This window comes from Vulpes vulpes, chromosome 12 (genome assembly GCF_048418805.1).
Source record: "Vulpes vulpes isolate BD-2025 chromosome 12, VulVul3, whole genome shotgun sequence".
Classification (NCBI taxonomy): Eukaryota; Metazoa; Chordata; class Mammalia; order Carnivora; family Canidae; genus Vulpes; species Vulpes vulpes.
Window position 1 is genome coordinate 71,018,465 of NC_132791.1, and position 471,536 is coordinate 71,490,000.

The following is a 471,536-nucleotide window of genomic DNA, read 5'->3' on the forward strand; positions in this document are numbered from 1 at the left end:
TCCTTAGGTTCCCCTGAGTCCTGGCATCTTGCACTCTTCGGTCTCACCCACCTGATTCAGGCCAAACCATGAATCTTGTGGTTAATTTAAGGACTTGAGACTGGTGTTACATCTGGGGAAGAGACAAGAAATATGGAGGTACCTTGAAAGGCTGGGGGTGCAGGAGTCCCATTGGGGAACTTAAGATGTTTCATGTAGATCACGTCTGGGGCCTACAGCATCTCCTCCTAGGGAACAATTCCTGAATTCCCTTGATCTTTCACTCAGTTTCAACTTAAGCAGAAATCTTGAAATCCTAAATAATATTTCTACACTAGAACTAAAAATCTGAGTATGGAGTCACTTCCACGGAAAACTGCCATAGCATTTTTTTAAATTTTATTTTTTACATTTTATCTAAATTACATTTGCCAACGTATAGTAGAACACCCAGTGCTCATCCCATCAAGTGCCCTCCTGGGCCCATCATACAGCCCATCCCCCCGCCCGCCTCCCCTTCAGCAGCCCTTTATTTCCCAGAGTTAGGAGTCTCTCATGGTTTGTCTCCCTCTCATTTTTCCCACTCAGTTCCCCTCCTTTCCCTTATAATCCCTTTCACTATTTCTTAAATTCCCCATATGAGTGACATTATGATTGTCCTTCTCCAAATGACTGACTTCACTTAGCATAATATCCTCCAGTTCCATCCACATTGAAGCAAATGGTGGGTATTCATCCTTTCTGATGGCACTCCAGCCACATTTGTCTTCACCATTTCTCTTCTCTGATCCTTCTGGGCTCATCACCCTCCAGTGCTATTCATCTACTGGCTCCTACCTTTGACTGTGGGGTCACTTTGTGCACTAACACCTTCCAGGTGGTGCCCCTTATAGGTTCCCCTTTGGTATGTCCTTGACCTCAGTCAACAGTGAATTCCAGTTTAAGTCCTTGGTCAAGGTCCCCTTTTCTGCCGTTGAAGCTTCAGGAGATCATGGATTGTGTGTGCAAATGATTCAGCTGCGGACAGCTTCCCTGTAGTCCTGGCACTACAGTGGACTCCTCTTTTCAAAGGTCAGCCCTAGTGTTTGAGACCTCCGTACACTTGGCTGAGGTCTAGGGATTTAGATTTTTGAAGTCTCTGGATGATTTCAGCATGCAGCCTAGGTAGAGATCTATTCCCATAGAGGAATAGCATACACCCTGTCACAAGCTGGCCCTGAGAACAGAGACCTCCTTGGCCTTTCCCACTTCAGTTTGCTCCAGGGGAGCAGGGATTTTAGAAAGTGTCACACTGGGTGGTAGACTAGAACTACCTAGAGATGGCTTCCTAATGCTGATGGGGGTCCGATCTTCGGGAATTCTGATGTGGTGATCTTGGGGGGGGGGGAAGTGCTGAATAAAAGCTGTTCTGGAGGGCCCAGGTGGTTCTAATGTACACTCTGTGGAGAATCTCAGCCTCAAGGATGTCTGCAAGCTTTCTCTCAGGCAATACTCCTTCTTTCCTTTGTGTGCTGACAGCTTTCTGGTTGTGACAGAGCTCTGGGATCTAGTGGCATTTCTGGTGACCAATCATGAAGATGGGCTCGAGACATTCCACCCACCTCTTGCCTTACTGAGGTTCTGGATCTACTTAACTCCTCTTCACACAGAGGAGTGAATGATGATGAGCTGAGTGCCAGCTCATCAGCTCCAGCCATGCTGTGGGAGGGGCAGTATCCAGGCTGCTCCTCACTTTCTACAGGGAGGCTGCTTGTGTGGGGCTGAGCTCTGGGGTCCCAGGACGTAGCTGGGACTTTCAGCCTCCCTGCCTCTCAGCTGAGAGCTGTCTCTGGAGATCACAGAAGTGTCCTGGTGGGCAGAGTTCGTGGGCAAGTCCTGCCCATGGATTGAGTCAGGCCCAACCAGGTCACCGTCCCAGTTTATTCCTTCCATGTTTTGGGCTTTGGATCTCTACTATCTTTTCACAGGTGCCTCTGAGCTGGGCTTTGAGTAGAATCCTGGGAGTGGAGTGGCTGTGCTATGGTCTAGAGGGAAGATGGGAGTGTCCAGAGTCACATATTTAAATCTCTTTCAAGGAATCAATTTGCAACCCAGGTTGAAATTCCACATCTGTATATGTGACTGAACAGGCACATATTTTACAAGTCTTCTCAAAGTTTGTTTTTAGCTTTTCCCTTTGGCCAGCATTTTCTCTAAAAGGGATAGAAGTCTTACCATGATGGATCTAGACGGATGAATCCAGATGCATGAACCCAGGGAGATCTCCCTTTGTGGTTTTCAAACCACCAGAGAACTTCAGTCTCACCCACCTGATTGAGTTAGCCCAATCCTTGAATCCTGCGATTAAATCAAGAACTTAGGGCTTGGGGTACAGGTCTTTAAGCACAGGTGCCCCTAAAGGAGTGTTGGACTTGGTCCCTGGGAGAGGGTGTGTTTGATCACCATGTGGGTAGAGATTGCAGAGCATCCTTGGGTTCCATGCCCCCTACTGCAGAAGGAAAGGAGGGGGTGTGATCACAAATGGACACCCCTGATTTTAGAACCCTTTTTCCTTGTTGAAGGTTTCTAGGCAAGTGGGAAGTACAGAAGCAGAAGCAGTCTGTATATAATTGTGAGATCAGCTGATGGTTCTTCACTCTGGAATAAAAATAGTTCTGGCATTCAAGGCTTTTCCCATGGACACCAGCAGTCACATCCACAGTGGCAACCCTGTATGTCCTCTCCTTGGTGTTAAGATCAACCCTCGTATGTGGGTAACTGGGTGCAGGAGTTTGGAGAGGAGGTCTCTGATCAGGGCGGTGGTGGTCTAGTCCTGGCCAGATGTGCCTGTAGCCAAGGCTGTCCATGACTGAGGTGTGGTGCCTTGCCCAGGGAGCAGATCCCAGTGTGACCATCAGCCTGGGATTTAACATATAGGTCCAAGGTACTTGACCAAACCCTTCCTTGGGTGCAGATGTTCATTCCTGCCAAAGGGGTGAGATGATGGATGCCCTCTGTGACCCATCAGGCAGCTGAGTTCTCCCCAAGCTTCTATTCTGCATGGCAAAGGTTTTCTTTCTTTCTTTCTTTCTTTTTTTTTTTTTACAAATAGTATAATCTGGGTTTTTAGTCTTAGGCATTGTTAAGAGAAAAGATGATGTATACATTGCTGCATGGGTTTGTCTTAAACAATAGTTCAGTTATAAAACTTGAGTCTACTTGGGGCAGCCCTGGTGGTGCAGCAGTTTGGCGCCGCCTGCAGCCCAGGGCGCAATCCTGGAGACCCAGGATCGAGTCCCACGTCGGGCTCCCTGCACGGAGCCTGCTTCTCCCTCTGCCTGTGTCTCTGCCTCTCTCTCTCTCTCTGAATGAATAAATGAATAAATCTTAAAAAAAAAAAAAAAAAACCAAACTTGAGTCTACTCAAGGGGATGTGCTCATCTGAATTTGAGGTAACATGGAGAAGAGGACTAAAAGCCCCAGTACAAATAAACAAATATTAATATGAAAATTTATAAAGCTCTGCTGTAGGCTTCTATTGTGTCTACTGAAGTGAGAAGCAGCAGTTGCATAGTAAATGGAGGGAATTAGGTCCAGGAATGGGACAGAACAGCAGTCTGATCCTACAGGCAGGAAAGGCTGAAGGCAGGACTCCAACTACCTCTTCTAAGATCTGATAAACCACCCATAATGCGTAAGGAGTCTCCGTGCAGGAAGAGTAATAGAGGAGAGGAGGAAGAATAATGGGTCCCAAGGCACCAGGAAACTGGATTTTTCTCCCCGCTCCTTGGTCTCTGTTCTGTCTGGGCCTGAGGCACTAGACAGAAGTAGATGTCCCCTCCTTCAATCACACAACTTATTTTCATTTCGTTAGGTTTGGGGTCCAGAAGTAGCCATGACCTCCCTTGGTCAGGTGCAGTAGGCTTTGACATTCAATGGCCTTAAAGTTCAGAACTAGTGAGCAGAGGTGGCTAAGTGCCTCCGGCTGGGGTGGGGTTTCTGGGGGAAGAGACAGGAAAGGGTGTGGAGGTACCATGGAGGGCTGGCAGTGTAGAGATATCATTGGAACCTCCAGGTGTTCATGAGGGGAAGGGACCGCCCGCCCAGCATCTTTCCTAGGGAAACAGTTCCTGAATTCCTTTTATTCACTTATAGCTTCAACTTCAGAAGAAATAATGCAATTTTTGAGTATAAAGAAGTGGCACAGGGATCCCTGGGTGGTGCAGCGGTTTAGTGCCTGCCTTTGGCCCAGGGCACAATCCTGGAGACCTGGGATTGAATCCCACGTCGGGCTCCCAGTGCATGGAGCCTGCTTCTCCCTCTGCCTGTGTCTCTGCCTCTCTCTCTGTGTGTGACTATCATTAAAAAAAAAAAGTGGCACGAGCCAGATGCTCCTTCCATATTGGGAGTAAACGTACTAGGCATTAATGGAAAACCACCGCAGCATTCTGATGGGGACCCTGCTTCCATGGTCACTGGTATGCAGACCAAACCTTCCTGTTTAACTCTCAGGACAGTAGTTTCTTCTACATCCACTCAACAGATCACACTGATCTTCCTCCACTGTCTGTACCCAGCCACACTGTTGTCCTACGCCATCCTGAGTACGTTAAGCACTCTTTTGCCTCAGGAGCTCTGCTTCTGTGGTAGTTGCACATCACCCTCCAGTGTAGTGTTACTCACCTAGCTTGCTCCAACCCCTGACTGAGGTGTTGGTCATCTTGTGCATCAAGACCTTCCAGTTGGTGCTCCATCTGTCCTTGATTTCAGCCAACATGTGGTAAATCCCGGTATAAGTCCTTGGTCAAGACCTTCTCCCACTGCTGTGTAACCTCAGCAACTTCATGGATCACATGCAGGTGAATTCAGTTGGCAGTACAGCTTCCCTGTCCTGATGCTACAGTGGACTCTTTTCCAAAGATCCATCACAGTGCTTAAGACTTAAGCATATTGGACTGAGATTCAGGGATTTGTATTTTTTAAGTCTCTGGGTGGTTTCAGCATGCAGCCTGGGTTAGAGACCTCTAACTCTCTAACATCTATTACTAGAAAACATGCATTCTATCATGAGCTGCACCTGAGCGCTGCACCTCCTTGGTCTTTCCCTACCTTCCACTGCGGCAGGGGGTGGGGATTTTACTGAGTCACAAGTAGTTGCATATTAACTACCTGGAGAGCATTTCCCAATGCTGATAAGGGTCCTCTCTTCAGTGGTTTCTGATGTGCTGATCCAGGTGAATCCCAAATAGCAGTTTTGAAGATCTGGCATGGTTCTAATGTGCACTTTGGGTGGGGAAGAGTTCCAAACAGCCAGGTAGGACTGTGTGTGTGTGTGTGTGTTCCCCTGAGAGACTGAAGAGGGCTTTATACATATCAGAGAAGCTCGGGGAAGAGGATGAAGGCCTGCCCTAGACTTTCTCCCAAGATTCACTCTGGAGGGATATTGCATTTGATGAAGTAACTTTTCAGATGCTCTTAGGGCTGTCTCTGCTTGAAGATGTGAGGAAATGCTCACATTCAGCTTTAAAGCTTATGGCAAATGCTCACTGTAAGGGAAATTGTGTCTCTCCAGTGTTTAAAAAATTTTTTCCAGTAAAGAGATTTGAGGTAAAATATTTCTGTATAAATACACTTAAGCTCTTGGCTGAATACTTGAATACAGGAGCACTGTAAGTATCTTACAGGCAAAGTACTTGATATAAATGAATGTATTAGGTTTTCCTGGAGGAAGGTCTTCATGGATCAGAGCTGTGGGTACCTGAGGGAGCCAAGGACAGTTTCCAAAGTCCCTGGAAATGACTGGAAGTTTTTGGAGAAGTAGTAACCTCACATTCTTGGAAGGTATAAGAAAAATTACCTTTCAACAGAATAAAGGTTAGGGGAAATGTGATTGAGCAGAGAGCATAAAACTGATTTGGGTTGAAATGACCTCAGACACTGCCTCAGCATGTGATTTAGAGGCTAAATGTAGGTGAGATGGGGCTGGGGATAGGGGGCTCAGACACCCACAGCGACCTGCTCAGGGATGAGTTCTACCCAGATCTTCCTACTATAGGCCCTCTAGCCCTTTAGTATCTGCGGTGCCTCTTGGTGGTGGCTGGCACCCACTGAAGGTCTCAGGGTAAAGGATGAGGAGGAGGAGCCTGACTTCTGGGTCATCCAGGTGTGAACCTTGGTCAGAGCCACATCATGGTCAGTCTTGACTCATTGGTTTCTTCCTGAAATCTAAGGGCAGCCAGTTGTCCCTGGAAGCCTCTGGGTGGATTGTGGGTTGGGGAGGGGTATCAACCTATAGTTAATGTAGGTATAAGACCCACCTCTCAGCCAAGACAAAGGAATCCAGGTATCCATGGTGTATCTGGGGCTGATGCTTCCTTTCTGTTCCCTGGAGGAAAGTCTTTGAACAGCTTGGCAAGGCAAGCACCTGGAGCCCAGGACTAGTTGGGTTCAGCCACCAATACCTCAACCTGCATAAAGATGCTCTATGTATCTGAGCCCATGCTGAGTGCTGACTAATTTAATTTATGGGTGGACTGCCCACTCCATGGGCCCTAGCAGAGTCCCTCTCTGGCTTTGCACAAGAGAGCATCCAAGACCATAAAGATGTTCCTTTTTGGATCCTGGCCATTCACAGGTGCCCTATGGCAACCACAAAGTCAGCTTGTTCTCATAAAGTTTATATTCTTCATGGGAAGGCTATACTTGTCAAAGGACTGAATCCTAATGACTGATGAATCTTCTGAGTAGCAGAGTGATGAATTGTTCAATAACAAGGGCAGCTCTTCAAGAGAAAGATAGGGGTACACTGGGATATAATTTGGGAGAAAACTCCCTGTTTGCCAGAAATTGGAGAGCAAGACCAAGTGACCCCGAGGTACCCGATATACAGGTACACATACACAACACAAAAATTCTGGTAAGAGGTTATTTAAGAAACTTTAGCTTAATAGTAATGAGCAGGTGAAGTGCAGTACTAGGAAATGAAAGGATGATGCTGCCTTCCTAGAAAATGCTGAAGGCAGGATTTAAGAGCTGCCCTCTCGGGCACCTGGGTGGCTCACTGGGTCAAGCATCTGCCTTTGGCTCAGGTCATGATCTCAGGGTCCTGGGATCAAGCCCTGCACTGGGTTCCCTGCTCAGTTGGGAGTCAGCTTCTCCCTCTCCTTCTGCTGTTCCCCCTGTCTGTGCTCTCACTTGTTCACTCTCTCAGGTAAAAAATCTTAAAAAAAAAAAAAAAAAAAAGGCTGTCTTCTCTGATGGACAAGTAGTTCCCTGAAGGTCAATGAGTTCTGAGCACTAAGATTGAACCAAAAAAAAAAAAAACAAAAAGCAGGGGGACTGGGTGCCTGATCTCCATGCCCCAGGAAGCTAAACCCTCTCCCTGCTCCTTGGCTTCCCTATCCCTCTCTTCCAATTGTGGCCACCAAGAAGATGAAAGTGGCCTGCTTCCATTCCAAACCATTTCATGACACTGGTTTGAGGAATGAAGAGTTCATGGTTACAGTAGATTGTGCTAATACCTATCTCCAGTGGAATTAGGGTTAGTGTTCCAAGATTCTCAAAGCTTCTACATCTGGTTCACAATCAGGAGAACTTGGCTCCTGCTCCTGAGAACTGGGAGCTTCTCTTGGGTGCAAACTCAGGATATGGACATGTTGATGACTGAAGACTGGATCCTGGAGGTCCTTACCACACATCAGTTACTAGGTCCCTGTGAGTCTTTGAGGGGCCCTGTCATGTCTAAAGTTCATAGCCCAGAGCAAAGTATGAACCAGGGACCAGAGTGGCCTCAGCCAGAGCAGCCCCTGCATCCACTAGGGCCTGCAGTCCATAAATGTGACCCATCCCACTCACTTGGGGAACTTGGGAAAAGCAAATTGGAGCCTGAAATCTGAATATACTGCAGGTAACACTCCAGTAATCTTATTTTTCTCCACTTGGTAATCAGCTGTTCCCTGCCCAGCCTTCTTTCAGGCAGTGTTCATGGAGTTGTCTGCTGATGGCCTTCTGGGTATGACAGGACTCTGGGGGAGAAGTGGGACTTCTGAGGATGGACCTTGAACATAGGCCAGAGAGATTTCACTTGCCTCTTCAGACTCCAGTTACTGAGTGCCAGGTCATCAGTCCCTAACCGTGTGTGTGGGGAGGTGTTGGTAGTTTCTAGGCTGCTCCTCACTTTCCATAGGGAGGCTGCTCACATGGGGCTGAACTTAGCGGTCCTGGAATGCAGCCATGGCTTTCAGCCTCATTTCTAATCTGCTGAGAGCTCTCTGGAGCTCAGGGATGGGCCCTGATGAATTTTCAGGGCTGCCTGTGGATTGAGTCTGGCCCAACCAGGTCACTGTCCATCTTGATTCACTCCAGGATGTGGGGCTTTGTTCTGCTCTGCCAGTCCTTGCCCATTTGTACCTGAGCAATCCTTTAGAATACTGGGAGTGGGTGTGCTGTAGACTAAAAAGAAGATGGGGGAGTCCAGATTCACATGTTCAAATAACTCAGTGAAACCATTCACGATCATATTGGATAAAACAAGCACACATCTTGAAAGTGTTCTCAAAGCTTGTTTATAACCTCTTTGGCCAAATGAGTATCTTTTTTTTTTTTTTTTTTCTAATATGGATAGAAAACTCACCCATGATAGGTCACTGGAATCACTCATGCTAGACCAATCTGTGATTGTTTATAGGGACTGATCCTGCGGGCTTTGTGACCTTCTTGGGCATTGCCTGTTCTAGAAGGTTCTCCAGTAGGTGCCACCTGATTGGGGAAGTAGGGTATCACTCTGCCCATATGGTCTGACAGAACCCAGCTGGAATCAACTCAGTCCCAGTCAGGGCTCTGCCCTGGGATATCTCCCACACCCTGGCTGGCTTCTAGAGGAAGGTGGGGTGAGAGGGTAGCACGGACTCTAGGTCATCAAGGAACCCAGCACCATGGTGAGCCTGGGGTACTGTGGGCAGGTTCCATGCTATTACACAGTACAGAATTATCTCTGGGGTCCAGGGTCAGGTGGGGAAAAGTGCTTCAGTGACTGCCTGGATCATAAACCCCACCTCAGCATGCCCCAGGTGAACCTTGGGGATGCAGTGCCTGGATCCTCTAGTGGTGCCTGGGGCTGCTGCTTCTCTGTACAGCTTCTGCAGGAGAGTTTCGGACAGATGCCCATGTTTGGATACCTGGAGTCTATGGGCATCTGCTTCAACCCCTAATGCCCCCAAGCAGCCTGAAACCTGGTTCCCCAGGAAGCAGCCATTGAGTCTAGGCCTGGTCTCTCCACTCAGAGGAAGAAATGCTGAGCATGCTTTTTTTGTCTGTAGCTAATCAGCAGGTCACCTTATCTATATGGTCTCCTATGGTATAACTTATCTTTCAAGGAACAGAAATGATGGGGAGAGGAATGGGACGAGTATGATAGACCCCAAGTTAGCTAAGCCTTAGTTCCAAGCTGTAACTTGACCTTTGTCTTTTCTGGGACCCCTTCAACTCCAGAGTCTAAGTAGAAAGAGGCAGGTTTATTTTATTCAAGTTCAAATTTTGTTTTCCCTATGCTGGGTTTGGGGATGGGGAGGAGTGGTGAGTACATAACTGTGATACTCTTTTTCTCTCTCAAGCTGAATCAAAGTCCAGTTTCAATGGTAAATTCTTGATCAAGTTCAGGCAGTAAAGGTTGTTAACGATTGTAAAGGAGACTCCATGCAGGAAGAATGATTATGACAAGGTGACAGGTACCAAGTTCCCTAGGAAACTGAGGTCCTTCTGTGTCTCTTGCCTTTCCTATTTTTAGGATTCCATCTCCGTCCCTGCTACAATCCAGAACTAGAAGATCTAGTTACATTTCACTTTTTGTCACTTTACTAGTTTTGAGGAAGAAAGCATTCATGGAAATCTTCTCAAATGGAACTGGGATCCGGGGTCTAATTTTAAGTCCAGGATCTGGATGATGGACAGAGGAGGTGAACCATACTGCTGGGGCTTGAGGGCTGCTGGGAGAAAAGCAGGAAACAGACATGGCGAGAACCATGCAGTGCTCCAGAATTGGGCGCTTCCTAAGGGACCTGAGGACTCTGCACACAGAACACTTTGGAGCTCACCATGCTCTCCAAATGGAAGGTTGTTGGCCTTGTCCTAGAGCTGGTAAGTTGTGAGCTGTTGATGGCATCTGCATGGGAGGACCAGAGGATAGAAAGGCATGTGAAAAGCTCATGAAGACACCACATGTTCTTGCCGAATTTTTGCCTAAAACCTAAGGGTGTGTCCACGCTGAACAAGTCCAGGGGGAAAGTCCTTCATGCCTAACGCTTTAATGGCTGCTTAACCTATTTTAATGAACTAAAATCTTATAAAACAAAATACTTATGCACATTTACAAAACTCTAGCAACCTTCTAGGAATTGCAGAGAAAGTGGGAACATCTCCTCATGTAGACTATTTTTGGAATTGGAACTCAAAATGAGCTTTTTGGGCTCTTCAATTCCATCAGTTTCCTTTGTCTTGATTGGATTGCTTTATTAGTCTTCCATAGGTGATCATACATGGTCTCTTTGAAGTGCCTGATTCTTAGCCCTCTAGGCATCTGGATGGCATACTGGCATGAGCCTTGGGCAAATCCCCCCTGGCTGTTCATATAGGGGCTATATTCCCTCTAGGTATCCAATTCAGCCTCTGGGTGCTTCCTATCATCTGGTCCACTCCACTCTAATCCTTCTTGTCACTGTCCACCATGTTATCCATGGCGTCTGGTATCATGCTGCACAACCTTGCACAGGCCAAATCTCCCTTTTGGCTTCCTCAGAGAATTAGTGCCTTCTGTTGGTCCCAACCTACTTAGAACTTTTGGGTATAATCTGAAGCAGTTCTATACAGAAGGCTGGGAGAGATAAAAAAAAAAGGCAGACCACTCGAGAGTAAGTGACAGGTTTAACAAGACAAGCCTCATATATAGGTTCCCTTGTTTAAGTGGCCACAAGACAAATCTCCACACCTACCTAACAAATCTTGAAAATTTATAGAGAAGTCTTAAATTGGCTGAGAACTCATGCCATTTAAGCATTCCCAACACCTATATATACTCTCAAAATTATGTCCTTAGAACAGCCTCCATGGTGGGGATACTAGAGTATACATTCCAAGGACTGAGGCGGGGAGAGGTTAGGAGGCTTTGACTGCCTGAGTGCTGGTGCAGGGTCCTTCTGCTTATTGCCTCTAACCCCTTCCCAGTGAGGAGGCCCAGTGAACTTTTTTTGGGTGGATTTGTTCAACTGCCTTACAAACCATGGATCCTTGTCTATGAGCAACTTGTCCATGAAATCCCTGTCCATTTTGCTTCTTGAAGGAGCTGTACCACCTATTTCCTCTTTTCTCTCTTGGTCCAGCCCTGGTCTAGGTCTAACTCCCTTTCCTCACCAATGTCCCATCCATTCCCAAGGCCTATTGGTTATGGAGAGCCCATCATCTTTAAGGATTTTGAAAAATCTGTCAGCCTCTGGAGGTTTCTTCTCTTTCAAATCCCCTTTACCTTTCATCTTGATTTCCACCCCCGCCTCCCACCTTCGTGCTAGGATCCTGTCTCAGATAGTAAGGGATCTCTGTGAGCTTGCTGATGAGTGTCACCCATGTTCAGTGTGGACTGGGCCTCTGAGGTGGGTCAGTCTGCTTTGCTGTGGGGGAGGAGGAGGGGGATGTCTGTGTGAGCACTGCCCTCTAGGTCCATCATGTGGCCCAGTGCGACCAGCTCATTCCAGTCTTGAGTGTGGCTCCTAAAGAGTATATGGCAAACCCTGGAAATCCTTAAACTTCCACCTTCTACTCAGGATCTCCCCCCCCCCCCCCATGCGTGTGTGTGTGTGTGTGTGTGTGTTTCCTCCTGTGGATTTTCCATCAGTTCTTCCAGCTTTTTCACTGGAAATTATAGCTCAGGCCATCTGAAGCAAAGCAAAATACAGTGTTCTTTAAAAATTGAAATCCATCTCATTTATAGCACTTCACCACAGAACAAAAGCAATATTAAAGAGCACTGAGTAATCCAAGTCCCAACAAGAAAATACCTGATGCTGACTTGTATCTAAAATCGGCAGGCATGAAACCCATTACGAGCAGACAAGGGAAATGACCGAGGGTGAAGTCAGTAGAGAAGGACTTGAGAGCATCTCTGCTAAACAGTGCTGTGGTCAAGCATGTAGGGTGAGCATGAGCATAGGAGGTAATACAAGAACAAAGCCAGGACTTAAATGGAATGCTGGATATGCCCACAGATGGGAGCCGACAGTCTCCTTAACATCAGGAACATTGCAGGACCAGCCCAGGAAGCCCTTCCAGGAGCAGCACGTAACAGCCTTTAAAAGGGTTTAGATGGTCAGGTTTTTCTGGTTTTCTTTTTCTTTTTGTTTTTCCTTGAGCAACTGAAGAGAGCTTTATGGGAATCTTAACTCGGGGGTGAGGACTAGGGCCTGACCTAGAAACTCGAGATTGAGAATGAAATGCCTTACCAGGGCTCAGACAGGTGCCTGAGCTCAAGTCCCAGCAGATGTGCCTGCACCCATGCCAGTCACTGACCAACCTGTGGGTGAACTGCCCCCTTCATCAGTTCCTAGCAGAGTCGTTCTGCCTGGCCTTAGATACACTAAGCAGAGGGTCCCGTCCCCAAGGATGTTCTTTTGAAATGCTGCCATTCATGGCTACTCTCTAGCAACTCTTTCACAGCTTAAATTCTTCATGGAAAAGTATTTTTCAAAAGGTTGTAATTCTAATTATTTTGGCTTTTTTTAATTGGTAATAGAAGTACAATGGATCGTGTATCAATTTTTCAAGAGAAAGACTGAGATTTATGAGGGAGAAAAAGACATTCATTCTGATATGCTTCAAACAAGATAGCAGGGAGGGAAGAATGGTAGACCTCTAGGCACCAGAAATCTGAGTTCCCTCTATGTCCCTTGGCCTCTATCATTTTTGCTTGATATAATTCTGGGTCCCATCCAAGTCACTGTCACCAGGATGAAGGGGATGAGGGCCATCTTATTTAATGTCACATTTTTTCCATGACATTAGGTCATTGGGAAGGGAAAGAACCATGTGTATATGGAACTGTGATTAATGCCCTCCCCCGCCCCACCCGCCACCCCCACTGTCTCAAGTGTAGAGAGGAACCACACTTAAATGGTCTCTAAATTCAAGACCTGATTCAGAGTCAGCAGAGGTCCACATCTTCTGCTGGGGCCTGAGGTTCGCCAGCAGAAGTACAAGAAATAAGTGCAGAGATGACCAGGCAGGCCTCAAAGTTCATGAAACCCTTCTTAGGACTTCAATGTCTTCAACATAGTTCACTTGTGGGGAGACCAGAATGTGGCCCTTGGGAAGGCGGATAGGCCAGACTTGGAGCTGGAGCTGGGAAGTGGGAGGTACCTGTATGCACAGGAAATTGCTAAGAGAAACAAACCTCTTTAAGCCTGGTATAAGTGGCCCAAAACCTCTCCCTGGATCACTCTCTAGACTTGCCTTCCATGGGTATCATGGCCACTCTGAATAGGCTGGTAGCAAAGCCCTTCAGCACCATTGCTTTGGACCTCAGTTGTAGAGGGGCAAGCTCAGCATGTTAAGTCCTGTCCAGCTTCCTGAAGACGGGACCAACAGAGGCTGGTCTCATAATTCTCTACCCTACTTAAGGCACAGTGTGGTGGTTGGGCCAACCTATGTGGGTCACTTAAGGTTGAATATAGAAGAGACCTACCTGAGGCCTGGAGTCTCCTGCAGGGCTTCTCCATAGGCATGGGCTAGGGTTTACTAGCCCTAGTAAAGGCCAACAAGTTACCTTTACAGTCCAAGGTAAAGTTTGTAAACTCCTCAGCATCTGGGGACAGATGTCTTTATGGCCCCGAGCTTGGGCACAAAGCCATTGTCCTTGTCAGGACAGGATTCTTCTTCCTTGACTCAAGATGAAACTCCTTCCAAGGATTCCCCATTCTTCTAGGAAACTTTGGATTTCCTGATCCTCGCCAAGGACTGGCCTGGAAATGACAGAAATGTGGATGCATCTTGCCATGACTCCCTCTGTATATGAGTGGTTTTCAGAGACTCTCCTACACTGATAAGGCCCACACCTGCCTTTATGTCTGCTGGTGGGAGGTGAGAAATCCTTAAATGGGAAGGTCAGGAACCAGAATCACTGGGAGAAGTATTGTCCAATGACTCTACTCACAGGCATGTGGGGAAGTATCTCTGCTCAATAATCAGAAAACCTTCAAAACAGTTTGAAGGACTTGAAATTATTATTGGTCTGGAAGGACTTTTCTGTTTTAGGGAATATTATCCTCATGAGGGGCCTTGTTCACCTTTGGGTCACCAGGACTTTCTGGGCAAAGTCAGAGCTCCAAATACACAAGGTCACAGACCTGTCATCCACGGAGCTGCCCTATGGGTTGGGAGGGGAACTTGGGGCTGGTGAAAACTCTGAGGCTGGGGCTGGAAACAGAAAAAGAAAAGTAGCTGTTAGTTTGTTGTAACCAGAAGGATAACCTTGTTTCTTCCCTTCTGTGTTAGGTGACTCTTGACAGAAATATAAAAATTTAAACATATTTATTACACAATCTATAATGCCTTGCCTATGGATCTGTTAAAATATAGTATTGAAAATAATAACCTTATTAATGCTAAGAACTGAGAAATGTCATTTAAAAATAAAAATGAATCAAGAATTTACTTCAAAATTCTTGCAGAGCTTCCCCTTCTGCCTATGATGGAGTAGCAAGACCCGGACTCCCTCCAACATCAAACAGGTAAAAGCCAGATGAATGACCTCATCTGGATGTCTGACACTGGACAAAAGGATGAAGGACAGTATCTAGAGGCAGGGAGCCGGTTGGGGTCCCCACACCTGCCCCAGCTCAGAGCTTGCAGAGCTTCCAGAGCTTCCAGGATGCAGTAAGGAAGGGATCCAGGCAGAGAGTGGAGATCCCCTCTGAAGTAAGGAAACAGGGATGATAACACAAGGAGGGGAAGGCAGCTGGGCATCCTAAAGCAGACTTCCAGAGAAGAGGAAAGGGTGAGAATTTCAGGGAGAAGGGGTAAAATTGAAGATGAGCTGGCAGATGGGTTATTGAATCATCTTCAGGTATAAAGGTTAGTGCAAATTGAAGAAATTTTCTGGTAAAGGGAAATAGACACTACCCTTTTTCTTTCAGAGCATTTTTGCATCTTATTCTTTCTCTGTCCTTTAGCTTTTAAAAAGATTATATATTAAAAAACCTTCTTGCCAGTTTCTCATAGTCTTTAATGCTTGGGAGCCATCTTTATGAAACTGCATTTCACACAGTGTCTAATTTTGAATATTCCATTGAGAAATTTTACAAATTAGTCACAAAATCTTTTGGATTATAATCCAGGAAGGTGAAATGCCTAGGAGGGCAGTACTCCTAGGAGAGCAGAACTCCAGTAGATACTTGGCTCTAAGATACAAACCTACCTCTTAAAATATTAGATCATTTTTTTGAAGAGAGGAAGATAATGGAGTAGGAGGATCCTAGGCTTGTCTCATCCCATGAACACAACCAGATAACTATCCAATCATCCTACATACCCCAGAAATTGGCCTGAAAACTGACAGAATTCTACAACCAAATGGGGAGAAGAAACAATGTTGAAGGAGGTAGAGACTTAGACAAAATGCCAAGATGGAGGAATTTATCCCAAATGAGAGTGTAAGATAAGGCCATGGCCAGACACCTAAGCAAACCAGACAGAAGTATCGTGCCTGAGGGAGAATTTATTTTTTAAAAAATTTTATTTATTCACAAGAGACAGAGAGAGGCAGAGGCACAGGCAGAGGAAGAAACAGGCTCCACACAGGAAGCCTGATGTGGGACTCAATCCTGGGTCTCCAGGATCATGCCTTGGGCTGAAGGTGGTGCTAAACCGGTGGTGCTAAACCACTGAGCCACCTGGGCTGCCCCTGATGGAGAATTTAAAGCAACAATCATAAGGATACTCACTGGACTTGAGAAAAGATGTCAGTGAGACCCTTATAGAGGTAAATTCTTTAATTCCTCGATTGTATTCTCCACTTCTGATAAGAGATTGGAAACAGGCTTGATACAATGACAGGATGGAAGAGGCAGAGGAAAAAATTAGTGATATAAAACAAAATAATGGAAAACAAAGCTGAACAAGAGAAGAACTATTGAACATAAGAATAGACCTAGGGAACTCAGGGACTCCATCAAATGTAGTAACATTCATGTTATAGGAGTCCCAGAAGAGTGAGAAAATTTAGGGAAGTTTTCAGCTATTCCTTAAACTAATCTGGGGAAGGAAACCGATATCCAGATCCAGGAACCACAGAACTTTCAACAAAATTGGCAAAAGCAGAATAACACCAAGGCCTGTTATAATTAAATTTGAAAAATATAGTGATAAAAAAAATCTTAAAGATTTTATTTGTTCATGAGAGACAGAGACAGAAAACATAGGCAGAGGGAGAAGCAGACTCCTTATGGGGAGCTCAATGTGGGACTTGATCCCAGGAACCTGGGATCATGAACTGAGCAAAAGGCAGACACTCAACCACTGAGCCACCCAGGCTCCCCTAAAGAGAAAAATCTTAAAAGCACACAAAAGTCCTCAACTTAAAAGGGTAAACCCACAAGGCTAGCTGCAGATCTCACCACAGAAGCTTGGTGAGCCAGAAGGATGTGGCATGATGGATCCAATATACTGAATGGGAAAAGTCTGAAGCTATCTAGCAGGGCTATGCTTCAGGATAGAAGGGGAGATAGAGTGTCTTGAATAAATTCATGACTACTAAACCAGTCCAGCAAGAAGTAAAGGGTACCTCTCTCCTTTGCAAAGTGACAGACAACACTTTTTCTGGAGAGAAAATCTCCAGAAGCAACCACAAAACACACATTTATTACTAGTTTATTGCTTATCTATCAATTACTTTGAACATAAACGTACTAAATGTTCTAATGAAAAGATATAGGGTGTCAGAATGGATTTTAAAAAAAAGAAGCAAAAGACTCCCTTACATGCTGCTCATGAGAGTTTTCATCGCCTGGCTGTATGAGAGCAAGAGATTCCTTCTGTCTTTGCAACCTTGTTGTGGATTGTCTGATGGGTATCACAATCTGGTTTAAAACCTACTTAATAAAAAAACTTTCTACCTTCGGGGAGAGATTGGGGGTGGCAGGAGATCTTGTTTTTAACTATTTCTTCCCACAGGAAGTGGATATCCTTGTGCTAGAGGGAACCCAAGACCTTAGTAGCAGAAATCTTCCCCCTCCTTGTACAACAGCCAGGGTCCTGTGCCCAGGAAAGGAAGACCCCACCCCACCCCACCCCACCGCCCTGCTCCTGCAGTGGAGGCTCTGCTGGAGCAGGGACCATTGAACTGTAGCCTGGAGGGGCCCCATCCCCCTTCTCCCTTCATAGCTGTTCACTTCTTCCTGTGGCTCCATGTCATGGCTCTGGGATTATTAGTGTGATCTCCTTGATTGTTGTAACAAGATCCCCCTGTTTCTGCTGCCTAGAACAACAAAAACCCCACAACTCTCCATTAATGTTTATGAAGGGTATAGAGAAACCAAATGAAGGAAAATGTGTATTTGTGTGTGTGTGTGTGTGTGTGTGTGAAGTCTCCTGCATATCTTATAATGCATATCAAAATATGAAGTTCATTTTGACCAGCTAACTTACTGAAAGTATCTTAAGATTCTTTATGGAACTCAAATGCTGACAGAATGTCCTATGCTATGAATGTTTGCTAAGTTTTTGTGTGAAAATAGGTCAGTTTGACTTAATGGATGTTGGTTTCCTCTTTGTGTGTTTACTTGTGACCTTCTCCAGATCCTTCATCAAGGATTAAGACCTATGATTATGGTCCTGTCTTGCCTGTGCCGTTGAATGGGGAATGTATCAATTTATTGGTTACACCTCCTGGAGGCTCTAAGCTGCTATCACCCGTAGGAACTTGCAGAGCTTAAATAGTGCCCCAATCTGGACAGATAAAGGCAATGTGTTCCTTCCCATAACAGCTGCTGATTTGGCCCGCCTTTGGCAGTTGTAACTGGGGATGGGTTGGATTCCCCCAGGAAGCCACCTAGGGAGTTCTCCAAGGTCTGACCATCACTGTATTAGGCATCATAGATATGGAACGTAAGACAAATGTTGGGCAAAATATCAGTCTCTGTTGGTGTCTTCCACAACAAATTCTAGAACCAGAGCCCTGCCGGTAACATTTGTAAAGCTACGTGCAGGAGAAGGAGGGAGTCACCAATTTACTCTGGACTTTCATGGAACTGTTGCTTTTGTTTCAGTCTTTAATACTTTTCAGAGCAGTTTTAGGTTTACAGCAAAATTGAGTGGAAAGTATAGTGTTCCCATATGTTCTCTGCCCTCACACACGCAGAGCCTCCCCCACTCCAACATCCCATACCAAAGTGGAACATTTGTTATAATAAATAAACCAACATTGACCATAACCCAAAGTCCAGAGTTTACATTAGGTGGTCACTCTTGGTATGACCAAGAGGACCACTCTTGGTGTGACCCACTCTTGCTGGGTTTTGATAAATATATAATGACCTGTATCCATCATTATAGTATCATATAGTTCCACGGCCTTAAAAATCCTCTATGATGTCTCTCAGTCCCGCACCCAAGATGACCAAGAAAAGAAGGAATAATTGGTCGTGCCAAAAAGGCCGCGGCCATGAGCAGCCTATTCACTGCACCAGCTGCGCCCATTGTGTGCCCAAGGCTATTAAGTTCATTATTCGGAACATAGTGGAGGCCACCACTGTCGGGGACATTTCTGAAGCGAGTGTCTTCAATGCCTATGTGCCTCTCAGGCTGTATGTGAAACTACATGATTGCATGAATTGTGCCATTCACAGCAAGGTAGTCAGGAATCTCTCCCGTGAAGCACAGAAGGACCAAACACTGCCACCCCGATTTAGACACGCGGGTGCTGGCCCACGACCTCCACTGAAGCCCATGTAAGGAGTTAAGTCCTTAAGGACTGAAGAAAAAGTGTTCTCCAAGGGAAAAAAAAAATGGCGATTATACAAAAAAAAAAATCCACAAAAAAAACAAAACCTCTATGCACCGCCGATTCATCTCCCCCTACTCCCAAACACTGATCTATTTACTGTCTCCATAGTTTTGCCTTTTTGAGAATATTCTGTCGTTAGAAAAATAGTTTGAGGCCTTTTCAGATTAACTTCTTTCACTTAGTAATATGCATGTAAGCTTCCTGTCTCTATTCATGGCTTGATAGCTCCTTTCTTAGCACTGAAGAATATTGCATTGTCTGGATATACTATTTATCCATTCACTTGCTGAGGGACAACTTTTATGTTTCCAAGTTTCGGCAATTATAGAGCTGCTATAAAGGCCCATGTGCAAGTGTTGATGTGGACATAACTTTTAAATTCCTTTGGGTAAATACCAAGGTGCCCAATTGCTGGATCATATGGTAGTTATGTTTAGTCTTATAAGAAACTGTCAAACTGTCTTCCAAGGTGGCCGTACCATTTTGCATTCCCACCACCAGTGAATAAAAGTTCCTGTTACAAAATTCTGGCAAAGATGTGGAGTGTCAGTGGTCTGGATTTTGGCCATGCCAATAGATATGTAGTGGTATCTCCTTGCTATTTTAACTTGCAATTCCCTAAAGAAATGTGGAGCATCTTTTCTTATGCCCATTTGTCATCTATCTTATTTGATAAGGTGTCTGTTCAGATCTTCTGGCAATTTTTGAATTGGGTTATTTTATTTCTGGGGCTTTATTGAGCTTTATATCCTTCATATATTCTAGATAACTGTCCTTTATCAGGTATATCTTTTGAAAATATTTTGACTTTGTGGCTGTCTTATGCTTGCAAAATACATTGTCAAGATTAAGTTTTTAATGCAGCCCAGTGTATCAGTTATTCCCTTAATGGATTGTGCTTTGGTGTTATATCCTAAAGTTAAGACCAAACCCAAGGTCCTCTAGATTTTCTCTTATAATCTAGGAGTGTTACGGTTTTGCATTTTACAATTGGTCTGTGGTCCATTTGAGTTAATCTTCATGAAGGATTTGAAGTCTGTATTTAGATTTTTTTTTTTTTGCATGTTAATGTGCAGTTCTAGCATAATTTTTGGACATATCTTTTTTTTCTTTGTATTCCACTTTAAAATATTAACTATATCAGTGTGGGCCTATTTCTGGGCTATTCTGTTACATTGATCTATTTGTCTATTCTTTGCTAATACGACCATGTCATGATAACTTTACACTAAATCTTGGAATCTCTGGTAGTGTCAGTCCTTCAACTTTTCCTTTTTTTAAAATTTATTTTTATTGAAGTTCGATTTGCCAACCTATAAACACCCAATGCTCATCCATCAAATGCCCTCCTCAGGGCCCATCACCCAGTTACCCCGACCCCCACTCCCCACCTCCCCTTCTGCAACCCCTTGTTTGTTTCCCAGAGTTAGGAATCTCAATGGTTTTTCTCCCTCTCATTTTTCCCCATTCAGTTCCCCTTCTTTCCCTTATAATCCTTTTCACCATTTTTTATATTCCCCATAGGAGTGAAACTATATGATTGTCCTCTGATTTCTTTCACTCCGCAGAATACCCTCTGGTTCCATCCACATCAAAGCAGATGGTGTGTATTTGTCCTTTCTGATGGTTGAGTAATATTCCATTGTGTGTGTGTGTGTGTGTGTGTGTGTGTGTGTGTGTGTGTGTGTGTGTGTAGAGAGAGAGAGAGAGAGCTACCACATCTTTATCCATTCATCTGTCAAAGGACATCATGGCTCCTTCCACAGTTTGGCTATTGTGGACATTGCTGCTCTGAACACTGGGGTGCAGGTTTCCCAGCATTTCACTGCATCTGTATCTTTGAGGTAAATACCCAGGAGTGCAATTGCTGGGTCATAGGGTAGCTCTATTTTTAACTTTCTGAGGAACCTCCGCACAGCTTTCCCATCAGTTTGCTGTACCAGTTTGCATTCCCACCAACAGCGCAAGAGGGCTCCCCTTTCTTCACATCCTCTCCAACATTTGTTGTTTCCTGTCTTGTTAATCTTCACCATTCTCACTGGTATGAGTTTGTATCTCCTTGTAGTTTTGATTTGTAATTCCCTGATGGCAAGTGATGCGGAGCATTTTCTTCTGTGTTTGCTGGCCATGTGTATGTCGAATTTGGTGAAATTTCTGTTCATGTCTTCTGCCCACTGGGTATTGAGTTTAAGAAGTTCTTTATAGATATTGGAAACTAGCCCTTTATCTGATAGGTCATTTGCAAATATCTTCTCCCATTCTGTAGGTTGTCTTTTAGTTCTGTTGACTGTTTCTTTTGCTGTGCAGAAGCTTTTTATCTTGATGAAGTCCCAATAGTTCATTTTTCCTTTTGTTTCCCTTGCCTTCATAGATGTATCTTTTTTTTTTTTTTTTTAGAAATTTTTTTTTAATTTTTATTTATTTATGATAGTCACAGAGAGATAGAGAGAGAGAGGCAGAGACACAGGCAGAGGGAGAAGCAGGCTCCATGCACCGGGAGCCCGACGTGGGATTCGATCCCGGGTCTCCAGGATCGCGCCCTGGGCCAAAGGCAGGCGCCAAACCGCTGCGCCACCCAGGGATCCCTTCATAGATGTATCTTGCAAGAAGTTGCTGTGGCCAAGTTCAAACAGGGTGTTTCCTGTGATCTCCTCTAGGATTTTGATGGATTCTTGTCTCACATTTAGATCTTTCATCCCTTTCAGTGTATCTTTGTGTCTGGTGTAAAAGAATGGTCCAGTTTCATTCTTCAGCACGTGGCTGTCCAATTTTCCCAACACCACTTATTGAATAGACTGTCCTTTTTCCAGTGAATACTTTTTTCTTTCTTTGTCAAATATTAGTTGACTATAGTGTTGGGTGCCCAACACAATGGAACATTGACCTATGTCTGTTTTTGTGCCGGTACCACACGGTCTTAATGATCACAGCTTTGTAATACAGCTGGAAATCTGACATTGTGATGCCCCCAACTTTTTCTCTTAATATTGTGTTGGCTATTCTAGGTCTGTTGTCTCTCTGTGTAAACCCTTCAGAATAAGTCTGTTGACACAATTGTTTGCTAGAAATTTTATTGGAATTGTACTTAATCTATAGCCCAGGTTGGGAAGAACTGACATCTTGACACTGAGTCTTCCTTCAAGGGTTATCTTCATTTAATTCATGGATTTCTTTTGTCAGTTTTATAGTTTTCCTCATGTAGATATTAATAAATATTTTGTTTTATACCTAAGTATTTCGTTTTGGGAGGTGCTAATGCGAATGGTGTTCCTAATTTCAGAATCTACTTGTTCATTGCTGGTACATAAAAAGTAATTGATTTTTATATATTAACCTTATATCCTGTAACTTTGCCATAATTTAGTTTGGGGGGTGAATTTTCTTCATACAGTCATTTGTGAACAAAGACAGTTTTATTTCCCCCCCCCTTTTTTTAGGTCTTTTTTTCTTTAAATAAATTTATTTTTTATTGGTGTTCAATTTACCAACATACAGAATAACACCCAGTGCTCATCCCGTCAAGTGCCCCCCTCAGTGCCTGTCACCCATTCCCCTCCTCCCCTTCCACCTAGTTCATTTCCCAGAGTTAGGAGTCTATGTTCTGTCTCCCTTTCTGATATTTCCCACACATTTCTTCTCCCTTCCCTTATATTCCCTTTCACTATTGTTTATATTCCCTAAATGAATGAGAACATACACTGTTTGTCCTTCTCCGATTGACTTACTTCACTCAGCATAGTACCCTCCAGTTCCATCCATGTTGAAGCAAATGGTGGGTATTTGTCGTTTCTAATGGCTGAGTAATATTCCATTGTATACATAAACCACATCTTCTTTATCTATTCATCTTTCGATGGACACCGAGGCTCCTTCCACAGTTTGGCTATTGTGGCCATTGCTGATAGAAACATCGGGGTGCAGGTGTCCCGGCGTTTCACTGCATCTGAATCTTTGGGGTAAATCCCCAACAGTGCAATTGCTGGGTCGTAGGCCAGGTCTATTTTTAACTCTTTGAGGAACCTCCACACAGTTTTCCAGAGTGGCTGCACCAGTTCACATTCCCACCAACAATGTAAGAGGGTTCTCTTTTCTCCGCATCCTCTCCAACATTTGTTGTTTCCTGCCTTGTTAATTTTCCCCATTCTCACTGGTGTGAGGTGGTATCTCATTGTGGTTTTGATTTGTATTTCCCTGATGGCAAGTGATGCAGAGCATTTTCTCATGTGCATGTTGGCCATGTCTATGTCTTCCTCTGTGAGATTTCTGTTCATGTCTTTTGCCCATTTCATGATTGGATTGTTTGTTTCTTTGGTGTTGAGTTTAAGAAGTTCTTTATAGAGCTTGGAAACTAGCCCTTTATCTGATATGTCATTTGCAAATATCTTCTCCCATTCTGTAGGTTGTCTTTTAGTTTTGTTGACTGTATCCTTTGCTGTGCAAAAGCTTCTTATCTTGATGAAGTCCCAATAGTTCATTTTTGCTTTTGTTTCTTTTGCCTTCGTGGATGTGTCTTGCAAGAAGTTACTGTGGCCAAGTTCAAAAAGGGTGTTGCCTGTGTTCTCCTCTAGGATTTTGATGGAATCTTGTCTCACATTTAGATCTTTCATCCATTTTGAATTTATCTTTGTGTATGGTGCAAGAGAGTGGTCTAGTTTCATTCTTCTGCATGTGGATTTCCAATTTTCCCAGCACCATCTATTGAAGAGACTGTCTTTTTTCCAGTGGATAGTCTTTCCTCCTTTATCGAATATTAGTTGACCAAAAAGTTCAGGGTCCACTTCTGGGTTCTCTATTCTGTTCCATTGATCTATGTGTCTGTTTTTGTGCCAGTACCACACTGTGTTGATGACCACAGCTTTGTAGTACAACCTGAAATCTGGCATTGTGATGCCCCCAGATATGGTTTTCAGTTTTATTTTCCAATCTGTATGCTTCTCATTTTCTCCTATTGAATTATCTAGGACTTCAAGGATGATGTGGAGTGATGAGGAGATCTATCCTGTCTTGTTCCTGACCTTAACAGTGATAAACTAGAAGTTTTCTTAAGTATGATGTGAGATGTAGGTTTTCTTTACCCAGTTGAAGTTCCCCTCTATTCCTAGTTTGCTAAGTTTACAATGAATGAATTTCAGGACTTTTTTTTTTTTTTTAAAGGGCCAATCTTAGGGACAATAGCTTAGATGATTCATTTGAGTGTATAGTTATCAATCCTTCAGGACCTAGATAGGGTACTTTCTTATTTCCTTCATCCTTGAGATGTATTGGATATATCCTTTTCAATTTATGTATAATTCATAAGTTTTTTTTAATCAATAGGGATTTTTAGTGATATAAATCTACTAAATAAATATATCATCATGGAATCAGAGATCCTGTGAGATGACCACATAGGGTATTACAGGAGAAGGCAAACAGCAGAGTATAATAAGAGTATAGAGTTCAGAGGATGGCATCTGAAAATAGCACCCATGGTCTTTACTTTAGATTCCATCTCTTTCAAGTGCTCGATATGTGAATCCTAGCAAGTTACCTAACCTGAGTCTGTTTTCCCATTTGAAAAAAAGATGAAAATAAGTATTTTTTATGGGGATGTGAGAATTAATATTTGTAATGTGTTCCTAGTAATATGTAATAACACTATCATTAAACCTGATGCTGGAGAAAAGTACCACATCATGCTACTCGAAACACAGGTACACTAAAGTCTATCTGGTCCTCAAGACTGTCTTCTATGTATTCCTATCCGTTCTCTAATTATCCTTATTGGCTTTTCTAAACATTCATCACTCTCCTCACATTCCTGTATCCTTTTCTCCTCTCACTCCCCCATGTCAACTAACCCAATTTCAGTGAACAAGTATGAGCCACTGGACAACTACTCCTTCCTTTCTTAGCCAACATCTGTGTTTCTGTATGTGCATCCTTCCTTTTCTAAGGAATGGAAGAGCCATTCCATCTACTCAGGTGCAAAGTAGCCCTTCTAGTAGGTCTTGGATGCCATTTCAAAAGTTTCTAGCTTCAGGAAACTGGCTCCATTGATTTATAATTTTCTCTGCAATAACTTCTTCCCGCTATTTCCCTTCATCATTATCAACATTATCCTCTTAGGCACTCAAATTTCTTGAAAGAATGGTTTCCCTTACCTGTCACTCTCTCCATTCTTCTCAGCTAATTAACATGAGTATTATCCCCTGAGGCCCCCTGGAGATGATATTCCTTTTTTTTTTTTTTTTTTTTTTAGATTTTGAGAAAGAGCACGTAAGCTCACACAAGCAGCTGGGAGGGGCAATGTGGGGCTTGATTCTAGGTCCCTGAGATCATGACCCAAGCTGAAGGCAGATCAGCTGAGCCACAAAGGTGCCCTTAACTTCTATTAAATTTTTAAAATTTAAGTGGACTTACTATCCAATCCTTCAACCTGGACTTTATTAATAAATTACATCCACATATGTGCTCTTCCATTACTTGTACCTCTGTTCCTACCTTCATACTTCTGTAAAAGTAACCACTATCAGTTTTGCATGGACTTTTCTTTTTTTCCCTACCTTTTGTTGTCTTAAAGTATACAAATGCATTCTTAGACAAAATATTTCTCACCTGTATTAAAAGGATATACTCATGTTATATGAATAGGGTTTTCCTCATTTAAAACAATTTTTGAGGGATGCCTGAGTGGCTCAGAGGTTGAGTGTCTGCCTTCAGCTCAGGGTGTGATCCTGGGGTCCTGGGATTGAGTCCCATATCAGGCTCCTTGCAGGGAGCCTGCTTCTCCCTCTGCCTGTGTCTCTGCCTCTCTCTGTGTCTCTCTCATGAATAAATAAATAAAATCTTTAAAATTTTTTTTTGAGATCTATTGACCTATAACAGTTTCAGGTGTACAGCATAATTTAATGTTATAGCAACCATTTCATAATATATACAAATAAGTCTGGTTAGTAGTTATCACCATACATAATTACAAATAGGTTTTTTGGGTATGTTTTGACCCCCTTCATCCATTTCACCCACCTGTAAACATCTGGCAATCACTAATCTGTCCTCTGTATCAGAATTGTTTTTCTCTTTTAAAATTCCACATATAAGTGAGATCATACAGTGTTTATCACTTTGGAAGTCTAAAACTGGATCACATTCTTATACCATACACAAGTTAACTCAGAATGGATTGAAGAATTGAATGTAATACCTGAAACCATAAACTCCTAGAGGAAAATAGGCAGTAAATTCCTTGACATTAGTCTTGGTGACTTGTTTTGTTCTTGTTTTTTGATCTGATACCAAAGCAAAGGCAATAAAAACAAAAATAAGCAAGTGGAACTACATCAAACTAAAAGACTTATGCCTAGTAAAGGAAGCCATCAGCAAAATGAAAAGGCAATCTATGGAATAGGAGAATATATTTGCAAATTATTTATTCATACCCTCCATGGGAGCTTTCTGGGTGAAATCCAAAATGGATCCCCATATGCAGAGGGTGGAGAGACTGAAGGAAGAGGCAGGACACTCTACTCCAATTTTATAGGTGGCAGCTTTCATAAGCAAAGGGACTTACAAATGAGGCTTGTCTTGGGTGACCATAAGACAAGTAGATTTCCATAGTGGCCATTAAATCTCCAAAGTTTGGTGTACCTGGGTGGCTTAGATGGTTGAGGCTCCAACTCTTGGTTTTGGCTCAGGTCTTGATCTCAGGGACCTGGGATGGAGCCTCACATTGGGCTCTGTGCTGGGCGTAAAGTCTGCCTGAAGATGCTCTATTTCCATCTCCCTCTGACCCTACCCCAACTCATGTACCTTTTCTCTAAAATAAATCTTAAAAAAAGTTTATAGAAAGAGTGGGTAGCACAGTAGGTTAAGCATCTCTTGGCTTTGGCTCGGGTCAGGATTTCTAAGTCATGGGATCATCTCCACATTGGGTTCCATGCTCAGTCTGGAGTCTGTTTGGGACTCTCTCTCCCTCTGCCCACCTCCCTACCCCAAAGTTTATATAGAAGACTTCACTGAATTCAGTCACTGAGACCATCCAAATAGTCTCAACACCATATCACACTCCCAAGGCTATGCTCCCGGATTCTAGGAGCAGGGAGGGTAAGCAGGATACACATTCCAAGGACAGAAAATGCAATGAGCCCCCAGTTGCCCAGTTCCAGCTTATAGACACAAAAGTGGTCACATCATTTTGATTACGTCCTCCAATACTCCAACACTTGTGATTGGTTCTTATAATCTCACAAACATGTCTCTTTGGCAGTGTACCCTGAGTGGTCAGCAATGTGCCCTGTTCCCAATATAGGAATGCCCAGCCCAGGTGTTCAAATGTCTGTAACCTGGGGTAACTTAGGAAACCCATTCCAAATCTGGTATAGCTACCATGGCTCTGATGGTAGTATTTCTAGGACCATTCTGGTCAGCAGTCTGATGGGATGCCTCTATAGTTTGACAGAAAGGATACCAATGCCCAGTGTTATTGATAGTTATGCCATAAGCCAAGTTTCTGGATCAGAATTAGTAATAGCAGATGAATTAAGAATGAAAGAGCTGGGACTAGTAATTTTAACGTACTGCTTTAGGGCCTTCCAATTCCCTACCTAGAGTGGTGATACCCATCATAGCAATCTTGGGTGAGCTAGAGAATGGCAGTTGCCCTCATAACAAGCATTTGGGCTGATTTGTCAGGAGTGAGTGGGCCCACTGTAGAAAGAGATTTCTATCAGGTGCCTATCCTGTAACAGGATACAATAGGAGTAACAGAAGTCTACAGTTGCAAAGACTAGTACAATTGACTATGGAACAACACAGGTTTGAAATGCACAAGCCTTGGCCACCTGGCTTAACTTAACTTGGTTAAGTGTCTGCCTTTGGCTCACGTCATGATCCCAGAATCCTGGACTGAGCCTCATGTTGGGTTCCTTGCTCAGTGGGGAGTCTGATTCTCCACTGCCCCTCCCCCTGCTCATGCTCATTCTCACTTGCTCTCTGAAATAAAGAATCTTAAAGTACACAAGCCCACTGATATGCAGATACTTTTTTCAATAAATTGGAAAACTTTTTGGAGATTTATTACAACTTGAAAAAACTCAGATGAACCACAGAGCCTAGAAAAACTGAAAAAACTTAGGTATACCATGAATAAGATAAAATAGACTGTTAACATCTATCACTTACTACTATAAAATAGATTTTAACTTCTTATACATTTTTATATAACAGCACATGGTGCTATGTGCAATTGAAAGCATTAACAAAGATGCAGTGTTAAGTAAACTGCATAAAATTTATAGCAGTACAATATGTACTAAAGTTATTTTGTAGCACTTCCTATTGCTATTGCACTTGAGTGAGCTCATGTGTTGTATCTGCTTAAAACCTTGTGGTACAGGGTGAGCAATTTAACTCTCAAATTATGTACCACAATAAAAAGTGATCTCTTGTGGTCCTGGCAAATTTTTCATTGTGTTTAGTGCAATCCACAAACCTTAACACCATGGGACCCACATGAAGCACTAGTAATGCTGAAAGTGATCCCCAGAAGTGGAGAAAAGTCATGACATCACAAGAAAAAGTTGAAATGCTTGATAAGTATCACAGATTGAGGTCTGCAACTGTAGTTGCCCACTATTTCAAATTAAATTAATCCAGTATAAGGACCACTGTAATAAAAGGAAATTCATGACAATGCCATTGCAGCTACACCAGCAGGAACAAAACCCTTGTATTTTTTAAATAAAATATCTCTAGTCTCCTATTGAGGCTGCATATTTTTTTATGTGGATGAGAACTGCTATAAGAAAGGCATACCTATAGACTCTGATTACAGAAAAAGAGAAGTTATAACAACTTAAAGCAAAAGGAAGGTGAAGGATCTAAGCTGTAGAATTCAATGCTAACCAAGTGGCCACAGACAAGTTTCTAGATGCCATGAAGAAAATCACTGAGTAGGGGTACATGGCTGGTGCAGTTGGTGGAGCATGTGGTTCTTGATTTCAGGGTTGTAAGTCCAAACCCCATGTTGGGTATAGAGATTACTTAAGAAAAAAATAAGAAAAATCATTAAGATTTTATCTTATTTTATTTTATCTTATCTTATTTTATTAAGATTTTATCTTATTTTATTCTGAGTAGAAAGGTTATCTTGCCTAAACAGGTTCTTGAAAGAAAAGTTTTATTCATGAGACACAGAGAGGCAGAGACCTCAGCAAAAGGAGAAGCAGGCTCCTCTGGGGCAGCCTGATGTGGGACTTGATCCCAGGACTTCAGGATCATTCCTGAGCTAAAGGCAGATGCTCAACCACTGAGCCACCCAAGTGTCCCTGAACAGGTTCTTAATGCAGATTAAGGTGCCCGATGCTGGAAAATAAAATGCCCCAGTAGATGTTAGTAAGGAAGAGAAGCAAGCACCAGGACTTAAGGCAGGAAAGGAAAGGCTAACTCTATTATTTGGTGCAAATACAATTGGATTTATGATCAGGACTAACTTGTATCTATAAAGCTGCTGACCCCCAAGCCTTGAAAGGAAAAGATAAACACCAGCCTTTTGGTTATACACCAAAAAGGCTTAGATAATGAGAATCCTTTTCCTGGATTGATTCTATTGCGGTTTTATCCTTGGAATCAGGAAGCACCTTGACAGTAAGGGATGGCCTTTTAAAGTTCCTTTAATTATTAGACAGTGCCCCTGGCCACCCAGAACCCCATAAGTTCAACATCATAGATGTTGGAGTTGTCTCCTTGCCCCCAAATCTGCATCCCCAGTTGGGCCTCTAGATCGGGGTTGAAGGGAAGGGGGTCATAGGGACCTTTAAGGCTCTTTACCAGTAGCCTATGGAAAGGATTGTCAATGCTATGGAATAAAATCCCAATAGAGAGAACATCATGAAAGTCTGGAAGGAGTACACCATTGAAGATGCCCTCATTGTTACAGAAAAGGCTGTGAACTTTCCATCAAGCTAGAAACAATAAATTCCTGCTGGAGAAAACTGTCCAGATGTTGTGCATGACTTCACAAGAGTTACCACAGAGCTGATGTAGGAAATGGTTAAAGAGATGGTTAATATAGCAAATATGAGGAGTGAAGGGTTTCAAGATATGGATGAAATTCAAGAGCTAATAGGCACATTTACTGTGCCTGTCTGCCCTCTTTCTAACTCTTCTGCCCCTACAATCCAAGGTGGCAAGACAAAGCTCTCCTCTTGCTCTTCCTCTTTATCTTCCTCAATGTGGAAACAATGGTGACCTTCATGATGATTGATCCACTTCCATGAAAGGACTAGTAAATAATCCTCATTCTACATAGTTAACAAAGTTAGCTCTTGTATAGGTGTGTAAATATCTTTATGTGAAAATCCAACAATTGTTTAGCAAGAATTGTCTTTTTCCTTCATGAATCTGGCTAATACTTATAAACTCTTTAAAAGATTTTTATTTGAGCAGGGGTGGCAGGCGGGCGGCTGGGGGGAAAGCATGAATGAACGAGTGCACAAACAGAGGGGAAGGGGGAGAAGCAGATTCCATGTTGAGCAGGGAGCCGGAAGTGGGGCTCAATCCCAAACCCTTGAGATCATGATCCAAGCCAAAGACAGATGCTTAACTGACTGAGCCACCGAGGTCCCCCAAGATTTATCAGTTTTATCTTTTCAGCTCTTACTTTCATTGATCTTCCTGAGGTGGGTTTTTGTTTTTTGTGTTTTTAAAAATTCTATTCCCTTCTTTCTAACCTTGGGCTTTGTTCTTTTCTACTTCCTTTAGATTTAAGGTGACACTGTATATTGGAGATTTTGTTTCTTGTACTGCTATAAACTTCTTTCATAGAACTGCCTTTTTTGTGTCCCAAAGATTTTGGAACAGTGTTTCCATTTACATTTGTCTCAAGGTTTTTTGGTTTTCTTTACTTTCTCTTTGGTTTCTTCATTGACCCCCTTTGTTTAGTAGCGTGCTTTTTAACCTCCTGTTCGTGTCTTTCCAGGTTTTTATTCCTTTCAATTTCTAGTTTCTTAGGATTGTGGTGGGAAAAGATGCTTATAGGATTTCTATCCTCCTAAAATTAAGACTTGTTTCGTGGCCTAATGTGTTCTACAACAAAAGACTCATGGCAGTCACACTTTGTTTTGAAGGGGGAAAAACAACACTTTATGGATGTTATAAAAATCTAATAGAAACAAAGAAGAAAAGGGAAATCTGTGTATAGGTGAGGGCAACAGTAAGCAGTAAAGAATAAGACAGAATTAAATCAAATCAGGTGCTTAAAACATCCAACCTCATCAGCTGGGGAAACCCCATGGAGATAGCCAAGCTGGAATCCCAGTGAGAGGTCTGGGTGGAGCATCCTTCCCTCAGGTGAGACTTCCAACTGACTATCCCTATAAGGGCTGTATTTATAGGGAAAATCATGGGATCTGAAGGTAAATATTTGCTTGCTTATGTGTAGTACAGAGCTAGCTGCATTCCTATGTTATCATGTCTTTACATATTCAAGGACCCTGGACTAGATATGCTGGTCTCCTCTCCTGGATTCCATTCTGGGGGTTGGAGCAGGAGGGGATGTGAGGCAAGATTGACATCTCTTGGCGTCCAGACCAGAAGGGCCAGTTCTGACCTGGAGGCCAGATAATGTCAACTAACTAGGCTCCCAAGGTCACTTATACAGCACAAGTCTCACAAACCACATGCTTTAGTTCACATGTGTATGTGCAAGTTGGGGTGGCTGGTTATAACAGGACAATTCACAGAAACCTCATTCCATACAATATGACCTCTCTCCTGGAGAATGTCCCACACACACTTGAAAAGAATGTGTATTCTGGTTTTAGATGGAATGTTCTTTATAGATCCGTTAGGACCATCTAGTCTAATGTGTCATTCAAAGCCATGGTTTCTTGACTTTCCCCCTCAACCTGGATGATCTATCCACTGATATGTGGGGTGTTAAAGTCCCTTATTGTTTTTGTTTTTTCTTCTCCCCCAGTTTGCAGGATGGGTGTAAGGAAAACCCACTGTCTCTGTGCCTGGGAGAACTGTGCCTATTTTCAGTTTTTTAGAAAAAATTTCAACTCCTGATTTACTGGTATGTTTACAGACATCACTTAAACATCAGCGGTGAGACCAAATGATGAAACGTTGCTTTATATGTTAGTGCTTTCCAGTTCACTGTTACCTCTACTTATGGATGATAGCTTTCCTCTCTCGTCTCTCCTAGCAAAGAGTCAAATTAAGAGCCATCTGCAGAATAGATGAGAGGACTGAAAAATGTTGTGGGGCACCTGACTATCCCGTACTGTGACTGGAATAAAGCTGCCAAGGGTTATATTTAATTTGGGGCCTTTGAAAAGTTAGTTCCAGAGAGGAGAGAGGGGCTATCACATAATCCCTGTGGCCCCAAGACTCTGTGAGATGGCAAAGTAGAGGCAAGAAGGTACTTACACTGCTCTCAGTTGGGAAATAATCAGACCTCCACACTAATCTGGATATGAAGCACTATTAGTTTTAATGGCAAAATGAAACTAATTAGTTTAAATGTAAAGTTTAAAATGGTATTAAGTTTCCTATAGCCCGATTAGACATAATATCTATCATTGTAACTTACTCTGTTTCTGAGAGCTTTACTTCCCTTTCTTTATGCAATCATTTTAAAGATTGTGGCTACATTCAATTGAGGGTTGCTGTGATAATTGATGTAAGGACGGCTACCCCTGCTTTCTTTTGAGGACCATTTGAATGGTAAGTGGTTCTCCAACCTTTTATTTCAGGCTGTAGGTGTCCTTCTGTCTAAAATGAGTCTCTTGTAGACAGCAAATAGATGGGTCCTGCTTTTTTATCCAGTCTGAAACCCTGTGCCTTTTGATGGTGTCATTAAGCCCGTTCACGTTCAGAGTTACTATTGACAGATATGAGTTTAGGGTCATCATGATATCTATTCAGTCCTTGTTTTTGTGGATTGTTCCACTGAACTTCTTCTTAAAGGGGAATTTTAAGAGTCCCCCTTAAAATTTGTTGCAGAGCTGGTTTGGAGGTCACATATTTTTTCAGTTCATGCCTGTCTTGGAAGCTCTTTATCTCTCTTTCCATTCTGAATGAGAGCCTTGCTGCATAAAGTATTCTTGGTTGCATGTTTTTTCTCATTTAGGACCCTGAATATATGCTGCCAGCCCTTTCTGGCCTGCCAGGTCTCTGTGGAGAGGTCTGCTGTTACCCTAATACTCCTCCCCATAAAAGTCAGGGATTTCTTGTCTCTTGCTGCTTTAAGGATCTTCTCTTTATCTTTGGAATTTGCAAGCTTCACTATTAAATGTCGAGGTGTTGAACGGTTTTTATCAATTTTATGGGGGGATCTCTCTATTTCCTGGATCTGAATGCCTGTTTCCCTTCCCAGATTAGGAAAGTTTTCAGCTATGATTTGTTCAAATACATATTCTGGCCCTCTGGCCCTTTCGGTGCCCTCGGGAACCCCAATTAAACGTACATTTTTCTTCCTCAGGCTGTTGTATATTTCCCTTAATCTATCTTCATGGTCTTTTAATTGTTTGTCTCAACTTGTCTTCTATGTCACTCACTCGTTCTTCTACCTCGTTAACCCTCGTCGTTAGGACTTCTAGTTTGGATTGCATCTCATTCAATTGATTTTTTAAATTTTTTTTTTTTTATGATAGGCACACAGTGAGAGAGAGAGAGAGGCAGAGACATAGTCAGAGGGAGAAGCAGGCTCCATGCCCCGGGAGCCTGACGTGGGATTCGATCCCGGGTCTCCAGGATCGCGCCCCGGGCCAAAGGCAGGCGCTAAACCGCTGCGCCACCCAGGGATCCCCTTCAATTGATTTTTTAATTTCTGCCTGATTGGATCTAAATTCTGCAGTCATGAAGTCTCTTGAGTCCTTTATGGTTTTTTTCTAGAGCCACCAGTAGCTGTATAATAGTGCTTCTGAATTGGCTTTCTGACATTGAATTGTAATACAGATTTTGTAACTCTGGGGGAGAGAGGACTGTTTCTGATTCTTTCTTTTGAGGTGAGATTTTCCTTCTAGTCATTTTGCTCAGTGCAGAGTGGTCAAAATCAAATTGTATTGGGAAAAGGAGAAAAGGAGAGAGGAGAAAGAAGGAAAGAAAAGAGAAAAAAAGAAAAAAGGAAGAAAAAAAGAAAAAGAAGAAAAAGAAAAAGGGTGGGGAAAGCAAACAAATAAAAAAAAAAAAAACCACCACGGGGGGAGTATCTTCTGATAACTTTAAGATAACTTCAGTATCTTCAGATAACTTCTGTCTACTTTAAGTCCCTTGACTTCCCCTGGAACTTGTCCGTCCAGCTGGTCTTCTGGGGGAGGGGCCTGTTGTGCTGATTTTCAGGTGTTAGCACTTGGGGGAGCTGCTCTGCCCCCTGCCTGGTGCAGGGCTCAGTGGGGGTTGTTCACCCCGTGAGGCCCCAGGAGGAACAACCCCAGTGGCGGGGCCAGCTCTGCAGCCCTGGAGTCAGCTCCCGCAGTAGCTCCAGAGCTCTCTGTCTGCAGGGCCTGGAGGCTCCGGGGCGGGGCCGCTGATCTGCTCAGCTCGGGGCAGGAGCGTCCTTGCTGTCCTGGGCCCCCCTGGCCTCTGCCTGTCCTGGGGGAGGCCGGATCCTGGGCTGTGTCCCGGCGCCCTGTGCTCCGGGGCCTGCGCTGTTGGATTCGCGCTCCCGCCCCGCAGCCCCCTCCGCGGAGCCGCTGCCCGAGCCCCTCCGAGCTGCTCCGGGTCCCGCCGTGCGCGCTGCAGCCCTTAGGGAGCTCGGCGCACTCTCCCGGGGCGCAGGTGCCTGTTAGTGTCCCAGGGAGCCCGAGGGCATCCCCGCCCTCCTGGGTCCTGCTCCACCTCCCTGCGAGCCCCTTTCCGCCCGGGGAAGGTTGGTGCAGCTCCTGCTTCTCCGGGACGGGGCTCTCCTGTCCTGGGGACACTCGCCCCAGCCTCAGCCTGGCTCCTCGCGGGGTGCCTCGCCCCTGGATGCCTTTTTGTTCCTTTATTTCCTTTTCCCCCCGTCTTCCTACCTTGATAGAAGCGCGAACTCTTCTCACTGTAGCATTCCAGCTGGTCTCTTTAAATCTCAGGCCGAATTCGTAGATTTTCAGGATGATTTGAAGGTTATCTAGGTAATTTGGTGGGGACAGGTGACTCGGGGACCCCACTTTTCTGCCATCTTGCCCCAGTTTCTCTGATAATTGAATCTAAATTCAAGAGGCAACAGCAATGTTAATTCCAAAGGAGTATTTTTATATTTGAAGGTGGAGGTTTGAGGGTGTTTGAATATAATGCCCCTGTTATCAAAGAGTTTATTTGTATGCCACATTGAATAGCAACAGTTCTCAAAGCTGACAACTGGAAAAGTGTTCAAACCTATTTTTCTTCAGTTAAATTGGGTGATTATCATCAATCTAGGATTGCTAAAAAGTGTTTTTGGTTTGTGTAGAATTTGAGCTCTCTTAAGAATTTGTTTTAAAGGTACATATACTTTGCATAACGATTTTCTGGGCATGTTTAACCTGGGTGAGAAAACCATGGTGCTGTTTAATGTAAATAGATGGATATAAGATTGGACCAATACTTGATGTGTACAATTTTAGTATGTAGGGTTTTTGTGCTTTTTTTTTTTTTAAGTTCAATTTAAAAATAAATAAAATAAATAAATTCCAGTTAACATACACTGTAATATTAGTTTCAGGTATGTTGTCTTGTTTTGTTTACCCATTCAGCTACCCTATGTCTTTTGGACCATTTACATTTAAAGTAATTATTGATAGGTACTTATTGCCAATTTGTTTTCTGGTATTTTTATTCTAGATTTTATTGGGGGGGGCAGGGGTGGAGGAAGCACGTGATCCTGAATTGGCAGGGAGAGGCAGAGGGAGGAAAAAGCAGACTCCTGAGAGCCTGACATGGGGCTTGATCCCAGGCATCATGACTGGAGCCAAAGGCAGATGCTTAACTTGAACCACCCAAGCACCCCTCTGGTTGTCTTTTTTTTTTTTTTTTTAAATTTTTATTTATTTATGATAGAGAGAGAGAGAGAGGAGAGAGAGGCAGGATCCCTGGGTGGCGTACTGGTTTAGTGCCTGCCTTTGGCCCAGGGCGCGATCCTGGAGACCTGGGATCGAATCCCACGTCGGGCTCCCGGTGCATGGAGCCTGTTCCCTCTGCCTATGTCTCTGCCTCTCTCTCTCTCTCTCTCTCTCTCTCTCTCTCTGTGTGTGTGTGTGTGTGTGTGTGTGTGTGTGTGTGTGTGACTATCATAAATAAAAAAAATTTAGAGGAGAGAGAGGCAGAGACATAGGCAGAGGGAGCAGGCTCTATGCACCGGGAGCCCGACGTGGGATTCGATCCCAGGTCTCCAGGATCGCGCCCTGGGCCAAAGGCAGGCACTAAACCAGTACGCCACCCAGGGATCCTCTCTGGTTGTCTTATTTAAACCAAGGCAGTTGTTTTATTTTTAGCTTTTTTTTTTTTTATGTATATAATTAAAGCGTCTTTGAAATTAAGTGCTCACAAGTAGGCATAAAATGCCACAACTCCCACAACTGTGATAACTAATGCCTCTGTTGCTTTGCAGTTCATAAAACTGCTTTCCAGTTGTCTTCAAAACACACCTGATAGAGCTGGGGGTTATTCACATCTTACAGATAAGAGAACCAAAAATCTACTAGTAAGGGGGCAGCACAGGACACTACCCTGTTCTTCTCACTTTTTCTATAGTTTCCATTACACTAAATCACCTCCTAACATTTCTCTTAAGTGTACTCCTTAATCCCCAGCACTTGTTTCACCTATCCTCCCTACCCACCTCTCTGATTACCATCAGTTCTCTATAGCTAGCTAAGAGTCTGTTTCTTGCTTGTCTCTCTTCTCTTTGCTCATTTTTGTTTCTTAAATTCCACATATGAACGAAACCATATAGTCTTTCTGGTGGGGAACCAGCTGCACAGCCCACCTGAGAACTGAATCTCGTAGCACTGGGGATACGGGAGGTCTTGAGTCTGCACACTGACTCTTGACCACATTGTTCGGATACAGCTCCTCAGCTCTAGCCTCCTGGAGTCAATAGCCTATTCTTTTACCTTTTGAAGTAAATATGTTTTTCTCTGCTTCGCAAATTAATCATTCCTATAGCCAATCTGCTAACTCTCTCAATTAAACACTGGAGGAGACAGAGCCTTGGGGGCCAGGTCTCAGTCTCCGTCCCCAAGATTAAAATTCAGTGACCCTGCGAGTCTCTGTTCATATCCTTGCATCCAGCTATCCTGGCTCTGTGGCACTTTCTCTTACTGACTTATGTCACTTAGCATAATATTTTCTTGTGCCCCCAAGATTGCGAATCCAAGAAACCACCAAGATGCTGACACCAGTGCAAGCACACAATGGTTTATTAGCAAGCTCGAGCTTGGGTCCAAGTATACCTGTCACAGTGGAGCAGGAACTTGGACTCTGAGGTAAGTTACAGCTGGATTTTTATGGGCTGATCTAGGGGACTTCCAGAAAGGGTGGGGTAGTTTCTTAAGGGTGTGTTCTGTGGTTTTTCCTGTAACTGAGGTAGGGTAAAGTTCAGCCCCTGGTCACAGGAACCTGAGATGGCTGCCAAAGCTAAGATGGCTGTACTTGTGCTAATGCTAAACTTGAGGTGGGATGGCCTTAACTTTCTCAGCCTCCACATTTCCCCCTCTCAGAGGAACCTAAGGAAGGACCCAATCATGGGTCCAGGCTGGTCTCAGCAACAAGGTCCAGTGGTTGGTATTGCTGTCTGAGTACCATGAGCTGAACTGTACTCACTCTGTCTTTGACAAAAGTAACTAATCTATTGATAATGCAGGGCCCAAAGGTAAGGAGGAGAAGGAGGATAATGAGGGGCCTGGCTAGGGTGGACAGCAAGGTGGTTAGCCATGGGGAATGATTGAACCATGATTCAACCCAACCTTGCTGCTGTTCTTGTTCCCATTTGCGTCTAGCCAAACCTTCTGACTTTTGCCATGGATTCTTGGACTATTCCTGAGTGGTCAGGTCAGTGAAGAAGCAACATTCCTTGTTTAAGGCAGCACATAACCCCCCTTGTTGTAAGAAGACCTAGTCTAATCCCCTTCTGTTTTGAAGGACAACCTCAGACAAAGATGTTAGGGAGTCTTGGAGGTGGGAAATAGAGGTTTCTATCCATTCTATGTCTAGATCGATTGCTGCTCTGAGACTGTTATAGTGGGAGTTCTGTACAGCTAGTGAAGCAATACCTGTCCCTGCACCTGCTAACCCAATTCCCAACAGCATGGCAATGGTGATAGCTGAGATGGGCTCTCTTCTATCCCATTTGTGGGTACCCGCATATCTATCACCTGCTAGGTTAGGTTAAGTGGTTGATGGGGATTGGTTCTGGCATGAAGAGGACATAGCATAAGCAACATTAGTGGGGTAAGTGAGAACAGTGCAGTCTTAGCTTTAGGGATTGTCCTTGTCTGGTTGGCTCTTCCATTCTGGAAAAAAAGTCCTTGAGAACGGTGTGTGGGTCAGCTGGCTGGATGTGGGTGTAGTGGACCAGGGAGTAATCCCGTTGACCTTGAGAGTGGTGGGAGTGGTCAGGATCATGATGTAGGGTCCCTTCCAGCAAGGTCGAAGTGTCTGGTGTTGGTATCTCCAGACATACATCCAGTCACTTGGCTGATATCAATGGGGGTCCAGGGGTGGCCCAGTCTTGTAGAGGGCTCTCAGCTTAGGCCACACCTGTTCATGGGTTCGTTGTAACATTTGGAGGGAGAAAAGGAGTTGGTGATCATCAAACTCAGCAAACACCTCAGGTTTTAAATTGGGGATAATAGGTGGAGGAAGACCAAACATGATCTCGTAGGGGATAAGTCCCATCTTATATGGGGAGTTTTGTACCCTATATAGGGTGAAGGGGAGAAGAGTCACCCAATCCCTGCCAGTCTCTAGGGCGAATTTAGTTAAGGTCTCCTTTAATGTTCTGTTCATCCTCTCTACCCGTCCTGAGCTTTGTGGCCTATATGCACAATGTAATTTCCAATGTGCCCCAAGTACTAGTGCCACTCCCCGTGTTACCTTAGAGATGAATCCAGGTCCGTTGTCTGATCCAATCTTAACAGGAAAACCATACCCCAGTAAGATGTCTTCCAGCAGTTTCTTGGTCATGGTCTGTGCTGTTTCATATTTGGTGGGGAAATGCCTCTGTCCATCCTGAAAAAGTATCTATGAACACTAGTAAATACCTGTATCCATATTTTCCAGGTTTTACCTCCATGAAGTCCACTTCCCAGTAGGCTCCTGGGCGGTCCCCCTGGAGCTGGGTGCCCGGGTTGGATCCATGGGTGGTGGCATTAGTTAATTGGCATGCATGGCAGCTTGCCACAATCTCTCAATCTTTGCTCAAGAGTCTTTAATAGTGATCTTTGCATGTCGTATGAAGTCTTGCATCTTCCTTGTTCCCATATGAGTACTCCGATGCATTTTGGATAGGACTTGTCATCCTAGTTTCTCTGGCAGGATGATGCTAGAGTCTGTGGCCCTCCACCAGCCACACAAGCATTGGATCATAGGCAAGTGTTTGATCCAGTGTAAGTCAGCATCAGTATAGTTGGGGGGTGTGCGGCAGGATTGGAGCCCCCGGATCGGGTAGCGTGGTTGCTAAGACCTGGGTCACCAAAAGGGCCACCTCCTTTGCTTTTGAATTGGCTAGACGGTTTCCCCTAGCTACTGGTGTACCTGCCTTTTGGTGTCCTGGACAACGGATGATAGCTAGTGCCTTGGGCAGCCAGAGGGCCCTCAGGAGTTCAAGGATCTCTGTTTTGTTTTTAATAGTCTTTCCTTCCGCTGTCAGAAGCCCTCTCTCTCTGTAAAGAGCTCCATGGATATGAGGGCTGGCAAAGGCATACCTGCTGTAAATGTTTGTTTACCTTCTCCCATGGTTAGCGTCTTGGCCAGTGTGATCACTTCTGCCCATTGAGCCGATGTTCTGGCTGCCAATGGCTCTGCCCAGATGGTCTCTGTTTCCGTGGTTATGGCTGCCTCCACGTATCTGATTCCTTCTCAGACAAAACTGCTGCCATCCGTGTACCAGGTGGTGTCTGCGTTCGGCAGTGGCTGGTCCTGGAGATCAGCTTTGATTCCATGCACCTGTGCCAAAATTTCTTGACAGTCATGCGCAGGGGCAGTGAGGGAGTAGCGTTGCTGGATTCAGGGTTGTTGGTGGCTTGAATAAAACTCTGGTGTGGTTTAGCAGTAGGCTCTGATAATGAGTGGGGTGGGCATTGATGATCCAGCGGTCTGGGGGCTGTTTGAGTACCCCTTCAATAGCATGTGGTGTGGTACCATGCAGTTCTTGCCCCATGGCCAGCTTGTCTGCGTCCTTGACCATGGTGGCCACCGCAGCAATAATTTTTAAGCATGGGGGCCACCCAGCGGCCACTGTGTCCAGCTTTTTGGAGAGATAGGCTATGGGTCTCTTCCAGGGACCTATGTACTGGACAAGGACCCCTTTTGCCACCCTGTCTTTCTTGTCCACATACAGGTAGAAGGGCTTGGTTGGTCGGGCAACCCGAGAGCCAGGGCAGACAGCAAAGCCTGTTTAAGGTGATTAAAGGGTTTGTTCATGGCCTCTGTCCGTTCAAAATTTTGTTGGTGCCTGGTGGCCTCATAGAGGGGTCTGGTCATCTCGGCAAAACCCGGAATTCATAATCGACAGAACCCTGCTGACCCCAGGAATTCATGTACCTGGCAGACGGTTTGCAGCTGTGGGATCCTTAGGACAGTTTCCTTCTGTGCATCCGTCAACCATCTTTTTCCATCCTTTAATTTGTACCCAAGGTAGCTCACCTCTGCATATCTGGGCTTTTTTAGCTGAGGCCCGGTATCCTAGAGCCCCTATTGTCTGGAGCAAGTCCCCTGTTTTGTTTTTAATAGTCTTTCCTTCCGCTGTCAGAAGCCCTCTCTCTCTGTAAAGAGCTCCATGGATATGAGGGCTGGCAAAGGCATACCTGCTGTAAATGTTTGTTTACCTTCTCCCATGGTTAGCGTCTTGGCCAGTGTGATCACTTCTGCCCATTGAGCCGATGTTCTGGCTGCCAATGGCTCGCAGGCATGTGTCCTGGTCCTCCACCGCCAACAGGATATCCTCTACATATTGCAATAAGGTCAAATGAGGGGGCCTAGAGTGGAACTCACCCAAGTCTTCATGTAAGGCCTCATCAAAGATTGTCGGTGAACTTTTGAATCCTTGCGGTAGTCGAGTCCAGGTGAGCTGGCCACTGATGCCTTTCTCAGGGTCCGTCCATTCAAAGGCAAAGAGGTCTTGGCTCTTGGGTGCTAAAGGCAGGCTGAAAAAGGCGTCTTTTAAATCTAATACCGTATACCAAGTTTTGTCTGGAAGCAGGGTGGAGAGGAGGGTGTATGGGTTTGGGACCGTAGGGTGCATAAGTCCTAGACTGGCCTGTAATCGTTAGTGTGGTTTCCACACCAGCAGCAAGGGAGTGTTCCATGCCAATTGGCAAGGCCTCAATATGCCCAAGTCCAGTAGTCGCCGTACGTGGGATGTGATTCCTGTATGTGCTACGAGAGGCATGGGGTATTGGCGGACCCTGATAGGGTCTGCTCCTGGCTTTAGTTCTATGTATATGGCTGGTCGGTGCCGGGCCAGCCCAATTCCCCCAGTTTCTGCCCATGCTTGGGGAAATTCCTGCAGCCAACAGCCAATGTCAGTCATTGAGGCTGAGGGTGTTTGGTGGAGATGATATTTGTCCTCTAAACTCAGGACAAGCACCTGAATCAAGTGCCCCTCCTTGTTTAGGATTTTTGTCCCTTCGGGGTGGAAGCAAATTTGTGCCCCCATCTTGATGAGCAAGTCCCACCCTAACAATGGGTAGGGACACTCAGGGATGACCATGAAGGAGTGGGATACCTGGCCCATGCCAAGATCCACAGTTCTTCGGGTAGTCCATGAGTACTGTTTGGTGCCCGTGGCCCCTTGCACCCATGAAGTCTTGCTTGCCAATTTCCCTTGGGGTTGTAATAAAACTGAGTGTTGTGCCCCAGTGTCCACTAGGAATTCAACGGGTTGCCCCTCCACTCTGAGAGTTACCCTGGGCTTGAGGAGGGATGCCAAACCCCAAGTCCTAGTCGTCCAGGTCCTCCATTTCCAATATCTTTGCAGGGGCCTTAGATCTTTTGTTAGGGCAGTCTTTCACCCAGTGGCCCTCTTCTTTGCAATAAGCACAGTGGTTTTTGTTCAGTTTAGGGCGCCCCTGACGGGGACCAGGGCTATCCTCCTTACCTGTCCCTGAAGCCAGCTTCTTGAGGTGCCTCCGTTTTTCCTGTGGATCCTCCAATGTCGTGGCCAGCAGGATCTTGGCCAGGTTTCGAGTCTGCCGGTCACTTAGAGAAAGTCCAGAAGAGCAACAAACTAAACTATTATAAATTTTCTGCTGCTATCATGAAGTCCTGCAAGCTCTTCTCTCCTAGTCTCTCTACTCTTTGCAATTTTCTTTTGATGTCTGGAGCAGTCTGGTTAACAAAAGCCGTGATAATTGCGGCCTTTGTTTCTGGGGCTTCTGGGTTCATAGGGGTGTACTGCTTAAAAGCCTCTATGATTCTAAGAAGGTTGCTAGACTCTCATCCTTACCTTGTCTTACATCATACACCTTGGCCAGATTGGAAGGCTTGCTCACGGCAGCCTGGAGACCTGCCATTAGAGTCTGGCGGTAGACCTGGAGTCTCTCCTTCCCTTCAGCCGAGTTGTAGTCCCAGGTAGGGCTGGATAAGGGGAAGGCAGCGTTTATGAGGTCTGGGTTTTGAGTCGGCTGTCTGTCTTCTCCCGGGACAGACTTCCGGGCTTCCACCTGAATCCGTTCTCTCTTAGGTGGTGAAGAGAACCTGCAAGAGCTGTTGGCAGTCCTCCCAAGTAGGCTGGTGGGTAAGGAGAACAGTATCTAAAAGTCCAATTAGATCCCTTGGATTATCAGAACTTTGCATTCTGGGTTTTCCAATTATATAAATCACTGTTGGAGAAAGGCCAATTAACATTGGCTGCCCGCCAGTCTCGTGGGGGGGGGGGGGATCCCATGGCGCAGTGGGGAAGGGCGGTGGAGTCGGCCGGCCCGCATTAGGGGGTGGGGCTGCCCAGTGGGTCCGTCTGCATGTCCCTGCTGCTGGCCTGTGTACAGGGACTCCCTCATCAGGGAGGGGTGGCGCCCCTTCTGCAGCCCCCCACTCCATGCCTCTGATGGGGGGGGCGGGCAGAAGGGCTAAGGGGTGGTAGGTAGAGCAGTGGGAGAATCGGGGCCTCCGTTTTGGTCTTAGAGTCAGTCTCCTTCTCAGCCTTTCGCAGGGCTAGAAGTTTGGTAGGTCCTGCTTTGGGGGGTAAAAATAGTATTAGTCAAGGAGGGGGATTCTCAACCATGTCCTGCCAGGCCAGGATGTAGGGCACCTGGTCAGGGTGGCCGTCTGATTTATCCCTGAAGATCATGGCCTTAACCTGTAAGATGATAGGTTTGAAATTTCCCTCTCCGTATGTCTGTGCTCAGATTATGAGCTCTTTCCCTAATGTCCCAGAAGTGGGAGAGCATAAGAGACGGGGTGGTTTGTGTCTGCCCCATTATGTCTCCAGTCCACACCAAGGCACAGACAGTTATGACAGTTAACAAAGACACAGTAACACAAATGTTCCAGTGCGGCCGGCCGTGGAGACAAAAGAGAAAGTCAACTGAAGGGCTGGCTGTTCGTAAAGGCAGAGGGCCTGTGGGAGGCCCAGAAAATTAAGACCATTCCACCTTAAGTTCAGGTTAGCACAGCCTTCCCAGGCCCCTGTGAATAAGAGCTGACATTTACATTACTTCAGTTACAGGAAAAAAACAGTTACAGCTTAATGCCTTAGAAAGCCCCATATTAGAATGAGAACAGAGCCCAAGCCAGTGGCAACAAGCCCCTATTAGAATAAGAACAGAGCTCAGTGCCCTTGAAAGCCCCATATCAGAATGTAAACAGAACTTGAGGAATTGCTCCACCCCTTCGGGAGGTCCCCTAGACCAGCCCATAAAACTAAGCTGGAACCCACCTCAGGGTCCAAGTCCCTGCTCCGCTGCGTCGGGTGCACTTGGACCCAAGCTCGAGCTTGTAAATAAACCCTCGTGTGTTTGCATCAGTGTCGGCTCCTTGGTGGTTTCTCGGATACATAATCTTGGGCACAACACGGCCCTCCTCACAGATGAGGACTTCGTCCTCCCAGTGGGGGCAAAGGACGTCTCCCAAGACCCCCAGTCAACAGCCCGCCAGCGCATCCGCCTAAGCCAATGTCGACCCAATACAGATTGGAATTCCTACAGGTAAAAATACAGTATTGAGTCCTCCGATAATATGTGCACAAAAAGTGGAAAAAGTTGAGTGCACTCACCACACGTGGGACCCTCCAGATGGGGTCCTGGGGGTCTCTCGGATCCCGGACGAACCCCCGAATATTGTGCCCAAGATTGTGAATCCGAGAAACCACCAAGGAGCCGACACCAATGCAAGCACACGAGGGTTTATTAGCAAGCTCGAGCTTGGGTCCAAGTATACCGGACACAGCAGAGCAGGGACTTGGACCCCGAGGTGGGTTTCAGCTGGATTTTTATGGGCTGGTCTAGGGGATTTCCCAGAAGGGGTGGGGGAGTTTAAGAGTATGTTCTGCAGTTTTTCCTGTAACTGAGGTAGGGTAAAGTTCAGCCCCTGGTTACAGGGGCCTGAGATGGCTGCCGAAGCTAAGAAGACTGTACTTGTGCTAACGCTATGCTTGAGGTGGGACAGCCTTAATTTTCTTGGCCTCCACACTCTAGCTTCATATATGTCCTTGCAAATGGCAAGATTTCATTCTATTTTATGGCTGAATAACATTCCATTGTAATACATACATACTACATCTTCATCAATTGGTGGACACTTGGGCTGCTTTTATAATTTGGCTATTATAAAGCTGCTATAAATATAGGTATGTGTGTATCCCTTTGAATTAGTGTTTTGGGGGTACATATCCAGTAGTACAATTGACAGATTGTGGAGTAGTTCTATTTTCAATTTTTTTGAGGAACCTCTGTACTGTTCTCCAGAGTGGCTGCACCAGTTGGCATTGGTGCGTGACTATTCCTTTCTCTACACATCCTCACCCAACACCATTTGGGTTGTTGTTTTTAGCCATTCTGACAGGTGTGAGGTGATAGCTCATTATAGTTTTATTTGCATTTCTGTGATGGTAATGATGAACCTCTGTTCATGTGTCGCCCATCCATGTTTTTTAAGAAAAATGTTTGTCTTCATGTCTTCTGCTTTTAAAAAAAAATATTTTATCTACATATTTAAAGTGAAAGCTGGGAGAGGGGCAGAGGGAGTAGGGGAAAAAGCATCTCAAGAAAACTGCTGAGCTTGCATTAAATGTGTAAATTGCCCTGGGTAACATTGACATTTTCACAATATTAATTCTTCCAATCCATGAGCATGGAATATTTTTCCACCTCTTGTATCTTCCTCAATTTCTTTCAGAAGTGTTCTGTAGTTTTGAGGGTATAGATCGTTTACCTCTTTGGTTAGGTTTATTCCTAGGTATCTTATGCTTTTGGGTACAATTGTAAATGGGATTGACTCCTTAATTTCTCTTTCTTCAGTCTCATTGTTAGTGTATAGAAATGCCACTGATTTCTGGGCATTGATTTTGTATCCTGCCACACTGCCGAATTGCTGTATGAGTTCTAGCAATCTTGGGGTGGAGTCTTTTGGGTTTTCTATGTACAGTATCATGTCATCTGCAAAGAGGGGGAGTTTGACTACTTCTTTGCCAATTTGAATGCCTTTTATTTCTTTTTGTTGCCTGATTGCTGAGGCTAGGACTTCTAGTACTATGTTGAATAGCAGGGTGAGAGTGGACATCCCTGTCTTGTTCCTGATCTTAGGGGAAAGGCTCCCAGTGTTTCCCCATTGAGAATGATATTTGCTGTGGGCTTTTCGTAGATGGCTTTTAAGATGCTGAGGAAGGTTCCCTCTATCCCTACACTCTGAAGAGTTTTGATCAGGAATGGATGCTATATTTTGTCAAATGCTTTCTCTGCATCTATTGAGAGGATCATATGATTCTTGTTTTTTCTCTTGCTGATATGATGAATCACATTGATTGTTTTATGAGTGTTGAACCAGCTTTGTGTCCCAGGAATAAATCCTACTTGGTCATGATGAATAATTTTCTTAATGTACTCTTGGATCCTATTGGCTAGTATCTTGTTGAGAATTTTAGCATCCATGTTCATCAGGGATATTGGTCTGTAATTCTCCTTTTTGGTGGGGTCTTTGCCGGTTTTAGAATTAAGGTGATGCTGGCCTCATAGAACGAGTTTGGAAGTACTCCATCTCTTTCTATCTTGCTGAACAACTTTAGTAGAATAGGTATGGTTTCTTCTTTAAACGTTTGATAGAATTCCCCTGGGAAGCCATCTGGCCCTGGACTTTTGTGTCTTGGGAGGTTTTTGATGACTGCTTCAATTTCCTCCCTGGTTATTGGCCTGTTCAGGTTTTCTATTTCTTCCTGTTCCAGTTTTGGTAGTTTATAGTTTTCCAGAAATGCATCCATTTCTTCTAGATCACCTGATTTATTGGCGTAAAGCTGCTCATAAGAAGTTTTTAAGATCATTTATATTTCCTTGGTATTGGTGGTGGTATCTCCTTTCTCATTCATGATTTTACTAATTTGAGTCTTTTCTCTCTTCTTTTTAATAAGGTGGGTTAATGGTTTATACCATGGACTTTCTTCAGAGAGTTGGAACAAATCATCTTATGATTTGTGTAGAATCAGAAAAGACCCCGAATAGCCAGGGGAATTTTTAAAAAGAAAACATATCTGGGGGCATCACAATGCCAGATTTCAGGTTGTGCTACAAAGCTGTGGTCATCAAGACAGTGTGGTACTGGCACAAAAACAGACACATAGATCAATGGAACAGAATAGAGAATCCACAAGTGGGCCCACAACTTTATGGTCAACTAATATTCGATAAAGGAGGAACGACTATCCACTGGAAAAAAGACAGTCTCTTCAATAAATGGTGCTGGGAAAATTGGAAATCCACATGCAGAATAATGAAACTAGACCACTCTCTTCCACCATACACACAGATAAACTCAAAATGGATGAAAGATCTAAATGTGAGACAAGATTCCATCAAAATCCTAGAGGAGAACACAGGCAACACCCTTTTTGAACTTGGCCACAGTAACTTCTTGCAAGATACATCCACGAAAGCAAAAGAAACAAAAGCAAAAATGAACTATTGGGACTTCATCAAGATAAGAAGCTTTTGCACAGCAAAGGATACAGTCAACAAAACTAAAAGACAATCTACAGAATGGGAGAAGATATTTTCAAATGACGTATCAGATAATAAGCTGCTGTTTCTATGCTGTCTCTCCTCACAGACTGCTGACTCTTCAAGGACCCAGCTGTCACTCACCCTCTCAGCTCACCCAGTGCTGAGCCAGCTGACTTTTAAAGCTCCAGATTCCAAGTCCCACTTGTTATATAAAATCCCTGATATAAATCAGGGATTTCAGTCCCTCTGGTTTTCAAAGCCAAACATCGTGCAGATTGGTCTTTCCTGTGTGAGCTCCCTGGTGTTAGGGTCCATTTCCCTACTCTCTCTGTGGGTATAGCTCCCTCCTTCCACTCTTCTGATCTTCTTAACCATTCAGCTTCAGTTTCTTTATTTAGTTGTGGAGACTGTTCTGCTTTCTTGTCTACTGACTTGGTTGTGGATAATAACTAGTTACGAGAAGCAATAGGGTGAGCTCAGGGTCCTCCTACTCTGCAATCTTCCCAAGCTCCTATCTAATTGTAACTTTTTAAAAGAGCTTGCATGTGTATGTGTGGGCTGGGCAGGGAGAGAGAGAGAATCCCAGGGAGGCTCCTCACTCAGTACAGAACCCAATGCAGGGCTCCATCTCATGACCTGAAGATCACAACCTGAGCCAAAATCAAGTCAGATGTTTAAGAGCCACCCAAGCACCCCCAACAGTAATATGTTTAAAGGTAAATATTTTGACAGTGTTAGGAATAACTTTTTTATTGTAAGAAAAACATTTGATTTATAAAACAAAATGAATAGAATCTTAATGGTAGAACTGACCTTAAAATCACAATATGAACTCCTGATTCTTTTTTTTTTATTTTAAAAAAGACATAACCTACTTCTTCTCTGAAAAGGCATGTAGACAATGATAATCCAGTACTAATGAGGATGCCTAGCACCTTGATTATGTCCTCTGAATATTATTCTCTACTAAAGAGAGCCAAGCGTCTTTGGAGAAAAACAATCTAACTATGGGGCAGAACACGTACAAGAAAAGGTCATACTCAAGTTCTTGGGGGATAAACTGGCATAATATCAGCAAATTTATTTTAAAATATAACAGCAATGGGGCACCTGGGTGGCTCAGTTAAGCATTCAACTCTTGATTTTGGCTTAGGTCATGATCTCAGGGTTGTGAGATAGAACCCCTCACTTGGTTCCTCACTCAGTTGGGAGTTTGCCTCTCTCCTTCTCCCCATCTCCCTGCTCTTTCTCAAATTAAAAAAAAATACATCAGCAAAAAGAAGAGCTAGGCAGAGATAATAGTGGCAAAATGTTAATTGCTAAACTGTGATAGGCCAATGAATTAAGACAGACATATGGAAGACATAAAATTATTTTTGCTTGATAACTTTTTAGTTTCAGAGGTAGAATTTAGTGACATCAGCTGCATATAACACCCAGTGCTCATTACATTAAGTGCCCTCCTTAATGCTCATCACCCAGTTACCCCATTCCGTACCCACCTCCCCTCCAACAACCATCAGTTTGTTTCCTAGAGTTAAGAGGCTCTAACTCTCACTTTTGTTTCCCTCTCACTTTTCATCTCATTTTTCCTTCCCTTCACCTACAGTCATCTGTTTTATTTCTTAAATTCCACATATCCATGAAATCATGTATTTGTCTTTTTTTAAAAAAAGGATTTTTATTTATTCATGAGAGACACACGGGGGGTAGAGACACAGGCAGAGGGAGAAGCAGGCTCCACGCAGGGAGCCTGATGCAGGACTCGATCCCAGGTCCCCAGGACCAGGCCCAGGCTGAAGGCAGGCGTCAAACTGCTGAGCCACCTGGGGCTGCCCTGTATTTGTCTTTCTGATTTATTTCACTTAGCATGATACCCTCTAGTTCCATCCGCATTATTGCAATAGCAAGATTTCATTTTTTTTGATGACTAATATTCCTGTGTGTGTGTGTGTGTGTACTACATCATCTATCCATTCATCCGTTGATGGATATCTGGGCTTCTTTCATACTTTGGCTATCATCAACATTGCTGCCATAAACACTGGTGTACAGGTGCCCCTTCAAATCATTTTATTCTTTGGGTAAATACCTAGTAGTGCAATTGCTGGGTCATAGGGTAGCTCTATATTTTTAACTTTTTGAGGCATTTCCATACTGTCTTTGAAACTTCTGTAATAAAATTTAAATTGAAAGAAATTTCTCTAACGACTAGGAGTATCTGCAAAATCCTACTACAAACATCAAATGGTGAAATTTTGGCTCCTTTTGAAGTTCGAAATGAGACTTGGCTATTTACTATGACAATTTCTGTTAAAAATTGGGAGTAGGGATTCCACTTCATCAAGCAAGGCACAAACTTTTGGCTTTGTTGATCCTCTATTGTGTTTTTTTTTTTAATCTTTATTTCCTTATTTCTATTTTATTTTGAATTATTGAGTTCTTACTTTGGACACCTTACTAATACTCAACTTTTCAATTATTTAAATATCTTCAAAGTCATTTATTTCTTTTTTTTTTTAATTTTTATTTATTTATGAGAGAGAGAGAGAGAGAGAGAGAGAGAGAGGCAGAGACACAGGCAGAGGGAGAAGCAGGCTCCATGCACCGGGAACCCGACATGGGACTCGATCCCGGGGCCCCAGGATCGCGCCCGGGACCAAAGGTAGGCGCCAAACTGCTGCGCCACCCAGGGATATCCCAAAGTCATTTATTTCTAAATGCTTTTTATTTCCATTGATATCTTATACCCATGTGTTTATATATACATATATATATTATATATATATCGTTTTATTTTACACACATATATTTGCTTACTTTGTTTTTAGGAACTGCAGGACTGTTTATCAAAGCAGCTGTACCATTTCACACTCCTGCCAGAAATACCTGAGGGTTCCAGTTTCTTCACATCTTCACCAACAGTCTGTCTGTATGTATGTATGTATGTATGTATTTATTTATTTATTTATTCATTCATTCATTCAAAGCTATTTTTATTAGAACATGTACCAGCTGGGGGAAGGGCCAAGGGAGAAGGAGAAGCAGACTACCTGCCCGCTAAGCAGGGAGCATCATGTGGGGCTCCATCCCAAAATTCTGGGCAGATGCTTAACTGACTGAGCCACCCAGGTGTCCCTATTATCAGTCTTTTAAACTACATCCATCCTAATGGATGTGAAGGGCCTATCATTATGATTTTTTAATCCTTTAAAACTGCTTATGGTTTATGTCTTTGACTGAGATATTGGTGCTCTGTCTTTTCTCTTGCTTCCAGTCTTTCCATAACTTCCCTCTCTGTCTTGGGTGACTCTAAGATAGGGAAATAATTGAGTCTCATTTTTAACTTTAGCTTTTTTCTTTTAATATTCATAGCCTGCCAGTTCCAAAGCTCATTTTATTGGAAGGGCCAGGTACTCTGCAAGTATATTACAGCTAATGTAATGCACTGTTCAGGCCATTTACATTAGTGAATCATACACAAGCATTGCTTCACTAAGTCACATAATATTCCTATGGATAAAATACCCTGCTTCCATTTTTCTGGATGGATAAGCTGAGACCCAGGGAAGATAATTTGCATGCCCAAAGTCTCCAAGCTCAAAATTTTTATAATTGTTTTATTTCTATTCTAAGTATCGTATAGTCAGAGAACACGGCCTGTATGGCTTTGAAATGTGTTGAATTGCTTTTTTTTTTTTTTTTTTTAGCTAACTTCTACACATGTCTGAAATGGCTTTCTAAAGACTGTATTCTCTAATTGTAGAATTCTGTATGTGTTCATTTGCTCAAATGTATTAACTGTGCTGTTTAAATGTCCCGTATCTTTGGCCAAACACGCAATTATCAGCAATCAGTACCTGAGAGCAAATGTTCGAAGATGAAATATGCTAGATGATTTATCATTTTCTTGCCTAAGTTCAACTTTTGCTTTGTAAAGTCCATGAACAGGATGGTTAAAATAATTGAGGCTTTCATATCCTAATATGTAGCCACAAAAATTGAACAAGGCAACCTGTCTGAATATCAAAACTTAATACTGAACAAAAGCAGTCAGATTTATTAAATCATACCAAATGCAGTTTATAAAGATTGAAGAAATGTTACTAGATGCAAATAGGTATAGAATTTTTATTTCATAGGTTGTATACTTTTATTATACTGTAAGACCCTTAAGTATTTAAGCCTTAAAAGTCTATTTCATCTGACATCAGTATAGGTATACCAGAATTTTTGGTTGGCATCTGCCTGATGCCCTCGACCAAGTGCTCCTTTCAGACATCCTGTGCAGGTGCCAGCTCAGCCTCACCCCAAGTGTCTCCAGTGCCTCCTGTGCCCTCTCCCTGTGCTACAGCCTTGGAGTGGAGCACCCATGACGCCTCAAAGAATGCTAAGTCTTGCTTCTAGTTGCCTGAAGCCTGTATTCAGAAGGAAAGATTTCACTTCTTCTGGTAGGAGGAAACTCTACTCTTCAATGCACATGTATTGAGTGTGTTTGAAGAAAAAGGATATATCTCTCAACAAGTAGAAACAAACAATCCAATCATGAAATGGACAAAAGACATGAATAGAAATCTCAGAGGAAGACATAGACATGGCCAATAATCACATGAGAAAATGCTCTGCATCACTTGCCATCAGGGAAATACAAATCAAAACCACAATGAGATACCACCTCACACCAGTGAGAATGGGGAAAATTAACAAGGCAGGAAACCACAAATGTTGGAGAGGATGTGGAGAAAAGGGAACACTCTTACACTGTTGGTGGGAATGTGAACTGGTGCAGCCACTCTGGAAAACTGTGTGGAGGTTCCTCAAAGAGTTAAAAATAGACCTGGCCTACGACCCAGCAATTGCACTGTTGGGGATTTACCCCAAAGATACAGATGCAATGAAACACCGGGACACCTGCACCCCGATGTTTCTAGCAGCAATGTCCACAAGAGCCAAACTGAAAGGAGCTTCAGTGTCCATCGAAAGATGAATGGATAGGGATCCCTGGGTGGCGCAGCGGTTTAGCACCTGCCTTTGGCCCAGGGCGCGATCCTGGAGACCCGGGATTGAATCCCACGTCAGACTCCCGGTGCATGGAGCCTGCTTCTCCCTCTGCCTGTGTCTCTGTCTCTCTCTCTCTCTCTCTCTCTCTCTCTTTCTGTGTGTGACTATCATAAATAAATAAAAATTAAAAAAAAATCTTTATCCATTCATCTTTCTTTTTTTTTTTTTTTAAAGAAGATGTGGTCTATGTATACAATGGAATATTACTCAGCCATTAGAAACGACAAATACCCACCATTTGCTTCGACGTGGATGGAACTGGAGGGTATTATGCTGAGTGAAATGAGTCAATCGGAGAAGGACAAACATTATATGTTCTCATTCATTTGGGGAATATAAATAATCGTGAAAGGGAATATAAGGGAAGGGAGAAGAAATGTGTGGGAAATATCAGAAAGGGAAACAGAACATAAAGACTCCTAACTCTGGGAAATGAACTAGGGGTGGTGGAAAGGGAGGAGGGCAGGGGGTGGGGGTGAATGGGTGACAGGCACTGAAGAGGACACTTGACGGGATGAGCACTGGGTGTTATTCTGTATGTTGGCAAATTGAACACCAATAAAAAATAAATTTATTATTAAAAGAAAAGGGGTTTACCTCTCAACAAGCAGAAATCACTGTAGCTGCATTGGTCAAGATGGTGAAGGCCAGAGAGGGTCACCAAGATGTTACAGATCATGAGTCTTCAGCAAGTAGTTTCTCAGGTTGCTGATGTGAAATGGGATGGGATTGTTCTGTAGAAAAGTGAATTTTTGGCCTTGTAAATCAATTGTATTCACAGAAGCTGCTGGAAATGAGGACAGAAAAGCAGGGTTGCCTGCCCGGCAAGATCAGGCCCTTACCCAGAGAGACAAAAAGACAGGCGCTGAGGTTGCCCACCTCTAAACTATGTTCCAGTCTCATAAGCCTTATAATATTATTTAGCACGTCTGTATTTCAGATGCCTAACAGTAGTTACAGGGTTTTATCCCTATGGATACAATAAATATTCAAAGAGTGGAGAAAAAAGTTATTAAAAATCAGATATGGAAAAAATCACAAAAAATTCATTCCATCCTTGGAATCACAAATCCCAAGTGATTTTTCTTACAGCTCCTCTTGTCACTCCTGAGTCTCCTACACAGGGCCACGTGCTCCAGTTGTGCCATAAATGTAAGATTTAATAAAGCTCTATTCTAAGACTTCTGTTCTTTACATTTAGCAAACAAATGTCCATATAATCTCTTGTGTTCTCAAAAAATGCCCATGACTTTAAATATGGGTTTTTTAATTAAAATTCAGAAGTTCATTGCCAGCCTCACTATCTTGAATTCAAGGTCTAAAATTCTATTTGCAACTAGCTATTGGACATATGCATTATGCTATGTTGCTAATACAACAGATTTCCAAATAAAATACTAATTTTAAACCTTTAGAGAAGTCCTAGGGAAGATGAACTGATCTTCCCAGATTGCTTCCCCCACCACCTTCCATTTCTACAATACCTACCACCTCTCTGATAACCACTCAAATTCAGTGCCCAGGCTCTAGACCTCATGTAAACTCATCTAAACCACCCAGAACCCAACTGACAAGTGGCTTTGTACCCTGACCTCTCTCTCTGGTTGCATGGTTACTAGCATCTCAGCTGTGATTCTCTGAAAGTATAGTCAAACTGTGTTGTCCTATAGCTTTTGAACAAAAGGCAACAGTCCCCGATTAGCATCTTCATGTGAATAGTGGGAAATCAATATTATTTTTATATCCTTAAAAAGCCTGATGAAAATGCCACATTCCAGCCATCTCCCTTTCATTTTTTAAATAATTTATTCATGAAAGACACACAGAGGCAGAGACATAGGCAGAGAAGCAGGCTCCATGCAGGGAACCTGATGTGGGACTCGATCCCAGGACTTCAGGATCACGCCCTGCACTGAACGATGGTGCTTAACCACTGAGCCACCCAGGTGTCCCTCCCTTTCATGTTCTTAACCACAGGATGATTTTTTTAACTACAAGACTGAAAGTCCCTGACTCTTCCACCCTAGAGAATTCAGGACCAAGGACAGCGACCAGATAGGGCATTTTGTGAAAGGGCTCTTCTTCCTACAAGTGGGCTCTGATCCCAGGGCCATCATCCCTGACCCTCCATGGAGAGGATCACTCAGGTCCTGCTTCTGCGCTCAGATCAGGACTGACTTTCAGTGCCCTGAAGTGCAGAGCTCATTGACTCACAGTATCCCTCCCCCAGTCTCTCTGAGAAGGACCAGGAGTAGCTGGGATGGTTTGTGCCTTCAGCTTTGCATTCCAAGGTACTGCAAAGAGAGTTTAAAGATGGCTGTCACAGACCACAGAGAAAATAGTGTCCTCCTGGATGCTCCTACAAGCCCCGGAAAAAGCCATTCCATCCAATAAAAACATGAGACACACACACACACTTATACAAAGTACACACAAAGTGTCTGAACAATCTCCAATCAGTGAAGCTGCTCACCTCAATAAAAGGGGGGGAAATCCCACAATCATCAGGTTTCCATCCCTGGAGAATCCAGGGCTGAATTGCTGGAAGCAGGGGAGCTTCTCCATTGCACATTCTGTGAGAGGAACCTACAGGGACCGGAGGAGCAGACAGAGCATCAGGGCAGTTCCTTCCCTTCCCAGACTCTGGGCTCTGCAGCTAGAAAAGCAGGAGAGACTGAGAGTAGCTCCAGCTGCTTCCAAGGGAAGACACTTCAAAGGTGATGGTCTCACTGGGCTGGTTCCGCAGCTCTGCAATGTTGAACACAACCAAGGAAACAGGGACTTACATCAGGCCCATGGGACTAGGGCAGTGGTCAAGGGACAGAGGGTGATTATGAGGCTTTGCTTGTGCTTAGAGAACACTTCCAGGGCACTTGCTCACAGTATTTGCTTTTGAGCCCAGCTCCCTCTCCCACCCACCATTTTAGCGTTTCTGCCTGATATAGGCAGAGTCACTCTTGGCCCTGTGATCAATCCTGCTAGGGCACTGCACCTGCATCCCCAATACATGCAGTTTCTGGGAATCTCCTTTCTCTAGCCTTTCTGCCCTCATTGGTGACCCTGGACACTGGTAGGATGCTCTATGTTCCCTCTGCTCCCCACCCCACCCAAAGGTGGAATTCCCTGACACTTGTTGTCTTCAGCTTCAATGACTTGAGAGGTTACAAGAAATACCTGTGTGGGGTGACAAAGTAAAAAAGATTTTAGGATGGCCGAGTCTGTCCCAATGGGCCCCCAGAACATGATGGACCAAAGTCCTGCCCTTGGAGGCTAAACCTATACAAGGACCCTTCCTCTTCCAAGACTAGGCACCACACAGAAACACAAATCTAGGCAGCCTCCAACCTGATGTGACCATCGTGACAGAGTCCTTTCTGAAGATTTTTCTCCTAAGAGACCCAGCTGAGTTAGCAAAAGAAAACGCAAGTTGTTTTTCCCAGCTCCATGTGTCTCTCAGATTAGCATTCTCTTTTCTTCCATCATCTGTACAGTTCCCCTAGGTGATCCTGAAGTCCCATCATTAGCCTCAGCCCTTCTGGACCACCGTGAGAAGTCTGTCATCCATTTCTGCCTAACCACAGCTCTGCAACTTGGGAGAAATTCAAGAGGACACGCCAGAAACAATGAGCCTGTTCTTACAGCAATCTGAGGTACACAAAACATCCAAAATGTTTGTCTCATTCTACCAATGGCCTTTGAAAACAGAAAATGTGCAGTCATGTTAAGCATTTTAATATTTATCAGACAAGAGTTCAGTGGAAGGTATGAGAAAAGAGTTCATGAAATGTTTTCCTGATATCAAGCACTATACTTTAGGTTTTGTGACTGCCTGGGTCTCCCCACCCCCATATGCAGCCATGCAGGAATCTCAGTCCTTTGTTTAGCATGTAGGCTCATTTTTTGGGAATTTGGGGCCAGTCTTCCAGATGTTTCACAGCAGCCATATCCTAGGGAACTCTGTGAGGATGAGCTCCCTCCCACTTGTCTTCCACTACTTGCTTTTTCCAATCTTTTTAAAAATAATAATACATTTGGGTTTTATAAATTTGTTCATTAAATAATTCTAATATTTTTTAGAAATGATAAAGTAGAATATAGCTAAATGGTAGAATTAACATCAATGCTAATACAAAACACAGATACCAATTTATAAGAAAAATCTGAAATGTTAACATCATACTTAGGAGGAAAGCATTGAGTCTTTCACCATTAAGAACAGGAACAACAACAAAAAGGATATACCCTCACTGCTTCTCATTAACGTTCTACTTAAGTTTCTGGCCAGCAAAAGAAGGAGGGGGGCAAAGAGAAGGAGGGATAGCATGAGGAGAGAGAGAAAGAAAGAGAAAACAAAAAACACAAGGCATTCAGGTTAGAATGAAGAAAAACCATCTCTATTTGCAGACAGCATAATCTTGTATATAGTAAATCAAAGGAATTTACTAAAAGACCATGGGAACAGATGGTTTCAGCAAGATTGGAAAAATACAAGAGTGTGACAGATCACTGAAACAGTATTGAGAGTCTCCAAATAGACTCTTACAGTTATGGTCAGTTAATTTTGGTGCCATAATTCAACAGGGAAAAGAATAGTCTTTTCAACAAATGGTTCTAAAATAATCAGATAGCCACATGCAAAAGAACACAGCTGAACCCCTACCTCATACCACTGGTGAAAATGAACTCAAAATAGGTCGTAGACTAGGGCCACCTGGCTAGTTCAGTTGGAAGAGTATGGAACTCTGGATCTTGGGGTTGTGAGTTCAAGCCCCACATTGGGAGTAGATATTACTTAAATAAATAAACTTAAAAAAAACAGGTCACTGATTTAAATGTGAAAGCTAAAGCTCTAAACTTCTTACAAGGAAACCTAGGAGTGAATCTTTGTATCTCTGGGTTAATGGTTAATGATTTCTTAGGCATGGCACCAATCAAGTAAAAAGAGAAATGGGGGAGGCAGAGAATGGATAAACAAAGTCTGATATATCCATATAATAGAATATTATTTAGTAATAAAAAGTGAATATATTCCATAACACAGGAAATCTTTGAAAATGTTACACTAAGTAAAAGACCATGTGTTAGAATTTGGGAGATGGTGAAATAGGAGGACCCTAAGTGTACCTCATCCCATAGATACAAGTAGGTAACATTATATTAGTGTAAATAACCCAGAAAATGACCCCAAAACTGGAAGAACAAATTCCACTACTAAAGGCAGGAAAGAGGCCACACTGAAAAAGGTAGGAAGAGCAAAGATGCAGTCTGGGAGCTAAATGGACGGTGGCTATTTCAGGTGCAGAGGGAGCCAGTGGCCCAGAGAAAGGCAGCAAACAGACTTACAGGGGAATGCACAAACAAGGAAGACGAATCTCCACAGTATTTGCTTGGAAAGTGAGTTCTTAAAACCAGCAGGACTTAAATACTGGAATTTTAGAAACCAGCAGGCTCAGCTCTGGGATAGCCCTGACCTTTAAGGAGACAGTACAACACACAGCCCCTGGAAATATAGCTTAGAAATAGCAGTTTGAAAAATGCTAGGGGCAGACAGGAGGGAGAGTGATTTGCTCAATTCAGAGTGCAGCCTGGAGAGACAGGGATGCATGGGAAGACCTCTCTAGGAACAAAACAGCTGGCAGGCACCATTTCTCTCCCCCGTTCCCCTTCCCCTCCAGCCACCCACAGAAACCAGGCAGGTGCCAGACACTTGCTACCTAACTGGTTTGCACCAAGCCCTGCACCCCTGATTCAGTGGATCCGCCCTTTTCAGTCACAACTACCTCAGTCCTGGCACTGCAAGCCCCTCCTCCAGAACTGGGCACAAGCCCTGCCAACACACCACCTTTTGCAGGACCTCAGTTCTGGCAGGGGCAGAGGCAGGTCTCATTTTATAAGCAGACCACCTCAAACCTTGCTGCACAAATAGGCAAAGAGAGCCTCTGCATACAACTGGACTGAACAAAAAAGAGGCCAGAACTCAAAAGGAGACCACATAAAACCTAAATAGGAGACATATAGGAGATATTCTCTAAAGCACCAGGCCCTGGGGAACAGCACACTACACTGCAGGGCACTATAGGACCTTTTCACAAAGCTATTATCATTAAGAACAAGAGAAGTAGCTGACTTTCCTAACAGAGAAACAGACACAAAGTCAGACAAAATGAAGGGACAGAGAAACACCTCCCAATTGAAACAACAGGACCAAACCCCAGCAAGAGACCAAAGTGAAACATATGTAAGTAATATGCCTGATAGAGAATTTAAAGTAATGATCATAAACATACTCACTGGACTTGAAAAAAGAGTGGATGACATCAGTGAGACCCTTAGAAAGAGACTGAAAAACCAATCTGAGATAACACAATAAATGAAATTTTAAAATACACTGGATGGAATAAATAGCAGGCTAGAAGAAGCAGAGAAATGAATTAGTGATTGGAAGGCAGAGTAATGGAAAGTAATCAAGCTGAGCAAATAAGAAAAATAATTATGCAAATTGAGAATAGTCTTACAGAACTTACTCCATTAAACATAATAATATTCACATTAGAGGAATCCCTGAAAAAAGAAAAGGGGGCAGAAAATTTGAAGCAACAGTAGCTAAAGGCTTTCCAAATCTGGGGAAGGAAAGAGATAACTGGATCCAGGAGGCAAAGAGATCCACTGTCCCCCACTCCAGTAACTCAACCCAAGGAAGCCTACACCAAGACACACAGTAATTAAAATGGCAAAAGGTAGTGATAAAGAATTTTAAAAGCAGAAAAAGACAGTTACATACAAGATAAACCGCCATAAGGCTATCACTGGATTTTTCAGCAGAACTGTGGAAAGCCAGTAGGGAGTGGCATGATATTTTCAGAGTTTTGAAAGGAAAAAATCTGCAGCCAAGAGAGCTCTGATAGCTTTGCTGGATATTCAGAATAGGAGGAGAGCTACAGAATTTCTCAAATAAAAGTTAAAGGAATTCATGATCACTAAATCAGCCCTACAAGAAACATTAAAGGGGACAATTGAGTGGAAAGGAAAGACCATAAATGAGAGTATGAAAAGTAAGTACATAAATAAAACCCCAAACCAAACAAACCAACCCCACAAAAGCAGAATAAATATTCCTACAAAAATCGGTCAAGGGATTCATAAAATAAAGTTGTAAAATATGACACCATATATCTAGAATGTAAGGGAGAGAGAATGGATTTAAAGTTAAATGACCATCAACTTAATATAGACTGCTATAAGAAGAAGATGTTACATACAAACTTAATGGTAACCATAAATCAAAAACCAGTAACATATACTTGGATCCTTTTCTCTTTATTCTTTGCATATCACTAAAGAAAGCCAATAAACTCTGAAGGAGAGTAAGAGAAGAAAGAATCAGAGAAAACCTATAGAAGCAACCACAAAACAAGTAACAAATGGTAATAAATACATAGCTCTCATACATATTTATTGAATGTAAATGCCCTCAACACTCAAAAGACATAGGGTGATGGAATGCCTTAAAAACATTGTTGCCTACAAGAGATTCATGTCAGACCTAAAGACACCTGCAGGTTGAAAGTGAGGAGATGGAGAAATATTTATCATGCAAATGGATGTCAAAAGAAACCCAGGGTTGGGGGCACCTGGGTTGCTCAGTGGTTGAGCATTTATCTGCCTTTGGCTCAGGTTGTGATCCCAGGGTCCTGGAGTTCTGCATCAGGCTCATACAGGGAGCCTGTTTCTCCCTCTACCTATGTCTCTGACTCTTCCTCTGTGTCCTTCATGAATAAATAAATAAAATATCTTTTTAAAAAAATGCAGGTAAGCAATACCAATGCCAGATAAAATACTTTTTTTAAAAAAGACTAGCAAGAGACAAAGAAGTTTATATAATAGTAAAGGGAACAATCCAACAAGAAGATATAACATTTGTAAATACATATGCACCCAACATGGGAGCACCCAAATACATAATAACAAATACAAAGAACCTAATCGATAGTAACACAATAATAAATAGTAGGAGACTTAACACTTTATTTACATCAATGAACAGATCATCTAAACACAAAATCAACAGAAACACTGGCTTTGAATGACACACTGGAACAGATGGATTTAACAGAAATAAAGCAGTCAGAGAAAGACAAATATATAATCTCACGCATATGTGAAATTCAAGAAACAAAGCAAATGAGCAAATGAGAGAGAGAGAGAGAGAGAGAGAGAGACAAACCAACAAACTCCTAACTCTAGAGAACAAACCAATGGTTACCAGAGGGGAGGTGGGTGGGATATGAGTGAAATAAGGGATGGGGATTAAAGAATATACTTAGCATGATGAATAAAATAAAATGATAGAAATTAAACAAAACAAAAAAACCCACCAAGAATTGTGAGGACACACTGAGTGTTTGGGCTGGGGAAGGCTACTCTTGGCAGACCTAAATAGCTCTCCAGAGATCTTGAGACACTTGCTCCTGTGCTGGCCAGGCCCTTCCTAGCGGGCAGAAGTGTTAAACTACACAGCAGTCTCAGGAGGAGAAGGGTACCTGTTCCTACAGTGGTAAGGCTCTTCCTCATGGGCAGTGGTGCAAGCCACGTAAGGGTTCCTGGAGCACTAACCTTCAGAGCAGCCCACCTCACCTGTCAATGCTCATGCCATCATCTGCTAGCTATGTTACCCAGCATCAAGGGACCCAAGCTGGCAGCTGATACCCAGCTTTGACTTGGAAGGACTGACTTCACAGAACCAACTTTTAGAAAGGTATACCTCAACTAAATTTGGACTTTATTCCTTTAATCTACCCTTTGCCTGGACAACAGTATACTAGATTATTTCTTTAATTATTAGGCTGATTAAGAGACATTTTCCTATGTCCTATTGGCTTGTGAGATGTTACTATTATAAATTATAATTCCGCCAATTAACCTGTGTTAAATTATTGGCAAAGACAAAAAGACCATGTATTACATAATTTCATTTATATGAAATGCCAGTAGACAAATGTATAGAAGCAGGAAATAGACTAGTGACTACCTAGGGCTGGTGGGTGGTGGTGGTGAGTAGGATGAGAGTTTCTGTTAATTGGTATAGGGTTTCTTTCAGGGGTGTTGAAAATATTTTTAAAGTGGATTGTGGTCATAGTCAACTCTGAATATATGAAACCACTGAATTTTGCACTTTAAATTAGTTTATTATATGGTATATGAATTATATTTTAAAGTTTTCGAGAGTGAGAAAGTGTTAACAAGTGGCAGGAAAAGGCATTGATTATAGTAAGTGTTTAATAATTTTCTTTTTTCTAGGTTTACTGAGGTATAATTGACAAATTTTTAAAAAGCTGTATATTTGGGGTGTTGAACATGATGATTTAATATATGTACACACTATGGAAGGATTACTACAATCAAGTTAAATAACACACCCATTACTCACATAATTACCGTGTGTGTGTGTGTGTGTGTGTGTGTGTGTGTGGTGAGAGCCCTTAGGATCTACTTTCTTAAAAAGTTCCAAGTATACAATACAGTATTAAGTTCATCCTGCTAAATATTAGATACCCAGAACTTCATCTCATGTACCATGTTTACATAAATGTACATGAATTCAAATCCAACTATAATTAATTAACCATTCTCTTGAAACTTTCCATTTTTAGTGAATTACATTAAGTCTTCATGGGGCCTTTGGGAGGTGATGAAGTCACAAGGGGGAAGTTCTCATGAATGGGAGTAGTGCTTTATAAAAGAGCACCCAGAGAGGTCATGTGAAGACAGTGAGAAAACAGTCATCTGTGAGGAGGTAGGCCTTCACAGATCAAAATACTCTGGTTCCATGATCTAGGACTTCCCAGCCTTCAAAACTGTGAGAAATAAATGTTTGTAAGCAAACAAGAAAAAAAAAAGTCTTCAATGAACACACAAATTGATTTTTTTTTTTTTTTTGGTGGTTGTTATTTGACTTGCATTCTGCCTTTTATGATAGATTCAAAGGAAGTATAATTATTCCATGAAAGAATATGAATATTTGACTATTGGTACATATTGACAAGTGACATTTCAAAAAGATTATATTAATTAACATCACCAATACAGGCAGGAATAGTTTCGCAGCACCACTGTGTATATTGCATATTGTCATTAAAGTCTATTTTGCAAAAAATTAAAATATACTACAAAAAATGACAATAGTATCTCATGGATTCCCTTGAAACTCTTTTGATTATTAGTGAACTTCAACACTTCCCTGCATGTTTTTTATCATGAATTATTTTTCATTGTGTAGGGCAATCCCATGCATGAAAAGACATTTAGTATTTCTGGCTACTAGGCAAGAGAAAACAATACCATCTCTGTGTTGGTCAATGTGACAACCAAACATCCTCTACATATTTTCACACATACTTTTATGAGATACCAACCACTGCTTGCTGATCCAGTTTAAGACCTAGGCCTATTTTTGGTCCAAGTATCTATCCCAAGCCTTCTTTTTCTTGTCTTTTACTGTGGCTCTGGGTATGGCCTTCATGTGAAAGAGGAGGCCTCTTGCCAACAAAGAATTAATAACGCACTTCCATGAAAAGGTGTTGTCCTTGTAACCTCCCTGACAGGTTTCTCCTCTGATACTCAGATTTTATCCTTGGTCTAGGAGCAGGGCAAGATGGCAGAGGAGTAGACGTCCTCAATTCACTTGGCCCCACCAACTTACCTAGATAACTTTCAAACCATCCTGAAAACCTATGAATTCAACCTGAGATTTTATCCTTGGTCTTTACCTATGTTAGAACTCCTCCTGTCACAAAAATAAGCACACATATCAACGGAACAGAATAGAAAACCCAGAAATAAACCCACAATTATATGATCAATTCATCTTTGACAAAGGAGGAAAGAATATTCAATGGGAAAAAGACATTCTCTCCAATAAATCGTATTGGGAAAACTGGACAGCTACATGCAAAAGGATGAAACTGGACCACTTTCTTACACCATACACAAAAATAAACTCAACATGGATTAAAGCTCTAACTGTGAGATCTGAAACCATAAAAATCCTTGAAGAGAGCACGGGCAGTAATTTCTCTGATGTTGGTGGTAGCAACACTTTTCTAGATAGGCCTCCAGAGGCAAGGGAAACAAAACCAAAAATAAACTATTAGGACTCCATCAAAATAAAAAGCTTCTGCACAGTGAAGGAAACAGCAAAACTAAAAGGCAATCTATGGAATGGGAGAAGATATTTATAAGTGATGTATCAGATAAAGTGTTCACTATCTAAAATACATAAAGAACTTACACAATGCAATACCAAAAAAATAATTCAAAAGTGGGCAAAAGAATAGACATTTCTCCAAAGAAGACATATAGATGGCCAACAGGCACATGAACTCATCATCACTTCCCATCAGGGAAATGCAAATCAAAACTAAAATGAGGTATTACCTTACACCTATAAGAATGGCTAAAATCAGTGACACAAGAAACTAAATATTGCCTAGGATGTTCAGAAAAAGCAACCCTTTTCCATTGATGATGGGAATGCAAATTTGTGCAAGCATTATGGAAACAGTATGGAGTTCCTCAAAAACTTAAAAGTAGAATTACCCTGTAATCCAGTAATTGTACTACTACTATATGCCCCCAAAACTACAGAAACACTAATTCAAAGGGCTATATGCACTATGTTTATTGCAGCCTAATTTACAATAGCCAAATAATAAAAGCAGCCCAAGTATCCATTGATAGATGAATGGATAAGGAAGATGTGGTGTGTATATATATAGTAGAATATTATTCAATATTCTACATAATATTCTATATAACATAGAATGCAATTCTATTTAATATTAAAATGAAATCTTGCCATTTGTAACAACATGGATGAAGCTATAGAGTATAATGCTAAGCAAAATAACTAGTCAGAAAAAGACAAATATTGTAAGATCTCACTCTTATATGGAATTTAGGACACAAAACAAATGAGCAAAGAAAAATAAAAAGAGGGAGAGACAAAGAGAAAAACCAAGGAAACAGACTCTTAACTCTAGAGAACTGAAGGTTACTGAAGGGGAGGGGATTAGAGGGATGGATGAAATAGGTGACGGGAATTAAGAGTACACTTAGCACTTAGTAATGTACAGAATTGTTGAATCACTATCTTGTACACCTGTATGTTAAACTAACACTGTATGTTAACTCTACTGAAATTAAAGTTGAAAACAATAAAAAATGAAAAGTTTCAAAAAAGGAACTTTTTTACTTAGAGGAAGCTTTGAGCCCCCCAGCAATGACCAGGCTCACCCAGAACCTGTTTCTCACTGCTGGCCAGAACATGGTATCAGAAAAAGGGATTCTAGGGGAGAAGTCAGGGAAGAATAGGCTGTGAGACAGGTGACAACCCACACTTCTGCCATTAGGCAAAGAATTGCTTACACCACTCTGATCTCCAATATGAATGTAATTCTGCTACTTCCAAACCCCATTAGAGTCTTAATTACAGTCTTTCAACATTGTACAAACCACTGTGATAATAGGCAGTAAAATTCCTTTGTTGGCTTATGCTAACATTACCCGCTGAGTAGGGAGCTCAATGCAGGGCTTGATCCCAGGACCTTGGGATCATGACCTGTGCTGAAGGCAGATGCTTAACAGGCTGAGCCACCCAGGTGCCCCTCTTGGGGACCTCAGCTACACCCTTCTCCCCCCAACCCTATCGCTGCTTACCTACACTAGCTGTATTTAGGACTCTTACATTCTTCGGGAATAGGAAAGACAGACGTGAGATTTATGTGCAGATGGATGGTTGGTTGGCTGACAGGCCCGATTACGAATGAAATAAAACATCCACAGCTCCACCAAGAATGTAGAAATAAGAAAACAAACCTACTTCCTATTCAGTAAGATTAAGATCATGTCCTCTCTTTGGAGACACTACCTCCTATAAAATTTTGTCATAATAGTGAAAAAGGTTGATAATGACCATATATATTAAATCAACAAAAACAGATTCATGAAAAGACCCAGAATGTGCGATAAAACAGAATTGATTAGGGACAGCTTGCATTTCCGAGCTAACTGTATTTTACAGTGGCCAACAAAAAACAAGACTTGACAACATAAGATATGAACATCTATAGTTCTAACCTTTACAGTTACATGCAACTTTACTAACCTCCATTATGTCACAAATCAGACTGGAGTCAATCAGGTTGCCAATTACAAGGCAATTTAGAGAATTTATTTTTAAATGAGATGGTTGAAAACCTTATTGCCCCCACTATCTCTCTTGGGGCTCCCCTGACAGCTCTGTCCTACAAGGAGGGGGCTTTAGCCCTGGTGGATACCTTAATAGCTGAAGGGAAGATACAATCTGGAGCCCCATATGGGGGGCCCTCAGCTGACTGCCTTAGAGCAGGAGGAGCCTCTACAGCACCCATCCCCCTCAGCACCTGGAGCCTGAGGTCACTAAGCCTGGTCTACCAGGGTTGGAGCAGAGGAGAAGCCTATCCTGCCCAGTCTGCAGGAGGTAGAGATCTAGGACTGAGAGAGAAAGGTGTGGTACCAGGGCTCCACCAGGAGTGGATAGCTGTGGGGAATCCGGCAACCTAGCTACTCCCTGCCTGTTTGGATCTTTATCACACTGTCTCAAGGTCCATAGAATTCTGGGGAGAGGGATGAGGTAAGGCTACAACCTGTATGCTGATCCTTACCATGCCCCACTGGGTACTAGACAGCAAAGAACAGCCAGTGGTGTTCAGTGCACCCTCAGGAGAGGTGGCCTGTTGGTGGTGATGAACACTGAGGATGCCAAGCAGTATCCTCCAAGAAGGACAGCCTGTTACAGGTGAGGAGGAAAGGCAATCAAAACTGAGGAAGGTGCCTGAGTCCCTTTCATGTGCCCTGCTCCACCTAGGCAAGTGATAGAGTAGACATACCTTAGGTGGCCTTCAGTTCCTCCCTCCCATCTGCTCCTGCACCTCAGGTCCAGAAGCAAGGAAGGGTTCCTGAGATCTGAGCACAGGAAGTAGACCCCCTACCCAAAGCCAGCTGCCTCTCTAAATAGGAGGCCACGTCCCCCATCTGGAGACTAGGAGGGCCAGTCCCAGAACAGGACAGACAGGGTGTGAGGGCACTGCCTTCCTCCCGCTGCTGCACCAGACACCCCAGGCCCAATCTTCTAAGGATTCTTTTTCTTTCAAGGCATCACTCTCTACTTCCCACTGTAGCCCCAAACATCCTGCACTCAAGGACACATAGCCAACAAGGAAGCAGCAGCCAGGGAGAGGCCAAAACAGACCCCCTGCTTGGGATGGGTGAGTTCAGGTTTTGCAGAGGCAGCGGAGATTGCGGGTGCCTGGGGCACCACCCAGGAGGGCAGGCAGAGGAGGTGCTGCTGTGTGGAGCTTCCCTGGAGAGTCTGCTGCTGACAGCCCCTGTCCCCTTCCCTGGGCTGCAACAAGTGGGGGAGCACCTAGCTCAGCCAGGTAGTTGTCCTGGGAAGCAGGGGCCATTAGACCCTCAGGGTCCCTGCTGCAGGAGAAGAGCCAATATACCCAAATGTTTTGGGTCCAGAGGGGCTGGGTTCCAAGGGCTTCTGTGGGTGCCTGTCTTGAATTGTTGCTGCCATGACCCCCACATTCCTTCCTCTCCTTCCCCCTTCCACACACACTGGTGGCAGTGCCTGCAGGTGCACTCAGAGTGGGAAGAGGGTCCCAGGAGTATGGGGTGGGGGAGTCCCCTTTCAGTGCCTTCTTTTTTTTCTCTGTCAGAAGGTGGGCTCACATGGCCCTTCCTATCTTGGTATGTCCCAGTGTCTGGGAGGTTTTCTTGGATTCAAGAGGAATCTCCCACATCTGACACTCATCTTGGCAGTAAGGTAGGTGTCCAACAAATATTTGCACAGAATTTGTTCTAGCTGCCATATTTGAGAAGTTTAACAAAAAAGTAGAAGTGTTTATAACTGTGGAGGGGGAGGTGGTAGTGGGAGTCATGGCGACTGAGCAGATGGCTCTTCCTCATTGCTGCTACAGTGGTGGCCTGATCAGGGGTCAGTTCTGTCTTTGGGAGATGGACAAGAGAACCTCACTTGACCTTGGGTTTCTGTCCCTGTGACTGAAGAACCTATACAACAGAGAGGCAGCTGTCTACACCCATGTGCCCCCTCTCCTTCACCTTCTTCACCTGGCCAAGATTAGGCCCTAGGCCTGAGTTCTTGAGGGGTCCCTGTCCCTGCTCTCCTTACCATGGGGGCACATGGGCCCATCTCACCCTAGAAAATGCCAGAATCTCCCAGATGTGTTCTGGCTACTAGTTGGGATATTCTACACCAGCTTGCCAGGTGCCATTTGCAGGTACAAAGACACCAGGGCACAGATAAACTCAGGAATCCTGCAAATAAGTTGGTAAGGGCATGATTTGAGTACTCTAACCCCAGAGCCTTCAGTCACATGGCTTCCTGGGGCTATTCAGACAATGTAGCCCCAAACACACACACACACACACTCACACAGTCAATGAGTCACCCTGTGGGGCTGACCCCTGCCCTAATTCCACTTTGGGTTTCTTAGTTGGGTGCCAGAAGAGCAGTAAAGGACCCCACAGGTTAAGGGGGTAAATCTCAGGGGCAGGTGGCAGGGGATGGAGAAGAGACCTCAGGGGAGCAGGGGCAAATTCTTGGAGCCTCTCTTGTCACTGGCACTTCGGGTTCACATTTTGTACCTAGCTCAGAGAAGAGAGAGTGAGGATTTTCATTCCAGGGGTGTGGGGAAAACCTGGAAAGGAGTGAGAACTCGGATAAGCCCCTGTGGGGGAAACCCATCCAGCACAGTCTTAGAGCACTTGCAGGGCCCTCTCTGGTCATCCTCCACCTGCTGAGAAGTTCTTAGGGCCCCAGCCCCAGCCCCTTTCCCCAATTAGGTCTCATCCCCAGGTCCCTGGTACTGTGATTCCCTACCTGGATGGCACTAATCCCCATTTATAGGGTTTGCAAGGATCTATCCCCCCCCCCCGCCCCCCAGTTCTATCTTTCCAAAGGCAGGCTGGGCCTGGGTCCTCAGGGAGCCAAAATGGGGGCACTGGGTGTGTGGGTGGGTGGTACAGTCTGGGTACACCCTCAAAATGGGAGAGGTCTTTCCTGATACAGAAGTGGGTAGGGGCTGGGTAGAGATGCCAGGCAAGCAGTGGGCCACAGTCTTCACTTGTCCTCTCGCCAATCTCAGGAGCCAGGCATCCCCTTCTGAAGGAAAAACTGAAAATGGGCATGGAAATCTTCTCAAGAGTTGATGTCATGGGTGATGGGGTGGCCATGTTTGGGGACTGTGACCTCTGAGCCTGGAAAGCTGCATCCTGTAGGGCAGCCAGGTATGGTTTGCACTGGCTAGACAGCCCACTGGCCAGAGATGAGCCAGAGACTCTGATTGAGAAGTGGCAAAGCATGTAGAAATGCACTGCCCTGGAACTCCTGATAAGGTGAGACTGGTGGAGTGGGAAGGGTCCCTGACCCAGAATCCTGCGGGTTCCAACCATGCCTCAATGGAATGCTCCTGGCAATCGAGGTTTCTCATGGAAGCTGAATGTTTTAAAACCTCTGCTATCTTAGACCTGGTTATTAAATTGCAATCACCACTGCCTAGGTTGCACAGAAATGCACCTGCTGCCTACAGAGCCCCCCTTGGATCACAGGCATGCACTCTCAGACTGCACCCCACAAGGGTCTCCAGGACTGTACCTCCCAGTCCTCTCCCAGCACCCAGTGACTGGGAGGTCCAGCCCTAATGCTGTACTTATTGTATATAACTTCTGCACAGTTAAAACTTGACATAGGGGATCCCTGGGTGGCTCAGCGGTTTAGTGCCTGCTTTTGGCCCAGGGCATGATCCTGGAGTCCCGAGATCGAGTCCCACATTGGGCTTCTTGCATGGAAGCTCCTTGCTTCTCCCTCTGCCTGTGTCTCTGCCTCTCTCTCTCTCTCTCATGAGTAAATAAATAAAATCTTAAAAAAAAACTTGCTATAAATGGTATGATATAGTGAAGGTACTTTTCTGGGGAAAAAAAGGTTTTTTTGCTTAACATAAGGTTTTTGTGAATAATCTAGGTTAATATACATAAATATACTGGCATATATGTTACATATGTAATATTTTGAAAAGACTTGTTACAAAGAGTATATATTACTTTTGTAATTTATAAAACTCCTATTAAGATTTGTTTTAGATATATGCATATATATATGCATATAGAAGTTTGTATATATATATATAAAGAAGTATATATATATATAAAGAAGTTTCCTGAGGGACATGAGAGAAGTCTGGAAAAAATGACAGGACACATCAGTGTTTAGATAAGATTATTTCACGTCTTAAAGATATCGATAATTCTTATATTTTGCGTAATTAAAGCCCTATTGTGGTGGTGCCAGAATAGACAAGTTAATTGAGGGAGAAGAGCCACATGTCTATGACTGGCCTGTATGTAAAGGAGAACTCAGTGTATAAAAAAGTAGGACTTTACAAATCAATATTAGATGATTAGATAAATTATACTGATAAGAATGGGCTGGCTGGTTGAGAGGAAATTACATGACTATTTTGCATGACTGCACATCCTAAAAGAAATTTCAGATGATTCAAGGCATAACATTTTGATCCAAATAGTGGAGAAAATTGGGGTGGGGGAGCCAGTCTCACCTGGGATTCTTCATCCAAACCACACAACACAGAATGAACTGGGTGAATACTCTCTCAGTTCTACTAACTCTACATAACTGGTAGCATTCCAGGTGCTGAAAAACAGAAGTTACATACAATAGATACCTACAGCATTAGGGCTTAATTCTCTCAGGAAAACCTTGTTCAGAAAGGTTAGGACACAACAAATAGTGAAAAACAGCTGTAACATCTCTGAACAGATATTTATATCCCTATTGCACAAAAGCTCTCAATCACTAATAAAAGATGACTCTACCAATACACAAATACACAAACACACCTCAAAGAAGCAATGTAAGAAAACATATAAATTGCCAATGAACATGAAACTATTTTATATCTCATTAGAAAGTGAGCAAATGAAAATTTACAAATAAGCAACAAGGAGACATCACTCTCAGTGAACAGAAATGTCAGAATGGTAAAGGTCAACAAGGATGTGCTGAGACCAACACTCGGGTACTTTTGGAGGCTGGTATAATGTTTCCGGAAGGCAGTCTGGCCCAAAGAGGTAATTATATGGGACTGCAAAGGTAACAGTACAGAGGTTGTCTATAAATAACATGAATATCCATCCCTAGGGGCTCATTTACTCATAACTTTTTCTATGGGCCTACCAATAAGTAAGGTAGGCCTATATATAAGTATGCATGTTATAAGTAAAATAAGTACATTATAAGCCACATGATGTATAAATGGTGCCATTAACTAGGACTCAGAGCAAGGTTCTTTCCTGGGGCTGACCTCTTATGAGCCTTAAGACTTAAGACTGGCATTTGGAAAAGTCACCTCTAGATCAAATAATTTCTTCTCTATCAGAAACCATGTATGTTATGACATGCGTTGATTTAAAAGTCAGGTTAAAGGTAATGTTGAAGACTCAGATGTTATTTATCTGTTTTGTATAAGACCTTGGAGAGCCATCCTGTGATAATCAGATTTGGAAGGTCCTGTTGGCAATGGGAAAGGCTGGAGCTAGGAGAACCATTGAGGAGGATGGGTTAGAAGATATGGGGCCAGAAAAGGCCAAGTGTCTGCTGGAATGGAAAAAAGAGGAAGAAATTAGAGAGATATTTCTAGAGTATTAATGAACAAAAGTTAATGACTGATTTGCGTGGCAGAGTGGGTGATGGGGAAAGGATGAACAGGTAGACTTTGAATCAAAAGCCTTATTGAAATCCACTAGAAACCACTGGGTAAGGATCTTCAATTGTGATCTTCGTCAATGAAGCCTGGAAAGTTTTATCATGTTCAATCATTTCCATTCTCCAGCGGCAACAACTGCTTTCATCAATACCACCCTTACACCAGTCACTACCATTGAGGCTTTTTATCTCTATTTTCTAGTAGGTTCACCTCCCTACATTCCCTCAACTAATCACCTCAGGGGGCCTTCTTCAGCATGATTTTCCATTTTTAAATTCCTAATCTCTGAGCTGCTCCTCCACAAATTTCTACTTGACCCTTAGAAAGAAGAGATGCCACCCAGCTTTCTCTGCATTTCACCAGGGCCACAGGCTCGGAGATTATCTCAGCAGCTCCTGTCCAGACCTTAGTTCCAGGACTTTGGTGGCTCAAGGCTGAGGGGAAGCATGGTTGGGGGTGGGGGACAGGGCAGATGACCAGTGGGGGTTGGGTGCAAGGTGGGGTACCAGTCTTCAGACTGGTGGGGTCGAGCAAAGGAACCACCGGTGGAGGGCTGAGAAGGAAGGGCATGGTTGTAGGGGTGAGGGAAGCAGGTCATGGGTGGAGGTGGTGTTGAGTAGGAGTAGGGGCATGCAGGGGACTCAGGCAAGAAACCAGGGAAGGTGGCAGGAGACAGATGGGCCAGTGGCTGGAGCAGCGACCGTTCTTGCTTCCTCTGCTTAGCTCTGCGGTTCTGGAACCAGACCTGAGGAAGGGGGATAAGAGCCACATCAGAGCCTCTCTCTCCAACAGGTGACCGTGTCACATCAGAGCCCCCTCCCCTCTGATGACAGAAGGTTCAGATGCTGAGCATAAGTCTCTCTTGCACTGCAGAGGAAGGAAAGCTCTTCCCAAAAGTATAGCTGAGCTGGCCTCCTACCCTCACCATCACCCCCAGCTTGTGTCAATTTACCCTACTACAAATCTCGGGAGTAAGAAATGTCAAATTCCGGTAAGAAAGAGATAATTGTGACAAAATGGCATTTTCCCTCCACAGAGGATATGAAATGTCTAATAAATGTCCCCTTATTAGAGATTAAGACTGTAGGGGATTTTAATGGGTATAGACGGAGCTGGATTTAGGGTAGGGTTTGTACCTCAGATTAACTACCTCTATGGGTCCTGATGGAAGGAGCATCAGGCTAGCTGGGTTTCAAGGCCGTGGTTAGGGACAAGGTTACACATGCATGCAAACAATTAAGACTGCATTTCTGTCAGAATTCACATCACCGTTAAGGTTGAGGGCAGGATGCTGAAATTCAAGTTTTTGATCAGGTTAGAGCTCAGGTTAAATTCAAGTGACATTCCCGATGTTGTGTTGACCGTTGGTGGAGGCTGTGTGCTGGGGAATGTTCAGATTAGGGTTACAATGCCTATGAGAATTTACACCCCAGTAGTTCCCATGCAGCAAATGGGTATTTCTTCCCAGAAGAAGAGGGGGATCCTGGGGCATCACCTGGATTCTGGCCTCACTGAGGCCTGTGTCCCGGGCAAGGCCCTCTCGGGCCCAAATGTCGGGGTACTGATTCCTCCCAAAGGCTGTCTCCAGCTGTTCCAACTGCCCTGGGCTGAAGGTGGTGCGGTGGCGGCGCCGGGAGTGCAGGCGACCCCTCTGTCCTCCTTGGGGGGAAAGCCTTGGTCTCCGCACGCCTACACCAGAGAGGTTCTTGCAGGGCTGAGGGCTCACATCTGAGGATGGAGGGGAGGGCAGACATTGCACAGAGTGGATCCAGTTGTCCCTCCTGGACTATGTATGCTGGGACCCCCAACATTCTCCTCGGTACCTGCCCCCGACCCTGCTGCTCATACCCTCTGCCCCGACCAGAAACCCTTCTTCACCTTGAAGCATCCTAACCTGGGCTCTGCTCACACATACATTGTACAGACTCACTTCACACCCTGGGCACTTCTGCTGTCTGCCTCGCTTCACTGTATGCCCACACCCATGGAACATTCCTGTGCAGTGGGCACCCATTGTGTGCCTTACACCTCTCAGAACCTATGTACTACCCACCTGGGCCTCACCCCTTGGGGCTTCTTTTGCTTTGACCCACTAACAGACCGACCAGGTCTCTGAAGATCACCCCCTGTCCCCTTACTTCTTCCTGGCTCTTGAGGCTCCCATTCAACTTATACCTTCTCTCTACGGCTGCAATCCTCCCCTGCCCTCCACCTGGGAAGATGAAACATTCCTCCCTCTTCCGCTCAGACATACCCGCCCCTCACATACATTTCATCTTCTCCCCTCTCCCAGCGCTGGCCCGGCCACCAGGCTGTAGGAACCTGAGCTCGTGGGAAAGCCTCGCCTCTGCTCCCCACAGGCTCACTAAGCCCCCACACTAATTAGTCTGAAAGCCAGCAGGGCAGGAGAGAATACGGGCCGAATGGAAACACCTGGAAGGCACTGACTGAGAAAAGGAGATGTCTGGAGTTGAGCACCCATCCCCATGGGGACCAAGGGTGTGGCTCCCACCTAGCGCCCACAGTCTGCCTTGGGGGCACCCCTGCTCTCCTGGGATCCAAAGCCCCGGGCCTCTCCAGCTGCCCACCTCAGAGGAGGTGGTGCACAGGGCCAAACATAAGCTCCGGAATGAGAAGCCAGATTTCAGCTTTACCTCCACCCCACCACGGCCCCCTCGGATGCTGTTGGGCAGCCCGTCCATGCCAAGGCTCAGGTCCTGGCTGCAAAGCAAGGGAGCTGTCCCTCCCCATGCTTTGCTTTCTAAGATGCCCAAGTTTCAGAATTCTCGAATTCTGTTGTTTATTTCCCCTCCTCTCTTTTTTCCTGGGGAACCACTGCCCCACAGGACCTACATGTGCAACTCCAGCCCCCCTCAATACCTGCTGCCTCCTCAGGACCACCCCAGAGATTCACTCACCTACTGTGGAGGTCAGGGTCCCAGCAGCAGGGTAGCTGTGAGGCCAGAGGCTGCTGCAAAGTCGCCCCTTCTTTTGCTTACCCTGCTCACTCCTCCCTTCTGCTTCCATGGCTAACAAACGCCACAGACCAGCCACTCTCTCGTGTCCAAGTCTGGGTCACTATTTCTCTGGTCCTGCAGTTCCCCTTTACACCTGTGGATCTCACTCCTCCCTCTGATTATACCTCTGGCTCTCTGTGTGGATGTAGATATAGATATATATCTTGGTTTTTCTCACTTTGTCTCCTGGTTTCTAATTTTTTTCTAGTCTCTCCTTCCTTCGCTTGAGTATCATTGCATTCTCTCTGCCTCACCTGGACCGTGTTTCCCTCTTTGGGCCTCAAACTTCCCACTGACTGCCCTGTCTCCTGTACCCTGTCTCAGAGATGTGGTCCTCTCCCTTTGCTCTCAGCTGCCTACTTTCCCAGCTTGCAATCCCACACCACCTCCTTCTCCCCCAGCCTTGGAGGAGTGACCTGCTCCTCGCCCCTGGGGGCCCATCCAATCATTGCTTGGTCACCAGAGCCCCCTTTGCCAGGGGAGGATCACAAGCCGGATGAGGGAAGGTGCTCAGTTGGAGGGTCCAGGGACTGGGGCCAAGAGCTCGTATTCCCGAGGACCAAGTTCTTTTGTCCTGTTAAATCCCCTCCTGGGAGCAGGCAGGGTAAGAAGCAAATGCATTCCTCCCAAGACCCTTCCTCAGGACCCCACCCTGGGGAGGGGGGTGCAAATGCAGGCCAGGAGCAGGGCCTGGCCTGGCATCTCAGCATGTAGGTGATATCCAAGGACCTGTTTCCAGGAAACTAAAAAACAAAAAGACACCAGTGCATTCTGGCCCCTCCTAGATACAGCTGATTCTCAGAATATACTAGATGCACCCCTGTAGGACAACCTGAACCACAGAATGAGTCTCCAGGACACCACACTTCTCAAGTACTGTCTGATTTCCTCCCCTAAATGTCACATTTTCATTGACTCAGAACCCCTGGGACTCCATGACCTCCAAAGTCACCCAGACATTCAGAAAAACCCTGATCCTCATGGGCTTCCAGGTGCATCCTGACCCCTTGGTCTTGCAGACTCTGCAGGAGACTGGGAGCCCCATGACATCCTGACATTCTGATTCTTCAAGGAAACCCCAAGGCATCCAGATCCCTGGGCAGTCAGGACACCCCGACACCCATAGTATTCTGCTTCTTGACAGGAAGTCCAGGAAGACCCAGGAAGTCCATTGTAACACCGGTAGGACATCCTGACACATTTTTACAATTTATTTATTTATTTTTTCATCCTGACACTTTAAAGACAATCTGAAACCCCAGGACTCTACACTGAAACCCAGAACATTCTCCCTCTAGTAGAAGACCACTCTGATCCTACCATGAGGTCCTAACCTCTCAGGACACACTAACCCAATAAAGACACTCTGCCCCTCTTGGGAGGGACAGTCTGGATCCCCAAGGTCATGCTAGTCTTATGCACACATCCTTTAAAAGCACCCTGATAATTTAAGACAAAAAAATCCTCTAGGATATTGAAGTTTAAATATGGCCCACAATCAGCAGCATGAGCAGCACATAAGAGCTTGTTAGAAATGTAGACTCTTGGCCCCACCTTAGCCCTACTGAACCAGAATCTGCATTGTAACAAGATACCTCAGAGAAATGAATGTACATTTCTCTTCATCAGCTCAGGTTTCCATAACAAAGTACCCAAAGATGGGTGGCTTAAAGAGTACATGTTTATTTCTCACAGTTCTGGAAGCTGGAAAGTCCAAGGTCCAGGCGCCAGCTGATTCAGTTCCTGGTGAAAGTAGACAGCTGCCTGTGCATCTTCACATGGCAGAGAGGAACCACCTTTGGTCTTTTTTCTTCTCCTACAGATACTAATCCCATCATTGGGGCTCTCTGCTCATGATCTCATCTAACCTTAAGCACCTCTCAGAGGCCCCACCCCCAAATGTCATCACACTGGGTTAGGACTTCAACAGAGGAATGGAGGTGGGGGAGATGTGAACATTCAGTCCACAACACTATCAGCTTTGAGAAATCACTGATCCAAGACACCAAAGTTTCTCCCTCTACCCCAGCATATTCTGTGACCTCCTGGAGCCTAGGACATCCAGACTGCCCAAGACCCAGTAACATGCAGTCAACTTGGACCTATTAGCAAACACTGAATTCCAATACACTCTGTAGCCTCAAGATATCCTAAGCCTATGAAGATATTCTGACCGGCCATCCAGGACAGCCCGATTACCCCTAGGAGGCTCTGATATTACAAAGAAACCCTGACCCACTCCCCCTGCTCCTCAAGAATGCTGAGACACTGCAAGTTTGACTTGCCATTCCAAAACACAATAACCCCTCAGAGGGAAAGGCATTTGGTCTTCCAGGGCATCCTGATTCCAGTCCCCAACCCCGACCTTCAAGGAAACCTGACACCCAGGATCCTCTCATCCTCCAAGAAGGAGAATGGTATGGAGGGGGAGGAGTGTAAGTTCTGAAGCCAACTGCCCTGGGTTCAAATCCCAGCTATACCACTTGCTAAACCATATAATCCTGGGCTCATCACAAAATCTCTGTGCCTCAGCTTTGTCATCTGGGGCATATTAATATAGTTGATTCTCCTTCTTTTGAGGTAGTTGTGTTCCATAAAGTTACTATAAACACTGAGTTAGTGAATATTGAACTGCTGCTCCAAAAGATAGGTTCCTGTGAGCTCCTGGCCACAACATATTCTTTTTTCTTTTTAAAAATTGATTTATTTGAGAGAGAGTGTGAGCGAGAGAGAGAGCATGCATGCACACAGGATGGAGGGGCAGAGGGAAAGGGAGAGAGAGGTATTCAAGCAGACTCCCCACTGAGGGTGGAACCTGACACAGGGCTCCATCTCACAACCCTGAGATCAGACCTGAGCCAAAACCAAGAGTCAGATGCTTAACCTACTGAGCCACCAGGCACCCCTGGCCACAACATTTTCATCAACTGATCAATATGTAACCTTGTTGCATGTGTTTCTGCTTAAAGATATCTTAATATATATTGATAACTTATCAACATTGAGCTTGGGGCCAATGGCACTGTGGCTCCTGTCTGAACAAGAGTTATCCAACAGACGTATTTTCTTCTCCCTAAAGCACACCACAGCCTTCCTGCACCTAGGACCACCAGATAACCCCTCAACACTACACTTGGAAACTGCTTTCAACGGTAAAATTGCCCCCCAAAGCAGAAAAATGTGAGAAACGGTGGCACTTAGGAGAATGTAAAAAGACATTTGTTCACAGTTTCTAAGTGAAAACAAGAAGGCAGAGCAGCTGCTTTGTTTGACCTCGGCCAGGAATGTGGCAACTCAAAGTTTTCATCCCACTGCACATGCGCATGGATGCAAATGGCCACCAGGCTGCCAAAGAACACTGCAATGGAGTACTGACCCTGGGGTTTCAAATAAATTATAGTGAGTAGGTGACTTCCCAAATATAGAATCCACACTTAATGAGGATCACCTGTACCTACCTGGCAAAGATGTGATTTCTGAGAGTTAATAAAAAAGAAGCATTTAGGATGTACCCTAAATGCAGTAAACACAGGCAAAAATGCTACTTTCTTATGATTCTTATTACCATTGTCCCTGGGAGACTTTAGCCCTGAGTCATTCTGACTTTTTCTGATTCCTAAATCCCTAGGGGACAGGGTTGAATTCAGTTCCTAGGACATATAAGCCCTTGGAGAAGTTTTGACTTCCATACCTTATAGTCAGCATGATAGCCTCAATTGACAGTATTCCTCTACAGCACTTTATGGCACCCAGTACCTGTACTGTGGACATGTCCAGAAAAAGGCATAATGAGATTTGGGAAGCTCTGGCCCTAGAAGGAATTCCCTGACCTGAAAGGATCCAGACACTCATGGGCATCCTGCCCCTCTGGTCCATTCAGAAACCCTGGTTGGCTCTTATCTTGCAAAGGGCATGCTGACATTGAAAAACCACTCAGTCCCAACACAGGAGATATCCTAATCACACAGGCCTGACCCACTGGACATCTGGACCAAGTAAAGACATATCCTGATCTCCTAGGCAGCCTGGCCATCTAACATCCACTGGCACTGTGGGACATCTGATGCCAGGATACTCTAACCTTCCCAGGCACTCTGACTCTCTCAGTCCTGGGCTTCTCAATAGGCACCCTGATTACTGCCACTTGCCTCTCTCTTTGATACATAGCCAGCCCACCAGGACCTCTTGAATCCACAGGGTAATAATTCTAATTCCTATAAAATCCTAGCCTCTCAAGGAAACCAGTCCCTACAAGACACTCTTACTCTACCACATTCTCTGAACTGCCCAAACATACTGATTTCCTGAATACTTTCACCCTCTGATTCCTAAGAATATTGATTGTACAAGGACACTCTCACTCCGTGACAGGTCCAATCAAGTCTATCCAAAACCTCAAGGACCACTAGATCTCCAGAAAACCTGGATCACTTCAGAATACCTGATTTTCAGACATTCAGATACTAACAGGGTATGCCAACCTACCTGAAAACCCTGACAACTTTGGACTCCCAGAGTATCCAGGACTCTCTGAATCGCCAGTCAGTCCAACCTCTAAGACACACTGACTCTTATGAAAACTGTTTGATCTTTTCAAGTTTCCTGGACTTCGTGACTTTCACCTTTCAGGCATCTGATCCTATATGACCTCTTAGAATTTTCTAAACACCCTTCTGTTCCCCTAGGGTATTCTGACCATTTAGGAGGTGTTAATCTGGTAAGACACTTAGAATCTACTTGCTTACCATCCTAAGACAAGGTGAACCCACAAGACACTACTTTCACTACACAAGGATCCTCTGAGATCCTAGACAATCAGGTCCTTATAAGGACACATCAGTTCCTCTGCATAATATAAACACCAGTTCACTCTGAGCATATAAACAACGTGCCTTCTAGGTTATTCAGTCCTAGAAGGAGATCTTAATGTCCCCAAAGACATTCTGACTTCCAGGGCATTCTAACCATCTGAAGTTACTCAGATCCTCCAGTTTATCAGATATCTCAGGAAATTCTAACCATGCATAGATACCCCGCCTATCTGTTCCACAATGACCTTGCAGAAAATGTTAATCATCCAAAATATACTGAACATCTCAGAAATTCTGTTCCTTTGGTCTGATCCTAGAAGGACACCCTGTGAGCTGGCAGAGTTCAAATTCTGAAGCTATCATGTACTTGTGTGTGACTAGGAGCAAGTTGTTTGATCAGTCTGAGCCTCACCTTCCTCACTTGTAAAATGAATACTAAAATATTCCTTCTGTGTTCCAGGCAGGCAAGAACAGCACATGTCCACGCTGCATAAGGGCCTCTTTTCAGGACACAAGATAATATAGAGAAGCAGTCCCACGGGTGGGGCCAGAAGCCAGCCTAAATTAATGTTGAGGCCTTTGAATTTGGTATCTTCATATTTATTCTTGAACACAAGATGGATTTGGGACTATGTGGGGATGGATCAAAGTAGTCATGCTTTAATAAAGCTTCTTGAAAAGAATATAGTCCAATATCCTCTTTATCTTGGGTCAGAGGTGAGATAAAAGCAAAGGCTGTTTTTTTTTCCACATGCATATCCAATTGTCTCAGTGACATTTTTAATCTGTGTCTTTTTTTTAAAGATTTTTATTTATTTATTCATGGGAGACACAGAGAGAGAAAGAGGCAGAGACACAGAGAGACAGGCAGAGACACAGGCAAAGGGAGAAGCAGGCTCCATGCAGGGAGCCTGATGTGGGACTCGATCCCAGGACTCCAGGACCATGCCCTGGGCCGAAGGCAGGCACTAAAATGCTGAGCTATCCAGGGATCCCCTGTCTCAGTGACATTTATTGAAAACATTTTCCTTTCCTTGCTACTGGGAAGTGTCACTTTTGTCCTAAGCTACATATTTGGCACACACATCTGTTTCTGAGTTTTCTATTTGGTTTCATCCTTCTTTCTGTCTGTGCTTGCACCAGACAGAAACCACCCTGTCTCAGCTACTATGATTTTGTAAGTTTTAATATCTGGTAGAGCAAGTCTTACCACTTTGCTTTTCTTTGTCAAGAGTATCTTGATTAATCCTGGCCCTCTGCATTTCCATAACATTTGTAACCATAAAAGTATGCTGGGATTATACTGAATATACTAAAAGGATAATTTAAAAAATGAAATGCTAGTTTATTGTCAAATAAGATCAGGATGAGTCTAGGGGTGTAAGAGAAAGGCCTTGTCACTAGGCAGGCTTTGACTAGCAGATTGTTCCTGAGCTCAATAGCAAAGAGTGGGATGAAAGGAGAATGTCTTTTGCCTTTATACTGAAAATTTCAATTAAATATAAAGTCTTTGAGCCACACTTTCCTTCAGAACTGTATTTTCTGTTTTGAAATTATCTGTGGCCATCTTGATTTTTGGCCTTATAAATACCTGGCCTTTTCTGCCTCCCTGCAGATTTTTTTCCGTCTCCTCTAAAGTCCAGTAATTAGCCAGTCCAAAATTTTGCATGAGTTTTTCAATGAAATTTGACTTACAATTCCTCACATTACAGTGGGGTGAAAATACTGTCCAGATTCAAAGGCCCTTTTAAAATTAGAGTCATGAGAAAGGAAAACAATGGCAGCTGTACAAAGATAATGCATTTCCCTTCCCTCTGTCAGACTCACAAGATGACAGGAAAGAGATAAAGACACTCAGTGGTGCTTAGAGTATTTTTTTAAGTTGTTCAAGATGAAGGATTCATACTTCCTGATTTCAAAATTTACTTGAAATCTATGGTAATCATAAACAGTATGGCACTGGCATGTAATTCAGTGAAATAGAGTAGAAAGCCCAGAAATAAATCCTTAAACATAGGGTTGAATGATTTTCAACAGTGGTGCCAAGATTGTTCAATGGGAAAAAGGATGGTCTTTTCAACAAATATTTCTGGGACAACTGGATATCCACATGCAAAAGAACAAAGCTGGATCTTTACCTCATACCATATACAGAAGTTAATTGAAAAAATGGATCAAAGGCCTATATTTAAAAGTTAAAATATAAAATTTCTAGTGGAAAGTATGGGAGGAAAGCATCATGATGTGGGATTGGGCAGTGATTTGGATGTGACATCAGAATGAAAAGCTTTTGTGTGCCAAAGGATACTATCAAGAGAGTGAAAAGGCAACACACAGAATGGGAGGAAACATTGTAAATTGTATGTTTGATAAGGGTTTAATACCCATAATATATAAGAACTCCTACAACTCAACAACCAAAACACAACCCGATTTAAAAACTGAATGAAGGACAAATACCCAAGGAAGATATACAAATGGCCGATAAATATATGAAAAGGTGTTCAACATCACTAGCCACTAGAGAAATGCAAATCAAAACCACATTGAGATACCACATCATACCTATTAGGATGGCCACCACTAAGCCAACAAACACATAAATGGAAAATAACAAGTATTGGCAAGGATGTGGAGAAATTAGAACCCTTGCTCACTGTGAGTAGGAATGTAAAATGGTACAGTTGTTATGGAAAAAAGTATGGCAGTTCTTCAAAAAATTAAACAATTGCTACATGATCTGGCAATTCCATTTCTAGGTATGTATCTCCAAAAATCAGAAAGGGACTTGAACAGATATTTGTATAGCAATGTTCACAGCACCATCAGTCACAAATAGCCAAAAGCTGGAAATAACTCAAATGTCTGTAAACAGATAAAAGGATAAGCAAAATGTGCTCTATCCACACAATGGAATATTATTCACCCTTAAAAAGAAATAATATTCTGGCACATGTTACAGTAAGAATGGACCTTAAAAACATTATGTTTAGGGCAATAAGCCAGGCAGAAATGGAAAATACATGATTTTATTTATATGAGCTACCAAGAATGGCCAAATTCATACAGACAGAATGTACAACGGTGGTGGTTATCGGGGCCTGGGGAGGCTAGAGAAGGAAGAGTTTACTATTTAATGGATACTGAGTTTCAGTTTGGGAAGCTGGAAAAATTCTGGAGATGGACTATGGTGATAGTTTACAATAATGTGACTCTACTCCACGCCACTGTATTGTATGCTTGAAAATGGATAAGATGGTGAATTTTAGGTTATGTATATTTTACAATTTCTAAAAATAATCCAAAGACATTAAATTATTCCTTTCATCCAAGAGAAGTTTTCCTTAGTGCTTTGGTTACATTTCCTATTCTATTTCTTACATTCTCTGCTTCAGAGATAAAGATTAGCCTCATGTTGATCTCATTGTCTTTTACCTCTTTAACTTCCCTCTGTTTTGTTTTTACCTCTTTCTATTGCATCCACTGTAGTTAACTAGAGTTTTTCTCAGTCACTAATTCTATTTTTAGCCTTGTAGTTCCTTACTCTTTTAAGGTATTAATAGTATCTAGTAAAGTTGAGGGAAAAATACATACCTTTATGATTTAATTCCTCTTCTATTAGTTTGAACCATAAGAAACTAATTTGATACAGTTAAAAAACTGGCAAACACCAGAAATCCAGAAATTTCGTATGATTCAATTTGATAGTTATATACCTTAGAAGAGTTCTCCCACCCATGTGAAAGATGTTTTCATTATACTGTCACTTCTAATAGAAAAAAAAAATCCAAATTCTATCAGTAAGGAAATAAATGAGTACGTTTTGCCATATCCATATAATACAAACAAACAATTATCTGTATGCATTAAGGATAACTCTTGAGAGTCCAGGCCACTCCCTAAACCCTCCTTGTTTGGAGAGATAAGCCAGGTTGCCCAATGACCTCATCTTGGACTCCTAGAGCTGCAGTCCCTTGCTGCAGGAATCCTTGCTTCCTATATATCCTTACTGCCCTTGAATCAGAGAGTTCTGCTTTAAGGGTAGGCAAAACAGCAATTCTTTTAAAATGATAAGGTCCTATGCAGGGCTGCCAACATGTAGTAAGTAGCTCTGCTTAAAAGCAGTGTTTCTGAGTTCCAGTGGCTCAACCCAGCCCCAGGCAGATCACCAGAGAAAAAGAAAAAAACTTTCAATGATACTCTTAAATGTGGTAAGACATTCAGGACCACTGCAATAGGTGCAGGGAGCGCTACAATGGAATTTTACAAGCGGGAGATAGAGAGAGAGAGAGCGGGATCAATGCCAAATTCGGCATGGGCAAATGGGAAGTGCTAGCCAAGGAGCAGGGTAGAGGGCAGTGGATGGAAGATTGCTAAGAAACCTCAGGGGTCATGGGTAGGGGATTCTGGCTCAGTTGACCTAACAGGATCCTTGCTGAAAATGGACCAGGGTGAGTAGACAGTCATCTGAAAAATGATGAAGGATGAGGAATCCTATCAGATATGGAGGGTGCTAAGATATCAAGGGTGGGAAGCTCTGGTTAAACGGACTTTGCAGGTTTCTTGCCGAAACAGTTTTCTAAGGAAGTCACAGGTGGGCCTCGAAGAAGGTTTGGGAGCAGCGCTAAAGTATGAGTCTGTGTTACCAGCTGCTAGTTAATGGGCTGGGTATCCAAATATCGAAGTATCTGAAATATAGGTGTGGTCCCCATCAGGACTTTGGTTTTATACTAGAAGACAGCTGGACAAAGACTCAGCAAAGATATTTCTGTGGGCAAGTTGATGGTTCACACAAAATTAAAAAGAATCTTAGAACTTCAGGTCTCAGCTTACAGATATAGAGAGCTCTAAAGACATGTATCCCACTTTTATAACAATAACAACAACAAAAGGTGGACAGGTGGAAATTAACGACTTCTTGAGAACTTGTCAGAAAAACTGAGGTCACAGCTTGATGGTGCAAATGGCTCTCTTGAAATCTGGAGAGAGACAAGTACTTTGATTCAGTGAGACCCAGAACCCGAGTATTTTCTTTACCTGGGACAGAAGTTGCTGTACTCCATACAAGCCAGTCAAAACAAAGTAGAAATTTAATGAGTTGCTAGAGACCAAGTATAAGCTAGCTTGAGAATCAGAAGCTCCCAGGGGCCATAATCATGAGAGGAATTCCCATTTTCTCATAGGCCTTTCTTATAGGAACTCCATCAGGCTCTCCCAGGGAGGATAGGAAGAGTCTGGAGACAGCTCCCCTATAGTGCTGTCTTGGGAACAAAATTTGCCCAGACCAATTCCCCTATGAAAAAAAGTCTTAATCTACAGAGGAAGGGCACTAGCTGAGGGCATTAGTTTAATCCCCTAGCAGCTAGGGAGAAAGGAACTCCACTCAGACCTAGCCACCCATTTTATCTAAGTTAACAAAGCCTCAAGGCATAAAACTGGTACATTCCTGTTACAGCTGGGGAAAGGGAATTGGGCTGCAGGAATAGCTCTAACCCTAGAGGAGCAGAAACACTGTGAGCAGATGACCCAAACATTCCAAATACTGAGACTTAATCAGAACATTAGAGAACGCCCCTGATCTTTTCCCCATGATCATGGTAACAGATCTCCAACAATAATAATTGTGGGTTATAGGAGGGAGAATTCAAGAGACTTTCCCTGGGGACCCACACAAAAGGGATCCTAAGAAGGAAGGCAAACACTAGAGGAATTTAAAGTTTCCAATTGCCCTAACAACAACTTTCAGAACTGGTAATCATTAGATAAACAAGCCTAGTACACAACCCAACTCGTGGCTCGATTAACATAAATCCTCATACAAATGTCCTATTTACCTGAGTATTGACTGCTTTATACAACACATCCAGCTTTCAACAAAAAGTTACGAAGCATCCAAAAAGTAAGAAAAAAAATCATGTGAAGAGACAAAATAATGATCAGAAAGAGACATAACACAGATATTAGAAGTATTAGAAAATTTAAAATAAATGTGATTACTAAATTAAAGGTCTAACGGAAGAGGTAGACAAAATGCAAGAACAGATGGGTAACTTTAGCAGGCAGATGGAAACTCTAAGAGTCGGATGGAAGTGCTAGAAATCAAACACATCCTAACAGAAATAGAGGATGTCTTTGTCTTATCAGTAGACTTGATACAGCTGAGGAAAGAATCAATGAATTTGAAGATAGGATGATAAAAGACTGAAAAAAGTAAGAGGCACCTGGGTGGCTCAGTGGTTGAGCGTCTGCCTTTGGCTCAGGTCATGATCCCGGGGTCCTGGGATCGAGTCCTATATCAGGCTGCCCACAGGAAGCCTGATTCTCCCTCTGCCTATGTCTCTGCCTCTGTGTGTCTCTCATGAATAAATAAATAAAATCTTTAAAGAAATGAATAAGTGTCCGAGATGAATGTTAAAGCAACGTTTCAAAAAAGAAGGAATACATGATATAAGATACTTCGATCTGTGGAAAAACAGAGTGTTGGAAAAGGAGTAACTGAAGGCAAAGTAGTTTCTTCTTTCTTATTTTTAATTGCTATTAAAGATAGTCAATTGTTTAAAGCAACAATAATAATGGTACTTTAGACTGCACATTTCATAGCATGGAAAATGGTTAAATACATAAAATAGTTTCTTATTATTTAAATCTCTTTAAAATATTTTTAAAAATACAACTATTAAAACAAAAATACTAACAATGTAGTGTGGGGCTTATAACCTATGTAAAAGTAAAATGTATGACAACTAGAGTACAAAGATCAGGAGAGGAGAAATGAAAGTATACAGTCACAAGGTTCTTGTACATGAAGTAGTCTTGTATTAATTTCAAGTAGAATGTGGTAAGTGAAAGATATATATTACAAACTGTGAAGCACTAACTGCTTACATTAGAAAAGCAAAACTAGGGGGATCCCTGGGTGGCGCAGAGGTTTGGCGCCTGCCTTTGGCCCAGGGCGCGATCCTGGAGACCCGGGATCGAATCCCACATCGGGCTCCCGGTGCATGGAGCCTGCTTCTCCCTCCGCCTGTGTCTCTGCCTCTCTCTCTCTATGACTATCATAAATAAATAAAAAGAAAAAAAAAAGAAAAAAAAAAGAAAAGCAAAACTATACACATATAAAATCATGAATTCTACTTTATCTTAAAACTTTGTCAATCATACCTCAATAAAGTTGGACAAGAAAGAGAGAGAGAGAGGTTCTCTTACATCCACCGCCTAAGAGTCGCGCTGTAAGAAGCAACAACCTCTCCTCTTCTCCGCCATCTGCCCGGCAGCCACCAAGGAGCAACCATGTGTGAATATATCTCCATCCACGTTGGCCAGGCTGGTGTCCAGATCGGCAATGCCTGCTAGGAGCTCTATTGCCTGGAAAACGGCATTCAGCCCGATGGCCAGATGCCAAGTGACAAGACCATTGGGGGAGGAGATGACTACCTCAACACCTTCTTCAGTGAGATGGGCGCTGGCAAGCATGTGCCCAGGGCAGTGTTTGTACACCTGGAGCCCACAGTTAGTGATGAGGTTCACACTGGCACCTACCGCCAGCTCTTCCACCCTGAGCAGCTCGTCACAGGCAAGAAAGATGCTGCCAATAACTATGCCCGAAGCACCACACCATTAGCAAGGAGATCATTGACCTTGTCTTGGACCGAATTCGGAAACTGGCTGACCAGTGCACAGGTCTTCAGGGCTTCTTGGTTTTCCACAACTTTGGAGGGAGAACTGGTTCTGGGTTCACCTCCCTGCTGATGGAACATCTCTCTGTCGATTATGGCAAGAAGTCCAAGCTAGAGTTCTCCATCTACTGTGTCCACAGGTGTAGTAGAGCCCTACCACTCCATCCTCACCACCCACACCACCCTGGAGCACTCTGATTGTGCCTTCATGGTACACAACGAGGCCATCTATGACATCTGTCATAGAAACCTCAATATTGAACGCCCAACCTACACTAATCTAAATAGGTTGATAGGTCAAATTGTGTCCTCCATCACTGCTTCCCTCAGATTTGACAGAGCCCTGAATGTGGATCTGACGGAGTTCTAGACCAACCTGGTGCCCTATACCTGCATCCACTTCCCTCTGGCCACATATGCCCCTGTCATCTCTGCTGAGAAAGCCTACCATGAACAGCTTTCTGTAGCAGAGATCACCAATGCATGCTTTGAGCCAGCCAACCAGATGGTGAAATGTGACCCTCGCCATGATAAATACATGGCTTGCTGCCTGTTGTACAGTGGCGACATGGTTCCCAAGGATGTCAATGTTGCCATTGCCACCATCAAGACCAAGCATACCATCCAGTTTGTGGACTGGTGCCCCACTGGCTTCAAAGTGGGCATTAATTACCAGTCTCCCACTGTGGTACCCAGTGGAGACCTGGCCAAAGTACAGCGAGCTGTGTGCATGCTGAGCAACACCATAGCCATTGCTGAGGCCTGGGCTCGCCTGGACCATAAGTTTGACCTGATATATGTCAAGCATGCCTTTGTTCACTGGTATGTTGGTGAGGGCATGGAGGAAGGAGAGTCTTCTGAGGCCTGTGAGGACATGGCTGCCCTGGAGAAGGATTATGAGGAAGTTGGTGGGGATTCTGTTGAAGGAAAGGGTGAAGGAGAAGGAGAGGAATACTAAAGTTAAAAATGTCACAAAGGTGCTTCTTTTACAGGGAAGCTTATTCTGTTTGAACATTGAAAAGTTATGCTCTGATCAGTTAATTTGTATGTAGCAGTGTATACTCTCATATACAATTACTGACCTATGCTTTAAAACACAACACTTTGTTACAGACCCAAGCTGTCCATTTCTCTGATGGGTTTGAATAAAGTATTGCCTGTCTTAAATGAAAAAAAAGAAAGAAAGAGAGAGAGAGAGAGATGGGGGGAGACGGAAGGAGAGAGGGAGACAGGGAAGAAGAGAAAGGTCTTAATCAGTCCTTAAATCAATTTTTAAATCAATTCAACTTTTATCTTAACAAACTGGACAAATGAATGTCTAATTGCAAATGAAACCAAAGTAAGAAGAAGAAAGAACATAACAGAGATCAGACCGTTGACAAAGATTTTTTCCTTGAACAAAACTTGAGTCAACCTCCTGAACCTTTTCTTAGGCCTACTTGTATATTTCCTTGTAAACCCCAGTTTTAGCAAGAACCCTGCAAAATCAGTTTAACCGGAATCTCCCACCCTTGATATCTGGTCACCCTCTATACCTGGTAGGGTTCCTTATCATCCACCATCTCCCAAATGAGGGGTGTTCATTCTGGTCCTGTTTGGTCAGTCTAACTAGAATCCGCCACTATACCTGGTGTCCCTCTTAGCAATTTTCCATCCACTGCTCTTCACCTTGCTCCTTGGCTATAAATTCTAACTTGTTCATGCTATATTCTGAATTAAGCCTGGTTCTATACTTAGGACTCTTTCCCCCTACTGCAATAATCCTAAATAAAATCTGTTTTGCCACTTTAACTACTGCCAAATTCCGATTTTTCTCTGACGGTATAAATCAATGAAATAGAAAACAGGTATTAGTGAAAATTAATAAAACTGAAAGCTGGTTCACTAAGACAATGAGAAACACTAGAATCTCTAGCAAAGCTGATCAGGAAAAAGAGAAGACAGAAATGACTACTACAAAGAATGACAGAGGTAAATCAGTACAGATTCTACAGATATTAAAAAGATAGTAAGAAAATATTATGAACTTCATTGTAGTAAAGTTGATAAATCAATGAAAGGGACAATCTTATCAAAGCTAACTCAGCAATAAATAGATGGCCAAAGTAGCTCTGTATCTAAGTAACAACTGAATTATAGTTTTTTTTTTTTTTTTACATTGAATCTATAGTTTATTTGGGGATAATTTACATCTTTATGAGTCTTCCAACCGATTAATAAGATCTTTCTTTCCATGTATCAGTCTTTAATTTTTCTGAGTAGGGGATCCCTGGGTGGCGCAGCGGTTTAGTGCCTGCCTTTGGCCCAGGGCGCGATCCTGGAGACCTGGGATCGAATCCCACGTCGGGCTCCGGGTGCATGGAGCCTGCTTCTCCCTCTGCCTCTCTCTCTCTCTCTCTGTGTGACTATCATAAATAAATTTAAAAAAAAACGAAAAAAATAATTTTTCTGAGTATAGTTTTATAGTTTCCTATGTTGAGGTCTTGCATATCCTTCAATACCTTAAAATTTAATAAATTTTTACATTGTTGTAAATTATATCTTTTTTAAAATTCCATTTAATTTTTGTTTTTATATAAAATACAACTGAATTTTTATATTAACTTTACATTCAGCAACCTTGATTATCTAATCTATTATTCACGTAATCTATATTATTATGAATGTTCTATATTCAAAACCTGGTCATCTGCAAATACCAAGTTTCGTTTCTTCTTTTGGAATGGCACTGTTTAGCATTTCTTTTTGTTGTCTTCTTGCAATGGCTAAGAACTCTATTTTGAATAGAAATTGCAATGGCAAGCTTCATTTTCCTGTTACTAATGTCAGAGGAAAAGCTGTCAACACTTTAGTCAGAAATATATTTACTGTAGGTATTCTAATCTTGCTTGTCTTCTATTTATTTTCTAAGAGTTTTTATTATGAATAAATTTGATACTTCTACATCTACTAAGATGATCACATGATTATTCTTTATTCCACTATTATCATAGTGACAGCAATTGAGCCTTTTGAGTGTAAAACTAATCTTGCATTTCTGAAATAAACCAGACTTGGTCATGATAACATATATGTGAAGGGGAGGGTTGGATTTAGTTTACTAATAATGTGTTTAGGATTTTTACATTTTCATGAAAAATATTCACTTGTATCTTTCCTTTTGAAAAATGTCCTTATTCAGTTTTGGTATCACGGATACTCTGGCTTCATAAAATGGAGGGGGAATTAGGTTGTTTCTATTACATGGAAGAGCTCTATCTCAAACATTTGGTAGATTCACTAATGTCAACATCTGGGTGTGGGGTATTTCTTATGAGATTTTTAATTAGGAGGCAATTATTTTAAATCTTGTAGAATTATTCAAATTTTGTTTTTTAAAATAAATTTAATTTTTATTGGTGTTCAATTTACCAACATACAGAATAATACCCAGTGCTCATCCCGTCAAGTGCCCCCCTCAGTGCCCGTTACCGATTCACCCCCACCCCCCGCCCTCCTCCCCTTCCACCACCCCTAGTTCGTTTCCCAGAGTTAGGAGTCTTTATGTTCTGTCTCCCTTTCTGATATTTCCCACACATTTCTTCTGCCTTCCCTTATATTCCCTTTCACTATTATTTATATTCCCCAAATGAATGAGACCATATAATGTTTGTCCTTCTCCGATTGACTTACTTCACTCAGCATAATACCCTCCAGTTCCATCCCCGTTGAAGCAAATGGTGGGTATTTGTCATTTCTAATGGCTGAGTAAAACTCCATTGTATACATAAACCACATCTTCTTTATCCATTCATCTTTCGATGGACACAGAGGTTCCTTCCACAGTTTGGCCATTGTGGAGCTTGCTGCTAGAAACATCGGGGTGCAGGTGTCCTGGCATTTCATTGCATCTGTATCTTTGGGGTAAATCCCCAACAGTGCAATTGCTGGGTCATAGGGCAGGTCTATTTTTAACTCTTTGAGGAACCTCCACACAGTTTTCCAGAGTGGCTGTACCAGTTCACATTCCCACCAACAGTGTAAGAGGGTTCCCTTTTATCCGCATCCTCTCCAACATTTGTGGCTTCCTGCCTTGTTAATTTTCCCCATTCTCACTGGTGTGAGGTGGTATCTCATTGTGGTTTTGATTTGTATTTCCCTGATGGCAAGTGATGCAGAGCATTTTCTCATGTGCGTGTTGGCCATGTCCATGTCTTCCTCTGTGAGATTTCTGTTCATGTCTTTTGTCCATTTCACGATTGGATTGTTTGTTTCTTTGGTGTTGAGTTTAATAAGTTCTTTATAGATCTTGGAAACTAGCCCTTTATCTGATAGGTCATTTGCAAATATCTTCACCCATTCTGTAGGTTGCCTTTGAGTTTTGTTGATTGTATCCTTTGCTGTGCAAAAGCTTCTTATCTTGATGAAGTCCCAATAGTTCATTTTTGCTTTTGTTTCTTTTTCCTTCGTGGATGTGTCTTGCAAGAAGTTACTGTGGCCAAGTTCAAAAAGGGTGTTGCCTGTGTTCTCCTCAATGATTTTGATGGAATCTTGTCTCACATTTAGATCTCTCATCCATTTTGAGTTTATCTTTGTGTATGGTGCAAGAGAGTGGTCTAGTTTCATTCTTCTGCATGTGGATGTCCAATTTTTCCCAACATCATTTATTGAAGAGACTGTCTTTCTTCCAATGGATAGTCTTTCCTCCTTTATCGAATATTAGTTGACCAGGGTCCACTTCTGGGTTCTCTATTCTGTTCCATTGATCTATGTGTCTGTTTTTGTGCCAGTACCACACTGTCTTGATGACCACAGCTTTGTAGTACAACCTGAAATCTGGCATTGTGATGCCCCCAGCTATGAGTTTTTTAAATTAATTTTTATTGGTGTTCAATTTACCAACATACAGAAAAATACCCAGTGCTCATCCCGTCAAGTGTCTGCCTCAGTGCCCGTCACCCATTCCCCTCCACCCCCCACCCTCCTCCCCTTCCACCACCCCTAGTTCATTTCCCAGAGTTAGGAGTCTTTATGTTCTGTCTCCCTTCCTGATATTTCCCAACATTTCTTTTCCCTTCCTTTATATTCCCTTTCACTATTATTCATATTCCCCAAATGAATGAGAACATACACTGTTTGTCCTTCTCCGATTGACTTATTTCACTCAGCATAATACCCTCCAGTTCCATCCATGTTGAAGCAAATGGTGGGTATTTGTCGTTTCTAATTGCTGAGGAATATTCCATTGTATACATAAACCACATCTTCTTTATCCATTCATCTTTCGATGGACACAGAGGTTCCTTCCACAGTTTGGCCATTGTGGACATTGCTGCTAGAAACATCGGGGTGCAGGTGTCCTGGCGTTTCATTGCATCTGAATCTTTGGGGTAAATCCCCAACAGTGCAATTGCTGGGTCATAGGGCAGGTCTATTTTTAACTCTTTGAGGAACCTCCACACAGTTTTCCAGAGTGGCTGCACCAGTTCACATTCCCACCAACAGTGTAAGAGGGTTCCCTTTTCTCCGCATCCTCTCCAACATTTGTGGCTTCCTGCCTTGTTAATTTTCCCCATTCTCACTGGTGTGAGGTGCTATCTCATTGTGGTTTTGATTTGTATTTCCCTGATGGCAAGTGATGCAGAGTATTTTCTCATGTGCATGTTGGCCATGTCCATGTCTTCCTCTGTGAGATTTCTGTTCATGTCTTTTGCCCATTTCATGATTGGATTGTTTGATTCTTTGGTGTTGAGTTTAATAAGTTCTTTATAGATTTTGGAAACTAGCCCTTTATCTGATATGTCATTTGCAAATATCTTCTCCCATTCTGTAGGTTGTCTTTTAGTTTTGTTGACTGTATCCTTTGCTGTGCAAAAGCTTCTTATCTTGATGAAGTCCCAATAGTTCATTTTTGCTTTTGTTTCTTTTGCCTTTGTGGATGTATCTTGCAAGAAGTTACTGTGGCCAAGTTCAAAAAGGGTGTTGCCTGTGTTCTCTTCTATGATTTTGATGGACTCTTGTCTCACATTTAGATCTCTCATCCATTTTGAGTTTATCTTTGTGTATGGTGAAAGAGAGTGGTCCAGTTTTATTCTTCTGCATGTGGATGTCCAATTTTCCCAACACCATTTATTGAAGAGATTGTCTTTCTTCCAATGGATAGTCTTTCCTCCTTTATCGAATATTAGTTGACCAGGGTCCACTTCTGGGTTCTCTATTCTGTTCCATTGATCTATGTGTCTGTTTTTGTGCCAGTACCACACTGTCTTGATGACCACAGCTTTGTAGTACAACCTGAAATCTGGCATTGTGATGCCCCCAGCTATGATTTTCTTTTTAAAATTCCCCTGGCTATTCGGGGTCTTTTCTGATTCCACACAAATCTTAAAATAATTTGTTCCAACTCTCTGAAGAAAGTCCATGGTATTTTGATAGGGATTGCATTAAACGTGTAAATTGCCCTGGGTAACATTGACATTTTTACAATATTAATTCTGCCAATCCATGAGCATGGAATATTTTTCCATCTCTTTGTGTCTTCCTCAGTTTCTTTCAGAAGTGTTCTATAGTTTTTAGGGTATAGATCCTTTACCTCTTTGGTTAGGTTTATTCCTAGGTATCTTATGCTTTTGGGTGCAATTGTAAATGGGATTGACTCCTTAATTTCTCTTTCTTCAGTCTCATTGTTAGTGTATAGAATTGCCATTGATTTCTGGGCATTGATTTTGTATCCTGCCACGCTGCCAAATTGCTGTATGAGTTCTAGCAATCTTGGGGTGGAGGCTTTTGGGTTTTCTCTGTACAGTATCATGTCATCGGTGAAGAGGGAGAGTTTGACTTCTTCTTTGCCAATTTGAATGCCTTTAATGTCTTTTTGTTGTCTGATTGCTGAGGCGAGGACTTCCAGTACTATGTTGAATAGCAGTGGTTAGAGTGGACATCCCTGTCTTGTTCCTGATCCTAAAGGAAAGGCTCCCACTGTTTCCCCATTGAGAATGATATTTGCTGTGGGCTTTCCGTAGATGGCTTTTAAGATATCGAGGAATGTCCCCTCTATCCCTACACTCTGAAGAGTTTTGATCAGGGATGGATGCTGTATTTTGTCAAATGCTTTCTCTGCATCTAATGTGAGGATCATATGGTTCTTGGTTTTTCTCTTGCTGATATGATGAATTGTTTTGTGAGTGTTGAACCAACTTGTGTCCTGGGGATAAATCCTACTTGGTCATGGTGAATAATTTTCTTAATGTACTGTTGGATCCTATTGGCTAGTATCTTGTCAAGATTTTTGCATCCAAGTTCATCAGGGATATTGGTCTGTAATTCTCCTTTTCGGTGGGGTCTTTGTCTGGTTTTGGAATTAAGGTGATGCTGGCCTCATAGAACGAATTTGGAAGTACTCCATTTCTTTCTATCTTTCCAAACAGCTTTAGTAGAATAGGTATGATTTCTTCTTTAAACATTTGATAGAATTCCCCTGGGAAGCCATCTGGCCCTGGATTTTTGTGTCTTGGGAGGTTTTTGATGACTGCTTCAATTTCCTCCCTGGTTATTGGCCTGTTCAGGTTTTCTATTTTGTCCTGTTTTAGTTTTGAAAGTTTGTGACACTCCAGGAATGCGTCATTTCTTCTAGATTGCCTAATTTATTGGCGTATAGCTGTTCATAATATGTTTTTAAAATTGTTTGTATTTCCTTGGTGTTGGTAATGATCTCTCCTTTCTCATTCATGATTTTATTAATTTGAGTCTTCTCTCTCTTCTTTTTAATAAAGCTGGCTAATGGTTTATCTATCTTATTAATTCTTTCAAAGAACCAACTCCTGGTTCTGTTGATCTGTTCCACAGTTCTTCTGCTCTCAATTTTGTTGAGTTCTGCTCGAATCTTTATTAACTCTCTTCTTCTGCTGGGTGTAGGATCTATTTGCTGTTTTTTCTCTAGCGCCGTTAGGTGTAAGGTTAGCTTTTGTATTTGAGTTCTTTCCAGTTTTTGAATGGATGCTTGTATTGCGATGTATTTCCCCCTCAGGACTGCTTTGCTGCATCCCAAAGATTTTGAACAGTTGTATCTTCATTCTCATTAGTTTCCATGAATCTTTTTAATTCTTCCTCAATTTCCTGGTTGACCCTTTCATCTTTTAGCAGGATGCTCCTTAACCTCCACGTGTTTGAGGTCCTTCCAAACTTCTTTAGTGAAGTTAGTGATTTAGTTCTAATTTCACGGCATTATGGTCTGAGAATATGCAGGGGACGATCCCAATCTTTTGGTATCAGTTCAGACCCGATTTGTGACCCAGTATGTGGTCTATTCTGGAGAAAGTTCCATGTGCACTTGAGAAGAATGTGTATTCAGTTGAGTTTGGATGTAAAGTTCTGTAGATATCTGTGAAATCCATCTGGTCCAGTGTATCATTTAAAGCTCTCGTTTCTTTGGAGATGTTGTGCTTAGAAGACCTATCGAGTATAGAAAGAGCTAGATTGAAGTCACCAAGTGTAAGTGTATTATTATCTAAGTATTTCTTCACTTTGGTTATTAATTGATTTATATATTTGGCAGCTCCCACATTTGGGGCATATATATTGAGGATTGTTAAACCTCTTGTTGGGTAGATCCTTTAAGTATTATATAGTGTCCCTCTTCATCTCTCACTACAGTCTTCGGGGTAAATTTTAGTTTATCTGATATAAGGATGGCTACCCCTGCTTTCTTTTGAGGACCATTTGAATGGTAAATGGTTCTCTAACCTTTTGTTTTCAGGCTGTAGGTGTCCTTCTGTCTGAAATGAGTCTCTTGTAGATAGCAAATAGATGGGTCCTGCTTTTTTATCCAGTCTGAAACCCTGTGCCTTTTGATGGGGTCATTAAGCCCATTCACGTTCAGAGTTACTATTGAAAGGTTTAAGTTTAGGGTCATCATGATATCTATTCAGTCCTTGTTGTTGTGGATTGTTCCACTGAACTTCTTCTTAAAGGGGAATTTTAAGAGTCCCCCTTAAAATTTGTTGCAGAGCTGGTTTGGAGGTCACATATTCTTTTAGTTCCTGCCTGTCTTGGAAGCTCTTTATCTCTCCTTCCATTCTGAATGAGAGCTTTGATGGATAAAGTATTCTTGGTTGCCTGTTCTTCTCATTTAGGACCCTGAATATATTCTGCCAGCCCTTTCTGGCCTGCCAGGTCTCTGTGGAGAGGTCTGCTATTACCCTAATACTCCTCCCCATAAAAGTCAGGGATTTCTTGTCTCTTGCTGCTTTAAGGATCTTCTCTTTATCTTTGGAATTTACAAGCTTCACTATGAAATGTCGAGGTGTTGAACGGTTTTTATTGATTTTAGGGGTGGGGGATCTCTCTATTTCCTGGATCTGAATGCCTGTTTCCCTTCCCAGATTAGGAAAATTTTCAGCTATGATTTGATCAATACATATTCTGGCCCTCTGTCCCTTTCAGCGCCGTCGGGAACCCCAATTAAATGTAGGTTTTTCTTCCTCAGGCTGTAGCTTATTTCCCTTAATCTGTCTTCATGGTCTTTTAATTGTTTGTCTCTTTTTTCCTCAGTTTCCCTCTTTGCCATCAACTTGTCTTCTATGTCACTCACTCGTTCTTCCACCTCGTTAACCCTCATCATTGCATTCAATTGATTTTTATTTTCTGCCTGATTGGATCTAAATTCTGCAGTCATGAAGTCTCTTGAGTCCTTTATGCATTTTCCAGAGCCACCAGTAGCTGTATAATAGTGCTTCTGAATTGGCTTTCTGACATTGAATTGTAATCCAGATTTTGTAACTCTGTGGGAGAGAGGACTGTTTCTGATTCTTCCTTTTGAGGTGAGGTTTTCCTTCTAGTCATTTTGCTCAGTGCAAAGTGGCCAAAAAGAAGTTGTATTGGGAAAAGGAGAAAAAGAGACAAGAGAAAGAAGGAAAGAAAAGAGAAAAAGAAAAAAGAAGGAAGAAAAAAGGAAAAAAAAGAGAAGAAAAAGAGAAAGAAAAAGAAAGAAAGGAAAAAAAGGGGGGTGGGGGAAGCAAACAAATCAAAAAGCAAAAAAGAAAAACAAAAGAAAAACAGAACATGGGGGAGTATCTTCTGATTCTGTATACTTTAAGCCTCTTGACTTCCCCTGGAACTTGTCTGTGCAGCTGGTCTTCTGGGGGAGGGGTCTGTCGACCTGATTTTCAGGTGTTAGCACTTGGGGGAGCTGCTCTGCCCCTGCCTGGTGCAGGGCTCAGTGGGGGTTGTTTACCCCGTAAGGCCCCAGGAGGCACAGCCCCAGTGGCGGCGGCAGCTCTGCAGCCCTGGAGTCAGCTCCCGCAGTAACTCCGGGGCTCTCCGTCTGCAGGGCCTGGAGGCTCCGGGGCGGGGCCGCTGATCTGCTCAGCTCGGGGCAGGAGCGTCCTCGCTGTCCTGGGCCCCCCCGGCCTCTGCCTGTCCCGGGGGTTCGCTGGATCCTGGGCTGTGTCCCGGCGCCCTGTGCTCCCGGGCCTGCGGTGTTGGATCCGCGCTCCCGCCCCGCAGCCCCCTCCGGGGAGCCGCCACCCGAGCCCCTCCGAGCTGCTCCGGGTCCCGCCGAGCGCGCTGCAGCCCTTAGGTAGCTCGGCGCACTCTCCCGGGGCGCAGGTGCCTGTTAGTGTCCCAGGGAGCCGGAGGGCATCCCCGTCCTCCTGGGTCCTGCTCTACCTCCCTGCGGGCCCCTTTCCGCCTGGGAAGGTTGGTGCAGCTCCTACTTCTCCGGGACGGGGCTCTCCTGTCCTGGGGACACTCGCCCCGGCCTCAGCCCGGCTCCTCGCGGGGCCCCTCCCCCTTGGAGGCCTTTTGTTTATTTCTTTTTCCCCCGTCTTCCTACCTTGATAGAAGCGCAAACTCTGGGGATCCCTGGGTGGCGCAGCGGTTTGGTGCCTGCCTTTGGCCCAGGGCGCGATCCTGGAGACCCGGTATCGAATCCCACGTCAGGCTCCCGGTGCATGGAGCCTGCTTCTCCCTCTGTCTGTGTCTCTGCCTCTCTCTCTCTCTCTCTGTGACTATCATAAAAAATAAATAAAAAAGCGCGAACTCTTCTCACTGTAGCATTCCAGCTGGTCTCTCTTTAAATCTCAGGCCGAATTTGTAGATTTTCAGGATCATTTGAAGGTTATCTAGGTAATTTGGTGGGGACAGGTGACTTGGTAACCCCACTCTTCTGCTGTCTTGCCCCTTCTCCTGAATTATAGTTTTAAAAAACCTCCCACAAGATCCCTGGGTGGCAGCGGTTTGGCGCCTGCCTTTGGCCCAGGGCACGATCCTGGAGACCTGGGATTGAATACCACATCAGGCTCCCGGTGCATGGAGCCTGCTTCTTCCTCTGCCTGTGTCTCTGTCTCTCTTTCTCTCTCTCTCTGTGACTATCATAAATAAATAAAAATTAAAAAAAAAAAAAAACTTCCCACAAAGACTTCAGGTCCAGATGGCTACACTGGTGAATTCTATCAAACTTTTAAGAAATATATAATAAAACTATACACAAGTTCTTTCAGAAAATTGAAAAGGTGTGAGTACCTTCCCAATTAATTTTATAAAACATTATAGTACAGACTAATATTCTTTATGAATTTAGATTCATTGGGGATTCTGGATTAAACTTTAGAAAATCAGTATCTCATCATATCTAAATGTGAACCAAATGGGCTTTACCCCAGGAATGCAAAGTTGGATTAACATTAGAAATTCAATACATGCAATTCACTCTATTAACAAACTAAAAAAGGAAAACCATCCCAACAGACACAGCAAATGCTATAGACAGAATTTTGCATCTATTCATCATAAAACCAGTGAGTGAAACAGTAACAGAAGATTTTCTCAACTTGATTAAAGTCACATAAGAAAAACCCACAGCTAACCTCATACTTAATGGTGCAAGGGAGATGATTTTCCCCTTAAAATTAGGAATAAGGGGTTCCTAGGTGGCTCAGTAGGTTGGCCAGTTAACCTCTGTACTCTAGATTTAGGCTCAGGTCTGAATCTCAGGGTGCTAGGATCCAAGCCCGTGTGAAGCTCTGCATTGAGCAGAGTCTACTTCCCCTCTTCCTCTCCCTTTGTCCCTCCCCCTCACTCATGCACTATCTCAAATTTCTTTTTTTTTTAAATTATTTATTTATTCACTAGAGACACAGAGAGAGGCAGAGACATAGGCAGAGGTAGGAGAAGCAGGCTCCTTGCGGTTAGCCCCATATGGGGCTCAATCTCTGGACACCAGGAGCACACCCTGAGCTGAAGGCAGACACTCAACCACAGCCACCCAGGCATCCCTCAAACAATTTTTTAAAAAATTAGGAACAAGACAGGGTTGTATGTTCTTACCACTCCTATTCAATATTGGTCTAGAGGTTCCCGCCAGTATAAAAAGAAATAAAAATGTGATATAATTGGGCATGTATATTTAATCTTCATCTCTAGTTCCTGGGACAACAGCTTCTAAAACCCTTGGGATTTCCTGAGTGATGGGGAGAGAGAATCATATTTTGTTATGCGTAATAAGCCCCTTGGACCGGGGCACCTGGGTTGCTCAGTAGTTGAGCATCTACCTTTGGCTCAGGGCATGATCCCGGGGTCCTGGGATTGAGTCCCTTCTCCCTCTGCTTATGTCTCTGCCTCTCTGTGTCTCTCATGAATAAATAAAATCTTTAAAAAAAACAAGCCCCTTGGACCATACCTAGATGTATGCTAATGAAGTGACTCTTGGTGGGCCCTTAGATAGCTTCAGGATGGGGGCTGGTTGCCAGAGGAACCAGCAAATAAATAAACTTTAAAAGAAAAAAAAAACTTGGCTGAACACTTAGCCCTAGCCCCCTGCCTCCAGGGAGGAGGGAGTCACTGGTGATTGAGTTAATCACCAATGGCAGAGGATTTAACTAACATGCCTATATAATGAAGTCTCCATAAAAATTCCTAAACTATAGGATTCAGAGAGCTTCAGAGAGCACCTGCAGGTTGGGAGGGTGCAGGAGCTCCTGCACTCAGGGCCATCCTTGACCTTTTCCTATGCTGCCTCTCCATCTGGTTATTTATTTGTTTTTTATAATATACTTTATAGTATACTTTATAACCAGTGATAGTAAGTCAAGTGTTTCCATGTGTTCTGTGAGCCACTTATAGCAAAATATCCAACCTGAGGAGGAGGTCATGGAAACCTCAATTTGTAGCCAAATTAGACAGATTATGGGGGGGGGGGGGGTAACCTGGGAATCCACTACTTTAACTGGCATCTGAGGTTGGGGCAGACTTATAGGGTCTGTGCTACGTCAGGATAGTGTCAGAACTGAATTTAATTATAGGACACCCAAGTGGTATTCTGAGAGAGAACTGGTTGTCAGTGCAGAGGGAAAAGAAAAAACAAAAATCAAGGCAAAACCCATACATTTGGTATCAAAAGGGTTATGCGCAGAAAATATCTTTATTAAAGGGCAACTGGATTAGAAAGAAAGAAGTAAAACTGCCTGTGTGTGGACAAAATACTCATCCATGTAGAATTTCTGGTGGAATTACAAGCAGTCTACTAGAGATAATTAATGAGTTTAGCAAGGTTTTAGGATTCAAAAGCAAGACTTTTAAAAAATGATGTAACAACAAACAAAAAAAATTTCAAATTAAAACCAGTATCACTTAAAATAGCATAAAAATATAAAATATTTAGTATTTAAAGCTGTCAAAAAATGTAAGCAATCTGTATACTGAAAACTAAAAATAACATTCATGAGAAATTAAAGAAAATCTTTTAAAATGAAGAAATATACTATGTTCTTAGGTCAGGGGCTAAATGTTAAGCTGTCAATTCTTTTTTTCTTTTTCTTTCTTTCTTTTTTTTTTTTTTAAGAGAGAGCACACATGAGGTGGGCAGAGGGGCAGAAGGGAGGGAGAAAGAGGATCCTAAGCAGGCTACACACCACCAGCGGGGAGCCAGATGAGGGGCTCAATCTCATGAGCCTGAGATCTTGACCTATGAGCCAAAATTAAGAGTCACAACCTCCACCAACTGAGCCAGGCAGGTGTCCCAAGCTACCAATTCTTAATTGATAAAATTCCATGAAATCTCATTCAAAATGTCATCAAGCTTTCCCATAGACATTAACAAACTGATATAAGAACTTATGTAAAGTAATAATGCAAAGAACCTATCTGGTTGTGGGAGGGTACTAGCTACAGAGGGAAACCAGAAAACTTTTAGGATAATGGAAACATTCTGTATCTTGATTGTGGTGATGGTTACATGACTGCATGATACTATCAAACTCATCAAAGCACCCTTAATTGGGAGATGTTTATTGTCTATCAAATATAACTCAAAACTTGGAAAGATTAATTTTGGAATAGGGGAAGAATAAAAGGCATGAAAATTAAACAAATGAAAAAAAAACAGGCAATGATTAATTTCAGGAACATTCAAAACTTGTACAAGAAAAGAAAAGTAAGGGATGCCTGGGTGGCTTAGTGGTTGAATGTCTGCCTTCAGCTCAGTGCGTGATCCTGGAGTCCCTGGATCGAGTTCCGCATTGGGCTCCCTGCATGGAGCCTGCTTCTCTCTCTGCCTGTGTCTCTGCCTCTCTCTGTCTCTCATGAATAAATAAATTTAAAAAACTTAAAAAAAAAGAAAAGTAAGTACACCCACAATGTATAACAGAATCAAAATGTTGCTAATAAATTAAAAAATTTTGCTTTGGAGTATGATATACAAGTCAAAACTTAGAAATACACACACAAGTTCCAAAAGCCAATAGATACCATTTGAATGGTATACACATCCCATCCCTACCCAGTCGACAGGCAAGTATCTCTGGGTGGTGACTCTGGTTTCCTCTGCTGGGGATACAGTCACTATTACAGAGATTTAAATACAGATTGGAGGTTCAGTTCTTAATAATTACGTTCTTAGTATAAATGAATAAATCAAACTTTGTATTTGAGAGAAGAAAGATCCTGAGACCTTCAGGATTATACAAGAGAGTCAGTGCAGGAATGAAGTGTACAGAGCAGAGCTGCTATGAATGTATGTGGGCCAATTTTATGGGCTTCACGATTTTTCTTCAGGTCCACTTTGGGGCACAGAGCAAGAGATGAGGGATATTCCATGACATGGGCATAAGACATACTTGAGGCAGTTGGAAGCAACAAGTCTGATGCTAAACTGAGAGCCTCTCACAAGAGACAGCTGTGTCCAGAGAGCACAGAACAAAGAGCAGTTAGTATGTGCACCTCTAGTGGAGCTATGTGGAATCCACCCCAGGGACACCCAACCTTGGCAACTGTTGCTGCCCAAATCCCTGTGAAAGTCCCAATCTCCAGGGAAGGAAGATCTACTGATTTGGTCTCAAGCATCCAAGCTAGATGTGGGAGAGCCACACTGTCTAACTCTAAATGTTCTCCTCCAGCGCTAGCTGAGTCTTGAATCATCCAGGGTCAGGCAAGCAGCTGGTGGAGATGGGGGTCCCATGACTGCATCTCTGTATCTCACAGCAGCAGACAAGAGCCAGGTAAGAAAGGCTTGGTGAAGCAGGTGAGGACACAGTACCTCCCACAACAGATTCACATGGACACAAGCACACAGATGTACCTCTGGAAAAACAGGCATGAAATCCCTCTGCACCTGGGCCAGTGCGAAGGGAGGACATGGCTTGGTTTGATACCTACAAGCCTTTCTCTCTTCAGGATTTGCTGCCCACGTGGCAGTATAGAGCAAGTACGTTTCCAAGGTGGAAATAGAAAAACAGCAGTGGGAGACTGAAGGAGATGGCTAAGGTTAGTGGTGCCAGCGTCAGTGATGGCAGGCTCCTCAAAATCCTGCCCAAGAGCCACCCTCTCTCCCCACTACAGAGACTCTTCTGTCAGCCACTCAAGACCCTCTGACGCTGTCCCCCCGCTTCTCTCCCCGCTCCTGCAGGATGCTTCCCTGGCTTTATTTATCCACTATTGTCCATGACCATGGAATCAAGGTGTCCTGTGGGGAGGCTACTTGGACACCCAACAGAGCCCCACAGAGGGGACTTGTCTTGGGCTGGGGACCAGAAGCTAAGCAGCTTGGATTCTCAGGTCCAGGCACACAAATCCTCACTGCTGCACCTGTGTCAGATGGCTCAGAGATAGCCACACACTAACAAGACTCACCAGAGGTTAGTGTAGGAAAGCAGCCACCAGCATGGTTAAGTTCTATAAAGTAAGCATCATTCCAAGAGGGCTGGCAGGAGCACTGTCTTCCTACCAGGAAGTTGCATGGAAGACTGAATGAAAATTCAGGGGTGGGAGGTGAGTATCCATTCATAGTTGGAAGAATTTGGCATATCACCTATTCACTGTGGGATCTCAACTTGTTAAGGTTTAAACCGTGAAACAATAGATATTTTCTAATAACTGACCTTCTATGGGTAGGTCTCATAAAAGCATCCTCGCCAGATTATTTCATTTTAAGCTATTGTATATTATAAAGATCACTCTTGTGTAGTAGTCAACAACACTGTCAATCATCCATCTCTTGTGTTCCACTCTCCCACAATGTGTCCTGGCTCAGGGTACAGCAGGGGGTGGGGAATGGTGATAGACATAGTTTCAGGCACTGTATCCCCTTCACTCTTCTAGAAATAACTCTTCCTCAGTGGAGGAAGAGAGAGATGGGGGAGAGCCAGTAGGTGTGACTCTCCTTGACCACATAAGGAAGCTGCCAGTCATCTGTTGGTATTTGCACTTTTCTGGCTGGTTTGTCTGTCCGGCTTATGGGCTTATCTCTGTGGGCTGCTCACAGAGGGCCTCAGAGGTGAGAGACCCAGCTCTCATTCGACCTCCAACATTTCCACCCAAAAAGCGTTTATGCTGCGGTGTCTTACTGAAGAGCTCACCTTTCCTGCCAGGCACAACTTTCCTATTGGGTTTTGATTCGATGCCACGTGTCTTCCACAGGGGCTACCAGCACATGGGGAACTCACCCATCCTTGTCATGGAGAATAGCAAGCACACAGGTAGCTTCTCTACCATCTCACTTTCCACTCTTGGTTCTACTGTCTCTAATCATTTTCTCTTCCCTGCTTGGGGGAAGTAAGGGCTAGTCAGCAAGCCCATGTGCCAAGGCAGGAAACCAATTGATGATCTGCCCAGTGTTCAAGCATCTCCAGTTTTTGGTGGGATTTTCTTGGGCCTCTCCCCTCTCAGAGTTGGGGATCAGGAAACCCACTTTCCTCTCCCAAAGACGTGTAATGAGAGGGCACAGACTTTCTTCAGAATCATTGCCCTTTTTCTTCTTATTTCTTTTACCACAGGGCTTGGGGATTGGGGGCAGTATTAATTGTGTTCCTGATGGTATTATCCCAGCAAACACTGATGGAAGTAGTTATCCCTAATGCTGGCAGATTCTCCAACATAGAGTGTGAGTTATTTAGAGCCTATTGACCTCGAGTTCCCAGACCAGGGGAAAAACCCCACTGCCATCCTGCTATATACCTATTTCAGCTTTTACTACCAACTCCATTATGGGAACCAGCCTGCAATGAAGACCAGAATATTCACATCTGCTGTTCAGGGAACAATGAGAAAGACTGCATAAATATAGCTTTGGGTTTCTTTGATACAACCTCTGCCTTCCAACTTCTACATCCTACATTAATCATCCTTTCCCTGGAGCACCTTCTTTAAATACCTCTGGCTACAGTCTCATATTATCTTGCCACACTTTTATCCTGTGGTATGACTTATGAGAAAATGACTTCAGATCTCAGGATTTTACATTGTTTTTACTAATTTAACTCTGAAAATGCTAGGAGATTTCATTGTCATAGTACATACATCCTAAAAACAGCCTCCTTAAAGTTGTACCTGTAACATCCTCTGCTCCAGTGAGTCAAGCCACTTAACCCATGGTCTCCTCCCTTTCCTCCTTCTGTTTACCCTAGGCTAGTGTTCTTAACCAGGAATGCCATTTCCTCTTCTCTTTACTGTCAAATCACTGAATTTTTCCATGCCACATCCACAATGCTTCATCTGACTCCTCCTGCTCATATTGATTTTTTTTTCAAGATTTTATTTATTTATTCATGAGAGGCAGAGACACAGGCAGAGGGAGAAGCAGGCTCCCTGTAGGGAGCCCTATGTGGGACTCAATCCCAGGATCCCAGAATCACGACCTGAGCTGAAGACAGATGCTCAGCCACTGAGCCACCCAGGTGTCCCTGCCACTCTTGGAACAACCTTTAGGCTGTCTTTTTCATGTGGAGGAACCCCTTTGGTGTGGACATCTGCTGACGGAAGGGGTCTCGGAGCCCCCTGCAGGAACTCTATAACCCAACTCAAAACCAAGGATCATCACAGTCTGGATCCCAGTAACTGACTGAAGAGAAGCTCCTCTTGCCCTGTGATTTTTATAGTTCCTCGCATTCAGACAACCTGTTACTGCTCTTCAGTGCATCATTCCTCAGTTTGTAGCCGAGGGAGCTGGTGTTGTCGCTTAAGGTCACCTGTGCAGGGGACCTGGGTGGCTCAGTCAGTGAAGTGTCTGCCTTTGGCTTGGGTCGTGATCCCAAGGTCCTGGGATTGAGCTCTGCATCAGACTCCCTGCTCAGTAGGGGAGCCTGCTTCTCCCTCTTCCTGCTGCTCCCCCTGCTTGTGCTTGCTCGCTTTCTCTCTCAAATAAATAGATAAATCTTTAAAAAAATAAAATAAAGTAAAAAAAATCCTGATCCCCAGGCCACAGGACATTTCTTAATGCTGGGATTATTACTTAGATATATTTCATAATTTCACTCTTTAAATTTCTTGCTCTTCAAAAACACTACTGCATGCCACATATAATGGATTTCATTTTGGCTAGCACAGGAGAGAAAATAGGTCTCTTTGCAAAATTCTGTGCATAGGGGATCCCTGGGTGGCGCAGCGGTTTAGCGCCTGCCTTTGGCCCAGGGCGCGGTCCTGGAGACCCGGGATCGAATCCCATGTCGGGCTCCTGGTGCATGGAGCCTGCCTCTCTCTCTCTCTCTCTCTCTGTGACTATCATAAATAAATACAAAAAAAAAAAATTAAAAAAAAAATTCTGTGCATAGCAACCTCACCAGTATGTTCAGCTTTTCCAAGCCAACAGTTGTGAGCTACAGCAAGGATGTTTTGATGCTATGCAGTCACAAGGTTGAGGACAAACCACCAGCCAGATCCTTCAAAGCCTAAAGGTAGCACAATCCTGGGAAAATGTAAGACACCCAGAATGAATCTTAGGAAGTTGCATAAAGCAGCATTTTATTCAAGTAAAAGAACTTGTGACCTTAAACAAATAGTTAAATCTCCTGGCTTCACTTTTTCCTTCTTCTTGATGAAGGATGTTGTTTCTAAAACTTACAGATTTTATTTTTTTATATTTTATTTATTTACTCATGAGCCACACACACACACACACACACACACACACACACACACACACACACAGAGGCAGGACATAGGCAGAAGGAGAAGTAGGCCCCATGCAGGAAACCTGACGTGGGACTCAATCCCAGGACTCTGGGATCATGCCCTGAGCCAAAGGCAGATGCTCAACCTCTGAGCCACCCAGGCGTCCCTAAAGCTTACAGATTTTAATAAGGATAAGGTGAGGAAATGCATATAATGCATGAATTGGTTGTATTCTTGCTTGGTTATATATATATAAATGGAAACTAATCAAAATTGGGAGGTAAAACTAGGGAGGAATTAAAGAAAAGGGCATTTAACTGTTTAGGCCTATAAATGATTATGAGTTCTGTCATTCTAACATGCCATCACCTAATCTCTGAGTCTCAGGGCTTTTATCTCTGATTCCTTTTCTCAGGGTCTCCATTTATGTGTGACTGAATTCATCATTCATAAGCTAAAAACAAGCTATCTGTGGGAAAATACTTTTGACCAGATATTCACTAAATGTTAGTGTAGTATGAAGTAAGCTGTATGTAATCAAAGATAATAAACATAAGTTAAAATTGTGGAAATTAGACAGCTATTTATTTCAGTATAACTAACTCCATAGAATAATGTTAGTTAATTATCAAACAATGACAAAGCAGTATTATAAAAAATTCACTCAAATGACATATTATTATCTATATACTTTTATATTTGAAGTGATATTAAGAAATAAATTCTGGATCTGGTACTGCTAAAATAATCTCTAAAAAGTAAATGGAACTCAAACATTTTCTTTTACTTTTGACCACATTTTCTCCCCTGCAGACATGGACAGAGACAACCAGACTACAGTCACAGAATTCCTTCTTCTGGGACTCTCTGGGCAGTCAGAGCAAGAAGACATTCTCTTTGGGCTATTCTTGGGGATGTACCTGGTCACCATCATCGGGAACTTTCTCATTGTCTTGGCCATCAGCAGTGACAGTCATCTCCACACCCCCATGTACTTCTTCTTGGCTAACCTCTCCTGTGTCGACATCTGCTTTTCATCGGTCACAACCCCCAAGATGCTGGTGAATCACATCCTGGGAAGCAAGTCTATCTCGTACATGGAATGCATGATCCAGATCTACTTCTTCATCACTTTCACCAACATGGATGGGTTCTTCTTGAGTGTGATGGCCTATGATCGTTATGTAGCCGTCTGTTGCCCACTCCACTACACCATGATCATGAAGCCCAGACTCTGTATGCTTCTGGTGTGGCATCTTGGGTCATTACAAACCTGCATGCTTTCCTCCACACCCTTCTTATGGCCCAACTCGCATATTGTTTCAACAATACTGTGTGTGCATCACTTTTTCTGTGACCCCTATGCAATTCTAAAGCTGTCCTGTTCTAGTACCTTTATCAATGACCTGATGGTATTCACTGTGGGTGGACTGGTATTTCTGACACCGTTTACATGTATCATCATTTCATATGCTTATATCCTCTCCAATGTACTGAAGTTGCCATCTGCCCATGGAATAAGGAAAGCATTCTCCACATGTGGGTCTCACCTCACTGTGGTCTCCCTATTCTATGGGGCAATTTTGGGGGTGTATATGCGCCCTTCATCCTCCTACTCAGTCCAAGACACAGTGGCCACTGTCATCTTCACAGTGGTGACTCCCTTGGTCAATCCCTTCATCTACAGCCCGAGAAATCATGACATGCAGAGAGCTTTGAGGAAACTAATCTCAGTTTCTAGAATTAGAAAATTTTAGAGCTTGGAAGATTCTTGGTTATCATATGTTGTTTCATTTTATAACCAGAGAACCTGAGACCCAGGCAGGTATAAATGCACCCACAACTATTTCTCTAATTAATGATATATGATTATGCAAATACTTTTAATATGAGGCTGGTAGTTGCTCAAAAGTCATAAAAGCATTAGTTTGTTATCTACAAAGAGGGCTGATTCTAAAACACTCATTTTACACACAACAAAAACTTAGGACAAGACATATTTGGATATTTTTGGATGGTTCCAGCAAGTCCACGAGATGCCCTACTCAGCATCAATGGCTTCTAGGCCTCATATTAGAAGATGTGAAAATTGTTCCCAATTTACTGAGTTACAGAAAAGTTACTATTACCAGGACTGTGAAACCAGTAATTGTTGATTATGATATGGTCCTGTCTACACCGACAGTCACTGGTCATTACTGACTTAGGTAATTGTCCCTCTAGGCCAGGCTCAAGCCAATGCCTGGACCTCTTATTGATCAGAACCCTTCCCTTACACTACTCCTTCTCCCTCACTAACCAGTCTAAATTTTTGGTGCTTTGTTGTTCAGTATGGGTATCAGGAAGCTTCAGATAGTAGCTAGACTTATTCATAGAACTCTTGCTATCTGTTCAACTTTAAATGGGCTAAAAGAAACAGGTTCCCTTGATGCTGAACTGTCCAGAGTTACTATAGCACCTTAGGGACATGAAAATAGGAATTATAGGATTTTGGTGGTGGCCCAGGACTACTGATTTGAAGTCTAGAGTTCTACTCCAGGAGGCCAAGTGTCTAGGAGTCCAAGCTTCTGCTCCTACTCTATACCTGAGGGCTAAGAACCCATAAGTCAGTTCCTACCTCTTCTTTCCTGGTATCCAGAGGGCACTCTCCTAATCTCCAGTAGCCAGTCTTCAATATCTGCCCCCATCACTGGTCTTCTTGCCTCTCACTTCTCTCCTTTCTCAATCTCCTCCAATCTTATGGCTAATCAGTATTTCTTATCCTCACCATCAGCTCCTTTCTGTTTTGGTCCCAACACTGACCATCTCTTATCTTGACCATAGCAACATGCTTATGGGGGAATCTGACTGCCTCTCACTTCTCCCTGCACTTAACTATCCTGCATACAGGATCTATTTAATACTCCTAAATCACTGACTGTATCCTGTCAGCCAGTCCTTATATAAAATATTAAGAAGCCAGAATAAATCCAAAGATCGCCTTTGAAAATAAGACCTAACATAACTTGGCCTCAAGCTATCCCAACAATTTTGTCACCAACTCATATATTCATCTGTTCCATGACTTTTCTCTCCTAATTTTCTCTCTCTTCCCTTCATTCATTCTCTGCTGGAAGACTCCTCTGGTCTTTTAAAACTCTGATAACTGTGTGTTTCCCTTAACTTCTTTACTGATCACAGCCCATAGATATGTACTGAGTATACAATATAGTGCTTCTCATATGTAGTACATGAATTCCCTACTGTATATTGGTGCCAGTGGAAACCTGACTACATGTGATAAATCTATTTCCTGAACTGTGAGTTTAATTTTAGAAGTAGTTTAGTGCAAATGTTTGAGGTAGAATAACATAGACCAATGTTGGTATTTAAGGTTATATGACTCATTATAGACTCATCATGTTCTTTGCATTACCCATATCTATCTGCATACACGTCTTGCCTGATTATTACTTTACACACTTTTTCAAGAAAATGCCATAGATTGTCCATGGGCATATCCCCTAAATGCTTAGTAGAGTTTTTGTTCATCCCAAATAATCATGTGTTGACAAGTCATTGATGATGGGCTAGGCAAGTCTAATGGAAAACTGGAAGGTGAACATTCCTAGATACAAAAAAATCAGAGAAGTGAAAATTTATATCTAGGGAGCTAGAATATTGACAAATTTACTCCAGAACATGGAAAGATTTCACTGAATTCTGGGACCCAAAGAGGCAGCAGGGTTGAATGGAAAGAGCCATGGTTCAGGATATAGTTTTATTCCTCAGTCCCTCTCTCCCTCAACTCTCAGACAAAGGTTGGGTATGATTGCTGGCAAATTGAATTTAAATAAAATAAACATTTAAAAAGGTTGAGTATGAAAATGAGGATGAAGACAGAGGGAAGTTGATGAACAGTCTATATGGTGCAGAGTCAAAGGGAAAAATCATTGTTTACCCTTATGGTCCCCACCAATTTATCTCAGAGAGAAGTTATCATTCATCATATAGCAAGCTTGCCTTGAAGGGGAAAATTATTCTCTAAAACATCAGCAACATGATGTGAGCAGAAAGAGGAGATATTGCCTTCTTGCTTGGACTGGCCATGGCATGAGAAGCTCTATCTATGCAGCCAATTCTATAATAGCCTCCGGTCTTTAATCCTCCTACTTCTGGGGGCCACCTTCTAGTGAATCTTCACTGGCTCCTTGAATTACCTTTCATGGGGCAGCTACATAAAGGGACTGTATGGAAGATAGGGAAAGGAGTTTATTTCAGGGCCTGAGCAGAATCAGCCTTTGTCATGGTTTCCTGCATGTGGCACTCATGGGACATGAACTCATGGACTTCTGAACTCATAAATTAAAGCTCAGCATCATTTGGGGCCTCTAGTGGCCTCCTCCTCACCCCCACAGAAGCAGATGCAGGGCCAGGCTGGCAGAGTCCTCCTTGGGAGCAGCCAGGAAATCAGGACTGTGTCTGGGAAGTCACCCTCCAGGGCCTGCTTTCTGCAGCTGGGGCACCCAACAGACACCATCCCTCTTCCTCATAGGCAACTTCCAGGTAGCACTAATTAGCCACTAGGGGCCAGCTCTCTGCAAGCAGTTGAAACAATTTGCAGGGAAAAGTTTTGACTTTAGCTCAGCTAATGTTGAAAGACAGGCTCATCTCTCTTCCCAGCACATTTCCCCAGACTCTGCTCTCCCCAGGGGAGCAGGGACTGCTCCATGTCATGGCCACTGCAATGAGATGTTTTCCCGGTTCATGGAACCCTTCTCTCCCTCCAAATTGTGCTTCAAGACCCCGCCAGCCAGGGAGCCTTCCAGGGAGCTGAAGCCTTTCCCTGGGAATGGCAAGTTACTGTCCTGCCTGTAGTCTCTTGCCTCCCCGTGCTTGAGGGCAGGAGCTAAGCTTCATGTGGACTTTGTCTCTCACAATGTCAATCAGCCTTCAGCAGATGACTTTGTTCTGGCCATTAACTTTTATCACACGAATACTAAAAACTGGTTGTCTAACTAATGAACTCTGACTCCTAATAAATCTGGTTATATAGATTAACCTTTCATGTGTGAGCCACACAGAGGTAATAAGCATCTTGCCAAACCCATTTTCAAAACAGGCCATCTTTTATTTGGTAGAAACTTTAGGCATATTATGTTGATAGTCAAAAACCACTGGTTCAGGCTCATCTTGAATTTTTTTTTAAAGATTTATTTACTTTAGAGAAAGAGTGAGTGTGAACAGGGGCAATGGCAGAGGGAGAGGCAGAGAAGCAGACTCACTCCCCACTGAGCATGGAGCTGGACATGGGACTCAACCTCACAACCTTGAGATCAAGAGTCAGATGCTGAACTGACCGAGCCACCCAGGCGCCCAGCTCATCTTGCTTTTTATTTTTCATTTTTTTTATCTTGATTTTTAAATGTGAGATACAGGGGTGCCTTAATGGCTCAGTGGTTGAGTGTCTGTCTTTGGCTCAGGTCATGACCCCTCCTGGGATTGAGTCCTGCATCAGGCTTCTTCCTCTGTCTATGTCTCTACCTCTCTCTGTGTGTCTCTCATGAATAAATACATAAAATCTTTTAAAAAATAAGTAAATGTGAGATACAAGTGATATTTAGGCACATATCTGCCCCTATATTGTGGAAATATCTGCCAAGAAGGATGTAACATTATTTTTGTTCTTCCTTAGGTCTTTAAGTATGGACATACAAATTACTTTTGAGCCAGGTTATGTGAACAGACTTTCCATAACTGATGTTCATATACAATCTGCCATTTAATATTTTTCAGAATTTGGTAAAAGAGTGGTTTATTGAAATTGTCAGCAGTTATGACATGTAGTATAAGAAAGTAAGGAAAAGCTTAAAAAAAGGATGAAGGCACGACAAAGGGAAATAGCAGCCAACAAGAAAGAGCTCCTAATGGCCAAAGCTAGAACAATTCAAGCAACAAAGTACAGTAGTACTGGATTATAGTCCAAAGTATAAAATAAATATACATAAGTCTATTCTGATGAAAACAAGTGACTGAATAAACAAATAAGTGGGGGAGAAGGGATAAATTTTCCTTACAGAAAAACTCCAAGTAGGTACTTCTTCCATCCCTACCTGCCAAAAGGTGAAACTTAATCTTCTTCTCCCTCCTTCCTGGTGGCTGGATTTAGTGATCTATTTCCAAAGGCTAAAGTACAGAAAAGGGAAAAAAATAACTTTAAAACAGAAATCTGGAAGATGATGCTACCTTAACCAAGTAATCAAGGTTAACATCATCAATGAAAATCATGATGGTATCATGTGCTCCCTATATGATGTGATGAGAAGGGTCCTCCACCTCTGTGGGATTCTTCCCCCAAAGCCATGATAGACTAATCATGAGAAAAGTTATACAACCCAAAATACTCTTCAAAACTGTAAAGGTTATGAAGAACAAGGAAAGACTGAGAAACTGGTACAGATCAGAGAACAAATCAATGAAATAGAGACTAAAGAAAAAACAATGGGAATGAACAATAAAACCAAGAGCTGATTTTTTGAAAAGATAAACAAAATTGATAAATCTTTAGCCAGAATCATGAAGGAAAAAGAGGACTCAAATAAATAAAATAAGAAATGGAAAGAAGTCACAACCAACATGACAGGAATACAAGAGATTATAAGAGACTACTATAAAAAACTATATGCCAACAATTGTGTCAACCTAGAAGAAATGGATACATTTCTAGAAACATAAAATATTCCAATACCGAATCAATAGAGATCTAGCTGAGCAGACCAATTACTAATAAAATTAAACCAATAATAAAAAAACCTTCCAACAAACAAAAGTATAAGACATTATTCTCTTAAACATTTAAAGAGTTAATACCTATCATTCTCAAGTTATTCCAAAAAAAATTGAAGAGGAACCAATGCTTTTGAACTCATTTTCTGAGGCCAGTATTACTCTGATATCAAAACCAAACAAAGACCACACACAAAAGAGGGGAAATTACAGGCCAACATCCCTGACGAACATAGATGCAAAAAAATCTCAACAAGATATTAGTAAACTGAATTCAACAATAAAGGGAAAATACGCAAGGATCAGGTGAAATTTATTCCAAAGATGGAAGAATGGTTCAATATCCACAAATGATTCAGTAATACACCACATTAACAAAAAGAATAAAAATCATATGATCCATCTCAATAGATGCAGAAAAAGCATTTGATAAAATCCAACATCCATCTGTAATGAAAACTCTCAACAAAGTGGGTATTAAAGGAAACATATCCCAACATAATAAAGGCCATATATGACAAACTCACAACTAACACCATACTCAAAGGGGAAAAGCTAAAAGATTTTCCTTTAAAATCAGGAACAATACAAGGATGTCCACTCTTGCCACTAATTATCACTAATTATCAAGGAAATACAAATCAAAACCATGAGATACCTCCTTGTACCTGTCAGAATGGCTATTAGCAAAAAGACAAGAAATTAAAGTGTTGGTGAGGCTGTGGAGAAAAAAGAATCCTGTGCTCTGCTGATGGGAATGTAAATTGGTGCCGCCACTGTGGAAAATCTAACACAGAGGTTCCTCAAAAAATTAAAAATATATATTCCATGTAATCCAGCAATTCCACTTCTGGGTATTTATTCAAAGGGGGAAAAAACCACTAAGTCAAAAAGATATACGCACTTCTATGTTCATTTCAATATTATTTACAATAGTGAAGAAATGGAAATAAGTGTCCAATAATAGACGAATGGATAAAGAAGATGTGGTATACATATACAACAGAATATTACTCAGCCATCAAAAATTTTGTGGCAACATGGATGGATCTAGATGTTATTATGCTAAGTGAAAGAAATCAGACCACATTTATCATCATGATCACTTCCTTATATAAATACTGAATAACTATGCTGTATTTATCAACTACATTTCAATTTTAAAAAAACCTATCAGCAATTATACACTCTTGGGAAAGTCTATGTATTCACAGGCATTTGCAAATCCTCAAAAAAGTCATGAAGGGGTACATCAGTGTGTACCGAATGTTTACAGCAGCATGATTTTTTTCAAAAAGTTTTTATTGTGGTAAAATACAAATATAATGAAATTTACCATCCTATTTTTAAGTGTATATTGTATTTTTAAGTGTATATTGTAAATTGTTCAGTGGTTTTAAATTCATAATGTGCAACCATCACCACCATCCATCTCTAGAACTCTTCATCCTGCAAAACTAAAACTCTATACCAGTTAAAAATTAACTCCCCTTGGGATCCCTGGGTGGCGCAGCGGTTTGGCGCCTGCCTTTGGCCCAGGGCGCGATCCTGGAGACCTGGGATTGAATCCCACATCAGGCTCCTGGTGCATGGAGCCTGCTTCTCCCTCTGCCTGTGTCTCTGCCTCTCTCTCTCTCTCTCTCTCTCTCTCTCTCTCTGTGTGACTATCATAAATAAATTAAAAAAAAAATTAACTCCCCTTTCCCCTGGCAGTCACCATTCTACTTTCCATAGTGTAAGTAGAATTACACACTATTTATCTTTTTCACTGGCTTATTACAGTAGCAAGTTTTCTTAAAAATTATTATTCTTATCTAAAAATGAAAAACAAAAATGAAAAATCTTGAGACAGAGTTAGTATCTAGCCTACTGTGAACCATTTTATTAATGTGAGACAAAGGATTTTTAGTTTGTTTTCAGTTTGTTTCCTCCTTCTTGTCTTCTTGTGTCTCTCTTCCAGCCTTCTCAAGGGTCACTCTAACATTTTCATAATTCCATCTTGATTTATGCTGTGTTTTAGAGTACATCTCTTTATATATATATATATATTTTTTTTTGGTGGTTGCTCTAGATACAACAGTATACATACATGATTTAGCAGTCAGCCAAGTACAGAAAACCTACTTCCATTTAGGATCTTTTGCCTCCCCATTTTAAAAATATAATTGTCTTAAGTATTCCCACTGTGTATATGGAGAACATCAAATGGTGTTATTTTTACTTCAATTATCATGTCTGATGTAAGAAACTCTTAAGTTTATTTTATAAGGATAGTCTATAATATCCCTATTTTTCATATTCTGATGTTCTTTTCTTTCAGCAGTTTCAAGACTTTGTTGTTAACATTTACTTTTAGGGTATTTCCTTTAGTTTTCCCTTAAGGGTAGGTTTGCTGGGGCACCTGGGTGGCTCAGCCGATTAAGTGGCTGCCTTCAGCTCAGATCATGATCCTGGGGTCTTGGGATGATACCCTGTGTTTGGGCTCTCTGCTCAGTGGGGAGTCTGCTTCTCCTCCTCCTCTCACTCTTGCTCTCTCTCTGTCTCAAATAAATAAAATATTTTTAAAAGGGGAGGTAGGTTTGCTGACAATACTCTGTAGTTACCTTTTGAAATGTCTTTATTTCCCTTTTATTCGTGAATGATATGTTCACTGGATAGAGATTCATCACTGAGAGTTCCTTTAGTTCCACTTGAGAAAAATATGCAACTTCCTCTGGCTTCCATGATTCAAATGGAGGTGGGAGGGTGGTTTCTTCTACTGGTGTTTGATTGAAGGTAGATGGGTATTACCAATCTGTTAGGCCACACTTTTCCAGGTTTTGAATAAGGGAAATAGGCTTAGAGCTTTTTTGGTCTGTGTCTATCAGAGGTTCCGGCATGGAAGCTTCTGGAACATATTAGCTGAAAGATAAAGGAGGTGAGAAGGAAAAAAAAAAAGGAATTTACCACCATGTTACTCCTCAGCCTTGAAGTTCTCACAGTTTGCCTTCTCCTTTTCACATTTTGGAGTCTTCCAATGCTTGTTGATTCATGCCCAGGGTTTTTTAGTTTTAAGAGGGACGACCTAGGAGGAATAGTGGTCATCCGCTTAGGCTCAAAACCCCTGATATAGAGTTTTTCCCAACATTTTATCATGAAATATTTCAAACACAAAGTAAATTTACACAAAGTAAATTTCAAACACAAAGAATTTTATAGTCAACACTCATATACCATCACCTAGATTCTACTATTAATATGAGAATGGGTATCATATTAGGGTGAATGTTTTCACCCTAGGTGAAATGTTTTCAGGGGTATTCTCTTTATAATTATGTGTACTTACTGGATTACATGTTCTAATTGCCCTTCTGTGTATTTTGCATTTTGAAAAGTATGGAAAATATGATTCTATTTTTGTTTCAGACACACCAGTGTGTGTAAACACACACAATAACATGTATGAACAGATGTAATCAGTGTTTATGAATATTTCGTCATTCCACATAGTACGTGTAAATTTCTTATGATTTTATTTTCACACTCAGGTAAACAAAGCACTTTTCTCTTTACAAAAATAATGCATATTCAAAATGAAAAAAAATTGAACACTTCAATAAAGTACATATACAATACATATGAGATCAAGATGACTGAGCAATATGATCAATAAATATGGTATCATATTTAATTTCACAAGTACTCAAAATTATATATAAAAATGGAGACCCGGGATCGAGTCCCATGTCAGGTTCCTTGCATGGAGCCTGCTTCTCCCTCTGCCTGTGTCTCTGCCTCTCTCTCTCTCTGTGTGTGTGTGTGTGTGTGTGTGTGTGTGTCTCTCATGAATAAATAAAATTTTAAAACAAAATAAAAAATTTTAAAAATTTTGCCCTATTGAATAAACAAGAGTTGTTTTTTTAAATATTTTTTTAAATATTATTTATTTATTAGAGATACAGAGAGAGAGAGAGAGAGAGAGAAGCAGGCTCCATGCTGGGAGCCCGATGTGGGACTCGATCCCGGGTCTCCAGGATCACACCCTGTGCTGAAGGTGGCGCTAAACCACTAAGCCACTGGGGCTGCCCTAAAAGACTTTATTTATTTATTCATGACACAGAGAGAGAGGCAGAGACAGGCAGAGGGAGAAGCAGGCTCCATGCACGGAGCCCGATGTGGGACTCAATCCCGGGACTCCAGGATCACACCCTGAGCCAAAGGCTTAATGGCTGAGCCACCCAGACATCCCAAGAGTTTTTTTTTTTTTTTTTTTTTTTAAGGATTAAAAACAAAACAAAACCAAAAAAACCCAGAGTAGGCATGAGTGCTAGGCACAGCACATATTATTGCCAACTGCTTACAGAAATAAAAATTGTAAGATCTCCCAGGAAGGCAACTAGGCAATGGGCTTAGAATACCACCAGTCCTTGATCCTGTAATTCAATTCAAGAATTTTAAACTAAAAAAAAAATAATCTCCAAAGATATAGGTACAGGGGCACCTGGGTGGCTCAGTGGTTGAGCATCCACCTTTGGTTCAGGTGTGATCCTGGGGTCCTGGGATCGAGTCCCGCATCAGGCTTCCCACTGGGAGCCTGCTTCTCCCTCTGCCTGTGTCTCTGCCTCTCTGTGTCTCTCATGAATCAATAAATAATATCTTTAAAAAACAAAAAGATATAGGTACAAGAATATTAACGGAGCAAAACAAACAAACAACCTGGAAATAATATAACAGGTGTTAAATAAGCTTAGTTTTGTGAGATTCAATCTGGGATTCTGGGATCACGCCCTGAGCCCAAGAAAGAGTCCGGCCGCTGAACCGCCCAGGCCTCCCTAGTTAAATGTATTTAACTAAAAAATGTAGTTAGTCAGAATGGAATGCACTGAAGCCATTCAAAACATTACCGAGGGAGAGTATATATTGGCAAATTCAAATGTTCAAGGCACATTCATAAGTGGGGGAAAAAACTGAAATAGGTTACAATTGATATCTGCAAGATCCCATTCTGATAGAAGGAGGTCGGCAGCGATGGAGAGTGATGTGGAGTGCAAAGGGCTGTGGAAGAGGTTCACCAAAACGCTAACCACTTTTGTGCGGTGGCGTCAGGTGCATTCTTCTTTTACTTTTTTCTATTTATAAAGCCTTCTGGAAGGGACATGCTCCCATAGGGAAAAGAAAAGAGGGCATCTGGCTTCTCCGAGCCTGCAATGCCCGTCGCCTGCTTCTCGGGGAAGGCTGCCCGGGGGCCCCGATCACCCCAATGCGCGCAGGTCCCACCACCCTGTGTTCCTTTCACTTTTCCCCATAACGCTTATCATCTAAAACATTAAATAATTATGGGGATCCCTGGGTGGCGCAGTGGTTTGGCGCTTGCCTTTGGCCCAGGGCGTGATCCTGGAGACCCGGGATCGAATCCCACATCAGGCTTCTGGTGCATGGAGCCTGCTTCTCCCTCTGCCTATGTCTCTGCCTCTCTCTCTCTCTCTCTCTCTCTCTCTGTGACTATCATAAATAAATTAAAAAAAAATTAAAACATTAAATAATTATGTTCACAGCTTACTGTCTGCTCCCTACCAACTCTCCAAAGAAGTTCTCGAAATCTATTACCTTTGTTCACTGACTGGTTCCCAACCGCTTAGGCAGCGCTTGCCTCAAGAAGGTTCTCGAAACACTCTGCCTAAACGACTGAAGGGTAATTGGGTTTTTCTCGGCGGCTGTCTACTTGCCTTACTATCATTCATGCAGATGCAGAGCCACAAGAAACACCGTCCTCAACGAACCTCCGTTGCCTTCCTGGAAACCCGGAGCCACAGACTGACCTCCCAGCCCAAGGGCCGTGACCGCGTGCCCGGAAGCGGCAGGAGCCACCTGACACGCAAGCCCGGCCCCGCCCCGCGCCCGAAGTAGCGGAGAACTACACTTCCCAGAAGGCCAGGGGCCTCGCCTGGACTACATTCCCCAGAGGTGTTAGCGGCCGTCCGAACACGCCCGCTGCGCCGCCTCTCTGGACCCCCGGCTTCTGCGGACGGCGAGCGGCTCCGAGCTTCAGATCCGCTCAGGCATCGCCCGGACGGGCGCAGTCCCGGCACCAGGCTGCTGACCGCCGGGGCAGTGTCGGCGCCTCCGGCTGCGGAGCACGGCCGAGGAGGCGCAGCCCCCGCAACCCCGAGACCTGGGCGAGGTGAGCGGCGGAGTGTGGGCGGGATGCCGGACGGAGGGAGGACCGGGGGCCTCGGGAGGATGCGGCGCCGGGGCGCGGGGCACAGGCCCGAGAGCCGCGCGCGGGGCCTTTGTGGGCGCGGGCGGACCGAGGGCCGGGCTCCGCCGACGTGCCCGCCTGCCCCGCTCCGGCCGCCCCCGACCGCCCCCGACCGCGGCAGGTCGCGCGTTGTCCCCACTGGCCCAGGCCCGGCCACCCTCCTGCCCCCCGCGGGCCCGAGCCCGGGGCGCTCCCTGCCGGCCCGGCCGGCGCTGGGATTTGCTACCGGCTGTCAGTGAACGAGGGACCGTGTCTCCGCCCTCCTCGGCGCCTGTCCTCCCGGGCTGCGGCCCCAGACGTGCTTTCTCCCAGAAGTGAGTTGCCGCCCTCCCCCGCGGCAGAGCTGAACTGGACGCACGTTTTCGGGTCCAGTGCCCGCTCCTGCGGACGGCGGCCCTCTGGCCGGCGCAGGAACACTGCTGTCACCTGGAAGGAGGTTCCTTGACAGGAGGAGGAGAAGGTGGGTGGGTGGGGACAGCTTGAGCTGCGGAGAAGTTGTCCCCTGCAGGCGGTGAGGTTAGAGCAGGTGCTCCGGAGGCGCAGGTGCGGATCCCGTGCGCCGTCGCCGGCGGTGTGCGCTGGGGCCAGTGGCTCCCACTCTGCCCTCAGTTTCCTGATCTGGGAAGTAGGCGCGCCGACAAGTGCGGCGGGTGGGGGAGGTTCAGGGAGCTGCCGCTGCCGCTGCCGCTGCTGTAGCTGGAGTCCCAGGTCCGATTTCTCCGAGCCACGGGGGCAAGAGTTGGGGCCGGGACCATGGAGGGCTGGCCCTTGTCTCTGGGCTTGTCTGCCCCCAGCGCCGTCTGGCTTCCCCCTCTGAGGGCACGAGGCGTCATTCTCGGGTGGTGTAAGGATTTCAGAGCCGGTGATTCCCAGGAGTGGAAAGCGGAAGGGGCTTCTCCCTCCTGGCTCCCTTTTTCCTCTTTCAGATCTGCCTCCTGGAGACTCCACCCACCCTTGGGGAAGAGCCCAGAAAGAAGATATGGCTATTGGACAGAGAGAAGCAAGGTCTCGAGTGAGTTCATTGCCATCTCAGGTCTTAGGGATGATAGATGATAGATAGATAGATAGATAGATTGATTGACAGATTGATTGATTGACTTAGTTGCTTGCTGAACTACCCTCAAACTGAAGCTCTCTACTCAGTACAGCTTTCTGCAGGATTGTTACGCAAGGCCCTTTCCCTTGGCAGAGCTGGTCCACCTGGCGGATGGTGGATTCTGTAGGGAATGCTTGCCTCCTTCCCCACCAATCCATGTCTAGTATTTCTCCTTTCATTTCCTAACAGACGCACAAAAATGCACACCTGGCAGCTGCTTTCTGGCCCCGCTTCCTTGGCTCGCCCTGGTCTCCCTCCTACCCTTGGCTTTTCTTTAGGATACCTTCCCTAGGCTTCAACAATCCATCGTTGTTAGGTCTTTATCTTCCCTTTTTACTTTGCCTCTACACTCTCTTGGAAACTGTTCTTGACCGGCCATGTTCATCCTTATGTTGTTGGAAACGGGAGGGTCCCCGTCCCAGTGAGCCCCTGCATCAACAGGGAATAGCTGTGCTGGAGGGGACACAGTTGGAGAGATCTCCTGACTGCGGGGGCAGAGAGAAGAATCTCCAGGGAGCAGCAGGGAGGGGGTTTGTGGGATATTAGTAGTGGAGAGGCAGGGTCTCCAGTGGGTAAGAAGCAGGGCTTTGAGCCAGACTGTTGGGCTTGAACCCATTTCCTCAGTGGTTGTTTGTGGGCCTTGGACAAATAGCTCCATCTCTCTATGCCCATTCCTCACCTGGACGTTGGGAATAACAAGCATGCCCTCCCTGTAGGCTGGGTGAGAGGATCAGGTGAGTGAGTGCATGGGAAGTGTTTAATCAGGGCCGGGCACTGGCAGGCAGATGCTCCACATGTGGTTGTGGGAGCAGAATGATGTGACTAGTAATAATACCATTAGTGCTGACAGGTGGGAACTGCTGTACCGTGTCCTAGGATGTGTCCTTTCATTGCTCTTCTTCATCTAACAGTAACAGTTCCTATCATTGGGGGTCGGCCTGAGGGCTTTGCCTTTGTTCTTACTCTCTCGCCAGACAGCAGTTATCATCCCCATTTCGCATATGAGCAAACCTAGGCTCAGAGACGTCCGGTAACCTGAATTCAAACCCAGTGGTCTGGCCTCTGGGTCCACGCTCGTTACTGCCTAGCCATTACCCTGGTGCCCCTTTCAGAAATCGGGGCTGACCAGCCCAGTGTCCCAGAGGTCTTCACTGTGATGTTGGGTTTGGAGCTCATGGGATGTGGCGGTGGTAGATCTTCAGGCCAGAGCCTGCCAGTGCACATCTAGGCTGCTTTTTTTCTGAAGCTTTCCTCTTCCATTCCAGCAGAGCCATGTTGCTCTCTTCTTGCCCAGAATCTTCTCCATCCCTGCAAGGGAGTGGATCCATGTGGCATTCTCTCTAACCTCACCTGCTCCTGGATGTCAATACTGCGTGGGCTGGTGTGTAAAACTCAGGGACAGGGCTTTGAAGACCAGAGAGTGAATATGCTGAGGGCCAGGTAAAAAGAAAATATTGTTGTGCTGCCTCTTCTGCTGATAAAGTATGTGGCCTGGGGTCTTGACTTCCCTGGACCTTCTGGTCCTCAACTCTAAAATGAGGATTGAACTGGGAGATGGTGTATGGTGCTGTCCAGCTACAACTTTTCTTTCTTTGATCAAATTATTTAATGCGTTTATCTTGTCTGCCAGTAGAAATGTAAATTCTTTTGAGGGCTAAGATTATTTCTTATACTCCCCCCCATGTGCCAATAAATTATAAATTTATAATTTAAATTATAAATTAAAATTTCAGAGCATAAAAAATATATACATAAAGAAGAACGTGAAATCAATATGTAAGATAGTCACTGTCACCTCTTTGGGATATGTCCATTAGACTCATTTTCTGCTCACCATTGTTTTTTATTTATGTATCTATATGCACACATATACACATTTATTTTACCATTTTAACTTTTTTAGCTTGAGAAAATATACGTAACGTAGCATTTACTACTTTAACCTTTTGGGTGTATAACTCAATGGCATTGAGTACATTCACATTGTTGTGCACCTATCACCACTACCTATCTCCATTATATAGATGGTCTCATTTATTTCTTAACACTATGAGCTAGACATCGAGAGGCAGTTTTGCAGAGTGGTTAAGAATGGAGCTTTGGATTTCCTCTGGATTGTAATTCTACTTCCACCCCTAACCAGCTGTGATATTGTGATATATAACATGAAATAATGTATATTTGGTCTTCGGGTCTTCACCCCTCTTCCTGGCACATAGGAAATTATAAGGGTTTGGAAAACTAAGTGATTAGTAATATTTGGCTTTTGTTCTTGAAAAACTTCAGAGTGATAAAGGTGAAATGGGTGTTTTTTCTTATTCATAACGAACCATTTTGACCAAGCCAGAGTTGATAGGAATGAGGTGACTTTTGGAATGCCCCTAAGGATCTGAGCTGGTTGGCAGGGGAACCAACCTTGATTCGAGTGTTGGAACTTTCAGGCCCTCCACCCTAACCCAGGGGCTAGTCTTGCCTACACAGTGGTCAGTGATTTAATCCATTGTGTCTATGCAATGAAGCCTCCAGAAAACCCCAAGAGGACAGGGTTCAAAGGGCTTTTGGGTTGGTAAATACTTGTAGTGGGGAAAGTGGTACATCCAGAGATGACATAGAAGCCCCACCTGCCTTCCCACATACCTTGCCAAATGCATCTCTTCCATCTGGCTATTCCTGAGTTACATCCTTCTATAATAAACCAGTAATCTAGTAAGGAAATGCTTCCCTACCCTGTGGCGCTTTCCTGCATTTGCCACATGAGCAAATTAATTCAACCCAAGGAAGGAGTTGTAGAAACCTCCAGTTGGTCAGAAGCATAGGTAACAACCTGGACTTGGGATTGGCATCTGAAGTTGGGGCAGTCTTGTGGTGGGACTGAGCCCTTAGCCTGTGGGATCTGACCCTCTCTCTAGGTAGATGGCATGAGAATTAAGTCAAATTTAGGACACCTAGCTGTTGTCACACAGTTGCTTGGGTGTGAAAAATCCACATCTGGTGTCAGAAGTAAAGTAGTATGGTAGTATTGATGGTAGACACACAGGAGGAATGAGTTTTCCTCTATGCCAGCCATTTGATGTGGACAAATTTCTCTTTGTTTTTTCTTGTATAAAATGGGGGCATAATAATACCTATTTTATAGGATCGTTGTGAAGATAAATATTTACAGTAACAGTTAATATAAATCTCTAGGAACAGTACTTGGTCTGAAGAAAGCATTCAATAAATGATAGGTGTTTTAATTTTCCATTATTACTGTCCTCTGTCTTCAGTATGCCTTAAGTTAGTTGACCTAGCCTGCATCAGTGATTATTTGGGTTATGTTTTTTTGCGATCACTAACAGGATTATAAATAACCTTGGATGTGCGTTTTGGGGGCACATCCAAGGTACAAATACTGTACAAATACAGTAATTGATAAGTTAACAGATATGCACATTTTAAAGCTTTAAATAGGTATTGTCAAATTGTCATCAGAAAGATTATTCTTTTTTTTTTTTTAATTTATTTATGATAGTCACACACACACACAGAGAGAGAGAGAGAGAGAGAGAGGCAGAAGGAGAAGCAGGCTCCATGCACCTGGAGGCCGACGTGGGATTCGATCCTGGGTCTCCAGGATCGCGCCCTGGGCCAAAGGCAGGCGCCAAACCGCTGCACCACCCAGGGATCTCCAGAAAGATTATTCTAATCAACACTCCCACCAGTGGTCTTAATTCCTCATGTCTCCTTAGAGTGGTTAACTATAAGGGCCTGGTTAATACTTCATGCTGCTCAGTGTAGGTATTTGTCGCTGGCTGATGGTTCATTAAAAAAATGACCTCAAACCTTCAAAACCAGAATGACATCAGAAGCATTTCATGGGGTTGCATGGGTGGCTCAGTCAGTTAAGTGTCTGCCTTCAGCTCAGGTCATGATCTCAGAGTCCTGGGATTGAGCCATCAGGAAGGGCTCCCTGCTCAGTGGGGAGTCTGCTTCTCCCTCTCCCTCTGCCTCTCACCACCGCTCCAGCTTACTCTCTCTCTCTCTCTCTCTCTCTCTAATAAATCTTTAAAAACAAAGAAGCAGCAGCAGCAGCATTTCATGGCAGCCCACCCACCCCATCCCCCTACCCCCACTGCTGCCTTCTTTAGTCTGTGTGATGGGAGGTCCTGGTGAGCTGGGATGGCTTGTCATTATAGATGTCAGTGACCTTCGAGGACGTGGCTGTGCTCTTTACACGGGATGAGTGGAGGAAGCTGGGTCCTTCTCAGAGACACGTGTACCAGGAAGTGATGCTGGAGAACTACAGTAACCTGGTCTCATTGGGTAAGGCAATTTTCCCTGTAGATGACAAAGTCACAAGTTAGCATAAGACAGCACCTGCTTCCCTGGGTAAAAGCCATAGGTCATCAGGAACTTGTAGCTGAATTTTGCATTAAGATTCTACACGTTATAAATTAAAAAATAAATTAAAAATAAATATTTAAAACCTCTTTCCCCCTTGCAGGGATCTGTCCCATCCATGGGACAGGTGACATACCTGCATGTTGGAGACTCCCTCATAGTTCAGGCAGTGCTTTCCTGCTGATTTTCCATGATTTTGTTTGCTCAGCTCACAGCAGAGGGCATCCCTCAACCATCTTCATTAACCTGCCACCAGCCCTTCCCAATTCTCTTTTCCAGCCTGACAAACACTGTAGAGTCCATCTTTGAGAGACAGTCAGATAGTGCTTTCTCGTTTTAAATAGAGGACGTGGTACACAGTATCTTGGTACATAGGTACCTGTGTATAAACATTTAGTCTGAACAGTACTCCAGGAATCAAAGCTGCATGTTTATTGTATTTCTCTAACATACAGCTAATTATTGCACAACCACAGGTCCTACAGGTCCCTTGCCCTTCCCCTTACACACACCCCACATGTCATCGGGCACAGAGTGACCACCAACCCCTGAATTTTCCATTCAGATCTGTGGTGCCTCTTTGAGTCATAACAAAATGATGTCTTTTTTCTTTCTTTCCTTTCTTTTGGGGGGGGCCTATGAGCAGGACTCCTGTTTTCCAAACCAAAAGTGATCTCCCTGTTGCAGCGAGGTGAAGATCCCTGGAAGGTGGAGAAAGAAAGTCCTGGAGGCCCCTCCCTAGGTGAGTGGGTGGGCCTGAGGTGCCCAAGAAACTGGTGTGGGCAGCAGTCTGGGTAGAAAGTGGACGGCGCAGCTTGGAGAGGTCAGTGGGGAAAGTTTCTCCAGGCCTGTCATCAAGAGGTGGTGGAGAGGGGACGCTCAGGCCCCAGGTGCGAGCTTCTTCTGATTCTGTGGTGATCGCTGCTTCCCACATGATCTGCTCTCATTTGTTCCTGTTTTCAGAAGAGGGCTGCACATCGGGTACTCAGGCAGCAAACTGTGTTTAAGGACTGGCAGAGAATGATCCTGACTGAGGTTCAGGGTGTGTGTGAGAGGAGCTGAGAAAGGAAAGGGTGTGGAGAGGCAGCAGGACCCGCGTCCCAGCGTGCTTTGATAGGAATGTTGTAGATGGGACCATCCCATGGAAATGAAGGCTTTTAAGCAGCAGACTGATGTTTTTGTTATTTTAGAAAAATTGGCTTCAATCTGAAACAATGTAAATGTCCTTCGATAAGGGCATGGCTGGGCTGGAGAAGCTGTGGACAGTCCCTGCCCCTGCATCGAGTGCCACAGTCAGAAAGAGAGCATGCTGGTGTGGACTGTGCTGTGGGGCAGGTGGGCAAGCCCGGGCTGAGATGGCAGCGCTCATGCGGAGGGAGAGTATGTGGCTGCTTGTGTGTGACTGTGTGGAGGTGCAGACAGAAAGGGCAGGGGACACACCTCGGCTACTTCCAGTACTTCTGCTCGGAATGGGATCAAGAAGGGGCAGGATCACAGAACGGCCTTTGGTTATGTGTAACCTTAACATTTCATAGAGAATATGTTCATGAAGGCCTGATGTAATTTGAATTTAATAGAACGGTCACTTTGGAAGCACTCTGGGGGATGCATGTAAAGTGAGGGATCCCTGATGTGGATGGAACCTTCCCAGAGACACTTGCAGTAAGGTAGGTGGGATGTTTCTAGGGTGTGCAGTGGGGTCCGGGAGGAAGCGGACAGGCCCCTGTTTACGGGTGTAGGCCGAGGGCACTGGGGGGTGACTCTCACTTGAGATGGGAGTGGCATGCTCGGGTAGAGGTGCAGGTGGGTGGCTGTAGGAGGTCTGCAGGGACTCGAAGGGAGGTCAGGGAGGCGTCAGGTGCACAGGTGGCATCTGACCTCAAGCTGACCAGGAGAGGGCACAGAGCAGAGGACAGGATCCCAGAAACCTCCCCATGTACGAGGTGGGTTAGGGAAGAAGAACCTGGCTGTGCCCGAGACGTCATCAGAGGAGACAGAGGAGGGACAGTGGTCCTGGGAGTTGGGGACAGAGAGCTGAGGAGGGTGAGAGGATCCGGGTCACACCTGCACTCACTGCTTTCCTGCCCCATAGTGAATGGTGCATGAGCTTCATGCTGGGCCCTGGTGGTGTGATCTTGGACAAAGGACACAGGTCCTGCCAGCCAGGGGTCATGGTGGAGTGGGGAGACGAGTGATCGTGCACGGAGCACATGCGGGGTGCAGCATGATCCCACAGGGGAGACACTGCGTGGCATAGCACTGCAGCAGGAGGGCCAGCATGGAGACCTGGGGATGCAGGCTGTCGTCCAGGCCCAGGAATAGACTGTGTGAGCCCAGGGAAAGCCTGTGCTGCTGGGAGCCAGGGGAGAGGGGCAGGGACCCTATCCCACTGAGCCAGGGATCCGGGATGCAGGATGCTGTCTGGGTCTGAGAGGCAGGCAGGGAGCCTGAGGAGTGAGAATAGCCTGGCTAAGGCTTCAGGTTCACACCCTGCTGAGATCTGCCTGTGGGGAGCTGATGGCATGGGAGTGGGAGCTTGTCCCAGCTGCTGTCTGGTCCTGACGCGGCAGTGATGGCTGGTCATCCCATGGGCCGTACTGAGAAGCTGGGGGGTGGGCGGTCCCTAAGCACCCAGGACAGGAGAGCTTCCTTTCCACCCAACATTGAGGTTTTTGCTGTGGGAACCACCCTTGCCTGTCCATCTGTCTTTGTAACTCTGGTTTGGGAGAAAGACACGAAGCATGTGGAAGGTGGTCGAGGTCGCACAGGAGGCCGCACCAGGGCGCCAGCAGAGGGTCAGCAGGGGCTTCAGTCCCTTGGGGCACCTGAGTGGAGGCTGGACCAACGATGGGAGGAAGAAAGGAAGGGGTCCTTCCCTGTCCTCTGGCCCAGGGAGCCTTTGATCAATGGATGACTTTCTCTCTGAGCGAAGCAAGTGCTCTTTGGGTTTAGGGGAATGTAAAGTGTACCTGGAGTCCAAAGCTGTCTGGAGAGGTGCCGGGGCCTCTGGGTGATGGGGTTAGAATCCCCAGTGAGCCTCCTCTCAGGTTTAGGGAGATGTTTGAGGGCGGCCATGGGTGGGCGTCTGAGGGAAGGAAGGTCATCACTCTGACCAGCCGTGCATATTTCTGGAAGCGATGTACCTCCCCTTTCCTCAGAGGTGGGGGTCACATGGGTCGCACTGGGAGTGCTGCACCCCTGTGGAGAGTCCCACTGCCTGGACTAGGGGCCTCAGAACAGCTTCTTCTCCTGAGGGCAGCTCATTCCCTGTGAGCACAGAGGGAGGGGCCAGCATGTTTTGGAAGTACTTCGGCTTCTTCCCTGGACCAGAACTGGAACCCACCCTTTGCATAGCCAGGGACAGAAAAGACTGCGCTCCCTGGGCAGGGCTGGAACCTCTAGCAGCCTCCAAATGTCCTTTGAAAAAAAAAATCAAAACTATTCACAAATAGGAAAAACAGAGGAAAGAAAAACAAAGGGTCACCCCCGCATGTATATTTTTTGAATTGAGAGCTGGAAGGAGATGGCACAAAGGGTGTGAGTCTCCTCAGAGTCTCTCAAGAGCACAAGTGAGGTGGCCCTTTTCTCAAAGACTTGTAACAAGGTGATTAAACCAGTTTGCTCTACACTCATATGTGGAAATATTCTTGAAATCTACAAGTTAAAAATGCAAATAGCCTCAAGTGAAACTGTGTTTTTCTTTCACATCATTTTCTCCTCCTTTGTCATCTAAGTGCAAGAAGCCTGGTAGGGGGATTGTCCCTGTGCTGTGCGGTCAGCTGATGGGTCACCTGGGGGCTGCCCCCACCCCTGCACAGAGGGCAGGGTGTCTTTCTAATTAGCAGGAGGTGTTGTCCTTTGCAGCCAAGTGACCCAGCAGGTGGTGGTATTAAGAGTGAACCTTTTAGGAGGTGCTTGGTAGGCATCTCTAGTATGTTTGGGTCAGTCTTGTCCTTGTCCTCTGCCTTCCCACCACCCCCACCCAGACTCCTGCCTGGTCCTGTACCTCCCTCCTGCCACTAGCCTCTTTTCTGTAGCTGCCAGAATGCTTTATTAAAAGGGAAATCAGGTTGTCTCACTCCCCTTCACAAAACCTGGCTTCCTTCTTGATTTTTACATTTCAAAGAGATGGCTCCTAGGATCTGAAATAAAACATCCTTGGTGGGCACCTGGGTGGCTCATTTGGTTAAGGGGTTAATTATCTGACTCTTTATCTCAGCCCAGGTCTCCACCGCAGGGCTGTGAATTCCAGTGGAGCCCAGTGTGGAGCCTACTTAAACAAACACAAAAACATCCTTGGGTTACAATGTTCACAGAGGCTTTGCCAGGTGTATATACATTTCATATCAAACTATCCTTCCTACAGAGAGATATCCTTCTTTCTTTCTCTCTTTGTTTCTCTTTTTCTTTCCTCCCTTCCTCCCTCCCTCCCTCCCTTCCTTACCTCAGTATAGTTCACATACAGGGTTATATTAGTTTCAGGTGTACAATATAGTGATTTAACACTTCCATACAGTACTTGGTGCTCATCATGGTAAGTGTATTTTAATTCCCATCAACTGTTTCTCTGCATCCCCCACCCACTTCCCACCTGGTAACCATTAGTTTGTTCTCTAGAGTTAAGTCTGTTTTTTCATGTGTCTTTGTTTTTGATGGATAGCAGGTTCTGTATGTATCCATTCAATCCAGTTGGTTTATTGTGTTGTTCAAGTCCCTTATTTATTCTTTGTATCTGGTGGTTCTATTCCCTATTGAATAGAGTATTATAGTCTCCAAGTATTATAAGACTATTTCGGCCTTCAGTTTTGTTCATTTTTGCTTCATGAGCTTTGAGGATGTGTTATTAAGTATGTAAATATTTATAACTGTAATGCCTTCTTACTGAATGGAAACTTTTTATGAATATACATCATCCTTCTTTGTCTCTTATAACTTGTTTTCTAAAGTTTATTTTGTCTGATACTAATATAGCCACTCCAACTATCTTTTGGTACTTCTGTTTTCATGAAGTATCTTTCCATCGTCTCACTTTCAACCTATTTGTGTCTTTGGATCTAAAGTGAATCTTATTCAAACAAAAAACAGACTCTGAAATACAGAGAACAAACTGGTGGTTACTGTGGGTGGGGAGAGGGGTGAAATAGAGAGGATCAAGAGTATACCTATTTTATGAGCAATGAGTAATGTATAGAATTGTTGACTCCTTATATTGCATACCTAAAACTAATATACATTTTATGTAAATTATACTTCAAGAAAAAGAAGAAAAGAAGTGAGTTTGTTATGGGTTATAGTTAGAAATGTTTTTTTCCCTCCATTCTGTCAATATCTGTATTTTGACTGGAGGATTAAGTTAATGTATTTATATCTGAGGTAATTACTGATAATGAGGGACTTATTTCTGCCATTTTGCTATTTGTTTTCTCTATGCCTTATGTCTTTTTGTCCCTGATTTCCTGCATTACTGTCTCCTTTTGTGTTTAGTTGATTTTTTGTAGTGAAACATTTTAATTCCTCTCCCATTTTCTTTTATATATATTATATAAGTATTTTCTTTATGGTTACCATTGGGATTATATTTAACATCCTAAACTTATTCCACTCTGATTCGAATTTATACTACCTTAAGTACAATAATGTACACAATCTCTCCTCCTTCTTTATTTTTCCCCTTTTAGTTTCTGTTGTCACAAAATGCATCATTATAGGCTGTGTGCCTTAAAATACAGTCTAATGATTTTAAAATGCGTTTTTCTTTTAAATCATGTGGAAAATAAAAAGTGGAGTTACAAGCCAAAATTACAATAATACTGGTTTTTATATTGACCATACATTTACATCCTGACTGGAGGTCTTTATGTTGTATCACTTTGCTTTGCATCCTTTCATGTTAATTAGAAGGACTCCCTTTAACAATTCTTGCAAGGCAGGTCTAGTAGTAATAAACCCCCTCAGCGTGGGATTGTCTTAATTTCTTTGTTATTTTTGAAGAATGGTTTACCAGATAGAGAATTCCGACGATACCAACTCAATACTTTCTAGCCTCCAAAGTTCCTGATGAGAAATCTGATGATCTTATTGAAGATCCCTTGTATGTGATGAGTCTTATTTCTTTCTTGCGCTTTCAAAATTCTCTTTTTTTGGCTTTGGGTTGTGACAGTTTGGTGATGGTGTGTCTCAGTCTCTCTCAGTTTTCCTTTTTGGAGTTCATTATGCTTTATAAATTTGTAGATTCATATTTCATATCAAATTTGGGAAGTTTTCAGCCATTGTCTTCAAATGGTATCACTGCCCTTTGCCCTTTTCCTTTTCCCTTTCCCTTTCAGGATTTCCATATGCTATTTTTTTTTTTTCCATATGCTATTTTGGTCCACCTTATGGTGTCCCACAGGTTTCTTAGGCTCTGTTCACTTTCTTCAATATTTTTTTGTTGTTGTTCTTCCTCACGAATTTTAAGGGCCTGTCTTTGAGTTCACTGACTCTTCTGCCTGCTGAAATCTGATTTTTTAATCTCCTTAGTAAAATTTTTCAGTTATTGCCCTTTTCAACTCTAGAATTTCATTTTGGTTTCTTTTTGTGTTTCCTCTTTATTGATTTTTTTCATTTTTAAAATCATTTTCCTGACCTTTACCCATATATTTTTTGGCTTTCTGAGCATCTTGAAAAGTAGTGTTTAAAAGTTTTGGTGGAGTATGCCCACCGTCATCTCTTCCTCATAGATAGTTTTTGTCTGCTTGTTGCTTTGAATGAAATGTATCTTTTTTTTTTTTTTTTTGAGTGCCTAGTGATTTTTTTTGGTTGCAAATTAGACATTTGAATTTTATAATGTCATAACTCTGGGAATTAGATTCTCCCCCTTCCCCAGAGTGACTTCCTTCACATATATTTCCTCCTTTTAACAAGTTATTTGATAAAGCCTCTTCCAGGCCTGAATCTCTGGACTATGACTTATTGTAGTGTCTGAACACTTTTTTTTTTAAAGATTTTATTTATTTATTCATGAGAGAGAGAGAGAGAAACATACAAATAGGCAGAGGGAGAAGCAGACTCCCTGTGAGGAGCCTAATGTGAGACTCAATTCCTGAATCCCATCATGACCTGAGCTCAACCTTGGAGCCACCGAGGCATCCCATGAATACTTTCTGTCACATTAGCAAACAGCCTAGGTTTTTAGCTCCTAGAGAATCAATTGAAGTATTGATCAAATTTTAGTTTTAGGGAAAAATTGGTTTGATTTCCAGCTTTATTACTATTACATATTTGAGTTTGGGCAAATCGCTTAACATCTGAGTCTAGTTTTCTCATGAAATGAAGATATTATGCTAAGTGACTGCCAAGTTTCCAGCTAGTACTAGAGTTCTGTATTTCTAACATAACAATTTTATCATGCTGTTGCTGGGGAATATGGCTAATACTACTGAAGCTACTAATTTTATGTTGAGCTTTGAAGTCCCTAATTATTATCTTTGGAAAGTATTATTTGACCTATGGTATGTTCATCAATTCAATAAAATCACTTTATAACAGGGGAAAATTGTAGTTGATTTTTTTGTTGTTGTCAGGTGTCTGTGCCATGAACCAGCCCGACACAATACAGCAAAGGTTTTTTTCACGTCTTTTCTGAGTCTTTATCTTTCTCTTGGCATTTATGGCAACTTTCTAAATTTCCCACACATGCAGTTACTTTTGACTGTCCTTATCCTTATACTTAAATATGTGGTTCCCCAATGTGGGAAAAACGTAAAATGTGAGTGTGAGAGGGTAGGGGGAAGACAGGTTCTGTCCCTTAAATCCCCTCACAGCTGCTTCAGCCAGTAGGGCAACAATGGAAGGTTTCCTTTGTGTCTTTACCTCCGTGACCACAAGCAATAATCCTGTCAGGACCCATATCTACAAATAATTGAAGAACAAGTTTCCTGTTGTCACCTTGGTTCCTGTAAGCCGTCCAACGAGTGTTAGTACGGCTGCCTGCCATGGCGCTGGGAGCTGGGGCATGGGTAGCTGCTACTGACTGCGATGAACTACAATTTCTCAAGCAGGCTTTCCCCTAGAAGCTTCCAGCCATCAGTTAGATTCTACAGTTTGAAAATCATTGAATAGCCAGATTCTGTCAGTTCCGTTGTTGTCTAGATGGGGAGACAGAACCTTGGAATTTCCTACTCTGCCATCTTCCTTAATGTCCACTTTTTCCTTAACTCATATTTATTTTTATAAGTTTTGGCATTTTCTTTCTTCTTTCTCAAGTAATGCTCAAGTTAACAATTTGGATAGAAGTCTCATACTTATGGAATTATTTATCATTTGGGGAAATAATTTTGATAGTTTATTTTCCACCTAGCATTGTCTTCAGTTACCCAGAAGGCTTTGATATTTCCTATTTAAATATAAGCTTTGTCATTCTGTAAGTATTCTAATTTTCTACTTAGAAAGTATTTTTTAAGTTAAAATATTTTTTTAAGTCTTTTCCTTTGTATATTGATATTTTTAAATTCATGTGCCAAAACCTTTTAAAATGCTGGTCTATTATTAGATATGACCTTGAAGAGGAAAAAGATTAATCTATGCACTCTTAATACAAGGAGCAACAGGAAGTGGAAGAAGATTTAATTTATTTCCCTATGAAAAGTTTAAACATATATGTGTAGGTAGAGAGAATACTATAATGAATTCTTGTGTATCCATCACCCAATTTTGACAGTTATCACTTATCATGTTTATTTCATTTATACCAGTGGTTCTCTGTGTGTAGGGGGGTGATTTTGTCATTTGTTAATGTTTTGAAACATTTTGGATTGTCACAGCTTGAAGAAGGGTGGAAGTAGGGGGAAAGGCTAGGTGCTAGTGCACAGGGCAGCCCCATGACAAAGAATGACCCATGCTCAAAATCCAGCTAAAGTTAAAAAAAAATCCTGATTTCTATATAGGATTTAAAATATCTTTACATATTTTCTTTAAAATATCTTTATAACATTGAGTTGTTCTATCCAGGAATTGGAGAGGCTGTTCTATTTGTTCAAGTGTACTTTAATGTCAATCAAGACTGTTTTGAAATCTTCCTCAGATAAGTTTTCTATATTTCTTATAAATCCATCTCTCTAATTTTTTGTTAGTGTCAATGAAAGTTATTGACTTCAGCATGTTACTTTTATATCCTGGTACATCACTGATAGAGTTTTATCATTGATTTTCTAGAGTTATACAGATAGGGTATTGTATCACCAGCAAATAGAGGTAGTTTTATTTCTTCATTTCCACTTTACTCATCCTTGTCACTGAACAGATTAAGGCATCTTGTATAATGATGAACAGAAGGTAAAATAATGGGCATCCTTATCTTATTCATTTTTTAAAAGAGATATTTTTAAGTAATCTCTACACCTAATGTGGGGCTCAAACTCAACCCCAACATCTAGAGTCACATGCTCTACCACCTGAGCCAGCCAGGCTGCCCTTGTTCTTTATCATACTGGAAATGCCTCTAGTCTTTCTTCATTAAATAGTTTACTGGTTTTAGAACTAAAATATTTTAGCATATTTTATTTCGATAAATGATAAAGCATATGTATTTTAGCATATTGAGGGAGTATCCCTCAATTCCTATTTTCTTGGAAGTTTTTACTATCAATAGTGCTGAATTTTTTTGAAGGCTTTCTCATTGTCTCTAAATATATTTATAATTTTCCCCCCTAGGTACATACATTATAATATACTGCAGTAGGTGGTATATTAGGGTAATGGATTGTTGAAGCTGGAAGGGGTACACAGAGGAGTTAACACTGGCACTGAGTATGAAGGCCACAGAGAAACCTGGCATGTAGGAAAAGGAGGAATGACATTCAACATTAGAAATAATTACATAAATGAGAACAATGTCATGGAAATAATGTGTAAGTCTGTCATAGGCTTTGGATACCAGACTGCACTTAATTCATTCTCTTCTAATCCTGTCTCCTCATTGATTCTCCTGTTACTCATACACTCTTGCCTTCTGTAAATGAGCTTCCTTTATTCTTTCAGTCATTCTAACCCTTCTGCCGTTATCCGTTATTGTTTTATATGTTACTTTCCTATTTTTCCCTCTTGCTAGTCTCTTCTAGCCAGAAAGCAAGCTCTTATTTAAATATCATTAATATTTATTCTTTCTACATGTTAAGTCTCAGCCCATCATGTGAATCATTAGTGGGTTTTTTTTTTTTTTTCCAGGATGTAAGAGAAGTCCTAAAACTACAAAGTCAACTCAAACCCAAGATTCATCATTTCTGGGTCTAAAAAGAAAAAGACTCAAAAGGGATGAACCCTGGAATTTCATATCAGAAAAACCCTGCATATATGAAGATGGGTTTAAAAAACAAAAAGACAAAAATGAAAGTTTACAAATAATTTCAATCACCCATACAAAAATCCTCACTGTAGAAAGAAGCCATAAAAACACTGACTTTAGCCAAAATTTCAGCCTGAAATCAGTCTTTGTTAAACAACAGAGGGTTGCTAGAGAAAAGACACCCTCAAAATATGAAATACAAAGAAACAGTTTCAAGCAGAATTCAAACTTACTTAACCAACCAAAACTCAAAACACCAGAGAAGCGGTACAAATGTAACATATGTGAAAAAGCCTTCATTCATAATTCATCCCTTCGTAAACATCAGAAAAACCACACTGGAGAAAAATTATTTAAATGTAGAGAATGTTTGAAAGCTTTCAGCCAAAGTTCAGCTCTTATTCAGCATCAAAGAACTCATACTGGAGAGAAACCCTACATCTGTAAGGAATGTGGGAAAGCCTTCAGCCATAGTGCATCCCTTTGTAAACACCTAAGAACCCACACTGTGGAGAAATCCTATAGATGCAAAGAATGCGGGAAATCCTTCAGCAGGAGGTCTGGCCTTTTTATACATCAAAAAATCCATGCTCGAGAAAACCCCCATAAATACAATCCAGGTAGGAAGGCATCCAGCACATCCCTTTCTGGGTATCAGAGAATTCATCTCAGGAAGAAGTCTTATTTATGTAACGAATGTGGCAACACCTTTAAGTCTAGCTCATCCCTCCGTTACCATCAGAGGATTCACACAGGAGAGAAGCCTTTTAAGTGTAGTGAGTGTGGGAGGGCCTTTAGTCAGAGTGCCTCTCTCATCCAGCATGAGAGGATTCACACTGGAGAGAAGCCCTATCGATGTAATGAATGTGGAAAAGGTTTTACTTCCATTTCACGACTCAACAGACACCGAATAATTCATACTGGTGAGAAACTGTATAACTGTAATGAATGTGGTAAAGCCTTAAGTTCCCACTCGACACTCATCATTCATGAAAGAATTCACACGGGGGAGAAGCCGTGTAAATGTAAAGTGTGTGGGAAAGCCTTCCGACAGAGTTCAGCTCTCATTCAGCATCAGAGGATGCATACCGGAGAAAGACCCTATAAATGCCACGAGTGTGGGAAAACCTTTCGGTGTAACTCATCCCTCAGTAATCATCAGAGAATTCACACCGGAGAGAAACCATATCGATGTTTGGAATGTGGGATATCTTTTGGCCAAAGTGCTGCTCTTATTCAGCATCAAAGGATTCACACAGGAGAGAAGCCCTTTGAATGTCATACATGTGGAAAAACTTTTCGACAGAGCTCATCACTTATTGCCCATCAGAGAATTCATACTGGAGAGAAACCATATGAATGTAATGCATGTGGGAAACTTTTCAGCCAGAGGTCATCCCTTACTAATCATTATAAAATCCACATCGAAGAGGATTCCTTGAAAGTAGATTTGCATGTGTGAAAGCCTTAAACCAAAGCTCAGCAGAGTATAGATACTCGAGATTGATTTAATAAATGTAATGAACACGAGAAAACTTTTCTATTTAAGTTTTGTCTTTGTCAGATATTAAATTCTTAAGGATAAAAAGCTTTGACTATGTATAAGTATCTGGAAATTTTTCATACCTGCCAGTCACTTTTTAAAACATCCCAAGACAAGGAAATCACAATGGCAATTTGATTGCAAAATCACAGTTTGGACCATTTGTAAGATAAAAGGGGTTTTTCTATCTATTTATGCAGCATTATACACTATATGTGATATGTAAAAATGAGAAAAATCTGGGTGTAGGAGTGCTGGGTTTCTCATTAGAAAGACACCAACTATTTAAGCCAGTAGCATTTTTATTAGAACTAACATTTTAGTAGCAAACAGAATTGATCTTAAAATATATGCATATGAAAAAAAATATATATATGCATATGTAGACCAAATAATAGATAAAAAAATCTGCAAACTACCTCAGTCTTTGGAATTTGCCTTTTGCTAAACTGTTGTCAAACTTTGTGCATGGTTTTCATTAAAAAGGAGAAATAAAATGTGTTCTCTTACTCCTCTATTCTTTTAGTTATTTCCAAACTATATCTAACAGTCTCCCAAAATGTTTTAAAACAATTAATTTTGTTTTCATAATTACTTTTCTTTGTTGCCTTGAAGTAATTTATTATTGAACTGTACTTGCTGTGTTCTCAACAGTATGTTAATTTAAGTAGAAAAATATAAATTTTTTGGCAGTCACTTCAAGGTTAAAGTTATTAATATTTTTTTTTAGTTGGCTGCACAAGAAATCCTAAGAAATAATTTAAAGGACATGTCACTATGGCAAAGTCTCAAAAAGGAATCCATTTCATGAAATAAAAGCATGTATTGTGGTTTTCAAATGTTAAAAAAATTCAGACTGCAAAGGCTCTCTCCCTGTGGGTGTCTCATGAATAAATAAATAAAATCTTTTAAAAAATTATTTTTATTATTTTTTAAAGATTTTATTTATTTATTCATGAGAGACACAGAGGCAGAGACACAGGCAGAGGGAAAAACAGGCTCCATGCAAGGAGCCCAATGTGGGACTCGATCCTGGAAATCCAGGATCACGTCCTGAGCCAAACACAGAGGCTCAACCTTTGAGCCACCCAGGTATCCCTTAAAAAATAATTTTAAAAGCTGCACTTTTATATGTTTGGCACCTGTTCCTTTTTGTTTTTTTAAGAAAAAAATTGCTCATGAATTAGAGTTTAAAAATTATTTAGGAAGGGGAAGAAAGCACTCATGCTGTAAGAGTGATAAGCCTGAGACAGGAAAGAAATGTAAGAGTTCAACAGGTGTGTGGAGGTAGATGGAAAGGCATTCACATAAGAGAAGTTCATGCAATGACAAGGAGGCATGAGAAGGCACAATGTGCTCACTATACTACTGTAAACAGAGTTTTCTAAACTTCATTTTTCAATTATTTATTACTAGTACATAGAAATACAATTGGTTTTTGTATATTGACCTTCTATCCAGTAATCTTGATAAATTCACTTTTTTTCTAATAGCTTATTTGTATATTCTTTTGGATTTTCTTCATACACAATCATCATCTGTAAACAATGGCCATCAGGTTTTTTCTTTTCTACTTGTAATATCTTTTAAATTTTGTTCTTACATTATAGTACCATATGGCATATGTCAGTGCAATGGTGAATACAAATAATAACATTCAGTATTTTACCATTTAATATGTTAGCTTTAATTTGTGGCTATGTGTTCTCACAATTAGCTTTAATTTGTGGATATCTCTAATCACAATAAGGACATTCCTGTATATTCCTAGTGTGCTGTGAATTTTTATCATAAATGGTAATATTATGTCATATTCATTTTTTGCTTTGGATCAAGATGATCATATTGTTTTTCTCTTCATACTTTAATAGAGAAGAACATTGACTGAATTTTTATGTTAACCAGTATCACAGTCCTGAACTAAATCCTACTTGGTCATAATACATCATCATGTGTGTATGTATGTGTGTGTGTGTGTGTACAAGATCAGGCTTCTTCCTTAATAAATACAAGCCTGAAGTGACCAAGACTGTATTCTAAGAACTCAGCACAGAGTTTTTATCATTCAAATCTGAAGAATGGATAGAGTCCTAACACTTAGAGAGGTGTCCTAGAGGAACAGAAGACTATTGGGAGAGTGAATACAGCACCTGTAGGAACCAGTGGGGAAACCAGCCTTGCTGGTATAGGAGAGCTCCTGATAGGCTAAGAGAAAAAAACAATATTGGATATGAAAGCTAGAAGTAGGTTATAAGAGACCTTGAGTGCTGTCTGAGACTGTTAATAGCTGGGATAAGATCCTTTAGATATTAAATCAGTGTTGATGTCTGAGGAGCACATGGTCATTTTGCAGACTATGTTGTCTAATGAGACCAAAGGAAGATTTGATCATTTCTGGCTCGTGAAACTGGCTGAAAGACTGGTTCTCAGGAGTGGGGGTTGGGAGAGTCTGTGAGAAATGTTCTCAGTGAGAAGTACAAAAAAGAACAGAGGCTGGCTTTATTCTGGATGCTTGACCATTGCCCTGTTTTTTTTTGCCAAATGCCACAGATGATAAAGTTCTTAAAGCTGACCACGTGATATTTTTCAAAATCAAGGTGCAATTATACTTTTGAAATTAGAAGATATAATTCAGTTAGTATTGTAGGTCAGTATGTTTCAGGTTATAAAATCAAGTGTTTCAGGAACACATTTTCTAAGAGCTATACGAAAATGTTTTTTATTTTGAGAAAACTTTCTGTGGGGATGCTGGACAAAGACTCAAGAGACCTGCATATTTTCCTGCCCCCATTCTGCTTCAAGTTACATAGTCCCTGGCCGTTTCAACTCTACAAATTCCACTTTGTTGTTTCATCTCCTGCATTATGGTTCCTAATGGTGTAGATCAACTCAAAATTTAAAATTTTCATCTTATGCATTTTTGTGTAAACATGATGAGATGAGCACAAAAAACTACAATGAAATCCTATTTTCATCAATCAAATTGTTAGTAACAATATTGACATATATTGTTAGATAAAATAAATTATACATTATGAACTAAAATTTTCAACCTAAAAGTCAAATTGTTTTAAGAACATAGAATAGACGGACATAGTTTTCCCTATTTTTCTCCATTAAGTACATCTAAAAACCCTATACATTATATATAAAACAGAAAAAGACTGAAAAGTGGAGAGGAGATAGGTCTAGGTAGGAACCTCAGGAATAAGAGGAATGATAGGGTGATTGCAGGGGTTTTTTTTTGTTTTGTTTTGTTTTGTTTTGTTTTGTTTTGGCCTCATATGCCCCAGACTCAGAGCTAAAGAAGCAGGAACTCAGGAACACCAATAGACAGAAATAAAATATTGCAAAGCCTCAACAAGAGCATGCTTTCTTTAATCAAAGGGCTAAGGAAGGGGTACCTCTAGGAAGATAAAAAAAAAAACAAAAAAAACTCCTAGACAATAACCACTCTACTCCAACCAAACAATATAGAAAAAACAAACAAACAAAAAAACAAAACAAAACAAAAAACTGGTCCTATCACTATCCACAGCAGCAAAGACTGATTGAGGAGCTTAGACTTACTGGCTTATACGGCTGTAAAGAGGGGTCATAAAATCCTGCTGGGTGGTGTCAGAAAAGGCCAAGAGCTAGGACATGCATCCATCCTGGCTGGCAATAAACACCCCACTTTCTCAGCAATGATAGTGGAGACCATATGAAGAACCTGGACGTCCCTCACTCCCACTCAACAGTAAGAAAGCATCACCTACCCCTCCCTTGTGGGGTGGTATCAGAGGAGCCTACTGCAGACAAAAACTTTCACTACAGCCTAGCAGTAATGAGGCCACAATCCCACTTTATGGTGTTATCTAAGGCCAAACAGAGTAGCTACAAGGCACTCTAACCTCTCAGCCAGAATAATATTAGTGAAGGCCTAGTAAAGAACTAGAAATCCCACCTCTACCAAAAGGCAACCTTTATCTGCCTGGGTATTTAAAGGGGGCTAAATGGGTAAGTTGGGCTTCTTCCTTCCATGGCCATAATGAAGTAGCACTTCCTCTTCCTTTGCTAGGGCAGTATCAAAGCAAGCCAGGTGACAGAAGATTCAGATAAGATCCAGAGTTTCACAGCAATATTCAAAATGTCCAGAATTCAACAAAAGACTTTTTTTTTCAACAAAAGATTTTTATCAGACCAGGAACAAGGAAGATCACTTGAATGAAAAAAAAGACGAGACGTAAACAAGTTGGTTACATATATTACAATAATCAAAGAAAGATTTTATTTTTAAAAAAGATTATATTTATTTATTCATGAGAGACACAGAGGGGCAGAGACAGGCAGAAGGAGAAGCAGGCTCCCTATGGGGAGCAGGATGTGGGACTAGATCCCGTGGCCCTGAGCCAAAGGCAGATGCTCAACCCCTGAGCCATCAGGTGTCCCTCTAACAAAGATTTTAAAGAAGCCATCATTAAAATACTTCAGTGAGCAATTATGCATGCAAATGTATGGAACAAAAAGCAGAGTCTTAGCTAAGAAATTTAAAGTCTCGGCAAAGGAATAGAAAAGAAATAAAGAAGAAACAAAAGGAAATTTTTAGAATTGACAACATAGTAAGTGAAAATTTTAAAGCTTGAGTACAGGCTCAAGAGCAGAACTGGGTGAAGAGAAAAGTATCTATGGACTTAAAGTAATATAAATTATTCAATCTTAAGGAAGGAGAGAAAATAGACTGAAAAAAAATATGAAGAGAGCCTCAAGTTCTGTGGGATTATAACAAAAGATCTAACATGTCATCTGAGTGTAGAAAGGAGAGGAGAAAGAAGATTCACCTGCAAAGTCTTTGAAGCATTTTTAGCTGAAAATTCCCAAGTTTATCAGGAGACATAAGTCTATGAATTCAAGAAGCTGAGTTAACCCTCCAAAAGCATAAAACCAAAGAAATCTATACCAAACACATCATAGTTAAACTTCTGGAAACTAAAGTCAAAGAAAAATCTTGAAAAAGGTTAGGGAGAAAAATAACACCTCGTGTATAAAGGGAAAAAAATTGAATGAAAGTAGACTTCTCATCAGAAACCTCAGAGGTACAACAAAATAAAAGAACCCTGAACCCAGAGGAATGATGTCAGCAGGCCTTCATTCTCTGACAGAGACTCTGACTAACAAAGACATGGAACAAACTGCTTTTGAGAACTCCAGAAAGCAGTTAAGATATTTCAGTACCCCAGGTGAGTGCAAAGCCAATAAGAAATGCATCTGGGTGGATGGTGAAACTGGTGACATTTTATTCACCTTAGCCACTCCCCTTGCCTGGCCTAGTAAAGCACTTTTAGGAGAAAGCTCCCAACTTTCAGCTTCTACCTCGGAGGGAAAGAGATAAGTGGACCATGAAGTCAGTGTCTTGCTTTCTGGAGGCTTGCCCAAAGGACTGGTTGTTAGTATATTCAAAAGGTATGTGCAGCCATCACCATAGGCAATTTTTTAAAAATTTCTTTTTATTGGAGTTCAATTTGCCAACATATATAGCATAACACCCAGTGCTCATCCCATCAAGCGCCCCCCTCAGTGCCCGTCACCCAGTCACCTCAACCCCCTGCCTACTTCCCTTTCCACCACCCCTTCTTCATTTCCCAGAGTTAGGAATCTCCAATGTTCTGTCACCCTCTCTGATATTTCCCACTCATTTTCTCTCCTTTCCCCTTTATTCTCTTTCACTATTTTTTATATTCCCCAAATGAATGAGACCATATGTTTGTCCTTCTCTGATTGACTTATTTCACTCAGCATAATACACCATAGGCAATTGTGGAACATTTTCATCAACAAACAAAACAAAACAATACCCCACACTCCAGCTATCACTGTCCCATTCCCTTTTATACCCCCAATCCTAAGCAACCATATATATTTAAAGATTTGTTTATTTATTTGAATCTCAAGCAGGTTCCCTGATTAGCATGGAGCCTGATGTGGGGCTGGATCCCATAACCCTGAGATCATGACCTGAGCCAAAATCAAGAGTTAAACACTTAACTGACCAAGCCACCCAGGGGCCCCGTTTTATGTCAGTTTTTGCTTAATGTTTTTAGTGCTCTGTTATTAGGTGTGTATATGTTTTTAATTACTATACCTTCTTTTCTAATTAAGGGCTTTAATGCAAAATATATAAAGAACATTCACAGACAAATAGGCCCCCCAAAAAGATCTGAATGCTTCACCTAAGAAGATACACAGATGTTAATTAACCACATAAAAAGCTATTCAAAATTAATTATTGGGGGATCCCTGGGTGGCTCAGTGGTTTAGCGCCTGCCTTTGGCCCAGGGCGCAATCCTGGGGTCCCGGGATCGAGTCCTACATCGGGCTCCCGGCATGGAGCCTGCTTCTCCCTCTGCCTGTGTCTCTGCCTCTCTCTCTCTATGTCTATCATAAATAAAAACAAAAACAAAAACAAAAACAAAAACAAAATTAATTATTGGGGAAATGCAAATTATAACCACAAGACATCATCACACATCCATGTGCGCACATGCACACATATACACACATGCACCAAGAATGCCTAAAATTTAAAAGACTGACAATGCCAAGTGCAGACAAGGATATGGTACAACCAGAACAGTCATACATTACTGAGAAGAATGCAGAATGGTTTACTCCTTTAATTATATTCTATATTCTTAATGGAATGGCTTTTTCATCACTACAAAATGTCTTTCTTCATCTCTAGTAACATTCTTTTTTTGGGGGGGTGTGCAGAGGGAGAGGGAAAGAGAAACTCCTAAGCAGGCTCCAAGCCTCCTGGAGAGCCTGATACCTAGCTTGATTTCGCAACCCTGAGATCCTGACTTGAGTCGAAATCAAGAGTTGGAGACTTCACTGACTGAGCCATCCAGGTATCCCAACATTTTTTGTCTTAAAGTCTATCTTGTCTTATATTGGTATAGCTACTCCAGCTTTAGTTTGATTATTCTCTGCATGAATATCTTTGAATCTAATATATGTTTCCTGTACACAGTATATGGTTCAATCTTGTTTTGCCTTCTCTAGACTGACAATCTCACCTTTTGAATGTGTTATAATCCATTCACATTTAAGGCTTTTATTGACACAGTTTTATTTACAACTGTATTTTGCTTTTTTTTTCTATATGTTCTATATATTTTTTGTTCTTCTATTCGTTTTACAGTAAATCAAAATTCTACAAAACAACATTTCAATTTCTATTTTTTTCACTATAATTTTTTAAGTTGTTTCTTTGGTGTTTCCTCTAGGGCTTACCTTCTACATTTTAGTTTACTAAAATCAGCTTCAGATTTTTTGTAAATTAATTCCACGGAGATATATAATTATTCTTTTTCACCCCCTTTTGTGGCATTTCTGTTATGCACACTACATCTATAAATGTTACAAATCCAACAAGTACATTGTTATGGTTATTATGTAATGTTATAACTTTTGAAGAAGCTGAGAAAAGATAGGAGAATAAGCAAATATTTATAGCTTTTCTATATTAACCTCATTATTTACCATTTTTGGTTTTCTTCATTTGTTTCTGTGGATTCCAGTTACTATCTTGAGTAATTTTCTTATCCCCAAAGAGCTTTGCTTCTACCTACCTTCTTTGTGCTGTTATTGACCAATATACATTTCTAAATGTTAGACCTGACAATACATTACATGCATATTGTTTTATATTATTACTTTTAAATCAATTAAGAAAAAGATAAGAAATATACATATATACTATCTTCTATAATAACACAATTACTTTTTCCAGCATTCAGTTTTATCATGCCAATATAAAATTTCATTTATTTTTTAAATTTTTAAAAAAGATTTTATTTATAAATTTGAGAGAGATGACCAGAGAAGGGTGAGAGGGGTAGAAGCAGACTCCCTGCTGAGCAGGAAGCCTGAAGCAGGATTCAGTCCCAGGACCCTGGGATCATGATCTGAGCTGAAAGCAGATACTTAACCAACTGAGACACCCAGGCCCAGTTGCTGAGGAACAACCAGAAAAGAGAGGCAGGGACAAGCTCAGAGTGTTAAGTCCTTTCCAGTCTAATGAAAATGGGATCATGGGCAGAAGCTGGTCTCATAATTCTCCACCCTACTCAGGGCACCACGTAGTAGCTGGGTCAGTCCTTGTTGGTCACTAAAGGGCCATAAAGTAGAATTTAGAAGAGACCTACCTGAGGAGACCTTTCCTCCCAGTTCTGGCCCAGGGTCTGTTGCAGGGCTTCTCCATAAGGATGGGCCAGGGTTCATTTGTCAGCCTCCTGTATAGTCAGTCTGTTGTAAATTCTGTGAATGCATCAGCATCAGGGGACATTGTTGCTACTCTTCTTTATGGCCCTGGGCTTGGGCACAAAGTGATTATCCTTGTCAGGATGTGATTCTTCTTCCTTGACTCGATGAAACTCCTTTCCGAGGATTTCCCTATTCTTGTAGGAAACTCTGAATTTCCTGATGTTGCCAAGCACTGGCCTGGAAGGGACAGAAAATGTGGATGCACCTTGGCATGACTCACTCTGTATATTTGGGTGATTTTCAGACACTCTCCTTCTACAGTGATAAGGCCCACACATTCCTTTAGGTCTGCTGGTGAGAAGTGAGAAATCCTTAAATGGGAGATCAGGAACTAGCATCACTGGGCAAAGTAATGTCCAATCTCCATACTCAAACCTGTCAGAAAGCATCTGTGTGTCTGGATATTATTCAAGTTCATGAATGAAAAAAATATGAAAACTGACCAAACAAAGGGATTCTGACTAAGGAATTCCTGGCCTGGAGGGGCTCTTCCTTTGTTTCAGGGAATGTGATAGGTGTCCTTGTAAGGGACCTCATTTACCTTCCGCTCTGTGGGCAAAGACAGAGCTCTAGGTACCCAGAGCCCGGCCTGTCATCCATGGAGCTGCCCTGTTGGCCAGGATGGAACCTAGGGACGGTGAAGGTCCTAGGCTGGGGTGGGAGAGACAGAGAAAAAGAAAAGTGGCTGTTAGATTGTTGTCACCAGAAGGCTGCTCTTGTCCCTAAGTTTTTCTTCCATTGCCTTAAGATTTTTAATATTTCACCTAGCATCCATCCATGCTGTCACACATGGCTTGAGCTTATCCTTTTTTATAGATGAGTAATAATCCATTGTGTACATATGCTGCCTTTTCCTTATCCATTCATCTATCAGTGATGGACACTTGGGCTGCTTTCATATCTTGGCTCTTGTAAATAATGCTGCAGTGACCATAGGGGTGCATGTATCTTTTCAGGGTAGTGTTTTGGTTTTCTTTGGGCAAATACCCAATAGTGGAAATATTGGATCATAAGGTATTTCTACTTTTAATTTTTGTGGAACCTCGTGCTGTTTTCCACAGTGGTTGCACCAGTTTGCATTCCCACCAACAGTGTAAGAGGGTTCCTTATGTCAGCCATATAATTTCACTCATATGTGGCATCTAAAAAAAACAAAAACAGGGTGCCTGAGTGGCTCAGTGATTGAGCATCTGCCTTTGGCTCAGGTCATGATCCTGGGGTCCTGGGATAGAGTCCTGCATTGGGCTCCCTGCAGGGAGTCTGCTTCTCCCTCTCCCTCTGCCTATGTCTCTGCCACTTTCTCTGTGTCTCTCATGAAGAAATAAATAAAATATTTTTTTTATTTATTTATGATAGTCACACACAGGGAGAGAGAGAGGAAGAGGCACAGGCAGAGGGAGAAGCAGGCTCCATGCACCGGGAGCCAGACATGGGATTCGATCCCGGGTCTCCAGGATCGCGCCCTGGGCCAAAGGCAGGCGCTAAACCGCTGTGCCACCCAGGGATCCCAAATATTTTTAAAAAGTAAATAAAAAGGAGGCGGGGCAAGATGGCGGAAGAGTAGGGTCCCAAAGTCACCTATCCCTGCCAACTTACTTAGATAACTTTCAAATCATCCTGAAAACCTATGAATTCGGCCTGAGATTTAAAGAGAGAACAGCTGGAACGCTACAGTGAGAAGAGTTCACGCTTCTATCAAGGTAGGAAGAAGGAAAAAAATAAAGAAATAAAAAAGCATCCAAAGGGGAGGGGCCCCCGCGAGGAGCTGGGCTAAGGCCCAACGGGGAGTGCTCCCAGGACAGGAGTGCCCAGTCCCGGAGCAGAAACTTTACCAATCTTCCCAGATGGAAAGGCGCTTGCAGGGAGCTCGAACAGGATCCCAGGAGGGGCAGGGATATCCTCAGGCTCCCAGGGGTCACTAACAGAGGAACTGTGCCCCGGGGGAGAGCGCACCACACAATGCAGACCCAACTCCCTAAAGAGCTGGAGCGTGCCCCCGGTGGGGCCCTGGGAGCAGCTCAGGTGGCGGCTCCATGCAGAGGGGGCTGCGCAGCCCCAAGCATGATTCCTGTGGTGCAGGCCCTGGAGCCAAGGGTGCTGGGAGACACAGCCCAAGATTGAGCGCTCCCCCGGACAGGCAGAGGCCGGGAGGACACAGGACAGCAAGGATGCTCCTGCCGCCGGGCGCCCCTGAGCTGTGGAGATCGGCGCCCCCCTGCCCCCAGAGCATCCAGGCCCCTGCGGACTGGGAGCCCCTGAGGACTGGGAGCCGCTGCGGATTGGGAGTTGCGATAGTTACTGCAGGAGCTGACTCTAGAGCTGGAGAGCTGGCCTCCTCCACTCTTGTTCTTCCTCCTGGTGTCACCTTGTACCTGGGACTGAGCAGGGGCCTCACAGGATGAACAGCTCCCACTGAGCCATGCACCTGGCAGGGGCTGGACAGCTCCCCCAGGTGCACACACCTGAGAATCAGCACAGCAAGCCCCTCCCCCAGAAGACCAGCTGGAAGGACGGGGGAAAAGCAAGTTATTGACCAAGCAGCCCTGGAAAGTTCCAGGGGAAGTAGAGGGATTTACACTATAATACAATCAGAGGATACTCCCCCTTGTTTTTTGTTTTGTTTGTCCCCCCCCCCCCTTTTTCTTTCTCTCTTTTTCTCCTCTTTCCAGTACAACTTGCTTTTGGCCACTCTGCACTGAGCAAAATGACTAGAAGGAAAAACTCACCACAAAAGAAAGAATCAGAAACACTACTCTCTCCCACAGAGTTACAAAATTTGGATTACAATTCAATGTCAGAAAGCCAATACAGAAGCACAATTATAAAGCTACTGGTGGCTCTAGAAAAAAGCATAAATGATTCAAGAGACTTCATGACTGCAGAATTTAGATCTAATCAGGCCAAAATAAAAATCAATTAAATGAGATGCAATCCAAACTGGAGGTCCTAATGACGAGGGTTAATGAGGTAGAATAACGAGTGAGTGACGTAGAAGACAAGTTGATGGCAAGGAAGGAAGCTGAGGAAAAATGAAAAAAAAACAATTAAAAGATCATGAGGATAGGTTAAGGGAAATAAATCACAGCCTCCGAAGGAAAAATCTACATTTAATTGGGGTTCCCGAGGGGGCCAAAAGGGACAGAGGTCCAGAAAGTGTATTTGAACAAATCATAGCTGATAACTTCCCTAACTTGGGAAGGGAAACAGGCATTCAGATCCAGGAGATAGAGAGATTTCCCCCTAAAATCAATAAAAACCGCTCAACACCTCAACACTTAATAATGAAACTTGCAAATCCAAAGATAAAGAGAAGATCCTTAAGCAGCAAGAGACAAGAGATCTCTAACCTTTATGGGAGAAGTATTAGGTTAGGGTTAGTATTAGGGCCCTAAATGAGAAGAACATGCAGCCAAGAATACTTTATCCAGCAAGGCTCTCATTCAGAATAGAAGGAGAGATAAAGAGCTTCTAAGATAGGCCGAACCTGAAAGAATATGTGACCACCAAACCAGCTCTCCAAGAAATATTAAGGGGGACTCTGTAAAAGAAAGAAGAAGTCCAAGGAAACAATCCAAAAAAAACAGGGACTGAATAGGTATCATGATGACACTAAATGCATATCTTTCAATAGTAGCTCTGAACGTGAATGAGCTTAATGACCCCATCAAAGGTGCAGTTTCAGACGGGATAAAAAGGCAAGACCCATTATTTGTTGTCTACAAGGGACTCATTGTAGACCTAAGAACACCTAAAGCCTGAAAATAAAAAGTTGGAGAACCATTTACCATTCAAATGGTCCTCAAAAGAAAGCAGGGGTAGCCATCCTTATATCAGATAAATTAAAGTTTATCCCAAAGACTGTAGTAAGAGATGAAGAGGGACACTATATCATACTTAAAGGATCTATCCAACAAGAGGACCTAACAATCATGAATATTTATGCCCCGAATGTGGGAGCTGCCAAATATATCAATTAATAACCAAATTTAAGCCATACTTATATAATAATACACTTATACTTGGTGACTTGAACACAGCGCTTTCTATAATCGACAGAACTTCTAAGCACAACATCTCTGGAGAAACAAGAGCTTTAAATGATACACTGGACCAGATGGATTTCACAGATATTTATAGAACTTTACATCCAAACGCAACTGAATACACAATCTTCTCAAGTGCACGTGGAACTTTCTCCAGAATAGACCACATACTGGGTCACAAATCATGTCTTAACTGATCCCAAAGGTTGGGATTGTCCCCTGCATATTTTCAGACCATAATGCTTTGAAACTAGAACTAAATCACAAGAAGTTTGGAAAGATTTCAAACACGTAGAGGTTAAGGACCATCCTGCTAAAAGATGAAAGGGTCAACCAAGAAATTAGAGAAGAATTAAAAAGAGTCATAGAAACTAATGAGAATGAAGAATACAACCATTCAAAATCTTTGGGATACAGCAAAAGGAGTCCTGAGGGAGAAATACATTACAATACAAGCATCCATCCAGAAACTGGAAAGAACTCAAATAAAAAAGCTACTCTTGCACCTAAAAGAGCTGGAGAAAAAACAGCAAATAGATCTTACACCCAGCAGAAGAAGAGAATTAATAAAGTTTCAAGCAGAACTCAATGAAATAGAGACCAGAAGAACTGTGGAATAGATCAACAAAACCAGGAGTTGGTTCTTTGAAAGAATTAATAAAATAGATCAACCGTTAGCCAGCCTTATTAAAAAGAAGAGAGAAAAGACTCAAATTAATAAAATCATGAATGAGAAAGGAGAGATCATAACTAATACCAAGGAAATACAAACGATTTTAAAAACTTATTATGAGCAGCTATACGCCAATAAATTAGGCAATCTAGAAGAAATGGATGCATTTCTGGAAAACCACAAACTACCAAAACTGGAACAGGAAGAAACAGAAAACCTGAACAGGCTGATAACAATGGAGGGAATTGAAGCAGTCATCAAAAACCTCTCAAGACACAAAAGTCCAGGGCCAGATGGCTTCCCAGGGAAATTCTATCAAACGTTTAAAGAAGAAACCATACCTATTCTACTAAAGCTGTTTGGAAAGATAGAAAGAGATGGAGTACTTCCAAACTTGTTCTATCATCTTAATTCCAAAACCAGACAAAGACCCCATTAAAAGGGAGAATTATAGACCAATATCCCTGAGAAACACGGATGCAAAAATTCTCAACAAGATACTAGCCAATAGGATCCAACAATACATTAAGAAGATTATTCACCATGACCAAGGGGGATTTATCCCCGGGATGCAAGGCTGGTTCAACACTCGTAAAGCAATCAATGTGATTCATCATATCAGCAAGAGAAAAAACAAGAACCATATGACCCTCTCAATAGATGCAGAGAAAGCATTTGACAAAATACAGCATCCATTCCTGATCAAAATTCTTCATAGTGTAGGGATAGAGGGAACATTCCTCAACATCTTAAAAGCGATCTACGAAAAGCCCACAGCAAATATCATTCTCAATAGGGAAACACTGGGAGCCTTTCCCCTAAGATCAGGAACACGACAAGGATGTCCACTCTCACCACTGCTATTCAACATAGTACTAGAAGTCCTAGCCTCAGCAATCAGGCAACAAAAAGAAATAAAGGGCAATTCAAATTGGTAAAGAAGAAGTCAAACTCCCCCTCTTTGCAGATGACATGATACTGTACATAGAAAACCCAAAAGACTCCAACCCAAGATTGCTAGAACTCATCCAGCAATTCGGCAGTGTGGCAGGATACAAAATCAATGCCCAGAAGTCAGTGGCATTTCTATACACTAACAATGAGACTGAAGAAAGAGAAATTAAGGAGTCAATCCCATTTACAATTGCACCCAAAAGCATAAGATACCTAGGAATAAACCTAACCAAAGAGGTAAACGATCTATACCCTCAAAACTACAGAACACTTCTGAAAGAAATCGAGGAAGACACAAAGAGATGGAAAAATATTCCATGCTCATGGATTGGAAGAATTAATATTGTGAAAATGTCAATGTTACCCAGGGCAATTTACACATTTAATTCAATCCCTATCAAAATACCATGGACTTTCTTCAAAGAGTTGGAACAAATCATCTTAAGATTTGTGTGGAATCAGAAAAGACCCCAAATAGCCAGGGGAATATAACAAAGAAAGCCAGAAAAAAAAAGAAAAGAAAAGAGAAAAAAGAAAAGAAAAAAGAAAAGAAAGAAAAGAAAAGAAAAGAAAAGAAAAGAAAAGAAAAGAAAAGAAAAGAAAAGAAAAGAAAAGAAAACCAGAGCTGGGGGGATCACAATGCCAGATTTCAGGTTGTACTACAAACCTGTAATCATCAAGACAGTGTGGTACTGGCACCAAAAACAGACACATAGATCAATGGAACAGAATAGAGAATCCACAAGTGGACCCTCAACTTTATGGTCAACTAATATTCGACAAAGTACGAAAGACTATCCACTGGAAGAAAGACCGTCTCTTCAATAAATGGTGCTGGGAAACTTGGACAGCCACGTGCAGAAGAATGAAAACAGACCATTCTCTTACACCATACACAAAGATAAACTCAAAATGGATGGAAGATCTAAATGTGAGACAAGATTCCATCAAAATCCTAGAGGAGAACACAGGCAACACCCTTTTGGAACTTGGCCACAGCGACTTCTTGCAAGATACATGAAGGCAAGGGAAACCGAAGCAAAAATGAACTACTGGGACTTCATCAAGATTAGAAGCTTCTGTACAGCAAAAGAAGCCGTCAACAAAACTAAGAGACAACCTACAGAATGGGAGAAGATATTTGCAAATGACGTATCAGATAAAGGGCTAGTTTCCAAGATCTATAAAGCACTTATTAAACTCAACACCAAAGAAACAAACAATCCAATCATGAAATGGGCAAAAGACATGAAGAGAAATCTCACAGAGGAAGACATGGACATGGCCAACATGCACGTGAGAAAATGCTCTGCATCGCTGGCCTTCAGGGAAATACAAATCAAAACCACAATGAGATACCACTTCACACCAGTGAGAATGGGGAAAATTAAGAAGACGGTTAACAACAAATGTTGGAGAGGATGCGGAGAAAAGGGAACCCTCTTACACTGTTGGTGGGAATGTGAACTGGTGCAGCCACTCTGGAAAACTGTGTGGAGGTTCCTCAAAGAGTTAAAAATAGACCTGCCCTACGACCCAGCAATTGCTCTGCTGGGGATTTACCACAAAGATACAGATGCAGTGAAACGCCGGGACACCTGCACCCCGATGTTTATAGCAGCAATGTCCACAATAGCCAAACTGTGGAAGGAGCCTCGGTGTCCATCGAAAGATGAATGGATAAAGAAGATGTGGTCTATGTATACAATGGAATATTACTCAGCCATTAGAAACGACAACTACCCACCATTTGCTTCGACGTGGATGGACCTGGAGGGTATTATGCTGAGTGAAATAAGTCAATTGGAAAAGGACAAACATTATATGGTCTCATTCCTTTGGGGAATATAAGAAATAGTGAAAGGGAATAAAGGGAAAGGAGAGAAAATCAGTGAAAATAGTAGTGAGGGTGTCAAAACATGAGACACCTAACTCTGGGAAATGAACAAGGGGTAGTGTTAGGGGAGTTAGGCAGGGAGTTGGGTTGACTGGGTGATGGGCACTGAGGGGGGCACTTGATGGGATGAGCACTTGGGTGTTATGCTGTATGTTGGCAATTGAACTTCAATAAAAATAATTTTTTAAAGTAAGTAAAAAAATAAACAATAACACATGAATAAGCAAATAAAAAGAATCAGACCTATAAATATAAATAGAACAAACTGATGGGTAGGGGGCAGATGAATGGGCAAAATAGGTGAAGGGGAGTGGGAGATATTGTATTCTAGTTATGGGATGAGTAAGACAGGAATAAATGGCACAGAATAAGGAATATACTCAATGATAAGATAATAGCATTATATGGTGATAGATGGTAGCTACACTTGTGAACCCAGCATAATGTAAAGACTTGTCAAATCGCTATATTAATACATGAGACTAATGTAACATTGTGTCAACTCTACTCAAGTTGGAGAAAAAATATTGAAAAAATAAAAATTAAAAAAATAAAATATACTTTTAATGTGTGGCAACCTATTAATGTCTTACCTGGGAAACTGTTAAAATATGGGAAATTGCAGTAATGAAAATAATCTAATGTTCCAGAATATAAGCTAGAATCATGTCATTTTAAGGTAATAAAGAATGTCAAGTTTCTCCATATGCCTGTGATGAAAGCACAGGATCCAGACTTCCAGCACCAGATGAGTAAAAAGCCAGATGAACTCCATGTGACTTAATAACAGGAGTAAAGCACAGTGTCTGGAGGCAGGAACTGAGAACAGGAGCCCCGTGGATGCCCCAGATCAGAGCTGTGGAGCTCCCAGGATGCAGTGAGGAGGGGGATACAGGCAGAGAACAGGGTGTCCCCTTGAGTTAAGGAAACAGGGATGAGAATTCAAGGCGGGAAGGGCAGTCTCGGGTCCAAGTATCAAGGAGGTACTTGCTGCAATGGGGCAGTTGAACAAAATCAGAGGAGTCTGATCAGAGTTTGGTAAAAGAATCTGTTAGCACAATTGGCCCAATCTGTAAATATTCCTTTATCTAAATTTTTAAAGAAGTTTCTGGTCTTTTAAAAAATGTGTAATTGAGGGGGTGCCTGGGTGGCTCAGTTAAGTCACCACCTCTTGATTTTGGCTCAGGTCATGGGATCCAGCCAGGTTCTGCATGCTCAGCAGGGAGTTGGAGCCCGCTTGAGGTTCTCTTCCTCTCCTTCTGCTACTCCCCCTGCTTGTGTTCTCTTTCTCTAAAACAAATAAATCTTTTAAAACAATGTCTAATTGGCATTGTTGTGAAATTATGTGGTTTTTATGATACCAATTCTTTGAAATGTTTGAGACTACTTCATAGCTTAGCATTAGGTCATTTTTTTAAAAACCGTGATTCAAAAAGTGTTTTCATTAACTTTTGAATGTAGAATTCTATATATTTATTAAGGTAAATACATTAATTGTGCTATCAAAAATTCCATATTTTAGTGCCATGGGGGGTGGGTAGCTTTTCTACCAGTTACTGATAATGACAGGTTAAAAATACATCTGTAATGGATTTGTCAATTCTTCTGTCAATTTTTGCTTTATATATTTTGAAGCTATATTGTTATAGCTTCAAAACTATGAGTTCATTTTCTCTTGGTAAAATAACTTTTTATTGTTATGTAATTACCTTCCCTTCCTCTTTTTTTTTTTTTTTTTACTTATTTATTCATGAGAGACACAGAGAGAGAGAGAGAGGGGGGGGGGGGCAGAGACGCAGGCAGAGGGAGAAGCAGGCTCCATGCAGGCAGCCTGATGTGGGATTCGATCCTGGGTCTCTAGGATCAGGCCCTGGGCTAAAGGCAGGCGCTAAACCGTTGAGCCACCCAGGCTGCCCACCTTCCCTACTTCTAGTAATATTTTTTTAACATGTTATTTCTTATAGAACTAAATGCAGCCACATGAATTTACTTTGGCCAATATTTGTCAGGTGTACCGTTTTCCAACATTCTACTTTTAAGATGTGTGTATCCTTGTTTTATCATATAGCTATGTTTTAAAAAATCTAGTTTTATAGTTTGGAAAGTTCAGTCCATGTGCATATCTAGTGACTACTGATAGACTTGGATTTATCGCTGCCATCTCCTTATGTACATTTGTCCAAATTTTTGTTCGTTTTTGTGTGTGTATGTGGTTTACTTTATTTGTCCTCCCTCTCCCCTCTATACCTCTGCATACTTATTTGTAAATTGCACACTAAATATTGTGAGTTTTATCAAGGACAGTTTCTCTATAGCAGCACAACTATGATGAATATGTTCATGTAGTTTCTAATTTAAGAATGACCTGTAGTGGTGGAGAAACTGGTTCAAGGTTTTTGTATTATTGTAGTGATAGATTTTTACTTGGTTTGGTGCTGGGTTACTTTAGCTTGATTGAAGGAATCATGAAGATTTTCATATTTTTCTGGGTTACTTTAGCTTGATTAAAGGAATGGGTTACTTTAGCTTGATGAAAGGAATCATGAAGATTTTCATATTTTTCAGTATTTTGCAATAGTTCAGACAGCTCTCAAAAGGGAATAAAGTTAGTTAAATAAAGAAAGGTATCAATTAAAAGTAGTAAAGAAATACTTTATTCCGTACTACTCCAACAGAGGAGAGCGGCTTCAGTAAAATTGAATTCAACTCCCAATACAGCAAGGAGAGTTGCGGATGGACAGAAGCAACAAGCAGAGTAAAGGGGTTAGTGGATGGAAAAATACCAAAAGGAGACTGCAAAATTGGGGGATTCCTGCGAACCTGTCTCAATAGGATTTTTGGTAAAGGCAGCCCAAGGACGTAGACATCAAAAGTAGGGGATAAGGCATTTGATCAGATACCAAGAATGGGGCATCTTCCTAAACTGACTTAGCCGGATGTTCGGTAAAACGAAGGCTCCGCAGGCTAGAGACTGGGCCCAATAGGGCCTAGTAGAACGAGAACTCAGAGGGAACTGTCTGAAGTTTGGTCAAGTCTCTGTCACAGCAATAGAAAGGCAGAAGAAATCAGCGGTTACCTTTATAAAACCAAGCATTACAATCTACGCTACCATATGTGGCCCAAATGTCATCTATTTCTCCAAGTTCCAGCGACAGATCCAGCTGAAGGGACTCTGGCCATATTTTTAACTGGAAACTTTCGCTGCATTGTACGCGTGCTAGTGGTGAGCACCCAGCGTGGCGCCTGACACTGAGCCCGGGTGGGGTACAGTGATCACTGTTCACGGAGGGCCCACTCTGTGTACGGTTACTGCCTTCTGACAACTGTGCAAGGGACTCGTTATTTCCAAGAGGAAAGCGAGGCTTAGTTAGGGCTCTAACGAGGGGCGACTTCGGGGTAACCGGACAAGGTCGTCACGCAGTCCTCTTCCAGCTTCCAGAGACGAAAAACCACCACCGACAAGAAGCCAAGCTGGAAGCCAGCCGGAAGCCATTAGGGTCCTTCCCCTGGAATGTCTCACCCTTCCGCGGGCTGCGCCTGCGCGCTCCAACGGCCGCGCCGCACCCCTGCGGCCTTGTGGGAAATGTAGTCTGGCGCCCTGGAGGCAGGCGCCGCAGGGCTGCGTTCGCACTGGTGGCTCCCGCTCCGCCGCGAGAGGGTGAGTGTGGGGCCACGGTGAGACGCACCATATTGGGGTGGCGCCGGGCGGAGGACCAGGCAGGAGGCCGGGAGGACCAGGACGGCTGGGCGAGGCCCCGGAGGGGCGGGGCCGGCGGCGGATGGGCCGGGGGCCGCGTCCTCTCTTCCCTGCGCCGCGCTGGGCCGCTCACTCCAGGTGCGCGCTCTCTCGCCCCGGGATCCGGGCCGGGTAGGAACACCCAGAGCGGAGGGCCGCCACCTGTCGGGAGCGGCGAGGGCGGGGGACCTGGTGCGACCGTCCCAGGCCCGAGGGCTCCACCCTGCCGCGGGCTTTCCCCGGGCCCGGCTTCGGAAGTCTCGGGCGGTGCTGCACCCGGTGCGCGGTCTCAGGGCTGCAGCACCTGCCCTTTGTGTCCGCCTCCTCTGGCGGACGCGCCCTCTGTGATCACCGATCCGAGCGGCGCTGGCGCCCGCTCCCCTTCACTGTCTCCTGAGAATGGGGAGGCCCACCCGTGCAGATTTCTATTTCAGGGAATCCTTTAATTTCTTTTTTTATTTTTTTTATTTTTTTTAAATTTTTTTTTTAATTTTTTATTTATTTATGATAGTCACAGAGAGAGAGAGAGAGGCAGAGACACAGGCGGAGGGAGAAGCAGGCTCCATGCACCGGGAGCCTGATGTGGGATTCGATCCCGGGTCTCCAGGATCGCGCCCTGGGCCAAAGGCAGGCGCCAAACCACTGCGCCACCCAGGGATCCCTAATTTCTTTTTTTAAAGCAATTTTTTCTCCGCCCCTCCCACCCCCCAAAAGAAAGTTCCCTATAGGAAAATAGAAAATTCAGAGGAGCATAAAGAAAAAAATTATATGAAAACTCAAAATCTGCATGTTGGCATATAAACATAGAAAGGCTTTGTTTTTACACAAAGATGTGGACATTGGTGTCCTTTTCTCTATTTACTTTTAAAACTGCGATTTGAAATACATTTGGAAAGGTTTTAAGGTGCACAAATATTAAGTTCCACGATTTTTTACAAATGTTTTTATCTACGTAAATACCAATCGGACCAGGTGGAGAATAAACTTTTTAAAAAACAGTATTTTGAAAACATCGAGTTTTACCAGTTTTTAAAAACAACTGTCATTTTAAAGAGTGTGAAAAAACTATGTCTGTGCCATATTCAATCCTCCCTTTAAGGCCTTTATATTCTTTCTCAGGTTTTTTTTACCCCCCTCATGTTAAAAACAATATAGGCCATCTGGCTGCATACATCTTTGCATTCCAGTCTCATTCTTTAAATCTCTTTGGATGAAACTTCAGAGTCATACTGTAAGGCTTTTGATACCCTCTGTCTTACTCCAGAAAAGCAGTAGTTTATGAACATTTGCAATGTAAAGGGTGCCTGATGGACCCACAAGTCTGGGTGTTCCTATTCAACTTTCTGAGAGGTGCAAACTATAGGGTTGTTTAAGTTTGTTTTCAACACTAATGAATATTTTGATGCAATTTTGAGTTTTGTTTTTAAATTCTGTATTTGATATACAGTGTTTTACTAGGCAGAAACATTGCATTTCATAAGGTTACAAACAAAAACCTTCCCTTCAAGTTTGGGTCTTTGACATCATTGTTAGGGGGCCTTCTCTCCCATTATCACAAAATTGTTCATCTGCCTTTCTTCTGGTACTTTAGTTTGATTTTATGTACAATTTCTATTCATTTCCAAATGATAAGCCCTTGTTCCAAGTTATGACTAATTATTTTTTTTCACTGAATTCTTATATATAAAATTTTTTCTGAACTCTTTGTGTTGGTAGGATTTTAATTGAGGCTTCAGAGAACTTGTTTATTTGTTTTATTTAGGCTGTAATTTACCATCCCCTCAGCATGGTGCCTGGTACACAGTAGGTGGTCAACACTATCTGGTGAATGAATGACTCAGCCTGTTCCAGAACACTGTGTTCTAATTATTATAGCTTTAGGATATCTGGCAGGCAGATTCTCCCTCACCACTCTTCCCTTTCACATGTTTCCTGGCTGTCAAATGACACAATTAATTTAAAAAAATCTTTTCCATAATTATCTTAAAAATACTATTACTTAGGTATAACTTGGTTAGGAACATGTTAAGTTTATAAGGTAATTTCAAGGAAGTGACAATTTAGATATGGTGACAGCCTATCCAGGAATACAGTATGTCTCTCTTCATCCTTCTTTATATATCTACATAAGCTTAGCAAAATAAACTTCATAAATAAAAATTATAGTTTTCCTTAAGTAGGTGCTATACATTTCTTATTTGGTTGATCTGTAGGTATTTAATTTGTGGTTGTTGCAGGAGTCTCATTTCTCATGGCTTCTTTTCCTTCCTTCAGCTCTCCCTCCTCTGGATCCTGCCTATCTCCTAGGAAGGACGGCACTGGAAGGAAAGAGAAGGCAATGGCTGTTGGGCCTCTGCCATCTGCAGCTCAGGTGAGCTCATCTTTCCTCTCTGAACCCTCTCCCTTACTCCTTACCACTTACTTAATCCTGTGCTGTGTGGGGGCATCACTGCAGAGGATGGGGCTGCTGAGGTCTCCAAATGCTGGATATTTCCCACACTGCCTGTTAGTGTCCCTCAGCTCTGTCCTCAGTGGCCACCTCCTTATTTAACTGGAAGCCCTGGCCTCCTGAGCTTTTGGTGCCATTAGGCATCATCAATGGAACAAAAGTCATGAAAGATGATCTGGGTGCTTATAGGGAACATAAAAGAGGTCATATCTCTACAAGATACAGTCAGGATGATTATACGTGAACGTGATAGTAAGTATGACCAGGTACCCAGATTGTCAGTGTTCCAAGATTTGTGGCAACCAGGAGAAGTAGGGTGGGATGGATATAACTGGACAAGATTTGCTATCCTGGAGTTAAAGTGTCCCAATTTTAAATCCTGACTCTACCAACAATGGCTGCATTGTCTTGGGTAAGTAACCTGAATTTCCTGAAGTTCCCTCATGGTGATGACGGACACCTACTTGATATTACTAAGCATTTCATGTGGCTTATTTCATTTAGTAATAACGTATCTCATAGGTTTGTTGAACGTTCAAGGGAAATAATGTAAGTAAAAAGTGCTCAGCATGGTTACTGTAATGTTAGAGGGTACTTGGTAAGGCATTCTTAGCATTATTTTAGCTTGGCATTTTAGTTTTGGAGGTGGAGCAAATGGAGCAGTGACTGGTAATGAGGGAATCAAATACAAAGTTTGGGGTCAAGTATTAGGAAGGGGGAGTTTGTGTGTCTGGCAGGGTGATAGGCATGGGGGTGGAAGAGGAAGAATTTTGATAAGGGAGTCAGCATGTTCCTAGCTTTTCTAGGAAGAAGCTAAAGGAAATCAGGTGGTGAAAAAGTAGTGAGGAGCCCAGGGCTTTTGTCCTGAGAGATCACTTTGAAAATGGAACCTGCTAGGGGTACCTGGGTGGCTCAATTGGTGAAGTGTCTGCCTTCAGCTCAGGTCATGATCCTGGTCCTGTATTGGCCTCCTTGCTCAGCAGGGAGCCTGGGTCTCCCTCTCCCTCTGCTGCTCCCCCCTGCAAATAAATAAATAAATAAATAAATAAATAAATAAATAAATAAATAAATAAATAAATAAATAAATAAATAAATAAATAAATAAATAAATAAATAAATAAATAAATAAATAAATAAATAAATAAATAAATAAATAAATAAATAAATAAATAAATAAATAAATAAATAAATAAATAAATAAATAAATAAATAAATAAATAAATAAATAAATAAATAAATAAATAAATAAATAAATAAATAAATAAATAAATAAATAAATAAATAAATAAATAAATAAATAAATAAATAAATAAATAAATAAATAAATAAATAAATAAATAAATAAATAAATAAATAAATAAATAAATAAATAAATAAATAAATAAATAAATAAATAAATAAATAAATAAATAAATAAATAAATAAATAAATAAATAAATAAATAAATAAATAAATAAATAAATAAATAAATAAATAAATAAATAAATAAATAAATAAATAAATAAATAAATAAATAAATAAATAAATAAATAAATAAATAAATAAATAAATAAATAAATAAATAAATAAATAAATAAATAAATAAATAAATAAATAAATAAATAAATAAATAAATAAATAAATAAATAAATAAATAAATAAATAAATAAATAAATAAATAAATAAATAAATAAATAAATAAATAAATAAATAAATAAATAAATAAATAAATAAATAAATAAATAAATAAATAAATAAATAAATAAATAAATAAATAAATAAATAAATAAATAAATAAATAAATAAATAAATAAATAAATAAATAAATAAATAAATAAATAAATAAATAAATAAATAAATAAATAAATAAATAAATAAATAAATAAATAAATAAATAAATAAATAAATAAATAAATAAATAAATAAATAAATAAATAAATAAATAAATAAATAAATAAATAAATAAATAAATAAATAAATAAATAAATAAATAAATAAATAAATAAATAAATAAATAAATAAATAAATAAATAAATAAATAAATAAATAAATAAATAAATAAATAAATAAATAAATAAATAAATAAATAAATAAATAAATAAATAAATAAATAAATAAATAAATAAATAAATAAATAAATAAATAAATAAATAAATAAATAAATAAATAAATAAATAAATAAATAAATAAATAGTAAAGTTTTAAAAAATAGAAAGAATATGGAACCTGCTAGTTTTTACTAGAACCTTAAGTTGTTGCTTCTCTGGAAAAAGAAGGAGAAATCAAGGGGACTTGGCCCCAGGAGACCTTCAATTTTTTTGTTTGCTTTAAGGTTAGGCTTACTTAACTTTGCAATCCCACAGGACTCGTGGTGTTCTCTCTATTCATAAGATCATGTATTAGAGTTCTCTCAGATATGTCACTTGTGTATTTATCAAAAGAAACAGTTTAAAGAAGGCTTCATGGAGACAAGTACTAACTGTTGTGATTTCTTTTTGTACTACTTTCTCTCCTTAGTATTATCAAGCTCAGTTATAAAAGGCAATATAACTCAAAAAATAAGCAGAAGAAAGAGGGAGTTTCTGGAAAAGAAGGTTTGGGAGGGAGTGTTCAGAAGATTTTGGTTGATGAAGGTTGTCTTTTGATTGTCAGGAGCCTTGATTTTACTTTATTTAGTTAAAATAGGGTTAATTGAGTTTTTAAATTAGCTTTTTTTTCCAGGTGTAATTTTACATAAAATAATCCATTTTAAGCATATTAAATTCATCGAGTTTTGACAAATTTATGCACTAACATAATCACCACCCCAATCAAGCTATGGAACGTTTTCATTACTCCAGAAAGTGTCATCACCCCCTTCCGTCCACATCCCCGGCCTCAGGCAATCACTGGTTTGATTTCTGAATACCTTAGTATGTGTTTCCTAAAAACAAGCTTTTCATTTTATTTCACCAGAATACAATTAACAAGTGAGGACACTGCCATGGACACAGTTAGCTAATCTACAAACCTTAACACATATTTTGACACAAATGTCCTTTATCTGGTCCAGGACCCAATCCAGATCATAACTGGCTTTGAGCTGTCTCATTTCCTTAGCCTCCCTTAACCTGGAACAGCTCCCCAGTCTTTGTCTTGGATGATCTAGACAGTTACACCTGGGACGTATCAGCGAAGCATTTGAACTGTTCTACTTTTTCCATCTTTCCTTTGTAGGCTGATGATGTGACTATGAATCCCCCAAGTATGACTTGTGTTTGCTTTTAAGCTTTTCTTTTTCTGAATATACATACTAGGCCTGTTACAACTATAATATATACTTGCAGGTCTCAAGCCCTCAAAAATAAGCATGGACATACATTCTTCAGGCCTTTTAAATACGTTTATATCCTTGCCCAGTTTTATACTGGGTGGTTTGTATATAAAAGAAGCCTTTTGTGCAGGATTTGATACTAATCCTTTGCCATAAATTGTCAATATTATTTATTCCCTGTCATTTCTTTTAAATTTGTTTATAACATCTGCTACAAATAAGTTTTGAAGTTTTATGCAGTTACCTTTCCTCCCCTTTGTTTGGCTTTGGAATCAGGCTATGAAAGGCTTTCTGTATCTAACATTATATAAATATTTTTCTACGTTTTCTATTAGTTTTATCATTTTAAATTGACATATTTTAAATTCTCTGAGCTATCTGGAATTTATTGTATATAATGTGAGGTTGGAATTTAACTTCATTAACAATGTGGTATAGCATTTCATCATCCATCCATTTGCTAAATAGGGAGTAAGCACCTGCCTACCACGCATTAGGCAGTATTCTGGACGTTGGGAAAATGGCAGTGAGACAGACTAGGTCTCTTTCTCCTAGATCCTGCCTTACAGAAAGGGGAGGCAGGAGAGAAGAAGGAATAATTACTGAGGACGTTGTTAGGTGCTGTGATAGCCACACAGCAGGGCAGCATGGTGGAGTTTAATGTCTGTTTTAGCTGGGCAGAGCCAGAGTGACACTCTTGAGGAGATGGAATTCCAACTGATGTAATATCCTGAATAATCTGCTGCTTCTCCATAGATTGGAAATGCTGCCTTTAATGTATACTATATTTATATATATATTACACAAGTTTTTCTGGATTCTGCTCAATTCCTGCTGCTATTCCTGCTATATAATACATTATTTTGTTTTAGAATTTGTTATTTCATAAAGCAAATCTCCCCTTTTCAAATTTTTAATTCCTGTACTGCTCTTTTACATTTATTCTTATAGTTAAATTTTATTAACTATTACCAAGTTCTAATAGTAAGTTAAAAAGTATGCAATTCTTGGGACACCTGGGTGGCTCAGCAGTTGAGCGTGTGCCTTCAGCTCAAGGCGTGATCCCGGGATTTGGGATCAAATGCCACATCAGGCTCCTTACAGGGAGCCTGCTTCTACCTCTGCCTATGTCTCTGCTTCTCAATCTGTGTCTCTCATAAATAAATAAAATCTTTTTTAAAAAAAGTATGCAATTCTGATTTGAATTCCATTAAATCTATATCAATTTGTTTTTTTTTTTTTTTTTTTTTTTTTTTTTTTTTTTTAAGTTTTTATTTATTTATGATAGTCACAGAGAGAGAGAGAGAGGCAGAGACACAGGCAGAGGGAGAAGCAGGCTCCATGCACCAGGAGCCTGACGTGGGATTCGATCCCGGGTCTCCAGGATCGCGCCCTGGGCCAAAGGCAGGCGCCAAACCGCTGCGCCACCCAGGGATCCCAATCTATATCAATTTGAAGAAGACAACCATCTTTTACAAAGTTTACTCTTCCTATTGAATAAGAAAAAACTACCCTTCATTTTATTCAGATCCTTCATTATGGCTTTTAAGTCTGATCACAAGAATCTTGTATATTCCTATTAAGTGTATTCTGAGGTTTCATTTTTTGTTGCTATTGTGATTGCGGTTTTTTTTTTTTAAACTGGATTGATGGGGCACCTGGGGGGCTCATTTGTTTAAGCCTCTGACTCTTGGTTTTGGTGCAGCTATGATCTTAGGGTCATGGATTAAGCCCCACATTGGGCTCTGCACTCTGCAAGGAGTCCACTTGAGATTCTCTCCCTCTGATTCTGCAGCACCCCCAACCCACAGGCTCATGTGCACATGTGTTGTCTCTCAAATAAATAAATAAATCTTAAATAAAAATCAGATTGCTGAGAATTATATCTGAGACATTTATTGCTGTAGTGCATCAAATTTCATCACTGTCATTACTTTTTTATAAATTATACTTTGATCATTTAAAATATTCCCATTTATCCCATTTGATCCTCAGTCTTTTCAAAGATAACAATAACAAAAAGTCTGTATCTTTAGGCTCAAGGAAACCTTTTACACGAATGAGACCATGAAGCTGCTTATTTCAAACACCATGAGTTACTTTACCCTGTGCTTTTTTTAAAAAAAATTTTTAAAAAGACTTTATTTATTTATTCATGATAAGAGAGAGAGAGAGAGGCAGAGACAAAGGCAGAGGGAGAAGCAGGCTCCATGCTGGGAGTCTGACTCCCAGACTGGGACTGAGTCCCAGATCCTGGGACTCCAGGATCATGCCCCCGGCCAAAGGCAGGTGCCAAACCGCTAAGCCACCCAGAGATCCCTACCCTGTGCTTTTAATGTAGAGCTGGAGAGAAAAGTGGAAAGGAGAAAGGAGAAACTTCTGAAGGGAGTTACACAACAAATACACTTTATGAACATCATTAAGTCTTACGTTAGCCTTTTATTTTTTTTTTTAAGATTTTATTTATTTATTCATAGAGACCCAGAGAGAGAGAGAGGCAGAGACACAGGCAGAGGGAGAAGCAGGCTCCATGCAGGGAACCTGACGTGGGACTCGATCCCAGGTCTCCAGGATCACACCCCCGGCTGCAGGTGGCGCCAAACCGCTGCACCACCGGGGCTGCCCACGTTAGCCTTTTAAAATGCTCTTACTTCCCTAAATCATTCAGGAGCCGTCTACAGCTCAGAGGTCCACAGGATATTTCATAAGAGAGAGCAGCTCTGGGAAACTCTTGGGAGCTTTGCACTAAAGCCAATGGGAATCCAGGGAAGGGGGGAAGACAGCCCATAGCAGTCAGAATCTGGGTTTTTAATTTTGCCCAATATATTCAGCTAATGAGGCAATTTTTGAAAACAACAAAAAAAGGTACATTAATTTTTGGAAAGAGAATATCCTATTTCTGATGTTACCTTTTTTCTCAAAGAAGGGGCTTATAAAGCATAAGCCCCTTGTATGTTTCCACATACATTCTATTTTATCTGATTTTCATATGTTCTCAGCCCAGTTTCTTTTTTCTTTTTTTCTTGCATTTTTTATTTGCACTGGCCTGCTGTATCTTGTCTCTGCCCACCCCCTACACACACACACACACACACACACACACACACACACACTTTTTAACTTTCTGGTGCTTTAGGTATGTCTCTTGTATGTCCTAGATTTGAAACCAATTTTAGTGTTTTTGTCTTTTTTTAATATTTTTTTTTATTTTTTAAAGATTTTATTTATTTATCAGAGACACAGAGAGAGAGAGAGAGAGAGGCAGAGACACAGGCAGAGGGAGAAGCAGGCTCCATGCTGGGAGCCCGATGTGGGACTCCATCCCGGTCTCCAGGATCACGCCCTGGGCTGAAGGCGGCGCTAAACCGCTGAGCCACCCGGGCTCCCCGTGTTTTTGTCTCTTAATAGAGAAAGTCAACTCATTCATGTATGTTGTTATACAAGTATCTTTTTCTGATTATCTATTTATTTTTATTATGGTTTCCTGTTTCCTTTCTTTACATTTGTTAAACTGATGCTTTTTCTTGGTTCCTTTCATAAAATGGAAATTCTGCTGTGTAATGTCCTACAAGTAGCTACCTCTACATCTCTTTACAATATTTGTAAGTGACTTTTAACATTTTATCTTGATATAGTTGATTAAATATTAGGAGAAAATAATGAGGTAGAAAGAGAATGAACTCTGTTTCAGTGCTGAACTTTTTCTAGAAGTTCACAGCAAGCAGGATGTAAAATACACACATTTCTTAGACGTGGGCTATGTCCCGTCTCTGGCATCCAGGCCTTTTCTCCCCTTTCCCCATTTACATGGTACAGCGCTCTCTGTCCTTAGTTGAAAGCCTCCCCATGGCTTTATCCCTGTTCCCTAGTCCTTACTTCTTTCCATACTCTCCTCTCCCATCTTTTCCACGGAAGTCTGAAGTAATTCCATCTAGCTGCTTCTGACTCCTTATCTTCCACTGTAAGCTAACTTCTGCCTTCAGCACTCTGCTGAAATTAGCTCATTTTCCAACTGGCAACTCTCTTTCAGTTTGGCCTACTCCCTCCTCCCGGACCTGCAGTCCTGAATCTCCTTTCTGTCCCTCCCCCCAGCCCACATTCTCACTTGCTCTGATGGAGGTTGGCTGCAAGGGTTCTTTTCTTGGCCTTCTCCTCTCACAACACAAGGAGAGAGGTGACCTTGGGTTTGAGTCCCAGCTGTGAGATTGTGGAAAAGTTATTTAACTATTTTGATCTTCAGATTCCTCATCTGGGAAATAACTTTGGTGCTAAAAATCTAATGGGTTGCCATATTGATTAAATGAGGTGAGGTGTGTGAGTCTCCTATTAGTGCAAAACTCAGTACAAATGTGAAACTCGGGTTAGTGCTCCCTCCTGGTACTAGTCAGGCTTCTTCCAAGAAACATAACCGTAGGCTGAAGAGTCCCCATGATCTGTGCTCTGTGGTCTGGAGGCCAGGAAAGTCAGGGTGTAGTTCTACTCCCAACCTGGAGGCCTGAGATCAGGACTGAGGGTGTAAGTGCTGGTCCAAGTCTGAAGGCACACGAGCTAAGAGACCATCTGAGGGAGGGAGCTGGTGGCTGTCAAAGCTCAAGCAGAGCCAGCAATTAGTCCTTCCTCAGCCTTTTTGTTCTGTTTGGCACTGGATGTGCCCTCTCACACTGCTGAGAGCTGATCTTGATTCAGTCTACTGATTCACTGGGAGCACCCTCACAGAAACATCTAGAAATAATGCTTTACTAGCTCTCTGGGCATACCTTAGCCTATCAAGCGGACACATAAAATTAACCATCACACTCATTAAACAGATACTGAACGCCTATTATGTTTTACTTCCTAGTCTGAGGGCTAGAGAACAAGGCTGAAATGGGCTTATGAATTCAAAATGCCACTTTCAAGTCAAGCTGGGTGTTTTCTTGGTCCTTTCAACCATATTCTACAAGTATCCTGTTTGTACATGCTTTCCCTCCAGGAACTGGGATTCCACCTAATAAGCAAAGCCTGAAATTCCATGTGCAGCCTTGACAACACTGAGCCTTGTCGGGCTCCGAAGACCAGGCTCTGAGTTCTCCTGGTCTCCTTGCCCCAGCCCAGCAGGAAAGGCACCCTCCCCAGCTAGCTGTACTGTCAGCCAAACCAGGTGTACTCCTCCCAGTCCAGTCCTCAACCTGATGGGTTTCACTTCTCTGGAATGGCCCAGGAAATTGTTCAAACAAGCTGGCTGCATCTTCCCACAGCAACCCTGCATCTTCACCTCACTCTCCTGTCATTACAAAGCCCCTCTGGGTCACGAGTGCAGCCCCTTGGTGGCCCTGCATACCGAGGAATTCCTCCTTCCCTGGGCTGATAAACTGCTCAGTGCCTTCTGTCTGGTGCTGGGTGTCATGTGTTCAGTCATCTTGTACCCTGCAAGGCGGGGATCCCTCCTTCACCAATGGGGTAAATGGGAGGCCATGAAAACAGCACCTATCCTTCTCCAGTGGAAATCTAGAGCAGCCTCAGTGCCTTTCCTATTACTCCCTAGTACCTCCTCTTCCTGTCTTTACATGCCAAAGCACTTTCTTTTTATTTCTTTGAGAGAGAGAGCGCACGATGGGTGGAGGTAGGGACAGAGGGAGAAGGAGAGAGGGAATCTTAAGTAGGCTCCATGCCCAGCATGCAGCATGGCACAGGATTCAATCTCACGACCCTGAGATCATGACCTGAGCTGAAATCAGGAGTCAGATGCTCAATTGACTGAGCCACCCAGGCGACCCCAAGCACTTCTGGTATTACATTTATCCATGATATTGTACATTATTTCATGATAATGTACATTTTTTGTACATTTTTTGTTTAGTTTCTTTTGGCAGGTAACACATTTTTCTCACACAGATCTCTTTGTCCTGTCTCTTCTAATGCTGCTTTTTTTTCCCCCCACTTCCCTCAGGGGGTTTTATTGGCATAATCCTTTGAGCAGGAATTTATAGTTTCAGGAGTCAGTGACATTCCGGAATGTGTCTGTGAATTGCACTTGGGAGGAGTGGATTCGTCTGGATTCTGCTCAAAGGAACTTGTATGAGACAGTGATGCTGGAGGACAGGGACTTGGCTTCACTAGGTAAGGATCTCTCGTTGTAACTCAAAACCTCCCTACTGACATTGTGCCCCACCTACTGACACTTGTGTAACCGCTGAAATTGAGGAATTTGCAGTTGCAATCCAAACAGTGATAGGTCATTGTTTGAGGATTGTTGCTCAAACATTGTTTGAGGATAGTCCTCTTTGAACATAGAATGGAAAATGGAAGCTCAGAAGGCCTGAAGGGGAAGGGACAGGACAGGTACTGAAAGTGGTTTTTATACTTAGTTCAGAAGCCAAATTTAGTGCCTCTCCTCCTGAGCAGGGCATCAGCTTTCCAAATCAAATGAGATTTCTCAGCTGGAACTGGAAGAATGAGCTGGATGACAAAAGAACTTTCAGCGTGCCTCTCTCCAGGTACGGATCAGGCTGTAGGGACTTGTCACTAGGTGTGTCCCCGTGGGAGAAATCACTGCAGAGCTTCATGGGTCTCCTGGGGAGACCTGCACCCCGGAACTGTCTTCTCTCAAAGGCCTCTATGTTACTAACACCACTCATCCTCCTTCGGTCTTACAAAAGTCCTCACTATGGAAGGAGGTGATACTGTAGAGGTTTAAATGAGTTACTACATTTTAGCACTTATTATAATTGCCTTGAACATCCGTAAATGTGACCAATTATTATTGCCTCTCTGTATTCATCTGTACTTTGAATCTCCCTCTTTCTTCCTCCACTTAATATTCTCTTTTCCTGTTTCATGAGTCTTTCTTCTCAGCCATTACCTATATCCATGGCTTTCTTTCCCTTCTTCATTTAAATCCTTGTCAGTTTTCTTAAAGGAAACTAATGTTTTTATCCCTGAGTTGCAAACTTGTATACATGTTTTATTGTCTGCATTTAAAAATAAAGATGACTTTAGCCTTATTTTCACCAGTAACCTCATATTTTATACATTTCCTTTCTCATTCCTAAATTTTCAATCTGCATCCCATTCTCTGCTAAGCATTTAATGCCTCTCAGTGTTTGTTAACTGGTTTCTAATCCCCCTCACAAATGAAGTTTCTGTTAGAGGTTATTGCTGACTTTTCTCTGAAAAAATACATTTTACAGCCTTATATTCTCTATTCAATATGAAAGTATTGATCACCATTTCTTCTTATGCATTTTCTAAAGAGACAGGCACTTTTTTTTTTTTAAACTCTAGATAGTGTATGGCTACCTAAGTATAAAGCAATAAAAGAGATCAGTAAAAGAACACACCAACAGGAACAAAGAATCTTATGAACATGGCTACTAGTTTCCAGGAAGCTTTTTAAAGAACAGGATTTTACTATAATCACTTGCTACACATTGCACAACTTTGGATGTTTTATGCCTTTTAATGCTAATTTATTATGTATAAAATGATCCCTTAAGATAGCTTTAATTGCCTTTACTATAGACTTTTGTGGATTTGATTACTGTTGCTATTTATATTTATTCTTACGTAATAACCTATTTATTCAGCAAACATTTTGTGAACATTAGGCCCTGCTCCTAGCACTGTGGATATAGCAATAAATAAGACAGGTGGTTTCCCCATGGATCTTAAACTCTAGTAGAGGAGACCATAGTAAAGAAAGCAAGCACGGAGGGGGAAGGAAAGGACAGGAATGAAAAGCGTAAAGTCCTAGTGCTCTGTGGAAAAAGCAATAAGCATAAGGGAACTAGATCAGTTAACAGCAGCTTATTTCAGAGGGAGTGATCAGAGAGGGCCTTTCCTTAAAGATGGCTGTTGAACACATAACTCACAAAGTGATGGGCCATGTGGCAGACTATGCTGGGCCCAAGGAACAGCAGGTGCAAAGACCCTGTGGTTGACTATTGACTACATGGCCTTGTTTGAAGGGAAAAGTACCAGGAGATATGAAGATTTCCTTAAACTTACTCTTTCCATTCTTCTTTGAAAAAAAATTCCTATTATATTCTTAAATTTCTGTGAAACTTCTCATTCTGAGTGTTCCTTTTTCCTTTATAGCAATCTTTTTTTAAAGATTTTATTCATTTATTCATGAGAGATGGGGGGGGGGCAGGGACACAGGCAGAGGGAGAAGCAGGCTCCATGCAAGGAGCCCGATGTGGGACTTGATCTGGGACTCCAGGATCACGCCCTGGGCCGAAGGCATGCACCAAACCACTGAGCCACCCAGGGATCTCCAATAGCAATCTTTTTTTAATGCATTCATTGATTTCTCATCTGTATGAGAATATTTAGGTTATTTTTTGTTTTGTTTTTGGTATATGTATGCAGCATTTTCCCCTTGTTCTCTAGATTATGTTGGTGGGTTTAATATGCCTTTTTCAGTATCCCACTGTCATTTTGGTGGGTTTCCTGGAGGCAGCAGAGGCAAACACATGTATTTTTGATTCTGGATTTTTCTCTCCTTTACTGGTCTTCCAACTTCCCCATTGGGCTAAATCCTAAAGACTCTTCCTTTGTTTATGATTGTATTTCATACTACATTTGCCTTGTCTCTCTGAATCTCTGTCTAGTCACAAGTATGCAGGCTTACTGAGCTGTCATGGTTGAGCGTACTTTGCCTTATATCCCCTGCCTGGCATGTTGCCTGCCAGAGTAGGTATTTAATATATGTATGTTAAGTGAATATTGAATGACATGAAGTAAAATTTTTAGAAATTAGATGAAAATGCAGATTTGAAAGCTATCATCCTATCTGTGACATTCATTTCAATGAGTATTATTATCAGGGAGAGGGAATGAGAAGGGTTGCCCCAGCAAGCATGGGTCCCTTAAGGACAAGAAGATTGACTTGACACCAAAGATGCCCCAGTGAAGGGCAAAGAAAGAGTAGTCATGGAGGAGGGAATTTAGAGAGGAGAGCCAAGGGAAGAGAAGCAGTGGGAGTACAGCATGCCAACTAAGAATTAGAAGGTGCTGTTAGCCTTAGCCAGAAGGATGCTTAGGACATGGCTAGGCAAGAGCACTCTTGGTGTAGAGGGAAATGTGCTGGGGTAGATGAGGAAAGGAACAAACACATAAAGACCTAACAGATGGTCATTTCAATAGAGAGGAAATGGAGAAAGGGTGAGAGCTGAGAGAAGTCAGAGGTCGAGTGCCTCTAGTTTGTTTACCAGCAAATAGACACGAGTGTATTTAGTGGAGCAAAGAGGAGAAACTAAAGACCCAGAAACATGGAGCAAGAGGACAAAGCCCAGAAAATGGGTGATGTGCTAATAACTCCAAGTCTTGATTTTCCAGATTTTCTTCAATATTACTGCCAGATTAAGCTACCATTTAGTCTCATTCTGTCCAAAACCAAGACAAGAAAACAATGGAGGACTGAGTGCTGTGCTCAGCTCTTCCCCAGCCATCATGACTCACTCCTCATAGTCATCCTGTGGGGTGGACTCCCAGCCCCTCTCTCAGAGGGGGAATGACACACCAGAAGTTGAACACGGATTTGTTTTATTTCTCCCTTAGGGTTTAATTCTAATTTTGGAACAAAAAGGTTATAACTTTATTTCCCTGCCTTCCTGTGACTTATTTCCAAGTACATCTAGCAAAGAATAGAACCTCTATGTCCTGGTCTAATTTTTCATTCATTCATTCATTCATTCATTCATTCATTCATTTAATGATAAATTTATTTTTTATTGGTGTCCAATTTGCCAACATAGAGAATAACACCCAGTGCTTATCCTATCAAGTGCCCCCCTCAGTGCGCGTCACCCATTCAGCCCCACCCCCCGCCCTCCTCCCCTTCCACCACTAGTGGGAGGGGAGAAGAAATGGTTGGGAAATATCAGAAAGGGAGACAGAACATAAAGACTCCTAACTCTGGGAAACGAACTAGGGGTGGTGGAAGGGGAGGAGGGCGTGGGGTGGGGGGGGAATGGGTGACGGGGACTGAGGGGGGCACTTGACGGGATGAGCACTGGGTGTTATTCTGTATGTTGGTAAATTGAACACCAATAAAAAATAAATTTATTTAAAAAATTAAAAAAATAAAAAATAAAATGAGTCTCTTTTAGACAGCAAATAGATGGGTCCTGCTTTTTTATCCAGTCTGAAACCCTGCGCCTTTTGATGGGGTCATTAAGCCTGTTCACGTTCAGAGTTACTATTGAATGGTATGAGTTTAGTGTCATCATGATATCTATTCAGTCCTTGTTTTTGTGGATTGTTCCACTGAACTTCTTCTTAAAGGGGAATTTTAAGATTGCCCCTCAAAATTTCTTGCAGAGCTGGTTTGGAGGTCACATATTCTTTCAGTTCCTGCCTGTCTTGGAAGCTTTTTATCTCTCCTTCCATTCTGAATGAGAGCCTTGCTGCATAAAGTATTCTTGGTTGCATGTTGTTCTCATTTTGGACCCTGAATATATCCTGCCAGCCCTTTCTGGCCTGCCAGGTCTCTGTGGAGAGGTCTGCTGTTACCCTAATACGCCTCCCCATAAAAGTCAGGGATTTCTTGTCTCTTGCTGCTTTAAGGATCTTCTCTTTATCTTTGGAATTTGCAAGCTTAACTATTAAATGTCGAGGTGTTGAACGGTTTTTATTGATTGGGGGGGGGGGGATCTCTCTATTTCCTAGATCTGAATGCCTGTTTCCCTTCCCAGATTAGGAAAGTTTTCAGCTATTATTTGTTCAAATACATATTCTGGTCCTCTGGCCCTTTCGGCTCCTTCAGGAACCCCAATTAAACGTAGGTTTTTCTTCCTCAGGCTGTCATTTATTTCCCGTAATCTATTCTCATGGTCTTTTAATTGTCTCTTTTTTCCTCAGTTTCCCTCTTTGCCATCAACTTGTCTTCTATGTCACTCACTCATTCTTCCACCCCGTTAACCCTCGTTGTTAGGACTTCTAGTTTGGAATGCATCTCATTCAATTGATTTTTAATTTCTGCCTGATTAGATCTAAATTCTGCAGTCATGAAGTCTCTTGAGTCCTTTATGGTTTTTTTCTAGAGCCACCAGTAGCTGTATAATAGTGCTTCTGAATTGGCTTTCTGACATTGAATTGTAATCCAGATTTTGTAACTCTGTGGGAGAGAGGACTGTTTCTGATTCTTCCTTTTGAGGTGAGGTTTTCCTTCTAGTCATTTTGCTCAGTGCAGAGTGGCCAAAAACAAGTTGTGTTGGGAAAAGGAGAAAAAGAGAGGAGAGAAAGAAGGAAAGAAAAGAGAAAAAGAAAAAATAAAAAAGGAAGAAAAAAAAGAGAAGAAAAAGAGAAAGAAAAAGAAACAAAAAAGGGTGGGGAAAGCAAACAAATAAAAAAAAAAACAGAAACAAAAAAAACACGGGGGAGTATCTTCTGATTCTGTATACTTTAAGCCTCTTGACTTCCCCTGGAACTGGTCCGTCTAGCTGGGCTTCTGGGGAGGGGCCTGTTGTGCTGATTTTCAAGTATTAGAACTTGGGGGAGCCCCTCTGCTCCCTGCCTGGTGCAGGGCTCATGGGGGTTGTTTACCCCGTGAGGCCCCAAGAGGAACAACCACAGTGGCGGTGGCCGGCTCTGGAGCCCTGGAGTCAGCTCCCGCAGTAGCTCCGGAACTCTCCGTCTGCAGGGCCTGGAGTCTCCAGGGCGGGCCACTGATCTGCTCAGCTCGGGGCAGGAGCGTCCTTGCTGTCCTGGGCTTCCTGGCCTCTGCCTGTCCCGGGGGAGGCCGGATCTTGGGCTGTGTCCGGGCGCCCTGTACTTCGGCGCCTGCGCTGTTGGAGTCACGCTCCTGGCCGGGGAGCCGCCTCCACGGAGCTGCCGCCTGAGCCTCTCCAAGCTGCTCCCCCGGCCGCGCAGCCCCCTCCACATGGAGCCTCTTCCTCTGTTGCAGCCGCCTCCAAGCTGCTCCTCGGGCCACGCAGTCCCCTCTCCGCAGAGCCGCCGCCCGTGCCCTCCGACCTGCTCCCGGGCCAAGCCTGCGGGAGCTGCAGCCCTTTAGGGAGCTCGGCGCACTCTCCCTGGGGCGCAGGTGTCGGTTAGTGTCCCAGGGAGCCCGAGGGCACCCCCGCCCTCCTGGGTCCTGCTCTAACTCCCTGCGAGCCCCTTTCCGACCCGGGGAAGATTGGTGAAGCTCCTGCTTCTCCGGGACGGGGCTCTCCTGTCCGGGCAACACTCTCCCCGGCAACACTCGCCCCGGCCTTAGCCCGGCTCCTCGAGGGGGCCCCTCCCCCTTGGATGCCTTTTGTTTCTTTATTTCTTTTTTTCCCCCCGTCTTCATACCTTGATAGAAGCGTGAACTCTTCTCACTGTAGCATTCCAGCTCGTCTCTCTTTAAATCTCAGGCCGAATTGGTAGATTTTCAGGATGATTTGAAGGTTATCTAGGTAATTTGGTGGGGACAGGTGACTCGGGGACCCTACTCTTCTGCCATCTTGCCCCTCCTCCTGTCTCTTATTTATTTATTTTTAAAGATTTTATTTATTTATTCATAAGACAGAGAGAGAAGCAGAGACCTAGGCAGAGGGAGAAGCAGACTACCTGAGGGAAGCCTGATGTAGGACTCGATCCCTGGATCCTGGGATCCCAACCTAAGCCAAAGGCAGAGACTCAACCACTGAACCACCCAGGCGTCCCCCAATTTTTCTTTTAGATGTTTCTTTTTTTTAGAGAGGGAGTGTGTGAGCTGGGCAGGGGGGTTAAAGGAAGGAGCAACGGGGACAAAGAGAGAGAGAGGGCTCAGCATGGAGCCCACCATAGGGCTCGATCTTAGGACCCTGAGATCATGACCTGAGCCAAAGTGACAAGTCAGATGCTCAGCCAACTGAGCCACTCAGGCACCCTGGATGATTGTTTTCTTTTTCTGTATTAAGGTTTTCTTGTGTACAGTTCTTGAATGCTTCATTAGATTTTGCCTCTATTTTATAAAGACTGAGTAGAATTTTTATTACCAAAGATTATGTCTATAATATAAGAGTTAGGGATTCTCTAACATTTTAAGCTCTCCAGGAAGCTACCCTTCACTACCCCTAAATGTAGAAACCTATTATTTGTGTTTTATATATGACTTTGTATCATTCTCAGACATGTCCTGGGTGACAACCTGTGTGTATGTGTGTGTTAACGTATATGTACACATACACACAGAATTTATATTCTATTACGGAGTCTCTATTTACCTTCCTGCTAACCTCAGTCTCCCTCTTGTTTAGTACAGACACATGTCTTTGCCTCCATTAGTAGGAAAGACCATAATAAATGGAGAAGCATCCATAGATTATTGATCCTTTCAAAGGGCAGATCCACACCTGCCTCAGGACCTCAGCACTGGTGGTTTCTTCTGTGTGGGATGCTCTCCCCTCAAGAAGGGGGTCCCTTCTTAGCCCCTAATGTCTTGGCTTCAATATCACCATTTCACTGTGGCCTTTCCTGAAGACTCTATGTAAAATTACTATATTTTACTCTATGTAAAACTATTCCCCTTACCTGTCATCTTCCCTATTTCCATCTTATTGCTTTTATTTTTTTTCTATAAGGTATGCCACTTAATTTCTAAGTATTTTACTTACTTATTATGTTGGTTGCCCTTCTTCTCACGGAAATATAAGTTCCCTAAGGGCAGAAGTGTGTTTTGTTCATTGTTAGCACCCTATTCAGCTCCTGGCTCAGTAGACATTTCTTGAAGAGATATTTCATGTTCAGAGGATCAATCTGGCTGCTATACAGAGAATGCACTGTACAGTAGCAAGAGTATTAAGTAGGAAGCCCACTCAGGTAAATATTAAAATAGTCTGGTGGAGTAGAAGGAGTAGTTCATCTACTACACAGGGTATTGAAGAAAGACAAAAAGAAATAAATTGACTTGCCCTAGGAAGAGCAGGACCTGCTGCCTAACTACTGTACCCACCCCAATTCTCTGCAGGCTCTTCACCTCTACTATGACCCATGTCAGCCATAAAGCCTGAAGGATCTGTGTTCTCCCAGACCCCTTGGTCCTGGGGGCTCTTGTTCATGTCCTGATGAGCACCAAAATTATACAGACCCCATTACGAGACATTCTAAGACAATAAGAGAGCATGGGCTTATCACTCAAAAAGTCCTGTTTAGGAAAAAAGGAAGAGAGGGCTGTAATCGTTTGACATAAAATAATAATAGTAATGATAACAGCTAACAATCAATAATCTTTATCCTGGCTCAGCATATTGCTGTGCACATAACAGGTCCTGCTTTAATAACATAGCAAAATAGCAAGCATCAGAAAATCTCATCCAGTTCTGGAAGAGCCAGTTACTGATCCTTAGTGCTCCAGTCCCAACCCCTCAATACTTCACTAATTCTGAGAGCAGCTACCGTGACACTTTTATGTTGTCCAGGGAGACAGTCTGATCTGGGAAAAATAAAATTTCCTCCCCTCTAAGTTGTCAAATGTATTGGTCACACTTGGGAAATAGTAAGCATCCTTTCCTTGATTCTGTTGTTGGTGTGGATTCTAGTATTTTACATGGCTTATAATTTTGTTTTTGAATCAGGATCCAAGTATCCCATTATTTAGATATTATCAAATACTTTCGAAGCATCCATCAGGTTGGTCATATGTCCTTTTTCCCATGCCCTGTTAACATATTAATAGATTCCTAATAATAAGCATTCTGGACCTCCTGGATAAATCTTTTGTTCAAACTGAGTAAATAGTATTTCAGGGATAGTGTAGGAGTGCTTAATTACTAAATCTCTCATATTTAAGAATGAGTCTTGGTTTTCTCTACATATGTATAGAGTACTGGCTATGTGCAATTCTTGAGTCATATTAGTCTTTTCTCAGTCCCTTGCAGATATGGCTTCACTGTCTTTGGCGTCCCATGTTTCTGGAACAAACACTTCAGTCTGTTTTTTTAAAAAAATTGTTAACTCATTTTTCTTTTTTTGCAGCAAATCTCCAGACTTAACTTTTAAATTAGATCTCCAAATTCCACAAAGATAATACTGAGTCTTACAATTAAGTATTCTGCAGTACACTGTGATGTTTCAACTTAAAATTATTAATATTTTCCAAAATAGCAAATATTTTTTCAGAATAGCAAATATTTTGTTCTCATTTTAGAAATGTTATATATACAGAATATATAAAATACATGAACTATTTAGCAAAAATCTACATATTCCTCTAAGCTCTTAATATAATATTAACAGTTTTTGTTCTAATATAAATACTGTGCAATAGGTGCCATTTAACAGATGAGGAATCAGAAGCACAAACAGGTTAAGTAACCTGCCCAAGGTCACACAGCTAAGTGGAGCCAGGTAGGCTAGCTGTAAAGTTGTCTTAACCATTTTGCCATACTACTTCTCTTTACAGTTCATGATAATAAAGATGAATGAAAATAAGGAAAGCAAACACTCAGGCACTAGAACCCAGATTTAAAATAGAACATTGCTAGTATCTTAGAAATGCTTTGTGTGAGCATCTTCATTCACATCCTCTTACCTCTACCCAAGACATAACCACTCTTCTCACATTTGTGATCATTCCCTTTCCCTGCTTTTCTTTATAGTATTGCCATCCATAAAGGAATCATTTAGTTTTAAAACATTTAGTGTTAGCCTGTTTTTTAGACTTTATCTAAATGAACTCTTAATGTATATTTTTTGTGTGACTTTCCTTATTTATTCATTCTGATTATTCTGTGCTGCTTTAGTTGGTTAAATGTGCTCTGTCGGTTCAGGCTGCTATGACAGAACACCCAAACTTAGTGGCATAGACATAAGACATCGATTTCTCATAGTTCCTAGAGGCTGGAAGTCTGAGATCAGGGTGGGAGGGGTGCATCACGGTTGGGTTCCTGGTGAGGGCCCTCCTCCTGGTTCATAGGCTGCTGCCTTCACACTGCATCCTCACATGATAGTAGAGAGAGGAAGCATGCTCTGTTGTGTGTGTCACTTATAAGGGCTTTACCTTCATGACTTAATGACTTCCAAAGGCCTTCCCCTTCCTAAAGTTATCTTATTGGAGATTAGGCTTCAACACATGAATTTTGAGGAGACAGAAACATGACATCCTTAACATGCATTGTTTTCAATTATTCTATTGAAATAGAATAGAAATCTATTATTTCTTTCTATTCTATTAAATATTTCACAGTTTATCCATTATCCATTCTGTTGGTGGCATTTGGGTTGTTTATCCATTCTGTTGGTGTTATCCATTCTGTTTGTGGCATTTGGGTTGTTTCCAGTTTTTTGCTCTTATGTACAATGTTACCTTAAAAATTATGAATTGTGTGCCTTTGCAAAGCAGATTCCTTAAGAGCATGCACCAACTAGTGGGTTTGCTAAATCATAGTCTGTGTGCCTGTTGTATATTACTAGATCATGTTAAACCTTTTCAAACACCTGAACCAGATTACATTCCCACCAGTAGTATGTCAAAATTCCCATTATAGCACAGCTTTCTCTTTTTTAAAAGATTTTATTATTTATTCATGAGAGACACAGAGAGAGAGAGAGGCAGAGACACAGAGATGTAGGCTTCCTACAGGGAACCTGATGTGGGACTCAGTCCTGGACCCAGGGATCACGCCCTGAGCCAAAGTCAGATGCTCAGCCACTGAGCCACTCAGGCATCCCTAGAGCACTGCTTTCTACATTGGGGAAGCTATCTGCACTTTTCAATTTTGTTACTCAGGTGGAAGTGGTAATAGATTCCAACTGGAGCTTTAATTTGCCCTCCCCTGCTTACTGTTGAGATTGGTTATCTTTGCTTGTTTACTCACCACTAAGGTGTCCTTTTTAAAGTGCCTATTTAAGTCTTTTGCCCATTTTTCTGGTGGACTTAGTGTTCCACAGACATTGTTTTCCAGATTATGGAAAAGATTCTAGTCCTGTATTGTGTGGGCCATGTATTGCAAAGATCTCCTTCCAATGACACTGTTTTTGTTTGCTTTCAATCAAAAGGCATCAAAAAGGAAATATTTCATTATTTTTCCAGTGTTTATTTTCCAGTGTTTTTTTTATGTTTTTCCTCATTCTCATTTTTACTATTTTAAAATTTTATTTCTTAAACCTCTACATAGTTTCCAAATTTGATATTTTCTGTGTGTTATCTTTGAATAGGGGAAGTTCTTGTATTTGTCTAATAGTGTGAATGGATCCTTTGGCCTTTATGTTGTTTATTGGGTACAGTTTTAGTTGGACAGTTGGATATGATAGAGTGATGGGGCAGGAGGCAGTTTCCAGTTCATTTGTTGAGTGTTGATACTAACATTTGGTTGAATAGGTCCTTTCTGCAGTTACCTGGTGGTGTGTGTGTTTTAGAAGTGGAGATTGCGAGGCTTGCCACTTCTTCTCTTTCTTTATATAAGTAGGCCAGGTTGCAAGGAGGTCCAGTTAATGCATACCTCATGCTTCGTAGTAAAGCCTCCTGCCCACAGGCCTTTGGTTTGTTGGTTCAGTATTGATCTTGGCTCTGGTAATTTTGATCAAGCTGACAGCTGATTTTCAGATTTTAGTTTTCTGTCCTCTGCCTCCCATTGTTGCCAAGCCATTTTGTCTAGGATAAGAAGTGGATCTGAGAAAATAAAATCTGAGTGGCCACAGAGTCCTTCAGCCCTATTTCAAGCAGCTCAACAGATCCTACTTTGCCTTTGCCTGCCACCAGTTCACATCTCTAATGAATGGATATTTTGGACAGGGTAGGGCCTTGTAGGACTCTCTTACCTGAAAAGAATGAGAAACTTATAATCTGTTGGAAGTTGTTGGTGGGGGAGGGGGGAACTTTAGATTGTGTCATCCTCCCTTAAGTTTCAAGTAGGTTGTGGTTTCTTATGTTCCAAACAAGCATATTCCCTAAGGGTAGTTTATGGGTATTATCTTACTTAATCCTCATCAGATTATTTTTATCATATTTTATATGTGAAAACTCAAGCCCAGAGAAACAATTAGTTGAGAGGGTAAGTTAACAGCCAGGGTTTAAACCCAAGCATATCTGATTCCAGAGCCAACATCTTTCACAGTATCACACTGTTGTACAATGATTCAGTGTCAGAATTAGCGGCAGCACCGCAGGGGGAAAGAAACTGCTGATGGGAATACCAGGTACAATGTGGCAGGGCTTTCTGATCTGCCTCCCCTGATCCCAGCTTGTCTGTAGATTTTCTCTTTACTGCATCTTCATTATTCAGCCCTGTCAAGTGGTCAGTGATTTCAGTGTCCATTCCTCTTGTATACATAGGCTTACTCTTTTCTTTGCTTAACACCTCCTCTAGCTCTCCTGTTATTTATGGACAAGTTCACTGTTCTTTCCCTCCCTTCTGTTTTTCTTCCTAATTATAGGGACATTTTTGAAAGCTCTCACACGTGTCCTATAGTCAGTCTGTTTCTTTCTCTCATTCCCACCTTGTGTAGTTTTCTGTCTCCCAGCACAGAAACCAATGTATGTTTGAATTTCTTATTTTTTTCAGACTAGGACACAAGACTTGAAACCAGAGAATCAACTACAAAGCTCAGCATTACTGAAGATTTATCCTATGGGGTAATAATGGAAAGGGAAGGTCTCTGGCCTTCTTTAGGGAAAGCCTGGGAACCTGATAATTGGTTAGATGGGCAACAGAAAAATCAGGACAGACATCTGCACCAAGTGGCCATTACTCATAAGGAAACCCTCCCTGAGAGGAGGACATGTGGAGATCATGAATTTGACAGGTGTTCTAGTCAGGGGTCAGTCCTAGATATACAACAAAGTACTCCTGTGGGACAAAGGTTCCATAATCAGAATTTACATGAAGAGGACACTAAACAGAATTCTGAATTAATTAAAACTCAAAGTATGTTTGTAGGAAAGAAAATCTATGAATGTAATGAATGCGGGAAAACCTTCAGCCAGAGCTCATCTCTTCTTAAGCACCAGAGGATTCATACTGGGGAGAAACCTTTTAAGTGTAATGTATGTGGGAAGCACTTCATTGAACGCTCCTCCCTTACTGTACATCAAAGAATTCATACTGGAGAGAAACCTTACAAATGTAATGAATGTGGGAAAACCTTCAGCCAGAGCATGAACCTTACTGTTCATCAAAGAACTCACACTGGAGAGAAACCCTATCAGTGTAAAGAGTGTGGAAAAGCTTTCCGTAAGAATTCATCCCTTATTCAACATGAAAGGATTCATACTGGAGAGAAACCATACAAATGTAATGAATGTGGGAAAGCTTTTACCCAAAGCATGAATCTTACAGTGCATCAGAGAACTCACACAGGAGAAAAACCCTATGAATGCAACGAATGTGGGAAAGCCTTCAGTCAGAGCATGCACCTTATTGTACATCAGAGAAGTCATACTGGAGAAAAACCCTATGAGTGCAGTGAATGTGGAAAAGCCTTTAGTAAGAGCTCTACCCTTACTCTACATCAACGAAATCATACTGGAGAAAAACCCTACAAATGTAACAAATGTGGGAAATCCTTTAGCCAAAGTACATACCTTATAGAACACCAGAGACTTCACTCTGGAGTAAAACCTTTTGAATGTAATCAGTGTGGAAAGGCTTTCAGTAAGAATTCATCTCTTACTCAACATCGGAGAATTCATACTGGAGAGAAACCTTATGAATGTATGGTATGTGGGAAACATTTCACTGGGAGATCTTCCCTTACTGTACATCAGGTTATTCATACTGGAGAGAAACCTTATGAATGCAATGAATGTGGAAAAGCCTTTAGCCAGAGTGCATACCTTATTGAACATCAAAGAATTCATACTGGTGAGAAACCCTATGAGTGTGATCAGTGTGGAAAAGCCTTCATTAAAAATTCATCCCTCATAGTGCATCAGAGAACTCATACAGGAGAGAAGCCCTATCAATGTAATGAATGTGGAAAAGCCTTCAGTAGGAGTACAAACCTTACACGACATCAGAGGACTCATACATGAGTTAAGTTTTCATTGGACCCTTCACCAGGATTAACTCTTCAGTAATAATCATATAAGTCATGTAACACAGAAACCTAATAAATGTAATAATTTTAGGAATCTTCTGGATGAAGTATAAATTACTATATCAAATAATACCACTGCAAAGAAACCATATAGAGAAATCTTAATTCAGAATGCAAAACACTCCTTTACACCAGAAGGTTTAAATAACCTAATGTTCTAATGGATGAGGATTTGTGCTGAAGATAAGTTCTATTGTGTCATAACATATCAGAGACTTCACACTGGAGAGAAAATGTGAGAGTGCTAACTGGACAGCCCAAAGACCTGGTATGTAGTCCAGACCTGACACTTGGACAAGTCACCTACTCTCACCACATCACAATGTCCTTATTTGGTAAATGAGGGATTTTGAATTTAAAAGGTCTCCAGGATCTCTCTTAGTTCTATAATACTATAAATATAACCAATATTGGGAAATCCTCAATCTTTTACCATGTATATATGTTATCTAGATGTCCCTATTCCACAATCTGGTTTCTCTGGATGTTTTGAGTCAAAATTCTTTACCTCTTCCAAATCCTATTATTAGCCCTCCATGTCCTTCCCCCTCCCCCTGCACTGTTATTTTCTCTCCTAAAACATTAGGCTGGTTGCTACCCAAGTGATGAAATAATTGTACAGATCTTAAAGCAACAGCATGCTGCTTTAAGTTCTCAATTAACAGTCATTAAACTGTTAAATAAGCGAATTATTTAGAAAACAGTCTCTAAGTACATAGGATTCAAATACACATCTTTGTACCATACTCTGTATCAAAGTGGCAAGGAGAAAAGACTAAACACTAATAGACATGAAGATGTGACATATTAGCAAAATCTTTGCAACTCAAGACAATGGTAGGTTTTAAAGATCTCTAGTGATGACAGTGTCAAGATAATTTCATTTATTTCATACTCTTAATAAAGTGCTAAATATGTGATAGACATGATCAGAAAATCAAAATAGGTAAGACATATTCTTTGCTTTTCAAGGGCTATGCTAAGACACTGGCCATGAAGTGGGAAAGAAAGAATTCAAGCAATAATGAGGCACAGAATCTAGATAATGTGGTAATTGGTTAAATGTGGGAACCTAATTTGGTTGGATGGAATACTATAATGAAGAACACATAAAGCTGACCAATTCTGGGGGCATTTTAATGAGTCTGTGGATATCCAAGTGAAGATTCCTGATAGACACTAAAATAACTGGCAGGACATCACTGAATGAGTGTACGTGGAGAAAGTGTAACTAGTAGGAGCTGAGAGGAAACAGCAACCTAAAGGAAAATGAGCAATGGAAGGAAAAATTAGAAAATGGTGGCACAAAAGTAAAAGAATTTCATGTAAGGTAAGAATAGTTAATATTTTCAAATGCTGTGGAGGGTTACAGTAAGATAATACAAAATGGCCTCTGGTTCTGGTTACTGATGACCTCTGTTAAGTATTAATGGGTTGAAGAGTGAGGTAAAGGTTGAAAAATGGATTCAGTAGCTTACCTGGGAAAGGAGACACAGAAAGATAACTGGAGAGAGACTGGCATTGAGAGTAGGTGTATCAGAGGAGCTTTACAGCTACAAATCCTGGAAAGCCCAGTTAACACAAGCAAACAGGGATTCCCCCTCCCAAACCCCCCCCCCCCCCCACAAACTCATAACAAATCTAGAGTTTGGTGGCATTGTTTAGACAAAATTAATTCTATATCTTTAGTTTCATGGCTTTTCCATCATGGTCATGTGATGGGTGCTCTGCTTCAGGTAAAGTATCTGCACTCAGGGCAGGAAGAAAGGGGATGGGAAGCACCAGAAACATCTGTGCCTTTTATCAGAAAATTTTTCCCAGAAACCCCTCAGCAGACTTCTGCTTACATCTTACTGACCATAGCTATGTTGTGTGGAGGCCAGTAACAAAAGAGGCTGAGAAAATACTCTTCCAGCCTCTAAAGTGGAAGTCGGCAAAAAAAAAGTAGGTTTGAGAAGGGTGTTGATCTGGCCAACAGTCTGTGGAGAGTGAGTTTACCACTGAAAAGAAGAGGTGTGGGAGAATGGAAGTTGCAGGATGGAGGGAACCGGCAGCTCAAAGTGGGAAAAAAGGATTGGAGCAGAGGTAGAAGCTATAGGAATGTCTTTCAAACTTTTTCAAAGAAAGGAAACTTTTCACTGGGAGAGGTGGGAATCAACAAGTACAGCAGATGTTTGTGGGTGGCAATTGAAGAGGCTCCCTATGACATGGGGTCATAATAGGCAGGCCAGTCTCTTTGGGCTCTGTGATCTCTAAGTTCTAACTCTTGGAGTAGGAACAAAGGCAGAGGGGGGAATGAAACACTGAATTAACTGTATCCTCAGAAACCTAGATCTTTATTTAATATTTGTCCCTTACACCTAGTTTCCTCTTTTCCCTTCACATATTTTTCTCTGGAAGATGCAGAGAGAAGAGATGGATACAAAGTAGATAAAAATGATAAAGAGCAGCAAAATAAAGGGTCAGAAGGAAGGCAAGGGACAAGTGGGAGAGGAAGGATGAAATACCTAGAAGCCTAGGACGGGTGCAATAGCTCAAAACTTGGTTGAATATTAACCTTTAGAGGAAGCAGATGAAGAAATAGGTCAGATAGAGGTTGCACTACTTTGTCAGGAGTTTTGGAAGCTGTGGCACTTGTACTTCATTTCCCAATCATTCTGGGCAATAAGTGAGGACAGTTTGTGCACCTCTCTGTCACTAGGGCTAGGACTGTTTTGGTTCTGCTTCCTAGACATGATGATCTCCATCTAGGTGCTTCATTTTTTTCTTGTTAGCAGTGTAAACCACACAGCTCCAGATTACAGTGGATACCCACATAAAGTGCTTACATATTGCTAAATAAGTATATTATTATCATCCTCATAGATCTGAAAACAAAATAACATTCACACTCCTTAGCATGGCACCCAGAAAATCACCTTCCAATCATTAGTCTCTCAAAACAAATGCCTTGTTAAAAAGGTTATTATTGACTGTGGGAGATTGTCCCTCCCCAGGACTGTTGTTAACAGCCTCCTACCTGGTTTTCCTGTATGGCCCCTGGCCCCACCACAGTGCCTTCTCCCCCCAGGCCCATGAGCGAGTCTGTCAAAGTGCGCTCAGCCACATCACTCTTGCACACAGACTCCTTCAGTGGTTTCCCATCACACTCGGGCCAAGTCCAAAGGTCTTGGTATGGCCTTCAAGGCCTCCTGCCCAACTCTCCCTTGTTCGCTGTGCCCTCTCCAGTCCCCCTAGCCTTGCAAAGCCTCAGGCTCACCAAGCGCACTTTGGTCTCTGGACATTGCTACCCCCCCCCCCCCCCCCGCGGTTCTTCCCCAGGTATTCTTTGTAGGGTTTTATCCCGGGCTGCAGTCAAATCTCTGCTCACATGTTACCTCCTCAAAGAGAACTTCCCATAATACCACTTCAAATCACTCCCTCCCACCTCACACCCACCGTCACAGGTTGGCTGATAACTACCCTCTGTGCTTTACTGACCCTCGAGAATCCGCCCGGTGTTACGGGCAGGTGTCACAGAAGTCGCTGACACCGCTTCCTAAAAGGTGGCCAACAGTTCCCCGACTGACCAACCTCAAGGTCACTTTTTTTTTTTTTTTTTTAATTCACTACCGACAAAGTCAAGACCTCTCTTCTTCCCGAGCTCCGCGGAAACGTGTCCTCAAAGGCAACTTCGCATCCCCAACGGGATTTTTCCAGCTGTCACCCCATCCCTCCCCTCCGCCCGGAATGGGTATCACCGGAGTCCGGCACCGCCTCCCCCCTCCGCTCCTCGGGCTCTGGGCTCTTCCCCGCTCCCTCTCCTCCCCGACCTCCGGGTCGCTCGACCTCCGCCGCGCTTCTCCCAGGGCTCTGCGGGCGCCACCCCGGCCCCTGCCACACCCCGTGCCCCTGCCCGGCACCCTCACCCCCCGCCCCGGGCCACACAGCAAAACGGGCCCGCGTCCGCGCCGTCCTCCTTCAGCAAGTCGCCTCTGCGGCTTCTCACCTCTTACCCCGTCTCCTGGGAGCGCCCCAGACCCGCTCCCCACGGCGACCGTCCGACTTTATCCCGCCTTCAACTTCTAGCGGGTCTCGCCTTCCCGGGCATTACCACAGGGCGGAGGCGGACTCCGATCCGACGAGAACAGAACCGAAGCCGCACGTGCCGTTCGGCGCACGGAGGAGCTGCACTACGGGGGAGGCGCGACGACCTGCGCGGGCCCCTGGGAAATGTAGTTTCAGCGCGCCGCCACCAGGCATCCCGAGGGAAGGGCGAGGCCCTGTCTGCGCAGGCGCGCGATATCACTTTCTCTGCCCGGCGCAGGAGCTGGCGCTCGCCGCCGCTTGGCCCTCTGGGAAGCGGAGTCGGGGAAACCGAGGGGTTGCCCCCCTCCGACTCGCGGGTATTCGGCTCCCCGGCTCCCCGGGCAACGCGCAAGCGCAGTTCCGACCCGGGCTGCCGACTCCAGCTCATTGTGTTTCGCCTGCGATGTGGCGGCTGCGGTTCCTCGCTACAGGCAGAGGTTCCTCGAAGGGCAATCCGGTGGTGACCAGGCACGGTGGCCCAAGCCGCGTTGGGAGCGCGGGAGCGGCCGTGGGGCGGTCGGGCCCGGGGGCGGGGTGGGGGAAGGGCGGAGGGAGGGAAGGCCGGGTGGGCACGGGTCGTACGGTCGGTCCTGGAGGACGCCGATCTGATGCCGCAAACTTCCCGGAACGTACGGTTGCGGTTTGATTCGAAAGAGAAAAGGCGAGGATGGCCAGGTGCGGGCTGTTGGTGTTAGGGTCCGAGTCTGCAAGTGCATGTGGAGGAGGATGCGTCCGGGCCTCTTCGTGTCTCGGAGCAGCGGGGAAGCGGGTGCTCGCTCCGGAGGTGGATGCCCCGGGCTGTGTCTGAGCCCTGTCTGTAGACCAGGCCGAGTCCGGGCGGCAGCAGCTCCCGCGGGGACCCAGCCGGGGGCCGAAGGGTGGGTGGGATGAATGAGACCCCTGACCCCTCCCCACCACCCAGCTACTCTAATGCAAGGCCTCTTTGGCTCTTTGTCACCCAGACTAGACCCCTGAGCGGGGAGAGGCCTTGACAAGCGAAGGGCCAGCGTTCTTAGCTTGCCTTTGGAGGAGGAAGAAGACCATCCTTCCTCTCCACTTCTTCCACTCCCCTAACAGGCAGGAGAGAAACTTCTGTTGAGACCTGTCAGGGTAATATAAGGACAAAGGTTGGAGGGCAGCTAGAAAGCCTGAGATCTGGGCTGAAGGGTGCTTTCTGCAAGGAAAAGCCACCCTATGTAAGACACAGAAGGAAAGATGTGGAGGATTTGACGCAGACCCTGGGGGAAGATGTGGGGGCCCAGAATGGCTGCATAGGAAGGGAATCCCTTTGCAGGGGAGGCCTGCACACTCTCCTTAGAAGCTCCTAGGGACTAAGACTCAGCTTCTTCCCAGTAGTGGAGGACCTCCAGGATGTGAATGCTCGCAGCCTCACTGTGGACTGCTCTGGGATCTGTTTTAACTCATTTGTCCTTATAACAGGTGTGTAGAGGTTTCTAGCCCAAGTCCTGCTCTGCTAGACCTGGAAAGGGCTTATCAGAAAAGAAATGGCTGTCCAGCAACTGCCAACCATGGTCCAGGTGAGTGGGGAATTGCTGCGGGGTCCCCCCCACCACCCAAATTGCCTTAAAAGTTTTGAATGTAGAGGTTTGAAGAGTGGTTTTGTTGTTGTTGTTGTTGTTGTTGTTGTTGTTTTTACCCTGACCAAGAGCTTTTCTCTCAATCCAGGCTCAGTTGGAGGCCTGACCCCGTTACTCCTTTCTCTCTGGCCACCATGATGGGCTCATCCTCATGGATGAGGGAGCTAAGTAATGTGCTCAAGGTCACATAAATAACACCCCTGGAACCCACATTGATCCGAAATGGTAACCTACACACTTTCCACTAGCAAGTAACAGTAGGGGTTCAGAGTAGTAAAGGTAATACCTATACCTAACACGGGAGTTGAGAGAAGAGAGAAATTGGAAGACTGTCTTGGGGAGCTGGGACTTACTAGACTCTTCAGGAAACTGTGGCAGAAAATACTAGAAGAGATGAGCAGATGGTGGAAGGTGCCATGTTTACAGGCTGTTTTAATTTGGTTGTCATTCAGCAGACCTGTACTAGGAATGCAAAGTGTGTAGGGTATTATGATATGCTGGTGATAAAAAGGGAAACAGTGGTCCCTGAAAAATTGATTCATGGGTTCAATCCAACAAGTGTTTCTTGGTTGCCTACTTTGTGCAAAGCTCTGGGTACAGGTATCAAAAACCTAACTCGGACTACCTTAAGCAAAGCAGGCCTTTATTGGAAGGATAATTGGGGGTGCCTGGGGTGCTCAGTCTGTTAAGTGTCTGCCTTTGGCTCAGGTCATGATCCCAGGGTCCTGGGATTGAGCCCTGAGTTGGGCTCCCTGCTCAGTGGAGAGCCTGCTTCTCCCTCTGCCTCTTCCCCTCCATATCCCTCCACTCATGCTCTCTCTCTAACTCTGCTCTTTTCTATCAAATAAATAATTTTTTTAAAAAAAAAGGATAATTGGGCTTTCTCCCAAATATTTCTGCTAAGGCAAAGAGGCAAGGACTTTGGATAGGGAGGTGGGGTGGGTGGTCTGTCTGTCTCTCTGTCTCTACATATATATATAATCTAAAAGTCCTTTCTTTTGGACCTTTGGCTTTCTTCTCTGAGCTTCTGCTTCATTCATTCTCAGGGCACACCAGCTCTCTTGGCTTCTCAGCCAAGAGTTTCCAAGGAAGGCACTAGTTGTGATCAGAGGTGACAAGGTCATATTGTCTAGAGTGACTATTTCTGTGGGAACCATGTATGTGTTGAGAGTGGGCAGGTGAGCAGCTGAAGATATGCAGGAGTTGCTAAGCAACAAGCAGTAGGTGCTAGTATGTGGGCCATGTTCTCCAAAACATGTGGGGAAGACAAGAGATGTGGAAATACTCCATAGCTTCTTAGAGTTAACAGTCCTGTGGGGGAACCCAAAAGTAAATGAGAACTCACAATAAAGTGGGGCCATACTTGGTTGAGCCTGAGAAAGGAGTTGAGGCAGGCTGTGCCCAGGAGATAAGGTGGAGGCTGAAGCCTAGGTAGGATTCATGAGGTGGGGTGGGAGTGGAGGCAGGAGATAAGGTGGAGGCTGAAGCCTAGGTAGGATTCATGGGGTAGGGTGGGAGTGGAGGCAGGGCTGGGCAGAACAATGGGAGAAAATGTGCAGGGCACAATGAACAGCAAGTTTGAAGTCTCAGTGCTGAGGAAGCATATCTTCTCCATAATACGTGTTTATTCAAAGGAAGAAGCAAAGTCTGATAAAAACTTGGCCCCTAGGACCCCCTGGGATTTGCTTATGTTGTCATGGAACACCAGCCTGCTCTGTGCTAACAGTCCCGCACATCTCCCCCGGCTCCTGAGGACTGCCAGGCTCAGCAGTTCCTGGAGAGCCGTGGGAGTGGGTGGCCGCAGGTCACCAGGGACTGGTTTGCTGTTACAGGAATCCGTGACCTTCAAGGACGTTGTGGTGCTCTTCACCCGGGACGAGTGGGCACAGCTGAACCCCATTCAGCGGGCCCTTTACAGAGATGTGATGCTGGAGAACTACAGCAACCTAGTCTCCCTGGGTAAGTTGGGGAGGGACCCCCAAAGGCTTATCTTCCCATTTGGAGATCTTTTTGGGACCCTTATAAACTCTTAAACTGGTCCCATGCAGCACACTGGGCTGGGGATGGCCTGATCGAGGATGTTATCATCTGGGCTCCTGCATGCCTACCCCTGGTGTCCTGAGTACGTGACCCCTTTGGAGTCTATGTGCAGATGCTCTGAAGGTGACTAGGTTCAGTCCTTTCTCCGTTTCAGCAGGTAGAAGGACATGCAAACAGATTGTCTTTCTTCCTCCTGGGAACTCATCTGGCCCCTGGCCTTCCTATCAGGTCACTTTTTCCAGGAGGTCCTGAGGCCCAGGTCTCCTGTTTGCAATGATTTTATTGCTGGTGTGAACAGACATGGTCCATTTTTCCCCTCAAAAACAGGACTCTTAGGACCCCAACCAGATGCATTTTCCCAGCTGGGAAAAGAAGAAGAATGGATGCTGGAGGACACATCAGGAGGCTTCTGTGTTGGTAAGAGCCCCATGTGTGGGAGTCATTGGGAGGAGCTCCACAAATGCTCCAGGCCTTAGACTGAGAAACAAGATCTTTTCACTCTTCGTTCACCCCAAAATCTAGTTGCCACATTTGGCCCCGTGTGCATGTGGGCTTTCCTCTCCATGAATTTTCTTCCTCCTCCTTCAGCATAGACTAATGTCTCCACTATAATCTGGGCAGCTCCCACCATGCCATGTTCACATGTCCTTTTGTCTCATTGAGCATCTAACAGTGCAGTCTCTGCTCATTGTCTTCCCATGAGGAGGACCTGTGCCAGGTTACACACAATAGGTACATGTACTTTCTTTTTTTTTTTTTTTTAAGATTTTATTTATTTATTCATGAGAGACAGAGAGAGAGAGAGACAGAGACAGAGAGGCAGAGACACAGGCAGAGGGAGAAGCAGGCTCCATGCAGGGAGCCCAATGTGGGACTCGATCCCGGGACTCCAAGATCACACCCTGAGCCGAAAGCAGGTGCCAAACCGCTGAGCCACCCAGGGATCCCCTGGTTACACACAACAGGATGTGATGGGCCCGCTAACCATCTGCCTTCTGAGGCATTCCTTCCAGCTTAACATTACACACTTCTTTACTTGCCTTCATTTTTGCTCATTCATGTGATCCATTTAATTATTTTCTGACTGTTCTCAGTACCACGCTGTGCTGGAAGCACCATGAGAGTGCAGCCAGGTTTATACTTTCCCGAATCGCTTATCTGGTACCTAGTAAGTGGCCTACACTTGGAGCCAGAGGATACAGGGAACATACAGTTTAGTGGTTGTAACTTGTCTTGAGGAGCCCTTTGGGTGTCTGGTAGCTTAAGAGCGGGAGCAGGGGTGCCTCTCCCCTTGGTCCTGAATATTCTAGAGAGCATATTGCCTTAACCAAGACATGACATTTCACTTTGAGCTAGCATTTTTTAAGCTGGAAAATTTTTTCTTTTAAAGGTTTTATTTATTTGAGAGAGAGAGCACAGCAGGGGGAGTGGCAAGCAAAGGGAGAGGGGGAGGGAGACATAGACTCTCTGAGCAGGGAGCCCGACACAGGGCTCGATCCCAAGACCCCGAGATCATGACCCGAGCTGATGCAGATGCTTAACCAACTGAGCGACCCAGACACCCCTGGAAAATATATTTTGAAAACCTTTTGGTACTCATTTTTCATCCAGGTAAAACAGGCAGGGATTCATATCCTATGATAAATAACTCTATACCCAGAATGTCTAGGACCCAATCTGTTATAGAATTTGAATGTCTTAACTCTAAAAAACTCAGTTATCCAAAAAAAAAAAAAAAAAAATCTTCTAACTTTCCCCAATAGCATTCAGAATTTTTATGTTCTGTGATAACCAAGCTAAGGCATTTTGAGTATTTCATTCTGTGTTATAAAAGCAGTGTTCTAACAAAAGCAGGGGAGGAGGAATTAAACAAAAGAAATTCATCCACTGTCCTGCCACTCTTCCATAACATCATCATCCATTCCTCCATTGCTCATCATCATTCCTACTAGTTCTTTATTGCCCATGGGTGGAGGGAATATGAAGATGAAGAAGGAGCTTTATACCTGGAAGCAATTTGATAGGTGTGGGTAATGACCTGAATGCCCAGGTGGTCATGGTTCAGGCCCTCCCAGGTGCCTTTCCCAGCCCTCAGCGTCTAGCACCTTGCATTCCTGAGTTGCCTGGACACCCCAAACCTTGAGTCGATTCTTGAGGGTGATCAGTAGTTATAATATACTTACCAATAAAGTTTTATAGCTGTTTCTCTCATCTGTTGAAGATCTATTTTTACTTTGGAATAGAGCCATCTACTTTTTTGTTCTTTAGTCAGAAATTACTGCTGTAGAGAAATGGTAGTTATTTCCAAATATTTTTGCCCTCTTCTCACTCTCCAGTGATCATTATGCCTAAAGCATTTGTTAGATCCTTTTTAGTTTTGGTTTTTATCTTATTTCTGTTTCATTTCTTAATAACTGACAAGGACTTCAAAAAAACATCTCTAGAACTCCTCTGCAATTGCACCCAGTGACCCTCGGTTTAGAATAGACACTTATTTTCAGACATAGAAAGAAAAAGTCCTTCTGATAGGTTTTCTCTTCTCTGGATCATGTGCTAGCAGAGGGAGAAGGGAGTTGGCTGGCTGTTCAGCGTCTGAGGACCATCACCGTGCTGAGTGTTTTCTGAGGAAATTTATGTGAACTGCCCCATTCAGCTCTTAGAACCTGTGAGGCAAGTCACATCAACCCCACATAAGGAAAACCTGGCCTCCGCATGGTTAGCTCATTTGGACAGATTTAATGTTGCTATCTCCTGGCAAGTCAGGATTGGGGTATAGCCAGCAATGAAACTCCTCTGACCCTCAAAATTCATTTTCTCTCCTCCTCCAAAATAGCTTCAATCACCTAGAAAATCGTTTACTCAGTAAACCTACAGAAAACCACCTGGTCTCTTAATTTGAGTCATGTGCTAATAACTTTTTACATTTCATCCGTATTTATTAATCTGCTGAGGTTTCTTTCTGTTACATCGGTTATACATTTTACCAATTAGCTTTAAACTGTTGGATTTTGGGTTTGGCTTTTTGGTTTTTGGTTTTTGTTTTTTTGCCATGAAGTGTATTCATTTGCAACTGGGCATAGCATTCATCTACAGTTTTAACACTTTATATTGTGTTCTCTTGCTCATTTCCAATTGTATCTGCTTTTTTGTCTCCCTCTTAAATTGGTTGGGAATTTTTTTCAGAGAACCAGCTCTCATTTACTATTACAGGTTGTAATTTTATTTCTACACTTGTAGTCGTTTCCTTGTACTTTTTTTTTTTTTTTTAAGATTTTATTTATCTATTCATGAGAGACACAGGAAGAGAAGCAGAGACATAGACAGAGGGAGAAGTAGGCTCCCTTCAGGGAGCCTGATGTGGAATTCAATCCCACAACCCTGGGATCACAACCTGAGCTGAAGGCAGATGTTCAACCACAGAGCCACCCAGGTGTCCATCCTTGTTTTACTTTAAACATATATTGATGCCTGTATGTTCTGTATACAGAAGAGAATATATGGTATTTTCTGATGGTTTGCAGAGTTAAGGAAACAGCACCCATACCCCACTGTCCAGCTGAAGAAACAAAACATAGGGGCACCTGTGGAGACCATTGCACCCCACTTCACTGTCCCTGCCTCCTTTCAATGCCAACCAAAACCACCAGCTTAAATTTTACACCAGCAGCCCCACAATGTTCTACATGGTTTTACCACATCCATAGCTCTGAGCAATCATGTTCAGTTTTGCACACTTCAAAGTCTGATATATGTATTGTACAGTAGATGCCTTTCCACAAGTTGTATGTTTTAAACCCTCATTAAGAAGCGTAGCTCTGCAGTTTGACACTTCCTCGGTGGTGATACCTTACTGTATCTGTTCTATTGCTGGTAGATCTGTAGGATGTTTCCAGACTTTGCTGTTTCGAATAACTCTGACTTAATATTCTTACACACGTTTCCTCACATACATGGACCTTCTTTAGAAGTGTTTTTGAGTGTATTCATAGGCATAGGGTATATGCTGTGTCAGCTCCACTGGATTTTCCCAGATTACCAATTAATTGTTCCAAATTATACCAATAGTCAATGCAGGTTCTTGTTACTTTACATTCTTGCCCAAATTGGGAACTCTTAGACTTTTAAAAATTCTCCCAGTCCCATTTCTGTGAAATGGTATCTCACTGTGGTTTTAATTTATATTTCCTTGTTAGTAATGAACTTGAATATCTTCTCGTGTATTGATAATTTGTGTTCTGGGACTTTCGTGTTCATATTCATTGCACACTTTTGTATTACAGTTTATCTTTCTCTTATTCCTTTATAAAGAGTCCTATGTATCCAGGAATCAAGTATTTTATCAGGTAATATATGTGTCACCCCCAAGTTTATCTTCTCTCTTTCTTTACTAATGGAAGTTCTTTTTTTTTTTTTTTTTAAGATTTTATTTATTTATTCATGAGAGACACAGAAAGAGAGAGGCAGAGACATAGGCAGAGGGAGAAGCAGGCCCCTTGCAGGGAGCCCTATGTGGGGCTCAATCCTGGCACTCTGGGATCACGACCTGAGCTGAAGGCAGATACTCAACCGATGAGCCACCCAGGCGTCCCACTAATGGAAGTTCTTAATTAATGAAATAAAATCTATCAGTCTTTTGCTTTTATGATTTTTATCTTCATGCTGTGTCATGTTGAAATGATCCTTTCTACCCTTTGATCCGTGAGGGAAGGACTTGGTACTCCTTGTCCTGTATCCTCAGCACTCTGGGACCCAACATGTATTTATTGAATAGAAGCGTGAATTTCTAATAGTTAACTTTTGTCTTTTTTTTTTTTCTGTAAAACTTTATCAGGGGTTTGGTCGTTTTGTTTTTTTTTTTTTTTAAGATTTTATTTATTTATAAAAGAGAGAGCACAGAGGGAGAGGGAGAAGCAGACTCCCTGCTGAGCAGATAGCTCTGCCATTGGGCTTGATCCCAGGATCCTGAGATCATGACCCGAGCCAAAGGTAGATGCTTAACTGACAGCCATCTAGGCATCCCAGCCATCTATGCTATTGAAAAGCATTTGCTTTTCAATAGACTTTCTTTTTAAGTAGCCTAACAAGGGACTTGAACTCACAACCCTGAGATAAAAGAGTTGGCTACTTAACTCCAGGTACCCCTTTAATAGACTTTTTTAATGAATATTTGACTCTGCTGATCCTTTTTATTTTATCTTAATCTAGTTCATTGACTTTTTTTTTTTTTTACACTTCATTTCTTTCCTTTGATGGTTTTGGAGTTTATTCTGTTCTTTTTATTGAGTATTAAGTTTTACCACAGTGATACATGCATTTCGTGAAACTACTTTGTTTATTACAAAAAAAAAAAAAAAGAGAGAGAGTGGCCTCATTGTCCTCCCTTTTCCCTGTTCTCCCTTCTGGAGAGGTAGCCACTTTTCTTTTCACTGACTATTTGATGTATTTGCTTACAAATAATGATGTTTCTGTTATCCCTAACCTAAGAATTCCCTTAGACCTCTTTGTAGTCAGTCCCTGGCCCCACCCCTAGCACCAGGCAACCCAGATTTTATAGGAACAGAACCACACAGCACATACCTTTCTGTGACTGACTTCTATCACTTGGCACAGCATCTTTGAGACGCCTCCTTGCCATTTCACGTGTCAGAAGTTTTTTGTTATTGCCAAATTAGCATCCTGCCCTATGGAGATAGCCCTATTTGTTCAACCATCTTTATGGAGCACTTGGGCTATTTTCAGGTTTTGGCTAAAGCTACTATGAACATTCTGGTACAAGGCATCGTGTGGATATATTTTAGTTCAGATGCTCTTTGTGAACCTATGTTTTCACTAAGGCATGTGCCCAAAAAGCAGAAATCCCAGGTTGTATTCTAGTTGTGTGTTTAAACCAGGAAAGTGTTTGCAGAGAACGTGAGGTCCAGGTGTTGCTTACCGGCCAGGGTAGGACTCTGGCACCATGCAGCTGAGCATCAGAGCAGCAGCTGTGGGAGGGCCTGTCTCTCTTTGCTCCCAGTACTAGGGGCAATGCTGCCTGTCTTTCACAATCCAGTATGTCGGGCATGGATTACTTTGTAGATGCCCTTCATCAGTAACTTTACACATCTGATGAGGGATTTATTGTGACTGGATGTTGCAGTTTTCTCAAGTGCTTTTCCAAATCCTTAAGGTGCTGCAGTGGTTGATCAATTACATTGATTGGTTTTAAAATATCAAGTCAAATTTGCACTTCTGGAAAAAACCCAACTTAGTTTTGATTTACTGTTTCTAGAATATTCCTGGATTAGATTTGCTAACATTTTGTTGAGAATTATTCCATCTGTGTACATGAGGGCTATGTTAGTCTGATCTGTTCCTCGTAATATCTTTGGTTTTGGTATCAGAGTAATGTTAGCCTCAAAAGATGAATTTGGACAGTTCCCCTTCTCATTTTTGGGAAAATTTGTATAGAATTAGTATTATTTCTTCATTAAGTGCTTGGTCAACCCAGTGACAGTTTCTGGGCCAAGAATTTTCCTTATGGGAAGGTATTAAACTGCAAATTCAGCTTCACAGCTTCTCTTCAGTGGTCCACAAATTATAGCTGCCTCAGCCTTCCCAAACCCTGAGTCCTGTCAACCTCAGTTCACGGAGCCTCCTGGGCTCTGTTGGTCCTTGTGCTATGACCTGGACACGGTCCCTAGGGGCTGAATCCCTTGTCTGTTTGCTTTCCTCCAGGGATCTCCCATCTTTCCCTGTCATTTGTCGGTTACCCAGAAAGTTGTTGCTTTCTCTCTTTTTTTCCCCTAATTTTCTAAATGTTTTACAGTGGGAATTCTCAGAGGAATTCTCAGAGTTTTCAAATTCTGCCATCATTTTTAATTTCCAAGGACTCTTGTTCCTCAGGATATTGCTTTATTTATAAGTTCTTATTCACATTTTATAGTTAAGGTTTTTACCTTGAAAGAGAAATGACTTACAAAAACATTTTTCTTCTCCCTTTGAAAGCTCTGTGGTCTCAAATTTTCTTTTTGATTCTGTTGGTATCTCTTTCCAGTTAGAAGCTTTCCTCAGCTATCTGGTAGTCCCCAATTGTCTGCCCAGATAAACAGTAGGAGGACCATGGTCCTCCTTTTTCTTTCCAAAAGAAACTCTATGTGGATAAGTGGGGCTTGAGTCTTTAACATGGCTCTCCTGCTGCCCACTGCCCTGGTGTCTTCTTCGGTCTGGAGCACCTTTGATTTACTCTCTCTGAGAGGGAGAGAGGAAGAGGGAAATCCCTGAGCTCCTCCGAGTTGGGGAAGGGTCGTGGAGGCCTAAAAGCTTTGCAAACTGACCAATGCTCCATCATCCATTCCCCACTTCCTGATGTATCTGATGATGCCAGTTTCTGAAACTTCTTGTGATTTGGAAGTTAAACCCGATTAGTTTCTGGTCCCTCCCCAAGGATGACCTTTTGAGTACATTGTAAAGGGGGCTTGGATCATACTGCTTGCATGTCATGTATGAAACCCTGGAGTTTTATAGGTTAAAACCATACTTTGTTTTTTTTAACGTGAGACAATGCAGCCAGGGGTATTACTTCTTAATTCAGCCCACCCTGAAGAGACCTGGGCCCTGGCAAGAGCAGATGCTGCATGCTCAGATCTTCAGTGGGGGTCCAGTCATTCCCAACCTCAGTTCATCTTCAATGTGGGAAAACCTGCATTTGACTCCCCTCTTGATTGGATGAGTGTTCTCCTATAACACTAAACATTAAGAAGACAGATATTCTCTTTAATGTAGATAATGTGTTTTTATTATCACAATCAAGAAAAGGCTTTAATAGAATTATCCAGCAGCTGCTAGAAAAGAAAGCCAACAATTGGTTATTTTCATTGAGCCACAGTATCATTTTTGAAAGCTATCGGCCAGATTTTTTTAAGTAAAAATGTTTTGTAGTACTACTAGCCCAGAAAAACAGACAAATTAGAAGTGTAAAACTCAACAAAGTTTTGCAGTGTAAATACCATATAACTGGCACCTATAACAAGAAATAGAATGTTACCAGCGTGTCAGAAACCTCCCATCCCTCTATTTCTTTTGTTCTAAAGATAACTATTACCCTGAATGTAGCTTTGTTCTTGCCTATTTTTGAAGTTTATGTAAATGGAATCCTACAGTATTCTTCTGTGTCTGGCTTCTTTCCTTCAATGGTATGTTTGAGATTCATCCATGTATAGCAAGAGTTGGTTCATTCTCACTGATATATTTCACTCTGTAAACCTACTGCCATTTCTACTTTCTTTTTTTTAAAAAAAGATTTTATTTATTTATTTATTTATTAATGAGAGACACACAGAGAGAGAGGGAGTCAGAGACACAGGCAGAGGGAGAAGCAGGCTTCATGCAGGGAGCCCAATGCGGGACTTGATCCCAGGACTCCAGGATCATGTCCTGGGCTGACGGTGATGCTAAACCGCTAAGCCACCAGAGCTGCCCCCATTTCTACTTTGTACTGTTGCTAGACATTAGATTCATTTCTAGCTTGGAGCTTTTATGATGAAGTGTACTGCTTTGAACATTCCTTTACATCTTTTAGAGAATGTACGTGTACATTTGTCTTGGGTACATGGCTAGGAGTACTGTGTTCATGAGTAGGCAAGCTTTAGTCGAGACTGCGAAGTAGTTTATCAAAGTGGGTATACCAGTCCATTCATCAACCAGCAGTATGTGAGAGTTTCATATCCTCCTGTAGACCTACTGTTACCATTTAAAATTTTTTTCTACTACTTTAGAGGATTTATGGAATATCTGATTGTATTTCAACTTATGACTGATGAAATTGATCATCTTTGTTTTTAATCTTTACTATCCTCTTTTTTTTTTTAAGATTTATTTATTTATTTATTTTAGAGAGAGTACAAGCGGGAAGGGCAAAGGGAGAAGGGGAGAGAATCTCAAGATAACTCTGTGCTGAGTGTGTGGCCTGACTCGGTGCTTAATCTCAAAACCCTGAGATCATGACCTGAGCCAAACCAAATGTCAGAGGCTAACCAACTGCACCACCCGGGCACCCCTAATATCCTCTTTTGTAAAGCACCTATAAGTCTTTCTCTTATTTTCTATATAGTTGTCTATTCTTTTCTTATTGATTTTTTTTTTCCTATTGATTGATAGGTTTGCATATTTATGATTTGAATCCTCAAATGTCGTGTGTGTGTGTATGTGTGTGTGTTGCATATGTTGTTTCCCACTTTGAATAATAATTTGATAAACAAGTTCTACATTTTTAAGATAGTCCAATTAATCAGGGTGTGGGTTTTTGTGGTTTTGTGTTTGCTCCTGTGGTTAATGCTTCTTGTGTCCTTTAAGGCTTTGGAGATCTTTGTTTACCTGTAGCAGCTTTATTCTTTTGTCTTTCATACTTCAGTCTGAAATCAACATGGAGGGGAATCCCTGGGTGGCGCAGCAGTTTGGCGCCTGCCTTTGGCCCAGGGCGCAATCCTGGAGACCCGGGATCGAATCCCACGTTGGCTCCCGGTGCATGGAGCCTGCTTCTCCCCCTGCCTATGTCTCTGCCTCTCTCTCTCTCTCTCTGTGTGTGTGTGACTATCATAAATAAATTTTTTTAAAAAATTGAAATCAACATGGAAAATATATTGTTCATTGTTTTTTATATGGATATCCAGATGACCCAGGATGGTTTACTGAAAAGACTGTCTTTCTCCCCTAGTATTGCACTATCTCCTTTGCCATACATATGGCGACTACATGTGCATGAATCTGATCCTGGATTCTATAATCTCTTACATTGGTCTATTGGTATATAGGTCTGTTTCTAGACTCTATGCTGTCTCATTCTTTTTGTCTAATACAGTACTGTTTTAATTACTCTAACATAATGATGTAAGTCCTCCAGCTTTGTTTTTTTCTTTGCTTTTAGAATTTTTGAATTGACTTTTCAGTTTCCACAAAATTCCTGCTGGGATTTTAATAAGAATTGGTCTGAGTCTGTAGCTTAAGTGGGGAGAATTGGTAATATTCCATTCTGTGAACATGTTCTATCCCTATATTTATTTAGGTTTTCTTTATGATTTCTCTTAAATTTTTTGTCGTTTTACATATATAGTTCTTACACATCTTTCATTGTATTTATTTCTGAGTATTTTTTGCTTTTGATTACAATTATAAATGTCTTTTGAAAGTTTTATTTTCCAATTATTTGTTACTGGTATACAGATAGACTGTTGGTTTTTATATATTGATCTTATGTCCAGCAGCTTTACTAAATTTCCTTATGAATGCCAACCATATTGTATAATATTTTGTTGTTTTATACAAATATAATCGTATTATCTGAGAATAATATTTTTATTCTTTCTTTACCTTGTACTGATTAAGACTTCCAGTACAACAATACATATGAATTGTAATAACGGGGTGCCTGGCTGCTTCAGTCAAATAATATGTGTCTCTTGATCTCAGGGTCATGTATTTGAGCTCCACATTAGGTGTAGAGATTACTTACATGAATTTTTAAAAAAATGAAAACAAATTGTGATAACAGACTTTTTCTCATTGCAGTCTCAGGGGAATGTTTTCAATATTTTACAATTAACTGTGATGTTTTGTGTAGGTTTTTTGTCGGTACTCTGGCAGATTAAGGACGTTATGTACTACTCCTACTTTATGAGTTTGTATCATGACTAGGTATTGAATTGGGTCATGTGCCTTTTCAGCATCTATTGAAAGAATGATGTTATTTTTCCCCTGTATTTTGTTAATGTAGTGAATGACATTGAGTGATTGAAATGTGAAAATAGTGTTGAATTTCAACTTATTTTTGATCCATTATCCTTTTTTATTCACTTTTTTATATTCCTTTTGCTGAATATTTCTTTTAGGAACTTTACATCTGTGTTTATGAGAAAGAATGGCCTGTGATTTTTTTTTTTTAATTATCCTCATCAGATTTCTGGCAGGTTATACTAACTTCATAAAACCAATTAAAAATGTTTGTTCTCTTCAGTTCTCTGAAAGAGCTTGTGTAATATTGGTGTTATTTTTTTTCCTAAATATTTAGACAGATTTACTAGTGAAGCCATCTCTGGCTGGCAATTTCATTGTGAGAAGGTTTTATTTTTATTTTTTTAAGATTTATATATTTATTTATTTGAGAGAGAGTATGTGCATGAGTGCAGGTGTAGGGAGTAAGAGGGGGAGAGAGAGAGAAAATCCTCAAGCAGACTCCCCACTGAGCAAAGAGCTCAATGTAGGGCTCGATCCCATGACCCAAAGATCATGACCTGAGCCAAAATCAAGTCTGCTACTTACCCTACTGAGCCTCTAGGTGCCCCTATGAGAAGGTTTTAAATTGAAGATTCAGTTTATTTACTAGCTGTAGGACCATTCAAATTTTTTTTTTTTTACCTTTCTAGGAATTTGCGCCATTTGTCTAAATGGCATGGCCAAACTTATTAGCATAGAGTTTCCGCATTTCATTATTGTTTTATAAGTCTCTGGAATCTATCCTGATGTCATCTTTATCATTATTGATATTAGTGATATATGCATTCTCTCTGTTCTTGATTAGTCTGGCTAGAAGTCTGTCAATTTTTATTGAGTTATTATAATAAGAAAGGTTCTTTCTTTCCTTTGTGTTTCATTTACTATTTTTCTAATTTCTTAAGATACACATTTCCTTCTACAAATGGCTGTACCTGCATCCTATCAGTTTCATTTCATATTTTTATCATTTAAATTATTTCTAATTTTTGTTGTGATTTCTTTCATCTATCAGTTATTTAGAAATGTGTTGTTTAATTTAGAAATATCTGTGGATTTTTTCAGTATCTTTTTGTTATTTTGGTGTTCATTTCTAGCTTAATTCCACTGAGTTCAGAGAACATATTCTGAATGCTTGGAGTCATGTGAAATGTATCGTTTACAGCTCAATATGACATCAGTTTAGGTAAATGTTTTGTATGCACTAATAATATGTACTTTGTCATTGTTGAGTATGCAGTTTTCAAGCCTATTTATTGAGTCAGATTTGTTTATCAGATTGTTAAGATCATCCCTGTTCTTTAAGATTTCATTTCTGAGTTACTGAGTTATCTTACTAGGATTGTTAAGATTTCTCTGTTTTTGCTCTTCATTTTCTCAGCTTCTACTTTATACATTGTGAAGTTATGTGCAAATGTAGATTTGTTATATGTTCCTAGAGAAATATCCCTTCTGTCAATATGAAATATCTGAAAGTCTATTTTTCTTATATTGTAAAGTTTGTCTGATACATACACCAGCTTTCTTGTGGTTAGTGCTTGAATGATAAATCCTTTTCTATGTTTCTATGTCTATATTTTGATATTTCTCTTCTAATAAACATTTAGTTGAATTTTAAAAAATCTAGTCTTACAATCTTAGTTTTCTTTTTAAAAGATTTTATTTATTTATTCATGAGAGGCACAGAGGGAGAGGCAGAGACACAGGCAGAGGGAGAAGCAGGCTCCCCACCGAGCAAGGGGCCTGATGTGGGACTTAATCCCGGGATCCCGGGATCATGCCCTGAGCCAAAGATAGATGTTCAACCGCTGAGCCACCCAGGCACTCCCAATCTTAGTTTTTAATCAGATATTTAAACCAGTTACTAATATATATGCAATTGGATGTCTGTTATCTTAGTATTTATTTTCTGTTTTACTCACCTACTTTAAATTATCTTTTGTCTTACATTTTTCCTTCTCTTGCTTTATTTTCATCCTTTATTGCTTGTTAATATATCTTCTGTAACTATTAGACTTTATTACTAGTACCTTAAAATATTAACTCCATTTTCTTATACCTTTCATGTTATGTTTTCTATGTATTTCATTACATAAATATTTCAACCTCCCAAGACCTAATTATTGTGTGCAATAAAACTTAAATGTATTCACATATTTTCTTTTCCTTTTGTTTTTCATTCCTTCTTACATTTCCATGTTTCCACCTGGGATTTTCTTATGCCTAGACCATTCTTATCATTGTTTTTTTCTTTTTAAATATAGGTCTGTTGGTGACACAGTTTCTATTTGTATAGAACTGCCAATTTCATATTCACTTTTTAAGGATATTTTCTTTCTTTGAATTCTATTTGGCAATTACATTCTTTTCAACACTTTCAATGTTATTTTGTTGTCCTCTGGTTTCCATTGTTTTTGTTGAAAAGACAGCTGTCATTAAAAAAAAAAAAAAAAAAGACAGCTGTCAGTCTTTAAAAGTAATGCATTTTTTTCCTCTCAAGCAGCTGTCAAGATAAACTTAGGTTTTCAGTAGTTTTGTGCTTAGATGGATTTTCTTTGTATTTCTCCTGCTTGAAATCTCTAGTGCTTCTCAAATTCATTTTTCAGCCTTTATTTTTTTTCAAATAGCATTTTTGTCTTATTTGTTTCCTTCCTCCATTCCAGAACTCATCACACATATGTTCAGTCTCTTCATCATGTCTTCTATGTCTCCTTTTTAATTTTTTTCAGCAAGTCTTACCAGGTGTTTTCTGCTTATGTGTTTTTCCAGGGCACTATTGCTCCCTTCTGCCATGTCCAATATACTATTAAATCTATCTGTTCAGTTCTTAATTTCAATTAGTATATTCTTTATATATTCTTCATTATATTCTTTCTAGAATTTTCATTTGATTCATTGGTTCCAATAATCTGTTGAAGTTCTCATTTTTATTTGTTTTATTGAACATACTAATCACACTTATCTTAAAATCCATGTCTGATAACTTTGGTATCTGAGTTCTGTGGGTCTTTGTCTATTTTCTGTTTTTCCTCTTAATTTCTTAGTACTCTTGGTACATTTTGATTAAATCCCTGATACTGTATTTAAAGAAGTGAAGAAGCTCTAGGTGATGTTATATTCCTCCAGAGAAGATTTGCCTTTTCTTCTGGCGGATAGCTAGAATGCAAGGGAACCACCTTAATCTAGCCAAGGAAATGTTAGCGGGAGATAGGGTTATGGTGTTTATAAAGCTTTGCCTATCTCTTGTTTGTCCATGGTAGTAGGTTGTAGCCATCCAGGAATGCCTACTGAGAGCTTTACATGTTTACTAAGATGACTACCTCCTTCTTTGGAAGATCCTGATCTCAGTTTTTAGCTCCATATTTTCTTAAGACTAGAAAATTTTGAAATTTGCTTTGCTTTGGTCTCTTGCCCTGCGAAGTTTTAGAATTCAGCAAATTCTATAAGGAAAAAAAAAACAGTAAGTATTGGGATTACCTTTTTCTATTTCCCTTCTCTCTCAAATATTACATTATCAGGTTGGCTTCAAGTGACACCTGATGCCTTTAGACAGAATTTTTGTTTATCAATTAAGATTTTCCAGTTGTTTTCTGCAGGAATGTCAGCCAGAGCCTACTTTATCAGGTCCAGAAGTGACAGTCAGCCTTAAGGTGTTAAGATTTGGCAATCCTGGTGTTTAACTGACCATTCTTTGTTTTGAGCAACATTATTTGAGTTCACCAGGATTTTACCCTTAAAATGCACCTTTTTAACTTTCTTTTCCAGATAAGTAAAGAGGTTTGTTAGTTTAGTTTTATTGATTATAGTTCTTTGTATTTTTTCTGGAGTGTATAGGGGGAAAAAAGTTATGAGGGAGGCTTGTTCTTGATAGGATTTTCCAGTAATCTTTGCATCATTGCAAAGTGGTATCTAGCTCTTATTTCATTTCTTAATACAAGGCCTTAAATAGACTTAATATAAAAGGCAGGCATTCACAAATATGTAGGAAAAACTAGTATACAGTCTAGAACTCTGCTTGTTAATACTGACATACTTCATTCCGTTGTGCTATGTGCAGATATGCATTTTTTACAAACTGATTGTGGCAACCTTGCATCAAGCAAGTCTGTTGGTGCCATTTTTCTGACAGTGTTGGCTCACTTTGTGTCTCTGTGTCACATTTTGGTAATTCTGGCAATAAAGTTGAAAACCTCTGGAAAGGATTCACTATTCTAGATGCCATTAAGAACATTCATAATTTATGGTCAGAGATCAAAATACCAATTTTAATAGGATTTTGGAAGTTGATTCCAACCCCATCAATGACTTGGAGAGGGGTTCAAGACTTCAGTGGAGGAAATCACTGCAGATGTGGTAGAAAGAGCAAGAGAACTAGCATTAGAAGTGGACCCTTAAGACATGACCAAATTGCTGCAAGCTTATGAGACAACTGGAACAAATAAGTTGCTTCTTACAGTGAGCAAAGACTGGTTTCTTGAGATGGAATCTACTCCTGGTGAGGATGCTGTGAAGGTTGTTGACACAACAACATAGGATTTAGAATATGACATAAAGTTAGTTGATAAAGCTGTGTCAGAGTTTGAGAGATTGACTCTAATTTTGAAAGAAGTTCTACTGTGGGTAAAATCCTGTCAAACAGAATCACATGCTACAGAGAAATCATGCATGAAAGGGAAATGTCTATCAATACAGTAAACTTCATTGTTATCTTATTTTAAGAAATTGTCACAGTCACCCCAACCTTCAGCAACCATCATTCAGCAGCCATCAACACTGAGGCAAGACCCTCCACCAGCCAAAAGGTTTCACTGAAAGCTTAGAGGCTGGTTAGCATCTTTTAGCAATAAAGTACTTTTTAATTGTGATATATACACTGTTTTTCTAGACATAATGCTATGCTACTTAATAGACTACAGTGTAGTATAAACATTACTTTTACATACTCTGGGAAATCCAAAAAATAATTTGACTCACTTTGTTGCAATATTCACTTTATTGCAGCAGTCTGGAACTAAACCTGCAGTATCTCTGAGGTATGCCTGTACCGTGAAACCAAATGAGACAATTGTTGAGAAAGTACAGAATGTGTCTATGGGAAGAGAAAGTATTCTGTCAGGTAACACACGGGACCATGGCTCTTAGCCCAGTCGCAGAGTCCCATGTCTGGTGACTGGTATACAGCCCGGGACCAGGACCTCACCCTCTAAGATATACTGGGTATATCCAGGCAGATTGGCTGCTACGTTTCTCATTTTCCGCCTTCACATACACATCCTTGAGGTGCGTTTTCCTCATATAGATGTTACATTATTCAAAGACGTTTAAAGACTTTACTTCCTTACCAGTAGTAGGAGATCCTCATTTTATTAGTAGATACGAGTGTTTTATGCATCCTTCATAGTGGCTTTTTTACTACCCATCTGAATGCTAAAATGAGTCTATAGAACATAAAAATGTTGCTTTTAGTAGTTATGGGAGTTGAATTACTTTTCTACCAAGTGCTAACCACTAGTTTCCCTGGTTTCTTGAGGACACATCTAGGTTATTTTAAAGACCATACCACTAAAATAGACAAGGTACCTTTTTTCTAATCTATTAGTATAGTAGGGTCTGTGTAGGCTTTGGAGGCTTAGAAAGTCAGGCAACTTCTCTGTAATCACAAAGAAAATATTGTACTCAGGATTCCAACCCAGGCCTGTGGCTTCTTTACTCAAGCTCCCAAGCTATCCTGCTGCATACATTTTACATTAAGTCAACCCCTTCCTGCCACGTTCTTTGTTCACCTCTCTTCCCTTTCCTTTCTGATCATCACTTCAGGAAGCCTTCAAAACCGTAGCCTCTTTGGTAGCATTATACACAGGCTCATCTTACCCCAACTAGATAAAACAGATATGTTTATGTTTGTTGTCTTTCAGACTGGATGACAACACTTGTGAGTAAGAAATCTACTCCCAAGGTGGATATTCCTGACCAAGACGATAGTCACTGGAAATGTGATGGCCTATTGAAATGGCAGTATGGAGGCCAGGTGGCACTTGCTCACCAGAAAACCCCCTCTGTCTTCAGCGCCCAGGCAGGAGATGAACCTGGGAAGCACTACACTGTGGGCTCATCTTTTGTTCAGAGTCAGAGATTTCAATATAGCAAAAAAGCCTTTGAGTGTAGTGAGTGTGGAAAAGTCTTCACTAAGAGTTCAACCCTTAATAAACATCAGAAAGTCCATACTGAAAAACTTAATGCAAATCGGAAAACTGTTATTAAAGAGAAACGATATGAATGTAGAGAGTGTGGGAAAGCCTTTCATCAGAGTACACACCTCATCCATCACCAAAGAATTCACACTGGCGAGAAACCATATGAATGTAAGGAATGTGGCAAGGCCTTCTCCGTGAGTTCCTCACTTACTTACCACCAGAAAATTCACACCGGAGAGAAACCTTTTGAATGCAACTTATGTGGAAAAGCTTTTATCCGAAACATACACCTTGCCCACCATCATAGAATACACACTGGAGAGAAGCCTTTTAAATGTAACATATGTGACAAAGCCTTTGTGTGCAGGGCACATCTTACCAAACACCAGAATATTCATAGTGGAGAGAAGCCCTATAAATGTAACGAATGTGGGAAAGCCTTTAATCAGAGCACAAGTTTTCTTCAGCATCAAAGAATTCACACTGGAGAGAAGCCCTTTGAATGTAACGAATGTGGGAAGGCCTTCAGGGTGAACTCTTCTCTTACTGAACATCAGAGAATTCATACTGGAGAGAAACCTTATAAGTGTAGTGAATGTGGGAAAGCTTTCAGGGATAATTCATCCTTTGCTCGACATCGGAAAATTCACACTGGAGAGAAACCGTACAGATGTGGTTTGTGTGAGAAAGCCTTTAGGGACCAATCAGCCCTAGCCCAACATCAGAGAATTCATACTGGGGAGAAACCTTATACATGTAATATATGTGAGAAAGCCTTCAGTGACCATTCAGCCCTCACTCAACATAAGAGAATCCACACTAGAGAAAAACCTTATAAATGTAAAATCTGTGGCAAAGCCTTTATTCGAAGCACACACCTTACTCAACATCAGAGGATTCACACAGGAGAGAAGCCCTATAAATGTAATAAATGTGGGAAAGCTTTCAACCAGACTGCAAACCTCATTCAGCATCAGAGACATCACATTGGAGAAAAGTGATAGGATTATAGTTTATATGGCAGAGCTTTGAGACTAAGTATGTTCATTATTGAATGTAAGAGTGTTCGTTCCAGAAAATAGCCATGAAAGCTTACCTGAAGATGGTCTTTTTATTTACAGAAAATCAACCTTCACAGTATTATGGGTTTGAGAATTTAAGAATGGCATGCATTCCTCCTAGTTCAGAACTGCCTCAATTTAATAGCAGTAATATTTAATTAGCCTAAATTATCAAGCATCATGACCAAAATGAAGCTTCATTAGCAAGATAGAAATAAGTTGATCAAATTTGCATTTTGACTCTTAAGAGAGATTGTAAAATTGTAAAAGATCAGATCAAGAAGCAAAGGAAGAAAAAAAGAAATTGGTCTATAAGCATTCATTCACTTCTCTTATATGAGGGTTTCTACTTTTAATGGAACCCTTTGTTCTCGCCCCACCCACTTTCCCAGCAAAAGGAAAGTGCAGTCACGCATGCACTGGCCCCAGAGTTAAATTATGTTTCCCACCTTCTGTTTCAAACCATCTTGTCAGATCTCTCCGACTTACATGTCCACTGGCTGCTTACCTGTATTCTTCTGGGACAGCTCATTTGAATAGTGGGTCTCTTGATTTATCACCTCCTAACCGGTGACCTCGTGTCACTTATTATCACCCCATTTTCCATCAGGGAATGTGGTGACCTAGCTTCGTACACAGTCCGTGATTCTGGATGTAGCACCCAGACCCAACTTTCAGAACTCGAGACCCCCCCCCCCCGCCCCGGGAGGCATGGGTCAATCAAGCTTCTTGAGTTACACAATTCCTCTGGGCCTCACCTCAACTCTGACACTGGGATGGTACCTTCAGGTAGGGGCTTAGTTTGTGTAGACATTACCTCCAATTATTCTGCTGTACTTCCCCACACACAGTGGTCAGGCCTGATCAGCTTCAGACATGACAGTGCAACCACCTAGTGGTGTTCTAGGCCACCTCCACTTCTGTGACTTGCCATTTCCTAATGTGCAACTGACACAAGAAGTTAGAGCCCCAAAGCCAGTTCTCAGAAACCCTGGCCCATTCTGTTTCCCTTGGGTGACTGTCCTCTGTGCCTATTGCACTAGAGTATATATTTGTTACCCCCCGGAATATGAACTGCTGTATCCTAGTCCCTGCCCTTTTGTGTCCAATTTCCTGAAAGTATCAACTGTGTTCACAGAAAAACAGCTTTGAATTTCTGCTTTTGCATTTAAAAGTAGGGATTTCCCCTCGTCCTTCTGTGTTACCCCACTATTTAAAGACTGCCATTTTGAGAGTGGTGAGCTATCTGTGGGGTCATTCCATGGGTCAGGAGGTGGTCAAAAGCATGATGTTCTCTGGCAGGGCACTGTCCATGCTCAAAAGTTTTAGTAATACTCTGTTCCTGCAGGTATAGTTCCTTTTCCATCTTGGGTCCTTCATTGCTCTCAGAAATCAGAGATAAAACAATGTGTGTGCCTTCACACACACCACCTCTTCTAGCACTGTCCCCTTTCCCACCACAAAGAATGGGGAACCTGCAGTACTGCAAACCGGAACATACCACATCATGAAAATGGCAGAGCAAGTTCAGCCACTGCTCTGGGAAACGGAGTGGCAGGTCCTTGGTCTGTGGAGGTGTCCAAGTTGGGCAGCCCACTGGCCCCCCAGATACTGCACCTCAACTTCAAGTTACAGAAGAGGACAGTCTATCCTGGTGGCATCAGCGGACTCCAGGTTGAACACAGAGTTGGAAGCTTCCGGAAGCTCTGAAGCCTAAGTTCTCTAAATTCGGCTTCCATCAAATAAAGGCCACCAATGTGGGCAGGCATCTCCTGTGAGGTGATCAGCAGGTCATACTTTCTTCCCTATGAAGCTGCAGGAGGAGCAGCATTTTGGGGGGTGACTGGGAGCCCTTTGTAGGCTGGGCCAACACATGCTTACCTACAGCCTCACGGGCCTAGCAGCCCCAGATGCCACAATATACTTCAAGATCTGCTCACTGCTACAGATCGCTGCCTTCAGAACTAACCCTATGGCCTGCCTGGTCCTAATAATCACCCTTAACTTGAATCCCTGTGGAACCCTGCTTGGCTGAGTTTATTGTTAACTAGTTTTTCTTGGGCACCTGCAGTTGAGCCATGGCCAAGACCTGCTGCCCTCTGAGAGCCTCCTTCATCCCAGTGATGGCCCCAGCAGCTGTTCCTGCATCAGGAGCAGTGCAGCTGAAAGGCCCTCAATCTGGGACTCCTCCCTGCCCTGTCATTGCACAGGGTTTCCAGCACCCTCATGACTCATGACTACACCATATCAAGATAATGAATGAGCCAGTCTCCCCACCCCCTCATAGGGACCGAAGAGAGAGGAGCCAAAGGAGCAGACCTAGACCCCATCTCCCACATCAGAGCTCCCCTGGCCTCCTGTGGAATCAAACAGCCTGTGGGCAAACTCAGGGCAAGGGTTGGAGAAGAGGATTAGCACTTAGACTTTGTTAAATTCCTCACTGTGGACTCCTGTGCACACCCCTGAAACCACCAGGTCTTGGGGAAAAATAATTGCCCCCAGTTTCCCCTTACACATTCCTCTAATGCTCTCTTATCAGGTCTTCCCGTCTCCAACTGATAGATTTGGCACCTGGGTTCTCCCTCGCCACCTGAGTTAGCCTAGCTCTGACAGCAGTGTCTACCCAAGACCATCCCTTCCTCCATATTCAGCAACAGCTTTTAGAATGGCACCTTGGCCCCCAGCAGACTGGGGCTTCACAGTTATTGTGCCTGAGCCCCAGAGTTTCAGAACAAGACAGTCCGAAACTGCATGCATCTTTGGTTGAGAAAACAATTTAATTCCCTTAAACATAAATTTCCTCTAAGTGCATCCCCTCCAGCTGTCTTCTTTCCTACCCCCTCTGCACTTTGCCCTCCCCTTCCTTCTAGCCAGCAAGGCGATGTGGACCATAAAACCCTCCTGCCCTACTCTAGCCTGCAGTGGGAGGGGTCCCAGCTTCTGGCCCCAACTCCACTTCTGCTAAATATATTTTTGGTGATATTTTTACTTTTAGTATTTTTATACCAGTTTGTGAAGGGAAAAGAAAAAATACAAGGTTTGATTGTTTCCTGTCACTCATGAACTTCTCTTGGCGTGCTAATGACCACTCTCTGCTTAGGCCAGGATTTGGTCAATTGGGCATATTCCTCCTCATTCTGTGTCTACCACTCATCTGTCTACCACTCATCACTATTCTTAAAATATTGTTGCCATAGAATAATCCATCAGTGTGTCTTTCTGAAAATAAATGAGAAAAGTTCAGTGCCCTCAGAGGTACAGGCTGCATTTGTGTTACCCGGTTATCTGTTAAGACGTGGCCAAAAGTAGTGTTTCCAAGTGTTTTTGTCTTTATATGGCCCTAGCTGCCCACAATGAGCATCCAAACCTACCTGGCTCCAGAAACCATAGTTCAGGCTGTGGAATATAAAGAGTTGTATCCCCAGTCGCTGGGGAAAGCAGTTAATATTTGAGGACATCCTTCAGGCCAGGTTCTGTTGTAAGCATGTATTAACTCAGTCCTCACAATTACATGAGACTGTCCCATCCCCACTTGAAAGTTGAACACAGAGGTTTAAAAACATTTCAGAAGTTGCACAGCTGTTAACATGCATGATTGGAGGACTTGACCCAAGCAGTGTAGCCCTAAGGCACACATGCCTACCTGCTGCACTCAGTTCCCTCCTTCGTGGACACATTCTAGTTCACCCTGCAGGACTGCTTGACTCCAGATGTTGGAGTGGGACTGAACTGGCTATTGATGGATGGGAGGCTATTGCAGCAAGTCTCCAGTTGCATGGTTTTCCATACTCACTTCTTCCACAAAAAGACATTTCCTCTGCCCTGGGTTGGCAAGGTGTAAAGGGTCTGGGTGCTCCTCTAACCTGAGCGTATAAGAACTGTGGGTTCACAAACAACAGTCAGTCCTGGATAACTCGCGGGAACAGCCTGATAACCCATGGTGGGTCCTGGATGCAGGCCAAATGAGAGTAATTACTAGGAGCACACTTCTGGAGGTATTCCAAAAGCAGAAAGCCAAAGCTAGCAGCTAGAGAGCAATAGCCGTCGATAGTTTCTGCCAAGCATAGTACATACACAGAGGGTATGCACACATCTAGATACTGCTTTTATGGAACTTAAATATGGAAGGCAAGTATTGCAAAATGAAACCATTAATTAGCAAAATAATTTTAGTTTGTGGGATGAGGACACAGGTGGGGTACCACAAAAGAGAGCTATATAGATCATGTGGTTGCATCAGGCTTCACTAGAATTAATCAACAACAATCACAAAGCACAGTTGACTGAGACCGGGAAAGAGATTTGGACACAGGCAGGAACTAGCTGGGGCTGGTTAAGTGCCTTTATTATTTTTTTAAGATTTTGTTTGAGACAGAGAGCATGAGCAGGGGGAGCGACAGGCAGAAAGAGAAGCAGACTCACCACTGAGCAGGGAGCCCGATGTGGGGCTCCATTTCAGAACCCTGGGATTGCAACCTGAGCTGAAGGCAGGCGCTTAACAGACTGAGCCCCTGGTTACGTGCCTTTAAAGAGGTGTGGGTGGGGCCCAGAATCAGGGCTTACATTAGCAAGCCTAATGGTGTTCTATGAGAAAAGGCAGGACCATAACCCCAGCAGCCATGGAGGTAAGCTTTGCTGGCACTCTAAACAAGCTATTGCTAGCATCAGGTTTTGTGCTTCAAACTTCTAAGCTACACATGATTGCTATTGATATATAAATTTCACCAGAGCATAATAAATATTGGAAATTATCCAATTAGCTTGGTATTTCCCAATTTCCCTCACAGTGAACAAGAAGTTCCAACATTGGAAAAGTTTAAATGCAGAAACTTAAAAACTTAACCATGTAAGGTTCAATTGCTAATTTATTTTGGCAATATACTTCAACCAAGGTACATCATTGCTCACTGTTGCCTAATGTTATCATTTCTAGCCATTGTGATAGGGGGAAAATGGAATTATAAATATTTGCAGGTGAGGATATACCAGATTTCTCTTAGTGCTTTGCCTCAGGTTCCTCACCAATGTTTCTGGTCCCCTCCAGGCCACTTCCCACCCCAGCCACCAGTGACTTTGTCCACTCCACAGATCCATCCATGGCACTTATGTAAACCCTTTCAATGGCCTTCCTTGGCCAACCATGGGAAGCAAAGCCTTCAAAACCCTTCACAGCCAAACTGGTGTGAAGAAATATGAATAGAATTCACATTTTTATGAGGGAAATTCAGCACAGATTTATCTAGAGAGCAGTTTTGAAGAAGGAATGCTATTTGGGGGTTCTGAGATGGGGTTTTAGGATGGGTCAGCTGAGGGGTTTGCATAATGAGTGGGGTCTGCGTGGCAGTGACTGGTAGGACTGCGAGGGTGGGTGTAGGGAAATGAGGTCAATGATTTGGGCATCTCTTCAGGGATCAAGGAGACTCTGGCTGTCAGCAATGGTGGGAGAGGGTAATCATCTTGTCTGACATCACTTAACTAACATGGCAGAGCTGGCATTGATCTCAAGAAGTCTTAACCTTGACTCTGTACAATTTCTAGACACAAAAGCCGACTGAAAGAAGTCTTCAGTATCAGGAGCAAGAAAAAGTCTGTGGCCCCTGGAAATTTTCCTATCTGCCAGATCAGGATGCGGGGGTGGGGGGGAAACCCTCAGAAGTTGATAGTATGGATAAGTTCAACATTCTAGAGCCCTGATAGAATAAACTAAAAAATACTTCATCAGCCAGATTATATCAGTGAACAGCATGTGGGGCCGGACCCATGTGCCCTTCCTGCTATTTCTGATTCTGCAAGCAAGAATGAATCGCAGTCAGATACAGGTACTGGAAGAGGGCAGGGCCCATAGCAGTGTCCCTAAAAGTGTGGGGAGCTGGTGCCTCAGAATGATGATCTTGATATTGGTGTGTGGGATGAGGGGAAAGACACAGGAAGCAGATACTAGTTAGTATCCCAGTACAGTAATCCACGAATGAAGCAATGAGGCTCACAGTGCCCAAACCCGGTCCCTCCACACCCTTGGCTGACTTTCATCCAAGCCTCCCTTCAGTGTCTCTACTTTCAGAGCTGCACCCCATCTTGGTTCCTACCCTTTGCTCCACAGGCTGAAAGGTCATCTCTGAAACTGCCAGCCTTCTATAGCTGTCAATATTCTGTCCATTACTGCAGGAGGCTTCCTTACTCAAAGTCCAAGAGACAAGAGATATTTACACTTGGGAATTTTTCATATTTAGGGGAAAAAAGGTGGCAATATAATGGAGTATTTCTGAAGAGGTTTTATTCTATAAGATGATAGTGGAAAGATTCACCTGGAATTGTGCACTTTATTCCAGTTTGGAAGGAGTCTTCCAAATTGGTAATTACATGAAAAAGCAGCAGAAAACCCAAATCAAACTTCTGGGAAAAGTTACATTTATTCGACAAGAATTCATTGAGTGAGAGACAACAAAAGTAATGAATTTTGAGGAAATTTCTAAAGAGCACACAAGGTAATGGGTTTTTTAAAATTATTTATTTATGATAGTCATACAGAGAGAGAGAGAGAGAGAGGCAGAGACATAGGCAGAGGGAGAAGCAGGCTCCATGCACCGGGAGCCTGATGTGGGACTCGATCCCGGGTCTCCAGGATTGCGCCCTGGGCCAAAGGCAGGCGCCAAACCGCTGCGCCACCCAGGGATCCCCAAGAGCACACAATGTAATAAATGTGACAAAGCTACAGTAAATGTAATAGATGTGTTAGAAAAAATTCACACTCGTGAAAAGACATAAGCATATAGTTAATGTAAGAGAAGCCCTCCTTATACAAGTCTCCACACATTGAACACAGATGATACCTTTATGGATAGGTGAATAAAAGTTTATACCAAAACGTCATCTTCTGCTTTAGAGAATTCATATTGGAGAGAACATTGTGATTGTAATGTGGGAAAGCCTCCAATCCAGAGCACCATTGTCACAGGAACATGTAAGTCATACTGGGGAGAAATTATTCAGGGGCAATGGATGTGAGAAAGTTCACAAGCACAGCCCAGTTCTTATTCAGCATAAAAGAAGCACACAGGAAGAATGACTTATAAATTCTACAAATTTGAAAAAAACACCTTTATTCAGGGTTTCAAATTGATTGAACCTCACAGAAGGCAAAACTATGCATGTAAATAGCATGGGAAGACCTTTAGGAAGTTGTCAAACCCTTGCTGGACATCAAATGATCAAATCGGTACACACTGATTGTAGAAAAGCCTTCTTCTGGGATTCCAGACTTTGTATACATTAGAGAACTCCTAAAGGAGAGAAACCTCACAAGTATGCTACATATGATAACACCTTTAGTAATAGAGGGTTCCTCACTGCACACAAAATGGAAATCATCTACAACTGGACTGGATATGAGATGCCCTAAGAAGGAGCCAGAACCTGCTGTGTGACAAAGCATTCACATCAGAGAGCCCAGTATGAACAAACATGGGGGAATGTGGGAAAGCCTTCAGTAGAAAGCCAAGACTCTAAGGCAGAAACCTCACACTAGGGAGAAAACCTCTAAATGTAGAAAAGTTCCACTAAGAAATCATCCAAACTCTAAGTTACAGAGTTTAAAGTGGGGAAAACCACAAATATGTAAAAAAAAATGTGGTGAAGTTTTCAACTAGAAGTCACCATTTTTTGCACATCGGGGACTTCATACTGGGAGAAACATCAAGAGGGAAAAAAAAGACTACAAGAACACCTTCCTTTGGATATCAGAGCTCACTGGAAGAGAGTTCATATAGGAGAAAAACCCTATAAAAGCACTCTCAGCAAGAAACAAATCTCATCACATTACACATCAGAAAATCCACACAGGAAAGAAGCCCTATGAAATAATGAATTCTGGAAAGCACTGAGCGATAAATAAAACTTCATAATTCACACTGTGGAGAAACCATACAAAATGCAAAAATGTGAGGAAGAAGAATCCATACACCAAAAATGTTATTCTGAGGAGAAGCTCTGTTGATTTAAGGAACACAGAAACACCTGGTCCCAGGATCAAAATTTATTTCTGCAACAGAGATTCTGTGTAGGCAAGAGCCTTTATGTTGTATGAAGTATGGTGACCTTTGGAATCAGTTCCAGACATTAGATACTAGAGAATTCAAAATGATAGAGTCAATTTAACTAATGTAAATTGTACCATGGGGAAATATAATCCCATAATTGAAACCAAGCCTTTTTAAAAGAAAAAATAAATGTCCATGCATCTGAAGTCTATCTTCCTCCCTGTGCCTCATGCTCATCTTTCAAAGGGGACCTCTCAGTACATATTGAGAAAGTTTTGGTATTCATCCTAAGATGTCTACTTGGAATTGATTGTCACCATAGATACAAACAACTCTGTCACTGACCCCAACCTGAAACTCCTGACCATAATCCCTCACAGGCATCAGAAGAGGGCAAACACCACCCTGTTGCTTTATTCTCACACTACTAACACCACACAAGTGTTTGGGGGTCATTTAAGGGAGTAGGCATGGAAAGGCAAAAAGCTATGGTTTAAGTGTGATCCCATGGATGATGGTCCTGAGAAAAAGACCTCAACACAAGTAATGCCATGGAGGTACATCCCAGTTCCTCTGCTCACTCCCACGTCCTGTCCCAGGTCCATCCTCACTCACAGGGCTCTCTCACCGAAGGTCCAATCCCTCTGTGTCAAGCCTGAGTCACTCAGCAGAAAACAGGTCCCCAGATCTTGTGGACACTGACCCTCCCCAAATCCAGCCCTGTATTTCTAGAGTGAGATCTACACATTTTTGCATGCTGCCCAGTCCCCAGGTTCTGGTGGCTATTCAGGTGGAAATCTCACACACACTGGGCCAAGCCCAGGCTTCATCATGCTCTCTGGACTCAGACCAGGGAGTGTAAGTTCAGTTCTTCCCTAGAGTAGGATCCTCTTGGTGGCTGATTCCTACCACGAGCAGAAAGTCTGGTCTGCAGCAAGTATGCATGATGCCAACAGTCACAGAAAAGCAGGGATGAGGTGTGGTATGTGTGGGTCCAGGTCTTTCTGGAGAACAGCCCCATACTGGTGGGTGTGGGCTTCATAGACTCCCTGCTTCTGAATGCTCACTGCAGACCTGGACCTTCCACAGCTTCCGTCATGAAGCAAGGGAAAGAAAAGAACAGAAGAGAGGGAGAAACATCCCCACTCATCCCGCACTTGCTACTTGGGGGCCTCTGTGTCCTCGCCCTTGGGTGGGGCTGCCACTGTAGAGGTCGCCTTGAGGCTTCGCTTCCGCTTCTGCACATTCTGCTCCGGGTGGAACAGGATGACGTAGGTTTTGGGCACATAGAGCATGCCGAGGGACACCGAAGCACTCAGGCTCAAGGACACAGTCAGCGTGGTGGTTTGGATGTAGATCTGAGCCATGGAGGAAGAAACTGGCTGGGATTCAGCCCTGTTTTCTCCCACCACCTCCCCCAGCCCCACATGAGTCTGTGTTCATCGGGTGAATGGAAAGGCAACCATATAAGCCCTATGGCATGAAGAAGTGATAGTCATGCTGTGGCTCTGATGTAGGCAGGAAGGAGGATGAATGACACAGGACCAAGCAGACGACAAGTGACCAGGGGAAGCAAAGGATCCATTCACAGCGAGTGACACTTGGGGAAATGGTCCATATGCCTAAAAGGGGCTAGAGCATGTTACTGAATGGATGAATATGTTTTCAAATGTACAAATGAGTGTACAAATAAAAGAGCAAGTGGTCAAACATGAACAACAGGGATGAATTAACACATGGTCTACCATACACACAAATAAATGATGGAGTAATGATCAGCAAATGGACTGACAGATTAATGGATTGAGGGGCATGAAGTATATAAAGAAGTAACTGAATAAAAATAAGTTAATGGTGGGGTGCCTGGGAGACTCAGTTGGTTAAGCATCTGGCTCTTGGTTTCAGCTCAGTTGTGATCTCAGGGTCAGGATCAATCCCCACATTGGGCTCTGCACTCAGCACAGAGTCTGCTTGAGATTCTCCCTCTGCCCCTCCCCCCACTCATGCTCTTTCTCTCTTATAAACAAACAAACAAATAAATAAATAAATAACCCAGGTTAATGGATGGTTAGAAGCACGGATGAATAAATGAATGAACAAAAGGATACTGACAAATAAATGAATGAATATTTAACTACATGAATGAATTAACCAACAAACAATCATTCATGGGGGCAGCCCAGCTCTTGGGACAATTGAGCCCTTGTGTGAACAGACAGGAAACAAAGGAGGCCGTAAATCCAATTGGCGACCCCAGATTACCTTTTCAGCTGACTGGGCGGTGCCAAAGAAGATGGGCACAAAAGCCAGCCAGATGATGCATGTGGTGTACATGGTGAAACCGATGGGCTTGGCCTCATTGAAGGTCTCAGGCACACCACGGGCTTTGATGGCGTACACCGTGCACGTGACCATGAGCAGGAGGCTGTAGCCCAGGCAGCCGATGAGGGACAGGTCCGACATGTCGCACTTGAGCACCCCTCTGGCCTGCTCTGGGTCCACTGTCCGTTGCTCTTCATAGTCAATCACGCTGTGTGGGGGCTGGGCCCCTAGCCACGCCATCACTCCTACCACCTGCAGGAGCCAACACCATATCAGGGACACACCCAGCCTGGCCACTCACCAATGTCTCTGGCAGGTTAGGGTCACCTTGAGGCTCCTGGCCTACTGAGTGGGATGCTCAGGCCTGAGACGGAAGAGCTATCCAGAAGGGGACTGCCCATACAAAGGCCAGTGAGCAGAAGGCACTACAGCATAGGTATGTGCTGGCAATGTCAGGGCTGGGTGGGTAATGGGCCCCAGGATGTCCTCTTCCTGCATTACAACCATCACCAAGCCCTGCAGGATACAGTGACTGCAGGCAGAGGCCATGGAATTGTGACCCTATCCACAGCTTCTCCACACCAGCTTGGGGGAGGAGATGGTTCATGCCCTACTGATTAAGGGCCAGACCCAGCAGATTCTCTTTTTTCACACCTCCCATGCAGTAGGCAGTACCATCTCCATCCTGTAGATGTGAAAACACTAACTTGATCACATCTAGCAACAGGGCAAACCTAGTTCCTGAGGACTCCTTCCTTCTCCAGATCCAGAGAACTGTTGAACACAATGTAATGAAATCATGTGCAAATGCATAGTGAAGCTCAGAATGAGGCACTAAATAGAGAGCAGTAAGGATGTGAGCTGATGCCAGGTGGCCCAGGAAATTATCAAAGTCAACTCCTTCTATTAACTAGGAGGAGGTGGAGGAGCAGTTCCCTGTGAGGGTTAGAGACATGACCTTAAGCCAAGGGAAACTGGAGAGTAGGAACTAAGACACCTGCATAAAGGCAGGACCCTGAAAGTGCTGCCTTGCTTGTTTGTGCAGATTGTTCACTGCACAAGACTGCATGGTTTCTGTGTATGTGTGTGTGTGTGTGTGTGTGTGTGTGTGTGTGTGTGTGTCTGTGTTGTGGAGCTGAAATCTAGCCAACACTCTAGTGCCATGCCAAGTACCTAGAGAGGGGCTGTGTAATCTGAGAGTAAGGGAGGCTTTTTAATAATTTATACACCCAGGAGAACCTTTTTGTGATTCTCCAAAAGGCAGTAGCTCCATGGACAAGGTGCAAATAACACCCCACCCACTCTCCAGAAAAGCAGTGTGGAGGCTCCTCTTAGAACAAGGTTCTAAGGAGGGAAAAATGTTGCATATGAGAAACTATTAGCCAAGGCCTGAGATACAGAGGAATAGCAACCAAAATGGATCCTACAAGTTTTGCAACCCATGTAATTTATAATTAGCATCCAGCATATTAAAACACACACACACACACACACACACACACACACACACACACAAATCCACAACTCCTACAAAATAATAGAAAATGAGCAAAGCATAGGAGCAGGAACAACATAGAAGAGGAACCTTCAAAGGCCAGCTACACTAGTAATTTAGTAGATGCAAATTAAAACAAAGAGATACTATTTCATGTCTACCGTATTGACACATAACCCAGTAAAACTGCAGGTGTGCTTTGAAAGGGTGTGGGAAGGACGTCTGGCTCAGTGGTTGAGCATCTACCTTCGGCTCAGGGCATGATCCCTGGGCCCTGGGATTGAGCCTGCATCGGGCTTCCTGCATGGAGCCTGCTTCTCCCTCTGCCTATGTCTCTGCCACTCTCTGTGTGTCTGTCTCATGAATAAACATATAAAGTCTTTTTAAAAAATAAAGAAAAGAAAGGGTGTGGGATTTCTGGAAAGAAGGGTATAACATAGGGAGTCCACAGATGAGCCAGGAAGTACTGACTGCAGTCTATCCTGTATCTCTGTCCTGGGGGCAGGGGCACCACAGGGGTTTCAGCCAGGGAAGTCAGGATGCTCTGGGCATTGGTGTTCTGGTGTTCACAGGAGAAACTCTGACCCTGTTATCTGCACAAGGATGGCAATACCTTTCAGTTGTGAAGAATTGCATGGACCAAGGCCTGTGGGTGGCAATGAACACTTGTCTGGAGTGCAGAGTGTGCTGTGTCCAAAGCAGGCTGAGCACAGGCCCTCCCTGTAGCCCTGTGAGCTGGCCTGGCTTTATAATGTCACAATGTCATCCACACCTGTCTACTAGCACCCTGTGCACAGAAAATATCCAGTGCTTTCCAGATCGTGAGAATAATTTCCAATGCTCTAGTGAACCCCTTGAGGGAACTTTGCTTTTGGTGCACATACGTTATGAAATCCTGGCCATTTATGGAGCTGGATGCTCCATTCAACAGTAACACTGCTGGAACCTGTGCCTCTCATCCATGTTACCCCAGTGACTGGGCAGCAGGAACTCCTTTATGGAAACAGATGTTTTTTTCTCCTTGAGAAAATCATCAGATAGCTCTTTGCCTTATTTTTTGTGGGAGCGAAATGGTGGAAGAGCCTGTTCTGTTTAGGAAAATAATTTCATTGTTTTTACAGACACAGAGCTGGATGCTGGCACTCCGCAGCTTACTGACCCAGTTCCCTCACGGACGGAGCAGGCGGAGGGAGTGGGGCCCGGTCTCCTGCAGCCCCCCCTCCCCTTCCTTGTTTAAACATAGGAGCCAAAATAGAAGAGTGCTTATCTTGACTTTGGGAGGGGAGGCCACCCCCCAGCCCAGTGGTGATCTGCCGCTCCCCCTTCCCCCTCCACCTACTGGCCCTGGGAGCCCACGGCCCACCTGCACCGAGGTGAGGCTGAAGGTGATGGCGAGCTGCGACGTGGGGCTAATGAAGGGCGGTGGCGTGACGGAGCGCTTCCCCTGCTCGAAGATGCGGTAGATGCGGTTGGTCTTGGTGAGCAGGGCTGAGTAACTGAGCGTGGTGCCCAGGCCCAGGAACAGCCGGCGGGCGGCGCACACGGCCGCCCCGGGCTCGGCCACCATCAGGAAGGTGATGGCATAGATGAGGAAGATGCCGGTGAGAAGCACGTAGCTGAGCTCGCGGCCCGAGGCCCGCACGATCGGTGTGTTGTTGTGGCGCACGAAGGTGGCCACCACCGTGGTCGTGGCCATGCTGCCCAGCACGGCCAGCAGGAGCGGCGGCGCGGCCCAGGGCGAGGACCAGGTGAGGCGCACCACGGGAGTGGGGCGGCAGCCCGTGTGGTTGCGCGTGGGCCGCATGTCCCCGGGGCAGGCCTCGCACGTGAACTCATCCACCTGGAAGCGGTAGCCGTCGCAGGGCTCGCAGTGCCAGCAGCAGGGGACGCCCTTCACCATCTTTTTCCGCTCACCCGGCCCACAGGGGAGGCTGCACTGGGATGGGGGCACCTCGCGGAGCTCTCCGGACCACAGCAGGGCTTCCACCTGCGGCGGAGGGGACGGAGGGGACGCGGGCCTGGGACCTCCGGATCTGGGGACGGTGGGCCCGCGCCCGGCCGCTCCCCGCCACTCCCCAGCGCACTCACATCTAGCCTGAGGGTCTCTGCCCACTGGCCCACGGCCTGGTAACCGCCACTGCCCGCACTGCCGTTCGCCGCCTGGTACTGGAAGATGTCGTAGCGCCCGGGCGCGTCCCCGTTCTCGTTGAACATCACGGGGGTCCCCGCGCTGCCTGCAGGAGAGCCCGGCATCCTCAGCTGGTTCTCCAGCCCCTCCCGGAAAGGCCCAAGGCCCAGCCAGGATAAAGAGCCAGCGAGCCACAGTAACAAACCCGTGCAAAGATGCTCCCTGTCATCAGGTAAGTGCAACTCCAAACCACAGTGGCCACTGTTAGCATTCCAGGAAATAAGCCTCCGTGAGCATGTAGAGAGACTGGAACCCTGGCGCACTGCTGGTGGGGATGTAAAATGGTGCTGTCACTGTAGAAAACAGAGTGGCAGCTCCTCCAAAAACTAAACGTAGAATTACTACATGACTCTGCTGCCAGGTATATGTCCCCCAAAGGGGAAACAGGGACTCAGAGATACACACCCACGTTCACAGCAGCATCATTTGCAGCAGCCAAAAGGTGGATGCAACCTAAACGTTTGTTCACTGGGAGTTGGACAGATAAACAAAACGTTGCCTATTTGTGCTAGGATATTCTTCAGCCTTTAAAAGGAAAGACATTCTGACACAGGCTACAACATGGATGAACGCTGAGGATGTTATGCCAAGTGAAATGAGCCAGTCACAGAAGGACAAATACTGCATGATCCCTCTCATAGGATGAACATAGAGTAGGCAAAATCATAGGGACAGAAAGGATGGAAGTTTCCAGAAGCTTCAGGAGGGGGAATGGGGAGTTAGTGTTTAATCGGGACAGAATTTCAGTCCAGTAAGATAAAAAAGTTCTGGAGAATCTGCACAACAGTGTACATGACTAGACTGTACACTTAAAAATGGTTAAGACGGGCGGCGCCTGGGTGGCTCAGGTGGTTAAACATCTGCTTTTGGCTCAGGTCATGATCCCAGGCTCCTGGGATGGAGCCCCACATGGGGGGTGGGGGGCAATCTCCTCTCCACGGGGCATCTGCTTCTCCCTCTCCCTTTGCCCCTCCCCCTGATGAAGTGCTCTCTCTCTCTCTCTCAAATAAATAAAATCCTTAAAAACAATTGTTAAGATTGTACATTTTATGCTACGCGTATGTTACCACACTTTAAAAAGAAAAAAGAGCGAGCGTAGCTGACCAGGCAGGATGGTGGGTTCAGACTTGGACGAAGGTCTGAGTGTGTGTGTGAGATTTGTATCTATTTGAACGATCAACACTATTTCTGTTGGAGGCTTGTCCTACCACCTTTAGAGCTGGTCTGGGGTGATATTAAGCTGTACTATTCAGCTGAGAGGTTAACAGAGAGAGGGTGCTCAGAATGCGGTGGAAGAACAATTTTTAATTTTATAGTGATGGTAACTAAACAAGACGTGTATCCCTCTGCACAAACCACGAGTGAGGCCTCAGTCCACGTGGGCCTTTTCAGGGACTTTATTCTGAGACCTGCCTATGTGCTGGACCCTCTGCTGGTAGCCGGGACACATGAGACTTGTACCACGAGCTCCAGTGGCACGGTCTTTGGGAGCCCGAGACTCAGAGTGGGCAGCATGTCCACGTTGTGGGCAGTGCCTCTGCCCAGTGTGCACTGTGCCCCTTACAGGCCGAGTTTAGGTGCACCCAGCTCTGTGAACAGCTGTGAGAGTTGCATGGGAGCGGCTGAGGGTTCCAGGCAGAGGGCTCCCCAACGCCTGAATTTTGCAACTTGGGGCAAAGGAGTGCTGAAGCCTGGTGGACGAGTGTTAAGAACTGGTTCCAGAATTGGGCTCAAGCTTCCAGCTCTCAGTACCAGGTGCCCCCACTATAGCATTCCACCTCTCCCACCCCTTTGATCTAAGTCAGCCCGGGTCCAGCAGAGAAGTCCATCCCAGGGGCTTCCCTTTCCTGCCATGGAGGATCTGGCTCCCGCTCACCATTGAATCGGACGGCTCGAATGTACTGCAGCAGCACCCGCCCATCGGTGGTCTCCATCGCTGGGCACAGGCCGGTGAGCCCGGGGCAGAGCGCCTGGTGCATGCTGTGGAGGGCGTGGGCAATGGCATACACAGCATCGATCACAAACTGCACCTTCCCCTCCTGCTCGTAGGTCGAGTCCCTGCCGATGCGTTCCTCGCCTGTCCTAGGGATGCACAGAGGAAGTGTGCCCAGCCCCCAAATGCCCTGCCTCGCCTCCCGCCTTCCCCTTCACCTCCCTTGCCACTCTGGGTAGCTCTCACCTGTGCATTTGCGGGTGGAGTCATCTGACTGGGTACCTGAGCTGGTCAGTTTGCAGTTAAAATTCTCCTCCCAGAACTCAGCAAACCAGATGTTCCGGCGGTTGTTCTCCAGGGAGCGGGTCATAAAGTACTGATCAAATCCTGAGGGAGGAGAGAGGATGGCAATCATCTGAACCAGGCATGATTCTGTTGTGTCCCTTCAACATCTGCTCACTTTGCGGCTAGGACTGGCCATGTGAACAACTTCTGGCCAGTGATTTCAAAGCCTTCTGGGGGCTTTGGGGTAGAATTTGCATCCTGTTGTAAACTCAGAGCCTCACCATATCAAAGACTTTTATGCTGTTATTTCCTTTTTTAGTTAGGATGCTGCTGTGAAGATGTAATAGGTAGAGCTTCAGCAGCCACATTGTGCATAAGACACCTCAGTCACAAAGACAAGTTGCAACCAGAGAGAATGGTGGAACAGAAGCAGGGACAGAACTCAGGACTTTGAGAACATCATTAACTCACTGTCCCAAACCTGAAGTGGCCTACTTTTAGGTCTTATCTTGCAATGGAATGACTTTATTGCCGAAACCACTCTCATTCTACTCCACTCTGCATTTGTCAAATGCAACCAAATGTACTCTAAGGGAAAGAAAGGGTGTCGGTGGGAGCCCCTGAAAGTCAGGGTTCTGTGCTTCATAAAAAAGTCCTGAAGCACTTCATCAAGGCAGCTTCAGTTCAGGCTTTGGGAAAATGATCAATCCTATTGTCATGTGACAATGTCTCTGCTGGATCCTTCCAGATATTCAGGATGGTGGAGGATGGGAAGGGAGGCAGGCTTCATCATTTGATCAACAGGATAATATGTCCCCATCCTCAGTTTTGGTCCCTCTCCTCTCCACCCTCAAATTAGTATGTCTTTTGCAGAACCAGCAATACCAGAAATATAGGCATTGGATGAAAACAAAAGCAAAAACAAAACTAATTCTTGACCCTGTACAGTGGAGTGGGATTTTCCTCCTTTGCCAATTCAAAAACACTGCTTGGAGGGATGTATTCACAAAGTCTTAGGATCCTAGAATTTGGGAATCCTAGAAGGGGTGTTGAGCAAGATACACGATAAAATTTTACAGATGGAGGAGGAGGCGCAAGATGGCGGAAGAGTGGGGTCCCCGAGTCACCTGTCCCCACCAAATTACCTAGATAACCTCCAAATCATCCTGAAAACCTACGAATTCGGCCTGAGATTTAAAGAGAGACCAGCTGAAACGCTACAGTGAGAAGAGTTCGCGCTTCTATCAAGGTAGGAAGACGGGGAAAAAGAAAGAGACAAAAGGCCTCCAAGGGGGAGGGGCCCGCGAGGAGCCGGGCTGAGGCCGGGGCGAGTGTCCTCAGGACAGGAGAGCCCCGTCCCGGAGGAGCAGGAGCTGCACCAACCTTCCCGGGCGGAAAGGGGCCCGCAGGGAGTTAGAGCAGGACCCAGGAAGGCGGGGATGCCCTCGGGCTCCCTGGGACACTAACAGGCACCTGCGCCCCGGGAGAGTGCGCCAAGCTCCCTAAGGGCTGCAGCGCACACGGCGGGACCCGGAGCAGCTCGGAGGGGATCGGGCGGAGGCTCCGCAGAGGGGGCTGCGGGGCGGGAGCGCGAATCCAACAGCGCAGGCCCCGGAGCACAGGGCGCCGGGACACAGCCCAGGGTCCGGCCTCCCCCGGGACAGGCAGAGGCCGGGAGGGCCCAGGACAGCAAGGACGCTCCTGCCCCAAGCCGAGCAGATCAGCGGCCCCGCCCCGGAGCCTCCAGGCCCTGCAGATGGAGAGCCCTGGAGCTACTGCGGGAGCTGACTCCAGGGCTGCAGAGCTGGCCCCGCCACTGGGGTTGTTCCTCCAGGGGCCTCACAGGGTAAACAACCCCCACTGAGCCCTGCACCAGGCAGGGGCAGAGCAGCTCCCCCAAGTGCTCACACCTGAAAATCAGCACAACAGGCCCCTCCCCCAGAAGACCAGCTGGACGGACAAGTTCCAGGGGAAGTCAAGGGGTTTAAAGTATACAGAATCAGAAGATACTCCCCCGTGGTTGGTTTTCGTTTTTTGTTTGTTTGTTTGTTTGTTTGTTTGTTTTGCTTTTTGATTTCTGTTCGCTTCCCCAACCCCCCATTTTTCCTTTCATTCTTTTTCTTCCTCTTTTTATTCTTTTTCTTCCTTTTATCTTTTTTCTTTTTCTCTTTTCTTTCCTTCTTTCTCTCCTCTCTTTTTCTCCTTTTCCCAATACAACTAGTTTTTGGCCACTCTTCACTGAGCAAAATGACTAGAAGGAAAACCTCACCTCAAAAGGAAGAATCAGAAACAGTCCTCTCTCCCACAGAGTTACAAAATCTGTATTACAATTCAATGTCAGAAAGCCAATTCAGAAGCACTATTATACAGCTACTGGTGGCTCTGGAAAAAACCATAAAGGACTCAAGAGACTTCATGACTGCAGAATTTAGATCCAATCAGGCAGAAATTAAAAATCAATTGAATGAGATGCAATCCAAACTAGAAGTCCTAACGACGAGGGTTAACGAGGTGGAAGAACAAGTGAGTGACATAGAAGACAAGTGGATGGCAAAGAGGGAAACTGAGGAAAAAAGAGACAAACAATTAAAAGACCATGAAGATAGATTAAGGGAAATAAACGACAGCCTGAGGAAGAAAAACCTACGTTTAATTGGGGTTCCCGAGGGCGCCGAAAGGGACAGAGGGCCAGAATATGTATTTGAACAAATCATAGCTGAAAACTTTCCTAATATGGGAAGGGAAACAGGCATTCAGATCCAGGAAATAGAGAGATTCCCCCCCTAAAATCAATAAAAACCGTCCAACACCTCGACATTTAATAGTTAAGCTTGCAAATTCCAAAGATAAAGAGAAGATCCTTAAAGCAGCAAGAGACAAGAAATCCCTGACTTTTATGGGGAGGAGTATTAGGGTAACAGCAGACCTCTCCACAGAGACCTGGCAGGCCAGAAAGGGCTGGCAGGATATATTCAGGGTCCAAAATGAGAACAACATGCAACCAAGAATACTTTATGCAGCAAGGCTCTCATTCAGAATGGAAGGAGAGATAAAGAGCTTCCAAGACAGGCAGGAACTGAAAGAATATGTGACCTCCAAACCAGCTCTGCAAGAAATTTTAAGGGGTAATCTTAAAATTCCCCTTTAAGAAGAAGTTCAGTGGAACAATCCACAAAAACAAGGACTGAATAGATACCATGATGACCCTAAACTCATATCTTTTGATAGTAACTCTGAACGTGAACGGGCTTAATGACCCCATCAAAAGGCACAGGGTTTCAGACTGGATAAAAAAGCAGGACCCATCTATTTTCTGTCTACAAGAGACTCATTTTAGACAGAAGGACACCTACAGCCTGAAAATAAAAGGTTGGAGAACCATTTAACATTCAAATGGTCCTCAAAAAGAAAGCAGGGGTAGCCATCCTCATATCAGATAAACTAAAATTTACCCCGAAGACTGTAGTGAGAGATGAAGAGGGACACTATATCATACTTAAAGGATCTACCCAACAAGAGGACTTAACAATCCTCAATATATATGTCCCAAATGTGGGAGCTGCCAAATATATAAATCAATTAATAACCAAAGTGAAGAAATACTTAGATAATAATACACTTACACTTGGTGACTTCAATCTAGCTCTTTCTATACTTGATAGGTCTTCTAAGCACAACATCTCCAAAGAAACGAGAGCTTTAAATGATACACTGGACCAGATGGATTTCACAGATATCTACAGAACTTTACATCCAAACTCAACTGAATACACATTCTTCTCAAGTGCACATGGAACTTTCTCCAGAATAGACCACATACTGGGTCACAAATCGGGTCTGAACCGATACCAAAAGATCGGGATCGTCCCCTGCATATTCTCAGACCATAATGCCTTGAAATTAGAACTAAATCACAACAAGAAGTTTGGAAGGACCTCAAACACGTGGAGGTTAAGGAGCATCCTGCTAAAAGATGAAAGGGTCAACCAGGAAATTAAGGAAGAATTAAAAAGATTCATGGAAACTAATGAGAATGAAGATACAACTGTTCAAAATCTTTGGGATGCAGCAAAAGCAGTCCTGAAGGGGGAAATACATCGCAATACAAGCATCCATTCAAAAACTAGAAAGAACTCAAATACACAAGCTCACCTTACACATAAAGGAGCTAGAGAAAAAACAGCAAATAGATCCTACACCCAGCAGAAGAAGAGAGTTAATAAAGATTCGAGTAGAACTCAACGAAATCGAGACCAGAAGAACTGTGGAACAGATCAACAGAACCAGGAGTTGCTTCTTTGAACGAATTAATAAGATAGATAAACCATTAGCCAGCCTTATTAAAAAGAAGAGAGAGAAGACTCAAATTAATAAAATCATGAATGAGAAAGGAGAGATTACTACCAACACCACGGAAATACAAACAATTTAAAAAACATATTATGAACAGCTATACGCCAATAAATTAGGCAATCTAGAAGAAATGGACGCATTCCTGGAAAGTCACAAACTACCAAAACTGGAACAGGATGAAATAGAAAAACTGAACAGGCCAATAACCAGGGAGGAAATTGAAGCAGTCATCAAAAACCTCCCAAGACACAAAAGTCCAGGGCCAGATGGCTTCCCAGGGGAATTCTATCAAACATTTAAAGAAGAAACCATACCTATTCTACTAAAGCTGTTTGGAAAGATAGAAAGAGATGGAGTACTTCCAAATTCGTTCTATGAGGCCAGCATCACCTTAATTCCAAAACCAGACAAAGACCCCACCGAAAAGGAGAATTACAGACCAAAATCCTGATGAACATGGATGCAAAAATTCTCAACAAGATACTAGCCAATAGGATCCAACAGTACATTAAGAAAATTATTCACCATGACCAAGTAGGATTTATCCCTGGGACGCAAGGCTGGTTCAACACTCGTAAAACAATCAATATGATTCATCATATCAGCAAGAGAAAAACCAAGAACCATATGATCCTCTCATTAGATGCAGAGAAAGCATTTGACAAAATACAGCATCCATTCCTGATCAAACTCTTCAGAGTGTAGGGATAGAGGGAACATTCCTCAACATCTTAAAAGCCATCTATGAAAAGCCCACAGCAAATATCATTCTTAATGGGGAAGCACTGGGAGCCTTTCCCCTAAGATCAGAAACACGACAGGGATGTCCACTCTCACCACTGCTATTCAACATAGTACTGGAAGTCCTCGCCTCAGCAATCAGACAACAAAAAGACATTAAAGGCATTCAAATTGGCAAAGAAGAAGTCAAACTCTCCCTCTTCGCTGGTGACATGATACTCTACATAGAAAACCCAAAAGCCTCCACCCCAAGATTGCTACAACTCATTCAGCAATTTGGTAGCGTGGCAGGATACAAAATCAATGCCCAGAAATCAGTGGCATTTCTATACACTAACAATGAGACTGAAGAAAGAGAAATTAAGGAGTCAATCCCATTTACAATTGCACCCAAAAGCATAAGATACCTAGGAATAAACCTAACCAAAGAGGTGAAGGATCTATACCCTCAAAACTATAGAACACTTCTGAAAGAAATTGAGGAAGACACAAAGAGATGGAAAAATATTCCATGCTCATGGATTGGCAGAATTAATATTGTGAAAATGTCAATGTTACCCAGGGCAATTTACACGTTTAATGCAATCCCTATCAAAATACCATGGACTTTCTTCAGAGAGTTGGAACAAATTATTTTAAGATCTGTGTGGAATCAGAAAAGATCCCGAATAACCAGGGGAATTTTTAAAAAGAAAACCATATCTGGGGGCATCACAATGCCAGATTTCAGGTTGTACTACAAAGCTGTGGTCATCAAGACAGTGTGGGACTGGCACAAAAACAGACACATAGATCAATGGAACAGAATAGAGAACCCAGAAGTGGACCCTCAACTTTATAGTCAACTAATACTCGACAAAGCAGGAAAGACTATCCATTGGAAGAAAGACAGTCTCTTCAATAAATGGTGCTGGGAAAATTGGACATCCAAATGCAGAAGAATGAAACTAGATCACTCTCTTTCACCATACACAAAGATAAACTCAAAATGGATGAAAGATCTAAATGTGAGACAGGATCCCATCAAGATCCTAGAGAACACAGGCAACACCCTTTTTGAACTTGGCCACAGTAACTTCTTGCAAGATACATCCACGAAAGCAAAAGAAACAAAAGCAAAAATGAACTATTGGGACTTCATCAAGATAAGAAGCTTTTGCACAGCAAAAGATACAGTCAACAAAACTCAAAGACAACCTACAGAATGGGAGAAGATATTTGCAAATGACCTTTCAGATAAAGGGCTAGTTTCCAAGATCTATAAAGAACTTATTAAACTCAACACCAAAGAAACAAACAATCCAATCATGAAATGGGCAAAAGACATGAACAGAAATCTCACAGACGAAGACATAGATATGGCCAACATGCAGATGAGAAAATGCTCTGCATCACTTGCCATCAGGGAAATACAAATCCAAACCACAATGAGATACCACCTCACACCAGTGAGAATGGGGAAAATTAACAAGGCAGGAAACCACAAATGTTGGAGAGGACGTGGAGAATAGGGAACCCTCTTACACTGTTGGTGGGAATGTGAACTGGTGCAGCCACTCTGGAAAACTCTGTGGAGGTTCCTCAAAGAGTTGAAAATAGACCTGCCCTTGGACCCAGCAAGTGCACTGCTGGGGATTTACCCCAAAGATACAGATGCAGTGAAATGCCGGGGCACCCGCACCCCGATTTTCTAGCAGCAATGTCCACAATAAGCCAAACTGTGGAAGGAGCCTCGGTGTCCATCGAAAGATGAATGGATAAAGAAGATGTGGTTTATGTATACAATGGAATATTACTCAGCCATTAGAAACGACAAATACCCACCATTTGCTTCAATGTGGATGGAACTGGAGGGTATTATGCTGAGTGAAATGAGTCAATCGGAGAAGGACAAACATTATATGTTCTCATTCATTTGGGGAATATAAATAATAGTGAAAGGGAATATAAGGTAAGGGAGAAGAAATGGGTGGGAAATATCAGAAAGGGAGACAGAACATAAAGACTCCTAACTCTGGGAAATGAACTAGGGGTGGTGGAAGGAGAAGAGGGCGGGGGGTGGGGGTGAATGCGTGACGGGCACTGAGGTGGACACTTGACGGGATGAGCACTGGGTGTTATTCTGTATGTTGGTAAATTGAACACCAATAAAAAATAAAGTTATTTAAAAAAAGGAATCAGAGGGCTGCTGGAGGGGAGGTATGTAGGGGCATGAGGTAACTGGATGATCGGCATTAAGGAGGGCACGTGATGGAATGAGCACTGGGTTTTATATGCAGCTGGTGAATCACTACATTCTACCCCTGAAACTACTAATACACTACATGTTAACTAAATTGAATTTTAATAAAAATATTTTAAATGAAAAAAAAATTTTACAGATGGAGAAAATGAGCGCCCCCAAGAGGAGATCGTGGGGAAGGGCAAGCAAGACCAGGGGATGTGGTGGGGGAGGGGCATCCCTGCACTCACCATCAATGGAAGCTCTTTTGGGCAGGATGGTGATGGCCCCCACGGCCACGTCCTCCAGGTTCAGGATGGGAGAGGTCTTGGCTCCCCAGCTGTCTGAGCCAACCCATAAGAAGTGACCTGTCAGGTTGGCCTGGCGTGCAGCCTCCAGGACCCTCCTGGTAGGAACAGGAGGAGAAGTGAGAGGGCCTGAGACCCTCCTCTGACTTGCTTCTGACCACTTCCTGTTCTTCTCTCTCTCCTTCTATCCCATTCCAAACCACGCATCAGACCCTCGATTTTTCAGGAAAAATGAGGTGTGGGGAGTTGTTCTGGGCTTCTTAGGTAGTAAAGGTTCCAGCCAGGCTCTGGCCCCCGGGCAGCCCTCTTGATCTCTGCACTGCAGCCCACTTCACACTGCCTGGAAGAAGGGCCTCCCTTCTCTTGCAGAGCCTCCTGCTTGCTCTGAGTCACATATGCCCTAGGCCAAGATCCATGGCCACCTGCTGATACCCCCTGAACTGCCTGCCATCAGGGCTCCTTCCCTGACAGCTCATTTTCTGCACTTAGATCTGCCCACGGGTCTCTCCCTCACTGTGAATTAGAAGAACAGACAGGAATTCCTGTGTGTTTCCGTTGGCTAGTCCTGGAGCATCTCCACCCAGGCCAGGCCTGGTTCTTTTCTGGGTGCACCAGACAGAGAGATGGCAGCAGGAAGACTGTGTGAGGGCAGGAGGGTGAAGGGGGATCAAGAAGAGGGAAGAGGAGAAAGGGAGGATATATGTGGCCAGGGGACATGTAAGAAGAGGAGGCAGGACGTTCTAGGAGCACCTCTGATAAACAAGATGATTGAGTGTGCCAGCTGCTCCCACCTGATGTCATCCTCATTGGCAAAGATGATGATGCCCCGGGCGTTGGGTGTCTCCATGAGTCTCTTGATCACCTTGTTGAATTCTCCTGGCTTTGGTTCCCTGGGAATCTTGATGGACTGGGCAATGCAGACCCCCCCTGGGTGCCGGGGGTGCCAGAGTCACCTCTTGTTCCACCCAGCCACCCACCCACCTACTGGGGCCACCACTGGCAGGGGCTGAGTGCTTCAAAGGAAAGAGGTGCCCACCCACAGGGGCACCACCCAGGGCCCCATCTCATGGCTTCGGCCCTGTCTGATGGCCATGGATTCAGGGCCTTATCATGGATCCAGGGCCCCATATCATGGTTTCGGCCCTGTCTGATGGCCCCTGGATTACCCCTATGTAGGCTCATTGTTGCCTTGGAACCCCTGCTCCCAGCTCACCAGCTTCCCGCGAGATCTGCACAAATGCCTCAACCCCACTCTCGCCATAGTTGCCCTCCGAGGCCAGTGTGGACACGTAGTTCCATCCCAGTGCCCTCACGATGTCCACCATGGCCTGGGCCTGGTAGGAGTCAGGTGGCACAACTCGGGAGAAGAAGTCGTATCGTGTGGAGTCGCTGAGCTCAGGGGCTGTGGAGGCGTAGCTGATCTGAGGTATCTGGAGTAGGGAAGAACACTTGTGCTAGGGCTGGAGACTCAGTGACCCCGTGGGGAGGGAGGGCAGTGAGGATCCAGGATGCAGGTCAGGGCATGGAAGTCTGGGATTAGGGTGCCAGGGGCCAGTGTGGGACAGCAGCATGGAGAGGCCCAAGGGTGTGGGGAAAGCTTTTGAGACGTGGTCTGATGGAATACAGGAGGTACAAAGGTCTAGGTGAGAGGGCAGGGCACTGTATACAGTGGTGCCAGGCATGTGTCCAGGCAAAAGGTTAGTGGGGGCTCAAGTCCAGCCTGCAGCCAAGTGTAGGCTGCACCTGCAAGGGGAGTTAGACTCCTTGTCAGCCCCAGGAGACAACATATTTTCCTAATTCACACAAAGGGGCCATGTATGTAGGGGAGTGGCAGCCCCAGGAAGGGTCAGAGCAAGCAGGTAGGGGAACTGGGAAGGGGTTATTTGATTCAAAGGTATGTCTGGCCTACTGGAGGGGCCTGCTTGGAACTGGGTGCATTAGAGTGATTGACAGCTGGGATTATGGGCTGAGCATGCTGAGGCAGTGGGGGGCAGTAAATGTGAAAGGAGAGTGGAGAGACTAGTAGCAGAAGGCTGAAGAAGTCAGGAAAAGAGAGTGAGTAGAGAAGATGGGTGAGGCAGCAGCTGGTGTGAAGGGTGGAAGAGAGGAAAGGTTCTGGAAGGAGTAAGCTCAGCTGGTCTAGGGGAGACAGGGATGACTGAAGCAAGACAGAAAGAAAGCATGGAGTGTGAAGACAGGATAGGAAGGGCAAGAAGGAAGGAGGAAGGGGAGGAGAGAGAGACAGACAGACAGACACATGGAGAGACAGAAAAAACAAGAACCACAAAGGAGGGAAGGTCAGAGAAAGGTCCAGCACAGGTAACGGATGTTGTAGACATTCCAGAAAATAAAGCTTGATCTTCAGAACAACCTTCCTGTAGAGGTGGAACCCCTCAGGGAGGTTAATCTAAAACACCTGTGATCACAGTGATGCATGAATGGAGATGAACTTGGGAACCCACAGCTTTGCTCCTAGACCAGGAATTGCAGAATGGCTCCAGGGAGCCAAATCCGGTCCCTGGTTGCATGTCATCATTTAAAAATTTTTGAGAGACAGAACATAAAGACTCCTAACTCTGGGATATGAACTAGGGGTGATGGAAGGGGAGGAGGTTGGGGGGATGGGGGTGAATGGGCGACGGGCACTGAGGGGGGCACTTGACGGGATGAGCACTGGGTGTTATTCTGTATGTTGGTAACTTGAACACCAACAACAGGTGAGTGAGATGGAGACTCTCTGGCATCCCCTGACACTGGACAGCCACATAAGGTCCCTTTGTGCCAGCTAGAAAGTGTGACTATAGGACAAGCTGCCATCCAGTGGGAATGGGGTGGTGGGGAGTGAAGATGATGGAGGGGTGCCCAGATAAAACTACCACCCAGCATGGTAGAAACAGAGGCCATGACTGGGAGAAGCATCTGCCCTCCCTTAGCCAGATGGAAGCAAAGCCTTCCTCTCTTCACAGAAAGCTGAAGGACAGAGACGCCCCCTCCCTCCACGGAACCCCAGTGAATGACCACTACTGAAAACCCCCAAACTCTAACATCGAAGGCCCCTTAGTCCCTGATTCCTATGCTCCTCCCCCAGTCACTGCCCCCACCCCCCGCAGGATGCAAGAAAGGGGCTGCCTCGGATTCTTTAAGACAGTTCCCTAAAGATGAGGGAACTACCTCCCCCCACGCCAGAAGTCGGGGGTAGGTCTTAGTCGCCCCACCAGAAGGAGGGCCCTGGCTCCAGGAAAAGCTTGCGCCTCATTACCCAGATGCGGTGGTGGCAAGAGCACCACACAGGGGTGCGCAGGGGGCACCCAGGCAAGCCATCAAGGGCGCTACACCAGAGGCCGCGCCCCCAGGGGAAGGCTGCCGCCGCCTCGGGGAGGGGGCCGCCTTCACCGCCCGCAGGCCGGTCCCTTCACCGTCACGAAGGGCAGGGCGGTGTGTGCAGGTGGCAGCGCTGGCAGGGCGGCGGGGCCGACAAGGGCGGGAGGGCCTGCTGGGCTGGGCTGGCCCACAGGGCAGGTTTCTCAGAAGCAGCGGCTGATGTCTGAATTGGAGGATTTCTGCCCGGAGACCAGCCATCAGCCACCCCCCGAGGGCGAGGAAGGAGCGGGTGCCCTCACCGCAAACAGGCGCAGCACGTTGGCGACCATGATGGAGACGGAGCTGGCCGAGGCGCCCACCACGGCCACCACGCGCTCGGGGGGCGCGCTGCGCAGCGGGGGGCCGCCTCCAGGGCAGCGCACGGCCCCCTCGTCGCCGTCGCCGCGGCGGCGGATCAGCGCCTGCACGAAGCTCAGCGCCTGCTCCAGCGCGTACGTGTCCCGCGAGCAGGTGTCGAGCAGCCGCGCGCCCAGGCGCACGCCGGGCAGCAGCTCGGGGTCGGCGTTCACGCGGTCCAGCGCGTACAGCATGGCCTCCAGCCGGTGCACGCCCTGCTCCTTCTTCAGCGGCCCGCACGCTCTGCCCGCCGCGCCCCGCGCGTGCACCGGGAACAGGCCGCCCAGCGTGAGGCCGCCCGCCAGGCGCACCGAGCCCGCCGCGCCCGCCGCGCCCGCCTGCGCCAGCACCAGGAGCCACTGCAGCAGAGCCAGGAGCCTCGGCTCCCCGGCGCTCCCGGGCCCGGCCATCCGCGGTCCCGCTGCGGGGGAAGACAGGGCCGGGAGGGGAACAGAACGCGGGAGGCTCTGAGCGCAGCGCAGGGAGAAGCCGGGCTTGCGGGGAAGGGGACGTGCGCGCAGCCAAGGCTGAGGGGAAGAGATGGGATATCCACTCGCCCTGCCCTGCCAGGCCGGCACCGCGCTCTCACACCCTCTGAACCGTGTCACACGCCCCCCCCCCGCCCCGCCCGACCACTGTCTCCACCGCGCCAGCCTGTCCCTCCCCGACAGCCGGCCCTCTCCTGTCCTCAGGGACCCATCCCTAGAGCACAACCTGACCACACTCACCTGCGCCAGCCCCTGTGAGTCAAGGTAGGGCTGTGACAGATGCGCAGGGCCCAGAGCGCCAGAGGATTTAAGGATTCTGAGGAAGGGAGGAGAGGCCACTCCGAGGGTGGTGACCCCTCCTGAACATGAGGTGCGTGCAGCACTGGCTCTCTCTACATCTCCTTCCCCTCCCCTTTAGGAGAGGAGGGAGCCCTGCTCCCCTGGGGATGTTTCTTTCCTGTCTTTGCATGTGTGTCTGACCCCAACTGTCTCTGGCTGTCTCTGACACATGCTGTCCTTCTCTGTCTCTGCCCCCTACCCATCTCTGACTCTCTTATCTTTCTGTCTCTGTCAATCTCTCTTTCTCTCTCAGTCCTTGTCTTCTTTTTCCTAGCCACAGGTGCTTTAGTTCCAGCTGCGAAGGCACTCCCCAACTTTCTCCTTGCAAAACCCTGCAGTACCTCTGGAAATGGAGGGACAAAGGAGCTCAGGTTAAATGAGCCGAATACACCTAAACAGCAGGACAGAGAACAGGGCTGTGCAGGAAGGAAGCACCAGCAAGTAGACCTTTAATATTAGCAAGGACTCTGCTTACTACACACACAACAGCCCTACAAAGAGGAGGCATTTACCATGAGCCTCGTTTTGCAGATGGGAAAATAGAGACCTCAAGGAATTAAGCAACTCATCTAAGGTCAAATAGCTGGCATGGGTCAGCATCAGGATTTGCACTCAGTTTGGTGTGAAACCACCAGCCCATCCTGCCTTTCATGGAAAGGACAGGAGGGACAGGGTCAGCCCACCTTGCAGTTTCTGCCGACCTCCTGCATCTGATGATAGAACCCTAAAGAACTGTTCTGGTCATATATAAAGCCTTCCTAGGCTCTGGAGTCTGAAGCAGTGACTTCCACAGTGTGAGGCTCCGTACCTGAGTTTCCCCCATCAGTTGGGGGCCACAGTGAGGGGGCTTTAGCCACAATATGCTTTGACCATTATCCCTGTCTGAGGCCCTGGATTTGGTTCTCTGATATCAGCAGAGAGAGAGAGAGAGCAAAGGGCATCCAGGAGACAGGTGGTGAGCTCCCAGCCCCAGGGATTTGTGGGCTCATCCCACAGGGGCTTGAGCCGGCTTGAGCTCCATTAGGGTGGATTAGGGTGGCCGCAGGGATTTAGGTAAAGCCGGCAGAGGGAACAAGCAGAAACCATGTCACCCTACTCTCTTCCCCCACCACATCCAAGGGCTCCCACCAGTCTTGTTCCCAGAGCTGTACAGGCACCTCTCCCTGGCAGAGGCTGGGAGTCAGGAGAACTGGATCCAGGTCTGCCTTAAACCATTTTACAGCTTGGGAAGGATGGAGCACTTAGGTGGTGCCAGGCCCCAAGCTTGACAATGCAAAGGTGCATACAGACTCGATGTTTGAGGTGGATGGGCTGGGTTCACACAGCCCCTCACAGCCCTCCCTTGCTCAGGACAGATCAGAGGAGGCCATAGCTAATGCCACAAAGCAGATTCCAGAATCACAGAGTCAGAGCATCCCAGTGGCTCCTGAGCACAAGACAGACCATCAGCAGCTGGGACAGAGTGCCTCACAAAAGGAGGCAAGAGGGTCTGTGACCAGGCTGCTGGGGAGGGATGTGGGTGGGTTCCAGGCATAGGGAAGAACTGGCTCTGAGGGTGAGGAAGAGGAAAGTGTCATGGCTGGGGCATCTGGAAGGAGGAGGCAGCATTCCTTGAGAGTGTCAGGACCAGGACCAGTATCAGGGCAGAGCGGGTCTGCAGAGGGCAGAAACCAAGAGTTCAATTTGGGACATAGGAAAGCTGATAATCTCATTCAATTGGTTGGATTCATGAATCTGGAACTGAGGGAAGAGGCCAGGGTGGGAGATAAAGCTGGGATGGCATCAGCAAGTGTGTGGTATACAAAGCCATGGATGGATGAACTCATCTTGGCAGAGGATGTGGACAGGAGGGTGAGGACTGAGCCCCAGGTCTCCCAACAATAGGATGTAAAATAGAAGAGAGGAGGTTGGGAGGGGATGACCAAGGGGGTGAGGAGGGATGGGAGAATGGGCAGCAGAGAGGCCAAGAAATAAGGATTGATGAAGAAAGGCATAATTATAATTCAGCCCCGTGCAGTGGCATAGGGGTCACTGTTCACCTGAAATACACATCTGAGCCAAGGAAGTACAGTGACTCCCCTAAGTCCACACAGCACAGAAGACTAGCAGCTGCTCACACACCCATGGTAAAAGCTCAACAACTTTTACTTCTGAGTCCATAATTTCAGCTCCAGCTATTTCAATTAAAAAGATTGAATGAAATTTAAGGCTTAGAATGTTTTCACATTCCTAACCCCTAAGCTGGAAGGTTAAACATGTATGTATTTTTTAGACTAGCCTCCCAACTTACCAACCAGATGATTTTTGTTACAAAAGTCATTTAGAACTCTATGTTCTCAGGTTCACTTAATGGTTAGCTTCAGAGCTTCCAATCCCTGGATTGTATCTGCTATAAATATTCCACCTTTTTGGTTGTTGAAAGAGAGTGGGGGACATGGTTTGTGAGAGAAGTGACATGATCTCTGGCACAAAGATGTTGAAATGCCTCGTTATCTGCACCTGAGTACATCCCCCTGAGTCCCCCCTGAAAGTCCTGTGTGGACAAATGTGAGGCATGTGTGCCTTCAGAAGCCTCCCATTCTCTTGCTGCCCTGCTAGGCATGACTCTCCCCACCTGACTCCCTCACGAATCCTACACAGATCTTCATGTTGGCATTATACATAATAGACAAAAGTTAGAAACAACCCAAGTATCTGTCAATGGACAACAGAATTAAAAAAACAAGATATGTTCGTGCAATGGAATATTGTTCAGTCATAAAAGGAATGAAGTACTGATGCAGGCTACAATGTGGATAAACTTCAAAGACATTATTCTAAACGAAAGGAACTAGCCACAAAAGTGACATACTACGTAACCGCATTTACATGAACTATCCAAGATAGGTAAATCCAGAGAAACAGAAAGCAGATCTGTGGTTGCCAGAGCTGGGTGGGGGGAATAATGGAGGAATAATTGCTTGATAGACACAGAGTTTTCTCTGGGGATGAGTCAGATGTTTTGAGACTATGTGGAGGTGACAGTTACCCAACACTGTGAGTGACCTGTGGACTATCATCAATGCAAAACAACCCAATCCAGACAAGACTGCTAATGGTCTAGACCCTTGAAGGTCACTGGATTAACAGCAGCAGAGGTGCTTGCTGAGTGAGGGCAAAGGGAATATAAAATGGGTAGTGGAAGACAGTAGTTATAAATACCAGCTATGACCATGTGACATACAAGACAAACAAGGATCGTAATTATCATGAGTTAATTTTTTGTGATATGAACATGTTTGTTTATATAGCTTTGTTTTCCTTCTTCTCTTACTCCCTTATGTAACAGAAGATTTGTTGACTTTATATCATAATATTTAAGTATTTTTTTACTTTATGTCATTGTACTGAAGTTATAGATATTAAGAAGAGTGAACATCACTTTACCTCCTCTTCTGGGAGAGAGATTAGCACATTTTTGGTTTTATGTGGGATAGTTGTGTCATGTTATTATCTTCAGTTAAGATTAAGTATGGTTTAAGGAGACCCAAATGGGTGCCAAGCTGACTAGGGGTGGATTTGTGATGGTTGATTTTATATGTCACTTGGCAGGGCCAAACATTGTTCTAGATGTTTCTGTGAGGGTATTTTCTGGATAAGATTCAAACTGGTGGACTTTCAGTAAAGTCCTCCATAATGTGGGTGGCCCTCATCCAATCAACTGAAGTCTTGAACAGAACAAAAGGCTGGCTTCACCCAAGCAAGAGATAATTTTACTACCAGACAGTTTTCACATTTGACCTCCAGCCTGCTGAGCCACTCTACAAATTTTGGTCCTGGTAGTCTGCATAATCATAATCACGTGAGCCATTCCTTAAGGTGAATCTTTCTCAATCTCTCTCTCTCTCTCTCCACACACACACAGTACTTTTTTTTTTAAGATTTTATTTGTCAGACACACACACACACACACACATACAGAGAGAGAGAGACAGGTAGAGGAAGAAGCAGGCTCCATGCAGTGGGACTCGATCCCGGGTCTCCAGGATCACGCTCCGGGGCGGAAGGCGGCGCTAAACCGCTAAGCCACAGGGGCTGCCCAAGAGTACTAGTTTTTGTAGAGAACCCTAAGACTGTATGTTTTCAATTTTCTTGGACATATACCTAAGACTTGAACTGTTAGATCATGTGATTATTACATATTTAACTTTTCAAGTATAAAAATGTTTTCCATAGTGGCTGAGCCATTTCATGATCCCATCACACCCACAGTGCACAAAGATTTCAATTTCTCCACATCTTCACCAACACTTGTTATTTTTCTCATATTTTATTACTTTCCTAGTATATGTGAAGTGATATTGTGGTTTTTGTTTGCATTTCCCTGGTAACTAATGATCTTGAGCATCCTTTCATGGACTTTTTGTTTGTAGATCTTCTTTAGAGAAATAGTTATTTAAATACTTTGACACTTTTGTATTAGGTTTTTTATCTTTTTGTAGTTGTAAGAGTCATAAGAGTTCTTTTCTTTTAAAATATTTTATTTATTCATGAGAGATACAGAGAGAGGCAGAGACACAGGCAGAAGGAGAAGCAGGCTCCATGCAGGGAGCCTGATGCGGGACTCGATCCCGGGACTCCAGGATCGCGCCCTGAGCCAAAGGCAGGCGATAAACCGCTGAGCCACCCAGGGATCCCCCAAGAGTTCTTTATATATTCTGGCTACCACATACTTATTAGAGATAGGATTTGCAAGTATTTTGTTCCATTCACTATGTTGTCTTTCACTTTCTTGATGGTATCTTTTGGTACACAAAAGTTTTCAATTTTGATGAAGCCCAAATAAAATATATGTTTAATTGCTCATGTTTTTGGTGTTCTAAGAATCCATTGCCAAATTTGAGACATGAAGATTTATACCTAGGTTTTCATTGTAAGATTTTAATAGTTTTAGTTCTCACATTTAGGACTTTGATCCACATGGGAGTGAATTTTTGTACATGCTATGTATGTGGGGGGGGGGGTGCATCGCTTTGCACATGTATCCAGTTGGATACATACAAGTCCTCTATGGTAGGTCACACTTGGGGAGAGACCTGAACCTGAATGAAGGGTGTGAGAAAGCAATGTTGTCATCTCCCAGGCAGAGGGAAGAGCCATTGGTGACTCCAGATTCAGTCAAGTGGCACAAATGAATCAAGAATACATGCAGATGTTTCTGCTGGAGCATGACGTATGTATTTCTGAAAACTTTTGTGTTGCATAAAAATGCCAACAAAAGATGACTAGAGATATTGTGAGAAGAATGGGATTGGAACAAGCATTCACATCATAAGCAGGTTTAGAACCAGAACACTAACAAAAACCGCAGTCTTAATAAAAACTGATAAAAAGATGTAAGTTATTAGATACGTAAGTGCATGCACGAGAGAAGAGAGAATGTGTGCTCACATGCATGCTTCACTTACAAGAAAGGTGAAAGGACCCGGAAAAACTGAATATGATGGAAAATTCGTGTCACTGAGTTATGAAGACCACACAAAAGTGTTTCAGATTGAAAGCAAGTGGCCACACTGAGCCAAAAGAGACAGCGGTATCAGGAACAGTCCTGTTCTCTCCAGTTGTACTGCTCTCAGCTGGATTGGCTTACCTGCATTCAGATCCTGTAACCTGAAGTATAAAATATTAATGTTCTGGGAGAAAATCTCATATGAACCAAAAAACCTTCTATTTAACACTGCATTAATCCATAATACAGAAACATAAAACACATTTCTTCACAAAAAATTTTCAGAGTAGAAAAAAGAAAACACTCTACTGTTCATTTTATGAAGCCAAACCATAGCTAAAACAAGACATAAAATTTTTCAGCCAAACTAAGCAGTGTAGAGACCAAAATCCTAGTCAAAACATTTGCAAACTGAAATACTTAAAAACCTCATAAGTAAGTCTGGTTTGTCCCAGAAATGCACGATAGCAGATTAAAGACTTAAAATTTATTAACATAATTCACTGCATTAACAGATTAAAGAAAAAGAAACATGATTATCTAAATGGATGTAGGGAAAGCATTTGCTAACATCCAATATTCATTCATGATTTTAAAAACTTAGCAATCTAGGGATCTTCTTTAGCCTGATGAAGTTAGCTACCAAAAGCCTACAGAAAATATTGTACTCAGCTATGAGTCATTTTCAGGTATTTATTTCCTTTAAAATCAGAATAAGACAATAATTCCAATTATCACTCCTTCCCGGGGGGCACTAGTTGGTGCAAGAAAAAATAAGCATGACTGAATTAAAGATACACATTCTTATCATTTGCAGGTATGATTACTGTATTATTCAGTATCTTCCAGAGAAACAAGGGATATACATATATTCTGCCATATATATGAATACACAAACACACACACGCAAACACACACACATTCAGTTACAGGCCTCAGAACCAGGACAGCCATGGTGTAAGTTGCAGACAGAAGGTCAAGGGGCTTGAGATCCTAAAAGCTGGTGTTGCAGTGGGAGTCCAACAGCAGAAGACCAATGTACCAGCTCAAGGAAGTCAGAAGTTTCCTCCTGACTTTTTTTCTGTTTAGGACTTCAGTTGATTGGATGAGGCCCACCTGCATTGTGGAGGGCAATCTGCTTTACTCAGTCCACCAGTCAAATGTAAATCTCATCTGGAAATACTTTCCCAGACATACCCGGAATAGTGTTTGATATCTAGGCACCCAGTGCCCTTGTCAAGTGGACATGTAAAATTAAATTATCTCACAACATCACCCCTTATCTACTTGGCATCCATATATATTTCCTTAAGCCAGACTTAAGCTCTATACAAAGGCAGTAACAAGGTCATATTCCACTTAACGTGATACAACTATCCTGCATACAACCAAAAACTAACGCCTTCCCCAGGAGAGGAGATAATGTTTTTGAGCAATGTCTGTGCTTCTCCTTGATATCCTGTAACAAAAATACTATAAGCCATTAGTAGTCCTGCCTGGGCTGGGTGGTCAACTCTTCCATTGACCTTAATCACAGGGCATGGTGATACTAAAGATATCCAAAGGGATCTCCTATCCTCCAGACATACACCTTCCTCTTCTCCACTGTGGAGTGGCTTGTCTACTTTCCCCTTGGTGATACTCAGGATCAGTCATCTTGGCCAGCACAGTAACACCCTTCTTTGCCTGTTGATTTGGGGGCAGGAGGAGTCCAATTGGAAGTCCACTAATTTCCAATTCAGTGTCAGTAGTGCTATATCTCCAGATGGAGGCATTCCACCCTCTGGAACTCAGGCCACTGGGCCAGGAGAACATGAGGTTGTGGGAACAGGAGGCAAAAATTTTGCTAGTGGGCCTCGAGGGATAATACTGAGTGGTACCTCTATTTCTTCTACCTCTTGATTCCTGGGCCCTCTAATTCTGGCTACGGAGGCAACAGCATCATTTGTTGGAATGAGTTAGGTTAACGTGAGGTCACCCACCAACCTCAAGAAAACTTCCATGCAACAAGGTATGTTGTAAAATACCACACAATTCTCTTAGATATCAGCTTGACTCTGAGAAACCCAAAGGCATAGCCAAAGAAATGGGATCCTTAAAATTCTAAAGAGTTCAGTGTGCCAACTTCCAGCACACCTATTTAAGAACTACGCTCCCAGGGATCCCTGGGTGGCACAGTGGTTTGGCGCCTGCCTTTGGCCCAGGGCGCGATCCTGGAGACCCGGGATCGAATCCCATGTCGGGCTCCCGGTGCATGGAGCCTGCTTCTCCCTCTGCCTATATCTCTGCCTCTCTCTCTCTCTCTCTCTCTCTCTCTCTCTCTCTATCATAAATAAAAAAATTATTATTTAAAAAAAAAAAAAAAAGAACTACGCTCCCAGAATGGCTGCACCAGTTCACATTCCCACCAACAGTGTAAGAGGGCTCCCTTTTCTCCACATCCTCTCCAACATTTGTTGTTTCCTGCCTTGTTAATTTTCCCCATTCTCACTGGTGTGAGGTAGTATCTCACTGTGGTTTTGATTTGTATTTCCCTGATGGCCAGTGATGTGGAGCATGTTCTCATGTGCTCATTGGCCATGTCTTTATCTTCCTCTATGAGATTTCTGTTCATGTCTTTTGCCTACTTCATGATTGGATTGTTTGTTTCTTTGCTGTTGAGTTTCATAAGTTCTTTATAGATCTTGGATACTAGCCCTTTATCTGATATGTCATTTGCAAATATCTTCTCCCATTCTGTAGGTTGTCTTTGAGTTTTGTTGACTGTTTCTTTTGCTGTGCAAAAGTTTCTTATCTTGATGAAGTCCCAATAATTCATTTTTGCTTTTGTTTCTCTTGCCTTCATGGATGTATCTTGCAAGAAGTTACTGTGGCCAAGTTCAAAAAGGGTGTTGCCTGTGTTCTCCTCTAGGATCTTGATGGGATCTTGTCTCACATTTAGATCTTTCATCCATTTTGAGTTTATCTTTGTGTATGGTGTAAGAGAATGGTCTAGTTTCATTCTTCTGCATGTGGATGTCCAATTTTCCCAGCACCATTTATTGAAGAGACTTTTTTCCAGTGGATAGTCTTTCCTGCTTTGTCGAGTATTAGTTGACCATAAAGTTGAGGGTCCACTTCTGGGTTCTCTATTCTGTTCCATTGATCTATGTGTCTGTTTTTGTGCCAGTCCCACACTGTCTTGATGACCACAGCTTTGTAGTACAACCTGAAATCTGGCATTGTGATGCCCCCAGATATGGTTTTCTTTTTTAATATTCCCCTGGCTATTTGGGGTCTTTTCTGATTCCACACAAATCTTAAGATGATTTGTTCCAACTCTCTGAAGAAAGTCCATGGTATTTTGATAGGGATTGCATTAAACGTGTAAATTGCCCTGGGTAACTGACATTTTCACAATATTAATTCTTCCAATCCGTGAGCATGGAATATTTTTCCATCTCTTTTTGTCTTCCTCAATTTCTTTCAGAAGTGTTCTGTGTGGAGGTTCCTCAAAGAGTTAAATATAGATCTGCCCTATGACTCAGCAATTGCACTGCTGGGGATTTACCCCAAAGATACAGATGCAGTGAAACGCTGGGACACGTGCACCCTGATGTTTATAGCAGCAATGTCCATAATAGCCAAACTGTGGAAGGAGCCTCGGTGTCCATTGAAAGATGGATGGATAAAGAAGATGTGGTCTAGGTATACAATGGAATATTACTCAGTCATTAGAAACAACAAATACCCACCATTTGCTTCAACGTGGATGGAACTGGAGGGTATTATGCTGAGTGAAATAAATCAATCAGAGAAAGACAAACATTATATGGTCTCATTCATTTGGGGAATATAAAAAACGGTGAAAGGGAATCACGGGGAAAGGAGAGAAAATGAGTGGGGAAATATCAGAGAGGGAGACAGAACATGAGAGGCTCCTAACTGGGAAACAAACAAGGGGTGGTGGAAAGGGAGGTAGGCGGGGGGTGGGGGTAACTGGGTGATGGGCACTGAGGGGGGCACTTGATGGGATGAGCACTGGGTGTTATGCTATATGTTGGCAAATTGAACTCCAATAATAATAATAATAAAAAAACACACCACAATGAGAGGTGCACCTGGCTGGCTCAGTTGGAAGAGCATGCTACTCTTGATCTCAAGGTTGTGAGTTCAAGCCACACATTGGGTATAGAGATTACTAAAAAATAATTATAACAAACTTGAAAAAAAAAGAAATGAGGGGCATCTGGGTGGTGCAATCAGTTAAATATCTGCCTTGGGCTCAGGTCATGATCCCAGGGTCCTGGGATGGAGCCCCATGTCAGGCTCCCTGCTCAGCAGAGAGTCTGCTTCTCCCCCTCCCTCTGTCCATCCCCCTGCTTGTGTTCTCTCTCTCTGTCAAATAAGTAAATAAAATCATTTAAAAAAGAGCTATGATCCCAGAAGCTATAAATATCTATAAATGTGGCCAAAATCTTACTAAAGAAAACTTAGAATTTTGTGTCCCAAGAACTTGGCTTGGTAACTGTCAGAGTGGGAGACCCCAAAATGTGGCTGGACAGAAATGTGGGTTGCACCCCCGTTATAGCCAGACATGACTAGACAGAAATGTGGGGTGAATTCGATTTGTGGCTAAGGGCTACCAAGCTGCTGCCAGCCCTCAGGGAAGATTACAACAGCTGTTTTGGGGAATGCTCCAATCAGATCAGATCATTTAGGGACCCTTGAAGACAAGGGTCCCCAAATCAACAGACAGAATGGGATAACTATTTTAATTGGCATGCAGAAGCCTCCAAAGGGCTTTGAAATTACTAAGTAGCTTCATTGGAAGATTTGTTGCAAAAGGGTAATGAAAAACTGAAGACATAAGCAGTACCTAAAACCAAAGACTGTAAGCCTCACATCCCTCCTACTGCTCCCCTTCACCCTCCTTTATTTGAATACTCAAATCTAGTAATTCTTGGTCTGAATTGCCTCTACGAGACTGTAAACCAAAGTCCACCAAGTCAGTGGCCTAATGGACGCCCCCACATATATCCCCAGTGGAGAGCTCCTGTGCGAGTCCCTCTCAGAATTGACAGGACTCAGAGATTCTTCTGGGAAACTTCTATGCTCTGCCCTTAAACAGCCAAAGAAAAAATATAATTAAATAATAATTTATTAATAAATTAATGGAATACTCTGCTGAATTCTGGTAAATAGCAGAGTTACATCCTCTTCTTTAAACCCCATTCAGTGGGCAGCCCGGGTGGCTCTACGGTTTAGCGCTGCCTTCAGCCCAGGGCATGATCCTGGAGATCCGGAATACAGTCCCACATTGGGCTCCCTGCAAGGAGCCTGCTTCTCCCTCTGCCTGTGTCTCTTGCTTCTCTCTCTCTGTGTCCCTAATGAATAAATAAATAAAAATAATTAAAAAAAAAACACCATTTGGAGCCTGCAGATGGGGTCCTGGGGGAAACTGGCAGCAGCCAGCTAACAGTGAGAATCTGGACCAGAATCAGCTCTCCTGGATCTCTGTCTGCAGTACCTTGTAGGGAGAGACAAAATTTCACATTGTCCTTTACCTTTCCAAATCAAGGGCACTGGCTATTGATCTTTGGGAGTGGTTCCATATCTTGTGAAGATAATAGCCCTCACATCTTTGAGTGTGCCTCCCGAGGCTACAGGGCTGTTAAATGCTGCCTGAAATATTTACTGCTTGTCCACGCTGAAACCCGGCAAGGTATTTAAAAGGTGTAATGACTCTATGATCAGAAATTTGGCTCAATTGAGAGCTGATATTCAGAGCCTGATAAGAAAATTTTTTAGGCCTTCCCTCTCTAAGGAAATAGAAGATAACACAGTTGGCTGGGAGAATCAACTTCCAATATCATTTAGACTATGGCACAATTCTTTCAGGAAAGGACAGCATCTGTCTTTACCACACAAATCCTTGCAAAGCTAGAGGTGCAGCTCCAGACGCAGCTCAAAGCTCACCTATTCCTTTTCACCCATCCCTGAACTACCCTTATTTATCCTAAAAGGCTTATAACTCTCAGTCTTTCCCTCTTCCTTGGGAGGCAAAGTTTAAAACACAAACATTGGGAAGGTAATTCTTATCACAAGAAAAATAAATGGGGGAAAACTAATTTGAGACGAAGCTTTAGCCACTAAGCAGGTGGCTTTAACTTACTCCATCTGCCAGAAAAATAACTGAGATCCAACTTCTTTTAAAAATAAAATGGAAGCTATAAAATCCGTTTATTCTGTCTGCATGCTTATGTGTGTCCCTATATGTGTGTTGTGGATGTATGGTACTTCCTACCTCCAGATGGTATTACTAAAGTTAATTTGCATCAGACTTCTCTTGTTGGTTTAAACAAATAAGCACTTATATAAACTTCATAAAAATTCTCAAAAATATAGTAGAAACTAACCCAAGTGAATTTCAGGTTCACGTAATCTGGGGAAAGGATTTGGTATTATAGCTAGTTTAAGTTGGTTTATTCAAAACAGGTATGTCTTTTGGGTCATCAAGATTCAACATAAAATTTTTATTCCACCTGAGTTTACTAGCCAAGTAATTTCATGTTATCTCTCTTTTTTTTTAAAAAAATATTTTATTTATTCATCACACACACACACACATACACACACACACACAGAGGCAAAGGCAGAAGGAGAAGCAGACTCCATGCAGAAAGCCCAATACAGGACTCGATCCCAGGACCACAGGATCACGCCCCAAGCTGCAGGCTAGGCCAACGCTGGACTGCTGAGCCACCCAGGTGCCCCCAGTTCATGTCATCTCTTACAAGATATGCCAGCAAGAAAAATAGCTTGTGGGTAATGGCTAACTTTGTCTAATGTTTAATGAGGTTTTTGTAGGTACTCAAACATAATTGTTGAAACAAGTGATTTAAAGAAATATAAGTGCATCACTTGCCATCAGGGAAATACAAATCAAAACCACAATGAGATACCACCTCACACCAGTGGGAATGGGGAAAATTAACAAGGCAGGAAACCACAAATGTTGGAGAGGATGCGGAGAAAAGGGAACCCTCTTACACTGTTGGTGGGACTGTGAAATGGTGCAGCCACTCTGGAAAACTGTGTAGAGGTTCCTCAAAGAGTTAAAAATAGACTTGCCCTACGACCCAGCAATTGCACTGCTGGGGATTTACCCCAAAGATTCAGATGCAATGAAACGCCAGGACACCTGCACCCCGATGTTTCTGGCAGCAATGTCCACAATAGCCAAACTGTGGAAGGAGCCTCGGTGTCCATCGAAAGATGAATGGATAAAGAAGATGTGGTTTATGTATACAATGGAATATTACTCAGCCATTAGAAACGACAAATACCCACCATTTGCTTCAACGTGGATGGAACTGGAGGGTATTATGCTGAGTGAAGTAAGTCAATCAGAGAAGGACAAACAGTGTGTGTTCTCATTCATTTGGGGAATATAAATAATAGTGAAAGGGAATAGAAGGGAAGGGAGAAGAAATGTGTGGGAAATATCAGAAAGGGAGACAGAGCATAGAGACTCCTAACTCTGGGAGGTGAACTAGGGGTGGTGGAAGGGGAGGAGGGCGGGGGGTGGGGATGAATGGGTGATGGGCACTGGGGGGGGGCACTTGACTAGATGAGCACTGGGTGTTATTCTGTTGGTAAATTGAACACCAATAAAAATAAATTTATTAAAAAATAAAGAAAGAAATATGAGTGGGATAAAAGTTTTTAGGTGAACTTTTTAGTTTCCCTGAAAATTTTGGTTACCTAGAACCTTAAAGTTTTGTTAAGTTAAATTAAATGATGAAGTCATTAAATATCTGGATCATTTCCAAATAAGGTAAGATACTGAAACATTTATGCTGAATTTATGTTTAATTATTTCTGGCTTCTTGTTACAGAGGAACTGAAAATAAATTTGGGCCTTTTAGGAAACATATCGTACACCCCATTGAAACATTAACTGTATGGGCACCTGGGAGTCTCAGTGGTTGAATGTCTGCCTTTGGCTCAGGTCATGATCCTGGGGCTCTGGGGTATAGTCCCCTGTGGGGAGCCTGCTTCTCTCTCTGTGTGTCTTTCATGAATAAATAAATAAAATCTTTATTAAAAAAAGAAACATTTATTATAAAAAAGCATATGTTGCCAGAAATTATGAAATTAACACATTTGCAAAAACACAGAATACTAATATAAAAGACAGTTCATAATTGTTTATTTATTTAATTTCACTAAAACCTAATGTTTGTAAAGGATAAAAATTCTAATATATGTAATTAAAACTACTATAAATGCTAAGGGAAAGGAATTTTATATGTAGTCTGGATTAGATAAGATTGGAACAAATTTAAGTGAATGAGTTTCATATTAAAATTAAGCTGGAGCAAAGTTAGAATTTGACTTTCTCTTAGTTAAATGAACAAAATTTTCTTGGACTATTGGTCTGCTTTTGATAATAAGGTATTATGAAAGGTTGCTTATTTATTTACCTTTTAAATAATCTGCCAAGAAAAAACAAAGATTTTGTGTCTTGTCAAAAATAATCACCTACATTAAACCTGTACTCTACATTGAAAGAGCTAAGTCTTGCTTAGGACTTTGTAAGCTTTTATATTTGCCTGTGAAATCTTTGTGACTATGGTTAAATGGATAAGTACTGTTTCTATCATAATCCTAGTTATTATCTTAAAATGTTGTATGTCACAAAAAATAACCACATTTTCTTGTCAACTGCATTGTAATGAACTCTAATCAGATCTCTAACCATGCTATTTTTAAGTCTTTGTCATTTACAGGGTTATTTTACCCTGATGTTTTTGCAAAAGTGCTTCATCTTTGGAGAGACTCATAGAAAGGACTTTGCTGGTAATTTTAAGATCATAAAACTGAACCAAGTATGAATTTCCATAACTAATGATCAAACTGACCTGTTCAAAGTGACTGCTAAACCCTGGACTAGAAAGCTGATTAGATCAGGAACTCACTGCAAAGAGAGTGGAGTTCAGAACAGAGAAGGGATCTACTTATATGGCCCTTGGAAACCATGAGAAATACTAAAGTCAAAAGGTTTATGGGGTACCGCATCTATGTTTCTGGTTATCCCTGAAGGCATCAGAAGCTGCCTTTGGTCCCACCACTGCCACCAAATGTTAAACAATAAAAATGCAACCAAGTAAGTCTGAAGATCTAGTTGGCCTTATTAATTCATGATTCGGGCAGTATCCAATCTAACAAATATAGAGGAGCTCCAAAAAGCTCCTTTGGGGGTAATGGCAGAAAAGGAAAGGTTTGTAAAGGCAGATAGAAAAAAGGAAATTATTAACAGAGAATGACTGCATTGTCCCTGGACCTCCTAACTTGTGCTGACCAGGTAATTTCAGATTAACTGATTAAAGTTTACATTCCTGGAGGGCTGAAACTAATCGGATTAGGTATCAAGTCTTGGATTAAGTTTGCTGATGTGGGGTTTAGCACAAGTGACTCCATTCTAGGCCTGCTATCTTCTTTTTAACACTACAAAGAAGGAAACTGAGTTATAACTCCCAAACATTACATCAAGTATTTTTTATTTTAAAAAAGTAATAAATGCTTTTACACAGCCAACTATCCACAAATGAACAGAACATACTGAATAGGAGAAAATATTATAAATCATATATCTGATAAGGGATTAATATCCAAAATAAAGAACTCATATAACTCAATAGCAAAAACAAAAACAACCCCAAACCATCTGATTAAAAATTGGGCAGAGGACCTGAATAGACAGTTTTCCAAAGAAGACTTACAGATGACCAGCATGTATATGACAAAGTGCTCAACATCACTCATAGTCAGGGAAATGCAAATCAAAACCACAATGAGGGGGCACCTGAGTGGCTCAGTGGTTGAGTGTTTGCTTTTGGCTTAGGGTGTGATCCTGAAGTCTCGGGATCAAGTCTCACATCAGGCTTCCTGCATGGAGTCTGCTTTTCCCTCTACCTATGTCTCTGCCTCTCTCTTTCTCTGTGTCTCTCATGAATAAATAAATAAATATAATCTTTAAAAAACACACAATGAGATATTACTTCAGACCTGTTAGAATGGCTCTTATCAAAAAGACAAGAAACAAGTGTTGGCTAGGATGTGGGAAAAGGGAATCCTTGTGCATTTTTACTGGGAATGAAAACTGGCACAGCCACTGTGGAAAACAGTGGAGTTCTCTCAAAAAATTAAAAATAGAACTGCCATATAATAGGGGAGGAAAACATTTCCTATACCCTTCTATATTCTTTTAGGTGGTCTAAAAATTAAATTGACCATAGGGTGCCTCAGTGGCACAGTCAGTTGGGCATCTGACTCTTGGTTTCAGCTCAGGTCATGATCTCATGGGTTGTGAGTTTGATCCCTCTATTAGGCGCTGAGCGAGGAGTCTGCTTAGACTCTCCCTCTACCTCCCCACCTCCTGCTCTCTCTCTCTAAAATAAATAAACCTTAAAACAAATTAAAAAAATTAAATTGACATAAGACAGATTAATTTGTATGTACAAGTACTCACAAAAATATATGACTCAGAAAAGTGACCAAAGCAGGCAGCTTTTAGACAAAGCAACAATTTATGAAAAATGGATAAGACAAAAAAGTTTGGCTTAGGGTATTGAATTAGTAAAGAATAAGGTTTGTTTATACTGCCTCTTCATCCCAGAATTCCCTCTCTTGTGCTCCTTTACAGTCAATCCCTTCTGCCCATTATCCCCAGCATGAGGGAACCACTGATTTGACTTCTTTCCCTTTAGTCCTGCCTTTTCTTGTATATTATCTATAAAGGAGCACACAATATGTAATCTTTTGTGTTCAGCTTCTCTCACTTAGCATAATGCTTTTAAGATTAATCTATGTTAAAAAAAGATTAATCTATGTTGACATATGTCAGCAATTTCTTTTTATTGCATGAATGTATCAATATCTGTTGATCTGTTTACTAATGGGTAGACATTTCAGTTTCTAGGCATTGGTTATTATGAATAAAGCTGCCATAAAGATTTTCCTACAGGTTTTTGTGTGGACATATGTTTTCATTATCCCTGAGTAGATACCTAGAAGTGAGATTGCTGGGTCACGTGGGAAATTCATGTTTAACTTTATAAGAAACTGACAAAAAAATGTTTTCCAAAATGTGAAAGTTCTGGTCTTTTCACATTTTAACCAGCATTTTGTATTATCTTTTGTAAAAATTATTAAATCGGGACACCTGGGTGGCTCAGTGGTTGAGCACCTGCCTTCTGGCCAGGGCATGATCCTGGAGTCCTGGGATAGAGTCCCACATCGGGCTCCCTGCATGGAGCCTGCCTCTCTCTCCGCCTGTGTGTCTCTCTCTCTCTCATGAATAAATAAATAAAATCTTTTAAAAATTATTAAATCATTTTAGTAGGTGTGTTAGCTTCCTATTGCTGCTATAACAAACAGCCACAGATTCAGTGGCATTTACGTTTATTCTCTTGCAATTCTGGAGGCCAGAAGTCCAAAATCAATTTCACCAAGCCCAAGTCAATGTGACAGCATGCCTGCTTCCTCCTGAAGCTCTAGGGAAGAATCCATTTCCTTGCCTTTTCCAGCTTGTGGTAGCTACCTGTATTCCTTGGCTTATAGCCTCTTTCTTCCATCTTCAAAGGCAGCAGTGTGGTATCTTCAATTCTTTCTTTCTGTCCCTGTTTCTATCATCATATAACCTTTGTTCTGATTCCCTATCCCCCTTTTGTATGGACCAATATAATTATGTCAAGCATATCTAGATAATCCAGGATAATTGCCCCATTTCAGTTCAGGATCCTTAACTTAATCACATGGGCATGGTCCTTTCTGCCATATAAAGTAATAGTCACACATTCTGGGGATTAAGATGCAGACATATTTGAGGAGTCATGGTCCCTTCTACCGGTATGTAGTGGTATCTCCCTAGTCTGAATTTGCATTTCCCTAGTAACTAATGATGTTGTGCAACATTTTCTGAGTTTAATTGCCATTCTTATATCTTTTTAGTGAAGTATCTGATCAAATCTTTTGCCCATTTAAAAAAATAGTGTTTGGTATAGTACAACAGAACTTTTTGAAAGTTCTTTATCTATTCTGGATACAAATCCTTTATCAGATATACACTTTTCACATTTTTCTTCCTGTGTCTTTTCACACTCCTAAAACTGTCACTTGATGAGTGGAAGTTTTTCATTTTGATGAAGTCCGAGTTAAACATTTCTTTTACAGACAGTGCTTTTGGTGTCGTATTTAAGAAATCTTTGTATAACCCAAGGCTTCAAAGATTTTCTTATATGCTTTCTTCAGAAGGTTCAATGCTTAAGCTTTTACATTTAGTTCTATGGTCCATTTTAAGTTTGTTTTTTTTTTTTTTTAATAAGGTGAGGTATGACTCAAAGTCCAAATTATTTTGCACGTGGCTAGCCAATTATTCCAGTACTATATGTTGGGAGAGGTTCATCCTTTGTCCATCGAATTGTCTTTGCATCTATGTTCAAAATAAGTTGTCTATATACATGGGTGGGTCTCTTCCACCCATCTCTTTCTTCTTTTATTATTTTTATTTTTTCTTTCTTCTTTTATTGAAGTATAATTGATATGCAATGTTACATTAGTTTCAAGTATAAAAAAATATTGATTTGGCAATTCTATGCATTACTCAATGCTCACACCATGGTTAAGTATAGGCACCATCTGTCATCATAAAGCATTATTACGTTATTATTGCCTGTATGCCCTATGCTGTACATTTCATCTTTGTGACTTACTTTATAACCAAAAGTTTGTACCTCTTAATCCCCGTTATCTATCTTGCCCCCCACCTTGATCTATTTCTTTCTTGATGCCAATACTACACTGTCTTGATTATTGTGGATTTATAAATATAAGTCTTGAAATCAGGTAATGTGAGTTCTCCAACTTTGTTCTTTTTCAAAGAAATTCTGGTTATTCATATTTTCATATGAATTCTAGAATGAGTTGTCAAATTGTAAAGTCAAGCTGACCATGATATTTAGAGATTGCGTTGAGTCTATACATCAATATGGTGAGAATTAACATCCTAAACAATATTGAGTCTTAACATTTACTCGTAAAAAAAGTTTATACTTCCATTTACTTAGAGCTTTTAAAATTACTTTCAGCAATACTTTGTAGTTTGCAGTGAACAACTCCTGAGTATTTTTGTCAGATTTATCCCTAAGTATTAATATTTTTGATGCTATTAGAAATGGTTTTGCTTTTTAAATTTCAATTTCTGATTATTCATTGCTACTAAGAAGTACAACTGACTTTTGGATCTTGCATCCTGCAGCCCTGCTCAGCTTTTTGGTTTTAAAAATCTTTTTGTAGATTCCATTGAATTTCCCTATACAGGAGTGCCTGGCAGGCTCAGTCAGTAAAGCATGAGACTCTTGATCTGGGGGTTGTAATTTCAAGCCCTATGCTGGGTATAGTAGAGATATAAAGATTACAAATAAAATCTTAAAAAAAAAAAAAAAAAAGATTTGCCAGGGACATCTGGATAGCTCAGTGGTTGAGTGTCTGCTTTCAGCTCAGAGAGTGATCCTGGGTCCTGGGATCAAGTCCCACAACGGACTCCCCGCAGGGAGTAGGCTTCTCCCTCTGCCTATGTCTCTGCCCCTCTGTGTCTCTGATGAATAAATAAAACCTTTAAAAAATTGTCTATATAGAAGATTGTGTTTGCTGCAAATAAAAGTGGCTGTACTTCTTCCTTACCAATCTAGATGTTTTTCTTTTGCTTGCCTTATACCATTAATTTGTTTTTTTTAAATAGATTATATGTATGACTAATTCCATCAGAGATGTTTAGGGATTACGCTCTATGCAAATACTTTCATCTTCCAAATGCCTTTGCCTCACTCAAAATTAAATGCTAGATTAAAGGGTTATAGAATTACAATTCTAGTTCATTTTACTTTAGAAATCTGAGGATATTGCTCCACACTATCTTCTAGAATCCAGTGCTGTTGCTGAGAGGCAACAGATGTCAGCCTTACCCTCCTTGTTTTCCCTGGAATAGTGGGCATTCCTGATTACGCAACATCCACTCAACTCCATTTTGCAACAGAACCTTGATTTTGTGTCCATGTCCATATTGCACCCAACTCCTAAGTAGCAGAGAGAAGGAAGACATTTTTTTTTTTTTAATGAAGTCACTGAACTACTCATTTTGCTGGAGCTAGAGTCTGACCCAATAATTTGTTATGCCTTTATCATTTAAGAACATTGAAGCAGTCCTATCTTCTATTACTTATAGCAAAGGACACATAGGTAATCTTTTATTTCATTTTTATATACTGGTAGCTCCTAAGATTTTCTATTTATCCTTAAGAATTCTGAAATTTCATTCAGGATATATTTTTTGTAGGCCCCCCGCCCGAGGCCAACCCCATCATTATGTCCAACCTTATATTCTATTTAATCTGAAGACCCAAGCCTTTTTCAGCTCGAATGGTTCCATATCTTTATCTGTAATCTATTTGTGATTTTTCCACCTCTTCATTTCCTGGTTTCTTCTTCTGAATCTATTAGATGGATTTTGGATCTCAGGACACACTTCTGCATGCCTTCTAAGATTTTCTCTCAATTTCTTGAGTTCTGATGGTATTTTCTAGAGCTTAGGGGATCTATTCCTCTGAAAAGTAAATATGCATGTGTTTTTGTTACTTTAAGGACTATTAAGAGAAAAAAAACAAGGCAATTATGTGTACTCGTTCTATCACTTTATTTATACTTTATAAATCTCAATGTTATATTGTTTTGCCAATAAGAGTTCATTACTGTTACATCTTTATTTTGTATCGTTATTATTTTTATCATGGTAAAAGTCACATAACACAAAATCTACCATTTTAGCCATTTTTAAGTATACAGTACAGGAGTACTAAGTACATTCACATTGTTGTACACCATCACTGCCATCCATTTAAAGAACTTTTTCATCATCCAAACTGCAACTGTATACCAATTAAATAATAAATTCTCATTCATCTCTTCCCCGAACCCCTAGTAACCCTTTTTCTACTTTCTATGAATCTATTTTAAATACCTCATATAAGCAGAATCACAAAATATTTGTGTGCTTTGAGTCTGCCTTATTTTACTTGACATGTCTTCGAGATCCATCCACTTTGGAGCATGTGTCTGAAATTCTTTCCTTTATATGGCTGAATGATTTTCCATTGTACACATACACATTATGTTTATAAACATATACTATGTATACGGTATATACATATACAGTTTGTTGACACTGGCTTGTTTCCATCTTTCGGTTACTGTAAATAATGCTGCTATTAACACTGAACAAATACCAGTTTAAACCATCGTTTTCAAATCCACTGGGAATATACCCAAAAGAGGAATTGCTGGATCATATAGTAATCCTATTTTTAATTTTTTTGAGGAAAATACTATTTTCCGTATCTTCTGCACCATTTTACATTCCCATTTACATTCAATCCATAGCAATGGATTCCAATTTCTCCATGTCCTCACCAATGCTTGTTTGCTGCACTGTACTGTCCTGTTTTGTTTTGATAGCAGACATACTAATGGATGTGAAGTGCTATCTCAATGTGGTTTTGATTTGTATTTCTCTAATGGTTAGTGATTGTATTATCTTTTACCAATAAAAAACAACTCATTTTGTCTAATTATCTGTATATTGAAATGATCTTTGTCTAATTGTAACTGTGAAAGGAAAAACCTGAAACAGTCATTCCTATCAGGACAGCACATTTAAAATGAAATGGGTGGGAGGATGATGGGGGGGGAGGATTAAGGACATGGGGCCTATGCACTCTCACCTCTATGCAAAACACAGTACTTTAAATATAGCCCACCTCCAAACCAAAATATCCTGCTTCTTGCAGCCCCAGATGGCAAGCTGTGAACTCAACAGAAATTAGACTCTTTATGCCAATTATGATTTTGCAAAATTTATGTAAACCTTCTTGGAATTCCCCTTTTTGCTTTTAAAAGCCCTCTGCTGGGATCCCTGGGTGGCGCAGCGGTTTGGCGCCTGCCTTTGGCCCAGGGCGCCATCCTGGAGACCCGGGATCGAATCCCACGTCGGGCTCCCGGTGCATGGAGCCTGCTTCTCCCTCTGCCTGTGTCTCTGCCTCTCTCTCTCTCTGTGACTATCATAAATAAATAAAAAAAAATTAAAAAAAAAAAAAAGCCCTCTGCTTCCCATGTCCCCGAGAGCAGAGCACTATGGGTTTTCTCTCAAATCTATGTCTCTCACGTTGTAATTCCTAAGACCTCCAAATACATGTGTTTGCCTTGCATCCTTTTTGCAATTTTTGTTGGACATAACACCGTGATCCCAGATTTTTTTTCCTATTGTTTTTCTGGCATAATTTAGTTCATCTCTTTGTTTTCTACCTTCAAATGCCCTTTAGTTTTTCGTTCTGTTTTGTAAACTGTATTGCTGGTTATTTTAAAAGATCATTCATCCCTCATGCAGCACATATTCTTTGGTTTGTACAGTACCAGTCACTGAGGATGCAGTTTGGAAGGGGATTATAGTCAATGCTAGAAAACAAACTTTACAGTTCAAAGGAGCCATTTTAGGGGCACCAGGAGGGCTCAGCCGGTTAAGCGGCTGCCTTTAGCTCCAGTCAGGATCTCAGGGTCCTGAAATAGAGCCCTGCATGCGGCTCCCTGCTCGGCGGCAGAGTCTCTTCCTCTGCCTGCTCCCTCCTGCTCATGCTGTCTCAAATAAGTAAAATCTTAAAAATAAATAAAGGAGCCATTTTAAAAAGAAGTAATGACTGTTGTGAAAAAGTAAATGCTGGGTTTATGCTTTTGTGTTTACCCAACGTGAATGTCAGTTAAAAATACATCTTGTGCAGGTTACGACATGTAGACGTAATTTCTTTGAAATTCAAAAATTTGTAAAAGAAAAAAAAAGGTTAACAGCTGAGAACAAAAAACCCCCAATAATCACACAGCAACAGCTATCAAACAGGATGGGTTCCCTCAGGTCAAGGGAGCAAAACTGAAATTTCAGTCAGGCCGAAGGATCACAGGAAACCAAAGCAGGCAGCACAGCCTGGGCGACACGCGGCCCAAATCCAGCAGTATTCGCAGAAAGACGCCAGAGCACATCCGCCCGGGCTCTTAAGGCGGTGCCACCTCCCGCGGCTGCTCAGAAGGGCGAGGTCCCTCGGCTCCGGAGTCTGGGACCCGAGTCTGACCCGCCTCGGTAAAGGGCACCAGACTCGCGGTTTTTGCCTCCTGAGCCCGCGCCCAAATCTTCCCCTCCGGAGAGTACTTTCGGCTCGGAGCTCAAGACCGCAGTCCCGGGTTTGCCAATCGGACGGCAGCGAGGCTTTCCCTCGCCTCGGCTCACATCCTGGCATTCCAGGAACTTTTGCTGACACACTTCACTCACCAACCGGGAACACGCAGCAGCGAGCAGCGAATTTTCCATATTTTCAAATACATACTCACTTTTCCCAAAAAGGGCGCTCGAGCGGATACGCGACGAGACACACGGAAGAACGGGCCTGGCGCCGCCTCCGGCTCCCCGCAAGATGGGTTCCTCCAGCCTCGCCGCTACTGGCCCTTTTCGGACCCCGTAAGCCGCCGTCGCGTGACGGTGTCTGGGATAGAGAGTCCGAAAGGAAAAGCTCGGCGGTTCAGCCGAGGGACCCGGTGGGTCTCTCGTGCGCAGGCGCACTTGCGCCCGGCGGCCTGGCGGCGGCGGCGAAATCTCGGGGCTAGGTGTCCTGCTCGCGTCCGGCCGGTCCGCCGCTTGGAGTTCGCCGTGGCGGCGGGCCCAGGTACAGGCTGCCAGGGACAGCGGGCCCGGGATGTGCCGCTCCTGCGGCGGGGCCAGGGCAGAGGGCCGGCCGCCGCGCGAGTCCCAGCCGCGCGTCCGGGTTGCGGGCGTCCGAGCTGCGGCGGCTTCGGCAGGTGGAGGCGGCCGGCGGCGGGGGCGGTGCCCGGGGAGGTCTCCGCGCCGCGGCCCCCCAGCCCCGGAAATGCGCGCTGTCCGCGCCAGCCTCGGGCAGGGCTCCTGGAGCCGCGGCCTGGGGACCGAGACTGCAGGGAGCTCTGCCTGGTGGGAGGCTTCGTGGACCCTGGGGCGGTGTTTGGCTGGTAGCGGCCGCGGGTCGGCCCCCGCCCCCGCCCCGCCCCCACCACGCCCCGAGATCCCACTTTCTGTTGCTCAGTTTCTGCCGTCCTTGCTTATGTGGCACTCCTCTCCCAGAGTGAGTCCTAAGGTGATGTGACTATTATGTTTTTTGTTAGTTTATTTAGATTATTTTTGTCCTTTGGCTGAATTACTTCCCTTTTCTCTAAATTTAAAATTCAGAGCTAGCCGCTGATGCTCTTTCTTGTGAGCCTTGTGGGGCTGTTTGGAGCCGGGAGAGGACGGGTAATGTTTTTGTTTCTATTAAGGAGGTTTGGGAACTCTTGCTTCATAAAGGAAGCACGATTTCCAAGGGGAAGAGGGAACTAATTTGTGGTTGGCTCTTCCTGAAAAGGACACCAATTTCCTATAGAATAGAATTATTATAATTATCGTGTTATATTTTGTTGTGCATTATATATAGCTATATACTAGGTTAGATACAGTATAATTGTAATATAGCTCAAAATATGTAAATGCAGATGTGTGGAATATTCTCACTTTCATTAAATATCTCTGTGAGCACAACGTGACTGCCCCTTACTCTGTACATCAGAGTACATGTAATGTTCTAATGTACATCAGATGGTTCTCATCCCTTAGTCTGATTTATTTTTATTCATGAACCACTAGCTGAAAGGTAGTAGGCCCAGCGACTGGAAGTAAGCTTGCTGCCCACTCCTGATTTTGGTGGCCATGCCCACAGACCCTCTAATTCCAGCATCCCTGGGCTTCTAGGCTCCCCCAGGCTTCCATTTGCAGCATGCTCAGTGTGTGGGATCTCTACGTTAGGCCTCACAAAGGTGGCAGTACAGACAGGATGGACAGACTGCTCACAGTTTTCTTTCTCCATATCAGGTGCCTTTCCCAGGCGGGGCAGGAGAGAGGAAGAGATGGCCACAAGGTTGCTGCCGGTCCATGCTCAGGTGAGTGAAGGCTTCTTTCTTCAACTGTCCTCCTGGTTTGGAGATCGTGAACATGCTGAGGCCCTTGTTGAGCTTTTCGAGGCAGGGGGCCTGGTCAGGTAACTCTGGAAGGAAGCTGTTTCTCTGGTGCCAGGGCCAGTCTCATTGGGAATTCCTTGTTGATTAGGAATTCAATGTCCTGTGCCAGAGCTATACACAGAGTTTTGTGAGGGATCTAGATGTGTTTTTTCCCCCGTGAAGGGCAGAGAGTTGGGGGAGTCCGATAATTCTTTTCGTAACATTAGGAATTCAAAGAGAAGATGTAAGGCGCTCTCAAGAAATTAAGGGCCAATCAACTGGAGTTGTAGTTGGTAGGAGTCCAGGTGATTTTCTGGGAAGATCCAAGAAAGAAGACCTCTAAATCAGCAAAGTGTGGTCAGGGATGCTTCTAGTACAGTTGACTCTTGAGCGATGCAGGGTTTAAGTGTTGCGGGGTGAACTGGGAAGGCCCTGGGGTCTTGACCCAGCCTGTCCTAAAGGAATTGCTGATGGTTCTCGGTCTTGCCTCGAGAAAGAATTCAAGGATGGACACACAACACAGCAGGTGAAGGACACAGCAGGAAAGCTTATTAAAGCTAAAAGTTTACTCTCAAGATACGAGAACAGATGAGCTTGAGAGAGAGAGCTTTGTGCCCTGGGGTTTGAGTTTTCTATCTTTTATTGACAGTTGCTAACCAGAGGGTAGAATATCCATTACGTGGGGCACAAATGCAGGGTTTCAGCTTTTTCTTCCTAACTTGGTCAGGAGTTTCCTGTCCTGGTATCAGCCATTGTGGGCCTCTGTGGTTTGATCCAGCTTCTTGTGGAGAGCTACCAGGACAGCTTCTGACCTCCCCAATAGCTGGTCTCAATTTTCTCATTGTTGGCCCCCAGGTGTCCACTTGAACCTAACTCACTGCCTGCTCTAACATAAGGGTGCAGGCTCTGACCCCTCTGCCCCCACCCACCAGTCAGAAATCCACATATAACTTTTTTTAAGTTTTTATTTGAATTCTAGTTAGTTATCATATATCATATAGCTAGTAATACCAGTTTCAGGAGTAGAATTCAGTGATTCATCACTTACATACAACACCCAGTGCTCATGCTCATCACAAGTGCCTGCCTTAATGCCTGTCCCCCATCTAACTCATCCCCTGCACACCTCCCTCTATCACTCCTCAGTTTATTCTCAATGGCTAAGAGTCTCTTATGGTTTGCCTCCCCCTCTTTTGTTTTTTTTTTTTCATTCCTTTCCCCTATGTTCATCTATTTTGTTTCTTAAATTCTACATATGAGTGAAATCAAATGATATTTGTCTTTCTCTAACTCACTGACTTTAGCATAATGTATTCTAGCTCCATCGACATCATGGCAAATGAAAAATCCACGTAAAACTTTGACCTCCTCCAAAAACTTCACTACATAATAGCCTACTGTTACCAATAATGGTCAACTAACACATATTTTGTATGGTATATGTATTCTATGCTGTATTTTTACAATAAAGCAAGGTAGAAGATGTCATTAAGAAAGTTGAAGACAAAAAAAAAAACATGTTTACAGTAGTGTATTTATCAAAAGAAAATCTATATGTATTTGGACCTAAACAGTTCAAAACCATGTTGTTCAAGGGTCAACTGTATTGGAAGTCTGGGTCCTGCTCAAAGGCCCCAGCTCATAGAGCTGGTGTAAGGAAAAGGAGTCGCAACTGGGCAGTGGTCTCAGGACAGATTGAGGGAAATGAAGCATCTAGTCCACCGTGTTTTCTTCCCTTCATGACCCTTTCATGGCACTTAGGGAAATAGAATGAAAACCCTGAAACCTCTCCACAAAGGCAGAAGAGAAAGAAAAACGCTTTTAACACTAAATAAGGTTGAATGAGCGTTAGGCCAGAATGTCATGTACATCGCCAGCCATCCACTGAGGAGATGGCAGAGACAGAAGGCTCCCTCGCAGGTTAAGTGGCTCCAACCCAGTTTGGACATTGGTCAGATGACCAGTTAGGCCACCTCCTCCCAGGAGACAGAGGGGTAGGCACATTCAAAGAGATGGCTCCCAGGTCTCCAAGGAAGCTGTCCTGAGCTGCGAGCCTGGCAGGTGACTTAGCTATTGAAGACCGCAGTACCCCCGCCCCCATCCATGGTTTCCCTTCCAGCCGTTCCAGTTACCAGGTGATCCTCCTTCTTACCTCTCTGTAGAAGGTCAGGGGCAGCCGAAGGCGGTGTCACAGAGCCTGCATCATTCGCCTCACTGCACTTCACCCTGCCTGGTGTGGGCACTTTACCCTCTCACTCTGGAACCACACCAGCCGAATTCGGTCCTTGCTGAGCCACAGATAGAAACCCCACCAGGTGAGCTGGGGCGCAAAGGAAGTTTTATTTGCAGCAGATGAGATCATCACCGGGAATGGCTTCCAAAGACTTGACTCCCTGAGCCAGGTGGATGGTTTCTTTTTACTTAGAGTTAAAATGAATATTTAGAAAGAGGGATCCTTGTTTCTGTATGTAAGGGTGGGCATAAGGCTGTGCACGTGCCTTAAGGAAACACGTCTAAACACACTGTAGTGCATGTTTTGTAAATGAGGCCTGGGCTCCGCCTTGGGCAGAATCTGTAGTATTATAATGAGGTAGAGGTAAAGGTCTGTCATTCCAGGGGTCACTCCATGGTCCATCTGCACAGGCTGGGGGGCGGTTACACTCAAACTGGTCTGGGTGTTCTGGGCTGGCTCTGGAGGTCTTGTCAGGATAGTCACTACTGCTGGAGGGGCGGTTTCATTTTTCTATTTGCCCAAGTTAAGAAAGAAGCTGGAAGAAGAGCTTAAGGAAGAAGGTGGGACAAAGATCGGTGAGTCCAAGCAGGTGGGCAGTCAAGGTTGGGTCTTGGGGTCTAGCTGGTGACACTATTACGAGCAGAAGAAAGGTAGGTACAACACAATAAGATGTTATGAGAGGGAGAGACCATATTCACATAAATTTTGCTACAGTGTATTGTCATAATTGTTCTATTATTAGTTGTTAATCTCTTACTGTGCCTGATTTATAAGTTAAACTTTATCAGAGGTTTGTATTTATAGGAAAAAACAGTACATATAGGGTACGGTACTATCCAAGTTTTAGGCATCCTGGGGGGTGGGTGAGTCCTTAGAATACTCTCCCCCCCCCCCCCCACCAGGGACGTGTGGACAACATTTGGAAAGGACAGAGACTCACCTTGAGATGCCCACAACCCTGACAGGGTTGCTGCACAGCCGTCCCCTCGGGGGGATGGTCCAGGTGAGCAAGAATGGGTTTGCTGTTGCAGGAGTCTGTGACATTCAGGGATGTGGCCGTATTCTTCAGCCAGGACGAGTGGCTGCACCTGGACTCTGCACAAAGAATGTTGTACCGGGAGGTGATGCTGGAGAACTATGGCACCCTGGTCTCGCTGGGTAAGGACATCTGCCGGGGGAGTGTCGTGGTGCCCTCTCCAAGGAGGACAATTGGAGGGCTTGTCCAGGTTCACCCCACAGGTGGGCTCAGAGAGTGGCAGTTGCTGTTCCCCTCTACTGCTGGGAAAGGTCTTGGTTTGGTGGAGTCGGTGCTGGGCAGCCTGTGTGTGCTTTCGCTGGTTTTTGCCCCAAAACTCTTCTGGGTCTCACAAGAGGGTTCCAAATTAGAGGCACACACAGCCAGTGCCCTGACTTTCCTCCTGAGACCCCCATCCTGTAGGAGTGTCATTTAAGCCCCTCTCTGAACAAACGTCTCCTTCCTTCAGCTGTCCCTCTGCCACAAAGGCCCTGGTGCTGGATCCATGTGTCAGGGTAGCTGCTCATGTCTGCAGCACGGACTCATTCTCTTCTTCTTGCTCACAAACAGGAATTCTGTTTTCCAAACCAAAGGTTATTTTCCAGTTACAGCAAGGGGAAGACCCCTGGATGGTGGAAAATGGAGTTTCTCAAAGCCCCTGTGTAGGTGAGTGCCCGTGATTGGAAAGCGGGCAGAGCATTTTCTCACTGCCTGGGTGCTGCTTGATCAGCGAAGAGCCTGTGCTCAGGAGACATTGAGCAGGGACCCCCTAGAGTACCAGGCCAGGTGGGAAACAGTGGGAAGGACATATCCTCCCTCTACCTTTTCAAGTCCTTGATTGGGCAGGTTCAGAGGGAGAGTTGAATTCTCTCAGGAAGGACCCACTTGTCTCTGTTGTCCTATGTAGTGTGAATGCAGAAAATGTAACACCATATGTAATGCATAAAGGTTTGTGAGTCATGTCATCCCCCATTTTTCTTGCTTTTGCTGGACCAATTATTTTTCTAAATTATCCTCCTTTTGTGGTTTGAACAAACCTTCTATCACTACAGTACATCCCTCATTGTTCCATTTTGGGTTTTTGTTTGGCTTTTTTGGTCCGCAACTTATGTATGATTCAGCTAAAAAGAAAAGATATATGTGTTTTTATATACTACATAAGAGTGAGAAAGCAAGGGTAGCAAAATGGTGGTGATAAATTTATGCAGAAGGTTTGCAGATATTCAACAGGGCATTGTACTAAATATTTTGTGTGAAAATATTCAAAATAATATGTTCCAGACCCTGACTGCTAGGACATACCTCTCAGTCTCTAAAACTCTTCTGGGTTACTGGGTCAGTAAACTCTCATTTGCTGTTCTGCTTTTTTTGGTGGTGGTGTTGTCATTCTGGTTTTGTGTTTTGGTTTGTTTTGTCTTTGATTCTAGCACCAGAGTGTGGCTCTCTCCTTTGAGTTTTGCTGCTTACCCAGTCTTCCTCTCGGTGGCAGGACACAGGCTTTCTGGGTCAGCTCAGTCAGGTGTTTCCATTCATGAGCTTTAGCTTCAGATTCTCCTCTTTGGTTTGACTGGAGTATTTTCTTGAATAATGTTTTCACAGAGGTTCGTGTATGCTCTATTTGGGCATGTCTAAAATCAGTTCTTTGACCTCTCCAGTGAGAATTATGGGTCTAGCAAACTGCCATCAATATTTCTTTCCTTCACACTTGGCTCTCGTGTCATTGATAAAAAGTCTTGTATTAGCTTGATTCTTTTTCCTCTACTGAATAGAAATCCGGTTCCCCCTCCTTTTTTTGTCTTCTGTCTAGAGTAGTATAGGGTATTTTCTTTACCTTTGGGATTCAAGTTTTTTTTTTTTTAAGAGATCTTATTTATTTATTCATGATAGAGAGAGAGAGAGAGAGAGAGAGGCAGAGACACAGGCAGAGGGAGAAGTAGGCTCCATACCGGGAGGCCAACATGGGACACGATCCCGGGTCTCCAGGATCATGCCCTGGGCCGAAGGCAGGCGCTAAACCGCTGAGCCACCCAGGGATCCTCTACCTTTGGAATTCAGAAGATTCATTAGGTTGTATCAAGGAGTTTTGTTTTAATATTGTAATTTGGCATCACAGGGCCCTTTGCTTTGAAGAGCCAAGTCTTTTTTATCACTCCAGAGATCTTTTTTTCTACCACATACTAATATTTTATACCATATTCCACCAACAATTCAAGGCACCTATGTGTAAGAATAATGATAAAATAAAATAGAAGTTCAGTCAGAACCTTAGAAAGTGACTATGTCTGTGGCAAGGGCCAGCATGGTAGCCATGGGTGAGTTTCAGATTTGGCTCAGAGTTTTCTGATTGGTAAAGAAATCATTAGTATCAGATACACTGTGTTCTTCTTTTGCAAGCATTTTTTAAAACTTTGACTACTTTTAGTTTATGTAAGATGTATGTGGTGTTATAAAAAAGAGCAAAAAAGGAGATTGACCTGAAGTTTTGTTAACCAACCATGATGAACCTTTGCTGATATTTTACTTTTTATCCTCCCAGATTGTGAATATTTACTTGACTGTATTTGTACATGAGGGAAAGGGAGAGATGGAGAGGTTGATTATACATGTTGTTGTCAAATCTGCTTAAATTGTGAATGCCCTCGAGTTATTCAGCTCTCATTAAGTAGAGACCTAGCTCTTTGAAAGAACTCTATTGTATTGGTAAGCCGTATTTTATTAAATAATCTTTTACACTATCATAATCTTTTAGTTCTAGTTTTTTATATTAAGATTCCTGTAGTGGCTATAGAAAAGGAAGGTATAATATAAAGAGAAACAAAGAAAAGGTCCAGAGAGTAAATAATTACAGCACAAAGGCATGAGTTTTATCATTAAAAAGTCAAGGAATGTGAATTGAAAAAGTTTACCCAGGATTCTTTGAAAAACTATTTAACTTCATATAATTAATGATATACAAACTAAAGCAATGAGATATCATTTTCCCCTTATTGCCTCAAATTAAGAAATACACATCCAGTGTTTTCTTACTGCTCTGAGTGATACCTGAGTATCTTTCATCAGATTTTGATGGGTGTTGTCTTTCTGCAGGATGGTCTGACTTTATTAAAATTGATTTCAGGTTTGGAAATTTAAGGAAATAATTAATTTCATGATTGTGCAGAGTTGCAAAGGTGGTATAAATAATGTTATAACATGAGGGATCATTGGAGAGAAGAAAGCTAAGTGATTCTTAGAGGGGATTTATTAAATTACTATTATGTTTGTGTTTTGAAATCTTACATTGCCATTAAAACGATAGTGTCAGCCTTCATTTATTGCCATAAAGAGAAACCCACAATTTTTTAAGTGAAGAGTGGGTAATGGGAAGTTTAGTTTCAACCTATTTTTTTTAAAGTGTTTTCTTATATCCAGAAAAATTCTGCTGAGCTAAATTCCACATCTAGCAATGATTATATTTGTGTATTTTGTGTATGGGTGAACTCAACTTTCATGTTTATAGTTTTCTGTATTTTTCTTACAATGATTATATATCTCTTTTTTAGTTAAGAAAATAAAAACTCTTTCATAACATACATTCATTCATTTTGAAGCAGTGATACCATTCCTTGACCACCTTCCTAAGTGGTCAAAAAGTGGGCTGAAAATTATCCTCAGGAGTGCAATTTCCCCCACCATGTTCCCCATACTGTTATATGACCTCAGTCTCTATTAGGCTGCCCAGACCAGAAACTGTACATCAGCCTTGAGTCCTCTCTTTGATGTATGCTGTATGTCCTGTTCATAGGTGAAAGTACTTGTCATCTCTGCCTTCAAAACATCACAAATGTCCCCCCCTCTACTGCTGTGCCAGTACAGATCACTATCACCCCATCCAGTCTCCTCAGTGGCTGCTCAACGTCTGCCCACCCTCAATTACAGTCCATTTGTCACACCATTGTGAGCCTCTTTAAACAAAACTGTCCTGTGCCTCCTAACCTGCAGTGATCCTCCAAAGAAATTCCAGATATCTTCCCATAGCTTACAAGACCCCACGTGATACGGCTCTTGCCTACTTCTTTTCCTTACCTCAAAACACTGTCTTCTTCCCTCTTGCTCAGGCCACAGTGGACAAATCTGTGTTCCTGGAACATTCAAAGCATACTCTTACCTTAGCTGTTCTTTCTGACTGGAATCCTCCTCACACCCACATTTTTACATGGCCAGCTCTTGTTATTTAGATCCCATCTTTAATTTTACTTCCTTATCACCCAGTTTAAAACATCATCTTGTTTACTCATAGTGTACATTACCTTGTTTTTGTTGATTTTCTTTGTTATCCCCAGTTTCTTTGGTCGTTTAGTCATTGTCAAATACCCTGCTGCTAGAACGTAGACCTTGCAAAAACTGGATTCTTGTCTGATATGTTCTCCATAATCCTGATCTTGACCTTTGCATGGTGTCTACTCAGTAAATAGTGCTTGAATGAGTAAGTGTCCATTATAACACCATGTACAGCACTCACAGGAGTTCCAAAACAGCACTGATTGAGGCTGTGGGTTTCAGAGAGCTTTTTAAGGCCAGTGGCTCTTCCGGTTTCTATTTAGAACCTCTTTGCAGTTTTCCCGTGGATTGACCTTGACTGCACTGGTGAGTGATGTGGGAGAGATTGCTGAGGAACAAAGCAACCTGCTGTACTTGGAAGTGCTCTGTACCCTGCTGATGTGAGCTTTGTTACTAGAGCAGGCCTGGCTGCTGTCATTGGAGGAGCTTCCCTCTGAGCTTACCTGTGTACAGGTTTCCTTGGACCCCCTTCACCCAGGCATGTCTCCCATCCTACTTCTTTCTCTTGCCCTCCTTTCTCCTCACCCTATCCTAAAAATCCAAGGATGTATTTGTTAGCAATGCTTGTATATTTCTGTGTCCTTTTTCTTTATTCTCAGTGCAAGGGAGACTTAACCTGTTTTGTTTATTTTAGGATGGGAGAACTTGTTTGAAACCACAGTTTCTGAAGAAGAAAATCAGGAAGTAATGAATAAACTTCTAGGTGACAGTTTTTTTGACTTCAAGTTGGGGAAAGCCTACATAAATGAGAACAAGCTAGAGAAACAACAAGGCAAAAAGAACAAGCCTTTTAGGAAAGTCTTGGTCACCATCAAAAACACCTACATGAAGGAGAGGAGCTTTACAAGTATTGAGCTTGGGAAAAATCTCAATCTGAAACCATCCCTTATTAGAAAACCCAGACTCATTACCAGAGGAAGGAAACCCCATTCACAGCACTATTCAGTTCTGTTTAAACAACTGGGAGTCAATACAGTACGCAAATGTTACAAATGTAACATCTGTGGGAAAATCTTCCTCCACAGTTCTTCCCTGAGCAAACACCAGAGAATCCACACTGGAGAGAAGCTCTACAAATGCAAGGAATGTCGGAAAGCTTTCAGCCAAAGCTCATCTCTCACTCAGCACCTGAGAGTTCACACAGGAGAGAAACCTTACATATGCAGCGAATGTGGGAAAGCCTTCAGTTTCACCACATCACTCATTGGACATCAGAGGATGCACACTGGAGAGAGACCCTATAAATGTAACGAGTGTGGCAAGACATTTAAAGGAAGTTCATCTCTGAATAATCACCAACGAATTCATACTGGAGAAAAGCCCTATAAATGCAACGAGTGTGGGAGAGCCTTCAGCCAGTGCTCTTCTCTTATTCAACATCACAGGATTCATACTGGAGAGAAACCCTATGAATGCAGTCAGTGTGGGAAAGCCTTTACATCTATATCGCGGCTTAGTAGACACCATAGAATCCATACTGGAGAGAAACCCTTTAATTGTAATGAGTGTGGGAAAGTATTCAGTTACCACTCAGCCCTTATCATACATCAGAGAATTCACACTGGGGAGAAGCCTTATGTGTGTAAAGAATGTGGGAAAGCCTTCAGCCAAAGCTCTGCTCTAATACAGCATCAAAGAATTCATACAGGAGAAAAGCCCTATAAATGCAATGAATGTGGGAAGGCCTTCTCCTGGATTTCACGGCTTAATATACATAACAGAATCCATACAGGAGAGAAACCGTATAACTGTAAAGAATGTGGAAAAGCCTTCAGTTCCCACTCAGCAGTTAATACCCATCGGAAAATTCACACTGGTGAGAAACCTTATAAATGTAATGACTGTGAAAAAGCCTTCAACCAAAGCTCAGCCCTCATTCAGCACCAGAGAATCCACACTGGAGAGAAGCCATTTAACTGTAAAGTATGTGGGAAAGCCTTCCGACAGAGTTCATCCCTCATGACACACATGAGGATTCATACAGGAGAAAAGCCTTATAAATGTAAAGACTGTGGGAAGGCATTTAGCCAGAGCTCTTCCCTTACCAATCATCAGAGGACTCACAGTGGTGAAAAACTATAAACAAAATGCATGTGGAAAGCCTTCCAACTGAAGTTCATTCCAGAGTCAATTTCAAAAAAAAAAAAAAAAAATTCCTCCTGGGCAGAAAGTGATGAAGAGTAGTTGTGAGTTAAACTTCAGAATGTAGACCTCATCAGACATCAGAGACTTCATGATGCAGGTAACCTTAGGTGTATTAGGAAAGGTTCCATGAAATGTGTTTTTTTTTTTCACAGTTTTTAAGTTATTACTGACTATAAAGTAGAGAAAAGTGTAAGGTTCTTTTATCTTCTTCCTAGTGACTTGCAGTAGGAGCTCCCCCACCCAGCTTTTGCAAGCATCACCAGGAAGCATGTGGATTTATGTAACAGTGCAGCCATAAAATCTAGACTTTAGATTAATCTGGGAATCTATTTTTTTTTAAATTATATTTGAGTGTTATGCAAGCCAGTTATCCTAAGAAGAATGTTTTGGAGAAGAAATGTAAGCAGCTGATCTGTAGCTACCTCACTGTCACTAAAATGTGTTTTTTAATAGTGTAAAGGCAAATCCTGTACTTGGTGGTTGTGAAAACTTTGGAGGGTTGTTTCTTTGCTTTCTAAGCTATTTACCTGAAAAGAAAATCACTTCATAAACTGCAGGTGTACAGTCCTGTGAGTTTTTTCCCTACTTGTTCCAACTCTGAAGCAGATCTTAAGTCACTTTATTTTAAAACACAAAATGCAGGGTGTTTCACTTGGTTTTATCATAAAATGATTACCTTTGCTGTGTTAGGTTGAGAATTAAAAGTTATTCAGACAAGTACTGCTTTTGCAAGATAATCTACTGATAAATGTGAGCAGTGATCTTACAGTGTAGCCATGGAAACATGCCTCTTGGCACCCAGGCTGTGCCTGCCTTATTGAGCTCTCTCCTTACTGTCCACCAGGAAGGCCCAGGAACAGTGTGGATCACCATTTGTCCTCGCTAGAGGTAAAGTGAACCAGGTAACTTTCACTCCCTCCCTCCTGCTTTCTGAGGGCCATGAGACCAATTCAGACTCTTAGTTCAGTAAATGGACTGTTAAGTGCTTCAACAAGTTAGCATGTTTCAGCACTTTTAAAATGTGAATAATAATTCCAGCAACATTAAAACGTTATCTCCCAAGTCAAACTAAAATCATTGAACATGACAGAAGCAGTGACCTCTAGTTTTGTCTGGTATCAGGAGTGGGCAAACACTTAAGGTCTGAAATACCTATTTTGTTTTGTTTGGTTTTTAAAAAGGGTAAGTTCTTTCTCTTTGTCAAGGAGTTAAAAAATATACCTCCGAAAAGGTACTGTTAGGGGTGGAGACTGAGCTAAAGCAAAAATCATTGAATTCAACTTTTGTTTCCTGTTTCAGACTCGTTGGGAAGAGACTGTTCTGGGTCATGTAATTCTCCACTGCAGTGCCCCTTTCCCTACAACCATTCTTTTAAATTCTCTAGTTTCTGGGAAGATTTCTAGGAAAATATAACTTCCCTGTCTTAGTCCATTTTGGTTGCCATTAAAAAAAAATACCATTAAAAAAAGTTTGGGCAGCTTATAAACCACTGAAACTTATTTCTCACAGTTCTGGAGGCTGGGAAGTCCAAGGTCCTGGTACCAGCATGGGTGTGTTCTGGTGAGGACCCTCTTGCTGATTCCTAGCTGGTGGCTTCTTGTATCCTCACATGGCAGAAGGAGTAAGGGAGGCTCCACCACCATCACAGCCCCTCCCAAAGGCCCCACCTCCTAATGACATCATCTTTGGGGTTAGGGTTTGAATATGAATTTGGAAGGGGCACACATTCAGACCATCAAATCTCCAAGAAACAATATAGTCCTAAAGATCATTGCCCCGAATAAAACTGAATAGAGTTACACAAAGAAAATATTAGGCACAGTAATTTTTAAGTTGAAGTCTACCAGACTTGCAGGTAACAGGGCAATTGAGTCTTATGCAGGATCTTCCAGAGGAGATAATGTACAAGCACAATGATTCCATGTAACCCAGGACCCAAATCTGATGAGGGAAGTACAAGAAAGAAAAAAATGCAGGCCTATATCATCCATGAACAAAAATGTAAAAATCCTAAACAGAGTAAATGTAATCCAGAGGTACCTCAACATAGTTAATGCATCATAATAAATGTAGATTTTTCATGGGAATGGATGGGCTATTTAGCATTAGGAAACTTACATATGCTGTGTACCACCTGGACAGATTAAAGGTGCAAAATCCATATGTTCATCTTAATAAACGGAGACAAAGCAACCAAAATATTCAGCACCTATTCATTATAAAAACTGTTAGCCAAGCAATGGAGAGAACTTACTTAACCTGGTAAAAGGTAAAAAAGAAAAAGGCAAAATATTAAAAGTAGTCACAACAGGAGGAGTTTAGAGAAAGAACAGATTATTCAATAATGAATAATGGCTCTGAGAAAAATAGTTCATCCACATAGAAGAAATATTGGATGCTTACCCTCACCACAAAAAGAATCCTGTAAAAGGCAAAATTGTGTATTTTAGAGGATGTAAAGGATAACTATGACCTCACAATAGGGAAGGATTTTTTAAACAGGATACAGGTAAGCCATGAAATCTTTTTATATATTTGCTCAGATTAAAAAAAAAAAATCTGGTCATCAAAGTATACCACAAAGGAAATGAAAAGTCAAGACATAAAATAGATTTTCCCACAACATTTTTGACAAATGCTTACTATCTGGAAATTTTTAAATTTGTGCAAATCAACTTGAAAAGACAACCTTGTAGGAAAAAAAAGTGGTTCAAATACATGACTACTTATTTCACAAAAGAGGAAATACAGATTTCTAAAAACATGAAAAAGATGCCTAAAAATGGAATTTAGGATTACGGATAGGATTTTATGAGATTTTATAAATTTTCAATAGACATTATTTTAATTTTTTTAGTAATGTTTATATCCAACATGGGGCTTGAACTCACAACCCCATGATCAAGAGTCACACATTTCACTAAGTTAGCCAAGCACCCCAAATTTTATTATTTTTTTTTAGATGAGTAAAGACAAAGATGTGTGACATTACTGAGTTTTGGAATGAATGTGGAATAACTGGAATCCATACTCTGCTAGTCGGAACAAACCATCAGCATCCTATATAGTTGAACTTGTGCATATCATAAAACACAGAAGTTCCATTCCTCTTATATAATAGATAAATGTTTGCATATGAGCAGTAAGAGACTTACATAAAGATACTCTTTAAAAAAAAAGATTTATTTATTTATTCATGAGAGACAGAGAGAGAGGCAGAGACATGGGCAGAGGGAGAAGCAGGCTCCCTGCAAGGAGCCTGATTGGGACTCAATCCTGGATCCCAGGATCATTCCCTGAGTCAAAAGCAGATGGTCAACTGCTGAGCCACCCAGGTATCCCTATATAAAGATATTCTTGGCAGCACTGATCATTGTAGCTAATGTTTGGAAGTAGTCTGAATGTCTCTTAATAGGAAAATCGATAGTTTTGGAATATTAACAACATAGAGCAGCAGGGAAAATGAATGAACTAAGGCTATAAGTGAAAACAGATAAATTTAACAGCCTGTTGACTTTTCAGAAGTCATAGGAAACAACATATGGTATCATAATATGTTCTGCAAAATTAAATTTATTTTAAGTGATTTATACATGTGGCCAAGATATTAAAAATAGCAGGTGATTGAATGACAAAATATTCTAGCTATCTGTTGCTGTGGAACAACATCCCCAAATTTAGTGGCTTAAAGCAACAATTTATTAAGACTGTTGTTACCATATTTGGGTTCAGTTGGGCAATTCTTACGTGGTGTCTGTAATGCATTTGCAGTCAGATGGCAGCTGCAGCTGCAGCTCACCTGAGCTTGGTGTCCAGGGTGGCAGGCACCCAGTGATTGCTGCTGAGAGCGCAGTTGGGCTTCACACAGAAAGGTGGCTGGTTTCTGAGGCAGTTTCCCAAGAGCCAACATTCTAAGTGACCTACGTAGAAGTTGCAGATCTTAAAACTCAGCTTTGGAAGTCCAATGACATTGATTTTGTATCCTCTTGGTGAAAAATTACTTATAGATGTGGTCCAGATTCAAGGGGAGGAGATGACACAAGGGTGTGAATACTGGGGTTGTGGTTCAGTGTGGGAACCATATTTGGAGACTAATTACCACACGAACATAAAATTCAGGATGGTGATTGCCTTTGGCTATGAGGTAAGGAAATGACTTGGGGAGGAGCATGGGGTACCTTAGCTTGCCTGATGTCTGAAAGCCTGCCTTCTCAGGAAGAGGTTGCCCGGGCCAGCCAGAATGAGGATCAGTAGGAAGACCAGTGTGTATATCAGTAAAAATGATTAAATAGAGGGTTTTTGTTTGTTTGTTTGTTTTTCCCCCCAACTCTATACTGGGTCATTTGAGGGAGGATAAAACAGAATCTTTACTACTTGATCACCTAGGTCAAGTGAATATCATTTAAGAGGTTGTACCCAAGGACTATTCCAAGGTCATAATATTCTCTCTCTCTTTTTTAAGATTATTTATTTTAGAGTGAGGAGGGGGAAGGAACCAAGAGAGAGAGGGAGACAGAATCTCAAGCTGACTCCCTACTCATGCAGAGCCTGACTCAAGGCTCAGTCCCATGACCCTGAGATCATGACCAGAGCCAAAACCAAGTGTCAGATGCTCAACCAATTGTGCTTCTCAAAGACCTCCCAAGATCATAAAGTCCATTGTTGAATTTAAACTTGTCTTCTTAACAAAACTATCAACACCTCCCTTTCCTGTCTATACTTTGCCTTCTCATTCATCTCCCTAGATCACCAGAGGAAGAGAGATTGGCTCCTATCCCATGTCAGGAAACACACACAAAACTAAAAAATGTGCATAAGAGGACGCTTGGGTGGTTCAGCAGTTGAGCGTCTGTCCTTGGCCCAGGGCATGATCCTGGAGTCCCAGGATCAAGTCCCACATCCAGCTCCCTTCAGGGAGCCTGCTTCTCCCTCTGCCTGTGTCTCTGCTTCTCTCTATGTGTGTCTCATGAATAAATAAATAAATAATTTTAAAAATGTACATAAGAGAACTAGGCAAATGAAGACTTATTATTGAGTTCTATTTGCCTGGTTTCTCTTATTAAAGAGATTTGTTCAGAATCTAGGCAGTCTAGACATAGACTAGGCATAAGAGAATGTCAGTTTTTATGGTTTGTATTTAATAGGCCATTTTCAAAGTAACCTGAAAAAGAATATGTTTCACCTTTTAGAATATGATTGATCTGCCTGATACATTGAATTTATAATATTCATAGTTAATGACTTAAAATGTCCACTTTTTCAGGTGGGTTGGGCCCTTCTCTTGTTGGCTGTTGCATTACCAAACATGAAGAGGTCTGTGAAATGAATAGATCTTTTTTTTTTTTTTCCCTAGACTGTCCCTCCATTGGCTTTGTCCAATGTTTTCCCCATGGTTAGATTTACGCTGTGCTTTTTTAGTCAGAAAATCATCAAAGCAATACTGTATTCTCAGTTCATTGTATTATTGCATTGGGAGCCTTGTGATGTTGGTAATTTTAACTTTGTCTTTGTTAAAGTGGTGCCTGCCTGGTTTCCCACTCTTTTCAGTCATTAGTACCATGCAGATCCTGTGAGCATATGCATGTATATCTGTGTTAGACAAACTCAACTCTGCCACTTGCAGCATCTATTAATGACACTTGCTTTATTATTATTACAATGGTTTCCTGATGGAGATCTCATAATTCATCATTTCTTATACTCTTATTAATTAGCTTTCCACTTTGGGGAAGTATTCCAGTTTTTATGACTGGAAGCATGGCTTCTTATTCAACAGACTGTAATCTGCTAATATCGTTACATATGTTGATGCCAAAACTGTCCCAGAGTTGGCCTCAAGAGCCCCTGCAAACTAATTTCTGGTGCCCTTTCTGTCACAAGCTTGAGACTGAATCTAAGATCTTTAAGTCACCCAGACCTACTTCTGTATATATAGCAAAATATTATTTCTTGATGTGATGCCTTGGGGGTTGGAGGAGGAATTGTGGGGTCAAAACCATTTGCGGGGATTTTTCTCTTTTTCTTGCAGGATCTTCTGTCTCCTCCTCTTGCTACTTTCCCCCTTAACACATGGTTTCTACATCCTATCCTTCCATTAACAGTATTCTCCCCATAAAGCATTACCTTCCCATGGATATCTCTTCACTTCCTGCATGTATTTAAAAAAACAAACTGTGGTAAAATATATATACAACATATGATTTATCATTATAACCATTTTTAAGTGTATAATTTAGTGGCATTGAGGATATTCACAATGTTTTGTAATTATCACCCCAATCTATTTTCAGGACTTTTTGTCTCAAATAGAAGCTCTGTACCCATAAGCAGTAACACCGCCATTTCCCCTGCTGCCAGCCCCTGGTCACCTGTTATTCTACTTGCTGCCTCTATGAATTTGCCTACTTTAGATTCCTGACATGGGTGGGATCATATAATATTTGTCCTTTTGTGTCTGGCTTATTTCACTTAGCATAATGTTTTCAGGGTTCATCCATATTATAGCAGATGTCAGGATTTCCTTCCTTTTTAAGGCTAATATTCCATTGTAAGTATCCACCACATTTTATTTATCCATTCATGTGTTGATGGATAGTTGGGTCATTTGCACATTTTGGCAATTGTGAACAGTGCTGCCAGGAACATTTGCATACAGGTGTTTGTGTAGATATTTCTCTTGGGTAAATATGTAAGAGTGGGATTGCAGAGTCACATGAAGAGTGGATATTTAACTTTGTAAGACACTGCCAAACTCTTTGCCATCGTGGCTGCACCATTTTACATTCCAATCAGCAATGTACAAAGGTTCCAGTTCCAATCTGGTTAGTTCTACATCTCTGCCAAACACTTGGTATTTTCTGGCTTTTTTCCATAATAGTCATGATTTGCATTGCCCAATCACTAGTGATGTTGAACCTCTCATTTATGTTTTTTGTCCATTTTGCATCTTTTTTGAGAAATGTGTGTTTAGATCCTTTGCCATGTTTAGAATGGGCTGTTCCATTAACGAGTTATAGGAGTTGTTTATATATTCTACATGTGCTTTGAAGCACTTATATTCCATTCTCTTCAACACCTTGTATATTTTCACACATGGAATGTACTTTCTTTTCCTGGTGGTGGTTTTATATCCATTTTAGGAACACTACTGCCTCTTTCCTCATCCTTTATTGTATTTTTTTAAAGGATATGATGGGAGTTTTAGATTTATACCACCATCATTACCCCACCTCAAGAAACATTTTGTTATCTTCTCAAACAACCACACATCATTTCTACCCCATTTTTATTTCTCTCTAAGTGCCTACTGTGTGCCATACCCAAGAACTTCATTTTGCTTAAGGCAGAAGAAACCCTTTTCATGCCCATGGCAAGAGGTCTAAAAGCTGCTCTGTCATCAGTGGCTGTTTGTGATCTCTGTTAAGTAGAAAGATATGGGAAAGGAGTGCCTGGCTGGTTCAGTTGGAAGAACATGTGACTCGATCTTAGGGTCATGAGTTTGAGCTCCACATCGGGCATGGAGCCTATTTTTAAAAAGAAACGGGCAAAAGAAATTGAAGCAAATTATATACAATTTAAAAGCGGCAAGTTTTCATGACTCACTCCATAAATTTATGTGACAGAAAGACCGGGATAGAATTACCCCTCCAGCCCCTATATTCCAACACCATCCTTTCCATGCATCTCTTTGCTTATGTCAGTTGGGTTATTTTTCCTAAACAAACGTTTGTAATCACACTTGAATGTTATAATACACTTTAAACTTCTAAGAGAGTTCATATAGGACAAGAAAATGTAAATAGCTTATGGCATGTTTCTATGAGAACATTCACTTTCACAGTAGGATTCTGGGTGGGATTTTACACAGTATACCTGGTGTCCCCAAATCTAGCAGTCCATCAGCCTCCATTCCACATTTGTGCAGGGACATGTCATTTAGATCATCCACTGCTGGAGAGATTAAGGTTGAAGTGGTGTTGTAATGCAATGTTAAACACTGTATACTTCACTTTAGACTTTATAATCTTGAACAGTAAGAACAATTCCTATTTCTCTGTTTTTTTTTTTTTTTTTACAATATTTTTGTCTTTATTTCCTCACTGTAAAGAGAAAGGAGGAAGGACTGGAAGAAGGAAGGGAGAGTGGGAGAGAGGGAAGAAAACTTGTCCATCTCCATTTATACCACACTGGCCACATAGAGTCTGCTGCATCAGCAGGTTTCTTACTTCTTCAAGGATGCTCTACATAATGTAGACCTTCTCAAATACATGGCCATTTTAAAATTGTATTTTTTTAAATATTTTATTTATGTATTTGAGAGTGGGGGGAGGGAGTATCTCAAGCAGACTGTGTGCTGAGCACAGAGCCTGACACAGGGCTTGATGTCAACCTTGAGATCATGACCTGAGCCAAAGTCAAGAGTCCAGCACTGAACCAACTGAGCTATCCAGGTGCCCCATGTGGCCATTTTTTTTTTTTTAAAGAATAAAGTACATTAGAAACAAAGTGGACAAATAATCACTTTATAATTTGGATTATGTAAGCTTAGAAGATAAATTTGAAGAATCCTCTCCAAGGAAAAGACAAAGAATTAAGATGTGAGATTATCAGAGATATGAAAGCCAGACATCAATAATACCAGTTTAAGGTGTTATTGAGGAGAGCAGAAAAACCCCCAGAACTGAGCCTTACCTTTTGTGTGTGTGTCCAAGGCAAAAGCAGTGGGAGAGCCAGTTGCTAGATACAGCAGGAAAAATAGAAATACTTAAAGATACGTGAAATCAGCAGGGGTAGAGGGTACTTAATATAAAAGTCAAAATAAAGAAATAAAGGTTACCTGCAAGGGAATGGATTATAAAGAATTTTTTTAAGATTTTATTTGAGAGAGAGAGAAGAAGCACAAGCATGGGGAGGAGCAGAGGGAGAGGGAGAAGCAGACTCCCCACTGAGCAGGGAGTCTGAGGGGCTTGATCCCAGGACCCTGAGACCATGACCTGGTTTAAGGTAAACGCTTAACCCACTGAGCTACCCCGATGCCCCGATGGAGTATTTTTAAAATATAATTGCCAGGACTATTTAAAATATACTTCAATATACAATGTTGAAAAACATTGTATTCAAAATGTTAACATCCTTATCTTTTCCATATTTTGAGTTTTGAGCTCTTCCAACCACTTATACCTGCTCTGTCCAAACTGCTGTCAGAATTTAGGGCCAAGGCCTTCTTAAGTAGGCCTGGTCTCTCTGCTGCTTCCTTTGCCCCTTTGGTTTAGTCTCAGCACGGCGGTCACAGCGATCATTTAGAAATGGACATCTGAAGATGTCTCTGTTGTGAGGTGGACAGGGGAGACTCCGGGGCCCTGAGGCTTCCACCCAGCCTGTCCCTGGGATGTCGCTAGAGGTTCTTGGTCTTGTCACAGGAAGAAATTCCAGGAGAGGTCGCACAGTTGAGTGTTGTAAGTGGGAAAGTTAATTCAAGTGAGAGCATGCTGTCCAGATGTGAGAGCTGGGTTTGGGTCTTTTATTGACAATTCTTAGCTAGGAAGTAGGATATTTATTACTTGGGGAGGGGACTTCTTGGGAGCAGGATTTCTCACCTTTTCTCCCTTAACCTGATCAGGGTCTCCAGCCTCTTTTGTCGTGGGCTTGTCTAGTTTGATCTGGCTTCTTGTGGCTGTGTTTTGAGAATGCTATCAGGACAGGTTTCTAACTTCCCCCTTAACTGACCCAGACTCCCTGTTTGCGGACCTCCTGGCATCCTGTTAAAACCTAACTGCCTACTCTTAACATTTCCACTGCTTAGAGCGTTCTCTTTCAGAGTAAGACCCAGTGTCAATGACCAATAAGAAAGAGCCTGCATATTCTAGTCCTCTCGCCTCTGATCTCATTCATTCTCTCTGCCCTCTTTCTGCTTCAGCAACAGTATTAATATTTCTTTAACAGGCCCGACGTGCTCCCACCTCAGGGCATCTGCTTCTCAGTAGGCCAGAAAGCCGCCTCACAGATACTTAACTGGGCTCACGCTTCATCATTTTGCAGGTCTTTCTTCAATGTCCCCTCAGTCAAACATTTCTCAACTCCTTTATATAACATTGCAGTACCACTGCCCCCAACCAGGGGTGCTGTTCCTCCTCCCTTAGCGCTCAGAACTACCTAAAAACATACCATTTATTATTCTTGTTAATCATCTTTCTTCTCTCTCCTCCAGAGAAATTTAAGCTGCATGAATGCAGAGGTTTTGAGAGTTTTGTTCAACTGGTATACTTCTAGAATCTAGAACAATGCCAGAAGCAAGATAGGTGTTAAATATTTATTTTGTTTTTGAATGAGTGGATAATGGGATCTTATACAGCTTATCACAGCAGTGATAATGAATGAACTTTGCATATATCAAGATCGGTGAATCTAAAAGTTGTTAAAGATAACAGGCTCACAAAGAGATCTCTTAGGCTAAATTCCCCCCTCACCAAACAAGACTTAAAGTTTCAGCTCTTTTGGAAACCAGCCAATCAGGAACCGCATGATCATCCTTAGTTAGATAACCTAACTGATAAACCTTTGCCATCTTCCGAAGGGAAACTAACCTTGCAATAACCAATCCACTTTTTGCCTAGTATGACTTCCTAGTGCTTGTTCCCTTCTGCCTATGAAACGCTTTCATGTAGTACTCTTGGAGATCCTTCCTACCTGCTAGACAGGATGCTACCCAGCTGGTGAATCACTGAATAAAGCCAGTAAGATCTTTAAAATACACTCAGTTGATTTTTTTTTTTTCCAAGCAGTGATCATGTTGAGCATATGTCACAGGAGAACATACAGCAGTTCCATTTATATTAAGACTAAAAACCTTGCAACAATAAACATTATTGTGGGACACAGTGCCAATAAGCTAAGCAAGGGAAATGCTTGGGACAATTTAGACAAATGACAGGGGAGCATTGTGGATGGGGCTTCAGAAAATCTGGGTTAAATCTCTGTTCAAGCCAAGTGTTGGGTGTATAGGTATTGGTTTCATTCTTAAACTGTACCTATGCATATACATCATCTTCTGGATATGGTACGCATTAAAATAAAAAGCATAACTAGCTGGTTGGCGCACAGATCCTCCTAAAGGCGTCTAAATTCAGGTTTTGTGTTTTCCAATCACCTTGCCTGTCTAGCACCAGCGCCCGGGCGGACACAGGCAGCGGGCACTGGGAGGAGACCACCCTCCTCCCTCGTCCTGCGCGCGCCCCGGCGTTGCAGCCGACCCGGGAGGGCGGCGGGCTGGTCCCGCGAGCACGCGGCGCGGGGTAACCGGGCCACTCCCGGGGGTCCCCCAGTCGCCTCCTGGGAAACGTAGTCCTCGCGCGGCGGAAGCATGCCGGGAGTGGTAGTCCCGGGGGCTGGGGGCTGCGGGACGGCTCCGGCCTTGCTGCGGCGGTGGCGCGGGCTAGCCGCGGAGCTGGGGCGGCCTGCCTGGGGCGGAGACCTCCCGGGGCCCCTCCCCGTGGCGGCGGTGCTGCTGGCGCCGGCCTCGGGCAGGGAGGGGAGTGCGGAGCCGGGCGGGGCCGCGCGCGGGCACGGGAAGACGCGGCGCGGCCGGGGGTCCGAGGCCGGGGGTCCGAGGCCGGTCCCCGCGGGCCGGGCGGCGGTGCGGTGCGGGCGTCGCAGGTGCCCGGGAGACGGCGGGGTGGGAGCGCGCGGCCAGGTGAGCTGGGGCGTGCCGGGATGCTGCGGGCGGGGGCCTCTGGGGCCTGTCTTCCGGGAGACTTGGTCGCGAAGCAAAAACAATAGCTCATGCGCGCCCAGCGCCGGGGTGCCGTGGCTGGCAGTGCTAGCGCCCTGGGTGAATGATCTCATTTCATCCGTCGGTATTTGTGCCCTGCCCCCATTTTATAGGTGGAGAAACTAGGGCGCAGTGGCCAGGTAGTTGGCCACATTTAGCTAGGGCCCTGCACTGGAACAAGGATTCCCTTCCTGCCCGTTACCATTTTTGATTCTTTGGCAGGTCGCTCCCTGTTCTCAGTCTTCCTAGCATCTATCACATGGGGCAGCAGTACTTAGAGTCCTCGCCAGGTTCAGAAACAATACATGTGAAGCAGCCCAGCTTCTGGTATGGAGGAGGTGTGCACCAGGGAGTGCCTGTGCTTACTCCTGCAGCAGCCTGCCTCAGCTGGCGGAGGCGCCCCAGCCCAGGGGACACCCCACACTCAGGTAGCTGACCTCTCAGGCCAGGTGCTGCTCCCTGAAGACCCCCAGGCAAACCCAGGCAGCCAGTGGTGGCAGCTGTGGCGGGGTCCTTCTCTGACACTTGTCTGGCTGCTGCAGGCACCCTCTTACCCTACCCTCCGAGCTGGGGTTTGTGTGTGAGGAGGGCCGTTTCCAGCTGCGGTTGTGATCAGGGGTGACACCTGTGGAACGTGTGTATAGGAGGTGTGCACCTGTGCCAGAGGGAGCGTTTGCTTTAACCACATTACTGTGGGTGAGGTAAGGTCGCGCCAGATGCAGGGGTGGGGGAGGAAGGTTTGCTGAGTTGTGTTATACTCGGGACCAGGTGGGGCCACTCAGGGAAAAGTGCCTGGGTGGGTCATGAGGTAGAGAGACAAGGTAAATGCGGGTAAGTGCCTTTATGGGGTTTCTTTGGGAAGGAAGGGGCTAGGTGGGGCAGGCAGGTTTAGAATTGGCTGACTGTTGGGGATCCCTGGGTGGCGCAGTGGTTTGGCGCCTGCCTTTGGCCCAGGGCGCGATCCTGGAGACCCGGGATCGAATCCCCACATTGGGCTCCCGGTGCATGGAGCCTGCTTCTCCCTCTGCCTGTGTCTCTGCCTCTCTCTCTCTCTATCATAAATAATAAAAAAAAAAAAAAAGAAAGAAAAAAAAAAGAATTGGCTGACTGTTCAAAAGTGGCAGCCGGGGAAATTGGGTTTTACAGTGTGTACAGTTTAAAGCTTCCTAAGGGCTCCTGGTATCTATGAGTCGCAGTTTGCGGAGAGTCACAGCTAACAGGCCTGAGGTGACAGTGAAGTATCACCTTATCTCAGTTAGATATCATTAATACAGGGAGATGGAGATTGGCGAATTGCCTTAGAGCTTCACTGGCTGGGTAAGCACGCATTTTACTTGGTCTGTGTCATTAATGTGCTTGCGGCTTCACCAGGACCTGGTGGACATGATGGGTGGTTGTAACTTCCTCTCTCCAAGCCATCCTTGACACCAGAGTTGCTCATGACACCTTTTCCTCTCCAGACCTACCTTGTCAGCCATCTGCACTCCCTTGATAGGAAAACTGAGAAGGAAAGAATGGCGGTGGATCTGCTGCCCACTGAGGTGACAGTAAGTGAAGTCTGTCTCTTTCATAAATTGCTTTCTGGGTTTAGAGATGGTAGATGTGTTTCCATTCCTTGGGTACTTTGCTCTCCCAATGAAAACCGTGGGGAAATCCAGAGCTCTGTGAGTTTTCCCCAGGATGGCAGCTGTGGATCTAGAGTTCATTTGTGTCTGGACTGGAAAGTCTCTATCTTTAGCCCTGGGGATGCCCGGATGGCTGATTTTTGACCCCTGGGCATGATAAAGCAGTTAATGTGCTGTTTAAGATCCCAGTGCCCCTGACTGCCCCCAGGATAATCTTCACTGAGGGTTGGCAGCTGGCCTACATGGTTTGACAAGCCTTATTTGAAACACAAAAGGCTCCTGCTGAGAGTTTCCCTTTCAAGCCCTCCCAAATAAAAATTCCTCATATAGCTTCCCAAAGGGGTCTAGTCTGTGTGTGCAAATAAGAGGAGATTGCACTTGGAACATCTTGGTCTTCCAGGGTTTTGGTGCACTCTCTTTATTTCGTTGCATTGTATCTGTTGACCTCTGTGAGTGTGCCTGGTGAGGTCTGGTGAGTCCTGTCAGCTGTTTCAACTGGGAGTGTCTAACAATGACAGCATAGGGAAGGGGAAGTTCCCATATATTGCAGGTTCTTGAAATCAAATGTTAGCTCTAAGGAAACTATAAAGAACTAAGAATGTGTATTATAGTTCTCAGAGCAACCACTACAAATGCAAAGAGGTAGAGCTGAAAACTCAATGCACAAATTAAAATGGATTCAAAAAATTTCAAAACAAACACACACATCCTGTTAAACAATGTAAGCATTCAGAAGGGGACAAAGTAATAAGCAAAAGATTGCTTTTCTGTTCCTCCACAAACATGAAAGAATAATGAGGGTGGACGGCTTGTGTATTCCAAACGAATCCGTATAGTTAGATAAATAATTTTTCAACAAATATGGATTGTTTTGCAGCTTGCTATATTTCATATGAATTAGCAGTGTGTCAAGGTCAAATTTCAACGTCAGCCATACAGATCTACCTCATTCTATCTAGTGGTTATATATGTAAAATATTTCATGGGATAAATGTCCTATAATTTGCTTATCTGTTACCCTGCTGATAGATCTATAGGATGTCTTCAGTTTTTCACTGTTGTATTAGTTTCCTATTGCTGCTGTAACAAATTGCCATAAATGCAGTGGCTTAACACCACATGAATTTCTTCTGCAATTCTGGAGGTCCAAAGTCTAAAATCTTAGACTTAGGTTCTTAGTGGGGCTGGTTCTTTCTGGAAACTCTGAGGGGGAAATCTGTTTCCAGGCCTTCTTTGTGCCTTCAGGTGGTGGCCTGTGTTCCTTGGCTTGTAGCCCTTCCAGGCATCTTCCAAGTGCATGTCTTCAATCTGTTTCTTCTATCTTCACATTACCACCTTGTCCTCTTCTGACTATGACTCTTGGGTCCTAACAGGGATCACTGTGATTATACTGGATCCACCTGGATAATAATCCAGGCCCTTACCATCTCCTAATCCTTAAGGGGCACACAGGAGGCTCAGTCAGTTAAGTGCCTGACTCTTGTCTCAGCTCAGGTCTTAATCTCAGGGTTGTGAGTTCAAGCCCCACGATGGGCTCCAAACTGGGTGTGGAACCTACTTGAAAAAGATCTTCAAGGGAAGCCTGGGTGGCTCAGTGGTTTAGTGCCGCCTTCAGCCCAGGGCCTGATGCTGGAGACCTGGGATCAAGTCCCACGTCGGTCTCCCTGCATGGAGCCTGCTTCTCCCTCTGCCTGTGTCTGCCTCTCTCTCCCTCTCTCTCTCTCTCTCTCTCTGTGTGTGTATGTGTGTGTGTGTGTCTCATGAATAAATAAATAAAATCTTTTAAAAAAAGATCTTCAAAGTCCTTTTATTCACTTTTTATTTTTTATTAAAAAAAATTTTTTTTTAAAAAAAAATCAAGAAACAGAGAACACAATCATGGGTGGGGTGGAGGCTCAGAGGGAGAGGGAGAATCTTAAGGAGACTCCCTGCCCAGTGCACAGCCCTGACTCAGGGCTTGATCCCAGAACCCTGAGATCATGACCTAAGCTGACATCAAGAGTTGGACATTTAACTGACTGAGCCTCCTAGGTACCCCCAGAGTCCTTTTAGTCATGTATTTGTAAAACATCCACAGGTTCACTACTCAGCCTACCACAGCTGTTGGCTTATAAGTAAAGTTCTGCTGAATATCCTTGAGCAAATATCCCTACCCAGTTGTACGAGGATTTCTCATAGTAGAATCCTAAAAGTAGAATCACAAGGTCAAAATGTTATCGTTTTTCATGCATTCCATCTCTTTCATCCTTTCATATAAGATTTGGCATCTGGCCAACTTCTGCTTTCTCATATTTTGTAGTTCATTGGGGTTCTCCTGCAAGAATTTACTTTTCTCACAGTTCCGTTTGGCACCTGTATAGTCTTGCAGGTCCTTTGGGTCTTTTAACTTCCATAAAGAGTGGAAACCCATGTTACAGTATAGCTTAGAGATGTGTCTGCCTGAATTCAGTTCCAATCTCCACCAATTTCTAACAGGATTACCTTGGGAGGTAATGTAACCTTTCTGAGATGTTTCTTCATATGTCAAATGATTTAACTATAGTTATCTTTTTTTTAAGGTTTTATTTATTCATTTATGATACACACACAGAGAGAGAGAGAGAGAGAGAGAGAGGCAGAGACACAGGCAGAGGGAGAAGCAGGCTCCATGCCGGGAGCCCGATGTGGGACTTGATCTCAGGTCTCCAGGATCGGGCTCTGGGCCAAAGGCAGGCGCCAAACCGCTGAGCCACCCAGGGATCCCCTATAATTATCTTCTTAATAGGATTTCTATGGAACTCAGTGAAGATACTCTGTGCAAAGTTCCTGTCAGTTCCTAATGTGCAAGTATCCAACAAACATGAACTAATACTACTTTTATCATTTGCTTTATTTACATCTGAGAAATTCCTTTGTGTTTCTGTTCTGCTAGTGGCATTGCCATAATTTTCTAAGTGTATTCTTAAGTGTCATCATTGTTCTAAGGGTATTCTGATTTTTTTTCCCCACCCTTTAATTTAGATTTTGAGTGAGAGGTAGGTGCTTAGGTACTTCAATAGGTTCCAGACTGGGATCGAAATTCTCTGCTGAAAAAAAAAAAAAAAAAAAGAAAAAGAAATTCTCTGCTGGCAGGGACTTTGCCTTTCCCGACCTCCCCTCTCAATATGTGGCATGTGACTCTGCTCACAGGGGGTTCCCAGTAGATATTTGTGTACTAGCTGATGCAGTGGTCCCCAGAGTAACACAAGTAGTCAATATGAAATACTTCGACTTTCCCCATACCTACCTACCTAGCGGTGGAGAAGTTGGTCCTGGGTGAGCAGGAGTGGATTTACCGTTGCAGGAATCTGTCACATTCAGGGATGTGGCCGTGCTCTTCAGCCATGATGAGTGGCTGCACCTGGACTCTGCACAGAGAACGTTGTACCGGGAGGTGATGCTGGAGAACTATGGCACCCTGGTCTCACTGGGTAAGGAGGCTTGTCTTTAATGAAGGATCTGCTTTGGGAGCTGCCTCTTCGGGGTTCAGAGTCCCCACTTTCCCTCCTGCCATGCCCCTGGGCAACGACAATTATCTGTGGACTTGACATTGGGCATTTATGACAGGATGCCCTTCACGCTCTGCTTTTCTCCTTCCTCTGCTTTCCTCCCACCCTTCCTCCTAACCAGCATCCTCCTTCTCCAATCACTGGGTCTCAGTTTAGAGTCTGAGGAACGAACAGACCTGTCAAGGTAGAGCCCTGTATCAGTTCCGAACTGAGACCTCCCCACTCCAATCCATCTCGAGTGCCCACGCCCCCTGAGAAGCACCCATGCTCCCAGCTCCCCAGGTTCCCTTCTCCGCACCGTGGGTTCTGGTGTCTGAGCTCTGGAGTTGCCCTTTGTACCACCCGCTCAATCCCTATTCCCTTCTTCATGAGCAGGGATTCCATTCTCAACGCCAAAGGTGATCTACCAGTTGCAGCAAGGAGAAGATCCCTGCACCGTGGACAGGGAAGTCCCTCAAGATGCCTGTGTAGGTGAGTGAGTGGCTGGGGAATGGGCGGGGGGCGGGGGGCAGTGCTTACCCATGAGCAGGTCATGAGGAAGCAGCACTGGGAGAAGTTCGCTGGAAATTCTGAGCCAGGGCCTCCTGACAGGAGGCTCTGTGGTTGGAATGGTTTTCTTGGCATCCAGAAGGCCCTTGTGGGGACTCTCTTCTCTTCCCTAACACTTCCACATTTTCTACCTCTTTTCCTTTGCTGCGGCCTCTCTCACCCTCTTCTGCCATCTTGGCCTCTTGGCCTTCACAGTTTTCTTTCCATCTGCATTTATACATGTTCATGCCCAACAGATTTTAAATACTTTACACCTTCTGCCTTGTTTTGAATTTTTAAAATTTCTCTCACCAGCCTCCTATTTCAGAGTGTTGTCAATGCACCCATGTCTCTGATTTCCTAACTCAACATTTCCCTTGTATCTCCTTGGAGTGGGCCATCTTGTCCCACTGTCAGAGTCAACCAGCTCTCCTTGAATTTAGACATTCCTAATCTCACGTTAGCCCTGCCACTGCTTACACATGCTCTGAGCTCTGGGAAGATTACCTACCCTCTCTGAGCCTGTTCTCCTGTTCCCACCCTCTGTGCCATCAGCAGAGAGATCTTTTTGAAACTCAGGTGTTAATCTCTACCTTAAGAGACTTTGTTGTTTCTCCATTATCCACAGAGGCAAGAACTATTCTTACTGTGACATTAAACCTACTTCAGAGCCTGTCTCCATGTTCCTCTGTGGGAATCAAGGGCCACTTGCATGTCAGCGACGTGTTCTGGCCAAACCTGCAGACTCATTAATTTGTGTGTCATTCCTTCTTGGATTACCACCTCCGTCTTATCCCCTGGAAACCCTCTCACCTGAAGGATCCATCTGCCCACCTGATCTGTAGGTTCTCCTTATTTCTCCTCCTTCCCAGGCACTATTCATTTCTCAATCACTTGAGTTCACATGGCACATTCTGCATGCATTGAATACATCCATGACAGCATCCGTCAGAGTTAATTATAGTTCCTTTGTTATTATTTATTTTCCTAATTGGATCATGTATATTTAAGGAAGAGATAAGGTCTTTCTTTGCCTTCTGTGCCTCTGGCATCAAATATCCTGCATTTAGCTAATAGTTTTTGAATCTAATTGAGCTGCCTTTATGATGAACTCAGTGCTGATGAAGCTCAAAATTAAGAACTCAGTACAGCCAGACCACAGCAGTTACATCACTGCTCTGCTTCTGCTCTGTCCTTGCTCTGGTCCAACCTGTCTCCTTTCCCCGATCTGACCGCCTCGTCTTATTATTACCTGCCTGAGAACGTACAACACCTGTATTATTCTGAGTTCCTCTGCCCACTATTTAGGAATTCTGTGCCCAGCTTCATACTGTTTAATCAAAATTTTAACAAATTCCAACCTGGATTTCCTTCTTTAGTCAGTTAGCCTCCCCTAAATAGGTTTACTTCCCCACTGCCAGATGACTTTGCTCAGGCCTTCTTTCTGATATGCAGAGTCCTCTTTTCTTGTTCTACTGAAATCCATCCCCTCTTTATTATCCAATTTCCTTTATAAGACCACTCCCTGAATTATATACACCTGAGGCTTCTCGTGTCAAAGAGTCTTCTCTCTAGTCACTTGTTTGTTTCACATTATTATTGATTATTAACTTTTTGTTCAATAAATGCCTGGTTGGGTTTTAGGAGTCCAACATGTGAGGAGAGAATGTCTTTTCATTTTTGAGGTCACCTACCCTTCATAATTTTTCCAACTTACTCTGCTTGTTCACACATTATTTTTGTATGTAAGTCATTCTTATTGTGAACTTGTCATGTGCATAGTAAGGGATTAACAAATAACCATGAGATGTATCCACTGTTCTCCTTGAAGAAATACTTGAATTATTTTCAGGCTTCAATACAAAAAATATTAAGTGCTAGAATATGTAAGTAAAACATGTTGTGGAATTCTAAGAAAGAGATGGCTAATCTAGGCTTTACTAGTTAAATTTCTTTAGAAAAACAATGTTAGAGTAGCCTGATAAGTTTCTGGATGGGCAACGGATGTCCTATTGTGGCAAAGGGTGAAAAGAGAGAGGGTATCCTGTTGAACTTTAAAATCGAAACTGCTAGGTTTCCCATTAACATCATGAAGAAAAATCTGTATTTTTATACATATTTACAGCCTGTATATCTTTTTCTCTTACTATTTGATTTTAATAAAATATATTTCATTACTGAAACTGGATGGATTTTATTGACATAAATCACCTAGTTATACTTTGTTTTATTAAGTACATATAATTAGCTCCTTAGAAAGACTTAGTTTTTTTTTTTTTTTTTAAATTTAAGGTTTTTTTTTTTTTTTTTTTAATTTTTATTTATTTATGATAGTAACACACAGAGAGAGAGAGAGGCAGAGACACAGGCAGAGGGAGAAGCAGGCTCCATGCACCGGGAGCCCGACGTGGGATTCGATCCCGGGTCTCCAGGATTGCGCCCTGGGCCAAAGGCAGGCGCCAAACCGCTGCGCCACCCAGGGATCCCAGAAAGACTTAGTTTTAATCTATTTTCAATCATGGATTGATTAAAGAGAGCCACATTTTAACCCACAGTTCCTTAGAATCAGCTCAAGCTAAATCCTTTGACTTAACATCAGATCTGAGCTTGGGGTTTCGGTATATTTCAGAATTCTGGGGCATATTGACTCTGCATTTCTTGTAGACTTTCATTAGCCTAAAAAGATTCCTACAAAGGAGGTTAATCTTTGGTTACAGTTTATTAGAAGAGAGAAATATATCTATTTCTCCTTGTGATCAAATAGGAAGAGGAAAAGTGGTGGCAGGGTGGTATGAAAAAACTGTTATTCTTCCAATCACTAGGGATAGATTGTTGAATGTGGCTGATTTATTCTGTATCTTCCTTTTTTTTTATAGTCAGCATCCTGAATTTAAATCAGATATCCTCAACGCAGCCATGCTTCAGGGCTGCTGTAAGTTTTAAAGGCTGAACATCCTCTTTTTACAGACTATGATATGAAATCATATTCACATACAGATTTACAAAACTGAAGGAAAACATAGAGATTTTAAAAATTAATGTGTATAGAGTTTTATATTTTTTTAAAATTTTGTTTATTCATGAGAGACACAGGCAGAGACACAGGCAGGCAGGCTCCATGCAGGGAGCCCAATGTGGGACTCGATCCTGGGTCTCCAGGATCATGCCATGGGCTGAAGGTGGCGCTAAACTGCTGAGCTACCCGGGCTGCCTAATGTGTATAGAGTTTTAGCGAGAGCTTGGGGGGAAAACATAATAAAAGCCACATATGTATAGAGAAGAGAAAACGGGTGCCTGGCTGGCTCAGTTGGTTGAGCATGCAAATCTAGATCTTGAGGTTGTGAGTTAGAGTCCCTTGTTGAGTGTAGAGATTACTAAAAAAGAGAAAATAGGTAAACTTTTATTTTTTTAAAGATTTTATTTATTTATTTGAAAGCAAACACACACATGAGCAGGATGGAAGGGCAGAGGGAGAAGCAGACTCCCTGCTGAGCAGGCAGCTGGATGCAGGGCTTGATCCCAGGACCCTGAGATCATGACCTAAGCTGACGGCAGATGCTCAACTGACTGAGCCACCCAGATGCCCCATAAGTGAAACTTTTTTTTTTTTTAAGGAGAAAATAAAGACAAAATGCCTGCTTCATTGCTCAGTATACAGAGTAGGAAATGATAAACTGAAATATCCCACAGTATCCAACTGGAGCTTATGAGCTGACATTTTTCTGAGCCTCATATCTTCTGCTTAGCCAGTTCTCCTTGCATTTACTTCTTGCAAATTGCAATGTCTTCATTTGTTTCTAGTGTTCATTCATCCACTGTATTCTCCCACACCACCACTCCTTCTCCTCTTCACCTCTCTTTCCATCGTGTCCTGTTTTTTCCCTAGATGAAAGTCCATATTTGGGATCAAAAGAGGTATTGCAGCTCTTTTATATGTACTATTGCCAGTGTTATTGTTCTACTGATGTGTTTGTCTCTCCCAGTAGAGGTACCATCGTTAATGCTCCTGACTCATTCCAGGTTTTAAGACTCAGCCTGAAATGGAAGCCTTGCCTTCCACACAGGACATTTCTAGAGAAGAGACATTTCAGGGAATAATAAAGAAAAGGTCTGTTAAGTTTGGTCACTGGGACACCAATTTTGGACAAACTATGGAATCTGAGAGTGAGACAGAACAGAAGCAACAGAAGAAACCTCTTAGGCAAATGGTGGCCTCCCACAAAAATCCCGGGATTGGAGATGTAAAGCAGATAAGTCTTGAGTTGGGGAAAGGCTTCCTTATAGACACAATTCTTGTTACACAACAGACTGTTCCTGTAGGAAGGATACCCAATATATATTACACATTTGGGAAAGATTTTAAACAGAATTTTGACCTAATGAGATGCATCCAGATTTATCCAGGAGAAAAACCTTATATTTGTAATGAATGTGGGAAAAGCTTCAACCAGAGTCTTCATCTGATTGAACACCAGAGAATTCATACCGGTGAGAAACCCTACAGGTGTAGTGAATGTGAGAAAACCTTTAGCCACAGATCATCCCTTCTGGCCCATCAGAGAATTCATACCGGAGAGAAACCTTACAAATGTAATGAATGTGAGAAAGCATTCAGCAGCAGTTCAACCCTGATCAAGCATCTCAGAGTGCACACTGGAGAGAAACCCTATCAGTGCAAGGAATGTGGGAAAGCCTTTAGCCAGTGTTCAACCCTCACTGTACATCAGAGAATTCATACTGGCGAGAAACTCTATAAATGTACCGAATGTGAGAAGGCCTTCAACTGTAGAGCAAAGCTTCAAAGACACCAAAGAATCCATACAGGGGAGAAACCCTATAAATGCAGTGAATGTGGGAAAGGTTACAGCCAATTTGCCTCCCTGGCTGAACACCAGAGGCTTCATACTGGGGAGCAGCTGTGTAAATGCTTGGAATGTGGAAGAACCTTCACACGCATCTCAACCCTTACTGAACACCAGCGAATTCACATGGACCAGAAACCCTATCAGTGTACTGAGTGTGGGAAAACCTTCAACCAGTATTCTTCCTTCAATGAACATCGTAAAATTCACACCGGGGAAAAGCTTTATAGCTGTGGAGAATGTGGTAAAGCCTTTGGTTGCAAATCCAATCTTTACAGGCACCAGAGAATTCACACTGGAGAGAAGCCCTACCAGTGTAATCAGTGTGGGAAGGCCTTCAGCCAGTATTCATTCCTCACTGAGCACGAGAGAATCCATACTGGGGAGAAACTCTACAAGTGTCTGGAGTGCGGGAAGGCCTACAGTTACAGATCAAATCTGTGCAGACACAAAAAAGTTCACAGTAAGGAAAAACTCTATAAATGGAAGGAATATGGGAAGCCTTTTATCTATAATTCCTCTCTTACTCAGTATCAGAGATTTCTTAGAGGAGATAAGGCCAGTGAAGTTTAATTCTTTTCTCAAATAATTTAAGATTCCTCATTAGAGAATAATAAATAGGGCACAGACTGCATTAGATTAAATCTTTTTTTTTACTTATGGAGAAAATATGTTAGTTACCACTAAGTAATGGTGAAATTGATCAGTAGGATTATGAAAAGCATTGATTTCTCAAATTTTATAAGAACTATTAAATGCTAATAAGGTTTTTAAACATATAGAAAAATTTTAATTCATGGAAAAAACATAAAAGGCCTAACTTAAAAATATGAAAATAATGGAATATGTTTGGTATCTCTCATTGGAGTTTATTCCCTTTCTAAGAGTAAGCTTTCATATGAATTTTCTTTTAAAAGGAGCCATTGAATTAATAATGTAAGCATGAGGCCATATTTGCTAAAATGGCAGGCAAGCAGAGGACACACTCTTTTCCATAAAGAGAAGTTCAAGGTAGAAATGGATTCTCTTAATTCAGGTTTTCATGTGGAAATAATCAAGCTCATTTTTATGAACTGCCTCACCTGCAGGTTGTATATATAAATATATGTATGTACACCTAGGACATACATACATACACACATAGCTTTGGAATATATGTATATTTTTTCCAAAAATCTTTGATGATTAAAAAAATGTGGCTTAATTTAGAATTTAGTTTTGAAAATTAAAGTTTTGCCCAAATGGAATCTCTTTTCCTTATATTATTTCTTAATTTGATATGATTTAACATTACTGAATAGTCTTAGGATAGCATTATAGAAGGTGCAGTGAAGTGAAGCAAGGGGAGGAGACTGTCACAAAAATACTCTCTTATCTGTTGCAGATGGTGCATTTGCAGAATCTAACTATACAGTGGTAGCTCTTAGAACCAGGGGAATTTTTTTTTAAAGATTTTATTACTTATTCATGAGATATATATAGAGAGAGGGGCAGAGACACAGGCAGAGGGAGAAGCAGACTCCAAACAAGGAGTCCGATGTGGGACTCGATCCCAGGACTCCTGGGATCACGCCCTGAGCTAAAGGCAGACACTCAACTGCTGAGCCACCCAGGAGTCCCATGAACCAGGAGAAATTTTAGTTTATTTGTAGCCTTTCACTTTACTAATGAAACTGAGCTTGTTGGACAGAGTCAAGGCTAGAATCTAAGTTTTCAGCCTTGGTTTTCTGCGATAATTATAGATACTAATTTTAATAATTGGCTTCCAACCTCAAGTCTCAAGAATACTATTCACTATTTATTTTGTAAACTGATTAAGGCACAATTGTGGTAATTTTATCAGTTTCATTTCTGTATTTGACAGGTTCCTCCTAACTGCAGTCCTTTCTTGGGGGGGGGGGGATTTTATTTATTCATGAGAAACAGAGAGGCAAAGACACAGGTAGAGGAAGAAGCAAGATCCTTGTGGGGAACTCGATGAGGGACTTGATCCCCTGACTAAGACGTGCCCTGAACCCAAGGCAGATGCTCAACCACTGAGCCATCCAGAAGTCCCAACTGCAGTCTTTTTAATTGACTTACAGTCCTATTTTCTCTTTTTCCTCTGTGTCCATTATACCTGCTTTTATAATAACTGTACATAAATTCTCAAACTTAGCTGAGGGCTAAATGGTGAAATTGCTTTTGGAGTTTTCACATACAAGATTGCCTTTTTATTTTTGTTATTTATCTCTTAGGAATTCTTTTGTATAAAGAAATATGTGAATATTTTATAATTAAGCATCCTAGTCATCAGTTAAAATTGGTTTTCAAAAGATTTTCCATATTTTTAACATACACTGCATTTTTCCCTGGGCCTACTCCCACAGTTTTATATCTCACTTTAACTCTCACAGTATCTCACTATCATTTTAAAAAGTGTTCTAATAAAAGTAGCTAGAACCTTCTGTCTGAGAAAGGTTTTAGAATTAAATGCAGGCTTTCAGCATAGCATATTTCTTGACCTGCCTTAGCTCATTAGAAAATAACTTTATATATTTAGGTATATTTATAAGGACATGAGTTTTTTAAAAGACTCAGTGTTTAACATTGTACAGAGCCATTTGTAAGATATTCTAGAGAAAAACATGTTTGGTTATCCAATAGCAATGAGCATGCTTTTTGCCCAGATTATGGTTTCCAAATGCTATTCCCCAGTAAGGGGGAACCCAGGCTCATTGAAGAAATAGCTGATTCCATATTTGGAGCAGGGTAAGTATAAGATGTGTCTAAGGTATCTTTTTATGAAACAAAACAAAAAGCACTTAAAGACTAAGCACTCAGAGGACAATGTCAGAAGGACATGGGAGCCAACTTGAAGGCACTCTCACTGGTCAAATTTAAGATAACTTAAACAAAAAAGTCACTGTAATTGGTTATAACATGCTAAGTAAAAATGTGCCCACAATGGAAAAATAGTGGGAAAAAAAAAGGAAATCTCTCTCTGTAAATTAATTTGAAGAATGCCATCTTTTAACTGTATGTGGAATGACAGATTTAGAAAAATCACCATTTTATAAACCTTCATGTAATTAAATCAGACAAATTCAATGGATGATAAACCCATTAGGTGAAAAAAAATTTAAGGAGCATGGTGTCAAAGGTCACAGATATGAATTGCAAAGAAAAGATATGCCTTTATAATGGAGAGATCTGGCTGTCAAACTGAGTTTCACTACTGGTGGAACAACCTGACATTATGTGGCTCCTGATGAGGTGCGATATGAGGCACACATGATCACCTGCAATGTATTCTTGCCAAAAGTATTTAATGAAAATCTAACTAAACCTCTTAACCAAATTTATGATCCTGTTGACAAGAAAGATGAAATAGAGGAACAAGTTGAATTACATTATGAGGAAATAGACAAACCCGGAGTTTGAGACTTTGTGCAAGATAACTGGCCTGGACATCTCAAAAAGCCAATGTAGTAGAACAAAAAGAATTCTAGATTAAGGTACTCAAGAATCATAAGCAAGGTGTGATCCTTAGTTGATTTCTGATTCAGAAAAGTTAGAACAACTATAAAGACATTTGGGGGGATATTTGAAGAAATATGAGGATGGAATGGATTTTAGATAATGTCATGTTTAATTTTCCTAGAAGTGATAATGGTATTGAGGTATATAGGTATATAATGGGTGATGCCATTATTCTTAGGAGATGCATGTAAAAGTTATCAAGTTTGAAAAGTCATGATATCTGCAGCACATCTTAAGGTGAGTATGTAAAAAATTTGTCAACTGTTGTGAAAAATCAGTCATCTTTGTAGAGGATATAGAGATGTTCATTGGTCATCTTTTACATTTTTCCGTGTTTATAATTTTAATAAAAAATTGAGACAAAAAGTGAATGATGAATATGAAACTTCTAGTCAGAATTTTTCCTTTGTATTCATGTAAATTTCCTGTTTGAGAGTTTATTCTCTGGGGATGTAATCATTGGACATAAAATAACTTTTGGTTAGTTTTTCTTCCACTTTATTTTTCAATGTGGGGCTTGAACTCATAACCCTGAGATCAAGACCTGAACTGAGATCAAGAGTTGGATGCTGAACCAACTGAGCCACCCAAGCATCTGTTCTTGTGCCAGTAGTATGCACCTGCCACCTTGTCTTTCCCACCAAAAATAAATAAAAACCCTGGAAAGAATGCATGGAGAAGCCATCTGAGTACCCTGAATAGTATGGTAGAAGGCAGATTTAAGAAGGAAACCAGAATTTGAAGTAAGACCACTCTGGCACTCTCAGGCATTCTTGTGGTAAGGAAGTGGTGGTTAAGCAGGTATCTAAACCTTTGAGGAATGGAATGCTTTTCCCTGTCCAGAGGCACTATTTTCCTGTTACCTGGACCTAAAGGTAAATTTTACCTTTGAGTTTTTTTTCATGTGTTTCTTTTACCATCTGTGTATCTTCTTGGGAGAAATGTCTGTTCAGATCCTTTGCCCACTTTTGTCTTTTTATTATTGAGTTGTTACCATGAGGTGCAAGCAGAAAGAATCTAAAGCCTTGAATTTTTAACTGGAAGACCAGAAAAAGGAAGTGACCTCTGGGAACTGGAATGTGTCAAGTGGTAAGAGATAAAGAAACCCCAATGTGTCAGGTGGTAAGAGAAAAAGAAACTCCTAGAGTTGTGTATGCAAGCCTATACTCCACCCTTATCTGGACCCAGAGTCTCATAATACTCAAAATGTCCAGGATATAATGCAGAATTGCACAAAATACAAAAATCAGAAAAATTTAAATATTCCTAGGAAAAGGACAGCAGATATTTTCCCAAGATAACATACATGTTGGGATTATAAAGTAAGCATTACAATAGTATTTCAAAAAGTAGGACCATTCTTGAATGGAAACTTCAGAATTCTCAGCAGGAAAATAAATAATGTTTTAAAAATGGAACCAAGTGGGTATTTTAGAACTAAAAAATAAAATAACACAATTTACCGAAAAAATACCATTAGAAGAACTCAGTAGCAGAATAGATGTGACAGAGAAGAGTGAACTTGTAGATTCACATGTATTATCCAAACTGAACAAGAAAGAAAAAAAATACACAATCCTACCAACTGATGGAGGGGGAGAGAATACAAAATTATCCACTTATGATAAAAACTTAGAAAAAAAAAACACAAAAACTTAGAAAACTAGAAATAGAGGAGGAATCACCCTAATAAAGGCTTCTACCAAAACCCCACAACTAACATCATACTTAATGGTAACCAACCGAATGACGTTAAGATCAGGAGTAAGTCCACGTGTCCTATTCAACTTTGTACTGGAAGTCCTTGCAATCAGGCAGGAAAAGGAATGAAAGGCACTTGTTTTAGAAAGGAAGGAATAAAATGATCTTCATTCAGATAACTAGATTTTCCACTTAGAAACCCCAGGGAATCAACAAAGATGCTCTTTGAACATTAAGAGTTAAACCAGGAGTTTATTTAACAAGGTCACAAGATACTAGGTTAACATACAAAAATTAATTTCTGTATCTATGCAGTAGCAACATTTAGAAAATAAGTTTCAACAAGCGACTCCATTTGCAATAACTCCAAAAGGAAAAAAGAAAATTTGGCAAATGCGTGGCAATTCTGTGTTGAAAACTATGAAATGTTGGTGAGTAACATTAAGTCCTAAATAGACATGCTGTGTTTACAGATCAGAATATGTCATTTAGTTGTCAATTCTTATCAGTTTATAGATTTAACACAACTCCTGTAAAAATTTCAGTAGAAGTTTCCATAGGCACAGCCAAGCTTCTTTAAAATTTATGTGGAAAGGCAAAGGAATTAGAGTCACCAAAACAATTTCAAAAAGTAAAGTCAAAGGATGGAAAATAATTGACTTCAACTCTTATTACACCCTGATGAACTGACAGCACATTCTCAGTCATACCATTGAAATACTCTAAACCAATGAAAACTGCCTCCTAATCTGTTTATGTTTCTGGTGAGTGATTGTCATTATTCTACCAAGAAGTTCCCATGTTGGGTCCCTTAGCAGTTAGTGACTTAAGGCCAGAAGGCATCTAACTTGTATTGATCCATATCCTGTGTATTCTGGTAAACCAGTTCTGCAAGTATATTTCCCAATTCACACTCTTCCCTCTTTTAGGAAAGATACAGAAACTGTGGCAGAATAAGGAAGAATAAACCTTTTCAGAATGAATGCAGGATGAAAACAACTCTTTCTTTCAATCCTATAATTAGCGAGGAAGCCCTGGTGTCAAAGACGATAAGATTTGTGTGATATACACCAAAAAGGGCTGCTGGTGGCTTTTTCTGTTCTGTCTTGTTGTGGAGAGATTAGTTTGCTTCATATGTTTGCTTGTGACCCTGTTTGCTTTGGTAGCTTTGTACTGCCCTCAGTTATTTCTTCAACCACAGAAATCATATTTCCCACATAGAATGGACAGATATTTTAAAGGATTTTCCTTGTTACATATAACATATTCAGCAAAGGTCCCTGGTGTTGAAAGGGCTAAAATTAGAAACAGGCCCTGAAAACCAAGACTGGGATAAAAGTTGAACTACCTTTGAAGGGCAGGAGAAACCATGTTCAAAAAGCTGCTCTTTCTGGAAAGGAAGTTGGTTTCTTAGAGTCAGCACCACATTGCCCCTACAGGACAAAGGCAAGCTGCTCCAAGCTACAACTAGTAGAGTGGTGGAAACAAGCATGATAAAACCCAGAGAAGAAGCTGCTCTCAGAGGGAAAAGAAAGGCAGCATCTCCCATCCTGGGTTTGGGACCTGGCAGCTGTGTCTTCATCCTGAGCTCTTTCCCCTGTGAAATAGCCTCCTCTTACTCTGGAACATGTATGGCTCTGTGGCTGAGGCTCTGAAACAGTAGTGGTGATAGCTGTGCTATAAGGAGCTACAGTTACATCACCACAAGAATCTATTAGCGTTGAAATGGGTTGTTTCTTAAATCGTCATGAGACATTCAGTAATGACTTAAAAGTTATGCATTAATTTGAGTCCTATGGAATGTCTTGATAGTCTGCAAATTTGGGGGATAGATAGTAAATATTTTAGGCTTTGTGGAAGAGCAAGATCAAGGATGTTATGTAGGTATTTGTATAGCAAGGAAGAAATTTCCATACATTTTTAATGATGAAAATAAAAATATAACAATTGAGTAATTTTTCTTTGTAGTACTGGCCTACTGTTGAGACTAGGAATCTTATCTGGGGTGGGGAATAACTGTTTTGCTTAAAGTTAGTATTCCTTGTCATTAAAATGGACCTTACCAATATAATCCATTGGGAACAAATCATCTTTCAACAAGTGATGCTGGGACACCTAGATACAAACAAAGTTGGACCCCTACCCCACCACATACAAAAATAAACTCAAAGTGGATCAGAGACATAATGCAAGAGCTAAAATGATTTTTAAAAAAGAATTCTTAGAAGAAAACTTAGGCATAAATCTTTGTGACCTTGGGTTAGGCAGGGATTTCATAGATATAACACCAAAACCACAAAGAAGAAAAGAAAAAAAATGTGTAAACTGGACATCATCAAAATTAAAAACTTGTGGACCAAAGGCCACCAACCAGAAAGTAAAAAGGCAATCCATAGAATGGGAAAGAAATCTTGCAAATCATGTATCTGATAAAGTACTATCTTGCACATATGAAAAACTACTAACAACTCAATAATAAAAAGACAAAAGTGGGCAAAGGATCTAAACAGACATTTCTCCCAAGAAGATACACAGATGGTAAAAGAAACACATGAAAAAAAAACTCATCCCCATTAAGCATCAAGGAAATGGTAATCAAAACCACAAGGGACCCCTGGGTGGCTTGGCCATTAAGCGTCTGCCTTTGGCCCAAGGCGTGATCCTGGAGTCCCAGAATTGAGTCCCACATCGGGCTCCCTGCATGTAGCCTGCTTCTCCCTCTGCCTATGTCTCTGCCTCTCTCTCTCTGTCTTTCATGAATAAATATATAAAATCTTTTTTAAAAAAACGCAAGGAGATACCACTGCATACCCATTAGGATGCCTGGAATAAAAAAGAGATAAAAAGTGTTGACATGGACATAGAAAAATTGGAACCCTCATGCACTCCTAGTGGGAGTACAAACTGGTTCAGCCTCTTTGGAAAATAATCTGGCATTTCCTAAAAAGGTTGAGTATACAGCTGCCCTATGAGTCAATAATTCCATTCCTAAGTATATACCCAAGAGAAATAAAAACCTACAATTATATAAGAACTTGCACATGAATGTTCATAGCAGTATTATGTACAACAGTCAAAAAGTAGAGACAAACTGATGGTTGTCAACTGACGAATGGCTAAGTACATGCTTGTAGCATCAGACAATGGAATATAATCTGGCAATGAAAAGAAATGAAACACTGAGAAATCTACTATATGGACCGATTTTTTTTAAAAAAAGATTTTATTGATTTATTCATGAGAGAGAGGCAGAGACATAGGCAGAGGGAGACACAGGGTCCCTGCAGGGAGCCTAATAATGTAGGACTCTGTCCCACAAGCCCAGGGGTTCACAACCTGAGCTGAAGGCAGACGCTCAACTACTGAGCCCCCCCAGGTGCCCCCACATGGACCGATCTTGAAAACATCATGCTAAGTAAGGAAGACAGGCACAAAGGACCACAATTCCTATAGTTCCATTTATATGTAATGTTTAGAATCCAGCTCGGAAGGCTCCTGGTTATGGAGTTCATTCTTGAGTGATGAAAATATTTAAAATAGATTGTGCTAATGGTTATACAGCTCTATAAATAAAAAAGCACCAGGTTGTACACTTTAATGGGTGAAGTGCATGGTGTGTGAATTCTCTCTCAACAAAGTTATAAAAAATGTACTCCCAATGCTTATCTGTTAACAGATCTGTATTACTATCTGTAATGACATTTTGAATATTTCATCTTTGAAAATATGCTTTCACACAGACATTGTTAATTATTGATATTAGTCCATGGACCTATGGTTTGAAGAGCGTATTCACTGCTTAGAATTCATTTATAGAATTTCATTAGATTATTCTGGGGCACCTGGGTGGCTCAGTTGGTTTAGCATCTGACTTTTTATTTCAGCACAGATCATGATCTCAGGGTCATGAGATTGAGCCCTGGGTTGGGCTCCAAACTGAGCATGGAGCCTGCTTAAGAGTCTCTCTCTCCCTCTGCCTCTGCCCCCTACTCCGACACTCCCACATGTGCATGCACTTCTCTCGAAAAAATAATTTCATTGTATTATTTTTTGATATTTTGCTGTTAGTGTATCATTATATTTCAGATGAATCATTTCCAATGAGAGGTTAGGTGGATGCTCCTCCATTGTACTGTTAAATGGATTTTGGAACATGGAAATTTCCTTTCCACTTGCATTGAGATCCAAAAAATCCTGCTGGAACTGAGTTTGTGCTCAGAATCTGTATCTGCAAAAAATATGGGAATGGAGATAGCACTTTTTCTTTTAATTTTGACAGTGCAGCATGTGTATAAAGTGTCCTGACATTACTTATGATTCAAGTATTAGTTGTTATTGAAATGACTTTACAGCAGAATAAATTTTGCATAGACGGTCTAATTTGTCTTGAATTTTCAGCTGAATTTATGAGGACATATTTATTAAGGTTGCAGCAAAAGCTAATTTCCAAAGCCACCCATGTTTAATAAACAGTGGTTTAACACAGTTCTTGTTCAGGAAAATTCCATTCTCAGCCTTGACTTTTAAAAATGGCAATAAAACTTTCCTCCTGCTAAGTCATTGAGCTGCTGTATAGTAGAGTAAGTCAGGATGTTCAGCTTCTATTTCTGAAAAAGAAAATTCACAGAACTGACAAAGTTAAGTCCACAAGGGCAAATGAAGCTCACTGTTGACATTACTTGCTCGATACGACACATCAGACTCCAGTATTACTTGCTAATGAATAAGCACAGGATTAAGACACCTTACATTTTCACAAGCTTTGTAAATTCGTTTGACTAAGCCTCTTTCTGTGCTTTACACGTTTTTACCCCATCAGGTGGAGCACTTCTTAGTAACTCCACTCGGGTTATACCGAATGATCTCAATGTCTTTAAAAATATTCTTGCTTGTTCCACATCAACTATTTATAGAAGCTAATACTTCCATCATTTAAAACTCATCAAATAAACACCAACCAAGCAGACATCATTAACATCTGCTGATTCAATCAAAACCAAAAAGAAGTCAATTAAAATTGTCTACCTTATTCTTTAATGACTATTGATACTGCTCACAATGTCTTCACCCTTTGAACAACTGTTCCACTGGAAGGCTTAAGCAAGTGTATCTTCTCTGGATGTATTTCTCTGGCTGCCTGGACATTTAATTAACTCACCATCAATAAACAGATTTTCTTGCTTAGCTAACAAATGATCTACTCAGAAACTTACTTGGCTTGCAACCTCATTTTCATATTTTAGTTTTTGTGAAGAAATTATGCTGTGATAAGATACTCCAGTTTTTATCTTCAAATATTCCTTCTATTATTTCCCTGAGAGGGAGCCCAATGCAGGACTCGATCCCAGGATCCTAGGATCATGACCTGAGCCATAGGCAGACAGGTGCTCAACCAGTGAGCCCCCAGGTGCCCCACTCACAGTGGTTTTAAAAAGCATTTCTCCAATGACTAATGATTTTGATCATCTTTAATGTGCTTATTTGCCCTCCATTCATCTTTTTTAGTGAAGTATTCAAATCTTCGCTAAAAGATGTGGTTGGGGGTTTCTTTATTTAAAGCTGAGAAAGAGGCTTTTTTTAAAAGTAGATTTATGTATTTATTTTTAGAGACAGAGCAAGCACAAGCAGGAGGGGCATAGGGAGTAGGAGAGAGAATCCCAAACAGGTTCCACGCTGAGCACAGAGCCCAGAGTGGGGCTCAATCTCAAGACCCCAAGATCATAACCTGAGCCAAAACCAAGAATCAGGTGCCCAACTGTACCACCCAGGTGCTCCAACACTAAAGATGTTTTTTTTAAAGATTGTATTTACTTACTTATGAGAGACACACACACACACAGAGGCAGAGACACAGGCAGAGGGAAAAGCAGGCTCCCTGTGGTGAGCTTGACGTGGGACTCAATCCTAGGACCCTGAGATCACAATCTGAACTGAAGGCAGACACTCAACCACTGACCCACCCAGGCATTCCTCAAGAGTTTTTATATAGTCTATAAATGTCTTATCAAATAAGTGATTTGCAAATATCTTACCCCAGTTGTGTGGCTTCACTTTTGTGTTTTCAGCAAAGCAAAAGTAATCAACTGTATTCAGATATATATGTACACACCTCTATAGAGTGGAGGCTTTGCCAATTTCTCCTTGAGATTATGATAACTTCTGATATATTAACCCAATTAACTGAACTTTTATACCTTTATATGTATATTATGATCCTTCTCTATCCAGTAATGTTTTTGCCTGAAAGTCAAAAGCTAGCTATCTACATAGAATTATAGCCCTTTACACCATAAACATTGTAGTTTAAATTGTTTTAGAAACAGGGAAGGAAGTGTTATATTTGGGGACTTTGCTAGAAACTTAAAGGCTTTGAGTTCTGTTCTCTTCTATTGCTCAGCTCAAAACTTTGTTAAAAGTTTGCCACATATTACTAGAAATGAGACTAGTCCAATTCCAACAGATTATAGAAATAGACAATTCTGACTTAAACACTGATAAATGACATCCCAGAATTATCAGAGTGGATAATTCATGCCAAACATCCTACTGAAAATAACAGATTGAGCAAGAGAAACAAAACTCTTGAACACATCAAATAGCTACAAGGATATTTAGAAAGCCTTAGCCACCAATCGGGAGTGGATCAGTGTTCAGAGACGTGAACCATAGCCAATAGAAGACTAACACCCAACATTATCAACCACCTCGACCTAACTGGCATCTGCACAACACCCCATTGAGCAACAGAATAAGCACTGTTGTCCAACAGGTGTGAACCATAGGTAAATCACATACAAGGCCATGAAAATGTCTCAGTACATTTAAAAGGACTGAAATGATGCAAAGTATGGGGGTTTTGACCACAATAAAAGTAATAAGAAAAATCAACAACAGAAAGGAAAAATTGGGAAGTACCCAAATATTTGGAAAATTTTAAAAATACTTTAAAAAACCCATAGGCCAAAGAAGAAATTATAAGTGAAATTAGAAAATATTTTAACTAAATGCAAATGGAAATACAACATATCAGCTAACTTATGGAGTGCAGCTAAAATAGCACATGAGGGAAAATGTATAGCTGTAAAGGCTTATATCAGAAAGCAAGAAGGATCTCAAGTCAATAACCTAAACTTTCATGTTGAGACACAGGAGGGGGATCACTGCTTCCAGGTTGCTAGATGACCTTGAGGTCTTAGGAGCAAGGTGGTCTTTCTCTGGGGTCTGCAAGCCCTCTGTGATGCCCACAGAGATGGAGCTCTGTTCCATTGAAACCCAGTGGTCTGATCTGCTCGTGTCTTGGCATTTCTCCGGGACCGACCAACCCCAGGATGGTGTGGAGCTAGCACATTCACCTGTCACCCAGCCACCATTCTGGTTCCAAGGCTGCATCTTTCCTCTGGACTGGTGATGGGGTTGTCCATGGTTGCTCCTGAGCCAGCTTCTAGCTGGTTATTTGAATCCTTGCTCTGTGACAGACGACTCCCTGAATGCAGTCCTCAGTCTCTGCAGTCACTGGGGCCTTGGACAATTTGTTACTAGTGCATGGGGATTCATTGCAGAAAGTAAAGGAACGGAAGAAGTTATATTATGCAACCACGAACTAAAAGCTGACATAGCTATACTAACATTAGGGGAGAAAGTTTCAAGACAGAAATTAATGCTGGGACTAACATCTGTTAATTCCTAAAGATGAGGGAAAATGTTGCCAAGAAGAAATACAATTAAAAATTTATATATTCCCATTAATGTGACCTAAAAATAGTAAAATGGCTTTTTTTAAAAGAAGGGTAAAAATCAATAGAACTGCAAGGAGAAATAGAAAAATGCACAATCAATGAGAGGTATTAAAACAACTTTCTATCACATTAATAGAACAAAAAGACAAAAAAATTATAAAATATTTGAATAACAAGTTTGATATAATGGACATTTACAGAATACTATATGTAACAACTTCCAGTTACACATTCTTTTCAAGTACAAGTTGCACTGCTTAGAAAAACCACATCCTGGGCCATAAAGCCAGCTTCAACAAATTTCAGAGGGTTGAAATCTTCCAGAAAATATTTTCTGGCCACAATAGAATAGCTGAAAATCTATAATGATCCATAACTAGAGTATCCCCTAATGTTTGGAAATTAAATAACATTTTATTTATTTTTTATTTTTTTTTATTTTTTTATTTTATTATTTATGATAGTCAGAGAGAGAGAGAGAGAGGCAGGCAGAGACATAGGGAGAAGCAGGCTCCATGCACCGGGAGCCCGACGTGGGATTCGATCCTGGGTCTCCAGGATCGCGCCCTGGGCCAAAGGCAGGTGCTAAACCACTAGCGCCACCCAGGGATCCCTTAAATAACATTTTAAAAAGGACTCTTAGGTCAAAGAGGAAGTCATAATGGAAATTAGAAAATATTTGGAATGGAATGATAATAAATGTATGAAATGTCAAAACTTGTGGGTTATAGCTAATGCTGTGCTTAGAGGGAAATCTATAGCCATAAAGTGCATAGAATTAAAAAAAAGGTTGAAAGTCAGTGATCTAAGGTTCATGTAAAGAAACTAGAGGAACCTTAGTTGAACAAAGAAGTAGTTGCTTTGATGCACTGAGGCAGTGTCTTTGTGTATCTTCTATGCGTATTTGAGGCTAGTCCCTTGGGGGAGCCCTCACAGAGAACAGTGTGGAAATCTCATTCCGAAAGGCAAACACCTCCTGACCCCTGTCTGCCCAGTCTCCACTTGCCATGAGTGGATGTTAATTTCCTCTGTGTAGGAGGGTGGAGAGTCTAAGACCCCCTCTAGGACGTCTGCATGATGTGGGGTGGGCATATTAATATTTGGATATAAAATCATGGGAGTATGGCTTAGGAGCATCTAAACTCAAGACAGCGAAGAAACAATGTGGAGTCATGAAATGCAGAGGGACCGCACAGCCTCTCATTGGGGGTGTATTGTGCTCCCCTGGGCTAAGAATGCTCAGAAGGGCATAAGCCAGTGATGATGACCATGCATAGCTGCTTGGTACCTGGGAGCCAGGGGCTGATGTGGTGTGCAGAGGAGGGAGTGGTGGCCAATACCTCTGTAGTGTCATCATTTGCTCCTCCTAACCATTCCTTCTATATTTTGCAAGTATCTAGTTTTAGCCAGTTCTGCTCACCCAACTCCACTTTCTCCCCACTCCTAATACACACACTTGCACTCATCCCAAGTTCCTCTCGTTATAAATTACTAACTACACCATAACAATGGAATCAAAAAACACGTTACAAGGAAGAACAATGAAAAATCCTATGTATTCCAAAGCCACCTCCAACCTCAGCACAAACTCGTAAGAGCACTCGTAAGTGCTCTCTCCCCAGTACTGTGCACACATTGTCAGTCTACCTCCTCTGTGGCTCTGGGGATTAGGAGAAGTCTCCTCTTCCTTCAGCCTCCCTTCCTCCACACCCCACTCCCCACACCTGCAAATATTGGTCAAAGAGGCCAGAGAGAACAGGCTTTAAAAGTGGAATACTGATTATGGGGTGGGGGTGGGGGTAGGGGTTACCACATTTGGCAAATAAACACGGAGGACCTTCACTTAAATTTGAACTTCAGAGTAACAACAAATAATTTTAGTTTAAGGGTGTCCCAATTCTTCTTTTTAAGAGAGACAGAGTGAGTAGTGAGTGAGTGGTGGGAGAGGCAGAGGGAGATGGATTGAGAACGAGAACTTTAAGCAGGCTCCATGCCCAGCATGGAGCCCCATGTGGGGCTTGATCCCATGACCTTAAGATCATGACCTGAGCCGAAATCAAGAGTTGGGTGCTCAACTGATTGAGTCACCCAGGCACCTGAAGTGTGTCCTGATTTTATACTAAAATGTTATTTGTTGTTTCTCTGAAATTCCGATTTAACTCAGCATCTAGTTATTTTTTTCTGGGAACCCTAATTATAGGAGTGAAGGGGTCATAATCAGGGAGGAGTTGCAGTCAGGGGATTCTTCATCTCCTGGGACTAAAAGTTTACTTGGAAGCTGTGGAACAAGTGGTGTCTCCTGGACAACCAACTCCCTGGGGAACTGGGGGAGACCCACCCTTCTGGGTGCCCCTGGCCTTTCACAAGGTCCCAACCAGAGCAGCCTTGGCGCAGCGCCCCCTGGTGCCGCCTAAACCGGCTTCTTGGCCTTGTGAAGGCAGCACATCCTTCCACCTGGCCCAGTCTGGTCTGAGAATGAGGGGGGATGGGTAGCGTGGTCAAGGTAACACACAAACACAGGCATGATGTGCAAAAACACAGACATTTTGACTTTAATAAGTTATAAAATCAAGAAGCCAAATTTTTCTATACAGAAAACAAATGTGTCGATGGCTGTGATCAGTAAGATAAAATGCTGTGACTTGAGTTCAGCACCATGTCATGATTCCTGTGGTGGCTGCCTGGCATTTGGGGGGTAGAGTCTTCATGTTCATCTGGGAAAGAGTGCTACTGAGCACCATTTATAGACACCCAACAAACAAACAACCTTGAAATACAAACAAAAGGCTTACGCGGGAAATTCCATGGGTTTTCCAAAAGGAGATCAGAGCCATGTTCCCAAGCCCCAGCAGGAGTCTCCCCACTAATGAAGCTTCCTGGAGCTGCAGACGGAGAGGACTTCTGATCTCAACACAGTGTTCCAGGACCTCAGCTAGAAAACCTCCCTGGCCTTCAGGCTTTATTGGCCCCCAGACTCAGGACTGTTGCTAGGCTGGCTGTCCCACTGTCCCGAGCTCAGTGGGGATTAGAAGTCTCTCAGAGTCTAATAAACCCTGTATTCCTGAGAGAAACCTTGGCAGATCGTCTGGTTCTTGAGAACTCTGTGGGTACATGGCCCCAGGCAGTGAGTATCACCTATGGGATGGTGTCCATCTCTCTCCTTCCAGAAGAAGACAGGTAACCCTGGGTATGTCCCACCTGGGGCCTCTCCCTGAAGCCTTCCAGCCCCAAGACATGCAGCCCTACTCTGCTTGGATCTGGGAATGGAGCGTTCCCATCCTGAGGTCCCCAGGCTGCGTAAACTGAGTAATACTCTCTGGTCAGTCACCCTGAGCTTCCTCTGCATCCCAGGACAGACCCAAGCAAGAACTGCCCTAGTCCTTCAGCCTATGAATAGCACCAGCTGCCATGGGTTCAACCAATGAGGGAAAGCCAAGGCATCCATTTCCTGATTACAGAGAGACAGAACTGCAAAAGTGCTGTATACCACATCTGTTAAAGAAGTGATACTATGAGAGAGAGCCAAAAATGTTTTCTCCAGTTTGCTTCTTAGGAACCAGCAAGGCCCTCTGAGACACCAGGACAGGTGTGAGTATGTGTGGGACATGGTGGTAGAGGGGAGGGAGGCCGCTGGGCCAGGCAGAGGTGAGGGGCAGCTGGTTATCACCCAGTGGGGAGGTTCAGCATCATCCCATCATCCCAGATAGCATTCTCACTGGTTCCTACACCCTCACTTTGTCCCTTAGATCACACACAGACACACACCCACATGCACGCACGGAGCAGACAAACATATTTAGCACCTCAGACTCCATATAAAGTAGCCATCATGCTATCACCCTGAACCTCAGTGTTCCCATCCATATGATGGGGAATCACACAGGAAAGAGTTCTCTAGCATCTGGACTGCTGAGAATACAAAGACTCTAGAACTTTCCTAGGCATGGAAAGCTTAAGAATTACATGTGAGGCTAGGCCCAGCTAAGCAGCTACAGTGTCCCTGGGTTTTGTAATTTGGGCAAGTTGAAGCTACATGTTCACAAAATATCAATGTAGGGAGAGGTGAAAATTAGGCACCATCCTCCCATCCACCCCCACTCCATTTCTCTCTCATTCACAGCTTGCTCACAAAGCACCATTCTGCCGAAAACAGAAGTTGTAAAAGTTTAGAACAGCCAAAGATAAAGCAGATTCTCCCCACTTCCCACCTGGGCTTCCCATCAGAGGCCAGATCTTCCAGTTCCCTGCTGGCACTTCCAAGGCATGGAAGGGGGCTCCACAGGGCTGGACAGGACAAGGCCACGCCCACAAGCAAAGCTGGTCTTTAGGAGGCAACCTGAGCCTGCAGAGCCCCATCTCAGAACCCAGAGCCCAGTCACCCTGGTGGCAGCACCCCCTTGCACCGTTCTGGGAGAGTCACGGGCCTTGAGCACTCACTGGACTTTGCAGCAGAGTCCATGCCCCCATCATCCTTCCAGTGCACTTGGGGAGGGAGAGCCTCCCTGGGGAGCCCTGGGGCCAAGGTGGCACGTGGGCCAGGGTTAAAGGAGACGTGAGAGAGGCCTGAGGGAGCCCAGGAGTGCACCCTGCTGTCTTCTCCTCATGTAGGAAATGTGGCCCACCATTTAGATCTATCAAGTCTCAGTACCTTCCCAGGAAGGAGTGGACAGCTTCAGTCTGGGCATGAGCATCAAATGGGCCAGGTGGCTTTCCTGAAGTCCTACTCCCAAGAGACTGCATCTGGCCAGGCCTGGAGACCACAGGCTGCAGCCTAGTGGCTCTAGAACTCAACAGACCTCCCAGACACCCTGACATATTTTGAGTTGAAGTTTGAGGATTGAGGATTTTTGCACACAGAGCTAGACTTCTACTGAAAGCACACTATCTGGCAGTGGGGGCCAGCTCTCCCAGAGGCAGCAGCAGCTGGAGCCAGCAAGCAGCTCTAGTGGGGGACAACACATCCTCACCACCTGCCTGGCCCTTGAAGTCACTGTCATTCATGTTCACCACCTGCACTTCACTGTGCTCATCTTAGTGTTGGGCTGATTGGTAAATAAATCACTGTTTCTCCTAGGAGTCCGCATGGGGCTTGGGCCTTGGTCTGGGGATTGGTAGGAAACGGCCCGCAGCTCCAGAAGGACTATCACCACCAAGGAAAGGAAGATGGCTAATCACTGCTCAGGAGCTCAGGGCATGTGTCTCCTCTCTCTGGGTTAGCCTCCTGCCCTCCCTCATTCACGGCACTCATAGAACCTCTCTATTGCTCTCTACCCCAACACCTGGTCCCAGCAAGGGACATGGAACATTCCAGAGCTGGCCAACAAACAGATGTGCTAACCTGCTGCCACATGCTCACAACCATATGCATAGATGTATATGTCATTCTCCTGTTTTCTCAAAACCTTTTGGAATCAGAAATTTTTCCTTCATCTCCATGATTTGCCATCCCATGGAATATATCTATAAGCAAGGGGGAAAAAATGCTATTGATGCTATCTTTCCATTTTATTAGAACTTCCCGAGCATCTCTTTCTTCCTCATCTCATCAATGAGCTCTTGGATCCTCTGGTTTCTGGTCTTTTCATACGGGCTCGGTCGTCGAGGGATCAGGTTGGGTGGCTGGACATCCTCGTCCAGGCCGCTGATTTTGTAGGGCACGTCAACGGCGTTGGTATCTGGGTGATCCTCGGTGCTGTTGGTGCGGGAGGCATTGAGGGGCACCCGTGGGGGTGTGCCTGGCACAGGTTGCACCTCCATGACTAGAGTGGGCACTGGGAGGGTGGGCACGAGCTCTTCAATGTCATTGAGCTTCCCAGGGGGCAGCTCCACTCCGTCGTCTGCATCGGTGAGGTTGTCGTGCAGGTTACAAGACTTGCAGCACAGCCTGTGGTAGCCTGGGATGGAGCAATAGCGAGACAAGACTTCCATCCTACAGAACATTGACTTGTCGCCTTGGCAGCGGCCCTCTGAAAAAGAAAAGTGGGACAAATAACCAAAGGACAGGGTAAGGGGGACCTGGTGCCCCCCAGAGGAAGCAGGAGGAGGCGTGTAGAAGAGCCCAGAGACGGCACAGCGGCAAGCGAGCTCACACAGAAAGTCCGTGTGGTTCTGATGTCAGCAGGACCCGGGGCACAGAGCTGCCTCACAAGCAGTGTGCAGTGTTACCTGCCTCCAGGCAGGCCCCCAGGGTTTTCTGTATCTCTCAAAGTCTGAGATGAAATCGAGGCGTGTCTGTTCTTAGGGAGTGATTCCAGCTTGTCTTAAAGCACGGGACTCCGTCAGATCCCTGTTTGACACCCAAGTGGTAACCCCAGTGAAATTCTGTGGCAGAGTTTGGCCCTACAATAATCTATAAGCAGCAACTATAACCAAACCGAACCTGAAGGAACCAGTGTCTACAACCTGAAAGAACGAATCCCGAAGCCGCGGTCGTGGGCTCACCACGTTCCTCCACGGTGCATTCCCATCCTCACCTGGACGCGTCTCGCTTCCACCTGCCTCCACTTACCCGACAGCCTCGTGTCCTGCCATGGCTGCACCTGCGCCCAACCCTCCACGCTGCGCTCCTGGGCAGCCCCCAAACGGCTCCGTGATCTGGTGCCTGCACACAGGCCTCCCCTCTCCTTCCCGCCGGCGGGCTAGCCTGCATGGCTCCCCGGAGACCCGGCGGCCCTGCGCGCACAGCTCTCTTCCTCGGCCCGGCCCAGCTCTGGCCGCGGCTGTAGCAAAGTGGACCCCGGCCCTACCTGCGTTGAGGGGCGCCAACCCCCCATGCATCCACATAGGGCTGCTGACGCCCCCAAACTTAACTAATAGCCTAGGCTGCCGGGAAGCCTGACCGATCGCCTACGCCACTGGTTAACGCAGATCCTGTACGGTGTGCATACTATCTCCTGCATTCTTACCATACAGTAAGCTGCACAAGGGAAAAACGTTATAGGGAACCGTAAGGGAGCGCTGTGCCGTGTTCATGGAGAGAACCCCACGTGTAGGCAGGATGGGGCAGTGGCTCAGGGTCATGGCAGTCCCACCCACACAGCCCCCTCTTGCTCTTGCTCTGACTCTCCTCGCTGTCTTCCTCCCATGTCTTCCCCCATTCCCTGGCCCCCACCACCTCATTCGACAACACAACACAAAAACTGAGATGAGTTATAAGAATTCACTCAACGGGTCATGTGACAGCAGAACAGGGATGTGGGGTCCCTCATAAATCCCCCTCACCAGCTTCCCTACGGCGTCTCTGCTTAGCCACCCTCTGCCCTCCCCAGCGAGCATCTCCAACCTTCCCTGCACAACTGCTGCCGCGTGCTCCTTTCCCTGCCCGTGACCCCATCTCCTACTGAGAGGAAGGAAGGATTCAGGTGGGAGGGGAAGGGAAGGGCAGCCAGGGCTTGAAACCACGTGAGATGCAGTCACTCTGCGCAACACAAGGTGCTGTCTCCACAGAAACTTCCCGCAGGAGCAGATGAGAGCAGGTGCCCTCCCCTTCAGGAGGTTCTGATGGCACCTGCTGCCTGCCGGCTGCTCCAGGCTATCACCTCCCCTTCCAGGTTGCTGACCTGCATGGTTGGACACTGACCCCAAACTTCCAGAGCCTCAGACTCTAGGATACAATGGCCTGCTCAGACAGGCCACTGTGCCCGGTGGTCCCCAGCGTGCCTGAGACTCCACACATCCCATGCAAGCCCAGGGCCTCTGCTGGTGCCACCTGTCTCACAGAATGGCCTCTGCAGAGCACAAGCCAAACCGCAGGCACCACCCCGCCCTTCTGTCCATTCACCTCAAGTCATAGATGCTCCCTGGTATGTCCATGATACCCTCTCTCTCCCATCTCCATGGGGTTAAGCTCTGCACCGTGATAAGAGCCTCCTTTCTGTTTCCTCAATTCCTTCTCCTTCTTGTCCACTACCCTGCTTTAGTCAGAATGCTGTTTTTCCATTGAAGATGTCCTGACTGAAGCCCTGCATTGCCCCTTGTTATTTGCAGGGTGAGGATCTGGCCCCTTCACATCTCCATCTTCACTCAGGCCTTGGACCCCCTACTTTATACTGTGTTCCCTCTGGCCACGGGGCCTTTGCACATACTATACCCACTCCCTCTCTCTTCCTTCAGTTGTTCTCCTCCTTGAGGCTCAGCTGAAACCCATCTTCGGGCAAGCATTGCCCACCTACCCTTGGGAGGTCCTCCTATTCCCAGCACTCTATCCCAGTTGGCAAGTTCACACTTTAATTATTAGATAAGGTGTCTATTGCCTGACTGTTTTCTGGCAAGTTCCAAAGGGCAGAGCCTTAAGCTATATTTGGACACCCCTCTATCCCCAGAGACGAGAACAGTGAATTGGAGGATGCATAAATATATAAATATGAAAAAGACACATGTGAATAACTGAGGAAGTTCAAAACAGGGAAATTATGGAGTTTAAAATAGGAACATGACAAGTGAGGACACGCAGAGGCATGTACCACTAGAGGTGGACCTAGCTTTGGCTCTGAGCTTCTAAGTGGCCCAAATAAGGAAACATGCCTGAATGCATGAGCTACAGCGTGAAACGATAAATCAGCTCAGCTATGCAGGAAAAGCTCTGGCCTTCCTAGCCTAGAGACCGAGAAATAGGCTCAAGATGTGGAGGGGAAAATGTGTGTGGCCGTGTGCTAAAGGCCGATTCTGGAAATCAAACAGAAAGATCCTGAGGCGGGGCTTTCAGGGTCTAAAAACTTGTAGAATGTTGTCTCAGAAAAAATCTTCGAGATGCCCAGTATATGATACAGAAGACCCTGGAGTGGTCCTGTCTGAAGCGTGGAGCGCTCAGAGCCCCACCTGCTCCCTTCCGCACTCCCTGGCCCTCCTCCCCTTTCTGGCAACCTCCAGGTGACTGTGTGAAAACCACTGATCACACCCCTCCAGAGACCCAAGGGCACTTGTGATGACACAAGAAGCGGCGTCTCCCTGCAGGCTTTGACCATTGGGGTGTGATGGAGTGGAGGCATGGGCCTCGACAGGACAAGGATGGAGCCTTGCTGGGAGTGGGGTCACCCCTGCTACAGACCAGTGCCCCTCCTGTCCCCTGTACCTTCTCCTTCATGCAAATAACAAGATCTCTGCGAAACCTCTCCCTGGGGTTGGCCTGCTGTGCCATGTGGGCCAAGTCTGTGCCTCCATCTGGTTTTGTAAAGAAGGTTTGACTGTTACTATCTGGCCCTTTAAGGAAAGTTTGCAGACCCGTGGTCAGGTGCTTGGTGCTGTCCCAGTGCCATGATCAGAGCCTGACACAGAAAGCACTGGACAGATGTCCCTGAACACATGGGCAAGTCAGGAATAAGAGTCCATCTCCCTGCTACAGGCAGGTGACAGCCGGTGGGCCAGGCCCTGCATCCTTTGATCAGTGGCTACATCGCTTTAGGTTTTTAAAAACGAGAATGAATGAACAAATAATTAAGAAAGCCACGGGCCAAGAGCTTGGGTATGCTAACACCAGCCTAGACAAATTTCAAAGTCATCATTCCCAACCACTCTTCAAGACACCAACAATTGGGTATGTTTAAGTTTTATTGCTGAGTAGAGCCTTCCGAGATGAAGGGAGTTGTACCACCAAGGGCCCCTGATGTGTCCAGAGGCACCGACTGGTAGAGGATCCCTACACCAAGAGAAAAATTCAGTTTCATAGTACTTGACCTTTAGCCACTTCCAGTAGCAATGAACTAGTGAGATCTGCCTTCCAGCAAACAAATCACTGAGAGCAAACCCATTCTCACAAATTGAAGCCATTCGCGGGCCGTTCCCACAATCTTGGCTCAGCCAAATATCACCCGTGTTCTAACTTTGCCCACTAGTTTCCTCCTTTAAATGAACTCCTTTTTTTAAACTTAAAATTTATTTCAGAAAAATACTTTACACTACCACCATTCACGGGAAAGTAACAGCAGGCAATAAAGGTGACCCTAACAGAACACAGACAGGTTTTAAGTTGAAGTTTCATCCCTCGAATGCCAGGGAGACACTCCTGCCTGCACGGCTCCGAGCTGCAGAGAAGCAAGCAAGCAAGCGAGCATGGGGGAGACCTGGCCCCTTGCCCAGGGAGGCTTCCTCTCGGGGTGCCATGAGGGGTAAAGGGACTAGGGAGGGCTGCTCCTAGGAGCTCAGACCAGGTTTATGCATCACCTGAAACCTCCCTGTCTCCCACGCTTCAGGAAACACTGGGATGGAGGAAACTGGGTTCTTTTTTCCCTCAATCAAGCCTCCTGAAGCATTTGACCCTCCAAAGGTCGTGCCACAGCATAAAGAAGCACAGGACCCCTGTCAGCCCATGCCCTGGTGCCCAGTGCCCAGTACCCAGCTGGCCCCAGGTGTTGAGAGCCTGCCTGCAGCTCTGCCCTGGGAGCCCCCTCAGCGGGGATTCCTTCTGGTCCGTCTGGGCAGCAACACTGCATGAATGCAGCCCTGTCAGGGGATGTTATTTGAGTCTCCTGTATCCCTTGAGCCAGGATTCCTCTCCAGGACCAGAGCTCGAGACAGGGTGAGCTCAGCCATGCTACCATGACCCCCCCTTGTAGGCTGGCACCTGGGGCCTGGCCCTGTGCCCCGAAGCCCATCTCCATGATGCCAGGTGGCCGCATTTCATCCTTTCTCATGGTCTTCCTCCTCCTTGGCATGGGATCCCCTTTATAGGAATGGGAGGAGAAAAGCTCAGCAGCAAGAAGGGCCCTGTTGGGCCCTGACTCCCTCTCTGGTCCTGACTTGCTGTCAGCCAGGTGAGCAAACACACCAGGCCCCCTATGGCTTCTGAGGTGAGGCCTCAGGAGACATGGGCAGGCACTGCTGAGCACATGCTCACATGAATGCACACACCAGGTCCCCAGAGCCACTGCCGCTTGACCTTCTCCTGACCAGAATCCCCTCCCCAACCTGCACCAGACAGGCACCTCCCCTCCCTGGATAGGTAGCCTAAGGCTGAGAGCAGTGCCAGCAGCCAGGGCAGTGGCCCGATGGTGGCTCAGGGCACAGTGACCAGGACCAGCACTGTCTGTGCTACTGACCCCACATTCCCACTCCACTCATCCCAGAGAGAGGGAGAAGCCCACTCTGGGTCCCGTTCTTGATGGTAAAATCTCCACGTGTGAGGAGAGAACCCAGATGGTCCCACAAGAGGCTTGTTTAGCACAAACAATTCCAAAGTCAAAATCAGGATGAAGTGTCTTCATGGGCTGCTGTCAGATTTTGAAAAATGCCTGGGGAAGGGGAATGTCCCCCAGTGGGGGAGGGGCCAACATATCTACATTGGGCAGCGGGGTGGGGGGAGGTGGTGGGCAGTAGTCACATTTGCAGCAGAAACCCAGTCACTAAGGAGACAGAAGGGACCAGCAGCTGGGCAGCGCCGCCAGCCGCGCAGGTGAAGAGAAGGAGCCAGCAGCATGCCAAACCCGAGCACCCAGTTTCACGGAACTTTTATTGACTTTATTTGTGGGATGCATGACAGGAAGTCTTTCCATTGTTAGTGAGGAGAAAAGGTCATTTCCACAGTCACTTTGGCACACACTAAAGTTGTCTCATAAAAACACTGGAAAAGCGACAACAATGGGAACCTATGTATTACGTCATCAGATGCGTACAAAACGCTAATAAAATATCCCTGATAAACCAAAGTGCATACAGACAGAGAGCACGATGCCCAGGACCGTACCGCACCTTCCCAGAGGCAGAGTCACTTGCGTGGCCTAATCAAAGTTGGAAGTTAACAGTCGTGAGAATTAGTACGGGTGACACATCAAGTATTTACATAACAGTAGTCAGAGCCAGGGAGGAGGTGGTGCGCAGCAAGGTGCTGTTAGCAGGTGGCACGGTGGAGTGGGGCTGCAACAGGGGACCCGGGGCACACAGGCCCAGCATGCTGCCCTCTGTGTAAGGCAGCGCCGTTGGTGGGGGTGGGGGGAGCGCCCGGGAGGGGGCTCGGCAAACAGTCAGTGCCCACGGGCTGCGGGGCCTCAGAGGGGTATCCTGTCTGCAAAGCAGAGTGGGCTGGAGCCAGCATCCCCAGGGCTCCCCGCTGCACAGGCTGCCAGCTGTGAGAAGCCTTGGATGAGCCCGATGGCCTCCTCCCACCACCTACCCTGGGCGGTGCTGCCCCGCCTCCCACCTGGATCATACCCCGCTCTGAAGCTGGACTTTAGCAGCCAATTCTGTTACCTTTCAACTTTAAGGCATTTTCTACAGTTTTATCTAAGCAAAAAAGCAATAAAAATTGAGGTAATTCTGTAGTTGTTCACACTGGTAGGTGGCCACATCCACTCAGACAGTCTCTCTCTCTCTCTCTCTCTCTCTCTCTCTTTCACTCTCTCACCTCTATGGATGGGGTCATGTGCGCACAATGAGAAAAGGCCATTGGAGCTAATGGACAAGAGAGTGGAGGTGGCGCTGTGTCCCAATGTCCCACTGGAGGGACACATCCTCTGCTGCCTCCATCTGACCCGAGCCCCCAAGGGGACGCGGCACGGGGGGTGGGAGTGGGGGCCAAGGGCTGTGGAACTTGGATGCAAAGGCCACAGGAAGCAGGCCACAGTCACACAAGTCAGGAAGACGCACTCAGCACAGAGTCAGCAGCAGGAGCAACAGCAGGGGCAGTTGGGGAGCCCCTGATGCCCGCCCCCCGGAATCTGCATGCCCCAGACCCCCTCTGGCCTCGCCTCACTACCGGGGCAGCGTTTGAAAGGGGATGGGCGGGTTCCCTCTTGACTTCTGACCTGAAGCTCCAGCTTGGAGGGATGTGGCCCAGACAAGTGGTCACATCTGCACTCTGGCCTCTGACCCCTCCAGCACCAAGACAGATCTTTGCCCCTTTACACGCCATCTCCAACCAGGTCCCGGCCCCCCATGAGAGGCTGGTGCCCCGGAGCCATGCCTCCGCGAGGTGGGCCCTCCCAGCCCAGCGGCGGGTACGCGCCAAAGGAGACAGCCGAGCACAGCAGCCCGGGAGAAATCAGATTCAACCGAGAGAGTGCTCAGGAAGAGTCAGGGAAGTTTTCCATAGAAAGAGAGGAGGGAAGCCCATGGCAAGCTCCACAGAGTGCAGGGCATGCACTGGAGGGCAGAGGCAGAGTTATAAACGGGCCGGTTACTTGACGAGGTCTTCTGGACTGGCAAGTCGGGGTCCGGTCGGGACAGCCACTGAACCACGTAGCTCTTCTTGGAAGGATCAGAGATGTTTCCTAGAGGAGAGAGGTGGGGCTGTGGCTGCTGAGGCCCCACGCTGAGCTTGCACCCACCACCTCCGGCATCCCAGGGCAACAGGAGGGCTCTGACTCCCCAGCGTGGCATTTGAGGACCCTCGGGACAGACAGGCCCCAGCGGCCCAGTACAGGGCCACCTCCTGCCCTCCCCCACTGCCATGCCTCCTGGGTCCTGGCTACTAACTACTCAGTTCGAGGCCCTGCCACGCCTCCTCATCTTTGCACTATTCCCAGCACTCCCCACTCCCTGCTCCCCAGGAACATGGGGAGCAAGTGCATCTTGGATCTATCCCCCTGCCTGGCTGGGTGGGCACATCTGACCTCCCTGAACAACCTCCACAGTAGATGGAACTCAGGGTGGGGTCTACAATGCAGAGTATCCCAGAATCCTAGAGTGGGATTTCCTGGGACCCAGAGTGAAGCACGTCTGACCCTTGGCAAGGTGTCTGCATGCAGACGGTGTTCTGGCTGAACTCTTCAGAGGGCACGAGGCCCTCCCTGCTCGCATGGGCACCCCTATACATACAGGCACCCCCTGCCTCCGTGGGCACCCCTATACATACAGGCACCCCCTGCCTCCGTGGGCACCCCTATACATACAGGCACCCCCTGCCTCCATGGGCACCCCTATACATACAGGCACCCTCTGCTTCCATGGGCACCCCTATCATACAGGCACCTCCTGCTTCCATGTGCACCCCTAATACATACAGGCACCCCCAATTCACAAGGCACCCCCTGCTTCCATGGGCACCCTCATTCACAAGGCACCCCCTACTTGCATGGGCCTGGGCACCCCATCTGGCTGAGCCCCACCGTGTGGTCACTATGAACCTGCTTCTGTCTCCCAGATCCACGGTGAGCAGTCCGGAAGGCAGTCATGGCTGAGTTCCTTCTATTATTGACTAGAAAAGGTCCCAACCCTTGGCTTCTCTTTCCAGTTCACAGATGCTGGGTCTGGCCAGTTGTGGGGAGAGCTGCCTTTGCCCAACCCAGCCCCCCTCTCCCTGCGCCCACTGTACACTGGGAGTGGGGGTAGCAGATGGCTTACGGGGACAGGGGCCCGGCCTGCAGATCCTGGCTGTCTCAGGCCGCTCCTCCCGGCAGATCCCGAAGCTGTCATCTGCCGTTCGGCAGAGCACTGGCCGCTCCTGGGTGCCATTGCCACAGGTCACCGAGCACTGCAGGTGGAGAGTCACCAGTTAGGGCCCGCCTCCCGTGGTCAGCTGGGACTGAAAGAGCTCCCCACACATGTGACCCTATAACACGTGGAAGGCGGTGAGGGGCAGAGGGAAGAGTACGTGTTAGAGGCCTGTCCTGCCTTGCCCAGCCTCAAGTGGCCACCTCGATCTCCTGAGGCTCTAAAGAGGGGATGCACATGCCTATCTCTTTGAGTTCCTATGACTTAGAGCAAATGTATAGGGCCTGACACTTCCAGGTTCTCAGTGGGCATCTCCTTTCTCTGGCCGAAGGAAGCCCACCTAGGGCCCAGGAAAACCTGCTGTGCACTGGGGGCCACTGGGAAAGCTCTGACTGAGTCCAGGAGGTCTTGCCAGAGGACCCCTGGACACAAGGCTCTATGCTACCAACACCCTCATTTGCCCCTTCAACCTGGTGCCCCCTCTGCCTCACGGCATGGGGACAGACCCAGAGCTGTCACACCCACACTCCTGGCTTGGCTCATGGCTCAGCACAGCCCCGCCAGGAGAATATCCAAGTCCTCACCTTATATATTGCAGAAAAGGATTACCTCAGCAGACCTGGGCTGCTCAAACTCCACATGGTCCCAAGGAAGGCCTGCTTTCAGGACCAGTGTGGGGGAAGCTCCTGGGGATCAAGCTCATGGAATGTTCTGTTGGGGAGAGTGTGTCTGCACACCTGAGGCCTCGAGTCACCCTGCACCAGCCTGTCCAGGCAGCTTATACCAACAGTGTGATTGACGTGAGTACCTGCTTCAGTCACTAGTGTCCAGCACACACGGAAGACCCTGGACCCCCGGCTCACATGGGCTTCTCGGGTTGGCAGTATTTCGTGTATGTCCTCTCACTCTGTTGCTGAATCAAGTGTATCCCTGGGAACCCACCGGGAGGGGAAGCTTGTGCCTGGCTTCCTCTGGGCTTTACCATGCACTTTCCCCCTTTGCTGATTCTACTCTGTGCTTTCATTGAAATACACTGTAATTGTGAGTACAAGGACTTCCAGGGAATCAATGAGCCTGAGGCTGGCCTTAGGGACCTCAACCCCCCAGGCCTGTGAGCTGGATGTCAGTGATCATGTCACCTCAGCCCTACCCCCTGGACTGTTCCTCCAGCCCTCACTATTCTTCCCAGGCCAAGTACAAGACTTCCATTGCTTGTATTCCCTCCTGTCAGCCTAGCTTGCCTTCTAGACCACCCCTCTGCCCTCAGGGATGACAGCCCAGGCTGCCTGTGATTTCCTAGGACTCCAGGCTTCTGTAGCAAACGGCAGCCTCTGCCCTGCAGAATAAAGACATGTTCCATTTGTTTTCTCAAGGGAATACTGACTGTGGCCTGACCCACAGGACGTGGCCTGGGCTGGGAACTGCATCCAGACCAAGGTGGAATGCCCTGACCACCTTGGTCCCACACCAGCTTGGTTTAGAGGCTGAGGGCATGAGGCTAGGGAGTCAGGGGGCCCACTTACCTGGGACCAGGATCCAGCCCGCCACCGACCAGGGCAGAGCTCACGATTGCAGGCCCGGCGGCCCTCGGGCCGGGCGTCGTTGCAGTGCTTGGTGTGCACGGAGCGGGTGGTATTGTTGTGCAGTGGCTGCACGCAGCGCACAGAGCGAGCCTGCGTGCCTGTCCGCCCACAGCTCTGACTGCAAGGCTCCCATTCACCTGTGACCCACCTGTGGGGGCAGAGCGACAGGTCAGTCACTCTGGAGAGCCAGCCTGGCTGTGGCCCAGGCATACAGTGAGAAGGCAGCCTGCTTCTCCAGGGCCTCTTTCCCTAGTGTCACGAAGACATCCTAATGCCTGGCTTTGCCTCTGTCCAAGGTCTGCAGGTGACAGTTCCACTTCTTGGAGACCCTGGGGGATGGGGGAGGGACATGGAGAGCCCAGGATGTCTGTCTCCTCCCTCTCAGGCTTGTGGCTCTGCCTCTGGCCCTCAGCTGCTACTGCTGTCACAAAACTTTCAAGGCAGCAGTGTGGACTGCCTTCGTGCCCATCCTCACTCAGACCCCATGTGCTTACTTACACCTCAGGGCCCTGGGCCCTGAAATGAAGCCCTGCCAAACCTCCTGGGCTGGAGGGGTCAAGGCTGTGGCTGTCACTACAAGTGGCCTGGGAAACACTGACCATGGGGCCAGAAACAGGCTCAGTACCCTCTGAGCCCCAGCGTTCCCATCTGGGTGTTACCACGTGCCATCATTTCTGAGAAGCATGTGGCTGTTTCAGTACACCACACGGCCTGCAGGATCTTAGACTCCATGAAATGTGGGGAGGGACAAAGAACCCGCCCAACATCTCAGGGGCCATGAGGCCCGGAGCCGCTCTGGGCCCAGATCTTGCAACTCCCTCCACAGGAGCCCCAGGGGTCTGTCTTCCCCCCTCTTGTGGGACCCTGGGCTGGGGCAGCCCCAGGCACTCACACAGGCTGGGAGCACTCCTGTGGGTTGCAAGCCCGGCGGATGGCTTTGGGCTTGGTGAGGGCGTCGCAGAAGCCTCGATGCACCATCTTGTGGTCCAGCCTCCGGCGGCAACCATACTTGGTGAACTGGGAGCCTGAAGATGAGAGCTCGAGGGGGCTCATGGGGCACTGCGGTCCCTCTGGGGGCAGAGGGCCTGGAGAGGTGGCTCCACGGGCAGCTTCAGCCCCTGGCTCCCCATCCTTCCAAAGGGATGGCCGGGGTGGGGGGGGGCAGTGTGCCAGGGCCAGGCCTTGGAGATGTCCAGCCCAGCACCCACCCAGCACTCCAGGCCCAACTAGGTGGGAGGCCAAGGAGAGTGGCCACCTTGTTCCCTGGCCCCTCAGCTGGCTTCCTGGGTCAGGGAAGAGTGGCTTCCATCACTCAGCCATGTGCTCTACCTTGAATTAACCTGCCCCAAGGCCCTGGAATGAGCCAGGAGGTGGCTTAGCACAAGAACATGGCCTGCAAGGCTCCTCCCACCACAGGCTGTCCTTAGTTGGGGGTGATTTTGACATCCGGCAATATGTGGGATGTCTAGTTGTCATGACTCGGGTTGGGGCAGGGGGTGCTACTTGCATGTAGCAGATAGAGGCCAGGGATGTTGCTCAATGTCCTTCCATGCATGGGACAGCCCACATGAGAATTAGAGAGAGAGAATTATAGAGCCCAGTATATGAACAACTCCAATGTCTCAAAATCCCAGGCTTGGGATGCCTGGGTGGCTCAGTGGTTGAGCATCTGCCTTTGGCTCAGGGCATGATCCTGGGGTCCTGGGTTCGAGTCCCACATTGGGCTCCCTGCATGGAGCCTGCTTCTGCCTCTGCCTGTGTCTCTGGCTCTCTCTTTCTCATGAATAAATAAAATCTTTAAAAATAATATCCAAACCCCAGGCCAGTGAGCAAGACATGAGAGAATGTGGCTGGATAGCCTGGTCTAATCTGGGAATCTACAGATGTCCTAGGAAGCAGAGAATGGAGGGACGCTGGTTTAGTGGGAAAGCAGGAGAGTGGCTCCCAGGGAGGAGACAGCCTGTGCAAAGGCCCTGAGGAGGTCTGGAAAGCACCTAATGCCAGTGTGGCCAGGGCCTGGTGGGCAAGGGGTGGGGGCAGCAGAGCAGTGGGAGAAGTTAGCAAGCTGCCTAGGCCACAGAGGCCAGGAGGAGACTCTTGTTTTTATCACAGGAGTAGAGGGAGCTGCTAAAACTATGACACCAGGAAAAGATGACAGGAAGGGACCTTTAAGGGGTCACTCTGGAGGTGACAATGGACACAAAACCTCCCCAGCTGGGGAGCTAGGCTGGTGCCAGGACTGGGAAGACAGAACAGCAGATAGGTCCAAGAGATACACAGAAGGGACGTCAGTTAGACATGCTGCTGAAATCCAGAGGGCCAGGGAGGCTCAAGGGAAGGCTGGGGGTGCCATCTGCCCAGGTAGGAGCACTGCAGAAGAAGCTGTCCACCTGCCTAGGTCATGGGATGGGTCTCCTCCACTGAGAGGAGCTCCTAGGCAAGCTCCTCTCTGTCTCCTAGGTGTGGGGGCCCCCATGGCATCTGAGGGAGGTCTGTTCTGCCTCTTATCTCCTCCAGCCCCCCAGGAGTAGTGACCATGTGGGGCGGACCAGAACCTGTCCGTCTGTATGTCCCACCCAACTGTAGACTCTGTGAGGTCCAGGGCAGGTGGGATACCTTTGCACAAAGCCCGGCCCCAGGAGAGTTGGGGAAGCCTTTCTAAATGAGCATGGGAGGGACCTCCACAGATGGGGCCCCTTTACTGGTCTCCAGCACAGCCCGAGTCTCCCCATGCCTACCTCAGGAGGCTGTGGAAATGCACACAAGCCATCCTCACACCAGCCCCCTGCCAGGCCAGCCCCTCCCTCCTGCTCTGACGCAGGTCCATGCTGTACATGCAAGCCCCACCTGCACTTCTGGCAGCCTCTGGCCTGCTGCCCTGAGCACCTCTTTCCTGCCCACCCTCTGTCCCCCACCAGGTGGGTCGCTGCCTCGGCCTCCTGCCCGTGGGGCCAGTCTGCTCACACCTGGCACATCCCACAGGCCAGGCAGTCAGCAGGGCACCACGGGCTCAGGAATCCCTTTGCTCAGAAGACCCCTCTAGCTCAGCCCCGACCACCTCTGGGGCCCCAACCGTAAGAAGACCTCTTACCTCCACCGCAGGGCTTGGAGCAGGGAGTCCACTTCTTCAGGGCCCACTCATAGGCTACAGAGTCGTCTTCCAGGACATTGTTGCCGTCCACGTTGAGCGAGTCCTCGTGGATCATATACTTGTATGTCAGCGAGATCCGGGCATCTCCCTGTGGGATGACCTGTGCCCGGAGACAGCTGTGAAGGTGTCTGCCCCACCATCCATCCTTCCTTAGCAGTCGGTTTAGAAATATACCCCGGGAGGTGCCTGGGTGGCTCAGTGGTTGAGTGTCTGCCTTTGGCTCAGGTCGTGATCCTGGGGTCCTGGGATCAAGTCCAGGATCAAGTCCTGCATTGGGCTCCTCATGGGGAGCCTGCTTCTCCCTCTGCCTCTGTCTCTGCCCCCCTCTCTCTGTGTCTCTCATGAATAAATAAATAAAATCTTTTTTTAAAAGGGAACATACCCCGGGGCACACATACTGCTAGCTCTCTTTCTTTGCCGTAGTTATGTTTTAGAAAGGGCCTGAAAAATCTGGATTCACCAGTACAGCACCATGGCTCATGGGGAATGTGGGGCGAGGGTCCTGTGAGCCTCTAGTCAGAATACTTTCATCAACTGTCAATACATAATCTTATTTTACATGTGTTTCTGTTTCGAGCCCCGTTGGTTCATACTGCTGAGTCGTTAACACTGACCCCTCCGGCCCGCGTGCTCTAACTCTGGCCTGCATGAAGCTCATCTAGTGTGTGTACTTCTCTGCCCAGCACAACATACGACCTCTTGTGCTCAGGAACACCCAACAGCACCCGGCACTCCACTTGGGGTCATTCCAAACAGCAAACCATCCCCCCAAACGGCATAAAAATGTGAAAAGTGTGGCCCCTCACGTACTGGGAGAAGGACCCTCGTTTACGGCACGGGACTAGAACAGAAGCAGAGTGTCCCCCTGTTCCACCCCTCGGGGTGGGGAACATGTCCATCGAATGAATCAAATCTCTCACTGCTCTGCAGTGTCTGTGAATGGCCGTGGAAACACCACCAGTTCTGACCAGTGATTACAAATTCACTTCAGCAAGGAGGTAAATTGCAGGCTGGGACAGAAACAGCAGGCCCTGAGGCCGATGGCATCGGCCTGGGGATGAGAAGTCCCCGATGAAACAGGTTGGCCCCATGGGGCACGCCCTGGGCTCAGGTGCCTAAACCTAACCAGGGGCACTTGCCTTCACGGAGGAGCTAAAGGCCCCTGAGCCTCCTCTGTAGTGTTTTAAATGTTTCACAGATAGGGGCACCTGGGTGGCTCAGATGGCTGAGCGTCTGCCTTCGTCATGCCAGGTCATGACTCCTGATAGAGCCCCACATTGGGCTCCCTGATCAGCAGAGAGTCTGGTGCTCTTTCTCCTCCCTCAGCTCATCCTCTCTCTGTCTCTCTCAAATGAATAAAAATCTTAAGAAAATTTATTTTTCACAAATAAAACATACTACTTATGCAACTGAAATTAACTTTCAAAAAGCGATTAGAAAACCCAGCCCCAGGGGCACCTGGCTGGCTCAGTCAGTAGAGCTGGCGACTCTTGATCTCAGGGTTCTGAGTTCAAGCCCCGCATTGGGTTTAGAAATTAGTTAAAAATAAGATCTTAATAAGAATAAGAAAACAAAATGAGGCCCCTTCTGAATTCTCATCACCAGGAGTGGTCCTGGACTCAGGAGAGCTGGGGGTTAATCATACTTAGGGACAAAGTCCAGTATGACCTGGGTCTGGGAGTCTAACCTCCTGAACCCTGTCAGTCACTCCTGGGGCAGTGCAGGATTTGGATGAGATGACCGTGAGCAGACATGAGGAAAGGTGGCCGAAAATGTCATCTGGAGGGGAAACTGAAACCCTCAGAGGGGAGAGTTTGATTGAGGTCCCCCGGGGCCCAGAGACTCCGTGTCTGACACCGATGGAGACCCTCCGTCCAAAAGGCAGGCCAGAGGCCTGTTCAGAGAATGGCCTGACGGATGTAGGGAGGCCCAGGGTTCCCAAGAACCTGGAGGATCTCTTCCCCAGTGGCTGCTTGCCCTTCTGGGCAGCCAGGAGGCACCAGGCCTGGTCCCTGCCTCCACTTACCAGAACGGTGATGGTGCCATGAAGTGGGCCCATGGTCTGCAGTGTCTCTCGGCCATCCTCATCCCTGTACTCCCACTCCACACCCATTGCAATGAAGGATTTGGAATTAGGATCCACATCATTCTCTTCGTTTAAAATGAACTTGCCCGTCTCCAGGTTCTTGACGGCTATGAACAGCAGAAGACAGCCACCCCTACCACGGTCACTTGGGTGCAGAAGCCTGGCATGTTAGGGAGAGGCTGGCAGGTCCACAGGTCTGGACTGGTGCGGGGGTTGTGAGGAACAGATGCCCCCTGTCTGTCCCAGCCGCCCTCTGCTAGGGGCCCATCCATGCTAATGACGGCACAGATCACCGTAGGAGCCAGTCTCACCCTCTGCTGCTCAGCTAGAACTATACTGCCCAGGGCCCTTTCCTGGATCTGCCCCCACAGACCCTGGGCCATCTCCCTACAGTCTACTTGGAGCCATCAGCAGGCACTTAGAGCCAATGACCCCCACACTGCACCCCAGCCTCCTGGGTGCATGCCATCTGCTGGACCCTGGGACACAGGGCTGGAGTGAGGCTTCCCACCATGGGGTGAGCATACGTCCAGTTAAAAATTAGGGTCTCCTCACCCCAACCTGGAGCCCCATCAGTTCCCCACATATCCTCAGAGGCCTGGCTTGACCAGGGGCTCTCATGGGCCACAGGGAATAGCCCTGGATAAGCAGGTATCTAGGAGCCAAGAATCAAGAAGCTGGTCAGGAAGCTTCCTGCTTCCCACAGTGTGGAAGGCAGCTACTTTGGGTGCTACTGGACGATTTTAGAAGGGCCCCAGATGGGGCTCACAGAATATGGAAATTGCTCCCTGCACCGGCCTCCTCTAATTCTCTGCCCCACAGAGAAAGCCTCAGCAGAGGCCACCAGACCCTCAACTGGTCACCAACCCTGCCTCCTCTTATGCAGAGATCAGGCCTCGGACCTGGAGCCTTCATCAGGAAACTTTAGATCCAAGTGTCTTTCCCTTTAGGAATCAACTTTTACATTTACTTTCCATTTAAGGCAAGTGGTACTGGCTTTGCATTTTGGGTAGCAGTATAAAGTTTCCTCTTAAAATAGGGAAGAGCTGTGTGTTGGTGGGGGTGCCAGACAGTGGCACTTTGGGAATCCCAGACCCAGCCCAGTCTCCAGGGCACAAGGAGGAAGGTGGGGCTCAAACTGAGAGAAGAGCCTTGTCTGGGATCTCCGTAGTGAACCCCCTGCCCCCGCATCACTTTGGACTTCAGCCCATGACTATCCAGGAGGGAGGGCCCAAGTGCTTACGGGAGGTGGGGCCCAAGTGCTTGCGGGAAGTGGGGGCGAGGATGGGTGAAGGCCTCCCAGGGTCCTGCAGTCTCGGAGAACATAGTCCCACAGGCAGGCAGGGGCCACCGCATGGGAGGATGTTCACTAAGAACATCCACATTTGCAAGAGATTCCAGAAATCTATATTCCAGGAAGAATCTCTTGAATTTAAAACTAAACTAATTTGGAAATATGCAAATACAGTCTGTGACCAACCACAGGCCAGCCCGAGTGCCTTCTCGGTGAGTAGGCTGCTGCCCAGGACTCTGCCTGCCTTCCAGTGGTTAGAGGGGCCTTCCTCCTTGGCCCTGAGATGGGGGACGGGGAGGCAGTCACCAGTCTGTGGGCTGGGAGTATGGCAAGCTTTGCACACATGTCCCTCCACACTGCTCCCAGAGCAGCCCTCTGACCCCAGCGGCCCCTGACCTCTCCATCAGGATGTGAACCCAGGAAAGACCCTCCAGGAGCTGAGCCAGGGACAGGGGAGGTGCAGCTACGCCTGTGCCTCCCAGCCTGACCTCTGACTCCTGGCCTCTGCCGCCATCCCTGGAACTGCTGAGCTTCAGAGACTCACCCAGGTGGTGGCTGGTGCTGTCTGCCTCCTGGATAAGCAGGTGTCTGGCTCCTGCTGGGATCTCAAACATCTTGATGTAACCTTTGTTGGGATGTGGGGAGACAAAGCCAAATGAGACAGAAGAGGCCAATGGAACACAGACAATGCACAGAGAGGTCTCGCCCTCAAAGGCCATTCCAGAGGGCTCCACATTTCATGGGTTTTGAACTGCCCACCTGGACAAGGGCCGATGGGAAAGGTACTGCATCCCAGCTGGCCAAAGCCGTTCTGCTCCTTTCAAATCCCAGCTGTGCCCTCCGCCTCTTCCACTGAAAACTTGACAGGAATCCTCAGGGTGGCCCTGGAGCCATGCCAGAGCTTGTAAGCTAAGATGCCATATCTGGGAGGGAGGCCCTTTAGCAAATCACTTGGCCTCCTGAACCGTGGGAAGGGTCAGCCTCGCACCCTGGCACCAGGTCTGAGTGAAGGTCACGGCCTTCTGAGAGATGAACCAAAGTGGCTTCTCCTCATTTCAGACAGAGGTGAAAGTCACTGCAGGCCCACCCAGAGAGCTGTTCTTTCAGAGCCCAGGTTGGCTGGGGACCAGATGGCAGCAGGAGCCGAGAGGTAAGGAGCAAGGGACCCAGAGCCCAGAGGCCTGCTGGGCAGTTCTGGAAGGCAAGAGAGGGGTGACCTATGCAGCCCTTGCCCTCAAAAAAACTGCTAAGATCTGCCCTGTGGCCCCCTCTATGTCGGCATTCTCTGCCCTGACCCCTGAAACCTGGTTTCCATTCTCCCTGTTCCCCATCCACCCTGGAGCCTGGCTCAAACTATACCTGACTTATGATACTCCAGCAAGTCATGTCCCCGCCCTCATCCCAGAGGTGCTGCAGACATTCAGGCACCAGGGGCCGGAGGGAGGGGCTCACTCACCAAGCTTCTTGGGGGAGCGTGTGAATGTGCCTTTGACCACTTTGCAGTGAGTGTTGTCCCCTCCACACACGCCACATTTGTCCTCCTGCTTGCTGGAGCCAATCACTCCATCACAGCCCACCTTCTGCAGAGGGAAGGGGTACAGTGCATATTTAAGAGCTGTCCCTACTTGGGCCCTGGCCTGATCCGTGCCCCCAGGGCCCTGCCACTTGTTCCCTCTGCAGCTCAGGTCCACACTATCCTTAGCGGTTCCCAATGCAGACAAAGGGACAGGGCTTTGGAGCAACACAGACCCTGTGCGCCCACCCACGGAGCAGCCACTGCTTCTCATTGCACCTCATCTGCTCATCTGGACAGTGTGACCTCACAGGACTCTGCACAGCCTGATCAGGGCCGCCTGCCGAGACTAGCTTGGCCTGGCAAGCTGGCCTCCACACAGATGTCACTGTCCTGATGGCTGTGAATCAGCCCTGGCCTCTACCCTTTTCCTAGGCAGCCATGTGGTGCAGCCTGTCTGGGGCTCCCACCCAAAGCTCAGACTTTTTAGTCTGTGTCCGGGGGTGCCGGGGCAGGAGGTGACAAGAGTTGTTGAGAACAACTGTGCCTCCATTCTTCAACAAATCCTCTAAATATCACCCATTCCAGTGTCAAAATTATTCCACACTGACCAGGGATGCTCCCTTGCCCCAAGCCACCTGGCAAAGTAGTAACAAATTCGGGTTCTTCTATTCTCCATAGCTCTGGCAGCACAGCATTCCTGGGGCCAGGGAAACTCCACGAAAGGAGCTCCTGCAGGACGATGGCCCTGAGCATGCTGCCTGAGGCCACTTTGTCCTAGCTCAGCCAAGGAAGACAGCCTGTCCTCTGAGCTGGTCTGCTCCCTCCGCCCGTCCTAGAGTGCACCAGAGCATCACAGGGTTCCCGTTTTGCTGAGGCTGCCAAGAAGCTCAGATCCAATTGTCCTTTCAAGGTCATCCTATCACCTACCTTTGGAGAAATCCACTTCTTCCTCTGCTCTTTGATTTCTGGCTTTTGTCTTACAAGGCCCTTTGAGGGCAGGGACTCTTATACCATGCAGGGGCTACAGAGGAGTGGTTCATGAATCATTTTTGAAGGTGTGGATAGACACTGATGATCTTTGGTCTTATCTATTTCTGTGTAATCATAAGCCTTTTGAACCATTTTTGGAAGTGAACAGGGTGAAAAGCAATCAATGAAATGAACATGCTAATTTTTATTTTAATGATTCCTGGGGTGGGGGGAAATTACCAGGGAAAAAAGAGGACCAAACAAAAGCATCGGTCTTTAAAAGTGCAGAAACCTGAGCCAAAGCATGCACCTCCCTTTTCTAAGTATGTGGGCTGAGGGCACACTGCTCAATCTCTGAGTTTGTTTCCACATTTGTGACATGGTTTTCAGTGCAGCCTGGCCTGTGGGGGCTGTTGCTGGGGGTGGGAGGAGATGGTCCTTATAAGCACAGTCACAGTCTCCCTTTGTCAGGGAAGGCTGGAGGTGTTGTAGAGGAGGAGAGCGGGGAGGAGAACCCCCTTTCAGGCCAAGATAGTGTACTCCCTGGGAGAAGGGTTGCTCCAGCCTCTCACCTGAGGGGGATTAGTGCTCAGTTTCAGACACTGTAAACCAAAAGCAAAAAGCCTTGGAGCGGTAGGCAGATGGGTACTCATGCCAGGGAGCAAAGGAACATCTGGGAGGCGCTCTCCCAGACACCTGGACTCTGGAGCCCACATGAGATCATGCGCCTTAACTGAGAATCAGCTCTGATTTAGAAGTTGTTCACTGGTACATAAGCTCTTTCTAAAAAGGCTTGCAGCCTTTTTACAACCCAAAACATGAATTAGAAATTCAGCTGGTTGGAATGGAAGGAGGATATCTGGACAGTGGAAAAATGAAGCAATATGCTACCTTTCTTAAGACACTTGTTCTAAATGAGACTTTGTTCTGAGAGTCACAGAAAACAGCATAAATGAACCACTTGATCTGTCAGAACTTGAGAGAAATTAAAATGGCCTGTCACCATTTCTCCCTCTCAAACACATTATTTGTCATCTTTTGTTTTTTCTGAAATAGAAGTGTGTCTAATAATCATAGCGGACAGGACCTTGCCTGACATCTAGAAGAGCAGTTTTGTCTGGGTGGCTGCTGGGTGGCTCATCAGGTGGGATGACTACCAGGCTCAAGCAAGCACTGTCCCCAGCTCAGGGAGCCTCCACCCCTGGCAAGTGTCTACAGACCTTTAGGAGATACTATTTTAACATCCAGTGGTCTGAACCAGGGGGAAATGCTCCTAAGCTGAATAGAAAAAGCTAATGAACACCAGGGTCCTTGTGTGGGCCTGAAATCTTGCCTGAGATCCTACTGGGGTTGACTGCTTAGGTTGGGGATGGCTCATGTCCGCAGGTGGCTTGGCATGGCTGCTGCCCACTAAGGCCACAACCAGAGCGGGATGACAGCTGTATTCTGCTTTGGTCCAAGCACAGGTGGGAGACGCTGGCACAGGTGGCAGGTGGTCCCAAGGGGAGGAGCCTATAGCTAACTAGGTCCTGCTTGCCTCTTTTCCCATCTGTTATGAAATCCTACGGGTGAGTCATCAGATCAGGACAGATGCTAGCCTATTTCAATCTCTGCCTTTCTCAATGCAATTTTCGGATCACATATTTGATAGCACACTATTACTTTCTCAGGGCAGTGGATTGTGCCCTTTATCCAAACAAAATGACCCTGTTGGCCTCATTTAATTCTTAATACTCTTCATTCTCTGCTCTCGGGGTGTGTGAGAGTACATACGCACACATGCATCTTTATTCTCCTGACACATCTTCTGCTGTCATTTCACTTTTAACCTTCCTGAGTTGTTGTTTTCATATTCCCTAATTGACAGCAACCACTTGGACGTGATTTTTGACCTAGTATGAGATTCTTTTAAAAGAAGGGCTGCACATCCTCATGCATTGTGAGGACTCAGTACATCATCTTACTACTGCCCACGTCCTTTGTGTGGGTCCAATCTTCCGTCTCCTTCACTTTGGAACTTCTGCAGTATGATGACATACAAATGTAAATATTTATATTTCCCAATGATGAAAAAATCTATCATCTTACTGTTATTCCTTCAAAATCACCATTAATTAATGAAAATACTTAATCTATTCTTCAACTGTCAATGGTAGGAGTGAGGCTCTTGCCACTGAGATGGTAAATTAGTGCTCTGGCTTCTCCATTATGTTTGTAGCCATATCATAGTTGCCTCTTAAAGCTACTTCTATTACTACATGTTTCCCATGCTCACAGTTTGTGTTGGTCATGTTTCTAAAATTTTTCTGTGTCTTATGGTGTTTTGACATCTTAAAGAACTTGCTGGCTAGGGAGAGGCTGCCCCTTCCTCGTGCCAGCTCTTGGGCGTAGCAGAGGGCTAGTCTGGGAGCACATTTCATGTGGAAACCAACAATTCCCCAATCACCCCCTTTATCTGCCTCCCACACATCATCTGATGCTTCCCCTGCCCCAAGTCATCCCCGGGCCAGGTACCAGGAGAGCAGTGCCACCCCTCCAGCCTGGAGCCTGCCTGCACTCTTCACACCTTTATACTAGCCAGTCCTCAACTGTTTCCTCTGCCCTGCCTGCCTTTTGCAAGGAAACCCCTATAAACACTGGCTTTCTTTACCCCGACCAAACATGGTGCTTCCCCCTGTGGCCCTCCATAGCGAAGTGAGCCCTTCTCTCAGGAAACATAAGTAACGCATGTTTCCTTTAGTGGCATTGACCTCTGGGTTGTCACTTGGTCACATCCATAAATTAAAATCCCTCAGGAACAAAGGCAACGCTGCTACCTGGTTGATGTGGTTTCACTACCTGAGCAGACTTTAGACTGTGTAGCCTGGCCTCCCTGCCAGACTCAGGCTGAGCGGCTCCTCCTGGCCCTCTGCTGCTGCATCTGGAGGAGCCTCCTGAACCGCAGGCTGCGGGCTGCAGGCTACTGTCCTCTAAGCAGAAGGAAGCCCTGAGTGCAAGTCCAGCGGCCTGCACCCCACCTCCTTGCTCCTCTGGCCTCACTCTTTCTCTGGGGTACCTATGGCATCTGCCAGACTTCCTGAAGATCTCGTCTCTCAGGGAAACAAGACCAGAGTCAGCCTCTCTGACCCTACAATCAGTCCTGCAGACTGATTGGCTGCAGGACTGATTGTAGGAGGCTCTATGGAGCCTCCAGGTGTTTCTAGGGAGCCTGGCTGAGGGCAGGCCTGTGCTCATGCCATGATCATATGCCAAGGTTAGCCCACCGTTGTTTCTTCTGACAGCCTAAGATTGAAGCCAAAGACCTAATAACAATGGAAAATATAGCAAGGGTATTTCTATAAAGAGCTGAACCAATGAGATCCTGGGCCACCCTGATCAAGAACAAGCTATCCAGAACCCAGCGGAGCACAAGGATGTGCAGCACTTCACAGCAGGTCATCTGTGAACCACATGCGGCAGAATCATCCGGTGAGCACATCAAATTCATGATCCCAGGCCTGGCTGGAGCTACAGAATCAGAATCTCTGGGGTGTAGGCCCAAGCTCCTGGGTGGCCCCCAGACACACTCAAGTGTGATCACCACTAGCACAGGGAAGGGGTCACACCTGCCCTGGTACAGATGCTGATTCATGCTCAACCTCAACAAGGCTGCCCAATAACTCCAAGAAGCAGACACCCTGGCCTATGGCCCCTATGCCCCTGCAGTACCTCCCACAACCCTGCTGGCCCCATAACACTCACCTTGCACTCACCACGCACACAGAGGCTGAAGGCATCCCTGTAGGAACAGCGGGTGCCATCGTGCACCATGCGCTTCATGGACACCACCTCTCTGGTCTCCTTGGACTCGCAGTAGAGGTGGCATCTCTCCTTGGCTGGAAGGGAAGCAGCAGGGTGTTGGAAAGACTGTTCTTAGGATTCACCTGCCCCCACCCCCCCACATGCCTGCCCTGGGACAGAAAGGGAAAGAGGGCAGGTAACTACAACCCTCTTGGAGTATTTACCTTTGACCCCAGGCTACTGGATTTAGGAAGAGCTTTTCCCAACAGAGCCAGGCTGATATTGGTGCAGATCCCAGAGGCTTTGATGGCCCTTCCCTCCAGATGGCAAGCCCCCTCTGAGAGGGGGACCCTGTCTACTCTGGCACCCACTCTTAGAACCACACACGCTGGGCATGCAGCAGGTTCTTGGTTGGTGTAACACACACGGGTGACAGAGAGAGGACAGTAGGCTCGTGCCTGGTGACCCACCCCTGCCCAGTGCCTGGCAGGAACTGTAACTGTATGTTCAAAATTCCAGGACTGGGCTCCTGTAGCCACACTGGACAGGGTGGGCTCTGCTGACAGCCTGGTGTGGCCCACAGGTTACTCAAGGAAAGTGCAGGCCCTGGCCTGTCCACAGCCTTGGCACAGCCTCTGAGCACCTGTTCCACTCTGTCCCTGGGGGCTCACCATCCCGGTGCTCATGGGGCAGCCAGTGGTGCTGGTTATCACCATGCTCGAAGTATAGGTCCCACTGCCGACACTGTTCCTCACGGAAGTCAGCCAGGGCATCAGGGCAGTCCTGGGAGTTGCAGAGCTGGAAATCGTAGCCAAGGCCTGAGCAAGTGCGGCCCCCGTTGGCTGGGCTGGAGGAAAAGGGGGAAGGCCTTGCAGCTTGGTGCCACAGGAAGAGGCTGGCATATGGGGTGCCAACTGTGGGTTGGTGGGGATTCCTGAGTCTCGGGTGTGGGGATGGAGCTCTGCAGAATGAAGGGACCCAGCCTCCAGGAACTCAGAGTATTAAGTATAGAGGAGTTAGTGATTCCTCCCTCTGGGCCTACCAAGCACTCACACCCCCAGCTCCCATTGCTGTGACTGAACCAACAGTGGGCCATGGCTGGGAGTTAAGGTTTGGCCTTTCCTGGGACATTAATCAAAAGATAGAGGTGGGCGAGTCCTCTACACCTGGGCCTAGGCTTGTGCCTGACACATGGTGGGAACTCAAAGAACAGTTCCAAACCAGCAGGATCCCGCTGCACAAGTTCCCAGCAGGGGTCAGGAACAGAGCAGACATTCTGTTCACGGTTTTCTCCCACCTCAAAGGCTTGGGGTTGAGTTTCCCTAATTCCCTCACTTCACTGAGAACAGTGCTCATCCACAAAGCACTAGCTCCATAGCAAAGGCCAGAAAAGATACCAGCTATGGGCCAGCAGGTACCGCCAGCAGGTGCCTCTAGCACGTGGGGTAGTGGGGCGTGGCAGGACCACACCCCAGGGGGAGCTCGGGGCCTCTGTCACCATCTGCTCAGCATGGCAGCACCAAGCAGAATCTGAGCCCCCACCGAAGACTTGGGCAAGGGTCCTTCTCTGCCCATGTGACAGGGGTGGCCAGTGTGGCCACATGTGGCACAGCAGAGTGGACAAGGAAAGGGCAGCTTCTGTGAGGCTCATGCCCCAGTGCCATGTTCTTGAGGGAAGTCGGTGGGAAAAAGTGATACAAGAAATCTGTGGAGAGGAGTTCCTGGGTGTCTCAGTGGGTTAAACCTTCAGCTCAGGTCATGATCTCAGGGTCCTAGGATTGAGCTCTGCATTTGGTTCCCTGCTCAGTGGGGAGTCTGCTTCTCCCTCTACCATTGCAGCTACTATCTCTCAAATAAATTTTAAAAATTAAAAAAAAATCTGGAGAAAGAATCAAGAAGCCTCAGTGCTTGATGGGGTGAATGAAAAGAAGCAGCTCTGAGATTCACACCAGGGCCACCACCCATGGGGCCGCAGAGAATGACAATACAGACCAGGGCATCACCAGGACAGCATGCAGGTGCGGGGAGCAGCAACCATCTGGGAAACAGCAGGAGGGAGGCGTACTGATTCCAATGGAAACCCAGGCTAACTCCAAAATAGAAAGTGAGCTGGAGAATTCAGGGGAGGTGGGCGAAGAAGACCAAGTAAGGAGCTAGAGATGAGACCGCCTGCAGTTTTAGGGGTACGAAGTAGGGAGAGCAAACAGAGGAAGCTCAGTCCAGGGAGCCACAGCTACCAACAGGAGGGTGGGAAGTCTGGTGGTCACCCCCCAGAAAACGCACAGAAGGGGAGGTCTGTGGGGCCTGCCTGGGTTGCTGACAAGGAGGCTCTGTGAAGCTGGGGAGCTCTGAAATGCTCAGGGCCCTGCAGCTGCCCGGGTTGCCCACTGATGCTGGTGTAAATAAACAGTTGCCATGGCTCCCCAACGGTGCTGTCAGACCCCTGCTGATGCGGAGGTGAGCGCTGGCACTGGGCCTGATGGCTTGCGTGAACAGACAGCTCCTGTCACTGCTGTCCTTGTCTCTTGCTGCCACCAAGGAGGCTGGGGCTGGCAGAGGGGTAAAAAATCCCTAGAGCACACAGGCATGGAAGCACAAAAGAACATGGAGCCCACCTCCCCAACCTCAAGCCTGCATGAGCTCCCTTAGGGCCAGGCCTGAGAATGGACCCTCTGGCTCAGAGTTGGGCATCAACCTTCAGGGCCTGGATGTCAGGAGGCTGGGCCAGATCTGCAGCCTGGCCCCAAGTCACTCCATCAGCACATGAAGAGGCAGCAGAGACTAATCACAGGTACTGAGGCTTGCTGCATGCCAGGTATCATGTCATGGATGGGAACCCTGCCAGCCTCACCCAGCACCCCAGAGCCTCTGTGGTTCTGGCTTCCTGTCCTGTCAATCTAATATCTCATCCTGAGGCAGGGGTGCTTGAGCGGAGCAGGGGCAGGGTACTTTCCACCTGACCAGAATGGGGCCTGGAGCCCTCAGGTGAGAACTGGTCAGAAGCAGAAGAAGTGTTCTCCAGGCGTGACTAGGGCAGCTGGCCCCAAGCACATGTGTCCCTGAGGTTTGGGCTTTCCCACCGCTAGATTCCAGGACTGTGTCCCTTCCTGACCACTGTAGACTTGACCTCTCTCCCCAGAGCTGAGATTGCTGACCCCCTCTGGCTTCTTGGGGGCCAGCTCAGGGCCTGGCCAAGCAGGGCATGGGAACTGCTGCAGAGGCCAGAGCCCATGGGGGCAGCCTCCTTAGGCGATCTCTACCATACACACCCTGGGCGGCAGGTCACTGACCCTGCCTCTTGACTGACTGCACACAGCTGTTCCCCTGCTTAGCTTCCCAGCATCCAGGAGCCCAAGAAGGCCCTCCTCCTTACTCACATTTCCCCATCTTTGCCACACCTTCTGTCTTCCACGCCCTTGACCAAGAAGGGCAGAGCAAGTTAATGTCTAGAGCAGGGTGCAGGCCAGGTCGGGGGGAACGGCTCCAGGCCAGCGGCCTAGGAGATGTTTCCAAGCCTCAGGACTGGCTCTGCCTCAGCAGGCTATGTGACCTGAGGCAAGATCCTTGCCTCTGTGAGTCTCTGCTTCCTCTCAGGAATGCGACTTCTGTGCCAGCATCCTCTCCAGAAGTGGTATACAGTTACGGGCGCCCAGCAGGATAGTTCCAGCCAGCAAGGGGCCAGTGAGGGGCCTAAGGGACCTCAGCTACCATGCAGGAAGGTGGGAAACAGTGGGCCCAACTCACTGTGGGTTGTCACACTGGCGGGTCCGGAACTTTACACCTGTGCCACAGGTGCGTGAGCAGGAGCCGAATGGACTCCAAGCACCCCAGTTGCCATCCCGCTTGAGGATGTCAGGTGTCAGCCAGATGCAGTGTCCTTTAAAGCAATGCTGAAAGACAGAAGGTCACTCCTATGACTCACTGTTCCAGGGCCACTCAGATGCCCCATACTCTTCAGCCTGCAGTTCCCTTGATGTGTGCTCAGCCCTGGAGGCACTGAGAAGGCTGCACCTCCCCTAGGCATTCAGAGCCCCGTTGAGAGGTCCAGAGAGGTGCTGGCCTGCCTGCTCCCCCTGACCTCCAACCTGGCCACCCGCCATCCTCCACGTCTTGTCCAGCCTGCTGTCCCTTCAGCCAGAGGCTGCCCTGCACCCCACACCATGTCTCCAGGTGAAGCCACATTCATAAAGAAGCAGCATTCATAAAGAAGCACCTGGCAGGTCAGGCCAGTGACTTCCGAGACATACAGGACTTACCCATTTATGTTTAAAGGAAATATAATGGACATGAAGGTCAGGTGGCAAGCTAACATGGTAACCATTCATGAACCCAGGGAGCAGAACATTGGTGCTCAGGGAACACAGACCTACCACTTGAATCTGGTCACACTGCTCCCCAGCCTCCCACGGGGAGGACACTCATACAACTTAGCACCGCTTTAAGAAGGAGATTACAAAATATAACACATTAGATATAAAATGGAATATTGATTTAGAACAAGAAAATACAGCACAAAAAGTTAAAAATTTAACAATGGACCAATACTGTGCACACAACCAAAAGCAGAGTACAATGATTTTTTTTTTTCAAATTAGCCAGCTGCTACAACTTTTCCTGCACTTCTAATGGCAAACTTGTCCATCCCCTCCTCATGTAACGCCCAAGCCACAGGTACATGCGAAGAAGCTGAGTGGATTCCAGGCACCCCGGGAGCTATCCAGTTTCAGAATGTCATTTTGTAAGTCTGTTTCTCATATTGAGAACACAAAGATAATGCAGCCATTCCTCTGCAAACTTTCTCTGTAAGGACCAGAAGCTATTTTGGTTACATGATCTCTTTTGTAACTACTCACCTCTGCCACTGGAGCATGAATGCAGCTACAGGCAACACCAGTGAATGAACATGGCTGTATCCCCAAAAACTTTATTTACAGAAACAGAGAGCACGTGGAAACGTCTATGGTGGACCTATAAGGAGCTTGGTGAACTCCTTCCTCAGTAAGATAACCATTTAACTGGTGAAAAATATTTTTTAAAAAACAACCACTTAAAGTATTAGAAATTGTCCTGAAGTTGATACAACAGATGGGGAAACATTTTTTCAAGGATATCCACAAAATCTTGGTGAGAAGAGTGAAGTTGGGGCACCCAGGTGGCTCAGTGGGTTAAGCATCTGCCTTCAGCTCAGGTCATGATCTTAGGGTCCTGGGATCGAGCCCTGTGTCAGGCTTCCTGCTCAGCAGGGACCCTGCCTCTTCCTCTCCCTCTGCCTGCAGCTCCCCCTGCTTGTGCGTGCTCTTGCTCTCTCTCTCTCTCTCAAATAAATATATAAAATCTTTAAAGAAAAAAAAAGAAACGTGAAAGTCTATGGCATTTGGGCCATAACCCCTGCCTATACCTCCCCCCACCCCCAACTCAGGGGGGCAGAGCTTTACTGCCTAGAAAATGGAGCTATCTATCCTCCCTGCTCCCAGTCTGGGGCTACAATTTGACCCTGGGAAGGCCAAGTCACTGGCACCTCCCAACTCACAACACTGTCTTGCAGAAAGTCAATTCCAGCCAGCAGAGACAAAAGGACTAGGGCTCCCATTGCTGGGTGAAGATTCTACCCCAGATATAAGATTCTACTCCAGATGTCAGGCTAAGAATCCTAGACCTGGACAGACCTTTCCCTGGCCTGCTTGTAGGGCAGAGGTCCTGTCTTAAAAAGAAAAAGCCAAGAAGAGTAGGGACTACCATCCCCACTGATGGACCCACCTGTAGCCAGGATGCCACCCTGTGAGAAGTGGGCCACACTGCACCCTAGTCCTAGTGCAGTGGAGCAGTGGTCTTCCCAGAGGCAGAGGCAGAACAGCCAGTTCCATAGCTCTCCCTAAGGGGACCAACTTTATTTGGAACAGAGTTCCAAATCAGCAGCTAGTGAAATGTAACTGGGTGACCAGTAGGGGCAGAACAGCAAAAAAGCCTACTGGGAAAGTCAGAGAAAGAGACAGAGAGAACGTGGCTAAACACCTCTGTCCTGGGGTGGGAGTTGGGGGCTGTGTGGTCAGGGTGCTGATGCACAGGCCCAAGGCTATGACTTCCGGTGGGCAGTATCAATGGCTGCACACTGCAGGTCAAACAAATATAGTTTATGCAAACAGTGTGACTGAGTCGCTAAACAAATTAACAAGCAAGCAACAGCACAACAACATCCAGGGCATCAATATCCAGAGTCTCTTCAATGTATTGTCTCCAATGCCCAGTTTCCACCAAAATTTCTGACATGACATGAAACAGGAGAGTGTGATCCACACATGGGAAAGTAAGCAGGTGACGGAAATTACCTTTGAGGAGGCCCAGATGTTGGACTTAGCAGGCAGATTTCAAAACAGCTATTATAAATATGCTCCAAGAACAAATGGGAGCCATGTCTAAAGAACTGAAGGAGAGGAAAGGACATTGTCTCACCAGATAGGGAACATCAGGAAAGAGAGAAAAACTACTACAAAAATGCAAACAGAAATTCTGGAATTGAAAAGTTCAAAAGCTGAACGATAAGTTCACCCAGGGCTCAGCAGTAAATCTGAGTTGACAGAAGACAGAGTCCAGAAACTTGAATACATATCAGTCACGATTCTGCAATCTGATGAGTGGAGACAAAAAGGAGTGGGAAATATTCAAAGACATAATGGCTGAAAACTTCTAAAATGTGATGGGGAAAAAATTAACCTATATACCCAAGAAATTTAACAAACCCCAAGTAGAATAAATGCAAAGAGATCTGTACCCAGACACATGATAGTCAAATTAGTGAAAGACAATGAAAATGTCCAAAGAAGTAAGAGGAAAAAGATTCATCGTGTATAAAGAAAGCCCAATAAAATCAAGAGCTGACGCTTAATCAGAAATAATGGAGGCCAGAGGCAGTGGTGTTAACCAAGGATAATCAATACAACTATCTCCGAACAACAAAGCTAAAATAAAAACATTCTCACACAAACAAAAACAGAGAATTTATGGCTATCTGATTGCCTCATAGGAAAATACTAAAGGAAATTATTCAGGTGAAAGCAAGTGACACCAAATAATAATCCAAATCCACATGAAATAAACAAAGAGTGCTGGAAATGGACATTTTTTTAGAAAAACACAGACTGCCAAAACCACTTTAATAAGATGTGGAAAATCAGAGTAGACCTATAATAAGTAAAGAGATTAAATGAGTGATTAAAAACCTCCAAATAATATCCCAATCCCCGATGGCTTCCTTAGTGAATTCTACTGAACGCTTAAAAAAACATTGATACCATTCCTTCATGAACTCTTCCAAAATATGGGAGAAAAAGAAATTCCCCAATTCATTCTATGAGGATAGTATTACCCTGATACTAAAACCAGACAGAGATACTGCCAGAAAAAAACTGCAGACCAATATCTCTTATGAAAATACACAAAAATCTTCAACAAAATCCTAGCATACCAATTCTAACCCATATGAAAAGATTATATACTACAACCAGGTTATCCCAGGAGTGCCAGGTTTAATATCTGAAAATCAAGCAATGTAATAGACCATATTAACAAAATAAATAACAGACTGTATGATTGCCTCAAGACTCAAAAAATGAAATCTGGCAATCACCAACATCCTTTCCTGAAAACACAGGCGTGCATGTGCACACACACACACACACACACACACACACACACACACACATGACAAGGAATAGAAGAGAACTTCCTCAATCTGATAAGGGACATTGAAGAACTACCTGTAGCTAATATCATACTTAATGATGAAGGAATGAATGATTTCCCCCTATGATCAAGAACAAAGTCAACATTGTACTGGAAGTTCTGGCTAGGAAAAGTAGCCCCCTCAAAAAAAAGAAATAAAAGGCATCCAGATTGAAAAGGAAGAAGTAAAACTATCTCTATTTGCAGGTGACATGATTTTACATATAGAAACTCCTACTAAAGAATCCACTAAAAAGCTATTAGATCTAATAAAGAAACTGAGTGAGATTGCAGGGCACAAGATCAATACAGAAAAATCAATTGTATTTCTATGAAGAGTTTATCCTATAATACAGTGGAAGTGAAATTAAGAATCTATCTGCAATAGCATCAAAAAGAAGAAAAAAACCTTAGTAATAAATTGAACAAAGGAAGTATAAAACATGCACCTTAAAAACTAAAAAATACTGTTGAAATAAATTAAATGTCCAAATAAAAAGAAAGATATCTTGTATTTATGGTTCATATTGTTAATATACTGATACTCTAGATTCAATGTAATCCTTTCAAAATCCCAGCTGGAGTTTTGCAGAAATTGAAAAACTGCTCTTAAAATACAGACATCCTTGCCAACACTTGTTATTTCTTGTCTTGGGTTCTAGCCATTCTGACAGGTCAAAGGACTGGAAATAGCCAAATAAATTTTGAAAAAGAAAAAGTAAGACAACTTGCGCTTCCCCACTTCAAAGTCTAACACCAAACCAAAGTAATCAAGACAATGTGGCTCTGTCATAAGGATAGACAAATCTATTGATGGCAAAGAATGCAGAGTCAGAAATGAACCCTTACATGTGGTCAGCTGGTTTCAAACAAGGGTAACAAGATGATTCAACAGAAAGAGAACAGTCTCTTCAATAATGGTGCGGAGATGACCAGATGTCCACATGCAAAAGAATGAGGTCAGACACCTACCTCACACCATGCACAAAAGTCAACTGAAAATGGATCATAAACCTAAATGTAAGGGCTAGCCTCAGAATACAGCACAGAAATATATCTTCTTGACCTAATGGCAATGGTTTCTTAGATATAATACCAAAAGCACAGGCAACAAAAGAAAAAATATATAGATAAACTGAATCTTATTAAAATTAAAACCTTTTGTGCATAAAATGATACTGTCATGAAACTGACAAGACAAACCACAAAACAGAAAAAAAATGGTCACAAACCATTTTGTGCATCCCTTATTGGGATACAAATATATATAAAGAACTCCTATAGCTCAATAATAAAAAGATAAATAACTCAATTAAAAATATGCAAAGGATATGAATAGACATTTACCCCCCCCCCAAGGTACACATATATCTTATATATCACACACGTGTGTGTGAATCACCACTAAGCACATGATGAAAAGATGCTCAACATCACAGGTCACTAGGGAAATGCCAATCAAAACCACAATGAGATGACACTTCCTACCCCCTGGGATGGTTGCAATAAAAATACAGATGATAACAAGTTTGGGAGAGGATATAAAGAAATTAGAACCCTCATACAGTGCTAGTTGGAGTGTAAAAAAGGTACAGCTGCTTTGGCAAGGAGTTTGGCAGTTTCTCAAAATGTGAACACAGAGCTACTGTAAGATTCAGTAATTCCACTTCTAGGTACATATCCAAGAAAAGTGACACATCCACCCATAACTTGCACAGGAATGTTTACAGCAGCATTTCTCGTAACAGCTGAAAAGAAGAAACAATTCAGATGACCATCAACTGATAAATGGATAAATAAAACACAGTATATCTTTACAATGGATTATTATTCAGCCACTAAAAGGAAGAGAGTACTGACATGTGCTATAACACAGAAGAATTTTGAAAACATTATGCTGATTAAATAAAGCCAGACACAAAGGACACATATTATACAATTCCATTGATAAGAAATGTCCAGAAGAGGCAAATCTACAGACACAGAAAGTAGATTAGTGATTGCTCAGGACTGGTCAGGGGTTGAGGGGAGAGAATGAGCCAGGGAGAATGCTAATGGGTATGGCACTTCTCCCTGGAGTGACCAAAATGTTCTAAAATTTGAGTGTTGTGATAGTTGCACAACCCTGTGAATATACTGAAAACCACCGAATTGTACACTTCAAATGGACAATTTTATTTTTTTAGATTTTATTTATTTGAGAGAGAGAGAGAGACAGAGAGAGAGAAGACAAGCAGGGGGAGAGGGAGAAGCAGACTCACCACTGAGCAGAGAGCCTGACACGGGGGCTAGATCCCAGAATCCCAGGATCATGACCTAAACTGAAGGCAGACGCTTAACTGACTGAACCACCCAGGCACCCCTAAATGGGCAATTTTAAATGTGAATCACATCTTAGTAAAGGTGTTGGGGAGCGGGGAGCCAGGTGGCAGGTGGCCTAGGTCTGTGTGTGACAGCTTGCTAACTCTGGCTCTAGCATGTCGAGGGACATATTTTCTTTTTTAAATAATTGGCAATTTAGAGAAGGTATTGGTGGTGTCATAGGAACATTCACATAATCAAATCTGGAGAAACTGCTATCTAGTCTGTTTCCTGATGTGGATGTCAGGGCATTTCAAGTTTTCTTGGTTAGAGCCTGATTTTAAATGTAACATTCAGTAAGTTGCTATTGACTATTGTAGGGGCAACATTCTGAGCTTTGGATTGTCTTTCATGTTGTCAACATTTCATGTCAAGTCAGGAAGAAGTTTAAATGCTTCTCCCATGCGTTCATCAGATTCACTCCCCTTCATTAACTGGATTGTCAAATATTTCAAGAACCTGTCTGTTACTTCCCTATGATATTTACCTTTTCCTCCTAATGAATGGCTGCTTTGGGGTTTGATCTGAGACCTTTTCTTATTACAATTAAGTTTCTGAAGTCGGTGTTACTTCTCCTGATTTCTTTACTCCATTTTCCCTTTCATTTTCTATTAATTTTTATCTGAATTTTCTTCAATATATAATTTTGAAAATGACAGAAGGTACTCTTATCCACCTATTTGAATCAGAAGCCTGTCATTTCTCTTATTTTATTGAAGCCTTCCAGAACAACTTTCAAAATTGCAGTTAAACTAGCATATTCAAGCTTCATCAACATTTCGAATAAACTTTTTGCATCCCATTTGCACTCAGATTTCTCTCCTGGTCTTTGGGATTTTATTTTAGCACCTTTATATTTTGTAGTACATATGTTGTGAGGCGTGGACAGCTTTTTAACAAGCAGGCCATCTGGTTACACTTAGCCTTTTTAAAGAGACGTCCAAGTAGGATCTGTGTTTAAAGGAGCCCATCTGCAAGACAGACCCCCAAAAGCAAACAAACTATCGTCAATATGGAAGCTGTAGTGACCTTAGGTCCAGCTGAGGCTCCTTTTGTCCAATGATCAGAGGGGACACACAGCACATACTCCACAGTGACGCTGAATGAGTTGGCGAGGCGGTGGTAGGAATGGCTCTGGACATTATTCCTACCCCTGGACAACTACAGTAGCTTAGCCGTACGTGAAAGATACTGAGACCATGTAAATAAGCCAATAAATAGACCTCAAATGCAATTTCTCCTTAGCCAAAGCCACAAAGCACCTATTGCCACTCTAATGCCAGTGAAAGAAGTATGTTGGAAGGGGAGAGGGAGTGAAAAGAGAAGTGATCTTAATTGGCTAGATCTTATGGTTAAAATATACTTTTGCAAAATTTATGAAAACACATGACCATGTGAACACAGGAGGGGTCCTGAAAGAGGCTCTGTGGAAGTGAGAAGCCCGGAGTTTTATATCCTAAGCTTCATGATAAATTTACCTCTGTTCCTCCTCAAAGCCTTCTGCAGGGTCCCACGCTGTAGGATTCAGACTAGCTCCTTACCCTGGTATCAAAGGCCCTGTATGACCAGCTCCCTACTCACCCCTCCTGCTTCATCTCCCACCACCATGCCAGGTGCCTGGCTGCTGACTGCTCTCTGAACAGACCACACTGTCTTTCCTCCCTGCTTTTGGGAATGCCTCTGCTCAGGAAACCCATCACCCCACTTCCTTCCCCCACATCCAGTGCAGTGGATGCCAGAAGAGATCCCCCTCCAGGCCAGGCTCTCACTCTCCCTAGCCAAGAAGTGTGTTGGTTGCTCATGCTCACAGCTGAGTCCCTCTTTAGGACATGCACAGCCAAAGTGTGCTTCCTGTCCCAGAGTCATGCCTCTTTCCTGGGGACAGGCATAGCCAACTACTGGTCAAGGCTGGGCATAGCTTCAGAGCTCTGCCAGCCCAGAGCTTTGGATAGGGTCTCCTGACACTCATATTGTGGCCATATTGCTGTTTGATGCCTCATTCTCCCCATAGATGGTGATCCTCCTGTAAGCGCTCCCCAGAAAGATGGCTGCAATCGGATCTTTGTCTCAGAATCCATTCCAGGGGAGCCAGGTTGCCACCTCCATGCCCAAGTCACTGCCAGGCATCTGTCCTGGATCTCATCTCTCAGAAGGGCCCTTCCCTGCGCCCCCATCACTGTGTACAACTCTGTTTGGGAGGCTGCCTCACTTCTTTCCTCCCTATTTGCTCCTTCTTTCCTTCCTTCTTTCCTTCTTCCTGACACAGACCTCTTGCCCTTCCTTAACCCACCCAGGGACTCCCAGTCCTGCCTTCACACCAGTGTGAGCCCTTGTGAGGTGTGACAGAGGCTGCCACTCTCTGGATTCCCCTTTCTGGGCTCTGGGCAAGTGGCCAATGGCTCCATCATCATAAGGCTGTTACACAGCTGGCAAGCCTGGTGTCAGGCAGGCCTGGCCACATGCAGGCCACTGGTGACACTGGTCATGTCCTTCCAGGCCATGGTTACCTCATCTCTCACCCCACAGTGCCCCTCACTTAACCATGGAAGGGAGGCGAAGAACCCACAGAAATGCTGGCTGCTGGCCCCCTAGCTGGTGGTACAAGGCAAGGAAGAAGGCCCAGGTAAGAATGAATGTGTCCTCCCAAAACCCGTATGTGAAAGCCTAAGCACCAATGTGATGGTATTAGAATGTGGGGGTCTTTGGGGGGTGATGGGTCATGAGGGTAAAACCTCTTTTAAGATTGGTGCCTTTTTAAGAAGATGTGAGAAAGAGGATTCTGCAACCTTCACCAGAACCCAAACGTGCTGGCACCCTGATCTCAGACTTCCAGCCTTCAGAGCTGTAAGAAATAAATATCTGCTGTTTAAGCCCTCAGTCTGTAGCATTTTTTTTTGACAGCAGCCCGAACTGATTAAGACACAGGGAGAGTGAGCGCTCCTGCATCTCTGAAGGCTAGGACTGGGACCCAACCTCCAAGTCACTGCTGGTCAAGGGGACCAAGGACCAGGAGGAATGGAGGAGGCCAGACAGTGGTCTCCTTGTCCCTGTTGGACACATCAGTCCCAAGTCTGGAAATAGGGAGCTGGGTTCAGACATCCCACATGCCCACAGTGTGAGGAGGACCACCTCCTCCACAGGCTCAGGTCCAAATGAGCAGAGGCAATACACATGCATTGTAGAAAACACCAAGCAAGACAAAAAGAAGGGAAACTCACCCTTAAATCCACCACCCAGAAGCCACCCTTCCAATATTTTGGTTTATTTCCTCCTGAATGACTGATTTTTTTTATTTTTTAAAATATGTTGCTTATTTATTTGACAGAGAGAGAGAGAGTGAGAGAACACAAGCAGGGGGAGCAGGAGGCAGAGGGAGAAGCAGGCTCCCCACTGAGCAGACAGCCCAACATGGGACTTGATTCCAGGACCCTGGTGATCATGACCTGAGCCAAAGGCAGACGCTTAACCAACTGAGCCACCCAGGTGCCTTAGGGTTATTATTTTTTACAAACATGTTTAATGTTTTAAAAATGCTTTATAAACATAAGTTTAAATGCCTACAAATATTCCATGCAACAGAGAGGCTTGAACATTTAAAAGCATAAAGTTGCTTCTCTTGAGTGAATTCTGAGACCACAACAGGCTGATGGGCTGCCTCATGGGATAAGTACCATGAGCGTGCTGACGCACCTCAGCAGGCTAGGAATTCTGCTGGGTTGTCTGAAAGCCTTTGAGGCAGGACTGCCCTGTCTCAGAGAAGTGCATGAACCACTGAGATCCTCAACCTTCCTCCACCCACCAGCGTGTCCCGAGCAGGGAGCTGTGAGGATAAGTGAGTTGGACACTTACTTAGGTGACCTGCTGGAGGGAGAAAGGATGGCTCAAGGTCCCATGTGAGGAAGGACACCCAGGGCTCGAACTCCCAGGCACAGATTCTGAGCTATCCCTGTCACTATGTCTGCCTGCCAGTTCTCAACTATGCAGGGAAATAGGAAGCTTTATACAGGAGCATTACAGGGGGCACGTGTTTCTGAAATGGAATTCACGAAAACTGAGGGTGGGTATCACTTCCCCAAGATGCCACATGCAAATGTGAGAGCAAATGGGGGACTCTTTCCTGCCAACAGATACACTGAAGCAGGAGTCATTCTTGACCTCCTCCCTGGGCCTGCATGACACCCTCTGCCCTGACCCTGTGTGAGCCCACCAGCCTGCTCTGCAGAGCAGAGGCACCTGGGAGTGCCCCCTGTGCTGGGCCTGACCCTGCTCCACAGTATCCTGGGCATGCCTGTCGCCAGCAAACTGAACAGGGAGAGACAGAAGCTGGCTATCACCATGGCCTCCTGGAGAGCCATGTGGGGTCACTATGTCTTTTGTTTTCTGGATTCTGATGCTTTGACACCTAAAGACCCTAAAGTGCCTGCCCCTCCCAGGATTAGCCAATCTCTAGAGTAATAGTAAACAGCTCATGCAGTAGTGTGATTTTTAGATGCAAACCAACCAATCCAGGGTTTCCTCTGTCAGACTGTCATTCTCAAGGCCAGCATTCCCTGCCAGAATCACCCCAGAGGCAGGCACCAGAGGATTAAGGGCAGTCCCTCTGGCCCACAGCCCACTGATATTATATGTGTAACATTGGCCAATTCTAAGCCTGCTTATGCGGGGTCGCCTGTTCCCTTTTAAAAAAATTTTTTTTAATTTAAATTCAATTTGTCAACATACAACACCCAGTGTCATCTCATCATGCGCCCTTCCTTAATGTTTATCACCCAGTTACCCCATCCGTCCACCCACCTCCCCTTCTGCACAGTCGCCCCACCTTTTGCCTCCTGACCCATCCTGGTGCTTCCACACGTGGCACCTTGTAGCCCTTCCTTTTGGGATCTGTGAGAAACTGTTTTTTCACTGGCAATCATCTTCTGGTCTGTTGGTCTCACTCCACCTCAAATTTTATATTAATATGCTGCATTTTAAAGCACCACCCCTCCCCATCTCATCTGCCCTCCCTAGCCTTCCTCCCCAGGCTCCTGCTCTGTATCATCTCCCACCTGGACTTCTCATTTCACTTCTCCCTACCTTTGCGGCTTCAGTGGGGTCAGTGACAGGGAAGCTTGAGTTCCCTGACAGGCCACTCCCTGGCCCCATCCTCACTGCCATGTAACAGCTGTCTCTTCATGCTCATGGCTAACCCTCACAGATGGTGAGGTCAGAAGGAGGCAGAGGAGGCGGACACATGTGATGGATGTGAATGGATGAATAAATACGGATGTGAGGTGACCAAGCAGCTTGATGCTCAGGCCTACTACCCACTTCTCTGTCCAAGGGCAACACGCTCCCCTCTCCTCTCCCAGCCAAATCCATCTCTTGATCTCATGGGAGAGCTCTGCACCACCGGCTCTTGCTCTTTCCTCACCACCCTGATCCTCTCTGCTTCATCTCTCTGAGGCATGGGGCCCTGAACCCCAAGGGCGTCGCAGACCTCCCCTGCCTACCCGGCCCCCACTGTGTCTGACCCAGGGCCAGACAGCAAACGAGCATGGAACCAAAAAGTGGAGGGCAGGTGGTTCTTGTGTGTGTTCTCTCCAGGTCATCCCTGTGTGTGGAATATAGATACGGATTGCTCTCTTTGGGAGATGGTGGATAATACATGAAACTGAGTAAGAAGGAGAACAATCTGGCTGGGGAGGACAAGAGGGGACAATGCACTTGGGATGAGCTGCTGGAGAGTATGCACAATAAGGATCCCAGCCAGGTCGCCACACTGTGTCCGGAGCCTGAGCTCTGTCACCCCCTACCGGGGCTGGGGGCCCCCGGACGGCAGCTGACTCATCATAGCCCTCATCCCTGAGGAGTCCTTCATTCCTGTTCCATCCTCACTCCCTTCTCTCCTTGCCCTTGTGGCTTTTCTTGCAGGAAAGGGAAAGGTAAGGGATGGCTGCCTCCCAAGTATTAAATCACACAGTGATGAGTAGCATATTGAATGATAACAAACACACAGAGGCAGAGGAGTCTGATAAGCCCCCCAGAAAGTGCCCATGCTTCTCCCCCTGCCTCTCCACCCACAGCTTCACACACCAAGAATTCCTGATGTGGGACAGGAATTTCACTCTGTGCTCTTGGGAACCAGGGCAAGCTGAGCCCAGCCCCAGCTCTGCCCCCAACACATTCAGCAAAGCTCTACTCTTTAACAAATAAAATATAATTGTATTTACTGGGCTAAATGAATAAAGGATCATGCCACCAAAAAGAATGAATGAAGAAAAAAAAAAAAGAAGGAAGGGCAATGGCCAGGTCAGTGGTTTCTGTAAGGAGAAGCACTCTGGCCATATCTGTGCACCTTCCTCAACAGACTACCCCCTCCCCGCCCCACAAGAGAAGGGAGGGCAATTGGCATTCCGGAAATGCAGGCATTTCCTGGTCCACCTTCTCCCAGTGGCTGGGATCCCTTGGTGGTTACACTTGTTCAGGCCAGACTCCTGCTCCATCTGCCTTCTGTCTATGCAGGGTGGGATGGCCGAAAGTGAGGACCGAGGGTGGGGTGAGAAGCCATGCTGAGCTAGGCTCCAAGCCCCTGTGCCCTCCATTGAACTTCTGTGGGGAGGAGGGCTATATGGTCAGTTCTGGCTTTATGAGGTCCCTGGCACATTACTAACAACATCTCACCTCCAACTTCTAACGGTTCGTGGAGTCTGGGGGCACGGCTCAATCACCTAGGCACACCCTTAAAAATACCAATTCCCAGATCTTCAAACAAAAATTTGTACACAGATGTTCACAGCAGCACTATTCACAAGCACCATAAGGTGGAAACAACCCAAGCGTCCATCAGTGGGTGAACATATAAACAAACTATCGTCTAGCCACACAGTGGAATATTACTCAGCCATCAAAAGGGAAAAACCACTGATATGTGCTACAATGGATGAACTTTAAAAACACAAAAGGCCGTATACTGTCTGATTCTGCTCCTCTAGAATTCCAGAATGGGCAAATCCACAGAGACAGAAGGGCAGATTAGTGGTCCAGGGGGCAGGAGACAGGAGGGGAGCAGGGAGTCACTGCTTAATAGGCTCCCCTTTTGTGGTGATGAAGAAGTTCTGGAACTACCTAATGATATGGCTGCAAGACACTGAATATACTGAGAAGTCACTGAATTGTATAACACGGTTAAAATGGCAAATATTATGTTGTACAAATTTCACCATAGTTTAAAAGATAAAAAAACAAAAACCAACACAATTCCCCATCCTCACCTCAAACCAAAATCTGCAGGGGTGAGCCGGGGAACCTGTATCTTTAAGGTCTATCAGGAACTAAAATAAGCCAGAATTTTAGACCTGCGTGGAAGAACCTCATGCCCAGATGACCTGGGGGCCTTGACTTAGGGGGCCTGATGTTGGGGCCCGCGTGCTGATGTGCACCCCTTGCACTCCCCACTCAGGTCTGGGGCTTCGTGAGTGGTCATGCAGGTTTAGGCTCACCTACATAAGCTAGCCCGCAGCAAGCGACTGACTGAAAAGCAGGCACACGATCTTATATGAGCCTATGGGAATCAAGCCCAGAGTTTTGGCTGAAAAGACATGGTGAGAAAAGCCCACCTTTTGTCAAGCTGCTGGAGGATGAGGAGTGGGTCTGGGTGGCTGGCAGGTGCCAGGAGCAGCCATGGAGCTGCCTCAAGGGACAATGTGCCCATCAGGGGGCATACACGGAGGCAACAGGGATGAAAAGGCGAAGCCTGATGCTGAGCCTTGGGACCCGGTGGCCAACAGCCTCCAATGCTGGCTGACCCAGTCACTCACAGTGTCCACAGTGTCCCACAGGCTGTGGGAACCCTGAAACTGCTCCTCAGGTGAGGGGGTTCCCAAGCTCCTCTTGAAGCACAGAGAGGAGCTGTGGGACACCAGGTTTGCTCTTAAAAATAAACTAGTGTGTTGCAAGTAGAGGGGTGCAGAGAGTCTGGGATGTCACGTATGCAGCATTATGAGAAAGGAGGCAGGGTCCCCTGAGAAGGCCCCAGGCCTCTCCCCACCCGTGCTGCAGTGCCTGTCCCTGGAGCCTGTGCATATCACACGGCCTGCCCTCTGCTCCGACTCACCTTGCCAGGTGCACACATGGTCCCGTCCAGGGGAGGGCCCTTCTTGGTCTTGCAAAAGTAGGGGTTGTCAGGGTGGCTACACCACAGCTGCTTGCAGGGGTCGAAGGTCCGGAACTGGAAGAGAGTACCAGCAGCTCGCCAGGCTGTCTCCCACTGCAGGGACCCTCCAGGGGCCTCACCCTGTCCCCCAGGGTCCTCCTGGACAGGGCGGAATCAGGCACAGCTTGGCTGCCCAGGACAGGCCTGTGTGGTGCCCTGAGCAGCCCGTGATTCTGAGGCTGGGACAACCTCCAGAATGCAGCGGCTGCTTCATGTCTCTCCGGCAGTGGGGCATCCCCAACCCCCAGGCTTTGGCCCCTGCACTTGTATTGGAGCCTGGACAGACAGCTGGGAGCCAGTGTACCTGGCAGGAAGGCTTCGTGGGCATCCCTCTGGCCTGGGTAGGAGTGGCAGGGAGGGGCTGTCACTGCAGGGCCCCAAGGGCACCTATAGACCCTGGGCTGAGGACTCTACCTCCTGAAGCCCTCCCCCCTGTACCTGTCTTGCTTCAGCCTTGGCCTCTGTTCCCTGGACGCCACAGTCACCTCTTCTCTGGCCTTTATGCTTGCTATATCCATAGCCCTTCCTCCAGGTTGTGCCTGAGGGATCCACCTGAAACTCAGACCTGGCCATGCTACTGCCCTCTAAACATTTCTAGAGCTCCCTGTGGCAATGAAAATCAAGCCCACCAAGCTCTTTAGGCAGCTGTGCAAGAGCTTAGACCACTTGCATCAGTACCACCACTTGCTTGCTCTGTGGCCTTAGGCGTGTTACCTAGGTCCTCAGTTTCCTCATTTGTAAAATGGGAATACTTTGTTTTCTCCCTTCCTTCCTGCAGTTGAGAGCAGCATTAGGTCAGATGCTAACAGACAGTAATGCTCTTGCCACACTGCCTTGGACAGGGTGGGCCCTGATCAGCAGGTACAGTCAATTCTGATGCGCGGGTTTCCTGCTGCTGGCTCTGCCCTGGCACCAGACCCCAGTAACAAGTGGTTGCTCCTCTGTATGCTGTTTCCTCACCTCTAGATCTTTGCACGTATGATTCCTGCCTTCTGGAATGTCCTCTCCTTCACTCAGCCTTTACACTCACTTCTTCCTTGGGGAAGGCCTCCCCAACTCTGCAGGCAGCACAGGGGCCTCACCAGCAGCCCTCCCCCCACCCTTGCTGACCTCCCAGTCACAGCCCCTTATCACTAGGACCCCATCTGGACTGGCCAGGTGGGCAGTGGGGGCCGGAGCCAGTGAGAGGCAGCGGGTACAGAGGGAGAGCATGTTCCGTCCTGCCCTCAAGAGCCATGCCAACCCCAGCCACCTCTTAAGAAGCTAGCCAGACAGGGCAGGGGTACCCAGAGGCGTCCTGACACTCACCGCCGTGCACATCATGTAGCCCAGGCCGAAGTCAAAGCGGCACTGCTCGTTCATGGAGTAGTGCAGCCCGGGGAGCTGGGGCAGCGCCGGCCAGTCGTGGGCAAACGGGTCATCCCGCAGGCAGTCATAGGAGCTGTGAGGGGACACGTGGGTGCTGCAAGCAGCCTTCAGGGGGAGCGTACAGCCCCTGAGGCAGCTGTAGGCCCTTCTAGAGCCATGGGACGAGGCCCATCTGCACACTCCAGCCCTCAGCCCTGTTGCCTCTCTCTTCCTTGATGGGAGCCACCCAGGGACCCCATTAAGGGTGCTGCTGCAGTGCCCACTTTCCATCCAAGGCCGGGCCCCCTAACCATGGGACCTCGCCTACCACAAACACTAACCTCCTGGCTCTCCCTTCCCTTCCCCACACCTTAGGCTGGAGGACTGAACCTGAGTTCGGGTGGGGCCCAGGCACATGGGGGGCACCTGCCTCCCAGAGCTGAGCCCAGGGCTATAGGGTCGTCCTGCGGACACAGGATGGTACTCACTGCAGGTAGCGGCTCAGCTCCTGCTGGCTGCAGCGGGACCAGTGGAAGCGATGGAAGGCTGCCTGCACCAGGGGCGCCATGATGCTGCCCAGCCGCACCTCGTCGCCACAGCGGTTGCCCTGCCCGTCGTGCTCCATGCCCAGCCTGTGCGGGAAGGGGCCGGGGGCAAGGCAGCCTCACTGGACCCTCCCCTGGGAGGGCTGCACTGACCAGGCAGCCAGGGGGCCACCCCAGCCTCCCCCAGCGGCTCCCCGTGCCTTTCCTTTCTCTGGTCTGCCCTGAGCCAGGTTTTCCACCAGCTAAGTTCTTCAAGCCAGGGGTGTGTGGGAGCCCTTGGCTTCCTGCCCTCCAGGGGCGCTGGTTCATGAGCACACAGCAGAGGCCCGAGAACCTCCACACATTCAGCAGCATGTACTCACATCCCTGCACAGATCCAGCGGCCCTGCAGTTTCCCCAAATTCAGGGGGTGCTTGGGGGCTACATACCTGGATGGAGTTGTGGCTTCCCCACCTCCAGCTCTTTAATTCTGGGCCAGACTCCCTCAAAACCCCAGTTATTCATGTGTAAATGGGGTAAGGAGGCCCCACGCCCAGGGGCTTGAATGGCATAATGCCTAGAAGGCCACCAACACCCAACTGGTCTTTTGATTTGTTGCCTCAGTAGAACCTGGACCTCAGGCCTGTTCTGTGCAGTGCTGGGGTCAGGACTTCACATCCCAAGTGCTCCTGATACAGGGCATTTCCCCACCAAGCCATGATCTTCCCCATGCAACAAGTGAAGCCACTTACACATGGCCAGTCTCATGGGCCACCACGAATGCTGAGGAGAAGCCATCCTCGTGGTTCAGAGTGCAGCTGCGGACAGGGTGGCACATTCCAGTGACAGGAGCATAGCCTGGGAGGAGGCAAAGTGCAGCTCTAGCTCCTGGGCCCAGAGCCATGACTGAATGGCTAGGCCCTGGCCCCAGTGCCTCCTACCATCCCCAGAACAAATGAGCCAAACCAACTGGCACAGCTCAGGTGACATACACCCCAGGCGGCAGGCCTCAGCCCTGACTGTCAATGTCCACACTGCAGCCAGGATCAGTTTCTCAGGCATAGGTCTCAACTGCTACAACTCCCTGCCACCTTGGCAGCTTCTTGCCTGCTGTTCTCTTTCGTGCCACCTCCCACCTCCCACTTTGCTGAGTGTCCTTCTGGCCCCCAAGCAACACATCCCTTCTATATCTCCTCCTACTGCCCATAGGAACTCTGGTCCCTGAGCCCATTCCTCCTCTAGAGGGTCTTCTCTGGGTCCTCCGTGGCTTCTCTGGGTCCTACGAAACCCTAGCTAGTCCCGCTTCCATAGCAAACACAGGGAGCAGTGAGAGTGGCCAGGAAGCTGCTCAAGGGCAGAGCCCAGGGACAAGAGCTGGCATGCCACTCTGCCCGGCTGTCATGTAGCTAGGATGGGCCAAGAGGACTGAAGAGTAGACTAGCTGCAGACAACGAGGCCCTCATTGCTCTCAGCCAGTGAATCTGCACTCTGGCTGAGGAGATTCTGAGCCACATTCCTTCTGAAGGATTCCCCTCTTCCAGGGGTCTGAGGGAAAGGAGCTGGACATACGCAAGGTACTCACAGAGGCAGAGGGTGGGGAGTGGGAGTGGGCAGGGGTGGCTGCAGCAGGCCACATCCCTTTGACATAAGATGCCCAAGGACCCCCCTGCCCTTAGCCAGCCCAGCCCCATCCCCACTCAAGTGGCTTAGAAGAACCACTGAATTCACAGGTAATGGTGAGGAGACACAGCGCATTTTGCCGACCCAGTTACATTATGTGGCCCAAAGTAGTCAGGAAATAGAGACACACATAGGGACGAAGGGGAGGACTGAGGAATGTACTAGAACAGCCCAAGCAGGGGGGTGAGAAGGCCTGCAGGTGGCTGTCGTATGGGACAGCTGATCCCCCTGGGGGCTGAATCTGATCACGGAGTGGGGTTGTTCTTTGGGTGTCTCCAAGGAAGACAGAGGATAGCATTCCCATCAATGAGAAGGGGTAGGCTGGAAAGGGGCATGTGACTGAGACTGTACCCAACACTGAGGAAAACCAGAGAAAAGAGCCTAGCCACTTGCTCCCAGACAAGATAAAGAAGTGCGTACAGAGCTGTGTGTGCAGAAGGAGGTCTCTGCTAAGATATCACCTAGAGACCCACCAAGCAAGGAGCCTCTGCCCTAGGAACCCTGACCTAGCCTCACTTCTCACAGATCCCATGGGGAGATCCCAAGGCAATTTGTTCAAAGGGAAGAAGAGAGAAGAAGGGACAGGGGGCTTGGTGACACAGGGTGTGTGGGTGCTGGATTTGTTTGTAAAAGCATGGTAATTGAACCACTGTCTTTTCTCCCTTATAATAAACAAGAAAATCTGTATCTTAAAGTATTTTTTGCTCTGCAGATTTTAAGATGATTGCTGTGGAATCAGTGTCCTAGAGTCAAACTTTGAGATCTCTTTGTTTGCTGTATGCAAAGCCTGCATGTACATATTCACACTACCTAGCATATTACATGGGTCTTTACAATCTGAAGGTTTGCAAAAGTGTCTTTATATTTTTCTTTATACCCTTCCTACTTATTTTATTTTGTCGTTGTTCTTTCTTTCTGGAAATCCTTTTAGATAAATATTGTACCTCTTGGGTTGAGCCTCTATGTCTTTGTTCTTCTATTTTAATTTTTTTGGATGTCTTTGACTTTTTTTAAGGATTTATTTATTTATTTATTTATTTATTTATTTAGACAGTGAACGAGAGAGCATACACAAGCAGGGGAGGAGCAAAAGGAGAGGAAGAGGGAGAATCTTAAGCAGACTCTGTGCTGAGCTCGATCTCACAACCCTGAGATCATGACCTAAGCTGAAATCAAGAGTTGGACACTTAACCAACTGGGCCACCCAGGTATCCCTATCCTTGACTTTTTATTTCAGTTTCTGAATTTTCTATTTTACCCATTATATCTTTAGTTTCATAAAAATTCTTTGCTGTTCTCTAATTCTTCCTAGCAACCTGTGCTGGGTTTATGGATGTATTTCCTCAAACATTCTGGGAATGATTACTTTTTTAAAAAGTTGTCCCCCAGTCTCTAAATTATCTCTACCTCCTCTAGAGTCAGTTCTCCAATTTTGTTTTGCATCTTGGTCTTTTTCATGGTATAAGGTTAAAAAAAAATGTCTGGCCATCCTTATCTGTGTTTTTACATTTTGAAACAAAGGATGAGGTCACTGTCTAGAGAACTTATGGTGGTTTCTCTCCCTATGGAACAGTTTTGCTCCCCAAAAGAGATGTCACCTGGACAAAAGCACCAAAAGGGCACTCTGTCACCTAGCTCACTGCTGTAAGGCTTGCAGGGTGCTAGCAGCCCCTCAAAATGAAGAGGCACCAACTCTAAGTAGGAGCCTTACTCTGGGCTCAGTAGGATCTGGAATTACATTCTGTGTTCCCACTTGAATCCTACTGTGGTGCCAATCTATGTGGCAAAGAGGGCAGCTGCAGTGCCAGAGAGATGTTTTGTTAATATAAACTGATTTGGGCTCTGATCATAACTCAGGAAGTCTCCCTAGTTATGCAAATATGAGCAAGTGGTCAGCAGAAGGAAGCTAAAGGTTCAAAGAGTAGAGCAAGATGCAGAGCAGTAAGTATAAAAATTCATGGCCAGTAAGTGGTGGATGTAATGAGCATGTACATTATATAAATGTATTTTTAAAATGATTTTATTTATTTATTTGAGAGAGAAAGAGAGGGAGAGAGCACAAGCAGGGGGAGCAGCAGGCAAAGGAAGAGGGAGAAGCAGGCTCCCCACAGAGCAGGGAGCCTGATGTGGGACTCAATCCCAGGACCCTGGGATGATCACCTGAGCCAAAGGCAGATGCTTAACCAACTGAGCCACCTAGGTGCCCCTAAATATACTTATTTTTATAAAAGAATCACTAGAACAATCAATCAGAAACTATAAAAATGAGTATCTGTAGAAAATGGGAATGGGGTAAAATGGGTCCACTCTTCTAAATATATTTTTATATAGTTTTTAAAAGCTGTTTCTTTTGAAGTCTGATATACATCCATAAAAATTCACAAGTCATAAGATACAACAAGTGAATCATCACAAAGGGATCACACCTGTGTAACCACCTCCGCAGTCAAGAAATACAACTGTATCAGCACCACAGAAGGCCCTTCTTGCTGCCTCTAACCACGACATCCTCTCTCAAAATAGGAGAAAGTATTTGTAAATTGTATATCTGATAAGGAGTTAATATCCAAAATATATAAGGACCTCAAACAACTAATAGCAAAAACAAGCAACTCAATTTAACAGTGGGCAGAGGACCTAAATAAACATTTTTCCAAAGATGTCCGGATGGCCAACAGGTACATGAGAAGATGCTCAACATTACTCATCATCAGGGAAATGCAAGACAAAACCACAATGAGGTATCACTCCACCCCTGTTAGAATGGCAAGTATGAGGAGGAGAGGGAAGCCTCGTGCACTGTTGGTGGGAATGTAACTTGGTGCAGCCACTGTGGAAAACCGTATGGAGGTTCCTTGAAAAATTTAAAAATAGAACTACCTTGTGATCCAGCAATTCTACTTCTGGGTATTTATCTGAAGGAAACATAAATACTAACTCAAAAAGCTATCTACAGCCCCATGTTCACTGCAGCGTTCTTACAATAGCCAAGACGTGGAAACAACCCAAGTGCCCATCAGTGGATGAACGGATACAGAAGATGTGGTGTATGCACACACTGGAATATCATTCAGCCATAAAGAGGAAATGCTGCCATTCAAAACAAGGTGGAAGGACCTTGAGAGCATTATGCTAATTGAAAGAAGTCAGGCAGAGAACAACTACCCTGTGATCTCATGTATATGCGGAATCTAAAAAAAAAAAAAAAAAAAAAAGCCAAACTCATAGCTACAGAGGCAGAGGGTGAGGGGTGGGCAAAATGAGTGAAGGGAGTCAAAAGGTATGAACCTCTGGTTATAAGATCAGATCTGAGGATGTAATGTACAGCATGGAAACAACAGTCACGGTAACTGTCTTGTGTATTTGAAAGTTGCTAGGAGAGTAGATCTTAAAAGTTCTCATCACAAGAAAAAATCTTGACACGATGTATTGTGGTGGATATTAACTAGACTATCGTGGCAATCATTTCACAATATATACATATATCCTATCATTATGTTTTACACCTAACGCTAAGATAATGATATATGTCAACTATATCTCAATGAAAAAAATTAAGTTAAAAAAAGTAAGGGAATTTTCCCCCAGTTGGGATATTTGCCTGGCCTGATACCATTTGTTAAAGAGACCGTCTTTCCTGTCCACTTCACAATAAATCAAGCGTCTATCCATGGGAAAGTTCAAGTCTGGACTCTGTGTTCTGTTCTAATGGTACATTTGTCAACCCTTGTATATCAAAATATACTCTTTACTTCCTGTATTTTTGGGGGCACTGGGCCCACTGCATTTCCAGATGAACATTAGAATCAACTTGTCGGTATCCTCCAACTATTCTGCTGGATCTAACCTGCTCTAGACTGCACTTGTGTTCTCTTGCAGGTCAGTTTGGAGAAAATTGATTTCTTTCAATAGTGAGTTTCTCTATCCATTAGCATAGCATAATTCTTCAATGATTTCATCTTTTATAACTTCTGTACGCATGCTTTGTAGTTTTCAGGTCCAGATCTTGGATACCTTTTGTTAAACTTATTCCTAGGTGTTTGCTGTTTTTTATTCTTTTATTAGTCTAAGTGGCATTAGTTTTTAAATTTTATTTTTTTTGCTGTTAGAATACAGAAATTCAATTGATTTTTATGTTGACATTATATCCAGAAAATTACTCAATAATGCTAATAATTTACTTGTAGATTCTTTTGGGTTTTCTACATACACAAGCATATTATCTTCAAATGAGAATTTGATTTCTTTCTTTCTGACCCTTATATTTTTATTTATTTATTTATTTATTTTGCCTTATTTCACTGGCTGGGACCTGCACTATAATGTTGAACAGATGTGGTGATAGCAAGTATTCTTGACCCATTCTCAGGTCTAAAGGAAATACTTTCAACATTTCACCTTTATATATGATGTTTGCTAGAGCTTTTTTTCTGGTAAGTATCCTTTATAACATTTAGAACATTTTTTTCTATTCCTAGTCAATAAGACATTTGATCATAAATGGATATTGATTTTTGTTAAATACTTTTTCTGAATCAATTGAGATGATTCTATAAGCTTTTCTCCTTTGTTCTATTAACTTGGTGAATTACAATGATTGATTTTCATATGTTAAGCCTTGCATTCCTAGGATAAGCCCAAATTCACTGTCATATAGTGCTTTTTATATGTAGCACTGGATTTGATTTGCTAGTATTTTGTTTGAGATTTTGTATATATACTCATGGGAGAGATATGTTTGTTTTGTAATGTCCATCTCAGATTTTGTATTAATGTTAGCAGGCCGTATAAAATCCGTTGGAAAAAATGTTCCTTCTTTTTTCATTCTGTGAGATTTGGGTATGATTGATATTACTCTTCCTTAAAAATTAGGAAAAATTCTCTGCTGAAGCTATCAAGCCCTGGAATTTACTCTGAAGGAAGGCTTTTAATCATAAATTCAGTATTGTTGTTGATATGAGACTACTCAGATTTTCCTTTTTTTCTCAGATTTTATGTTTTGTCAAAGAATTTGTACCTTGCATCTAAATTAACAAATTTATCAACATCATGATGTTCAAAATACCTTCTCATTATCTTAGTACCTCTTTAAAGTAACATTTGTAATGATGTCTCTTTTACATTTCTCATCTTAGTAAATCTGTGTTTTCCTCCTTTCTTTTTTAAACTAGCATGGCTGGAGGCATTCCAGTTCTAATTCATACTTTTCAAACAACCAAATTTTGGTCTTATTGATTTTCTTTACAAATGTTTTCCATTTCTTACACTTATAATTTCTTTCCTTCTATTTTTGTTGAGTTTAGTTAACTGTTCTTTTTTGAATTTCTTGAGATAGGTATTTCTATGATTGACCCTCAGCCCTTTCTTCTAATGAAATAAGGTTAACAAGTATCAGTTTAATCATTGTTAGTTACATCACGAGTTTTGATATGTCATAGTGTCATCATTTTGTTTAAAAATATATTCTTAATTTCTACCATTACTTCTTTGAACTACAGATTACTGATGAGCATGTTGTCTAATTTTCAAGCATTCATAGTTTTTCTAGTTATCTTTCTTTTCCAGTGTGGTCTACAATAAGTGTGGCCACACATATTCTGTGCGGTTTCGATCTTCTGTATTTTGTTGAGATTTGCTGATGGCCTCACATAGTCTGCTTTGGTATGGTTTAATGCTGCACTCATCAAAAGTACGTATTCCTCAGTTGTTTGGTGAGTTTGTTTCTTCATTCAAGTCTTCTTTAACCTTAACAATGTTCTTACCCCTTGTTTTATCAGTTACTTAAGAATGTGTTAAAATCTTCAATTATACTTGCAGGCATTGTCAATTTTTTCTTTTAGATCTGTCAGTTTTATATAGTTTGAATTTTTAAGTGAAATCCTTAACTTCTAAATGTAGAGAAATTATTCAAGTTTGTTTTTTAAAAATGGGGGGAAGCAAATAACCCTGCCTTGGATCTTGTCTGGTCTCTAGGCTGCCAGCCCCAGGCTCTACTCATTTCACCACCTTTGATTTTTTTTACTCTCCCCCTGAGGGATGCAGTTTCCTGGGGGAAATGGTAGAGGCCCTGGTGGTTTTCAATGAGTCAGGAGGTCACCAGCACTTACACAGCCCCTTACTGGCTAAGATGGCCATAGCCTCTCTCTGCCCTGACACCCTTCCCAGCCTGGATTAAGGCTGCCAGAGGCCCTCACCAGGGCCAGTGGTTCATGCCCAGCCTTCCTCCTTTCTGTGCCCCTGCAGAAGTGAGGCTCACCTTGCATGCCCGAAGGCCCGAAGTCCTGCCGTGTGAGGAAGATGGCGTGATCGTGGTACTCATCATGACCTGTGTCCGGCTTCTGTTGGAGGTAAGCCCAGCGGCAGACATTCTCCAGGCTCTGAGAGGGATTCCCAATCTCAATGAGGCTCATGGACTGCAGGAGGGGGGAGACACGGAAGTGAGGGATTAGCATTTGGAGGACCAGATGGGGATGAGCCAGCTGTAGTGCACAGACCCCCTCTACTGGGGGCTTGGTCCAGGTAGCGTTGAGTTCAGTCCCCCTGGGGACCCATCTCTCACTTGGCTCCACTCTTCTGAGCAGATGAAAGGCTCCCCAGTCATACACGCCTGCCTGGGTTTCCACACCCACTGCCCACTTTTCACATAAGATGTGGTAGCAAGCTCTGAGGTCATCTGAGGCCTCACACAGTCCATCGCACATAGGCTGCTTCCAGGGTTCCTGCAGTCTATCAGGCTCTTACTCTATGCTGGCCTTGGACAGGAGGCAAATGCAATGTGGACCTCATGCTGAAGAGCTCACGGTTCTGGCAGGATCCAGGGCAGGAGAGATGGAACTCTCAATGTAATGTGCAAGCCCAACAAGGGAAAGGGAGCCTTATTTTTTCCCCTGTTTGAAGGAATTACAGAAAACAACACAAACACAATGGAGGGAAAAAACTGCAGCAGATAGGAGTTCTCATTCAGTCCTCACAACCACCCTGACAAGCAGGAAACTGAGGCTCAGAAAGGTCAAGTAACTTGCCCTTAGTCATACAGCTAGGAAACCTAAAGATCTATATTCAACCCCTATCCTAAACTGCCTCCCCAAACAAAACATACACCATATTGTCCCCAAAGCAAGGCTCCTATATGGGGTGTGCTTTCCTTTCCTCTTTGCTGTCCTCATACCAGGCAGTGTATACACTCCTCTCACGACAAACTCCCACCACTGAATAGTTCTTTCTACACAGAGTCCTGAGCATGTGCTTCTCTTTAAGGATCCATCTGTCCATAAAGCAGAGATATTCATTCCTTAGTAGACATGTATGCAGGAAGTTCTGTTTCTGCCCTGGCATTAATACACCCATCAAGCATAGCCACATATTCTTTTTCCTGAATATAAGTAGCAAAGAGTAGATAAGGGTATTGTTGGTAAGCCAGGCTGTTCCAGAAGAAGGAAGAATAACTCATGGCCAGGGAGGACTAGTCACTGCCAGGGTTCTCATGCATGATCCAAGTCAATGACTTACAAGATGGTGCACTAGTTCCCAAGTCCCAAGCACAGAGCACCTGGTAGATAAGAGAGTTTGACATAATGAGATCTAGTGAGTCCTAATGAAGGAAGTCACAGACTGGAATGAGAGGTGTGGGGACCAGAATCTGCTGGACACAGGCACAAAGATGGACAGCCCATAAGAAGCTGTATAGCAGGGGAGGGGAGGTGCATTACTGCCCCAATCATGACTGGGAAGAGAGTGTGACTATCTGTGGCCTGTGAGGTCTGAGCAAAAGTGACTTGTGCCTCTTTCTGATCGGAGTATTTAACTGCTCACATGAGACCCTGCAGAGATCTCTCCTTGCTGGCATGGAAACCAGCAATGTTGAGATGGTGGCTGCTCTGTCACCAGGCCATGAGTGACAGTGACACTGAACACAGAACAGAAGCAGGAAATAAATATCTGTTGTAAGCCCGAAGCATAACCTTGCCCACCCTGACTGACACAGGAGGGGCAGAGAGAGTGTTGCATCTGTGTCCCATCAAGCCAGATGCCTGAAGGTCAGCCTGAGCCCCTGCCAGACAGTAGCTTGCCTCTAGAAAAACTTGAGAGGTCACAGCTCTGAAGAAGGAATCAGGTGAGAGAATCTCCCTTCTAGGGAAAGAGTTCTGTGTGGAAGGAGAAGGAAAAGACTCTCATGGGCAGATATGCTTTAGTGCTAGAATTTGGGGCCTGTGCTTTTAGTTTGAGTTTAAGATTGCCCCCTGAGTTTAAGATTGCCAGCCCGAGTTCAAATCAGAGGGAAGTTACAAGCCTGCTAATGAGCACTTCATCTAGGATGCCCACAGAGGCCCCACTGGAGTGTGAGCATACCACTCACAAAGCCGACAGAGTAGTTCAGCAGTCTTGCCAGGCCACCTCCAATGGAAGAGGCTCTGTTTCCTCTATGGCTATGTCTTCCAGCCCATTGGTCAGGAGGTTAGTCCTCATGATGGGCTGGTCTGCCCTCAGGGTCCTAGGGTTCCACACACTGGGGGTAATTCCAGTCCAATTCCCTCCAAGGCCCTGGTGGGCTTAAGTTACATTTTCCTATACTTGTCTGACAATAGCAGCCCAGTCCCCCTCCAGTCAAACATCCCCTCTGTTCATCTGAGTTCAACCCCAGGCTCAGTGGTGGGAGAGTTCAGGCCTGGCTAATCCCAGTACCACATCTTCCTAGTACTGTGATGGCTCAGACTGAACACATAACCAAAGTGGGCCAAGGTATGTGAGACCTTGAGTCAGGAGCTGCTGGTACGAGTTCCCCCTGCCCCCACCACCACGGGAAGAGACCTCACCTGAGGAAGAAGCCAACCCAGAAAGAGAGCAGGGCCCAGACTATAGAAGGGTCAATTCCGTGTCCTCACATGACCACCTAGGCCCGAGGTCAGCCTGCTGTGGATCTGTTTGTTATGTCACTACATAACAGGTTATTCCAAACCTGTTTATGGTCTGAAAACCTTCAAACATTTATTATCTCACAATTTCTGTGGGTCAGGAATCCAAAACCAGCTTAGCTGGGTACTCAGGATCAAGGGCTCTCCCAAGATTGCTGGCAAGCTGAGGCTGGAGCTGTGGTCTCATCTGAAGGCTCCCCTGGGGAGGACCAGCTCCCATGCTTCCTTATGTGGCTGCTGGCAGAACTCAGCTCCTCCTGGGCTACAGGACCAAGGGTTACTGCCACACTCCAGAGCACTCACCTACCACAGGCTGCTTCCTCCAACATGAATGACCCAAGAGAAAGCAAGACAGTGCACATCCAAGATAGGAATCACAGTCTATTTTTAAGGGAATCTCGGTCCTGCCCACACTCAAGGGGAGGGGACAATGCCAGAGTATGAATATGAAAAGGCAGGGTCACCAGGGGCCATCCTGGAGGCTGCCTGTCACAGAGATGCATCTCATGTGTCAATTTGAGCTGTGTTATTATCACTTGCTACTGCAAGTCTTGAGCAACACACTTCCTCCTTAGGGGACCACGGGGCAGTGGCTGACAGATAAAAGCCTGCGGCTGGTCTCCAGGGTCCAGCTGGTTTGCCCCACACCAGTGGGAGAACAACTCTGGCCACATCTTTGAGGAGGAGTCAAAAGTCTAGCCAGAAAGACACACCCATTTCAGGGCCAGAAAGCAGATAAAGGACCACAGGGCCAGGGACAGAACCAAAGGCAGGAGCCAGACTGAAAGAAAGAGGCTGAGGAGGAGCAGGGTGGGGGATGAGAGAGAGGCCAGAATGCTGAGGAAGTGGGTTTGTGGGAAATGCTGGGCAAGTGTGTACACCTAAATGCCGACAGGGGCAAGGCAGGTGATGTAAATCAGTGAGTGAGGCAGACTGATTGTAAGAAAACTGACTGATTGTCAGTTTAGAAAAATTTTCCCACCCTGATAAAGAAAGTGGTGGGGTTGATCAGTGGCAAGGGAGGACAGTAGGAAAGCAAGGAGCCCGTGTACAACTGTTGGGGCAACAGCACTCAGTGCCCAGCTACTGTGGGTATGCAGATATGGGGGCCCGGAGCTGCCAGATTGGATTTCTCGGGTCAATCTTCAAATTTGGATTTTACAAAGTAAGCCCACCTCAGGGTAAATGTTGGCTCCAATGAAAGTAAGTTATGTGGACAAAACAAAACACATCCTCCAGGTCACTGGCTTGAGAACCCTGGAGTAAAGGTCCTCAGGCAGACAGCCCCTACAACACGCCCTTCTTGGTTGGCCCGACCCTGGCAAGTGCCTCCTTCCTCCCAGAAATACCTATGGTTCAGCCCAGGATCCCAGGCCCTCTGGCAGCCGGAATGATTTTGCTGCTGCAGCAGGATAATTTATTGAAATATTGATTTGCATTTTGTTCTAGCCTTGTCTTCGCCCGTGTCAAGAAGGCAGCCTGTCATGTGTTCTCCGGTCCTGCAGGGGCTTGTGCTGCAGGCACCAGAGCAGAGGTTGTCTGGGACCCCCTCCTCTCAGCTTTTGGGTTCTGAGGACACTCCCTGGGGAGCGGGCAGAGAGAAGGGCTGGGAAGGGCTGTGCCAGGACAAAGTGGCCCCGGGGAGGCAGATCTCAGAAAACACTGGTAGTGTATTGGGCCCTGGGAGCATGCGGCCCAGATGGCACTCTGAGAGATGGAAGAGGAGGGTGACATCAGCTTTCAGGCACCCAAGAGGCAGAGCTGCTTGCACATCCTATTTCTCTGCCCATGTCCCAACTTTCTCAACGTTCTGGCCCATCTAAGATGGGCACAAAGGAAACAAGGACCAAAATCCTTATCTCTTTTGGGCCTGGAGCATTCAGGAGGGTGTGGGTACGCAGGGACCAGCCTGTGACCTGATAGTGACCTGTGCCCCATGGCAGGCACAGGGCCTCTGGGTCAGAGAGGAGGGAGGGAACACGGGAGGGGAACAGTGTGGAGCGGGTGTATTGCAGGGGCCATATCAGCTGAATCAGGATCACAGGGTGACAGGAGATGAGCAAGAGAGGTCTGGGGGCTGGCAGGTCAGGGAGGAAGAGGCTTCTGGCTTTGGTGGAAGGTGACAAGGGGGCCTACACAGGATGTGGGAGGAGAGGCTTGCAAGCTTGTAGGGGAACTGTGGGGTCCATGGAGTCTGGGGAGACAATCAAGGGACTATCTTCTCCCACCCAGCTTGCTTGCTTGGGAAGAACTTGGCAGTTTTGCTCTGGGGCTCTCTCCCGCTCATCTGGGTATAGTGCCTGGGGGATCACTCCAAGTGCTCTCTGCTCACCCCTGACAAGGGCTGGCCTGGGACCAGAGTGAGGCCAAAGGAGCAGAAGCTCAAAAGGACCAGACAGGTTGAAGCAGGTTTTCGGGGAGAAACCCCCCAAAGCAACCTCCCAATAGCCTCTGTCTCCTGCACCCCAGGCTCAGCCTTTCTTCCACCAGCTCCTCCCCTGGCCTTCCCACAAGTTCCTGGAACTTTGGAGGACTGGCAGACAGAGATGTCCACGCAGAGGGCCCAGGAGAGGGTCTGGGCCAGCCCATGTGGGTCTCTTGGACTCTGGTGGTTCCTCCTGCTGCAACCATCCAGCCACATCCACACAGCCCTGTGATGGGTCCCGCTCTCTGGGGCCCCTCAGACCCTGCCCTGTCTTTGCCACAGACCACAGCATGTGAGCTGTGACTCTCCTCCCAGCAAGGAGAGGACACCTCTATTTCTGCCATCCGTATCCCTTCTAAAGTGCCAGAGAGACTGTGAGAGTTGCCTGTTTCAATTAAGAAAGGTTCTCACCCAGCTCGCTTAAGCCACCTGTGTTCCTCCCAGCACCTCAAGGCACCTGTCTCTTGCCTGCCTGCTTGCCTCTGCATGGGGTTTCTCTAGGAAAAGCTGTTTGGACAACTCCCCTGTTCCCACTTATGCAGGGATGGGAACCATGCATGACCCCAGCAAGTGGGTGGCCACAGCACTAGCTCGAAGACCTCACAGATGGGACGCTCCTCCCCCAGGGGGAGCCGTGGGTGCCAGCTGTGCAGAGTGAATCACAGTGGAATGATGGTTGTGCTGTTTTCACTGTGGAAGGGGTCTTTTCTCCACCCCTGGGGGGCTGCTGGGGGGCAGCTCCAGGTTTACAGGTATCACCTAATTTAAGCTGTACAATTGACTAAGATATAGGTGCTGCTATCATCCAGTGGAGGAACCGCATCAGAGACAACCCAAGTAAACAGCCCCACGTCCCGCTGCTCACAAAGGTGGAGGTGGGCTTGGAAGCCACGCTGCAGTCTGAAGTGTCCTATTCCTGGGCCTTCAGAGCTGGAGGGACGCAAAGGAAGGGCAGGTCCCCAAGGTGGCCACCAGGTGGCGCTACTGCCACAAGAATGGTGGTGCCCGGCTCGCCAGCAGGCAGGACACCCTGAGGCCTGGCTGCAGCGCTAAGCCCAGGCAGGCACCGGGCAAAAGGGATTCTGAAGGCCAGAGACAACCTCTGGGGCCACAATCCAAATACGCCAATTAAGATCTGTTCAAAAGTTTTTTCAATCATTGCTCTCTGACATTTCCATTGTTTGCCCTTGAATGAACTGAATTATTTATGTTCTTCCCTCCTTGAGTCAAGGAGACAGGAGGAAAACTGGACCAGTAGCCTGGAGGCTGATCTAGCAGCCTGGAATAGCGCCCAGTTGTGGGGCACCTATACCGGTGCAGCCACATGTGAGGGAGTTCCACAGACCCCAGACCTATCCTGTAGCTCACCAGGACACGGATAGGTGACACGTGGGGCTCACCCGGGCTGTATGAGTCCTAGGGTTGCAGACCTACTCATCTCTCATCCGCACGTGTTCTTAAACAAGTTACCTCCCTATGCTGAGCTCCCCATCTGCAGAATGGGTACAACCACAGTCCAGAGCCAGGAGCACAGGGCCTTCTGTCGGTGACAATTAGCACCTACAAATGTTCCTTGTCCTGGTTGCTGTGGTGGCAACAACCATGAGGATGCAGGTATGGCGCCAGTCCCTTGGAAAGCCAGCCCACCTTCAGGAGTTGCCTGCAGTTCATTTTCCAGGGGATCAGGCTTCTTAACTGCCCCAGACAGCATGCCTAGAGCCCACACCTGCAAAAGGGCAGGGCGTGCTGGGCTCAGGTGAGCAGAGAGCATGTTTCTTGACCTGGCACGGCTGACACTGGGGGGCTAGGTACTTCTCTGTTGTAGAGACTGTCATGTGCACTCTAGGACATTCAGCGGCATCCTAGTCTCTACCTGCTTGATGCCATTGGCCGTGGGGAACCTCTGATGTGGGGGAGTACTGGAGGGGAGCAAAGGGCAAGAAACTTGGGGCTTGCACACCCGAGCCAGTGGAATGACTGCATCACAGCCTCCCCAGAGCAAAGTAGTTCCCCACAGTGTGACCTCCACAGGCTGCCAGCATCCTCACTGTCAGGTGGGGGTTGCCATGCACCTGCCCCGTGGATGATTCTCTGTGAGGGTGAAGTGAGTTCAGAACTCATCATGATGGGCATCTCAGACAGGCAACAGGCCTGAGGCTAGAATGCGAGCCTCTTCTTTCTCTGCCTGGGACTCCCATACCATTAAGGCATGCTCCAGGCATTTTCCCGGAGGCTGGGAAGCTATTTCCAGAGAAAGCCAAGCTGCCAGCATGGGATTCTCAGCAGGAACCTTCCCAGGCTTAGCCAAGGCCTCCAAAAGATAGGGTCCACCCTGCAAATCCTTGTGCTTCTCAGGACCCTGGCTGGTCTGGCTCAGGAGATAGGCAGGAATGACAGGGGCCAACCACCAATAGGTTGGGAAATGGGGCCCAGACTCTGGGGAGGTGCTCCAAATCCCCTATGCTGCCCCTCATACCAACAGAGCAGCACAGGTGAGGAATGGCCAAGGAGCACAGCAAGAGGGATGGATGGTGGCACTAGGCCCTGGGACACAGACTCCTCACCCCCAGCATTCTCTTCTCTTGCCTCAACTAAGGGATTCAGTCAGAATTTCTTAAGACCTTTTCCCTCCTTAGGAGCACTCCACACTTGGTCTTGATTTGGGTCTTTCACGACCAGACACCTTATGTTCTTTCCTGACTGTCCCTGAGTCTCTCATTTCCATTTACTTTGGTTTCCATCATCCTAGGAAATATGTAAAATGAGAACAGTTCAGTAGCTTTGGTGCCTTCTCAAAAAAATCAATTGAAAAGCCAGTTGCTATGCAACCCTCAAGTGTTGCTGATGTTCTGCTCCCTGGCTGATGGCATATTGTATAAAATAAGATAATCTCTTTTCTTTTTTTTTTTTTTTTTAAGAAATGGAGAAAAATGTTGTTTTAGGAAAAACTTGAGATAACTCAGAGGCTTCTCATAAGCTGGAAGACAAACAACATGTCACTTGTGTAAGTGCTGATTTTATCCCCTCCGGAGCCTCCTGGGGTCTGGGGACAGGCTCAGGGGAGCTGGTCTGTTTCCATCATAATTTGGTATGAATGACAACGTCTGAATACATGCGCAACTTCCTGCCCCAAGTCTGTCTTGACATTATAGCCCTCTGCCAAGAGTCCCCAGACCTTGGGGGGCATAGCCTAGTCCCCTCTCCTTATAGGTGTCCTGGCTACAGTCATCCTTCCAGGTATGGGGGCTTGCTCCATGATAGGAAACAGGAGTTCCCTGAAGAGCAGCTCACCAGATGAGCCAAACCCCATCTCCAGATCCCCAACCTAGAAGCCCTGCCCGGTTCCTCCCTGAACAAGCAGAGCTCATTGTCTCCAACATGGATGCTGCGCCCCTTGTTCCTCAGACCCCAGCTGGGCAGTTACCTGCCTGGCCACTCCATCCGGGGCCACCTCCTGCTCTATTTCCTTCAAGATGCTCCTCACTCTGAAATGGGATTGTTTCACTTGTGACTTCACGGGGAGCTCATGCTCCACCCCTGGAAGAGCACTCAGGGCCCAGGATGGACCTGCTCTTCCTGCCCCCAGTACGCCCCCAAAGACCCCAAACAGGACCCTGCCCCCACCGGGAGGGTGCTGTGCAGAGTGGGGTCTGCGACCGGTGGACACACACTAGTAACCGTCCCCAGTGAGATAAGTACTGAAATGAGCAATTTGCTGGTGTGATTTTATGTGAATGGAATTTAATAATAAAACGTCTGGGCTGGTATTTTTGTATACCTTTTTATATTATTTGTCACATTTTCCTTTCCTAATAACTCCTTCTCAGTGTATCTTATGGGACTGGTCAGTGATAGACCTTCAGGCTTGGGGTGTTCTGTGTGTCTGGCTCAGCGAGCAATTCTTGGCCCTATGGCTGCTCTTCACAGATGGTCCCTCTTCCGTGCTGGCCAATTGCTCCAGGTCCGTGGGACAGGCCCTCCTTTCCTCTAGCCCTTGTCCCTGAGTCCGGTGGCCTATGACTGTGCTTACTTCAAACAACCAAAGCCCATAGCTAAGCATGCTGTGCGGTGCCTGGGCTCCTCATGCTCTGCCCCCAGGACAGAACACCCTATTCCAGCAACTCTGCACCAGCAGGTGGGGGCCTCCACCCCATCCCTTCACGTTGGGGTACCTGTGCAGTGTCAGCTCCCCTGTGGTTGGCCAGCCATGTCCTCCTACCTCTACTATATCCCTGCCTGCATTACTGCAGACTGTCCTCCCTTGGGAAATCGAGAGCCACACCCTGGAAACCCTCTCAACCCAGCAACCAGCCAAAGGAGGACTGAGCATCAGTCAGACCGCGTCACATTCTGGAACCCCCCAGGCCACACTGGCCCCGATGGGCACCAGCCTCTCCCAGAAATCTCCACCACAGCCTCATGGGTCTGACCTGGGCCCACGGGCTTCCAGGGGACAGGCAGGGTGGGGAAGAAGGTGGGCAGAGTGTGGGGTGAGCTTTACTTACAGGAGACCTGTCAGCCCAGCTGGATCCCCAGGGGCCAGCAGAAAGGCAGGCAGCACAATGTCCCTCCTGGCCAAGCCGAGGGGACTGGGGCTGGGCAATCCCCCACATCTTACTGTGTCCTCTATCCTGACTCCTCCAATGTCACAGGCAGGGGTCTGAGGCCAGTCTACTAAGCCCCTGGCTGGGGTGCCGTAGGCGCTCTCTGGATTTGGCTCTGAAAGCATGTAACCCCCTCCAGATTCTCCTTTCTAAAGCTCCTAAACTCCTTCACAGCATGAAGTCAGGGAGGCTGGGCGCCTCTTGGTTCCCCCTGTACTGGTCCTGGTCTCACTGAAGCTGCTCTACTGCCCAGGTGAGCTCCGGCCACTCATCTTGCCAGTCGAGTCCTCCAGGCAGCCCCATGGCCTGCCCACTGCCCCATATGTCCCTGGGAAGAGCGTGCTGCTGCCTGACCATGGGGTCTGTGCCTACTCTCCTTCCTCTCCACTCAGCCTATGGGAGATTCAGGGTAGGGTGCCCACATGGAAGACCCCTCCCCCCAAGGCAGCATGTAAGAGGGAAAGCCAGACTGGCCATAGCCATGAGGTGATTTGGCCTCACCTGCAGGTAGGGCCACATACCTGAGGCAGCCCGCATTCCAGCCCACATGGCCTGCTCAGAGGCTCCCTAAGCATGCAAGTGGCAGAGTCCCTGGGCCCAACCACGGGAAGGGTAAGACAGTGACCCTGAGGGCACAAGGACAGACCCCCTCCCCACCTGCCCCCAAGCCACTACAGAGATGAGGTGCCACGTGAAAGCAGGAAGTCTCTTCTATGTCCTCCTTCAAATCAGAAACAAAACACTGGACATGACAGAGCCCTGTGGCATGCCACTGGAAACCCTACTCGGGTGCATTCAGTTAAACGGGATCACTTGGACTCAATCATTTTTAAATGCTTTTTTAAAACACGTAAACCATTTTCTCATAATTAAAAATGCACTATTTTGTTTATAAAAGACGCATGCTTATCACGATGGATTAAGAACATTCAGTAGAGGGGATCCCTGGGTGGCTCAGCAGTTTCACGCCTGCCTTTGGCCCAGGGCGCAATCCTGGAGTCCCGGGATTGAGTCCCATGTCCGGCTCCTTGCATGGAGCCTGCTTCTCCCTCCTCCTGTGTCTCTGTCTCTCTATGTCTATCATAAGTAAATAAATAAATCTTAAAAAAAAAAAAAAGAACATTCAGTAGAGTACAAAGAAGAAAATAAAATCCCATGGCCTACTAGCCAAGAGAGAAGTATTAGTTACCTTTGATGTATTCCTTCCAGTGCTTTCTGCATATACTTGAACACAAAGTAAGATCATACTGCAAGTTAGGCTCTTTTTTTTTCCCCAAAAAGCAAACAAAGTTAACTTTTGGCCATAACTATTACTCAGTGCTTTTTTTTTTTTTTTTTAAGATTTTATTTATGTATTCATGAGAGACACAGAGAGAGAGGCAGAGACACAGGCAGAGAGAGAAGCAGGCTCCATGCAGGGAGCCCAATGTGGGACTTGATCCCAGGACCCCGGGATCGCGACCAGAGCCAAAGGCAGACGCTCAACCGCTGAGCCAGCCAGGTGCCCCCTCGGTGCTCTTTAAGATGCTTTGAAAATGGGATTTCCTGGTGGCCCATATTGTACCACATAGACATCTTAGAGTTTATTTGATTAGACCCCTATTAGTGGACAGTTCAAAATTTGTCCCATTGTTAATACTTAGAAATAAGGCCATGGCCTTTGTCTTCTTCCTAAAACTTTACCCAGCTCTGACAACTGTTTTGGGCTAGAGTCATTGAAAGGAATGAATAAGGGCAAACATGAAGGACCTTTGTAAGAGCAGTGGTGAGTATTGTCACATTCCCTTCTAGAAATGTCTGCATTTACTCATACCAGAAAAGCATATTGCTTCATCTACCCAACCCAGCAGTTAAACCTCTCCTTCTAATCTTAACACATTGATGCTTTAAGTATGGTAAATTGTTTTATTCATTTAATAGTACAGTTAAATACCCCCCCCCCTTTTTTTTGGCCATTTGTATTCTTCTTCTGCATACTGTGATATACTACCAATTCTGTTTCTCCTATGATTTGTAAGAGCTCTTCATATATTTGGATATCTTTGCCATACCATACTGCAAGTATTTTCCATGCCTGGGCTTTGTCTTTTAATTGTTTCTTGACAGAAGCTCTGTATTTTCAGTATTCAAATATATCTGTCTTCCCCTTAACAATTCCTTCTATTTTACTTAGGCTTAGGGAGTCCTGGGTAACCAATGTTTCCTTCTTGATCTTTGTGGTTTAACAAATGTGTTATTGGCCTATATTTATCATATATTTAACTTACTCTATATTAAATTCCTATCAGTCCTACATTTATTTATGACATATAATAATAACCACTTCACTTATATTTATCACATGCTATCTATAGAAGTGTTTTCAGAGCTACACAGTTGATTCGGTTGATCTGTTTGTGCTTATGCAGATACCGTATGATTTTAATTTTTTTCATTTCACAAGATATCTGGAGTAAATCTCTCTTTATTTGCTTAGTTTTCATGGTTTTCCAAGCCAGTCCTTATTAGGCTTCTTAGGCTTCCAGATGAATCTTAGAATCATTTCATCCAATTTCCAATTATTAATTTGGGAAAGATCAGTATCTCTACTGCAAGCAGTCTTCCCGTAGGGACAGCATTTGTCTTTGCCTTCATTTTTATTTCTTTCCTACCAGTAACAATGAGCAATTTTCTTTTTTTTTTAATTTTAATTTTTAAACATTTTTTAAATTTTTTTATTTTTTTGCAATTTTCTTCTGATGGGTCCTATACGTATATCTTGTTAGGACCAGGCCAGGTATTTTATATTTTTGGTTACTTCTCTCAAGGGAACTTTTCTTTCCCTATTACACCTAGTCATAGAGCATTGTGGGTTCATGCAAAAATTAGTGATTTTTATAGAATTGCCTTATATTTGGCCAATTCACTATGCTTCTTTATTGACTCTAGTTTTACTGTGGATCCTTCTGGGTTTTCCAGGCATATGATTATCAGCAAACAATTACGGTTTTATCTGTTCTTTTCTGATGCTGGCTCCATGTCATAAAGACACTGCCTAGAATTTCCAGAACCTCAGTAACAAAGTCACCTTCTTGTTGCCAACATTACTGGGACTGCCTCCAGGAGGGCAGCATTCCCAAAGTGAGTTCTGCAGAACCCTGAGTATGGAAGCAAAAGGGTTCCACTGAGAAACAGTTTTGAGAAACTACATGTACTGATCCATCTCTTGAGATTCACCATGCACATTCCTTTAGGACATTCCTGTCCTAAAGCTTCTGAGAAATTCTGCTGTCAGGAATATTTATTTTACGTTCATTCGTAAGCCTTTCCCAGGCCTATTCGACTATGGAACTCCTCTATCTTCCTGTGTAAACATTGATGAACATCCTAAGAATTCGCTATGCAGAATGCTTTTAGGGACAGGTGCTTCTTTCTCCACATTTATTTATTTATTTATTTATTTTTAACGATTTTATTTATTTATTCATGATAGACATAGAGAGAGAAAGAGGCAGAGACACAGGCAGAGGAAGAAGCAGGCTCCATGCCAGGAGCCTGACACGGGACTCGATCCTGGGACTCCAGGATAGTGCCCTGGGCCAAAGGCAGGCACCAAACTGCTGAGCCACCCAAGGATCCCTCTTTCTCCACTTTTAAATAAAACTGGTTGTCATGTTACCATCTGTTTTCACAGATTTCTGAATACCAGGAGATCCTCTCTCAGCTCCTAAGCAGCAGATCACACCCCTTGCTCTACCCGGGCCTTCAGTGTTAGGGGCTCCTGCGGCTCTTCCTTAGGAGCCCCCCACTAGGCATACTTCCATGCACCCCTACTGGTGCCTTTGCAAGCAATGCTATTATCTTCTCGAAGCTCTAGCCTACCCCAGCCATTTCTACTGGGTACCTCACACTCAACACGTCTCAACTGAACTCACTGGCTCTCTCCCCCACATCCTGTTTCTCCTCCTGTGTTCTCTATCTCAGGGGCAGGCATCATCATGGACCTGGCTGCCCAAGGAATGGGCCCATGGTCTCTCCATCTTCACCCACCAACTCAGCATCCATGCCCTCCAGATCTGGCCTCCTACCAAAGCTCCCTTTCATCTGCCTTCCTCACTCCAGCCTGTAGCCATGGTCTCAGTACAGCCCACTTCTGTCATCACTTCAATGGCACTACATCCACTCCCCCAACCCCTGGCCAGGCTCCCACCCACCATTCTGCACATAGGAGTCCACAGAGTGTCTCAGAGATGCACATTGGGTCCTGGAAACATCCCTGTGCTGGTTCTTTTCCCTTTAACTCCTTTCCAGTCACTTGGCCTGACCTCATGAGGCCTGCCTGCCCCACATCTCCCCCCATGAGTCTCTGACCACCCCCCATTATAATTGTTTCCTTGTCTGTACTTATGCTCTAGAGGCAGCGCTACATGTCGGGGACCCTGTCAGTGGCCCAACCCAGGGCTAGGCACACAGAAACCCTTGTAACGTATGTGTTAAATGAGGAGCTTTTGTCATTCAGCAAACTGATGTGATGAACTATAGGGACAGACTTCCTGATGGCCAACGATCGCCTTATTCCCAGGATAAACCATATTTTATAGCGGCGGGAGTTTGGTTTTATGTGTTATTGAATTAAGCTCTTAAAGCCTCAGGATTTTTTATATCTATTTTTAGAAGGAAGGCAGGTGTGTACGTTGTCTTGGACATGCTACTTTTGGCAGCTTTGAGTATAGAAATCGCACTGTCTATAAAAATAAATTGAGTGGATGTCAGAATACATATATGTATATGCCCTGAAATGATTTCTCTGGTGTTGTATTATCCTTGTTTAATAGAAATGAGTAAGAATGCATCAGCAAAGATAGATGATCTGACTCAATTTAGAGCTAATTTTCAGAGAACTTTGACAATGCTGGAGAACTTGAGCTCTTGCCATGGTTATGGGACCTATCATGGTGTTTTCCAAATATTTTGGAGTTGGCTTTGAAATATTCTGATTTCCTAGGAAATCCCTGACTTACCTGTTCACCTTCAGATTCTGATGCTTCTGCAAACAGCAGACTGTGGTCACTGCCCACAGCAGTGAAGGGGAAGACAATAACTACAAGAAAAAACGGCTTTGGATGCAGACAATGTAGCCCAGAGCCCACCAGGGTGCAGCTAAAACAAACAAGGCTTTGCTTCTTTGGGCAGTCAACACTTTTTAGATGAAATAAGAGCCAAAGCTTTGCTAGCACCGGTAAGCAAGTAACTGTTCACAATTTCCAAATTCTTCTTTTTAACCAATATGGGGGCAATCTCGATGCATCCTGCCACCTGGTCCCAGACACATTTGTGGCTCTTCTCCTCTTTCTACCTCCAGGGGTGACCTGAAGTTTCCTATTCCACCCCACCCCCCAGCCAGCAGTAAAGGGGAAGGGGGGGCGGAAATAACTGTAGCTGCACCTCCCAAACCCTCCTACAGTCGGAGAAGGGTGTGCACATCCCCTCATCTGCTGCACTGGGCATCTGAAGGAAGGGGATGGGAGAGGCCCTGAGGGTGGCAATTGCCCCAAATGCCTCCTCTTCTGCCCTGCAGAAGCATCCTGGTGTAGGTTACATTATGCACGTCCTTTGTAATCTTTTAGTTTGTGCTTCCTCTCTCTCTCTCTCTCTCTCTCTCTCTCTCTCTCCTAGGCGCATACACCAGATGTTTGCTTTGCAAAGCTCTCTTCTTAATTGTTTCAATTACTTCTCTGCCCTAATTTTTTAATTTCTGCTTTTCTGAAAAGGTTTCCTTATTTTTGTTCTCCCTAGGTTTTTGGCTTGTGGTCCTTGTTGATACTTGTCTTGACATCTCTGAGTTCAATGCAGGGTTAACATGTATTCATTCCTTCTTGTGCAATCTGAGGAAGCACCTGCAAATTTGCCCCTGAATGCAGCCTTGGCCACACCCCGTACATTTTGATCTCTAGCACTCTCATTTTCATTTAGGGTTCTAAGCGGTCTGTAACTACAGTTCTCATGGTCTCTTTTCTAGCAGGTTGTTCTTCAAATGTTTAAAGACACTGGATTTGGGGATCCCTGGGTGGCTCAGTGGTTTAGTGCTGCCTTCAGCCCAGGGCCTGATCTTGGAGACCTGGGATCCAGTCCCATGTCAGGCTCCCTGCATGGAGCCTGCTTCTCCCTCTGCCTGTGTCTCTGCCTCTCTCTCTCTCTCTCTCTCCCTCTCTCTCTCCCTCTCTTTATGTCTAAAATGAATGAATGAATGAATGAATGAATGAATGAATAAATAAATAAATAAATAAATCTTTAAAAAAAAATAAAGACACTGGATTTTCTTTTTCCCCCAGTTTATATATCCCTTCCCCTGCCCTGTTTTAGGGCACTGAGTAGGGCCTTAACAGTTTTAGCTCTATAAAATTCACTGAAATTGTCTTTACAACCTAAAGCACTTTTGTAATTTTCAAGCGTTCTGTGAGTCCTCACAAAAAGAAGGCACATAGTTCTGTAAGGCAAAGAACAAAATGATGTAACTGCTAATTTAACTGCACACATTATTATTGTATTATTTGAAACTTCAATGCCTTTTAAAATATAATCTGTGAAAGGTTTTTTTTAAAAGATTTTATTTATTTATTCATGAAAGACACACCAAAAGAGGCAGAAACATAGGCAGAAGGAGAACCAGGCTCCACGCAGGGAGCCCAATGTGGAACTCGATCTTGGACCCTGGGATCACACCCTAAGCCGAAGGCAGCCACCCAACCGCTGAGCCATCCAGGTGTCGCACCATGAAAGGTCTTGAAAAGAGTATGAAAGATTCCCACAGTTAAGTTTTTGTCAGTTTCTCCCTTGTTCTGATAGTCTGCTTTGATATATTTTATGTTCTCCATGGGGTGCATGAAGGACCACGACTGGTGCCCTCACTATGGCTGCTTCTACTTCAGAGCAACATGCTTCCTGGGTAAAGAGAGTTGAGCTCAAGATCCACTATTTCTGCAATTCATCTGGCCATTCGAGTCCTTCACTGTCATTTTTTTATACCGCGTGTCTTGTAAGTTGTGTGCAGCTGGATTCTATTTTTGGAGACTGAGATTCTCTGTCTTTGAGCAGAGGACTTTAACCCCAAACCTAATTACCAGGCCTGGTGATTGACTTTGTACCTACTGAGCAAAGTCAGACCACGGGTTCTGGAATTTGGCTGCTAGGGTGAGAAGCCCAAGTCCCAAGGAGCCAAGTGACACTGGCTACACACCCAGCACACCACCAAACCACTTTAAGCCTCAGTGTTCTCTGTGAAACAGGGATCATCATAGCCCCACCTCCCCACCGGCCCCTGGACTCAGTGAGTTAACATGAGTAAGGTGCTTCTGAGCCACCCGGCACAAAGCTTCTTCCTTCCTCACCATCTCTCCTTTCTCTGTACCCCCTTACCTTTCCATGTCAGGTCACTGTTTCCAGGAGCTTTTTACCCCTGCTGCACAGACCCCTGCACGTGGCTAGGAAAGACAGCTCCAAGTTTGACAGCAAGAAGAGGCAGGAAGGGCAGGAGAGCCCCCTTTAGGGCAGGAGCTATGCAGACGAGGACAGAGAAGCTAAGATGAGGAGGAGGACCAGGTGGAAGAGGTGGGTAGGAGGTGAGGTGAAGGATAAAGCAACCTCAAGTTTCTGAAGCTTTGATGTCTAGGGCCATGCTGACCCTAGAGGGACTGCCCCTAGGGGTTCCCCAATTCCTAGAGACACTAAGCCACCATTCTGGAGCAGGCTTTTCAAATGTAAACCAACCAAGTCAGAGCCCACACCCCCAGCCACCTCCTTCAAGGAACTCCAGTCACCCAGGAGTTACTCACACTGGCCAGTCCCCTTCCTACTGTGTACCCTGCCATACCCAGCCCTTCCTGCGAAACAGCAGTTCCCCACTCCCTCCGGCTGCCACACACCCTGTAGCCCTGTGTGGTGACAAACCATCTTTTCCATGGTAGTCATATCTTGATCAGTTGGCCTCCCCACACCTGAATAATCACAAAACCTATGTTTTAAAACAAGGAGTGAGGTGAAAGGGGATCAAGAATATAGGGGTGATTCACAGTTTCTTGCTTCTTACAGGTACCAAGGGCAGTTGGGGGCAGGTGCGGAGGTGCTGGCTTTCAGAGGAGGAGGCCCAGTGCCTCAAGGGAGGCCCCATTCATCCTACAGCAAATGGGGGCTCTGCGGTGTCAGAGACACCGGCTCACTCACCTTCCCGTAGCTCAGCAGGATTATTCGCACCAAGACGACATTGATGTGGGCCCCCAAGGACTCATCGTGATAGATTTCGTTGACCTGAAAGACAACCAGGGAGGTGTCAGCAGGAACCACAGGCCCAAGGACCACCTGCAGCTGACAAGGAAGGGCCCAGGGGAGGCTGTGCCTTCGCACCCACGCTGTGCCCTGCCCTCTGTAAAACAGGCTTAAGAGTCCTCATCTCACGAAGCTCTGTGAGCACTGGATTTCCACACAGGTACAAAGGAACAGTGTTGGTAAAGGCAGTAAGACACTGTATTTGTCACCACCACTAAGTCAGATTGCCCGTAGCCTCCCATGAAGTCATGAAGGGGAGCAGGGTGCACAGCCCTACACACAGACACCCATGCAGGGCACTGAAGGTCAAACTAGATTGTTTAGTCCACGGTGAGACAATAGCCCTAAAAGCCAGTTTTCCTTAAAGAAAAAGGGTTTCTCTCTATATATGTCAAATAAATAAATAAAATCTTTAAAAAAAAAAAAAAAAAAAAAAGGATGGGGAGGGCCTGGGCAGCTGAGTGGGTTAAGCATCTGCCTTTGGCTCAGTCATGATTTCAGAGTCCTGGGATTGAGTCCCACATGGGGCTCCCTGCTCAGTAGAGAATCTGCTTCTCCCTCTCCCTCTGCCACTCCTCCTGCTTGTACTCACTGACTCTGTCTCTCTGTCAAATAAATAAATAAATAAATAAAATCTTTTTTAAAAAGGGAGGAAGAGAGGGTTTTTTTTTTAAAAAAAGAAATCTCCAAAGTATTGCATTATGTCTCACAAGCAAGCCCAGCCAATTTGGCTCACAGGCTTTGAGCAAAAATCATGGAGCAGAAGTGAAGAAGGCAGTGATGTGGGAAGTCCTCCGGCAGCTGGAGGGCTCAGGAGAGAAGGGAGGACAGAGAAAGGCCAGGTGGAATGGCTAGGTTTCACTGTACTCCTTCTACCTCTGATCCCCAGCCTATGCTTCCAGTTGGGGGGACCGGGTCCCCCCAGCTGGAAGGTGGAAACAGCCCTGATATTAGGGAAGAAGTCAAAAGTAGAGAGAGCCCAATTCTGCCCAATTCTGCCCAATTCTGCTGTCTGGGAGGGGACAGGTTCATACTGAGAAGAGGTGGCTTCAGAGAGCCCAAATGGAGGCCAGCTCCCATTAGGAGATCCAGGGAGACTGGGTAGGATAGTTGGGGGCTGGTGTGTAGGTTGGTCTAGGGCTCTGGGGGGCACAGCTGGGCCTCAGAGGGAGTCAACGGGGTGCTGGCCTACACGAGAGAAGGGCAGACATTGCATGGCCAAGGAGGAGAGCACAAGCCCTGATGACCTCAACTGCAGAGCCTCAGCCTGGAGGGCCACTGCCCAGGGCAGAGCACGCTGGGACAGATGTGTGCCGACACAAGGGGGCTATGCCATGAACCACCCCTACCCCGAGGGAGGAGGGCAGGGGATAAACCAGCCCTACTTTGGACTGAATCATGTCTCCCCCAAATTCATAACCTCCAACATAATGCAATCTGGAGGTGGGGCATTCAAGAGGCAAACAGGGTTAGATGATGCCATGAGGGTGGGGTCCCTGTGGTGAGATTAGCGCCTCTACAAGAAGAGGGACTGGAGAGCTCCCTCACTGTCTCTCTCATTGCCATGTGAGGACATGGCAAGGAGGAGGCTGCCTGCAATCCAGGAAGAGAGCCCTCACTAGGAACCAAATTGGCTGACACCGTGATCTTGGGCTTCCAGCCTCCAGAACCACGAAGAACTAATGTGTGCTGTGTAGGTGACTGTGCCTGTGGTATTTTGTTCGAGCAGCCCGAGTGAACTAAGACAAGCCCAGAGTCAGAGCTTACTTACCCTCTGCCCTGACTATTCTTCCCAAAGCCTTCTGAACCAGAAAAGCCTCTCATGGGCCAGGTCACATTTCCTTCTCTATCCCAGCGTGAGGGTGGCATCAGATATAAGAACTCAAGAAAGCTACCTTTTCCCCCATGTTTGAGCTTTAGATGTGTAGATGTCCATCGTGCCATGCATATAACCCCCCAGCCCAGCAATGAGCCCTGTACAGATTCGCAATGGGACTTCTCCAACTGAGCCACCCTGGCCTGCTGAAGCCCACCACCCGCTGCTGGGGTTCAGAATTGCCTCGCCTGGCCTCTCCTCCATGGACCTCTGCAGGTACCCAGCAGACCCAGGAGAAAGTTATTGACCCTACTCTATGGCAGGCACCATGTTAGCATGTGGATTCAGCAGTGAACCAGCCCAGACCTAGCCCTCTGTCAGGAGGTAGAGAGAGAGACACTTAGAAATCACAGAAACAGTTCCACAATCATGAAAATGCTGACGAGGACCTCAAAGGATAGGCAGAGAATCTAGGGGGCATATTAGTGGTGAATCTGCCCTGATGAGGATTGGTGGGTCCCCTAAGGACATGGCATGTCATCTCAGAGGTAAGAAATGACAAGGAATTAGCTCAGCAAAGCTGGGAGTGCACTCCTGGCAAAGAAAGCAGCATGTGCAAACATCCTGGGGTCAAAGGCAGTGAAGTGTGTTCCAAGGACTAAGCAGGGGGAGAGGACCCCTGAGGCCAGACCCCACAGGTATTCACGTAGTGAGAAGAGTTCCAGTTCTATTCAAAGAGCAGTGGAGGATATGGAGTCATGATAAAAAGATAATGACACTGCATTTAACAAAGATGACTCTGGCTTCTTTATGAAAAATAGATAAAAGTGCCCAGTTACAGCAGTTGAGGTGTAAAGTGTGGGGCTCAGATTAGGGGTGAGTGGAGGGGAGGAAAAGATGTGGAATAGAATGGAAGGCACCTCCTATACAGCCCTGGGACACTCTGGGGCCCACCTCAGCCCCAGGCCCTTGTTGGCAAATGGACATAGTCCATCTTTGCTCTGCACAGGAAGGAAAAATGCCTCAGGGTTGTCTCTCAGAGCCTCCCCAGAAAACAAGGGGCTAGAGACTCCCTCAACACCCTGAGAGTGCCTCTCCAAGGCCTGTGCTCTAATCGTACTTCTAAGAGCTGGTCTGGGGTACACCTCGAGGGGACTCACCTCCTACCATGTGAGGGTAGGCACTAAGCCCATGGTGTTACAAGCTTTAGGAAGACAAGTTTTATCAAGACCTACCTTGATATTTGGAAGGGATTCAGGGCTGAGTTCACAGAATTAGCTCATGTTATGCTCCCAACAGCCCTTAGAGGCCAGAGTGAGAGGTGGTCAATCCCATGAGCAATGGGGAAGCTGAAACTCTGAGTGAGGGTGTGCATACTTGTCCCCACAGAGAGAAAGGAGGCCCTTTCCACTTCCTAGCCCAGACCTTGCCAATCAGGGCCCGGGATCCTCTTGTTCCCCTGACCCCTGCCACTATGCCCAAAGGTAGCCACTTTCATCTCAGGTAAGGGTCCCGTGTCCTTGGATATTAAGTAGGTCTGACCCTGACTCCTGATTTGGGACTGGGGATGGCCAGAACCCCAGGAACCCCACCACTCAGCACAACATACTATGAGGCGGAGGCCCACATCCTGCTGGGGGCGGCGGCAAGGCTACCAGAGTTGGGGGTATCAGGCCACTGAGCTGGGGCCAGGCTGGGGAAGCCCTGCCTTCCGAGCTGCCCACCGGCTGCCAGTTCTCATCCGCTGGGCTAGGTTGGTGCACCCTGCCCCCCAGCCCCCTGGGATGCAGAGGGGCACACCCAGCAGATGGCCAGCTAGGAGGCCAGGCTGTGGGTCAGGCTGGCAGCCAGGCCTACTCTGGAGACTCCGCTGGCCCACCTGTGTGGTCACTTTCAAATGCGGCGGGCCTTTCATGGCTTTCTCCCCGAGGAAGCCTCTGTGCCTTCCAGAGGGGCTACAGTTCCACAGTCTCCTCCTCTCAGGAAGTCGGTGGGCTGTGCCCTGGGCTCTATGACGCCTCTCAGAGAATGCAGGGCAGGGTTGAGGAGAGGGGACCACACTGAGGAGAGGGCCCTCCCTGGTCCCACCCCCAGCATGACATCCGCTTTTCAGGGGACTGTAAAATTGCCCAGCCCTCGAGCCCACAGGATGCTGCTCAGATGCTAGAAGCCAGCAGGGCCCGCCTGGCCACAGAGACCACTGCGAGACAAGGGGAACAATGAGTACAAATTCCAGTGAAACACTTGCATCCTTAGTAGGAACGCAGCTACAACATTGCTGCTGAGCGGTGGGCTGACAGACGTGCAGAGTCACTGGAGGCAGGAAGCAGCCTCCAAACACCTCCCTCACGTTTCCCCACTCCTTGCTTGACCCAGACCCTATCTCTCAGATAAGCAGCAGGGGTGCGGTTGGGGGGATCCCGGAGCACTCTCTGCCTCATCCTGCCCACACCCCCCCATGCACCGTTGGTCATGACAGTCACCACTCAGCAGATGTGGCCTCCTCTTCCTCTGCCTGGAACCCTCAATGCCCCACCACCACCCCGACTGGCACTCGGAGCCCTCTCTCAGCGGTCCCTGGCTACCTTCCCCATGCTCCACTACAGCTACTTTGGGGAGCCCCTGGCCTCGACTGCCCTGCCTTCTGCAAAGCCTGGCTGCCCTTCCCAGCTGGCTCATCCCTGGAATTCCCTCTCCCCATCTCCAGCCCCAGAATTCTTGAAATCTCTGAAAAGCATCTGAAAAAACAAAGTCATGGTGATAAATGGGTTTCAAAGAAAGGGGGGGGGCAGTTACCCTTCTGCTTCATCCCTACCCAGGCCAAGGCCTTCTCACTACAACTGAAATAAAATTGAAGCCCTGATGCTTCTTCTCAGGTTGCCCTGGCCTTGCTCAGTGTGGTCCAGCCACTGGCCTCCAGGCACCTTGCCCAGAGAGCCCATCCCTACCTCAGGGCCTTTGCACTTACCAGGCCCTCTGTCTACACATGCTTTTTGCCCAACACAACTGTCCCTGCTCACAATGAGCCCCAAAAGCACCCCCAAAAGTAGTTGCTTCCAGACAGGACTGTGCACTTGATATAAGAGGCACCTTTCCTCCTTGCTTGCTGCTGTGTCCCCAGCAGTGCCAAGCACCCAGTAAATGCTCAGTAAAGAGTTGTGAGTGAATGGATGACTTTGAAGAACATGAAACTATAAGAAATGGACAAAATGTGTGAGACCAGTGGGGCCGGTGATGCCCTGTAATGACCCAGACCCTAGCTGAGTGCCCAAGTGTGTCTCCACCCCCACCCCGCCCTCCCTGGGGACCCTTGTGCTGCACAGAGGCTGCTCTCCTCTGCCCAGACCACAGTGGGAGGAGGGGAAGCCGGGATGACGTCCTTGAGCCCTGTCTTGAGAAATTGATCCTGGAATCTTTAAACCTTGGGGGAACATGTTCAAAGCCGCAGCCCTTCTCTGTGCAGAGCGAGGCCAAGGGCTCTCTTGTTTGGGGAAAGACACTGTAATGTGCCTTTTGCTTATGCAAAGCTGCGGCCAAGCTTCTGTTCTGGAATAGACAACAAGGAAGGACACAGGCTCTGCATGATAATGTAAAAGTTTGCCTTCTTTGTGGCAGAGTTCTACCCTGGCCATCAGTGAGCCCTGGCAGGTGGCCGAAGGCTGCTGGGCAGAGGTGACTTTCTCCTCTGCTGGGAGGATGGGGGGACGGGCAGGCAAAGGGAAGGCCGGTCCAGGGACGGGGGCTTGCTATTGGGGCAGGCAGTGCCATAGCTGCCGGCTGGCCTCCCACTCCTCACGCCGAACCTTCAAGAAACTTAACACCTTTTCCTCTGAGCTGAACTTTGGCAACTAAGTGTCAGTGCGAGCTGTACCCAGCACCACACTGACGGACAAGCCACACCTGGAAAAATCCATCATGAGGCCTCAGGAAGCGGGGCTCACAGGGTGTTCTGTGACTTCTCTGGGAACCCCTGCAATAACTGGGAAGAAGTTCAGTCTCTCTGAGGACCCTTGGGAGAAGGTGTGGGCCGTCATGTGGCGATGACAAAGAAAGTGCTGCGGGAAGCTGGGGCAGAGGGGTCTGCAGCCTTCCAGGGAGGGAGATTTTCATCTGTGCAAATCTCCTGACACGCGAACAGGGCAGCAAAAGCCTGGTCTTACTGTGAGAACAAACGTGCCCTTTGCAGATCTTCTTTTCCCACTTGTTTCTCAGCAAATACTTTCCAAGCAGAGCAGGGACAAACATGGTACTTACCTCTCTGCTCAAAATACCACGAAATGCAAATGGGCTGGGCTGATTGGATGGTACAACAAAAATGCGAGGCCTGTAGAGCCTTCCTTCAACTCTGGGTCCAAGCACACGGCTCCAAGACCCCAAGACTCTTCCAGAGAAGGCCAAACTGTTCCTGTCCCCCATCCCACAACAGGCCACACTGTGCTAGGACTGGGGATGTCTCTGCCTGTCCCCAGGGTAGAGACAGGGCTCCTCCACCCCCGGGCAAGCAGCTTGATGCCCAGAACCCAGGGGAGGCTCAACAAGTGTTTACCAGGCAAACCAAAAGCAAAGGTGCCTCAGCAGACAGTCCCCGTTGGTGCTGATTACCCCTGGAGCTGCCCCTTCCCTATCTCTCTGTCAGGCTGCAGGGGCTCCCCCTGATCTGGGCCTGGCACTTGGCCTGTTTGCCTGTCAGTGTCCTGATCTGTGAATGGAGGTGATGCTGGGCCTTACCCCTCAGGCTATCACCAGGATGGGCCCCAACACTGTATTTAAAGCATCTAGCAACCCCCCAGGCATAGCGTACACTCCTAGGCTTCACTCCTAGACCTGCAAGGGGCTCTTCTCTGGGTTATCTGGAAGGGCCTTGGTGGACAGCAGTGCACACCAGGCATTTTCCAAGGCCCACCAGGTGTGCATGTGTGTGTGTGTGTGTGTGTGTGTGTGTGTGTGTGAGAGAGAGAGAGAGACAGAGACAGAGACAGAGACAGAGAGAAAGATCCACACAGGGGTGTTCTCCCTCCCACACAGCACTACGTAGGACCTGACGTTCTCATCACTGCCCAACAACTCATGAGAAAGGTGGTAATATTACAGAACAGGGAAGGGCAGACTCTGCTGAGGCTTCAGGCCAGGGCCTGGTGTTCCCTTGAGGCCACTGCTTAGAGGCCACTAACAGGGAAGGAGCAGAGAGAAGGCAGGGATCTTGATTCTTGCTGGCAGCAACCCTGGCCCCAGAGAGTCCAGGGACATCGCCTGTCTGTCTGATGTTCCCCTGAACTCCTTGGCACTTTCTGACCACAGAGCCCCAGGGACTCCATGAGGAGTCCCGTCCAGAAGAAGCTTTGTGAGGAGGGGCCCTCGTGGCAAGACCTTGTGGCATCCTCACCTCCCCCCACCAGTCTGAGTTTGAAAGGCATGATCTTCACCCCTGTGATGTGATCTCTGTCACCTGTATTCAACCGGGCACCAGGATGCCATCTGAAAACAAAGCGTTTTCCTTCCTTCTGTGGTTCACATTTTTCTGCTGCCCTACCACCATTTTGATCCATAGAAAGAGAGCAGGAAAATGCCATCATGAGGAGGAGTGGCCATAACACACAGGAAGTCCCTTGGGGCTGCAATGGAGGAGGAGAAAGTGTCCTGGTCGATGAAGGAGGTCAAGACAGGTGGCTGAGGAGAGGCAAAAAGTCAGACCCAGGGTCACAGTGCCCCATCCCTGCCTCTTCCCAGCCCCCACACACCGTTATGGTCAAACAGACAGATCCCAAGGGCTATGGGCCCTGCTTTCTGCTTAGATTTAGAGCAGAGTCCACTCCCAATGTAGTGCTAAGTGCAAGGTGAGAAATGGGGGTGGGGGGTGGGGGTGGGCGCTGGTGTGAGTGAACAGACCTGAGCATCAGCCTGGCTCTCCCAGACCCCACGGGTGTGTGTGGGCTCCAGATGTTCCTGTCTTACTCTGGCTGTGGACTGGGAGATGCTGCAGAGGGGACAGGGCATCACAGCACATGACCTGGGCCACGTGGGGCCCAGCACACCTGAGCAGTCCAGGTAAAGAGCCCAAGGCCAAACCTGAACCCCCTAGGCCAGCGTCCCCACTGCCACCAGGGCCCCAGGGTCTCCATGTGATGAGGAGGAAGGAACCCTGCCAAACAGGCGTTGACCCAGAAAAGACTCAGAAAACCAGGACAGTTTAGACCATCATCTGTGTCCCCCAGCACAAGCAGGGCTCATGAGTAATTCAGAGCTCCCAGCAAAATTCAGGAGCTTTGCTCCAATCCTACTGGCAGCATCATACTCACTTCCAGGGCTGTGAGCACAGCCCTCCCTGAGAGTGATTCACTCATGTTTAGTGCCCTTCCCAACGTTCAGGGCATAAGGAGCCTCCTTGAACACAGTAGGAAGTGGTTTTGCCCTTGCTGAAGCACACGGCCCTTCACACCAGCAGAATCTGTTTGAGTCACTGAGTTCCCAGGCTGTGGGGCATGTTAACCCACCTGGGCCCAGGCTCAGATTAAACACCCAAAAGTGTGGAGCAAGGGAACCAACTGGCGGATGAGAACGCAGATAAACATACTATGTGACACAGGGCACTTCTTGGAGGCACGAGATCTCATTTCCAGACTTGGGCAGAGAGGGGGTGTGTAGACCACCCTGCCTCTACACCTGATGGTTTCTGGCTCCCCAGGCCCGTGTCCCATGTTCATTGGGTGCTGGCTAACTCAGATGCTACCCCCCCTCAGAGGCTGTTTCCTTGGCCCCCATCACAATCTCGAATGCCCTCATTAGTTCATTAGATTTTTAGCTGCCCTCTCCCTCCCCTGGACCTATGCCCCAAGAACCAGGGGCTCTTCTGTATCTGTGGCTGTTATATTCTCAGGGCCTAGAACCTGTTAGCTCTTAAAACTTTAGGATGAAGCCCAAGCTCCCTCCATCTGGCCAGCTCCATCCCACTGAGGCTTCCCAGCCCAACCGAACTCCCAAGCCTGCCCTAGGTCGTGCCAAGAGTGTGGCTCCCTCTGAGTGGAATGGCACTAACTCTGGGCTCCCCTTAACTGTGACCTTCTCTCCAGCCAGGCAGAGGGCACTAGCTGTGCCTCAGGGCTGCCAAGGCCCTCATCCACCCTACTGACCTAAAGCAGGTGAGTGTGTCCCTATGAGAGCCAAGTTTCTCAAGGACGAGAGCTGGGCTGGTTTGGCAGATGTCACAAACAAATGACTGTGGCACCTCATTGGTAAGTCATGACCTTCCAAGACCTGTGTCATGGGCTTCCTCGAATCATTTCTTTACCTCCCATACTCTGCCAAGTGAGCTTTATTACCCCTGTTTTACCCGTGGAGAAACAGGCTAGGCGACATTGAGAAATTCACCCACTGAAGCACAAGTGGGAATTGAGGCAAAGGCTTTCGAGAACAAGATTTGGCAAGTCTGAAATTAAAACCATGCATCCCTATGACCTGATGATTCAAACATCTAGTGTCTACAGTGGAGAAAAAGCTGTGGTCATAAGGAAGAAGGGATGAGGACAGCTGGCCTGCTGGGACATCTTTTCCATGGACAGGAAGAGTCTGTTTTTTTTTCATGGGAGTCTGTAGGACCATAGTCACTTTATGAGAATTCACCCACTTATTTATTCAAAAGATGTTGACTTAACACCTCGTACGTGCTGGGCCCTTTGCATGGGTGCTGACCATGCAAATCAGGTAAGAAGACCCCCTGAATTTGACATTAAATGTGTGACACCTTTCTGTGAACTCCTAATCCCCCTGAGACCTGTCACCAAGCGCCCCCCTGGCAGGGGAGTACCCCAAGATCCCCCGGGTACTTGGAACTGAGGGAGCAGGCTGGCAGCGACAGCTTAAGCTGGCCCAGACCTGGAGCCCAGTGTGGTGCCACACTCGCTGCTTTTCCAGCTCAGCTGTCACCTCCTTGCTGGAGTCTGCAGAGACAAAGTCTGCAGCTGCCTTTAGCTGTCACTGAGGAGTGATGATGCCTGGCCCTCCTTGTCCACGGGTCCTCTAACTCCCGCTTTGACAACCATCAGCTCCCCCAGGGAGGCCAAGGGCAAGATGCTCCCAGACTTCCACATCAGCTGTCAGGCAGCCTCCTAGAGAGGAGAGGAAGGCTGGGGAGAATCCTAGGGGTGGGGGTGGGGGTGGGGTGGCACACGCCCCAGGGAAGAAGAGGTATAGGTAAGGCCAGACCATGGTACATGCCCCTCCCCCAACTGGAACTTTCTTCACCTATGCCATCATCACTGCGGGGGGTGGGAGAGGTGCTTACTGCCCCATTGTCCACCCTGCCCGCCCCTGGAATGTGGGCTCTGTGCAGGCAGGACCACCACCCCATCTTGGGCTTCCTCAGCACCACATTCCAGCACCTGCAGCTGTGTCTGGCACCCAGCAGGTGCAGGTGCTCTTTAAACATCCACTGATTGGGTGAATGAGAAAGTGAGCAAATCTTAGAGAAAACAGGAAGGCACAATAGATGGAAAAGCCAAGGGAAAAACCAGGAGAGTCAGAGCAGTAGATGGAAAACAGTCTGGGGCAAGGGCAAGTGATGTCAAATGCTGTTGGGAAATCAGCGAGAGATAGCCAAGTTGAGGATATGCTTTGGCTCTTCCTCAAGGGTCCAGGAGCACTAGCTCTTCAGACCAGAATGGCAAGAAAGGGACAGGTCGCCAAGGAGGGCCCGTCTTCCCACATGTACGTGAATCCCATGTGCCATGCCCCAGCTGCACCACCCAACCTCTCTGAGCCTTGGTGAGCTTATCCAGGAGAGGGAACACACAGGGCCACTGGGACAATGTGGGAATATCAGGTGCCTCCTCACACGGGGCTGCCAGGCATAAAAACTCCATCTCCTCCGGCTATGGGGTGACAAGTTTCTGATAACAGAAGGCATAAGCCTCACACTCTCAGAGAGAGAAGTTTCTCTTTTTAGACTCCAGAACAACCTCATCACTCCCCTGTCATAGTATGGCACCATAGGCATCAGCCCTTTGATGCCCCTTAGTCTGACACAAAAGGCTCTGCCAACCTCATCTCCGGCCTGACTCCAGCCCTCTATGCCCCAGCTGGGTCCAACCTCATAGTGTGATGTGGTACTGCCACTGGGCCTTTGCACATGCTCTCCTATCGCCTGCAGCAACACCTGCACGCACCAGGCTCCTCTCCTCATTAACCCCTGTCTCTGTTTAGGGGCAGCTCAAGTGGCCCTTGTCTCAGGTGCTCTTCCCCATGACCCCAGAATGCCCTATATTTATACAATCAGTGCTTGCATTAACCAGGACGTAATTACTCTTCCTCTCCTTGCCTCCCATCCCTCCCATGTTCCAAACTCTCTGAGCACAGGAAAATGACAACTCACTTCTGTACCCCAGTGCCCAGAATGGGGCCCTACTTAGATCAGGGGTTCAGAGAGTGCCCAATGCACAAACATGTTGCCAGGAATAGCTCATGTCCACAGGCTACTCTCTGCAGACCCAGGACTCTGCAAAGGACTTTTCTGGTGTCATGCTCACACCAGCACTGGGAGGTGGCACTATTTATCCCCCTCACAGGACACAGCAGGGCAGGCAGTTGCCTCCTTTCTTCTAGGCCAGAAGGAACCATCCACCAGCTGACCGGCCAGACTTGTCCTGCGGTCGTGTTCTGATTCACTTGTGCAATGTGAGGTCTTAATTCCAATTTATTGCTGACATTGAAAAATAATTAGATTTCCCATAAAAGTTGGATTCTCAACTTCCCATGGGAAAAAAAAAAAAAGAAAAGAAAGAGAGCTGGCAACAGTGGGTCTGCACATTCCTCCATGACCACGAGCAAGCAGGACCCAGGAGGAGATCTCCGGGGGCATGCCCTCTCCCGACACCCCAGTCCCCACCACTCCCTACTGTCCACAGCCACCTTCACCCGGGCCTATCCTCCAGCCTGGCTCCATATGAAAGTGTGGCCCTCTCTCAAGCACACACCATCGGCCCTGATGGCTGTACCTCCTGGCAGAGCACAGGGCCATGCTCTCAGGCCAGTGGGACACACATGAGGATGTCTCGCTACAGCCCATGGCATCAGCATGCCCCAAAGCCTGGGGAGCTGTCGTGCAACAATGGGAACTTCTGCTTCCCATTCTCCCACCCTGTGCTCTGGCCAAGCCCAAACCCAAATGTGTCCCCCATTGCCAGAGAACCCTGCTTACTTCCCTTCAACTTACGGGAAGCCAGTTTCAGTGTCGGGTTCCAGAGCTGGTTTTCTCTTTCCCAGGAACCAGAACCAGAGACACGTGAACAGAGACTTGGGGCAGAACCTTCACCCTGGCTGGCTTGCAATTCCAGGGACAGTTCATGAGATGATACCCGCCTCCCCCGGGGACCAGCAGAAAACATTCCTGACCTGCCACTGCCTTCCCCACCATCACCACAAGGCCCCAACATTCTTGGAAGTTAGTGAGAAATGGAGCCTGGACGCCTTTGATTGTTTGCAAACCCTGGCAGGGCTTTGGTAAACCCAGGCCAATTTCTGGATTAAATTAGAAAAGAAAAAAGGAAAAATATTGGAATCCTGGCACAGAGAGAAATCATTCATTCAACAAAATTTGTTTATGAACATACTGTACAGAGGCTTGTCCCCATGCTAGGGGGGGTCAAAGGGTATGGCCTCTACTATGAAAGCACAGAAGTCTGTGGAGCACAATTCTCTGTGGTCCTAAGGAATGTGATTGCCCTCCATAGAAGAGATGATTTGGGGGCTGAGGAGTTCTTCCAGAACATAGGCAGTTAACACAGCTGGGAAAGACAGCTCTGTCTGCCCAGAAATCTGTTCTTCTTACTCTGCTGTTTTAAAAATGATTATTAAATCAGCTCCTTTAATTGCTTTTGAAAGAATCCCCAAAGTGACCTCACAGGTCCACTGAGCTGGCAAGGCTAGGGTGGGAGTGGGGGTGAACTAAGGTCTGAGCAGGGAGAGGGTGGAGCTCAGCTTAAGGGCGGTGTGGCCTGCAGGAAAGGGCTGCTCCAGCTGCAGAGGATTTGTGGTCTGAAAAGGGTGAGGGGAACCTTGTCTCCTAGGGGCTGTGCTGGCCTTTATGGGTTCTTGGAGCATGTGGAACGTTCAAAGATGAAGAAACCAAGGGCAGGGCAAGGTGGGAACTTTGCCAGACAGGGAAAAGGCAGGATCTGGTCTGCATTCTATACCTAGCTGAGGCCACAACTCATGGGGAACTCAAAGTATGGAGGAATTTCTTTAGAGCCAGATAACAAATATTTTGTGGGCACCAGGGAGTGAGTATTGTCAGGCTTGGGGACCACATGTCTCTGTCCCAGCAACTCTGCTGTGAGAGCACAAAGCATCCACAGACCATTCATAAATGAGGGTGTGGCTGTATCCCAGAACTTTGTTTAAAAAAGGATAACGGGCTGGATTTGGCCCTGGGGCTATAGTTTTGGCAACATTACTCGAGAATCTCTGTTTATCTTAAAAAGTTCTGTGAATTTTGCTTTAACCTAGTAATATGCCCAAGGCTAGTTTGATATAAAATTGATGTTTTAAAATGTTTGTCATACAAAAAGGGTGACACTTCTGGGGCAGACAGTGGTGGCCTCCACAGCCTCTGCCAAATGCTCACAGAGGCAAAGAGAGGATCCTGAGCCACCTTCGGGGCGGGGGGGGGGGGGGCGCGGAGACATCCCTCATCAGAGCAACACTGGTTAGCCCTTCAGCTGAAGGCTCTAAACTACGTAAGCAGCCCTGGTTTGGGCCCAAGGTGTAGATTTCTGGAAGTCCTGGCAAAAATTTTGCTTTTCAAAGATGCATGTGTGAACATGTTACTTTAGTCAAGGCTCTGGTCTTCCCCCAAGATATTTGTCACCTGAGCCAGGAGAAAAGCCACTATCTGTGCCTGGCAAGGGAACTGGAGGTGCCATGAACATTCAGGCTGCATATGAGCATGACTCCTGGCATGCGCTGCTACGGCACCAAGTTTGGAAGCAGAGACTTGCTCAGGGGCTGGCAGAGCAGGTCGGGGAAAATGTGGTGATTCCCTGGTAGAGCCAGCAAGTGTGTTCAGGCGTGTTGTCTGAAGCCCAGCCTGGGAGCACCAGACATAGCAGGGAGCACATTTCTAAGGAGAAAGAGTCAGCGGTTCCCAGTGTACCGAGAGAGCCCGTAGGAGAGAGGCATCCCAGGCAGAAGGAAGCTCCTTGATCCCAGGGCTGGGTCAGTGGAAGCCACAGCATGGGCCAGGGTAAAAGGCAGGGAGGAGTAGGAACAGGAGTGGGATGACAGCAGAGGGAGGCCAGCTGTGGAGGGTCACATCTAAGCAGTGAGATGGGTGGGGCCCAGCAGTGGTGCAGGGATGGGGCCTGGAGGAGCCAGCATGGCTAGACGGGCCACATATCTGGCCATGGCTTGTAGTTCCACCCTCCCAGCCCTCCCAGCACCGGAAAGGAGATCCTTCCTCCCTCGAGCAGTGGACAGACCCTTTCAAACGGGTTTCCCAGGAGTTCCCAGCCTCTCTGACTAGGCTAAGGACCCCTGGGCTAAGGGAATGGGGCCTCATCCTGGGTTTGCCAGCAACCTTCGAGGCTCTGGGATTTGAGAGCTAGAAACCAGTGTGAGGGCCCCAGAGGATGAAGCCACCACCCACAGCCTGGCCTGTGTTCAGAAGGCCTTAGCACCCTCTTAGGCACAGCCTTCTTCATCTGGGCAGAAAGCCGAGAGTGGGTATAGCTTTGGGTTGAGCCTCTGGACAAGCAGAGGATAGAGAAGGGCCATGGAAAATGGGGCCCTAATGCAGGAAGCACAGGCCACATCATGTATATGGGAATGGTTGGGCCAGGCTGTGGGGTCTCAGGGCAGAGCTCATGTTCCCAAGTTCCTAGGCCAGTGACCAAGGCCCGTACCCACAAAGGCCCTGCCCTTGGGGTTTAATGCTCTGTGGTTGCTGTCTTGAAATTCTTCATCATTTTACCTTTGAATTTGTGTCTTGTAAGTAAAGTCCAATGTGATAGTGAAGTCTTGGCTCACATGTGGTCACACCTGCACAGGACAAGGTCCTGGCCACCCACTCCCCACCCTTTGATCACGGCCACCCTCTGCTCTGGGCAGGGGCCTGCCCACAGGTGCAAGAAGGGTACACGTGCCCTGTGGCCTCTCGGACCAGGACATGGCAGTAGTGGTCCCACCCAGGGCAGGCAGCTCCACACAAGTGTTGGTGGAGGTGAGCCCCTCACACAACCCTGTCCAGGTACTGAAGTGTAAAGAACCTTGACCATCTGCCCTGGGTGGGGGTAGGGGCCTAGGAGGAGGAGAGATGCTGGTTTCAATATTCCCAGACCCCACCCCATGCCAGGGCACAGCATGATGTGTTCTTCCAGTGGCAGCAGGTGGGGGACAAAGCAGCTGGCAGGCCCAGAGGGCATAGCCCATGTTGCTAGCTGGGACCCTGGGGCACCTATGAGAATCTGTGCTTAAGGGAGTGCTCCCTTCACTGTCTCCATTCCTGGGGGCTTCTTTCTTCCTCCTTCCAACCTTTTCTGAGTCTGGCTTGTGTTTTGCCTGAACTTCTGGCACCCTCCGAGCACGAGCCACAAAATACAAATCTGTTTAATTTTGGTGATTCCACATCCAAGTTAAATGCTGTAATAGCTTCATTTAAAATAAGCTTTGTACAATATAAAAATAGTTGGTAAATTTCATAATAATAATTTAAAATTAGGGCAGCCCCAGTGGCTCAGTGGTTTAGTGCTGCCTTCAGTACAGGGCGTGATCCTGGAGACCCAGGATAGAGTCCCACGTCGGGCTCCCTGCATGGAGCCTGCTTCTCCCTCTGCCTGTGTCTCTGCCTCTCTCTCTCTCTCTCTCTCTCTCTCTCTCTGTGTGTGTGTGTGTATGTCATTAATAAATAAATAAAATCTTTTAAAAAATAATTTAAAATTCTAATTTTTCATTCCTTAGAGCGACAATCAGTAGAAAACTTTTAAATCTTGACATGCTGAGAAACAGAGATCAGAGGAAAAGGGAAAGGCTTCATATGTACCTTTTGTGGCATTTCTTCCTCATCTCTGAACAAAAGAGCCACATCTTTACTTGGCCCTGGGCCCCAGAAGTTTGGTAACAGAAGACACTCTGAGTGTGGGGCTGTTGCGGCTAGAACGCAGCAAGAAGGGCCAGGTGATCAGTGCAAGGCCGTGGGTTTGGGAAATGATGCTGCTGACAACAAGCCATGCGAATCTGCCAGAGCAACCAGAGTAAAGCTCCAGAAGATTAACTTCTGGGGGAGAGCATGAAGTGCTAAACACAGCACCCAAGGGAAAAGCTGAGGAGAGAAAGATGTCAGGATACCACTATACACAGAAATGTAAACCATTGCAAACTGCCCCAAACAAAACAAAGGGCAAAGAACAAAAGTATGGAGGATATTTCCCACCCACATGACAAACAAAAAAGTTAGCCTATGCTAATATAAAGGTTCTTCAAATTAACAAGAAGGAAACTAATATCCCAATAGAATAAAGGACATGAATAGGCCTACCCTAAACATGAAAAATGACTGCTGTTTTAAGGTACATAGATATTTTTTTACAGATGCAACCTCATTACATTAAAAAAAATACAACTTAATGACAAAAAGTATATCCCAGCTGTAGCTTTCAAATTACCATAGCTGAAAAGAATTCAGTGCTATGAGAAGAGGAGACAGGCATTTGCTCAATGGAGTGTGAATAGGTTAAACCCTTACAGAGAACATTCTGGCACAGAAAGTTTTAAAATGCACATATTGGGATGCCTGGATGGCTCAGTGGTTGAGCATCTGTCTTTGGCTCAGGCCACGATCCCAGGGTCCTAGGATCAAGTCCCACATCAGGCTCCCCATGGGGAGCCTGCTTCTCCCACTGCCTGTGTCTCTGTCTCTCTCTGTGTGTGTCTCTCTCATTAATAAATAAAATCTTTTAAAATAAAATAAAATGTACATACCTGTTGACCAAGCATTGTACTTTTAGGGACTCAGTTTAAGGAAATAGTAAAGGAGTAATAGATTTACCTGATATTCATTACAGCTAGTGGCTAATCTGACCTCTAATAGAGAAAATAAATTTTGTTATATGAATATGTCATATCAATAATCAATTACATAAAAAGTATGCTATGTGATTCAATATGATGCCATCATTAAAATGAGGTAGCAGGTGGGACGCCTGGATGGCTCAGTTGAGCATCTGCCTTTGGCTCAGGTCATGATCCTGGGGTCCTGGGATCCAGTCCCACATCAGGCTCCCTGCAGGAAGCCTACTTCTCCCTCTGCCTATGTCTCTGTCTCTCTCTGTATGTCTCTTATAAATAAATAAAACCTTTTAGAGAAATAAAATAAAATAAAAACAAAAACAAAATGAGGTAGTAGGCCTCATTGGTAGGAGAAAATATTCACATACCTGCAGGAATATATTCTAATTTTCCATCCTAAATAATATGTTGTCTGTGTTAGGTACAGTATCTTTTAATAAACAAAGAATGTTATTTTCATGATTTAGAGAAGAAAAGAAGGAAATGGGATCTGGCAGGAGATGCTGGAATGGGCTGGTAGGGGTGGGGAGTCTGAATGCCCGGAGACATTTTCTGCACCCAGGTGGCTCTTGTGATGCTCAGCAAACATTTCCAACCCTTCTCACCCTCCAGAGTGTCTGACATGGAGAGAGGGACAGACTGATTAACTCCCATTTCTCTATGAAAAAAGGGAATAAAATATCTTGTCCATAAATGCAGGAAAAAAGTGATACCTCTAAGTGATTTCCCACTGCCCTTAGGGTCACATTCAAGTCCCTCTCCACATCCAGTGACTGCTCCTGCTCAACTGCAACTTCTCTTCCTACCTGGGCCCCTTTTTCCCCCACACCAGCTCTTTTTCACACTTTGAAATGTGCTGACCTCACCCCTGTCTCAGGGCCTTTGCACCACCTGTTTCCTTTCAACACTCTATCCTGCCACTTCCCACAGACACCCACTATCATTCAATTCTTAGCTCCAATGTTACTTTCTATGCATGTCCTCACTGACCACCTGCATAAAGTAGCTTACCTTTCCCAGTCCTTCTCCACCTCACCTTTGTATTTCTTTCATTGTCTTTATCTGAAATTATCTCTTTGCTTGAATATTGTCTATGCCTCCCACCAGAATGCTATGGCTATGTCCTGTCATGCTTGTGGCTATACCCCTTGCCTGACATATAGAAGATGCCCAGTGAACATTTGTTGACTGAATGGTCAGGTGCCAGCTGTATTAGTCGGCATAGGATGAGCTATGCTGCATAACAAAGTCTCCACCATATCAATAGCTTAACACAATAAACCTGGCATGTGTTTCCTTATACACATCACAGTCCATTGCAGGTTGAATGATTCTGGCCCATTTTATACCTGCACCTACTAGGACATATGGCTCCCAAGGACACCGTGTTAGGGAAAGAAACAGAGAGAGGGGACACACTGAATAGGTACAAGGTAGGGGAGCGAGTGGATATCTGAGGAAACAAACGTCTATGTCACACCAGGACCCACACATCCCAGCCCAGATTCTGCCACAAAGAGACCCCAAAGGGAGCCCTGGAGGCAGAATCACCCTGAATGATGAAGGAAACCAGCCCAGCTTCCAGCTGTCAGGGTCCAACTGCACCTGCCTTCTGTCCACCTGGGCCTCTGCCCCTCCTCAGAGCCTGCACTCCCAGGCTCCTGCCACCAGAACCTTCACCAGACCCTCCTCCCAGGGCCTTTATGATCTTCTTCAGGGGACAGGCTGTGTCCATCCAGAGCTGGTCCCCAAGCCTCAGATACTGGAAGTGTTTCCGCCTTCGCCCCGGATGACCTCACAGCTGACCAAATGCCTCACTTGGAGCACAGTTAGGGCCAGCTGCCGCCACATCTGTCCTCCACATTGCTGATTTGGCTTTAGGGCTGGGAGGCCCCATAACCAGCTGTGTACTTGCAGGGAGAGGGAGACCTGCTCTGGCCAGGGCTTCCAGGGCCACTCAGGGCTCTGGCTGCAGCTCCAGATGAGCCAGCACCCTAGGGTCTCAGGGCCACAACACAGTAGCCACTGGTCACAATGGTGATTTAAAGCCGAATGTAAATTAATTACAAATTACCCATTGAATGGCTATAATCAAAAAGAAAAAGAACAAGTGTTGGTGAGGATGAGAAACCAGAACCCTGAGGCGCTGCTGGGAAGGAAGGTAAATTGGGGCAGCTGCTGGGGACAACAACAGTAGGGAGGTTCCTCATAAAGTAAAAAATAGAACTACCATATAATCCAAAAATTCCACCCCCGGGTATATGCCCAAAAGAACTGAAAGCAGGGACCTGAAGAGATACTTGTATACCCGTGTGCACAGCCACATTTTTCACAATAGCCAAGAGGTGGAGCAGCTCCAGGACTCCTCGACAGGTGAATGAATAAACACAACGGGATATGCTTCAGCCTTTAAAAAAAAAAGGGGCATTCTGGCACATGCCACAACACGGATAGGCCTTGAGGACATTCTGCTAAGTGAAATAAGCCAGTCACAAAAAGACAAACATCCCTCTTATATGAGGTACCCAGAGTAGTCAAAATCATAGAGACAAAAATAGAATGGTGGTTGCTGGGGGCTGGAGAAGGGGGCAGGGGGGGTTAGTGTCCGATGGGGACAGTTTCAGCTCTGCAGGATGAAAGACTTGTGGGGATGGCTGCGCAACGGTGGGAATGTAGTTCATGCCACTGAACTGCACACTTTAAAATGGTGACGGTGGTAAATTTTACTTGTATTTGACCACAGTCAAAAAAAATTTTAATTAGGATTTAAAAGTCTATTGAAAATAAAATAAGATAAAAATTCAGTTCTCTCATCATGTCAGCCACATTCTAAGTGCTCAAGGGCTGGCTAGTGGTAGCTGCACTGGACAGGGCAGAATTTTGAGCATTTCCAGCATTGTAGAAGGTTCTGTTGGACGGCGCTGCTCTGGCTGGTCACCCTTTCTCACGGACTCACGATTCCTCAATCTCCCTCCTCCCCAGGACCTCGGAATTCTCTCCCAGGTATACATGGCCCTGAAGGAGGACACAGAGCTTGACAGGGTATTAACTGTCAGGGCAAAGCACTCTCAAACAGGGTGCCTCACCTACCCCACCATGCGGGAGGGGAGCTCCGGTTAGAGGGGCAAACATCCCCCCTTCTCCCTGAGCCCCAGGCTGGCTGGCATGCCCTGGGACAAGCATACATCCCATAAACGCTCGCTTTATGCCACAGGGGAGAAAGGACTTGACCCAACTACTCTTCCTCAGCTCCTCCAATTTATCTCCTAAAATCCTTTTTATGCTGTGACAAAATGTTTCCATTTAGAGAATTTTTGTATTTCTCAGGTTTTTCAAGAAACTAACCAAACCATCCTATTATCCAAAGTTGGGGTACAGTCGGAGCACAAGGGTGTAAATGAAGTTACCTGACCAGACCAAGAGAAAGTTCAAGCCTTCCTCCTATTGGCTCATGCAGCACGAGGCATGTGTGACAGAGGGACCCTCCACACCAGGTAATGATGGGACCAGGAGTCAACCCAAGTGTGACATAATAATAAATATATACTGGTTTCTGCCCCCCAGTTCCTGGCATGGACTCCTAAACCCTGTAATGTCCCAGGGACAGGGTGACAGAAGCAGTTTTGTTATTCCTAATGAGCCTCTTTCAACGTTACCTGAGTTTATGCCAATGAAGTGACTCTTGGTGGGCTCTAGATAGTTTCAGGATGGGAGGACCGCTGCCAGAGGCACCAACCAGGCAATCAGAAGGTTGGAACTTCCAGCACCCATCCTCTGTCCCTGTCTCAGGCTTCTAAGGATAAAGAGGATCTGGGGATTGAGTTCAATCACCCACAGCCAATAAAATCTCCACAAAATCCCTAAACCATGGAGTTCTGAGAGTTTCCAGGTTAGTGAGCACACTGAGGTGCTGGGGTGTAGTGCTCCCAGAAAGGGCAGGGAAGCTCTCAACCCCCTCCCACCTGCCTTGCCCCATGCATCTTTGCCATGTGACTATTCTGGAGTTGCATCATTTATAATATACCAGCGATAGTGAGTTGGGTTTTCCTGAGTTCTGTGAACTGTTCTCGCAAACATGTGAAACTGAGGAGGGGTTCCTTCGACTTATCGCTGGTTGGGTCTTCTAACCAGGCTGTAGTTGGGCCAGTCTTGTGGGACTGAGCCCTTACCCCATGGGGTCCATGTTAACTCTGGGTAGTTAGCATCGGAAGTGCTTGGTGCAGAAAACCCATAGATCTGGTATCAGAAGAGTTGATGTGACTACAGAAGACAGTCCTCCTTCAGCAGGACTCTCAACCGGGCTGAAAGGCAGTGTAATGCTTGGAGAGGAGTGCATATTTTCAAGGCAGTCTCATAGAGTTAGTGTGAAGACTGCCTATGATAACGCACGGTAAATGCCCAGCACGCGCCTGGCACACAGTCACTCACAGGAGCTCAATGACTGTAGGCATCATGGTTGTTTTATTATTACTACACTAAAGATACTTTTCAAAAATAAGATGAGATTAAATGTGACAACCGTCCAAAGTAAAACACACTCTGCAAATCTAACTGACTTTGGCCCCACCTTGTAGATGAGAGGGCTGAATTCCAGAAAGTCAATGACTCACCTAAGGCAGGCAGAGAAGAAGGTGGACAGGTGGGCAGAGATCTCTCTGCCTAGCCATCAGCTCGTTCGCATCCTCTTGCCCCTGACCTACCTCTCCACTGGGGCCTTGGGGGGCCTTGCCCCCGGACTTGGTTACCTGTCCCTCAGCCCCGCTGCTCCACCCCCGCCACCGGCTCCTACTTACAATGTTCATGAGTGTGAGCAGGTATTTCTGCACATGCTCCTTCCCATGGAACTGGACCACAGAGTCATCCACACCCAGCAGGACCTCAATGTTGTAGTCACCGTCGGCAGCATGCCTTCGTGTCCTGCGCCTTGAGCCATTGACATGCTCCTCCAGGACACCCAGGGCATGGCTGAGGTTATCCAGGCTGCCCAGCAGGGCCCCTAGAAAGACAGAGGACACAGTCTGCAGTAGCAGCCCAGACTTACCAGGTACATCCAAACATGGCAATACCCCAGCTGGGTGCAACTCGGCACCAGCCTGGCCATCATTATTGAAAATTCACAGGACCCAAACTGTCCCCATTTTACAGAAGAATGAACCAAGTTTCAGAGGGGGTAGGGTGCATGCCAAATGGGCTCGGACCCAGAAGCATACAAACCAATGCCTCAGCCATCACAGAGCCTAGGGCCTGACACCAAGGGATGAATGGAGAGGCTGAGAAGCTGGGATGCCCAGCTGGGAAAGTGTATGACCAGAGCCAGCTCTTTTCACCCGTTCACATACTTGAATACCCAAGAAGGGCTGCTCAGGTGTCAAAGGTCTGGTGTCCCTGGTGTGGCCACCACATGATAACCAGGGAGACTGAGACCCAGACCTGATGGTATGTGTCCCCACATCATCTCCTTAGGCAGCTCCCCTTCTGAAACCTTCCTCTGCTGAAGGAAGGCCCCTCATCTGTGGACCAAGCCCACCTACCCCACTCCAGGGTTGATACCTCCCATTGGCGCCCCTCCCCAGTGAATTATGCCTACCCCTGGACACAAGCTGAGGAGATGGGTAGTTATGTGACTCAACTGTGCAGGGACCATGGCCCTCTGGTGACAGCTCTCCAAAGTCAGCCAGGGTGGGGGAGGGGGCCCAAGGGGCCTCAGCCAAGGACCCCAGAATATCATCTCACTGTCTTCACAGCTGTGGGATCTGCCTCAGCTCTCTTCTCCTTCTCTGCCACCAGGGCCTGGAGCCTACCCTGGACTAGAGCTCCCACTCCCAGCCCTTCCCTGTCTGCACTCTCAGGGTCACAGCTGAGCTGACCAGGCTGACCTTTGTCATTGCCAGCAGCCCCAGACCACACTGCCTGCTAAGTTCCAGTGCCAAAGCCTTTGGAAGCCCCCCACATCCCTGTCTTGGTCTCTGTGTCTGTGCTGGGGCCCTAACCCCAGGGTCTAGCTTCTCCTTGGCATTCCCAGGCACCTGCCCTGGGAAGGACCTGGGATCTCAGGTCATCAGGCCATCACCAACCCAGGCTATGGTGTCCAGTCCCTGCAGCCTCTGCTACTGGAGGTGGGGTCCATGCTCCCGGCAGCACCATGTCTCTACAAAGAGTCTTCCAGAATAATTCTCACTCGTCCCCAAAGCTTCCGGTCTGCTGCCTCCTCCAGATAGAAGAAAGAAATCCCTCCATGTCACAGTGGCACACAGCAGATGCTGGAGGCAGAACGGAGCCTCTGAAAGGAGCGTGGCAGCTCCCAGTCCAGGGAGGCAGCCTGCCCACCAGTCCTGCCCCACCACTCAGCCCTGTGCATATGTCTCCTCAGCCAGGGCTGACAGACGGGCCTCTGTGCTGTCCCCTCTTTACAGACAGAAAGACTAATGAAACTCCAGCACAGCAGACTGTTGGCCAGGAGCTCTCTGCTCTGCACCTGCTGTCTGCTAGGTGAGAGGCACAAACCTGCCACCGGCCATGGGACAGACCTATCAAGAAGGGAAAGTGAAGGTAAAGGAGGTGAAGGAGGTAAAGGAGGTGAAGTCGGGCCAGGGCTGAGCAACTGCTGGCATTCCTGTACTTCCTGGGGTCCTTGTGCCCCCTGCTCTAGCCCTGCTATCCCCCAGGGCACCCTGACCCCCACACACACGCTCGCACTTGGCAGATGCTGCCCAGGCTCCTCCAGGGCTGGGGACACTGGGAAGGCAGGCATACAGGCAGTGCCCATTCAGAGCTGATCATCCTGCTGGGCTTCCTGGAGATGATTCAGGGCCATCTTTGCCACTCCCAGAGGAGACACCAGCTACTTAAATCTGACAGGGGGTTTGAGGAATTGCTACTCTATTTTTATACATTTATTTCTTTGCATTTCCAACAAGCAGGGACAGCTCACCTTTAGAACCACCTTGAGAAGCAGAAAAATGGTAATTTCCATTAAAAAAAAACAAACAAACCTTCCCTGGGGAAGAGGCTAGATGTTACCCTCTGCCCCTCTCAAGCCAAGGGTCACTGACGGGTGGTCCCCGGGCAAAACCAGACCAGAGAGGCATGTACTAGGGCCATGTGGTGTTTTAAAAAGACCTTATTTGATTGACAGTATTTCAAAATTGGGAGAGTTCATGTTAAACAAAATCTAGAAGAGCCATCTTCTCTTGAGGAGGTGATGAACAGGTAACACCAGGCTGCGGATTGACAGCCATGCCTGGAGGTAGGACCCGCGGGGACCACGTCCCCAGGCCACCTGCCCGCGACCCTCACTGCCCTCCTGACCCCTCAAAGGCATCATAGTATGCTCCTGCCCCTAACCCTGGGAGCCGCCACGCAGTATATCCCTCCCAATATTCCCTGTGGGTGGGAGGGTAAAGGGGCTGCCACCAAGCCAGAGCTGGCTGGGACACATCTTGTAGCTGCTTCTGCCAAGCAAGCACAGTATTTAGCTACATTTATGTTATAGGTCCATTAAAAACAGCAACATTTCTTAAAGATGCAACAGAAATGACAATTTTATCTCAAGCATAATTACTACTGCTCAAGTTATTACTTTAATTATGCTGATTTGGGGGGGTGACTTGGACATTATGTTCTAGAACAGCTTCCCCCAAGACCTAAGCCCAAGGGCAAAGTGCAGATGAGGAGAGGCAGGTGACAACCCTGCCTTGCAGCCCGGCCCCTGGAAGCCTCCTCCCTGCTCAGGCCTGGCAGGACATAGGAGCAACCCCAGGATCGGTGGGGTCTGCCAAGACGGCCCAAGGCCACATGAGCACTGACAGACCCAGCAGCCAGGCTGACATTCCTTCCACCGTGCCAATCTTGGGTATTTCTTCAGTTTCCCAGAAATGGGCTCAGTCCTAAAGCCCAGGCCATGCAGAGACCCCGACCGACCACACCCTGGTCCTAGCAGGCCTGTCTCTCAAGCCACGTCCTGCTGCAGGGAGTTCAGCTCCCGTCTGGTCCTGGGTCAGCCGCCTAGTAATTCCCTGACACCAACGCTGGCCTTCTGGGCTTGTCCATGTGCACTTGGTTGCTTCCCTGGCCTGAGGCCCTCTGCTTCTGTTGGTCCCTTAGGGTCAGAGGTGGGCTCACTGCCATGCTCCCCTCAACCCCTGGAGCCCCTGCATGCCTGCAACCATGTGCTAAGCCACAGTGACAGAGAGTTCACCCTGCTCTTGCTCCATCCCTCACCACTGGCTCAGGCCAGGATAACAAGCTGTCAACACTGCCCATCTCCTGCTGAGGTGTGAGGACAGCATTGCCCTGGCTCCTGTTGCCCTCCGCACACATCTCCCCCACCGGTGGCTGCTGGTTCCCATGGGTGGCTGATCCATGGTAGACAGAAGACTGCATCCCTGCAGGCCAAGCCCACCCCACCCCCCAACTGGAGGCATCTGTAACGGAACCCTATTTTTCTAATGCATAACCACAGGGATTTTAGTTCCCAGCATGCCCTGTGTTGGGGGGACTCTTCTGCAGGGCAACTGGGGCTTTTTTTGCTCCTGTCTCAGGCAATTGATAACATGGCAAGAAGCTTCCAAGAGCCGCCCTCAGTTTTTGAGTCTCCAGAGGGGATCAAGCAAGACACCTCAGATGATCAAGGAAAGGACAAGAGAAGAGCAAACAGAATTGGATCCAGGGAATCCCAAAGCATCTGTCCTCCAGGGGAATCAGTGGGTCATAGTGGCCAAACTTATCCAAAGCTGGTGGAGCACAGGGTGCCATCTGCACCAACCCCCACATCTGGGCCTGGAGTCAGGGACAAACCTCTGCCACCCGAGCAGCCATCTGATCCCCATAATGAGGAGAAGGCACCTCATCATCCTTATTTCTGTCCCCATTTTAGCATCAAGGAACCCATAGAGCAGAAAGATTAAGTGATTTAGATAAGCCAGGGAGGAGCTGGGGACTGCCCTGGCCCCTGGGATCCCATGTTGTTAACATGCCCCAGAGCCATCCCCACACTTCACCAGTACAGAGGAATGGGTTGGGGGAACCAAAACAGGTAGAAACAGAAACATTTAGCCTGGAGAAGAAAGCCCCCAGGTCTTGAGTCTGCAAAGGCCTCTGGAGCATTGCGTGGCAGGCACTGATTCTGTTGGTTGAAGGGCACCTGCGTGTTTGCTGTCCCTGGGCATTTGCAGATCCCACAGCCAGGACTGGGCCACAATGACCTCTTCACCTGGGATTCCCTTCCTGCTGCTGCTGCTGCTGCTGCTCCCACCCAAAGTCAGCACTCCCCACCAGGCCCAGCAGGAGTCCCTCAAAAGGCCCAGAGGGAAGGAGGTCTGTAGCCCCCTGCACTGGCCTCAGGGACACGTTTGGTACCCATCTGCCTCTCCCACGAAGCTGGCTGCATATCTGCGGGGGATGGGGTGCACACAGCCTTGAGAAGATGCTTCTCAGTGACAAGGGAAGCCTGCTGTCCCCTATCCGTGGAATCATCGTTTCCCCATTTCTCACTGAACCTGCTCCTTCTCATCCTTCAGGTGTCAACTGAAAGGTCACCTCCCCAGGGGAATGAGGCTTATTTCATCCTAATTAAAATAGGCATGCCCCTCCCCCAATGTCTCCCTGACAGCATTTTGCTTTCTTCCTTCCTAAAACACACCATTCATTTGTGAAATTTGCTTGGGCGTTAAAGGCCTCTCCCATCTTGGAAGACAGAGGCCATGGGGTCTTGTGTGCCTCAGTTACCTGAGTACCCTACAAGTCATGGCAGGGGTGGGAACAAAAGGAGCCAGGGCAGAGAGGCAATGGGAGGGAACACAGGGCCCAACAGGAGGAGGAGGAGCTGGCACAAAATCTAGCTATACAAATGACACAACTAAGATAAAATGCCCCAGGCAGAGTTAAAACAAACGGGGGTGGGGGCAACGAAAGAGGTACCATGTAATTATCAACAATAACCACCACAAAAAAGCAGAAATAACCATATTTATGAGATAAAATATAATCCAAGGCATTAACGTGACAAACCAATCAACAGCATTGAGAAGATATAAAAGATATGAAACTTTATGCACCCAGCAAAGCTTCAATTTGTTTCCTAAGGAAAAACAGACAAACCACAGCTCTCTGTGCATTTTTATACATTTATTCCAGAAAACAATAGATGAATTAGATTAAACACTAGGTAGGGCTGTCAGGAAGGGATCTGCATTACTGAGATGATCTAGTGCTTAAGCCCAGCAACTGGAAAGCATGCTCATTTCAAGCACACACGGAACAAGTCCCAAATTTGACCATGTATTAGGACAGCAAGAAAACGCAAAAATCATGTCCATGGTCACCACCATGAGATAAAATCAGAGAAAACAAGAAGAGGAAATGCCCTCAAATCCCATAAACCAGAAATTAAAGAGACAGTTTTAATAAGCTGAGATGACATGAAGAATATAAATTCTAATTGCTGGCTCAGTTAGGAAATCAGAAAAACCTGAGAAAAAATTGAGAAAGTAGTCAAAGAAAAGCCCAGATGGTGTTATAGGACAGTTTTACCAAACTACAAGGAATAGATGTTTCTCATCCCATGTACAATAGGTAGGCAAAAGCCCAATATCTTTCTTTCTAGCTAGGAAACAGAATGGGAAAAGGGGCTTATCAACTATAGCAACAAACCCCACAGAATATCTAGGAATAAACAAAAAGAACGAATGTATAAAGACCACACAAAGAGTGGTATGATATAGTTTACAACCCTCCAAAAGTACAAAGGGAGACCTCAATAATTGGAGACACAACAATGCTATCCTCGATGACAAGTTGATTCTCCTCTAGATCCATGTACAAACTTAACACAATCTCCATCAGAGGATTCTGAAAACCCAACAAAATAACTCTCAGATGTAACCAAAAGACTATCTATGAGAGAATAGCCTGAAAAATCTTGAAAATCTTGAAAAAATAATAATAACGGGAGGTACTTATCTTTCTAACTAACCGAACATATTACAAAATATGTTTACATCGTTTGTATGTTTAATATGTTCACATGTTTAATATTACAAAACATTAGTGCACAGTGACACTGGTGTCAGGATAGCCAGACCAATGGTACTGAACACAAAGTCCCAAAACATATGCAAGCATAGCAGGGACTTCTGGTTGAAATGAGAGGTTGAACCCCATTACAACTTTGGTAAAGTGATTTTTTTTTTTTAAATCACAAGGCTACAAGGACAAGGAGAGTAGCTGAAGAAAAATGAACAGAACTGTTGGAGGCTGGAAAGCAGATGGTCTCATAGTAATGGACTGAGTATATCTGAGAAAGTTGAATCCCCAAGCTGCCAGTGAGGAGAACCAAGTCTGCATCGTAAAATCCACCAAAGGTACTACATGCTTCTGGATGTGGCAGTGAAGGTCAGATTGGAGTAAGTTGGTGACTGATGCCAAATCCCCTGCCCATACACTGGGCCCCAGGAACAGCCCTGATAACTAACATTGGCATTGGTCTGGAAGCTCATTCTCTCTCGGAAAGGAGGAAAAGAAGGTCTCTGGGCTGCAGGCACAGGTGTGGTTGAGAGCAGAGGCACCAAACTAAAACCAGAAGGATTAATGCTGAGGCACTAGCCCCCTTCCACAATTCACTCCCAGAATGTTGGAGGTCAAGACTTTACCCCCTCAGCAGGCGATTAGGAACGGTCTTCTCTAGGGAATCTGATCAACCAAAGACAAAGAGGCAGTATCGCCATCCATGGTTCACTGTGTCTCCATGCATCAAGCTCCCACTCACTTCTTTTGTTGCTGCCTCTCCTGGGGCAGCCCCAGACATGACAGATGGAGGCCAAGATGAAGCAAACATTCCAACAGGAAGAAAGTGGAAGAGAAAGAGACTATACAGGAAGGTGTGGGAAATCTATCATCAGTAATATCTGAGAAGAGAGCTGGAAGATATTACATCCATTAAACGAGGATAGGATGGGAATAATGAAAAAGGTCCTTTGAGATTAACACTATTTCAGCAGAAATTATAAACTCAATGGGAGGACTGAGAAGATAAAGTTGAGAAATCCTCCTGCAAATAAAACAATGAGACAAAGAGACTTGAATAATCATGGAAAATAGTCAAGAAAATTAGAGGACCAGCCTGGAGGTGTATCATCCATACAACAGAAACTTCATAAAGACAGAAAAGGGAAAACAGAGAGGGAAAGAAACTATGAAATAATTCAAGAAAGTTTCTCAGAATGGGAAGGCATAAGGGCCCAGCTGGGACCATAGAAGGAAGTAGACCTGCACTGTGGCACACCATCATAGTATTTCAGAACAGAGAAGATTCTACAGGCCTTCACAGATAATCGGAGGTAAATGGGAGGAGCAGTTACAGAGGAGCCCACAAAGCACTGGAATCAGAATGGCTTCGGACTTGCCCAATTCAAAGAGGAAAACAATGGAGCAAAGCCTTTGAAAGTCTGAAGCAAGACTATTCACCAGCTAGAATTATATGCCCAGACAAAATCTCCATCAAGAAAGTGAAATAGAGATATTTCCAGACACATAAATTCTCTAAAGTTTTATCTGTCTAGCACTCCTTCTCAAGAAGCTGCTGAAAGATATACTCCTTCAATGAAGATGGCAGATACAGGAAGCAGGATGACAAGGGGATCCCTTGGAGGATGACAGAGGGAGGCCAGGAGGGCAGCTAGAATTATATGCCCAGACAAAATCTCCATCAAGAAAGTGAAATAGAGATATTTCCAGACACATAAATTCTCTAAAGTTTTATCTGTCTAGCACTCCTTCTCAAGAAGCTGCTGAAAGATATACTCCTTCAATGAAGATGGCAGATACAGGAAGCAGGATGACAAGGGGATCCCTTGGAGGATGACAGAGGGAGGCCAGGAGGGCAGCTCTGCGCCAGATGTGGAGGGAGCTGAGCCGTCCTGCAGCAGTATGACCTGAGACAGATGGTCATCACTAAGACCCCCGCTTCTATCATGCCGTCTTCTTAAACCAAGGACAGAACCCCCAGGGCAGCTTGGCCCAGACTGTCATCAGGACTTGGACTGTCCCAACCATGTGCTCTTGAGGTCCACTACATAAAGACACAGGATATGCATAGGATATTCCAGGCCCCTCCTTAGAGCAACCCTTGACCTGTGAGCCATTTTTTACTGCCCTGAACAAGGCATGCAAATGGGCATACTTGCATAGGTCCTTAAGGAAGCAATGGCGCCATTGCTTGGGCAGGTTTGGAAGAGTTGGGGGCAACCTGGCTGTCATCAGAGGGGAAGAGAAGGGGCAAAAATGTGGCAGGTTCACCCCACACAGTGCTATATGGAGGTCAGAAGTATGACATCCACATACACAACAGAGGGATCTTAGAAACAGAGTGCAGAAAGTAAAAATCAGTGAGAAATATAATGCAACACCATTCATGCCCATTAGACACATCCATGCTCAAGTAAGAAGCAACACTGATTTTGCAAAAATATACAGTGACCAAAGGAGACCCTTTGATCACCTTAAAATGGTCTCTCACTGCAAAGGGGGAAGAGAGGTGAGCTAGCTGGTTGTGGAGAGAGGTGGTTTCTTTTTTTAATGATGTTGGAACAACTGGTTATAGATGGAGGGAAAGATGGCATCCTGACCCCAGACAGTATGCAAAAACAAATTCCAGGTGGACTGGTGGCCTGGAGTGATAAAAATGAAGTCACAAAAGTGCTAGAAGAAAACCCAGCTAAATGCTTTTTTAGGATCTCAGTTCTGGGCAGCCTCTGGACTCCTAGGCCAGTGTGGTTTACAGATCCCCCACCTGACCCCCTACCCGAACTGCCCAGCCTCTGCTGGGCAAGCACGTGGATGGATAGGTGTGCTCACTGGGGGCCATGCTGCTGCCCAATTGTCAGGCAAGTGAATGAGAACCAATTGCCCTCACTTCTCCAGTGCTCAGAAGTCCTTGAAGCTCAAATCCAAACAAGCAGGACTGTAGGCAGTGTTCCAAATAAGGGGGGAGTGACACTTACAGAACAAGACCCAGGCCAGAGCACCAGCCCAGCCCTGCTGCTGCAAATACTACCAGGCCCCAGCATGAGTGGCAGAGCAGGCCCAGGGGACCAGAGTTCTGAGTACCAGCAGCCTGGAGCCTCGAGGAGCATGCTGGTGCCCCCACCCAGGAGAGGTCATCTGGAGGAAAGTCATCCCCTCCATTTGTTAACAACCTCGAGACAAGCCCTCCATGACTGCAAATTCCCCTAAAGATGATCGTTAAGATAAAATATGTTTATGTAGAAGCATAATCAGGACACAGCAAAAGCCCGCCCTGTTTGGAAGCAGGCAGGCCCTATGGAGGTTCTGGGAAGCAGAAAGCAGGCTCGGCCCCAAGGGGGCCATCAGCACAGGGCCCCACTGGTGAGCTTTATTAAAAGAAGCTCATTAGGATTATTTCATCCCAGCCCTTTATAACTTTATGACCAAATCGGAATTAATTTTTGCAATGCCGGCAGACGCAGCTCATCCAGTGTCTTTTAATGACTCGAGATGGAGGGGAGACATTGGAGGGGCCCCTGGGGCTGCACCAGCCCCTCAGTGCTCGTTCATCAGGGTCACATCTGTAACAGCTGCTGTGACTCTCAGAAACAACAGCTGGAAGGTCCATAAATTGCCTCCAGTCCCAGGCCTGCTAACTTTTCCAGAGCTTCAGGTCAGAAATGGGAGCTCCAGAGAAGCAAAAAGAAATTTTTCTTGGTTTTTCCATCTGAGGCTATCCCCAGAATGTGCCCTCCCAGGGTATGGGGCAACGGAGGCTCCTCAGCAGTGGACAGGGAATATCCTGGCCCGCCCAGCACCCAGCTGCCTGGCTGGAGATTATACAGCCACCTGGAGTTGTACCACTTTGCAACCTGCTGCTTCTTTAGGTGCTGCTCCTTGATTTTCCTTTAATGAACCATCCTTGCTATTCCCAGACCACATGGCTCGGGGGAGGGGGGCGGCCAATACCCATGGAGCCTCACCCCAGAAGCACCCACATGGCCCAGGCAAGCCAATGAACTCTGATGCCAAGCATCTGTTGGAGGATATGGAAAGATATGCTCTCTCCTCCTTGCTGTGATTGCTAAGCTGGTAAAATATGAGCCATGGGCTGCTGGATACCTTCTCATCCTGTGAGAAGCACAGCTGAGAAATGAAGAGAACAGGTGACACTATTTAGGTCTCGACTCCAGCCATGCCTGAAGCCATTATAGCCCTGGGATTTCCAGCTCTGAATCAATTCATTTGGACTTCTGTCTCTTGTAGCCATAAAAATCCTAAAATGCATCGCCCTACACATATATATGTAATCATATGCACTGTCAAAAGTAAGCTAGACACCATTGTTTGATTTTGTAGCCATAACCTTCAGACGGTTAGCATCAGCTGGTGCTACTCTGTTGAACCTCCTACTTTTGGAGAGAGCCCAGTGCAGACAGAGCAGGGACAGGGAAAGTCCACTGTGGATTTAAGGGATGTGGCCAAGATAAAGAGGCCAAGCTCTAGTTTGGCCCCCACAGATATGTGTCCTTGGGAGGTGGGAGGACCTGCCAGATGCCACAGTAGCCCTGGCAGAGGCACTGAGGCCACTGAGGCTGGGCCCAAACCAGCGGGGCCATGCTGATGACCAGGAGCTCTGAGCCCCTCCCAGGCTCCCTGTAGCAGCACCAGACCAAAGAAAGAGCACCAGCCCAGCTCTCCTGCTGCACACACTGGCAGGCCCCAGCTCAAGTGGCCCACCGCCTGCAGCCTTCATGCAGAGGGCCCCAAACACCCCCTTCTCAGCTCTCTACCCTCACACCAGCCAAACAGCCTAGGCTCCTACACTCCTGCCTGCGTGCCCTGCACCACCCTCCTGCCAGCTCCTGAAGCCCATCTACCCGCAGGGATGCACAAGGGCATCTTCAAAAATCAGGTCCCCGCTGTCCAGGAGCTGAAAGTGTCCTGCCCTGGTGAGCTCCTGTGCACAGCCACGGCAGGGCAGGTCCCTGCGACCGGCTGTAGTCTCCAGGGCGCCAAACATCCTCTCTGTGGGCAGTCAGCTGCAGGAAGGGGAGCTAAGCCTGAGTTACCTCCTCACTACCGCTCCCCAACACACAGTGGCCAGATGGCAGGATACAATGGAGAGACTGGCAGATCGCGTAATGAAAATATTTACTGTGAACTTCAGAACAAAACACAGACACCCACAGGTCCCAACAGAAGGGAGGATTCCCTGGGATTTCATTTTAAATGTGGGGGAAGCGGGAGGCTGGCAAGCAGGATGCTGATGGCCATTGTCGGGGGCCAGGGGCCTGGGGGCTTCCCCTCCATGTACATCTTGTACAAGTGCATCAGAGGCCAGGAAATCCACTCGCCAGCTTCCTTCATACTCCTGAGTCCTGGATTTGGACATCCGGCAGCCTCCTGGGCATCACTCCTGGGAAGGCCCTCAGGTACTCCACACAGAATTCCAGGATTAAACACTTCCACCACCCATACCCACAACTCCAGCTGTACTACCTACCTCAGGCCGTGGCAGCTGTGTACACCCAGGCCCAAGCCAAGAGAAGGGCCTGCTTCTCCCTGACCTACAAAGTCCACTCCCTCCTCACCCTAGGGGTCCCTACACCTGTCCCCACCCCCTCTGCTTTGGCCTTAGCTCATGATTTCCCAGGAACCAGTTCCTCATTGGTTCTCCAAATCCAAGTTCCAAGGCATTTCTCTTCAGCTGCCAACCTCAGATTCCTATGCTGAGGCCCGTGTCATGCACAGTGGCTGAGGATGATGCAGGGAGGGGTCCTAGTGCTTTAAGAGGGGCTCTGTGCCAATATGCACTAGAAGGTGTGGGATGTGGCCCAGCCCTGCCAGAGGCTCTCTCCTGCCAGGCCATCATTGAGATGCAGGAACTCACAGCTGCCTGTCCAAGCCCCACCCCCAGCCCAGGGACAGTCCCCTGCTCCCCCACCACTACCTGCACCCCTCCTTGGCCCCACTTGGGACCAGTCACACAGAGGGGATGGGGCCAAGATACATGGCTCCTCCCAGCTGACACCACAACTCAGGGTGGCAGTGCAGGGTAGGCCACACTGTACCACCTTCTTATTTATTTATTTATTTACTTATTTATTTATTTGACAGAGAGAGAGAGAGAGAGAGAGAGAGAGAGAGGCAGAGACACAGGCAGAGGGAGGAGCAGGCTCCATGCAGGGAGCCCGACGCGGTACTCAATCTCGGGTCTCCAAGATCATACCCTGGGCTGAAGGCGGCGCTAAACCGCTGAGCCACCCGGGCTGCCACAAAGCCACCTTCTTAAGAGAAAGAATTCTCCAGACACCCTCAGCAGCAGCAGGATGGGGAAAGACCCCCACTGTCGACAATGAAGATGGCATTGGCAGCATGGAGCATCAGGGCTTTAAGGACATCCTTATGTATTCTTCACAGCAGCCCCATGGGTCAGGAAGGGACTCTCTTATGCAGATGGAGGGACAAGCTTGAGACCATCACACTCTAGCCCACAGCCCCACAATAGCAGAGAGCAGCAGGGAAGATGTCTAACTCCAGGATCCAGGTCAGCCCATGGCACAGGCCTCAGATAGGGCCACTCAGAGCCAACTGCATTGGGGCCCATGGACAACAGGCTGCTCTAAATGTCAGGGAACCCCCCCTACCAAACTGGGGACCTCATTCCAGATCCACACTCATCCAGTCTACTTTAAGCCTCACCCTGTCCACCTTCAGCCCTGAGGTGTGGGGCTCTAATAAGAACCCAGAGAATCGAGAGTGTTTCATCCTGCTTACCACCCCATGGGCCTCGAGCCTTGTATTATTGGTGTCCTGTTGTAAGCTAGAACTTGAGATGCTCTACATGATGTGCTGGACGGTGGGAGGGAGACACTGAGGGTCCATTTTCAGGGCCCCTGTGCACATAGCTCCAGAGGTTTCACCTTCACACAAACTGCTCATAAGTGCATGCCCTGGGAGGTGCTCATGCACGGGACCCTTCCACTTTAAAACCTGGCCGTGGAGCAGACAGGAAAATGGACCAAGTGGCAAGGAGTAGATTTCTAACAGGAGAGATGGCCCACTGACCACTGCTCTTTGTGTCTGTCCCTGCCCAGAGCCTGCTGAAGAACAGAAGTGACTGACTAGGGACTGTCCCTGGCCCTCTCCACTAATGTGGGGGCGAAAAGGGGGGTGCAGTGGGGGCAGCCCTGAGAAACCTGCCTCTTGACTGAATCCATGGAGTGGGCAGGGGATACTGGCAGGGTGGACACCTCAGATTAGTCCAAGAAGAGCTCTGTGTGGGAGTGACTCCTCTTCCTAAGTCCTCCGCTGCATCCCACTGGGTCTGGGAGTCTGGAGCGCCCCCATCTCCCTGCCCTCTCTCCCAGGGAACGTTAGGCAGGCCCTGCCTTCCTTTCTGTTTTTCTGGCCTTTCTCTACCTTCCATAGGTAGGAGGCACAGGATGAGCCTGCCGTGAACCTCCCCTTTTGGCCCTAAGGTACAGACAGGGTGGATGGCTCATAAAGGCCCTGTTGAGGGCCCCAGGTGCACTATCTTGTCCCACAGATAATGGTGTTTCGTCCTGTCTGCCTTCTTATGTAAGCTCAGTGGGTTCAGAAGCTGGGGGTGCTGGTGTCCTGAGGGCACACTGATTAACCCTGGTGGACCCCACATGTCCCTGTCCCATGATCCTTCCTGCCTTGAAAGGCCACAGCCTGCAGGCACTAGGGAGGGAAGGGGCTCCCCTGCTCTTCAGAGATGTGGAGCTGCCATGCTTCCATGGTGGCCACCAAGGCACACTTGCTACATTCCCTACACAGCACCAGCCTCCTGTCAGCCCACGGTGTCGACAAGGCTTAATTTGATCAGCCCCATTTAGAGACAGGAGGAAATGAGAAATCAGAGCAAGTGCTGAATGCTGTAAATTTAATCCATGACACAGCCTCACAAGGGCCTTTCCTAACACACTGGGGGTTGGGGGTGCACTCCAGGTCCAGACCCCGTGGCCACCTGAGGGCTGCCCTTCTGCGGAAAGGATGGCGCAGAGCCAGTTCACCAGGCCTCTGGCTGTCCCAGACGGCCCAAGGGCTCCAGAGGACAGGCCAGGCGGCTAGACAGGAAAGGACTACAAAAATCACCATGTTCTACTTTAAAGGTCTGGGGTTTTCTTTCCTGGTTTGAAAGCAGATGTGAGGGGCACCTGGGTGGTTCAGTGGTTGAGCGTCTGCCTTTGGCTCAGGTTGTGATCCGGGGTCCTGGGGGATCGAGTCCCACATCAGGCTTCCCGTGGGGAGCCTGCTTCTCCCTCTGCCTATGTCTCTACCTCTGTGTGTGTGTGTGTGTGTCTCATGAATAAATAAATAAAATGTTTTGAAAGAAAGAAAGAAGAAAGAAAGAAAGAAAGAAAGAAAGAAAGAAAGAAAGAAAGAAAGAAGAAGGAAGGAAGAAGAAAGAAAGAAAGAAAGAAAGAAAGAAAGAAAGAAAGAAAGAAAGAAAGAAAGAAAGAAATGTGACTCTGCCAGGTGTGCCCTGAGATACAGTGGACAAGCTTGCCAGCTTGTAGACCACAGATCTCCTGCCTGGCCCTGCCAGGGCACTGCCATCACTGTCGTGCATTCAGGGCACCCAGTTACCCGGGGACTCAGGCTTGCTGCTCCCATCTGCATCACCGAATTGGACACTAAGGGCCCGTATGACCCAGGCCCTATCCACCCGACCACCTTGCCTGCTGGATTCTCCCCCAGTGGAGATCTCTGCACACCACTCTCTGGGTAGGACTCTACGCCAGGCAAGTCCTGTGCCTCCAAAGTCCAGCCCCCACTTTTCTCCTGTTTGGGACAATTCCTGACCACCTGCCCCTTCCACTTGGCCAAGTCAATAGTTACTTTCCTGGCTCCCAAAACCTTTGTTTCTATTCATTCATTTGCTCATGAAGTATGTCAGTACCAACCATCTGCAAGGCCCCATGCCACGTGACCCTCATGACAGCAATCTGTGCAATGTCACTATCACAAACCTGTTGACTTGCTCTCTCTCTCTCTCTCTCTCTCTCACACACACACACACGTGCATGCATGAGCACACACACTCAAACTTGTACACACATGTGCACACTTAAACCCACACTCATACTCATGCTTACACATTCATGCCCACAAACTCACAAATTCACACCTTCTACCATGAATTCCTGGAAGACTGAGGCTGCCTCTGGCTCCCCTCCAGGTCCCCAGACATCCACATGGGGCTTGACAAAACAAGTCAATAAACTGGGGCCCAAACCACCTGTTAGTAAATGGAAAGCCACTGTTATCCTTGCGCCACTGATCAGCAAACTGAGGTCAGGAGGGCAGGGGGAGGCAGCAGGCGTGGAAGAGCTACGGCCAGTATTTTCTTGGCAGGAACGGTCATGGGCAGACACGGAGAAAGGTGTGGCCACTTCTTTCCTGGCCATCGTTTTATAGGGGCAGAGCGTGAAGGCAGCCAGGGGCCTGGCTCTTGCTACTCACCTCTCCCTCTCCTCCTGGGAGGGCTGTTGTCATGGCTCCACGCACACGCACCCCTACCACCTGCAGGCACCAGGTGACACCAAGGCCTTGGGCCGGAGCAGAGGTCAAGTGTGGTGCCAAAGCAACCCTCACAGGGGCCTCCGCGGCCATCAGGGTACCCACAATGCCAACTGCATGGACTCTGTGCCTGCAGAGACAATAGGTGGTGAGCCCTACAGTAACTGAAACTTCCTCAGCCGCAGCTCATACCCACTATTTACCTGTGTCTCTTTGTTCAGCTGCTAGTGGGTATGAATTATTGTGGGATCCTCACATGGAGAACCAATGAACACTCGCTGGGCAACAGACACTTGTTGTACCCCAGGCTCCTCCTCTCTTTTGGGGTCTTTCCCCAGTCCCACACACAGCCACCAGCCCACTAAACATGTACACATAGAGGATTCATCCTAATATGTAAAGTGCTCCTTCAAATCAACAAGAAACAGCCCAGCAATTCAAAAGGAAAATGGGTATTGGTATAAATGGACAGTTCTCAAAAAAGAAAAACAAGCAGCTTTTAAACGTATGAAAAGATTCCCAATAAAAGATTCCCTTTTATTACTTAATAAAAGCAATACTTGTGTCTGATGGTCAAAATAAAAATGTGAGGATTAGGGGCACACGATGCCAGAAATGAGTGAGGGAGCGACAAGCAGAGTGTGGCACAGAGGGCTGAGGGTGAGGTCAGGGGCAGAGGCCACTGGAACCCACACTGTGTGGAAGATCTTCATACTGAGGACATGGCCAGAGATGTGGCTCCCTTTGTTCTTCAGAGCAGCCCCCACTTCTGGGGGGGGGGGAATGCAGCAGCAGAGAGAGCTGATAGAGTAGATGCAGCAGGACAAGCACGCAGGGGGCTGTAAAGCAACATCATCATCATCACTGCGGTGATGCAGGATGTAGGAAGCTGAGCTGGGCACCCCATCACCCTGGGAAGCCCTTTGCTTCAGGGGGGATGTCAGGAGGTGTCACATGGAGGTGGGGAGGCCAGTTGGGCATGTTGAGCCTGAAGCTCCTGTGGGGACTCCAAAGACAGACATCTACTAGGCACTCAGGTACAAGGTGTCTGGGGCAAAGAGAGGGCTGGAGGGTGGTCTGGGGGCCTGAGTGAATGCAGTTAATGTAAGCCATGGGGTTTGCCATCCGGGATACCTAGAGGAAAGGGAATCAAAGCAACTGCAAACAGGTGAACAGAAAGTTATGAGCATCTTTACTGACTCCTGCCCATCACCCAGAATCTTGTCCGGGCACCAGCCAGCTGTTCTGTCCTGTCCAGTCAGGGAGGCCAGGTGGGGGCCACCTCACTACAGCCCATGGCCTCCAGCAGGATGGGCTGGGGGTGCCTCCACCCCCCACGGTGTAAGGCTTGCCTGGGTGTGAGATGAGAGGAGTCTCTGCTCAGGACCTGGCCTTCAACCCAATGCAACCACTGCCTTGCATGCATCTATCTGATGCCTCCCAGGTCAGCAAATGTGCCCACAGCTGGAGTGCTCGCCAGACATGTCTGGTTCTGCCGGCCCTGCCCGTGGCACTAGCACGATCCCAACCAACCAAACCTAGCTGGCATTCACCACCCATGCAGTTCTGATCCTGAGCATGTATGAGCACACCAGGGGCGGTGCCTTCACACCTGTCACATCACTCACCATCTATAATCACCTAAGCAGAAATCCTCATATCCCTTCCAAGATGAGCGCTGAGACTCAGAGTCTGGACCAAAGTCTCAGTGGTGAGTGCTGACCCTGGATAAGCTTGGCCAGTTCAGTAAGACCCCCCGCTCCCCACTGACACCTGAGAGGTATTCTGGGTTCTGATCCAGCAAGGCCACTTCCCAAGTGAGACATGGCGAAGCCAGTCTCCCTCTCTGGGCCTCAGTTTCCCTCTCTGAAAAATAAGCACAGTGACTCACAGGGCATGTGTTCAGGGCACATAAAACAGCAGAAACTCAGGAAAAGTAAGGGGACCTTAAGGTCCTTGACAGAGAATCAAGGGAAAGGAGGTGACAGTCTGCCCTATGCCAGAGAGTCAGACTCAGATGGCTTGTAAATGCCCCCAAATATGGAACGGGCCACAAACACCAGACCCCTGCTTGTTCCCCCAGCCTGGGCCTCCAGCTGCTCCAAAGCAAAAACTCTTTTGAGGGCTCAAGGGTGTGTCCCCCAAGGTCCTCCTTCAAGAAACACCCCTCCCAGGCTGCTCTTGAAATCACCTCCAAGAAGAAAAAATCACTTCTACTTCCAAAGACATCCCCTGGCAGGAAATGGGCCACAGGCACCATGAATGTTTAATTACGTTAATTGTCCAAGTTCAGAGCACACCATGACTCCCTAAGTACTTTATGGGAAATTGTAATTAAGCATGAAATGGCTCACTTGTACAACTCCCCTTTCTCACCCTCTCCAGGCTGCTGGGAGCTTCCCACGGCCTCCCAGCCTCCCTAGCTAATGCTCACCTTCATTCTTCCTTATTTAATTTTCTGAACTTTTCTCTTGACATCCCTATCCGGGACATTCCTGGGCTTTGGCACACAACCCGAAGTGCTGCAATTACTTAACTATAAAACTCCCATAGAAATTTGCTTTTGACTTTGTTAGAAAGCATTGTAATCAAACCTCTGAGAGTCCCGATCGATGGGCTGGCCTGTCAGAGGAACTACATCACAGGATTAAGTGGCTTAGCAAAAGGAGAGCTCGGCGGGCAGGCGGGCAGGTAGAATGACTAGAAAGTCTAGCCTGGCCCTTGCAGGGCCAGCAGGGATGGCAAACGCTCCCCCAGCCCTGGCACTCACTGGGCCCTGAAATGTTACCCTGGGTTCAGCTGTGACAGGTGTGTGCAGGTCTTGAGATGGTTGTTCCCCATATATACTCTGGGGCCTGCCCCTGCAGAGACCAGAGGGAGACCTGGCCTTAAATAGACATCAGATACGCACTTTCGACATTATGCTCTAGGAGGCTGTGCACACGGGCACACAGAGAGGATGAGGTTTGCGGGGGAAGATAGGCCCACATCTCAGGAGCCCCTGGATGTGGGCCCTGAGCCAAGCAGGTCAGGAGAAAAACTGTAGGATCATCAATGCCCCCTCACGCTGTCCAGGCTCACCTGCCTCAGGACTCTTCCAGGTCCTTCCCCAGCCGAGCTTCTGCTTCCCTACTGATTATCCTCTCAGTAATTCCATTCATGCTGTCTGCCACCAGAGAACCTTCCTGCCACAAGGGCATCTCCAGCAGGCACCCACGGACATCACCACCCCACGCACAGGCCAGGCACCACGGGGCTTAACCCCCGCTCTGCAGGGAATTCTAAACATCACCCAGATAGGAAGCCCCAGGCTGGGGGAACCTGCCAGTCCTGCGTGGAGAAGCTCAGAAAGTGAGTATGGCCAGATCCCCACAGGAGACGGAGCCCAGCAGGCTCTCCTCACCCACACCCAGTCTGACTCCTCACCACAGAGGGCTGGGCATCCTCGGGGCTTCACACTCACTCTCCTCCTCCCTCCCTCCACGCCTGCTGCCCTATGCCAGGACCACATGTGGGCCAATAGATACTTGCCCATCTGCAGCCTGAATCATCCTCTAGGCCCCAGACCCACCACCCTGCTGCCACATTCTCCCTGGGACATCCAGAGCCACTCGGTGCCAAAAGCCCAAGTGAGACAACACCTCACTCTTCCTTATCCCAATCCTGGAAGACACCAATGACCCTCCTCTTCCCCCTCCCCCCCCCCCCCCCACAGCCTGGGAGTTGTCAGATGCTGGCACTGCCTGCTCTGTTCCCTGATATCTGCGCCCTCTGCCCAGTCCGTGCTGAGATCATACCTTATCACCTCCCACCAGCCAGCAGCAGCCTCCATACCAACCTCAGCACGTTGGACCCTGCAACAGTGCCTGGACCAACCCAGGCCTCCACAAGAGTGTGATCCTCACTGGCCAGGGCCAGTGAGAGGCCTATCACCCCACACGTTTGCGTCCTGCCCAGGAGACTCACCAGTATTCCTGGGCTGCACTTGCAATTGTGTGTCCCAGAAAATGCTATTTGCTTTGCCCCCACCTGCCCTTTCTGGCACACTCCCATTCAGTCTACCAAACTCAGCTCCATACCCCAGCTCCTTACCCCTGCAAACAGAGCCAGTCACTCTTCTAGACTCTCACAGCAGTCTGTACTTTATTCTATTAAAACATGGATGACGTGGATTGGATTATAAAGTCATGAACTCCTGAAGGAAAAGCAGGTGTTGGACTCATCCTTGGGCCATCAGTCTGGCAGAGGGTGATGGTCTGTGCATGCTGCAATGAGGGAATAATTGAGGGGCAAAAAGACAAACCTACCCCACCTTGCGGGACACCATGAAGTGCTCAGGGTGCATGAAACAGAAAACATCCTTTGCGCCTATGGGACCAAGTGCCCACCCATGTGTGTCTGAGTCTTGCCAAGGGTACCAGGCCCAGGCCCAGTGGAAACCAGCTGCATCCCAAAGAGGATTGGCAGGTAGGCCTTAAAGACACCTGCCTGGCCCTTCTATCTCAGGTTCTAGGGACTGGCACTGCAGATAAGTTCTAGGTCACAGGGGAAGGGCTTTGTTCTCATCCTGGCTGGAAGCATCTGCCTGGGACCAGTGAAAGGGTTCACATGCCAGGCCCCGCCTTAGAAGGGAAGGGAGCAGGGAGGGAGGTAGGAAGGAGGGTGGACCACATCTTTCCAGACCAAAGTTAGAATCCAGTACTGACACCAACCAAACTTGCTCCTCTCTATTGCAAGGCCCCCACCTGAACTGCTGAGCCCCAGATAGAGCTCTTCAGAAGCCCCACGCATCCTCCCTGCACGAGGACTGCTCCGACAGTCCTTATCACCCACCAGAGTGTGGATCATCTCTTCATCTGACTCAGCCTCTTCTCAGAGATCTTCAAGCCTCAGCCCTGCTCCTGTCACCAGTGTCTGTGTTTACTTGGTCTTAGTTCTGGTCTCCATTGCACTGAGCATTGCCCCCCAGCCATAGGACAGTGCTCGCCCCGAAGCCCCTGCTACGCCCTAGCTTCCAGAGGTAGCTGTGCTTTGTGAGATGTTGACCCCATCAGGTGGCTGCATCCTGCCCAGCCCTTTTCCCCAAGGCATCCTTGACTCCAGGAAAGGAAGGTGCTGCCCCAGAAGAGAAGATGGGCATCCCCTCTCTGAGGAGGTTCAGGTTATCCTTCCCCTCAAGCCTGTAGACTCTGGACCCACCCCCTTCTGTGGGGACAGAAAAGGCAAACACTCTTCCCTGGTGCTTGGGGAAGATGGACAGCAGTCCCAAAGGTTCTGGCTACCCTCGGGAGTACAGAAAGGGAATCTAAATACCAAATCTGCCAGGCAAGCCCCACCTCTAGGCTGAGACTGAGGTCCTAACACCTCAATGAAAATTACAGAGACAAAGCCAGAGACCTTAAGCCAGGGACATGGAAAGGCTGTCAAGACCTCTCATTACAGGGCTTTTCCAAAAGGGTTTCCCCTTTGAGATCCCTTTAGTTCCTTTGAACCCAATCACATCAGGTGATTGCTTTGCAATGGGAGGGCAGTGTGGCTGCTGCTGTCTGAGCTCAGGAGATGGATGATTATCTGAGCCACCATGTTACAGCATCTGGAAGAGTTTCCTGCTCTGGGGCCTCTTTTGGGGCTCTCTCTGTGTCCCTGGGGGGCCGGAGAGGCTGGCTTCAACTGCAAAATGTCAAGGCAAGGAGTAATGTGTCCCCTGGTCTTGCCTTCCTCCCCAAAATCACCAGGATGCAAGAGTCTAGTGCTTCTCATCCTGCAAGGAGCCAACAGAGAAAGCATCAAGCAACATAGCTAAAGAAGCCATGACATCTCTTTCTCTCTCCTGAAATATGTTGGACCATTGGCTGCTCTTGTGAGGGTCCATGGGGAAGGATGGTGAGTTACCCAGAACTTGGAGCTGCCCCCATCAAAGCCATGACCATCCTACAACACACAACCCAAGCCCAATAACAAGACAGACCCTGGCGAAGCTGCAGGCTCTGGAAACAGCTGAGCTGCCCAGTGGCTTGGAAGAAGGTGAAGCAGTTTCATTTGCTCTGGGGGAATGCATGTGCCTCCTAAGCCCTGAAGGAAACCATGGAGGAGCTGGGGCAGCTCTAGTTCCCTGGAATGTGCCAACACCTCTCTGTGGCACAGGGAGGTATACCCGGATCATCCCCTGGCTACTGACTGAGCCCCCCTGCCCCCTCAATGGCTCCTGGGACACACCACCAGCTACATGCCACTCCCTGCCTAGGGAGCTCCCATTCCAGTGGAGGTAACATAGAGTATGCTGACAACGGTAAGCGCCTGGAAAACAAGAAAAGAAGAGCAGAGAGGCTGGGAGTGCTACAGCCACTGCAAAATACACAAGTGGTGGGGGTATACCTCCCTGAAAGGGGCCATGTGAACAAAGCCTTGAAAGAGGTGGAGGGAGGAGCCATGGGAGCATTGGAGGCAGAAGGAAGGGCCCATCCTGGGCCAGGAGGCCAGGAGGGCAGTGGGAGTGACAGTGGGAAAATAGTAGGCAGTGGGAACAGGGTAGCAAAGGGCCAGATGGTGCAGCACCTCACAGACTGTAAGGATGCTGTCTCCTCAGATGAATGATGGGGGGGTGTTGTGGGGTTTTGAGTGGAGGACAGACATGATCTGACTGAAGACACTGAAGAATCACTGGGTGGAGAACAACATCGTTTAAGATTCCGTTTCTATGAAAGGCCTGTGGACATGGGCAAATCCAGAGATAGGAAAGAGGTTCACAGTTGCCTAGGGCTGGGGGGACGTAGGAACAGAGGGTGACACCTGAGGAGTGAGGGGTCTTCCAGGGGTCATGCAAATGTCCTACGCTGACTGTGGCAATGGTTGTACAGCTTGGAGAATATATTAAAAGCCACTGACTGTACACTTTAAGTGGGTGACTTGTACGGTATGTGAATTTTATGCCAATAAAGCTGTTTGAGAAAAAGAATCCCCACAGCCATACTTGGGACAGACCAGGGGCACTGGGGAAGGGGTGCACCATGCTCAGTTCTACTGGGGTTTTGAAAGGGAAGCCAACAGATTTCCTGACAGGTTGCCCATGGCATGTTAGAGGGAGAGAGGAATGGGTGAAAACTCGAGCCCTCCAGTCAGCCAAGGCTGGCCGTCCACAGAGACATTTGGTGCAGCAGAGCTGGGATTAAGGTTGGGAGTTCACTCCGGGGCATGCAGAGTTCAATATTTCTGTTAGGCATCCCAGGGTCAAGGAGACATTGGGACTAGGAGTCGAGAGCGAGGAAAGGAGGAAAGTCTTGGCTAGAAGTACAAACCTGGGAGCCATTGACATTCTGAGGGTGCCGAAAGCAACAAAATGGATGAGATCACCAATGTGGGATGTGGAGGGAGACAAGAAGAGCTCCAAGGATGACAGACCCCTGGGGGATGCCAACACTCAGGGCGGGGAGAGAAGGGGAAGGATCAGCATACACTCAGAAGGGGGCCAGAGCCCCTCTTTTTTCAGGGTATCCTGGAAGCCACATCAGGAGTAGGACATGCCACTGAGGGAAACTGAGTGCTGGCCAATGGATGTGGCAACACGGAAGTCACCAGTGATCTCGAGGAGGACAGGTGTCAACAAGTGATGAGGGCAGAAGCCTGATTAAGTGAGGTAAGAGAGACTCCCATTCTCCCAGGAGGAATTGGACATAGTAATTACTCTTTAGGGTCTTTTTCCATTAAGGGAGCCAAGAAAGGGGCAGTAGCTGGCAGGGGAGGAGAGGGGAAGGTGTGGATGAGGAGGAAGATGTTGGGGGTGTGCACCACCCTGGCAGACAGTGCCGAGACAGGCACTGCCACAAGTCCTGGTCACCGCTGTGGCCCCATAAATGTTCTCAGACCCAGTGTTAGGGTTCTACCTCTTCCAAGGGTTTTGTCCTGAGAGGGAAGTAGAATGAGGAGTTTGACTCTCCTGGCAGAACTTGATGGACCTCTTGGAGGACAACCTCGATGAGCTTAGCTCAATTTGGGAGAGGGTGTCAGGTTCAGTGAAAGAAAAGGAAACCTACCCTTGGAAGAATTTCAAGAGAGGAGCTGGCTTGGGCCTTGGTTTTGCTGGCAGATGGGTGTAGCTACATGGATGAGGTAAACCCAAGCCCATCGTGGAAGCTGCTGAAGAACAGTGAAGCCCTCTGGCCAAGAAGACACTGGAATGTGGAATGAGGAAGACAAAAGAGAACCTTCCAGAGCTGGAGGCCAGGCCACTGCAGGCTGGGCTGAGCAACAGAATCAGGTGGCTGTGGTCCACCAACACAGTGTGCAAATACCCACAGGACAATGTGGGTACCTCCCTTGTCCTCTGGTCTGTGTGTCCCTGGACAGGGCAGCCGGTGCTTGCTGCCCCAGACGACCTCCAAGAGGCACAAGCTACCAGATATGACCTCATGCTGGTGGAAAACCAACCCAGAGAGGCTCCCCTCATCCAGCAAAGCTAGGCAAGATCAATTTGTTATCCTGAACTTCTGTGAGTCAGAGTTTTCAGCCTCACTGCCATCAAAACAGAGTCAAAATCAATTTGATGTCCAAAATGATGTGAAAATTGCCATGTCGAAGGCCATTCTGTAATTTCAATTTATTAAAGCCAAGCAACCGCAGCCCTCTTGGAGAAGTTTACCTCTGGGTAGGATTCAAGTTTGCTCTTTGTTTGACTTGCACAACTTGAATTCATTTCAGCATTTCAGGAAAAGGCCATTCATTTTTGCATGCAGAGTGCAGTTAAGAGAGATACAGACTCTCACAAAGTTTGTTTTTAACTTCTGAATCTGTGAAAGAGGTTTACGATGTGTGAAGAGCAATTGTAAATAAAACTGTGTGTGCCTGCCTATATACACATTTTAAATTAGAGGGGCAAGTAGAGGCCATTGGTTTGACTTTCCAAACCAGTACCCCTCTTTCTGCTGGGAAGGGCCCTGCCTCACCCCATGTGGCTCTGGAGTACATCATGCCTGATCCACCTCAGTTGGCACATAACCATACTTTGCACCCCTCACTGCAGTGACTGGCACAGGAGGAAGTATGTGACTGGCATGAGGCTAATCACTGGCCCTCTGTGAGATTGGTTCTGTGGAAGAAAGAAAACTTCCCTCCCTGGATCAGTGAGCTCACAGCACAAGCCTGGGGCTGCTTGTGCAGAGAGCCAACCTAAGGAGGAAGCCTCTGTGGGAGAGGCCAAGTTGAAAGAAAGAGGGAGAGACAGAGCCTTAGCAGCTTCTTTTGGGACAGTTGTTCCTTCAATCATATGTGCCAGTATATTTCCTTTTCTTGGCTTAATTAGATTTGTGTCTCCATCACTTGCACAGGCATATACAGAGTCTTCTACCTTTCTCACTGCTATGGTCCCAAGATAGGTTAAGAATAACCTCTCTCAAGAGTTCCACTTCTGGAACGGTGGCATGAGGAACCCCTTGGACCTGTTTCCTAGCACAACAGCCATAACTGATAAAAATAATGAAAAGGAAAACCAACAATAACAATTTAAAGTCTTTGGAAATTGTCCCAAGGGCATCCAGTAAATTAAGAAGTAACATTTATTCAAGAACAACTACTTAATCTTGGGAAGAAAACCCCAATTAGGAAGAACAGTAAGGAGGAGGCTGGAGACATAGACTTTACTCCATTCTATGCTGGAGACACAGACTTCACTACAATAGTCAAGCCAGGCCAAGAAACAAACAAATAAGCAAACAACAATAAAATAACGCCCCAGAGTGGGAAAGTGGAGTCAATATCCATAAATGTACAGTTTCCAACAACAAACAAGTGAGATAGGCAAAAAAAGAAGAAAGTGTAACCCATAAATAAGGTGGGGAGGTAGGAAAGCAGGCAACATAAACTGCCTGTGAGCAGTCCCAGATGCCATATTTAACAAAGATTTCAAAAAAGACCTTTTAAATACATTCAACGAACCAAAGGAGGCCATGTCTAAAGAAGTAAAGGAGCTGTGATGACAATGTCTCATCAAATAAAGAATGCCAATAAAGACATTGAAATGATAAAGAGAGAGAGAACCAAATGAAAATTCTGGAGTTGAAAATTGGAATAAGCAAGAGGGCACAGCAGTAGATTTGAACTGGCAGATGAAAGAATCTTGAAAACCAATCAATAGATGTTATGTGATTCAAGGGATGGAGAGGAAGAAAATGAAGAAAAATGAACAGAGCCTAAAAGAAAGGAAGAACACCATTAAGGGTGTAGATAGATAGATAGATAGATAGATAGATAGATAGATAGAGATAGAAATAGAACTACCAGAAGGAGAAGACAGAAAATAGCAGAATAAAATAGAAAGGTGGCTGAAAACTTCTAGAATTTGATGAACATTAGTCTTTGTATCCAAGAAATGTGACAAACTCCAAGTAGGATAAATACAACAGATCAACATCCAGAGACATTGCACCCAAAGACAAAGAACATTTTGAAAGCAGCATCTGAAATGACTTGCTATATATAAAGGAGCCCACTAGGATTCACAATTGACCTCTTATTGGAAGTAACGGAAATCAGAAGGCAATGGAATGGCACATTCAAAGTGCTGAGAGAAAAACACCTGCTGGTCAAGAATCTTATACCCAACACAACCATCTTTCAAAAAATGGAGGCAAAATACAGGCAGTCTCAGATAAACAAAAACAAAAACTAAGATAATTAGTTGCAAGCATCTTACAAGACATCCTACAGGGTGTCTCTTCAGGCTGAGAGCAAACGATCCTAGATGTTAATTTCACACAAGAAACAAAGAGCACCAGTAAAATTAATTACATAATTATAAAAGAGAGCATAAATGCATTTTTCTTCCTCTTTATTCTGTTACTTGACTTAAAAAGAAATGCTATAAAAATGATATGTGTATAATTGTATTGTTGAGCCTCTATCATATAAAAATGTAATATATTTGCCAATAACAGCACAAAGGAGGTGGGTATGAAAGCTGTGCTGGGACAAGGAAATGATACCAGACGGTAACCTGAAACCATAGAAACAAAATGAAGAGAACCAGAAATGGTAAATGAGACGGTTAATTGAACTATAAATATATACTTGTTCTCCTTTCTTTACTCAAATTCTTCAAGCATTAAATTATTACAACATGTTGCTAGGTTTATAAAATACACAGAAGTATGATACACAGAATTATAGTTCTTGACATATAAGATTACATGGTAAAGAGAAATTAAAGTTGCAAAAGCATCAGATGACTTCATGATAGCAAAATTATCCTAGGTTAGCCAGGTGGTCCCAACGTGATCCCAAGGATCCTTAAAAGTGGAAGATGGAAGGAGAAGCAAAAGAACCAGAGAGATAGTAGCATGAGAAGCACTTGCCCTGATGTTCCTGGCTTTGATGTTGGAGAAGGGGACCATGAGCCAAGGGATGAAGGTGGCCTCCAGAAGGTAGAAAGGGCAAGCAAACAGATTCTCCCCTAGGGCCTCCAGGGGGACAAAGCCATGCCAATGGCTTTGACTGATTTTAGCCCATTTCAGACCTCTGACTTTCATAATTGTAAGATAGTAAAATTGTTTCATTTAGACCACAAAATTTGTGGTAATTTGTTACAGCATCAATAAAGAATCAATATAAGATGTACAGTAGTCACAGCTCAAAGAATGAGAGGAGAAATAGAGTTATATAGGAGTAACAATTCTATAGCTTACTAGAATTAAGTCAGTATAAATCTGAAGTAGATTCTGATTACATTAAGATGTAATGGTAAGAAAGAGGGCATCAACAAAATAGTACAATAGAGAACTCCAAAACTCCAACCCTTCACAAAAGCCACAAACAATCTGGTAAAATGCGTCAGAATCAACTTCCTTGGAGTTCAATAATTTAACTTCAAAAAACTTACAATAACCAGGGAAATGCCTAAAGAAGAAAGCAGTGCTGTGGCATTTTAACTTACCTGCTTAATCTCCCCCACTCCCAGCTCAGTAGCAGCTACAAAGAAGGGAGCCCGCATTCCTGGAGCAGGTTGCCAGTACCAGTGGGAGTAATAAGGAACCTTATTTCCAAAGAATTGTGGTTTATGTTCTGACCTGTCTGGTGGATCCCTGAAGGATCAGCTCTAGGGCTTACCTTTGTTTCACCTGCCTTGGAACATCCCCAGGGCTGAAGTGGGGCAGTTTGTTGAAAGGGTTTAAAGGCAAATATATTAGTTCCAGCCACCTGGGGCAGGGGACAACAGCTGAGACAATGCAAGCCATACACAAATCAAAACATCTGGGAAGGAGGAGGCTGGGGAAGGAGATAACTTGGAGAAGCCAGGTCTCTGGAAAAAGCTCATATACACCAGGGAATCTAGAAGCCAGGTCTCTGGAAAAAGCTCATATACACCAGGGAATCTAGAAGGCCACACATACCCAGTATGGGGCACATGCTCAGAAAAGACCTGAGTAGACCCAAAGCTTTCATCTTTGGCTAAAATTTATGCTCTATGCAAATAGGAAGTGATTGATAACACAGAGTTATAAAAGTTCTGGCTAAACAATGGAGGAGTTCCCTAACACAGAGTCCATCTGCAAAGATTGGGAGAGTGTTTTTTCCCTTGGCCCCAGGCATTTAAGGAAGCCTCTGTCAAATCACTATCTGACCACCAAGATAACAAAATAGTCTTTAATTGCTCTATACAATAAATAATACAGATTTTACCGAAGGAGTTTTAATAAGTCACCAAACAAACAACAACCCACAACAAGCAACAGCAAAAAAAACCCTGAAGAGGAGGGGACATGTGATTTCCAGAGTTGCCACATTACAATATTCAAGATGTCCAGTTTCTAGCAAAAAAAAAAATATGAGGCATGCACAGAAACAAGACAGTGTGGTCTATTCACAAGGGAAATTAAAAAAAAAAAAACTTTCCCTGGAGAAGTTGATACTGGATTTAGTAAACAAGGACTTTGACTGCTGTAAATATGTTCAAACAGCTGTTCAGGCCATGAACAAAGACCTAAAGAAAAACAGGAGAAAGATGTCTCACCAAATAGAGAATGTTAATTAAAAAACAGAAATTATTAAAAAGTACCAAAAGAAAATTTGAAACTGAAAAGTATAATAACCGAAATGAAAAATTCACTGGATGGTTTAATCAGCAGATGTGAGCTACACCACAAAAATAAGATAGGATGATTATCCAGTATGCAGAGAAGGAAGAAAAAAGAATGAAGAAAATGAAGGGAGTCTAAGAGATCTGTGGTAAACCATCATGTGCACCAACATACACATAAAGGGAAACCCAGAAAGAGAAAGGGCAGAAAGAATATTTAAAGAAATAACGACCAAAAAAATTCCCAAATTTGATATAATGTGAATCTACACATCTAGAAGCTCTAAGTTGGATAGACAACAAAGAGATACAAACCAAGACACTTTATAATCAAATTGTCAAAAAAAATATCAAAAAGACAAAAAGAGGATGCCTGGGTGGCTCAGTTGGTTAAACATCTGCCTTCAGCTTAGGTCATGATCCCAGGGTCCTGGGATCAGGCCCTGCATTGGGCTCCCTGCTCAACAGGGAGCCTGCTTCTCCCTCTGCCTCTGCCTGCTGCTCCCCCTGCTTGTGCTCTTTCTCTCTGTCAAATAAACAAATAGAATTTTTAAAAAAGAAAGACAAAGAATCTTGAAAGCACCGAGAGAGAAGCAACTCTACACTTATAAGGGATCATCAGTAAGATTAACAGCTGATTTTTCATCTGAAACTATAGAAGTTTCTACAGGGTGGGATGACATATTTAAAGTAATGAAAGAAAAATACTATTGAGCAAGAACTCTATATCCAGCAAAACTATTCTTCAAAATGAAAAAAAAAAAAAAATTAAGACATTCCCAGAAAAACAAAAACTGAGAGAGTCTGTTGCCAGTCAACCTACCATGCAGGAAATGCTAAAAGAAGTCCTTTAGGTTGAAATAAAAGAACACTAGACAATAACTCAAATAAATTCATGTGAAGAGATAAAGAACACAATTAAAGGTAACTACATGTCCTTGGATTGTAACTCCTCTTTTTTTCTATACAATTTAATAGACAAATTCATACTATAATATTATTAATCTATGTTAATGGACATGCAATGTATTAAGATATAATTTGTGACAGCATAATAAAGGTGAGGAAGATTGACTGTATAGGGACATAGTTTTTGCATACTATTAAAACTAAGTTGACATTAATTCAAATACGGTTGTCATACGTTTAAGAAAATAATTACAATCAAAAAAAAAAAAAAGAAAATAATTACAATCCCCTGAGTAGTCACTAAGAAAATGACTTTAGAATATACAAAGATATAAGAAAAGAGTCAAAATAATATGCCAGAAAAATTAAACACAAAAGAAGGCAGTACTGGAGAAACTAAAACAAAAAAGATATGAAATGTGGAAAATAAATAGCAAGTGGCAGATGTAACTGCTTTAAATATAAATGGATTAAACTCTTCAATTAAAAGATGTAGATTGGCAGAATGGATTTTTTTAAACTATGGTTCAACTGTGTGCTGTCTATAAGAGTCCCAATTTAGATCCAAAAACACAAATGGGTTGAAAGTGAAAGGATGAAAAAAAATTACATTCAAATAGTAAGTATAATAATATTGTACTATAATGACATGATATGATGAACCCTGATTCAATGGCAGTATCATATATAAATGTATCAGAGTAACACATTACACACCTTAAATCTACAAATTGTAATATGCTTAATTTATCAAATAAAAAAAGACTTTAATAGTAAGTAAACTACTAAAGTAAATTGGGGTGGCTATCACACAAAACAGATTAAGTAAAAATATTTTATAACAAAGAGGAACACTATATATTGATGAAAGGCCTTGTCCATCAAGAAGATGTAATAATTATAAATATATATGCATCTAGAGTCCCAAAATGCATGAGAATTGAATTGAAGGGAGATATAGACAGTTTTACAATAATAGTTGGAGACTTCAATACTTCACTTTCAATAATAAATAGAATAGCCAGCCAGAAAATCAATAAAGAAATAGAGGATTTGAAAAACACTATAACCCAACTAAACCTAACAAATATACATAGAATATCCCAGCCAAAAAAGGCAGAATATACATTCTTCTGATATACAGTGGAACATTCTCCAGGAAGCCATGTGTTAGGCCACAAAACAAGTCTCAAACAAGTTTGAAAAACTGAAGTCAAGTGAAGTATCTTCTCCAACCACAATGGGATAAAACTAGAAATCAACAACAGAAGAAAAAACTGGGGGAGGGGCAAGATGGCGGCAGAGTAGGGTCTCCAAGTCACTTGTCCTCAACAAATTACCTAGAAAACATTCAAATCATCCTGAAAATCTACGAATTCAGCCTGAGATTTAAAGAGAGACCAGCTGGAACGCTACAGTGAGAAGAGTTCGCGCTTCTATCAAGGTAGGAAGACGGGGAAAAAGAAATAAAGACACAAAAGACCTCCAAGGGGGAGGGGCCCCGCGAGGAGCCGGGCTGAGGCCGGGGCGAGTGTCCCCAGGACAGGAGAGCCCCGTCCCGGAGGAGCAGGAGCTGCACCGACCTTCCCGGGGGAAAGGCCTCCCGGGGAATTGGAGCAGGATCCCCAGAAAGGCGGGGACGTCCTCGGGCTCCCGGGGACAGTAACAGAGGAACTGCGCCCCAGGAGAGCCCCCGAGCTCCCTAAGGGCTGCAGCGCTCGGGCGGGACCCGGAGCAGCTCGGAGGGGCTCGGGCGGCGGCTCCGCGGAGGGGGCTGCGCGGCTCCGGGAACAGCTCAGCGGCGGCGGCTCGGGCAGAGGAAGAAGCTCCGCGGAGGGGGCGGCGCGGCTCCGGGAACAGCTCGGCAGCGGCGGCTCGGGCGGAGGAAGAAGCTCAGCCCGGAGGGGGCGGCGCGACTCCGGGAACAGCTCGGAGGGGCTCGGGTGGCGGCTCCGCGGAGGGGGCTGCACCGCCGGGAGCGCGAATCCAACAGCGCAGGCCCCGGAGCACAGGGCGCCGGGACACAGCCCAGGATCCGGCCTCCCCCCGGGACAGGCAGAGGCCGGGAGGGCCCAGGACAGCAAGGACGCTCCTGCCTGGAACTGAGCAGATCAGCGGCCCCGCCTGGGAGCCTCCAGGCCCTGCAGACGGAGAGCCCCGGAGCTACTGCGGGGGCTGACTTCAGGGTCCCAGAGCTGCCCCCGCCACTGTGGCTTCCTCCCGGGGCCTCACGGGGTGAACAACCCCACTGAGCCCTGCGCCAGGCAGGGGCAGAGCAGCTCCCCCAAGTGCTAACACCTGAGAATCAGCACAGCAGGCCCCTCCCCCAGAAGACCAGCTAGAGGGACAAGTTCCAAGGGAAGTCAAGGGACTTAAAGAACACAGAATCGGAAGATACTCCCCCGTGTTTTTTTTGTTTTGTTTTTTTGTTTTGTTTTTTATTTTGTTTTGTTTTGTGCTTTTTTTTTCTTTTCTCTCTTTCTTCTTGATTTCTGATTGCGTCCCCCACCCCCCCTTTTTTTTCTTTTTTCTCCTTTCTTTCTTTTTCTTCTCTTCCCCCCCCCCCTTTTTTTTCTTCTTTCTCTTTTTTCTTTTTCTCTTTTCTTTCCTTCTCTCTCTTTTTCTCCTTTTCCCAATACAACTTGTTTTTGGCTACTCTGCACTGAGCAAAATGACTAGAAGGAAAACCTCACCTCAAAAAAAAGAATCAGAAACAGCCCTCTCTCCCACAGAGTTACAAAATATGGATTACAATTCAATGTCAGAAAGCCATTTCAGAAGCACTATTATACAGCTACTGATGGCTCTAGAAAAAACCATAAAGGACTCAAGAGACTTCATGACTGCAGAATTGAGATCCAATCAGGCAGAAATTAAAAATCAATTAAATGAGATACAATCCAAGCTAGAAGTCCTAACGACGAGGCTTGACGAGGTGGAAGAACGAGTGAGTGACATAGAAGACAAGCTGATGGCAAAGAGGGAAACTGAGGAAAAAAGACAGGCAATTAAAAGACCATGAGGATAGATTAAGGGAAATAAATGACAGCCTGAGGAAGAAAAACCTACGTTTAATTGGGGTTCCCGAGGGCGCCGAAAGGGACAGAGGGCCAGAATATGTATTTGAACAAATCCTAGCTGAGAACTTTCCGAATCTGGGAAGGGAAAGAGGCATTCAGATCCAGGAAATAGAGAGATCCCCCCCTAAAATCAACAAAACCCGATCAACACCTCGACATTTAATAGTGAAGCTTGCAAATTCCAAAGATAAGGAGAAGATCCTTAAAGCAGCAAGAGAAAAAAAGTCCCTGACTTTTATGGGGAGGAATATTAGGGTAACAGCAGACCTCTCCACAGAGACCTGGCAGGCCAGAAAGGGCTGGCAGGATATATTCAGGGTCCTAAATGAGAAGAACATGCAACCAAGAATACTCTATCCAGCAAGGCTTTCATTCAAAATGGAAGGAGAGATAAAGAGCTTCCAAGACAGGCAGGAACTGAAAGAATATGTAACCTCCAAACCAGCTCTGCAAGAAATTTTAAGGGGGACTCTTAAAACTCCCCTTTAAGAAGAAGTTCAGTGAAACAATCCACAAAAACAAGGACTGAATAGATATGACGACACTAAACTCATATCTATCAATAGTAACTCTGAACGTGAATGGGCTTAATGACCCCATCAAAAGGCGCAGGGTTTCAGACTGGATTAAAAAGCAGGACCCATCTATTTGCTGTCTACAAGAGACTCATTTTAGACAGAAGGACACCTACAACCTGAAAATAAAAGGTTGGAGAACCATTTACCATTCAAATGGTCCTCAAAAGAAAGCAGGGGTAGCCATCCTTATATCAGATAAATTAAAATTTACCCTGAAGACTATAGTGAGAGATGAAGAGGGACACTATCTCATACTCAAAGGATCTATCCAACAAGAAGACTTAACAATTCTCAATATATATGCCCCAAATGTGGGAGCTGCCAAATATTTAAACCAATTAATAACCAAACTGAAGAAATACTTTGATAATAATACACTTATACTTGGTGATTTCAATCTAGCTCTTTCTATACTAGATAGGTCTTCTAAGCACAACATATCCAAAGAAACGAGAGCTTTAAATGATACACTGGACCAGATGGATTTCACAGATATCTACAGAACTTTACATCCAAACTCAACTGAATACACATTCTTCTCAAGTGCACATGGAACTTTCTCCAGAATAGACCACATACTGGGTCACAAATCGGGTCTGAACCGATACCAAAAGATCGGGATAGTCCCCTGTATATTCTCAGACCATAATGCCTTGAAATTAGAACTTAATCACAACAAGAAGTTTGGAAGGACCACAAACACATGGAGGTTAAGGACCATCCTGCTAAAAGATGAAAAGGTCAACCAGGAAATTAAGGAAGAATTGAGAAGATTCATGGAAACTAATGAGAATGAAGATACAACCGTTCAAAATCTTTGGGACGCAGCAAAAGCAGTCCTGAGGGGGAAATACATCGCAATACAAGCATCCATTCAAAAACTGGAAAGAACTCAAATTCAAAAGCTCACCTTACACATAAAGGAACTAGAGAAAAAGCAACAAATGGACCCCACCCCCAGCAGAAGAAGACAGTTAATTAAAATTCGAGCAGAACTAAATGATATCGAGACCAAAAGAACTGTGGAACAGATCAACAGAACCAGGAGTTGGTTCTTTGAAAGAATTAATAAGATAGATAAACCATTAGTGAACCTTATTAAAAAGAAGAGAGAGAAGACTCAAATTAATAAAATCATGAATGAGAAAGGAGAGATCACTACCAACACCAAGGAAATACAAACGATTCTAAAAACATATTATGAACAGCTGTATGCCAATAAATTAGGAAATCTAGAAGAAATGGATGCATTCCTGGAAAGCCACAAACTACCAAAACTGGAGCAGGAAGAAATAGAAAACCTGAACAGGCCAATAACCAGGGAGGAAATTGAAGCAGTCATCAAAAACCTCCCGAGACACAAGACTCCAGGGCCAGATGGCTTCCCAGGGGAATTCTATCAAACGTTTAAAGAAGAAATCATACCTATTCTACTAAAGCTGTTTGGAAAGATAGAAAGAGATGGAGTACTTCCAAATTCGTTCTATGAGGCCAGCATCACCTTAATTCCGAAACCAGACAAAGACCCCACCAAAAAGGAGAATTACAGACCAATATCCCTGATGAACATGGATGCAAAAATTCTCAACAAGATACTAGCCAATAGGATCCAACAACACATTAAGAAAATTATTCACCATGACCAAGTAGGATTTATCCCTGGGACATAAGGCTGGTTCAACACTCGTAAAACCATCAATGTGATTCATCATATCAGCAAGAGAAAAACCAAGAACCATATGATCCTCTCATTAGATGCAGAGAAAGCATTTGACAAAATACAGCATCCATTCCTGATCAAAACCCTTCAGAGTGTTGGGATAGAGGGAACTTTCCTCGACATCTTAAAAGCCATTTACGCAAAGCCCACAGCAAATATCATTGTCAATGGGGAAGCACTGGGAGCCTTTACCCTAAGATCAGGAACAAGACAGGGATGTCCACTCTCACCACTGCTGTTCAACATAGTTCTGGAAGTCCTCGCCTCAGCAATCAGACAACAAAAAGACATTAAAGGCATTCAAATTGGCAAAGAAGAAGTCAAACTCTCCCTCTTCGCCGATGACATGATACTCTACATAGAAAACCCAAAAGCCTCCACCCCAAGATTGCTAGAACTCATACAGCAATTTGGTAGCGTGGCAGGATACAAAATCAATGCCCAGAAATCAATGGCATTTCTATACACTAACAATGAGACTGAAGAAAGAGAAATTAAGGAGTCAATCCCATTTACAATTGCACCCAAAAGCATAAGATACCTAGGAATAAACCTTACCAAGGAGGTGAAGGATCTATACCCTAAAAACTATAGAACACTTCTGAAAGAAATTGAGGAAGACACAAAGAGATGGAAAAATATTCCATGCTCATGGATTGGCAGAATTAATATTGTGAAAATGTCAATGTTACCCAGGGCAATTTACACATTTAATGCAATCCCTATCAAAATACCATGGACTTTCTTCAGAGAGTTAGAACAAATTATTTTAAGATTTGTGTGGAATCAGAAAAGACCCCGAATAGCCAGGGGAATTTTAAAAAAGAAAACCATAGCTGGGGGCATCACAATGCCAGATTTCAGGTTGTACTACAAAGCTGTGGTCATCAAGACAGTGTGGTACTGGCACAAAAATAGACACATAGATCAATGGAACAGAATAGAGAACCCAGAAGTGGACCCTGAAATGTATGGTCATCTAATATTCGATAAAGGAGGAAAGACTATCCATTGGAAGAAAGACAGTCTCTTCAATAAATGGTGTTGGGAAAATTGGACATCCACATGCAGAAGAATGAAACTGGACCACTCTCTTTCACCATACACAAAGATAAACTCAAAATGGATGAGAGATCTAAATGTGAGACAAGAGTCCATCAAAATCCTAGAGGAGAACACAGGCAACACCCTTTTTGAACTCGGCCACAGTAACTTCTTGCAAGATACATCCACAAAGGCAAAAGAAACAAAAGCAAAAATGAACTATTGGGACTTCATCAAGATAAGAAGCTTTTGCACAGCAAAGGATACAGTCAACAAAACTAAAAGACAACCTACAGAATGGGAGAGGATATTTGCAAACGACATATCAGATAAAGGGCTAGTTTCCAAAATCTATAAAGAACTTATTAAACTCAACACCAAAGAAACAAACAATCCAATCATGAAATGGGCAAAAGACATGAAGAGAAATCTCACAGAGGAAGACATGGACATGGCCAACATGCACATGAGAAAATGCTCTGCATCACTTGCCATCAGGGAAATACAAATCAAAACCACAATGAGATACCACCTCACACCAGTGAGAATGGGGAAAATTAACAAGGCAGGACACAACAAATGTTGGAGAGGATGCGGAGAAAAGGGAACCCTCTTACACTGTTGGTGGGAATGTGAACTGGTGCAGCCACTCTGGAAAACTGTGTGGAGGTTCCTCAAAGAGTTAAAAATAGACCTGCCCTACGACCCAGCAATTGCACTGTTGGGGATTTACCCCAAAGATTCAGATGCAACGAAACGTCGGGACACCTGCACCCCGATGTTTCTATCAGCAATGGCCACAATAGCCAAACTGTGGAAGGAGCCTCGGTGTCCATCGAAAGATGAATGGATAAAGAAGATGTGGTTTATGTATACAATGGAATATTACTCAGCGATTAGAAACGACAAATACCCACCATTTGCTTCAACGTGGATGGAACTGGAGGGTATTATGCTGAGTGAAATAAGTCAATCGGAGAAGGACAAGCAGTGTATGTTCTCATTCATTTGGGGAATATAAATAATAGTGAAAGGGAATATAAAGGAAGGGAGAAGAAATGTTGGGAAATATCAGGAAGGGAGACAGAACATAAAGACTCCAAACTCGGGGAAACGAACTAGGGGTGGTGGAAGGGGGGAGGAGGGCGGGTGTTGGAGGGGAATGGGTGACGGGCACTGAGGTGGACACTTGACGGGATGAGCACTGGGTGTTTTTCTGTATGTTGGTAAATTGAACACCAATAAAAATTAATTTAAAAAAAAACTGGAAAATTCATAAATAGACAAAAATTAAATAACATACTCTTAATCAATGGGTCAAAGAAGAAACTATAAGGGGAATTAGAAAATGTCTTGAAAGAAATGAAAACTAAAACATGGAATATCCAAAACTCAAGGGCTGCACCAAAAGCAGTACTCAAAGGTAAACTTAACAGCTATAAATCCCTACATTAAAAAAAATCTCAAATCAATAACCTAATTTACACTTTACAGAATGAGAAGAAGAGAAAACTAAACCTAATGATAGCAGAAGAAAGGAAATAATATCAGAACAGAGATAAAAAAGAAAATAGAAAAATCAATGACACCAAAGGTGGTTCTTTGTGAAGATCAACAAAATTAAAAAACATTTAGCCAGACTGACCAAGATAAAAAGAAAGAAGCTTCAAATTACTAAAAGTGGGGGGAGGGGGGAAGTAGGGACATTATTACATTATTATCAAACTTATTGAAAAGTTTTAAAAGGCTTATTAGAGAATACTATGAATAATTTTATACTATTTGGTTAGGTAAACTAGATGAAATGACAAAGTTCCTTGAACACACAGACTTCCAAAATTGACTCAAGGACTCAGAAAACTATAGAACAGAACTGTAACAAGGAAAGAGGCTGAATCAGAAACCCCCAATAAAGAAAAGTCCAGGACCAGATCTTCACTAGTGAATTTCATCAAATATTTAAAGAATTAACACCAATCCTTCTCAAGTTCTTCCAATAAAATTGAAGAGAACACTTCCTAACTTATTTTATGAGGCCAGAACTACCCTAATAGGAAAACCAGACACAGACATCATAAGACTTCAGACTAGTATTCCTTATGAAGGTAGAGGCAAAAATCTTCAACTGTATACTAGGAAACTGAATTCAGCAGTGCATTAAAAGAATTATACACATGACCAAGTGAGATTTATTCTAGGAATGAAAAGGTAGTTTAGGGACACCTGGGTGGTTCAGTGGTTGAGCGTCTCCCTTTGGCTCAGGTTGTGATCCCAGGTCCTGGGATTGAGTCCTGCATCAGGCTTCCCATAGGGAGCCTATTTCTCCCTTTGCCTGTGTCTCTGCCTCTCGCGGTGTGTCTCTCATGAATAAATAAAATTTTTAAAAAAGAAAAGGTGGTTTAACATAGGATAATCAATCAATATATCAATCAATATAATACCATATCAACAGAATAGAGGAAAATAAACCACATGATCATGTTCAGTGATGCAGAAAAAGCACACAGAAAAATCCAACACCCTTCATGACAAACCACTTAATAAACTAGGAGTAGGTAGGAACTTCCCCACCATGATCAAGGGCATTTATGAATAGCCCACAGCTGACATCATACACAATGATCCAGAACAAGACAAGGGTGACTGCAGTACTGAAAGTTCTGGCCAGAGCAGTTAGACAAGAAAAAGAAATGAAAAGCATCTAAGCTAAAAAGGAAGTGGTACACTTCTTGAGGGCAAATGGAAAATGAATCCTAGTGAGTATGATAAAAAAGTTGATTGTGGTGACGGCTGCCCAACTCTGGGGCTGTACTTACAAAACCACAGAATCGTGTAGTCTGAATGGGAGAATTATAGCCTATGAGTTATATCTCAATAAATCTATTGTAAAGGAAAAATAGAAGAATGACCGGCCCCTTGATCTCTGACTTCTCAGAGACATTCCGAGTTAGGTCCAGGCCCCAGGTGACATTTGGTAGTGACTCACGTGACCACTCACATGTTAGGCATCAGCAAATGGTGCCTCTCAGTCCTGCTGTGGTTGTGCACTGTTGTGTGGTGCAAGGCCCTGGAAGTGGCAGTGTTCTCACCAGGAAGGAGAGTGGGCACTGCTACTGAGAGACATGTGTGCTCTTCCTTACCTCACACACTCCCTCACAGAGACAGCCTTTGCTCGTACCCAGACAGCCGCAGAGTCAGCACCCAGCACTGCCATTCTGTACTACCACCACCACCCCTGGGTGGCTTCTGCCAGCGGGGCCTCACTCAGCGGGACGGGAGAGCCCCGGAGACGTCCAAGGTCCCCCAAGGGGAGAAGCAAAGCCCTCATCTGCTTGTCCTTTTCTTCATTCCTCACAGGGCTCAGGAAGCACCTCTGGTGCAGAAGCAGAAAGAGCCCACATTCTGCATCACACAGGCATGAGTTCAAGTCTCAACTCCTCTAGTTTCTCATTGTGTCAACTCTGAACCTTCTGTCTCTTTCCCATACATGGGGTTCATCTCTCCAGGCCCTGGAGAGAAAGCATATGTGAAAATGACATCTATGTGAAACTGGAAGTAAAGCATGAAAAGGCCTGCCAGTCAGGGAAGGTTTGAGCCTCTTACCCCCATAAAAGCCTCCAGAATTCTATTTCTGCCAGTGAGAGATCCATTCCAGCACAGAACCAACGTGGAAATTATTCTCCAGCCAAAAGAAGCAGAGCTCAAACCCCTTGCCCTGCCTCCCCAATTTCTGGATAAAATAGGCCGAGGTCTGAGAACATCCAGTCCTCAGATGGCAAGGAAACCAGGAGACAGAGAAAAAGGCTGGTCTCTGCTGATGAACAGGAACAAGCACAGGAGCCCTGGGGATGCAGGGTAAGAACTCACAGTGAGCTGACCACAGTACATACGCAGGCCTACGACTGTTCTGTTGTTGGTAACCAGCCCTGACCCTCCTGGGGGGAGGTGTAGGAGGGGAGCACACAGGGTGCATCATGCTCCGGACACTTTGCAAAACAGACTGGTACTTCCTCAAGAGGCTGAACAAGTGGATCCTCAACTTTATGGTCAACTAATATTCGACAAAGGAGGAAAGACTATCCACTGGAAAAAGGACAGTCTCTTCAACAAATGGTGCTGGGAAAATTGGACAGCCACATGCAGAAGAATGAAACTGGACCACTCTCTTACACCAAACACAAAGATAAACTCAAAATGGATGAAAGATCTAAATGTGAGACAAGAATCCATCAAAATCCTAGAGGAGAACACAGGCAACACCCTTTTTCAACTTGGCCACAGCAACTTCTTGCAAGATACATCTATGAAGGCAAGGGAAACAAAAGCAAAAATGAACTATTAGGACTTCATTAAGATAAGAAGCTTCTGCACAGCAAAGGATACAGTCAACAAAACTAAAAGACAACCTACAGAATGGGAGAAGATATTTGCAAATGACGTATCAGATAAAGGGCTAGTATCCAAGATCTATAAAGAACTTATTAAACTCAACAGCAAAGAAACAAACAATCCAATCATGAAATGGGCAAAAGACATGAAGAGAAATCTCACAGAGGAAGACATAGACATGGCCAACAAGCACATGAGGAAATGCTCCGCATCACTGGCCATCAGGGAAATACAAATCAGAACCACAATGAGATACCACCTCACACCAGTGAGAATGGGGGAAATTAACAAGGCAGGAAACCACAAATGTTGGAGAGGATGCGGAGAAAGGGGAACTCTCCTGCACTGTTGGTGGGAACATGAACTGGTGCAGCCACTCTGGAAAACTGTGTGGAGGTTCCTCAAAGAGTTAAAAATAGACCTGCCCTACGACCCAGCAATTGCACTGCTGGGGATTTACCCCAAAGATACAGATACAGTGAAACACCGGGACACCTGCACCCCGATGTTTCTGGCAGCAATGGCCACAATAGCCAAACTGTGGAAGGAGCCTCGGTGTCCATCGAAAGATGAATGGATAAAGAAGATGTGGTCTAGGTATACGATGGAATATTCCTCAGCAATTAGAAACGACAAATACCCACCATCTGCTTCGATGTGGATGGAACTGGAGGGTATTATGCTGAGTGAAATAAGTCAATCGGAGAAGGACAAACATTATATGGTCTCATTCATTTGGGGAATATAAAAAATAGTGAAAGGGAATAAAGGGGAAAGGAGAGAAAATGAGTGGGAAATATCAGTGAGGGTGACAGAACATGAGAGACTCCTAATTCTGGGAAACGAACAAGGGGTGGTGGAAAGGGAGGTGGGCGGGGGGGTGAGGGTGACTGGGTGACGGGCACTGAGGGGGGCACTTGATGAGATGAGCACTGTGTGTTATTCTATATGTTGACAAATTGAACATCAATAAAAAATAAATTTATTTAAAAAAACATTCTTTTAACTTTTATGAGACCTGTACTTAACAAACCAGTATTTATGTTGCAAATGTGGTCTCAGGAAGAATGAGTTACCCTCCACCTGTCAGGCTCAGAATTTATCTATCCCTCAAATTAAGCTCATTGGTTGTGTTATTCAGGAACTTCTTTGTCCTTGCCGAGCTTTGTCTACTTAATCCAACACTAATTGGAAAAAATGGCTGAAATCTCACCAAAATGAGGATAGATTTGTCGGTTTCTCTATCTCTAACAAAGTTTACATCACATATGTTGAGGCTGCTATATTGAAGGAATGGATGAACCTTTGGAAGTGCTCTATCATCCTGGGGAAATGAAGCCATTCTCATTGGGCGGTGACCTGACAACACTTTGAGTCAACTGGGTCTGAGCCTGATGTCCCAGCGCTGGCTTGTGCAGTATTTCTTTGGCTGTGCAGTATTTCTGGTTTCCATACTTTTCCTGTCAACCTTTTCTTGTATGTATGGTTTAGTTGTTCCTCTGGCGATAGTACACAACTGGCTTTTGCACTTGGGTTTGGTTTGGCTGATCAACTGTGACAATATCTGTCTTCGAATTGGTGAGTTTGATCCATGCTCTGATTACTGATATAAATTTGGACTTGACTCTCCTATCTTAACCTATTATTTCAGTTTTTCTCTCTCTCTTTCTCTCTCTTTTTCGGTTTCCCCATTCTCCTTTTCAACTTTTCTCTAATCCATCCTCCCACAGGTGTGCTGGTCTGCCCTGTGGACATGTGCACACCTGTAAACACACTCACACATGCCCACGCCAGTTCCAAATCAACATTAGCACCAGTTCAGTCTTTGCAGGGGGTTCTAATGTTTTGTTTTGTTATTTTCTCTCTTTGGAGAGGAGGTTGGGGTGAAGGTTTGTGTTGTTATTTCTCAGATTCTAACATTTTCAGGTTTAGAGCTTCACCAGTGTTGACTGGCACCCCTGCTGGCATGCCATCTTGGAGGGAACCTCGAGTACCACTTCAGTGTCCGCTCCACTGATCTCCCCTCAGGAACTTGGGGAAGGCCACCTTCCCATGGAAGCATGTGCTAAATTTTTTTTTGCCAACTTTATTTTATTATTTTCTTTTACTTTTTTCATCATGATAAGTGCATGATTTAATCTCCATCACCTATTTCCTCCATCTTCCCATCTACCTCTCCTCTGGTAACCATCACTTTGTTCTCTATAGTTAAAAGTCTGTTTCTTACTTTGCATCTCTTATTTTTTTCCCTTTGCTCATTTGTTTTGTTTCTTAAATTCCACACGAGTGAAATCATATATTATTTGCTAACTTACTTCGCTTAGCATTATACTCTCTAGTTCTATCCATGTTGTTGCAAATGTCAAGAATCTTCTTTTTGATGGCTGAGTAATATTCCCGTGTGTGTGTGTGTGTGTGTGTGTGTGTTTATAATTACATCTTCCTTATCCATTCATCAGTCGATGGACACTTGAACTGTTCCCGTAATTTGCCCATTGATAACATTGCTATCAACACGGGGATACATGTATCCCTTTGAATGAGTGCTTTTGTATTTTTGTATTCTGTATTTTGTAGTTTGATAACCGGATTACAGGAGTAGTTCTATTTTTATATGCTGGATTTTTTTTTACCATAGTCCCCACTGCTCCCTCTTGTGTTATGCCCCTGGACATCACAAATGCACGCTGCTGCCTATTCTAGGCATGTGAGATACAGCCACTGTCGTGACATGATCCCAGGCCCATCTGTGTATCTGATGATGGGACTGGGCAGATGAGATGCAGCTCCCCTGAACTCAGCCGGCCCCAGCAGGGCCCTCCCTCTGCCTCTTTGCAGACTTGTAGTAGTCATGCTCTACTACATTCAGTGCCAGTACATTCAGCAGCAGCAGTACTTCATACTCATGTCTCCAAGCACATTCTGCTCCCACACACACACTGAGACCATACATCCTCCCTAAAGTCCTTCTGAGGGCACATGTGACAGGGCCTTAAACTAAATGTTTTCTGAATAAATGAATAAAGCCCCTTCATCTTTGCTTCTGGAAGGGACCTGGACCCAACAGAGAAGTGGTCATGGTCATAGACAAGTCAGGAGAAGGAGCCAGGAGGCTGGGCCCCTGCCCCAGCCCAGGAGTCTGAGGAGTAGTCAGTGGCACAGGTGCGTGGCATGGGCTCTGGAAGAGGCAACATGGCCCTACAGAGCTGGGGCAGGGGAATAACCTCAGAGACACAATTAGGGGCCAGGCCAGCCAACATGGAAGGAGAGAACCAGTCAACCTGGCCACGTGGGTGAACCATGAGCCTGCATGCCAGCAAGACAGCTTACTTAAAAAGATCAGGGGTGAAGCCAGACCCAGGAGGTCACTGACTGTGCTATTCCATTTCTATAAAGTGTCCAAAATAGGCAGATCTGTAGAAACAGGAAGTGGATTTGTGGTTGCCAGGGATTGAGGGGAGGGTGAACGGAGAGTGATTGATACAGTGAGTACAGACAGGGTTTCTATTTTAGGGGGATGAAAAGGTTCTGGAACTAAATGGTGCTGATGGTTATACCACATTGTAAATATTCTAAAAGCCACTGAATTATAGGTTTTAAAGAGGTTAAAATGGTGAATCTTATGTGAATTATATGTCAAAAAATTAATAAAAGTTCAGGGGCAGCAACTCATGTGCTTATGGGAACCCAGAGGAGACAAAAATGAGTGAAGCCAACTGAGGGGTGCATACGAAGAATACTCTCTAAGCCACTAGGTCGCATGAACTCTCCCTCTCACAGACCTTCTCTGCCTGGCTTTCCTTTATCAACTTGTGATCGTGCCAAGAATGCAGAGAAATGTATTTTGGCTAAAAGAAAGACAACGGGGCTCAATGATGAAGGATCCCAAGCCCCAGGCTCCAAGCTGAGGAGTCCGTGAGATGGTGGGGATTGAGAGAGAAGTGAGCATCCTCCAACCCAGAGCCTTTCCACCCTCTGGCATCATAAGGGAGAACAGTGCTGCCAAGCATCCAGAATTCTCATAGAAAGCTGAAAATCCATACATGTGTACAAATCCTCTTAAATATTAGCTCAGATTGTTCAATTTGTTTTGTGCCACTGCAAGAGAACAACATACTATGGTATTGGACAAAGCCTGTGGCTGGCAGTTCTCCTGCCCAGCTCTAGAATGCCCCGGGTACACAGAACAGGCTCTAATGAGAGGTTCTACAGATCAGTCTCTCAGGACCACCCAGTATCATCTTCTCCAGGATGCCTGTCCTTGTGTAGCAAGCAGAATTGATGACCACCCCCAAGACCTCACTGCCCCCTCTACTTCAAGACCCATCGCCCCATGCTTCGTCTGCTTTCCATGCCTGACTTGGCAAGGCAGGAGGGCAAACTGGTCTGGTCCAAGACTGCCCCATCCCTGTGATGGGCACAGGACAGCATCCCAGAAAAACATCTGCTGAATAAATGTGATGTGAACAGCAACCCCTGGGAAGGAGCTGGAGGTGCATAAGCCTCAAGAATTCTCTAAGGAAGCCTTTCTCCTCCACATCATGTGGAGTCAGCAGCAATCAGGAGAGTGAAGGGCAGTTGCAATATCTGTAGGCTGTGGTCCCTGGGAGGCACCTCAGAGGAGCTTCTGGAATGGGAGCAGTCATGGGGAGACCCAAGGTGGGACTTCCCCATCCACTCATGGCAACACTTCATTATTTAGCACATGCCAGGCCCACGTGCGGCTCTGCACAGGTTTGACAGGGTCTAATCCTCCACAGAATCCTACCAAGTGGAAACCCTTTATCTCTGCTTTTCTGTTAAAGACACGGGCACAGAGAGACAAAGGGAGAAGCCAGAATTTATCCAGGTAGCAGGACCTCAGTCTGTACTTTGAGCCAGCATGCTCTGCCTTCATCCCTGGAGCCCCAGAACAGCTACCAGGCTTTGGGGCCTGGCTAGAGCAGTCCTACTTTTTTTTTTAATTTTTATTTATTTATGATAGTCACAGAGAGAGAGAGAGAGAGGCAGAGACACAGGCAGAGGGAGAAGCAGGCTCCATGCACCGGGAGCCTGATGCGGGACTCGATCCCGGGTCTCCAGGATCGCGCCCCGGGCCAAAGGCAAGCGCCAAACCACTGCGCCACCCAGGGATCCCGAGCAGTCCTACTTTGATGAGTACCAGACCTCACCTGACCAGGACAACATCACCTGCCCATATCCCAGGTCTGTCCAGAGCATTAGCAGCACTTGTCATGGTTCATCCTCTTGTCTGCCTCTCCCCACAATAGGAACTCCTCAGGGACAGAGACCAAACCAGGCATGCTCAATGCCCAGCATGGGGCTGGCAAAAGAGCACTGGCAAACAATTGTTGGATGGATGAATGCATGGATGCAGAGATGCATGGATGGATGGATGGATGACCGGATGGATGGGTGAATGAATGTACTCTGACACTGGTAAGTAAATCGTTGAATCCATGGCAACTGAGCCAGGCAACTAAGTCAGGGGTGGGGGGGTGGTAATGCCATTTCTAGGCATTTTAAAGGTAGAATTAGTCAGGCCTGTCCACAGATCAGCTCTAGATGGGTGAGGGGAAGCTGAAGATAACAGCCCAGCAATACCAAGGCTAGTTACTGAAGTGGGACAGGAACAGGAGCCCATCAGGGAGGGTTCAAACTTGAATTGAGCTGGTATGCAGCCAGTCTCTGCTAGGCGTACAGGCCCCCCTCCCTGAATCTAGAATCTGCCATAACTCACAGACACAAGGCGGGCCACCACAAGAGCCTGAGGAGAGAACATGGGTTTGCTGGATGGCTCAGAATCAGGATTTGGGCCTGGGGGGGCGGGGATCTGACCCAAGACCTGAGTGCCACAGCCACTTGTTTATCCAAGGGGCAACTGAGGGTATGGTCCTGAAACTGGGGAGAGGAGACAAGGCTGAGACAGCTGATATGGCCTCTGTACCTGAGAGAGGCTGGATTTAGATCAACCTTATCCTTCATCTTCCCTGTGTCCCTCCACTGGTGAGGTCAGACCTTTCCACCATTTAGCCTCAGGATCCCCCACACTTCTGTCTCCTCTTCTGAGATCAAGTTGGGGCCTGGCTCAGAAGGAGTTTAGCAAAGCCCTGAGGCCATCCCCTAAGACTGTGGAAGTGGCGCCCACTGCAACTCCTTTCAAGGGGCAATAGTTGAACCCCTTCAGGTAGGAGTAGGGAAAGTGCATCTTAGGCAGGTTGAAGGCCCACTGGCCACCCTGGCCCAGGGCACAGCAAGCCCCCAGGTCCCAGGTTGTCTGGCCTTGTGACCCTTCTCTTGAACCACAGGTACCCAAAGGGTCCTGGGACCTGCTGAAAAGGGCCACAGTGTCAGGGTGACCCCTGGAGCTCTATGAGCCAGAGGCTATCTCCAGGGCCCAGGGGAGCAGAACTTGTCCAGGATGCACCCAAAGACAAGCCAGACACTGATGTTCTGGCACCAAGCCCAGGGAAACTCCTCAAGGTCCTGCAATTCATTCCATGAAGACATAGATGTGTCTGCTCTGTGCTCACGTGTATATGTGTGTGTGTGTGTGTGTGTGTGTGTGTGTGTGTGTGTGTGTGTGTGTAAGAGAGAGAAACAGAAAGAGTTTGTCATCTTTCTCCCAGAGGCTCACTCTGTTACCAACCAGGCAAGGCAGGGCCAAAATGAGTAGGTGGGCTGGATAACAAACAGTGGGGAAGGGGGACTGTGTGCCCCACATAAAAGAGGCATGGTGTCCCCTGCTGAAATACTGGCTGTAAGAACAGACCCAGGGTTTCCAGTCCTTCTGATTTTTCTGAGAAACTGAAAACTGAGATTTCAATGTGAAACCTCCTGACTTTCAAGTATATACTCAATTTTTGAAGATACCATGTGAGTGAAATGAAGCAGGTGAGGTAGGTATAGGGATATAGCCCAGGAGCCTCTGGATGAGGCCTGGCTTTAGTCCAGTGTCGTTGATTTTACAAATAAGAAAATTAAGGCTGGGCCAGAACAGGGCCACACTGAGTCCCCTGGCTCCCCCAACTCCCTGGGCAGCCACAGCCCTTGGGGAGCCCCCACATATTCTCAGCAAAAGACATCAAAAAAGAAGTTCAGGCATTTATCACCAAGGGCCCGAACTGAGTTTTCTGAGGTAGCCCAAGGAAGGTCCTGCAGTACTGGCCTCTTCTGGGCATGAAGACCCTGTGCCCCTCACTATCTAAGGCCCTAGGACAGATTCAGGTTGTTTTGTCCCACTGGCAATGAAAGCTAAGAATGTAAGTAGCTCCTGGGATATCGCCCAGAACAAAGGAACATGGTCATCTGACCACAAGCCTCTTGTATCTACAATGGACCATCTGCTCCCCACATTACAAGGGCCTTGAGAATGGACCATCACACCAGGGAAGCAGAACTTCAGGCCCCTGGGACTCGGTGCCAGATGTGACAACCACAGGATCTGTCCACCCAGTCCCATCCAGTCTAACTAGTGGGTTGGGCTGGCCCAGTGCTTGGTGAGGAGGGGGGCCATTTCTGGGGGTTTGGAGACTGAACCCTACCAAACAGTCACCCCACCCAGGTTCTGTCTGGAAGCCTAGATGGAGCCTCCCCCTGCCACACCCCCCTAATGCTCTGCAGATGGGCTCCCCCAAAGGCCTCCAAGAAAAACACGACGACCGCAGATCTCTCCTCACAGAAACGGAACTGCTGGAACAGTCTCTCATGACGTTCCCGAAATGAAAATAAGAATTCCTCTGAAGTGCATTTCAACTCTGAGGCAGTATTGGCTGCATTAAGAGCTCAGTCCCAGCTGCCACGGGATCAACTATGGGCTCGGGTTCTCTGAGCACTAAAGCCACCCTGTGATCCTCTTGCACCCACCACCACCAGGGATCTGCTTGACACATACACAGTCTTTGAAAATTTGGACTTAGCTGCCAACATTGGAAAATGAAGAAGTTTTACATAAAAACAGTTTCTGACTTTTCCTGAAAAATCGGAAGTCTTCCTGCAGCTGACTCCAAATTGGCAGGAGCCCCCATGCCCACCCACTCTTATCTATGCTGCTCAACCAGCCCTCACTGCCCTCAGTGGATACCTGACTCCTGGGATCTGGGCAAGGTTGCAGGGACACAAGCTCCCATCCTAGGGGGCTATGAGCTGTGTGGGGGTCCAAGTCCCTGTAACACTGCTCTGCACCTCCTGGACATAGGCACTGGGCACAGATAGATTCCTATACCCTATGCATGAGCTCCAGCCTATGGCTCCAAGCTGTGTGGGTAGGGTCCAGCAGGCCATTACTCCCTCTGTCTATAACCTGGGCCCCTCTGAGCTCCTCAACCCAAACAATCTTAACTAAACTTCAGTCAGCTCGAACCCCCGTCCCATTAGGGACTCATGCCTGTGCTTTGGGGATCTTGGGGCAACCTGTGGTCCTTCACTTGCTCAGAATGGCCCTCAGCTCTTTGTTTTCTTGACTCTATCACCTGCCAACAGCACCTGACCAGTGCTGGCCCCATCCTATGAACTGTCAAAGCACTAAGGATACAGGGTGGACACTAGCCCCTGTGGCACATTCCGGAGTCCCTAAAGTCACCAACGAACCTTCCAGCTAGGAATCTATAGATGGCATTTTAACTCATCCCAAATGTGAGCCCAGAAAGCTCTGGACAGAAGCCTTAAAAAAAAAAGACCTAGACACACAAATACCTCCCAGGCCTGGGCCCCAGCAAAGAAATGATTCTGGCAAGCACCACCTCACGGAGTCTGTAGGCCAGGGTGGGGGCAGAGGGAGCATGGGAGGGGCCTGGCTAGGAGCTGTAGTTCTGGCTCCTCCCTGACCTTGGCACAGACCTGGATGGGAATGTGGATCTTTCCAGAGGGCAGTGCTCCTCTCTGACCACTGGGGCAATTATCTGCCAGGACCCCCAACTTTCCCACAGCTCTATGGCTCCACGTTGCATCCTCTCCATCCCCCTGCCACCTGGATCCAGGCCACGTCTCTCCTCTGAGCCTCATTAGTGGCCTTCTCCCAGATCCCTGTGTATTCCCTTCTCACTCTCCTCCAATGAACCAGGTCATGCTGTTTCTCCATTTAGAGCAGGGCACTGCCCCTCCCTCTAAGACCGAGCCATGAGACCCACCATCATCTACCCCTCAGGGCCCTCCTGCTACACCCCCAACAGGCCAATTCCACTCCCCTCAGGACACTCACCCCTGTTGTTTCCACCCCTCTTCTTTCCCAGTGAATTTCAATCCACACTTTTCAGATATGGCTCCAACCCCCAGTTATTGTGGTCAGTTCATGGCATTTTCCATCATTTCTAACCATGCAGGCCTTCAGGGACCAACCAGGTCACCACAAGCTGTATGAGGGCAGGGGTGGGGGGCTGTGAGGCGGTTATGTCTGTCTGGTTCCCAGCGTCCCAGAGACTAGCCCAGTGCTGGGCCCTATGTGGGTCATCTATAGAGATTTGCTGAATGAATTGAATGAATAAGTGAACAAGAGATATGGTTTATGTTCAAAGACAACGGCACAGTGAAAGGTAGCCAGAGCACACTGAGGGCAGAGAAGCCTGAGTGCACTGCTGCCCCCCAGAGAGTGTCCCTAGAGCAGCAGGAAAGGCCCAGGGCCACCTGACATCCCAGTGGGCCTTTGTCCTCAGCAACATTCCAGTTCCGCCGGCACAAAACCAGGAATCCACAGCCAAAAGTGTAATTTGCAATAATAAAAGTAGGCTTCTGTGGCAAGCCCTCAGATACCGCCCAGGAGCAACTGCTTCCCCAGGAATGAGGACCATGCAGCCAGGCTTCCAGGGAAGCCATATTCATGCCTTCTTTTCATGGATATGTAAGCATCAACCGTGTGCCAGGAATACCTTCCTCCCAATGCTGGGAATTCTGCAAGCAAAAGATTCTCCCCACAGTTAGTGTGCAAGGTGACCCGAGATACTTCTGCACACACTTGCAGAAGCCTTGGTTGCTACATATGTTCAGAGGACCCCCTATGTCTCACGAACAGCCAGCCTTCAGGTAGGAAGCTCTGGGGGGTGGAAAGGAGATGGGGCACAGGGAGCCAGGCAGCCCGGGCCCGAGCTTGCTCCTCCCTGTCACACTTGGGGCTCTACAACTTACCAGCTGTGTGACCACCAGCACCTCCATTCCTCATCTGTAAAATGGGCACAGCGGGGTTGTTACACGGATCCATAAGTTGATAAGTGCTCTGGGGAATGCCTGCACAGGTAAGCCCGTCCTCCCATAGGCCCTCTATAAATGCATATCCCTGAGCCAACAGCACAGCTCCAGGGGCAGGAGAAGAATCACTCACAAACTGGGTTCTGGAAAGACTGGCTTTTGTACAATGAAAACAAGTAACACTGAATAGAAAAGGGGAACCAGAGCTTGGGGGGAAAGGCTTGTATCAAACGTGACAGAAAGTCGATAAGCAGATAAAGGGCTTATCCGGATACATCCAACCCCAGGAGATTAACACGCAGAGGACTTACACAGGAAGAGGAGACATACAAAGTAATCAAACGTGGGGAGATCATTCATCCTTGCTGGTGATCAGAGAAGCACAGATTAAGGCAAAAAGCAGCACTGCATCCCTGCTGGGTCAGTAAAATATCAGTAGCAAAGCCCCTGGCGAGGATCTGGAGACACTGGGGAGCTACAGTGGGCTGCAGTCCGGCTCTGCCCCGAAAGCTGTGGGTTTGTCACGTGCTTGGATTCTATAATCACTTCAATCGTTCTGCAAGTACTTCCTGACAGCTGCTTGGAGCCAGGGATCCAGGGTGTCCGGGCTGGCTCCAGCTGTGGCCTGCAGGTCAGCAAAAGGAGAGGAACCCAAGGTCCCCTGTCAGGAGGTCCCTATCGTACTAAGGGCACACACGTTAATCACCGTCCTGAATTGCTGCTGGGTGCACCGCCTGCTCTGCACACTCTCACAAGCTCCCATCTATCCTAGCAGATCCAGGGCCCCATTCCAAAGTGGCAGAGTGGGAAAGAAAAACCTGGCCTGTCAGAGAAACAAGGACACCCAGTGCCCTACAACCCTGTCCTGAACAGCAGGGCCTCTGCCTCCAGGAGCTAGAGGAGCTTCAAATGCAAGCCAGAGCCTGCCCACCTGCCCACCTGTGTGGCTGCATCTGGGGTCCTGGCCCCCAACCCAAGAGTCTGGAAGCTAAATAGGCTTGGCCTGTGGCTGGCATCATCTGTCTTGGGAAACCCCCTTGCTCTGAACCAGGGCAGCAAGGAGCCATGTGAGGGGTGGGGCTCAGAACTCAGAAGAATGGGCCGCAGTTCCGGCTTCTCACTTGGCCCAGCCACCTGACCTGCCTCTCCTCCCCCAGGATCCCCACCTCAGCTATGTCACCACCATCCACCACCCTCCTGGAGCTGTCCTTTTAAGAGCCAGGAGCTGCCCCTGATCCCTTCCCTCACACCCACGTCCTGTGAGCTCTACCTCCAAGGCGCATCCTGAACACATCTGCCCGCCATCTGTCATCGGCCACCAGGACCACCCAGGGCACTACACACAGGCCTCCCCGCTCCCACTCCACTAAAAGTCTTCCAAAGGCCTCTTACTGCTGGGAGAACAAAGCCCACCTTGCACCACAAGTCCACTGACCTTGCCCTCCCTGCCTCCCCAGGCCCACTGTCAAGTGTTTCTGCACCTGCTGCCCCCTCTATCTGAAGCAGCATCCCGGGGCAGCCAGGTTTGTGTCACCTCCCGCCTGGGGTAGCTCCCTCCCTTACCTGCCCTCTCTCACGTTAATTACCCTTTTCTTGGACTTGATCTCATTCACGGATCTATCCCTTGGCCCACTGTGTGTCCCTGCTGGCTGGTGAGCTCTGAAAGAGCAGGGACTTCACCTGGCTTGTGCCCTGATTCATCCCCAGCACCCACTCCAGCCCCAGACACAAGGGGAGTACACAGTGAGAATGGGAATGAATGAATGAGTGAATGAGAGAACAAAGGTACCCCTCTAAGCCTCAGTGTCCTACCTCAGGAGTATAGTTATCATTCCTATTGTCTCCCTCCAATGATTGAGGAGCAACAGCAGGCACCTACTTGGTCCGTCCTGAGAGTCAGTGCGATCCACCTCCCTGCACAGGCCCCACTCCAAGGCTATCCCTTCCACCTGGTCCTGGCCTCAGACTCCCCCGAATCCTGAGCAGCCTCTCACCAGAGCCCTGACCTTGTTGCAGACGTGCACCTCACCCTGCCTGGACATCCCCCAGGAGGTGGTCCAGCCACACAGTTCCAGATGAAGCCCACACTCCAGCACTGAGCCCAGACTGATGGGGCCAAATCTCAAACTTTAGGAGAGACGCCCCAACCCTGGCCACAGCAGCTGGCCCAAGTTCCAACCACATGTGAACATGTGTGCACATGCAAGGAGGAGGGGGAGCCTGAATGTGGGAGGAGGAGAGAGCCAGACACCAACATTCCCCCTAATTGTGTGACCTCTTCCCAGCTTGGTGTTCCTTCAGGGCCAAGTGCATGGCGCTGTTCAGTATTAATTTCAAAGAGAAATGGGTCAAGGAAAATTGGAAATTTTTCTAGAAAACACTTTAGGCATGAAGCCAGCTGAAGTGTCTAACACCCTGTGGAGATTTCTGAGAGGAAATCAGGCCTCTGCTCATGGGCACAAAGCAGCAGAGTTCAGACCCTGGGCCCAAGCCCAGGTTCTGCTTCTGGGGAAGGGCCTCCTGTACCCTTTGGACATCCCTGGGGCTCTCTGTAGCCCCATCCCCCTGCACTTCTCACTTGCCATAAAGCTCCTCTGCATCCTCAAGAGGCTTGTGTCCTGGGAACCTGTCCCTCTGCCCCTCATTGTGTGGACACAGCACACAGGAAGCCTATGTCCTTCACAATTGTCCTGTGGGGGTACCTGAGGTGTAGAGAGAGGCTCATCGGGGTCCTCAGGGATACTCAGGCCCAGCTGCTCCCACCCCTGGCAGGCCAACTGGTACATCTGAAGCACAAACACCACAGACATGTTAAGTTGCCCCTGGAGACATCACATCTCTTCCAGACATATCCCAGTCAGCTGTATTGAGGACCTGCAAAGAGCAGGTCATACAGAGCCCATGGCCAATGCAACAACCAGATGCACCACTTTTGCTAATTAAACTCCAGACGCATCCAGAGCAGACACAGCTTCGCTCCCCAGCTGCGTGTTATCTGGAAACCAGGCATGGTTACCTCGTGCCAACAAAAAGCTCTTTGGGAGACATGTGCAACACAAACGTAAGAGAAGGAATGAAGGAGCAGCCAGGGCAGAGGAGCCTGAGACAAACAGCCCGAATCACATGGATGGGTAACAGCAAGCACAGAGCAGATGCCATACTGGGGATGAGATGAGGAGGAGCTTGTCTAACCCCTACCATGCCTACCACCACCGCCTCTGTGCCATTACACTCGTTTTACAGATGAGTAAACTGAGACCCCACAGAGCGGGCGGAGGGGGGGGCAACCTGCCCAGGCAGGTACACTCGCCTGGCTCCTCTGAGAACTCATGACTCATCTCTGAGAACTGTCCCTTGCATCTGAGTGAGGGCCACACCCAGGGCAGAGCCAAGTCGCTGTCCCCAGGTCACACTCATCATCTGTTCATGGTACTCCAGCAAAGATCAGGTCTCTCCTGGGCCACGTTCACTTGGCTGGTTCCACCCCTGAACAAGATCCCACACTAACTCAGGAGGAGAGAGGGAAGAAGAGGTGGAGGGACGGCAGGCCAGAGACACAGGGACAGCTAAATTTATATCTGAGGAGAGCAGCTGAGCACATGGGCTGACCTCGCCAGCCAGGCAGAGTGCCAGTCACAGTCTGTGTCTCAGGGGGCATGCCTGGCAGTCTTCACTGCAGTAATGCCTCCTCCCTCCTAACCCACTAGACAGGGCCCCCGTCCATGGACCCCAGGGAAAAAGCACCCCCACTTGCCGACAGCTCTGGGGCACTCTCCCAAGTCTGACCCCAAACAACTCCAGGCCTGAGAGAGTGTGCAGCCTCTGTTGTCCCAGTGCCAGCCCCCACCCACCCCTCCAGTATGAGGCCACGTCACCACGCTGGCATCTCCTCCAGCGGTCCAGGAGGCTGACCACAGAGCGACGGGAGTGCTGAGGCCTCTGCCAAGGGTGCGCTCAGCTCTGAAACATGCTTCCCAGAGCCGAGAGCCCAGCCAGCTGCCTTGGGTTTCACAACCAATGCTTGTCCTTGGGTTTGCTCTGGGCTCAGAGATGCAGGCACAGCCCAGCAGTAGAATGAGGAGGAGGAACTGACGGGGGCCCCAGGAATGGTGCACCAAGGCATCCAGGTCTTCGCTGCATCTCTGAGCTGGCTGGGCAGGACCTGACGCCAAGACTGGTGTGAGAGCCCCCAGGTCACCATCTGAGAGGGCCAGCCCTATCCACAGGGCTCCAGTGAGCAGCTCAGCAATGCCTGGGCTGGGGACACAGAGAGAAGCCCCCAGACACCAGCCAGGCCTGGGGCTCAAGGTGCAAAGCCAACCAAGGGCCTCTCTCCCCACTCTGGCAGAACCCTAGGCTTCAACACTTAAGATACTGTGTAGGCTGAATCACATCCCCCATGATGTCCACAGCCTAATCCCCAGACCCTGTGAGTGTTGCCTTTATGGCTAAGGGGACTCAACCTATCCTTAATTTAGTTAAGTGGAAGACCCTGAAATAGGTAGTCTCCCGATCATTGCCGTGGGCCAAACTTAATCACATGTGTCTTTGTAAAAAGGACACAGACAGAGAATGGACGACAGAAGAGGAAACTGTGCCCACGAGTGCAGAGACCAGAACGATGCAGCCACCAGCCGAGGGATGCCAGTGACCACCAGAAGCTGGGAGGGGCCAGGAGGAGGTCCTCCCGCTGAGCCTCCAGAGGGAACCGACTGTACTGACACTGTGATTTTCACCCCATCAGATCTGCTTTGGATTTCTGGCCTCCAGAACTGTCAGAGAACAAACCTATGTTGTTTCAAGTCACTGTTTGTGGTAATGTTTCTTGGTCATCACAGGAAACTGACATTGGACATCCACCACCGTGGAGAGTGAAGCCTCCCGAGCTGGCCCCCAGCAAGCTAGCACCCCCTCCACATAGTCCCTAGGCCTCAGCCTCTCCCTTACACCTCACACTCACTGCATCACTGACATAGGCCCAGTGATCCACCTGCCACTGAGTGGAGCCTTGCCCACCTCCCACCCCTGGCCTGGCCTGACAGGACTCCATTCTCCCCACTTCCACCTCCTGCTCCCTGCTTCCAGGCAAGTACTAGCCCAGCCTAGACTGGGCCTCCTCTTCCCACACCCACCAGAGAGACCACAGTGGGCTGGCTGGGACACAGAACTCTCTCTTAGGCCCCTCTTCTACCCAGGCATGCCCACTGCTGGCAGGACACCATCCATCCACACTCTGGAACACTCCAGGCTGCAGCTCCCAGCATCAGCTCTGGGCCCTGGCTCCTGGCCCTGCCCACCTACCTCCACCTTCACTCTCATGACAAGCCCTGCCCTGCGCCTCAGAAGCCTGAAAAACTCCTACCTGGCTCACGCCAATGTCACAGGATGAACAGAAATGTGCAATGGGTCAGCAGAGGAAAGACTATGGGCCGCCGGGTAGGGACTGCTGGCCGGCCATGTGGAGAAGCCATGTGGAGGAACAGCCAGTGCCAGCACCCTGTCCACGCTCTCTCACCGGCCTTCCTTGGCAGCGGCAGGACAGAGCACTCCCGAGGGCGGCGTGCCTCCTCTGCCTGCTAGTGAGGATGCCGCAGCCTGACAGCCGCGGGCAGAGGCTTGGCACAGTCTGCTTCCGAGGCGGCGGCAGCCAAGGTCACGGGCACAGAGCTGTCTGACTTCTCTTCCTCCAGCCAGTGCCTGGTGCAAGGTAGGGCAGGAGGGCACCCACCTAGCAGGAGCACAGAGCCCCTCCTCTGGCCCGTGGGCCTGTGGGGGGCCTAGAAGAGCAGCCCCCAGAGGGGCACAGAGGACACTTGCTCCTCTGCCTCTCATAAGCACAGGTGGCCATGGGGGCCATGATTTATTTGGCTCATTTGGTGCTTTTTAGAAATGTGAAGCAACATTTTAAAATCATGAGAGTTTACATAAAAGTTCTGATGTCTGGATTCTCTTGACAGTGAGAGGATTGCTGCCCCAGGCCCACATTCCCACCAGGTTGTGGTCGGGGGAGCCAAGGACAGGGCTGCCCCTGTGGATGAAGCCTCTGGTGGGCCCTATGCCCACAGTGAGGCTAGGGCTGGATGCCATGTGCCGCCACACTCACACTACTGTTTTCCTTTTAGTAGAGACACGTTCTTTGTGCCGATTGTTTATGTCAAAAGGAGGGAAATGAAAGTTGGGCCAAGCACTCTCCCTCTGCCACCATCCCCACTGGCATCGCCTACTGCATCCTGCCAGCCTCTGAGTTTGTAGCTCTTGTCCTTGGATGGCAGGACTTTCTGCTAATGGCACCATGTGCCTAGCAGGGAGGCCACATGCCCAGCTTGCAATCCAGGGATCTTTCCCACCCCATGGGGATCTTCAGCCTCCTGCACACAGCCAGGCCCTTAGTGCCAGTAGCAAGGCCAGCTTTGTGCATATGGTCTTGGGGCCAGCCTAGCCATGCCATGGCCCAAGCTCTCCAGGCCCTGCAGTCTGGCTGAGATTGGACCAGAATCTGGCAGAGGTAGAGGGAAGAGGCCCTGCCTGAGTTGCACCTGAGCACTATCCCCAGAGGAGGAGCGAAGGGTGCCCCCTCGTCCAAAGATGTGCATCCTGTTCGCTGTACAGTCAGCCGCGTACAGGAGGGCTGGTTCACTTCCTACATAAGCTAAATAGTGGTCCTTCCTGGGACCTGTGAACGTTACCTTATATGACAAAAAAAGACTTTGCAGATGTGATTAGATCACAGATCTTGAGACAGGGGTGCAGAGGGGGAGATCATTCTAGATTATCTGGATGGGCCCTAAATGCAATCACATGCATTCTTACTTGTAAGGGGGAGGCTAAGGAGATTCACACATATACACACACAGAAGACCAGGAGGCAGAGACTGGAGTGATGTGGCCACAAGCCAAGGGATCCCAGCAGACACAAGAAGCTGAGAAAGGCCAGGAACAGATTCCTCCCTCTCCCCACAAGCTCCAGGAAGGCCCTGCCAACACTTGACTTTTGCCTGATGATACTCGTTTCAGACTTCTGCCTTCCAGAACTACCACAGAATCACACACTGCAGCTGCTTTAAGTGACCCGGTTGGTGGTAGTATGTCTTGGTAGCCAGAGAGTAGGAGGGAGTGACATGCCAAGTCACCAGCACAAGTACTAGCCCGACCTAGACTGGGCCTCCTCTTCCCACACCTGCCAGCCCTGGCTCCCCATCAACAACCCCAGTCAGGGCTGACAGATGGCAGCCATGGCAGGGCTCAGGCACAGGCCCAGAACTCCTAGCGGGACCCTATCCCAAGTGCAAGCACACACCAGGGAGGCTGATGTTACACTGTCCCCCAGCATCATGTCACCCTGGGTACAGGGCTGGCTCAGGGTGGCAAGAGACAATGGTGCACCTGGGAGAGGCCTGGCATGGAGGAGGCCTGGAAATGCCTCAAACAACTGTCCCCAAAAGGACCCCCAACCCCCTGGCCTCAGCTCTGCCCTCCTGCCCCTGCCAGGCTCCTGGGCCCAGCAGAGTGGAGCAGAGATACTTCTGCAACATCTGCAGCACCACAAGGAAAGCAAAGATCCCCCCTCTTCTCCCTTAACCCTTCTAATACCCTCCCCTGGGGCCCAAAGGCAGCACTGTTATATGCTAGGCTGCTCTGTGCACACATCAGACCCTGGCCTGAGTCTATGAAGACACATTAACACCTTCATTTCCCATTCACTTCCCCAAGGCAGTCTGCAACCCAGCAACCAACCTCAGAGTTAGTGATGACAATTCCCTGAGACTGGGTAAACCCCTAAGATCACTCCAGGAAGGCTGTTGGTTGCTTAGGGAAAGCAGGACAATGAGTCTCAGGACCCTGGAGGGGCTGTCTGGGACACCCTCACCCACCCCCACCAGGCACCCTTACCCCTAATCCTACACCCAGCCAGACACCTACCTCCCAGACTGGAAGGCCCAGAACAGATGTTTCCCCTTCCCCAGAGGACCCATCCTATCCACTGCCCATCACGGTGGTTTCAAACCCGCTTCCAGGAGTTGCCCTGGGAGAGGGAGGAGGGAGCTTCAAGTCCATGTGTCCTGTTTGCTTCAGCCAAAGCCACACTGATATATCAGGGCCCCCATTAGAGTTCACTAGAAAAAGGGGTCCCCTGGCTTAACACACACACATGTCCTAGGGTTCTGGGCCCAGCACAGAGCAAACATGCCCAGCCAAGGACACTGCTTTTATATATCTCCTGGCTGCACCCTGGGCCCTGACAAGGCTCAGGCCAATGGAAAGCTGGACCGTCTGAGGTCACCGTGGGCCCTCAGCCCAATCCCAGCATAACATGCATTTGGACCCCCTCCAACCAGCCAGTGGGCCTCAGTCTTGGGCTGAGTGGGAAGGGACATCCAAGGAGAAATGTACTGTCTGTGGACCAAATCACCCACACAGGGTCATGCTGACCGTGGGCACAGACATCACAAAAAAGGGACTTGGCCCCAGACTCGGCCTGTGGACTGGCCCTACCACCCAGAGCCCACAGCCCAGGCCTGAGGCCTAGAGTCCAGCCTGAAATATCTTCACCCCTCACCACCTTCCAGTACAACTTAAGCTTCCAATCTGTGTGGCTTCTACTTTTCTTTTTTTTTAAGTAGGCTCCATACCCAGCATGGAACCCAGCATGGGGCTTGAACCCTGAGATTAAGACCTGAGCCACTCAGGCACCCCTCCCTAGCATCTTCTGAGGTCACTGGTTTCTGAGTTTATTCTGAGTTTGAAATTCCTTTCCTACAGTAGGCTGAGTTCCAAGCTCTCCCCAACAGTAGGTGGATGGCTGGGGGAGGGAAGGACAGATTTAATTGAAGGTACCAAAGCCCAGAAAATAAGGCGAGGCCAATACCGCTGCAGGGGCGGGGGGTGGGGAGACAGGCAACACATGGAATCTGGGATCAGAGACAGCCTCCGGCACCTGGCAGCCCCTCTTGGCAGACATCACCTCACCTAGCCTGAGCAGGACCCAGAAGCACCAAGCCCAAAGCCCATGGTGGCAAGCCCTCAGCTCTCTGAGATGCAGGCATTTCTAATCCCACGGGACAGAGGAGACAGAAGCCAGAGGCCCAAATTTGTCCCAGGGCAGCTGGCCAGTGTGGACCCTGACCCCTGGTCTGGGGTACTTCCACTGTCCATTTTCACTCCTACTCTCACCTTACGGGGTGACTCTCCATCCCTCCCCCTGCGGAGAACCCAAGGATAGGAAAGAGGCAGGAAGGCTGAGGCTGGGGAAGGCCTGGCAGACAGGCCATTCATCACTTGGGGAAAAGGATCCACCCAAAGTATTGATCGGCTCCAGACAGTGTCGGGCTTCCTGATGGAAGGACTCCTGGGTCAAGGTATCTGACACCACTCCTTTAAATTAGAATGGTACCTAATTTAATGCAGGACAGCCTGCACCCAATTTATCTGTCAAGCTGGGAAGTCAGAACTGAGAGACCTAAAATAAATGAGCCAGGGCTATTTGGGGTGACCGGAGCATCTTGGCAAATCAAAGCATGACTGGGCTGACCCAGGGGGGCCTCGGGGGTTCTCAATCTACATGCAGATGAGCCTAACTCAAGACCCAGGCCTCCCTGCTGCTGCCACCTGCCCTGACATCTGCTGCCAGGGGTCCTGGACCACAGTCTGAGGGCTAACTCAGCCCTTAACAACCAAGCACAGGCAAGGCAGCTTTATCTGGTCCCTGAGGCTCTGAGGACTACGAGGCCTGCTAGGATCATGGTCTGCCCCCAACCTGGCCTCACTGCAACCTGTTTTCCAGCATCCCAAGAATGCTGGGGGAGTTTGGGCTTCAGGTTGGCCAGGCCTTCTTGAATGGTCTGAGAGGCTGCAGCCAGGGGCTGTCACCAGACCCATTCAGAAGTTCCTTCTGTGGTCCTGGGCCCAGGGGGCACTTTGGTTCTAAGTTGAAAAAGAAAAAAACCCATTTGAGTCTATGCACAGGCCACGAAGGCCGTGGGTACACCTCTGGGGTCTCTATCATACATTTCCCTCCCCGTCCCCCCTTTGACATGTACATGTCTTCCAGAGGGAAGCAGGATCCAAACAGGATCAAGGGAGTGCTCATGACCTTCCTCTATGAGTAGCCAGGGAAGGGCAGTCAGTTGTCATTGCCGGGAAGGCAGACTGCATTGAGGAAGAGGTTGGCTGCCTGAGGTCAGCAGACATCTTCTTTAGGGGCACATGCTCAGACACATGGGCACAAGACTCAGGCCCAGGGGTAGGTCTACTCTGTGCTTCTCCTGCTCCCTGCCACTCACTGGCCCTCACACAGCAGAACGTAGGCCACTGGGCAGCCTTCATTACCAGCTATGGAGGTCCCAGACCTGCTGTCATGTGACTCCCACCCCAGCACTGCAGCACACCCACTGGGGCACGCGGTCAGTGACAGCAGGGCTCCAGCTGGGCCTGGGCAACCCCAGGGCAGGGAACAACCAGGGTCACGAAGCAGCCTTACCTGTGTCCAGGGCCTGTGGCTCCCCCGGAGGAGGGGACCTAGTGGTGGGGGGCCGGCGATATACCACATGCACACGGCCGCGCTCAGCTTCCTCGGCTGCCAGCCCCTTCTCCAGGGGTTCAATGAAGAATTCCTCCTCCTCCATACGGATCAGGCCAGCCTGCAGGACAAAAATGAGATGGTTCAGATTCCTAAAGCAGAGCAGACTGAGGATGGGCAACAGCAAGTAGAGTCACGAGGAGACCTCCCACCAGACCAACAGGACCAGAAGGACCCTGCCCAGCATCCAAGCTAGGTGCCAGGCTTGAACCCTGGGCCATGGAGAGCACAGACAGGTGACTCCAGAGGCCCCATCTGCCCAGAGCCTCCCCTTCTAGTCATTGAGGCCAGAGCCCTGGATGGTGGTGAGCCCTATCGGGGGAAGAAGCTCTGTCTGGGTCATCCCTAATCCACTCCTGCAAAGACACAAACACAGGACAAAGGCCAAGGCTGGGCAATAGCAAGTAGGGTCCCAGAGGGACCTCCCACCAGACCCCAGTCAACTGAGAACTAAATCTGCCATGGATATGTTCAGTTGGACACAAACAGTATTTTCAAAGTTCTGAACCCAACACTCAAAATGATGATATTTCATACTTCAAAACTAGAGTTCCAGTGTCCCTCATAAAACAGGTGGACCACAAGGCATACTGTCTGGCAGTGGGCACCATGGATAGAGCAGGCATCCCTGCAGCTGACCACAGTCCCCATGCTCCCACCACCTATCCATTCATCCACATTGGTCACTGGTCCAGACTCTACAGCAACTTAACTGCTGTCTCCCCCAAGACGGGGCTGTACCCCTCCCATGCGGAAAAACCTTCCCTGGACCCCTGTCCCCACCAGGATTCAGGCTGTTCCATACTCTGGCAGCCAAGACTCTCAGCCTGCCACTGCCCTGCCAGCCCCTGGCTCACACACCTCTCATGCCAGTGTCTGGGACAATCCCATCCTTCCAAGACAGCACTCACAGCTGGCCCTCCTCACCTTGGCCCTCTGGTGAACTCCCATTCTCCCTTCAGCACCTCGTTCAGATGCTCCAGCTGCCACCCCACCCTCAAGTGCAGGCACATGGCTCTACCCTCCCTTTGGCCATCCAGCCATCACCATCCCATCTAGCTCCCATGCTTTTGATTTTCCATCTGTTAGCTATAAATCAGTAGTCTCAGAGTGGGGGCCCCCTGCTGTGTTAACCTTCAGATGTATTTTCTTTAGATCACACATTTATGACCCACCCAGGGGGTTGAGGGTTTTTTTTTAAACCACTTTACTGAAATATGATTGGCATGTAAAAAGATGTGCGTAGTTAATATATACAACTCCATGAGTTTGGGAATGAGTATACACTCATTTCCACCATCACTACCAAGGGCATAAACATATCCATTATCTCTCAAAGTATCCTCTTTGAGAGAGGAAAAAGTATCCTTTTCACCATCATTTTTTCATGATTAGAACATTTTTTTATAATATTGACCCTCCTAGTAAATTTTAAGTACATGATAGAATATTGTTAGCTATAGGCATGGTACTGTATAATAGATCTCCAAAACTTATCTTGCATAACTGAAATTTTGTACCCTTTGACCATCACCTCTCATTTGCCCCTTCCCCCAGTCCCTGGCAACGACCATTCTATTCTCAACCACTACTGTACTCTCCCCTGCTATGAGTTTGAGTATTTTATTTTAAAGATTTATTTATTTATTTTAGAGAGACAGAGAAAGAGGGAGAGTATGCATGAGGGTATGGGCAGAGGGAGAGAGAGAGAGAGAGAGAGAATCCCAAGCAGACCGCCCATTGAGCATGGAACCCCACATGGGGCTTGATACCACAACCCTGAGATCATGACGTGAGCCAAAATTAAGAGTCAAACAGACGCCTAACCAACGGAGCCACCCAGGCACCCTGAGTTTGAGTCTTTCAGAGTCTACATTTGTCTTTCTGTGCCTAGCTTATCTCACTTACCATAATACCTTCCAGTTTTCAACCATGTTGTTTCAAATGGCAAGAACTCCTTCTTTATAAAGGCTGAATAACATTCCATTGTATATGCAAACCAAATTTATCAATTTGTCATCTACAGATGGACATTTAGGTTGCTTTCATGCCTACTGTGAAAATGCTATAATGAATATGGAAGTACAGATATATCTCCAATATTTTGTTTGCACTTCCTTTGGATATATAGGCAGAAGTGGGACGACTGGATCATATGGCAGTGCTATTTTTAATTTTTTGAGGACCCTCCTTAGTGACATATGTGACATAGTGACAGAACCAATTCACATTCCCACCAACAGTGCACGAGGGTTCCCTATCTCCACACCCTTACTGATACTTATTTTATACTTTTCATAATCATTCCAACAAATGTGAAGATGATATGGTTGGTTTTGATTTGCATTTCCCTGATGTTGAACACCTTTTATGTACTGATTGATCATCTGTATGTCTTCTTTGAAAAAATGTCTAATTCAGGCCCTTGGCCCCTTTGTAATCAGATTATGCTTTGAGTTGCATAACTTCTTTGTGTATTTTGAATATTAACCTCTTATCTGATAAATGGTTTGCAATATTTTCTTCCACTCCATAGGAAGCTTTTTCATTTTGTTGATGGTTTCCTTTGCTGTGCAAAAGCTTTTTAGTTTGATGTAGTCCCAACTTACTGATTTTTGCTTTGGTGGTTTATGCTGTTGGTGTCATATCCAAAAAATCATTGTCGAGACCAATGTCAAGGAGTTTTTTGCCTGTATTTTCTTCTAGTTTTAAGGTTTTCGGCCTTAAACTGAAGTCTTTAATCAATTTAGGGTTAACTCTTGTGACTGGTGTAGGACAGGGGTCTTGTTTCACTCTTTGGCAAGTGACTACCAACATCATTTACTGAAGAGATTCTTTTCCCATCTAGTATTCCCAGATTATGTTTGACCATCCCATCGGTCAAACATAATCTGACAGTATGTGTGGGACTACTTCTGGGCTCTCAATTGTATTCTATTAGTCGATGTGTCAATAACATACTGTTTTGACTACTGTAGCTTTGAGGTCTAGTTTGAAATTAAAAAAAAAAATGATGCCTCCACTTTTGTTCTTAAGATTGCTTTGACTATTTGGGGTCTTTGGTGGTTCACAAATTTTAGGGTTGGTTTTCTACCAGAATTTGGAATTTTGATAGGGTTCCATTGAATCTATAGATGGTTCTGGGTAGTAAGACATTTTAACATTATTAACTCTTCTGATCCATGAACACAGTATATCTTTCTTTTTTTTCCCATTTTATTTTTATTTTTTTTACTTTTTTTTTAAATTGGAGTTCAATTTGCCAACATATAGCATAACACCCAGTGCTCATCCCGCCAAGTGCCCTCCTCAGTGCCCATCACCCAGTCACCCCAACACCCCACCCACCTCCCTTTCCACTACCCCTTGTTCACTTCCCAGAGTTAGGTGTCTCTCATGTTTTGTCACCCTCACTGTATTCTCACTCATCTTCTCTCCTTTCCACTTTATTCCCTTTCACTAATTTTTAGACTCCCCAAATGAATGAGACCATCTTATTAACTCTTCTGATCCATGAACACGGTAAATCTTTCCATTTATTTGTGTCTTCTTCGATTTCTTTCATCAATATCTTTTTTTTTTTTTTTTTTTTGGTGTATAGGTCTTTCACTTCCTTGGGTAGATTTATTCCTAATTATTATAGCATTTTAGAGCTATTATAAATTAAATTGTTTTTTCTTTTTCAGATAGCTCACTGTTAGTGTATAGAAATTTAATTGATTTTTCTATGTTGATTTTTGTATCCTGAAACTTTAATAAATTTGGTGATTAACTCTAACAGTTTTTAGTGCAGTCTTTAGGGTTTTCTATGTATATAAGATCATGTAACCAGGAAACTTGGACAATTTTATTTCTTCTTTTCCTTTTTGGATGCCTTTTCTTTATCTTGCCTGACTGTTCTAGTTAGAAGTTCTAGTACTGGGGCACCCAGATGGCTTAGTCAGAAGAGTGTGTGACTCTTGATCTTGGGGTCATAAGTTCAAACCCCACATTGGGTGTAGAAATTACTATAATGAATAAATAAATAAACTTTAAAAAAAGAAGTTCTAATAAATAAATAAATAAATAAATTTTAAAAAGAAGTTCCAGCACTAAGTTGCATAGGCATGGTGAGAGTGGGCACCCTTGTCTTGCTCATGATCTTAGCAGGAAAATGTTTAACCTTTATAGCTGCAGGCTTGTCACATACATGACCTTTATTATGTTGAGCTACATTCCTTCTATAACCAATTTGTTGAGAGTTTTATCATGAAAGGAGGCTGAGTTTTGTCAAATGCTTCTTCTACATCTATTGAAATGATCCTAAGAATTTTATTTTTAATTCTGTTAAAGTAGTGGATCACACTTATTGATTTGCATATGTTGAAACAACCTTGCATCCCAGGGATGAATTCTACTCGATCACATACATGATCCTTTCAATGTTCTGTTGAATTCAGTTTGCTAGTATCTTGTTAGGAATTTTTGCAACTATATTCATCTGGGATATTGGCCTATAGTTTCCTTTTCTTGTAGCATCCTTATCTGGCTTTGGTATAAGGGTAATGATGGCCTCATAAAACAAGTTTGGGAATATTCCTTCCTCTTGGATTTTTAGGAATAGTTTGAGAAGGACTGGCATTAACTCTTGAAATGTTTGGTAGAATTCACCTGTGAAGTCATCTATGACAGGGCTTTTCTTTGTTTGGAAATATTTTTTATTACTAGTTGAATCTGCTTACTCATTATTGAGTAAAATCTGTTTAGATTTTCTATTTCTTCCTGATTCAGTCTTGGTAGGTTGTACATTTCTACGATTTGTCCATTTCTTCCAGGTTGTCCAATCTTGTTGTATAAGTATTCTATATAAATACATATTCATAGTATTCTCCTATGATCCTTTAATATTTCTGCGATGTCAGTTGTAATATCTTTTAAATTTTTATTTACATCTTAATTTTATTTGGCTTTGTTGATCCTTTTTATTGTTTTCCTGTTCTCTACTTTATTTATGTCTGCCATGATCTTTATTATCTCTTTTCTTTAGCTAACTCTAGGCTTAGTTCTTCTTTTCCAAGTTCCTTTAGATATAAAATTAGGTTGTTTATTTGAGACCTTTATTTTTTTTATTGTAGGTATTTATCACTATAAACTTTCTTCTTAGAACTGCTTTTGCGGGGATGCCTGGGTGGCTCAGCGGTTGAGCACCTGCCTTAGGCTCAGGTCCTGATCCTGGGTCTGGGGATGGGGATCGAGTCCCACATTGGGCTCCCTGCGAAGAAACTGCTTCTCTCTCTGCCTAGGTCTCTGTTTCTCTCTCTGCATCTCTCATGAGTAAATAAATAAAATCTTTTTTAAAAAACTGCTTTTGCGGTTATCACAGAAGTTCTGGTGTGCTGCGTTTCCACTTTTGTTTGTTTCAAGATATTTTCCCAATCTCCCTTTTGATTTCTTCTTTGACCCATGCGTTGTCCAAGAATGTGTTGTTTAATTTCCACATATTTGTGAATTTTCCAGTTCTCCTCCTGTTGTTGACTTCTAGTTTCATACCACTATAATCAGAAAAGTTACTTGGTATGATTTCAGTCTTTTGAGAGGAAGAGAGAGGGAGAAAGAAAGAGAGAGAGAGAGAGAGAGAGAGAGAGAGAGAGAGAGGCATACAGAGGGAGAGGGAAAGCAGACTCCTCACTGACCAGGAAGTCTGATTCAGGGCTCCATCCCAGGACCATGAGATCATGACCTGAGCTGAAGGAAGACACTTAACCATCTGAGCCACCCAGGCACCCCTTCACATATTCTTATGTTACTAATTAGCACCGTTTTGTTTCAACTTGAAGAATTCTCAGCATTTCTTTTAAGGTGGGTCTAGTGTGATGAGCTCTCCTCAGCTTTTGCTTGGCTGGTAAAGTCTTTATCATGTCTTCATTTCTGAAGAACAAGTTTGCAAGATAAGGTATTCTTTGTTGGTTTTTTTTTTCTTCTATTTCAGCACTCTTAATATATCCTCTCAGTTCTGTTGGCCAGCAAAATGTCTGCTGAGAAATCCACTGAGAACTTTATAGGGGTTCTCTTATAGGAGATAATTTTTTCTCCTGCTGCTTTTAAAAATATCTCTTTGTGATTTTAGACAGTTTTATTATAATGTGTCTTACAAAAGATCTTTTTAGATTGAAATTTGGGGGTGATTTTCATAAAGTTGGATGTTCAAATCTCTCCCAAGGTTTGGGAAGTTCTGAGCCATTTTTCTTTAAATGAACTCTCTGCCCCTTTCTCCCTCTCTTCTCCTTATGGGACTCCACTAATGTGTAGATTGTTTCTCTTAGTGGTGTCTCATAAGCTTTCCTCATTCCTTTTCATTCTCTTGCTCCTCTGACTGGATAATTTCAAATAATCTGCATTCTAGCACATTATCTTTTCTATGTGATCCAGTCTGCTGTTGATGCTCTCTATTGAATCTTTCACTTCAATAACTGTATTTTTAAGCTCCAATATCTGTTTGGTTCTTTTTTATGGCTTCTATCTCTTTGTTCAACTTTTCAATTTGTTAAATTGTTTGTCCTCTCCTAAAGCTCTCTGAACAACTTTGGAACAATTATTTTGAATTCTTTATCAGGCTATTAATGTATCTCCATTTCTTTCAGATAGTTACTGGGAGTCTACTGTCTTCCTTTGATGGTGTCACATTTTTCTGATTCTTCAAAATCCCTGTAGTCTTGCATAGGTTTCTGCACATTTTCAGGCTTTATGAACTGACTTCGTTAAGAAAAGACCTTCACCTGCAGGTGGGAGCACACTGGCTCATGCTGTGACCCCAGATCTAGTGGGCAAAAGCAGGGCACCAACTGCAGGGGGTGTGTGGTGGCTCTGAGTCCAAGGAGAGGCAGGGTGGGTAGGGAGGACATGATGTCTCATTGACTTAGGCTGCTAGGATCCACAACACTGACAGCTGTGTGGTCTTTGCTGAGTACTGCAGGAGTCTGCAATGGCTATAAGCACTGTTGGGATCTTTGGGGGCACCTCCAGGTCCAGTGACTAGGGATCAGGGTAAGGAGTGGTGGTGGCCAGAGCTAGCGGTAAGCACATACTCAGCCGTGGGGACCAGATGCAGATGCCTGGGTAGTGACAGGGTCTGGTTGCAGACATACACACGACAAGCTCCAGGACCCACGGCCAAGAACCAGAGCCAACAGTAGGCAACTAGCAGTTACCAACAACCCGGCTGTCAATGTGCACTCCCATGACTGCAGGGTCCCACCATGGGTGCATGTGTGGCAGTGGAGGTTGGTGACTACGAGTCAGGTCAGTGGCATGCATGTGCACAGCTGGAGGGGCTAGCCTTGTGTGTCCATGGCTATGGGGATCAGCCACAGGGTCTAGGCTGGTGTTTTGCACTTGTGTAGCCACAGAGGCAGGGCAGGCTGCTGATGCAGATCCCATGCTTAAGGGGATGGGAGGAGGGAGCGGGATGATTCAAGAAGCTAGTTTCTGTGAATATGAAAGCCTTTGGGGTGAAACCTCCGTGGTAAAATCTGAGGGATCCACAGCAGCTGTGCTGGCCACTGGTGAAAGCTGCTGGTACCCCCTGCATAGCAGACGACTGGGAACCACGGCCACTCCTCATGCTAGTAACTCCTGCCCTTCTTGTTCCAGGCTGTCTCTAAACATCTCAGCTTCACTGGCTTCTGGATGGGATGACATGGACTGGGTCCTTTGTTCATTGCCCAGAGAGGCCGAGAAGCTGCTTGCTCATCCCACTCTCCCTCTCCCAGTGTGGGAAAGTCTTTAGTGCTGGGGAGTTCCCTCTTGGCACTGAGCAGTGCTGGCCTGGGGGGACAGGATGATGTAAACAAAATGAAGCTGCCTTCCTTTTCTTCTTGTGCCCTTTTTCTCAGGGTTTTTGTTCTACTGCATTGCTAAAAAGTTTCTTAAGTGGACTCCTGAGCTCTCCCAGAGATGTTGTTTGTGGATAGCTGCCTAATTATTCATCTTTGTTGGGGGATGGAGGCTGAATCCTCTACTCTGCCAATTTGGTGACCTCACTCAGGGCTTTTTAGAAGCTTAAATTAGTTGCTCCAACTTAAGAATCAGAGGATTTCACATAAATGACCAGATTTTCAAATTCTCAAAACATCAGAACAGCTGGCACTTCCTGTTGCTCATCTGACATGCTGGCTTAGCTGGCACTAGCTAGGGGTTCCCTCACGTTCTCCTCTCAAGCCTCCAGAGACAGCAGAGGCATGCCAACACCTTGACTTTGGCCTCCAGGCCTGTGAGAGAATAAGTTTCTCTTGTTTTCAATAATG

The 471,536-nt window shown here is 45.1% G+C and overlaps 6 protein-coding genes, 1 long non-coding RNA gene and 3 pseudogenes across 23 annotated transcripts in view; 6 read left to right on the forward strand and 4 right to left on the reverse strand.

The window, feature by feature from the left end:
* Window positions 1–363: 363 nt before the first annotated feature.
* On the reverse strand, window positions 364–4,845 carry LOC140594601 (uncharacterized). Its single transcript, XR_011995618.1, has 2 exons — window positions 4,642–4,845; window positions 364–3,344 (listed from the first exon to the last, which is right to left on the reverse strand). It is a non-coding gene; the product is annotated as an uncharacterized lncRNA (long non-coding RNA).
* A 4,612-nt stretch (window positions 4,846–9,457) lies between these two features.
* Window positions 9,458–118,716, reverse strand: PROP1 (PROP paired-like homeobox 1). Of its 11 annotated transcripts, XR_011995609.1 has the most exons (8): window positions 118,547–118,671; window positions 115,445–115,742; window positions 112,169–112,241; window positions 54,845–55,119; window positions 52,969–53,105; window positions 13,682–13,958; window positions 10,050–10,117; window positions 9,458–9,938 (listed from the first exon to the last, which is right to left on the reverse strand). XR_011995609.1 is itself a non-coding variant. In XM_026015341.2 (3 exons), exons 1-3 carry the CDS (start codon window positions 74,241–74,243, stop codon window positions 71,623–71,625), a joined length of 681 nt encoding a protein of 226 aa, XP_025871126.1. In that variant the 5' UTR covers window positions 74,244–74,617; the 3' UTR covers window positions 70,255–71,622. The 11 variants fall into 11 exon arrangements, 1 of the variants encoding a protein (XP_025871126.1); XR_011995612.1 differs by lacking the exons at window positions 9,458–9,938; window positions 10,050–10,117 and having other exon boundaries at window positions 12,779–13,958; window positions 54,845–54,957; window positions 118,428–118,716; XR_011995617.1 differs by lacking the exons at window positions 9,458–9,938; window positions 10,050–10,117 and having other exon boundaries at window positions 12,779–13,958; window positions 54,845–54,957; window positions 118,601–118,705.
* LOC112932412 (small ribosomal subunit protein eS26 pseudogene) lies at window positions 18,607–18,945 on the forward strand (annotated as a pseudogene).
* On the forward strand, window positions 86,335–87,693 carry LOC112932410 (tubulin alpha-1A chain-like; annotated as a pseudogene).
* Window positions 106,892–107,833, forward strand: LOC140594600 (olfactory receptor 1f45-like; annotated as a pseudogene).
* Window positions 118,717–118,847: 131 nt separating the features above from the next.
* On the forward strand, window positions 118,848–182,439 carry LOC112932476 (zinc finger protein 354B). Of its 6 annotated transcripts, none has more exons than XM_072731843.1 (6): window positions 118,882–119,001; window positions 120,006–120,091; window positions 121,441–121,615; window positions 124,351–124,477; window positions 125,202–125,297; window positions 134,759–136,928. In XM_072731843.1, the coding sequence occupies exons 4-6, from the start codon at window positions 124,351–124,353 to the stop codon at window positions 136,336–136,338; spliced, it is 1,803 nt and encodes a 600-aa protein (XP_072587944.1). In that variant the 5' UTR covers window positions 118,882–119,001; window positions 120,006–120,091; window positions 121,441–121,615; the 3' UTR covers window positions 136,339–136,928. The 6 variants fall into 6 exon arrangements, with proteins under 6 accessions (XP_025871204.2, XP_072587944.1, XP_072587945.1 ...); XM_072731844.1 differs by having other exon boundaries at window positions 121,444–121,615; XM_026015419.2 differs by lacking the exon at window positions 121,441–121,615 and having other exon boundaries at window positions 118,848–119,001.
* On the forward strand, window positions 155,867–210,702 carry ZNF454 (zinc finger protein 454). Of its 2 annotated transcripts, XM_072731846.1 has the most exons (6): window positions 155,867–155,948; window positions 158,301–158,397; window positions 187,259–187,356; window positions 189,249–189,375; window positions 189,784–189,873; window positions 206,115–210,702. In XM_072731846.1, exons 3-6 carry the CDS (start codon window positions 187,324–187,326, stop codon window positions 207,392–207,394), a joined length of 1,530 nt encoding a protein of 509 aa, XP_072587947.1. In that variant the 5' UTR covers window positions 155,867–155,948; window positions 158,301–158,397; window positions 187,259–187,323; the 3' UTR covers window positions 207,395–210,702. The 2 variants fall into 2 exon arrangements, with proteins under 2 accessions (XP_072587947.1, XP_025871207.1); XM_026015422.2 differs by lacking the exons at window positions 155,867–155,948; window positions 158,301–158,397 and adding an exon at window positions 186,021–186,286.
* Window positions 210,703–214,537: 3,835 nt separating this feature from the next.
* Window positions 214,538–235,463, reverse strand: GRM6 (glutamate metabotropic receptor 6). The gene is made up of 10 exons (XM_026015427.2): window positions 234,957–235,463; window positions 232,550–232,766; window positions 232,128–232,263; window positions 231,280–231,434; window positions 223,675–223,815; window positions 223,372–223,572; window positions 221,396–221,541; window positions 220,671–221,294; window positions 217,753–218,064; window positions 214,538–216,848 (listed from the first exon to the last, which is right to left on the reverse strand). The coding sequence occupies exons 1-10, from the start codon at window positions 235,461–235,463 to the stop codon at window positions 216,651–216,653; spliced, it is 2,637 nt and encodes an 878-aa protein (XP_025871212.1). The 3' UTR covers window positions 214,538–216,650.
* A 23,070-nt stretch (window positions 235,464–258,533) lies between these two features.
* On the forward strand, window positions 258,534–296,437 carry LOC112932463 (uncharacterized). Its single transcript, XM_072731918.1, has 10 exons — window positions 258,534–259,172; window positions 260,384–260,451; window positions 263,773–263,899; window positions 264,327–264,422; window positions 268,711–270,155; window positions 281,563–281,910; window positions 283,449–283,535; window positions 286,936–287,062; window positions 287,516–287,611; window positions 291,689–296,437. Exons 2-10 carry the CDS (start codon window positions 260,419–260,421, stop codon window positions 293,101–293,103), a joined length of 3,774 nt encoding a protein of 1,257 aa, XP_072588019.1. The 5' UTR covers window positions 258,534–259,172; window positions 260,384–260,418; the 3' UTR covers window positions 293,104–296,437.
* Window positions 296,438–308,012: 11,575 nt separating this feature from the next.
* Window positions 308,013–471,536, reverse strand: part of ADAMTS2 (ADAM metallopeptidase with thrombospondin type 1 motif 2) — a 229,386-nt gene continuing 65,862 nt past the window's right edge. Inside the window, exons 3-22 of the mRNA XM_072728815.1 lie at window positions 463,156–463,315; window positions 401,957–402,159; window positions 380,195–380,278; window positions 362,311–362,467; window positions 355,127–355,232; window positions 354,339–354,482; window positions 353,812–353,944; window positions 352,405–352,518; window positions 337,974–338,119; window positions 334,901–335,076; window positions 334,191–334,324; window positions 329,421–329,544; window positions 328,509–328,589; window positions 326,611–326,777; window positions 324,525–324,684; window positions 322,326–322,458; window positions 321,374–321,581; window positions 319,761–319,890; window positions 318,599–318,688; window positions 308,013–311,455 (exon numbers count right to left, since the gene is read on the reverse strand). Coding sequence (XP_072584916.1) covers window positions 310,998–311,455; window positions 318,599–318,688; window positions 319,761–319,890; window positions 321,374–321,581; window positions 322,326–322,458; window positions 324,525–324,684; window positions 326,611–326,777; window positions 328,509–328,589; window positions 329,421–329,544; window positions 334,191–334,324; window positions 334,901–335,076; window positions 337,974–338,119; window positions 352,405–352,518; window positions 353,812–353,944; window positions 354,339–354,482; window positions 355,127–355,232; window positions 362,311–362,467; window positions 380,195–380,278; window positions 401,957–402,159; window positions 463,156–463,315 — 3,108 coding nt within the window. The 3' untranslated portion in view covers window positions 308,013–310,997. The remainder of the gene's footprint in view (window positions 311,456–318,598; window positions 318,689–319,760; window positions 319,891–321,373; window positions 321,582–322,325; window positions 322,459–324,524; window positions 324,685–326,610; window positions 326,778–328,508; window positions 328,590–329,420; window positions 329,545–334,190; window positions 334,325–334,900; window positions 335,077–337,973; window positions 338,120–352,404; window positions 352,519–353,811; window positions 353,945–354,338; window positions 354,483–355,126; window positions 355,233–362,310; window positions 362,468–380,194; window positions 380,279–401,956; window positions 402,160–463,155; window positions 463,316–471,536) is intronic.

Bases quoted from the DNA above. Each gene is read 5' to 3' on its own strand.
- PROP1 (XM_026015341.2), bottom strand. From the start codon at position 74,243: ATGGAAGCAGAAGGGAGGAGTGAGCAGGGTAAGCAAAAGAAGGGGCGA. The intron at 72,945-74,134 runs GTGAGTGAATCT...CTCCATCCTCAG, and splicing joins GACCCTGACCTCCACAGTAG to ATGTGAGCCCTCAGCCCTGC. The intron at 71,962-72,711 runs GTGATGCCCCAG...CCCCTTCCTCAG, and splicing joins TCAGTGAGGCCAGAATCCAG to GTCTGGTTCCAGAACCGCAG.
- ZNF454 (XM_072731846.1), top strand. From the start codon at position 187,324: ATGGCTGTCCAGCAACTGCCAACCATGGTCCAG. The intron at 189,376-189,783 runs GTAAGTTGGGGA...CCTCAAAAACAG, and splicing joins CAGCAACCTAGTCTCCCTGG to GACTCTTAGGACCCCAACCA. The intron at 189,874-206,114 runs GTAAGAGCCCCA...GTTGTCTTTCAG, and splicing joins ATCAGGAGGCTTCTGTGTTG to ACTGGATGACAACACTTGTG.
- GRM6 (XM_026015427.2), bottom strand. From the start codon at position 235,463: ATGGCCGGGCCCGGGAGCGCCGGGGAGCCGAGGCTCCTGGCTCTGCTG. The intron at 221,542-223,371 runs GTGAGCGGGAGC...GCTCTCCTGCAG, and splicing joins TCGAGCCGTCCGATTCAATG to GCAGCGCGGGGACCCCCGTG. The intron at 218,065-220,670 runs GTGGGCCGTGGG...TGGCTCCTGCAG, and splicing joins TCAGCCTCACCTCGGTGCAG to GTGGTAGGAGTGATGGCGTG.
- LOC112932476 (XM_026015419.2), top strand. From the start codon at position 120,059: ATGGCTATTGGACAGAGAGAAGCAAGGTCTCGA. The intron at 124,478-125,201 runs GTAAGGCAATTT...GCCTATGAGCAG, and splicing joins CAGTAACCTGGTCTCATTGG to GACTCCTGTTTTCCAAACCA. The intron at 125,298-134,758 runs GTGAGTGGGTGG...TTTTTTTTCCAG, and splicing joins TCCTGGAGGCCCCTCCCTAG to GATGTAAGAGAAGTCCTAAA.
- LOC112932463 (XM_072731918.1), top strand. From the start codon at position 260,419: ATGGCCACAAGGTTGCTGCCGGTCCATGCTCAG. The intron at 264,423-268,710 runs GTGAGTGCCCGT...TGTTTATTTTAG, and splicing joins TTCTCAAAGCCCCTGTGTAG to GATGGGAGAACTTGTTTGAA. The intron at 287,612-291,688 runs GTGAGTGAGTGG...GACTCATTCCAG, and splicing joins CCCTCAAGATGCCTGTGTAG to GTTTTAAGACTCAGCCTGAA.